This window comes from Ornithodoros turicata, chromosome 10 (assembly GCF_037126465.1).
Source record: "Ornithodoros turicata isolate Travis chromosome 10, ASM3712646v1, whole genome shotgun sequence".
NCBI classification, from domain to species: domain Eukaryota; kingdom Metazoa; phylum Arthropoda; class Arachnida; order Ixodida; family Argasidae; genus Ornithodoros; species Ornithodoros turicata.
In genome coordinates this window covers 27,083,593-27,660,308 of record NC_088210.1, presented here as the reverse complement: position 1 = coordinate 27,660,308, position 576,716 = coordinate 27,083,593, and the positions used below count along the sequence as shown (strand labels likewise).

Sequence of the window (576,716 nt, the reverse complement as noted above, 5' to 3'; positions counted from 1 at the left end):
AGCACTTAGCACTTACGCAGAACTAGAAATCACATCATCCTGCTGAGCTGCTGCACAAGAAAGTGCCCCATTATTACACTACGCGCAGAAGGACCTGTACACTTTATTCCCGAACACTCTATACAGCTATAATAATAATAATAATAATAATAATAATAATAATAATAATAATAATAATAATAACAACAAAAAGAAACTGGTGACGTTTGCGGTCGTTAACAATACTATTAGAACCACCAGAAATGTAAGACTGAAGAAGTTTGCCACAAATGTGCTCACTCCGAGCACATCAACGTACCTCGAGGCGTTTCAAGGAGCATGTACAAAACTCGGTCGTAAAACAATGAACGTATGCGGGCATCAGCATTCTAGCGTGCCTTTTACAATGGAAACGGAACGAAACGTGTCACATTTGCATAATACGTGGAGCGTGAATTTAAAGACGCTGTCCAAACTGGTCATTTGCGACATTGCCCTCAGGAGGAACGTCATGCTACCTTGAAGATCGGAATCGAGTGTCACGCTAACTGCATCACCCGTGTGTGTCATCAAGTCTATATAAAGTCAAGCGCGTCTTATATAGGTTTGTTGGAAGGTTTGCTGGAAGCATTGATTCGCCCGGAGTGCATCAGTAGCAGGTGCAAAGGAGAAATCGGAATTTGGATCCTGGAACTGCCAGTTTACGTACCTGGGGAATGAATGAAACCTGGGAGAGGAAAGATTGCGTTCTACCGGACGTTAGATAGGAGGTTTCAGTCAGTCTAAAGTTTACTCTGAGGGGGTACACTCTTACAAAAAAGGGTGGAGCAGTTACTCCTTTTAAGAGGTAATAGTTGTCGCATTGCCTAAAAGGTTGCAAAGTTCTACCCGCTACCTCACTCTCAAAACAGAACTTCACCACGTGGCACGCTACTACCCAACCATCATCTTTAATGATATCGTTATCTTCCCTGATTTGTTGAAAACGGGGGGCGTACGGCTTTGTTGTGACAGTTATGAACAGCATAAGTGTCACAAATAAGGCGTACGCCCCCCGTTTCCAACAAACCAGGGTAGATAACGATATCATTCGAGATGATGATCGGTTAGGAGCGTGCTATGCGGTGAAGTTCATTTTTAAGAGTGTAGGCCCACTTCTGTGTGGCGAACAACGGCTAGCCGATCCTGCTATTACCCCCCCCCCCCCACCTCATTTTTAAGAGTGTAGGTGGTAACTATAGAAGTTACCACCTTTTCACACCTTTTTCTTAGTGTGTAGACAACTTTTTTTTAAGCATCTCACATAATATTTATACACGGGCACTTCTAATTGAAGGTGACTGATATACCATACATGTTCCATGCTTTGATTTGTCTGTTTTTTTTTTTTGATTGATTGATTGATTGATTTTAAAAGAAAAAAATGGAGATGGTAGTCTCGAGCCACTCGGGACTGGCTACTCCAGGACGCGTTATTAATAAAAGAAAGGGAAACTACACTAACCTCGACGCTTTGAAACGCTTTGAAAGAATAAATGAGGACATCATCACCGAGCTTGTCACCAAAAGCGAAGTCTCAAGGCACTAAAAACAAAGAGTGTCACAATGTGTCAAACAGGTCCGTCGAGACGAGAAATTGCACAAGGGCGCGCATGGCAGGTATGAGCTGATTTGCTGGCCAGCACCCAAGAACCTTTTCGGTGGAGTATGGCCGATTATCCAGGCGAGACAGGGACGACACAAGGGTACATCGGTGTGCACTGTACCTCGGGCAGTCTTGGAGTATATGATCCACGTCCGTCCGTCCGTCCGTCCGTCCGTCCGTTTTTTTTTTTTCAATTCCAATTGCACATTGGTTGATGTTACTTTTCGTTGAAAGCACGTTCCGACCAATCTGCAGTCCTGAAGACAGCAACGCTCACAGCAAAGTACAATTAGAACTCGGACTACTAGTAGGTAAGCATCGCTTCTATACCATGGTGTGGCGGAGATTTCCGGAGCACGTTGAAGAACCTTCGGGAGGCGGGTTGAAATTTTATCCTCGGTCCTACCCTGCAGCATGTCGTCACAGAAATGCAGGCTGACTCACATTACTCGCAAATCAACTTCCAAATATTTGTTAAGACAAATTCCTAACGTATATATGGAACCAAATACCAAAGCGTGTTCCATCAAATTAATCTTCTTCAAATAAATCTTCTTACCTTATTCCTTCAACGATCGCTAAAAAGGCCTTGCAAGTATGTATCGGACCCGACTAAGGCACGGGGGCAATATATAGAGTGGGGCATGCGGAACGACCCTATACACCCAAGGTACGAGGGGAGGATCGGTTCCTCCTTCTAATCGGCTGTAAAACAGCGTAATACGCCGAACGCAATATGATGCGGCGAGAAAATCAATTAGACGAGAAAATTAGGCTTTGATGGATTACGGCGGATTGGTCAGTGGCTGTAATTACTAACGCATCCCCCACTCCCCCCTACCACAGACACACAAAAAAAGCGTGCTCCTCAGGGCAGTTTTTTGCATTATGCACCGAGCGAGCAAGAAAGAAAAACTGTATTATGCTATACAACGGAAAAGGTCTATTCGCAACAACAGCAGCAGTTACATGCATGACGATGCAATGGGAAATACAGGGTGTTTGCTCTAATGTGTCCAGAAATTTTATTTAAAGCGAGCGATAAGAGAGAATCGAGCGCTACTTTTCAGCTACTTAATTAATAAAGAGGTACTAACAGGTACAGGTAACAGGTACAGTGAAACAGTATACCTGTTTCTTACTCAAGTAGCAGAAAGGTACCACTTGCTTTTCTTCTATCGCTCGCTTTAAATATAATTTCTGGACACATTAGAGCGAACACCCTGTATTACTCGCACAGCGGGATGGTGCTTACTGAAATTCCTCGTACATTGAGGAGCGCTCGCATCAAGACGGAGAGAAATTCTGGGAAATATGTCGTATGAAGTCACAAGCCGAGGTCGGCGAACGCAAATGGATTAACAAATCACTTAAAACGCTTAAAACTTTGTCAATGCATGGGGAATCAATCAATCAATCAGTCCTTTTCCTTTCCTTTTTTTCTTCTTCTTCTTTGTTGCACAAGGCTGTTTAACTTATTCATCCTTGAGGGAAAAAAAATTGAAGTAGCCAGTAGCGCATGAAATATGCCACACTGTCATTTTTAGTGCACGGCAGCTTAATAATGTCTAACTCGCTGTCAGATAGCCTCGTTGACAAGATCGTTGCGCAGTCAAAGTGAAAGCAGGCGTTCGTTAGAAGCACGTCCCACATAATGACCATCGCGCAGGTCACCCGAACGGTTATCGGCTACTTGACCCAATAACCGCCCGCAATGATATTCAACCCAGTCGCGCAATTATACCAACCAATCCAATGCACACAAGCTACTGCAGGTTAGGAGACAGCGGGGTGGTGATTGTAGTGATGATTAAAGCAACGCGATTCGGCTCTGATAATATGAGCGATTTTTTAATACTCAAAGAATGGTTAAAAAGCCAAGCGACTGGGTGGCACAGATCCCTAGTGGAAGAAACCCTCGTTCATGTTCATGTGCGCCTACTTTCATATGCAGTGTGTTTTTTTTTAAATAAATCTTTTTATCTTTCGAATGCGCTTTGACTCCCGTTCCTAGTGTTGGGTTCGAAAATCGATCAAAATCGGAATCCATCCATCAATCAGAAAACCCATCGCGCTAGAAAATATCGAAACGGAAAGAAAGGATGTAGGAAGAAGTGCACACCTAGAAATCTAAATGACCATTTTTCGTATTGTGAATAATTCAATTTCTTCTTTTTATTATTATTATTATTTTTTTGGCAATCCAATATTTGAATAGTTTGGATGCCTCAAAATTCGTAATCGTTTCAGGAAAAAAAATACAAAAAATATGGCAGGTTCGTTGTTTGTTATAAGAAAAAATAAAATATAATATGGCAGGTGTTAAACAATGACTGCATCCAAATCTGCACAATATACCACACTCTAAAAACAGAGCTTCACCGCATAGCACGCTCCTAGACTTCGCCTTCTTCGCATAGACTTTCGTGCACTTATTCCTAAATGCATCCTGTCTATTAAGTGCCCTATTCCTATCAGTGCATCCTAATAAATTCCTAGAAATTCCTAGAATTCCTAGAAAATATTCCTATTGGTTGTGGCAATGCTTCTCGTCCCCCCCCCCTTTCTAAAGGGAACTAAAATTACTCCTTTTTCTTCTTCTTCTTCCTCTGAGAGCTTACCAGCTAACACGATGAGCGCGATACCAAACCGCAGACGAACATTCCAATGAACATTCACGTTTACGGTTCTAGTAATTTTCTTCCCGAACACCGCGACGACAAGAGGGCGGCATTGCAGGTAAACAATGACCGTCGTTCCATTTATCGCGTTATTGTTCTCCGTGTCGAAATTAATGGCACAAATTAAAAGCGCGGGAAAGAGACACACACACACGCTTTGCACACGCCAAGCAAATAGCGAGGAGCAATCGGAAGATACGTATATCTGGGATATGGCCCCTAATGAACGAGCGGTAACTTCCTTTTTGTCCCTCATTATTTCCTTTTTGTCGCTTATTACGTTTATCGTTATATCCCTTCTTTGCTGCATGCGAAGGATGAATTCGAACGCGTTTTTGCAGGAGCGCGGCTCGAAAGTGTCGTTAGCACCAAGTGTCGGTTTTCACACCGCCTTGGAACTGTGTGTTAGGAATGAATGAGGGGGGGAGGGGTTCAATCTGGAAGGGATCGGAGAATAATCACTGATGACTAATGGAGACAAAGGTATTAGAGACGTTTTTGTTGCTCGTTTCGAAATTATGCTCGACGTAGTTAGTGTCTCTCGACGCCTTTGTCTGCAGCTGCTAATAATGTGATGCGTGGGGACCCAAGGAAGCAATAACGAATTGTCGTTTGTATACGGAAAGGTACCTATGTGGGGAAAAAGTGTGGATGAGTAAAAGAGGAGAGGGAAGGAGAGGGATCAAAAAGTATCCATAATGGCTTTATATTATTTTATGGTCATCGTAAAAATTTCGTGGGACATTTTCAGACGGAACAGACCTATATGTAACGGTCCCGCCTCGTACATTAGGAATACAACGAAGTTGACCACAGTGGTGTGGGAACAAGATAGCCTAATGGCGTATCTTTACGCTATGCAAGTGCATAGCGTTTATCCAGCAGCAGTTTTTAGTCTGCGCATATCCAAGTTGCCCAGGGGTCGATGTTCGCAGAGGTGGCAGTGAACAAGTATACATACTTAAGGGGAAGTACGCGCCGCGACACTGTACATGAATAATGATGCGAGAGAAAGACGGGTTTTTAAGTTCAAAAGCAATGCCACAGGGCAATGAGGTGGCCTTCGCAAAACAAGTCTCGACATACAACAACAACAACAACAAATATATCATGACTATGGCCTGGGCTGATTCAAAAGAAATGTTTTGCCAGCATGTGAAATGGTGCGCCACTTGGTACAGATCTACAGTGCGTAGATTCAGAAACATCAAGAAGGCGTACACTCTTAAAAATGAACTTCACCGCATGGCAAGCTCCTAGCCAACCATCATCGCGAACGATATCGGTGTCTGCCCTGATTTGTTGAAAATGGGAGGCGTACGCCTTTTCTGTGACAATTATGAACAGCATAAGTGTCACAAAAAAAGGCGTACGCCTCCCGTTTTCAACAAATCAGGGCAGATAACGATATCATTCGAGATGATGTTTGGCTAGGAGCGTGCTATGCGGTGAAGTTCATTTTTAAGAGTGTAGATACATCCACACAAAGAGAGAGAGAGAGAGGGAGAGAGTAAAAAAAAAAGTGTTGTGTTCGTACTGGTACGACAATGCATCCATTCCAGAACTCTTGATCCTGATCGCTGGTTTATTTCTCTCTCTCTCACACAGAAACGATCAGGATCAGGCATTTTCTCGTATTCACATTTACTAGACTTATTCATCAGGTGGACCCTGCTTCTTTTTTTTTCCCTCTGTCTCTTTCTCTTCTTCTTTGTTTTTAAAATGCCTTTTGGTCATCTTGAGGTTGGTTTTTCTACTTTCTTTTCTATTCACGGGTACTGGAGTAGCCTGGCCAACTCTGTCGGATCTCACATCTCCATATTTTGTATATCTCGATCAATCAACCAATCAATCAATCAATCAATCGCATTCACCCTCACAAACTAGCGTGGGCGAATAATCGGTGCAGTCGAGAGATCTGGGACTCCTTTCACTGCTTCTTGCCTCGCATATACTTCGGTACTGATCACCATGGTCCATATGTTCCTCTACTTTCTGTCGTGCTGTCCTCATAAGTAACTTCATCTCGTCATACATTTTCGCGGGCAGGATTGTTTATTTGAAACGCGTGCACGAGATGCATCTGCGATGTTCGAGCGTCGAAAATGGTAGCGGTAAATAGTGCATGCGGAGAACCTTCGCGAATTCTGAGCTACTACACTCTAAAAACAGGTGGTGGCGGTGGCGAGAGGGCTTGCCGTTGTCGGCCTCACAGAGGTGGGCAACGCCACGACTGACGCCCTGGGGAATGCGCGTCCTGGGCCGACTTCTAAAGGAACTGCGCCGACATATGTCTGAAAGCGTCTGAGGAAAAACAGAACTTCACCGCATAGCACGCTGTGCGCCAATTATTGCCACGAACGATAGGGTTATCGCATCGAATTATCGCATGTGATTGGAAGACAGAGGGAGTGTACGACTTTTTGTGGCAATTTTCATATATCTAAATTGCCACAAAAAGGCGTACGCCCCCACCTCTCTTCGAATCAGAAACGATAACCATATCATTCGAGGCAATGGTTTGCGCACAGCGTGCTATGCGGTGAAGTTCTGTTTTTAGAGTGTACCCTGTCGCCACACAAGTAGGCTGACTCACCTTGCACGTAAATCAACTACCAATTATTATTATTATTAGGTAATGCAGCAAACCCATTTCAACTTGTCCGGCTTCAAAGTATCAAGGCTCTACTGCGCTTCTGAGGGAAGCAAAAGAGAAGCACTTTCAGAAGGCTATTTACGAGGCGGCAGGGGATGGTAAAAAAACATGGAGAACAATTAACGCCGCTCTTGGCAAACAACAGACCAACCGCCAGATTAACGGACTACAGGGCGAGGGGGGTGTTCTTGTGACGGAACCGACACTAATAGCAGAAAAGTTCAATTACTACTTTTCCCAGATCACTGCCCAGGTTTCATACTTGCCATGCGTACCATGCTCGATGCCGGTTCCACGTTACAACCCCATTTCCTTCTTTCTGGAGCCCACAGATCCCCAGGAAATCGAGTCTACTATTGCAAACTTGAGAAATTCTAACTCCAAGGGGCACGATAATATTCCCATCGCATTACTGAAATATATTGCTGCTGCTATATCATCCCCACTAGCAGAAGTTTTTAACGACATATTTCAAAAAGGCACCTTTCCAGATCAACTGAAAATCGCCAAAATTATTCCGGTCTATAAGAAGGGAGACACACAGTTACCGGGAAACTATAGACCGATTGCTATACTCCCTGCTCTAAGTAAAGTCCTTGAAAAACTTATTTTGAGAAGATTAGAAAGATTTTTTAATAATTATGACCTCCTATCGCATTCACAGTTCGGGTTCCGCAAGGGAAGATCGACCATCTCTGCACTTGTAACCATTACGGAAAAGATAAGAAAAAATATTGACTCAAAATTATATACAATGGGGATCTTTTTAGACCTCAGTAAAGCGTTTGACTTGATTGATCACCAGCTTCTATTAATGAAACTAGAGAGATACGGCATACGAGGTGTAACACGCAACCTAATTGAGAGCTATCTCAGCTGCCGGGCTCAATACGTTTCAATTGGCAATACACGCTCTGTTGAACGTTCTCTATCTCTAGGCGTCCCACAAGGTTCCATATTGGGACCCTTCTTATTCTTAGTTTTTATAAACGACCTCCCTCAGTACTTAGAACCTACATCTACGTCAGTCCTTTACGCCGACGACACGAACATTTTTATTGAATGTAACTCACTTAATGCTCTTTTTGATAAAGCAAATTCCACTCTGGAAAGATGCACGTACTGGTTGTCTACGAACAAACTTGTCCCTAACATTACGAAGTCAAACTATGTCCTTTTCACAACGCCCTCTGTGCCCATTAACATCGACGGCCTCAGTGTTATGCTTTCAAACTTTAGCCTTGCTCGTGTCTCGTCAACAAAATTTCTAGGCGTCACACTTCACGAGCATTTATCTTGGCGCCATCATGTAACCGAAGTCATGCGCAAAGTTCTATCGGGGATCCATGCATTGTCAAGAGCTAGAACTCTCTTTTCGATTCAGACACTACTACTCATTTATAGGTCATTGATTGAGTCACACATCATGTATGCACTAGAAATATATGGGTTAACTTACCCAACACAGTTACAGCCTATTTACTTGTTACAAAAGAGAGCACTACGAGTAATTCTTTCTCTTCCGGCCTATGAGAGTGTCACGTTTGCATTTGATGCGTTGAGTATATTGGATGTATACAAGCTTACCCAGCTGAGGCTATGCATACTATTATTTAATGTTATCCATGGACATCTGCATATACAAAATGTTGACCTCTCATTTTATTCGTCTCGTTATTTGTTACGGAAAGATGAGTATATCCTCAACGCTCCCACTCCACGAACAAACTTTATGCTACATTCAATTTCTTACCAGGGCCCCAAAATATGGAACACCCTCCCCTATGGTGTACGTGCAATGCGAACCCTTAGTGGATTCAAGCGGCTACTTAATGGGTACCTATATAATGGTACTATACAATAATCTTTAGAGAAGATGTCCTTTTATAACGTCTGGGTTATGCTAAATGTATAGGCATGTTTTGCATATTTATTGATATGTAAGCCAGTGTCAGTTTTTTAGCCATGTAATGACCTTTTGTAAAAACATTAATGCAGTTTTTCGTTCATGAATATCCTTTGTTATAATCTTTGTAGTCTTTGTATCTTCTTTTTTTTTATTATTGTTATCCACAAGACCATTTCTTATATAAGACTTCTTATATAATGCTAATGCTGTCTAGCTTACAGGGACTGCTTTACAGGCTTGCCCTCGCAGTCCCCTTGAAACCATGTATCTTGTACTTTCTTCTAAAATAAAACAAACTGAAACTGAAACTGAAACTTACATAACTTTGCCACGAAATTATGAGTGTATCATCGTAGGCTGATTAGATATTTATCCTGCTTACGAGCCTTCGCTGTATTAAAGGCAAGACCTCTCTAAGCAATTGTCCAAAATGTAAAGGCATCGCCCCATAAAGATATCGCTTTAAAACGAACAATGACACTACTTCAAAATCGAATATCGAGAATTCTTTTAGTGATTCTTCCCTGCGTAATATCATAGAGCAGAAATTGTCATTGTCTATTCTTTGTTTCATTCTGTGTTCTGAATTATTATTATTATTATTAATATTATTATATTCCGTTAGTTAGTTTGTGTTACTGTTTTCCCTGCTGATAATCCACACTCTGTAATAGTTGCTCTATATAGCGCTGAGAGCTGCCGATAACTGTAGAAGCTGTTTCTCCACGATGTGGCCTTTCTTCCAGTTCTCACACTCTTAGAAATGAACTTCACCGCATAGCACGCTCCTAGCCAACCATCATCTCGAATGATATCGTTATCTGCCCTGATTTGTTGAAAACGGGAGGCGTACATCTTTTTTGTGACAATTATGGACAGCATAAGTGTCACAAAAAAGGCGTACGCCTCCCGTTTTCAACAAATCAGGGCAGATAACGATATCATTCGAGATGATGGTTGGCTAGGAGCGTGCTATGCGGTGAAGTTCATTTTTAAGAGTGCAGTTCTTTGAGCAGATGAAAAAAAAGAAAAGAAAAGAAAAGGTCGTCCGCGCATTGCGATTCTTACGCAGTGCACCGTAGTAATTTCACGTACACAACAAGGGTATTCAAACGTCACGTATCGCAGTGCATGCGTTTTCAGCACATTTACCTTGGAGCCTATTTGACGCTATTTACTGGGCTATTATGCTGTCCTCCTCTCTCTCTCTCTCTGCGCGTGCTTATAGAGCTCCTGGAAACAGGAAACCAAAGACACCTTACTGCCGGGCGATTTATAGCAATCGCATTCCGCTCAAGCGTCGAATCTTTCGCCCTTCCCATTGGTGGGAAACAATGTGAACTTTTATCCCTATATATTTTATGGCTCACGCTGAAAACGATAAAGATGGGAAGTCACACTGCAATGAGTTAAAAGGAAGTTTGTTTCAGTTCAGAGCCGTTTTCGCTGCCGCTGTAGTCAGTAATGGATTCGGCTGATAAATTCGCTGGAGTCTGATATTTCATGAGGAATTTCATTGACCTTTCTTTGGGTGGTATTATATGAGCCGTTAGAATCTACAGTAGAGATCCCTAAAATCTCCGCTTATTTACTTTTGCTAATGCAGCCATGGTATCCTGTCGCAGAGTGCCACCGCCAACGATCTCATGTTTCGATCCCTCAATTATTCGTCTCAGTACACTCTTAGAAATGAACTTCATCGCATAGCATGCTCCTAGCCAACCATCATCTTGAATGATATCGTTATCTGCCCTGATTGGTTGAAAACGGGAGACGTGCGCCTCTTTTGTGACACTTATGCTGTTCATAATTGTCACAAAAAAGGCGTACGCCTCCCGTTTTCAACAAATCAGGGCAGATAACGATATCATTCGAGATGATGGCTGTCTAGGAACGTGCTGTGCGGTGAAGTTCATTTTTAAGATTGTATTGTCAGCTATAGTATAGATGAAGTTGCTGATGATGGTCCTACACTCTGAAAACAAGAAAAAATAAAAGAGTAATCTTAGTTGTTGATTGATTGATTCAGGTATTCAAAAAATATGGAGATGTAAGATGTTACTCCAGAGCCCGTGAATAGCAAAAAAAAGTAGAAAAAGAACCCTCAGAGTGACCAAGAGGCATAAAAAAAGGAAGAAACAGACAACCTCAAGATGGCCAAGAGGTATTTAAAAAACAGTAGAAGAGAGGGAGAGAAAAAAACCCAAGCAGGGTCCTTTTTGGGGACTACATGCATTGCCACAAGCATTAGTCTATTAGACTATTACTAGACTATTTCCAGTGCAAGGGAGTAAACCTCAGGGTTAGGGGACTAAAGTGGGGAGTAATTGCAATGTGAGAAACTGGAGGCTGCAATTGTTCACTAATTTACGGCTACATTGTGAGACTTATGTCTCACAATGTAGTAGTAAAATATATGAATCGAGACGTTGGCCTTAGTATGTTGTACACTGTATCACCACCTCACCGACAGCTTACATCTTGTTCATTCGTTACCCCTCTCTATTTGCAACTCGTTATCAATAATTACCGATCACCGTTGAAGATGAGCTCGAACAAGATTTTTTTTTCTCCAACAGGTCCCTGCGCGGTTGCAGTGCGCATGAGTGATTCACATATAACGAACTCCAATTTCATTTCCTCATATCCGTTTTACCATTTTGGTCCCCTCCCATTCTTGCCTCGTTATACAATCTACGAGTTTATCGGCAAATCGCGTACCTATGGCCGAGCCATGATGGGATAATTGCAGTGTTCCACTATTTGCCCGTCGGATCAAACGGGACGATAATCTTGACTGAATATTCAGGCGGCCGACCTCCCCATAAGGGTATGTATCCATCCGGATATAAATATTCGGCGGACTGAAGCCCGTACGATGTTGCGGTCGCCAACCTAATTAAGCGAGATCCAATAGGAAACAATAGACTCATTAAGATAAGACTCCGATCGAAGATCGGGGCGGACCGGTTCATCAGCCCAGCGCTAAAAGAACTTAAAACATACAAACATAATCTAACAAAGGCTACACGTAAGAAATGGTGATGCACGAACTTCAGGGAGGAAGGACGTACATATTTAAAAGTTAGACGTGAGAGAAAGAAAAGATGTCTTATCAGCAATGCAAAATTCCCGGATTCTGCCGCCTCTGGATATACATGGAAGATCCTCTCAGCAGATAAGCACGGAAGGATAGGACATGATTAATTTAACAATTACGCAAAATGAATTAATAATCTTAGGAGACGCATTTTAAGAGGGAGGGAGAGAGCCCCAGAGGCAAACACCTTTCATGTCCTCCCCTTTTTCTTTTCCGTCTTTGTATTTCTAAAGGGTGACTTGAGCTTCCTGAGGAGTACGTTTCGAAATGTCTCGCTTAAACTGTTAAATCTTGAACATCAGGCTCTGGCGTTAAGACAACGCCTTCGTGCATTTCTTTTACGTTTTAATATCGTTATGTTCCTCTTTGTAAAGCGCCGAGGGAGGGCTGGACCACGCGGAAGGTCACACAGCGCCGATAAGAATTGAGGATAATGGCGAGTGAGAAGGAAAATAAATAAGTATCGTATGAACGTGAGGTGGCTCAGGCTCTGGCAACAGTGGTAACGCGGAACACGATTAAGACAACACTTCGTCTCTTTTGAGCGTAGAAAATGGCTGGTCAGAGCAAGAGAATTCTCTCTCAATCTCAAACTTTATTTTATGTGCTCGTGAAAAGCAGTACGCCTTAACTGATGTAACTGACAATTGACAATTAAAAAAGTGATCCGCAGAAGATACAGACGTTAGGATTTAAAATGTCCAACATTTCATGTAAGAAACCGCCATCTGTGACAAAGGAGAAAAGCACTGATAACATCTGGAATCAGAAAGAGCGCAGCTACGGAGAGATCGTGCTGCTGTTGATGATGATGATGATTCGGGTTTTCATGGCGCACGGAAGAGAGATCGTGCAGGAACACGTATTGGGATAGAGGAGGTTAACTCAAAGCAACCAAACATAGCCTGAATCAGACTTGTACGTAACGCGTTATGAGTAATTGCGTTACTTGTGATCAATTACTTTTTTGAGTAGTTTTTCCAGTAATCAATTACATTTTTGAACAAGTAATTTGGCAAGTAATTCTATTACAATTTTGAGAAATCAATTACCGAGTAATCAGTTACTTTTGAAGTACTGTCTGACTCAAAATAACAATGCTCTATGACAAATTTCATGTGTCTTTGTTGGGCTATTCCACTGTAGTAAGCGGAAAAAAATATTGTTGCTACTTCTCACAAGGTTTTTCACAAGAGGGACGAAATAGTTAACTTTTAATATAATTTTTTTGTTAATAAATTGATGTCGGTCACCAATGGCCAACAAGAAGAACCTCACCCGACGAGGCATACATGAACACGTGTCGCCCTATTGCATGCGGCTAGGTTCTTCTTGTTCTTCTTCTTTTTCAGTTTAAGACTAGCTCCTATATAATTAGTTTTTTACAAATCAATCAAGCAATTATGAGCAACTTCAATTAAATGTCTCATGTCCGGATGAAACCGACTAAGTTTCAACAATGTCCTCTCTGACAGTTCAAACTAGCCAAGGAAAGAGAATAACCAACATTTCATTTCTTTTTCTATTTTTCACCAGTCAGGTTGGAAGGGGGGCGGAGAAACGTACAAAAAGCTGTAAAGGGACAGCCGGGACAGCCATGATGTATACAGATCGAAGGTATAGGCTCTTAAAAATGAACTTCACCACATAGCATGCTCCCAGCCAACCATCATCCCGAAGGACATCGTTCGCTCCCCTGATTTGTTGAAAACGGGAGGCGTACGCCTTTTTGTGACACTTATGCAGAAATGTTAATTGTCACAAAAAGGCGTACGCCCCCCCCCCCCCCCGTTTTCCACACTCTGAGAAATGAACTTCACCGCATAGCACGCTCCTAACCAACCATCATCTCGAATGATAACGTTATCTGCCATGATTTGTTGAAAACGGGAGGCGTACGCCTTTTTTGTGACACTTATGCTGTTCATAATTGTCACAAAAAGGCGTACGCCTCCCGTTTTCAACAAATCAGAGCAGATAACGATAGTAATCGAGATGATGGTTGGCTTAGAGCGTGCCATGCGGTGAAGTTCATTTTTAAGAGTGCAGGATATACTGCTAATGCGCCCCGTGTCGTCGTGACTGGTACCTCACCCCGTTAAGTACGGCCACATGACATACCGGCCACTTTTACGATAACGCAATTACTACGGGTTATTTCTCAGCCACGCAACTGCGTAAAAACACACGATCTTCGGCTCCTGTATCGTGTATAGGAAAGCGATGCGATATCTCTTCCGGAACGAGCCGTATAAATTATGCTTCACAACAAAGATCCGGTTTGGAGCTCTATACAAAGCTACGAACTCACACGCCCACTTAACACTACACACTTTAGAAAAACGTTTAATGCCCAGTGAATTTTCGCCATCACTCCCATACGCACGCTGCTTAGGGGGACGAGGAGAGCATGCTTCACGAAAAACGCATAGTTATCATTTTTCATCCTTCGTTACTGTGGTACGGGAGATATAAGATAGCTACCGTCTGTTTCAAGTGGCGAGGAAGGGTTGTGTATTACTGGACATAACCGCACAGCGGGTCGCACCTTTGCTTTGGTTTGGCTTAGCTCGGATTGGTTTCAGATATTACGATACTGCGTCGACTATGATGCACGAACACGGGCAAGAGCTGCTGCTTTTCTTGCTAAAACGAGAACGCGTAATTAAAAATTGTTTCACAACGCTAAAAATGTAATTGACGTCCTGTAGCCATTCGGAGGTTACGTGGCAAATCTCCTCATGATCATCATGTCTCTTTTTATTTGTTTTATTTCATAATTTTTTATTTATTTATTTATTTTATTGTAATTCGTTATTCTTTTCTTTTTTTTTTTCGCTGTTCTTCCGAGGTGTTATGCTTAGCTGGTTTTCGTGACGCTGGCCAGAAGATAAAGGAGGAAAGACAGCGCCGGAAACGATGGTAAGATGCGAGCAGACGGAATGTAACCATAGCGCCAATTAGAATCCTTAATTCAGGTCTTTCAAGGCCAGCTTCCGCGGATGCGATCCCCGACGTATCACCCGTTTTCTTTTTTCTTTTTTTTTTCTCGCGAAATCTCACGACTTCCGTGGGAAGCGAAAGATTGGCTCTCACACGCGCGCGCGCGCTAACCGTACATGAAGGTTATGGAGGACAAGACTACAGGGCAGCATGGGAGAACACCGTTACGAAACTAGCGGACCACCCAGAGCATTTTTCACTGCTTCGCGGGGCATTCATTCTGGAGAACGGGGACAGGCATGGCGTGGTTTTTTTAGACTAATTTTTTGTGAACACGCAAAGCGGGAGCAGCAGCGCCGCCGCCCGGCCATCATTTTTGAACGCGACCGCGTCACGCGATTCCGGCGCGAATCCGTAAAGTGTCAGGTGTGAAATGTACACACCATCACGTGTTGTACAAACAAATACAAAGCGATATTCTTTGTTCAGATGTTCGCGCCAGCACGGTAGGTGAAGGAAGGACCGTGAACACAGCTCCTGCGTGAAAGGTCGTTTCGCGTGCTACACTCTAAGAGAGAGAGAGGGAGAGAGAGAGAGAGGGTAAGAGGGAAAGAGTAATATGTGAGTCCTCTTGAAGGGGCTAAACATTAATACAGGACTTCACCGCATAGCACGCTGTGCGCCAACCATTACCATGAATGATAGGGTTGTCGCTTCTGATTCGAAGAGAGAGAGAGAGAGTGAGAGAGAGGGGGGGGGGGGCATCATACACTCTAAAAGCAGAGCTTCACCGCATAGCAGGTTCCTAGCCAACCGTCATCCCAAGTGACATGGTTGTTTCCCCTGATTTGCTGAAAATGGTGGGCGTACGCCATTTTTGTGGCATTATGCAGTTCATAAGTGCCGCAAAAATGGCGTACGCCTCCCGTTTTCATCAAATCAAGGGAGAGAACGTTGTCATTCGGGATGATGGTTGGCTAGCAGCGTGCTATGCGGTGAAGCTCTGTTTTTAGAGTGTATATGTCCAAATTTTCACAAAAAGGCGTACGCTCCCCTCTCTTGAAATCAGAAGCGATAACCCTATCATTCGTGGCAATAGTTGGCGCACGGCGTGCTATGCAGTGAAGTTCTTTTTTTTTATCTCTTAAAGTGTACGCTTTTTTGTGGCACTTAGCAGTTACGCAATTGTCCCAAAAAGCCGTGCGCCCCGCGTTTTCCACAGATCAGGAACGATAACGGTATCGTTATCTGCATGGTTGGCTTTCGGTGATTTGTTTGTGGTGCTATGTGGTGAAGTTCTATTTTAAGACTCTATGTTGACTCAGAGTGTTATCTTGTTTTACTCATTACGTCTATTTTCTTTCTTTCTCTCGTTTAAAGTGCACCACTCATAAGGATTATTTCCTTTTGTGGGCACTAAATAAAGAAAAAAGAGTGTGGCTTATAGATGCACCGTGGAGCACGGGACAAGTTACATGCAGTATACTCTTACGTGAGACTAACCGTAATGCGCACCCAAAGATTTACTTACGCGAGGGATTGACGTCATTTCTAAACATCAACACTTTGGCGCGATCTCTTGAGAGCGTCTTACCATTTTCAACTGTAAGACGCTCCCGTATAGGCCACACAGAAGTGCAGCGAAGCAACCTGACTTGTGGTCATGACTCCACGAACGTTCTAACATCGTCCTAACATCTGCTCTCACTGCATTCAGTAATACAAGAGAACATTTACAGGTGCGGTGCGTAAATGATGCACGCTCTTAATGCAATACGCGCAATCATATTGCAACTTTTCAAGTTCTCCAAACATATACTCTTCTCATTAAATTTGATCCACAACGAGGCTTAACTCGCCAAGCAGTTCCTACACTTCATGAAACTTGCGCGCACAAACTCACACGTATACCAGAGTTTCGTTGAGGCCTCGAGCCACAACCCAACCAGACTTTCAAACATTTCAAACTGTCTGAAGCACACCGGTATAACTCCAACAACGTACTCTTAAACTATAACGGTTATACTCGTCGTAAACCGTTTTGCGGTTAAGCTAAGTGAGGACGAGTAGGCGGTTCCGAAAGTTTCACTCTGAAAAGCGCTAAAGCCGTCCCCACTTAAGGTGCGTTACAACATTTCAAGCGGGCTCCGCTGAAAATTCGAGGGAACACCTCATCCCTTGCAAGCAAAGCGAGCGGGCTCAATTAAAATATGCTTTGCTCACCACGAGCCCCCCCCCCCCCCCCCTCCACTTGCAAATCAGCCGCGGTGTGCATTTAGGAATATCACGTGGTTTCTAAGCCGTGGTGTTACACGCGCGAAGATGAGTAAATCGGTATCAGGTGCGAGATCATTTGGGACGTCCGCTCGCTTCGCTGTTTGTCGTCTCCGTTCTCGCCCTCTTTGCATTCGAAACTGCTGATTGGTGTGAGCGTGCGGAAGTTAGGCGAGGGAGAGGAGGTTAACTTCCGGTGTTCCCTAGATACGTGGCGCAGCAGGGTTGCCCGAGGCTCTTCAGGAAGTCTCTGGAGGGTTGGGGTGCAGTTTCCGTCTCTGGGGTTCAGCTGCGCTGTGGCGTTCCATGGTTTCTCCTGGGACACTCGTCATTCTAAGGCCATCTTGCCTGAGGTTTTCCCTGGGTTTTCCGAAGTCTTTTACAGACGAATGTCGGCACAGTTACCCCTGAAGTCGGCCCAGGACGCATACTAACCCCCCCCCCCCTGTCCCACTACTCCTTCCTGCTGTCCTCTCTCCAGCTGTCCACATCTGTACGCCGCTTATAGCCAGAATTGCTTCACTGTGCTAACACGGAATCAAAAAAATAAAATAAAATAAAATCTAGGCCATCTTGCAGAGAATTAGAGATTCAAAAGCTCGCATGCAATCCTGAAATTATTCCACAACTTATCTATCTTCGGATGCATGTACAGATTTCAGCGTTTGTCCCGTGGTTCAGCGTGATTCAGCATATGCGGCTTTACTTGCTGCTTATGTTTGTCTGTTTTAATATTAGTGTATAATGGCTGAAAGAAAGCTGTGCTCTAAAACGAGGAAGCAATATAGGAAGCAAATAGGCAAACGAGCCGAGGCGATCTCCAGGGACAAACACGACACATATAGAGCCTCAAAGTGCTTAAGGGACATAGTCAGCAAGTAATTAGAGAAAATTAAATAAAAAAATGAATGCCAGCACCAAGGTTTGAACCTGGATCCTTCTGCCAACCGGTCAGGAAGGACATGCCTTTATATTCGTTTTGCCTTCTCATGACTCGAGGAGCCTCAAGTAATCGGGACGGACAGGTGATTCAATCCTTTCCACTCACTCAGGAGGTTCGACGTTCAACCGCTGGCGCTGGCACTCACTGTTTTTTTCGTGAATTACTTGCTGAAGCAATCTCCTTTTTTTTGCGTAAAAGATACACAAGCCGCCAAAAGACATAACTATATTTTACACCAGCTTTGACCAACAAAGAATGATTCCACTTGCCCACACGACGCGTGATGTATGCTAAACTGCAAAGCACAATTTCTGCAACATTTCCTTTCACTGCCATGAAAAAAAAAAACGTCTTGAAAGAGAGCTAAGACACAAGATACGGGTGCATTGTAGGAGCTTTCCACTCATCGATTGGTGTAAAAATTCACTCAAAAACTCGACGAGTCACAGTCGTGCCGCTCACGCCGCAACAAGATTTCCCGCAAAACCGCGCTTATTTATTGCTTATTTATTTCTCGTTGTGCCCCCAAGAGACCTTGAGGTACCACAGCCAACAGTATAAGCTTGCCTTACTTCCAGCACAAACTGTTCATTCATAATCACACACAACAGAGCAAAGCAGCTTCCGTATAGACTGTATATCCTCCCGATTCCGAAAATCCCACCGAGTTCCCCACTACCATACTGTAACACCATATAATCATCCCCCGTTTGAGATGTATACTTAGGCGGGTGTCGTCGGATTTAACGAAAAAAAAAACACACACAAAAGTGGGGGAGACGCTCTCGGGTACCCAATATACGTAGTTCGAGCAAGTATATAGGTAAGCAAATTGGGCGTATCATAAATTAAATTGCGGCGTCTCTTTGATGAAGTGTTCTGCCGCATGCACGAGTCTCTGTGTCGTCCCTCACTTGGCGCGCTCTGGCTTCACCACTTTTGCGGGGCGTCAAGTTTCGAGCGTCGCGTACAGCCGACACAAAAGCGGTCACGCCTTCTCGTGGTCTCCGTCTCGTTAGTATAAGCGAGAAAAAGTGTGCGAAAAATAGAGAGAAAGAGAGAAAAAAACAAAAAAGAACACACCGCGACTGGGGATGAGAATTGCGGTTTCGGCGGTTCTTGTAATGCGGCGTGTGTGAGCCTACGTGATATGTAAATGAGCGGGTGAGGAGTGCTTTTCGGCAAAGTTGCCGCGCCTTTGTCGAGGTTGATTGGCCGTCTAATTGGCTAGAAAAGCGGAGCGCAAAAGTGGGTGATCTGCGCGTGAGTGTCGGAAGGGGGGGGGGGGGGGTCGTTTTGAATAGAGTATATATGGGACTGCGCAGGGGAGTGTAGTGTTTCAAAGGGAAGCGGTTCGCATCCCTTCGTAACGCGGCTCGTGAAAATTAACACACATGCACACGAAATCGGGTACGTTAAATTAAACCTATGAAAACTGGTTCCAGGCATGACAATTAGAGAATAGCGCAGTCTCAAAGTTTTATATGCGACCCTGTAAAGGTTCGAAATATACTGGGAAGCTGACACTTTCTGGGGTAACTGAAAAATACTTCCGTTTTTCCACACGTAGAAAGAGGAGCGTATATATTCGAAAGGAAAATGCGTGCAACCGTATCAACCACATGCATACAAATAAAGTTGTGCATTTGCTAGGCGTGATTAGGTCCGCCTACATGACAACCATCAAATATTTTCGAATATTTTTTTATATTGAAAACGTACATTTACACGGTCAATACACAACAACATGCACAATACACATAGAACGCGGCTTACAACACACGTCACTTCGTCCTTCACGTTTTCATCCACGTATTTCCATGCAAGAAACGTGCCCGTGCCGTGAAAAAAAGAAGAAAAAAAAACGAGAGAGAGAAAAGGTAAAGGAAGAAATGTGTTCCTTTTCATCTAGCATATAGAAGCGAAGAACCTACGTTTAGAAAACCCCAGAACAAGATCCAGGATATCCTATAGTGTCAAATTAATTTTTCGTCGTTCACTCCTCCTTCATGAAGACAACCAACAACAACAACAACAACAACATAGATGAGTGGATGATGATGATGACGTGGGACCAGAACAACCAGGATCACATCAAACTTGGTGGAACTCGTTCCTTAGGCTCCTTGCTGCAAATATGCCAGAGTTCAAATGCAAAGTGATACCCGTGTAAACGCTAGGCGGCGCATAAGCACATCCTAGCCAACCATCATCCAGAATGACATCATTCCCGATTTGTTGTAAACGACAGTCGTACGCCTTTCTGTGACAGTTATGTTTTTGTCACAAAAGGGGCGTACGCCCCGTGCTTGCCACAAATCAGAAGTGATAAGGTTATCATCCTGTGTCAATGGTTTGCGTTCACGGTGTTAGTGTGCTGAAGTTCTGTTTTACGAGTGTCTGTTTCTGGCGACAGTGTGTCCGCGATGCGTGCAGCGCAAGTCCAGAAGATCTTAAGAGCACTCTTAAAAATGAACTTCACCGCATAGCACGCTCCTAGGCGTCCTAGCCAACCATCATCTCGAATGATATCGTTATCCGTCCTGATTCGTCGGAAACGGGAGGCGCACGCCTTTTGTGTGACACTTATGCTGTTCATAATTGTCACCAAAAAGGCGTACGCCCTCCGTTTTCAACAAACCAGGGAAGATAACGATATAATTCGAGATGATGGCCTGCACTCTTAAAAATGAACTTCACCGCATAGCACGCTGCTAGCCAACCATAATCTCGAATGATATCGTTATCTGCCCTGATTTGTTGAAAAAGAGAGGAGTACGCCTTTTTTGTGACAGTTATGAACAGCATAAGTGTCACAAAAAGGCGTACGCCTCCCGTTTTCAACAAATCAGGTCACATAACGATATCATTCGAGAATATAGTTGGCTAGCAGCGTGCTATGCGGTGAAGTTCATTTTTAAGAGTGTGCTGGCTGGCTAGGAGCGTGCTATGCAGTGAAGTTCATTTTTAAGCGTGTAGACAAAACGCCCTGAAAATGCACTTAAGAGGGTTAATCTTAACCACGTAACTTCGACTATACTGCACTATTCCAGAATGCCGTATTCTTCCCATCCATGCCACGTCGACATATTTCCTCATTCGGGGCCAGGTAACGGACACCATCGGTCCATACACATCGCCGAGCATTCTGTTTTTTTTTTATTTTTATTATTATTATTCGTTTCCTCGAGCAAATACACCATTTCCTCCTCGTCCAGCCCCGAAGCGTTGGTCAGTGGACGTGACCGGCCCGAGCGGTCAGCCTTGCATTTTCGTTCTCACTTGCAGCGGGGGAGGGACATTTTCCCAGGGCTGTACCTTCATTTGAGGCGGCCTCAAAAGAGAGTCCTTGCTAAGACAAAAGGTTAGGGCGAAAATCGGCGACAAACAACTGCACACGGCTATAATTGCCCGTTTCCGGGAACTCGGTTGCAGGCGCCGGACACAGCGTGTCGCTAGTTACGACCGTGTAAATGCGGGGAGAGAGAAGAAATGGCGTGCGGTTCAAATTGTATCCGCTTGGAGTGTCCCACGCTTCGGGAATATTATAAGTGCGCGGATACCCCCCCTTTGAGCGGTCGAGAAAGAAGTTTTTGTAAGCAAGGACACACTCAGATGCTACAGAGATCCACGTGTTAGCGTTTTTGCGTCATGCTAATGTATGTTATCGTCCATCTTAATGACGCTTGTGGGCCTTAAGGATAAGTTTTTGATTACGCAACTAAATAAGCTCACATGGCGTAGTAGCTTACCGGTAATTTCTGCTCCTATTAAGCGAGCGCTATGTTGAAAGCTGTTTCATATATCGATCTTATTTATTTTAAAGTAGGACGTGTAGCTCAGTACATGAAACTGCACGGCGGTGAAGTTTTAGCATAGCGAAGCCACCTGATTTAATAATACGGTATTCCTATTTCACTTCTTCTTCTTCTTTTGATTTTTTTTCGAACTCAGACACTACGAAATTGCAAGGTTCGGATAAATTGCTACAGGAAAATCGATTCAACACTATAGTGGACCAATAAATTTAATATCTTAGAATTAAGTATGTGTGTCTATGTATATGTCATGGGAGTTAAATACTTCTGATCAGAACTGAGCATACATTCTAAAAACTGAACTTCACCCCATAGCACGCTCTGCGCCAACCATTGCCAACGGTTATCGCTTGTGATTCCTTTTGTGTCAATTATCCTGTATCCAAATTCACACAAAAAGGCGTACGCCCCCCTCACACTTCGAATCAAAAGCGATAACCCTATCCTTCCTGGCAATGGCTGGCGCAGAGCGTGCTATGCGGTGAAGTTCAGTTTTTAGAATGTACGGGGATCATATTCCGTTCTTAGTTCGTCGTTATATAGAAATAATTCTCACTGAGAAAACTGTGACAGTCGTGATACAGAATCGTCGTGAGGTTGCCAAATGAACCGTTGCGCTAACAAGCAAAACACCAGCTGTACAACCTCCTTTTTCGTGTCTATACCTTCTTAAGAATGCAATTGCAAAACAGCGGGCTGCCACAGCTGATCAACGGTACAGGTTATCGTAATGATAATGCACGGAGCCAAGCTGGAATCACTACACAATGGAGCGTTTATTTCAATGGAAGGTGCGCATGAACGAACACCGTCGTTGTCAGAGCTGTCGGCGAAAAGCCAGTTGACTGAATGCGCGGGCATGGACTGTATCATTTGCTGAACGCGACCAAGGGAGTAAATTATGGTGTACTTGCCGCCGCCCACCTCTGCCGACTGCACAGGTCTAACGTCGTCCGTGATGCTTACTGGACAGGTACACGGGTACATACAAGAAGGGAAAGGCATGGCGTAGGTGGGACTGTAGTATGCAGTTGACAGAAATTTGTTGAAGCAAACAATTTCGAGTGTTGTTTCAGACAATACGTGGTCTGAGTTCCTTGTTGTTGCCGTTTTTCTTAAATAACGTTAAATTTGTTGTTCCGGAGTACACAGCATTTTCTTCACCTTTCGGGTGTAAATGTCTTGTTCTACGGCATACACCTTTCTGGCGCACACCATAACACCATCATCACCGTCACCATCGTTCCAAGTGTTTTTCACCAATCTAACTTTTGCGAGTGATGTGGAGTTGCTGGCCGCACACTAGTGAAGCCGAAATCCCCATTTTATTTTTCCTAAGAAAAATCAAATCAATCAACCTTTGTGGTGTAAGTTGCACACCAACGGAGTTCTGTAAAGCACCCTTCTACACTCTTAGAAAAAAATGGTAGAGCAGTTACACCTTTTAAGAGACAATAGTTGTCGCATATGTTGTGCCTAAAACGTTGCAAAGTTCTACCTGCTACCAACGAATGAAAGTGTTACCGCTTCTGATTCGGTGAGCGATGGGGGCGTACGCCTTTTTGTGGCTATTTGGACATATGATAATTGTTTTTCCCACCCTTTTACACCCTTTATCAGGCGCTATGTTGACCTACACTCTTAAAAATGAACTTCACCGCATAGCACGCTCCTAGCCAACCATCATCCCAAATGATATCGTTATCGGCCGTGATTTGTTGAAAACGGGAGGCGTACGCCTTTTTTGTGACACTTATGCTGTTCATAATTGTCACAAAAAAGGCGTACGCCTCCCGTTTTCAACAAATCAGGGCAAATAACGATATCATTTGAGACGATGGTTGGCCAGGAGGGTGCTGTGCGGTGAAGTTCATTTTTAAGAGTGTAGGTGGTAACTATAGATGTTACCACATTTTTCAAACCTTTTTTTCTTTATAGAGGGCGTATTCCACATAAAGCACCACATTAAATGGCATGTCCTACAGATAACAAAGTTTCAGATGGCAACTTTTTCAAAACTGTTATTACACCTTCCGTACGCCCCGCGCTTTGCACAAGTCGGGAGTGATAAAGGTATCATTCTGTGCAATGGTTGGCCTTCACCGTGCTATGTGGTGAAGTTCTGTCTTTAGAGTGTTGTAGATAGCTGAGCGCATTGTTTTACATTCATCCTTCCGCTAAAACACCAAAGAAAAAACAACACCGACAAAAAAAAAAAAAAAAAACTCAGACCGTACTACTCGGCATGCGCAATCTCTCTCAAAAGAACGTAATGGAACGCAGCCTTATTTCGGACGCAACAACCTACCTTACTCACAGTTATCTAAACCTAGCTTCCTATATACGCGCGCTCTGCGACTTCCTCAAGCGTCCAGGACACGTAGAGGATGAAGAAAGAAACAGAAAAAAAAAAGTTCATTCAACCCCCTCGCTCCCTCCTCCACGCTCTGGATGTTGGACTGAGACGCCACTTTAATTCTCTCGTCCGATCATTTTCTCCACTAAGTTGGCGCGCCGCGTGAGGCCTGACATTTTCGCGCCGTTGTCTAGGCCTTTGTTTTTAGAGCCCCCCCCCCCCCGCTTTTTTCTCCCTGAAAGTGGCAGTAGCAACAGCCAGCTTTTGTTTCTCCGTGTGCTTCCTGCTCAGAACGCGGATTACGAGGCAACACGGAACGCGCAGATTTCTTGCGCGCTCACGTGGAAAAAAAAAAAAAAAGAACACAGGTGGCATACCGGCGAACACTGGTTACGTATCTGAAACGCCCTTGATCACAATCTTGCATCATCTTCATCATTTACATCATCATCATCATCATGCAACAACTTTATTGTATGATGATTAAAGAGGAGTTTCATCATTTCAAGGTGGTAACTTCAATAGTTACCACATAGGTCAACATAGCGTCTGATAAAGGGTGTAAAAAGGTGGTAAAATCAATTATCATATATCCAAATTGCTACAAAAAGGCGTACGCCCCCTTCGCTCACCGAATCAGAAGCGATAACCCTATCATTCGTAGGTACACTCTTAAAGATGAGTTTCACCACATAGCACGGTCCTATAGCCAACCGTCATTCCGAATGACAACGTTCTCGTCCCTGATTTGTTGAAAACTTAGGGCGGAGCCTATTTTTTGCAACACTTATGCTGTTCATAATTGTCAAAAAAAAAAAAAAAAAAGGCGTACGCCTCCCGTTTTCAGCAAATCTGGGAAGATAACGATATCATTCGAGGTTATGGTTGGCTAGGAGCGTGCTATGCGGTGAAGTTCATTTCTAAGAGTATAGCAGGTAGAACTCTGCAATCTTTTCGGCACAACATATGCGACAACTATTACCTCCCGAAAGGTGTAACAGCTCCACCCTTTTTTCTAAGAGTGTACACTCTAAAAGCTCCACCGCATAGCACGCTCCTAGCCAATCGTCATCCCGAATGACAACGTTCTCTTCCCTTGAATTGGTGAAAACGGGGGGGCGTACGCCATTTTTTGTGGCAATTATGAACTGCACAATGCCGCGAAAACGATGGTTGGCTAGGAACGTGCTATGTGGTAAAGTTCGTTTTTAGGATTGTAGTTCTGGTCTTTTGAAATTTCCGCAGGCCTGTGACGGAAAAAGGAAAGCGTCACCACAGTCCTGCTGTCGCGGGACTTTAGAACGCTTCCAGTGCGTAAAATGACAGCACGATACAGCGCAATCTTAAAAATGAACTTCACCGCATAGCATGCTCCTAGCCAACCATCATCTCGAATGATTTCGTTATCTGACCTGATTCGCTGAAAACGGGGGGCGTACGCCTTTTTCGTGACAATTACGACCAGCATAAGTGTCACAAAAAAGGCGTACGCCTCCCGTTTTCAACAAATCAGGGCAGATACCAATATCATTCGAGATTATGGTTGGCTAAAAGCGTGCTATGCGGTGAAACTCATTTTTAAGAGTGCGCAGCTCGATACGTTTCTCCAAACTGAGAAGTGCCGTTTAATCCTCCATTCTTCCTTCTAAACCACACAATTTTTTGGTTATTCCTGAGGCCGCGAAGCCGTATTTACGACTTTGGCAATAGAGGCTACGTAAGAGAGAAAAGAGGAAAAATACCGGTCACGCTTCGCAATCTAACCGAACACTGCACCCCCAGGACAGCGCAGCCCATTCGTGTATATAAGAGAAGCCAACTTTACAAGCTGCATCTTCATTATGAAAAGATGCATACCCATATCCAGTAGTCACGCGCAGAAAAAAAGCAACAGGAAGGCTGCATATTTGGAGATTGTGCCAAAATAATGTAAATGCGGAAGCTTTATAGAACCAGTCGTCGGTGGGTGAATTTTTGGAGACGTGCTCGTACCAGGCGGACGGAGCTACAAGGTTGTTGGCTATGGTTGTTGGTATCGCATTGAGAGAAAGGTTGGTAGGACCCGAAGACAAAACGTACACTCTAAAATCAGATGGTGGTGGTGGTGGTGGTGGTGGTGGTGGTGGTGGTGGTGGTAGTGACGAGACCGGCTTGACCAGAACTTCACCGCATCGCACGCTGTACGCCAACAACTGCCACGAATGATGGGGTTATCGTTTCTGATTCGAAGAGACAGGGGGCGTACGCCTTTTTTGTGGAAACTATCATTTATTTAAATTGCCACAAAAGGGAGTACACCCCTCTCTCTCTTTCTTCGAATCAGGAGCGATAAACATGTCATTCGTGGCAATTGTTGGCGTACAGCGTGTTATGCGGTGAAGTTGTTTTGAGACTGCATGAGGCTATCGCTTCGAAAGGATGTCCCTGCACTCTAAAAACAGAACTTCACCCCACAGCACGCTCTCAGCAATCACCATCGCGATTGACATCGTCCTGCCGCCTGATTGGTTAAAAACGGGAGGCGCACGCCTTTTTGGAACACTTATGCAGTTCCAAAAAAGGCGTACGCGCCACACTTTCCACGAATCGGGAGTGATAAAGGTATCATTCACTGCAATGGTTGGCCTTTACCGTGCTATGTGGTGAAGTTCTGTTTTCAGACCGGGTTTCGTCACCACCACCGCCACCACCCTGCTTTCAGAGCGTGTTTGGTAAGACACGAAGACAAAACGTACGTCAAAAATAGGTTTCAGATGACCTAAAATAACATTCTACAATAAATAAATAAATAAATAAATACGTAAATAAATAGATAAACAACGACAACAACTTTATTTGAATGATGAGCGGGGAGCTTTCAATAAATAAAAGGAGGCACTCGAGAGGTACCCGTCACAAGAAGAGTCCGTCTGCGCACCATTCACATTGTGGCCACGAGCAGAAGCCGCACGCTTATCTCTCAGCATTTTTGACTTTGGCCCAATGGCTCCTCCATTGAAGATTTAAGCGCCCGATCCATGGTGAGCAAGCAAGCAGCACGCAACGCTGCCGACTGTTGGCACGCAGCTTATAAAGGAAGCAACCAAAAAAAGAGAGAGAGTCCGTTTTGACGAGCCAGCCGCATCCGTATCGATTGGAAGTGCGTGATCGCTTAACGCATGAAGAACTGCCAGTGATGCGGCGGATGCGCTTTCTTGCTTGCATGCACGCTGCCTCCTCACGATCCCCCGAATACGTGAATGGCCCCCGCTGTTCAATCGGCCTTGCTGTCCCCCCCTCCCCCTCTGAGGGTCACAGGTTGTACGGAAGTGAGGTAACGAATGCGGTTCTGTGCAATGAGACATATGTTAACGGACACCGTATATACGGCAACTCTTCCATCATTCCTTTTATTTATTTATTTATTTATTTATTTTGTACTCGTCGTTGGATCGGTGGAAGGCACGTTTTACGGTACTTTGGGGTTATTTACCGCGGTTAAGATATTCGCAAAATGCAGCGTTGTTGTTCTGATACTGTTTCTTTCAGCATTCCCAGATGCATCTTCTGATGAAGACTGCATGGGGAGGGGGGGGGGGGGGGGAATGTTTAACGCATCACGCTTCAGAAAATATTACTGCTCCCGCATTGGAACGCTTAGCAGGCTCTGACTTTTGTCCTCAGATATGTGTTATGCAAAAGAAAAAAAAAAAGAAAAAGAGAGAGAGAGAGAGAAATGTTGCACCTCTGAAATGTTGCAGACATCTTGACAAACATCTTCCGAACCTGGGGGCTTAATCGCTTCATCGTCATTACGGTCGTTACCAGCTAACGAGTGGCGGGAAATTCAAAAAGATGGGCACGTGACATATTGCGCGTGAGGTGTACCACGCCCTTCACGAATCGCGCGAAGAGCGCCGTGCACGTGTTTTATCACGTGCCCTTCTCAACGAGTGCCCCGTCCCTAGTTAGCTCGTAACGCGTGCAAGTGATTAAGCCCCCTGATCTTCTGACGTCCACAGCCGACTCGAGGCCATTGTAACTTCTTCTCTCTCACAACGGTGACGGACGGACATACACGACTGTCGATGTTGGTGGGCGCTATGGAGCAATCTCTTTGATAGTGGATTGTATTTAATAATAATAAAAAAAAGGGGGCAGTAGTCTGGCCCAGACAACCTGATGGCAGTCTATTTCATTACAACGTCCGCTAGGGTAAATGAAAGATAACTGAAACACGAAATAGTGCAAACATGTTTTTTGTTTTTTTTTGTTTCAGTGATATATATAAAAGGGGTACTATTGGGCAGCAAAGGTCGCAACCCCGTTTAAACCATTACAGATTTCGCTCGTTAAGAGAACCTCAATCTTGCGCTGCAACCCCATACCACCCACGAACACAGTAGCTCATCGCGAATGAACGCTGCAATCACTACGCGATATTGCACATATACACCGCTGCGATCATAATAATCACGATCGCGTATACAAGGAACCGTATAACTGCCCCGTAATAAAAGCAGGCGCTTTTACTAGGCCGTCCAAACAAAATATAGGAGCTCTTTCCAACGGCGCAGTTCAACTTCACTACACACCGCAACCACATCAAACAGCTTGAGGGGTTCGTCTGCCATTCACAGTCCCTCCCAGAAGGAAAAAAAGAAGACCGGCTCGTTAATGATGGCAACTGACGCGGGTCCAAACGTTGCAGCAGCATTGCGCCCAGAGCAACGATAGGATCATATCGCACGCGCTTCTCGTATACACGCACAAACAGCAGGCGATAATAGCTGGAGTATAGCTGCCCCCCTTTTTGGGCGCGGACTGATCGTTCGAATAAGGTCCGGTTTGTATGGAGATGCGGCGTAGTTACCGAACATAAATCCTGAGCCAGTGTCGCACTGTCTTGGCGGGGAGATCGGCTCGCCCAGTAATTGCCACCTTCATCCATTTGCCCCTGCCGTCAATGAATGCCTACTGGAGATATATGCGTCGATCGGGAGGCGCGGCGCGGTGCCTGATTACGCGGAACGCTCGTCGCATGCAGGTTTCGAATTATATCGGTGCGCAAGTGCAGTCGCAGGTGAAAAAGGGTTACACATGCTCAAGGTTGAATAGAGGTGTTTGAACGCGAGAGGGAAAAATTTAGAGGCCTAATATGCCACCGGATATTCACACCTGTTTATATGTGCGTCTTGTACGGGACGGTTGTTCGTGCAAACGCTGAGCGCAGTAGTATTGGAAGCACTGTATACAAAGGCGACACGATATACAGGAAGCAGTCTCACATCAAATGTCAGTATAAAGTGGTGCCACTTCGAAGGAGTAAAGCGGCTGTCTGAGCATGTTTTCGAAACGGTTATCGTGAACGCCTCAATAGCAAAATGGCAGTTGCAGTTACGTGGTGGCAGTGGTGGAGATGAAAATGCTTGATGGGAATTGATGTTCGGAGAGGGATATATCGGTATTTTTAAAATAAATATCGATATACCGATGTATCGATGGATAGTCCTGGGCCGACTTCACAGGGAACTGTGCCGACATTTGTCTTAAAGGCCCCCCCGTCTGAAGAAAACCCAGGCAAAACACCCGGACAGCACAGCCGGCTCCCGGATTACATACCTGCAATATTTCCCAATGACGAGCCAATGAATGTGCCACAATCGTCATCGTCATCTTCGTCGCTGAAGTATAGCTGAAGACTAAAAAGGGAACACGAAAAAGTGAATGTTAGATTCGACCACTCGCCTTCGGCATAATCTATTTCACCAACCAATTCAGCGACATCGTAACATCGACATTCGTAACATCCTTTAGCTCCTAGAAGTCTGGGCTGTGGAAGCTACAGAGACCAATCGTATCACTCCATTAGAAGGGTGGCGCAGTAGTAGGAAAGCTGATTGGCTCATCATGGCTGGCTCGATGGCTTATGGCTTGCGATGATTCGAGGAAAGTAGAATAAGTAGCTAGCGTATAATATTTTGTCTATTTCATACCTACTAGTAGATTGCAAGGCTTCACAATTGCAAGTTTGAATCAATCATTCTCATGTATCGGGACATCACGGCTTATTCAATGACGTATTCATATTGTTCAGAGAAAATACAAAGAAACAGTGCAAAGAAGGAATTCTGTAGAGGCTGAAAGCCTAGATTCTTGGACGTTGTTATCGTATCTCAGAAGCGACAAAGAGCAAAATTCGTTTCGACACTGTATTCAGCTATACCTTCAACACTTAGGAGAGACTCAATTGGAAGGCTCTCATAGCACTTAATTACAAAACTAGAAAACATACAAATGAGGGCACCGAGGTTTATTTTTAACTCGTACCGAAGAAACTCGTCAATATACAATAACAAGACTATATACAGACAATCTGGATTACAACCCTTAGTAGCGAGACTAAACGACTTAAGTTCTTTTACGAACTACTGCACGGCAAATTCAGAATTCAGACATCAGATTATGTGACTACTTTATCTGGCCAGCGAACTCGGTAGACGCACGATCACTAGTTCCAACAGTTTTCACGGCGTAACATTGTTTTAAATTTAGTTTCTTCCTACGTACCGTTTTAGAGTGGGTGCGGGATTTATTGGCAGAAAAAGAAAAAAAAAAGAACGCAAAGGAAAGATAAAAGGGGAAGATCAGCCATGCAGTACGTGTGATCACCTGCAGTCACGTGCGGTTGATGCTGACACTGCTCATGCCTTTGTGCCTGCACTGAACGACCTGATGGAATGAGTGTGTCATGTTGCACTTACTATTTTTCTTTTTTTTTGTCCACTCCTGCTTTGCCCCAACTGCGGGCTGGCAGTATGTCTAAATAAAAAAACGAAACGAAACAAAAACACCCTCCACTTTACCGTGTCCAAGAAGCCGGACGTAACTTGGACCACGCATATATACACACACATGGCCCATGGCGGTGTGCGATCCACTCTATATAGTCTCCTCGATCACAATCAAGAGGCCCCCATTGAGCCTGGAGCAATTGCAGGACATTGCATCCGAAGAAGGATGGCATTGCTATTATCGGTTCCATCTGTGGCGTATGTCGCAGACACAGCGCGCGGGCAGGCATTCCTGAGGAAGAGAGCCACCCATAGGTGTGGTCTCTCTCTGTCTGTCCCTTTCGGCCGGGTGGGGTCTACATAGCGGTGCCGTACACGGCCGAGGCCACTTGTTGCGCGTTGTTTTCATTAATCTTGTTGCTTCGGGCAAGCAAGACAGCGTCCACTCGGTTCACACTTATACGTTGATCGCTGCTCCCGAACGGACTATATGCCGCCCGTGGTTTAAATGAAAAAAAAAAAAAAGAAGGCTTCTTGCAGGAGCCTGTCCAGCGTCTTGTACACTGTAATCAAAGAGGGTATATAGTCCGTAATTTAAAAGCAGGAATGCCTCGTCGTGTTCGAGTACTTTAATTCCGAGCATTAATATTACATAAGGACGAGTTGGAATATATTGAGATTGCACAGCAAGGTACCAGACTGTGAGATTAAACAGTGTAAGTGGATTTGTCTGGCAACAGTGCAATAGGTGGTGCATTTGACGTTATACAGGAATATGTGGCAGTTAGCGCGGGGTGCACTGACCATTTTAAACTGTCAAAGAGAGAGAGAGAGAAGAAAGAGCGTTTTAGCATATTTCCTAATGCGAAAAATGACGCTGCTTTCTGCTAGCAGAAATGTTCAATAAAAATATAACCTCACCAAACAAAATCGTGTGTGCCTGGGGGGAATATAGGTTTATTGCAAAGAGAAAAAAAAAAAAACAAAGAAAGAGGGGAAAGGTTAGCCTGGCTCCAAAAGCCGACTTGCTATTCCCGCGTAAAAAAAAGAAGAAAGAGAAAGAGAGGAAGAAAAGAGGCGCAGCCACAGGCTCAGCACGAGCCCTGTGTCAGTCAGTTCGGATCGGTGAGGCCGAGGCTGGATGAGCTCAGTTCGTGCTCTAATCCGCCAGGAGAATGGGGGCGATGAGGTGTGCCTGTGCCCGAGCAGAACAAATAGAAAGCTACGGCCGCTGTTACACTCTAAAAAAAAAAGCTTCACCGCATAGCACACTGTGCGCCAACCATTGCACAGAATGATAGGGTTATTGCTTCTGATTCGAGGAGAGAGGAGGACGTACGCCTTTTTGTGGCAATTATAATATATCCAAATTGCCACAAAAAGGCGAACGCCCCCCTCTCTACTCGAATCAGAAGCGATAACCCTATCATTCGTGTCAATGGTTGACGCACAGTGTGCTGTGCGGTGAAGTTCTGTTCTTAGAGTGTGGGGTACTTCATTCGAATGATGCACTAAAAAAGTATAAAAACTGATAATAATAACTTCACCGGATAAAGACCTGCATTCAGGATGATATCGTTGTCTCCCGATTATCTCAATTACAATTTCAATTGTTTTTATTTCCATCTGAGGACCAGGAGCGTACGGATATGGTCACGGGCGTGTTGTGCAGTGAAGTTCTGATTTTACAGTGCAATAACAAGACCACTGTAGAGGTATTTTTTTTTCTATAAATTGCTGTTACAAACGAGAATATACCGAAACATATCGCGATATAGTTATAGATTATGTTAGATACCGAGACATGCAAGTATCTGGTACAGCTGTAGATGTCAGATACCGAGATGTAGTGGCTCTTATTTAGTCACTTATTTAGTGAGTCTAGTGTACCTGGTATAGTGAGACGCTATAGAACAGTGTCACAATTATTTTACAGGCGCGACAACTTCGGTTGTTTTACGTTTCATGTTCGCGGGGACAAAGGAAAAAAAAAAGAAAACAGAAAAGCACACACAGAAATAGATGCCGAATTTTAGCGGCCCGCGCTTTGAAGTTACACGCAATGTGCTATAGCTAGGGTTTCGCGTTCTCGATTTTTTGTTTTTGGGCCGATTCGGCGTATGTTCTTCGGTGTTTATTTATTTTCACGAAATCGGCGCTTTTCGATGTTTTTACTGGCCAGCATCAACAACTTGCTGATCATGTGCAGCAATTTATCTCTGTCATCGTTCCTGGAATGTCCCTCTGTATTCGCCATTTTTCGATTAAAACCGAATGCGGGAAATTTTATCCGGAGTACGGTTTTCGGTGCTTTTCGGTTAACACCGAAAACACGGAACTCTAGCTATAACTCATATGATGCGCCACAGAACGATTTTCATTGGTTTTTCACAGTAAAAGAGAGCTAACACCTGTATACGTAGCGTTGTGTTTAAAAAAGCAGTACGCTCTAGCTAAGAGTAAAACATAAAAATCACCCCGAAAGACATCAGAAATACCGTCGAAAAAGATCTCGTGTTCTCGACCAGCGTCCCCAGAAAGCGGCGTATATGAAGCGTTGGAAAGGTGGAAGTGATTTGCATCGTCCTTTCATTAGTTGCCGCCAAGACGGTGCATAAGAAAGTGCCGCCCCGACTTTCTCAAGGTGTCGTTCCTTAAGCAAGGCAGGCGCTGTGGGTGGGTGTCTGTATAATGCTGGGAACAACTACATGATATACTTACTGGTAGCCCGTATTTTACACCCCCGCGTATATACCTGCAGCGAAAACTGAAAAAATATTGGGCTGAGCAAAAGATTTCGCTAGTAGGGATTCTAGGGAAACTGTGTGATTAAAAAAAGTTAGGAAATTACCGTTTCAGTGACTTTGTATTGGCAATGTATTGGCAGGTCACGTGTTCGTAGTGAAGCGGGAGGGCATGCGTGCAGCGTTAGTAGCGGTAGCAGTAGAATTGATTGAATTGAGAATTGAGATGAATGATTGCTATATCACGCGAAGGATGTGATAGCATTACGAACTACTCTCTGTGCGCTGTAAGAAGAAAAGGACTAAACAAGGCAGCAATTGCAGCTTCTAGTCCTTTCGACCGCAGTTACTCCCCGCTTCAGTCCTCTGACCCTGCACTCTTAAAAACGAACTTCACCGCATAGCACGATCCTAGGCAACCACCATGTCGAATGATATCGTTATCTGCTCTGATCTGTTGAAAACGGGAGGCGTACGCCTTTTTTCGTGACAATTATGGAGAGCATAAGTGTCACAAAAAACGCGTAGGCCTCCCGTTTTCAACAAATCAGAGCGGATAACGATATCATTCGACATGACGGCTGCCTAGAATCGTGCTATGCGGTGAAGTTCGTTTCTAAGAGCGTGATGTTTACACCCTATAGCAATGAAAATACAGTCAGCCCTCGGTTTAGGAACGGTTAACGTCCCCGAAAACATCGTTCATGAACCAAGGGATTCGTAAATCGGGGTTAGGAATGAGAAAGGGATGTGAACTGATACGAGGAGGAGAGGTGGGGAGGAGAGTTGGAGGAAGTGAACTGACACGATAGGAGGAGCTGGGAGAGGGAATGACTCAAGTGTATTTAGAGCCCGGTTGGACGGAATAAAATTCTTTGGTCGGCATTTCAGTGCTGCGGCTTCATCTTCTTTGTGCACGTTCTTGTTTGTTTGTTTGTTTTTAAGCAAAGAAAAAATAGAGGAGAAATTGATACTCGTCTCCGGACGTGTTCTGCTACTCCTAACATAACTCCCCCCCCCCCCCCGAAGAAAAACATACTTCTCAGGTGCTCTACTCGCAAGTTCGCTATTCACTATTCACATGTTAGCTATTCAGAAGTCCACTATTCACGTGTTCAATAGAAGACCACTACTCACATGTTCACATGTTCTTGTCTTTGTCCCCGCGCTAACGGTTTTATCGAGTTTAAATATGAGTTACTGACCCGCCCAAGTTTTAACCCTTTTTGAAAGGGACTTCCAAGGTCCCAAAAGGAGTCCCAAAAGGACACTGTTTATGAAGCCAGGGAATTCGAAAATCCAGGGTTGACTAGACCCTAAATTATAATTTTTATGTATTTATTATTATTATAGAATGCGGTCACAACATCTAAATCGCATGTTTCTATTCAAAAAAAAAAAAAAAAGGAATAGAAACGACCTGGTGGTCGTCCACGGCAGGTTGCGCGATTCTCACGCATGGCTCGCCACAGACGCTATTAAAAGGCATTATCCGACGCGTATTATCAAGAAAAGGACATATTCCAACATGCCAAGGACGTCACCCTAGCGAGACACATTGCGTCGGCGGCGAGTGCATTAAAAATATAATGCGCGCCACTGCAGAGTGTGGAGACGAGGCAGACATAATTGCATTTCGCCACGGAGAAAAAACGAGTTTCCTCGTACGGAGCCGGATGCGGTGACAGTTCACCGGCAAACCATGCGAAACGCTTGTCGCCTTGAGCCAAGTCGTGCAGGAGGGAGACCGTGAAATAATAATGTCGTGCCCAGTCCAAATGCGACCGTGCACTGATAAGCGTTGATCGCATGAACGGTGCAGGCCCCAGTAGTTGCGCCAAATTGGAAAACAGAAAATGAGAAGTCGTAATCAAGGGTCTCCCTGCCGGAGTATGCTTTCGAATTTAATGGAGCGGGAGATTAACCTCGTGTGAGGAATAAGAAGGTATGAAATCGGTTGCCAGCTAGGGTTTTGGAGTTGTGCTGCATACTGGGTGTGTACGTGGTTGGAGAGAGTTGATTGAGAGTCTATTGAACACGTGGTTGGAGAGTACGTTGATTGAAAGCATGCTAATGGCGTACAGCACAAAAAACGTCCAGCACCTTCGAGGAATCGTTCTTTGACTGAACGTGACTACAGGCACACCACACTCGTCAGGAAAAAGGGTGCAGCAGTTACACCTTTTAGGAGGTAATAGTTGTCGCATATGTTGTACCTAAAAGGTTGCAACGTTCTACCCCCTATACCTCACGTTCTGCCACGAATGATAGGGTTACCGCTTCTGATTCGGTGAGCGAGGGGGCGTACGCCTTTTTGTAGCAATCTGGGTATATGATAATTGCTTTTGCCACCCTTTTACACCCCTTATCAGACGTTATGTTGACCTACACTCTTAAAAATGAACTTCACCGCATAGCACGCTGCTAGCCAACCATCGTCTCGAATGATATCGTTATCTGCCCAGATTTGTTCAAAACGGGAGGCGTACGCCTTTTCTCTGACACTTATGCTGTTCATAATTTTCACAAAAAAGGCGTACGCCCCCCGTTTTCAACGAATCGGGGCAGATAACGATATCATTCTAGATGATGGTTGGCTAGGAGCGTGCTATGCGGTGAAGTTCATTTCTAAGAGTGTAGGGGGGGGGGGGAATATAGGTTTATTGCAAAACAAAACAAAAACACGAAAGAGGGGAAAGGTTAGCCTGGCTCCAGCAGCCGACTTGCTATTCCCGCTTACAAAAAGGAAAAGGGAGAAAAGGAAAAATAAAGAGAAAGAAGAAAAAATAAAGACAAATCGGAAAGAGCGAAAGAAGAGGCGCAGTCACAGGCTCAGCGCGAGCCCTGTGTCGGTAAGGAAGCGTACGAGTTCCCTTCCGACGCGCCACTGAATGGGGCGTTGCAGAGGGCCCAGTAGCGTTGCCAGCGTGACCTCCCTGAGCCCTAGGGCAGCTAGCCGCTCCATCAGAGTGGCACGGGGAGCGGCGAACAGGCGACAGTGGAGGAGTAGGTGGGAAGTGTTGCCCTCGGTAGAGCAGGCTGCACATGTAGGGGTGTCAAGCGTGTTGAGTTGGAAGAGCCGTAAGAGTGTAGGTGGTAACTATTGAAGTTACCACCTTTTCACAACCTTTTTTCTTAGAGTGCAGGGTTGCGTTTTTTGAACGATTAAAGAAGAACCTCATTATATATTTTAGCACCTTGCGTATATTTCTATTCATACCTCTTTAAACATCTCTTTACAGCTGTCACTGTCATCCTGTATTTGTTGCTGTTATTTTGTGCCATCAGATGTCTCTCATCAAAAGTCTCTACAAAGTCATAATCTCCACCTGATCTCTGACCTGTTGCACTAAAGTTGCGATGTGGGGTAGCTGGTATCGGTGCTACACAATGTTAAAGCGATGAGACGCAGACACAAAGAGTACACAGCAGTCGTCCTGTCATGTGCTTTGTGTCCGCGTCTATAAGGTGCTGCTTTAACATTATGCTGAACTATTGCATTCGGTTCCCCTTTCCCTTAGATTACAGCGCCATATTATCGGACGATATAAAGCAGCACCTGCTATACCTCTTACTCTCGCACGACTCGAACGAGGGACAATCCATTTCTGAAGATACCGAAACAAATAAATAAAACTCCATTAACGAAACCTCTCCGCCATTCAAAAAACCGCGAAGATCTTCCCACCGTATAGCAAATTAGCGAGTATCCAAGTTTACGCGCTTTCTGTGATTTATCGCTTCACGAAGGTTCATAACAGCTCGCGAGCCAGACGTTAATGAATAGAAACAAAAAATAAAATAAAAAAATAAAAGGAAGTTTCCCCTCCGCCAGGTGACATTAATCGTGACAGCGGACCTTCGCGCAGCTGTCGCCACGTGCAAGATGAAAGACTCGAGAAAAACATCAAAAAGAAGAAACTGTTCTCCGCCCCACATGCAGTTGCACAGAAGCAGCTTCCATTATTTTTGGTCATATCTTTACCAGTCCCTTTTTATTTTCCGCGGCAGCTTCGTCTCTGGGAACGAGCACAGCTTGCTTGCTTGCTCTGCTCGCAATTACGCAACATTGTGCGGTAGCGGCAGCGGCGGCGCCATTTTATGTCCGTTTTACCGAGCCTGTCCCCTCAATGGCAGGCGTGGTCGTTGACGTCATTATGCCCGTACCTTCCGCCCAGCTAAATTTTCGTTGATTATCCTCACGTATAGCGCGGAAAGATTGTCAAAGTACCCACCCGCTGCAAGCTAAAACGTGGGGGCTTTGAGGCGAACCTAAACGAAAAAAAAAAAAGAAAAAAGACATCATGCACACATCATTCCCTCTGCACGCATTAACCTAGGTTGGATTGGATTGGATTTGACTTAAAAATAGTATGGATATTGTGGCTTCCACATGTGTCAAGCCGGCTACTCCAGCACACTTGTGCTACACTGAAGGGCGCTGCAGAGCTCAGCGCTCTGCAACCTGTAAACCTGCAATCTCCCCAAACCAACTCAGACAGATGTCTCTCGGACATGCCTGTGTACTATTGCTGACCTTTACTATATACTTTTGGCCATTGTACCGTCTCTCATCTGTTTACGTTTTGTTTGTTTTTGTCCCGCTCCTACAACAGCTTTGTAGGCTAGTAGTATAAATAAATAAATAAATAGATAAATAAAATAAAGGAAACAAAGGATGAAATGGAAGAGAACGACCCATACTCGAGTCATGACCCCATCCCAAAAAACAGAAGGCAAAAACGCCGTAGGCAAAGTTCAAATTCCCTCAGTTTTTCTTTTTATTTATTTGTTTTCCTTTTTCTTTGTTTTTCTTTTTGTTTGCCTTTATTTTTCCCCTTTTTTCCTGGGAATAGCAAGCCACCATACCGGTGGCTAACCTTTCCCTCTTATTTTTTTATATATAATACACATATCCCCCCCCCCTCAGTTGCGTTCCGGACAGTCGACTGGAATATCGTCTCCTTCATTCATTCTTCGTTCCAACCCAGCGCTTCCTCTGTAGAGAATCCTATGGAGACTCAATGGTTCTTTACGAAGAGTCTCACAAAAGACGCCTACTGGCTCGTCGCAAATATTGGTACATTATTTTGAAGTCCCTTCACACAAACACAGATCATGTCCGCGCAGTTTGCAGCACGAAGTGATCAAGAGTGTTTCCGCCGACTGCACAATTTCTATGCTGAGTGCCAACGATCGACGAAAAATGGCAATTGTTGAGCAATGTGCATCATAGAAGCTCGTTATGGGTGACCCTCGTTTTCGACGATCCGTCACTATTTGCGATTTGGTGCTAAAAACGTGGAAGAGTAGAAAGGAATGGCCAATTGAAAACGAGAAACGGATATTCCGGATCTGGATGATGCGTTGATGTGCTATGTGGGTGACGAAGAAAAAAAAAGTCTGTATACCCTTTCCAGTATGCTTAGTGTTGAGGGTTACACAAGCGAGGTTGGTTTCGAAGGATCGTTGTCGACAACGAGGATCGGTATTCGAAAGAAGAATTATGCAAAGTGCAAGAGTCAAGATGTCACACATGATCGACTGGTATACATGACGTCACCCATGATAAAATTATATGAATCATTCATGTTCGACCTTCGCTACATAGCATGTTCAGGACCAACCACTGCACAGAGAACTATAGCGTTTACGGCTTCTGATTTGTGAAGAGAGTGCTGCTCAACTAATGAAACTGTACTTCCAGTTATTTACCTCAAACCATGATGTGCTTATTTTATTTCATATACGTATTTTACTGCAGTTCCTGATATGATATTGTCAGGCAAAGTTCCGGTCAGGTACAAGAAATGTTTCACGTCCCAGGGCTGTATGCCCACGAGTTAAATAGCGATCACAAGCCGGACCACTCCTTACACTCCAAAAAGAGAACTTCACCGCATAGCACGCTCTGCGCAACCCACTGCGACGAACCCTATCATTCGTCGCAGTCATGGTTTGCGCAGAGCGTGCTATTGCTTCTGATACCAAGAGAAACAGGGGCGTACGCCCTTTGGCGTCAATTTGGATATACGATAACACAAAAAGGCGTACATCCCCCGGCTCCCTTCAAATGAATCAGAGGCGATCATCCTATCATTCGTGGAGATGATATGCGCAGAGCGTGATATCGCCTGTGATTCGAAGAGAGATAGGGGCGTACGCCCTCTTTGTGTCTATTTGGATATATAATAACACAAAAAGACGTACGGCCCCGTGTCTCTTCGAATGAATCAGACGCGATAACCCTATCATTCGTGGCGATAGTTTGCGCAGAGCATGCTATCGCTTCCGGTTCGATGAGAGATAGGGGCGTACGCCCTCTTTGTGTGAATTTGAATATATCATAACACAAAAAGGCGTACATCCACCATTTGTCTTTGAATGAATCAGAGGAGATAACCCTGTCATTCGTGGCGATGGTTTGCGCAGAGCGTGTTATCGCCACTGATTCGAAAAGAGATAGGGGCGTACGCCCTCTTTGTGTCAATTTGGATATATGATAGCACAAAAAGGCGTACGCCCCCGTCTCTCTTTAAATGAATCAGAATGCGACAATACCCTATCGCATTCGTGGCGATGGTTGGCGCAGAGCGTGCTATGCAATGAAGCTCTTCTTTTTTTTTTTTTTTTTCAGAGTGTGTATCAAAACCGAAAGCATCTCTTGCTCCAACTTCATTCCCTTTTATTTCCACATCACACCACTTTCATCCTTACTTGTCACGTTCGTATACAAACTGAAAGGATTTACGCAAGTGGCACAAAACAGCGTGACACATTTTTTGACAAAAAAAATGCTTACATTGAAAACATAGCACCAATAAGCAGTTAACCTTTATAAGAACAGCCACAACAACACGTCATATTCCAAAACGTTCCGACGCGAATTCCCCAGTTTGACGAGTGATCGAAATCACTTTCATTGTATACTATAGTATGCGAGAGAGCGCACTGTTCCATCTCCACATCTCTGGACGTCCAGCGCGCCGTATATACAACGGGGGCATCATCCGTGAGAGAATCCACATGTTCGTCCATGCAGACAACTGGACATGCTTTACACCTCTGCTCATCTATCATCGAGCGTGAGCAGCGGTCTATATTGGAAACGAAGATGACGGCCTATATATATACCATGCAGTCGAGAGGGCCACATAACTATGGGATGTGGAGCAGCAGTAGCGACGTAAGCGGGCTGAACGACCATAGAGACAGAGAAAAACAAAAAAAAAAGGAAAGAAAAAGGTAATGAAGGTACGGAAAAAAGGTGGGAGGGAAGGTAATTACCGGCGTGTGCAAAAGCGCACATGACGCGACAACGAACTGTTGTGCTTTCTGCGCACTTTGTGCTGGATGATGTGCGCGTCCATATAAGGAGAGACAAAAGCAAGTGTGCGTTGCGCTAATGGATTATAGACTAATGTGCGGGCAGTGATGCGCGAGGCATGTGCTGACGATTTTCGGGAGGAAAAAGGAGTGTGTGCGGACAGAGGAGAAAAGTGTGTTTCACAGTCGCAAGTGTTGCGTGTGTATCCTCAATGTTTGTTTCGAAGGCGAAGCGTTGAGAGTTTATTTCGTGCAGCGACAAAGCAATTCTATAGGAGCAACCAAAGAAAAGCAGCAGAGTGATTATGAGGTTAGCTGAGCACTAAAAATAATAAGGGAAAAGAAAAAGAAAAAGAGAAAAAGGGATATTGGACCGCAGGAGAATATAAGTTTTGTCAGTGTGGTGCGTCGTAGTGCACTTCAGTGGTGTGTGTCATAGTGCGCAGTTCGGCAATGCATATTGTGGATCTCTCTATATAATGTGCGCGTTTCTACTACAATGAATATCTTTTCCATCATTCTATACCAATATTCTTTCTACGTATTCACTTCAATGGTACCGCAACACACTGTGTCGGAAGTTCCCCAAGCAAATTATTTGGGGACAGTCGATGTGGATGAGATGCCGCCTTGTAAACATTCGAAATGTTATAAGCTGTGTAAACACTAAATAAAGGAGAAATGCGTGCAAATTACCATGACGCTTCTACGACAGTATTTTTTTAGGCGTGATCCCAATTGCCGGCCTTACTATGCCTTGTCGTAACTATGAGTTTGGCTCAATCACGGTTTTCTTACTATACGCGTTTTCCCCCGAACACACCCTCTCCTTCACGTATACCTCACTCCGCTTTATCATCACCAACACTTTCGGAACTGAAGTTTTAATTTAGCGTATCAATCACGTCGTTACAGCTAAAGTACAGGTCCAGGAGTCCAGAAGAAATACCATCACCAACGCCTTTCCTCTTTTTCCTTTTTTTTTTTCCATCCAGTTGACCAAGTCCAACGTATTACTCACCCCGCTATAACCTCCATATATATATACTCTCGCTCTCAGGGACCAAGAAACACTACACTAGCCTTATATAGCTCATCTCCTCACGGTCAGTCGAACAGAAACGCTGCAGAGAAGCCCAACCTCACGACTCACTGCGTACATCGCTTCAAAAAGCGGCAGGGCCTTCCTCCAACTTTCTATCTACCACAGAACACGGATCTCCCCGTCTTCCGACCGACCCACACCTTCGAATGTGATAATAACCATACATGTTCCAACCGCTAAGGACCGTTGAACTTCGCCGGCAAAAAGGACGATTATTAGAGACACCTCCCCACCCCAACTGACCGTTGGGTCAGATGCTCAACTGGCCGATCATTGTTCAATGTAGCGCGAATACAAGGAACGCGCCTTTATATATACTTGTTTTTACTTTACGGTATCTTCTTCTCCAATTATGGAGCGGCCAAATGAGCCCATAGGAGGTGATGAATCGCAGGAAATTTAAACGACATGTAACAAATGGGATTAATACGAACTGGGCAACGAGAGAAAGAAAGAAAAAAAAAGAGGAAAGAATAGGGCTATATAGTAGGGAGGGAGCATTGGGATCAGTGGAGAGGGGAATAAACGCAATAATTACAGTCGCACGCGAAGGTTTCGTTTTGAGAGACGGTGATAAATGTGAGGCGTTGAATTAGAGTGAGTGCACCAACGCTGAATGGAAATCGTGCGCCAATGTGGCGAGGCGGAAGAGATGTGACTGCGTATATATACCGATGAAGAGGCGCGTTTTTTGCCGGGAAGGTTTGCATATATGCGTGCGGTTGTGTGCTGTACGCGTGTTCACTTCGCGGCGTGTGTATAATTCCCGTAGCGTACCTTTTACTTCTCATTTCTTTTCTTTTCTTTTTTATTTATTCGATTCTTTATTCTTCTTTCTTCATCTTCATTCGTCTTCTTTTCTTCCTTCTTTATTCTTTTCTGTTTTATTAATTTTCTTCTTCTTCTTGCTTCATCTTCATTAATTTTCTTTTTGTTGCGGAATAGCAAGCCGACGTCCCGTTTGGCTGACCTTTCCCCCGTTTTTGTGTTCTTTCGTCTAATAAATATATCCCCCCCCCCTCCCCACCTAGGCACACGGCATACTTAATGCATTAAACGGAATGGCAGTAACTTCACCTCCTAACCAACCATCATCTCGAATGACACCGTTCTCTCCCATGATTTGTTGAAAACAGGAGGTGTATACGCATTTTGTTGTTTCGATTACAATGATGTCGTGCATAATTGTCGCTAAAGAAGGCGTACGCCTCCTGTTTTGTTTGGACTCTTTCGTTTGAGTTCGCTTTGTGTTACATTTACTAGGGAAGTTACAGTTTCAGGCGCGACTCAACAGTATTCGGAATAATGATATAAGAATGATAATCCGCGATATAGTTATTGGCGTCATTGGCCATTCTGCCAAGCGTGTTTAAATGCAATATTTATATGACCATCCCCCGAACTCCCCGAAGATGACCGTATCAGGCGCATTTAAACGCGGCAGGATGTTCAAATATGCGGCTAACTTTTTATATTGTTCTTATTTTTCTGTTTGCATTACTGACCACCTTGATACTAATCCCCGCGAAGCCTGCAGTTTGCTGACCGCCCTCCAGGTGGCAGCTGCGAACGGGCCAGACCAACGTCGTGCCTGATACGCTTTAATGTGACACACAGGTGGTTAATTGGAGCTTTAAGACAGTCCGCGTTATACGTGCAACTCGCAAGGTCGTCGTCACGGCTCGGTACGTTCGCTGCTGACGTCAGTTCCGGCAGACAAACAAAAAAAAAAAAGCAACCCGGAAGTCGCAAAGCGTTGCCGGAACTCATTAACTTCCTTCGTCAAAGAGAGACATAAACAAAAATAATCAGCATCCGGTACAGTACTCAACTTCTTATGTAGCATTTTCCATTTTTATTACTTACCAAAGTAAACGTTTTTCCCTCTCCCTCTGCACCCTCTCCCTATAATCCCGTTTTCTCCAATTATTCGTAGCAGAATCAATTAAGGCAGCTGTCCATTTCGAAAAAGTAAACGGATCTTGCAGATACATAATGGCCCCTGTATGTCACTGACCCGCACGTCATACGTACAATGTAATTATTCAAATTGTTCTTGTTTAGATACGCGAAGTTAGATGGCGGAACCGAACTTATTACGACTCAAAGCTTCAGCTCATTAAGACCGCTTCATAAATACAAACTATCATCTTTCTCATCAAGAAACGAAGAAGCAATCTGAGGGCAAGCGAGCAGTTAATTAGAACTCGTCCGAAGAACCTCCCAGCTTTCATGTTGCGCAAGAAGGAGGGGGAGGGGGGGGGGAGCGCAACATCTGTGCCGTATATTTGGAATAATTTTTTGACCGTATATAGACGGATCTGCAAATAATGAACCCGATTATAAATAGATACAACGCGAAGTACGAATGCAGTATACGCAAAAGAAATTGCAGTTTACACTTCTGCGTTGTTGAAAGAGAGAGAGAGAGAGAAAACAATATTAGGAATCACAACGAGAAGAATTGAGGTAGTACTAATAATTACAAGAAAACACCGAAGCCTGATGCGGCATCATTGGTCCAGGTATATAGTATATAAAATAATACATAGTCTTGCAATTGGCTCCTGTTCCGTTCTCGTTTTTCTTTTGTTTTTATTTGTTTTACTGCACCGGATAGCCTATACCGTTTGCATTTGACTACTTTGTAATCCGTAGTAATAATTTGTGTACTAATGAAGTGTGAGTGTTAGAGAACATGGGTTTAAGCACAGCGTTGTTTATATTGCTCCACCAAGAACAGTGTGGACAAGTACAACAAACGCCGTGTGCCCCTTTGCGGCTTCAAACCAATCATCTTTGTATAGAGCCTCTGCTAAGGAAACAGTCTGTGTTACCTTTAACTGCGCAATACCTATAGACGTTCAGTAAGACACGGTATATACCGGAGCACTTTCAAACCCCAACGCAAATGCTGTATACATGGCAAACAACGTTCACTCCAATAAACTTGGTAATTCTAAGCAAAGCAGATCATTAATTCCGTCAACAAACTTTATTCTCGCTTGCTTCGATAGAGTTGCGCATAAACTCATGTCAGATAAAGTCCGTGTTTGCCTCGCGAAAGTCTTTTGCGAATGAAGTCCCATATAGTTGTCGCAGGACGGCGGCCAGCGGCTAATTGGAAGGAGATCAATGGGTTCGTTAGCCGTTTAGCCGTTCGCAAATACGGGGGGCTTGGGCGGTCAGAGGTCGTTAGGAGCTGCTGGACGGTGCCCTACATGCACGCTCCCTCGGGATATATGGAGAAGCTGACCGCAGGAGGACGGACAAGAGTTAGGGTTATGTGTTCAGGCCAATATCTCATTGAGAAGTGTACGTTTACTTACCGCTTGGCAATAAATATAAGCTATATATATACAGAAAGAAGCGGGATAAAGTATCTTGGAGTGAACGATCAACAGGGTAAAAGGACACACGTGTGGGTTCTGGTAAACTATCCGAAAGACGGCTGCGGTCGGTGAAAGTTGTTCTTGATGGAAGAGATTCCTGACTTGTAGTTTTGAACCACATGGCCGAACTGCATTATCATCTCTGGTCGTCTATGAACATCATTCCTTTGTGTTTTCATCATCTCATCATCTGTTTGAACTTTCTGTATTAAGTGCACTGGGGTAGCCAGTTTGACTTCGTCGAAACTCACATCCCCATTTTTTTTCTTTATTCACATCGCATCACGTTCGCTTCACATCGCATATCGTTATCTGCCCTGATTTGTTGGAAACGGGAGGCGTACGCCTTTTTGTGACACTTATGCAGTTCATAATTGTCACAAAAAAGGCGTACGCCTCCCGTTTTAAACAAATCGGGGCAGATAACGATATCATTCGAGACTATGGTTGGCTAGGAGCGTGCTATGCGGTGAAGTTCATTTTTAAGAGTGTACGCCTTTTTGTGACAATTAACACAGCTGCACAAAAGTGCTACAAAATGGCGCGCAGCTCCCGTTTTCAACAAATCAAGGGGAAGAACGATGTCGTCCGGGATTGTGATTGGCAGAACTTCACCACATATAGCATTCTGAAGGCAAACCACTGCGCAGAATGATACCGTTATACCGTAATATATACCCCTGATTTGTGGAAAGCAGGAGGCGTACGCCTTTTTTTTTTTTCGACACTTGTGCAGTTACAATAATTGTCACAAAAAGGAGTATACCCCTTTTTTTTTCAACAAATCAGGGAACAGAAAGATTTCACTCGGGATGACGATTGGTATAGGATCGTGCTATGCGGTGAAGCTGACCCCGGCTTGTGCTGTCTGAGCGTTTGCCTTCTGTTTTCCTCAGACGTTTTAAGACAAATGTCCGCACAGTTCCCTGCGAAGTCGGCCCTGGACGCACGATCGCCCCTGCAATATAGTTGGGACGTTTCACGCCTGAGCTTGGCCGACTACGGAAGCAATGCCACCACCACTACCACCATCACCATTAACACCACCACCATCTATTTCAAGAGCGTCGCCACAATTGCTGACACACCTTACATGCAAATCTGCTCAAATTACCTTTTTTTTCCCCTAATTATTATTATCTCTTGTAAGAGTGATTGGAGCGTGCTATGCGGTGAAGTCCTGTCTTAAGAAAGTAGATTAGAGAAACCGTTGACAGGGCAATGATAAAGAGTAAAGAGGCTTAAAAGAGGAACAAAACCAGTCGTTTAAAACAAAATTAAGATTTTTCATTGGCATGCAGCACACAGCTGTATGCGTTATAAGAAGCCGATACTTAATCCAATTACCCGTATAGATTGCGCCGAACCGTGCCAAAAGTAGCGAAGACTCGCAAGCATAAACCAGACGACTGTTTGTCGCAAAGAGCAAGATGACGCGAATGGATAGAGACACCTAACGAAACGACAACACGGGGAGAACATATCAGCAGGGGTGCAGCCCATCTGACGCCCTCTTTCTTCTCCTCGGAGCTCAAAGGGTACCCTTCCGCCTGACAGCACTTGATGAGCAGTCAAGGCGAGGCATCACAGTTAGCTGTGCCTGGCTCTCTGCCGAATGGGGACAGACAAGATGATGCCTGAGTTAGATGAAACTTTCGCTGTGGTCACAGCTGCCCGACGACTCACTAGCACCTTGTGCAGTTCCTTTCTGTTTTCTTTGTGTGTGAGGACGCTGGTTTTTTTCCCCCTTCTCTCCCTTTCCATCGATACTGCGTTGTATTGTTGCCTTCTTTTGCCTTCAGCGTTGTGTTAATGCACAACGCGAAAAAAGTAAATGAAAGGAATAACTTAGATATGCATACAAGGAATAAGTCAGAATGCAGTACTAAATACAAGATGCTTAGCTTCCTGTCCTATCTCACACTAACTACACAAACAATACATTGTTTGTAACATTGGAATTCGTATATTCAATACACAAAGCCACACCTGCCTCTGGACCCACCACATCATCATCATCCCCTTTATGTGTGTGTGTGTGTGTGTGCCCCTTGAGCACGCGCTGTTTTTTAAGTACCCTCGACGTTTTAAGTAAACCTCGACGGGCAGACCGCGACCTCAAACAGGAATTTTTCCTGCGCGGAGGGGCAGACAGCTCTGGGAAATGAACTTCACCGCATAGCACGCTCCTAGCCGACCATCATCTCGAATGGTACCGTTATCTGCCCAGATTTGTTGAAAACGGGAGGCCAAGCCCTTTTTTTTTTTTTTAGTTGAGTTGAGTTGAGTTGATAAAAAAAGAAGAAGGAAAAAACGACAATTATGAACATCATAAGTGTCACAGAAATTGCGTACGCCTCCCGTGTTTTTTTTGTTACTATTTGTGACCTTTTTTGTGACAATTAACGTAAGTGTCTAAAAATGGCGTACGTGCGCCCCCCGTTTTCAACAAGTCAGGACAGATAACGACATCATTCGAGATGATGGTTGGCTACGAGCATGATATGCGGTGAAGTTCATTTCTATAAGTGTTTTGTTTTGGAGTGTATAGAATGGTTCCGCCGTTCGGAAATTGTGGAGTTCCCGCGGCGTGTCGCTGCAACAGCATACCACATAGTAACAAAGCACCGTTACACCAGAGCGACGTCGCAGGACACGTCGTGTCACGCAAGGGGAGACAGACGACTGTTTGTGTACGAAGACAAGGGACAGCTGCGTGTCACGAGAGGTGTCACAGCAGGTCTCACGCAGCACACAAGCGACCGTCGCGGTGTCAAGTGGTCGACTCTGTCACAGCTGCCAACACAATTGCTACAACTTCCAACGCGTGTAACAGACACCACATCGTTGACACAGCGCCGCGCTCTTTTAGAGTCGTCCCCGATTGCGCCGAGCGTTTCTGTACAGCGGCGACTTCTCTTCAGCGGCGGGAAAACAGAGAAGCAGCTTTGTTCGATCCGTTCCAAAGGCATCCCGATTTAATCGACCATCAGGTCCAGAACGGACTTTGGTCCTGTTGTGCGTGCTCCGAGCGCGTTTTGACGCACTGGCTGGCTCGGTCTGTCTCGAGGCCTCATCAAAGTGCCACTCAAGATAGCTCAACGCATGGGCCCAGATGGGGGTGACAAAGAGGAAGATTACGTTACACGCAAGACGCGGTTGAAAGTTGCTTGGCTTGCCTATACACGATAAAGCACCCGCGTGCATGATGGTGTGCTCAATAGTGCTTAGTAAGTTCCCCGTAACAATAAAGGCGATAATTTCTACGCAAGTATTTACGAATGGTGCGCGGAATAAAATGTAATTATATTTACTTTGCTTCGTATCCCAGCGAAATAGCCTCTCGCGAACACTGACGCCCATTTATGTGTGAACTGCACTGTAAGAAAAAAGGGTGTGAAAAGATGGTGACGTCTATAGTTACAGGTCAACATAGCGTCTGATAAAGGGTGTAAAACGGTGGCAAAATGAATTATCATAAATCCAAATTGCTACAAAAAGGCGTACGCCCCCCACGCTCACCGAATCAGAAGCGATAAACCTATCATTCGTAGGTAGCAGGTAGAAACCTTTTAGGCACAACATATGCGACAACTACACTCTTAAAAATGAGGGGGGGAGGGGGGGTGTCGAGGTAGCTTGCCGTTGTTGGCCGCACTCAAGTGGGCATCGTCACGACTATAGCAGAAAAAAAAAAAAAAAACAAGGAAAGGGGGTGAGGGGAGTTGAGGACTTCAAAGTGATGTAGAGGCAGGATGACCGCTACTGATGGGACGGAAGCACAAAAATGAACTTCACCACAGCACGCTCCTAGCCAACCATAATCTCGAATGATATCGTTATCTGCCCTGATTTGTTGAAAACGGGAGGCGTACGCCTTTTTTTGTGACAATTATTAACAGCATAAGTGTCACAGAAAAGGCGTACGCCTCCCGTTTTCAACAAATCAGGGCAGATAACGATATCATTCGAGATTATGGTTGGCTAGGAGCGTGCTATGCGATGAAGTTCATTTCTGTGTACCTCCGAAACGGTGTAACTGCTCCACCCTTTTTTCTAAGAGTGTGGGCGGACGTGCAAACGGTCCAGGTCGTAATGGCTTCGCTTAGCGGTACGTAAGCTTAAAGCTAAACTTTTAGCTACATTTACAATTTACAGAGAAGATGGGGACTAAATTTCGGAGTTAGGGAACTAAAATGTGGAGTAGTCGCAGTCTACAGAGGAGTAGAAGATGCAATTACACCCCATTTCACTCCGTTTTTCTTAAAGTGTATAGTTGCAGGATTGAGCTAAAACTTAGAAGCACATAGGTATATACACTCTTAAAAATGAACTTCACTGCATAGCACGCTTCTATCCAACCACCATCTGGAATGATATCGCTATCTGCCCTGATTTGTTGAAAACGGAAGACGTGCGCCTTTTCTGTGACAATTATGAACAGCATAAGTGTCACAAAAAAGGCGTACGCCCGCGTTTTCAACAAATCAGGGCAGATAACGATATCATTCCAGATGGTGGTTGGATAGAAGCGTGCTATGCGGTGAAGTTCATTTTTAAGAGTGTAGTCACTAAAGACACAAAACAAGGAACATGCGATATTAGCAACCCCGTTCAAAATCGCGTTTTCCAAAGGGGTGACCTCCTGGCTACGTACATACATATACAGAGGACTGAAAAGCGGGAGTCGCAGAAACGACTCTCGTCGTTCGGAAACCCCGGTGAGAGTCATAAAGAATGCACGAGTGCATCGCATCACGGACGTACCCGCTGGTGTCCCGTCGAGATGGCTCATTGGGGACGTATTCCTGGGTCCTGTTATGCCCGTCCCTGCGCGTTATCGAGGCCATACTTAAATCGTTCATTTTATATGTCTGGCTGCCGTATACTTGGTGGATGAGCCGTGATTATGCAACCGCCAGGAATGGGCACCGGTGGCCCTTCTAATCCACCCCATATACAGACGCGAACTGCTGTTGCCGGATAAACAAGAGGCAACTGCGACGTTGTTTGGATGGCTAGAACATATATTTCAAAGTGCATCGTATAGATACAACATCAGGAAAAAAAAGAAAAGAAAGAAAGAAAAGAACTACTCTTATACACTCTTAAAAATGTACTTTACCGCACTGCATCGCTCCTAATCAACCATCATCTAAAATGATATCGTTGTCTGCCCTGATTTGTTGGAAACGGAAGGGGTACACATTGTTTGTGACAATTATGAACGGCATAAGTGTCACAAACAAGCGTACGACGTACGCAAAAAAAAAAGCGTATGTTGTTCTGCTCAGTTTCTGCGGTTCGCTGCTGCGTGGGACGTCGGAGGGGAAAAAAAAAGAAAAAGAAAACAACAGTGCTTAGTGCATGTGACCGAAGACTACAGATGGTCAAGATGCGGTGCAATATGCAAGGAAAATGCCTTTTTTTTTACTCATATATACACGATAAGCGTCTTGTAGGCTGTGTAGAAAAAAAAGCAAAAAAAAAAAAAAAACGAGCAGGTACCTCATTTCGCTAAGTAACTACTGAGTAAACATGTGAGAGTAGGAATAATGTGCGTGAAGATAAAAATGGGAGAGAGCCACGTCCAAGCTTCCAGTTCCAGGGCAGCAGTAATCGAGGCAAACAAAACCACACACTAGGGAGCGGGTTGCAGCGACATGCGAGAGGGAGAAAAAAAAAGTAAAAAAAATCGTGGCTGTATGCTAAACGAGGCAAGAAAACAAACTGCATCATATGAGCCTAGACAACAGAAAACAAATGACGACGAAAAAACAACAAAAAACAACAACAACGTTGTTATATGTATACTTCGGAAGGAAGTAAAAAATACTAGAACGCACGGAGCAGAAAAAAGCGGAAAGAAAATAATACAAACATCAGGGAAGCTGAAAGCTGATTCGCATAAGGAAAGGAGAACGATATATCGCCCTATACTCGGTATACACGGTGTTGGCGCCTGTGGACATTTATAATACAAAAACTGCCCAGTCTTACGTAGATAACGCCCCACAAAAAAAATAGGGACGAAAAAAAAATATGGCGAGTGAAAAACAGGTCGCCCTCAGATGCTGTGTAACAATAAAAAATTGCGACTTGTGACTCGCTGGCCGACCCTGTCTCGAAGCTGATAGCGGAATTCGTGGATGAGGGTCGAGGGGTTCTGGACGGGGTCGGTGGGAAGGGACCCATGGGAGGAATTTGTCCTCTGCAATGGGGTGAGGGAGCGAGGGAGAGAGGAAGAGGATGAAGGGTCTTTTTGAGATGCGTTGTTCGTCTATTGTGATGACAATTGTGATATGGATTACTGAATGTCACGGAGGTGTGGAATGGGATGCGAGGGTTATGCTCGGCGGGGTGACAGTGTGAAGTGATTAACCTAGTACAGTGCGGTAGACAGGTATCAACGCTGTTATGTCTCCCCAATAATTAACCGCGGTAAGTGTCGTAAGGAATAGCTTTTCTAAGTGTGTTAATGATCATAGCGTATATACGGTTACTCTGTCGAAATCTAGAACCTGTACACTCTAAAAAGACCACTTCACCATATAGCACGCTCTTAGCCAATCCCCGTCCCGGATGACATCGTTCTGCCCCCTGATTGGTTAAAAACGGGAGGCGTTCGCCTCTTTGGAACACTTATGCATTTCCGAAAAAAGGCGTACGCCCGCCGCTTTCCACAAATCGGGAGTGATACAGGCATCATTCTGTGCAGTGGTTGGCCTTCACCGTGCTATGTGGTGAAGTTCTGTAGGGGAAAAAAAGGAACCATTAGTCCGTTTCTCGACTAAACGCACGGAGGTTTATGCAAAGCTTCTACTTGACTCCCCTATCGGAATGCCTCTTACATTGCAATTACTCCCCAGTCCCTTCACCAGGAACTAAATTACTAAAATTTCTCCACAATTTAGTGCCTTCACTTCAAACAGAAGTTTTTTCAATGTTTAAGAACTATTTTCATTGCTGGGGAGTAAAATTCACGGTAAAGGGACTAAAATGGGGAGTAACTATACAATATATAAGTGAGTATACTCACTTTTACCCCTCAGACTGCAGAGGACATTTAGCTACTTAGCTGGTTGTACCACGGGTTGTGCTAACTGTTAAATTAGCATATCAGCATTGAGTTATTCGTATCATACCAGCTGAAATGGACATGGCGGCAGGTGGCAAGGATAATTCAACAATCATTTTCAGTTCATATGCAAAGTATATATAGCTTGCTGAAATATCTTGCCTGCAATCTTTATAGTAACGCTAATGGACATATATATACGAAACCTTCCATTTCTTTCATTCTTTTTTTTCTTCAAAATTTGTAGCACTTGGAGCGGACATTTCCCTTACGTTCGAAACATAATTTTTTGTATTGAGTTCAGTTTTATTCACTTCCAGTCATCAGCATGACAGTGTCGGAAGAGAATAAAGTTTGTGTTGAACACTCTAAAAACTGGACTTCACCGTATAGCACGCTATGCGCTAACCATTGCTACAAATGATGTAGTGTTTATCGCTTCTGATACCGAGAGAGAAGGGGCGTACGCCTTTTTGTGTCACATATCATATATCGAAATTGACACAAAAAGGCGTATGCCCCTCTCTCTCACCGAATCAGAAGCGATAACCGGATCATTCGTGGCAATGGTTGGCGCAGAAATAGAGATGCAAAATTTCCGGAAATTTTGAATCGCTCGGAATAAAATGGTTTCTTTCGGGTTTTTTTTTCCGAAAAATTGGAAAAAAATGGAAACAAACGCGGTGACAGCGTCTCTTTTCGATTTAAAGTTGAGTCGTAGCATTGCCAGCCAAACCACAGCATACAATGAGCTAGATTCTTTAGTAGTGTTCATCCCCCAGGCATAAATGCAGAGCAGAGCTTCCCATGAGACTGCTGTCCACTCAGCGATAGGTAATTAGAACAACCCGTCCACTCCAACCAGAGCTCCGACTTTATGTGAACGCGGTGGCGATCGCTTGAAGCGGCCAGACGGAGCTCCAAGTCGATGGTTATTGGCGGATTAGAGGCATCTACACTCTTAAAAATGAACTTCACCACATAGCACGTTCCTAGCCAATCATAATCTCGAATGATATCGTTATCTGCCCTGATTTGTTGAAAACGGGAGGCGTACGCCTTTTTTTGTGACAATTATGAACAGCATAAGTGTCACAAAAAAGGCGTACGCCTCCCGTTTTCAGCAAATCAGGGCTGATAACCATATCATTCGAGATTATGGTTGGCTAGGAGTGCGCTATGCGGTGAAGTTCATTTCTAAGAGTGTAAGGCACTGTTGGCGGGTTGGAACGCATCAAAGGCACGAAACTTTATATTTTTGATTTTTGTCTCCTGGAAATTTTCGGCAATTTATTAAGACGAGAAAAACAAAAAGAAAACCGTTTTCCCAAAAATTTCCGTTCTCTTTTTTTTTTTTTTTTTTCCCGGGGGCTTCGCACCTGTACGCAGAGCGTGCCATGCAATTAAGTTCGGTTTTTAGATTCATGAAGAATATGTTTCACAGATTTTATAGATACGACGCATGCGCGTATACATACGAATAAGTGATATTGTCTGCAGCAGTATCGGTAAGGCACAACTATGCTTTAATACCCTCGAAGGAAAGGAAAGAACAAAGTAAGGATTGGAGCGCCCTCAGTTGTCGGTCGTGCAAGAACAGCGGGAATGATGAATGGGGGGCCGGCATGCGCTGACAGGCATCTCTCGATGCTTTTCCCACTTTGTGCCGAAAAGCAAAGAGACCCGTACACAGCGTATATGTGTATGCACAAAATACACGGCCAAATAAACCAAGAATATGATGGATGCCCTCGCCCGTTTCATGCTCTCCCCCCCTCGTATAAGCCGATTAAGCCTGCCTTTTCCCTTTTCAATCGTTCCTGGCGACAAAAAATGGAGGAAAAGAGAACATCTTATCCGAACCCGATGCGTTTCTATAAGTCTTAAGAACTGATACGTTTAAGATTAGAAGCGGCGCCCGGTCAAGGAAAGAGCACGCTCCTACACTCTTAAAAATGAACTTCACCGCATAGCATGCTTCTAGCCAACCATCATCTCGAATGATATCGTTATCTGCCCTGATTTGTTGAATACGGTATCATTCGAGGTGATGGTTGGCTAGGAGCGTGCTATGCGGTGAAGTTCATTTCTAAGAATGTAGAGCCAACCGTAATCTCGAATGACATTTGGTATCTCGTTTTAAAAGAGAGGTGCTTTTTGTGACACTTATGCAGACACAAAGCAGTGCGGAGTCACGAAAAAGGCGTACGCCCGGCGCTTTCCACGAGTCAGGAGTGATAACGATATCATTCTGTGCAATGATTGGCCCCCAGAGCGATATGTGGTGAAGTTTATTTTTAGGAGGAATGATGACGACCGAAAGTTAAGGTCATTCCCCCTGAAAATAAATCTATTATCACATCATCTCGTGTCATCCCGGATACAGTCGTGACGCAGCCCACATTCGTGAGGCCAACAACGGCAAGCCGGTTTTTCGTCACCTCCACCACGTTATTTTGAGGAGTGCACGGCTACCCACTGATGCATTAGAATCAAAAGTGGACACTTGTCAATGAAACATCTGAATAGCTTGAGACACATTCCAAAAACTCAAAGCTGTATACCACAAAGCTTCATCACATAGCACCCTCCTGGCGTCCCATCATTCCGAAACCATCCCTCCTATTTCGCTGGAAACATGAAGCGTACGCCTTTTTGTAGCACTTGAGTGATGACAGATGAAGAAAAGGCACCAGCAGTGGGATTCCAACCCACACCCTCTGATTGGGCCCAGCCCGTGGCCGGCCTTTCTTTGATTTGTTTGCCGGGCCCGGCTCGACGGCTCCATACACGGACCGCGAGTCCGGCCCGAGCCCGATACATTTCTATGCTATCCGGCCCAGCACAGCACAATGTAGCGGGCTGTAACAGTTGATCGCGGTTACCTGAGAGTGGGGAACTATACAGGCTCGAGCTCGGTCTATATAGGAATGTATAGGAGGAATATATAGGCAATGTGCGGGCCCGGGTCCAAAATGTCAAACCCAAGCCCTTACCAGCCAAACAAAAGACTTTACCAGATCCGGCAAGGGGTAAGTCCGGGCCCGCGTCCCAGTGCTATCACCCTCAACACATTCTCTTTTACATTGTTGCCAGTCGCTCCCACATGAGGCAAGCGGCGTCTTTATAGAGAGGGTAGCTAGCATGGTGTAGTTGGAACCACCTCTGTACCGGCAATCAGAATGTGTGGGTTCGAATCCCATCTGCCGGTGCCTTTTCTTTAACTGTCATCATTCAACTGAAATGCGCAACCCGGCGCTGTTAGGCTTGTGTTGTGTTTGTCCTTCTATGTTTAATTGCCTCATCTACTACCTATTTGCTTATTAGCGAGATGGTCTGTCTTAACAGAAGTGATATTTTTCACTACGCGTTGCAACACCTGTTAGCTGAAAAACACACTGCGGTGTATAAATTGCATTAGCAACGCGCAAAACGAAAACGCAAAAGCCACGGTGAGCTTGAACTCCGACTCGCTTCATTGCATCCGTTAAATGCAAACGCAGCTCCATCATCTTCAATACTGAAGACTGTCATGTAGTTGACGTAAGCGACAATTGGAGGACGAATCCCCACTCCACAGGCACAGCGCAGAGGCACAATGCGAGATGCATTCGAACGCATTGGAAGCCAAGCTCGAGACGTTCTCCATCCTCCGCATCCCTTTCATCCCTTCACTCTCGTTTGCGGCACCAGAGGGCACCATAGCCGCAGGATGCCGAGAGAGGCGGAGCCTCCCCCGCTTTCCAACCCTCATTGGCCTCCGCTCGTCCAGGTACCTCGCAGGTGGCTCCCTCTTCTCAACCCCGCCCCTTTCCTTCTTGCGCTCTCCTCTTCCTCCCCTTTCGCGCTCCCCGCTGCTGTCGCGGGACGAGGAGCGCGCGCGCGGCTGCCGCTCCGCCTGCGCGACTTGTCGTCTGCCAAGATGTCGCGGCGGCGCGACCGTCGTCTCCGCGGTGTCAGAAGTGCGCGTCCCTCCCTCATCCGCGGGACATCCTTTTTGTGAAAGCTCGCCATTCTTGAGGCGCATGCGCCGAGGGTGACGCGAGTGTCGCGGTGCGTGTCGTGTCTGTCCAGGTACGCGCGACGATTGGTTGACGCGCGCCCCTCCCCCGCCCGCCTTCCTTCTCGCGGCGACTTACTGCGGACTGACCCTCAAGAAAGGGAAGCCGCAAGTGAACGACGACACGTCGAGATATGTGCGCCTTGGAGTGACCAAGGGGGGGACGTTGTGTTTTGTGGAGAGAGTGGTGTGTGGGATATGTGCTGGGACTGACGTCGTGACGACGTTGCAGGGGACGTTGGCGCGGTGGCCGCAGAGCACCGGCATCGGGTTCCGCAAGGCTGCGCCGGCCCGCGCGCCTGCGCCGACCATCGCTTCCCTACGCTGGTCATGGATGTGGTAAGTGATCAACCCTTTCATGCCACACTGTGCCTCCTTTCTCACATCCCACTGGCCATGCATCCCACCTTGTTGCGAGCGATTCCACAAATGCGTGCTTTTGCATTGCTGTAGTTGGATACCTCGCTATATCGAAACAGACCAAAGCACAGCCCAAAGTGCTCCTGTTTATTGAGCTTCACGCATGCACAACCCCCTTTTGTGTACTGTGCCCCAGTGATAAGCATCGGAAGATATTGGCCGGGATCAGGTGTGAGAAGGAAGGCTAATTGGAAACTGGGTCAGAGCAATTCAGGAAGTGTAACACGGAGTGAAGGAAAACATAAATGTCTGAAACTGACTGCCGAGTTTTCTGAGAGTTTTTCGCACAATTAAATTATCTTGAGAGTCACAATTTGCATGGAGGTGAGACAATTTTGTAAATTTCACTCGTTCCCAGCCCTGTATATGGGAGAGGAGGAAGAAGGTTTGATTGAGGAGATCGAGATGCCCCAGAGTGTGGACCCCTAATGTTTTGGGATAACGTTTGTTGTTCAACGAGGAAGGTAACTGCGGCAGAGATATATGCATATGCCAATGTTCCGCTTATAGCATTGTTTGTCTGTGAGCTATACCTTTCGTTCAGGAGATTCTTTTTAAGAGACGCAAAGATTGCTCACGTGACATGGCGCTATAACCATACCTTGGAATTTTGAACAACGACCAGAGAGTGAAAAAGACTGACTATTTTTCCCAGTACAGCTCCCTGTTTTTCTACATACCCAGTACATATGAACTTTCAAATTTTAACACGCGTGCATTACCTCGAGAGGCAGGTAAATAGCACCTCTAAGGCAATTTTTAAGTTAATTCGAACAACAAACAACATGATCATGACGATGTGAGGACATTCTATACCCTCCAGCAGCGGAACCCTCATCATTCCAACAATACAGCTAATGATGTGTTGATATTCTCATAGGCAATTATTATGAGCTGGGATAAATACCTCACTGAAACACTTATAAGCTGCAGGAGAGCACTTCATTCAATAAAATTAACTGCCTAGCCTTTCTGTACGATGTGCCGTCAGAGTTTATCGGCTTCTATATGTCCAAGGGTGTGTTTATTTCGTCCTATTATTACACAACCTTTTAACCTCATTGGTAATCAGGGGTGCCGCTATAGGAATTTTTTTCGGGGGGACAAGACCTCTAACCAAGGCGCCACTGCATAGTCGCACATTATTTAGGACAGGTCGTGTGCTGCTTGTGGGCGTCGGAACGAAAAATAAAAGTATAACAAAAAAGTATAAGTAATATATATAATATAATATAAGTAATATATAAGTAAGTATAAGTGATAATAAGTATAACAAATGTATAATAAACGCGGCGGGAACTTTGAGAGATGTGCAGTCACGCAAAAAAAGTCTGAGCCGGGGGGGGGGGGGGGGGGGAAGTGTCCCCCTTGCCCGCCTCAACTGCGCCCATGATGGTAATCAATGTGTGTATGTCCCTACATATTGGCCAGTCGGTAACCGATACACAAAGGGTACTGACACCGTGAAAAGTACCAATTGATTAACCGTAGTGAGATTTACAGCGCCTCAGTAATATGCACGGAAAGAGAAATGAAACTGAGCCGGGCAAGCGAGTACAATACAGCCACATAGTATTCGGCGCCTCAGGCACTGTGCTCAATGCAGCTGTGTAGTACATTCTCTGGCAGAGGGAGACTGTATATACCCAATAAATAAACGAAGAAAACAGGCTGCGAAGAACCTGATTCCCTCCCCCGATCGGTTATTAGTTTTGCTTCGATGACGCAGAAGCTCATCAATTACATAAGGATCCGTTCAAATTACAACATAATAGTGATATTAGGGTTCAAGGCTTTCGCTCGCTCGCACCTCCCGCAAATGTGACGGCCCCGTAAATTGCCTTTGTGGTAGAAAGTTTACATCTACTATCAAACCCATTGAAAAGGTCATGCATGGTGTGGACGTACAATGGTATAATTAGGGGCCACCGTTACATATTAGTCGGTACACACGCAGCTGTCCGTCTACTAAACAAAAAAAAAACACACATCAGCGAATGTTTTATGCGCAGTAATTATGTCTGTGAAGCCTGGTCCGTGCGAGAAGTCGTCACTGCGTAAAAGTCATTGAAAGGTCACATCATGCCCTGTGATTGTCCTTGCCGTCTCATGAGTCGTGTTCATGCAACAGCTTGAAACTTCTCGGAAACGCAAGAGACTTTTGACTTTCGTGTATTTCCAGGAAAGTGAAAATACTGTGCACGTGAAGCACACCGACACATATGTGCTCCGTCATCCACAACGTTTTCCTGCCGACGCGGTTTATCTGGCTAGCAGTGTTTTATTTATGCTTGTTAAACATAGAGTCAACAATAAAAAAAAAAGAAATTAGAAATACATATATATATAAATAAAAGAAATAAGGAGAGGTAACGGTGCCATACTGGATAATAGCTGGCTAATTAGGCTTTTAGTGTCGTGATAGGAAAATTTATTAACAGTACAAAGCATCAATATTGCACCTAGTTCGGCTTCAGTTGCGCTAGTTTTATGACAATACACATTCTACTACTATATATACACGCAATACACATGCAATACAATACAAGTATAATGCGCAACCCTGGTATATGTACATCTATACATAGAATGGCGCTATGCGATCAATACAATGTTCTTAGCTATCTGCATATGAATCATGAGAAAGAAACTGGTGTCATATAGTTCAGGGAGATAAACCCGTATAATGGCTAAACAGCGTTGTCGGCATTGATGGTGTTATGAGCTGAACTCCTGCTGTTATACGGTGCACAGACAGCAGACAATACGAAAGAAACTTATGTTCATTCCTGTGTTACTTCCCTTATGTATGCCGCCAGTGATCATTTGGTGTCTGATGGTGCAAGTACGTCACTTTCGCGAATACACTCTTCCCCTATCCCTTCCCCCATTTATCCCTTTCCCGAGCAACGTGCCCCCAATCTAGGCAGGCAGACCGCTCGAATCCCTGCGTCACCCCCCCCCCTTCACCCCCCCTTCACAGCCAACAGCCATCTTGAAATGACTTCGTTCTCATATCCCTGATTTATTGGAAAACGAGAAGCGTGCCATCTTTGTGACACTTACGCAGTTGCGTTAATTCTCACAAAAACTCTTACCCCTCGCATTCTACACTCTTAAAAATGAACTTCACCGCATAGCACGCTCCTAGCCAACTATAATCTCGAATGATATCGTTATCTGCCCTGGTTTGTTGAAAACGGGAGGCGTACGCCTTTTTTGTGACACTTATGCTGTTCATAATTGTCACAGAAAAGGCGTACGCCTCCCGTTTTCAACAAATCAGTGCAGATAACGATATCATTTGATATAATGGTTGGTTAGGAGCATGCTATGCCGTGAAGTTCATTTTTAAGAGTGTACACATTATAGGATTGATACCGCATCGTTCTGTGTAATGATAAGCCTCGTGCTGCATGTTATGTCTCAAGGGTATATATACGGTTTGTGAAAAGCGCAGGCGTGCGTTTCCTTTTTTTTTTTTTTTTGTGACGGTTAACATAGCTGCATAAGTGTCACAAAAAAGGCGTACGCCTCCAGCTTTCAACACATCAGGGTAGATAATGATATCATTCGAGGTGATGGTTGGCTAGGAGCGTGCTATGCGGTGAAGTTCATTTCTAAGAGTGCAGACACACGGCAAACTTAGTGCATTAAACCGAATGGTAGCAACTTTACTTCCTAAGGAACCATCATCTCGAATGACATTGTTCTCTCCCATGATTTGTTGTTGACAACAGGAGGCGTATACGCCTTTTCGGTTACAATTATGTCCTGTATAATTGTCACAAAAAACGCGTTCGCCTCCTGTGTTCAACAAATCAGGGGAGAGAACAATGTCATTCGAGATTATGGTTCCTTAGGAAGTCAAGTTACTACCTAACCGTTTAATGCACTAAGTTTGCCGTATACACTCTTAAAAATGAACTTCACCGCATAGCACGCTCCTAACCAACCATAATCTCAAATGATATCGTTATCTGCCCGGATTTGTTGAAAATGGGAGGCGTACGCCTTTTCTGTAACAATTATGAACAGCATAAGTGTCACAAAAAAGGCGTACGCCTCCCGTTTTCAACAAATCAGGGCAGGTAACGGTATCATTCGAGATTATGGTTGGCTAGGAGCGTGCTATGCGGTAAAGTTCATTTTTAAGAAGACGCTCAGACGCCTTCAGACGTATGTCGGCACAGTTCCCTTAGAAGTCGGCCCAAGACGCACATTCCCCAAGGCGCGTCAGTCGTGACGTTGCCCACCTCTGTGAGGCCGACAACGGCGAGCCTTTTCACCACCACCACCACCACCACCTCATCTTTAAGAGTGTGTGGCTAAGGTATGAGGGTGAGGCCGTTGCACTTGGATATCATGTGCACGTGAAAGTGACGTCAGAGAAAAAAAAATCAATCAGACATCGCGTACACGCACGCCGCCCATTGTCGCTCTCCGTAAGTTTCGCTTTTATGGTTCTTCTTGGCCGCCAGGCAGAAGGTCCGTCAAGAAGGCAAGCGAGACACGCTGCACGCTCGAGTCACATGTCAATCACGCTTATCAAAAGGCGGATGCGCGCCCACATTTTCCAACATGGAGGTATAAGGCACGGCGCGCGCGCGCTTGGATTAGAAAGGGGCAGAAATGTCCGTCTTGCGAGAAGCGTGAATGTGACTATTTTGCATGGGGATTCGGCATGTGGCGTCATCCGCATGTCACGGAGCGCAAATCTTGGAAATGATGAGACGGAATGGCGCGGACGTGTGAGTGACAGCGGCCGTTCAAAAAGCGTAGGAGGAGAGGAGGGGGGGCATATAATACTGGAGTCGAATTGATGCGACGTTTTGAAGGTTGCGCAAAACCTGATACGACTGAGTAATCTTTAATAGCGGACACATTTCGAATGCAGCGTGTGTATGTTGATACGCGAGAAAAGGTGACGAATGTTTTTTTTTCTTTCTTTTTTGTCTACTTCTTCTTGTTTTAGGCCAACAACGTTTCATTTTGTATTTTATAGTGAGGTTAGGAAATCAATGATTGAGGACATTACGTAGTCAGAGGGCGTAAACGTGTCCATCCCTTTACGTTCTTCAGGGTACACTCAAGGATTGTCCCATCAGCTCTGGAACAATATCTACCCTCTAAAGGGAAGAAAGGAGCAATTTTAGTACTTTGGGGGACTAAATATGCACTGCCACAATCGTTAGACCCTTTCGGGAAGATTTATGGGAAGAGGGACTATTGCCAGTGCTTAAGAGTATAAATTTCAGGATCAGGGGACTAAAATAGGGTGTAATTGTAATTTAGGGAACTATAGAGGTTGTATAGTTGCTCCCCAAATTTACTCTTTTTTTCTTAAGTGTATATGATCCACTGAAATTACCACGACGCGATTATTTATTTATTGCTCAATTCAAAATATCTCGTCTGATTTGAAGTCGATGGGAACTATGGCTTATCAGTTCACAGGATATATCACGGGTAGTTTTTCAATCAGCCTTCTCTGTCTCCTTTTCTTCCCTCTTTTACGAAATATGTTTCTTATTGAGTATGCGAATAACTGAGAGAACAGCGTCAAGAACCATTGACAGATGGTCTATCAATCATCTATGGTCTCGGAAAATGCTACCTATACATATTCTTTGACAATCGTATATGCCTCGCTATATAGTCGCGCCTGTTTATGGACGAAATACTACCGTATATACAGCGTTACGCACACAATGTATTTCCGAAAAGAAAAAGCCCGTCGGCAAACGTCGGACGAGAATTTCTGCAGCGCGCTATCGAGAGCCCAACTAGTTGAACGTACGGGGCACGGGGCGGGTTCCCGGATGTGAGGGTCTGAGATATTCGGAGGCCTACAACCTACCATTACTCGTTACCCGAAACACCATTGTCCCATTGAAAGGTCACGGCGGACCTTTACATAGAGAATAAATACCGAGACTTCCCCTTTCGATGGGCTCATACGGCTGTGGCTTCGGGAGGAGGATCTTTCTCTAAAAAAAAAAAAAAAAAAGAAGTGCCCGGAATGGCTTACAGAAAGAACCGTTATGTGCCTTGCGGGGGTGCATCGTTTAGTTCACTTTATCAGGTCGGACTCGCTGCTGCGAATAAGAATGTGCACGGAAGGAAGTATTATTTGGATGCGTGTTTCCGTTCTTTCTTATTTGCCTATTATTAATCGGGCCAGATCAAGATAATGTAGCGTATGCATTTGCGGAATCGTATACGAGGACAGAGGGCAAGCCGCGTCTTATTTGCGTAGCGTGTCGCGGATGAATATGGCATTTTTCCGCCCAACATAACTTGCGGATGTAACATTAACTCTGCATCACATTGTAAACAGGATGTGTGACAAATCACACACTCTTAAAAATGAACTTCACAGCATAGCATGCTCCTAGCCAACCATCATCTCGAATTATATCGTTATCTTCCCTGATGGTTGTCAATAAACGTGGTTAAACAATACATATATATATATAAACAATACAATAATTAAAATTAGTGAAAATAAACAATCATGCATCTTGTGCTTTACCACGTTTACATCGAAAAGTGAATCCGAAGTGCACATACACTGACGTGCGGGTACACTCTTAAAAATGAACTTCACCGCATAGCACGCTCCTAGCCAACCATCGTCTCCAATGATATCGTTATCTGCCCTGATTTGTTGAAAACAGGAGGCGTACGCCTTTTCTGTGACACTTATGCTGTTCATAATTGTCACAAAAAGGCGTACGCCTCCCGTTTTCAACAAATCAGGGCAGATAACGATATCATTCGAGATGATGGTTGGCTAGGAGCGTGCTATGCGGTGAAGTTCATTTCTAAGAGTGTACGTGCACTCTTAGAAATTAACTCCCCCGCATAGCACGCTCCTAACAAACCATCATCTCGAATCATATCGTTATTTGACCTGATTTGCTGAAAACGGGAGGCGTACGCCTTTTTTGTGACAATTATGAACAGCATAAGTGTCACAAAAAAGGCGCACGCCTCCCGTTTTCAACAAATCAGGGCAGATAACTATATCATTCGAGATGATGGTTGGCTAGGAGCATGCTATGCGGTGAAGTTCATTTTTAAGAGTGTAGGATTGGATTGATTTGGATATGAAGGTCAAATAATATGCAGTCTTAAAAATGAAATTCACCTCATAGCAGTCTCCCAGCCAACCATCATCTCGAATGGTGTCGTTATCTGCCCTGATTTGTTGAAAACGGCAGGCGTACGCCTTCTTGTGACACTTATGCTGTTCATGATTATCACACACACAAAAAAAAGGCATATGCCTCCCGTTTTTTAACAAATCAGGGCAGATAACGATATCATTCCAGATGATTGTTGGCTAGGAGCGTCCTGTGCAGTGAAATTCATTTCTAAGAGTGTGGATATTGCGGCTAACAACGTGGTAAACATGGCATGACACACCGAGCTAATCCATTGGCGTTTCTTTCTTCTTTGTTTCCCTTCTTTGTCCCTTGTCTTCAACGCTACCTTCTATGTCTTTCCCCTTTCATGGCAAGAAGAAATTGCATTTGCATACAATCCAAATGCAAACTTTTGTAAAATGCTCTCCTCCTCCTGGCTGGCACCAATTACTCACTTGTTACAATTCCCGGTCAGCAGTGTTGTTGTCGACTGATGGATATCGGCTTATACATATCTGCGCGAACAATGTGTACAGCTACGCGCTAGCTGCGGCCCCTGCTTTGAAATTGATTACTATACCGTTAGGATTTCATGCCCGGGTGCATGGGTCATCCATCATGTCCAGCAGGCTGTCGCAGCACAGATATGTTTGGCAAGTCATTGCTGTCTGAACGACCAACAGTGTTACGAAACGCGGGTTCACAGAGACTCACAGATTTGCAACCTGCAGGACAGACGTATAGTTTATGTTTGCATGTGTGCAGTTACTTTGACAACAACGACAGATAAATTAATTACGATGAATGGGGAAATAGTCACAGACAGACAGACAAATAGTGTGCATTCCCAATATGCGTCGATAATTCAAGTAAGTACTCGTCATTGAAGACATTAGTTGCAATGGAAGTCAACTCAAGGCTTGCAATAACCACAAAACGAAATCCATGCCGCCATCCATGATGCGCAGCGCACATATCGATGTTTTATATTATTTTATTTTTTCAATACAGTGGAATACCACGTCGAATCAGCATTTAGCTTGTATTCATACATCAGCGAAAAGCTACTGTGAAAGGGATAAGCTGAGAATGGAGAGATATCCTCATTGCTTAAAACACCCATGGTCATCAGATTAGCACTTTCCCACTATATGGTTATAAAAAAAAAGGGGGAGGGGAAGAGAGAGAAAGAGAGAGGAAGAAAGAAAATCGATCACGTGACCTGCAGAGGTGCACAGGGAAAGAGCGTCAACAACTGTGTATATTTCCTTAAAAGTACGTAGAAACGATATTAGGTGTGTTTATCCGATTCTGATTTTTCTTTCCATCATTTCTTTTTTGAAGTTTGGGTATAGTGTTGGCTGCCGAGATTCAAAAATGATAGAGGAGGTATTGTGAACATTTCATTTACCGTGGGAGGAGTGTCAAGAGAGAGTTCACTATATAGGTATGACGGGAGTCCACTTTAACAATGTCCATTGAGGAATGGACATTTCTGACGTACTGACGTTACTGTCACAGTTCGGGAAGCGTATATGGTGTGAGCACCGCTCGTTTGCCAAGCAATTTTCGCTGGGTCAGCTATAGCATGGAAGTACAAAAATGTATAGGTTAATTGACAAACGCAAAAAATAAGTAAGGTATTGATGAATCAGGAAATTTGCCACTTTGGAAATTTGGAAAGACACGTGAAATAACAGACAATGAAGGGCTTTACAGGATACGCAGGAAGTTCTAAAAAAAGTACTTCTATAGTACTGGCACTTCGCATTGATAAGTACAGATAATCTCAGGAGTTAGGAATTAGTGGGAGCTAGGGAGTAAATTTAATGGTCATGAGACTAAGTGGGGAGCAACTGTAATTGAGGGACCGTAGAAACTGTATAATTGATTTCCAATTTTCATCCCGGCCTTCTTCCTCAGAGCGTACACTCTTAAAAATGAACTTCACCGCATAGCACGCTCCTAGCCAACCACCATCTCGAACAATATCGTTATCTGCCCTGATTTGTTGAAGACGGGAGGCATACGCCTTTTCTGTGACAATTATGAACAGCATAAGTGTCACAAAAAAGGCGTACGCCTCCCGTTTTCAACAAATCAGGGCAGATAACGATACCATTCGAGATTATTGTTGGCTAGGAGCATGCTATGCGGTGAAGTTCATTTCTGAGAATGTAGTCTTCGTGCAAAAAGAAAAAAAGAGTAGACTAATTGAGGAGCAGTTATATAGTTCTAGGTTCCTTGATCGGAATTTATCCCTATTATTTTAATCACACACCCTGAAGTTTATAGTCTCCAACATCGCAAAGAGTCCCGAAACTTCCTATAACCTTCCGTGCCTTTATACTCCCGAAATACATGAAGCGACGGTTGTTGGCTGTAGATCTATAATCCCCAAATTGACGAAAAAATACTCCTTTTTTTTTCTTTTTCTTTTTTTTAGAATTGGTAAACTGAAGGACGAAAATAATTGCTCCTGGGCCTGTCCACAGCAACGTCTCGAACCACTTGAGAAGAAATATAGCGCAGGCAGCAAATTCCTGGGTCGGGCCATGAGGGGTTGTGAGAGGACGCGCTTCAACGGACCAGAAGCAGATTGCCCTCGCCCTTCTATTCCTGTCTCGAGTCCGCGTATAAACACGGGCCCAGCCGTACGCATGGCACGCAGCCCCCATGATGGAGACGGGACACTTGCCAAACTACGTCCGAAAAACAGTCAGCCATAATAGGACGCGGCGCTCGCGTATATGAACTTGCGAAAGAACACATCAGAGAGTGATTCCTTGTACGCGCTTCACTGTTCCACGTGCGCGATGCAGCGTAATTTCACGTATCTGTAGTTGCCAGGATGTTGCGTGATGAATTGATTGATTGGGCGTACAGCAAGACAGCTGTAATAAGTCGTCTTTTAGAGCTTCTATTTTCGCTCAATTCGTATAAGTCTGGAATACAGGTTGTAGTCGGACTCGTGCCTGTTACTCAAAAAAAGTAATTGATTACCGTTACCGTTACTCTTCTAGCAAAAGTAATTGATTACCGTTACAAATTACACGACTCAAAATGTAATTGAGTAATGAGTATAAAAGTAACGCGTTACTCGGGCCGTTACTTTCAATTCATGCAAAAATTTCCGCCCCTGTGTGCTTCGAGAAAAAGAAAAACCTCAACTCTCAAATGATTGGGACAGCTGAAATAGCGCGAAAGACTCGCGCTTGAGAAGTAGCAATAATATTTTTTCCGCTTACTACAGCGGAATAGCCCAACAAAGACACAGTAAATTTGTCACAGAGCATTGTTATTTTGAATCAGACGGTACTTCAAAAGTAACTGATTACTCGTTAATTGATTACTCAAAATTGTATAGAATTACTTGAAAAATTACTTGTTCAAAAATGTAATTGATTACTCGAAAAATTGCTAAAAAAAGTAATTGATTACAAGTAACGCAATTACTTGTAACGCATTACGTACAAGTCTGCGTGATAGTCCACTGTTTGGAGGTTAGCTATATATAGGCTTGCTCTTCCATTTTGGTAGCGCATGACTCATTTACTAAAAGCTAAGAACCAATGAACGCAGAGTCGCAGGTCCTAATTTTTGATGACGTAATTATTGGAAATTAATTAAGGTAACGTGCAGGATGCTTGCCATATAGTAGATTGGTACATGTCGCCCCTCAACATAGATGCTACTGAACTAGCGTGCGGTGGCCATGGGATGTTTTTGAAAAAGTCACGTCGTAGTAATGTTAAATATGCTGTATAGAGTAAAACGTGTGTTACTTTCTGGCAAGCAAAGAAAAAAAGTTTTTTTTTTTACTTTTTCGAACACTCATGTACAATATACAATAACAAGTGGGTACATGACAGAGGGTATCATTAAAGAAAGCGTAATTTCAACGACATTTTATACGATTGATATACACCTTGTCTCTATATTTTTGTTCTTTCTCAAACCAATGTACCCCTTTAACACGAAACGAGAGATTTGGCGGTCTTTCGATCGAAACAATACAATAATTCTCTTCAAAAGGTCAACCGAGCTAACTCATCACTCCGCCTTTTACACTGTCATGCGTTTCGTTTGTTATGGGGAAATTTATTAAACATTTCTCCACCAGCGGCGACATAACTCCAGGAATTCAGCACCACTAGACACAATGGAACAGACTGGCCCTGCTGAAAAAGCAGATGAAAAGATGTGGTTATTCACTGCCGGAAACAATCCTACACGTGCCTACGTATGTCACCGGAAAAGTTTACACAGAAACCTGAGCGAAAGACGCGATAGATTCCCGTATATGTCACCTGCTGCAACTGTCGACATTTTGCGCAACACGTGCGAATTTTCACGCGCGGAGCTCTGGTACCAAATTTAATTCGAAGAGTCCCCCCCTCTTTGTTATACGCAACGATCTGTCGCTCGACAGCTTAATGAAGTCTGTTCGCCTGCCGGTTGTCTAACCTTTTGAGGACTTGGTCTTTTCGCCGAGCTGTCCATTAATAACGATTTCCAGGAAAGCTGGGTCGTATAACGCATCTGCCTTCCCAACAGATGTGAATATTCTTCGTTAGATTGAGTTTTTGTGACATTGTGTTGCGGAACAGAAGACTATATCATGTAATTCAAAAAGCGGGCGTCAGTGCTTAAATGCCGCGTCTGTCTCTGGAACATTTACCCGGGTCTCAATTAAGGGAAAAGGAGGAAAGGCCTTGTTAGGTGCACAATGTAACGTTGTGCCGCGATGTATTTGTCAGCATTTAAATGGAGTGAGATCATGACGCGTGCACGCGAGTGAGATTGTCATGTCTTATAACGCGTAATTTGTGCGTTGTTCCTCTGATAGAATGTTGGACTTCGAGGAAGCCGTCGATGTCTACATCAAGCCTTATTTTTGGGTGAGCACCCTTTTGTTGTAAAGGTGGTAATAAGAAATCAATAGAAGCGCTGTCGAGTGTTCTTCGTTCGCGCAGACGAGAAAATAATCCTTATACAGTGTATATATATCGCTCGCCATTCACAAGGTTTATTTCTATAAGCACTCTCACAATTTTTCACACTTTTCACCCGCTTTTTCGTACATTCCTCTCCCATCCTTTCCGCGAAAGCAATGGGGCAGCCGCTATACGTGACGCACTGCACCGCACCGCCATTGCTTCTTCCCCTTTTATATATGTAGTATACATATATATTTTATAGTTGTGGAAGGAAAGAGACGCGGACAACAGATTTTAGGGAAGTTAAGAAATTCCACTTTGAACACTAGTTTATTTAATAGGGAGAAATTAAAAGTTAAATGAAAAAGGGTCGATGTATCGACAGTGCTGGCACATGTCTTCGTCAAGTCCTGACGATGGCCCAATAAGGCCGAAACAGCTGTCCAGTTCTGGCATGGCGACGTTTGAGCTCTTACAAACCTATACTATACGTCCAGCAAAAGAACTCCGGCTAATTTTTTCCCTTATGTATATATATATAGATACTCATGGAACGATGCGACAGCACCAGAGGACACGTGTTTCGCCGTGTTTGCGGCTCGTCAGCTCTGGGTAGCTGCGCATCGTTCGCAATTGGCAAACCAGGGGTCGCTCAGCGAACGATATACATCTGGGAGGGTGACTGAGCACTCCTCAATGCCACAGTGCAAGCCAGTCAATTATAATGAAGGGGGAAAAAAGCCATTAAAGAAACAAGTAAATGGCACTAGACGTGTTTGAAATTGAAATTGAAATTTGAAATGAAAAATTTCAAACAAGTCTAGTGCCATTTACTTGTTTCTTTAATGGCTTTTTTCCCCTTCATATATATATATAGTTTTTTTTATATATAATGAAACTCAAACTCAAAGCTTCTTCTTCTTCTCTTAACTGGGTGTATGCTGGAGCTATGCGGTGACTTCATATGTCGCCTGCAGCTCCATTTCTTGGCAACATGCCGTGCACATGTGTGCATACACTTTGAAAGCGGGACTTCACCGCATAGCACCATCTGCGCCAACCACTGCGCCGAATGACGCAGTTAGAGAGTGGAGCGCTCGTCTTTTTGTGCCAGCGGATGTACACCCTTAAAACAGATGATGGTGGTGAACTGGTGAGGGAACAGCTTGCCGTAGTCGGCCACGCTCAGTCGGGCAACTTCACCACAATCGCAGGGGGGTCTCGTGCGTCCTGGGCAGACTTCCCTTAAAATAGTACTGCACCGCATAATATCGCTCCTGCACTTTTAAAAAATTAACTTCACCACACAGCATGCTCCTATAGCCAATCGTCATCCCAAATGATTGATTGATTGATGGATTGATTATGTGTTTAATGGCACAAAGGCAACAAAGGCCAACGTTCCCTCCCTTGAATTGCTGAAAACGTGGGGGGGGGGGGGGGTCATTTTTGTGGCGTTACGCAGTTCATAGTTGCCACAAAAGTGGCGTACGCCCCCTCCCCCTCCCATTTTCATCACATAAAGGCAGGGATTGTTGTCATTCGGGATGATGGTTGGCTTATGAGCATGCTATGCAGTGAAGCTCTGTTTTTAGAGTGTATAGCCAACCATCGTCCGGTATGACATCGTTCCCCTCCTCTGATTCGTTGAATACGGGAGTCGTACGCATTTTGTGACACCTATGCGGTGACGTTAATCGTCACAAAAAATGCCTAAGCCTCCTTCCCTCTTCGATTCAGAAGCGACAACCCCATCATTCGTGGCAATGATTGACGCACACTGTGCTGTGCGGTGAAGTTCTGCTCTTAGAGTGTACGGTGCTACTACACGCATACACAGACCCGCATAAAAAAAAAAAGAAAAAAAGAAAAGAGGAAAAGAAAATGCTCCCGAATTGCATACTTTCCATCCCACTGCTGATGGAAAACTTAGCGGGAGGTCAGCGGCAACGCATAGATGTCGCCACGGGTCATTAACTGGACGACAGACAGGGTCCGAGGCTACATACTCATCAGCGGCTGTGAGGTGGGTCAACGCAAGGAGGCCCATGTTCTACTGCTTGGTGGAAGTGAGTGTGTATGGGGATGCGTGCACGGTGGATGCGGATGATAGCGGCGGGTGTGTAGGCGCTAGACCGTGACCAATGCGCAGCTGCATGCGCTCTCTCTGCAGCGCCGTCTATTTGTAAAACGAAAGAGGCCATTCGGTACGGCTATTGATTTAGACGCGCTCTAGCGGTTAAACGTTACATCCCACGCTATGTGTGTGCTGGAACGGTGGAAAAGTTTATACTAATACACCATTGCGAAAGTGGAGGGAAGAAATATAGATAAGCGAGGTCCACAATGAAAGGAGAAAGAAGACGGTGCTGAACATGCTCGACGGTGGACACCCCTTTTCTGCGAGCCTTCGGAGTGACCGCTATATGCACCCTAAGAAAAAGGGGCTTAAAATGGGGAGCTAACAGGCTCCCCTAGATTGCAACTACACTCAACTTTAGTCCCCTGACCATGAAATTTAGTCCCCAGCACTGCAGATAGTTCTTGAACTTCCGATAAACTTCCGTGCATTTAACCACGAAAGAGGCTAATTGTTCTGGCAATGCATCTATAGTCCACAAAACGACTAAAATTAGCTCCTCTTCGCTTTCTTAGAACATAACCGCTATTGCTCCACCTTCATAGAAGTTGCCATTTGAGCTAGGTTCCAATCAACAAATCAACTAAAACTTCCTTTCAGCTGATGAACGACTTTCTTTCCTCCGGGTTATGTACCAGAATCGAAATAAAATAAAATACTTTGAATAGACTTCAGCTGTCGTCGTCGAGAACGCTCTGAACGAAGTTGAACAAAATTCACTCGCCGGCAGCCCCATCCGTCAGCTTCATCGGCCACACCTGAGCAAAGAAACTAAACTTTGACAAAACAAACACGCGATCCTGTAACCTGTTACAAAGCAAGGCGCGAGGAAAATGGGAATTATGGCTGTGACATGAAGTGATCAGTAACACATAACAACGCTCCCGCAGTAGCAGTCATAGTGCAATGACACACTACTCTAACAATGATTGTTTCCTGCACGCCCATATAACCCGCACTGGTGACGGCTTCCAGCGACATGAACTGTCGTCTCATGCCTCTCTGCATTGTGTAAAATACACCGTTTGCACATCCATGTTCGTACAGCTGTACATACGCGAGGCTAAATGAAGAATCTCAACATGTCCGGCATATATACATGACACGATCCATCATGCCGAGGAAGGTGTTGATGTCAATGCGGACGCCACTGTCTGGACATGTGCAAGCTATATGTATCGGGTGAGGTTTCTGTATCTTGTGTATTGCAGCCCGCGTGCTCCAGTTGGAAGCGCGTCCTGTCTTATCACGAAACGGGGCGCTTGAAAAAGCAGCGGCTGGCTTTGATGTGGCAACAATTTGGGAACTCAGAGACATAAGGGTTCTCGAGTGCGCGTGCGGCCGGGGCCATGTGGTCGACGGTCGCGACATCTATACAGTACCTGTGTCGCGGCGCTTGTATAAGCTGAGCCGATGATTATATTTAGCTTCAATGAGCCAGTGCTTTGTTTCTTTCTTTGTTTTTTGTTGTTTTGTTTTTTAATGTCGGAATGCTGCGCACCCAGGGTTGTGCTCTTTGACGGTCGACTGCGATATAATTGAATTTCTGTCGGTTTTATAAAATGATGTCCCAAACAAGCTGTAGGTCTCATTATTCCACGTCTAAATTGTATAACGAGCAATGATTTACTTTGCGGGTACTACTTACCTATACCTGTGTGAGTTGAGTGTGAGTAGAAGTGAGTGTGATACCTGTGTGAGTAGAAGTGAGTTGAGCCACTGATTAGATTCCCTCGATCCTAAGAGGACAGGCTGCATAAACAACAGCTCCTATAATGAACAAAGTCATAATAGAAAATCCCCGAATGCGTTTTACAGAAACCTCAGACGAGAAAAAGCAAGTGCCCGAGGATACGACCGCTTTGTCGCTGGCTTGGAACTTACTAACACTCTTCTTCTTTTTTTTTTTCTTTTTTTCTGTTTATTAAGGAATCTGGAGTATAGAGACGGGGTCCAGTGACCTACACCTCTCTACCGAACGCTTCACCAAATGCAACGTAAAAATCTGGAAAGGCCTTCCTCAAGTATTACTCATATGTGTATTGAAATTGAAACTTGTCTACAAAGCATTACAAAGGATATGCTTCGTAATCGTTTTTACCTGGAAGCGTCAAATAGAAGTTCGCGATGATCAAGCAATATCTGGACCGACACACTATGCCATATTGCAGAGGTGACCGTATAAGAATGCGAGCAACATAGCGCTTACACGCACAGAGACGGCATGGTGTTTGACAACTCGTTTCCTGCCATTCAGCTGCGGCCGAGTAATGCTCATAAAATTCCTGGAAAGAATGTCACGTGTCGTAAGTTACAAGCGAATAGACGGTCTTTTCCAGGAAATCAAATTAATGCGGCAATGAACTGCGTATATCCGCTCTATTGTGACTTATGCAATATCCCATTCTCTGTATTGTTCGATCGCGCGTGTCCGGGACTGGTGACGCCCAGTAATACAATTTAAAATGTCCACAAGCGCGCACATGTGGCTGTGAGATTTGCAATTTCTAAACTGTGTTACTAATTTGTTTTGACGTTCTGAGTCGCTACCGAGAAATGCAGATTGATGAATTATGTTTTGTATAGTTGGCGCGAATGAAATGTGAAGGCTGTAAAACGTTGCAGGTTTTAATGGCTTCGCAGAATTTTGGCGAGTTTTTAATTAACGGTCAATTATAATTATTATCGTTGCATACACGTCACAGCTCAAGGTATAAGAGAATGTAACCAATAAAATAAGGTGGACATACGTTTTAAAAATGATTGTGTATAGCGATAAACCACTCTTTTTTTCGCGGGCCTCGTAAGATGGTTGCTTAACAACAACAACAACATAGCTGCGACATTGCTTAGCTGCGAAACCACACTCTTAAAAATGAACTTCACCGCATAGCACGCTCCTAGCCAACCATAATCTCGAATGATATCGTTATGTGCCCTGATTTGTTGAAAACGGTAGGCGTACGCCTTTTTTGTGACAATTATGAACAGCATGAGTGTCACAAAAAAGGCGTACGCCTCCCGTTTTCAACGAATCAGGGCAGATAACGATATCACTCGAGATTATGGTTGGCTAGGAGCGTGCTATGCGGTGAAGTTCATTTTTAAGAGTGCATTTCCGTAAAGCCGCCAATTTTTTTACTGTCATTATTTCGAAATTTCATAGTTGAGGAGAGGGGAAGACTCAGCAAGATAAGCACACTTTTCTATTCATTCGTCCTACTGTATATAGATGCTGTGCTACATGCAAGAGCAGTGCCGAATATATTGTAGCTTGAACAGGAATGTAATTACGAAGTACTAAGCCACAGAGCCAAGCAAGTGGCACCTCCAGAGAGAAATATTTATCATGAATATGGTCTCACGTCTCCATATTTTTATTTATTTCTCAATCAATCAGTCAATACTTCTCATGAGTTCAAAATTAGAATGGTAATATCTCCTACGAGAGAAACGCTTAGTGGCATATAATCACTAAATTGATAATAAACAACAACAACAACAACGACAACAACAACATTAAAACGTATCAACGTATCAAAAAAGATATTAGGTGCATGAAAAGGTTATATTGGTCAATAGAAATCGTGACCAATACCTCCAAGGAACCTGGTTCGGAGTTGCCGATACGTATTTCGAACATAGACTGTTCTTCTATATATATACTGTCTCTGTTCCGTTAAACAGTATATCTGTTGGAAATACTGCCGGCTTCATGACCTGAGGCTCCTGCTTCCGCTTCTACAGGACTTTTCCACTCTTCGACCTCTTCCTAAAAAACGATATATCACACCTTCAAGTGATCTAACGTGTGCCCTCCTATATTAGTGAATCTTTTTTTTCCTGCATGCTTCAATTATGCATACGAATGTCACACGGGTGGCCTTACGCGATACTTATCAATGAAGCTGTGACGAATGTCAAGGCTGGACAGAGGAAGCAGAAAAAATGGAAAGCCTCTGTGTATACATAATGCCTTCATTTAAGCAGCGACAGAGCATTTGGGATGAAATCTAAGGTGGCCGATGGGAGTCTCTCACGCAATCCGGAAGCGCTGCAGATTTCCTTTATGAACTCGCACATTTCTTTCAGTACTTTCTTTCTTGTTTGTTCTTTCACTTCCATGAAATCGTCCGCCTTTCTTAGCGAGCGAAGCGCCCGCGTTGTATAGTATACGTACAACTTTCGTATAGTGATTCATTCATATGTTGTATGTTTTTTTTTAAGTAGGGGATAAAAATCGGGTGTTATTTAAGCGGCCGTAAAACAGGGCAAAATCGGGCAATATCGGGTGGAAAAGCAGAATTTTGGGTGGAACATCAAAAACGGAGTACTTCTAGCGTTTTACAAGAGAGATGCGTAACATAGCGTCCTATAGTGCCGGTATTGGTGGCAGAATTCGCCAAGTTAGTTTTCGAGATTCTTCGGGTTAACTCGAAGTGACGACGGAGCAAATCGCACGCGGGAGGGGGGGGGGGGGGGGGGACAGGTTTTACCCTTCATTCATCATATCTTGCAATTTAATTTGTTTAATTTGTTGTTTGTTTGTTTCAATTTGTTAATTTATCTGTCTGGTATTGCGTCGTAGCATGAAGCCTTCATCATCCGCTCCTTCGCTTCGTTTTAAAATTCTTAAGTTGCGCAGTGCAGGGTGGGCAACAATACTGGAGTTTTGTACTTTTATACAAATATAGAATACTTGCCAGAAATGAGTGTTATAATACTAATACGTAATACTTTCATATTCTGAGACATTCGTATACACAATAACATCGTGACTAACATTCGTAATACAACAACAACAACAATAAATGAAGAAGTAGTGATGATACATGGATGCGGGTTATGGAGAAACAGAAAGCACGAGTACAGAAAGTTGGTGTGCATCCTGGAGATACTCATTCTCCGATCACGTTCTATTTTAGGCAAATAGTAGGAGTATTATTTGTGACCAAACATTCTTGGGACGCGGGGGGGTGCCTTTAATGGAAGGAAAAAAAAACAGCAACACAGGGATAGGTTAGTCACACTATAGAAGCTTGCTATTTCCAAAACCAAAAAGACATACAAAAAAAAAAACGCAAAACGAGCGGAAAATTAGCGTTGAGAGCGAACTGGTGACACTCCCTATATATATATAAGGAGACTGGATCTCTCATGAGTATTATGCCTTCTAGAGTATTATAATACATGCAACATTCCAAGTTTGCTCACTGTAGTATACAAACACGTTGAGTATCATAATACATATTACAGACATCACAGTATTATACTAATAATTGGTTTTACTTCCCACACTCGTACAGAGGATGATGTTTGTGAAAATTGACCTGGATGATGTTTGCGTTGCCGACAAAAATGCAATTCCGTCGTGTCTGCACCGGAAACTGTTGACAGGTAGCCAGCTCACGGCGTTTCATGCTCGAGTTCTTAGAAACGTGTGTGGGCGAGTCCGTCCCCGTCTGATAGGTGGGTATATATAGATACATGGAAGAATACATATTTATATATTTTGCTCTTTGTCCCTGCGGTCGGCTGTGAACTGTCGTAGTAGGCTAAGTTGTTGTATAGGGCAAGGTGGTCTATGTTGAAGACTGTTAAACTATTCATAGCGGTCAGAATAATCGCCTAAATTGTACCATAATTCGTTAACTGAATCCCCAAACCTTTGAAAAAATGGTCCACAGATTACTGTGATGCTAAACCAGATATTTACTTCGTGCGTGCCAAAAATGACAGGCTACATATTTTCATCAACTTACCCAACCCTATGGATAAGTTGAGGACATCACAAAAATTAATGCCGGGTTTATATTTCGTCTTGTGTTTGGAACAGCCGAAACGGTCAGCCACGAGTAATGCACATGGAAACACAGGGCTGTCACACAGCATCATTACGGCAAGGTCATATTTTATTAGCCGAGGAGCAGAAGTGAGCAAACTGGAAGTGAATGCTAGCGAAAGTTACAGATGGGACAAAAAAATGGCCCCTCTTACCTCGACCACATCTGTAAAACAGCGTCTCACGTTTTTCTAAAAAGCCACGTGCAGAACATGAACACGTTACTTCAAAGCCCAGACAACGACTATGCTCACCCTGGTGTCACAGACGAGAAAAAGTTATTGCTAAGAAAATGTCACGTGAAAAACCGAAACTGTCTTCAACTTGCCCCCGTCTTCAAGTAGCCCCACTTCACCTACGTGGACGATGAATTAGAAATTATACGCAGGTCCTTCTCAATTTGTCAGAAAACGGATTCACACGAGCATTCCTATCGAGCATCCAGGGGCAGAAAATACCGTGTTTGGCCTATAGGAAAGGATCTCTTGGTTGGTTGGTTAAAAAAAAAAAATGAAGATGTTAGACCCAAATTACTCCGAGGAAATCATATGTAAAATATATATCTGGATAACCTGTATTTGCGGAACTGAACAATTAGAAGGGAGTTATTAAAATTTAAGAAAGTTCGTCGCGTCGTCACTCTAAATACTGTCATTAGCATAAACAATATATATTGGAAAACAATGCTTCTGGAATTATAATCAACATCACGCGTAATTATCAAATAATTATAAGTATTAAAGCATTGATGAAACGATTGGCGTAGATTAGGACTTGTTCACGAAATATACTTCTTGTCATGCATTTTCTTTCCATTCTCCTGTGCGATCCCATCTGTCTTTTTCTGTTCTCATATTTTCCACAATAGTTTCACAATCCGCGATAATGATGGTGGTTACACTAAAGAAGAATCCGCGATTTTTACAGTATGTCGATCTACCTGTACAACCACTTGTACAGCAGAAAGACAACTTAGCTCGGATACAAAGAAACCAACCAGACACAACAGCCGGACGGTGCAACCGCGACAGACGTTTGATCCCAGATACACCTTTTATTTGCCCACCGGGCGGTCCACGGTACCCACCTATACCGTAACAGTTCCCCGCAATCATTCCGACGGGGAATACAGATAAGACTCACAACAAATCGTCGTACCTACAACTGAAAAAGAAAAAAGAATGGAAATAAAAAAGGAATAAAAAAAATGTCTATTAATATTTTGGGACGTCATTTTCACCTCTCACTTTGGCGAGAAAATTACATCGTCCCTCTTTCGGGGTCAGCGCGTTATCTGTTTCAGTTCGCAGCCGAACGCTCGGTCGGTCCTCGTGTTCACAAAGGCGACGCAGATGGCCTTCGGGAGACAACGGCTCCCTCTCGCGGCTACATGGGAAGATGATTTTTTCCGTTCCCAAAATAACAAAAGGGGAACTAACGACATGTAGAGGAAAGAGACTGGAACACCTGGCTCTCCGAAAAACTCGGCAAGAAACGGTCACACAGGGTCTGTATGCGTTGACGCCTACGCGAGGAAAGTAAAAAAAGAGAGAGAAACAGAGCCTATTTTCCCCCTCCGCTTAAGTTCCGTCGTATAGTGCAGCAGTGCTCCGTTGTTGTTCTGTCGGTGTCGGAGAGAACATAATCACTTTTTAACAGAAACGGAGAAAGATAGTGGTACATAAGTGTAAAAAAAAAGAAAGAAAGAACGAAAGAAGGTTTCCAGGAACGGTCTGTCTATCCGGTATATACGTCAGACAGAAAAATAACGAGGGAACGAAGATCCATAAGGAGATCCACACATGGTCCCTCCTACCTTTTGTGGAGTCGGTGATACTGCGAATAGCCGACGACTGGGTGAAGAAAATAAAAAGCAAAGGAGGACAGAAGGGGAGGAAGTAAGTGACAAGCTCGAGACAGACCACCGCTGTGTCCTCAGTTTGGCATATGTATACGTCACCACAGGGAACGCCTTCGGACCTCCTCATTGGACGAAGGCAGGGGGGGGGGGGGGGGTCCTTCCTTTTGAGATGTTCTAACGAGGCTCGAGCTCCACCTCGTTCACCGGAAATAAGGGAAGAAGTGTGGAAAGACAGGGAGATGTGGTTGCATCAAGCAGGAGTGCTCTTCAGTCACGCTCTGCTTGCGTGACTGCAGCGCCGTCTGGCGGCCGTGTTGCTGATTAAAAAGCCTGTGATGTAACATCCGGCATCGTGACGAAGGAAGTACTCGTCCGGACTCGCTAGACTGTTGCCATCGGACATATGCCGCCGCCATCCGATCAAGGAGCTAGCTATACACTCTTGACAGACATTCGCTTTGCTAGACTTGCGTCACTTACAATGGATAAGCAACAGGCTTGCTACAACTGCAGCTTGTTACATTCCGAGTTAACTCGAGGTCCACTGCGTTCAACGTAGTATGAATTGCTCGTTGCCATTAAATCCATTCGCTATTAGAGGAACAATGAAATACTTATACGGGCATGCTAGGTTCACGAAGCACAAAATCATCGTGATCAACCCACATCAGTTATTGGCCTTCATAGAAACTAGAGTCTGACATTTTCTCAAAGTTTCCCATTATCTGGCAAAATCCGTGCGCTGGTGAATGAGCTGTAGCGCCTTTGCTTGATGACGTCAAGGCTGTGCGGAACACAACACCCCTGGTGCTCATATTAAGAAGCGCAAGCGGGTAGCCACACGCCTGCACTGTGACTTGCTATCGGAATTCTACTCACACTTGGAACGTTTTTCCTGCCATTGCCAGGTATACGACATCAGGTAGGCTACCAACTCTAACCTCGCAAACACGGCATCTGCAAACTGGGTCCAAAATTGACCTGCTTCTTCTCTTTTAAGAAGATGCGATGTCATGCGATAGAAGAAGCAAAAAATATGAGGATTTAAGTGACGACAAAGTAAGACTTGTTCTAACAGGAAAATGTGTCGTCCTCTACATATTCTGTGAGATTGAGTTGAATTAAGAGTTTGACAATTGTATTAAATTAGGTTAGCTGGTAGCACGTGTCAACTTCAAAGAATGTCAGCGCTTACAAACGGCACACTGTAGAAGGGAACAAGACGCGCGCTCACCAACAACTATAGAGTAGAGAAATCTTCGGGCCCTGGCCCTCTGATCGCGAAGACCCGGTTTGCACCCACACATTATACTGTGATCAGCTAAAAGACAGGACAGAGTCTCCTTCGTCTTCTGTTGATACATCGTCTCTTGTGGCCTGCATATTCCCTCTAACATAACAATGGGATGCAGTATACTATTGTGTCACCCTATGCTTGATGCAACACTTCCTTGATGCCCTATTCTTATTGGTCAAGGAACAGAACCTTCCCAGATTTTTAACAACAAGAACCGGCAACTTTAAATTTAAAAGCGCACATATAGCCTCTTCGAATTGCGGAAGCGGCTCTAAAATGCAATCGACACAATGTATGCGAGAAAGCACAGCGCTATACAGCTAAACTTCGTTCACGAAATATCGAAGAAGCAGGACAGCGATTAGACAGAGAGTTGCGTCCTCAGCAGCATCGTGCAGCTATACAGCACGCGCGGTCACGTGCAAACAACAGGACGACCCAATTACCAATCAGCTTCCGGTCGTCCCAACTGCTGGTGCGGTGGCTTCGACGTGCACTTGGAAATGTTTTTTTTTCTTTTTTTCTCAGAAGAAACAAAAGAACCAGGAACATAGGACTGGTAAAATATATAATTATGGGGAGGAAACAAAATGAGGAAAGGGAAATAGACGCAAAAAAAAGAAAAAAAAGAAATAAAAAGAAGAAGAAGAAAAGCGAAAGACGGGCCCGCGCAGTTGTATAGAGCACTACTATATGACATGTCGAAGGGGGGAATGCGATGTGGGAATATTTATATGCCTCTACGGGAGTTCGACAGGACAGACTCTTCCGTTGTAACCTGGAAGAGGGAGGGAGGAGGGGCATCACTCAAAATCCCATCCGGCTGAAAATTACAGGAATCGGCGGGGCTAAAGCGATCCTATTAACACGCGCTAGTTGTTCATCACTTTGGGAGGATGTGCTTTCGCTGCAACATAATTGAACCAATACAACCGAACGATTAGAGCTTCTTCTTTTTTTTTTTTCTTTTTTTTTTCGTAGACTTTTGTAACGATTGGGAATCGCTATTGTTAGAAGAATATGTAAATGTAGAGACATCCGCAAGGGCTGTTCTTCGTAAATTGCTTCTAGTCGTATAGTATATAGCGCCTTCGAAGAGAACGCAAACAAGATCGTGCTCATAAAGGCATCGTATATCGTGTGGCAGCCAGCGCGAGAATGTGGGAGATACTGTGTTAAGTGTAACCAGATCGTAACCAGGGTGTAACCAGATCGGAATATATTATACGTGTTCTAGAACTGCGACAAACTTTCAACTCCACGCTTACATCTCGTTTTACGTACGGGGCGCACGTGCGGCGACAGTTGTCCGTTACGTACGAGTATATCTCGTTGTCTTACAGAATTTTACAACCCATTTATTATTTCCCGACTTCGAAATTTTTTCAAGTGTCTGCCCGATGTCTTGCCTGCCACCTTTTATAGTTTCATCAACGATGTCACTTGTAGCAACCATGTAGACCACCATGAGCACCAAATAATCACTTCTGGTATAACACGAGACAATCTTACAAGGCATATAGAAACTGCACTCCGAAACAGTCTGGGTCAACTCCACAGGAAGGGATAATATGATAATGTAAAGACCCTTTTCCAATTGTTCGAATGAGCCTCACCAACCCCAACAACACCGAATATCCTCTGGATGTACGAATAATGTCCTAACGAATTCGTACGTCCGATGGATATCCCTCACTGATATCCAGCGGACGTACGAATCCGTTAGGACGTTATTCGTACATCCATAGGATATTCGGTGCTGTTGGGGAACTCCTCACGCGCGTTTTCAAGACAAAATTGTGTAGGTGCCCAAGAGGTGTAGGCGCCCCACTTATGCATAAAGCACATAGCTATATATATATTATTCTCTGTTAGTGCCGCGAATCATCTGCGGCTGTGAGCGCCGTACAGGTGTGGACAGATGGAGAGAGGACAGCAGGAAGGAATGGGGAACAGGGGAGGTTAGTACGCGTCCTGGGCCGACTTCAGGGGGAACTGTGCCGACATTCGTCTGGAAAGTCTTCTGAAAACCCAGGAAAAACTTCAGACAGCACAGTCCGTGGTAAGATTCGAACGCACCACCTCCCAGTCTTCAGCACGACCTTGGCTGACTACCACCAACCACCAAGAAGGACGCCTTAACCAGCTCGGCCATACCGCTGGGACACGGCTATAGGAAGGCGTTACAGTGTCCTTATGTCCTTCAGAAAAGATGTAAGTGAACGTTGTACAACTCTGTCGATGGAGATCAAGCCAACATCCTCAACACACTTTCAGGACATCAAAAAAGTCACGGGTTCATCACACAGTCGACAGAAGTCTTGAGACTCCACCCAGCAGGAGCTCTGAGCGCTCCTCTCACACGACGCCAGACAGAAAATTTATTTTGTCGACAACACAAGGCGACAGACCGTTCCAGTTTAATCATCGCGTTGTTGTTTGTTTGTTTATTTAGAGCACAAAAGACCCCTTTAGTACCTCTCCATTCTTTCATCCCCCTTTCCCATGACTCCAGGAAACGCAAATAACGAGCCCACACAACGGACACAAAGAACGTCAACTTCATCCTTTTCCCGTTCCGTCTTTCCGAGAACACCTCCTTGGTCACAGATCGCGGTAACGAACAGGTAAAGATGGCTCGCGCGAGAAGACAGTGCCGTGATTGATGGATAGTAATCACCGGGTTTGCCGTCACCGGCAGTCTTCCCAGAAGACGACGATACCTCTGCAATTCCGTTCCCTGTCTGTTTGACTTCACAAACTCGATAGCGACCGACCCCGGTGGGTGTAAGAAAGGACGCCAGGTTAAAGGACAAGAAACCAGGCCTGTTATTAAGGAGTGTCCGGCTTCGGAACGAAAACAAACGACCCGCATTGGGGAGTCGCGGACCGGACATGACACTCGCATGTTCTCCCCTGGTATGCTGCCATAGTGGTTTGCCTGTTTCTTTCTTCGCCACGAGGAACAGTTCGTGGAGACTTTGAGCGTTCGTGAGGTTGCGAAGATTGCGAAACAGAGGATTGTCTCATGTTGTGAGGTTGCAATGCTTAAAAATATCTCGCTTGGAGCGTAATTTCTTGTGGTATGCTCCAACAAGAAAGTGTGGTTTTCATCTGTGGGCACCTCAGCGACCGTTCGTGGCTTCAGGTCGCCGATGCAGTTGCCTGTCTGTGGGCTAATTTAGCCGACCTATTTTTTTTTTTTTTTAAGACGAGAGAGTTTAGGACAATGTGTCCAAGAGAGCTATAAACCGCTACCTAGCCAGGTTGCCAACGTTGAGATCATAAAGTATAAGACACGTTGCCAACTGAACCACGGTGGCTGGTTGAACAATTTAATTTAAGTGAAAATGCATTTTGTAGCTGTGTTTCCTCCAGAGCTGTTTACTCCGCCCACGCATACACATATACATACACAAACACACAGTAATTTCTACTCCCTTGAAGACCTAAGTTACGCTCGTGCTGGAGTAACGCAAAGAGTAAACGTTACGCTGTATAGAGCGACCTAATGACAAACATTCTAAACTAAAAAATAAAAAAAAGTTTTTTTCGGCACCAGATATATGTCCCTAGAGTAGGTGCGGGACTGGTAACCATTTATAGTCAACTGACGTACATACGTAGCCCCTTTAATTTCGCGGAAATACTGACTCGATTTCTTGCTCTGACCGAGACCCACGATTCTATGACCGTCAATGCTTGCAATGAGCTGCGGAATAACTCGCACAGCGTCTCCAGGAGTGTGAAAATGTACAAAATAATCGTGGAAATAGTGTTATATGTCTCACCCACACACGCGAGCGCGTACACAGTATATAGCAGGCGTTGTGAGTAACACGCGTGTGCAGCTGTGCGCGTGCCCCCCAGCAGGAGGCCCGGAGATGTTCTACCCCACTCACTGGAGCGGCTTGGCTTGTTGTTATCTGAACTGAATACATTACGCGCATCGCAAATGATACTTCGAGACCTGCATATGGCGGAATGATATATGCAAGCTTTTTTTCTTCTTGTGTGTGTGCGTTGTTGCTGTTGCTGTTGTTGTTGTTGCTTACTTCTGGACTCGCCTCTGAAAGAAGAACCTTCGTAGCAGGAATGTTTTCGCTTCTGTTTTTTTCTTTTCTTCTTCTTTTTAGGTGAGTTTTGGGTTTCAATGTCGAAAAGAGAGAGAGAGAGAGAGAGAAATTTTGAAGGCAATTGATTATGTTCCCGTGACTTTAGTACATGTTCACATGAACTCATGGACACTCCCAAGAATACTCAAATGACATAAAGCGTTGTTCCAACGGTCTCCCCAATTTTTATGCCCTGGTCCTCACGTCTTTGATCCCACACTCTTAGAAAAAAGGGTGGAGCAGTTACACCTTTTAGGAGGTAATAGTTGTCGCATATGTTATGCCTAAGTTCTATATGTTGCAAAGTTCTTCCTGCTACCTACGAATGATATGGTTACCGCTTCTGATTCGTTGAGCGAGGGGGGCGTACGCCATTTTCTAGCAATTTGGACATATGATAATTGCTTTTACCACCATTTTACACACTTTATCAGACGCTATGTTGACCTACACTCTTAAAAATGAACTTCACCACATAGCACGCTCCTAGCCAACCATAATCTCAAATGATATCGTTATCTGGCCTGATTTGTTGAAAACGGGGGGTGTACGCCTTTTTTGTGACAATTATGAACAGCATAAGTGTCACAAAAAAGGCGTACGCCCCCCGTTTTCAACAAATCAGGCCAGATAACGATATCATTTGAGATGATAGTTGGCTAGGAGCGTGCAATGTGGTGAAGTTCATTTTTAAGAGTGTAGGTGGTAACTATAGAAGTTTCCACCTTTTCATACCTTTTTTTTTTTTTTTTCTTAGAGTGCAGGTGTCCGATCGACCTCGTGGTCCTCCTTCCAATCCGATCCAATCCAATCGAAAAGTTTCTTTCGTTCGGGGAGACTGTGAATCATTTCTGTTCCAGCGAGCCCATATAGCCTGCTGAAGGCGCACAACGCGTAGGCCGAGAGGATGATTACTTCCGAATAGCGAAGCAGCTTGCGTCCATACAAAGTAAGCGGCACAATAATTAGGCGGCGCATCCCGCCAGGGGCTATGCACGGATACCTACTATCCTTCAAACAAACAGGAGTGCAACAACTTATTTTGTCACGTTTCGCAGGTAAATTTCTATTCATTTATACGGAGAAGCTATCTATTGGGTTTCTGTGCTAGCCTACCTTATTGCAGATTGCGTGGTGCCACGATCGTGCTAAAGGTTTCATATTAGTGGTGTTCTTTTTTTTTCTTTCTTTCTTTTTTTTTCCGCCTGTACAAAAGCAACAATGTGAGGGGAACTTCAAGTTCCAGGCGCAGAAAAAAAGAAGAGGAGAAAGAAAAACGTGAACGAGATTGAACTAGTGGATATACCCTGTTTCTCCTTATTATTATTTTTTTTCCGCCGTCGTCATCACCATCATCATCCCATGATAAAAAATGCGCAAGCCCTTCATGTAGGAAATGATTCTTGATTGACTTTGCGGCTGAAAGTTAAGCAGACGATTTTGCTGACCTTTTTACCGACGCGATTTTATTTTGTTGGGTAGCTATCATACTTGGTAAGGCATTTCTAACGTGGACAAAGTTTACTACGGTTATATTGAAGCGCAGGCTTTCTGCCTATATCGTTTCAATCTCCTAGCACTTTTTTCGCACGCCTTCACAGGGGGGGGGGGGGGGGGGTATGTTTAATGCAAAGTAAGAAAAAAGGGAAGGGAAAGGTTAGCCACGGTGTGGGCTTGCTATTCCCTAATGCTTTCAAGCAAACAGAACGCCTTCACACTTCGCAGTGTATGTATAGTATATGCACATTTGCGTCGATATGCTCTTGGAGCTGAAGTCGTGGACATGCAAACTAGGCTAAATTTTCAGTAGGTATATCTAGTCAAATAGCAATTATTTTGAAGGAGATTATGCGAATTTGTCCAGCTGGTAACAAAGATATCTTTAAAAAAGAAAGAAAGACACTGGAAGAGCGGAAACGGTGGATTGGAATGTGCAATTTCGCACATATGCACGAAAAATAATTCGTGAATCCAGATTTTCCTGCTGTATTGACAGAGCATTTGCTGTCAATAAGCGCAAAAGTTATCTTCACACACACACAAAAAGAAAAAGACACCGACAGCGCGCTGACTGTATCCTATAGAACACCAGCGATAAAAGAAATACAACAGAAACGGCAGCCCGTAGACCAACAGCCCGTAGATCAACAGCATTTCAACAGAATCTAGATAACAGTGTATGGAAAAGGAAATCGCAAATACATAGTGTGGAAGTCTTGTTAACTTACATGGACGTCGTACTCCGGCCTCCTCTTGTACGAATTGTTTTGTACACTTGGTAGCTTAGGGAATTCTGGAGTTTCTTCTGCACAGACCGCCTACAGGAGTAATAGCAATACAGAATTGTTATTGTCTATACATTGGGAGCTTAGTTATCTGTTTATATAGAACGTAGTTGGTCTATAGGACATCTTTGATATCTGTTTTATAGCAAGCTCAATCATGCGGAAAAGTTGAAGAAGCACAAAACGGCCATGGAGTATAATTTACCTCTAGATTAAAGAAGTATGGTACTGGTAGACTCAAGTTGTTTAGAAATATGTAAGAAAACTTTCGTAAGTTAATTTGTGCGGATATCGAAGCTGTTTTTGTGCGACATTTGTGGCAGTTGCGCGCAAATGTTAGACATTAGTTTGCTCTTTGAAAGAGAAAAACAAACACCTCCATGGGGTATTCTTTGCAAAAATAATTGTGAGATTTGTTTCTAATGAACCAAATTTGTTTTTCACGCGCCTTCTTACAGAACAACGCATAGAAGACCACCGATGATGACAATTTTTTAGTACATCCCAAGGCAAATCACTACACTGGTACACAGTATACCTCCGGTATTTTCACATCGCGATATTTGGCGTCAGCAATGAATTGCAAACAGTGTTGATATGCGTTTAATAAATTTCATCAAACAATTCTTACTACAATACAATTAAACTAAACCAGAACCCTATATAGTCTTTTATTTGCTCACCGCAGCCACATACATACACACACTATATACACACTCACTAGTGATAAATCGTCGCCCCCCTCCAAAGCACGCAAGCTGCAAAGACACACGGAGCTTAAATTAATGAACGTTCCTGCTTTTAAAATTATGCCACCTTGATGACAGCTTTATCGCGAATGATAACACAGCGCCAGGACGCTTGTGGTTTTTCAAAGTGCATGCGCCCCCTAGTGAATGCTCATTAAGTTGACGCCGGCGGTGGCGCAGTGCAGTTAGATTACAGCCTGTTTACGAGTATATAAATATGGATACAAGCGAAGTGAGAATGGGCCCGTTATGAGCCCTGTGTGGAGGGTACGATAGCGCATGTGGGGGCATCCCGCGTGTAATGACCGTGTATAAGACGCATTGCCCCGAATTAACGCTAGGTGGATATAATCACTGGTTTGCTATGGGAGCTAATTGTCGGGTTGCAGAGTAGCCGTGTCGCTGGACAAGGGTGTTGAAGTGGCAAAGGTGTGGTGACTTCGATGTGGCTTATAGGCTGGGTGGTGGCTGTCACTTTTGGTGCAGGGATCGATCAGCGGATTTGCCTTATAGGGAGGACTCTTGGCGGGTCCAAATCACGTTGGGTCTGTGTTCGACTGCGAAACGTCCTTTTAATGCGATAACTTTATACAGGGGCCCGCCAACGTCGACAGCCGTGTAGGTGTGCCCGTGGAGGACTTGTGAAGTCACAAAAAGAAGAAGAGAGAAGAGGTTTTTATATATATATATATATAAGCTGAATTGTACAAAAAATAATCTCGCGAATCACTGATGTTAAAATACGTTGCTCAATTGACATATATACATTACTTATATTATTACATTATTACATTACATATATATATTACTTCACCTCCTATACACTCACTTGGTCGAAACTTTTGAACCACATGTAAGTCCATCATCATCTCTTTCTTTTCTCATCATCTCCTCATCTGTTTGTACTTTCTGTGTGTAAGCGTATACTGCTGTAGCCAGTTCGACTTCGTCGAAACTCACATACCCATTTTTTTCTTTATCACATGACCATCACCATCGCCTCCTAATCATCATCTCGAATGACATCGTTCTCTCCCCTGATTTGTTCAAAAACAGGTGGCGTACGCCTTTTCTGTTACAATCATGTTCCGCATAATTCTCACCAAAAAGGCGTATGCCTCCTGTTTTCAACAAATCAGGGGAGAAAACGGTGTCAATCGAGATGATGGTTGGCTAGGAGCGTGCTATGCGGTGAAGTTCCTTTTTAAAAGTGTATATACGGTACACTCTTAGAAATGAACTTCACCGCATAGCACGCTCCTAGCCAACCATAATCTCGAATGATATCGTTATCTGCCCTGATTGGCTGAAAACGGGAGGCGTACGCCTTTTTTGTGACAATTATGAACAGCATAAGTGTCACAAAAAGGCATACGCCTCCCGTTTTCAACAAATCAGGGCAGATAACGATATCATTCCAGATGATAGTCGGCTAGGAGCGTGCTATGTGGTGAAGTTCATTTTTAAGAGAGTATGACATCGTGACAAGCCCGCGACTGACCCCACGCAGCACGTTTGATGCAAGCAACATTGCACATGCTTCTGTTGAAAAGCTGTTCAAATAATGCTTACTGCTGCGAATATCGAGTTTGCCATTGCAGCATAATTTTCGAGGTGTTAAATGTTGCCAGACACTCTCGTAGCGCCCTTAAAATTCGAGGAACCCGCAAAATTTAAGGGCTGGCGAACAATAAGCGTTTTACGATAAATGCGAATGACGGAATACTCTATATACAAGGGGGAACGTCTAACTGCTTCGGAGCGCATCAATCACCGCAGCGGTCAGTCAAGACGGAGGCACAACACGGGGTTGTTGCTTCAGTGAGTTCGACACTTCTCTCAATATAAAAGAACTTTGAAGACAACTAAATAACCTATAGACAACTGTATACTGCGGGTAGCTATCGACATTACAAAAAAAAAGTCTCAGAACGCAGTATAGTTTTCGAGAGAGAGAGAGAGAGAAAAAAAAAGAAAGCACCACGAGAATTTAATTTAAATTTACGTCAACGTTGACATATCGCTGAGATGGATAGTACCACGGGGAATTGGCTGCAGTGTGTGTTATAGGAGGAAATAGGGAACAAAGACCTCCGCTTCTGTTGGGACAAAAACTATATTTGTGAAAATGCACTCGTCGTTAAGAAGGTTATCCTGCATAGTTACGCATATGTATGTCCCTGCTCGGTATCATGTAGTACCTGTACATGGAAAAACGGTTACGTATGAAACGTTAGAGAAACACGCACGCTTTCTCACGAGTGCAACGAGTGTCATAACGCTATATATACAGGAATGGGTTCAATTTAGAAGTCATTTTGCCAAGTTCATTGCGGACCAAATACGTTGTCACAACCATTAGTTCTGTACGGCACTAAATGCGGGGATGTTTATGGAGAGTTTAGGAACTGTGCTGATGGGGAGCAATAAGTTCCAGGCTCAGGTTACTAATATGGGAAGCAATTGCAATCTGGAGGACTAAAATCTGTAACTGCTGCCTAGTTTACTTCCTTTTCTTTTTTCAATCAATCAATCTTGTTTTTTCATTTTTCCCAGAGTGCATTTTCCGAGATTGCAATCATCGCAGCACAAAAGCTTACCCATTCTTGCGGTTCCTGGTATACTGCTCGGACCGAACGAAACTTTTATCGAAGACATCTACGAAAAACGAAATCCGCGTCTACCCACATGCAGAGTTCCACTTGAACTGCTCAACGTCACACGAAACTAAGCGACGCCCCTGTCTCGTGAGGAGCGCATCCGTCACACACGTGTGTGTCCTTAGAAGCAGGGAGGATGCCTGAATTACTCCGCGAGACGACCATCTTCTTGACATCATCAAAAATGTCAAGTGGGTCAAGGATCGAGACAAGGTTGATTTCCGGGCGCGAAGACAATGGAGAAAGCGGTGACAATGAAACTGAGGTATACATATAGCAGCTGCTCACGATATATAGGACCGGAAGGCGTGGGGACAGCATTGGGATTGCGCCTTTATAGCGGGGCTTACATGATGACAGGGTGTCGTGGACGCAGTGACCTTCGGGAGATTGGTTTCGCGAAGGTCTCGAAGGATATTGTGTCTTGGGTTACTAAATCGCTCGCGGACTAGAAGCAGATGGAAGTTCTCATCATCCTGTTGTTGAAAGTCCAATTAAAGTGTTCATACATGGCTTATTGTAACATTAAGGTGTTTAAAACACGACCCTGAAGGTCAAAGCGTAGTGGACACATTAGACTCAATTCAAAGCTTACTGGTCACAATAGATTACATGTACGTATATGTACACACACTCGAAAAAGAAAATGAGTGATTTCTTTTTTTTTTTTTTGGGGGGGGGGGGGGAGGGCTGGGGACTAAATGCAGTGCCACAAATATTACTCCCTTTCGGGACTACGGGACTACTTTTATGCGAAATTTAGGGAGTGTTTGCATAGCTGGGGAGTAAATATCACGGTCAGAGAGTAAAATATGGAGTAATTGGAATCTATATAGGGAACTAGAAGCTCCCGATTTGCTACCTGCATCTTTTTTTCTTCTTCTTCTTCTTCTTCTTCTTCGCAGAGTGTGGAAGCATATATACATAATCTACATCTGCATCATAACTTTCCAGCAAGTACCGCAACCCAGCCGCAAAGTCCAGTGCTCATGCATTAATATTCAGATACACGTTCTTACATATACGACGTCATGCCAACTTCACACTCACGCGTAGAGAAAAGACGAAGAAGAAAATAAAAATAAAAGGAGAAAGGCCGTTCGTTCATAAGCAGAGACCTTCATTTCTAGCTCTGAGAGCGTTTGAATTCGGCGGCATAATGGCTGCTGCTCGCCGTACTCCAGTGAAGTCGCGCATCAATTCACCTTGATGCCTCCCATCCGCTCGCATGCGAGGCGCTTATACTAATAACGCGAATACCTGTCCCAAGCAGCGTTGTGTAATACCGATATCCGCCTCCGAGACAGGGCAGGGTCCTTCGGTCAGGGAGAGCTCCGTTTTATTACGCCAAGCCGGTTTCGTTCCGCGGAAAACAAAGACCTCGTGCACCGACGTCTTTGGTACAAAGCGACGCGCCAGACCTGCTTTATGAATTTCGCCGTCGTTGAGTGCTTTTCTTCGAAGTCGTTCCCCGAAAATAAAAATAAAAAGAAGAGAAATCCTCACTAAAACATGGACTCGCCATTACATATACACGAGCTCAGCTTTGCCCTTAGCACAACGGCGACACGAAAATCGCTGGCAACCCTGTGCAGCGTTCGGCCGTGCGTTCATTGATTGGCTAGTTGCCGTCGCCCGCGCTATATTTTTTTTTCTTCTCTTTATTGACCCGAGTTTTTTCTCTCCCTCTCTATTTATTTCTTTTGTTCGGCGTTAATAAATTTTTACTGTTACAGTCATGCTTTTCTGGTAGCGTTCCTCTTTATAGCCTTTACGACCTCGGTTACGATTCGAGCGCCATCTAGCGGAAGAACAAAAAAAAAAAAAAAAAGAAAAGAAACCTGCGTTCGAAGATTAAGGAGAGAGAGTGCGTTAAAGAAAAAGAAAAGGCCTTAAAGGTGCGGGTAATGGGCGAAAGGATGCATATTTCTCGTGCGCTCTTAAAAAAAAAAGCGCTAATTTCAGGCGTAAGTAAGTTCAGGTAAACGTGGCTCAGACAAAGACCGGCCGCACGTTGTAACGCCTGGACGCCACATGTCGCCAAGCCGTGTATAGCCCAATAAAGATATCTCGCTGTTAATGTTCGCAGGTTTTAGACCTTGCAGAAGAGTGCGTTTTCCTTTCTTGTTCGGTAAGCTGTTAAGTTTTAGTGGACGGTCAAGATGGACGTTTTCCGTTTAATGTTTGCTACCGTGTGCTGCTTGCTTCTGAAAATTTGTTGTTTTTATGTTCTGTCTTTTGTTCCGCTATCCTCTATACGTGAGCTCGTTCTCACAAAACTCATACAAACGTGCATATTCCGTGGATACGCATTCAAAAGCGAGACCCAAGTGGACAAAAAGCTTCGCCACTTTTATGATGTTATAAATGAGCTGTAAAGGGTGATGTTTGCGCCAATTATGGGTTGTGACGGTAGTACTTTATTTTACTTAGAACAATCCGTTAAAACACTTCATGACACTTCATGGCTTCGTGACACAGACATCATTGTCGCGAGGAGGAAGTGACAGAGTGTTGTGGATGAGTCGATGTGAGTTCTTAAGAGGTGGGGTTTCTACCGCAAATAGCCTTTAATTTTAATATCAAGGTTATCAAAAGTGAAAATATTTAATATAAAGTGCCAAAGAGAGCTGCTGCTTAAAGTAAACTGGAAAAGTGAACCAGTAGATAATCTCCTACAACAATCCTTTTATTTCATTTCCCTGTGTCTGTGATTCTTTGTGTTTGTGTGTGTGTGTGTGTGTGTGAATTATTTTCTTTTTCGTTCGGATGAGCTTTCCTCTTTTTTTTTTTTGGAAGAGTAGCAAGCCAAATATTGGCTGACCTCTCTCAACACTTAAAAACAACAACAATCCTTTCATCAGTCGTGCTACCGCAGTGAATCCAAACAATGAGAACGCTTAGAGCTGGCGAAATCTTATCTGCCCATCCTTACAATCTGCTCATCCACAGATATATATCGCAGCAACACTTTCGCGACAGTAACACTGCATTACATTCCAGCAGCTAACATACCGCCCTCTAGCAGGCGTCCCACCAACACAATATTTCATTGCCCACCCATATAAAGCACCACATTTTCCGCACAACTCGAAACGAGAAGCATCAACCACCAGTCTCACGTGGCCCGTCTCTTGTCTGTGTGTCTTAACGCTCGCCACAAGTCCGCGTGAGGGAAAATTTAACGACTGGCGTACGGAATTTCACGCCCTCCCCAGCCTCCGCGCGGTATTTTTTATCAGTTCCAGCTTATTAAGGAGCTCGAAACAAGAGGACGGCACTCTCTCCCAGCATCGTTAAAGTGGCTTCCCGGCGGGACAAGCGTTTCACATCTTCCAAGCCGTAGCACGGTCTCTAAAGCGACGCTCGCACGACGGCAAGCAGACGACGGAACGGGTCACGACTTGCGCGTTAGGAACCATCATGTATCGTGTCGTGCCCGCCTCCGGGTAGCTTTCCGTCTGCTTGGTTTTGCACTGTCTTCTCTATTACATGCGTGGAAGGCGGACTGTTTGTGTCGTTGCTCGGGAAATTATACTTCTCGTTGGCGGCAGCGCTGCGGGGAAGTAGGCGAAATCATAGGACATGAGATGATGTGAGCATACAGCAGGTTTTGTGAAGTACACACACATACGATGTTATTATTTAGGAGGTCGTCAGCTTTGTGCGCGAGCGCTGCATGTCTAGTAAAGCATGTGTGGGACAGCTGTCGTGAGCTTGCTTGCCAGCTGCTTGTGGGTTTGCGGTCTGTTTTTTTTTTTTTTTTTCGCCTTCGCACGGGGCGATGAAATTAGACAGGTACCATATCCATAACGGATGTATATACGGTTAAGGGCGGGGTGGGGGATATGTAAAATTAAAATAAGCGGATAAGTTTGGTTTTTACCAAACATTAAAAAATAAATAAAAAAGGGCCGAAATTGTCGCGGAAAAACGACTCGTCGAAAACCAATGTAATTATTCCTGTAAAGGATGCTTCACGGCCGAGATGTGAACTATGAGGGGAAGCTATCTAAGTATTTGGTCACTCAAATACACATTTTGACGCATTTTACCTTCAATCACAAGGAGACTAGCAGGCAAAAATGAGAAAAGTCTAGCACTCGCAAGTGGATAAGTAAGTATTTAAGGAGATTGAAACATTCAAATAATTTATATTACTAAAAAACAAGCTTTTGGACCCTTCATCGGGCGCGTGGTGCACCTGATGAAGGACGGACTCCGTCCAAAAGCTTGTTTTTTAGTAAAATAAATTATTTGAATGCTTCAATCTCTCTAATCACAACACAAATTTTTTCTTAAAAAATGAGAAGATATGACTCTGTTGATTAAAAGTTAAAATTACGAAAATAAATTAATTAAAGGGGTTGCTATACACTCAGACAGACGTGGTTCGTTACATCATGCACACACTGTACTGTGCACAAGAGTACCGAAAATACTTTATTTTTTTCTGCGTGTCGTCTACTTGGCGAGATATATACCCTCAAACACACGTACGCGTCAAGCTGTGACGTCAGAGGAACGAGGGCTACGGCCATTCCTACTGGTATTCGTAAAGCATGTAACCTCTCGCTCGCAGCCTGACTGGCGGAGTCGACTGCAGTGATTCCAGAGCCGGATCAGTTTGTTTTTAAATTCCGTGTTATCGCCGCGAAGCAACTGCGGCTATGAGCGCCGTACAGACGTAGACAGATGGAGAGAGGACAGCAGGAAGAAGTGAAGGGCGGGGTCGGGGGTCAGTATGCTTCCTGGGCCGACTTCTGGGACAACTGTGCCAACATTCGTCAGGAAAGACTGTCGGGAAACTCTGGGAAAAACTTCAGACAGCACAGCCGGCCCGGGGGTTCGAACCCGCGTCACCTCCCAGTCTTGGCGTGGAAGGCGAGCTGCTCGGATCAGTTTCAGTATTCGCATTACCGGTCTCGCCTTTGGTGTAAACCTTCGTACTGGCAAGTTCACATCGATGTATACATACTGCCTTTCACGTCTATTTCGTGTAAAGCTTGAGTGTAAATGAGTTGTAAATAGCGTTGACGACACGTTCAGTAAATTTCCTCCAACAAAAACCTTATCGCGGCGCCGAAACGTGGAACTATAGTGACTCTGACTTGTTGGAACATCTTCTGGAACTCCTCACACCTCCTAAGGCTTATACGCCTCTTGCGTTGCTTCGTTTACCGGGAACATTTCGAGCTCTCGTCGGAAGTGAGCGAGTCCCACTTCATAGGCAATCATAGCCCACAAAGAACGCCACCACAAAAGCCCTGGGGGCCAAGCGAGAGACTGGCAGCAATTATCAGTCTTCAAACGCATACACTGAACGAGACACGGGTCTGTGCTGTCAAAAGCAAGAACAAATGAAGCCGCGCACTTCTCCGAGAATAGGCTTGCCGCAAAGAAAACAAAGAAAAAGAGAAATCCCGGCCAAGGACCATAAGACAGGTGATCTATCGTATCTCTGCACGCCGGCAACGCCTGTGTGCCCCAAAAGTCATGTCGAAGAGGAAAAAAAACAAACAAAAAAACAAAAAACGAGTCTCCACTCTCTAATTTCTGAGGACGCGCTTTTTGAAACACCGTTTTAATTCCCACTACAGGCTTCCGTCTGTTTCCGAAAGCCACGATGTCCCTCTCGTTAGAGTCCGTTTTTCAAAAAGTTCTCCTCCCCCTCCCCCAGTCCTCCCCCCCTCTCTCCCTTTCAGACGAAGACCAGAGACGGTTTTGACTTATTTACTTCTATGTACTTGCCATTCGCGTAGCTCCAAACGTGTCCTAGTAATTTTCCGTGGCATGTTGATTACTGTTTCATTTGCCGAGGCGTTTGTTTTCGGCCATCTTTCTTTTTTCTTTTCTTTTCTTTCGCAGTTTCGTCCTGTCGTGAACACGCCTGCGAAACATACGCCGCAGCCGCCACGTTAGTCTTAACAGCGTGGAATGTCTGACCTCGTGGGTGTGTTTGCAATGCGTACATGGGAGAATCGTGCACTATGAAAGAGATACGTCACAAATATATAGATATCCTCTTCGATGTGATTTATATAAACGACCTGTTGGGGAAGTGGTCAGACCCCCGCGGGTCATCTTTTTTCCTGTCTGTGTTTCGGTTTCTGACTGGGCGGCTATCGCAGCACCAATCGGATGTGCCCCTCCATCGTCCGTCGCCTCAGTGCGAAATTGCAGTTAATAACATCCCTGCCAAAGTTCCACGTCATAATATATCCGTAATTCGCTGTCACGATCACTTGGTTCTATCACCTCTTGTGTGCAGGGGTCACTTTAGCTATACGATGCTTGTATACCGTGTGTCTGCTATAGGGTTTGTCGTGACAGTAGTGATGACGTCGGTACATGTACGTATACGTTGTGTTTTTGCACAGTGCAGCCTTGGAATAATGTCCACCGCGGAGGCGGTGCGGAACCGATGATTCTGAAACGCTCACCAAGCTTTCAGGTATCTCAGATGCGTGCGTTCGCACACAACTATATGCTCTGCGACAACCGACACCCGACCTTTTAGTGTTGAGAAGGTACCGGGGAGCTGGCCAAGGCAGCACCAGCAACCTGCGCTGTGTGCACTGGCGAACTACCTCGAGGACATACGTGCTGAAATAATCTTTTAAATCATTCCGTGCTTTCACACGTGAAGCGTCCTGGAACAGCTGGTAGCACCAGGGTGACCTACCTTTCCATTTTCTGTTTTCTATTTCTTTTCGATTATATTTTATGCTCTATGAAAGGAAGCAGTAATTTTAGGCATTTGGGGACCAGAGAATGCACTGCCGCAACCTGGCGATGTAACTCCCCATTCCCCTTTATCATTCCTAGCCATAATCCTCATATATATATAAAAAAAAAACACAATAAAAATGCCGCAACCAATGGTCCCTTTCTGGACTAAATGCGCGGAATTGTATGCGTAGTGAAGGGACCGCATTTACAGCGCTGGGGAGTAAATTTACGCTAAGAGAGCTACGATGGGGAATACTCTGAAATCTGAGGCACTACAAGCTGTAATTGTTTATTCCTGTTTTCCCTTAGAGTAATACAAAGCGAATACGGGCGGCAATGCATCCTGTGCAATGGCAGTCGCACTAAACATGAAACAGAATTGCATACACGTAACACGCTTGGCCTCCGGCGGAGAATACAGCATAAGGAAATATACATACACGCATTGCTTTCATAATTGACGCATTTGAGGCTGTCATTTGGAGCTATCACGTTGCTGCCATCATAATCCGAATGTCCATTTATGGCTTCAGAATTACTTGGCACGCAGCAATATCTTGATGGTGACAGCCGTAACCTGCATTTTGGAAGATGATATGGGACGAACCCTAGAGAACAACTGCGAGACCGACAAAGCAAGGACGTTCAGTCGAATTGACACCTAGAAAAACATTGGCACGGCAACTGTTGCACCTGGACTTGCTGCGCGACTTCCCCACTTGCCAAGATGGTATCCTGATGGCAGCGGAGATATAGACTCGTACAGAAGAATTATCTGCAATCGATGTGAACCTGAAGTCCAAGTTTTACAGTCAAAGGAGGTAACGGACGCGTAGCAAAAATTGAAACCGAGATATCGAAATTCATCCGGCTCTGACACGTACCACTGCAGGCGTCCCCGCCAGTGGGGCAGCCAGAGAGAGGTCACGTGTTTCCTACTACCAATGGGAATGGACGTAGGCGCTGACGTCAATTTATGCGTACCTGTGTTCAAATGGGGTGACATTCGAGTGGTATCTTGTACTGTGCATGTCTTTTCTCTCTCTCTCTCTCGTTAAGTAATAGATTTTACAGTGTGCCCTCTCCCCTACGTAACGCCGCAATTGCGGAGCTGTAGGGTTTCCTGCAAAAAATAAAAAATAAATACATCGAGGTATATTAAAGTACCTGTTAGCTGATAGTTTCAAACCTTTGTACTTTTACAGGTAAGAAGCATTCAGAAGTTTTTATCATGAATGTACAATACTACCCCGAGCAGCTAGCATATTATCCTGGCCCAATATTCGCTGGATATCGGATATACTGGTCCAATATTGGACTAATATTGGACTAATATTGGACGGGTATTGGCTGGTGGACAAATATCCAACAATATTGGGCCAAGATGACGTGCTCCTAGGGACATGCCATGCACCATGTGTACCCCGAAACAGATTTGTGGATACCGTCAGTCGGATGATACTGATGTTCAGATTAAGCAGAAGCCCCCTTTCTCTCTCTTTCTACCCAAGCAGCACATGTTTGCCCAATATTAGCAGTACTGGCCCAATATTGGCAATACTGGCCCAATCTCGGTCCAATATTGGACCGGCATTGCCAATATTGGGCCAAGATGTTGTGCTGCTTGGGCAGTTTATCGAGCAGACTGCACGGCAACGCCGCAGCATGCTACTCGGGCATGGAGTCGTAAGAAGCGTAGAGTATCAGCACATAGACGAGGCTGTACGGGGCTAACTTTGCGTTCGCAGTTCATTTTTTCTCAGTTCCTTGCCCACAAAGGGTACCGAGAAGAGAATACCACGTGACCTTGACCTTCGCGACGCTTTCGCGTCAACCACCTGCTTGACAGGACGGCGCGCAAGGACGTGTTTGAGAAACAAAAAAAGCATCAACCTCAAATAATTGCTCTTCGCACGAGTTTTTCTTGTCTTTCTTTTCTTTTTTAATACTCTGCCGGGTCGTGTGGCGACGTGATGTCGTCTTCTTTTCCCAGAATGTCGGCGGCAACAAACGAATATAACGTCATGGGGGCAGCCTTTTGAGATGTTACAGCAGGATGCGGCTTACACAATCTCTTGGCAGGTAATCTGGGCGGGTTCTGTCACTCCGTTACAGACTATATGCACCATACGCTAGCGACAGTTTCTCTCTGCGCAGTGAAGAGGGTGAAATTTGAAGAAACCACGTGACAGAGTGTCTGCCCACTCATAAGGCAGCAATGGGGCGATATTCATTGGCCGGCACGAGTCCATGGAAGAAACCACGTCCTCCTCACCTCGAAATTTTGCACCCTTATTTCGGAAAGGGATCAAAGAAATGGCAATAGGGGAAAGAGGGAACTCAAGAGCTGCGCAGACAGTTGACTTACTGGTTCAGCAGCGCCGTACTTTCGCTTCAACACCACAAAGACTGCGAAGTACTGGTTATTAAGCAGTCAAACCCAAGGAAGAAGTGCATGTCAATGTGGAATGACATGCCATGGACTGCCAAATACAGAAAACTCGGGTCATCAGTTGCCGCCAGCGTGGTATGTACTGCCGCGATGTAGTACAGTTGCCAGCTATGGTACTCAGCCATACAGAGACATTTACTTTTATATCGATACTGTTAACGATTATACAAGAAAAAACAGTGTACTAATCTCACTGAAAAAAAAAAAAACAATTCACTTTTCGCAGTTGTTGTACTACACTAATCAGAGGTGAGAACCTCTTGTCGTGTAGGATAACTTCTCATTAGTGAAAAATATAACGCATGCTTCAAGCTGTGTAATACCATTGATAGCCTTGCGTTAACACCATTGAAGCAAATACGCATTTTCCTGGCCAGACGTATATGCATAGAAGATCCCACGAAGTTATCCGCTATAGAAACAAGCGAGACAAAGAAACGTTCATCCTGTTTAAACTTTCCCTCGCTTGTCACAGGGACGAACCTTAAAGTTTCCGAGTTTCATTCGAAACACAGGGAACACTTACCCCACTTCCCATGTCCAAACACAACACTTACTCCTGTTGACGACGCCGTTCCCCTTACACGCGTCATCATACATTCTGATACGTCCGGTACTTAAATTGATCCCCTCGAACCACGCTGCAAATCCTCTACATACATTCAGCGATACACGAAAGCGATAGAAAGATGAAGGTAACCGGGCGTAATCCAGGTCCGGGTGTCTTTTGACAGGCGGCGCTGCAGGAAGCCCTCCCTTGCCTTTATGCCGTGCATGTACACCACAGGCTGCTGTCAACGAACAGCTAAGTCTTCGGACCGACCGCATGGGGTGTAGAACATCCACTCTCGTACGACATCGGGGAAGTCTGCCGTGCTCTGAACGAGGGCGACGAGGCGAAGAAAGTTCTCCGCGTTATCTAACTTGTCTGCTAGCAACCGCTGAAGTATGACAAGGTTTGCGGGCGACGCTCATTGCCGCGCTCTGGGATTTAATCGTGAGACGATTACGATAGTGGTGTAAATGAAGTAGTATGTAGGGGGTTGTGCATTACCGCCGCAACCGGTCGCAAATTGCACCGTGCAGTAGCACGGACTTGTTTCTTGCATACGTTTAGAGGGTAATAAGGGTGAATGATACTTTGTAGACAGTTCATGGATGTGTGGGAAGACTATCGGCAGCATAAGCTATGGGAGAACGGTATCGGAGTAGTCAATAGCTGACCACGCCAGCGGCATGTGGCCGAACTGGATACAGCACTTGATCGTTGACAGCAACCCCAGGATCATGCTGAAGGCTGGGGGGGTTCTGGATGGGACTCCTACCATTGACTGTGCTGTCTCAGGCTTTCCCTATGGGCTTTCCGGCGAACATTACAGGGAGGGATGTCGGCACAATGCCCCGTGAAGTCGGCCTATGAGACATACTAAGCACCCTCTCTCTCACTTCTTCCCGCCGCCCATCTCCATCTGTTCACGTCTGTATGGAGGCGCTCACAGCCACAGTTGTTTCACAGTCCTGACAAGAAAAAAAAAAAAAAATAAGAGTCCTGATCGGCATCAAGGCTGACACATCCACGTCTTTGTTTTCCCACCTAATCTAACCGTCTCTGTCGAAAGATCGCGATCTTCGAGAACCATCTCTTGCTATTCACCCTAACTGACACGGCTCGCAAGATAACCGTGACTGAGTGCTTCTAACCACAACGCTTGGACAGAATATTTCTTTCACACCCGGCGCCATTTAATAGCGCTCTCTCTGCCCTCTTGGTTTGACATTCTTCCCTGAACACTGTTAATGAACTGTGCAATGGGTTCAAAGCCGTTGCGGCCGTCCCCCTTAGTCAGCACGTATAAGAACACCCGCTCCGTGCGGTACTAGTCAAGTCCTCCTCGAGATCAGCTTGCATGCAACGAGATAAAGTTCATGACCGAATTTGCCGTACGTGCGTCACAGTAACCCTCTCACTTTGCTTTCTCTTACACAACCACAACTTTCGTGCCTTTGCCCCCCAGCAGCCATAGACACACGATCTCTTCATACACACAGGCCTCCAGTATATAAGGACAAGCAAATTTATAACCATCCTCCTCCCAGAATTCCACGAAGTCCCCTTTAGACTCCCTTGTTTCGTTCTTTTCGCTTCGTCGCCCGCTGAATTTACGAACGGCAAGCCGTGACCGAGCGTGAGTCCAGAGCTCGATTCGCGAAACGTGACTGGGTCCGGGGTCACGCGGGTCGACAGCGACGCCGAGGGTCAACCTCGCGACCCCTGAGGGTCACGGTCGGGGCCCGAGCGTGCCGCTTCAGAAAGAGAGACCCTCTGGATTGCAACCCGATAGTGGGCACTCCATAAGAGGCACTGTCCCCCCGCGCCTCCGAACAATTTGCGTCGCTTTCAGTTGGACGAGAAGCACGATCCTGTAGAGTGGTAGCACGTGAGAAAGTGGTTTCAGGTTGGAATTTGAGACGGACTTTGAGCTCTCTGGGTGAAGGTGAAGGGGCTTAAGCCGACGTTCAGGGTTTAGTAGCGCTGCTGTTGTTCTCTGTTTTCTTTCTTTTGATGAGCAAACGTGATGGATTTGAAGTGCTGCGATGGCCATGTAGCGATGTGATTGAGTGTTTTTTTTTTTTTTTTGGAGGAATGAAGTGGTAACGAAGGTGTGCAGAACTGTGCAATGACATGGAAAGTAAAATGCGTGACTGAGAGCAAATACTCTAGTTTGACGTGACAGGGTTTTTTTGTTGTTGTTCCCACGCTGTGCATAACCATATTCCGCGGAAAGAACTGCTGAGGGGGGCGCAAGGAACATGCATGGAGAGTTACTGTTCAGCAAGCTGAAGGGATATTGTCTTCAGACGGCTCGGGTGGTGATTCTCGCTTTTGCGTCTGCACACATTTGGAAACAGCGAGGCTGGGAAAAAAGTATTTTCAATTAAGATCACTTTTGTAAAGTAAATATTCAGCTGGTTTGTGTCGCTCTAGTCAGCGCTATGCGTACGTTTATCGCGAAGGCGAGATCCAGCAGGACTTTTTCATTTTTGATACGATGGCTCTATAGGCCAAACTGCAACGTGAGATCCTACGACCACGTGACGTGGTCACGTGATATGGCCACACGCTCAAACGCGTTTTGCACAAAGATGCATCCGTGTGTGTGTTTTTGTTTGTTTCTATGCTGTGAACTTCTGGTTCGACAGTCGGGAAAACCTATATGGTGCAGACAGCACGGCACCGTAACACACCAGAAGCAAAACAAGCACACATCTTCCATCCGATACTCAGCGCCCACAAATACAGTATGAACCCACGCACTGCAAGGATATAAAAAAGAGAGAGAAAGAAAAGAAGAACACAGACCAGACCGGCAGATCCCTGGCAGAAGAGGAGGGAGAGGAGAAAGGAAGAGATAAAGCAACTCACCCATTGTTTTATTCATCGAGAACCGATCGGCGCGCCACCTGTGAGCGAGTTAAGGAACTTGGACGAGTGAGGACACACACAGCGCGTGCCTCAAGCAAGAGCAGAGGAGACCCGGGCGTAAATTAAGCAGCCTCCCTTCTCTGGGATATTGTGAGGGAAAACAAAATTAGCAGCGCCGGGGAAGCAGCAGCCGACGCCGAAGGGGTTTCGGGTAGTCAATAATGAATACGGCCAGCAGGGGGAGTGTGATTTAGGCAACGGGTTGTAGCCCTGCAGGGAGCAGATGCGCACCTTCGTCCGGCGCTCGGAATTCTGATGAGCAAGATGAGATGGATGAGGGGGAAGACGGAGAAAAAGCGTTTCGATATCACGATATATCGAGGCCGAGGCTGCATCCGAGTTTTGGCAGGCATTGCACTGATGAAACTTTATTAAGATGGGTTGCAAAACGCATTATTTATTTATTTATTAATAAATAATAATTTATAAAAGAAGACGAGCAGTTGATCGCTTAGAGACTGCTTATGTCTTATACCTATATCCTGTTTGGTTTGGTTCTAAGAAAAAATAAAATGGAGGTTTTGGCTTCGCTAACGTGAGACCTATATCTTATATGTCCTATATCCTATATATTTCTATACTATATTACTACTATATATATATATCCTCTATATTAAGGGAAGAAAAGTAGCAAAAGCTCTTTGGCTGCAGTTGAACATGTGTTTATAAGTCCCAAACGTCGCCACACCAGACTATAGATCATATATATATACTACTTATATCCTATATCTTATACATATTTGATGTTCCTGTTCATCAACGTCGTTTAGCTAGGCACCCACAGTGTCGACGTTGTGGGTGGAACCCACTTCGGGAACTGGCCTGCCGATTAACTTGGAATATAAAACGAATCGATACAAGTGTTCGATACAATCTATACAACCTATTCGATATCCAACAAATCTGTTCGATACATCCTGTCGATACAATCGACAAGGTCTAATTCCGGGCCGTTGTTTCTTTTATTTTTTGGGCTGGGTGCAAACGTTTAGAAAGGTACAACATCTTTTAATGGCAATGCTGACCGGATAAAGAGAACTACCGGTAGTTGGACCGGTACAACTGCTTACAAAAGTATATCCATTACCGTTCGTATCTCTGACTTTCGGTCCAATTTGCGAACGTGCGGGTAACCCCAGTGCAACCTTCATCCGTTTTCATAAGCTATGATCGCTAAACGCTTCCACTTTCCATGGCCGCTGGCAGCTTCAGTATCCACCTTCATTAATACCTACACACGGAGTGCACGACATGATTTCCTTTCGCGTGAGAAGATACACATTAAACGAGGGGCCCACCGTGCACCTCCATAACGCATGGTCTGTCACTGCGATGGGTAGATGAATGTTAATTCGACATTTACATACCTATTGGCTGCAGCATTACGTATTCCTCGAAGTATGCTTACCCGTTCTCCGTCGAGTACAGTACCATTCGTGCACGGCATAGCAATGAAGTGTTGCCTTTGCTTTAAAATATGCGCTCTTGAAATGATTCGGCCGCAGCCACTTACAAGCAAAGAGACACTATAGCCTAAGGGGGTGGTTAGTTGTAAGCACGCTGAGAATGCGGACAAGGGTGTTCCGGGTAATATTTATTCACTTTTACTTATTTATTCGCACATATCTCTCTTTTGACTTTTGCGTGGGGGTTAATATCCCGGCTTCTGCGTACAGTACGCGAAGTACAGCTGATCCCAAGTAGCACAACATCTTGCCCAGTATTAGCCCAATATTGGCAATACCGACCCGATATTGAGCCGATATTGCCGATATTAGGCCAATATTTGGCCAAGATGTTGTGCTGCTTGGGTAGTGATTTTTGGATGGTGTCCCGATATATCGTATCAAATTGAACAGCTCGACAAGGAAACTGTGATTGTCTTTCGATTTCATTAGACACTGTGGAATTCAACACCATAATGATGTCCGCGATTTCACATTCGATCGGGAAATCTATAATATCTATTATCGATCTCTAATATCAATTTCAAAATAGTTTTGTCTGCGCATTCACGTAATGCAGTCAGTGTCCGAAGCGCGCATAAAGGGGAAAAAGGAGGAGAGAGAGAGACAGGCAGAGAGAGAACAAAAGAAAAGGGAAAATAAAGGAAAAGACAAAGGGAAGTAGATTGCAGAAAGAACAAGAGAAGAAGTCATCCAAGAGGCGAAAGACGAGGAAAACATGGGATGCCTTATTTACAGAAAAAGGGAGGAAGGCGGACTATAAACAGAGTAGGGAAGAGGGGCGTGCGAACGAGGCGCCCTTTTGTGGCCGTTTTGGGAATCAACGGGGAAAGAAAGTGCGAAGAAAAAAAATGGAGTGGGGAAACAAGGCGAGGAGAAAACCGCAGCCAAAAACAGGACCATAAATTAACGAAAGAAAGCGACAAAAAGCGGATGATTACACGTTGGGACGGAGTGGTCATTTACGTGGAAGGAGGACATCGATCAGGAGGGGAAAGCTAAGGGAAGCAACGGGGTATACAGACGAGATACGGTACCCTGTGGAACAGTTGGGCCCGCTGGTATTCCCCGCGCAGCCAGCCGTCGGAACAATCTTCCCTTTCATTAGCTCGCGTGCCGGCCCGTCCTCTTCTGCGGTCGGGATTTGGTGGCGGCGGCTAGGGTAACGGAGGTCTGTGGCAGTGATGTGAAAGGCAAGGATGCAGACAGCGGCAGTTCCCCAAAGTTCAACACCGACGACGTTTTTTTTTTTTTTTTTATCGCCGTCCGTTTAGTTTTACTCAAGGAAATTTACCGTAACGAATAAGGTGCCCCATCATTTTTTTCACGATACTTCACCAAGTTCTGCGTATATGGTTAGTATGATTCGACGAACTGATTCAAGACGTGATTCAATTCGGTCGTACGATTCACCTTGGTTTGCCAATGTTGCTGACGCGCGATGAAAGAAAAGGACGATGAAGGCGGGACGTTCCTTTGTTCAGTAGTTCACCGCTTCACCCTCAAACACCACAGTGAGGTACTTCACCACGGAATTTCTTCAGTTCCTGCGGGTCTGTATGGCCTCCTGTGTGAACTGTGACCATTTCTTTTTCTTTGATTTTTCTTTGCTGGGAATAGCAAGGCGGCGTAGCGCAGGCTAATTCTTTCCCTCCTTTTTTCCCCATAAATAAACATATATTCCCCGCACCTCAAATACCCCCGCCTGATGACATTATTATTATTAAGTCTACTCCCAAGTATTATTATTATGATTATTGTTAGGACTTTGCTTACCTTACACTTCTCTTACGAACATTTACATTTTTATCAGTAATCCTATCACAACATTCTATACCTTTTTGTTCAAAATGCACTGATCACGGTTGGTCATTAGCTGGAAATGGGTTAGGATGTTCTTATCCGACCACGGTTGTCCCGCATGCATTCCGTACTCACCGAAGACACTTGGGCAATTTGAAGTTACACTCATCCGCCCATCAGCGATCAGAGTGAGTGTGCTGTGCTTCCATGCAAGGCTCTGAAACACGATTGCGCCATCTTCCTGCGGCGACGCGTACGCATCCAAGGATGCCTTTACGATGCCGTAATAAACTCATAAATAAGGAGAGCACCGTCCCCCCTTTTGGAACCTCTTCCAATTTCCCCATCACACGGGTAACGAGGATCGCCAGCAGGACCAGGGAAGGCACGGGGGCCCTTGGGACCTCCGCGGCCAGGATATAGGGTTGAAGGCCCTCGAAGCCGCCCTCACCTAAGGGAAGGGTCAAATTGCTTATCACCTCCCGCTGCCCCAAAGGGACGACGCCTGCCCTTTTATATTGTAAGAAGAATTATCTCTGCGGTTTTCTCTGTGTGCGGGGGGAAAAAAGGTGAAAGTGGTAACGGTATTTGCTCCGGTGGAGCCTCTGTTGTGGAGCGCGCGGCGGCTGTTTTGTGGCTCGTGGTGTAATTGGTGGTGCCAGCTATTACAGGACGACGCTCCAAGCAGCACATCATGTTGGGCCAATATTGGACCAATATTGGCAATGTCGGCACAATAATGGCCCAAGATTGAACCAATATTGGGCCGGTATTGCCAATATTGGTCCAATATTTGGGCCAACATGTCGTGCTGCTTTGGGCAGCTGCTGGAAAAAATAAATTTAATATTCCCGTTGCTCTTTTCAGGCGATTCGATGCACTGCCCCTGGATGTGGATGTGAGTGCTTTTCCCCTGGCAAAGGTGGTCATCGGTTTTGTTCTTCCTGTCAACACGGCTGGGTTGCTCACGGTAGGTGTCGTTGCGTCACATATCTCACTTTGCGACGTTTTGGAGTGATGACAATCAATAAGTAAGCTTGCTAAACCTGGAACTACGGGGAAATAGTAGCTAGGTGGGAGTCCGTGCTTGATAAAACAGAACGCGAGGCAGAAGCGGCTGACAAAAACACAAGCTTGCGTTGTGTGGTACGTTTTTGTCTCGCGAGCTCTTTCATCAAGCATCGAGTGTAAGTAAGCCATGCCAGTGCGCTGAAGGCTGAAGACAAAGTGCACGCCGTGTGTGTGAACCTCTAAGCGTACATGCTACATCCGGGCCCGCCGATGAATCGTGATGCGCATGAAGGCCCGACAGACACGACGCGAAGCTGCAATGTACACGGCGAGCGAGGATCCCTGCCGATAGCAAAAGTCAGGGAGGTTAGACTTCGAAAAGACCTTTCTTTCCGACACCTGCCGTCACGTGACACGCATCGGACGCATGGCAGACGCCCACGACCAACGTTGCCAGCCGTACACTCTGCTCTCTGCCGGAGGATATCGCGCGGGGTGGTCTGGCAGCCTCGCGCAGTCGACGATGATGCCCGTAGGCCCGACAGAGGGACCTCCTACCAGTCTTGCTGTCGTCAAGTCGAGCGTATACAGCCGTGGATGTGGTCGCCCCTTCTCCTCATTTCTGAATGATGAAAGTATACGAAGAAAGAATTAAGAACGAGTATTTCATCTCTGTGAGGAGCAGAGGCCGTCGCTTTTTTGCTTCTTCTTCTTCTTCTTCCGCTTCTCGAGGTGTACAGGATCGAACATTAGGTGCCGGATCAGAGAAGGAGGAGGGAGCGTTTACGGTTTTTCATCAACTTGCAAATGAGTATGGGACGGTCTCCTCGTACAAGATTGTCTCGCCGCCCCTCTATAAGCTTCTTACCTTCTCGCTCTCCGCGGAATAATTCTGTTTGTTTTTGCTTTTAATGGGGAAATAGGTTTTGTGCGGAACGAAAAATGTGTACACGATGGACATTATATCTGCTTGCGTTCGGGTACTTGCTGGTTGTGACCGTGCATAGTCGATTGGACGCGCGTTGAAGAAGGTCCCCGCTTTACAAGCTGGCTTGCTTGTCACAGCCTCTTTCAAATTTTTGGGGTATGTGTTTCGATAAATAAATGAGGGAGACTGGAATTTCTGTATATACTAATTAATACCGGAGCGCCACGGCGGTGCTTTTGCGATAATGTACCGAGGCCGTTCATTTAAGTATTGGCCGTATTCTATTTAAAACAAACTTTTCAGATGGATGCCTTAAAACACCGTTTTCAACACTGTCATTCAACAAGTTTCAGTTGAATCTGCAAAGTAAGAAAATTAGGGTGCGTATTCACAAAAACAACTATCTTACACGTTGAAAAGGTGTAAAAAAAACACTCCGTGGCCTCCACGCAAGTAAGGCTATGCGCCTTTTTTTTTTTTTTTCATTTTCCTCGTCGTAGTATATGTGCCAAATATCTGCTGTATACAACCGAACAGACATCAGCGAGAAACGAGGATATCAACCAAATTTTATTTCAACAGTATGCCATTCATTGTTTGTAACGCACACACGCACTTTACGGCATTTCAACGGCTTGCGTTTCACTAAATAAACGTGTTTGCGCACGTTTCACACCCGTGTGCTGGAGCGTGTGCTTGATTACAAAGGTTTAACTTGCCTACACGTCACACACGGCTACACAAAAGACGCGCGTAAAAAATAGGGAGATCTGTCCCCCTCTTTTTTGTATATGGAATCCTTCTCGTTGCGTTTCTCCCCCGCGTGTGCATTCCCTTGTGGAGGCGGGCGTCAATTTTCCACTTTTTGCACGCTCAATTTGCGGCTGCAGCGCTTCCCTTCGTCTTCCCTCCCCCCTCTCTCCGTACGATATTCAGCCTTTTTTTATATATACATATACCTATGCGTCTGGGTGCTCTATACTGATATGCATGTGTTGTGGGAGCTTAGAAAGAGCTGAGAAAGCTAGGATGAGAGAAGACACTGCGAAGATTCGGATGTATACACACCCGTCTTTATTTGCAGCCTTTTTCTTGAGCCACGTACGTAGCCATATAACGCTAGCGTCGCGAGCGACCTCAACCAAAGTTAGCTCTTTTTTTTTTCTTCTTTCTATTCCGTGTCTATTCCGTGTAGCGGTGTACAGGTGGGGACAGATGGAGAGAGGACAGCAGGAAGGAGAGGGGGACAGGGGGTTTAGTATGAGTCTGTCGGAAAACCCAGCAACCAACGTTATAGCCAAAGTCTTTTTCTTTCTTTTTTTCTTCTTATTTTTTCGGCTTTGAATTCCTGCACTGTGCAAGACTCTGTGAGACGATCGCTTCATTGACGCAAACAATACCGTTCACATGCAGGCAGGGTTAGCTATATAGTTTGAATCCAGGTTACGCATAACTTACCTTTAAGAAAAAAGAAAAAAAAAAGAAGGAAAAGCTCCCGTGGTATAGCGGTTAGGATGATCGCTTTCTACGCGGAGGTGAGGCGGGTTCGAATCCCTGCACCGGCTATGCTGTCTCAGGTTTTCCCTGATTTTTTTTTTTTCCCGATAGACCTTCCAGACGAACGTCGGCACAGTTCGCCCTGAAGTCGGCCCAGGAGGTACACTAACCCCCTCTTTCACTCACTCTTTCCTGCTGGACCCTCTCCATCGTTCCACCTCTGTACGCTGCTCATTGCCACAGTTGCTTCGCGGCGCTAACACGTCAATTAAAAGAAATGCTCTTATATGCTTGTTTGCCTTGTATGGACTGTACCATGCTATACGTGTACTCAAGACGGGCCTAAGTATTTCACCCTGCAGCATTGCGTCGAATCATCACCGATTTAATCTTCGCAACCAACGTTATTACGTCATGTTTTGCATATAAAGACGCACAACGCAAACCTCTTCGGTGTTCGAAATGTACCAGGATGTTCCTTTTGGTACACGCTCAAAAATATCACGCAGACTGATCGCTCGCGCGATCACGATGTCATTATACGTTATCATATCTCCCCCCAAAATCAGTCATAATCATCGATGACATATAGCGTCGGTTCTCCTACTTCTTCCTCTGCTGCTGCTATACTCCCCGTACGCCAGTTCTTCCTTGCATCTCAGTCACGACGCACGGTTTGGAAACAATTACGCGACTGCTATGTTTATCCCAAACGCTTGGATTGCAAACGATTGATTCCGCGCCGTCTATTAGGTGAGCTTCTTGAGGAATGCTCCGAAGAAAATGGTCGATCGTCTGGGCCAAAGTCATAGATAACGCATCGAATGATTGGGCAAACTTAAATAAATGGCCAAGGCGTGCGCATCGAGAATCCTTCTCTTTATATCTGAATATAAACAGCGTGTATATTTCTGTGGCTCTTTCGCAGTGGGGGAACGGTCTGAATTGAACGCGTGGAATAATTTGTGATATAGGATATACGCTTCTGTGAGATAAGACGCAGTTCATCATGCTACAGCGACCGTCCTTATTAAACGGGTATGCGCTCTATAAAGACAAGCAGGATAAATACTTAAACAACAGCAGCAAATACAAGTAGTGACGACGAGTGGGGAAGGTTGGCACTTCATTTGTTGTTCACTGTACGAAAGGACCAAAAAGTTATACATAAATATATAATAAATATATGTAGATATATACCTGCTAAACCTGAGACTGGGTAACGGCACATTTTCTCCCAAACGTATACGGATGTAGTCAAGATTGAGATAAATTCATCGATAATAGCATCAAGACAAAAAAATAATAATAATAACGTAGGGCCGTTGTAGCATAAAATAAAAAAGAAAGAAAGAAAGGAAACACGAAATGAAGGCTGGTTAGTGGTCTCAATTTGGATTTCAAGTTCTGTTCAGTTTACAGATACAATAAACTATAACAACTATAATAAACAACAACTGTAAACTGTAACAAAACAATAAACTAGTTTTATTGTTTATTGGCTATTTATAAACAACAAACACATCCTGTGAACGGGTCACGCAGGAAACTTACATTAAAGCATGAGTTGTATGAGTGTATCTAGTTGTTGTTCATGAGTGTATCTAGCTACAAATATGCGCGAGTTTTTCTTGTTTGTTGTTTATCTCGTTCCGTTTTGTTTTTGCTAGTGTGACTCCCTCCCTCATGTAACGCCCCATCGGGGTAATTTGAGGTATTTGCATAAATAAAAATAAATAAATAAAGCCAATATATAGCAACCTTCGAGAAAATACAATGCCTTGCGACATTATACCTAACTCATTACATCGCAGGCGTGGACGTTACACGAAGCAGTTTGTTGCACACATGTGTCTACTACATACACAAACACTCGAGGGGAGCTGTTCTTTCCCTGCCCGGGTCGGTTTCGGTATAACAATCCCGCACATGGATTGTAGTACATGGACGTCTATATACATGATGGAAATGTTGCAGTAGCAAAAACAGGGTCAAGCTCCAAGCAGAACGTGTTGAAAAGGAGCAGCATTCTGTGCCCAGCTGCACGGAGGAAGGGGAAGATGACAAATTACCCCATATATTGATTATCGGTTTGTCAGAGGAAAATTTTCTCCCGTTCACAACCCGTCGCGCAGAGAGGCAGATGGTTCCACTGCCTCGCGATGAGCTTCGATTCTGGCTTAGGTTTGGTTGGGTTCAGTGGTTATTAAGAATGGTAAGGTCAGCACACTAATGTGGCACGGTTGAGTGTGTGGGAGCGTATAGCGGTGATGACGTTTAATTTTAATTCGTTCTACCGCGAACATATGAGTGATACAGTGATATGAGTACATACAGTGTGTTTGCTCTAACGTGTCCCGAAATTTTACTTAAAGCGAGCGATAAAAGAGAAACGAGCGTTACGTTTCAGCTACTTGACTAAGAAACAGGTGCTACTAGTGAATCAGTACCTGTTTCTTACTCAAGTAGCAGAAAAGTACCACTTGCTTTCCTTTCATCGCTCGCTTTAAATACATGTTGTAAAAAGGACGAAGATCATCGGACATCGTTCACGCGCGCATCTACGGTTCAGTCCTGTATCGTTCTACCATCGGTCCATTAAATGCTGCACCCTTCAGACTCCGGTTTGCCATAGTTCTCAACAATACAATTTCTGGACACGTTAGAGCAAACACCCTCTATAGTCCTTGTTTGAGTTTCTATACAAAAGTCCTCGCCGGTGCTACAAAGGCGAGATAAAAAGGATACATATGCGAAATGATTTCACACTCTGTATGACGCGACAGAATGAGTAATTCTAGTATATACTTTTGGAAACCATGAACGCATTGTGATATTGCTATACACCCTGGTTTACTCACATGTAAGCTGTCTTGAATCGCCCCCAATCAACGCTCAATCGCAATCAATCAATCAATCACCTCACCGGTCCAATACCCGCATAACTCCCGTTAAATGTGGAGCAGCGTTTACGTCACGCGTACGTCATCGTACAACCGAAACCGGATGCGAACTTGCAGTTCGTTCTTCTGCCGGATGGAATTTTGTGCACGACACCTACACGTAACTTACACTTGAACACGACTGCCATATTTACCCACGAAACAATATCACCGAATTTTCGACATACATCAGAACCGAAAACACCGAGACTTTTCATATGACGTCTGCCGGAAAAACAAAGATACGATAATAAAATTTAAAAAATGCAATGATAATCGTGTCGTACCATTTGCATGCTCTCATCTCACAACGAAAACACTACAGGGGAAAACATTAAGCCCTTCTGCGGCTTATAAGCGAGTAGACGTGGTATACGAGGCTGCTGAGCGCGCACGGAAAACGACATCCGACGAAAATCGCATAAGCACGCGCGAGCCAGGATGTGATCCGTCTGCGCATGCGCACAGCAACGCACGCGCGCGACGCTCGTAAATTACGTCTCCTGTTCTCCACTTTGTGACGGGTCTAGCGCGTGCATTTTTTTCTTCTTTTTTCTGCGTTAGCTCCCTCTGTTTTTTGTCTCTGTTTCTGCTTTGGGCTCGACACTGCCGACTGAAGTGCACTGTACGCGTAGACGCCTAGCTCTTGTGATGCTGCTGCATAGGAGCATGCGCACGTTCAGACAACATATGGAACGGGTTTCACACAATGCGAAATTTAGTGGCCGCTGTCTCGAGATTTGGGCGTATAATCGATAATTCTCATCGTAGAATACAGGGGCGTTAATGTAACTGGACGTCCCACAAAGGCATACGGGGTGTTTTCACGTACGTCAGATGAGTCGGGGTGGTCTGGACCACACCTTCGATTTAACTGGGAAGATGACACACTATATATGCACCAACACCTATGATACCAAAACGATCCACAAATTCGCAATGTGTTCGGAGAAATTAAGTGCCAAACTTAAGAGAAAAACTCAATTTTCTCGAAGTTTGCAAAATTATGTAAAATTACCTGCGAGCTCTGCAGCGATTAGACTTCATAGGGAGACGGAGAAGGCGGGCGTCTTTTATCCTATACTAATTTTCATTCTCTTACCACGACTAATCTCTGCGATACGGGTACCCAAAGTTGCAAAAAAAAAAAGAAAAAGCTACAGACTTGGAAAGTGCACGCCATACCTTCTTAACTTTGGCAATTTTTAGAAAACGGAATATTAAATATTTTGAAATAATTTTGCATAATTTGAAATACGCGAAGGAGAATGAAAAGACGTAAGCTGGATTTGCCACATGCACATTGTCAGCTGCCTCTTCGCAATAAGCGGAATTGGCTGGGAGCACATTTCGAATAAGCCGGTTCGAAACGCTGGCCACCTTGAAACTCCGATTAACGCGGTAATTCGAGACAAATATAGAGGCAATTTCTTTATAAGGAATGTTTACTGTATCTCCTTTTAATGTTCCGTATAGCGGCGTTTGGTGACATTTTGAAAATGAACAATGAGAGCACTTCCCGATGAGAATATAATGTGTGGGGAATTCTCTGCGCACCGTGCCAGCTTTTATGGCAGGTTTGTTTTAGTCATTCTTGAGAGGGAGGGAGAGAAAAAAAAACATTTTCATTAACATTCTGGCCAAGACATTTTTAAAGATACAAAAATAGTACCACTAATAGTTGCTTCAATAGTTATTTCGTTGTAAAGAGCATCTACACTTTTAGAGAGAAAAAAAAAGTAAACTGGGGAGTTTTTACAGCTTCTAGTCCCCTACATTTCAATCACTCTCCTGTAGTTTAGTTTCCTGTCCCTGAAACTTACTTCATAGCGCAACAAATAGTCCTGAAAGGGAGTAACGTTTGCGGCAATAGTGTGTCTAGTCCACAAAAAGACACATACGTATATCCTTTCATTGTTGTTTTTTCTTCCGTATAGAGTGTATTTATCTGTTTGTTTGTTTATTCTGTGACTTAGTTTGGCTCTGTGTCCGTAACGAACAGTCCTGCAGTTCCCACATCACTGCGCGAATATTCTGCGCCTCTCGGAAAGCCGTGATCATCCACGGTCGGTTTTTCCGACATCCGATACGCGTATCACGAAAGGATACTCTCTTTCGCGGTGTATTCACCTGATCCACCGAAAAAAAAAAAAAAAGAGAGAGAGAGAGAGAGAGAGAAAAGAGACGAAGTCGGACAACAATCTTCAAGGAACGAAGGAAGGAAGGGAAGTTCAAACACGGCGTTAGGAACCATTTTCTTCATATGACATAAACCGTTTTGTTTGACAGTTTGTTTCTCGGCTACAAATGCTTTGTTCCTGTTTGTTTGTTTGTTTTCTCACATGTATGAACTTTCTCTTATCATTTGATTTTTTGCACTTGAGATTTTGTGCATTTCATATTGTGTCACCTTGTTTATTTTCTTTTTGGGTACAAATAGCTTATTTTATAGGTATTAACTCTCTTTTGCTGAATGACGTATGTACTTACACTTTGCTTTCAGTTTTACTACTTTGTTATTACCACAATTACACGTATTTCCATTTTTCGTCTGCTGCTCAACCTCCACCTCCATCCTTTTTTTTTTTTTTTTTCTCAACAATCCTCACAAGACTCATGTAACATTGTTATATACCCATGTTTCTTCCTGGGCTGTTCGACAGGGCTTGCCCTCTCAGCCCAATTTTCTATGTACTTGTACCGTACCATTTCTAAGCAATAATAAATAAATAAATAAATAAATAAATAAAAAAAATCTCGGAGCATACACTGTCAGAAGCTGAGCAGCAGCAGTTCGGCAATTACCAGCAGATGTTTTCTGGGAAGTATCCCTTCACGTGTCAGCGCTGTCGTTCCAGCTGAATGTGATCCGAGACATTTGACAAATGTTAACGCAGTGTACGTAACGACACGTTAAACAATGTGCAGCGGTAGTGGCGCCGAGCCATAGGATACAATAGGGGGGGGAGACGTCGGACCATATTCCGTGCTGCCTTGATCTCTTGAAGTTCAGAATGTATGTAATCGAGCGTCGACTTACTGTTAACGCGTCTGTCACATCCATAAAAGTCCTAAAAAGACAGTTGTGAATGACATACACAAATACAATGCGTGTAGCCGTCGCCACACTTATCCGTAAGGCGCGGTCACGTGGCCCCAGCGCTGCCAAGCGTTGACGCTGGGTGCGATACATTAGGCGCAGGGACCCAATGTGTCGAACCCAGCTTCAACGCGTGGCGGCGCTGGCGTCTCTGTGGGCCACGCGTTACGGTTAAGTGTGGCGACGGCTAGTAGACCGTGATAACGTGGCTCCCGTAGTACCGTGTCTACCGCGCCCAATCAAGTGATAAGATTCTGAGTCAGGAACGCTGTCATTGGTTCCGGTAGGCACGGCTTCCCGGTGACGTCACCAACGGTCTATATACTGACACTCGTTAATGCTCTGTGATTCTTCGTTGTCATGTACAAAATTATGTAAGTATATATACGTCATGTATACGTTAACTTAAATACTCTACAGCAAGCAAGCAAGCAGTAACTTTGTATCTTACAAATACTTTTAAAAGTCAGTATACAGTATATACGTACCTGATTTGCTCTTCTGTATACAGGGTGGTTCACCTAAGGTGATAAAAATTATAACTGCCGACCTACTCGTCGGAGGATTGTCGGAGTTTCGGCAATTACCTTCTGGAAACTTTTGCCGCCATTGAGGAATGCTTTGGACAATTTTTAATTGCGGGAAATTTATTTTTTTCAATTGAGCTTTGAAAATTGCCAAGCCAACCTCACTTTTTTTTTTTCGCAGAAATATGATGTCCTCCACGAATAACCGCGGATCCAACAAAAACTATGCATAATATCGCAACAGAAATAGTCGAAAAAAATGTGTAAAAATGACGCTTTAGCCCCGCCTGCTTGATTTTCGCAGAGAAGCGCGCGCGAAATCTGCGTCTAGACGAGAAAGTGTCCCCGCCTTCATTTGTTTTGGCTTCTTTGTGATAAGACGGTTGTTTTGTTTTCCTTGTGATAAGTCTGTCGCCACCAGCATCAAGGTCAACGCGGCGCAAAGAAAGGTAAAGCAAGAGGCGGGAACACTTCCTCCTCTCCCCGCAAATACCGTGCGCTTTTCTTTGCGACAATGAAGCAGGCGGGACTAAAGCTGAATTTTTACTATTTTTTTTAGTCTATTTCTGTTGCGATACTGTGCATAGTTTTGGTTCGGTCTGTGGTATCCGTGGAGGACTTCATATTTTTGTTTAAAAAAAAGTGAGGTCCGCTTCGCAATTTTCAAAGTTCAATTGAAAAAAATAAAATTCCCTTCAATTAAAAATTGTCCAAAGCCTTCCTCAATGGTGGCAAAAGTTTCCAGAAGGTAATTGCCGAAAGTCCGACAATCCTCCGGCGAGTACGTAGCCGGTTAGAATTTTTTATCACCTTAGGTGAAACACCATGTATATAGTGGACTGCAAGACGACCTGCACCCCATCGTCACTCATTACGGAAAGCCACCGCGCAAAGCATGCTGGTGGTGGGCACTATGAGCTTTATCAGCCTATCAGCGGTCGCGTTTTTCCCGCTTCTTGCCATCCACAGCAAAATATAACCTCGAACCGGTCTTCTCGTGACGCCACAAGTTTGTAAACAGAAAATCATCTATACTATGATTTGTGCCAGACTCCACGTTACATATAACGTCGATTGTCCGTCGTACAAAGGACAGGAAATGAAATCAAAGGAGTTCCCATTCTTTCGCCACTCGCAGACTTGAAAGGATATACTCTCAGACAAAATCACAATAGAATAGACTGGTATTTTCTTATGCCTACTGAAGTGTATTGCACAGGACAGATAAAGAATTGCATTTCACTTAAAACACTGTTTCAAAGCCTTCTAAATTATTTTCGTATCCTGCATCCGGCGATCAGAGATAGAGAGAGAGAAAAAAAGCGACACAAAGATATAAAAGATCAATTGAAAACACGCATCCTTTTCGTTTTCATTCACATGCTCCTTCAAAAATTATGTCTATACAACGTTTCGTAAAAAAAAAAAAAAAAAAAAAAAAGAAAAGAAGAAAGAACGTGCAATGTTACTTTATGTAAGTTTATATTGTTGCTATTTACCTTCCTATAGCTTTCGTTTCTAGAAAGGATGCGGCGACGCAAAATGATAATAAGTATACAACGAGGTTAAACTCCTTGGCGTTTAATCGAACTTCGCATGCTTGTTGTACAGTCATCCTCGGTGAATACGGCGGAAGAGATCAAAAGCTTCAGCACGGAAGAATTGTGGACAAAAAAATAAATAAAGAATAAATAAATCGAGGAGCAGAGCATGAAAGCAGGTGCGCGGAAGAGTGCATATCATTGTGCGGCTGCACAAACTGGGGAAAAAACAAAAAAAAGAAGAAACAAAGCTACAGCAATCCACGGGTGGGAACTGCATGAGACAGTAGCGGGAAACTACATAAGCCTGACTCCTTCCCCAAAGAGGACTTTGGGGAAGGAGTCAGGCTTATGTAGTTTCCAAAGAGGACTTTGGGGAAGGAGGCATGCACCCTCTGTAAGAGTGATGAAAATAGATGCAGCATGCATGCAGCTTTTGTTTTCTATTATTACACAAAGACTCCGTCTTTTGGGCTTCCTTTTCACTTTTTCGCTCCCCTTTTCGTTTTTTGTTTGTTTTGTTTTTCGTTTCGTGTTGTTTTTTCGTTGAACGCGGAAGTAATAAGTGCGAAAAAGAAGGCAATTATGATGGGGAACATTGTGAAGTCGCTATGGTTGTAGAAGGGCGACGAACGTACCGCCGTTAGTATTTTTGTGATAACAGCAGTTGAGATAAAATGATAAATGAAATATAAATAGCTCCACACAGAGAATATTCACAAGTACACGCGTATTCACAACGCATATATCTATTGTATTCAGAAACGTGTAGTTAGAGACGTCTGGGATGTGGGATTTTCCCGACATCCACCTAAAACCTCGTGATATGAATGTGCCGGGAAAATACGCGGCAGTAGCCAGTTGCGGGACGCCCCCATCAAACGAAAATACAAGCCGAGAAAACTCCTGGTTTGTGGTCATCGTATACCCTCAGAAAAAAAAAAAAAAGGAGTAAATTACGGAAGCAATCACAGCTTAGTTCCCATGGGCTTGTATAGTTTATAGTAAAATGGGGAGTAACTGCAACTTATTGCAATTACTCGCCATTTTAGTTGGCTGACCATGCATTCATGCACTTCAATGCATTTGGTCCCAAAAGACACACACACACACACAAATAGAGATACGATGATGAGATGGGGCTGATGCCGGCCAGCAGACTGGGCGCTGCCCCAGTGCCACAAGAGAGGTCCCAAAAGAGATAGTTGTTGTGACAATATATATCTGGTCCCGAAAATGTTCTCCTTTGATTTTCTGATTTGATTTTGAGGAGTGTACTTTTGAAAAGTTGCTTCCTCCAAGAGTGAATCAGAGCGTCAATGTGGAGGAGAAACTAAATTATATCGGACTACACTCTTAAAGATGAACTGCACCGCATACCACGCCTCTAGCCAACCATCATCTCGAATGATATCGTTATCTGCCCTGATTTGTTGAAAATGGGAGGCGTACGCCTTTTTTGTGTCACTTATGGGGTTCATAATTCTCACAAAAATGCGTACGCCTCCCGTTTTCAACAGATCAGGGCAGATAACGATATCGTTCGAGATGACGGTTTGCTAGGGGCGTGCTATGCGGTGAAGTTCATTTCCAAGAGTTTAGGGGTACCGCTTCTGATTCGAAGAGCGAGAGGGGCGTAACGCCTTTTTGTAGCAATTTCGATATATGATAATTGCTTTAAAAAAAGGGGCGTACACCCCTCTCTCCCTTCAAATCAGAAGCGAAAACCCTATCATTCGTGGCAGTGGTCGACGCACAACGTGCTATGCGGTGAAGTTCTGTTCCCGAGAGTGCATACGCTGCGCCTTCATGATGAATAACTGCACGCGCATAATCGGTACAAGATGGCTAAATGATCGTGCGCAATATAACCCACAATCAGGCCTGCGAGACAGACGAGAGAGAACAGGAAAAAAATAATAATAATAATAAGCGCATGCATAAATGGAGAAAGTGCTTCGGTTGCAGATGAGCGGCTAATACGAACCGGAAATGATGGACAGGGACCGGTCTTCGAGCCAACAGGACCGAATTGCTGCCATAGTCTCAGCAGCGATTTCACGCACAATGTGTACGGTGATACGCGTGCCAAAATGTGCTCAGGTGTGCCAATGTAGCTTATGTGTTGCACTTGGCCAAAAAAGGGGCGGTGATAAATTGGTGTCCCATCCCAGAAGCTCCTATTCACGAATGCTCCATGTGCGATACCGACATCGATCACGGTTCTGAAAGAAGAAAGGTGTGGCCCATGGAGAAACAACCCCGTCGCCCCAGGCTTCCTCCGGTTCTCGTCGTTCAGACGGTCGTCGCAGTCATGCTGGTCTGTAGTATATATACGTACGAACTCGTAGCGTGCCTTAATTCAGTTGCCTCCTGGGCTGTTCCTTGACCCTTGTGGTCACTGTGTGTGTGTCTTTTCGGTTTCAGTGCGTATGTGTGTGTGTTCGTTGTTTTTGAATAGTTTTAGTAGATGGGCAAGTGTTCGAGATAACGGTTTCAGAAGCATTGACAACCCTACCGGATATAACGTTGGATTAATCCGGATATAACGTTGCTGACCTCCGATTTGACACGTTATTTTTTCGTATCGTTTTCGTGAAGAGCTCCGCCATCTGCTGAAACTCTCAATTAGGGTGCTTTTCTTGGAGGCGGTATCGGAGCTTTTGTTTATCCATTTGGGTTGACAATCCACTCTGAGTGCTATGCAGATGAAAAAGAATCTCAATCTACAAAACGTCAGCAAAGTTTAGTAGTAGTAGTAAAGTAGCAAAGTTTAGTAGTAGACTTTATGATGTTTAATAGTAAAGTATAGTAGTTACTAAAACGTCTTCAGAAATGGTTGGGCTAGCTACAAGTACTAAGAGGTTTGAGCACATGTTCGAAGAGATAGCAAGGCAAGATATCTCTTGTACTTCATCTATACTTGGTGCGCTGTTCTTGAATACTATGTTTACCGGTACGGCTGAAGATTAAGCACTGATTTGACGAAAGGCTGTTGTACGAAAAAAAAAAAAAGAGCCTATATGCAGAACGAAAAAACACACACACACAACAGAATGTACAGATATGGGAACAGGCGTGCCAAAAGAGAGAGAGAGAGAGGAAGAGTGAATATTTTTGTCCTTCTTATTATTTTCTTCAGACAGCCTCTAAAGATGCACTATCGAAGTTCCACAAAGGAATTTTATATATTTTTTCTCTCTCTCTCTCTCTTTCTTTCCTTGACCTTCCCACGAACGAGCACACTCGCGACCAGCGCTCCCTTTGCTGCTCTCATAAATTCCGCACCAAGAAATTAATTAGTTTCCTTCTTATAACTTCGCGTCTTATCCTCCATCGGACTCTTGTCCCTCCCACCTACGCCTCCTTCCACTAACGAGGAAAAAGTCGCAGTCGGCGGAAACTGTTCTTCACGGCGCACGTATGGGTACACAGTCCACCGTGGAGGCCATTAACGTCCCCGTGCTATACCGGTCCCTTCACACACACACACACGCACACGGGAGAAGCCTATGCCTGTAGGAGTGGCCTTTTTTGAAAAGGCTAGGACAGAGGAAGGTCAATCTGTCTTATTACAAGCGCGAGCAATGAACAACTTCGGACCCCGCCTTCGAGCAGGACCTGATGTGATCTACTTTGGGCTTGGGGGACATACGCTCTGCCGAATACGGCGGCCAACACCCCTGAATGTACATGCTGTCAAACAGCGAGTCGAGTGGGGCGTTTTGGACGGAGAGTTTGGCCTTCGGAGGAGTGCATGTGCGTTGCATACCGTCTTGGGGAGAGACGTTATATAGGAGTGACGAGAATTTTTTTTTTTTTCGCGGAGGGCAAAAATATGAGTGACGCTTGCTGACATAACCTGCGATACACATCTCGATAGTGGATGAAATATTGGAGGTAATGTTTCATGTTGGTAGTATAACCGTGTTTTTAATTACTTCGTGAGTGTGGTACAGTGCTACTGGCAGTATACGCGGTACGAGGTCGAGTGTGGGATGCGTGGAAATATAGCTTGGACCGACAGGCACGGTCTGTCGTATATAGCCATGAAGCTAATCGGATAAATGCAGAAAAAACACGTTGTCGAAATGAAAGGTCCTCATTTGACGAACACGAGTTTGCGGGCGATATATGCACTCTAAATACTGAACTTCCGTGCATAGCACGTTCTCAGCCATCCTCCATCCCGAATGACGTTGTCCTGTCCTGTCCCCTAATTGGTTAAAAACGGGAGGCGTACGGTTTTTTTTGTAACACTAATACAGTTATGTTAATTGCCACAAAAAGGCGTACGCCCTATGCCTTCCACAAACCAGGAGTGATAAAGGTATCATTCTGTGCAATGGTTGGCCTTCACCGCACAACAAGATATTAACCAACCATCGTTGTCGAAGAATATCGTTTCCCCCTTTTTTTTAAACGGGAGGCGTACGCCTTTTTGTGACACTTACGCCGTTGTGTTAATTGTCACAAAAAGGCGGAGGTCCCGCGCTTGCCACAAATCGGGAGTGACAAGGGCATCATTTTATGCAATGGATAGACTACGTCATGTTGTGTGGTGAAGTTCTGCTTTCAGTGTGTGAAAGAAGGTTTCTTGGACAAAACGCACAACGCAAACCAAAGCTCTTTCTTTTTGGATAAATAACACATTACGTACACGTGTGCCAATGTTCTCCCGGACACTTTCAGCATCAAAGCAAACGACCCACGCAAACCTATACGCACCTAATTGTAGAGCGGGTGAAACACGAGAACCTCAGGCTGGAACGCTAAGCGGAGAAACACATAATCGTGCACGCCAGTGATTCACAAGCGGGCAGAACTGCCGCAACATAACTCACTCTGGGTCACTGTCCCCATGAGGAGCAATAAAAAGCGCTGACCCGCCAGAAGCAGCATTAGATCACGTTGAACATCCCGCCAACGTTCCACAGCGTTCCAGGAAACGCTCCGACATGGCTGCGGAACATGACACCCGCGCACGAGAGTGTATGTACCGCTCGAGGATTCCAGGACAAATCCATAACACCGAGCCTGTGGGCGACAGAAACGCGATACGGCCGAGACACCGACATCCTTGGTGGCGTTTCTGCTCTCACTTCGTATTTCCTTTTGCGTGTCGTATATTTTGCCTTTCTACGACACTTTCATCGCTTTCTTGCTCGGCTGTCGTGTCGTGTCTGGGAAGTTAGTGCGTCTTCGTCCATCGAAGCATGCATGCACAGCAGGGTAGTTACAACGTTCGAAGTATTCCAGGAACTGTTTGTATACACTGGGACGACAAATCAGGCGGTAATGTACACAGGGGGGGGGGGGAGTGGAAGCGATCCCCAAAGCGTCCAGAGGGACACACACACACACACACACACAGAGGACGGGAATAGTAGCAGAAGAGGGACGGATGGTTGCGGAGGAGTGCGGCAGCGAGTGTTTGGGTCACGTGTCTGTGTGTGTGTGTGTGTGTGCACGTGGTTGTCGCTATATGTTTGTCTTGCGCCAGACAGCAGCCAGGCATTCAAAATCAAACATGCGACGATGTACGCCGGGGATTGTGTTTTGTGAGTATAACTAAGGCAGGAAAATGTCAGCGCCGCGTCATTCCACAATATGCTGTTTTATTTGTTTTCTTCTTTTATTTATTTATCTTGCTCCAAGATTTTAACTGACTTCGTCGAAAATTTCGGGCATTACACTCTAAGCAGAATAGGAGTGCTTGTAGTGCTTTGGGGGGCTTGGCGCATTGCAACAACCTTTCTTTTTCTTTTTTTTTCATGAATAAACAAGTATTCTCCTCTCCAGCGCATTAGTCTATAGAGACTATTTTCAGGCGCTGGACAGTAAAATTCCGATGGCATATTGGACTAATATGGGGAGTGCCTGCGGTCTGGGGGACTAGAAGCCGTAACTGCTCCCAAATTTATTATTTTTCTTTTTTAGCAACCGTTAGCTAGCAGCGTAGTTAGCCGCAATTGACGCGATTCATATCAGGCTACGATGGAAAGGGCACCATGACCGCTTTCAAAACGGAATAGAGGATGGAGTGAGGTGAGAGGACGAGGAATTTACGTTGAAGGGGGATCACGTGAAAGTTCAAAGATTTCTTGAGGCGCAATTTCTTTTACTTTCTCACCAGCGTTGCTATTGCTATTCCTTCCAGCATTGTTGTTCCTAATGATTGCTATGGTGTATATAATTTGAATACATCAGACTGACTCCAACATCACGATTGAAAGAAACGGTGCCTTCACAAACCAAAGTTATTTCGAAAACTCCTCTGAGCCACTGTAGAGCACAGTTTGCATGCACTGCACTGGAACGCCCTGGGGCCGGATCTTCAACTTATCGTTATCCGATAACGCGGTGGTGGAGGCTGCCAAAGGGATCGCCGTGTCGGCCTCACAGAGGTGGGCAACGTCACGACTGACGCCCTAGGGGAATGTGCGTCCTGGGCCGACTTCTAAGGGAACTGTGGCGACATACTTCTGAAAATGCACTACTTACGCGTTAAATGCATTACTTCGGACCGTGATTCGCCACGAGCTCTCTCGCGAGCCTATCAAAGTTCTCGAACTGTACAATAGCAATAAAAAGATGTGCCGAGCAGTTTACAGCAGAACAGATGGGACCCCAAACGTCATCTTTTCAAATGTTTTTAAATTAAACTGTTTTTATCGTTCTTGACTCGTGCACCCGGCGTGCCTCATCGTCTTCGGAATAAAGAGCAGCTTACATAACATACAATTCAATCTCCATCATCACACAGCGCCGTACCGGCCGAATCTGTGGCTGCATACAGCGACATCAAGATTCATGAAATACCGTTCCCAACACCAGTTCCTGTATTACACCATCCGAGAAATTTCCGAACACCGCCTACTCCTGTTCTCGAGTCGGAGCGTGACATCAAACGAAGCCGCCTCCCAAGTCCATTCTCGCTCCCAATCATTTCGCAGAAAAAAAGTGTTTTCTCCACGTATAACACCTGAGCCAGTGCCCCCGCACACAGCTGGGCGTCTCTCGGACGACACTGGGAATGACAAAGGTTAATTGGGCGGCCCGGTGACTTACAAAAGGAAGATACGACAGTCACGCATAAATAAACTTGGGGATTATCTAAGAATACGTTACCTTTTGCTCGCGGTCGACTAGCACGTTGTGTATGTGTTCTGCCATCGCGCGAACCTCAATCTTGACCGAACTTGCGCCTAATGCGCGATATCGTTATCATCGAACATGCAATCACTCTCCAACTCTTCAGTCTGTGTACCTGATCGAAACGCGTTCGAACTTTATTATCTCATGAGGAGGTATCAATTTTTGTCGTTTTGCGTGTTTGCACTGCGAGGCAGCTGTGGCCATATCCATATCAGCGCCATATCAGCGGCGTACAGATGTGGGCAGGTGGATTGTGGGGCAAAAGGGAGGAGAGTCGCAAACAGGGATTTACTGCGCTTCTTGGGTTGCCTTCAGAGCACAATGTAGATCAACAGAGGAGGTTTCCGTTTTAAAGATGTGCTGGTGCAACACTGATAATGTTTATGTTGTTATTTACACACTTTTAACGTACTCCTAAACGATTAACAACAACAACAACAAGTACACTGAAGTGAAGATGAACGAGCAAATTTTCCACTTCATTTGTGGCTCACTAGCCCAGTCCACACTGATTAGTATATGCGATATGAAATGGTGAGGTGATTGATGAATAATGATCGAACCCCTTGGTACGACGGACCCTGCGTAACATCCACAGCACAAACCTAACAGTATGGAGTTACCTAACAGTAACCTAACAGTAACAGTTCGCATGGAAAATCTGCTGGAAAACCTAGGGAAAACCTCAGGTAGTACAGCCGGGGTTCAAACCCGCGTCATCTCTCAGTCCTGTGGCGTGGAGAGCGATCATCACCGCTACACCACACGAGCTGGTTCCGTAAAAAGTCCATACTGCCAAGGGGAGGGCCAAAAGTAAATACAGAGTAAATGAACAGAACACGTGCATTTGCAGGGAGTAAATAAACAGAGTAGAAAGTATCGAGTAAATAGTGAAAGTAATCTCGTTATGTAGGTGCTCCCATTCCCAAGTCAGTAAGCGACGTAAAAATTACTCGACTGCGCGTCTCTTCGTTTTGCCTGGTAACGTTATTTCTATTAAATACCCTCCAGACAAAAGCATAAATGTTCCAAGTCATCCTTCTCCTCCTTGGGCATGTTCCGTGCCAGCGTCGAGGCGCTCGCTTTGTGGATCGGTCAGTCGGCGGCGGCGGCAACAGAGGTCGCGCCGGAGGAGCGGCGGGCGGACAGCGACTCTGCGCCGGGGGCAAAGTCGTGGACACAGCTTCGTCACGACCTGCCTGGGCGTCCATTAATCTGGCAACTCGGGCCGTGACGCGGCAGTAATTGGGCCCAAGCCGGACCTGGGCGGGGCGGACGCCCGGTGACATGGGTGGGGCGCCCCCACGCGGCACAACATCACACACCACCGGTCCTGTTTCGTCTTGCTGCTGCGGATTTCGTGCTTCTGCTTCTGCAAAGCAAACACAACGTGGTCCTATCTTCTCCTCGCGCTAGGAGACGGTCCGCGTTCCTTGAAAGGGATGCGTTTGGCGCTCGCGTGAGTAAGCAAGGAAGCACGTCGGGGTATCAGACCGAGGAAAGCGTGGCACATTTGCAAAGAGAGTGGAAGTCGATCATCCGTCATCGATTGACGGTTGATGATAGTGGTCTTCAAACTATAATCACAAAACAAGGAACCGAGATGAAATGACGTGATAACGGTGTTTGTTAAGTCTAATTTGTTGCTGCGCTGAGCAGGGCACAGCACTATAAGAGCAGCAATGCGTCAGAAGGCCAATTTCCAGTGGTACGAATATGTGCAGACATTGTTCACTGACGAGCGTGAGGGTAGGAATTATATCCTATGAGTATAGTTCTTGCGCTGGGGATCGAAGTTTCAATCAATAAAGAACAAAAAGGGTATAAACGACTGAGCGTGCAGTATGCAGTTCAAAGACACGGAATGTTCCCTGGAAAGAACAGGGTCCAGGTGTCCCATAAGTTTTTTTTTTTTCGTAAATCAAAAATATGGGCGCCAGCGGCGCATGGCTCGCTGCCAAAATCCATATTTCCTCAATCAATCGTCTCCCCGTTTACCCTCAGTAACCTGTCCTCTTGATGGCGCGCCTGGATGCTCTCTTGTATACAGCCGGAGGGATGCTGTCTTCTCGTGCGACTACCATCCCCTGTTACTATAAGCTAGGCGTTGAAGGGTGTCATCCATTTCAGGAGAATTTCGCGCAAACGTCCCCGCCCAAGGACGTCACCGACAACGAGCTCGAAGGTTATGTCGAAAGCGCCTTGAAAACGGACGTTGTCCGCCTAATTGCAATCCCTTTCGCCGCGCAACCATTATACCATCTTCTCCGTCTGCTCGACGCCACTCTTTCATGTCGTCAAAGGAAATCAATAGAACATAAACCCATCTTTTGTCCCACCGTATGATTCGATTGAAAACTTTTGTCCAGTCTATACACGCCGCCGGACTTTAAAATTCCTAACACCTGCACGAAATATGGGACCGGCTGTCATACAGTAACGGTGATGTGTTACGATTACAATCAATAAGAATTTACGTTGCGTTTATGTCCACCGATGTGTGATTACAACGTACTAAGATAACGGGTAAGGGTGACCTCTTCCCTATACCCGAGCGTGTTGGCGTGGGACTTCTGCGTGTAGACGGTGTCCAAACGGGTGCAGGATCTCTGCGATGACAGACTGCACGGCAACATAAAGCGCATTCCGGTGAAATCATTCTTGATTGATTGATTGATTTTAAAAGAAAAAAATGGAGATGGAAATCATTCTTAAAGACAAGGTGGGGGTAATTTCTAATTGTGAAGAGAGCGGCATAGTATTATTTTCCAACGAAGGAACATATCGTGGAGGAATATGTCACGAAGCTGTTACACAAGCACTGGGGAAAATGTTTTTTTGGGGAACTGCTGGGACTTGGAGTTCTCCGTTAGCTGGGAATAGCAGAAAAATTAAATGTTTCCCCTTGTATGAAAGAAATTAATGACGAAAGAAGGAAGTCACTGGGGAAAAGGTTAGCCAGCTGTATAGGACTCGAACCCACAACTTATTTGTATATATTTGTCCTTTCTATGTGTTCCAGCCTCAGAACATCAATTCCCATCATGTTTCCCCTTGTACTTCGAAAAATATCAGAAATATCGCAATTTTATAATCTGGCATTCACGAGTTGTTCTCGAAGTGTGTTCGTCACCACCTGAGCTGACAAATTATTTCAGAGGTCGATCTCTGTGACGCCGATCACGATTGTAGAGTTGTCTCGCGACGTATGTCGCGAATTATCATTATTACCTCAGCTCGCAGCTGAGTGCTTCAAATTGCACTTCGTTCTCTCCCCCCTCCCTCTCTCTCTCTCTCATGTGCCTTCGCTTCCAGTCCTCTCTCTCTCTCTCTCTCTCTGTGACTCTTTTGCCGGAAAAGACAAAAGGGAATGATATATGACAGGCCCATCGAAGGTGAACAAAACCTTTGCGCTTTGTCGAAGCTTTCTTCGAACGTGAGAAGTTTATAGAGCGAAAGAACCTCGTGGGGTTCCCGTTACGGCGCCACGGCGGGAACAAACGCTCGTCGGAACGCTAGCGCGACCGTCCTATTGGCACTGACGCCTCTCGGGCTGGAGCCATGTTGTCCAGCCGTCTACCTCGAGTTCCTCGGAGATCGCGTTTCCTTGCATGCAGAGAGAGGCCTTACGGAATTTTTGCAACGAGAGTGACACGGTGTGATGCGATGAGCTGAATGCCTTTCTCAAGAGCGTCACAGCATGCCGGAGACCTAGAGGATAAATACAACTGCGCGCACCGTTGCACCGGCCTTGCCAGACGCTCAAGAGACCTGGCAGGGACTGATGTAAATTGGACTGTGGGAATTGGACGGTATCGTTCGGGTTCACTTAGGTGTTTCCTTACGTTTGCTGGTTTCTCAAGGAGGGCGTTGCTACATTTAAGCGAAAGAGACATTGACTGTGCTGCGCGCTCCACTGCCTCCCACTCGGTGGACAGTGCAGCTGACATCGCTCCAGACGCAGGTGACAGCCATGGCGATAGTCCTAATACTTGTATCGTGAACGAAAGTTTCTTTGCAAGCACCTGACATCAAAACATTTTTGGTGATTCTCATCCGGCTTGATGGCATCGCCTTGAAGTACTTTGGAAGCACCTGGTGTGGTTTCTGGCCACCGACGTCTCGTGTCACTGGCGTCCTGACAACCTTTTTTTTTCTCTCCATTTTTTACTTATGAACGCAGACCGCGTTCACATATCGCCAAGTGTCAAGCCCAGAGTTGTACAACACCGTGAAAAACACCCGGCAAACACCAGAAAAAAAAAAATCCTAACCATCTGTAATCACAATCACAACGGGCGTCGTCGTCGTATAAAAAGGGCAGCGTTCGAAAGCTCCCTAAAAAACAACGCGGAGGAATACGCAGAAACGCCAATATGTCAAAATAGAAAAAGAGGGGGAATAAAAAGGAAAATAAAGGGAAAAGAGCGTAGGGATAGCGGGGTTAAAATTGTCCCCAGGGGACAACTGCCGGAGCACGCGCCTGCGCCGTGGTATCGACTGAGTATTCATCGCTTAGGCGGCATCGGTTGTTTAGATTCAGCCCGACATCATTTCCCCGCGGAAGGCTGGGGTAGCAGCTCGGTGATAGTGGTGGACGGGTGTTCTGAGGGTGCGGGGGCACTACAAAAGAAAATGCTTGCGAGACAAATAAAAACGGGAGTGAAAGTAAAGTATATGTTTGGAAATATAAACAGACCTGTCGACAGCTTGTTTGATGTTTAGCAATAGTTTTGAAACGGGAGGAAATGTTTTTATTTATTTTTTCTTACGAGGGACCTGTTGTCACGTTACTTGTTGCGTCTATAGGTGTTGAATGCCGCGCCAGTATTGTATGGGAGCTCGTTGCACACAGGGTACGTCGTGGAAAGGAACTTGAGGGAGGAAAATCAGGAAGAACGTCTCGCTTACCATATTTTTGAGTCATTTACGCTCATTTACTCTCGTCTGAGAAACACAGACAAATTGCAAAAATGTATGATCTTTATCGAGTTCCGAAATAGGGAACAGGTTAGATAGTAGTCTGGCAACGTGACTTTGCGCTTTTCTCCCAACATAATCTTTCCCTTCCCCACTATGACAGGTATAACGCAACAAACACAGTCATTCGGTCACATAACTACCACACTCAAGTGAAAATTTTGAAGAAAAAATAAATACTGCATATACCTACTTAATCATATATGAAAGCACCATTCGCAAAGACCACATCATCGCAGTCTTACAAACCTGCACTCTAAAAACAGAACTTCACCACATAGCACGCTGTGCGCCAACCATTGTCACGAATGACAGTGTTATCGCTTCTGATTCGAAGAGAGAGGGGGGCGTATGCTTTTTTGTGCCAATTTGGACATATGATAATTGACACAAAAATGCGTACGCCCCCCCCTCTCTCTCTCTCTCCCTCTCTCTCTTCGAATCAGAAGCGATAACACTATCATTCGTGGCAATGGTTGGCGCACAGCGTGCTATGCGGTGACGTTCTGTTTTTAGAGTGTGTAAAGCTACACTCTTAAAAATGAACTTCACCACATAGCACACTGAAGGCCAACTCTTGTACACACTCTTAAAAATGAACTTCACCACATAGCACACTGAAGGCCAACTCTTGTACACACTCTTAAAAATGAACTTCACCACATAGCACGCTCCTAGCCAACCATCATCTCGAATGATATCGTTATCTGCCCTGATTTGTTGAAAACCGGAGGCGTACGCCTTTTTCGTGACACTTATGCTGCTCATAATTGTCACAAAAAAGGCGTGCGCCTCCTGTTTTCAACAAATCGGGGCAGATAACGATATCAATCGAGATGCTGGTTGGCTAGAAGCGTGCTATGCCGTGAACTTCATTTTTAAGAGTGCAGAGTGACACCTTTATCACTCTTGACTCGTGGAAAGCGCTGGGGCGTACGCCTTTTTAAAACAATTAACATAACTGCATAAATGCCAGAAAAAGGCGTATGCCTCCAGCTTGAGCGTGGCCTATCACTCTAAAAACAGAGCTTCACCGCATAGCACGCTCCTAGCCAACCATCATCCCGAATGACAACGTTCTCTTCCTTGATTTGATTAAAACGGGGCGCGTACGCCATTTTTGTTTCAATTATGAACTGCCTAGTGCCACACAAATGGCGCACCCCCCCCCCCCGTTTTCAGCAAATCAGGGGAAAGAACAATGTCACTCAGGATGGCTAGGAGCGTGCTATGCGGTGAAGTTCATTTTTGAAGTTCAGAGTGTATACGCAGCGAGCAGTTCCATCTCTTGTAAGAGCACACTTTCAGAAGTAACTGAATTACAATTACAAAATCGTAATTGTAACTTAATTAGACACATTTATTTCAACATGTAATTTTGATGTAGGTTGTGCTTACAGGCTGAAAAAAAAAACGAAACACAGAAATTTGATGAATGCCCCCAAAACGGTGTAAAACGGTGATTGAAAAAAAAAAGAGAAAGAAAGAACGGTAAAAAAAAGAAATAGAAGCAAAAACGGTGAAAGAAACGGCGCAAATTTGTAACTTCATTAGACACATTTATTTCAACACATAATTTTGATGTACATCTTGCAGTTGTAAAAAAAAAAAAGAGAAATCGCAGAAATTTGATGAATGTACCAAAAACGGTGAAAAAAACGGAACAAGAAACAGTGAAAGAAAAAGTTTTTTTAAAAAAGGTATCGTCTTTCGTAAACGAGTAAATCAGCGCGGCAATCGCGAAAATATCTAATAAGGATGCTGATTCCAAAATCGCGCGCAAAGTACGATTCCAAAAGTAACTCCAAGTGCAGTAAAAATTACTCGCAAAAGTAACTAATTTAGAGTACAATTCCACAATACTGAGTGTAATCCTAGGAAGCAATCAATTACCGAGAAAACGTAATTAATTACAGCAAATTGGGTTACTCGTAATTAATTACTTTACAGGTCTGGTAGCATATAGTAGATGTAACCTTGAAGCCTGCCCGCGCGGCCGTCACCTCCTTTCTGAACAACTCATAATGCCGTGTCTGACAACTACACCCAATAATATACCTCTGCTCGCCAAAGTGTGTTTCTCTCTCTCTCTCCCTCTCCCTCTTCCTCCCTCCCTCCCACACACTCGTGTTCGCACTTCAGTCTTGACTGATTCACTTGTCGCCGGAGTCACCCCTCCCTTTCCCTCTCCCCCCCTCCTCGCGCCCACGGGAGGCAACACGTCCCTCTACCCTGCTGATCTGCCGAATATTTATCTGCCACCGGCGCTGGTGACAAATGGACTGAAAACGAATACAGGGCTTCCTTCTGTTGCCGACGTTTTTTTTTTATTATTATTATTATCATTATTATTATCACGCCGCTTCTTTAGCAACTGTGAGGGTCGCCGATTTAGTCACCCTCTACAGCGTCTCCCCCCCCCCTTACGGCTGTAGGAAAATCATAGATAAGCGATGTGACGCGGGGCGGCGGCGAAGATAGAATGGTGTTGAGAATTTCCAGAGAAGTGGCTTCAAAGTGTGTGTGTGTGTGTTGGGCGAAGAATATGTGCCATGAATGCATTTTACGGGCAAGTGGGTGTATTCAATGATTCCGTCTTTTTCTATTATGTTTCATCTTTGTGTATATGTGCTTCCCCCCCGACTGGAGTGCGTGTAGGAGGCGATAGATGAGGTGTTGTGTCGGGGCTTATACTTCAAGTGCGGAAGCAACAGCGTGACAAATGACCTTTGAAGTGACTTTTTTTCGGGGGAGTAGATGCACTGTTTGACGCGTGCCTAGAATCGCTGAGACGGCGTGCCATCGCTCGATTGAATGCTTGAGGCGCGTGATTTATTGGCTATATACGCAGCGAAAGACGACCCGAGAAGAAAAAAAATAATGGTGCGAGTAAAACATTCAAAAATCTTATCGACTTAATACAATCCGTCGAGAGATAAAGGTTACACAACCGTTTGTGCTGCTTCGAAGGCGATTATTGCTTCGTCCAATAGCGGTTGCGTTCGCGACAATTAATAAAAGCCAATCGCCTTATTCCTTTGAAGTGACTGACGTCTCGTTGCTGACGTTTGATTTGACAACTTCCTTTATCGTACTGTCTTCGCAGAGTGCTTCCGACTAACACTCCCTAATGACAGGTGCAAAACAGACGGAAATGCTGTCGTCTGCTAAGGAAAGTGGAGTAGCAGTTCTGTTTTTCTTTTTTTTCAAGAGGTATTTCCAACGTGTAAAGATGCAATCCCATGTCCAAAGGTGTAATTCAGAAAAACTATAAGGCACGTTATAATGGGTCAGTGGATGTGTCACGGTCGGCAACTTCTGGCGACATCCTCCCTTAGTTAGTCCTCCTCAGTTAAATCTCAGTTAACCGAGACACCCGGTATATCTCGCACTGGCTTTCTTTAATCGGTGCCTTCACGTTTTTCGCAGTACCCCCATCCCCCCCCCCCATGCACACACATAATAATACCTGCCAATTAGGAAAAAATATAAAAATGTAAAAACCCAAAACCCAACCGATACACGCGCACTACCCTACGGGAATTCAACTCCCGCATAGCACGCTCCTAACCAACCATCATTTCGAAAGATACGGGAAAATGAAAGAAAAACGGGGGGCGTACGCCTTTTATGTGACAATTATGAACAGCATAAGTGTCACAAAAAAGGCGTACGCTATCCCGTTTTCAACTAATCGAGGCAGATAACCATATCTTTCGAGATGAAGGTTGGCTAGGATCGTGCTATGCGGTGAAGTTCATTTTTAAGAGTGCACGCTCTTAAAAGTGAACTTCACCTCATAGCACGCTCCTATATAGCCAACCATAATCTCGAATGATATCGTTATCTGCCCTGATTTGTTGAAAAACGGGAGGTGTACGCCTTTTTTGTAACACTTATGCTGTTCATAATTATCACAAAAAGGCGTACGCCTCCCGTTTTCAACAAACCTGGACGGATAACGATACCATTCGAGATGATGGTTGGCTAAGAGCGCGCTATGCGGTGAAGTTCATTTTTAAGAGTGCAGGAAAATAGCAAGAAAAGAAGATCGCACGAACTCCTGGTGGTGTCTGCTCCATACAACACTACAACACCACAACAGCAACAACACTATGCGGTCAGTGCACTGCAGAGAGCTTACATAAAATAAAAATAAAAAAGCTCGTAGGACATCACGCCGCAGACAGGATTTCTAGGTCCCGTTTGAGGGCGACGTGATCGTGTCCGAAACATTTGTGCCGTTGCCTGCAAAAGAACAACTCATCGCTATAGCGTAAGCGATGCGGCGATAGCGAGAATAGAAGAAAATAATGAAATCTTACGGGTTCAATTCTAGAAGCTATCGGGGGCACAGCGAGACTAATTGGGATTCATTTGTCGCTTCGGAGGCAGTATTTCTGCTTCGGCGTCAAAAATAGACTGTCGTGCATAGGTAATGCATACGTGTCTATACTACGATCTTTTTTTTTTTTTTTTTTCACTTCTTACTGCTTGGGGGCGAGACACGAATTCGCGTTCACGCGTGTACGGAGTATCAGGGGCAGGTGGGGTTACGGGTCTCCTGGCGACAGCCCCTTTTCTTTTACTATTCAGTGATCGCGTGAACGTGGACTGACCGTGAACGTGAAGGTGTTCGTGCCGTCTCTGCAGTGCGAGAAAATTACCGTACGAAGGCTGCATGGATTAATGTCCAACGCCGCTGCCCGTGCGAACGGATAAACATGAGCCTCCAGTGTTGGCAGGCAACATTTTGTGTGGTGCTTAGAACAAAAAGAAGGAGAAAAAAAAAAAAAACATTCGCAGATGATTCGCGTGCAAGGTGAATGATTATATAGTATGGACTGTGATGTTCCATACAGCTACATAATGGAATGGCTCCCTGCGCACCCACGACGTAAATTTATTGACGTCGCTTTCGAGAGAAATCTTCAGAATTCGGTAAATACGGGGTAATGTTGCACGCATAAAATGTGCATATGGGCCGCTCCCGAGAAGGACAGTGTGTGAAGTAAATACTAGTTCGAAAAGTTTCCGCTTTCTACAAAGTGTAAATTTTAATTGACATCACTATTCGGGAGAGCCGTTCAATTATACACGCATACGTATACGGTTTATTTATTTTTATTTAATTATACTGTTATTCCTAACGGACCGTTATATATTCGAATTATATACGGGGTTATTCGAAACGCATAATTTACGGAGTGCCCTTAATTATTTTCCAATAATTTCCGATTTAATTGAGGTGTACGAAGTCGGTGCTGCTGAACAGTGAAAAATCCAACGCGAAAAAAGAAAAAAGAAGTGTTTGTTGACATCAGGAGTGAAACACCTCATGACATCGTCAATATCTGTGTTGTTGCTATACACAGCGTAGTGTCTGTGGCCAGTCTTAACAGCCAATACGGAGGCAGTATGAGAATAATGGGTTACATTATCTCGCGGATGAGCGAGCGTGACCTCTCTGTGTCCAGCAATCCTATCTGCGTTGCACGCCCTAAAAATTGAACTTCACTGCACGGCACGCTCTGCGCCAACCATTGCGACGAATGATAGGGTTATCGCTTTTGATTCGAGGAAAGAGGGAGGCGTACGCCTTTTTGTGTCAATTATAATGTATCCAGATTGACACAAAAATGCGTACGCCACCCTCTCCCTTCGATCAGAAGCGATAACCCTATCATTCGTGGGAACGGTTGGCGAAAAGCGTGACGTGCGGTGAAGTCCAGTTTTTAGAGTGCAGTAATATTTTGAGAGATGACGGACTATTTCTCTTCCTTCTACACGACTAGAACCTTCAAACCTGTGTACACACAACTAGAGTCACTAAATAGCTTGTTTAGTGACCCTGCGCACAACTATAGTTGCTGACATGCGCGTGCAGCACACTGTGACGTCCACGCTGACGCGGATTGACGATTGAACCGCTTCATCTTTTCTCCCATCGTGCACATAAACGCACATAAATGTTCGGCTTGCGACCATTAAGTTTCCGGTGACGCGTGGCGACGTGTGCAGCGCGCGCAAGTAGCAGCGTGAAACATTGCACGTTTGTCGCGCAGTTGCTTGCGCGTTGACGTCAGCATATAGACTTCGCACCCCGTTACTTTCGCTATAGAGCGAACATGCGACTGGTATGTGCGTGTGCAAGTCCTGCTGAAAGTATACACGACAGCAAAGGCATATCGTGAGATGATGTAGCTGATACATATAGAGGAGATCTTGCCTGCCCTGTGCTATATGAGCGTCAAAAGGGCATAAGAACTTCATCTGTTGAGAACATATAAGAAGGAACATATACCGGAAGAAGCTGCCGTAAAACCCCGTGACCTTTCGGACAATTCCCAGAAAGGTTAAGGGCTTTCGCTCGAAATATATCCCTTCACACAAAGCAGCGTCTTCCGAGGAACGTTGATACAAACAACCGATATAGCGTTTTGTTCCCGGACATGGATTCACACAGACTCACACCTGCCTGTCTCTTCAGATGCGGGAGCCCCGAAAATTTCCCCCGGCATGATTAACGGCGGTCACAATTCCCACCAGCAGCAAACCACGACGCAAACCGATCGAAAGGTATATAATGCACACACGCTATATAGATGCGAAGGACCAAGTTTTTGCGATGCAATCGACGCGATTAATTACGAGAACCCAAGTGTGGTGCATCCCAGGGGGAATAAGCAGGGGGGGTTTAAGAGGAAGATCGTGACTTTCGTGTCAATTTCCGATCGTGTTCTGGCGTCTAGTCACGATTTTGAAGGGGGCGGCAATCGAGGACAGTGTCCGGCTCGCGGCACAGGCGAGGTCCAAGGCGAAGCTCGCGCGGCCAGTAATTAGAATGACGTACATGCGCAACGCTGACCTTCCGGCAGCTGCGTTCGCGTCCCGACGGTGTGGTCCACGGATGGTAGTTGGCCGGTCTCTCTCCCTGTCCTCTTGGACGGCGAGATATAATGGGCCGCATAAACAGGGGGGCTGTGCTATTATTCGGGTCCGTATACGACTTCGGTCCTCACCGTGAGGGAATTCATTATACCAAGAGATAAACTGATGTTCTGAGGCTGGAACAACATAGAAGGGACAGATACAAACAAAGCCGCTTGCGTCGATTTCCGTCGTATGAATGTGTGTATGAGTGAGCAAAAATGTAAGAGTGAAAGGAGGGTGAGTGAGAGTGAGTGGCTGGTTTGTCGTCCCTTCAGATGACGCACCCCGAAAGTCGCTGGAGAGGCGTGTTAGCTTAGCTCAATTGGTAGAGCCCTGGACCGGCAATCCAGAAGATGTGGGTTCGATCCCTACAGCTGGCTAACCTGTTCAGTGACTTTCATCTTTCATCATTATACCATTTCACCGCATTATACCGCCTGGCAATGGGGTGGAGTATCGGATCTGGCGATGAAACTTCCTAATCATCATCATTAAAATAAAGTTGTTGTTGTTGTTCTTATTATTCACGAGACGTATATTTTCGTGAATATTAGGGACCCGCGAAAATGTCTCTCGCAGGATTTGTCACTTTGAACACTATGCCACAATCGCAAACTTTGTCTTCACAGTTAGTTGTAGAGGCTACCGGTAAGCATTTCGACTGCTTCACACCACAGGCACACGATGTGCAATGTCGCTTTTGCTAAAAGTGATACGGGTAATCTCGGGCTTATACCACGAAGTAAGCCAAATATGCCACGAATTTCAGCATCCAGAATTCGCGGAAGTTAGTGGCCTATAATATGTGCCTCGTGCCCAATTAGTGAAATAATTGAGGTCGTAAAATGAAAGGGTGTTATAGCATAGGTCCAGTTAAGTGTCTTGTGCCAGTCAAAAAAGACCTCAGTGTGCTTCCCACATTTTATATGCAGAGACAGAGAGAGAGAAAAAATAATAATGGAACGTTATAGTCATTTAGAGATCTAGACGGGTTGTCACAATCACTAGTCCATGTCATCATGTATTTCTCTCTCTCTCTCTAGTCACTTTAGGGACTAAATGTTTGGAAGTTTATATACGAAGTTTAGGGAGCACTTGAATTGCAAGGGGGTGAATTTCAGTGTCAGGGGAGTATAATAGGGAGTAAACGCAATCTTGGGGACTTTTTGTTGTGTTTTTTCCTTAGAGCGTAGGGGTTGGGAGACCGTTCTAACGGGAATTATTAGTGTAGGACCTCCCGTTCTCGACGATTATGTTTTCCGAGGTATTACGAGGTATAGGGCGAAGAGAGGTGACAAAGAGAAGTGATTCTGATGGTGTTATAAGCCAAATCAAACTTGTATCACTGTAATTTGTTTTTACGCTCTTTTTTCTTTTCGTTCTTTTTTATTTTTTGCCGCGTTTCCAGAGGTCTCAAAAATTATATCAACGTACATAACCTAATTGTTAGAGATGATTAGAATATGCGGCTCACGTGCCCAATGTGTCTTCGACACTTGCATTCGCTTGCACTCGATGCCTCTTGTATGTGTCACAAAAGGTCCCAGTGTGCTTCCTACAGAGAGAAAAGAAGATATTAATTTTAGCATTTTGGGGGACAACATTAGGCACTCTCGGGACTAAATGCGCGTGAGTCTATATGCGAAGTTTAGGATCTATTTGCAGAGCTAGGGAGTAAATTTCAGGGACACGGGACGAAAATTGGGAGAAATCCAATCTAAGCGACTAGAAGCTGTAATTGCTCCACAATTTACACTTTTTTCCCCTTAAGGCGTGGGCTATATATACAGTGTTTGCGGCAGAGTTTTGTTACTAACGATGAAATTCTCTTCTCTCATGTTCTTTTGTTACTAAGCTCTTAACATTTCGAATCTTTCGGAAAAAGTTATCGCATGTGCGCCTGACGTCGAAGGCACGTGAGGATCAATAAGCCCTATCGATTGTGTGTCATCACGAAAGTCCTTACTGACATTAATATGCTTCCAGGGAATGTCCACTTCCGCGTTATGGAGGGGAATTATGAAAAACCCTCCCAGCGATAGTTAGTAAATCGATTTGAGAAACCTGGGTGGGAAATTAACAGCTACGGTCGCAGTCGCGACGTACAAGTCCTCAATAATTGCACTGTTACAAAAACGTCCCGAATATTTCTAGTAGACGAGGCTATTCATGTGATGTCTCGTACCGCTAAGGTGATGTTCGGTGCCTCTCGAGTCTCCAATTACAGATAAACGCGTGGAATATTTGCTGATAATTCGTGATTTTTTTAAACGCAAAATCACGATAATCTCTTCAAATAGGATGCTCTATTGTAGTTCTTCTTTTTTTTTACATTAGAAAAAAAAAAAAAAAGAACAGCGCTAAACAGACATTTCGGAAATCTGTTTCGCCCGTCCTGAATGATGACACAACAGATTTACCACGACACAATCGGCGGAAAAATTTGGACTGTTTCCTATAACACACATTTTAGAGGCACTCCAACCTTCAACCGGTGCACACAACCGTCACAAACGTAGAGGGCGTTCACCTGTACACTCTGAGACAAGCTCCCCAAGCATCACAACACGTTGGCCCAATGTTGGACCAATATTGGCAATATTGGTCCAACATTGGCAATAATAGCCCAATATCGGTCAAATCTTGGACCAATATCGGGCCGACATTGCCAATATTGGTCCAATATATTGGGCCAATATTGGTCCAATATTGGGTCAGCATGTTGTGGTGCATGGGTCCGACAAATGGCACGTGACATCCGACGTGAACCGAAGTCTTTGCGCGCGAAGCGGGCATGTCCACCAGCCCACGGACATCTAGTCCCAAGGGTGCGTGACAAAGGTTCATTCCCTCGGTGCGGCCGGATACTGTGCGTATCGGCGCGAGGATTGTCGATCTCAGGTGACTGTGACTATCATGCCCGTCTCAGCGCTGGGCGACAAAGACTTTAAAGTGACGCAATTGTTGTGAACTGCGTGACCATGAAGACGACAGTGTGCCTAGCAGGGGTGCTCACAAGAGGGCGTTCGCCACACAAACACGCGTTGTCGGGTGTGACAGCGTTAAGCGACCATCTTGAGCGCTTTGTTTGCTGTTCTGTCGAGCGCGTCGCCAGCCAGGTTATGAGAGGGAGTCACGTGATGATCGTTTCCGATATACCGACTGAAGTCGCATTTCGTGAGACATGTACTCCCGTAGCATATACGACGTTGTGATGATCTGCATGGATTAGGTGTCTTACAGTGCAGTAACACATATCCAAACAAGTTTTACCGAGGTAGGAACTCAGAGAAGGACGACACAGGACGTCTATCTTGGACCGCAGGATAAATTGTCCTGTGTCGTCCTTATTGTTCCGCATCTCTGGGTTCTTATCTTCCGGCTTCGGAATCAGACCATACACGTTGACACTCACCCTCTACGGTCTCACTGCCTTCGCCTTTTGAGACTCGATTACTTATTCCTGCTTACTTTTTTTCCCTTCCATAATGTCCTCGAATACGTGCAGAGCAGCCGGTCTCGGTAAATGTGGGTCCCACAAACCGCGTGGATCGTATATGCGCACGGCTCAGAGCTGGATACGATTGCATTTCACAACGAAAACGCACTCAGAGTCTGGGTGTTACGAATTTAAAAGGTGGGGAGACCACTGGCTGCAGATCACAGCTTCAACATAAACAACAACAACAATAAACAATAACTGAAATAATCATAGTGATGATAATGATGATGAACACGGTGGTGTTGGTGGTGGTGATGGTGAAAGGAATCGCCGTTGTCGGCCTCACAGAGGTGGGCAACGTCACGATTAACGCTCTGGGGGGAATGTGCGTCCTGGGCCGACTTCTAAGGAATCTGTGCCGACATATGTCTGAAAGAGTCTGAGGAAAACCCAGGAAAAACGCCAGAAAGCACAGCGACACACACACACAAATAACCACCACACGTGAGCAGGGCCAATGACAGGCCACTGCGTGTGAGTGAAATGAAAGATGAGGTGCTAACGTGCGAAGCATACTAGCACATACCCATACTCATGCAGTACAACATCAAGACCACTACCTATTCGGGGTACTATAATACCCGAAGGCCTCCATCGCCGTTTACCCGTTCTGCACCAACACAATGCACATCATGCTATAGCTATAGAAGCCTGTAGAACCCATGCACACGACACGCACATCATGCTTTAAAAATTAAATAAAAAATAAAAAGGAAGAAGACTCTCCGTGGATCATCTCCTCTCCCGAGCGATTTTTCTTCTTCGACTAACCCCTCTCCCCTGGACATCCGGGTTTCTACAACGGAAGGCGCTCGAAGGGGCTAAGTGATGAAACGCTCAGCGGCAAAACGAATGGCAATGAACAAGTGAGAATCCGCTACCACTATGAAGTAGCCGTGTGCGCTCATCAAGAAAGGAAAACACTTGCGAAGATGCGGCTATTATTTTGAGCTTGGAAATGACAGTAATGGGGAAAGAGATACTAATGGCCGTTGAGCAAGTAGCTTATTTATTTCGATTGGTTTTGCTTCTTTATAGTTGGTCCGAAAACACGGCGACTTGCGACCGTGGTGTCTTTTTTCGTTGCGCACTTAAAAGGTACTTGCGTTTTTGATGACGCTATTAGCGGGCCGCCTTTTTCTCGAACCAATCCAATCGAAATCGATTCAGCTTGTTTCTGCCGAGGTCACGGACAAGCGAATATCTGTATAGCATCTTGCATCTATGTAGTTTGTTATAGCGAGTGGTGTAGTTAGCTAGTAGTTGTGTGGGAGAGATTTACTAGACGGATTTCACATGGTACTATACAACAAGCACAACACACACAGCTAGTAGTTAGTTAGTGTAGTGTAGCTTCGCTAGGTAATTCCAGTGTATTATCGATCAGTATGTAGATTAAACTGTCCGTAAATACAAACATCATGGGTTTTATTGGCACCGCAGCTGGAGATACACAGCGAAGTGAACGATTCAGTACAAGTTCAGGCGAAGTTGGAAACGAACACCGACGACATACTTATAAGAGGCTAGTGTTTCAGCTCACGTGCCGAAATACGAGGAGCTTTCAATGCCACTGTAAGTTTAATGACTTGTTATAATGCACTAATGCCTTTTACGTCGATGCCCATGTGGGCTTATAAACGCCTTATGGGGGCAGACGACTCGTTTAAGAAAACTGTTGACATCCATGTCATCCATTTGTGTTCGTTTGCGGAGTAGTAGTTCATGCAGACGATAAACTTGCTAAAAAAAGATATACAAAGAAGGAGCTGTACGTTGATACGTGCAACAGCAGCTGTTTTATTTCTACATTATTTCGACACAAGGAATGTAACGTCACTTACGTTGTCCCACCGTAACCGATGGAGTCCGAAGTTTTAACAGGCAATCTTTCGGGTTTTTTTTCTTTTTATCTTGGAGACAGGTAAGGCCCTTTTTAAATACTTTTGTAACAACAATAAGCTCTCCGTATGTCTTTGTAAAGTATACTAATGCAAACGTTCTGAGCAAATGCAACACCAGTGGAAAAGGTACAACGTTTTCCAAAGAAATGCGCACACTGACACCCCCTAAAGCCTCCCACACTTACAAATGAGTATCGATGCCGCATGAAGCCAGTCGCAAAAAAAGGTTTAAAAAAAGGGGTACGACTGGTATACAAGCACCCATCCTTTATAATTAGATCCCCGAGCCGGACATTTCGCTTTGAAGGCAGCATGCACGAGGAACGTTACAGCCTAGTAAGAGTTGGCTAAGAATAGCAGGGGCAGGTCAGAGCGCAAGATATTCGACTGATGAAAAGGGTCACATCGTTCGTGAACGAGGGTTGGCTGCCGCATGCAGATGCTGACAGGAAGCGACCACTTCTGTAATCTCTCTCTTTTGCTGTCTCGTATGTGTCACTTCAAAATGACTTGCAGATATACTGTGTACGAGGAAAATGACGGTCTATTACGACGTTATTCGCATAAAAAAGACACTTATCGTGCGCGGTCCATACCAAGGAGAGAGAAAAAAAAGATGCGAGTCATGCCCGAAGCGTGCGAGTTTTCTTTGGTGTTCCAGGCGTCGGGTATGGTGCTGCCCTCTTCGGGCCATTGAGCCGTCAAATTAACCTGACGTTAATTAGGAATTAAATCCTACCTCGAGGCGCCTTGCATATACGTACCAGTATCCGGCATACTTAAAAAAAAAAGAAAAGAAAAGCATACAAAATCCTCGAAGCTGGGAAACAAAACAGGTATAACACCGACGTTCCTGCAAACTGACACCATCCGATCACATATTGATGAGTCTTAAACGAAAACGCGGCAACAAAAAGTTATATTGTAGTAGAGGTCGCTGCATATTTTCGAGGCGGGTTCCCTTTGTCTTTATACAACGGCCGACATTTTTTTTTACGCGTTCCGAGAGCCAGGCTAGCACAAAAACATAAACAAACTGTATAGATATATAGAGTGTATAACGCATTCGGGGACCGCTTCTCTCTCTCTCTCTCCCCCCCTCCTTCTCCCTCGCCCTTTCCCTCCGGTTATGACAGTCGAATTTCGGGAGCTTCCTGCTGCCTTCCTTTTTTGCAATGGGGCCCCGGGGACCTCGGCCGAGCCCAGAAACAAAAGACGGCGATGCGACCTCGCCCCGATCTTTTCTTTGCCGTTTGAACGCTTTATAGCCTCTTCTGGAGTGCACGAGATACACGGAACGAGTATACCTCGAAGGCGAAGGCCTTTAAAAGGACGCACATACCGTTTCGTCGTTGTCGTAAAAGGAATATTAATAATGATAATGCCGAAACGAAGATTCTCCTCCCTGTTGGCTGTTGGTTGTGCATCATAGAGCGAGTGTATAGTATACGACCTGCGAAGGGAGCAACGTTGTTTTGTCGCACGCGTTAGAGAGTTTCGTGAAGGAGGCAAAACCTTGCCGTTTTACGCGTTCTAGGGAAGCTGTACGAGTGGGAGGGGTACGTCTGTAACGCACGGTCTGCGAGGCAATATACGGCGAACAGTTGGTGAGGGGGGCAGCAGGGAACAGTGGGAGATATAGGTATGTTAGGAGATGCGTTCGGGGCCGACTTCACAGGGACCTGTGGCAAGACCAGTACCGGAGTGTCTAGAGGAAAACCTAAGGAAGGGTCCAGACAACACATCCGGTGGAGGGATCGAGAGAGTCGATTGTTGCCGTCGCTAAGTAATAGGAGAGGAGGAAACAGAAGGAGATGTGAAAAGATACCAGGTTGATTGGTTTGGAGGCGATCCACAACGGCTCTGTTATTGCTCTTTCTTTCTTTTTACTGTGTAAGTATATTTGAAGGATGCTTAATTAATTGTCATTTTGATGAATACGCTGCTGCAAATTAGCTGTGTCCGCATGTTGAATGCTAATAACTACAAGTCGGCGTCATCAATCCTTACTTTGCCTCAGGGTTGCGGCTGCGTTAGCCAAAAATGTTGACATTTCAGTCGCGATTGCTGACCTAACCAATTTAATCAATGAAAACGCGATGAAAGACGCAGTGGAATCGACATCGTGTACAGATCTGTTTACATGTACAGCGTGTTTTCTTTCTGTCTATTTTTCTTTTTTACGCAATTGCGATTTCAGGTTTATTTTTGAAGGTAGACGTTAACCTCTGTTAAAACTGCTTTAACACCTTGCAGACAATACATGCCGTTTTCACCGCTTCCGGTTTAGGGCCAAAACGACATCCGGTTTCACAGCAAACACACTGTGCGTCAACCAATGTGCCGATAGTTATCGCTTCTTATTTGAGGAGAGAGAGGTTCGTATACGTCTTTTTGTGGCAATTCAAATTGCCACAAAAGGCGTACGCCTCCTGTTTTCAACAAATCAGAAAAGCGAAAAATATAATTCTGCATGCCGGCTGGTTCCGAGCGGCCTTAGTCGCGGAAGGGCCGGAGGTCTTCGTGGCACTTTAAGATGTGGCGGGGGCTTGTTTGTGTTTACCCGAGAAGTGTCATGTATACAGTTTGAAGATGGTATATTAAATTACAATTTCTAACAGCCCTCATATGTATACATAAACACAAAAATAGGGAAACAATGGCTGAACCTTTAATAATTATGCTAAACGCCTTTAAATATAGGGCCATTTACAGAGCGTGCGGTGTCTTCATAACTGCAGCGATCACGTGGCATTGTCACGTGGTCCTATAAAGCTACGGACGGACCTACGCAGTTGATTCTATAAAGCTACTGGCTTAAAAAAAAGACAATCTAGCTGTGTTTACTGGCAGCCATCAACAACAGAACCAGCTTTTCTCCCATTAAAGCTCCCCACGAACAAACACTAAATGCAAGTGGCTCCGCCATTTTCTTTTCTCTTTCTGAAAGAGAAAGGGCAGCGGATAAAGCACCAACAGTATAGATGCTACTCAGGCTATTTACTTGCGCGTGCAATAGATCAACGTCCTCTCTATAAGAATCCCCCGAAGTTCATTCATCACCAGCCTCGGTCCATGTCATCCTGGCGGGGGTATTACATCGCCTCGCCATGACTCTCTCCTCTGGGCGACGTTATACTCTTGACCGTATTCCACCCCCCCCCCACCTCAATATTGTATGGCTACTGGTATTAAAGTACACAGCACATAGAGCATGTACAGCTTGTAATAACGGGGAGGTTCAGGAGGGCACCTTAGCATTGTATTGCGCGATTATATGTTTGTTTGTATATGTTGTCCTGTATACGGGAGGTGGTTCACTGTTGTACATATGCCAGCTGATTTGCTGGCGAGGATCGATTTCGTGACTGGGCTGTGCTGTAATTTAATCGTTTTATCCGATCTAATCACAAAAATATCGGTACCTCCCACACTCGTCCGCAAGTGCATCGGCGCAGTGGTCAGCCTTGACGGGGGATATAACGGTTGGACGACGTGAAAACGTTCAAAACGTTGGACCACGCCATCTTGTAAAAAACGTTCTAAGGAAACATCAGCGGGAGATGATTCGAACTGAATGAATTGAATTTAATTGAACTGAATTAGAAAAAAATCGATTATTTACAAGCGCCATAAATGGGGACAGGGTTATTTGTGTTAGTCAAATAGCGAGTTTTAGTGGATTTTTATTTCAATTTTTTTTTCCTGAAACGGTTCGCGAAGTGTTTCGCGGATGTCCAATGAGGAGGGGAAGTGATTCAGAACGTAATCATCTGATTGGTTCGTGGCAAAACCGTTCGCGAACCGTTTGAGAGAATTAAAACGAGTCACTAAAACTGGCACCGTTACTTCGAACAGAGACTGTTCTCAGGTCCAAAGCGCAACGGAAACGGTTCGAAATACCGGAAACTGCATTCAACCTGCACTCGCTAGATCGCTGGATTTTCCGCGTTTCGACATTCGTTATAATAAAAAAATCTGAGATTAACACGGCACATTAATGTCAACCGGAATTCAACCCCCACTATTAAACCCAACGACAAAAATAAAAATAAGAAAAAAATAGATGATCAACAAACACTTATCCGGTGAAACCTCGCAGGGGAACTGAGAGAGTCGAAATTTCGCGATAAAATACCCGTATGTAAATCAAAAAGAAAAAAGAAAAGAAATGAAAAACGGGAGTGATACAGACGCCGATGGAAACGCTGGAAAGGCGTATGGGGTACTTATAAATGAATGGCGAAAAGTGGCCATGCAGTGAAGGTTGTTTTTGTTGGGCAAGCGGGCTTCGCGGTCCGTGATTTATGATGGAGAACCTGATTGACAACGCATTTCTTTTTACATCGAGGGGTACCCCCCACACCCCCCTCCTTTCTCTCTCTCTCTCTCTCTCTCTGCCTGTCGCCTGCTTACTTGCCGCTTCTATGCATATATTTAAAGCGAGCCTTTAAGTGGTATTTTCATTTTCTTCTCGACGCTGCCTTCTGTTGCGCTAAAGTGGCTCTGACGACTGAGGAGATTGAAGAGGTTCGCGTATAGAATAAGATGACGCACTCTCGGGGTCACTCCATGTACAGGATTTGATTTATTTGGGAAAAAAAGTGAGCGATAGAGGGAGTGGTAGTACTTCGTTGATACCCAAGACGAAACATCGTTTGGGTCTCCTCACTTGTCAAAACGTCCAAGAACTGAAAAGGGTCCAAAAAGGAATCACAATGTAAGAAAATGAAACTATAATAATAATAATAATGTATTGAATGTGGGCCCATAGAAATATGTGTAGTTGTATCCATGCGCTCTCAGAAGAAACTATGAGTTCAATTCCTCTTTTTTTTTCTTTACAAACAAACAAACAAACTATATATACAAGCGTTAGGGGACGAGCTGCGGGCTGAGATATGTTTCGCTTTCTGCTTTTCCATGCTAAACGTGTCAACGAAACAATTATGCAAACTGTATTATTGAATATGTAATTCACACATATAGACACATTTTAAGGAATATGTCATATTCTGTCAATGTAATGACCATGTTTAGGTTACATCCTATACCACTGGAGTCATTATTCAGTTCATTTAAACAGAACAACACCGCAATGTGCGGAGACATAAACGTAATTAAATTAAGTTATACAGCTATAATTGTGATATTCCAGATCGCTTGCAGCCGCAACAGTTATTACTAATGTCTGAGGTCGCGAGCTGTAGGTTCTCAGGTTGCTTGTGTGAGAAAGTGTTTTTCCATAGCAGGGTACTTAGGAACCTGCATCTGCTTTCTTTTTTAACTACCCATTTACACGAAAAATAATACTTAAAGAAACAGAAAGCTAACAAGACGAACAACCACATATTTCAGCTAGGCGTGCCAGAAGCACACTCTAAGAAGAGGAGTAAACTGCAATTACAACTTTTAGTCACTTATAGCGCAACTATACTCCCCAATTTAGTCCCCCGACACTGTAATTCGCTCCCCAGCACGGCGAAGGGAGTAATTGTTGTAATAATGCATGTATAGTCCCCAAAGTGACTAAAATTACCACTGTCCGAAATGCCGTTTTATTAACGTTTTCACCGTCTGCTTTGAGTAACGAGTTGCTAACTCTGTGGACCCTACCAGAACAACAGCGCCCTCTCGGCAGAATGACAGAACTTCCATCATCACTGCTCATTGTTTCCTTCTCACTTTTCGTGCACGTGAACACCCCTGCATCTTCTCCCGGTGTATATAAGCTATCGCATCAGCACCTCTTGATCACCCTAACTTTTCCGACACCGAGCAGTCCCGATCGGTCACCCGCAGAAACCCCAGGACCGTCTGGTCGGACACAATGGCCGGACACCGACCACGGGGGCCGCAGCAAATCGAAGCTTTGTTGTGTCGTTACCATACCGCAGCACTTCTGAAGAAAAACAGCGCCGAGGCGCCTGAACCGACAGGCAAATGAGTGGACCATAATGAGCTCCGATTCTCGTCCCGGCGAATTTTACGCAGAAAACGTCCCGCTAGGTCGCTCTGTTTCTTGCCCCCCTCCCTGACTTCGCGGTAGCCGGGCCTGAGGATGATGAACTGCGGTGAGGACCTGCAAAACACAATGACGGCAGGAGTCTTCCTGTCTGGCAACCTGCGGTGATGTCATTTGCGGTGGTTTTTCTAGCGGAGCATCAGGTGGTCCCTCTTTGGTCTGGGCCGCCGTGTCTGTGTAGCACTTGTCGACGCTGTGCTTCGTATTTGTTCAGGAGTTTGTCTGGCGTCGTCCTCTTCAGGTGTAGCTTGGCTGAGGTCGAGAACTATTTCCCCCTCTCATCGCTCCTCGTGGGAATCTGTCGATGTCGCGGTGATGTTTGGGGACGGTTTTCGAGGGCGGTCGGTGGTTCTTGCGACGACGTAAGAGGAGGAGGAGGAGGTCATGGCAGGACGTCGTCTTCCATGTGGCACCCGCGGGGTAGTTTAGTTCGGAGCGAAGATCGAGTTGGTCCGGTGTGAAAAGTGAGAATTTCCATTAAGTTAGGAAGCGGATTCTTGAGCGCTATGGTGGTGAAGACGGAATCACCTCGGAAGCCTGTCGTCTGCGTCGGTAAGCTGTCTCTTCTAAGGTAAACATTAGGCTTCAAGCTCGTATAGTGCGATAGGTCAGTAACGCCTAGAGTGATGTCACTGATCTCTTGTCACGTGTTCGCCGTGTCACTAACTGTAATTTTTTTCGAACAACTGAATGAGAGCTAATGTGACGTCAGCATGACGTGGCACAATGGACGTAAACGATGGGAAGACGCTAAAATGTGTTTACTGTTCTTTTGCTTGGGTGCGTGAGGGGTTCAAATAGATGATGGCGCTCACTAAAAAAGTTTAGGGGTTTGAATGCCCATTACCTAGTGTACTCATTAAACATCAAGTTTAAAACTGTCATTAACGATTTTTTTTTGGGGGGGGGGTAAGTAAGCTTAGTCTGAAGACAGCTAACATGATGGAGGGGGGATTATTTATTAGAACAAAGGAAAAAAAGGGAGGAAAGGTCAGCCAAACGGTATGTCGGCTTGCTATTCCGCAAAACAAAAAGAAAGACAAGAAAAAGAGAAATAAATAAAAATAACCGAAAGAAAAGAACTAGGAAATCAAGGATAAAACAACAAAAGGTGAAAGAAGGATGAGATCGATTAAAGACGAAGATGATTTAGATGATGAAAGAAGATTACGGTAATGCGTAGGAGTATGCGTATGCGTATGAACATGATGGATTACACCACGTGTGCATTGCAGATCGACCTTTTCAAGTATGAAACGATAGTGATAAATATGACAGCAGAGGACTGAGGGCTACCAATGAATAAAGCACATAGAACAAAATACACTTATGGTTAAATATTGCGGCGTAACAAGATATCTTTTTATGCCCATGATGATGCCCATGATTCGCGTTGAGGGAGCTTCGTCGACAGAAATGTTGCCACTAAGACAAAACAATGAAACAACTCGACTCAACGCACCTGTGGACAGAACGCGATTCGTAGGCGATAAACATAAAGCCTGCTCAGAACCAGCATGGCTGATAGACATCTTTACTATTGAACCCCACACTTTCGCATCTTCACCTGCTCTTCTAGTTGCGAGAGAGAAGAACTGCAACAACAACAACAACACTGACCCACACACGTGGCCAGCACAAGAGCCACGCATGTTCCTGACCTCTATGTAACACTTAGTTCGTCCACAATAGCCGACAACAGCCGTCTGGACTCTACATTCCAACCGAGTCAAGCCCCTCCGTCAAGAACAGCGGAGTCACATTTTTCCTCTGGCCACCATCCCCAGCCTCCTCGAGCAGAAACGTTTCCCAGGAATCGCCCGCTAACAGCGCCTTCTGCTGTGTTGACTTTCTACTTTGTCACAGCACAGACCATGATGTTGGCACAGCCGGCATCAACCCCCGTACACTTTCGAGTGGGTCATTTTTGTCGTGTTCAAAGAGGCTCGAGAGCGCCTTTTTGGCTGCCATTTTATTTCTTCGTGTAAATATGCCTCTAAAAGGTCCGCGATGAGAGTGTGAAGTGTGGGGGAGGAGGAGGAGGAGGAAGGACAGAAAATGCTGCCGTGTTTGCGCAGTTGAGAAGTCACGTCCGATCGCTGAAGAGTTGTCCTCTTTGCGGACACTTGGCGGCGTCGCAGTCTGTGTTGTCACGCGAGTAAACACAGGTCCTCTTCGTCGAGACGTTCTCAAGTTGACGAGCACAGATGTGACGAGACAAGACCGCCCACGGGTTCGCAGATGGCTGGAGAGGAGGACGGTGCGTGAGAGATGGACTCGCACACGTAGGTGTAAATATGAAGCGAAGTCCATGCGTCGCTTTCGATATGCATCATGCTCGACTGACGCCCGGCTTGCGATGAAAATGCCGTCCTTCCTGCGTTGCCAGTGCAAAGAAGTGGCTGCTCCTTTTTTGAATGACGGACGTACGTCCTCTCGGTAAACGCTAGCCATCGAACCGCAAAAGACGCGACTCTGAGAACTGAATCCATGCTTTCTTTAAAGGCAGACGCTCAGCGTAAGTTATTGGAACATAGCTAACAGTCGCGGATAAGTTGTCGGCTGCGATATATTAGTGTAGGTATACAGCGCGCTGGCTAAAATCGTTCAGTCTGGGTAGATTTGATATGTAGACTCTCGGTGCCTCGTTCCAGCTGTGGCAAGACAGTAGTTTCTAGTAAAAATTATGGAACATTGTGAAGCACGAGATGTATACAGAGACGTGCTGGACTGAAGGACGTCCTTTCCCTTCTGTGTGGTTGCAGGACCCCTGAGTTCTGACTCCCCCCCTTTTTTTTAGCTATAACATTCAAATGTGTCAGGTTCAATACTGCTTTTCTTTTCTCTACCCAACAACGACCATAACAACAGATAAATTAATGATGATGAATGAGGGAAATGCCCGGTAAATCAGCGTGATGTATATTCCTCATTATCTGACTTGCGTTAAAGCAGGAGCTACGATATTTTTCGCACAGTTGAAACCAGCCCAATTTGTTGGGGGTCTAACTGCACCTGTACTTGCTCAAATATTTAATATGGGCCCATCACATGCGTGCTGCCTTTGCAAGTAATACGCAAATTACAAAAAATGACTGTTCTGTTTTCGGAAGGAGAACGGGTTGAGTTTGAGTTTGAATACATATACAAAAAAGGAACATATGGAAGGGGAGGAGAACGAAATGTTACCGGCAAGCAATGCTATAACAATCAGCAGCATATCGAAGAAGATCGACAAGATTTTAGAATAAGTTAAATAATATGGTGTGTTTACAAATTTTCCAGTAACAACGTAGTCGCGGTATGGTTTCCTAAGGGTCGTCCTACAGAACTCTCATGTGTCGAGTCTTTGTTGCCAGTAGAAAGTGCTCCCATTCTGAGACGTCTTCCATTAACAGCAACGTCAGTCTCGAAACTGAACAACGGACGAGCAGTTTTCGTGTGTTCATTTTTATTTACGATTCGTTAGCAATAGAGCAGTACGTAGGGCTACCTTGTATAACACACTTTGCGCATAGACTTTTCTTCTTGGAATACTCCCAACAAACTCTCAACGACGACTTCGACAACGATGAGAAAAAACCCATGCCGTGTGTCTTGCGTGTCGCGTCAGTTCGTAAAGCCACGTCCTGTACACGCCTACAGGTAATTTCTCGTCCCAGAGATGAGCAACAAATAATTGACGTGTTAGTGTCCTTCGAATTGTTTCTCACTTTTATTGGTCTTTCTTTTATCTTTTTCTTTGGCCTGACGCGACTGTCGCTTTCGTAGACGGGGAACTTTTGGCGACAGCAAGCAGCTGCGTCATTGAATCGCCGGAGGGTAAGACAACACACCGCTCAGAGATGGAACAAAGGAGGTGCATATAATGAATGGTTGTGGATTTTGTCCAGCCGGGTGTTTAGCGTACTTATATCTCCCCTATCGCGATGTACATCGCAGGCGGGAAATAGAGAAAGGGCCCCTGCAGAGCGTCGGGTAAGTTGTCACGAAGGTTTTTTTTTCCTTTTTTTATTTAGGCTATGACTCGTGAGATCGATTTGTTATTCCCGTAGAAGGACAGTTCGTAGTGGATGTGAGGAAGATGTTTTCTTCAGTCCTATAGGATACTTTAGGCTTGCAGCCAACTATAAACAGGGATTTTTTTTCTCTCTCCTACAAATTATATACGGTATGCATAATTTCCTGAAAATTTTAACTGTTAAAAATGGTTCTTTCATTTTTTTCGAAAAATTGAAAAATGAAGAAAGAAAATTCTCACTAGCGAACTTTAGAGGTGTGCGAATTTTGGGCAATATTTCCCGAAAATTTTAACTGCTAAAAACGGTTCTTTCATTTTTTTTGAAAATTTTAAAAATTAAGAAAGAAAAGTCTCAGGAGCGAACTTTAGAGGTGTGCGAATTTTTGGGCAATTTTTTCCGACGCTAAGAAGAAAAAGAAGAAGAAGAAAAAAGGGTTCTCCCCAATTTTCCCGTTATGTTCTTTGACGAAGCTTCGCGTGTTTATTCATCACACTGAAGCCAAAGTCTATCTCAGTACACCAGCTATCCTATATAAGAACTATACCAACTATAACAACACAATAACAACAACACCAACTATAAGAACACGGTCAACCGGATAGTTTGGCACCCAACGTCAAATGACCTCCAAAAAGACGCGCCAGCAAATACCGTTATAAACACAACACACCAATCTAAACGCGACGAGGCTACGAATCCCTCTCCCCTTCTTTTTTTCTCATTCTCCCCACCCAGCACTGTTGCGGCAGCTGCCCATCTTCTTCCGCCTTGGGGCTAAAGCCATATTCTCTCTTCCTTCCAAGTCCCCCGGCGTAAGGCACGCGCGGGAACTATCGGAACACAATTATAGAAGCGGACATCGGGAAAAACAAAAGATTATTAGAGCGTCAACGTACCGAGCCAATGGGATTCTCACAAAGCGCGTCCTTGGAAGGAAGAAAGTGACTAATTACGAGGCTTCCGGGCCAGAAAATTCCTGCACAGGCAATTGTCGTCGTGACTCGAGAAGATTGGACTTTTCTCTCGGAATTTTTCTGGCGTCGGCAACCTCGCCGGACGGAGGAAGCCTCCCCGCCCCAGAGAAAACGTGCAAATGAAAGAGTTGTGCGAACGCGCGCGGCGATCTGGACCAGTTGGCGAAACTGCTATTAATTAATTGAGTGCTTTCGAACAGAGCGGCGTGATGACGCCCGGAGAAAGGTCGACCAGATAGATAGCAGTGTCAGTGTTTCGGGCTGCTGCTTTAACGAGGGCGCTTTATAATCTAATCTCCGCTTCGTACGACTGCCACAATAATGGTCGCCTTTCTCTTTGATGCCGCGGCGCCCCGGCTGCGCGCTTTAATCGTTGTCGTGGATCTCCTGCGCTCACCGTGCTTGTGTGGGGTTTAGTTCTGCGCGCCGGGAGTGGGGAAAGGTCATCAGGGTTCGGAACCCGGCACAGGCCGAGGTCCCTGATATGTAGCTGTTAAGGTGCTCTGATAGGATATAGTGATGGCACGTTTGTGGACTTACAAAGAACATAGTATACAGTGAACCGTCGTTAATATGACCCCCCGATAATCTGACATACGCGCTTTGCGACCATACTCTTGGGGAACAATGCTGTGAAGCCTCTACAAATCCCCCCGTTAATATGACAATTCCGCATTATGACCAAAATTTTCAGGAACGACCATGGTCATAATGACGTGGTTTCACTGTAACAAACATTGGGGGAATACCGCTGCTACATTCTGAGCGGGAAGCCCTGTACGCTGGTTGGTTGGTTGGTTTTCAGAACAAATAAAATTGACATTTTGGCTCCACTAGTGCGAGGCCCGCAACTCCACATCACTTGTACCAGTTACTTTGGTGGGAAACTTCTGTAATGATGATGCCAATGAAGAGGAGGAGGACGATGGTGATGATGATGGTGATTAGTGGTTGTGCCCAGTGCGCTCTTTAGCAGAACTGGACCCATATTGTGATTTACATGCTTTCGTGCGCTGACATTGTCTGGCCATGAGGGCTTCAAGTCTCAAGGGCCGAGGACCTGGGCGCAGTACCGTTACTCACTCATCACCTCATTATTTCATAACTCATATTCACACCAGTGTGCCAAAAGTAAAATTTGTGCCCTACAGTCTTTAAAATGAACCTCACCACATAGCACACTCCTAGCCACCCATCAATTCAAGCGACATCGTTCGTTCCTCCGATTTGCCAAAAATTAGGGGCGTACGCCATTTTTGTGGCAGTATGCAGTTCCTAATTGCCACAAAAGTGGCGTACGCCTCCCGTTTTCATCAAATCGAGGGAGAGAACGTTGCCATTCGGGATTGTGGTTGGCTAGGAGAGTGGTACGCGGTGAAGCTTTGCTTTTATAGTGTAGGGTAGTGAGCCTCAAACGAAATGGTATATTTCCTCACTTGTCGTCACTACATGCATTCGTTGTTGTTGTAGAGTATATTGACAACAGAAAAGGAATCTGAGTATTGTTGTACCACATAAGGAACAAGAACACAGCAGAATGTAGCATCTCAACATTGCACAATAAAAATGAGTACTTAGTTAAATCTACCTGCGATCCATCATACTATTCGATACGATGACTTTTATACTGTACTACACTTGAATATCGTAACTCGGTTCTCCTATATATTAGGCGTTTGCTCCATAACAACTTGCGACGAACAATTAACTTTGGGCATATACTCCGGAATGAAGTCTGTGTTGCCACAGTAAAAGACATCAATGCAGTGCTTCACACCTCGTTGCTGGAACAACTCAAGTAACGCATGCTATGAAACGCCTTGAGAACGACAACCGAGTGGAAAACCCTTTCTCCGCAGTTCATTTTCGCAACCGTGACCTGACGTTATACGAGGAACTCCCACTTCATATCGGATTAGGGTGATACAAATCGGCACTCACTTCACACGAAATGCGGGCAAGTGTCCAGAAAACGGAATGAGCAGAAAGAAGTGGTCGGCAGCAGAAAAAAAAAAAAAAAAAAAAGGAGGGATGGAGCGACGCCGTGATTTGTGAGATCGTGTCTCCCTGCAGTCACCTTGGCCCAAGTTCAGGCTCGTTTTCTCTTTTATTTTCATCTGTCTCGTCGCTTGCGTCCACGCTGCAGCGTTTACCCCGAGGCCAGAACGTGACAAAGCAGAATGGCCAGGCCTGCTGGCATCACTCGTTGTATGTGAGTGTGTGAACAAGGTTCTCGGGAGGGGGGGGGGGGGGAAGAAATAATAAGAAACATCAATCTCTGACCCAAGTGTGTCGGTGCGTCCACAAAAGAAGCGAGAAACAAGACGATTTTTTTCTTTTCTTTTTTTTAGATCGAGCTGAGAACAGCCAGCAACAATCTCCGTGTATACGGATGGTTATTATAAGCATGCGTCATTTTTGTGTGTCAGGTACACACTTGAGGCTGTCTATATAATGTGTCAGTGCCAAGGTAACACACGGATATTAGCTTTTTCTTGACTTCCATATTTTTTGTTCTTCTTTTAAATGATGAAAGAAGGAAGTCACTGCAAAGGTTAGTCAGCTGTACGACTCGAACCCACATCTTCTGGATTACCGGACCAGGGCTCTTACCAATTGAGCTAAGCTAACACTATTTTTTTTTTTATATAGCTAAGCTAACACACCTTCTCAGCGACTTCCAAGGGTGCGTCATCTGAAGGGGCAAACGCAGATGACGCACCTTTGGAAGTCGCTGAGGAGGAAAAAAAAGGTGTTAGCTTAGCTCAATTGGTAAGAGTCCTGGACCGGTAATCCAGAAAATGTGGGTTCGAGTCCTACAGCCGGATAACCTTTTCAGTGACTCCCGTCTTTCATCATTAATTTCTTAGGAACTTGAGGCGTGCGTGTATTTGTCCTATCTATGTGATCCACTCTCAGAACATCAATGGCCATCGTTTTTTTTTTAAACGTTGTCTTGCGTGAAGCAAGAAAAATAAAAAAAGGTAAAGATCAAGATATAGTGTAGAAAGTTGGTCTAGTTGGTCTCCTGGAATAGCGGGTACACAATCCGACAGGGACACGCTCCAACTAGGTAATAACACCGCTAGTTCCAGACAGTCTGGGACAAGGCACACAGTAGTGTACAGTCATGTTCTATAAAGCGATGTAATATTTTGCTCGCGAAATAGGTCGTCTGTGAAAAAAATAAAAAGTAAAAATAAAGAAAATATGCCTGTTGTGATCCGTACAGTGCGTAAAACTATATAGAACGTACGTTCGCAACATTATCTGCAACCTGAGACCTGGTTGCAACCTTAACCTGTAACCATTGTCTTACAAAGGTCGTTTTTTGATGGCTCGAATGCAAGGAATCCAGTGGCGCCACCTGTTCGTATCCGCTCTCGTATTATTTTGTGATGTCCAACTTCCATCCTTTATGTGGGGCTCGTCGGCGAGTAAAATAGCTGCGCTTCACCGCGCGCGAAATTTCTGTGCTGCCTCTATACATTTCTTGCTTTCCTCCTGTGTTTCAAATCTGAGGTCTATTAAACAGGTGATGCTGATGTGATAAAGAAAAAAGATGGGGATGTAAGTTTCGAAGAAGTCGAACTGGCTACCCCAGTACGCTTACACTCACAGAAAGTACAAACAGGATGATGCGAAACCAAAGAGATGATGAACAGAGATGATGATCGGCTTCAACATGTAGTTCAAAAGTTTCGACCAAGTGAGTGTAAAATGTCGGAATTAAACAGACTACACTCTTAAAAATGAGTTTCATCGCATAGCATGCTCCTAGCCAATCATAATCTCGAATGATATCGTTATCTGCACGGATTTGTTGAAAACCGGAGGCGTACGCCTTTTTTGTGACACTTATGCTGTTCATAATTGTCACAAAAAAGGCGTACGCCCCTCGTTTTCAGCGAATCAGGTCAGATAACGATATCATTCGAGATAATGGTTGGCTAGGAGCGTGCTGTGCGGCGAAGTTCATTTTTAATAGTGTACGTGTCATTAGGGCTCAATCTTTGTTATAGTCTTCCAATCCAAAGTGCATACGACTGAGAGGGAACGAGGAATTCTCAGACCAATCGAGACGAGTGATCTACGCTCTCAGGCAAGAGCGTCTAGTCCCACAGATTGCAATACTCACCATTTTAGTCATTTGACCCTGAAATTTACTCCCCAGCACTGCAAGTACACTCTAAAAACAGAACTTCACCGCATAGCACACTGTACACCAACCGTTTCCACGAATGATAAGGTTATCACGTCTGATTCGAAGAGAGAGGCGGGCGTACGCCCTTTTGTGGCAATTTGGATACATGAAAATTGCCACAAAAAGGCGTACGCCTCCCTGTGTCTTCCAATCACAGGCGATAACCCTATCATTCGCGGCAATGGTTGGCGCTCAGCGTGCTATGCGGTGAAGTTCTGTTTTGAGAGTGTACATCCTAAAAGCAGAACAAGCAGAAGAAGGCCCAACCACTGCACAGAATGATACCTTCATCACTCCCGATTTGTGAAAAGCGCGTTTTTTTTTTTTTTTTGTTTGTTTGTTTGTTTTTGAGCTGCAAAAGTGTTCCACTGTTTTCAACAAATCAGGTGAGACAACGCTGTTAACCGAGACGACGATTGGCTAGGAGCGTGTTACGCGGTGAAGATCATTTTTAAGAGTGCGTCTCTAAACTTTGCACAAAACTTCCACGCGTGATTTCCCAAAAGGGAGTGACGGTTGTGCTAATGTAGGTCCTATAAAGGACTAAAATATCATTCCTTCTTTTTTAGAGTGCAAAAATTTGCGTTCGCTTTCCATTTTTCTTGAAATTTACCGCTGTTTCCGCTACCCAAACGGGATAAGCAATCGTACAAGCATTCAACAACCTTTCTTTCACCTTCTGTTATCGCTCTCGAGCACACTCTTAGAGTAAGTGACAATAGATGTTAAAAGCTCGAGTCACACGGGTTGAGGTCATTAACTAACCCACCGCAACACAGGTTCGCTCTGGCGCGCTCCCATATACAACGACACTCGAAACATGCGACAGCCCCGCAGATGCCGAAGCAACCATCGCCCAGCAGAAGCACGTCGACGCCACCATGTCGAAAACGCTCCACAAGGCGCGAACCACAAAACAAAGCGAGGCACTCAACAAAATAAAAGCCACAAAAGGGCAACGGGCAGAAAGAAAGAGCCTGGTGGACATGTTGAAGTGGTGAGCATGCATCAATGTCAAATGTCCCACCTGGTCGGTTGGCGGGACCAAATTACAGGGTTCCTTGCAGTCGATTAACTCTCTCTCCCCTTCTCCACTCGAAAAGGTACCTCTCTCTCTCTCTCCCTCTTTCTGTATCAGCGTGACTTCAGAAGAGAGCTCGGAGAAAAGACCGCGTGTGTGTGTACTGTGTACAGAACCGTTTCGGGTTTCCTTTTTTTGCATTTGACGGGCTCTGTTAGCCTTTATTTCGTATAGCGGTCGCTCTCATCCTTGACGCGGGTGTCTCGCCTCTTCTGGTGAAGACTCTACCTCCTTTCTCTCTCTCTTTTTCTTGTTTCCTTTTCTCTGTACCTCTCTGATGAGTATACACGTTTTGTTTCATCTCTCGGGTTTGAGGGAGGGGGAGGAGAGAGGCGTTTTCGCAGTGTTTACTTTCAACTCGGATATCCTCTCCTCGTCTGTGTTTCCTTCTTGTGATGTTGGGACGGCTGTCGAAGTCAGTCTTTAACGGAACAGTTTTTTTTTCTCTTCTTTTTTTCTTTTTCCCCTATCAGTCGGAGGTTGTTAGTCGCAGCTTTTCTTCCGAGAAAAACGATATAGGCCGCGAAAATTGCTTTCCGTGTGCATTCACCGGTTTCTATATACTCGAGTTCCGGACTCCTTCGGAAGGGGGTCAGGGGTTAAGGACGGGAAAGTCGGAGAGGAAACAGTTGCCGAAAGGGAAGGACGAAAGAAGTGATGTGTAGCAGGTCACCTCGGAAAGGTAGTAATTAGAGTGGTTATAGACACAGGTCCTCGGGGGGTCCGGCGGAGAAAACGCATGTTTTTCGACCGTTTGTACATCCGGTTCGTTATACTACATACGTCCTGACACTTTGTTCCGAAAAAAAAAAAAAAAAAAAAGAAACGTATGGCTTCGTTGTTGTCAGGAGAAGTTGTGTTAGTAATTACTTAGCGATGCACTTGGAAAGAGAACCAGCATGGTTGACATCCCCCTTGCTGCAGCTTCCAAGAACAAGTAATTTAAACAAAAAATATAAAGGGTCAGCACGGATCTCGGTATGTGTTGCCAGGGTTAATAAACTCTTCGACCTGTATACTTCGTGGAGTGCATGAGGTCAATGCTGACTGCCAAATGTATCAGTAAGCCGAACGAGATTTCTGCACTTTGAGAAAAATAAATAAATAACTAATTAAATAAAAGAGAAGAGCAATTTTTGGCCATTTTGGGGACTATGATGCATTGCCACAAAAATTAGACTATTCCGGCACAAAATGCACTGTACTTTCTGCGAAGTTTCGGAGCTATTTGCAGTACTGATGCTCAGGTTCAGGTGACTAAAACAGGGGACTAACTGCAATCTACACTCTACGCAAAAATGCAAGAGAGACAGAGAGAGAGAGAGAAACTTTAGTTGATTTAGACGCTAGATGCACTGTCACAAACAGTACATAGTCCCTTTCAGGACTAAATGCATGGAAGTTTAGGGACTATCTGCAGCGCTAGGGAGTAAATTTCAGGGTCAGGGAACAATTAACGGGGCAGTAATTGCAATCTAGGGGACTAAAAGCTGTGGTTGATCCTCAATGTACTCCCTTTTTTTTTTCGTTAGAGTGGTAACAATTGTAATTTTTGTAATTTTTTGTTATCCTGAAAGGGAAACCGCATATTAGTCCATCCAACACAATTACTGTAGCCACTATACTGCCAGCAATGGGATAGAGCATCGCCCCCTCGCGACGAAACTCCGCAATTATCATCATCATTAAAATATAATCGTTGTTGTCTGGCTGCTATTCGAGCGGCGCGATAAATCTAGATGATGTATATATCGCGAATGCACTGTTAATGAATAGCTCGCTATATAGCGAAGGAACGGAATAAGGCAAGGAAGGTCTTCGAGACAACACTCCTCCCCCGCGTACATTTTACCTGCGGCGTAAGGATAATGAACTCGCATATAAACACAGACTTTCCTTGTGCCAAACTCCATCGAGATATATAGGTGAAAGAAAAACTGAGAGAAACCGGTTAGGCACGCATACTGCACCCATAATCTGGCTGGACGTATACACAGCTTCTCAATGAATGCCTCGTGTATGTATATGCAGAGACAAGCTGGCGAAGGTTAACTGATGGGTGTCGCCTGGGATTCTGAGCCAAATCATTAGTCTGGGTGGACAACTGGCAAGGGCGCCACCGAGCGACAGATCTTGCATGCTAACGTGCTGCAAAAGCCGTTGCGTAGCGCGTCCTACTGTGTGTTACTGGAATACGTGATTTTAGTATTCACCACCAGGGTGGCGCGGTTAGGATCTTTCAGTTATGCGTGCTGCATTTGTGATTATTTTCTTCGCACAGACTGCGTTTGTTTTCGAAATTAACACGCAATTAAGAAATAGGGCGCGTATAGCTGGTGGATACGAGGGGGGGGGGCTGTTGGGCGATCACGCACCCCCACACATTAGTTCAGGCGCAGTTCCCCTGAAGTCGGCCCGGGACGCATACTAACCTCCCCTGTCCCCCCACTCCTTCCTGCTGTCCTCTTTCCAACTGTTCACGTCTGTATACACCGTTCATAGCCAGGATTGCTTCGCGGCGCTAGCAACACATTAAAAAAAAACACATTAGTTCTCTCCTTTCCCCTCCTCACAGTCTAAAAACAGAGCTTCACCGCATAGCACGCTCCCACAGCCAACCATCATCCCGAATGACAACGTTCTCTCCGTTACTCTGATGAAAACGGAGGGGCGTACGCCACATTCATGTGACGATTATGACCTGCATAATACCACAAAAATGGCGTACGCCCCCAGTTTTCAGCAAATCGGGGGAAATAACCGTGTCACTCGGGATGATGGTTGGCTATAGGAGAGTATGCTATGTGGTGAAGTTCATTTTTAAGAGTGCAGTTACGAGCTTCCACAACGAAACCGTCCCCCCCCCCCCCCCAAGTGTTTATTTCATTTATCTTCATCTCGAATAAATACAGACATATTTATAGACAGACAGACGTAAGTGAGACATAAGTGACATATTAGACATAAGTGAGGGTTTGGATTCGCCCCTGGCCAAGAACTGTTATTTTGTTGGAGGACTCTGAGCTGTTGACGCTCTCTTTAAATGACGAGGTTATTAAGTGCAAGGTAGAATAAGTACTCCAGTGATTCCGGGACGTTGAACACTTCAGGTCTCTTGTTGCATAGGCGCTGTTGGATACAGCTACTCCTCACGTTCTGCCACCTGTTGTGAGTTCTTTGCCCATGACAAGGTTGCGAACGTAACATCGCTTCTTTGTTGAAACTTTTTCCGTTACTGCTTGCACTTACACAGTGCTTCCGAGCTCGAAAGTCACGTTGGCTTGTGCGAGTCCGTATCTTACGGAACCTATACTATAGTTTTCCATTTTGCGAGGGGAGTCACGCTCCTCAACACGGATGAACGCTCTTCCAAACCCGCAGTGTCGGAGGGACACACTCAATGCGCCGACACCTCTGCAGCTGTAACGAAAGACAGAGTACAACAAACGGAGAGGGCGACAGTGTACGTGTAATCGAATTCACGATTCCCCCTCCACGAAATTGCTCAATCACTTTTGCTGCAGAGAAATGAATAGAACAAAAAGCGAACGAGGTAGGAGAGACAAAAGAGCGAGCAGTTAAAGGGACCGCACCGGAGCGGGGGCAACACCGCGACAGAGAAAGAGAGAGGGCAAAAAAAATAGTAGAAAAAGGTGAGACACCACCGACTCCCCTCTGTTGGGCGAGAGGAAAACGTGAGGAGAGAGACAGAACAGGGGTGAGAGTATCGCGTCCGCCAATCCCGGATACGAAGGTTCGTCGTCGAGGGAGAAGACAGCAGGGATGACGTTAGAGACAGTTCCAGAGAAGGTGTGTGTGTGCGACACAGAGGAGGAGAAAGCGAGCAGACGACGATAGCGCACGTGCTGTCGTGGATTACGACCGCGCAGATCTTGTGGTGGTGGCGGTGGCCGTGCTGCGGCGGTCCACCTGATGGAAGAAAGGTTGTGTCGGTGACTTGGCCGTGAACGGTGGTGTCGTTGGGTGCGATGCGGTCCCTAGGATCACCCGGTGGTGTGATAGGCACTTCGCCTCGGAGACCCGAAGACGGGTTCAGTGAGCCTTCGACTCTGACAGGGCGTGATGAAAGAGGTCTAGAAGCGATGATGGTATCGGACACTGGCCGTGATGATGAGCAAGGTAAAGGTCAACGTTATATTATGGAGCGGATTGTTTTGTTGATGTCTAAGGGCTGCTTTCGTTCGCGGGCTCGTGGAAAAGCGGTGATGGTGGTTAGCACATGGATCGTGCACGTCAGGTACCACGAGCAATGCTCCAATAATGTATTATGAACCACTTTCGTCAATGACTGCGTGTAGTTAGCAGGCGGGCAGCGGTACTTGACATTGTTGGCAAGGATGACATGCAAGGCAATTATGCCTAAGCATGGACTGGCAGATCAGTCACTATACTTTTTGTCTATACAAATTCTTCATTTTGCTGTCACAAACTTCATCATGTATCGGTGCTTGTTGTCAGGATTACCAGCCCATATATGTATTTGTCACGAAACAAAATATGTGGATTCGACATTGTTTGTTTTTGTGATTCATCGAATAACGAACAATTCATTTACGAAGCTACACATACAAAACATAAGCTCATGGTTGTCAGATTTGTCAGATAGAAAAAATATGAGAGGCAAACAATGAATATCCGTGTCCTTCACCGCAAGCGCAACTTCCATAACAGAAGTTCCTTGGCGTTATTTGGCTTCGCGCATCACCTATACACCGCGTCAACCATGACCCCTTCACACAATACAGGTGGCATTCTCCAGGCATTCACACTCGCTTTGTTTTGTGAACAAGGTGGACAGTTACGTGACAAGCCTATAGCGTTAAGTTCAATTTAGTTCTGCTCTGTCTTCCTCTCTTCCGTATAGATTAGTTGTGGCAAGGAGGCGGATAATTGTTCGATTCGTATCGAGAAAGTTTCATATCGAATTGACCTGCACCCGAAAGAAAAAAAAAAAAAAAAAAAACAAGAAAGAGGTTGGTTCCGCGAATTACAGGTTTTTCAGTGGAACCGAGGTTCTTGGAATCCCGTACTTGGGATTCTTTTTTGCCTGTTCAGTTCTCAGAACCAAGTAGATTGTGTAACTGGTTTCCACGAATATTGCGTAGATGATTCCATCATCAACTCTCATGTCTCACCTCGACAATGGCAATAAGCTGTTGACAGGACGAACAGATGTGTCCAAGAGATGACTGATAATGACGCGTGACTTTCTATGTGTCTCGAAATGTTATGCACACGTGTACCATAGCGTTGCATGCAGGCAAAAGACAATCGCACCTGGTGGGAGAATGACGTCCCTCAGGCTGTGTGTTCTTTGTCGTCTTCTTGGAAAATGTTATGACTCGATGAGACACGACTGACCGCGAGACACGTTTTGCTCGACAAATTAGTTATATAGAAATCTCGTCGGTTAGAATACATATAACTTTTGCTGAACCATCTGATCTATGCTATTGTCGTATTGTGGCGACGGGGTCTGTTCGTTGCGGGATATGTCCAGTATACCTTAAGCACTGTCAACATGACAAGTGCTGTGTCGCCATGTCTGTCATCCGCGAACCGTTTCATAACAATCAATTTCGAGGTGAGCGCAGATCCGCACGTTATACCGCGCATGTAACATTGGCGATCGCATCCGCGCTGGTTGAAACAGCTGTGTTCTTATCTGCATGGATACTGAGTATATCAGCACATCCGTAGTGGTCGCATTTGTGGGACAAAATCCACGCGGCTAAAATGTAGTGGCAAACCAGGACGCCGCGCGGATATATAGTCGGACCCGACCCGCGCACACCTCTAATCGAGCATCCGTCCGGTTTTTCATATCCGCCACGAGGTGGCGGCACTGTATGGCTCTCAGCGGTATGGGAGATTGACTGACGTTCACCCCACAGTTTGGGGCTTCCTCTTACTGAAGTGACAGCCGGGACACAAACCGAAACTGAGACAACGCTGTCGCATGTTTTCTTATTACGCTCAGGGGCACTTTGCAATAATAATAACTTTTAAAAATCCGCTGAATTCGCACCCAATTATGTATAATTGGGCTTTATAGACAGTGCTTTCGCTGCAGTGACGTCACTGGCTAGCTTCGTTCGGGTTTCGGTTCTGCCAAGTAATACAGCCACTGATTCCAGACAAAACTTCTTGATTACATCCCGAAACAGACTTTAATCGTCGCTATCTCGATCGCACACCTCGGTGACGTCAAAGCATGATTGCTCAAACGGCATGACGTAACAATTAAGTGTAAGGCAATCACGACTGCGTTTCAGCAGCCGCAGCTACATGGAAAAGAGCCACCATGAGCCGCGTGGCAAGCCGTTGCTGGCCACAGAAAGCCTGTTTTTCAAAATCGTCTTCTGCGATTAGCTGACATCTTGGCTGGCTGCGGCGATTGGCTTACTTTGTATGTCCACTTGCGAAAGTGTGAGTGGAGGCATTAAGCAGGCCTTCTGTTCTTTTTGCAAATTTTGCATGCAGCATGTACACTCTTAGAAATGAACTTCACCGCATCGTACGCTCCTAGCCAACCATAATCTCGAATGATATCGTTATCTGCCCGGATTTGTTGAAAAGAGGAGGCGTACGCCTTTTTTGTGACAATTATGAACAGCATAAGTGTCACAAAAAAGGCGTACGCCCCCTGTTTTCAACAAATCAGGGCAGATAACGATATCGTTCGAGATTATGGTTGGCTAGGAGCGCGCTATGCGGTGAAGTTCATTTTTAAGAGTGTACACGTAACTTACGTTCAAATCCAACTTTAACACGATACCACAGCTGACTTGGCGCGAGACGCATGTGACGGGCACTTCGGGCTGTCGATAAACAAACACAGTGGACAGCTTCAGATTTTCCCTCTATAAATTCAGTTATCACGTCACGTGATTACATATGTGACCTATAATAATTACATGACGTGTTTTTCTTCTGTTTGCAGCGTTAGAGAAACTGGGCCAGCAACAGCAGTCTCGTCGCCATGGCCTGGGTGCCGGTGGTGGTGCTGCCCCCGTGGAGTTGGTGCAAGCCAGTTCAGCCTTCGACCTGGCATCCCTGGTGCTGTACGGGGCCCAGGCCATTCCAGTGCGGCTCAAAATCCTTCTGGACCGACTGCTCAGCGTTCTGCCTCACGACGACGTACTGCACGTCCTCCATGGCTTTGGATGGACGTACGAAGACTACGTGCGGGGGTACATCTTACAGGTGAGCTTTGGCAGCCTGCCGCATGTATCTATTTCAGGGGTAACTGTAAACCTGCTGAATTTGTGAAGGGGGCGCAAAATTCCCATGGTGGTGAGGCGCCAAAGCGTTATCTTAGGCCTAGTGCCATAAACGCTTTTCCTGAATCGATCAAACTGCCAGCATAGTCATGGCTTTGTCGACTGATGCAGTAGAACTCACGATCACATGACCTGAAAGTATTCACGGGTTCCGGGATGTCTTACACAACTCTCAATCTCACGTGTACCATAAGCTGTAGTTGCCGCTCTCTCTCTCTCTCTCTCTTTTTTTTTTTTTTTTTTTGTCATTCAGGCTGCCCCGAATTTTTGGGACCCGGGCGTGATTTGGTGGTGGCGGTGGGGGATGTAAGGGGGCGCAGGTTGGGGTCTGGGGTCCCCCTGAATTCAGGATGTTTGTACCGTCCCTGATGTCTTTGGTTGTTCAAAACCATGGGCGTGAAAAATGTCAGTAGTCATAAATGGTACAGAAACAGGATGAACGTGGAATATGTCCACAACTAGGGAGTAGACATACATATTTGGGGGGGGGGGGGCACACGGGAGAAGAATAACTACACGGTCAGCACTCGTGGAATATGTGTGGAATACAGTTTGGAATATGTCATGTCCGGTATATTTTAACCCGCCGAGTCTCTCCAAGTCATTATGAAGACGGCGGAACACACCTTTAGCAAACAACACAACAGTGAGACAGTTCTTTTATGTGATGTGTCCTAGTAAAAGGGTTGAAAGTTGCGGCTGTCTTTCATAATGACCAACCTGCCCAACTAATCTTGAGTCTCGCTAATTTTGATACTTTTGCTACAGGATACGACGCTGTGCTTTCAAATGCGTTAGCTATAGTATTTGCAGACTCGTAATACATTTGGTATCTGACTTTAGTTAGTTGACCTGATTTGTATTAGGTACCTTACAGAACGAATATCGCTTGTTCCTTGGAGAAATGGTACAAACGCTACAGCGACGATATCCTTGCAGTAGGTATCTATAGAAAAGCAACACGGGAAGTAAAATCGTCGCCTAATTTCTTTTCGTGACACCAGCTCGTATATGAGAGGTGGTTCGTGTTTTCCTCGTAATTTTTATTCATTACCTTTAGACGTTTTGCAATTTGCAATTGAGAGCGTTGCCGTCAGAGCGAGTGGCCGCTTGAGCGGTGTCAGCCTTGCACGGTCACCGCTTCAGGAAGCCCCGCACTCTTAGAAAAGAACTTCACCGCATAGCACGCTCCTAGCCAACCATAATCTCGAATGATATCGGTATCTGCCCTGATTTATTGAAAACGGGAGGCGTACGCCCTTTTGTGACAATTATGAACAGCCTAAGTGTCATACAAAAAAGGCATACGCTTCCCGTTTTCAACAAATCAGGGCATGATAACGATATCATTCGAGATGATGGTTGGCTAGGAGCGTGCTACGCGGTGAAGTTCATTTTTAAGCGTGTGCTATGTAACCTTTTGAAGGCAGGTTCCTTGTACACTCTGAAAGCAGAACTTCACCACATACACTCTTAAAAATGAACTTCACCTCATAGCACGCTCCTAGCCAACCATTATCTCGAATGATATCGTTATCTGCCCTGATTTGTTGAAAACACGGGGCGTACGCCTTTTCTGTGACAATTATGAACAGCATAAGTGTCACAGAAATGGCGTACGCCCCCCGTTTTCAACAAATCAGGGCAGATAACGATATTATTCGAGATAATGGTTGGCTAGGAGCGTGCTATGAGGTGAAGTTCATTTTTAAGAGTGTAGTACGGTGAAGGCCTATTTTTGTAAAGCGCGGGGCGGACGCCTTTTTTGGAACTGTGTAAAAATGTTCCAAAAATGCGTACGCCTCCCGTTTCTAACCAATCAGGGGGCAGAACGACGTCATTCGAGATAGTGATTGGCTAAGAGCGTGCTATGTGGTGAAGTTCTGGTTTTAGAGCGTAGGCAGAACGTATCTCTGCCATTATACTTACCTCGGAAAAAAAAAAAAAACGTAAACAATAAAAGCAGACTAATTCCACGACACATTTTTGGGATCAGTGGGCTAACAAGGTTAGCAATTTCAATGAGCATAAACGTAAACTGTTCGATTTTCTTTGCGAAAATTATGTATTACGTTACATTGTGCATACATGCGAGAGACCAACAAAAGGGGACCGCTCGAAAGCAGATCACCATAAGCCGGCCACTGGCTCTTTAATTAATTTATTCATTATTTATTCATTTATCCAGACAGCTGTGACTGCGGTCGTCTGACTTCTGATTACGTGGGATATGTACCCTTGCGTATTATTATTATCGTATCGAACATGATTATTCGGGACCCTCAGGACATAAGGTGAAAAGAGTCAGTGAGACAGTTTGGAGCCTGGTAACGTACCTGAATGTTGGTACTAAAGAAAAAAACGAGGTTCTGACAAGTTGGAATATAGGTCAGAAATAACCTGGCAAACACCCTTCGGTAAATTTTATTCGAAATATCTCTTTACGGCTCTATTCGATGAATTTCAGTATTCGTTTCAGCCGTATGTGATCAATGCCACTTCTGAGCGTTATGTAGAACCGCTACGCAAATATCGGATTTACAAAGATATGCGCTGAAATTATACATATTACTGTGAATCCTCATCCACTTTATTTTTGCCAGGGCACTCCTAATTCGTTCGACAATATCTGATAAATCGTCACGAGAAACTCGACATGCCCGAAAAAAAATCGATAATCTTAGCCAAGTTAAAACTCGCCCGTTTAATTGTAACTTTCCCACGACACACAACCATGGGCGTATCACAATAGCAAGAAGCGCGCGTGCTTGTAACAATCGGGATGGGTTAGATTTTGTTTCCAAACGACTGCGCTCGAACAAGGCGGGGAGAACACCACATCACACTCAACCAAACGGAAGGAACACGTAATGACGCGACGAAGACAAACATTTGTCTCTCCCCTTTTGTCTTTGACCGCCACTGACAACACTGGGCGCATAAAAACAGAACGGAAGGCGTGAAAAAGAAGAGGGGAAGACGCTTCCTTGTCGTCATATATAGGATGATTTCGACAACCCTTTGCCGAGGTCAGTGCTGGGAAGCGACCTTTCCGGAGGCGACGGTAATGGGGCATTTCCGAACTCCGAACACTGGTGCAGATGACTTATTCGGGGGCCGTTCTGTTTCCTGACGAGGGGGGTTCGGTCCAAACTCTCGTTTTTTTTTTTTTTTTTTCCTGTGTGTGTATGACGCTGGGAAGAGCATAAAAGGATGAAGCAGAGTGCAGCTCGAGATATGAAGTGGGGGGTAAAGCTTGATTTAAAAAAAAAAAGTACATTAAGTAAGAAGAGCTCAGAAAATAAAACTGGTCAGAGCGGAAGCCTAACGACCCAAGCCCAGTCGTTTGGACGATGCATTCTTGCTGTGCACGAGGCAGCGGAAGAAGCGAGTGTAGCTCAACCTCACATTTTTGTTCCTCACTCGCTGGCTTTGTAAGTGAATCGTTCTTTTATTGCTGGGGAATAATAATAACGCTTCTTCATTCTCGGTGCAAGTGTTATGCGATGTTCATTTGCGATTCCTCTCTTCGAGAACGCACTGCGCAGACTGTGAAATGATAATGGCAGCAAGTTCAGCTTCCTGTTGAAAGCGTTGGGTGCCGCTCAAAACTGCGTCATTTTTTATTTATTCTTTCACGTCTTTTTTTTTAAATATCATTTTGTTGTTCCCTCGAAGCATGTCGTATTTCTTGGAGAAGGACATGTGATGATCATCATACTGTATTAGAATAATATTTAATACGGTACTCACAAAGGAGCAGCGTTTTAGCAACGTAAGAGCCTATGTAGGAACTTCATTGAAGCTTTCATGTAGTAACGTATACTGAAAAAGCAGGGATTGGCATTTAAATACGAACGCTATCGGGTATCTATTCGGGCTTCCGTATCAGCACTGTCGTGAACACGATATGTTGGTCCCAAATACTGTTAATATCTCTATTAATAATTCTCGAAATCGCTAGGGACGTTTAGGGAATAAATCGATGAATAATACAGTAATTCTATGCGGTTGTAGCATTTAGCGGCTCATCCGGGTCACAATGCTGGAAGCTTGAGGTTGTGCCAGGATGACACAGCCTCAATGCTGGATGACAACCCAGGATGACGCCCACGTTGAATCGATCCACTCCTTGGTGAACTCGACGCTGACCATCAAGGGACATTCATGACCTGAGAACGAGGATGCAATTACAAAATGATGTTTGAACGAGTGTGGAATTGATGTCCGGTATGTCGCCAAAGTGTGCTAAACGCGTACGAAAGTAGTGCTATAAAAATTGCTCTCCGTGGGTCAGTTCGACTGAGTGAAACTCATTAGCTGCAAATTACAATTTCGCTGTAATTTCTAGCCATCTTTAACAATATTATCCTCCGTGTTTGTCATCCCTATATCGCTCGTGTTTGTTAACAATATTTCGCGGGACTCTAAATTCGCGAGAACATATGACGATCGCGAAATTTGCGAAAATTAGGTTCTCGCGAACATGACTATATTTACCGACGGTATATCGCTCGTCGCAGGACGGTAAGGACACATTTGAAGCGCTCTCACTCAAATGAAAAGTGTCCACAAAAAACAACGTTACTGAACAACAGTGTCCCACTATGATAAGGAAACGTGCTCGTATGCGCGACAACCTTGCGCACCAAAGAAACGCATGGGTTCCATTCGATTTGATCGTACGGAACAAATGAGGTGAATCGAAACGACAGCGTCGTTGCACATACCAAGCAGAGAGAGCCACTTGGAGAGACACATCGTATATATTGCGATGGGTGCGCCGTGTGGGAACCACTTCTTGTGTCCCCATCTCTCTGTCGCCTTCAAGTACGAATAACTTACGATGTCGCAGAGGTCAAGTGAGAACCTGTTCGTTACACTGCTTGAAATCGGCCGATGGTATGCTCCGCTTTCTTTATAAGGTCCTCTTTTCACTCTCCAACAATTTAAAACTGTTCGACTGCTATTTGCATCCCATCAGTGTGTCTTCCCTTCTTTTATTCAGATAACATTTGTTGGCGAGGTGACATCTATCAGAGAGGAATATAACGGCAATAAAGAGAAGAAGAAGAAGAAAAAAAAAGCTTTGTGGCGAAGATGTCGTTTTGGAGACACATGATGGATTGCACTGCGGCGATGTCTTATTGAGTGCATGGTTTCGGATGTCGCGGAGAGATTAGGAAATAGTTGCTGTCGAGTGGTGACGACAAGAGACAATGAAATCTCTGCACGACCTTCTGTCGTACGACAGGTTGTTGAAATTGAGGGAGCCTTCAAGGCAGTCTTATACGAGAGAGTTGGAAGCTTTTGAGCGATGGTTCGCGGGTCGGATGGTGCCACACAGCTTCTGAGGACAATGCGCCGTTCAAGTTGTTTTAGTTGCGTTCTTTTTTAACGCTTCGTACGTGTCGGAACACGTCTGCGTTACGATTCTTAACAGCGTCCTTGTTGGCCCCATTAGGATTCTACTTAGAAGCTAAATAATAACGACGCAACAAAACTTATCAACAGTCACTGTGCTTCACAGATTGCTTCAAGCACTCTTTCTTCCCCTATTGCATTGATCAATTGAATAATATTTCTTATGACGCTGTTAATGCGACTTCCCTTGAAGAGTTCACCAAGTTGGTTGGCGGTTTAAACCTCTAGGCCTCTAAGATGTCTCTGTACCATTGCTGATTGTTAGTACTTTTCGCCACTGTACCGTTTGTCATCTGTTTTCTTTCTTTTTTTTCTCCCTCTCTCTCCTTTTTTTATGCCACTCCTACAACAGCCTTGTAGGCTAGTAGTATAAATAAATAAATAAATAAAATAAATAAATAAAAATAAGATAGCCTTTGTAACTTCCTTCCGAGCATTTTGTCATCAATTTCGTTGATATTACGGAGGACAAACGCCGTTCGACAGAGCTTCACCACAACGTTACCCTCACTGGCATCAAGTGATGTCAAGCCCGTCCATAGACACAGTTGCACGACGGAAAAATGAAATGCTTCTGCATGCCCCTGGCGTCCGCACACAATACACCCACCCTAAAGTCAGGCACATCATCCACGTCGTGCAGTCCAGTTCCGGAATGGTCGGCGCGTATGTCATTCCTGCGGCATCATCCCCGCGAGACATCCCGGAAACAGTCTTCCCCCCGTCCGTCAGTGGGACATACAAAGGGACAGGCCTGCGTATAATGACACACCTCCTCCGCTGCCACCCTGTAATAAGAATATCATGTCCGAGACGTCCCCTCCAGCGCGTCCTCCATTGTCCGCGGACGTCTTCCAAGACGCGCGCGTAATGCAATAAGAGCTCGAAAGAAAGCAACTCCCTTTTTTTTTTTTTTTTTGGCTTTTAACGACAGAGGACAACACAAAGGATGCTCGTGTGCAGCTCATGATCGTCGCCGGTCGATCGTTCCGGCAAAATGACACCCGACCGAAGCGACCGAAGGCACTCGTATCGGTGCTTAGCGTGTCTTTTTCTTTCGACCAAAGTACCAATTTCGTTATTCTTGCTGCTTGTTTCCTGGAATTCAATTTGGGGCCGTCCCTCTTGTTCGTCGTCTTCTTGTTCATGCTGCGAGAGAGCTTTTTGTTTCGCGGATGTTCAGACAGCGACTTCTTGAATGTCGTTTGGCCAATGCCCAATGGTCGTGTCGTGACGTGGTCATCGCGGTCACAGGCGTCCTCCGTTGTTGATGGGACGGTCCAACAACGGCGTCAGGTGCCTGGTGGACGACCGTCTTTTTCTGTTTTTTCTTTTTTCTTGGTCGCTTATGATGTGCAGCGCTGTCCGGTTCTAGATGCATTGAATGGTTCGAGACAAGCACTATCCATTGAAGCTGAGCAACGTTTTTCAATGTATGTCCAAAGCGGGTTCTGTTGACCTGTTTCCCTTCGGTGTCTACGAAGGCTACAAGCCTAATGGAACATTCCGGGTGCATGTTCGGCAAACGAGGCTTTGACGAAAACCGTTAAGAGACGTCCTATTGGGTGAAGTATAGGTGGACAAGGGGCATTGCGTTGTATTTTTAGATTTCTGTTGTACTAGAAGCATAAAGGTCAGATGTATTTACGTTCGTAGTTTCCCCCGAAGGAGTGCTGGTCAACGTCACTGCAGCATTCTAGTGCACTGTATCTTTGAACCTTTTGAAGACTGTTTCCAACGTGAACTAGTATCGTTTAAAAGGGGTTTTGACAGTTTGATATATGGGTATCGTTTTATCATGCAGACATTGTATTGCACGCCACAGTATTGAGGGGGAAAAAGAGAGAGAAAGAATTATTGTTCTATACGTGTCGTACTTGGTGATATATAAACCCTTGAACACACGTACGCTTCACGCTCTGACGTCAGAGGAGCCGAGGGCCTCGGCCATTCCCGTCGGTAGTCGAAAGCACGTGACCTCTCTCGCGCTGCCTCATTGGTGGGGACGTCTGCCGTGATGTCAGGGCGTCTATTATCTCCAGCTCGCTGTTATTAACCAGCTCGCAACGCCGAGTGGTTAGCGTGCTGGCCATGTCACGTCGAGACTGGGAGGTAGCCGGGTTCGAATCTCGGTGCCGGCTGCGCTGTCGGGGGTTTTTCCTGGGTTTTCCTCACACGCTGCCAGACATGTGCCGTCACAGTTCGGCTCGTTTCTCACCTCTGTGAGGCCAACAACGGCGAGCGCTTTCAGCAGCACAACATCTTAGCCCAATATTGGTCCAAAATTGGACCAATGTTGGGCCGGTATTGCCAATGTTGGTTCAATATTGGGCCAAGATAGGTAACCATCTTTCACATTTATTCGGCGTAACTTGGGAGGCATAACGCACAACTTGGCATAAGTTGTAGCGCAAACCACTTCACGTCAGCTTGAGCAAACACATCCGTGTAAACCAAACAGCTTGCATACGCACTTTACAAACTCCGTGCGCACAAACAGGAGCGCTTTCGCGGCAGCTAAATGCATTCTTCTCGGCCTGCACAATGAAATGATAAATTAGCGTATACATCATTTACACTGTCAGGCGTCGCGGCAGCTCTTTTCGAACCAGTAAGCGCTGAGAAGTTCGGTGACACCCACGCCATGTAGTACACACGAGTGTTTTTTTTTTTTTTTTTTTTTTGTCGGCAGAACGCATAAAACCTTCTATTCGAGCAACTGTCACGAGAGCAAGTATGCCATCTGCGACACTCCCAAGCCACACCTGCTGCCTGCTATATCGCTGCTGCCGTACAACTCCAACGACGACGAAATATCTGCAAGACAAAACCTCGTCGTCTTTTTTTTTTTTTTTTTCTATTTCCGAGAGAATCAAAAGAGAGAATCAAAATAGGTCCTGAACGAGGCGGCGCTGTGAAAGGCGAACATGTCTCCCATCGACTCGGAGGAGGATGCCGTCTTTTGTTCGGTGTCTTTACAAAAGGACGCCAACGTCTGCGGCAGTATAAGAAGCAAATAAAAATAAAAAAATATGAAGGAGGAGACATCTTGACGCCATTGTGGTCGTGCATCGCGATTGGTCAATGGCCCCGGACCTAGCTGTCATTGGCCACTCTCTCGCGAGAGACGCAGACAAACGCGTGACACCCGCAGCTATCTATCGACTGCAGAGAGTCTTTTTTTTTTTCGAAGCGGCATTCAGTGGGGCTTTCGTCTCACACATAATGATAGGTGTGCGAGGACGATTCCGATAAATTCACGACGTGGCCGTTAACGACATTTTGATACGGAAAATAATGTCGGGGTGTCCCGAACTCTCGATGTTCAGCGTGATGAAGGCGACGCCACGCACCGCAAGAATCCGGATCCGCGTACGCGCCGATCGGCGTCCAGTTCCTGTCTCGCGCTTCGCACGCAAGTCGCGCGGTAATTCCTTGTACAACGTCGCGTGAACGTGTTTCCGTGTAACATCATCAGGGTAAAAGGCGAACAACGCCGGCGACGTTTTGCAAAAAGCGAAAAAGTAGCGCGAAACGGTTCGTGACAAAGTCGATGATGGTGTGTACGGGAGGATGACTGGAACGGCACGGTGATCCTCCTCGGTCGTCCATTAGCACATTATTTGGCTGCAGGCTTTTAGAGGGTCTTCACACATATTCTTTCTTGAGTAGTACCTTTCTCAATGCGTCTGTGTCGTGCGTTTTGCGTAACTTTCATTTTCATTCACACTTCACTGTAGCTGATTTTTGAAGCGCACACTCTTAAAAATGAACTTCACCACATAGCACGCTCCTAGCCAACCATCATCTCGAATGATATCGTTATCTGCCGTGATTTGTCGAAAACGGGAGGCGTACGCCTTTTCTGTGACAATTATGAACAGCATAAGTGTCACAAAACAGGCGTACACCTCCCGTTTTCGACAAATCAGGGCAGATAATGGTATCATTCGAGATGGTGGTTGGCTAAGAGCGTGCTATGCGGTGAAGCTCATTTTTAAGAGTGTACTGCAAGGGACACTCGCTGTATGCCATACACTGTTACAATAGAACTTCACCACATAGCACGCTCCTAGCCAACCACCATACCGAATGATATCATTCTGTGTCACGATTCGTTCAAATCAGGGGGAGGAGCCTATCTGGGACAAGCATAATGTATCACAGATAGGCGCCTCCTTCTATTTTCAGCAAATAAGGACACGGAGTCATATGATTCAGAATGACGGTTGGCTAAGAGCGTGCTATGTGGTGAAGTTGCTTTAGCAGTGTAGGGTGACTCTGGAACAAGGGATAGCGGTTAGCTATGTATTGCACTCTTAAAAATGGTGGTGGTGGTGGTGGTGATGGCGATAGGGCTTGCCGTTGTCGGCCTCACGTATGTGGGCAACGTCACGACTGACGCCCTGGGGGAATGTGCGTCCTGGGCCGACTTCTAAGGGAACTGTGCTGACATATGTCTGAAAGCGTCTGAGGAAAACCCAGGAAAAACCCCAGACAGCACAGCCGGCACCGGGATTCGAACCCGGGTACCTCTTAAAAATGAAGTTCACCGCGTAGCACGCTCTTAGCCAACCATCATCTCTCGAATGATATCGTTATCGGCCCTGATTTGTTGAAAACGGGAGGCGTACGCCTTTTTTGTGGCATTTATGCTGTTCATAATTGTCACAAAAAAGGCGTACGCCTCCCGCTTTCAACAAATCAGGGTAAACATCAGGTAGGATATCATTCGAGATGATGGTTGGATTGGAGCGTGCTACGCTGTGAAGTTCATTTCTAAGAGTGTGGTACCAACATGGATGTAAATACATAGCTATCATCATCGTCATCGTCATCGAGTGAAGACGACGTGTTTTGTTCACTGCTCTGATTTAGGCTTATCTCGCCCATTCTTAAGGATTCGTAAGAGCCCTGTGAGCTCTGAACCTGGGTTCTGACTCGCCGTCGGGACCCTGGAGGTGGAGTTCTCACAATGGCATCGTCGAACTTCTGTCCGACAAAAGCCCTGGCGTTTAACGTGAGGGCTCCCGTCGAAGCATCTCTGGTTGACGTCGCCGACGGCGCGGCGGAAGTAGTCGGCCTGGACCAGGTCTACATGGTCCAGCATCAAGGCGGTGCCTTGTTTCAAGTTACCGTCTTCTCGTCAGCTGCCCTGAGCAAGCTTTTCGCTCGGGGTGGCATAGTCATCTGCGGCAAGGAGTCAGCTCTAGAGTCGCTTGGTCCACGTCTTGTCCGGGTAACCTGCATGCACCTACCTGGATTTGTCCCCGATGAGTACTTGTTACGAGCACTAGCCCCGCATGGGGAGATCGTCAAATTGGAGAGGTCATTCACAGTCGACAGGCCTTCAGTAAGGAACGGGCACCGTGTTGTACAAATACAAATGAGACACGACAATCCTGTTCCCAACTTTATTAGAGTTATGGGATACCGTGTGACATGTGACTACCATGGTGTCCAACGAGTCTGTAGCAGGTGCAAGCAAGCTGGACATTTCCGGTCAGACTGCAAAGAACCTTTCTGTGGGAGATGCTCCAACTTTGGCCATGAAGTCTCGGAGTGTGAAAGTCGCTGCCGGAAATGCAAGAAGGATCATGCCACGGCAGACTGCACCAGGCGTAAAACTTTTGCTGAAGCTGTGTCCGCAAAGCAGACAAACAACGATGGCAGTGAGGTTCTGCAGCAGCAAACACCTGGTCAAGAGCTTCAGGAAGGAAACATAGTGGCGTCGGTTACGGCTGGTGCTCCTGAACTTTCGATCGATAACTTTGTGGATGACGACCTTAAATCAGGGAACTGTGGGGAGGAAACCGACAGCACAACTATTTACGGCGAAGCCATAGACAGCCATGGTGAGTCTTCGTCAATGTTGGATGAAGACAATGAGTTTGAAATCAGCCCTACCAACTTCGAAGCAGAGAAAAAGGTTGAGGATCCGGTACAGCTTGGCGGAAACGACATAGGACATCCCTTGGAGTTGCCGCCCCCTCAAGTTTCAACCACCAGTGGTCATCCAGTAGCCCAACGACTAGAGCGGCCTGCGTCATTAGCTGTCAAAAGGTTAAACGTAGCACGAGGTGTTGCTAACGACCGGAAAAGTGGTACATTAGACAACGCTAATCCTGAAGAAAATGGCGTAACTAAACTTACACTGCAACAGCAAAGTGATCGCGATTCATCGTCGTCAGCCTCAGGTCCAGTAAGCAGCAAGAGAATGAAAGTAGGCAGCTCTTCAGAAACTAGTGATGATTCTACAGACTAAAAGCGTCATGTTTCTTTTCCTTTTTATGTCAGTAAGAATACTAACGTTAAATGCACAAGGGTTCAGAAGCGACACCAAACAGCACACCGTCCTACAACTAGCCCGTGCTCAAGGATGCGACATTGTGCTTGTTCAAGAAACGAACTTCATGAAATGGAGTGACGTTGTAGAATTCGAGAATCACCATAATGTGAAAGTTTTCTTCTCTCTTGCGACTCGAAGATCACAAGGGGTTGCACTCGTTGTTCTTCGGCATCAATTGGTGTCGAGATGCACTTTCACAAGTGACACGGAAGGCCGCGTTATTTCCGTTGAGTTTATAATTGGTTCGGATAAAGTGCGCATAATCAATGTGTACGCTCCAGCTCGTCAAGGACATGCCAACAGTTTCTTCAAAGAACTCGATGTGTTTCTGCTCGACCCCCACCCCGTGATTTTGGGCGGCGACTTCAACTGTGTCCTGGACGCAAACAAAGACACACGAGGCCAAGGGGCGTTACGGCCAGCTTGGCACGCGCGTGAACTCCGCCAGCTGGTTGCGCAATTCAAATTGAAGGACTGCTGGGATTTGGTGCACCCGAATACGTTCTGTCACACATGGTCCCGCGGGACATCACTCTCACGACTGGATCGTTTTTACGTCTCCGACTGCTTATCACAGAATGTTTCAGGCTGTGAAGTCTTGATGTTTCCAGCTGCCGCAGGCCACGTCTCAGATCATTTCCCTGTGCTAGTTGAACTTATAGGATTTCAAATTCAGCCTTTTCAAGAACACTTCTGGCGTTTTGATACTTCGGTATTACGGGAGCCGGATGCCGTACAATCCCTAACAGGTGTTATAACCACCACGTTAGCGGCAAGTGAAAACTTATCCAGACGTTGGGATGACTGTAAGGACCAATGGCGACAAGCGTGCGTACAAGCCGGCAAAGACAAGAAAGCAAAGTACATTGCCAAACTCAAAACCATAAGAACATATATTAAGATAATAAAAAGAGGTGGCGCAGCTACTCTACTGGCACAAGACAATCTGCACCAACTGCTAATGGAGCAGAGACGCACCTTGCAATGGCTTACCAAGGCATCTTGTATCCTGCGAAGTCGTAATTGCCCGATCCAAAACAAAGACATGCTGCGCTATGTTCACAATGCTGAAATTGGTCACAATGTACGGCGCAGAATTGAGTGCGTTCGCCGTGATGATGATTCCCTTACATATGACCAGGAAGAGATACTAGCTCGGTTCACTGGTTTTTTTGAAGATCTGTTCAAGACTGAACGGCAAGGAGAATGGCCCCCGCCTAGTGCAGAGGGTTTTTGTTCAAATCTTCATCAAGTGCCGGCAGAGTACCATACCCCGCTTACTGTACCAACCACGGCCTATGAAGTATACGAAACCATCCAAGCCATGAAGACAGGATCGGCTCCAGGGCCAGATGGGTTTCCCATAGAGTTCTATAAGTCTTTCTGGCCGGTTATAGGAAAGGGTCTGGTAACCCTGTTGAATGAAATTCTAACATCTGGTGTCATGCCAGATTCCTTCAAACGTGGTCAGGTGATTTTGTTACCAAAGGAAGGAAACAGTGATCCATCAGACCCTGGCGCGTGGAGGCCAATAACGCTCCTGAACGTCGACAGCAAAATTCTGAGCACAGTGCTTGCCAGGAGGTTGGCGTCAGTTCTTCCGTTTATCATAAGCCCTTACCAGACATGTGGAGTGCAAGGTAGAAACATCTTCGAAAGCCTTACACTTATGAGAGACATGTTAGCCTATATGAACTCGAGTGGTCAAGCTGGTGTTTTGCTGTCCCTGGACCAAAAGAAGGCTTTTGACAGAGTGGAGCATGACTACCTTCTGTGGGTGCTGCAGTGTTTTGGTTTTCCTCCCAGGTTCACTGAGTGGGTGAAAAACCTATACAGCGATATATCTTCAGAAATCGTCGTCAATGCAGAAGTATCAGCCCCTTTTAGAGTCACAAGAGGGGTCAGACAAGGATGCCCGCTGTCTCCCATGCTTTTTATAATCAGTCTCGAGCCATTTGTTCGTAATGTTGCGCTATCTGCACGCATCAATGGGTTTCCTCTCCCTGGGACTGGAGAAGTTAAAATATCTGCCTATGCGGATGACATCGTTTTATTTCTAAGGGACAGCGACAGTGTAACACACATGTTCGAGATTTTTCGGCAGTATGGAAAACTATCGGGAGCCCAGCTGAATTTACGAAAGTCAAAGGCGCTTACGGTGGCGGGTTTCAGAGAGCCACTTCCTCCAGACATATCATACACCCCAGAAATAAACATCCTCGGCGTGCTTTTCACACAAGCCGGAGCCAGCGAGCGAAACTGGATCGTGATATTGGAGAAACTTGCTGGACAAATTGAAGTGGCCCAGCAGTTCAACTTCTCTTTCCAAGAACGGGTGTTCTTGATCAAGTCTGTGTTCTGTAGCAAGTTGTGGTATGCTGCCCGCATCATGTATCCCCCAGCCAGAATCACAGCTAAAATCAACTCTCTCGTATTTCGTTTCTTCTGGAACGGAAGAAAACACTGGTTACCACGGGACATCTTGCGATGGCCTAAGTCAGAAGGTGGCTGGAGCTTTCCGTGTATCGAGATGTATTCCTCTATCTTTGCCATGAAAGGAGTACTGCACATTCTGGAACGAGTTGACTCCCCTGCTCGGCCGCTGGTACTGTTCTGGCTAGGACCATCAAGGAGAGTACTAGTGCCGCGTGGACTCGGAAACAGATGTCCGGCGGTTGAAGAACCACCATTGATTTACAAAAAGGTAGTCCAGATATTCAATCGTTTACAGGAAGCTGTGCCTGATCCGGACCCTCGACTCGCCTCAGTTTCTCGCTTATGCGAAGAACTCTTCCACAAAAAGAGCATCGAAGAAGGTGACGCGCACTTGGGCAGGTTCAAGAAGGGAAGGCAGCCCACTGGTCTGAACAGTGAAGTGAGCGATTTTTTCTGGAAAGCAAGTTGGCACATATTGCCAACGAAAGACAAACTGGCCAGGTGGGGTCTTCTCAGCAGTCCCTCATGTTCCAACTGCGGCGCGGAGGAGAATAGTGACCATGTGCTACGAGAGTGTGTCACAGCAAAGACTCTCTGGCGGCCGTGTGGCATACTGGTCTGAGATTTTTCGGCAGTCAGGCTTTGTAATATTTTGAACATTTCGTAGACGGGTGAAATAAATATTCTATTCAATCATCATCACCAACAACAGCCGTCGTTGTGATTGAACAAAACACGCGGAAATACATCTTCTTCGCGTATATGGTACATGCAGGTGATATGTCAGCCTCGGCGCGCTTGCACATGAAGGGACGGGCTTGACGATGGGATTGGCTTGGACAAGATGGCGCTTGTAAATTAAGTAATATGCGTGGCGACAAAGTGATATTTCTTAGTAAGTACGGCATCACATGCCCTCTGCAAGACCTGTACCATGAGGACTCTCCAGATCTAATTGAATGCATCATACTTAAACCTTTTTCGTCTTCTTTTAATTTCGAGTCCCCATTGGGAAGCAACTGTGACCATAGTATAAAGGCAAAGGCACATAGAGTGTCGTATCAACGAACGGGATACATAAAGGAGGTCAGTCTTCGTCGTTAACCCGACATAGAGGCAGGGAGACGGTCCGGAAGTCGCATCCGTTTGGCTTAAACGGGAGAGTGTTTGGAAAGAGATATTCTCTCCACATACGACATACAGCTTCTAGACGGTGACGAAGGATTTGTTTAGCCTGAGCGTTCCGAAAGAGTTTACGTGGGCTCGGGCGACACCGGTGGGACGACCGTGTTTATTTGCCCTCCACGTGACGGCTAACTCTCTCAAGACGGAGACCAGACACTGGGTGCGCTGCCTCGTAAATTCCCTTCTTGCTCCGTCAAGCCGAGATTTTTTTTTTTCTTTGTGGTCTTCTTGGCCCAGCGCTTCGCAACAGCGTGGGGTGTTGATAAAAGTCCCTGATCTTCCAGAAATATTCCTGCGGCACGCGAGCTCCCAGGGGCCGCAATATCTTTCTCCTCCGTGCGTCATGAGGTCTTCCACGCGAGCGGACGGGAGTTGCCGCACGCAATTCCACGCCTAACCTATACGCCTCGTTCGTTCCTCGCAAGTGTGTATGCGTGAGATTGGAGTATTATGAGACGTCTTGTGTGACAGATTCCACTTATTCTACATTTTTGTTCCGAAATTTACCATTTTTGGGTTAGTGTATCACGGAAGTATGCGTTTGTTGTTTGTGGGGTCCCTTCACGGAAACTGGCCGTTGGCGACACAGTTAGCTCTGAACTGAGATGCACTTTTTGATTCCGTAGCGATGGTCGAGAAATTATATATGGTTGAGTTCCTATGGCACATTCCTGGATACGATAAAACCTCGTTACAACGAAGTCAACGGGACCGACAGAAAAATTCTATAAAGCAGGAGTTCGAAAAAGTAGGTTTGCCATAGGAGCTTCTCTCGATTAACTAACTCTTCGTACTGAGCGGAGTCCGCCTACAGTACAATTTGGATAACACGGTTCGAAACGCATTCATGAAAATTCGAATAAAGCGGTTTCGTTATATCGAGGCATTTACTGTATTTGAGTAGCGTGCGTGTATGAGGGATCCCTGCTCTGATCTAACGTACACTATTGCTCTGAAGCATTTCGCTGATGCGCACAATTACACTGATTGATTACATTCTATGATACTTGATACACCCAAGTAAAAATATACACGTATGACCAAGACGATGGCGGGGGCTGAAAAACCAACAATTACCATTACGAACAGTGTTATCGTAAGGTGCACAAAATTGTTCCTGTCAGATATCGATGTGAGCCTCAAAATCGTCGTAATCAAAGTCGTTGCTAGGCCTTTTTTATATCTCTGAAGGAAACAACATTGAGAGGCGTGCCTCGGGCTCAGCAAGCAATGTCAAGTTTAATATACTATTACTACATCTACCATGTACAGAGTGTCCCAGAAAACGTGCCATTGAATTCTAATACAGTCAAACTCCTTTATAGCAAACACCTTTTTAACGAAAATACCACTACAGCAAATCTTTTTGCGGTCCCGCTGGAGCCCTGTAGGTCCAATAATGGACATCCTTTTTAACGAAAATACCTTTACTGCGGATTTTTTTTTTTTTTTTTGCTGTCCCCTGAGTTTCGTTGTAAAGGAGTTTGACTGTAATAAAAAAAAAAAAAAAAACTACGCCAAGAATCATGCGGTCAACGGCATTTCTTCTTACTAAGTTTTTGCCACCGCCTGATGTGCATGTCATGTAACCTAAGTTTAATTATGCAAAATTTTGCGAAGAGAACTCTGACATTTGCCAAGTAAATATCACCTTTTTACCCCACCAACATGAACAGCGTGCCCAATTTACTCAAATTCATGATAATTGACAGTGATATTCAGGGTTTTTCCTATCGGGAAAAATAGCCGAACATCACGCTTCTCGGAGTACTTGAGTGTAACGCGCGAGGACATTTTGAGCGCAATCGCTGTCAGTCCGACGAAAGGAGGTTAGAAACGCCAGCCCACAGAGTAACAAACAGTACACTCTTAAAAGTGAACTTCACCGCATAGCACGCTCGTAGCCAAATATCATCTCGAATGATATCGTTATCTGCCCTGATTTGTTGAAAACGGGAGGGGTACGCCTTTTCTGTGACACTTATGCTGGTCATAATTGTCATAAACAGGTGTACGCCTCCCATTTTCAACAAATCAGGGCAGATAGCGATATCATTCGAGATGATGTTTGGCTATGAGCGTGCTATGAGGTGAAATTCTGTTTTTAGAGTATAGAAAAAGTGACATTTTTTTTTTTAATTGGGAGAGGGAAGGTATGGGTCCCAGCCGAAACCGGACGCGATAAGCTATGTCTGTGTTATCTCTTTCTACCATGCAGGTGTGGGCTGGCTTTCCAAGCTCCTTTCGTCGGACTGACAATGATCGCGCTGAAAAATTGGTCGCGCGCAATTCTCTGGGAGCTCCGTAGGGCATGATTTTCGGCAATTTTTTTTCCGATACGATAGCTCCTCAATATTCCCGTCAATTATCATTAATCTGAGAAAATTCGGCACGCTCTTCACATTGGTGGGGTAAAAAAGTGACCTTACTTGGCAAATTTCCGGGTTGAGGTCGCAAAAATATGCATCATTAAACTGAGGTTACATGACATGCACATCAGGAGATGGCAAAAACCTAGCAAGAAGAAATGCCGTTGACCGCATGATTCTATGTGGCGTAGTTTTTTTTTCTTCTTTTTTTATTATTAAAATTCAGCGACACGTTTTCTGGAACACGCTGTATACGCAAACAACAACAACAACAACAGCTACATGCATGACGATGCAATCCTGCTGCTGCACACTTAAATCTGCAGCCTTCATCCCCATGTATGGTCGTCATTTCCGACCTCCTCTCTGTTTTCTGCTCGCCAGTAAGTTACGGGCGGGATAACGCGCGAATCGTGTCGCATCTATTTAGCGGTATCGCGGTGAAATAATCGTGGCATTGTCGTAGCATCCCCGTGGAACATCAGCAAAGCACGCGGAAACGTTACATAATGATGCCTTGACAGCGTAGGCGCCGAAAGCTCGCGAAAAGGAAATGCAATGCAGCTCGTGCAGTGCGTCACACGATACTGCAAAGAAGCGAAACGACAAGATACGATGCAGTGTTAAAAAAGAAAGGGATGGAAACAAGGTTGTCGAACTGACTTCGGGCATGTTCCTCTTCCAATGATCTCTCAGTGGACATGCCGGAATGCTGTATGCTACCAATACATGAAAGTTATTAGATCCATACATGTATACGTTATCTTGGTGGTATCTTGGTCTTGGTGTTACAATATTGGTCCAATCTTAGACCAGTAGTTCCGATATAATAGCCAATATTGGGCCATTATATTTTGCTGCATGGGTATAATGTAACGAACCGAACGCACCCGGAGGAAGTTCCTTTTATAGGATTGTCGCCAAGCAGTTACGCAGCCAGCGCTTTTTCTTCCCTTCTGGACTGCACGTAACGCTGACGGACCGATACACACAGGAACTAACTGTTTATCCTTTGCTCTGGTTACATAAGCTTCTTCCTGAGCTCAGCCGGCACGTGTCGTCGTGGCCGCAAAAGATAAACAGCGACATCTGGAGACAGTCGCCGTCAAACGCATGTCGTCACATGTGGCGGGACTTGTGAAACAGAAGCCAAGGGAGGGAGGGACGCGCTCGATGTCGATACTGCGCTGGAAGGGAAGCCACAAAGGCGTCCTTTATGCCGCGAACTCTTCCACAAAAACTTTGGGCTCCTTGTTTGCACGCCGTGTTTATGCCCCGGGTCTGTGTCCCTTGTCCTCGGCACCGTTGACACGACCTCGTAAACATGGCGTGTCGGGGTTCATCTGCTGACGTAAAAATAAGACACGGCTGTACATCGCAGCGGATGTGGATATTAACCGGGTGGTCCCAACGATCCGGGTATGGGGTTAACTGACAGAGGAGGGCACTGTGCTCAGTGTCGCCCTCGGTTTAATTCTTTTTTTTTTTCGCCTTTGTGAAGTAAACCGCTTTAAATCATAAGGTCTTCACGGCCATTGGTGCAAAGTTCTGTTGGTGCAAAAGGAGGAGTGCGACGAGTTATTAATGATGGAGCTCCAGTTTCGGAAAACAAAAAAATATTAAAGGAAGGAAGAAAAAAGGGAGACGCGAAGTGAATGCGCGATGGTGCATGCATGCTTCGCCTTGCACATCGCGAGTGTCAGCTTTCACTCCAAAAAGGCGCACAGATGGGCGTACATGTATAATAATCTCATAAATTTACGACGCGCCGCCGTTGCAACGCGTATAAATATGCAGGACGCTTTTATTTATTTTTTTATTTTTTTACTGCGGTTCAACATATTCGGGCATGAATCGAGAGCAGTGTGTGAATGCAGGGAGTCGCAACATCACTCGAGTCTTGGCCTCACGTTATAGATACTCGATATCTTCTGTTCCAGTCGTTTCCTGCAGTATGCGTTACGACGCTTAATAAAATGGTCAAAGGTCCTGGGACACTGCGCTGGTTCACTGTTCCTAACATGCCTAGTGTTCGAGCGTTAATATGATAACATTTGACTGGGGCACCGTTCAGATCGGCACCAGTGCTATAGGTCCCTGGCCAGTATTATGCAGAACACTCTAAATCTTTTCACACCTTTAAAGGTGTAACAATGTGCATGGCGCACGCCTTTTTAGGTGTAATATTGGTAACATCATAATGGAGCACGGTTTAGCACAAATTTTCTTTACTCGAGTGTTGCCTATCCTCCAAAAATTCAGTCTTGCAACATCTCAACATTGTTCAACAGTATTGTAGACACTTGCGCGTGCTCGATTATCGATAGCGATGCATATATGCATTAGCTCGTACCTACGATATCCAAGACATCATGAAAGCAAGATTTGCACTGACACTTGATCTTTAGTAATGCTTTCCAAATTTTGTAAAATATCATTCTGGAGATGCAATGTTACGCAACCAGGTTGAATGTTCATAGCGCGCACCTTTAAAGGTGTGAAAAAGTTTAGAGTGTACCGTCAAACACTGTTTTCATTTCTGGACTTGCTCAGGGACACTGGTCTCCTTTGCACTGACGTTTTTATGTCTTGTGCAATGACAAATTATCTTTTCATGCGCTGACTGCTAGCTTTGTGCTATGGATATTATGGGGAGCACTTAACGTTTGTTATTGTACTATACCAAGGACTTTGATCATTAGTCACCCGTCACCTCATCGTTTCTTTTCACGACAATGATCATTAGAACCCCATGTACACTGCAGTGTAGCGTGGGGTTCTAATGGTCATCATCGTCATTCATCGTCACTTCATGTATTTGTTACTGCTGTTGTTGCCACTATCTATCGCACGTACTTTGTCGGCAAAGCGTTTCTGATAGAGACCGGTAACAGAGCAATGTGTTCGCCTTCCAGGACTCAAATGGTACATCCCTGGAACGTTGGGCAATGGCAAGCCGAGAAGAAGAGCCGCTCATCCTGCAGCAGTTCCTGCGGTTCGGCGAGACGAGAGCCCTGGCCCACTACTTCATCGCCACCGAGAGCGAGCGGGCAGCGGCGGAGCACAGGGAGTCGCTGGCTTTGCACGGCGAGTCGGACATCAAGAAGTTCATCGAAAGATCCAACCGGGTATCGGCTTCATCTTCTTCATCCGCTGTGTACGCAAGCAGCAAGTCGGGTCCAATATTCACGAATGCCGGAACGACCGAATCCATAGTGGGAAGTCGAGGAGGCAGTGGAGGTGTGGTCATCACGCGGTCCTCTCAGGGTTTAAGGCACCACCACACGCCGAGCTCTACGCACTCAGTATCACCGCCAGCTCCTGGTACCTCACCGGTGTCAAGCCCCATCACCAGTGTGTCGTCGTCACCACTGAACAGGTTGCAGAGTATGCAGCCTTACGACTTCAGACACCAACAAGTAGAGAGGAGAAACAGCAGTCCAGACAATCTCAGGTCAACGGGTGAAGGACTAAGAGCATCGGACATTGCATTGATGCACAACCAAAACAACAACAACAACACAACACCAGCATCGTCGCCGACAAACAACATGTCCGGTGCATTTCTGAACCACAGTTCTGACTTGAGCTTAACAGACGGCATGTCCGACGAAGATACTATGGACGGCGGGGCTATAAACCTGACTCTCGGAAGTGCTCCGGGTTCGTTGGACTCTGTGTTCGCGGCAAGGAAAGTGAAGCACCTCCGCAAGTCGGCTAACCCGATGAAGCGACGGTGGAATCCGATGGTGCTGAGCACACTGACAACGAACCCAGCCACTGGCAAGAGACGAGTGCAGTGCCACGTTTGTCTCAAGACCTTCTGTGACAAGGGAGCGCTTAAGATCCACTTCAGCGCAGTGCACCTTCGAGAAATGCACAAGTGTACAGTCGAGGGCTGCAACATGATGTTCAGCTCGCGAAGAAGCCGCAATCGGCATAGCGCAAACCCAAATCCCAAGTTGCACACGCCAAATCTCCGGCGGAAGATAAGTCCCCACGACGGTCGGACGGCAAACCCGTTTCCGTTGCTCCCACCCTCGACGCTGCTCAATTTTAACAGCAGCAACAACAACGCTGCTGCTGCTGGCCTCATCTCACCGGGAGCTCTGACATCGAGTCTGCACGAGAAAATCAGTTCGATTCAAGAAAAGATGCTCCAGGAGAAAATGCTGCATGAAAAGATGATACCATTGTGTCCTACCCCTCCAACGCCTGTAGCTTCGACGCCACACGGTGACGGTGTCCTGTCGCTGACCAAGAAGCCCGACGAAAAGACGGACAACAGACGAGAGGAAAGGAAGCATACCAGTTCGCCAGAAAGAGGGGAACGGTGCGTAAATCTGAGCATCGACAAGGAAAGCAAAAACGGTGAAAACAAGGCGTCTTTGACTACTTCTGGAGGGCTCAACTTCAGCCTGAACAAGGGCGTTCGTAAACGAAAGGCCCTGAACCCAACGAGATGCGCCGCGATCATAAGCGACGATGACCTTCGAGACGCTTCTTCGGATGATTCCTCCAGTAACACATATATAGACCAGAACGGTTTAATGGAGGAGTCCAAGTCGGACTACGATGATGATGTGGACGACATCACTACCGACGGGCAGGACGATGACTCGAAGGACTTCGACGTGGACGACGACCTCGACGACAAGGACACGGATGACAGAATGTCCTCGTCGCCGCTAACGTCTGACCCCCAGCCGCCGACCAGAATCAAATCCGAGCGCGAGGCTCCAAAGTGGAGTTTCGAAGTGGAACAGAAAACTGTCGGTCTGGCAGCGGGCAAGGAAGACGACAAGAAGTTGTCTCTGTCCGACGAGCCCAGCAAAAAGAGGCAAGCTGTAGAAAACCTCTCGACGAAAAAAGAGGACGGCAAAGCGTCGCCGCCTTGCCTTACTCGCGTGAAAACGGAGGACATGGCCGAGAACCCCCTGCGCCATCTCGAATCCCTATCGCTGGGAGCGTTCGCTGGACTTGTACCGACGGCGCCAAGGAGTATCTCTACGTCCGGAGGGGGAGTCTCATTTCATGCACCAGGGCTTGGCCTGGCCGATATTCCCAAAGAAGCCACAGCAATAATCAACAACAACAATATTCAAGATTCGGTACTCCTGGGCCGAGACTCTCCCCCTTCCGATCACCAGATGTCCTCTTTGCTTCCTGTCTACCGCGATGCGGCGCTGGTTGGCTCCGTCGAAATCCCCGTGGACAAGGAGAACCCGCGACGGTGCACAGCCTGTGGGAAGGTGTTCCAGAACCACTTCGGCGTGAAGACGCACTACCAGAACGTGCACCTCAAGCTTATGCATAAGTGTACGGTAGAAGGCTGCAACGCGGCGTTCCCGTCGAAGCGGAGCAGGGACCGTCATTCGGCCAACCTCAACCTGCACCGTAAGCTGCTCTCCACGTCCTCTGAGAAGGGTGGGGCCCCCGGCGCACCTTTCCTGGACAAGAGCCTCTTTCCCTATCCCCCTTCAGACTTCTTCTCGAGGCTCTACGACCCACAAGGTCTTCCTCTCAACTTGGCAGATGTCTACCATCGTCTTCCTACGGGGCCTGAAGGATTCGTGCTACCCCCAGCATTCTCAATACCTCCCTTCCATCACCATCAGCCCCATGGCGGTCTTCTAGCACCGCCAACGTCTGCGGATCCTGGACCGTCTTCCGGTACGGACGGGGGTGGAAGTCGAGGTTCCCCAGCGAGTGCAGCATCTAGTTCGCCTGGTCCTCACTCTCCTGGGGATCACATTGAAGACGAGGATGATGAAGACGAAGACCATAAAGACGCAGATCTTCCATCGCCAAAGAGCCCTCCGAGGCGAGCGTCCTCGGTGGAAGACACGCCAGTCCCCGTGGCAGCGACGTAACCGTTGCCGGTCTCGCTGCTTAGGTGTTCATCAACTATGTACACATACGTAAATAAGCTAAATATTTCATCTCATCAACTCCCACCGCTAGTGTACTTCATCCCCCTCGGTTCTAAGAAGGAACTTTTTGGAGAAAGAAGACCTTCTGGACTTATCTGTTACCTTGTTGTGCCAACGGACTCTCAGGCAGCTGTGATGTTGTCTATTCGCTGTCCCCATTTATATTATTTGTCACTTACACCGCGAGTCAGTATTTTGTAAGACGAGGACGTGGGGGATCCTCGCCGGAAGACTGTCCAGCGTTACCTCCTCTTGGACGCGGTTTGTACAAAGGAACTTTTTACGAGTACCGCGAAACCCGCGATCGTGTAGCAGTGTTTTTTCTACGTGTACGTGATTAAGTTTGTGGATGTGTCACGGCAGCCGTTTGTGCTTCCTCTCCAAATCATAACTTCCTCAGCAGTATATACATGTATAGTTATACACAAAACTCGTCTGTAGACGGTTTCGAAGGACAATCGTACCGAAACACATGAAGAAATGTCAGTTGTGTGAATGCATCTTAAATTATTTGCATACAAGAGTTGAGAGACTCTGTATTACACTCGGAAGGAGTTCACGAAAGAAAAAGAAAAACGAGTAAACGTCTTCCAACGTCTTTAAGACGCTGGGGTCATACCAAAAGAAAGTTGTTCTGTGTTCCTGGGGGCTCGTGTAGGGAACCACACTGTGGCAGGAGGGTGGTTGCCCGGTTATATGGGGGTATGTTGTGCCTTGTGCGAGACTTGCGCACTCTGCTCGGGTCACTGTTTAGCGGACATGGTCTGCTGTCAACATTTTCAGTGTTGGCACAATATGCATATTTTTTTATTCTAAATGGTAGATACAGTATAGTTGCATTGACTCTGCTGTCTCTTGGTGCAAAGCGTGGTTGTGGTCAACAGCAAGATGACACACCATGGGGTCTTACTATCAATAACACTCACAAGGCGGCTTATACCGTTGTTCTTTGTTTTGTAAGAGCCTAGGCCTGGGCCTAGTTCATGCATTTATGCGTAAGACGTAGTAGCGTTTTCTTTGCCTCGGTAATACATCGTAGTACGCAGAAGAGCAATGTGCAAGTATCCGGTGGTAGAGATTCACAACGGGAAGAAGACGGTTGAGAGCATCTAGTCATGTAGTTGGTTTTTTTAGGCGACTGGCCCATGCCGTTGTGACCCCGACAGCTCCCTCGGACATTCCCGCCATCACGATCAGGATCGCCATCGCCACTCCGATCATCACCGTCATCTCGCATCATCGTCATCACTCATACTAGACCCCTAGCTATGGGGTAGCGTTCCACTCCTAGATTGGAAAACCTACCCAATTCATCGTCACAATATAATTGTTGTTGTTGAGAGCAACTAAATTTTAATGAATGAATCAATTATAATGAATAATAATTTTAATGCTCTCAACCGTCTTCTTTCTGTTGCGAATTTCCTCGGTAATAACCGCAACGAGAGAACCATAGATAGTTAACACAGAAAGTACAATAAGACCAATAACGCTTCCCGCACCCTGAAAGAACAACGCAAGAATGTGTACAGCAGTGGTGTTCTATAATATGGTGTCCAATTCTTTAGACTCATACCAACGAAGACGACATAATGGCGATATGCACGACGCCCTTAGTGGCCTACACACCTCCCTGCTCTTGTATGAAGGTACATAGACAGAACTCGAGGGCTCCGCAAAGACATGGCTCGGTATTGAACGCACTAAGTAAAACAGCCAATATCTAAGTGCCAAGACACGTCTTCATCATACAGACGGAAGCAACGAGTTGGTGAGAATGGACGATCAATGTACGGGTGGCGTCCGGAATTCCTGACCGGAACAGTGAAAGCACTCTGGCTCTTCTTCTGTAAGAGCACGTGGGAGGGAGCATTGACACAAGCATGGAGGGGGGTTCAGTCCGCGAATGCCGGCAACGTCGGCTTTGAGACGTGTGACTGGTGCGCTCATAGGTGACGCGGCGGCCGTCAGGAAAGGGTCGCAATGCAGGCGGAAGGAAGCAAGGGGTCTGGTGAGCAAAGGGGAACAAACAAATCGGACGCGTGGGTACAAACGTCATGCCGCGGTGCAGAAGGCGGAACGCATACAGAAAGAGCCTGGTATCTGATTCTATGAAGAGGACAGGGAAAAAGTGGACAGCACGTAAAACCCTGCACTTTCTCGTCCCCTTCTTTCGCGAATCGGGAGCCAGACACATATACGCTTGCACTAAATTTTGCGAATTGCGGATGTATAAATTCGTTGCTTGATTGCCTCACACCGTGATAAGCATGCAATTGTCCTTACTGCATCTGACAAATGCAACGCTGCATATGCTTGTTCTGTAAAGACGTTCAAATTCTTAGCTATATAACCACCTGTGCAGATAACGTTTACGGTTCCAGCACAGTGTTCGTAGTACCTTATCTTTGTACTCGATTCGCGAACATGAAGGGCCTTATACAGTCATCTGAAAGTAATGGTGGTCAGCGAGGATGACGGGTACCTGTGCTATTGACATTTCGTTTTCGGAGGACCGACATGGAACGTAATTGGAAGTACGTACGAATAAATTTGCATAAAACCATTCAGGAGTCACGCGAAAAAGAAAAGTAAGACCGACCACGCCGCTGACCCAGGCGTAAATCCCTTTCGCTGACTTTAAGCTGCCCGTAACATAAACGTCTGTCCCTGTTACTGATTCACTGCGGGGTGATCATGCCCGTGATACTAATCTCCTAACCGCCTGCCATTTCTTGGCCGCCCACGTTTTCTGAGAACATGAAAGGGCTAAGCCTCGGTGGAGGGGGAAAAATATGGAGCTCTTCATTCCAGATTAGCCCCTTGACCGGCGCACACTTAGTTGTGGCATTAGGTCTCTCAAATACAAGCGGCTAGACGACTAGTGCACACATTTTCGTTCCATGGGTATGCCGACGCGACGACATACTTACCGCCCAGGTGCTTTGAAGTGCAGGTCATCACCACTGGTGGAAGGTTCCTCAAATACCGTAACAGATGACATCTGCGAAGTTTGGGAAAGAGTATACTCTCATTCGGTATAGGTGAAGAAAGAGAACCGGAGGACTGGGGATTTCGTTCAAGGCTGAACATGATATTTATGCGACCGTTAACCGCGTGAATTGTCACTGGGTTCCCGGAACGGACCGTACAAGGTTACCGCTCTTTTCCAAACAACTCGCCAAGTTTCTCGCAGTATATATAGCGGGTGGTACTACCGCTGAGAAGGTAGTTCCATAAATTGCGCCACTGTTAAACCTTTTGGACCCCTATTGAGATTGGCATTATTTTTTTTTAAAACTCTATTTCTTTCTGTGGTGACTGCGCATATAGTAGCTGGTAACGTTGGGAACAGTACCTTCTTTCCCGACTTTATACGCTCTTCTCTAGCACAGCAACATGGAAACGTGAGTACTGCGCCTTAAATTGGTACCACTGTAAGACATTAGATATTATGATAGATATAGATATAAGATACAGATATAGATGTAAGATATCATATAAGTGGTAGTGTAAGATATTAGAGTACCAAAATGACGGGGAAACTCTGCAAAACTTCAGGAAATCGCAGTGCAAAGTGCACAGACAGCACTTACGTGTTTGTGCTTTAGACTATTGCATAGTTTATTTCACTATCTGCCCTTTCTCACTTCAGTTTCTTTGCTTTCTTTTACTTTCTCTTTCGCTTTTTTGTTGCTGGATATTTCCGAAGAGCATAAACTAAAAGTGTCCCATACTGTTAACGGTAATTTCTTCATTCGTTATTATTATACACAAAATAACACGTAACTCAAAGAATTAATTATTAGACGCAGATAATGTTAAGACATAGCGAGGATGTTTCGCATTCCTCGAAAGAAAGGATGGAAGAAAATGAAAGGAAGACATCATTCGCTTCGCTGGCTCGATTCGTCAGTTCACTACTACCAGACACGCAGCGAAGGCCATCATTTTGCGCTCAGAATGAACGTCGAAACTCAGAGCGGCGCGAAAACCGAATGCGATAGGCCAACCGCGGGCTCAAAATGGTACGCAGCTAAACCCCGGCCTCACAAACGAATTAAGAGATCATCACATCGCCATTATCGGGTTCCCAGCCAGGGAAGCCGAAGGGGTTAGCACGAGGACCAAGTTGGCAAATGAAGAAATCAAAGTCGCATCCTCTTCAACGTCACTCTCTCTCTCTCACCCGTTCGCGCTTCACCCCAACGAAGTGTTAATCCAGTGACTCACGGGTTCGTCACAGCAAAGGGGTTACAGGCCCTGATGGATGGCTGGAAGGGTTCACTGTCACCTTGCAGGCAGCTTTGGGAGGTCACAGCTTGTTCTACACACTCTGGTAGCGCCCCAGAAGTGAAACAGTTGGGGAGGCTACTGTTTCTAACTGTGCCACGGCAACGGTTGGCTTTCAACTGGCAGTAGGCGATACAGAGGGAGGTTTTCCCTAACGCCTAACCTCCGTTAACCACGATGTTTAGAACGAATGTCACCTGTTGGAGAACTCCTTTTTCAGCGACTCAAAAATACGAATTACCGACATCCCTTTGAAATGATGAAGGTGGTGTACCCAGGGAAGCCTGTTCTTGACTAGCTGTCCTTGATGTATATAGAGAAAATATATCTTTAAAAATCTGAGATATTCAGATCTTTTACGATCTACGCTCTACGCACTGCCTACATCATAACGTCCCTTGAACAATCAATCAACATTAATTGTGGGCAGACCTTCTTTCGTAAAATATTCGGCACTACCAATTCCATACACCGGCATCAGGCGAGCCGTCCAATAGTATGCTTCAGAATCTCCACATATTGTACTAAAAGGCACATCAGGAATTCGAAATAAAATGCTCAAGACGCTAACAAAACCAGTACACGTTGTAAGGACACACAAATACGGGTGTCTATGAAAAAGCCAAAGGGGGTGTCCTTGTCTTGCCACCGCTACAAACAGCGCCACCGGTTTCCTCTTCGGGTGACAAAATCCTAATTTGGTTTTTGGTTTTAGTAGATTTACATGTAAGGTTTGCGACATGGTGCATGTTCCACGGGGTACGACCAAAGATAATTTCAAGCACCTGGAGTTCTTTAATGTGCCCCTGGAATCTCCGACATTGCTGGAAGCAATGTTTACGTCTTCTCACATTGCTTATCGTCCACGGCAGGGATCGAATTCATTATTTTGAGCTCAACAAGCAAGCATTACACTAAGGCCGGCATAGACCATTGCCTCTGTGTTTGGCAACAGCGAAGGTGGTTCCCCCGTTGATGTCACGTGATTCAATGACCTATCAACTTTATCCTCGAGGGATAACGTCGTATGATTTGTTTATCTAATTTGCTTCGCAGACGTTCTTGTGAAGCTGTTGAGAAGCTACGCCGTGCGAGAAACTAGCTGTTGGTTTTTTTATGTGTTACTCCACTAGTGTAACATGACTGCGGGTATCGCAGAGTTCATTTCGCTTAGCTCACCGCACTGGTGAGAAAATGATCATTTTCACATCAATGCACATGTCAGAACTAAAAATTTCAGTTGGTGTAGAGACACGTGGACCATGGAGATACCACACCCTCACCGTTCCGTCTCTGTGTCCTTGAAGACCTTCCAGGCGCTGACCGACAAGGCAACCCAAGGACACTGCACACAATCCGCTGCTTGTCTCCGGCCGAGGGTCATAAAACCTCTGCACGATGCATAACCCTAGAAAGAAAACACACACACCACGTCAGAAATGCGTGCGTTCGCCTTCGCAAGCCGCTAGTAAAAATGTCACCGGAACTCCACAGGACGTGGTGCCCGAATGGCTCGGGAGGCGTCGACAACTTGCCGATCGTAAAGTATCTCTCACAAAGTTCGGCTCTGTCTTCCCCAATATGGGTTCTCGGTTGTGGAATTCGCTTATTTGTTTGTCTCACGCGTGGAAGACTTCAAAAGACAACCGCTAGAAAAGACAAGGGGTTTATTGCCCAGTCGGGGTTCATGAACATGTGCGTAGGTCTCCTGATGAACACTAAAGATGAGGTCTTTATATTTGAACGTAAATAAATAATACTACTACTAATAAAAAAAAACACGCGGATAGCTGTCAGTGCCGCGAGAGCTTAATGAGATGATGTAATGCTAGGATTTAGCCGCGCAAGCGAATGCGTTCTTCAATCCTAATCCATCATGGCGAACCCAAATGTAACTGTCCAGTGCTTAAACCTACTGACACTTTCGACTACATCATCTAATCGCTCCACTTCCGAGAACACTTCTCTCTCTCTCTCGGTGCGTCCTCTCCCATCCTCTTTGCCAGAAAGGAAAGAAACATAAGACAGAGGCTCTTCAGACACAAAGCGAAGGCACCGCTGACCCCGTGTGTCACAAAGAGTCAGACGGGCAAACAGAGAGAGCATGCTTCAGTGTGGAACTTTGACAGAGTCGCCATGCATCCATCAATATAGATCGACTGCAACAATAACGTTGGAGGAGGTGCCAGTACCTTTAATGGTCCGGCTGGAGGCTCCCTGGAAGGTGACAAAAGCCTCGGCAAGGTCTTTGTTGTCCGAATGACATCGTGATGAGGCAGGAATGGACCTTTGATCGATGAAGCAGCCGCCACAGAAAGAAAGCCGGACCTTTGGCGAATTGCGCGCTCGGAAGGTAATTGCGTCCGATCGGGCGAGGAGGAGCGAGGAGCCATCTTCCGATGTGTGCAGCCATTGTTGGGCTGTCCGTGGCGGATTCGGGAAGGTCGAGTCGATTTGTGGAAGACGTCGCGGAGGTCACGCTTGAGTGGGAGTTGCGTGCTGTGCTTGTCACGCCCTGAAGCCTTATAGACAGCTAGACAGAGTCTATACACAAGACCTTTGTCGTCTGCTTTCCTGCCGTAGCTATACAATAATGACTTTTTGTTTGAGCAAGCTGTCGCATTAAGCTGAGGTGTAATGTTGACCAGTGTACGACTAAGCGCTCTGGCACCTTTGGAGTTGGAAGATTTCCAATGGGAAACAACGAAGATGGTGGACGTAGTAGTTTAAATTACGGGACTCTGCAAGGGTTGCGTTTGTGAACAACAACAACAACAATTACATTATGAATGATGATGATGTCATGGGGTGTTTTCCCGATCAGGCTGCGGGATCCTACTCTGTTGCATGTGCGGATTTGACGTGTTAGCCCGACGCACACGCGGAGGTATCAGGGCGACCGCTTAGAGTTCGTCCAGTAGACCAGTCTCTGTTATAGAAAAGCCATAAGCAAGAGAACAGCCCAGAGTGTTGCGCTCGCGACCAAGCGAGCAATGGCCAAAGGTGCCTTGTGTTCATGCATCCACGTGACGCGGACACTAGCAACGTAATGGAATATTACGTGTTGACTAGACACGCTGCCTTCCATAAGGGACGCTGGAGTCAGTTTGTCCTGTTGTGGCACTTCACCTCATGTTGAAGGACCACCAGGTGCGAAGAATTCGAAAGACGTCGGTCGCGTTGGTGCAGCCAGCTGCTCCAGAACGCTAGGTGGGTGCTAAACCAAGGTGGTAGTCACATTCTTGAGATATTGTGAGCCTTGCGTCTTCAAAGATGGCCGCAGCACTTATGCTATGGCTTATGCCCCTCCACCAGCACCTTCTCCATACGTTGAGTAGCCGACGGTTCACTCTGCCCAGGGAATGAGTGCACTGTGTGACCATTGTGCCGTGCTGGACAAAGGTTTACGGAACACGCTCCGTCGCATTTCTTCCTCAGAGTGACACGCCTACAGCAAATAGGACCGTACGGACATGTGCCTAGGTAACCCAGTCACTCGTTTGCAAGTACGTACGGTACCATTCGCTGCGAGCGTGTCACGCTGAGGAAGGAATGCGCCGGAGCATGTTCCGTAAACTTTTGTCCAGCACTGTACTACAAGACACCGCCACTAAAAAGGGTGAATAACATCACCGGGGCACCATTCTCGTTGGCATCGGAGCTTGGCCCGTCCCTGGCCCAATATCACGCAGCACCGTCGCGTACTGCTTTTCTTCATGGAATTTCTGAGGGTCACTGGTCTCCTTTAGTACACTCGTCTTCAGACGGCTGACTTCTATATGCCTTTGTGCAGTGGCAATATCTGGCCATGAGGGCTCTATATCATATCGATGACTTGCATGTAGTATCATAACTCACCCATCAATTCATTTTATATCTCACACTCATCAGCGCGCCCTAGGGTAGTGAGCCAGAAATTAAGCGTTAAATTTTCTCACTCATCGCCACTACACGTTGGCGGCGACTGGCGATGGTATAGGGAGGGTATATGGCGACACTTATCAGATATGCTCCTTATTCCTTATCACCGGTTGGAAAGTCTGCAACAATGAAAATATCGTTCGTGGCTTATAATATCCTTTTATCGTCAATGTCGTAGCCTAATCTAGAATGACGCGCAAGCACACACTGCACACTGGCGGCGCTGAAGCCACGAAACCAGCAACGCTCTCCACTGTGAAAGCCATCACAATAAACAGGATCCCCCCCACTAAGCGAGCAACAAAGAGAAATCAACGCGCGCACATACACTCACCATATAGTCTGTGCGAATTATAATCTGTCTGGAAAACAGACATTGTACAACAGTGAAATAATTACCTACACGAGCAAAAGCTAATTACATGCGCATTAATTGTTGCTGCCACGGCATCAGAGTAATTGATGCCAATGTGCAGAGGTGGCTTGAAGAAGAGCAGAAGACAACAGCTCTTTTTTGGTGCCTCGATTAGCCTCATTACTGGTCTTGTTTGCACAGTGTCCGTGTTGCGGTAAACACCAATTCCCCCTTGGCGTTTGCATAATACGAGGACGAGAGCAGCTCATCAGCGGGAACACGTCGTTTGTGGGCAACACTGATGCTATTCGCGTGTCCGTCCCTTGACAGACAATGTGATGCTGCACGCCATGTATTATTAACGGCAGTGCTCTTCAATGCGTACAAGATTGTACAATGAAGTGCTTTTTTTTCGCAAATTCTTTCATTGTGGCGGCTATGGGTAATTAAATAAAACATAGAGGTGTCGTCACAGTTCTGACAGGTTTATTAACTTTTACTGCGGCACGCTAAGTGTGAAGTTATGAAACAGCACAATAGCTTTGCAGCAGGAAGGGAGTTGCCTCAGGACAGAAGCCGCCGATATTTCGAACAGAGACTGTTCTTCTTCTGGGCACCGTCCTCATCATTGGCATGGTATTTAAAGGGTTAGGTGTGACGTGTTTAAAGGTTCATGCGAAAATCATAGCTTTGCAGCGTATTTTACGGGTCGAAAGAAAGAGATGTATCACTGCTTTCGGGTTTCAATAACGACAGGATCTCAAAACTACGCCATGCTTTGTCCCGCTCAGTAGGAGAGAGTGTTTCGAGTAAATCGTCACAACATCCTCGCCGCGTTGTTGTGACGCGGAGTGGAGAGAGTTAAAACAGTGCCACCTAGGTACAGAAAGCTTGCTTATTGCCTCCTCTCACTCCTTCGTCACAAATCGTCTGCTTCAGCCAATCGCCGCAGACGATTTCAAATACGGACTTTCCGTGGCTACCGGTGGCTTTCCACGCGGCTGATGTTGGCTCGTCGGTATGGCTACGGACGCCGAAAGCACGGTCGTGAATCGTGATTGGCGGATCTCAACGACTACGTCACGTCGTTCATGTGATCAGGCTTTTTGTTTATCTACAGGGTTAGTCTAGCATAAACGTTACACGTATTGACTGCATCGTAAAAATAGAAGACGGGGTTTAGCCAACCCCAAACTTCGTAGATTGGTAGCCATTTGTCTGAAGTTTTGTTGGAATTTTTTGTGAACGTTATAGTCCTGTAGAAGCAAAATTTAAAATCAAGCAAAATCTCACTCTATGCATTTTCTATTGCCTATCTAACCCAAAAGCAGCCATTTTCTCCTGTGTGCGCTTCATTTTCATTTCACTGCACACAGGTGGCGCCAACATACAGAAACAGAGGATTAGTGCATAACATCAGGATCATAGTCAGAATGGGCAGGCATGTCACATCGTTGTAGGCGGTGCCGCCTGTGTGAGGTGATGTAAATGTGAAGCAGACACAAAAAAATGGCGATGTTTGCGTGAGATTGGCCATTGAAAATGTATGGGGCGAGTTTAAGCTTGATTTTTAATTTTCTTTCTACATGACCATAGTGGACACAAAAAATTGCAATAAAACTTCAGACAAATGGCGATCAGTCTTGAAAGTTTGGGGTAGGCTAAACCCCGTCTTCTCTTTTTACGATCCGATTGAAATGTGTAACGTTTGCTAGACTAACCCTGTAGGTGACGTTCGTGAAAACTTCCTAACATTTTAGGCTGACTTGAATCGAAAGAAACGAAACTTGCCTTGCGGAGCTACGAGAGATCGATCAGCAGGTGATCTTTTTTTTATAAAGCACAAGTAGCTGCTGTATCAGTATACGCTGATACGCAGCGGGCTACTGATAAGCAGTCTACAACACTGTTGTAGTACGGGCTACGCCCACAATGTATAAAAAGCCGAACAATAAACGAACGAGGCATTCCAGGCAGCTACGCTGATAACGTACGGTAGCGGTTATTACACGGTGTCAGAAGAGGGATTTGTTGCAGCATGGGTACTCTCCGGCCGCCTGACGGGCTGGTGCTTTCTGGCAACCTTCAAGCAAAGACTGGAGCTGTACCTGGAAGCAACCGAGACTGGCAGGCCTACAGGACAGCGGAAAAGCTGTAATACTCCTGCACGTCGCCTGCCGGAAGCCGTCGAAGTCTACAATACCTTTACGTCGTCCAACGAGTACAGAGGTAACTACGACGTCCTGGCGAAGAAATTTGGGGAATACTGCACACCGAAGTGCAATGAGACGTATCAGTGCTACATTTTCGAGTCAAGGATGCAAGCTGAAGGCGAGTACGTTTCGAGTTTTTCTACCGAGACATTCAGATTAAGGCACAAACTTGCAATTTTTCAACGTTTAGCAAGCTCCTTTATTCGAGACTAGATAGTGTACTGTGTCGTTGAAAAGAGCCTACGTGAAAGACTATTACGTGAAGAAAATTACGTTATTTCGTTGGAAACGCAGTCCAGTTGTGTAAGGCTTTCGAGTTAACAGAACAAAACTGTAAGACACGGGGTAATCCCACAAGAACTATAGAGCCTCTTTTTATGCAGAAGGCAAGTGCAATAGGTAGCACGAGAAAGAAAAGGGCCCACCGTATGGGGAAAATGTGCCGAAATTGCAGGAAAACTAACCATTTTGCAGTGTGTTGAAAGGTCAAGGTAGCAGCAGGCGTGTGCATGGAAGGTGCAGCTCGGAAGCAAACTGCAACAGTAGCGAGGAATGGATGATAACGGCGTCCGTATCGGAAAAGTAGATGAGAATGAAGGTCGACACAGGGCCGGCAAGGAAGCTAATCTCTTGCCCTTATCGTTGTTCCGTAAGATAGCTCACTTAGGGACAACAAAGTTGCATACAAAGATAAGAGGTTTAGTACATCGTACGCTACCGCCTTCGCGTACGATGTACTAGAACTCTCTAATGATAATGACGTAAGGAATTTGAAGACTTTGCGAAAAAGTGACTTTCTTCAAACGTATAGCCCTTGGATTGGATTTTAATATGAAATAAAAATATGGTGGTTAGTCCCGACCCAGTCAGGGCTGGCTACTCCAAAAACTCATTTATGGGTGGAACAATAGAGCCAATGTGTTGGCTGAAAAGGGGCGTGCAACTAGTGAAACGCATTCTTAAGAAATCTCATCTCAATAAAAGTTTCTTTCTAGGACTGCTAAATTATAGGTCGGCTCTCCTTGAAGACTGACAATCTTCGATTGAGATATTGATGGGTCACGCCTACCCGACTACAGTGGAGATCGCCAAGTCCATGTCAAGAACCAGGAGCAAAAGGGTTCTCCGCTCCTGCCACTAGCAAAGGGAGATGTGGTGCGAGTTCTACGAGACTCTTCCTGTGGGTCACTAAAGCGAGGGTTCTAATCTGCGTAGCACCAACATCCTACCCGGTCGTCTCCGAAGATGATCGTGAGATGCGCCGTAACCGTAAACCCAAGGCACTCAAAGCTCTCTCCACGCTTCCTACGACAGACCACCAACAGGACTCAAAGACAACATCGAAGACGAAGAGCACCTCGGACGTTCTACTTCTCAAGCGCCACAGCTCTGACGGTCGACAAGGACAAGACGGACACCGGATCGACTTGCATACACTTGCATGTGATGAAGCGAACTTTTAACGTTAGGTTACCTGTATGTACTTTGTTCACGTTATGAACTGCGTTAATTTGTAATTCGTATATATACTTAGACTTTTTTGAAACAAAAAGGGGGAAGGGAGATGTATTGGTATGCGCTGATACGCAGCGGGCTGATACGGCCTAAAACACTGTTGTACGGGCTACGCTCACAATGTATAAAAAGCCGAACGGCATTCCGGGCTTCTTCCAGGCAGCTACGCTGATAACGTACGGTAAACAGTTATTACAGCTGCCATGCGCAAGGCGGTAAGTTGCAGCAAAATGAACAGAAAACGTGTGTGCGTTCATGTGAGAACATTCTCAATGGCCTGTAAAGCTACCTCCTCTGCATTGTAACGCAACATGCGGTGAAGCTAGCCGCATGAGACAGCACTGTGCGACTCGTTCGCACACTGCAGAATAAATTACATTTCAGACATCAAGATGGAGACGCACCATGCGTCAATATCAGTACATAAATCGCTAATCAATCACTATCTGAAAAGGTAATACCGCGTGTCATAACTTCGTATCGAATGCATCGTGCATGCAGCGTGGAATACTTAACACAGAACCAGCTCTAACAATAGCTTCGCAACAGATGACCCACTTGAAATCACGAAAGACACATGGCAGAGGAGAAACAATTCTAGGTATCACTGCATACACAACATTGTTGGCAGCCCAGCAACACTTCCGCCAGGGTGACTGCGCGTTCCTTTCTCCGACCCAGATTACAAAGAGGGAGACTACAACTCAGTGTTTCCACAACCCCTAAATTCCACGAAGCCTTTCCACTATAAACACATCCAGCCGGCAGACGATAAATCAGTCCAATTCTGCCAAACGGCAGACACCGAGCGCCGTGATGCTGGCGCCATCTAGACGACACGTTGGGAACCCCCAGAGCCGCCGCCGACGCATTCCACCACCTTCTATCGCACCGAAAGCGGGCTCACCTCACAACCGCAATGCCGAGAAGAGGACAAACGAGAGAAAGAGAATAAAGAAAAGCTCACATCACGTTTTCTTTGCTTTTTCATCATCCCCGCAAAGCGGACAGTTGAGGAGAGTCAAGAGTGGAGTGGCATGTGACTTGACATCCTCTTCGAGTTGCAGACCCGTAGACGCCGCATCGCGCATAAAGTTTACGTAAAAGACCCCGTTCGCTCCCGAACGTCTGTTCTCCAGTGGCGATGCATGCTGCGTTCCGTTCTTTTTACTGCCCATAACGCTGTGCCGCCTCTTGCAGCTACAGGCAGAGAGTCCGCGTTACTGTTTTACGTCTGTAGAGACGAGAAAATTGCGAAGATCCGATTGAACAAGATAGCAATTTATTTAATTTCATCTCTCATCATGAAGATCCGTTCGCATGAAACGACAAGGAAAAAGAAAGAAAAAAAAAAAGCTGACGATCTTACGAAAACTAGAAAGGAGGTTAGGGGTATGATCAGGATTGGATCGGAGTGATGATCTGGATCCGGAAAGTTGTCACCGCGACACCTGAATCATCATTATCATCTTCATCAATTGTCGTTTGATCTGGATTAAGCACACAGATGGGGTACAGCGAGGAGAACTCTTACCACTACATGCGCGCTCCGAGAACCAACGTTTCTGTTTCCGAAGCTATGGTAGAGACATGAATCCTAGAAGGCGTCTTTGAGTTCGCGCTTCTTGTTCCATAAAGGGAGTTGCATTTTAAATATTTTTTTGCTGCTTCACGGGGCGCGAAAATCAAATGCTCAATTTCGGATGTTGGAATGGCAATTTTTCAAAGCATGTTGAGAAACACAAAGGTGAGCAGTGGCAACTCTTCGCCGGAAGTACACGTACTATTTCCAGGACGTCCTTCCAGATTCCGGCGACGTTCCTAGAGTGTGTGAGGCCGTGTTTCCATCGGTAGCTTGTCCAGTTCAACTCAATCCAATTGTCCGCAAAATGCGCAGTGCGACGCCCTGCGTTTCGCATCAGATTTTTTCCACAAAGCCACGACCCTTGCAGTATTCTACGAAAGAGGTATGCCTCCTTCGAAGATTCACTTTGACCTGGAATGGCAAGGTGACCGCAGTGATGCGACATGCTGAACTGAACGCCATAATGAAGATCTATTGCCGTCTTACAAATTCGTTTCCCGCATTTCCACGATGCCACATTACTTACAGGATCGCAAGAACGTGTTGAGCGTCCTCATAACTTTACAACGAAGCATCGCAACATCCCACAACCAGGCTCCCTCTCATAACCGAGGGGCCCGAAAATTATGTAAGAATTTACGGCCCACTGTCCTTTCACAAGGACGCATAACTTTCCATTACCGTACGGATTGTTACCGTACAGCGTCGTCTGCTACCCCCTTTTGTTTCGTGTCGTTCCAAAATGGTCTCTTCTCTTCACAACCCTAAGGTTTATGGCTTCCTGAAAACAAAAAAAAAAAAAAAAAAAAGAAAGAAAGATACGTGGCGCCGAAAATAATATTTTTGCGTTTTCCGCCCAGCCGGAAGTCGACATATTGTTTCACGAGTTACAGAACAGGCGAAAGAAACGAATGCAGAATCGCGCGCGGGGTCAAGAGCGTTACTTTGATTCAAACGAATGAGGCAGTAAAGAATGTGGCTATGCGTAACGGGCACAATAAATAAGGTAGCCCCAGCGAAGGTGCTGCGATGGCGCACCCTATCGACTGATGGTAGCTGTCCGACCCTATATTACGGCGGCGATACGGCGCAGTAACTTGAACCTCGCTGGACGGTGAATTCGATTCGCCATGTTCGCGGGCTTGCAGCACCCGTTTGCTTGTGAGTTAGGGGGCCTTTAAACAACTTTGAGTCTCTGTGTGTCAAGGGGTCTCTGCATGCTCTCTTCAGTGAGAGCTGATGTGCCTGATGTTTTGTATACGCTTATCTCGAAAGTATGTACAGAGAGAGAGAGAGAGAGAGAGAAAGGAATACTGGGCATACAAGCAACAATCCACTATACGAAACACAGTAGCCGACTGAAATGTATAGCACCAGCCACTGACCATGGGAATCGAAGGTGGAAAACTGTGTCGTGGAGTGTCACGCGAGGACAGCTTCTCTGTCCTGGGTATGTGAAATATCCCAGTATTCGACGGACTGGGACATTATTCTAAGGATTCATACGAACCTACGTGTGCACAGCCACGGCCATGAAGGCGTGTGCAATAAATGTCATACGTATACCATACCATACCATACCATATCATATCATACGTAAAAATACGTAATAGATACGTAAAAATTGCCTTATAATTGGCTCCAGCATGCGGGTTTTACTGGACCACATCAAGATTCCAGAGCTGACGGTGTTGCATGTTTTCCCTTGAAAACACCAGGATAACCACAAGTTGGTTTATATATTCTGTGCAATGTACAAGCTGTTTTGCCTGTCACATATAGTCGAGGTGCTATACTCATGTTTGTGTTTCCTCGTCGACGTGCAATCAGCATTATCAATACCTATTGCTCACGTGGCTCCAAGGTGGTACCACGCTGATTCAATATATCACCCGGCTCTTCCCTAACAATCAAGCCACGAGAGCCAAGTCAAGTCAAGCCAAGCCTATTATCTTGCTCATCAGGAACCATCAAAACGACACAGCCAACATTTCTGCCTTTGTTTGTTTTTTTTTAACGTGGCTGACGTTGCCAGTGACGCCAACCCAACGGAGAGCTGCCACTTACAAGTTGACACCCACCCATCTTCAAACTGATGTATCAACGCACCAGCGAGTCAATTCCAATCTTACAGAGCGACAGATTTTCACTGTTTCCTTTAGCATCAACACCCGCCCGGATGGTCAGCTCTGTAATAACACCCGGTAATCAAAGGCGCTTCCGAAGGCCAAAACTTAGCAGGAGGTCTCGTCAGGGCGAGCCCACCGCATCTTGCCGAGGATTCACCTTGTGAGAAACAAAGAGGGACACACGAAGACAGGGGCGTAGCCAGACGCAAGTCATGGCGCTGAGACTCGCAGTTGGGCACCTGTACTGTTTTCACCCGTTTGGACTGACAATCGACCGGTGACGCTGAGTTGTCACTTTCAAATAATCCAATATGCCGTCCAATCCGACCCAGTGTTTCTCGCCGTTCTAAAGAAAATTTAGGTGACATCACACAACCGTTATGTGACAAAAGTATGTTTAGAACGTTGTTCTGCCCTGTAGCAAACATTCGCGTTTTGCAGATTGGGTAGGGGATATATTTATTCAGAATCAAACAAAGGAAAGGTTAGCCAGGCAAAGAGTCGGCTTGCTATTCCACCAAAAAAAGGTGAAAGAAAAAAAAAAGACGAAAAACAGAAAATAAAACGGAAAATAAGGAAAGAAAGAAAGAGAGAAAGAAGACAGAGACACTACATCAACGTGACATGCAGTTCATGAGTCCTGAGGCTCTGAGGAAACTGAGGAGAGCGACAGTGACAGCCCACTGGTTGGGGTGCAGGACGGGGCCAAGGAGAGCAGCCAAAGAAAAGTCGTTACAGCCAATCTGGAGTATAGACTGCAACGGAAGGTGTTCCTATGGGGAAGGTGCTGCTGACAATACAAGAGTTGGTGTGGGATGTCAGCTACCTCGACACAGACAATTTAGCCGACCCATTTTCAAGAGAAGTGAGTGTGTACGGGCAACACTGAGCCGTCGTAGGCGGTGGAGAAGGGATGCTTCTTTACGAGAGCGGTGGTAAGCGATGGCCGTCACCATCAATTGGTCGATAGACTGTAGGAATGTGTTATAAGTAGGGAGTGACTTTTTCGGGTTAAATGGCTTTCTCAGATTCGGGGGGTAAAAATCGGGCGCTATTTTTAAATCTGTAATGCGGGGAGAAATCGGGCGATAAGTGTGCATTCGGTTGTTATCGCGTGTTTTTATTTCTCCTCTTGTCTATTAAGTCCTTTCCTAATCTATCTTTCATGTTCTTTTGTTGTTGTTTTTGCGAGATCGTGACCTTCCAGCGGTAATCCCCGAAGGCATAGACAGTGTTGACACACCTGGGTGTATTGCTTGGAAAGTAAGTGACCCATTCTCACACGTGTTACACGTGACGACCTTTGTTCGTCTTCAGTGGAAACGTCACTTGAGAATTTCATAGTGACTGGAATTCGGGAGGAAATCGGGTTTAACCCGAATTCCCGGGTTTCCCGAATAACCCGAAAAAGTCACTCCCTAGTTATAAGTCGTAGTTTCGGCCCGGAACTGCCGTGCACATGCGGCACACCGGATGCGAATATGTTGACGGCATGTGGATTGCAGATTGATTGACTTGACTTGACGTGACTTGAGGACATTCGTAAACATTATGGGTTGAAAGATGCGCGTGATTACAGAATTCCTGGTCGACGGAAACAGCCTGCAGTGTTCTGTAAAGAAGTTCCAGGAAGCAGAAACCGAAATTGTTGACCAATTCGGACATAGTGAGCACACCAGGAGGGTTACTCAGCCTTGTTCCAGCGTGAGAGAACACGCCGTTCTTTGCCAGGAACACAATATGTGCTCGTCGTACTTGTATTCTCTAGTAGCCTTTGCAGATCTATGCGGACTGACATCTTTATCGTTTTCTTCCCAATCCAACTCCATCGACAAGGTATAGTGACACACTCTCAAATGCGAATTCTCGGAGAAGACAGGCAATATCCTCTAATGGCGCTTGTACATAACGACTATCGCAATCATCGACTCCCTGCTGCTATTATTCGGAAGGTCCATATTCAGCTTCCAAGTTTAAACGGACCCTCCTCTCATGTTGCCGGCAGCTTCACCCATGGCTGATGCCGAGACTCGACCTTTGACACAGCGTCCGCAGTCGAGTGAGCAGACGACGCGAATCCAGCAAGAGAGAGAAAGAAAAGCAGGTGTATCCTTTTGCGGTGACAGGGACACACGACGGCACAGCATGTAACCTCAATCTCCGACCCAGCGGGACGTCCAGGTAAGCCCCCCACCAAGGTCCCTCGACAGCGTCTTGCGACTCCGCTGGTTTCAGCGGGCCATTGATAGATGGAACCACCTGGAGAGAGTACGAAACTGCCGACACCGGATGCACGCCGTTTGGGGCATCCGGAGCAGCGAGCCCACGGAGGCAGCCATTGAAGAGCGCTCATTGAAGGGCGCTTATCTCCTGCGGAGACAAAAACCCCCGGAAGGGCCAGCGCGAACCACAGCAGCATTCCATTCAGCGATCCAGACACGCGATCACGGTTTCATTCATCCCAGAGAGTAGAGTATGCCTCCGCGACGCGTGTGCGTTACGCTTCTTTCGAGATGCTGGGCACGTCCTCTTGGGGCTCTTGCAGGACCTTCATGCGCCGCTAATAGTTCCCTTTTAAACCCATGCAGCAGCTACTTCCATGCCTCCTGTTTTCGAATATAGAGACAGAGCGATGTCTATCATCGACTATATTCGGCTTCAGGAAACCAGGTCCAACGTGCAGCATATATTGTTGTAGATGGGTAGAAATCCAGCGAACCGGTAGAATGTAGGAAGGGAGTTGCCTCAGGACAGAAGCCGCCGATATTTCGAACAGAGACTGTTCTTCTTCTGGGCCCAGAAGAACAGTCTCTGTTCGAAATATCGGCGACTTCTGTCCTGAGGCAACTCCCTTCCAGCATATATTGTTGGTGTACAAAGTGCTAAAAGGAGTCAGGCATTACCTTCCCAGTGTCACACCGTCAAAGCCAAACGCTTGCCGGCGGCGTGACTTCAACCCACCGGAACATCCGGTCATGGGAATAACTTAACGGTACGAGGGGCACCTACGGTGTTACTGTGTTACAGGGTAGGTACAATTACGGGCCCCTTTACTGTCTGACATCACAGAGAAACTCCGCATGTAAGTGTTGGCCACCAGACACAATTTAGGAGTGTACGTATTTCCCTTACAACCCTTCCCAATGACAGTATAGTATCGGGAACGTAAGCTTCCGAAAAAGTTATCTAATGGTAAGAAAGGGAGTTATCTGTGCTCATTTGTGTGAGACCGGGCATTGCTGAGCTGCGATGTGTGTGTGGCAGAAGCTGATAGTGTATAGGAGCTACTTGATAGATAGCCTTCGGATAGTGATAGGGGTCATACACTCGCGCTGGTTGACGTGATAGACCCCAATGGTCACAAATGTACCCTAGCACATAGTGTTGGCAACCTACACTAATCCGATAGGGTGGCACTTGTGCACAGCTGAGATCGCGCGCCACATCGTTCGTCTTCCCCCGCAACACATGCCCGTTCACACACTGCTTCACTGGAACCGTTGCGTCGGTAACTGCTGCCAACAGTGGAGGGATATGACAACACCCCGCCGCTGGTTCCATTGTGTAACAGCACTGGTTGAACATCACTGCCTTTGGACGACTAGTCATCAATCGCGAAGCACGTCTTCCTTCGTGTGTGCCATCAGCCAGGCCCGACGAGGTTAGCTTGTGCTTCAAGCCAGATGTCATCTTTCGTACCCTGAGGCTGGATAGAAATTTCCTACTCCAGTGAAGATAAGCCTTCTGCACCTGTTGAGTAGGAACCCGTTGAGCATGTATGTGTGTGCGACACAGTCTCAAGTGCTCCATGGCGACTTTCGTATCAATATAAGTGCTGTGTTCCCGGGACTGTTGACACGGTTGTGGCACGTCTATGGTCACAGATGTATCCATCACACGTAGCATCGTTTACCAAGCCTGATGACAGCAGTAATCCGTCATTCACGCGGGGCCGGAGGACGAGAAGTTCCTGGCCTAGAACCAGAAAGCACAGGCGCTACACTTACGGTGGACAAATCATCTCCAGGGTATCTGGTATCCCAAAAGACACCTCAACAGAGCTGGAGTTGGAGTTGGACGGACTAAAAATAATACGGAGAGGTTGAACTTGCTCAGAGCAACAGAGCTCTTTCTGAGGTGCCAATGCTGTTTCTATTCGTGAGTTGTGAATTGTACGGCTCCAATAAGAGCGCGTGCTCGTGCTGCTATACGATGCGCAATGTGCTATGTTTCATGGTCCAAGTCACGCACTGTCCAATAAAACGCACTGCGCGAAGCAGAAATAGAATAGAAATAGAAACCTCTCAGGAAGTGGAATAGTGCTTTGGTCACACTCCACTGTAGGGGATGGCGCACAGGACCGCCTAAGTTTGTCACAAGGAGCGGCGTATCGCTGACAGTTTAATAGGAGAAGTGACGTAGGAACTTAGGCATTTAAGACGTAGGCATTTACAAGTGTCGCCTTCTGTAAATCCGTTCAACGGGATTGCAAGCAAACGTCTCGTGGACTGCATAGAGTATCTGCACAGACGTTTCTGATGTTTATGCCCTGTCATCTTCTATTCTGATTCCTTTAGTAAAGTATTTGTTTCTGTCTTATGTTTCTTTGTAATTTTATTGCGTCATTATCCGGAGTATAATTTTCATGTGCGCCTGCAAATAATACCTGTACCGTGCTTGTATTCTTGCCGGGAGCGATACAGTCTGAGGTCTCTCTTTAATACTTGTCCGCAAATAAATGGAAATACACATATCATCCTTGTGTATCAACCAGTGCATGTACCAATCGATTTTGCAATGTGTTTCTCGAGTACTTCCGTGCTTGGAAGGCTTGGTCGCCAAGCACGTCATTTACATTTCAAGAGTAGGACACGATTGGAGTATATTCTCACTTCATACCGCTGCGCGCGTTCAATCCATTGTCCTAGATTACACCGTCGGCCACGCTCCAAAAGCTGATTCACGTCAGTAAAGTGTGTGTCGCCATTCTGTCACCCTGTGCCCGCAGGTTGCCAGAACGTTGTTGCCAGACACTAGGGGCCACCGCCCTATAGGTGTAACGTATCTATATACGTTATGAACACGGCTGCTTCATAGGGGCTGTTACAAACTCTTCCTTGCAAATATGCTTGGGATGAAATTTTCTGCCTGTGTCCGATAGGAAGAGCGATTCTGGATTGCATGTAATTCGAGCCTGCAAAATGACGTTGGGCCAACCACGATGACGGCAGAATAACAAGAAAATGTAGATCAGAGGAAAAAGATATTTCATTTAAATATTTGTGTAATTTATCCTTGAATTGTGTCGGTCGTACAGTAAATAATTCTACGCCCACTTGCCTGCTGCCGTATCCTTCGATCTGTCCACCATATAGCTTAATTCGAAAAGCACAGTATATGGCAAGTGACTTTCTATAGAGACATGGTACTAATCAATAAAAGGGACCCCTCACCCCTCATAAGGAAATAAAGATGATGGCTTTCAACCTACGGTACATGACTTGCACATTGCATTACATTATTTTAAATTACTTTCCTGAATATGGTTCCTCAGTTATTCTTGAAGCGCAACCGCTCCATGTGATTCACAGAGAAGATGGCAGCGTCGAAAAGGAAAAAAAAAAGGAGAAACACTGTCAAGGAGCCCGCGAAGAGGGAATCACACACGTAACATGAAAAACGGTTAGGAGCAACTAAGATTTATTTGAACAGGAACTTTCGTGCAAGAGACTGCACTTCTTCAGGTTACACAACTAAGTGCGACACAAGTCGGGTCGCACTGTGTCGCACTTAGTTGTGTAACCTGAAGAAGTGCAGTCTCTTGCACGAAAGTTCTTGTTCAAATAAATCTTAGTTGCTCCTAACCGTTTTTCATGTTACGTGTGAGAAGATTGCAGGTATAATTTCGACTTGATGCAGGGACGAAATTTATAAGACCTCCAACCAGTGCGAGCACTTCTTTTCATGTTACCAGCTTTCTTTCCATGTTACGTAATAACGCCCACGTAAACTTTTTTTACGTCTCTAAACACCTGTCCCATTCCTTCCCCTCTGACGCAGAGCAACCACCGCATCACGGGCGGTCAGGCATGCGCATAATCCAGCTTAAATGCGACTCCGGCAGTGGAACGTGGTCAGGCCACTTCGGACCACGTCAAGCGTAGCAAAAGACTGCTGAAACGGAGGACGCGACACTTTTACGTAATTTCTGGGTCGCTCGCAGCTCGCACGCCATGACTGCCACAACGTCTTTCGTACAGGACAAGGATTACGCGCACGATCGCACGCGGGGGTGACGCTGTCTGACCTTAAACAGCGTCTAAAACTTGATCGATGGGAGACGACTTGCTGCGGGAACGCACAGCCGGACTCAGTATACTGCAAGGACTTTTACAGTGTGATCGCTTAGCCGAAGACTGCAACAGCGCAGGCAGTTGGGCGATCGAAGAGGACGTGGGCTTGCTTTCCGAGAAGCGATGGATGTCGCGGGGGTCTTCGCAAGGTAGAGCCTCACATACCAAATGGTGGTGGTGCTGGTGAAAGGGTTCGCCGTTGTCGGCCTCACAGAGGTATGGGTAACGTCACGACTAACGCCCTGGGGAATGTGCGTCCTGGGCCGACTTTTAGGGGAACTGGGCCGACATATGTTTGACAGTGTCTGAGCCTCTGAGGAAGACCCAGGAAACATCCAAGACAGCACAGCCGGCACCGGGATTCGAATTCGGGCACCTCCAAGGTTCGAATCCCTTAAAACGGAAATTCACGGTATAACGCGCTATATACTAGCCAACTATCGTCCCGACCCAAGCAGCATAACATCTTGGCCAATATTGGCAATGTCGGCCCACTATTGGACAAATATTGGTCCAATATTGGGCCAGGATGATGTGCCATTTGGGGAATGACATCGTTCTCTCCTCTGATTTGTTGAAAACGGGAGGCGCACGCCTTTTTTTCTGACCCCTATGTAGTTACGTTAGTTGTCACAAAAAGGCGTACGCCCCCCCTTTTTTTTTCCTTCCCATCAAACCATCATTCTGTGCAATGTTTGGCTTTCATATGCATTGGCATCAATATGGCTTTCGACCTGTTGTGGGTGAAATTCAGCCCACATGAGCGAGGCGAACAACGGCAAGCCGGTGTGGCGCCAATATAGGACGAAGTATACGTATAATGAGAGCAGTATTTTGCAAGTGCTTGACAATGTTACTTCAGGGTAAGCAGAACCGGCGTGTGTATACCGGTCTAACTCTAAAGATTGTGCGATTTATAACAAATGTTTGGCACAGACCTTCGACATTAATGTGAAGACTATACATATAGCCTTGATTCAGAAATCCGTGCATGGTAGGATGTCGCTCCGCTTAAAACTATTAGAAAATTAGTTTTGGCCAATTGAAGGGTCTTTAATTCATGGCCTGGAAGTCCTTGCATGATAGAAGTTTCCTATGCGATTTCTTATGCTCGGAAATATAAAAACAAAAACTTGAATACGTAGCACTGTCGTCATGTAGATTTTTCCCTATACAAATGATCACGGACGTCCGGATACACACCATATCTGACGCGTATGTGAATACACCTATTTCAGAGACGGATAGAGACCTAGAGAAGAAAAAAAGAAACGGAGATGTTGGCCCCGTCCAGTGTAGCTAGCTTCTCCACAACACTTGGTGGATGTTAAATCAGGAACGCTAATCACTCTGATGAGATATTGTGGGATTGAGTCCTAAAAGATGGCCGCATCGTCTATGTCTTTCAGACAGTGTACCAGGACGCAGAGCGGATCTTGTCTTTGCTGGTCTGACCAGTCCCCCCAGCACTTTCTCCAACGTTGAGGAGCCTCCAGCCTATCCAGGACACTCTTCAGAGATTGCAGGCCAGACATAAAGCGTCCTCAGTGCATCAGTAGGTGTTCCGCACTCTCCGGCGACACCCATTTCAAGTATAGCGGCGGATCTTACAAGCGGATTGCGATCTGTGCGGATTGCGAATACAATGTTATTCGCGCTCCTCACTATGACCATAAGCGACGTCAAGGAAGTCAGTCTACCAGCGGGCTAAGGCGTCCCACTCGTTGGTGTTAGCCAAGGTCGTGCTGAAGACTGGGAGGTGCTGGGTTCGAATCCTACCATAGGTTGTGCTGTCTGAGGTTTTCCGAAGACTTTCCAGACGAACGGCGGCACAGTTCCCCCTGAAGTCGGCCCAGGACGCATACTAACGCCCATGTCCCCCCTCCTTTTTGCTGTTCTCTCTCCATGGGTGCACATCTGTACGTCGCTCATGGCCACAGTTGGTTCGCGGCGTTAACACGGTATCAAAAAAAAAAGAACAAAAAAAAACAGAGAAGAAGTCAGTCTGCGGATTAATTTTGCACAGGCATGTAGCCAACGACGAAGAACATTCCGTAGCTCGTCCTACGGAATCTGCTCCTGCAGTCTTCTACAGGGTGTTTGCTCTAACGTGTTCAGAAATTTTATTTGAAGCGAGCCGATAAAAGACTACTCAACTCTACTACTTCTCTACTACTACTTTTTCAGCTACTTGACTAAGAAACAGGTGCTACTAGGTAAGCAGTACCTGCTTCTTATACTCAAGTGGCAGAGAAGTACCACTTCCTTTTCTTTTATCGCTCGCTTTAAATATAATTTTTGGACACGTTAGAGCAAACACCCTGCATACTTACAGATGCATAAAAAGCCTTTCAACAACCTCGGTCGGCAACGTGGACTCCCGATCACCCGATCACACCTCCCACACGGTCCATGGCTGCGCATGTGCAAACACTCGAGCAGCGTGTTTTTTCAATATGCGGAGCAACTCGCCCCACCTGTCAACTTAATACCTCATCCGTTAGAGACAGAGCGCTGCCAAATTATAGATTCACGCTCGGCGCTCATGCATCAATACTAAGAGCGGACATATCAGTAGGTGGCACGGCGGAGAGACACAGATCGAGTCTACCCTTTCCCAGAACGCGGAAAACTGCCAATATTTGCCCGCATTTGTAGGACAGATAGGGCTATTTCTGACAACCAAGAAAAAATAAAAAATAAATAATGACAACGCTATATGGGCCCCGTCTCACTGAAGTGTCATGCTGAGCATAATACGATTAAGCAAAATCGAGCACACAGCTTAAGGTCCTTTAGGTTATGCCGTTTCAAGGATACTGCCGTCATCGAAGCCATAGTTCATGCCCCCCGACAGGATCAGGACCACACAGGACTTGAAAAAGCGGATCAGACAATGTAACCAGCGCAATTTACAAAAAAAAAAAAAAAAAAAAAGGAGAATGCACTTGAGACATGCCTTGTATCGGATGAGAGGAGACGCTACATGTCTTTACGCGAACCACAAGTATGACAACCAGACGTGTCAGTCACCCCTAACTTGTAATATAGAGGAAGGTACAGTGTATTACCTATATACGGTGCATCCTCCATCACTTTCTCCAACTACACACGGCAGGGGGAATCAGTTAGGAGGACCCTGTTATGTATTATGAACCTGTTTTCGCGCAAATTGTACTATTCTTCGCTTCGCGCTACACGAGTTGAAAAAAAAAAAGATTACGGAGGTCGCCACAACAGCAAGACGACGATGGCTGCGGCTCAAGGTCAATCTATGCAAGCAACAAGGACGGCATGTCAACGCAGAGCCACGTGGCCTTAGATATAACATATAGCATATAGTGCGTACAGGATATAATAACATAATGCATAGCATACTTTTTACGTTGAACATCGTAAATAAAATCTTAACGAACAGGTACTCTTGGTGAGCCTCACAAACTGTCTGCGGTCAGCCTGCCTGCTTCCGCGATGCCGTGACCCTAAGCTTGAGTGGCTTCTAGGCTACTTCCGCTAGCACCGCTCACGTATGGAAGATGTCCCGCAAAAATATCCCGAAAACTTTCCACAACCGCCATAGCAAGTGACAGTGCTTTTAGCAGCAGTATATACATCCCTGAGAAACCCTAATTATCCTCTTCAAATCAGCCATTACGGAGCAAGGGCCAGCCCTTCGGCTGAAAGCCTAGTTAGGCCCGTTAATTAATGAAGGCGCACGACAATCATCACCGTCATTACACAGATATGAACATTACTTAACGTATATACATACACCACGCCCTTTCCCTCCCTCCGAGTATCGTGACTGGTACACGGATAGCATAATTTCTCGGCGAGTCCACGCTGAAAGGAATCACAAAATGGTAGCAGACGACAACTCATTACGAAAGTCCGGTTCGCCTTCTGCTGTGCAACCGGCTTCCTAGCGTTGTCCCTTGTCTCGCTTGAATCGTTTTCCTGCCCTGCCTTTGAATGAACGAAGATGAGCTCGGTGCCTGATAAACGATCTTTGCGTGTCCCTACGAGAGGGCACATATGTATATGTAAGGGGGGGAAAACTTCGAAGTGCGGGGACTTGTCCCCAGCAACAGAAAAACGGACAGCGTGGAGTCGAAACACTTTTTCGAACGTCTTCGAGACGTTGTAGTTTATTTACAATATATACATTCTTCCCAAGGTCGTGGCATTTCACGGACCTTCATTCCACGAACCGGGACCGCAGCGAGCCCGGGATTGGTCCCTTTGCGTCGTTCCCGGTCCTCGGTGCGAGCACAACAGGGTGCCTCGATGTCCGCGTCTCAAGTTTATGGCAGGGAGCAGAGCGCGACAGGGAAAGCAGATTCCCTCCTCACACTCGGCCATTCTGCTTTCATTTCGCCCTCGGAATGTGTACAGGCAAACATTGACACATTGTCATGCCATCTTCGGAAAACAGGCGTAAACCATAATATACAATGACAATCAGCTATACGTAACACTACCTAAAACCCTCACGTTGTAAACAGGAATACACTTGAAAAATGTCAGTTACATTATAACAATTATGATGCGCATAGCCTTACGTGCAGAAAGCTTTGACAAGGATACAGGTGAATCATGGGCAACAGTAAAGCTATATTCCTGTACAATGTCACATACAAGTATCAGATTCCTTGGCAAGCAATTCGTAAAAAGACACAACTCATCATGTAACAACTGAAACAGTGTGCGAAAGCAATAACGTGAAACATGTATTCGCACTTTTCGTACATGCATATTCGTACTTTTCATCAAGGTAGGCAACATTAACTTCAAAGAAGACATACAAGAATGAAGGCAGTACAAGGAATCAGCATTCATTAATCCGAATCTGCATCAGATTCATTATCATCAGTTATCTCACACGCGTCATTTCTGCAAGAAAGCCAGAGCCTTATTTGGTCAGCATGTGCCGTTGTACAGTAGTCGCGTCTGCCACGTTTTCCCCTTAATTGGGTGACGCGATAGGTGTCGTGAGGAAGCACGGCATCAATAACCATTGGACCCCTGTACTTTTGCTGCGTCTTGGTTGGTTTTCCCGTGTGAACTGGGAGACGTTTTACGACTACAATGTCGCCAACATCGTACTTTGGTGCAGCTCGGCGTCTCAAGTTGTAGTGATGAGCTTGCTGCGTTTGTTGCTTCTCGATGGCCTCTCTGGCCTGTTGCCTGACCTCCTCTAAGCTGGCTTCTGATTCGTCGTCGGCGTCTAACGCGCGCAGTCGACTGTCGTGATGCCTAGCGTTGAAGCCGTAGAGAACTTGGAATGGGGTCTTTTGCGTCGTCTTGCTACGTGTAGTGTTTATATTGCGCTGAATTTCGTCGATGTTCTTATCCCAATCTTTGTGATCCGGCCTCTCGATTGCCATGGCAATCCTCGGAATAATCGTCCTGTGCACTCTCTCAACCTGGCCGTTACCTTGCGGGCGCTGCGTGGAGATTTTCACATGTTGGATTCCCATGTCTTGGCAATATCCTTCGAATTGGGACGATGTGAAGGCCGTTCCTCGGTCGGTAATAACCTTCTGTGGGACATCGTAGCTGTTAACGTAGTGACTCAACGCCTTCAGTGTGCACTTGGTCGACGTATTCTTTACGGGGTAGAGCTGTACAAACTTGCTGAAGTTGTCGATTATCACTAGCAACTCTTGGTTCCTCTGCGTGCTTGGTATGAATGGTCCAAGGTGGTCCAAATGTACTACTTCAAATGGTTTGTTACCCGGTGTAATAGGATGCAGTTCTCCCGCCTTTTTCCCTGACGGTCCCTTGTGAAACAAGCATTCCAGGCACTGTGAGACATGTCGCTTCACGTACCCGCGCAGACCGGTGAACCAGTAACGTCTCATGATCTTACAGGCTGTTTCTTCTGCGTGGCTGTGCCCCATCAGGTCGTGGTGTTTGATTGTCGTCGCCTTCCTATTGCTCTTCGGGATGACGAAAAGCAATCTCCTCCCGTCTTTGTCTTCGTGGATCTTGTACAGAATACCATCTTTTAGCTGGAATTCCTTTACTTCCCCCTTCTCCCGCTTGGAGCGTTCGTCCGGTTTCTTCTGGAGTATTTCAACGAAGTGCCTCAAATCATCGTCGGCTCTCTGGACCGCGTAAATGCGTTCGGCTTCGTCCATCGTGAAGAACACCTGAAGACGATCTTCGTTGCCGCAGTCCGCCTCACCAGCACAGGGTGCTCTACTGAGAGCGTCCACGTGCGCCATTTTCGTGCCCTCCCTATGCCGAATCGTAAAGTCATAATCTTGGATAAAATCCATCCATCGTGCAATCTGTGGTAGCTTAGTCTTCATTGCATTCATATACACAATCGCTTGACAGTCCGTATATATTGTGAAATGAATTCCTGCCAGGAAGTGTCGCATCTTCTCAATTGACCAGACTACTGCCATGAGCTCCAACCTGGTCGAGTGGTACCTCCGTTCTGCGTCATTCGTGCGTCGGCTGACGCAGTGCACCAGATGTAGATCACCGTCGTCTCCTCTCTGGAGTAGCATACCTGCCAGGCCCTCCTGGCTGGCGTCCGTGTGAAGCTCTGTCTCGGCGTTCCTATTGTACAAGGCCAGCACAGGTGCATTGGTCAATTCCTCCCTGAGCGCCTCGAACGCATCTTGTTGCTGGTCTCCCCAAACGAAGTCACTTTCCTTCTTCGTCAATTCCGTTAGTGCCCGCGCCTTCAAGGCGTAGAGTGGCACGAATCTTCGAAAATACCCAGTCAGTCCCAAAAAGCGCCGTACTTCATGTACATTCCTCGGCTTGGGGTAGTTACTGACGGCTTCTAGCTTGACGGGGCCTGGTTGTATTCCGTCTCGGGTTATTTTGAAGCCCAAAAACGTTACCTCTGGCATGAAAAATTCGCATTTTGGTAACTTCAACGTCAAGTTTGCCTCTCCAAAGGCATGTAGCACCTTTTCTAACGAGGCCATTCCCTCCTCTACCGTCTTACTCGGCACCAGCACGTCGTCCAAATAGCAAACTGCAGTGTCGTAGCGAAGATTCCCCAGAACTCTGTTGATTAGTCGCTGAAAGACGCTTGGTGCATTGCATAACCCGAAGCTCATATACATATACTCATAGTGCCCGTCGGGCGTTATAAATGCGGTCTTCTCTACTGACTCGGGGCTCATCGGTACTTGCATGTATCCACTCGCCAGATCTAGCGTCGTAAAATACTTGCTTCCGTTTAGTCTGTCAAGCTGATCATCAATTATCGGCAACGGGAATCTGTCCTTTTTAGTCTGCTGGTTAAGCCGACGGTAGTCAACAACCTTGCGGTACTCCCCATTCTTTTTCTTTACGAGGAGGACGGGACTGGCGTATGGGGACACCGAGTCGCGAACAATTCCCGCTTCCTTTAGTTCTTCAACAATGCGCCTCAGTCTTTCCCTCTCGTCATGGGTGGCGCGGTACGGTCGGCAGTAGACGGGCTTCGCGTTCTCAATTTCCTCAATGGACATACACGTTGCAGATGTTTTTCCCAGTTCTGTTAGATCCATCGCGAAACATTGGCGGTGCTCATTTAGCATTTCGACAAGAGAAATCTTTCCTTCTTCGGTGACATCCCGTCCCACCGTAACCTGTTGAGCCCTTATAGGCTCGCATGCGCCCTTCGTTGCCGTTAACACAATATTTTCTTCGTTTGCAACGCTCTCAGACTTTCCTGGTTCGTCAGAAATTACATCCAGGCTTACATCTTCGGCCCTTCCAAGACTGAAGCCCTTCCGAACCACAAAAGGCAAATTCGTGTCGTTCATTACGGGCACACGAGTTTCCCCTTCGTGTAACTGCAGGAGACACCCCAAGTCCTTGTTCTGGTGTGTTAACATGACAAGAGATGTCTCTGTCTTCGATACGGTATGGGCCCTAACGAATTGAACGGTGTTTGGTGGTACTTCGACCGATTCAGAGCTGCGCAATGTTAATTTTCCGCCGACAGGTTCCAGTTGAAAGTCTTTAAATGGCCCGTCTTTACTCCTGTCATACAACTTCATTTGATCTTTCGCCTTGATCATGACAACATTGTCACGGTCAATGAACGTGCGGCCGATGAGCATGTCATAATCGATTGCCTTATCGTGCACAATACAGGCTTCAACAGTCGCTACAACGTCGTCGATAGCCACCTTGATCGTTGTTTTACCAATTGGCATTGTTTTTGCCTGTCCCAGCCCGAATAGCGCGTCTTCGTTGCAGGCTGGTCGCACGTGTGCACCCGCTTGCAAAGCCATCGATGCCGTGATAATAGTCACTGCGCTGCCTTGGTCTATAAATGCCTTTGCCACACATTTTTCGTTTATGGATGCCTCCTTGATGTACTTCTCGGCAGTGTGTTTACCTATGCAAAGCATTTGCTTGGGGTTCGTTTGACCCTTCTTACACTCGCGATTGCCGTGTCCGTTTTGGTTGCACAGAGTGCAATACTTAATCCTCTTCTCCTTAGGGCAATTTTTGGCGAGGTGATCCCCATACTCGTTGCAATTAAAGCATTTCAGCCTACCCTGGGCGTTTTTGGCGGGGGCGTACCTCCCTCCTTTCTGTTTTGGACCCGTTGTAGCCAAATTCTGATCCTTTTCGTTGGGTGTTTTGGAAGTCGAAGTGCCGAATATTTGTTTACGTTCCTTTTCCATCACAAGACAACGCTTCATATCATGAAGAAGATCTTCGAGGCATGCGTGTGATTTTGGCGTTAACATTTGGTATGCACTCCTATCTAAAGTACACAATAAAACCTGCTCTTTGGTCTCCGCGTCACTCAACCCGCATCTCTTGCAAAGATGGACCTTGTCCATAAAATATTCTAACAAGGACTCACCCCTTTGCTGTACTCTTTTTCGCATGTCGTCGTAGCGAGTAACAGCGCTCACTCCGGGAACAAACATCTTCCGAAAGTTCGTCACGAAAGAGTCCCACGTCTTGCAGTCGCTGACTTTGCTGGCGTACCATCGTGCCGCTGGTCCCGTCAACTTGGCTTGCACAAGCATCAGTTTGGCGTTGTCGGTCCACCTGCATTGCGTAGCTAGTTGCTCGAAGGTGTTGAGCCATTCTTCTGCTTGTCTCTCATCCCCGTCTCCGTTGAAGGATTGTACTTCTTTGGACAGGTCCGGTAACACAGCTCTGGGAATGGGACCCTCATCCCTCGCAGATCTGGATTGAAGAAGTTCCCGCAGCATTGCGTCTCGACTTGCCTCTTGTAAACGCAGGAACTCCAGTAGCTGGTTCAGTGGATCCGGCTGTGTAGCTGCTTGATTAACTGGCGTCGATTCCGTCGATTCGGTGTTGTCGTTTCGAAGACTGCTGTCGTCGTCTCCGGCCGTCGTCGACACAGAGCCGTTGCTCCGTAACGTTGGTGGCATCTTCAGTCGTGATGTAACACAGGAACGTCGTAGCCGTAATACGTCGGGGCTAAAGGAACTGATCCCACTTCTGAAAACTGTAAGGGGGGGAAAACTTCGAAGTGCGGGGACTTGTCCCCAGCAACAGAAAAACGGACAGCGTGGAGTCGAAACACTTTTTCGAACGTCTTCGAGACGTTGTAGTTTATTTACAATATATACATTCTTCCCAAGGTCGTGGCATTTCACGGACCTTCATTCCACGAACCGGGACCGCAGCGAGCCCGGGATTGGTCCCTTTGCGTCGTTCCCGGTCCTCGGTGCGAGCACAACAGGGTGCCTCGATGTCCGCGTCTCAAGTTTATGGCAGGGAGCAGAGCGCGACAGGGAAAGCAGATTCCCTCCTCACATATAGCACTGCACTTTGAAAGAGACCTTCATTTTTCTCTATGTGACGCCACCATAAGGCTGGGTCCCTAGTAGCACATATTGTGGCCTCGATGTTGCAGCAATGTTGCGAATGTTGTCCAATGTGGGGTAACGTTTATCAACATTTCACAACGTTCCTGCAACATTATCAAAAGTGGACCAACATTACTTGACATTCAGCAATGTTCAAGCAACATGGCAGGGCAACGTTTAAGCAACGTTGCGGCCGGACGTTCCTGCAGCATTGTCAGAAATGGACGAACGTTAGTTGACGCTCACCAATGTTCATGCAAAATTGCAGAGCAACGTTGGAGCAACATTGTGAATCTTACGTTTCGTGAACGTTGTGTATTGACTTTCCAGCAACATAACACTGCGTAATACTCTTACCCACGGAGGAAACCTACCGGTTTTACAGCTCCAAACAGTAGGTAATCACATTAGATACGAAAGTCTGAATTAAAAACACACTGTATGACAGGGAGGGATATCAAAAATGTTGTTGAGTACACTTGACTCTTGCAGATGCAAGGACTAACTTCAAAGACGCATCCTGGTCACCGTTGCAAACGTTGCACGCCCTGCTACACTTAACGGGCATACCCCAACACTTTGCATTTTAGTATATGCTCCATCATATTCGTAAATAGAGGCTACTGGTTGGTAACAGTACCTCTATATCCAAACGGGATACCCAAGCGGTACCCCTATAGCCCTACCCCAGTAAGTGATGCAGGGATTTGCGGAACTCAAGTCAGCTGCCAGTGGCGTACAAGTGCTCGCAGTCAGCATGCATCTGTGTTCCGACGCATAAAAAAAGAAAAAAAAGAAAGAAAGAAATTGCGCACAAATACCTCCGCCAACCTCTTGCCAATGTTACATAAATGTCGTCATAACGTTGCCCTTTTGTGGCATGTTGTAGTTGTCATGTTGCAGCAATGTTGTAAGAACATTTTCTAGCAACGTTACTGGAACGTGGCCTGAAGAGGACATTAGCGACGTTTAGGCAACGTTTGTAGGAAACATTGGGGCAACGTTTCGGCAACATAGTGTGCTACCAGGGGTGGTCCGCCAGCGCTCTGCGGTTCTCTCCTGTGCGATGGGAGATTTATGAGTCTTTAATGCCCACTCAATGCGCGTGTACCCAGCGGTGAGGTCGAATAATGAGGACACAGATAATGAATGGTGGAACATAGTGAAATTGCTGCTAAGTCGCCAGTGTAGAGAGATGTTGACAAATAAAGCAATATTTTACGGTTGCGGGTACGCAGTAATTTCTTTTTTTTTTACACCTTTCGGGTGTAAATGCTTTCCCCCTCCTCCCCTCTCTTCTATTATTTGTAGCTTTCGTATCTATGTGCATATGTGTGTAAACGCATGCAATGCGGTTCAAATGAATATCAATAAATTCAAATGTCTAGTCCTATGGCACATATGCCTCAGTGATGTAAGTAGCGTATAACGGAAGCTTTATTAAAGACCCATCTAAAAACAAAGACTATTCTGGAGTCGTGAAAGCGGTCTATTCGAAATATCGGCGGCTCTCGTTTTGACAATACAGCACATTGGCGTTCACTATGAGGCGCAACATTACATTTTCAGGGAAGTACCGCAATCAATGTGGCAAAGTATCGCCTGTGGCAAGTAAATGCCCCAATTATCATCATCCATATAAAGTGTTGTTGCTTATCAGATCAATGTAATAGCTTATATATATGTCCTCGGCTGGGAGTGCACGATCAAATTGTAAACATATGCTCAGCGTGCAGCCACAGAGCTTCGGCTATTTTTCCTTTGTATATATATATAGCCTACATATATATATATATACAGGGTGTCTTATTTTAGGCGATACAGATTTTTCATTAAAAAAACTATACGGGTTATAGACATGCTGTTTTCACTTCTGTCATCTCTGGGCCGGCGGACGTACTTTGCCATATGTTGCTCGACAGACAAATGACTAATTACCTAAAAATCATTAATTAACTTTTTAATTATAAAAGCTACGAAGTTGTCCCAATGAGAACATGTATTCCTTTCGGTGACCTGATATCGTAGCCGTTTTCAGAACAAAAATCCGTTCGGTAGATCGTCCGCAAAAAAAATCGTGAAGAAACCCCATTTTTTTCTTTAATTTGTTTGTTGTGCACCTTCGGAGACCTGTCTTTCCTTCACCCCCAATGTGGAGAGGTTGGAAGAGCACACTGTCGCCTCTTGCGTACTGGAAAAAGATTAAAAGAACACAGAAAATGCAACCCAAGATAAGGGCAGTTCCGATGGCGTCACAGGATACATGTGCTTTTGTTTTGTTCCCCATCTTCGACGCATGAGGCTCCGTCACCTTCTCACATTGGGGGTGAAGGAAAGACGCGTCTCCGAAGATGCGCAATGAACAAAATAACGAAAAAAAAAGGTGTTCCTTTATGAATTTTTTGCGGACGATCTGCCGAACGGATTTTTGTTCTGAAAACGGCTACGATATCAGGTCACCGAAAGGAATACATGTTCTCATTGGGACAACTTCGTAGCTTTTATCATTAAAAAGTTAAATAACGATTTTTTGGTAATTAGTCCTTTGACGGTTGAGCAACATATGGCCAAGGACGTCCGCCGGCGTAGAGATGATAGAAGTGAAAACAGCATGTCTATAAGCCGTGCAGTGTTTTAATGAAAAATCTGTATCGCCTAAAAACAAAAAGACACTCTGTATATATTGACCGTCGGGAAAACCTGCATTGGGTTATTTGACCCAGAGAAATTCGTATAATCCACGACGAGATAAGGAATGTGCCGTAAATTTTAGTAAGAGGATGGCTCTATGCCCAAGTAGAATGCGCAAGTAGAACTTAGAATATCGAAGCCAGGGTTATCCCTTCGGTTATGGCTTCACTATCAAGTTTGGACTTCTTCAGATGCCGCTGAAGCGGAGAATTGAACCGCGCGAACGGTAGCGTGACAGATTAATGCCAGTTATATACCGTTGCGGGAATGCTTACAAGTATTTTCAAATCCCCTTTTTGCGCTTTAGCCGTTCATCGCATGGCACGCAATCGGAAATACCTGTTGCCTTTCGTATTCGCATTACATACATATATGCCACATGTAATGACTGAATTTATGTAATGGTTGAGAGGAATAGTATTGCGTACAGCAAAGGCTGTAATTTCCCCCGCACTTAGACTGCATCGAGGGATGTACCCTTAACCATGATGCAATCCATACTCACATCAATAATCAAAGCTACCGTTGTTGGCTATACAGCAGGGACATCATTTATAAGAAGGTCTGGGGGAATCTATATTAAATTAACGTAAGTAGGCTGCCATAGTTACACGTGTGCACCCTTCTGACTATATTTCGAGACACAGAACCGACCACGAACGGATATGGATAAGTGCATATACGGGTCCTATCCCACTTCTGCTTTTTTCCGCGCCAGAAGGCCGTTGTACGCAAGGGCTATTCTTGATACTTATTCGAGCCTCGCGACTCCGTGGCTTTAGCTCAGAGGAGATGCATGCTAAGAAGAGAATGTTGCGACAGTGCCCATGGAAGGAGAGAGAGAGAGACTTTTTTTTTTCCGACATGGATTAAAGGCTGGTGATCAAACTTTTTTTAAAAAAATACACTCCTGGCACTGTCCTGCACTCTTAAAAACGAAGCGAGGGGTGGGGGCTAATGGCAGGATCGGCTCGCCGTTATTGGTAGAAAAACGAACTTCACCGCATAGCACGCTCCTAGCCGAACCATCCTCCCGAGACCCGAGTGACATCGTTCCTTGACCTGTTTTGCTGAAAACCCGAGGGCGAACGCCCCCTGTTTTCTTCAAATCCACGGAGAAAACGTTGTCATTCGAGATGATGGTTGACTAGGAGCGTGCTATGCAATGAAGCTCTGTTTTTAGAGTATAGGACAAATTACGTATACTGCAGCGCCATCAGGTGTTCGGTGTCAGCGCACTACTCTCTTAGAAATGAACTTCACCGCATAGCACGCTCCTAACCAAACATCATCTCGAATGATATCGTTTTCAACAAATCAGGGAGATAACGATATCACTCGAGATGATGGTTAGCTAGGAGCGTGCTTTGCGGCAAAGTTAATTTTTAAGAGTGTATTTTGTCACGACGAGGAGTGCTGTGGAGCTAGGCAATAGGAGCAAGCCTAGGACGATGATTAAAAGTGAAGCTCTGAAGTTCATGACGGCAATATGGTCGTACTGAACCATTCTCTTTCCCGACTACTTCCGAAATCTAGAGTAGTACTCGAAAGAGCTAGAGTAGCTCTCGAAAAACATATCAGCATTCCTAGATATGTATAAAGTTGCATAGCAATAGTCAATATACCCCACAGAGACAGTGTGCAAACTGCGATGTGCGTGTAAGACTGCATAGATGTGCCTCTGATATGGTTGTGATTATATCATATCTCATACGACGTGAATTTCATATGATGCGAGATATATTAGTTGTGATCATATTATACAATTATGAGGTGATTTTGCTATGACGTTCGATATGGTTGTCACTATACCACAGCATGCATTCTATGATAATGCCTCGACTTTGATATGGTGTATGATACGACTGCATAATTGTACATGTACGATTCTAGAATATAGATTTAATGCAAAAAAATCCCGCGTTCGCGTGAGACGACCCATCAACACGGCTTATCAGAAATATGCGTCGCTTTCACACACACGAATCTCAAGGAGAGAATGAAAGCAAGCACGCCTTTGATGTCTATACGCGCGCCCCCTTGTTCTAGATATTGCTGTCATTACGTCGCCAGCGCGGGCGAATAAGACGAATATCCCTGGCGGCTTGATATATGGGTTCATCAGAAGAAGACGGACGTCCCGATAACGGATTGAGGGGGCAACCTACGACACCGGCTCCTCAAGTTTTCGGAGTGGCTTTCCTGGAGCGCAGTTCCTCGTGTCAAGGAAATAGGTTACGTATATATTTTGGACATGAGAACCGCATAAACAGCCCCCGTGCAATAATAGGAAATGGATGGAGACGATCCAGTGGCGCGAAAGTTGTTTGGGTTCAACGTTCGGCGGTTTCGCTTCGTGAATGTTCGCCGTTACCCCCTCTTTTGTTTTTTTCTTAAAGTTTTGTCTTCTTTTTTTTGAGGATATGATCAGCGTATTGATATTGAGAGGGCGATTACAGCAAAACTGTCCTTCTGACAACTGATATTGATATTGATATTTGATATTGAGTGCAGGAACTAGTTTTGTTTTCGATGCGTCGACTATGCTCCGCGAAACAACATATTAAGAGCTACAGTCAGAGATGTATACCTCCGCCAGCGGAGAATGTAGTACGCGCATTGAGAGCGGGGAATACGGGGATGGTGGGGATTCAGATGTTTTGTTAACACGAATCTTTTACGTGTTTGCTTTGAAAGCATGCAAATGAGCTCTAAACCTGTCGCCTCCTGCGAGTGTTTCCGCAACTTTATCGATAGTTTGATGCATGTGCGCGACCTACTTTGTGTATCGGAAGCGTCATACGCTCACATAAGCCAATCACGGACGTCTTTAGATTTGTGGACGGACTGACCTGTAGGAGTTAACTTGTCCTGAAGAAAAGGCTGTTTACTTCAACTGCATAGAGGTACACAAATAAAGGTGTAATAGCCTTTTGCGCAAATGGACTTGTGGATATAATAGGGTTTATTCGCATGACGTCATCCGCAGGGGAGCGCCCCTATCGCTAGCAGATTTGCCGCCATAATGTAGGTTCTCGGGTTTTGACTATCAAGACCTTCACCACATCGCATTCACCGTATACTTGGTGTTTCAAAGTTACTGCGATTACTACAACTACAACAACAACAACAATAGAGGATGAAGATGAGATGGGGTGTTTCACCCCATCTACCACACCCACCCATAGTTCCCATCTAGTACTATTTGTACCACAGACCAAGTAATTTTCATGTTAACAGTCCTCTAATGTGGAAGTGAACGAAAACCGGAACCAAACTTCGAAGGACCTACATCATGGCAGCGATTTCGTTTTTTTTTTTTTCAAGCTAACGCCCTCTAGAGGTGTGACGTCAGTGAATAAACTCTATACATTCCTTGCTATACGAACTAAAACACTTTTTTGTGAACCAGCAGAATATGTGCGCGACTTATGGTCTTTTACTTAGAAGCGAATTCCATGCGTGAGATACTCTCGTCGAAATACTCTGCATGGTGAATCTCGAGATGCTGGTAACGCTAAAGGAACAAACTGTCGAGCATCGTAAATGCGCAAACGTAGAGTCAACGACTTTCTGTATACGTGTGCCCAGCTGTGGAACAAAGGAAGGAGTTCTTGCGAGTTATATTCTTGGACGGAGAGCAAATGATTTTCAATATATATCTTATCACTATAGACGACCCTCTGTTTACAAACATGTGACGTCACGAAAAGACTGGTTCGAGGTTATATTTTGCTGTGGTGGGCAAGAAGCGGGAAAAACACGTCGGCTGATACTGCCCACCAGCATGCCTTGCGCGGCGGCGTTACGTAATCAATGACGTAGTGGCTCTGGTCGTCTGTACTAACATGATCCCACAATCCACAGTCTCCCCCACAAAATCTACGTGAAGTCACCCCCCTCCTTCCACCACTGTGAGGCCCTTCCTCCCTGACAACCTCGCAGTGTATTACCCTAATCGAGGGACCACAGCTATCCGTCCGCCGAATGACTTCCGACGTGCTCCTAATACAGGCTCAGACCACTCAAAAGCTGCCAGAAGAGATCTGGCGCGTCCAGCAGCCAGGCAGACCATCAACCTGATTGTCCTTCCGCCAAAAAGGTACCACCGTCCACTTCTCTTCCCCCCCAGTCAGTTACATCATTGGATTTGTCGTTATGCCATCTATATATTTACGCAGATAAGCGGCGGCGGCGGCCGCACACTTATGGCCGGCACAGGCGCCCACTGCCCTCAAGGGAACAGCGCCGCGGCCAAAATCATAATTCCGATTAACGTCCGGTGGCAACATCGATTCTCGCGGGGCCACACGAGAAACAGCGAGATTGCCGACAGAGGGAGATATGTACGCACACGCCACGGGGTCAGGTCAATTGTTGCTGGACACGTTCTTTGTGTGTGCATGCAGGAGAGGCCGAACCCCAGGGATTACAAGATGCCCCCTCTTCCTCTCTCCGTTCTGCTGCGCTCAGACAAGAATAAATGATCTCGGACTAAACTAAATCGTGGACTTCCCTCTTTTTTTTTTTTTGTTTTTTCTGCCTGTCCCTCTTTTTGTTTCACTGTTTTTGTTGCATCGTCTTTTGTGTGGCCAGTCATGCCAGACGCCAGCTGAGGCCGCGCGCCGAAGAAGGGCGTGCGCAGTGGATGAGTCGTGGGTGACCGTAATGTGATAGAGGGAGACTGGCTCCCGGTTTTGGCGTTTACAAGCTACTGCTGTATACTTCCACGGAGAGGAAGAACGGACAGGAAGCGGGCTGCCGCAGGACGATACTGTTGTTGTTTTTTGGTAAGCCGAAATGTCTAGTAGCGCAGAAACTATATCTTGCTCTGTCTCGCCAGAACTGCGACACCCATTTCTTCCCCACCTGTCTTCTCTATACCTTTTCATTTGTAGATAGTCACCAACATGACTGTAGACAGTGGCTGTACATAATATCTATTGTAGAGACATACATAATAACATAATATATTGCATGCACATCTGGTCCCGTAGATAATGTACATATAGGTTTATACATATTTGTGTTGCGTATTGTATATTTACAATATACAATATGTCTTATGACCTTGTCAATATGAGACTTGTCGAGCCTGAATGGCTTTTTGCTCTCTCTCTCTTCCATCCCAAAAGGGAAATCAATTCAATTCAATTCAATACTACTGCAATACACGTGTGTATTGCAGTAGTAGTAATAGTAGTCACAACTGCATACCTAACCAATTGATGTGCTAGAGTGTTAATAAACTTCCCCAGAGTTCGTTTGTGTGAACGTGGGAGCGACTGGCAACAACGTAAGGGAGAATGCGTGGTCGAGGGGGTGTACCCCCGTATCTCTTAGCGTGGCACGGTACTCTGATGAGAGAGTACCTGGCCAGGGTGGTATACCATCCCTGACTCGGAGGTGGGTGTGGGTTCGCTTGTCACCCTATGGTGGCATTTCATGAAGTGGTATCAACTGTTTTTAACGGACAGCTTACAACAGGGCAACCAATTATTTCTTTGGGCAACCACATTTTCTACGGTTCGCGCCGGAACTACAAAGCCACAAACTCACTTATAAGGGTACAAATCCAGCGAACCGGTAAAGATGTATGAAGGGCAATGCTTCAGGACGAGAGCCGCCCATATTCCGAACAGAGACTATTGTTTGACTGATTATTTAAAAGAAGAAGAAGTACTTGGGAAAGAGACTGTTTTTCTTCTTCTGGGAGTTATAACGCTCCTCTTATGTTGCATCTTCTGTGACCTCGAGCTCTGTTGATATGTGGGCACTCATGATATATTAGCGTTCCCAGCGGTAAGGTTCTCCGAGAAATATTATTCCATTTGGGACCACCTCAGAGATTAAAGGCATTTACATGTGAGCAAACGTTTAGTCTAAAGCAAGGAAGGAAAGTCAATCCTATGCTGCAGTGAGAGTACCAGAGTACCATAATAACGATAACTTGTCACAGTCCTTCCACTAATTTGCAGCCACAGAACTTGGGCGGTCGAGCAATGCGCTCTTGCTCAGCTCAACTTATTCAGAATGATATGACGATATTCAAAACTTTTCCAGTACTTGTGAACGCGCCACAGAAAGAGATATCTGCTGAAGATATTAATATTAGTTAGACCCTATCTAATCGCGTTCTAGACGGCCATACATCTATTCTCAATACTGATACGGCATCTAGTGTAATCACTCCTTAATTCACCATCTTCTCCACCTCAAGCAATGGGATAGGGTGCCGCCGCAGCGGCGAAACATCCCATTACAATCACCATTACTTATTTCTTGTTGTTGCTTAGTTGCGCACCAATCGCATTGTGAGATCAGCTAGAGAGAATGGCAAATGTCAGCTAATATACGTAGAACCTCCTGTCCTTCTACTGCAGCCAGGAGGAGAACAGTCCCTGTTCGAAATATCGGCGGCACGGACTGTTCGAAATATCGGCGGCACCCATGGCGGCACCCGCTCTGAGACATTTGCTTTCGATCTTCACCAGTCGTGCCATCTAGTGTGGCACGTGGCAACTAAGAGCAAGAGCTTCTAAATATCGTGATTAATATTATTGTTCAATATCCTGTCAGTTGCGCACATTGATCACGAGAAACACGCGCCACTGCAGTCATCTCAGCGGACCAAGGGAGAGGAACAAATAACAATCGGTCACGTTATACTGACTGGCGTAATAAAAACAAAGAACAGAAGAAAAAAAACAGAGGTTCTTTGCTCACCTCCTCTTCCTTCACATCTAATTCCCAAGCCACGACGCGGAGGATATCGGACTCCTATCAGAAGAAAGAAAAGAAGTAAGAAATAGTAGGAAAAAGACTGGTCATTTGTCCACTTTGTTCCTGCACTGTCGGATTTCGAGGACCTATAGCTGACCTGGGTAATTCTTCATCCGATTGTGCGGTCTGCAATCCGAGACCTGTCGTTGCCCCCACCCTCACCCCTATACCTTTTTTTCCTCTGTACTTACTATTGTCATTTTAGTTTCTTTTTCGGTGCTGCTTCGGCGGAACGACAAAGCGAGCAGACGACAGAAAACAAAACAAAAGTAGAACGACGACGCCCTCTCGCGGAGAAATGATAAAGCAAGAACGATTGCAGACACCACCAACAAGGAGGGAAACGAAAGCTCTCATCGACAAGTTACAAATCCTCCCGTGTTGAAGACAAAGAGAGAATAAAAAGGAACGAAACGGCGTGACGAAAAAATAACAAGGGGGTCCCCGAGCAGAAGCAGGCGGCTTATCGAGGGAGGACAGAAGGGACTAACTCCCAAAGATGAATCCTCCTTCGCCTGCTCCGCTGGGAGGAGAAAAATGTAGCGAGGGAAGTCACATTAATTTTCTCACACTGATCCTCTTTTCTTTTTGTAGATTATGACGTTTTTTTTCCGGAAATTTAGGAGGGCGGTTCACAGCGCCACCTGCGACAAAAGGGTGTCGTAGATATTGCGCTTATTATTTTCCTCCTTTTATCGGAGAGAATTGTTGTTCCGGTTACACTATACTGGTATCTTTGTATTCTTTTATCTTTGGGGACGCGACATAGCTATGATGAAAAACGAGCAATGAAAACGCATAAGGAGAGCACATAAAAATTGTGATACCGGTGGTACAACGACGCAGGAACACAATCGGTTTCTTCCACAAACGCCACACGTTAGCTACATTGAGATGCACACATATCTAATATCTCTTGTTGTTCTTTACAAGAAATGTGTAATTATCTGCTTTACATCGAGTGCCGGTAATTACTGCTTTTCAGGCTTACCAAAGCACATCACACAGACCATTCTAGCCAGCGCTCTGCCTGTGGTTTCAAAGGTAGAAACAATTCCAGGGGAGCACCATCCATCTGACAGAGACAACAGAGGCGCGTGCCTGTTTTGCGTGCGCTTTGTGTTCTCCGTTCAGTTACAAATGCTTAGCGATGAGCAGCACCGACGCGATCGCAAAAGTCCGACGACGCACGGCGCCAAGAGTTCTATGTGAACCACAACATCTGCTGCGAGAGGTGACGCAGGAACCGCTTCCAACTGAGCCGTGCTCGTGCACGAAGAGAAGGCAACGCTTCATTTACGTCGATCGCGAGAGACAAATGCATATTTTTAGGACGCGCACAATGCATTCGCCATTTGGGGAGGGTGTTATTAAGTGAGCCATGCGCGGAAAGAAGGGACGTGGTCTGTGTTTCACGAGCACGTCGAAGCCTGAACAGAAACGTCTGTCAAGGTTCCATGTGGTCTGGACATTTTTTTTTTTTTTTTTAGCAGTGGTAGAGCCACGTCACGAGTGTGATTGGAGCGCAGTGTGTGCAAGTGTACATGTAGAACTCCTCACCAGCAAGCTAATATGAAATATGGAAGGAGTTGACTTATTTCTGAAGATTTCGGGATTCTGCACCGGTTTTATACTAATCTGGAGCGCTGCGAAGACTCCACAGTAAGGGTGGTGGCACCTTGATCAGCAACAGCAACAAATAAAGCATGACTATGACCTTGGGTGATTCATCACTGGAGAGAAGTACACTAACCCATTACACGCGAAACATTAGATGTGAGACATGAGAATGAAGTTGGTGGTGGTGATGGCGAGAGGGCTTGCCGTTGTCGGCCTCACAGAGGTGGGCAACGTCACGACTGACGCCCTGGGCCGACTTCTAAGGGAACTGTGCCGACATATGTCTGAAAGCGTCTGAGGAAAACCCAGGAAAAACCCCGGAAAAAACCCAGACAGCACAGCCGGCACCGGGATTCGAGCCCGGGTGCCTCCCAGTCTCGACGTGACAGGGCCAGCACGCTAACCACTGAGCCACGCGAGCTGGTTATTTTTCTTTTTTTCAATCAAACTGATTTTAATATGTCAGTGGTATATACAAGATGCGGTGTAGAACAATAGATACGTACACTATCTACATTAAACTACTACATCTACTAGTTAAAGGTATGTGCAAGTACAACAATTGAGCTCTCCTCCAATGGCTGCACCGCGCTACGCCACAAAAAGAAAGGTGAAAAAAAAAAAAAAAAGGCATGGAAGAAACATCAAAGGTCATTGAGGTACAGAGTAGGACTCTACACCGTCTGGAGCAATCCGATGAACACCTAACACCAAACCAACACCACACGCGATGTTCCCAAAATGTGATTTTCGCGAAGAGATGATGTCATAAAAACCACTGGCAGGTCGCCGTTCGCCACGTCAAAGACTGTCATCAAGACTCATGTCAACGACATGACAAAAGACTTGTCAGACGCAAAGTCACTAATATCCGGTTGAGTAGACCCCAGCTGTTTTAGAATGCTTTAACATATTTCGTCCTCTGGAAACTTCGTTCTAGAGTTGGGTCACAAAACAACAACAACAACATTATTTGAGACGACGAATGGGGAGTTCCATCGCAGGGACGCTAGTCTATCCCATTGCTGGTGGTGATGTGGGGAATGAAATAATGGGCCCCTTCAGAATAACGATCGACCTCCTATATAGTGTCCAAAAACTTCAAAAGAGCTTTGGTCACCAAAGCTCTCTGAACATTGCCCATTGATGTTACCTAGACGTACGCGTACCTCCGTATAGCGCATTTTGTCCTTTTATTTCTAACAAGCCAGGTACAAAGACAAATCAATCTTCAACTAGTTCGTAGGGGAGGCTCAGTTACCGTCACACTCACGGTGGTATGGGAGTTTGCACCTATGGTCACATTGTGTCGTGGCAGTGACGTGGCATGCTCGTATGCTTCATCCTCTGCACTCTTAGAAAAAAAAGGGTGGAGTAGTTGCACCTTTTAGGAGGTAATAATTGTCGCATATGTTGTGCCTATAAGATTGCAAAGTTCTACCTGCTACGTCACACTCTAAAAACAGAACTTCACCGCATAGCACGTCGTGCGCCAATCATTGCCGCGAATGACAGGGTTACCGCTTCTGATTCGGCGAGCGAAGGGGGCGTACGCCTCTTTGTAGCAACTTGGATGTATGATAATTGCTTTTACCACTCTTTTACACCCTTTACACCTTTTCACACCATTTTTTTCTTCTTAGAATGTCGTGGTCACTTTTCGTGCTAGCGGCATCGAAGGACGACGAACCGCTATTTTTCAATGCGACAACCATAGTTTTCATAAAAGAAAATGTGAGAACGACAATGACGAAGTGTCTTCGGGATAAAAGGAGATACGAAGGCAGAAAAATAGGCGATGTCAAGTTGCCCGTGGTGAGTAAATCAAAGAGTGACATTAAACGGTAGAAGCCGCTTATTTATTTACACATGGTAACGAGACTTTCGTGCACGAGACTGCACTTCTTCGGGTTACAAAAATATGAACATGGTACAGGAACATATATACAGTTGACGGGGGAGTTTTGGCATGAGAGGGTATAACAGGGTGATGGAAAGGATGCAAATACAGGTAAAAATGAAAAGAACATAATACATAATAATTCATAATACATACGAAAACGGATTTCGAAAGGCTTCGTCAAAACACCACCACAGCGGTCAAACGCGTTCGTTTGACTTCATGTGAAAACGCCTTACACGTTTTCCACTACCTGCTCGCGCTCTTGTATAGGCACAGCAAATGTAAGCGGCATCCGTCCAAGGGAAAGCAGCTTTGTATTATTCACTTGGCTTCTCGACGACGGAACCTTCTTCGCACACTCCAGTAAATTTCCCCGCGGAGCCCGGACACCGTGTGCACCTCGAGGTTTCCTCGCACTCTGCACTATTCAATATTAAGGCTGACGTTCGCGGCTTTCACGCGGCGCTTATTTCCAGAAGACGTTCCTCCTCCCCCGTATATACATGACTGGTTGTCAATGCCATTGGGAACTTTAGACACGGAAATTCTCTATCAATAAATTGTCGCTGGTCAGTTCGATTTAATGCTTAAGGATGCACAGATAGTCCAGTATAAGGTACTGTATTTCTTCCGTTCATTCTTAAAAAAAAGGGGGGGAAGGTACGGAGTGCTAGAAAATCATGTCAGCAACTTTCAGCTTCCAGATTTGTTTCGGTAAATAACGGAAAATCAAAAACGCTAGCGGAATTAATTAATTTGCAATTAACTCTAGAAGGCGCAAGGTACTAAAAGTGGCACAACGAACATTTGCATATTTTGCTTTATGAGCAAGTTAATAGTATATGAAATGAAATGCTGTGATTTTTTTAAGCAGCAAAGTGAATATCGCAACAACGTTTAGGATGTTACGAAACTAGGCAAGCCCGCATACACAATTTCTTTATGTCCGCGTGTATGAGAAAATTACATCCTCCCACGAATACTGGAAATACTGTTTTTATTTATTTTCGCTTCATTACAAACCCTGTGTTTTATTTAGGGTAACCCCATAATTTAAATACAAGTCGCCCAACATTAAAGCAGCCACAGTGTATTTACGAACCTGAGCCTAACCGGGCAATATTTTTCGACGAAACAGGAACCATTCACAAAAACTGAGTCAACTGCAGCATACTGCCGCATTAGACCAGCCGAATGCACTAACCGCGAAAGCTATAGAACACGGATCATCACCACAAGGCACCCCTAGCGTATATATACGCACTCTTTACATCACATTCACATAGTACGTAATATAGGATTCAATCAGTTACAGCGACTTCCTTCCGCAGTCATTCATAATGCAGGGCCCAACTCGACCATGAGGTGTAATAATTAGATTTATCCCCCCATTTTTATGGTTGTTATTACGACTGTATAGCGGAGAAAGACGCCTTCAGGGAAGATACAGTAACTCGGAGATTACGTCTTTCGGTGCGTGCTTCGCTCTTGTTTCTAACGGGGCACTGAGGAAGTGCAATCAATCCGATGGCCTCATTGGTCATTTTGTTAAAAGGTCCCGCTGCAAGGTACCCGTGCTAGCAGTGGATGTAACGCATTGCTGTTACGATAATAAGTCCCCGTGACATACTGCATTGGTAGAGGATGGTCAACTTTTATGCGTTCTTTCCTAGAGGGGTTGGATGTAGCCTAATGTAAAGTGTGGTGTAAGAGCAAAGTGAATCAGCTTACTGTCGAATGTTTGTAGCGTCTTATCACAGCACATAGCCTTCGCTTAGGTGTGACTCTGAAATACAAAGCAGAACAAGTCACGTGTTGTTCGTTGACGAAGTGAAGGGATTGAGGGGGAACAGAGGCGGTGTTAAATTTGCTGCGAGCCTTCTTACCAGGGAGACAATCGAAGTAGCGCCTTAGACTAATGAAACAGAAAGAACAAGACTTAACGAATGGCAGGATGAACGAAATGGCTACACTCTAAGAAAAAAAGGTGTAATTTTCTACCTTTTGGGGTAGAGGTGTGTTGTTACAGATTCTCAACCCTTTTGGGGTAGAAAGTGAGGGGTAGAAACACTTCTACCCCTTCATTTCTACCACACTGGTGGAACAGTTCTACCCCTGAGTGTGAAGAGAATTCTACCCTGTTAGTGGCAAAATTCTGCCCCTACATGGTAAACTGTTATTCCTCTGGGGGGTCTATCTTTTCTCTCCATATGGAAGACACCTCTACCCCAAGGATGAGAAATATCTGCCCATCTTGACGCTAAATATTCAACCCTTCCCGGAAGACAGTTCTACCATGAGTAGAACTGTTCTCCCTTACTGGAAGATAATTCTTTACCCGAAATGGTAAGAATCTCTGGTATTATTCGTGCTGTGCCTACCGGTGGCATATCTCTACCCGTAATGACGGTGCATTTAGACCTTGTAGGGAAATATTTACTCCGCCTTGCATGAAGGACGTCTGCCCTTTTGAGAAGAACTTGACATATAGTACTTGTGTGGATGAGATGGAATATATGCGTAGACAACTGTTACTGGTCACAGCATTTTATTACCACGTCACAATTGGAATCGTACATTTGCGCTTACCAATGCACGGCACGCACCAACGCACGGCACTTACCAATGCAATGCCTGAGCACGGCGACACGAAAGAAAACACGGCACAACACAGACGACTCCATTGTTGCATCCATCCGACTGCACAGCACTTGCATAGACTGTCTTGCACATAAATTCCACATGCGTGCACCATAACAAGGGCATCGGGAAGGGCATTCTGAGGGCTTGACATTTCACACTACTGTGTCGCTCTAAATACACACGAATCTTCGCTCGGTGTGTAATATCTGCCCGGAGGAACACGTGGCAGGACGGATGATTCCATCTGAAATGTAAATGGCATTAATAGAGCATTTAAGATAAGCGATAAATAATAACGACGGTACATGTTTCACTCCTCAGAAATATGTTTACATGTGTGATTCCCACAGAAAAAAGCAGGCAAAAAGAAGAAGGCTATCCCCGGCAGTGGACAAAAGCCAAGAAAAAAATAAATAAATAACACAGAGCACATCTAAAAAACCATGACTCGAGCGATGAGTGCCTTCTCCCATCAAACGGTGGCTCACCGTATGTTATGGCTCCGTTTCTTCATTTTCGAAGTGGATCCTGTAATCACATCCGGCCTGCGCTGATAAGGTGCCGTGCTAAAGTTGCCATGGTGACCTGCGTGTATTACACAAACGCATTTGCTCATGTTGCAGTTTCATAGGATGCTGAAAAAGTGTCAGACGACATGCCGATCAACCCGAACACGCAAAACACATATAAGACGCACGGGATGAAAAATCTTGAATATCAAAATTACTCACCTGATTCTGTCCTAACTCCACCTTGCTTATGTTTATACCATTGCAGCTGAACCGTTAACACCTTCCACCACGGAGATGCGAATACCCGACTCAGCATAGCCATTAGGCCGCACGCATGGCCTTCGGTGCAGCAAAGTCCACGTGCAAACCGACAGTCTGTCACTTCGAGCGTTCGACTCTATACTGACCCCTTTTACACAATCAGCGATTCCGCGCAAGCGCAGACATTCTGTTTTTGGTCGCTCTGGCTTATCTCTTGAACAGTGACCTCGAAGCTGGACAAAACGCCTTTGTGCGCAGGATTAGTAAACCTCAACCATTCTCGTCGCTTGGGTGACTCCATTTACACTTCCATTAGTGACCCTGCTACGAAACAGACAAAAAGAAAAAAGAGTCACTTGAACCCTAATAGTGACAAGATTGCCACAGTGGTTCTACCGTTAGGGGGAGAGTGTTGAGTAAAAGGGTAGAGACAGCACAACTTCAACCTGCAGTCGGTAGAGAGAAAATAGGTCGGGGAGAACTGTTGCGCTTCTACCCGTTTTCAACCTTTTTTTCTTAGAGTGTACGACGAACAACCACAAAAAGGCAGCTCCAGCCTTTCAGCGGTGCACAAAATGGAAATGAAATGTGGGAGGTGAAAATTCACTCAACACTTGCTGAGCTAGAGGATACTTTTACATCCACCTATATCTTTCCTGTCATACTTGCCCTTCCCACGTGCTGTATGGACAGCCCGAAAATGCAAGTGTGAGACAGTATTCTTCATCTCTCTCTCGGCGTATTAAAAAAAAAAGAAAAAGCAAATGCAAGAAATAAATGAAACGACCATCACAATGGATCGTGTCCAAGCTTATGCTGCCATGTAAAAAAGAAAAAAAAGAAAAAAAGAAGGGCAAAAAAAAAAAACAAAACAAGAATTGGCGACAGTCCACTAACTTTTTTGCCTGTGCACACACTAAAAAAAAGAAAAAGAGGGGGCTTTCTATTTTAGCGTAAGACACATGTCGGTAATGTTATGTAAGGCTGTTATTGCATAATCGTGAGAATTATACCCCAGTGCATCTGGTAGCGCCTACTGACAATGCACGCAAAAACAGGCACGGAGGAAGTGATGTGCTGATCGTCGCCATGTCATCTTTTACGTGCATATACATTGTAATCGATGTTATCGAGAATTGGACTTGGCAAGTCTGTATTTCAGAACTTGCTAAAGGGTCATTTGCCTATTTTTGTCCTCGCTCATAGCGTTCGTAGCACCACACCGAAACTGAAACTAGCGCGTTCCCATGTCGTCTGCTCAGGAGGGGACGCGCGAGTTTGGCAACGCTGTGCACGCATGCGCGGTGGCTCAAAGCGGCGCAGCTAGCGGGCTGCCGACATGGCGCCGTCGATGAGGTATGAATTGTTCAATTTTAATTCGACAGCCTTTTGCTACACACGAACGGTCATGTCGTTATGGATATAGCAGAAGACAAATAAAAGAACAGAGTAGGTCTCACTTCATTTTGAAAGTGATCTCTATATCTTTCATTTTATTGGCGCTATACTGTGCGCCGTACCATAAGCCCGCCAGCACCAAAGCCAGTTAGGCTAGTACTTTGTAAAACGTTAGGCCTGTCAAAACAGTACCGTTGTAACAATTAACGCAGCATATAACTGTTATGTATGATTGACTTAAATGAAAGACCAGCGTCCTTACATATCGGCAGCAGTGAGCAAAACATAGTACAGTTTCGGAATGAGCGCAAAACGTCATCGGTGTCGAGATAAAGGGATGCGCTAGGAGCTAGGATGAGCGACAATGCTCCCGAGCGGGCTTGTTTATTGCTGACGTATTTCCTGTAATTCCTCAACAGGGAAGTGTAACTTGCGAAATAATGTGTATGTAACGGCCAATGTCGATCGCTTCCCTACACAGTGGGAATTGTTATGTGTCAACGTCCCGGTGCCAGTAACTGTGAAATTTACAATTTGCCTGATTCAGTTCTGAAAGACTTGTTATTGAACGTCGTAAACCTTTAAACCTTGTCTTTCGACTTTCGTTTCAGCAAAGAAGAATTAATGAGGAATTCTGACCCACTAGTTTGGGAACTAGGGGGAACAGCTGACGTGAAAAAGACTGAAAGGTGTGATATATGCTTCTTCACGTGCACGTTATACGAGATACGAAGAAACTGATTTTTGCGAGGTGGACCAGATTGTACTTCCTTCATGATTTCGGCCTCCACGTGTATATGTGTGGAAAAACGAGTTCACAAAGCTGATAATATGTATAATGACCTGATAATTAGCATATTAACTTCTTTCTGGGTTAGTCAAAATGAAGGAAACAGTTTCATAACCTTTCAGCAGTGAAACTCCAGCTGATGCGATTGGCTGCTAGGATGGTTTATATTGCTTTATCATAGACTGCCAAATGCTCACAGCGTCAGACCTGCACACAAACTATGAAGTACTCGCTTTCCACTAATTTCCGTGCAAATTCAACAGCACTCTGCTTTAGTGCAGAGTGTTTGTCATGTGTGCTCATTGTACCACAGCAACAAGAAACCCCACAATCATGTCGTAAAAATCACTCTGCTCAACACCCCGCTCTGCTGTATTTATGCCGCGCTGGAACTTTTTGTGTACGTTAAAGTCATCTCATTTGGGTTTATCGCTGTTCAGGTTTTGTGAACGCTTATGGATTGCCTTGAATGGAAGATGCTGCAACGTAATTATAGTGATAGCAGTTATTATTGAGAGTCTAGTCATCATCTCCGAGCTGCTTATAGGCCTAGAATTTATTCAAGGTGAGTGAAATCTCTGCACGAGGACCTTGTTGCATGTATGTCGTGGATTCTGGACAGTCTCGGAGGAAGAGGCTCCGTCCAACCCTTTGGAGTGCTGAATACACATATTTCGAACATGGACCTCATAGATGACACAGTACAGTATATAATTTCATGTCTAAAACCCTTGACATTCCAGATCCATCGGTGCAACCAAAGAATTATAACTGCTCACTCAATCAAACATCTGCACCTCCCCATCACAGTGTGAAGTTGAAAGCTATCCAAGCTACTCTATGTTATTTAAGCCTTGCTCTGCTTACATTGTTTTTAATAGAGGTAAGTGCTTGGTTTATACCCCCATGTTTGATAATTTCAACATCGCACGGAAGTGATACGTACAAATCAGGGTTTCACACATTGACGTATGACATGGAAAACACCGGGTAATTGTGGCTGGATCACCAAAAAGTAATGGGTTAGACAAATGTACTACAGCTTATGACAGTGCATGCCTTATTCTACATATCACAAACATGAATAGCCAGCCAACAGATCCCATAACGCCATGAAGGTGATTTGCTATTACTATGTCACATGTAATGAGCAAGTTGTGTCTATGAAAATGAATGTCATAATTGAAGTTTGTGTTTTCTGATTTGCTTTCTGGTAGTGTTTGGACCCTGTTTTTCAGAGTTTTTCTGAGGCTTTTCTTGTGAACCTGAATATCTAAGTACTTTGCTGAAATCAGAATATTAGGAAATATAAGGAACAGTTCAAGAAGTACATAACTCAGCAACGCATAATGTATCTCAGCACGTGCATGTTTGTGTACGCTCGAAATTATGATGTCACCAGTCAAGTGCCGTCAGATAACATATTCGATCGAAACCTTCTTGCATAATAGTGCAATACATGCTGATGCAGCTTTCTGGTTTCTCCTTTTAGGTGTTGTTTAGGATGTTAACAGGAAAAACTAGGTTTCTATTTCAAGGATGCGAGGTATGTCCTGTTCTGATCCTGTTTTGTTGACTAAGGAATGTCAAATCTTGTATACATTAAACTACCTCATCAATACTCATTTGATAGAACAGTAGATGTAAGGCACACAAGTTCAGTAAAAACATGTTTTAGAAACGTAATTTAACGAAGCAGTAAAACGTAATTTTCTTCCTTGTCCAATTTCATGCCCAATGTAACAGAACTGTCAATGAATGCCTAATAAACTTGAAAAGCAGAAACGTGTGTCAGCTGTTTTCCCTAATGAATATAAGATCAAAACTCATAGAAAACATGAAACACAACAACTTTTGGTTCGTTTGTTACTTTTCTTCATTCTCGTTCAGGTTAAGGATTGTAACTGATAGCTATGAAATTAGCAGGTGTACTGGATGAGGAACTTGGGAGCAGCTGCTTTACATGCACTGAAATTGGAGTCGTTACAGCAAAATACTCTTAGGTTGTGTCTTCCATACAGCACATGTATGCACTTTGTTTTTCTGCAGATTTTAGATGGCATAATAGTGATCACAGCCTTCAGCTTGGATGTAGCATTTTTTTCATCATCCCCTGAAGACAAGGCAAAAGAAGCTGCTGTTCTGATCATTCTACTGAGGGCGTGGCGGATAAAAAGAGTGATTGACAGTATGTTACAAACCCACATTTTATGTATGCCTTGTCTACTTGAATTTTTCACCACGCCCTTCTGTTACATAAGTGGAAAACGGCTGATAATGCACTACATGGTTCTTTGTGTTACCGTATACGCTAGGGACCTGTGCTTTTATCTCCCAATTTGCATCATCATTATCATTTTGGGTAAAACACGAAAAGATCCGAAAATGAACTCTGTAAAGTGCCACCCTTGCAGCACAACTTCTTTGCCCAATATTGGACCAATATTGGCAATACTGGCCCAATATTGGTCCGATACCGGTGGCTGAATTGCAATTCAGCCACCGGTATGGGCACTGGAGATCGCCAAACACTGTGTATTCAGCACAGTTGTTCTGCATCTTATGTCAATCTAAAATGTGAGAAGTGTTCGACTTTTTTTCCCACCCGATATCGCCCTGTTTTACCCTGTTTTACGGCTCCTGAACCCAATTTTTACCCCCCCCCCTCAATTTTCAAAAAGCGTAAAACCCGAAAACGCAGGGACTTACGTGTACATTCATGTGTCAATTAGAATTGATGTTTTTGCCGCATCTCGAGTATTATGTGACAGTAGCCTTCTTAAGTCCATGCAGAGAGCTGCAGAGTCTCAGCCTCACCTGGTCTTGCACCTGCCTGTCATTTCTGTAAGGAAGCCTTTCAAGGAACCCAATCTTACGCAGAGGGGACAGCAATTATGTGATGTGAACTTTCAGAAAGACACTGCAATTTTAAGGCTTGATTTCACAAATTCACACAATATTATTTTGCAAAGAACATATCCCTCAGACTAACTATTCTGAAAAATTATGATAGCCGATTCTGTGTTCCTTGAATTCCAGATGACACAGGTGGTTGGCTAGTTAAACACAAGGCTTGCTCTTTCTTGGCAAATTGGTTTTGCGGAATGCTGTGATATGGTGAACCATTGTGATAACTCCAGCCCTTATTGTACTGAGGTCCAAATGCAGCCAATGATTGTCCGCAGGAGTGACGCCTCCTTCCCTCCATAAAACTGCAGACTTATTGAGACTCTACTGTATTTACTCATTGTTTCTGTTACCCTTCAATGTGCAAAGAGTCGAAACAGTGGCTCAATGTATATCTTTGTTCTCGCAGGTATTGTTGATGCCGAGAAACTCAAGCTGAGTAATGTGATCAGTGAATACCAGAGAGAGAAGACAATATCAGAAAATAAAGGAGAAGTTCTTATTTTGAAGGTGGAGGATTTAGAGGTGGGTGTGCTGTCTGTTTTCTTCTTCTTCCTTTTTTTTAAGTTTAAAAGAACCACAGAACGGATTGCAGATGTGAGAATTGCATGGCCACCAGCCGCAGTATGAAGCAAGCTGCCATCGCAGCAATGCGGCTCGGATAATTTGCTTGAGATCTAGCAGGCAGGTCGGTCGGACTCCCTGCCCTCCAGTTCCAAGCATTTCTGAAATAGCAGAGACCCCCTCGTAGTAACAGATACCATGGATGTGTCATAAATCGTACACCTGGTACCAGCCACTGACACTTACACATGACCTCGTCAAAAAGGTCATGAAGGTCAAAAGGGTGCATGTGCACTCTTACGACACAACTTCATGACATAGCACAGTGAACTCCGACGATTTCGCAGAACGGTTATCACTCCTGACCTGTGGAATGAGCGGGGTGTACGCCTTTCCGTGACAATTAACATAATCTCATGAGTGTCACAAAAAGGTGCACACACCCCGTTATTAACCGATCAGGGGGCAGAACGATGTCATTCGGGATGGTGGCGGCGAGGAGCGTGTTATGTGGTGAAGTTCTGTTTGAGAGAGTGTTCCGCTCTCGTTCCAGCAACTCTGATGTTGGTGACGATAGGATGAGAGAGGGTGTCGCTCAAAATGATTGGTTAAACCAGTTGTAGTTCCATGCTATCCGTGTCCATCTTGCGTTTCTTTACATTCCCATAATGTTTGGTTTTAACCACATTTCCTCACAGGATTTAGCGAGTCGTGCTTACGCACAACAGTAGTACAGCGCTCGTACAACCTAGATATTCCATTTTCAGGACTATCCTTGCGTTTGCTGACCAAGAGCGAGGGAGGCCTCCTGGATGTGGGCCAATAGGAGGACGCGGAGGGCAGGCACTTCGCAAGCCTCTCCTCTTGCCTAAGAGATGGCGCAGCGTCACTGTTGTTTCGTGTGTCGCAAGGCTACTGCCACGGCGCACTAATCTAACCAACAGCTGAACGAGGCTTAGATAGGAGTGTGGCTACCGTTATTTTGCCTGCTGCAGGTCTTCTGCCATGGCGCACCAATCTAACCAGCAGCTTCGCCGTCTGTAAACATGGGAACGGGACCAAGCGGGAGTCGCGCGTACGCCGGTTAACAGACGGCAAAGCCGTAGGTTAAATTGGTGCGCCATGGCAGAAGCCTTGCGACACGCGGAACAACGGTAGCGCTGCGCCATCTCTTAGCAGGGACGGATTTGAGGGGGAGGGGGGGGGGGTGACCCCCCCCCATATGGTGCTGTTCCCTATGTAAAAACCCTATCTCCTGGTTGATGCTGTGCCGAAAAGCACGAAATTTCCTTAAGACCGCTCCCTCCATGACAGACCCTTAAATCCGCCCGTCTCTTAGGCAAGAGCAGCTGCTTGGGAAGTGCCTGCCATCCCGTCCTCCTATTGGCCCGTACCTCGCTCTTGGTCAGCAAATGCAAGGATGGTGTCCCCAGCAATCTGGTGTGAGATTCCACATTGCTATCTATGTCAATGAGCAACTTGATGTACTTAGTTCATATTTAGTAACAAAATGAAATGTGACATTCAAGGAAATGTGAGATAAACAAAATTAAAGGGACATTTTTTTTGGAAAGGAAAACTTTTGCAACCAGTACAGTTGCACTTGTACACGTAACATCTGTCTCTATGCAGAACTGCTTCAAAACTGCACCAAGGATCTTTAAATACATATCTTATGAACAACTTGCTGTTTCAGCACGAAATTGCCTATTTCAAGGAGAAATTAAAGAAAACTGAGAAGGAGCTACAGGTGCTGAGGAAGCATCGGAAACGAGACAGTGCTTCCTCTTCATCATCAAGTACCCGTCATCCATCAGTCACCATAGGCATAGAAACTAGTCCTGTGATGTCTGTCACAGCAGAAACCCAAACCATTGATTCTGGCTGCAAGTTTTGTTCTCAATCACCTGGTAAGCTCATTGTTACGGGTACTTCTCTACGTGTATTTGCACACAATATTGTAGTGGAAGAAAACTGCTCATGGGGAAGAAGTTCCATTGTTACGTTGGGTATTCGCACAGTGCCGGGAATATCAGGAATGGCATACTGTGCACTTAGCAGACGACACAGTCGGAGTCTTTCGGTGTCGTCTGCTACGAAATATCGCCGCAAAATATTCCACACAGTTAGCAGAGCACGAAAGGCTCTGCAATGTTGAGCACCCGCATTAACGTGACATCACAAAAGATATTACGTTTTACGCGTCATGTTTCACATTTTTCACATCATTTCACATTTTTCACATCATTTCACATTTTTCGCACATAAAAGACCTTTTAAGGTTTTTCACATCTTACAATGAAGTACTCTGCTCGTTCTCGCGTGAATACATGTTCTGTGTATGACATTTCTATGCACTGTGGCCGTACTGAAGAACGTACGTGTAATAGGTCCTAAAATCAATGAATCCCACTGCTAAGGTGAAAACGTTATAAACGTTAGAAAAAAATTAGAAAGAGATCAAACATAATTAAGGCCCCTGGTTTCCTGTTGCGGCAAATTCTTCATTCAAAAGCTTCAGGTGAAGCCCACTTTCGGGAGGTGTCGTTCATGATTCGGCAAATGGTCGGATACTATTAGGAAATCCGAATATTGGGTATTCGATTCGCGAATGAAATACTTCGAGTGATTGATATTTGATTCCAACTCTAATCTCCGCACACCCCTAAAGATAAGGGATCCCGTGAAATTCCGTGCCAAACGGAGAATTCCGCCATAAATTCCGGATTCTGCGATATTTCGCTGAATCGCGGAAAACCCGTAGCCTTATACATAATTCAACTGTCTCATGCTGCTCTGACCGGCACAAGATATCCGATACAGCCCCTGTGATGCAAGCATCAGCAATGTAAGGTAATGCAGACTGCACCTCTAGTACACCTTCAACCGGAGCAACCGGTTGCTTCACTGCCAGTTTCGTAATGCTTGTGTTTTGCGGTGTGTTTTGCATCCCTGGTGTATTATGTATCTACAACCATGACCAAGATGAATGGGTACATAGAACGTAAGCTGTCGAGCTGCGCCTCTTGTATGACATCGGTGATTAAAATGCTAAAAACAGACGAGAAGATGAACACACACACACAGGTGGTGCACTAACAACAAATTTATTGAGCACAAGCAACACGCTGAAAAGGCTTGAGAAATTCCCTCTCCCTGCCCGACAGACAAAGCAGGGAGGGTTGTGTTAGTAACCCGTCTATTGGTCTCCCAGCTAGTGCCTGATAGCCTAGGACAGTCTGTCATGGTCAGGGTGTCTGTCAATTGAATCTTTCAAAATATATACATATCACAGGTTCCCTCGCGATAAGCAGCAATTCTGCCTAGTAGGGCTAAGGTGTTTATGGGTTTTTAGGTGGGCAGACAAAATTGGAGTCCAAGTTGTCATCTCGCGAATTTGAGCAGCATTGGCCAAATACGGAGACGCAAAAGCGTTACCACCGACTTCTTTCACTGACATATTGGAAAATGAACAGTCGCTGTCTATTTTCTTGCCTCAATTTTTATTTTGGGTCGCTTCCCCATACAAACAATGTATGTTTTGACGGTAAAATCGTAAACCATCGTTTTACGAGAGATATCGTTATACGAGATATCGTTATCTGTGGGTTTTACCGTATTTCACGTTAAGAGTAAATAAAGTGAAGTATTTCGTGTCTTGCTCGTCTTACAGGGCTCCACATGTTTGCGATCAACCTTACCGAAGGGGTTCTACATGACGCACTCTCCTTTGTTCAAACCGACGGAGCGGGCGACGTGCCTCTGAGGCACCCACTACTCACTAAGCCACCTACAACCACTAAACGATCGTCCGCGGGCCTGAGCCCCGTCACAGCCAAACCAACCCCGCGGCATCCACCGAGTTACATAACAAGTGTCGTGGTTGACTCCATTGAGAGCACAGACAGCCCAGAGAGCGGATACGGATCGGGGGGTTCGAGTGCCATTACAGGAAGTGCTAACAGACACGCTCCACGTGCTGCAACCATATTTCTGTTTCCCGAGCCAGGTGCAATGCACTTTGGCTCCACATCTCCTGGACCAAGATCACTGCACGAACAGTTGGACAAGCAACATCAGCTCTCTGTAGAGATGGATGTCTTGGACGAGGCCTCGGAGATTGAACGCATTGGTCAGATCGAGTTCGATCCCAATGGGCAGGATAAGGTATGGTATTTCTCCGCCGGGTTCTCTATGTTTTACCAGTCTTATTTACTTATTTATTTACGTCAAGGGCCCTTCGGGCATTACATGACGGAGGGGTAAAAATTAACTTTTGATACACAATTCATACAACACAAGGTTAAAAAATAAAACGATCACTTCAATCCAGGGAAGGATAACGGACATATTTTGGTTACCGTTTCCATTTTCATTACTGCTATATATGGGAGGCCACTCAAATGTCATCGCACAACGGGAATAGCCATTACCCGAATTCAATACTGGACAATAAATTCGTTTCTGTTTCTGTTTCCGGTAATAGAGGACCGTGGTATGCGTTTCCGTTACAGTTACCATCTCCAATTTCGGTAATATACCGTTTCTGTTTCCGTTACCATTACCGTTACCCTTCCTTGCTTCAATCACTCTCATTGATTGCTGTTTTGCCCACACCAAGAAGACGATCTGCTGACTGCAGCGCCGCCGCAAGCCGTGACATCGGGCGCGTGTATTGGTCTATACCCGTGTGCATGTGTGTGTAGAGATATACGTATACAATGGGAATAACGATGGAAGATGCATGACAGAAAAATTCGTTTTCTGTAAGATCTTATCTGTGTCTGTCCGTAACGAAAACCCGAGACTAGGGGAAAATATAAATAAAAAAGGACACACACAAACAAGTCTCGCTTGCTTTCTATCATTTTTATTGTGTCTGTTTGAACTTGCTTCATTTTTTACAGCTTCTACATGCTGAATCTACCTTAACAGTAATCTACATGCTAAATTTTTCAGGACATTCCAATGACATCGCTGTAAGCTGGGATGGTGGAAAGGACAACAGAAGGACAAGCCTCTCATTGAGACACATCCCCATCAGCTTTACCAGTAATACCACAGGAAAGCTTCCGAAGAGGACAGATCAGAGCAACAGTGAGGAAATTTGCAAAGCGAACTTGCAGGGTGATGCAAGGTTATCCCAGCTTTCGAAATTATGGAAAATGACCCTCTGTATCTGCTCATACACTGTAGCTCTCAAGGGAAAATGAGCAGAGTACTCTGCCTACATAGGTAGTATTACTAGGATAACAAGGAGGATAGGAGAACAAGGAACACGGGATCAACACAACGGCTGGTCCTTTTGGTTGCACCAATCGGATCAAGTTGTGGAAGGTGATGCGTAGAGCTTTGTTCTTGTCACACATGTTTTTGGTGAACTATGCTATACAGTGTAATTGAAAGCGAGAGCATAAGCAAAGTAAGATAATCTTAGCTTACTGTTATGTGATGATGTATGCGTTAAATAACACTGCAAGCGCGCACACAATCTGATTGCACATGACATGTATGGTCGGAGCGCATAACCGTTTCGAAAAACACCTAATGGGGAGGCAAAAGAACATTCACAGTGAGCACACTTGCATTCTTCCAACTCACTGAGTCTCTTCTGGTTTTACACACTGGGCACATTTAGCTAGCAAAATGGAGAAACGGAAGCCATACTTGTTGCCATTCCTGGTATATATATCCACGTGTGCATTCTGGTTTTCGAGCGGCTTTGCAAACTCAGTTAGGTTCCTATTGGCCATGCTACACAGTGGCACATGGTTAAGGCCCCTGGTTTTCTGCAACGCGGAATCCCTTATTTTAGCATGGAATTTGGTGGAATGCCTTATTTTTAGAGTCTGAAGTTCTAGGGTTTAACCTGATTCTTCCCCAAATTTGCACCCTGAATTGAAGGTTGCCACTTTATGGGGAAACCCAATTCTTAACTGGCCAATTGCCCTCACTGAAACATCTGTAGGAACAAACACTAGTTTGTTTGGCAGTAAACACAATTACATCACCGTTTGTACCAAACCAGTACAATTCGTTTGAGTAATGCAGCCAAATTTCTCCCCGAATTTAGCATACTGGGAGTTTTTCCGCCCGAATTTGCATGAATTTAGAGCGCATGTTTATTTCCTCGATTTTTTACTCCCATCGAATTTGGAAAAAAAATATTTCCCCGAAGACTTCAGGCTCTACTCGTTTCGCTCGAAATTTTGCGGTGTTTTGCACAGAATTTTATAGAGGTTCGATTGGGTCGAAGGACGTGATTGGTGCGAGGTGGACGGTTACTACGACGTGCAGCATATCACGGCAGTATTGCACATTCACGCAAAAGAGCGTCAAATAAAAGCGCGTGCAGCACGCGCTCCTAACTGCTCCAAGATACACGTGACCCTTTTGACAAGTACTAATTAGGTTTTGGAACAGAATGAGGGTGCTTTCTTCGAATAGTGCGTCTATCGTGATCAGATATTTGTCATTTCCTATAAACTCTGTACAGTCAAACTCCTTTACAACGAAACTCAGGGGACAGCAAAAAAAATTCGCAGTAAAGGTATTTTCGTTAAAAAGGATGTCTATTATTGGACCTATAGGCTCCAGCGGGACCGCAAAAAAAATTTGCTGTAGTGGTATTTTCGTTAAAAAGGTGTTTGCTATAAAGGAGTTTGACTGTAGATGCTGAAAGATTCTTCAGCAAGTATAAAATGATTGTAGGCGACAGACTGCATTCGCTGTCAGAGGAGAACACACGATATCACGTAACGCTGAGCCACAACAGTGCTTTGAATCTGTTAGTTTATAAAATATCTTTTGTTCCCACATTATCGAAGAAAATAAAGTGTTTCAAGCAGCCGTTGACACCTCATCGTGGAATTTACGAGTCAGTCTCGCGGAATTTTGAATTTGCCGCGGCAGAAAACCAGGGGCCTTACACATTGTAATGGAGGCCAAATTCTACTGCTGTATTACACGGGTATCTGTGCTGCATGTGTGGCGTGGTTATAACAGTGTGTGTGACCATACAGAGTGCAATAGAAGTAATTACCTCTCATTGATTGCATTTACCATCTTGCAATAAGTATTAGAATTAGACATTCGAAGCGCACCCCTAGGGGTGCGTGATTGAAGTCGTTCCAAACAACTTTTAGTGTTGTAACGCCATGCAGTTGATTTGCTAAGCAATGCTTGACGGACTAGAAGCCATTCATACAAGCGGGTACACTTTTCCTAAGTGCTGCATTTAGTTAATCAAAATAACTTGTTACCTCCATCGTTTCACCTTTTGTGCAGTTCGCGGTACGCTTCGTGAATGCTCAAACGTATGTGGGAACTTGAGATCTGTCACTGCCACCGCTTACAGTAAATTTCCGTTAATTCGATCCTGGCAGGAATGTGAAATTCGATCGAATTATCGGAAGGTCGAGTTACAGAATAGCTGGAAAAAGTAGTTTGTGATAGTCTTTTTTGTGATGGAACGCCCTTTGGCATTGTTTGCATGAGGAGCTCCAGGGCGTTGAGTCCAGCTTCAACGTCGACAGCACTTGGTTGCTCACGCCACACGCTCTCGGCAAAATCGTCTTGAGTTTTGCGCCCGCCATCTTCCGCACAGCAGGACACAGTGCTCACAACATCGGCGTCCGTAAGTGGTCCACACACTTCAACTTTGTTGTCCGCTCAACGGTAATAGGCTCTTGACTGCGCATTCCCCCCGCACACGCGTCATCCTTAAATGCCAATGTCCACTCGGGAAGTATCTTGTAGTAAGGCGCAGTTTCATCCGCGTTGAAAATATCACTGAGTTTATAACTGTTCAACATGTCGTACAGTCCATCGTTCGCCCAACACGTACACACCTCTGGGTTGACGTCTGCATGCTCACCGCAAGCTGCCTTGAAGGTGAGATTGTGACGGCTTTTGGAACCTTGTTAACCAGCCATCCGAACAAACAAAACCAGGGGCATTGAGCATTGCTGCAGACACCTTGTCCTTCTCACACACAATAGATCTGCCGAGGGGCAAGTTTCGACTTCTCATATCGCGGGTCCATTGTAGCTCTGCATCCTCCATGTCAGGAGGCGCCGGTCTCCGCATTCATTTTCTATGTTCTAGTTCTCCTCGTGAAGAGACTCCAAGATCTTGTCCTTGTTGGTGAAGGTGGCAAGCGTGCTCTTCGTCACGCCATATATTTCTAGGCTATCTCTTTTAGGCTGAGATGGCCTTTTTGCAACATCTTCGAGAACAGCTACCTTCGATCGACAGTGTCTTGTATCTGCCAATTGTTGCCATGGCCGACCGGAGTTGTGCGCAAAAGCGAAAGCACCGTGAAACGTCAAACGAAAAACAGAGAGAAAAAAATGAGAAAAGGGACATTTCCTCGTCGCCTGGGATGATGTGGCGGGCTTGCACCATTGGCTGTGCTGACGCTTTGCGAGCATGCAGTTGGTGGTCCTTCATTACCGCCACTAAATGGATATTATTGGTACCGATCAGTACTGTTCAGTCTCCATCTGCCACCGTAGCTTTAGGGCAAACGTTTCTGTTGCTGTGTGCGGTGCAACGTCGGCGATGCAGATGCCTGGTACGCAGACGCATCGTCAGATTATACAACGTTTTGCCGCGGGCACCGCCATATTGAAAGCGCAGCGCCGTCTAGCCGGGGGAGCACGTTCAAAACCGTTTACCACCCAAGCAAGAGAGGAGGAAAGCCTGCTTACTCTCTGGTCTCGCTTTCCTCCTCGCTGGCTTGGGCAGGCTGCAAAAGCGCTGGGTGTGAGGCTGGCTGGAAAACGGTGTATATGATGTGGACTGTTTTCATGTTCCAATTAAAAAAAAAAGATTGTCAATAGAAACATACAGGCATTATTTGATGGGACTTTCGAATTTGATCGAATTAAACGAAAAAAAGAATTATCGGAGGTCGTCTTAACGGAAGTCTACTGCGTTGAGATTTTTTCTTCTCCTCTATCAAATTTTACCCACTTCTGGTCACCGTCACGTTACACTTTTCTAGTCATGATTGCTTTACGTAAGGAGCCTTGTGTTTGAAAGTTGAACCCGGTAAAATCTCCCCGTTTGCATTGTTTGTCACTTGGGGGTAAAACCTGAAAATCCCCAAAAATGAGCCTGCCATGAAATACTGGTATACCCTATTTTACACCTCCCGAAATAAAACCTGATTCTCCCCACACACACATACAAAAATTGGAAGAAGAAGAAACCCCCAAAAAACACATAGCCTATTTATGTACCATGTTGTCCCTACACAAAATGCTTTGCTTGCCGATATCTCACATTTTACGTTCCAGATGGAGGCGAGTTCAAATTAGAGCACTGCTCGGGCTTAGCCCGGCTTGGCTCGGGTTTGACCATTATGGGCCCGGGCTGGTACATTGCTGGGCCTAGGTCGGTCTCGAGCCTATGTTACCCCTCTCTTAGATAGCCACGGTCAAATTATGCAGCCTGATACACTGGGCTGGGCCGGGCCAGGTATCCTATAAATTTCAAGGGCCGGGCTTGTGCCGGCACCAGGCGGGTAAATCAAGGGAAGCTCGGGCCGGGCCTGGGCCCAAAAATGCATCCCGTGCAGTGCCCTAGTTCAAATACCCAAAAAGAACAACAACTGCTGGCAGCACGAATGCGCTGCAAACTTTTCAGGAGTGCTGGCAGCACATATACATTTACACATGAACATGCCAGCTGTAATCCGCGAGACTTTTCCTCTGGTATACTTGACTAGTACAAATTCATCTCGTGCCAAGAACATTTCTCCATTTTTTTACGCGACGCGTGCACGCCAGAACAATGCTGTATCTATACGTGCACGTGCCCATCATTCACAATCCCCCAACAACACCGAATGGATGTCGTGTAGACGTCCTATGGATGTACGAATGATGTCTTGATGAATTCGTACATCCAGAGGATATTCGGTGCTGTTCGGGAACTAGTGTAGAAAAGAGATGGCTCTCGTACGACGGCGAGACAGGTTGCTGTGATGCCAGCAATCACCCGGTGCAATCAACATGAACTAACACTAAGGACAAAGTGCAGACAACAAGCCAAGTCACAAAGACATGTTTTTTCCATTATTTTCTCCCTACACTCGTCGGTGTGTAATGGATGCATTGCTCTCGGGTGATTGTTGGCGTACGCAGTGGACTATGCACGAGCTATTTTAACGAGTAAACGATGCAGTAGAATTTCATATGACTGATCATCTCCTGAGGTATAAGATATGTGCTTCATTCATGCCCAAATAATAAAGTGTTGTCTGGTTTGAGAGCAGGAATACTTGAGAAAGAGGTAAAATGTGAGCGCTCCCAAATAATAAGGGCCTTATTCGTACGTGTATTACATATTGCTTGTTTAGTTGAAATCAGAACCTACCAAAAACGTGGAGTATCTATGTTTGCTATTTATTTATTTGTTATTTTAAGAAACACGTCTGAATGTAGATAGAATTGTTTTTGACAAAACGAAAAAGATATGTGCCATTATAAGGCCTAAAATGCTGCTGTTGCTTTCCATTCCTGCACCTAAAACAAGTGTGAGAAAAACTACGTGCAACAGTACCAAAGGTGATATTGCCAGGCTGAATGTAAAGGTGTGAAGCAAACTGCTGTGAGCCTGTCGCCCACTTCGATATTGCAGCCTTGCTTCTCGGGTGCACGAAAGCACAGTGGCTTATATGTTTGCATTCCTTCTATTCTAAGACTTCTTTTCCATTTGTGCCCCCAATTCGATGAGATGGGAGTATGCTAATGTGGCATGCTAATGTGGCATGCATGCACTGAAGTTTCGAATCTTGGAGTCGGATTCGTAGTGCAGCTCTCATCACACTAAATGGGAACACGTTTACTCAAAGGCACATCATATGACAAGAGCAACGCTTACCTCTATCTGCTTCCAGTTTTACTTTCAGCCAAACGGCTACAGAACTGTTGCTAGGGTAATGTTTCTATTCCTCTCGTTGTTGCACAATTTTTCACTCAGTGTATACTGAAAGAAGATATTTTTGCACAATTCCCCTACCCTCTTCCACTACATTCTAGATCTGGTTTGTTGTATAATTGTCTTGAGAATGCTCTTGAGAAAGCCGAGATACATATATATCTATACATACATGTATAACTTGTTCATTCCTTGTTGACTTTTGGCTTGGAGTGCATTGATTACCTTCATTTTGCTCTTGGACAAACATTATTCTTACTGATTCTAGTCAGCTGTGATGTATGTCATTTGTTGTTATGTCTCTCTGTATGTTGTCTTGAACACTGTAGTGAGCGTATTGTTAACCTTTCGCAGCATTTGTTTTTTGCATTTCTACGTGATGCTGAACCTCTCTTTCTCGATTTTATGATATCTCTATGTTCTCCTTTACAGAACACGCATGTATTTTTTTATAGTGTTTGGACTTTCCATGGTTTCCATTTCATGTGTTGCACATGTGTGAGGTGATGAACCGTTGAAATAATTATGCATGTCTCAAGAAAGAAGCTGCATGGGCATTTTTGAGGCACCCTAACCGATGTACTAGTAGCCGCAAATTATGCTGCGCTAACACTTTTCTTGTGCAAACAAGAATGTGTGTGACTCCCATCTTCTCCCGATGTGGGACGCACTCTGTAAAAAAGAAAATTTGAAGTGTAGGTAACGGACATCAGAAATCTCAACTAGTGAAGCGTGCAAATGTTTGAAGCTATTTGGTGTGCTTCAAGATGATGGCACATGGAATCAAATTGTCTTGTGAATGCAATTGTTTAGACGTGATTGGAAAGAAAATGTAGAGTAGCATGTTGGCTTACACGGAAGTTGGTAATGCAAGTGTGAACCATGCCATGGTGAGCTGTTGTACTCTACGTTAAACGGGACGGTTCAAAGGATACAAAGGAGAAAAACGCTCGAGGACAGGCTTGTCTCGTGTCCTTCACAACCGGTATCCTTTTGAGATAAATAAAAGAATAACTGTCTACGGGTCAGCTTGCATCACCAATTGCGAGGCAACGTGTGTGAGGGCACACGCCACCACCCAATACCACCTAGATTGTATTCAGGTGACTGTATCTCAGACATGCCATGCTTTCATCTCCCTAGTGCAAAGATGTGGCACATTGAGTCTGTGGCCTTGTCAAGAAGAATATTTTTCCTTACTTTCAACAATTCTGATGAAAGTACAAAGTGTTGTATTCCGCTCTCTGTGTGCGTTATGCAGAGAGCTCCTCAAGTATTCTTTTGCCGTCTGTCTAGATATAAGGTTGAGCAATGTGTCGTGGTACTTGAGAAGTCCCCCCCCTCCCCCCACCCAGTCTTTATTTCACCACTAGGTGTACTTCAATAATTTGGAGAAAGAAATGTTTCCTTGCCTGACCAGTGTATACATAAGAATTTTAATGCTGGTGTGTCAAACGCGAAGGTGCATATTTATTTTTCGAGATGAATGCTCATATAAATGAAGTGATAATAAGAATAAAAAATTATCAAAATATTTCAAAAACAGCTACTCATGCTTGTTTCATTCAATTTGTGTAGATCACAGAGGAAGGTATGAGAACTCTGCGTGCTTCTCCGAAGACCGAAGCTGAGATGCCAGCTAGTCACGCGACATCACTGCTACTTTTGCAGTCTTCCTTTTATGGTTGTTCACATGACAATTTGAACGTGACTGCTGGAATTCCTGGACATATCTGTCCGCAGAATGTCAGAATCACTAGCTTATCCCAATAAACCAGAAATATCGCAGGGACGTCCCAGGAAAGTCGCAAACATCACATATGTCTGAGACGTCCACTAGACGTTTTCTGTACGTCCACAATGTGATGTAAAATTTCTCTCACTTTGTATATCCCAGGAAGATCCGCAGGATGTACAAAGAAAGAACCCAGAGTGCGATATTTTACGGACATATCCTGGACATGTGATGTTTACCAGAATGACCGAACACATTTCAAGCAAGGTGTGAACGTTTCGCTTTTGCAACTTTATTTACAAGGTAATCACAATATAGAAGATAGCTGGAGTTAAAAATACTATGTGGTAGGAAGGGCTGTCAAGAATGTACGTGGGTATACTTTTGACATAGTTGCAGACGCACGGGTTAACTGCAAAGACATCGTCACCGTTACAAGCGTTTTTCACGACACTACACTTAATGAACGTGCCCCAGGTACTTGTATTTTAGTATATGCTCCATGCAGTACGCTGATAGAAGCTGCCCGCAATGCCCGTGTAGTGCTGGTGCAGTACGGTCCGCCGGTACGGTACGATACGATGTACTGTCATCCAGCTGTTGGTATAAGTGCGAAGCAGGGGGTAAGTCACATGCCACCCTAAGCAGCAGAGTGTGCTAAAGGTTCAGGTCGGTATGGGTAGCTGGCAGGTATACTATAAGTGAGTGTTTACATTCCACCCCGGTGCGCCTATGCCGTCTCAGATCCCAGGGATATCCGTAGGAGATCCAGGAGTTCTTATTTTACCTTGGTGTAACGTCCCATGAATGTCCACAGGAGATGAAACTCGGCAAACAGGCGTCTATGGATATCCGCGTAATATCCCGGAGTGGCGATTCGGATTCTCTGGGATATATGTAAAAAGCCTAGGTGTATCCATGGGCCATCCAGGAGTTATTATTTTACCCCTGATGTAACGTCCAGTGGATGTCCACGGGAGATATTTACGTAGCACTCTTCAAGCAACGCAGGAAGCCTATATTGGTTTTACAGCTCCACTCAGCAGATGAGCACATTAGAGACGATAACCTGAATTAAAAACACGGTATTTGACAGGAATGGGTGTCGGAATGTTTTTGGGTCTACTTTGACTCGATGCAGATGCACGGGAATTGGGAAGACGCACCGTCGTCAACGTTACAAACGTTTTACGTCCCAACAATTTGTATTTGAGTATATGTTCCATCCAATAGACCATTCCCTGTTGGTAAATAAATGACGTCATAGTGTTCGACAGCGCCACCAATTTGGTAGAGTTGAACTACGCTCAAAGTTAGGGGGCGAACGTCGCGCCCGAAAGCCGCGGTCTTGAGGGGATTACTATGGTCTCTGAAAAGGACGCGACCTTCGGTCCTACTTTTCTTTCAATAGGAGGCGACGAACAAGTGCCCATTCATGGAACTCAGCCCTCCCCGTCCGATATGTTTTGGTTTCAGCCTGTCTACCAACGTCATAATGACTTTTCTCGGGTAGAGATCTATTCCCAAATAGAGGTTCCTTGTGGTCACCCCCAGTATCCAAGTGAGGCGGGTGGGCATTTAATGCTGGTCATACAGTGTTGCTGTACTGTGATAAATCTTGTACTGCCACAATGTAGAGTGACAAATAAAGCATCTTGGTATATCCTGTTGCTTGGTATATCGTCTTCTCCAACATTCTCATCTAAATGTGTGGCATATTCGCTCCGAGACCGAACGGTGTCGGCGCGCTGCGGAGAACGTAGAACTACCGTAGTGTGGACGCGTCCTCTGCTTTTACACGTTTATTCCGCATTCAGTGCAGTAGGTGGAGCATTGGGGAACCGAACAGTATATCGTACCACCGCGACACAAGTGATCTTCCGGTGAATTACACAAGAATTACGGAAAAGAACCAACTCCAAACATCGGCCCACGTGTTACCCACACTAGGAAGGTGACAGTATCGCCCCCTAGAGGTCGATCTCGCAGCGAATTCCTACATAGCTCCAGGAACCATCCAGTTGTTCGAAGTGTGGCATATATCCCACTTGGGGGGGGGGGGGTATATTTATTAAGAAAAAAAAATCGATAGCGTAGTGCGACATATATTGCTAACGCTATGTGTTTCTACCAATGTCCTGCGGGCATCCCCTCATTGACAGATGTATCTCTTGTGTGGACATTCACGGGACATTACATCAGGGGTAAAATAGAGCCCATTGGCGTCCATGGGCTTTTTACGTATATTTCAGGGATATTCTAATCCCCGCTCCGGGATATTACATGGACTTCAACAGGACATCTTGCTGGGCCGTGGCCTCACTGGAGGTATATCGAAGCAAAACACGGGGTACGATGGGAAAACGTTGCAATTCTGGTAGGACAACATAGGAATACGAGAATCGTGCGTACAGGATCAGTTACATACAAGATTGGCCAAGGCACTGTACTGTACTTCGGTGGCGCTGCAGCCATGTGTCGCTGGGCATGACCCGACTCTGAAAGCGCACACGCTCTGTACGACACGACACGACGTGTCTTGTGAAAATAGAAGTCAACGAACGAACCTTCACAGTGGAAAAAAATCTCGCTAAAGTTAGAAGCGATCCAGTAGCAGGAGCGCCCGGTACAGATCACAGAGAGATGGCTTTGATGGTCAAGATGGATCTTTGATGGGTTTGATGGAGAGATTCTCAAGGTCAGCGAAATTACGAGGGACGAAATGGGTATGCCTGTTTCATTGAACGCCGTCCATCCATAGTCGCAGTGTATACTTTATGAAGTATCACGAGGAAAATGGAACATGCATGCCTTGCTTTGAAAGATGTGCACAGAGGAGGTGTCCTTAAACAGTCACAAACGAAAGACTCGAGGCATTGCATCAAAATCGATGTGCCACGGGCCTCTGCAAAGGACCTCTTACGTACCTCCGCTCATCACTTGAATCATTCATTATGTTGAAAGTGTTAGTATCTAACAGTAGCTGACTAAAGACCCTTGTCATTCATACTGCGGCGCCTCGACTGGCGGCAGATGTTACTTGTGCATAATAAAGAAAATCGACGTCTGCGAGCTTCTGAGTGAAGCCAGATGTAGTAAGGTGGCTTTTCTAAGAAGGTGGCCGAGTTACGGACGCGGGGCAACACGACAAATAGGACAGAACACCTCTTCGAAAGAAAAAAAAAAAACAAAAACAAAGAAGAGTGGCTACATCTTTGGGAATTGTGCCAAAACGCGATCACGTGCTGGTAGCATGTGACAGTGCCATGGAACAGGTCGTGTGGCCCTGTAGAGACACGGACGGACGAACCACCGTATACATCCGCCCGCCTCCAGTATCAAATTGTAACTTCTTCCTCTTCTTCACAACTGGCCTGCTCGGCCGTCGAAGTTGGCTCGTCCTAAGCTTCATCCTTCGACACCAGCCACTTCATCCTTCGACATCCGAAACTGGAGACAGAAGCTTCACATAGGGATTGTTAACTGCAGACCCGAACGGATAAATTTCACTTGGAAGCATGACGTGGGCAAGCTGACGCTTGTCCCATCCTACAGTTGGCGATACAAGGGCTCATAGGTGGTAGCTCTCCTGCTTGATGACAATACACACGCTGATCTCCCATCATCCATATACTCTGGTCTCCCTTCAGATCCGCGTAAGCGGTGGAGGGGGGCAAATGGGAGCCGGTCCCTCATATAACGGAGAGGGGCCCTTTGATAACGCGGTCCGCCCCCGGGTGGGCCGTGTCTTTGAATGCGCGGCCGATAAAAAGGTCGTCGGGGCAGTACCGCTTGCGGTGCTGTTCCGGAGAGATTTTTCTTAAATCATCTCACACAGTCAACAATACAGTCCTACAGTCCCATCCTATACAGTTGGCAATACAAGTCAACAATACCAAAAAAAAAAAAAAAAAAAAAAAGAAAAGTCGTCAGGGCAGTATCGCTTGCAGTGCTGTTCCCGGGAAGATTTTTCCGAAAATCGCATCCTACAGTTGGCAAGACGAGTTACTTGATGACAATATACAGTGCATGGTACAGTTGGTAATACAATATACTCTGGTCTCCCTTCAAATCCTTCAAAACTCTGGTCTCCCTTCAAATCCGCGTACGCGGTAGAGGGAGGCAAAGGGGAGCCGGTCCTTCATAATTTGGAGAAGGGCCCCTTGATAACGCGGTCCGACCCCGGGTGGGACGTGTCTCTGGACGCGCGGCCGGTAAAACGGTCGTCGGAGCAGTACCCTTTGCGCTGCTTTTCCCGGGATGATTTTTTTCTTAAAGTACTGAAGGACAATACAATCTGAGTACAATACACTTTGAAGATCTCAGTGCTGTTATCTACCTTGTGTGATTGTAACGCAAAGCTAGTGTCTGTGCAAAGGGGTGGAGGTAGTTCTCCTGCTTGATGACAATGTGGGCAAGCATTGGGCTTGTCCCATCCTACAGTTTGCAATACAAACAATACAGACAGGTATTATTGTACTAATCTTACGCCCTGGGGGAGGCGGATCGTCATATGAGCACCTACTCTTCGTTTTTAGGACGAGGGCAGTATTATTTTTGTCACGCGATGCGGTCAAGCATCGCGACTTGTCCCATCCTCCAGGTAGCAAAACAATTTACAAGGTTACAAGGTTTTACATAATATGATCTGGTCTTGGAATACGGCCGAACGGTCGCGGAGCAGTATCACTTGCAGTACTTCTGGAAAGATTTTTCCTAGTCTATTATTTACAAAGACTTTTTCCTAGTCTTTATAAAGTTAACAGATAACGCGAATCGGTAATTTCAGGATTACAGGAAACAGTGGGAAGTATTTACATTTATAGTAATACAAAATATGTACATATAAAGTACTAAAAAGTATTTACATTTATAGTAATAGTCCTACAGTAACAGTAATACCAGTCCTCTAGTTTGGAAGAAAAAAAGTGAACATCTGTTTGGTATACTTCCGTTACGGAGCATGTAGGCGCGTCCACAGGCTTCTTGTCGCGAGCGCTATATAGGCAGACCAGTGACAATGAATAATAGTAAGTATTGTCGGTGAAGAAAGGGTGGGGAACTCAAGAAGTATCGGGTATCAGTAACGATACGGAGATCTCGTTACCGTAAATTTGTAACAGAAATACTTTTCTGGTACCAATTTAAAAAAGTATCGCGATCCACACTTCGATACCGCAAAAAGTATCACTGTAACGACGTTATGTACACTATTACTGTAACGACGTTACGTACAACACTGGTATCACCCAGTTTTGGAGTACTATTGGAGTACTATTCTGCCCTCAGTAGCGACTCTTCCGAAGCTTCAGGGATTGTTCGTATGGGGTGGCACGTGCAAAAAAGCAAGCTCCCTTAGCGACCGTTGCTGTCCGCTAGTTTCCGTTTGTGTAAAAGGCATTACCTCCGTAGCTAGTTCTCCTACTTGATGCCAACACACACACATACACACCAGAAAGATGATCGCTCTGCAGTATTGGCGACACTTTACCAACTACAGTGGTCACGCATTGCGTCCTGTCCCCATCTTCCAGTCTTCAACACAAAATGTTCCCTCTTCAGTTATTTAACAAATTATATTCTGTCTCGAACACCTGCCGCACTCGTAACGGCCGACGTTTAGGACAAGCAGTACTACGAAATAATAATAGGCGGAGACGTGATGCAATAGAATTCGGTATTACTTTTTTATACATTGGGAAACAAAAAAAAAAACAAAACAAAAAAGTAAGAACGGCTACCGCTGTTTATCATGTTCCGCTCTCGGAGTATTTTTTTTTCTTTTTTTTTTTTACAACTTCTGGCGGCATTGGATCTATCAGCATGTTCGTTCCTTCGCCATATCGATGCACCGTTGACGTTGCGATAGGAAACCCAATTACGGCGACGTTGAAGGCCCGGTCGTACGATCAGCCCTGTCATCCTGATTAGGCACGCTATTGGTCACGGCTGTCAGCTGCCGCCAATGAAGATGGACACAATACGAACACCGCGCAAAAATAAAGCCACAGCCTGTCAAATAGCGGCGCAATGAACCAGTTAGCGAAAAATAAGCATGCTCTTTTACGGACCTATATAGCGTGCCGTGCCAGCCGGCAATTCGCTGTACGCGGAAATCGTTGATATTCAGTTTTATTTATTAGTAAAATGTTTCTACAACAACGTGTACCTGTAATAGTTAATAATAATTCGAGGCTTTATACGTCGCGAGATGATTGTGATCATGAGCGCCGCCACAGTGGTTAGGTCTGTGGATTTAATCCCGTCCACCTGAGGGTTCTTTAACGTGCGCCGAAATCTCGGAAGACGGCGCTTCCAATCGGAGCGGCGCGTTCTAATCAGCACGTTCCAATCGGAAGCGATAACCCTATCATTCACGGCGATAGTTACAACAACAACAATAAATGAAGAAGTGATGATGACATGGGATGTTTCCCCGTGGTAGCCACGGCGATAGTTAACGCACAGCGTTCACTCTTGAAACAAATCTGCACCACATTGTGCGCTGAAGGCCAGCCATTGTACAGCGCGATACCGTTATCACTGTTGATTTGTGGGAAGCGCGGGGCGTACGCCTCTTTGTGACGATTAACATTTCTGTATGGGTATCACAAAAAGGCGTACGCCTCCCGTTTTCAACAAATCTGGGGAGAGAACGATGTCAACCGGGATGACGGTTGGCTATGGGAGCGTGCTATGGGTGAAGTTCACTTTTAAGCGTGTGCTGTGCGGTTGAATGGTATTTTTAGAGTACACTCGGATTAGATTAATATGATTGATACAGTTGATTAGATCAATATCAATTAGATCAGATTAATAGAGTTGATAGAGAATGGACTGCCTGCAACTCTACGTATTGTGTACAGCCAACGCGGACAAACAGCCTTGTCGGGTATGTGGCACGAGCCCTCAGCAAGAATTGATGAAACTGCAATATCTCCCCTCAACACAAAGGCACGGTGACATCCCGCGTCGGTGGACACGGCTTTCCCCAGGTTGCCCGTCGCGGACGCGGCTCCAGAGAGAAGGAAGGATATAGCGTTTATTGAATTGGATGCTCACTGAGACGCCATCCAGTTCCGATCCGGACACAGTGAGTGGGCTTGGTTTGGTGGGAGAATAGAACAAAATGCACTCTTAGAAATGAACTTCACCGCGTAGCACGCTCCTAGCCAACCATCATCTCCAATGATATCGTTATCTGCCCTGATTTGTTGAAAACGGGAGGCGTACGCCTTTTCTGTGACGCTTATGCTGCTCATAATTGTCACAGAAAAGGCGTACGCCTACCGTTTTCAACAAATCAGGGCAGATAACGATATCATTCGAGATTATGGTTTGCTAGGAGCGTGCTATGAGGTGAAGTTCATTTTTAAGAGTATACATCGTTCTCTCCCTTGATTTGTTGAAAACAGGAGGCGTACGCCTTCTTTTATGACAATTATGCGGAAAGTAATTGAAACAGAAAAGGCGTACGCCACCTGTTTTCAACAAATCAGGTGAGAGAACGATGTCACTCGAGATGATGGTTGGTTAGGAGGTGAAGTAAAGTTTGCCGTGTGGCTAGGGCATTACGTGCCGTTATCACCGCTTCCGGTTTTGTGCTAAAACTACATCCGGTTTCACGGCAAACACGCTCTGCGCCAACCACTGTGCCGATTGATACAGTTATTTGAGGGAGAGACAGTCGTATACGCGTTTTTGTTGTAACTCAAATTGCAAAAAAAAAAAAAAAAAGAAGAAGAAGAAAAAAGCAGCAAGCCTCCTGTTTTCAACAACTCAGGAAAGCGAAAGATATAATTCTGCATGGCGGCTGATTCCGAGCGTCCTTAATCACGGAAGGACCGGAAGTCTTCGTGGCACCGGAAGTTATGGTGGGGTCTTGTTTTTGTTTACCCGGTAATGTCATGTATGCTCATAAAAACGTCGCCAAGTCCACGGAGGAGACAGTCACAATAGAGTTCATACCGTTAGGATCATCTAGTTTTGCTGACGAGTTATCGTACAGAGCCTGCACTTCGTCGTGTGGTGCACTTCACCTGATGAAGTGCAGGTTCTGCACGAAATCTTGTCAAGCAAACTAGATGCTCCTAACTGTGTGAACTCCTTTCCGACTGCTTCTTTATCGGTCGAATTATATACAGTTCAGTATTTCTCCTTCCTTAATTTCAACATACCCTGGAACGTGTGCAACGGCCCCCATTTTTAACGCCACTTCTGGAGTACGGTGCGATTCAGCAACTTCTACCATGCCAGCACCAAGTTGCTAGTGTGCTCGGCCACTTCGAATACGCTGCACTGAGATCAGATACTTTACGATTTAAAAGTTGTCGAGAATCAACTTTGTGGGAGACATGCGTCAACGATCCCATGTTGTACTTTGTGCCCAGTTTATCATGTAAATGTCTGGAACACCCGCATGCGTGCGAGCGGTGCCATGTGTAGCATGCGTAGCGCTCCGAGTGTTCGCGTGAAGAGCTGCAGCAGTTACACACGTCACGGAACGCTTTCTGCTCCACCGCCCTGCAGGAAATGTGCAGCTTGGCGTCGTCTTTCGCAGTTTTTATGCAATATGTACGTTATTTGAAGTGAAGCGGTATCCTGCTCTTGCAGAGGGATGGAATAGCTCAGTGGAATAGCATATAATAGCCTTCAAAACACTGCGAAATCTATTTATAGTCAGTTTATAATCCACAGTGTTGCTTACCAGCCTTATGAATGCGCAGCGATGCAGACATTACCTGCTGATCACCCGTCTTTTGTCTCTCTCTGAATGGAAAATTTACGCAGGGCAACAACAATAACAAAATTCTCAGCCGGCCGCCATATTTAGACTCTTTTAAACGCCGGCGCCTTTCCTCTACTCTCTTTCGCATTTTAAACTGCGATTAGAAATTCAATGAACGAGGATGGTATTACGCCGGGGCACCATTCAGTGACGTCAGCGCACCCTGGCGTTTAATTCTCTCAGCTGAGTCGGAGAGGCTGCAAATTTGGATTTAGCTAAATCCCATTCGGGAGCTTCGTTCTTCCCGGTGTTCCGCGAAACAGAGATGCCGACAGAGGGGACGCGAAATTGCTTCCGAGGCAATAAAATGGGAATCTCTTTCATTGACCGACTTATTGATACGTCTGTTGTTTCCGCTCGACTCTCCGTTTCGTTGCCCCGCGTGATTGGGAGAACGAAAGTGTTCCAAACAAATCGAGGCCATTTTCATAAACGTGATTGATTTATCGTGTCACGTGTTGTGACCGGATCGTTTATCTCATTATCGCGTGAACGTATTTCTGTGAGCGTGCAGGTGTATACTGCACGCTCACAGAAATGTGGCCTGTTTGGCCACATTTTGGCTTGTTTCACAATATTCTCATGCACACTGCGTGTAGGCTGGTGCGACCACGACCCACTAGATTATAACGACCTTGTCATAGGTACCCTTTCCCAGCGCACCATTTGGAAGCTAGCGGTGGCGCGGTGGCGCGACTCATCGGCCCGGTTATTGCTTCCTCAATTATTTCTGCAATGCTTCGTACTTAGTATTTTCGTACAAGCTGTGGATGTCCCACGGGAGATGCTTCTTTCTGAAGTTGATTATCATCACCATTCTAGGCGCTTTCACAGGAACGGTTGCTGTCGTCTGCTACGATCGTCGCTCGTCCGCTTCTGCGCGTTCAAAATTCAAATTCCCATTGTCCAATCATGATGCAGATCTCGCGTGCCGATGAGTAGCGCCTCTAGCGGATCGTGCGGACGGGCTCCTAATAAGGGTTACCGATTATGACATGGTCGTTATGATCGAGTAGGCCGTGGGTGCGACATAAGCGATATCGAGAATAAAAGAACAATTCCAAATGGACGCTAGAATTTAATTGTTATTAATAATTTATTCACACGAAAGTGAAATGGGAGAGAGCAAAATGCCAACGATAGTGACCGATATAGAACGCACTTTTCCTCATAATAGATCGTAAACAAATCGTCATATAGATCTGCGAAAAACTGGAAGTAGCTTTTATCAGTGCTTGATAAAACCCTTACTCATTCCAAAGGCGCTAGAGGGGATGCCCCAGACATAGCAACGGAGTTAGAAAGGACAAAGAAGACACAGCCATGTTTGTGTTCATGGTGTTTGTGTCCTGTTCGGCGCTTTCGGTCCAAGTAAGGGTTCTGTAACATTCAGACTGCAGCGAAAAAGATGCGTTCTACGCTGCAGATGTCACAATTTTTCGTTCTCTCACTGATCCGATCTGTCCACGTGACTTTTTCTGACACTTATGCAGTGGTGTTAGTCGTCACGAGGTGGTGTTGGTGATGATGACGGAATTGCTAGCCGTAGTCGGCCAGTTGTTAATAGTCACAAAAAGGCGTACGCCACCCGGTTTCACCAAAGAACAACAATCAGAGGAGAGAGAGAGAGAGAGAGAGAGAAATACATGATGACGATGATATGGGGATGATGGGGATGGAGAGGATTCGGCAATGCTGGTATCTACACCATAAAATACACTTAAAAAGAAGAAGAAGATGGTGGTGGTGAAAGGACTCACCGTTGTCGGCCTCACAGAGGTATGGGCAATGTCACGACTAACGCCCTGGGGAATGTGCATCCTGGGCCGACTTCTAAGGGAACTGTGCCGACATATGTCTGAAAGCGTCTGAGGAAAACCCAGGAAAATCAGTGGTGGCGGTGGTGGTGACGAACCGGTTTGCCGTTGTTGGCCTCACGTATGTGGGCTGCGTCACGACTGTAGCCAGGATGGGATGATATGGTGTGATAACAGATGAAGGAATGATGACGGCCGAAATTTAAGATTTAGGGCTGTCACTGCAGAGTTGCCGAGAAGTCCGAGCAGTACTTATAGCCTTTGAGCGAGGCCAGATTCCTGGAGAAAGTAGAGGAGGCTGCGAATTCTGGAGTGGTTTTCCGTGAAAGAGCCTTTGGGATGTAGGACATCATCCACCGTACAGTTCCTGCAATGGCCAAGGTCTTTCTCCCGCACCGCAGCATATGCACAGCAATGCAGTATAGGATGTGCTCGATAGTTTCAATTTGCTGACAATGTATGCAGTGTGCGTTGTCTAGAAAGCCAATCTTGAATAATTGTGATTTAGTGAAAGCGCTTCTTGTTCGCAACCTGAAGAGCAGAGTTTGTGCACTGTGGGAAAGTCCTTTCTGTGAAAATCAGTACTGCACCACACAGAACGCTCTTAGCCAATCACCATTCCGAATGACATCGTTCTGCCCCCTGATTGGTTAAAAACGGGAGGCGTACGCCTTTTGTGAACACTTATGCAGTTCCAAAAAAGGCGTACGCCCCGCGCTGTCCACAAATCGTGAGTTACAAAATGTATCATTCTGTGCAGTGGTTGGCCTTCACCGTGCTATGTGGTGAAGTCCTGCTTTTGGTTAGCGTGCTGACCATGTCACGTCGAGACTGGGAGGTACCCGGGTTCGAATCCCGGTGCCGGCTGTGCTGTCTGGGGTTTTTCCTGGGTTTTCCTCAGACGCTTTCAGACATATGTCGGCACAGTTCCCTTAGAAGTCGGCCCAGGACGCACATTCCCCCAGGGCGTCAGTCGTGACGTTGCCCACATACGTGAGGCCGACAACGGCAAGCCCTATCGCCATCACCACCACCACCACCTGCTTTTAGAGTGTAGGAGCGTGCTATGCGGTGAAGCTCTGTCTTAACAGTGTACGACAGCAAAACGTCACTTTGCTAAAAAAGTGGCTTTGCTGGTAAAAAAATGTGTCATCGGTGGACGTTTCCAGATACGTTACCTTGCAAGTCGTGCTATAATGACAGCTGTATCAACAGCCTTAGTGAGAGCCATAACAAAAATGCTGTCCGCGCCCATGGTTTACTGGAGGTCTGCGGTGCGCTGCAGATCACTGAATTCAAGTTCCCTGTGCTGACTTTACACGAATGCTGCGCATCGTTCATTGTGAGAGAACAAAGGAGAAATTGCACACCGGCTGCATGCGTGGCTGATAACAGGCCTCTTCCTCCTGCTGCAGCATTAAAAGAAGAACAAATACGTGTAACCTAGCACGGTAATGCTATGTCAATAACTTTTTTCTGCCCTACCCCAATACATTTCAATACGGACGTGACTGCTAGGTATCTCAAAGCCAATACGCCCCTCCCCCCCACCTCTTTCTCTCTCTCGTTTCGTTTTGACCCGTATTTTGCCCTTTATTCTCCCATTTTTCACGAGGCAAGATTCGATAAGAAAACGGCGGGGTTGCAAACGAAGCGTGTTGCAGTAAAGGGTGCAAGTCAGCAACCCAAAGACGAAGAGAAACGTTCAGCCGAAGTCATGCATGGACGATTGGGCAACCTACAACCCCGGGGGTTCCTCGGCACTTATTCCACAGACCTCGCCGTCTGGAACACACTTTACAACGGGGCCCTAAACACTTCGGGAAGTCGCCATTCGCATTCAAACGCTGATCAGGCCATTCAGAAGCCTGCTCGGTTGGACACTTTTATGTTTACGTTATACGACGGCGGAGTAATTTTTCCTGCTCCCGGGAGGTGTGCACGATTTGAATGCGCCGATTATAACGCCTTTCTACGTACGTCCACTCATGACAAACTACCCGAATCTTTAGCTTAAAAACTATTTTTTCGAGACTTCTTATCATTCCCTTTCGGTATTTATTGTTTATCTACGAAGCGACGAAGCTTTTTATTCGACACGAGAGGTTAACGGTACACTCTTAGAAAAATGGGTGGAACAGTTACACATTTTAGGAGGTAATAGTTGTCGTATATGTTGTGCCGAAAAGGTTGCAAAGTTCTACCTGCTACCTCACTCTTGAAACAGAACTTCACCGCATAGCATAACTTGTCCGCCAAACATTGACACGAATGATAGTGTTATCGCAGATTCGGTGAGCGAGGGGGGCGTACGCCTTTTTGTAGCAATTTGGATATATGATAATTTCTTTTACCATCCATTTACACCCTTTGTCAGACGCTATGTTGACCTACACTCACTCTTAAAAATGAACTTCACCGCATAGCACGCTCCTAGCCAACCGTTATCTCGAATGATTTCGTTATCTGACCTGATTCGCTGAAAACGGGGGCGTACGCCTTTTTTGTGACAATTATGACCAGCATAAGTGTCACAAAAAAGGCGTACGCCTCCCGTTTTCAACAAATCAGGGCAGATAACAATATCATTGGAGATGATGGTTGGCTAGGAGCGTGCTATGCGGTGAAGATCATTTTTAAGAGTGTAGGTGGTGACTATTGAAGTTACCACCTTTTCACACCTTTTTTTTTCTTAGAGTATACACAGTGAATTAGTGAATAGTCTGCTTCTATAGAACTTCTATGACACCTATATGACGACCTCTGTTTTCTTTCCCTTCCCTCTTGTGCTCGGTGCAACGTGGGATCACGTGGCTACCTTTCGTCACACTGCGTGTCAGACGACTTTGCAAAGCAGAAGCAAAAACACGTTCGTGCTGGAAGTAGACTACTTAGCCCTAAAACGGTTGCAAAGTGAGTGAAGTACTCGCTATAGCGCCCATCAACATACGACGTACTTGCAGTTTTCGCTTTGTTCGAAGCGACGCTTGCCACATTTTCCGCGATTGACAGGTGCTCGCTAGGGACACAGCGCATTGAAAAGATTTGCGCATTTGATAAACGACCGAGCGAAGCCTGTTGTGAAACGGTAACTCAGTCTATTGTGTATTACGTTCCTGGGCTGCTATTATAACGGTAACTTAGTCTATTGTGTATTACGTTCCTGGGCTGCTATTATTAGCTATTATGGGAGGTTCATATCGAAGCGCTGTCATGATTGTGCCTACATTCAGCCTTCAACGGATGATGCCGTGTTTAACGCATTTGGGACATGCGCAGTGGGATTTTACAGTTGTTTGTGCCCAGCTGGATTGGAGGATATCCGGCTGACGACAGAGACAAAGCAGACGTCTGTTGTATCGTCTGCGAGATAACGTAGTTTAGCATATTGAGGAAGGTTAACATTATTTACACTTTGTACGTAGGCGCGCACGCACGCACACACACATATATATAAATGGGATGATGATGTGGTGGATCATTCACTACCGTTATGGCGGTACACTGCCCCATTGCACTTGTGGAAGTGACGACAAAGTGATGATCATGGAAAGGTGTTCTATTAGAGTTCGCCCATTAGTCGAGTGCTGGAGAGGAACTCAGCAACAACGTTTAGGCCTCCACCTGATGTGAGGGGTCCGACCATGGCCCGAGAATTGTGGCCAAGTCGAACTGGCGCTGATCGACGCGTTGCAGAGCAGTTTCCATGAGTTGTTTTCCATGAGTGTTTTCCATCCCTCCGAGACAAGATGATGAGGACACGCCGGGTGTACTGATTCGCGCCTGCGGCTGTTCGATCTGCGTCCTCGTTTCCACTGATGCCCACATGACCCGGGATCCACTGGCCCTGTGCGCTTGCTTTGTTATATACTTGCAGAATCTCAATGACCACATGGCTGAGGGAGCCGCGAAGTCCCATAGTTGCCACACACTGCAGCGCAGATCTGGAATCCGTAAAAGCGACCCAGGAGGCGAACGTGGCTGCCAGTAATTTTCCACAGGGCGAAAAGAATAGCACAACGCTCAGCGCATGTTGACGATGTTTTATGTGAGAGATGATGGCCATCCGAAATTGACTCGGAGGGAATCACAAAGGCGGACGTCGAACTTCCTCTCGTGACTGAGCCGTCCGTGAATACTGCCGTGGAAGTCTCATAACACGAGCTCATCGTATCTAGAGTGAGCAATACTTCGTCACGCATACAGCAACGTCGCCTTTCTTCCTTGATAGCCCAGGCACCGACGAGGAGATGCCGGGTGCCGGAATAGTCCAAGGAGGAGTGCTAGGCAGAAACCCCTTATTCAGGGTAAAAGGGTGCAAAAGGTCTATTCCGCGTTATTCAATACAGGTGTGGTGATTTGTTTGCGCACCTTTCAAGGCTACTCTGCCACAGTAACACCATAGAGAAGGTGAAGCTGCCTTTACGATGCATGCGTAGTCAGAAATGGCAAATTACAATGTGCTTCCTGAATACGCTATTCGCTAATCTTACTACAGAAGAGAGCGTTGGATGATAAACATGGAGTAAACCCTCGTTATAATGAAATCGACTTTATCAAATTATCGCTTTATTTGGAATCTCGCACTATCCCGAACGAAGCACATGTGTTTCGAACCTGATTATTCGAAGTATCTCCGCTTAGTGCGAAGGGCGAGCCGGTGACAGCGCGCACGCAAAACCCAGCTTACGTCTTTTTCCCATCTCTCTTTTTCCACATAGTTTAAAAGGCTGCCATGGACCTCCTCACACAGGTCTATTTGTTTGCTCGAATACTTTTTTAACGTTCCCGCGGGTGCTTTCAAGGTATGTCACTGTATTTGGAAAATGCCCGCTTTTATCGAACTACCGTTTTGTATCGAATTTTTTCTCCGTCACGTAGGCTTCGTTATAACGAAGGTTCACTGCACATGTATACTTTGAAAAACAGTATAGAGTTTCAATGAATACCTGATAACATGTTTAATGTCGCTGAAGCAACAAAAAGCACAGCGACAGCTCGTTGCCTTCTTCATCAACACGCGTTCCACTTAAAGCTTCGAAATTCGATTCTATCCACAAACCGAACCTCGCAGAGTAACATCAAATTCTTCCTGCGGCTTCTGCTTCCTTACTTCCAACACTTTTACACCATCGATCGTAAAATTGGAGTCAGTTGTTATTCATGCACATGTCCCGTAATCACCACATTATACGCTTTATCAAACCTTATAGCACCTCCGCCCTAGTGAACAGTTCGCCATCTTCCCCACAGAGGGCAGCCCCAACCCAATGACGTCATAAATTCCCTCACTCCATGTATCAACCATTGCGTGTTGCGGGATCATCGACTGGCCTTCCACTAACGACCAACGAAGCGATGCCGGAGACACCTTAAACAAGGCGCACTCGACACACGAAGCTCCATTAAAGACACGGAACCTAAGTGTCATTTCGCAACCCCATTTACGTTTAATATGGTTATACGCAGCGCTGGTATAAACGAAACTCGTTCAAGAATCAAGAGGAACATAACCTGTGTGCTACGTATCACAAACATATTTTATGTTCTTGTCTTTGCCTTATCATGGTGATAGCAACCCCCGTGCAAATAACCCATGGAAGCCGCTTGTAAACCCGTTTCTAAAACCTCAACGCATGCATTAGTTTTTGTTAGTGCAATTGCACAATGATAGTAGCTCCATAAACTGATTTTTTGTGTGTGTCATTCTTACCTTACATTTCTTACTCTGAGCGCACGGTGCCATACATAGATTAGATTTATAGGACCACGTGACCCGTCAAGTGATCGGGGACTATGTTTGCGGTACGCTGAAACTGTGTAACCACGTTCGAGCTCAAAGTTCGCATAATCTCTATGACAGTATACGGCTATACTGCTCAAAGAATAAACTTTTTGTTCACAAACTGAATAAAAAACATATATTGAGAGAAAAAAAAAGTGCTGAGGCTCGAGAAATAACTTTGGAGTGAATCTTTCAAAGTTGATTTGAGCTGTCAGTAGATCGAAAGTTAGTCTTTGCTTTTGTGGACGGAGCTCGGGGTCGGTATCGATCTCCAATTAGTGGCCCTTGGATTGAATTAGGGACAGGCACTCTCCCTCCTTTTGATCTGTCACGCCTTAATGCGTTAGAAAGACTCTTTTGAAGCACCCCCCCCCCCCCCCTCCTCGTGGAACACTTGGAATAAAGCCATTAATAAGTAAAGAGGTATTGTGACTGTAGAACTATACTTTGAGTAGGCCTTTGCGTGCCTACGCACGAGGCCTCACTGACTTACTCGACTCGACCTATCGGCTCTGTGGCGCGGAAATAACATCTCATGTCAATCCATAGAGCGCAGCATGCAGTGTTTACGCATTTAATGCGACGTTATACTGAGAGTCGAAGCAACTGAAGCAAAGATTTTCGTACTGAGCCACGCGTGCTGTCATATGGTTCCATAGAGTTATTGTCTCGGTCGCGTGCCGTTGTGACAGATAGAAGATGATGTTGCGCAACATTGTGCAGCTCGCTCATGATCGAAGACCGAAACACATTTTGATTATTCCCATTTTAAACGTCGCCTGAAAACAAGAGGCGTACGGCTTTTTTTTGTTACACTTATGCTGTTCATAATTGTCACAAAAAAGGCGATGTCATTCGGGATGATGGTCGGCTAGGAGCTTGCTATGCGGTGAAGTTCATTTTTAAGAGGCGTGCTGGACATGTCACGTCGAGACTGGGAGGTACCCGGGTTAGAATCCCGGTGCCGGCTGTGCTGTCTGGCTTTCCTGGGTTTTCCTCGGACGCTTTCAGTCATATGTCGGCACGGTTCCCTTAGAAGTCGGCCCAGGACGCACATTCCCCAAGGGCGTCAGTCGTCACGTTGCCCACCTCTGTGAGGCCGACAACGGCGAACCCTTTCACCATCACCACCACCACCACCATTTCCAAGAGTGTAGGTTGAGCTAACGTTAGGTGAAAATAGGGTTAAGAAGGGAGAAACAATATTTCGTATATTTGAGCACGGTGGACCAAGTTCGTCTCTGAGCCGAAACGTGCACAACATAAATATATTTAATACATTTACATATTACTTCATTTAGGTGTCAAAATATTGCGCCATGGTACGTGTGTCATACTTTTTTTTAATGTATGTCACAACGTTCATGTTGCGTGTGCTGGAGGCTGTTATTCCCGCCACTAGCAAATAACGGGTAGCGGCATGCAGAAATACACATTCAGACAAGAAGGAAAAAAAAAAAAAAAGATAAAAGAAAAGAAAAAAGGAAACAACGGTCGAAAGTATAGCGGTCTCATAAAATGAGCCGGTAAATAAATATCACGCAAATGGAGCAGCGAAAACACGGAACGGAATCGGACGCCCAAATGAAAAGGAACAACAAAGGTGGAGCTCCCGCCACCCGACCCAAAGCGCTCTTCGATACGGAAATCGCAATTTAGAACGCACACCAGCAGATTAGTTGCGAGCAGTGGACTGGAACACGATAAAGCAAAAGTGCTCTTTCGGAGACATTAAGTACAACTGCCCTGTAGTTGCGCGGTGTTTTAGACGGAGCGGAATTGCGCGCAGAGAGAGAGAAAAGAAAAGAAAGTGGAAAGGGAGTAAACGCGTTCTTGGGTGAAAGGGATTTTGGAGGACAATTAAGAAACAATTAAGGATTGAGGAGATTCCGGCTGAAAAGCAAAGACGGCTTTCAATTACCGAGGGGGTTATCAATACAACGTGTTTTAGTGATGTTACTAGCAGCTATACGGGTAGATAATTACGAAACCAATTCAGCAGAAGGAATGTCCTCCCATTTTATTTTTACTCAAAATCAATCAATCAATCAATCCTCCCTCCCCTCTATAGTGATTTTGGCTTCTGTACGTACATACAACCAGTCATCAAAGTCGAAGTACCCTTTACGACCTGAACGACAGGGTGACATCGTGAACGGGCTTCCCAGCGCCGGGTTTCTGCCCAGTATTAGGTATTCTTGGATGAATTTGTCGTTTAATTCCACCTTTTCGTGCGTTTTTCTTTAATATTTTTTTTTGGTTACAGTTTAAAGTTTGAATGTTGAGTGTCGAGGCAAAAATAAAAATAGATCAAAAACAACAACACAAGGCTACATGATTGAGCATTCTACCAAACGCATTTCAAAAGCTATAGCTTTGTAGGGCAATCGCTAGCGCTAAATGTTTGGTCACGTGAGTACAGTCACGTGGTCCTGCAAAGCTACGGATGGATCTACACGGTGGCACTCTCTTAAAAATAAGGGGGGGGGGGCTAGAAGTAGCTTACCGTTGTTGGCCGCACACAAGTGGGCATCGTCACCACTATAGCAAAAAAGATAAAAGAAAAAGAAAAGAAAAAGAACACCACCACACTTCACCACATAGCACGCTCCTAGCCAACCATAATCTCGAATGATATCTTTATCTGCCCTGATATGTTGAAAACGTTTTTTTTTCTGTGTGTGTGTGACAAGTATGAATAGCATAGGTGTCACAAAAAGGCGTACGCCTACCGTTTTCAAGAAATCAGGGCAGATAACGATATCATTCGAGATGATGGTTGGCTAGGGGCGTGCTATGCGGTGAAGTTCATTTTTAAGAGTGAATCTTTCCCTTTAATACATGCAGCGACGATGAGTCACGAAATACTGAATTTTGTGGCTCACGACACCAAACGACACTATAGTTAGGGTGGGACTGAATTATGAAACGGTGTAACACTAATTTTGTACCGCCGCGCGTAGCGTCAGGTTACGTGAATACCGTCGCGCCTCACAGCAGATATACGGGGACATAAGGCGCGTTTACATGAAGGCGATGAAAGTCGACTGGACGAGACAAGTCGATTGCTCCTCTGCATGTAAACCGGCCTACATCGACTTAAGAAAGAAGTCGACACAACAGAAGCAAGTCGCTACGATGAGGTGGTTCAGACGACAGACTGTCGACTGAAACCGGTCATGTAACCTATCCAGCAGGTTCCCCTAAGCTTCAGTCGAGCTCTGCACGACCTTGGGAGTCCCGACCGATTGTCATGTAAACTCTCGCCATCCGACCTTGGCGATTAGTCGACTGGGGCTTTCAGACGATATGTCTGTCTATGAATACGCAGTTATATTTGCGAATGCGGGGTCAATCACATCATCATCCCATTTATGTGTGTGTGTGTGTGCGCAATACTATACCCAGTTACATTCCCGTTAGCTCCCATTCTTATATTCAAGAAGAAGGTCCGTTTCGAGAAGACACGCTGGCCTGTGGCGTGTACGGAGGCGGTGAAACTGATTTCCATCATACGTCAGTAGCAGACATTGCGCGTTTTACGAGTCAAGCCGCGGGTGAGGAGCACGAAGAACGAGAAAGAGGGATTTAATTAACTTTCCATTCAGTTCATTTCGACCACTTTTGCTTTGGTGTGTGGCGGGAACGCGACATATGAGGATCTCGGATTGGATTTTGACACTCGGAAATTGCTCAAGTACAATAACGGAGCAGGTGAGACGCTGGCGATAAAAAGAAAATATAAATCGCAGCAAAATGTACTGATCAAGCACGTTATTTTTTTAATTTTTTTTTGCAGTTATTAAAAGAAACGACCGTTATTAAAAGGGGGAAAGAAAAAGTTCCGGAAACGTACGGCGTAACACTGCGCAAATTTTTATGAATTTTTGAAAGCGCTAGATTGTGGCTTTCTGTCGCGCCGCGGCTTATAGTAACGCTGTAGCATATAGCTTCGGTACAACGGGAAGATGGTGGACGTTCAAAATGCTTGCTTCAAATGATTCAAATCCTTCGATTCATTGCCTTCTGTATCTCCCTTTCTTTTCTAAATGATGATTCACTGAATCAATATGGACACCAAAAAGGACAAGAAAGAAAAGGTACCCCAAGATTACATCTTACTCAACACAATATTCTGTGCCCAGCTAGTCACGCCATGGCTTTGCGTTCTTATTTTTTTGGAGACACTGGTTGCCACGTGAGAATAAAAACAGAAAGTCGTCAAAAAAAAAATCACACCATTCATACGATGTTTCTATTCCGTGACCGAAAGGGCGTGCGATTAATAATACAGTTGCCCACATCATCATCATCATCCATTCATCTATGTTGTTGCTGTTGTTGTTGCCCTGCATATCAGGGTTCCAGTTTCACACACGTGTACGCTAAACCGCAAACCACGTGCGAAGCCTTCCAAGTTTCACCTGATGTGTTATCCTGTCCACCTTCTACCTTGTCCGCATTATAGCCCCTCTTATCATTTCACGCATATTTATCCTCGCATAACCTTTCGCCTCCTTCTGTCCAGCGCAACGATTCTTTATCAGTTCACGCGTATATAATCTAAATTTCCTCCCCGAAAAACTTTTGTCTCCAAAGTTGCCGCGAGACTCCTGAACCATCACCGGGTTCATCCGACCACACGTCGCATCTTCCCAAGTATTCTTTCCGACGGAAACAACTTTTCTCCTCTCCTCTTTCTATCCGTCCCCCCGGGAAAAACCAATAGAGCTGCACTGTTAAAGAGATTTCCGCAGCTTCTAAAAACCGCGGAAGGATTCCCCTTGGACGGCCACCCCCTCCCTCCCCCAGAGAGGGGGTTGAGGGAAGGAGAACTTATCCGGCCAGATTAATGAATTCCTGGGAATCAGTTATGCAGGTGCTCGAGGCTTCCAACGACGAGAGTCTTTAATCCCCCCCTATTTTGCGTGCAAGACACCGTACACGAGCACTAATAAACGCCGAGGGAGAGGGACAGGGGGTAGCATTTAAGCTGCAACCGCGTAGGAATATCCCAGCTCCCGATTCCTAATTGCTTTCTCAAGGTGCCACGCCGCCTTTCTCCGTCGTCGTTGGAAAGAAGCTTCTTGTTTCCACGCCGTCGTCGTGGTGTGCTCCTCATTGCGAAATGAGCGAGTGCCGTGATATTGAAGATATAGCCTGTTCGTGAATATGAGTGGCGTCTGCGTGGATGCTCGTATTTGAGCACTTTGCGTAATGACGAAGTGAAAACACTGTGCTTAGTTATTCAACATGACCAATGAACCTCATAGAAATTAGTTGAGCTCCTATAAGACTCGCAGTCGAAGAATAATACGAAATGTGCAGCACAAAAAGAAAAGAAAAAAGGAAGAAAAAGTAATAACAACGAACGTGACAAACAATGGAGCAAAGACAACAATTTTGTTTCGGTGATAATGAGTGGTGGTGAAGTTTCATGGCCACATTCGATACTGCACCTCAGTCCTCGGGGTATTTCTGGGGAATATATATGATAACTTCCTGCGTCCGGAAAGGTACGGCTACCCAAGCAGCACATCTTGGCCCAATATTGGTCTAATCTTGAACCAATATTGGGCCGGTATTGTCAATATTGGACCAATATTGGCAATAGAGGCCCAATATTGGCCCAATCTTCAACCAATATTCGGCCGGTATTGTCAATATTGGACCAATATTGGGCCAAGATGCTCTTATGCTTGGGAGACAGTGCTTTAGGGCATAGCGGTGGTTAGCTGGATTTGACCATGGATGAAGCAATTTTGTCACTGTGAAAGGGCGTGAGTCTAGCTGGCTCGAAGACATTGTAAGCGTAGTCCTAAAATGAATCGACAGTGCCGGCAATAGAGAAGGATGTGTTCGAGATTTTTCGAGTGACTACAGTGGGTGCGGCTCGGAGAGTCCATCTGCCGAAAGCGATAACGCAACCGACCAGTAACAGCGACATTGTGTCGCATCCGATGAATTAACGCAGCATCCTGAGCAGAGATCGTGTGTACGTGAAGATACGATTCTTAACAACCTAGGAACGCGTCAACTGAACACGCGATAACCCGACACAGCACCTTGAACGCTAGAGAATATATTTTTAGTCAAGGGCCAGAAGCAAAGCAGGGCTCGCACTTGTGCGGGGTCTAAAATACTCAGACTGACTCTAATCGCGCGTTTACCGCGTCCATGGTAAGACAATGTGTTTCATATTTCCCTCCTTGCTTTACTTTGCGAACGGCAATTCCCATTCATCCAGGATTACGGGCATTTCAAAACAGTAGAGAACGAAGGAGGTTCCAGCTTCCCGTTCATCCATATCGCTAGAGGTCTGCGCGGGTATGTAAATCTCGACCCGCACCCGCACCCACAGACAAGGTCTCACACTCCGCACACGCAAGAGTTTTGATAGAACTACCCGCTCCCGCGGGTTGTGCGGGTATAACTGCGGGCCCGCACTGCGCATGGGAGTGCAGCCGAGCAGCACAAGTTAAAATACCGCAGCAAAACGTAGAAAAGCACGAAAGTGTCTGCGCACGTGAAATTGTACCTTTGGTGAAATTGCACACACAACATTAAGAAAAACGGTCATGAAATTATTATAAAACGCCCCGGATGTCCAGTCCTTTACGCTTTTATTTCGCGAAATAGCTGTTGTGAAAGAGTATGCCGTCCACTTTAGTTGGCTTGGGGGATGTCCTCTTCTCTTGGGGAATATGCCCTGCCGTAGAAAACAATCTTTCACTAGGCGCGCTCGATGCAGGGATACTGTGTACAAACGTAACGCCCCTGCTAGCGAAGGAAACACTTTCTCGTCGTCTACCATGGATGCGGGGAGCGTGCGGTTACCCCCACGACCCGCGACCCCCATCAAGTGGCATTTTCTACCCCCAAATCCGAAAATTGCGCGGGTACACGCGGGTACCCGCGGATATACCCGCACCCGCGGAGACCTCTACTTATCTCATTTACTTCACTCCAGAAACAAGTGAACAGAAGTTCCATTCCTCTTCACACCGAACCAACGTCTCGATATTATAGCTCCTTCTGAACGGGAACAAAGCACCAGATACCTGGCGCTCCGCAAAGTGTTCACATAATGCCCTGCCGGAGACTCAACAAATAATAGCGGCATGGTTGTCACGTCACATCACCATCGCACAGCCGCTGATGCGAGTTCAATAAATAAGCCGTTATAAATAAATGAGCAGCCTGTGGGGAGGCATCTGGCAAATGTGAAACTTGAACCTTTGCCACGCAAGGTATCATAACGAGGAAAGAAATGTCGTAGCCAACAGGCACGCCGCGCTATCAGGCCCCGGGCCCGGCAATTTTAAGGGTGTGGCATATGGATCCACACAAGTAGATACTTACGTGGCGATAAAGCCAAGAAAGTTATCTAAAAAAAGAAAAAAATATGTAAGACGTATACCAAATGGCAGGGTGATCATCGTCAATGAAGTTTCGGCGGAGAAAAAAAGAAAAAGGTGACACTAATGGACTCAACGATGGGTTCTTCTTGAAGTCTGCCCAGAAGGGGATGAACGTTTTTACGAAAGCAGTGAGTGAGTCTTGCGTTGCGCTGTGCTTTACGAGAGAACGCTATGCATTAAAGCTGTTTTTCCTGGAAGTATTCCAGTACACGGTTAAAAATGAACTTCACCGCATAGCACGCTCCTAGCCAACCATCATCTCGAATGATATCGTTATCTGCCCTGATTTGCTGAAAACGAGAGGCGTACGCCTTTTTTGTGACACTTATGCTGTTCATAATTGTCATAGAAAAGGCGTACGCCTCCCGTTTTCAACAAATCAGGGCAGATAACGATATCAATCGAGATGATGGTTGGCTAGGAGCGTGCTATGCGGTGAAATTCATTTTTAAGAGTGTAGGACTACATGGGCCACGGTAGCCGACGTGAATATGTGTTGTGATTACACATTACTTACTACTACTACTTTTTTGTGACAATTATGAAAAACATAAGAGCCACACAAAAAGGCGTACGCCTCCCGTTTTCAACGAACAAGGGAAGATAACGATATCATTTGAGATGATGGTTGGCCAGGAGCGTGCTATGCGGTGAAGTTGATTTTTAAGAGTGTAGCTAATTTCTGAAGATAAGTCATGTGAAACTCGTTTCCGCTCGTGGTTTGAGTTCCGTGCAGGTTTGTTTCTACGGCTACTAACTACAACTACTACTACTACTACTACCACTACTACTACTACATGAATGACGATGGGATGAGGTGATTCGCCGCAACAATTGCGGTACCATACCTCAGTGCATGTGGGATAATATATGAGTGGGATGACGATGAAAAAGATGAGGCATATACAACGCGCACACACATGACACACGCAAATGAGATATCACACAAGCGAGTGCGTCTAACAGATGGGGGTAGTAGTTCATACGGTCGGCCACCGGAGATGTAAGGATGATGTAAAGATCACATCTCCGCATTCAAGCAGGCTGGTAGACGTCATGAAGAAATAGAATGAGTGCAGGCATTGACGGTGCTGCACAGGGTTAGAACAAGGACCCAAGATTGCTGCAAGGCTGAGCGCCTTTTTGTTTATACGGGTCAGTTGGGACTGGAGTGTTGCTCTCTCCGAACTGTACAGAGAGCAGTCGATGAGGACGAAATAACACACGAAAATAACACAGCAATGCTGCCCCTTCGGTAATAGTCCCAGTAAAAAATAGCTACTCCAATAGTTCTTGTACCCTTCCAGTGTTATTGAGCTTTTGACGTGGAGGAAACGAAAACACTAATTTGTCACATTTGATCTCTTGATTCCTTTGCAATGGGTCTCCTCTCTGTCAATTTGTGAATTCTTTGCAGCCGGGTCTGCCCCCTTATACCTCTCTAGGTATTATGTATTCGCTGCAGTGGATTCTTTGCACACAGCCTTGCCAATATCCTTTTTCTTTTCTTTTTTTTCTTCTGTTGTTAATAGAGTCAAGTTATCTACTCCATGTTAAAATTGGGATTTCTAAAGTCTTCAGCTAAAATTCTGCGGCATAAAATTTTACGCTCATACACTCTTAAAAATGAGTTTCACCGCATAGCACGCTCCTAGCCAACCATCATATCGAATGATATCGTTATCTGCCCTGATTTGTTGAAAACCGGTGGCGTACGCCTTTTCTGTGACAATTATGAACAGCATAAGTGTCACAAAAAAGACCTACGCTTCTCGTTTTCAACAAATCAGGGCAGATAACGATATCATTCGATATGATGGTTGGCTAGGAGCGTGCTATGCGGTGAAGTTCGTTTTTAAGAGTGTATGCAGCACTCGGGGACCCTATACGGAACGCGACTGTAAAGCGTGCTTTGCCGCTATGAGAGTACTATTGCGGCAAAGTACTCTTCGAAGGAGATTCATGAATCGCTCGGAGTCTGAACCGAGAGCCACGTGGTGTCTCGTCGGTCAGGCGTCACCGCCAGTGATACAACGCGAGGAAGGTCACGTGACTCCGACTACCATTGAGGATGGCTCGCTCCTCTGACGTCAGAGCCTGACGCACGCGTGCATTCGAGGGTTTATACTCGCCAAGTACGACACGTAGAAAACTCATTCTTTTTTTCGTGAATAGACGACCCTGAGTTTACGAACATGTGACGTCACTAGAAGACCGGTTCGAGGTTATATTTTGCTGTGGTGGGCAAGAAGCGAGAAAAACGCGTCGGCTGATAGGCTGATGAGGCTGACAGTGCCCATTAGCATGCTTTGCGCGGCGGCGTTACGTAATCATTGAGGTAGGGGCTCAGGTCGTCTATACTCCGACATGCAGTACATGATGTAATCAAGCATGTGTATCAGAGTATCACAATCTCTCTTTTAACTCATCATCACACGGTGAAGCACAAAAATAAAACTCCAACGATGCCACATGACGGGTGAGAAACTAACTGCTAAGTGATGTCGCGCGGCCGTTGAAACCTGACAGAACACACATGAACACACAGAGGCGTACGCTTGAAAGCGGGGCTGACATGGCTTGCGGACCAGCTTCAGAGGGACAGGGCTTCACGCGAAAGCCTCATTTTCTCGGGGACAAACAAGGCACCTTGTTGCTGGTCACGCTGGGTCATCCATTAGACAACGGCGGGCGAACGAACGTGCGTGCCATCGCCCACCGACTCCGCCCCCCATGCCTCCCCACCGATGCGGGCCTCCATTTCGAGATGCGCAACGGTGCTTACACCTACGCGATACCACCTCACCGCAGGGTTACTATTTGCGGGGTGCGCCAAATGGTCAGGGGACGCACGCCAAGCTGGTCACCGAACATCTTGCTCCGTGTTACACTCCGGATTGGGCCGTAGTTTGTCCGTCGCCGCGCTGGTAATTAATTGAAGAAGTAGCTAGATGAGTAAAACGCAATGTTATCACTCGATAGATATGTCGGCTACATACATACATACATATTCTGGTTCATACGCATTACCCTCCTCTTTCTTTTTTTTAAATTCCGTGTTAGCGCTGCGAAGCAACTCTGGCTATGAGCGGCGTACAGACGTGGACAGATGGAGAGAGGACAGCAGGAAGGAGTGCGGGACAGGGGGGTTAGTATGCGTCCTGGGGCGGCTTCAGGGGGAACTGTGCCGACATTCGTCTGGAAAGTCTTCGGAAAATCCAGGGAAAACCTGAGACGGCACAGCCGGTGACAGGATTCGAACCCGTGTCACCTCCAAATCTTTCACCTTTTGTTAGTTTAGCCTTTATTTTCCTGATTCTTTTCTTTTCATTTTACTTTTATTTAATTTTCTTTCGTTTTTTTCTTCTTTTTTTGCGGAATAGCAAGCAGACTTGCCGTGTGGCTGACCTTTCCTCTCCTTTCCCTCCCCCCCTTTGTTCTAATAAATATATCCTTCTCCCAGTACATACGCCTACGCCTGACTACCCTCTCCTCCATTTCTTTTTTGAATAAACATATCCCTCGGTACATACATAGAGTATTGTAAGTAAGGAAGTACAAAGAAGCGACAAAAACACCTGAGTGCATAGGACAACAAAGACAGGACGACAGACACACCGTCCTGCACTACACTGAAACGGGGTATCCGTACCAAGAATAAAGTGATGTACTCTAATGTTGGTTAACGACTGGCTTTGAATTCTAGACAAATGAACGCTAGACAAGACAAGACTTGACTAGACAAGATTGGCTCTGGATCCTAGACAAATGGACGCGCCATCAATGATCTGTTTCGTCGGACAATCGTTAGTGGAAACATTCGCACAATACCATAGTTCGACACGACACCTAGCGCAATGAAAGATTTCTTCTTACGAAGCATGCTGCCATTTTAACCCCTTCCTCCCCATCACTAGCTTTGAATTTGCCCGAACTACACTTTCTGGCTTAGGTAGCTGAACTGTGTTGACCAATAGCGTTGCGAAGAACCTCCCAGACGCTGGACAGGTTGAGGTGATGCTGTTTCGTAAACTCGCTTAAAAATGGTTTAAAGTTTGGGAAAAATAGGACGGGAGTTGTTTCCCAAGCCATTCTCGCCCTTCAATCTCGCCGCTCTGGCCACTGCCTTTCAAGTCACGTTTCCGAAGAAAAGCCGCGGCGCAGTTTTTACGTTCGGATAATGCGGACGCCATTTGCACCAGCTGCTACCACTGTGGCTCTTTCGTGAACCTTCTTCAAACAGCCAAGAAAAAATAAAGAAGGTGACCGATAAAAAAAAGCAGTACCCCCTGACTGGCCCTATAGTGCAGCACTAAAAGCAGAGTGAACCACGTCTATGAAATGCTCGAAGCAAAAATTGCTTTAAAAAATTTCCAGCTAACCGTTTTTAACTCTCTTGCGCTTTTCTGTTCTTCTTTTCCTCCTTTTTATGCTAAGAGGTCCCTCGATTCATTCGACGTCCTCAGCGTGCGGTGTGCGCGTACTACACCCAGTTAACGTTCCCAGGAGGGATTTCGTCTTCAGGGGCCTAAGAGAGATTTGATTGGCTGCAGTGTGGGGGAGGGTAACCAGTGACGAAATATGAATAGTTGAGGTGTGCAGCGAGCTGTTTGGACGTGACATCTTCGAGACAGGCTGTCATCTCCACGTTTATCCTTCTCTGTATGGCGTAATCAGCCAACTCCACGCAGGTAAACAAACAAACAACAACAACAATATTTTTTTTTTAAATCACGGTTTGCGTGACGTACGTGAGGTACTCATTCAGAGTCCGCGAATCACGACGCGCTTTCGGCGGCCGTAGCCAAAAAGACAAGCCATTGTTAGCCGCAAGGCAATCCACTGGTATAGCCCGAAAAAAAAAAAAAAGAAAAGTCGGTGTTTGAAATCGTCTGCGTCCACTTTCTGAAGCAGACGATATCGCGACTCCATCTCTATCGATAGGGGGCGTTGCGCAAAAGTTCGCCGCGCGATCCTCTTCTCTACATTGAGTTCGTCGCTAATTACCCTGTCCCATACTGCAGCCAGTGGAATCTCCCTTACGTCATTGAAGACGAATTCAATGCTGGAGCTTTAACACTGTTCGGTCGTGAAGGCAAATGAACGCAAAACTGACGCTCAATTTAGGACGGACGCTTAAGTAATTGTTGTGAAAGTAATACAATAATATTCGTTCCTGGCTTAATACGGCAAAGAGGAACCACAAGTAGGATGACCTGAGGCAAAGAGAAGAAGAAGAAGAAAAAAAAGAGTCTTCCCTCTTGGGGCATGCTACCAAACGCGTTTAGATACGGATAGTTTTACAGCACATCACTATCACCATCAAGGTATTATCACAGTGCTTCGTGCCATTAGTGCCATTATAACCCGTTCCTTCTTCCTCCTGGGTATCCACAAGTGTGGCGCGCTGATCTTCACGACTGTCGACGTCGTCTGGACCATGTAAAGCTATCACTTTAAAGAAATCACAGGAAGAATTTTAGAAAGAAATTTTAAGAAATATTTGAAATCTATGTATGTTTCTTAATGCCAAATATCTAAAAGCACGTTGACGAGAAAAGCATTAAAAGCCATACGAGGCAGCTAACTAACGGTATTACAAACGTCCGAAAGAGGAACAAAGAGGACCACTCGTACCTCCGCATATTAACGACGTGCTTGCTACAGGTAAGCACCGTCAGAAAGGCCACCGCAAAAGGCCCAGAGACACGGAAGCTCTCTTAGCCCCCCCACACAGTATATGATCGAACCCCGTGTCAATAACGCTTCGAGACCAGGTTTCCACGTAAACATATACATTTCAGCGATCCTACTTACGACCCTGGATCGAATAGATCGCCGCAGAGCATCGAGCACTCTTAAAATCAGTAAATAAATAAATAAATAAATAAAAAAGAAAATAGAACGAACGGCTGATAGAATCCTGGGAACGCTGCTCCGTGACAGATGAGAATGGTGACAAGTCGGCTTAAAAGGGGTTTATCTCTGATCTCCCCACGGCGCAGATGCTCTCGAAGATGCGCATCGCGCCAACGGTCACTCCGCGTCAGATACCTCCTGCTATATACCGTCACTTATGCATCTGCCTCCTCCACCGTCTATCGATTCTTCCTTCTGTCGGTGTATATAGGAGAGAAAAAAAAAGCGGCGATAAGCGGCGACAAGGGTGCCAAATCGGGTGAATTTCTATTACGGTAGCTTCTTGGTATTCCGACGGGGTTGCTCCCTCTCTCTTTTCATGATGACTTTTCTCCGAGATGCCGAGAGAAAAAAAAAAAAAAAATTGTTTCGAAAAGCGAGAATAGATGAGCTCGATTTACAAGTGTTGATTCCCGACTGTGTTGCATTCCGATTCTTCGCTGTCGGAATTCGAACGGAGTCCCGTCCGGGGCTCTGTGCGAGTATTGAGTTTTCTCCCTTCACGCCAATGTTTGGTGCTGTGCCGGTTATGTGATTTGGAAAAACCTCGGTGGCACTTCTCTTGTGCGCGTGTGTGTCGCGGTTTTCAACGGGCACAACAGACGAAACTGCAGCACGTTATCCGTGCCATTGTTCCCGCACTGCCAGAGGTACACATGCACCTTTAAAGTGCTGCGTGCAAACAGCACAGCTATCGCAGCTGTTTCCGCGTTTTTACGACACTCAAACGGGACTACTATGCGATGTTTTCCCTCACACAGAGAGAGGGAGACGCTCGACGTCACCGTGCAAAATATTTCAATAAAATTCGCGGCTAGGTATTTCTAATTGAATTATATAGCCAGAATTCTAGCTGCCAGTGACATCCCCGAAAGTAACTTCCGGTTTCTGTCTTGCCAAGCCATGAAGGCACCGATGTCGGACAGAAGCTTCTGACTATGTTTTATCTTATATCGGAAGAGTCCCCAATCACTAATATCGCATCGTACACCACTGTGACATGCGCAAAGAGCAGGAGCTCATGCTTACGTCATCAAGAAACCGAAACCAAATGTTGATCATGCGACTGGTTTTCCTTGCGTATCTAAAAAAGCACGGCGCTCTGCTTTGCATGTGACATGTATATATACATACAGAAAAATAGAGGTCCTTTGAGAGTTCTTCACAGTGCAAGAACCTTTCTCTGAACCTTTCCTATCTTCGAGAACGAAAGAATGGCTAAGGATCTCCTGGCGTTCTACTTTTGAGGAAACTTCTAAAGGTGAAAAATACGGACAAGCAGAAGAACTTTAAAAAGTTCTTTCTCGAACGGTTATTTTTCTGCGTGATATAGGTCACTTAAAGTGAAATACATCTCTAATCTCAAGATCAGTCCACTGCTGCAGATTGTCTGTTTAAGCGGTATTTCAACCGGTACAGTGTTTCCCAGCCTGGACCCCGTATCCGCCTGACAACACGGACCGACTCCCACGTTAGCATAGCATTTAATCGAACCCGTCCGACAAAGACGGGCGAAACTGGGGCTGCCATCAGAAATCACTCATTCTGAGCAGGTGACGCGACGGAAGTCGAAGGCCGTCGCCTCGCCGTGTTTGTTTTGCGAAGGACACGGCCATTACCTATATGAAGGGGGCAGAGTACCTCGCACAAGACGAGCCGTCATGTGAGTTACGTGGCGTGAAGCTACGGCGCCGTCCGTCACCTCGTGCACCGAATCCAGATGAGCGTCAAGCAGCGCACACTGTCGCTTTGTGACGTCGAACTCATGTCCCCGTACTGCCCCATTGTGGAGCAAGTTAACCTCGTCTCCAGTTCACGTCCTTTGTTACGATAGTGGCTTCATCTACTGGCTTTCGGCACGTACTAGCACTATGTTGTTGCTGGGTTTGTAACCGTGATATAAGCCGTGGTAGTCATTATGACTTCTTTTCTTTTGTTTGTTTGTTGGTTGTTAATGATTATATCGGTTATTGAGTATTGATTGCTAGATGATAATCTGGCACTATCTGCTATTGACTAATGATCATATCTCTACTATTGCTGCTGATTATTGATTGCTATATGATAATATGGCATTATCTGTTATTGACTATCTACTACTGAGCAATGATTATATCTCTATTATTGCTGCTGCGAGTGGATTTATGTATAGCGTTTTTGTTTGCAAATCCCCACTAGCACTTTGTTATGGGTTTGCACGTGTTATCGTCCACTTTCCATAGTACTGATAAGTAGACAAAAAAAAAATTAAAAGAAAAGCAAGATGACGTCATTATCTCAAGAGGTGAAGCGTGTGGCGAAAACGAATATCTACCTGATATGTGGTTTCACGAACGCCACCTAGATGAAGAAAGCGTAGTGCCTTAAACGACGTGACGTAGTCATTAAGAGTTGGCCAATCATAGTCGTGCTTTCGGCGGCCGTAGCTACGGAAACGAACCTCTGTTAGCCACAGAAAGCATGTTTTTGAAATCGTCTGCGAGGACTGGTTGAAGCAGACGACATGGCTATACTCTGTATGTCCACGTAGCGAAGGAGTGAGAGGAGGAGGAGGAGGAGGAGAGGAGGCTTTCTGTGTCTAAGTGGCGTTGGTTTCCCTCTTTCCTTCACCATCATAGTGCAAATGAGAGAGAGAGAGAGAGAGAGAGAGAGAGACGAAGAAGAAAAGGTACTTGCCGAGATTTTCTCTGTACCGTGCACGTTGTCCCTGTCTTTACGGCAGCCTTGTACCCTATAAACGAAGGAAATGGTCAAAATGGTTCTCTGTCAAAAACGTCTGCAGTGGGCAATTGCCCACCGAAGTACAAAGTACACAACGGTTTGCCTACGCCGTGCTATGTGGTGAAGTTATGTTTTAAGAGTGTACTGACTAGGAGGTAATAAAATGCAATCACAAGTAATGCAGATGCTATATGGAGAGGTGTAATGTACAGAATGATACATTTATCACACCCGATTTTTGGAAAGCGCGGGGCGTACGCCTTTTTTCGGAACTGTATAAGTGTTCCAAACAAGGCGTACGCCTCCCGCTTTTAACCAATCAGGGGGCAGAACGGTGTCACTCAGAATGGTGACTGGCTAAGAGCATGCTATGTGGCGAAGTTCTGTTTTTAAGAGTGTAGACGGAACGAACGGCCGTAACTACAGTGCATTACATTACATTTCATTGTAATTATGTACTGCAAGTGGTACAAAAAGGCGTACGCCTCCCGTTATAGGTTATGGTCAGGTCGTTCATTTGTTTGTCTTCGCTGGAAATGTTATATGCTCCAGACCACAACGTTACCAATTGGTTCTAATTATACGTTGATCCTCCTAACCTTCTGCCGTCTCATCTTCGCAAAAGCGGGACATCCCAGAGCCAGTACATCAAAACTACTAAAACGATCAGCCCCGTCAGCAACTCATGGAGCTTAAATGAAAGTGACACGAGCAGAGGTCGATCTGCTATTCATCTAACTGAGAAAGCCAATAAGAAGTCGGGACGGGATAGACGACATAATATCAGTCGCCCAATAGACATCCATGAGTCAGCCAAGGGTGATTGATCCGTCACAGAATCGAGTCTCCCCCACTGAAGACTCATCTCGGGAGGTATAGGGGGATGGGGGGGGGGGGACAACCCTTCTCTAGAAATGTGCCCGCCATTAATGAATGCATTTCCTTTCAAAGCAGACCCACACACACAGGAAATGGGTTCAGGGAATGGACAACCTATATTGCGTGCGACCACGGTCTCTCTCTCTCTCTCGCGAGCCTCCTCGCTTATCTTGGGTTTTCTGAGGAAGCGAAACTACCGCCGATGTGTAATTTGACGCTGGACATATTGGCGCGAAGAATGCTAGCGGCAGCTAGTGGTTATCGTGTTCACGAACGCGGGACGTTACACTTTCTTTTTTTTTTTTTTTACAGCTGTTCTCACTCGTTGGAAATGTTTCGCCAGGAATCTAATCAAGTGTGGGAAACACGAGGAAATATAGGGACTATTCGCAAATGACTTCGCTTTTTAAGTTGCAGAGAATTCACTCGCAGAGTTCACCTTTTCATTCTGTACCTGATGAAGCGTGGTCCACCACGCGAAAGCTTGTAATAGATTTTAGGAAGTTTCATTGCCGTTTTTCAATTGTCTGCTCTACTACTGGACCTGACTTTTCCCACTCTACCGGAGTATACCTCATCTGGTTGCAGAGAAGAAGTTTTTTAAAGTTTTCATGTGTGTAGGATGTGGATGATATTCTAAAAGGTACCGTGCTTCGCTTCATTCCGGTACTGATTTCAACATCTTGCGGGAGAGTGTGCTTTCTATATAGCGTTTTTTTATTTGCATTTTTGCGCCTATATATACGTATCTGTATAGTATTTGTGTTGCATTTGTGCGTTCTTGATGTCATCGAACCTACCTGGGCCTGAAAACACGTGCATGTAACAACAACGTACATGAAGTGACGACGCATGAGGAAATTTGCTACGTGCATGAAAGACAAAGAAGTTAGGTGTTTCTGCGTATAACATTTTACGGTGCTATCCAGACCTTTTATGAAATGCGCAGTTTAAAGTATTTATGTACAAAACTGCCGTGAGCACTATCTCGAATACCTGTCTTATCTCCCAGCAAAGCTGGCACTTATAAGCGCAAGAAAAAATGAGGAAAACGAAAACATGGCTTGTGTGTGTGTGTGTGAGTGACTGACTGAGAGTCTTTGTCACTCACTGGTTTCATTGGAGATAGCCATTTGTGTTTTCCTAAGTGATCTGGGGTAGCGGGCTCTCGTAATGAGTGCCTATTTCTCCATTTTTTTTTTCTTGTCTTATCAACTCAACTCAACTTATGGCTTCTCAAAAGTAATCACAGTGAAAGAATATCAGGAAAATATATTTAAAATATTGGCTTATAAAGGACGTGTCTAACAAACAAAACATAACGAAAATTAACCTTTCGGAGCGTAAGTACGTTTCTACGACATGTGTGTTCCCGTACTCGTCACCGATACGTACCGCGCCACACGATCAGAGAGCCTACCAATGAACGTATCGAACAGGATAACCATGAGCAAGACTCTGAAGATGTCGCGTAAAACAAAACCAGGAAGAAAGGAAAGCGCAAAAGATGGGGAATATGTTTACTACATAAAAAAAGAAGGGAAAGGAGGAGGGAGGGAGGGCAAAAGATGAGCTCTTATTGTTACTTTCGTATAAGTCATCTTCAGCTGTGTCTTGGTCACCTGGATGTGAAAGAGCGCCAGGAACGTTGGCATGATTTATCTCCACAATATCGATGCCGCTTAATTACGCTTTGCTGCTCCTACCTGGGGCCGATATAATGTAGGCTTCAATTCTGACGAAAGCGCTCTTATTTATGTGTGTGATTAATTTTTTGGTAAAAAGAAAAATTCACTGCTTATAACTTGTGTCGTGTTTCCCGTACATCCCTTAAAAATATAACGATGCTCACCCGGATATTAGTTTTCTAATCCGACCGTTGTGTGGGGCCATAGTAGCACGCCTTCCTTACTGCAGTTCCCCGTTCCCTTATCGTTCTTCTCTGCCTGTCTACGTCATTTTATTAGAACAACCGCTTGTCGTTACTTTCTCGTATGTTTGGCTTTTGTTTCCTGTGCTGTATGACAATACTCATAGCACACCCACGTACACGAGGGATGTGATCAAATGTTACAAGTAACCAGTTAACGTTATACACGTCATCCCGTTCTCTGTGTGTTCCTTTTCTTCTACTTCCTTTTTTTTCGATTTTGTTTGACGGACGATGCACTACCTTGCGGGGAAACTGAAAACAAATCGCTGTAAATCACGTATTCGAAGAATTAAAATCCCGGTTATAGCGAACGCGGGGTCATTTATCAACGAAGAACAATCCCAAGCGATGTCACGTCCGCTGTAACGTGGTTCCGCTTCCGTTAAAAAAAAGAAAACGGTGAAACCAAAGAAGAAGCGAAAAACAGACAAAGAAATAATCCAAAGAGGTTGGGGATAGAAGGGAAGAAACCACATCATAGTTAAAAAAAAAGAAAAAGAAAAAAGAATAATCTAGCAGAGCGATCCTGCGACTTCGCGCTTCCGATGTAGATTGGAACGATCTTCTTTCTGTTTCAAAGAGCATGCTCTGTAAAAAGGTGTCGTTGCTGTAATAAAGTGATATTTATGTAAGTTCCTTGCATGGTATTGATCTATTGAGTGCAAAAAAAGAGCTTTATCGGATGTCGTGAAGAAAAAAAAAGTGAAGGCAAGGTAAACTCGGAAGAAAGAAAATAAAGTAATACAAAGGTAATTGAAAAATGCAAGTACATGAAGCAACAAGGCAACAAAAAAAAAAAAAAAAAAGAGAGGAAGAAGAAGTCTTTTGTAGAGTTTCGTTTCGTGCAGTAATCATGCATATTCACAAAACGCAGCGAGTTTGGGATGGTGACTGTACAAAATGACTAACGTGGTAATACATACATAATGAAACTACAAAATGTCGAGGAGGGCGCTAAGGTCACCGTCACACTTCTGAACTATACGCGATTCGAGGACATACTGCCTGTTGTTTCATTCATCTTGCGCGAGCCGAGTAAGACCCCCCCTCACCGCATTATTGCGCGGCTTTAGCTGGGAATTCAGACACGTTGTCACTTTGAGAAAACTGCATGATTGCAGGTTACTATCCCCGAGTACACATATGTATCATGGGCGGTATACATTTGGGGAGGGTTCCAAACCTCTTGCGGTGAAGCACTTCATGTCATCATCGTACTGTTGTTCTTGTTCCACAGGCCATCGCTGTAAAGCTTACCTTTACACAGCTATGTATTGCCACAGTCTTTACATAGACGTTCCGACATGAGTGCAGCTCAACTTCCATTTATCGTTGCATCGACCCCCACCGCTCGTTCCTAGTCATTACACCGTTCCGTGCTCAGATAACTCTTTCAATATGGTAATTTTCCTTCCAAATCGCACGACGCAGTTTTCTGATATCTGTATCCACAATCTCCCGCAAACTCTATAGTGAGAGAGAGAGAGAGACCGAGAGAGAGAGAGAGTGAGTAAAGAACCGACTGCGAAATGATTAATACTGGCGATTAGAAGCGGTTCGGATCAATCCGCCCTGCCCCACACCGCCATTTCCCTCAGTAAATGTAGCCTTGATGGGGGAGGGAAGGCGGTATTGCGGCATTATTAATTAACCGGCAACGATCAAATACGTGTCAGTCGGTGCGAAATCAAAGCGTGACTTTCCCCGCGGTCACGTACAGTCTGGTTCCGTTGTACATAAGCCCGCTGCACGGAGAGCACATTGGCATTCCGCAGAAGGACTCCGTTCTACATGCTTATATTTATACGGAGCCAGCGATACTACATTAGTAGCGTTACAAATATGTCTGGCTCCGCTTACGTCATTCGGTAGAGCAAGCACAAAGTGTAGTGGTTACGGTAGAGTGCAGCTTACACGGTTTCTCCCTGCAGGAGGTAAAACAAATTAATCTTCGGTGGAAATTACAATTGTAGCCATGTAGGAAAGAGTGTCATATACGCGTGCGCAACCGTAATTCATTGTTTGTCGGCAATCGTTTTTGCGCAGGGTATATACACAAAGCGGTGGGGGGGATGTTAGGGTAACGATCAGCTGGCGTTGCGCAATTTGGCGAAGGAAAAATAGGTAGGCGAGGATGATACAGCTTTATGTGGTATGGGCTGCTACCGCCGATCTCTGCATGTGCACTCTTGACTGGAATAGAAGATATTTCACGAGCGCGGCAACTGCGTACACTTCACGAAGAAATGTATACTGTGGTATATAGTGGGGTATAAGACTCACGTTTCGGAGATGCTTCCCTAATGACTGTTCTTAATGATCGTCGGCGCGCATTGGCCGTAGGGTTTTCAATGGTCAGGATGTACCCATACTTCGAAGGGATTATATAATCATGCTGCAAGTCGCGTTCTACATTGCAAGGGCAGCGGAGCCAGTCCTATCTTCTCCTAAGCTGCACTGTAGCGTAACCACTTCACTTTGTACTTGCTTTACCAAATGACGTAAGCGGAGCCAGACATACCCTATCCTATCTTGTGATTCGAAGTGTGCCATCCGTGCAACACAGGTACTCGGACGTTTATCTGGCACGGCCGCAGGTAGGCGTCAGTACACCTGAGCATATATACTTTGTGTGGTTGTTTATAGATATAGTTCCAGACGGTAAAGAGTAGAGAGTAAAACCATGCGTCGCTTTTCAACTACCTCTCGCTCCCTTTTTGCTTTCATGCAAGCCACTGGACTCCTCGAAGAGCTCTAAACAGAACTCCGACATGTCGTCACTTCGCGTTCACCATATTAACCTCTGTGAAGTGGGGTTGGGTCCTGTGGCTACCACGGGGAAACACCCCATGTCATCATCACTTCTCCTTCATATATTGTTGTTGTTGTTGTCCAACTACCTTTGATGCGCGACAGTAAGCTATACCACAAGCATCTGATACGTCGGCGCTGACATTTTCATTGAAGACCAACGGCTGATCTGGATTGGATTGGATCGATAAGAAAAATAATATGGGTATTGTGGTTCCACGAACGTGAAGCCGGCTGTTCCAGAACCCTTGCAGTTGAGTGCGCAAAAGCCCACCAGGGGGTTGGTGAGCTTAATGGATCTTCCTTTGCACGCTGTGATCCATTTCTTCGTAATCTCATCCTCCAGAAGACACTGATATTAGGAAATGTAAACATTCTTTCAGACAGGCTTTCCTTCATAGTATCCTTGGTGTGTGCATTAACGTCACAAGCAGCTTTGGCAACATTACTTTTCACAAAAGCGCGCATGTCGTCGAAGAGATAAAAAATGAAAAAGTACGGCATTGTCGGGAGGTTTTATACGTTAATCACACCTTGATGGATTACAGCCAAATATTCCGGTAAGTAGGGGTGAAGTGACATCTGATAGTTGAAGCTTTTAGGGCTCATGCCTTTGTTTGCGTTTTTGGCCTTCATTACTCAGTTTCCAGTTTCTTAACCTCCTCACCAAGAAAATTGTACACACACGCAAACAGAGACGGTGATTAAGTGCTACCGCTGCTCGCTGTTAAAGCGAAATGCTGCTCTTCAGCGTTTCGGGGAGGTGGTGAGATTATTGTACACTCTAAGGAAAGAGGGTGTGAAAAGGAAGTAACTTCTATAGTTACCACATAGGTCAACATAGCGTCCCATAAAGGGTGTAAAAGCATTTAAAATAATATTTAAATACAAAAATATCCAAATTGCTACAAAAAGGCGTACGCCCCCCTCGCTCACCGAATGAGAAGCGGTAACCCTATCATCCATAGGCAGCGGGTAGAACTTTGCACCCTCTTAGGCACAACATATGCGACAACTATTACCTCCTAAAAGCTGTGACTGCTCCACCTTTTTTTCTAAGAGTGTAGGAGTATAGCGAACGAGTTTTATCTCAGCTAAGTACCCAAGCATAACGCAGTTTCTCGAATAGGGTACGCAAGCTGTCTTGGGCCCCAGTAGGAACTGCGCAAAACACTGCGCTGGGCATGCGCAGTGACAACCATTCACTTCTTTGGACCTCCAAAGCGCTTCGGTATATTATTCTCTAATATCTATTTAGCGTTTCAAAATGCTTGGGTACCCTATATTTTAAAAACACCATAAAGAAATAACCAGTCGTCACTAAACAACGCCGTCAAAACATTGTTTGTGTTCCGCGTGCATGCGCAGTGACGACCAATTATTTCATTGGGGCCCAACGGGCTTGTAAACCTATTCTGAAATTGCGTAATGACTAAATTACGTGAAATGACATCAAGGCTCAGCCGCGCGACGTGGTTGCGACGAGGCACTCGCGCTACAGCTATGTAGGGAATTGCCTCAGGACGAGGCTCTCGTCCTGAGGCAATTCCATTCATGCTCCCTTACCCGTTCTCTGGATTTCTACCCGTCTTCGCGCTACAGCTGGTTTGCGCGCTTGGACGGCGGCACGATAATTCTGGTAACCGTTGCCCACCTCTCTAAGATGGACAGCGGCGAGCTCTTTCAGCACCAGCACCACCTTTACCTTTGGTAATAGTGACTGGACGCGGATCAGTTCGCCACGTACCGCTTTCGAGTACCTCACGCTCTCGCTGTATTGGTGGGAGACCATCAGCACGCGATGCAAGACGCGTTGCATGCAGTAAGTCGCACGAAGTTCGGAAGTTGCACAGCGCATGCCGTGCCTAAGCAAATGCGACGTTTAACTGCATACAGGACAAAGCGTCAATTGGTGAGGAGGGAGTGTCAGGAACAACGTAGGATCCCCAGCAGAGATCCGTAAGTGGTGCCATGTTGCCATCGAGACGGAATCCTTTTAATGGAAATATACGGGAAGGAAGATTCTTTGCCGCCCGGAGCATGTTCATGCACAGCGGAAGGTCACGCGGCGGTTCATTGAATTTTGCTTTCTGCGATATGGTAGTATGGTAATACGTTATAAAACAATTACGAAAGCATCGAATTTAAATCTGGTCGAGATCCTACTCGAATGGTCGACGATAAATTAAATCGGAATGGAAAACTACGGTTGCAAGACAAAAGGCGGGAACTGCGCTGTTTCATTTTGTTGTGCACACTTTTAGTTCACTTTAAACGGATCGTTTTATGCAGAAACTATAAATTAGAACGGTAGCATAGAAGCTTCTCTCGTAATATCGGTTCTTTAATATTCGAGGATTGTATGTCTTACGGTTGCTTGCCCGTGATTAAGTATAACATTTCTCCAAAGGCCTTTCTGTATGTAAGGGTCATTAAACTATGTTCAGAAATTAACCTCAGGGTTCAAGAAACGATATTGGAACTGTTTCATGTTTGCATTTTAATATTAGTGGTTCATGTTTTTTTTTTAATTCCGTGTTAACGCCGCGAAGCAGCTGTGGCTATGGGCGACGTGGACAGATGGAGAGAGGACAGCAGGAAGGAGTGGGGAACTGTGGGGATTATTGGTGTACAAAAGTTATTATTCATATTACACAATAAATTTATTCGGAACTTGAACTGTAACATAAGCCTAGCACTTATGCAAGCCATGGTTGTAGAAGCTGCACTGTTATTAGCCGACAGCATATAGAAAATCTTTAACAAGTGTTGTGTCCATGTTTAGTCAGACTATGCATAAGCAGAACTTTAGCTATCTGGCTAACTCTATATAGCTCTCTCGATCTAGCTACATCTAGCTAATAAGCACAAACATAGCATAACTTCATTGCATGACTTGCCGTGCATATTAAATAACCGTGACGTTGATCCGTCCTTCGTATCTGGGAAATCTATTTACAGTTCACGAGCTTGAATTGTTTTGTTGGTTTTTGTACGTATACTACCGCAGCTCTAATTGTGAAATATCCCATCTCATCGTCATCATTTATTGTTGTTGTTGGTGTTGTTGTTCTAATTGTTTTGTTCCTGAAGCTGCGAGCGCTTGAAGTCACTATCTTTTTTTTTTCACGGCTACCGCAAGAGATTATTGTGGGAATAAAATACTTAATGCACTCATTCATTCGTTGTGGTACTCTTCAAAGCTCATCCAAACCAAGCTTATCAAGCTTATCACTTAAACCACACAAACAAGAAATTACCCATGGGGCAATGCGAAGGTTCTACGGACGTAGAAGACTGGATAATCCTAAGGGTATTTCTTGGCAACAAAGATCAGCGTTTATTAGAAGATCGGTTCGAATGTTTGGAGACGATTGCTAAACTAGAGGAGGAGAAGAAGAAGAAGAAGGAGAGAGAAAGAGATGTAGTCGGATCATATCTCAATAATTAACTATTCACACATACACACTATTCAACTTCACTATTCAACACTCAGTGATGGGCTAAACTCAGCATTAAGCAACGCCAGCTACATGTTGTCAAACTGAATGCTGTATCGTAGTTACAGGCCATCAATGAAATCAACCTTTCACACGCATAGGCATTTGCGCAACTCCGCCTTCACTTAGCGCCTGCCTAATATCGCTTAATATCGGCATTCCTCGCAAGGCTCAAACCTCTTTCGAGATTCTGCCGTCGTGCCAGCACCCATGAAATAGTTGCACAAGGTCCTGTCAACTGAGGCAAGACAAGGCAAGAGACAAGGCTGCCATGGAACTATGCACAACGTCGGTTGTGCCCCTACACGGAGAAGCAAACTCCTCTCTGACATACAATGTCGCGATACAACGACCATATTTACACGACAAAGATGCAGTGCATGGATGCACGGATGACATTCGATAAGCATTTTTTTACCCGCAAAATACAAACTCACGTGAGCGTAATTCCCTTTCCCCGTCGAACGTGATGTCTGTTTCCAGGAACATCAAGTTTTTCCGAACGCGCGTACGTGACTTTGATTTCAATTCCGAGTATGGCACCGTGCTCTTCAAGAAAACGGATTCCAAGATTGAAGAGAAGTTCCGTTTTTGCTCTCTGGGGGCGACTCAAAGCCAAACGCACATCTGCCACTGCGCATAGGACCCATAACGGGTACGTGCGAGGTACAACGGGCAGGCTACATGCGGTACGTGGCGCGTGAGATCGCTTAGTACTAAGGGGAGAGATACGGGGGGGGGGAAAGAAATAACGCTTATTTGTTACGGACAATGCGACTTAGGATAGATAAAAGATGAGTACACGAGATATGTGTTTGCCCTGAATGGAGGAGGAAGCTTGGTAGTGGTACTAGTAGTAGTAGTAGTAATAATAATAATAATAATAATGTTTTATTGGCGCCCAAGAACGGTCTTGACGACCCTATCAGGAAGGAGGACCCTATAAGAATCATTGGAAGGGATTATCGCAGTGAACAAAAGCGGATGGATAGTTAACTATGCTGTTTCAATTTCAGTAAATGAACAAACGAAAAACAAACAAACAACAGAATTGATAATTCATGGATTCACTACTATCGATAACTGATAATTAGTGGATCGCGAGACAACTATAATAATGAGCGACGCCGGAGTGGTAGGTTCTGTGGATCAACACTGCCCACTTGAGGGTTCTTCAACGTGCTCCGAAACGTCCATCGCGGAAGACGGCGTCTCTAAGCAACATGTACCCCGCCACCAACTTGCTAGAGTCATCGGCCAGGTTCGAACACGCAACCCTGGGATCAGAAAGAGGACGCGTGAACATCTCATCGACGAAGACCGCTAAAGAAAGAAAATGCACGAATGTGCGAACATTATAATTAATGTGAGCAAGAAACTATCACAGCTCTAAATTATCAAGCAGAAACTATCCAGCAGCTCTGTCAAGTCTTAAGCTATAGCGCACTTCAACCGCTGTATCCAGTTTTCTCTCTGGGAAGTTACGTGAAAACGATAGCGACATCAAGGTGGACTTCCACGGTCGGTTACAAACCCAGAAACCACTACTAAGATATCATCTCTGTGTGTCCCCCCCCCCCCCCCGAACTCAACACAAAACACCTATTCCCCCGTAATTGCCCGCACGCTCTGCGGACAGGCAACACAATGCACTGCGTACGCAAGCTTAATCCACGCTAAGCGCCGCTCAGCGCCGAGGAGGACCCCCGGGAGGGTTTATTGAATCTGTCGCCACCGCTGCTTTTACCAATTCTAATCACGTATGGAAGCTCCATATCTACTCGCGGGGGAGGAAAGAGAAAAGAAAACAATCTCGCCGCGTCGCGCCATCGAAGTGAGAGGAAATGTTGTTTCAATTCCCACGCCTGGAAAAACTCATAGGCGACGGCATTCTGCAGCTCAGATGACACAGCGTCAGGCAGAACGTGATTGGTTTCGGTTATAACGCAGCTGTGCGCTTCCGCCGTTAACGCATTGGGTATCCTGCTGGAGACGGCGTGCCTTACAGATCGACGGTGAACAAGGTGGCACGGGTTGGCTGTAACGGTTCCCAGTGGTCACTTCGCGAAAACACACACACACAAACAAGCAAAAAAAAAACACACACAAAAAAAAACAGAAAACTGGAGCACGTCTCTGGTATCTGTGTGACACAAAGAGACTGACAAAGGACACAGCGCAATCGGGCATGTGCGGTCGCTCGTGTATTCATAACGTACAAACTTCCACAGTTGATGCCCTCAGCGGTATGCCTGCAGCGGTGTGGACGAGAACTTGCGATCATTCCGGATCGTGATGTCTCCAGGTATGGGCAAGGTACCTCAAAATTGTACTTCAAGTAAACTACCAAGTGCCTGGAGTATGTCGTACCTTAATTACAGCACAAAGTACCATACTAAAAACGTAGTTAAAGTACGAAGTCCTTTTCAAAGTATTTTAGAGTACTCATCAAGTATACATTACAAAGTTCTTCCGTATCTCTGGACGCTTCAACGCTTGGTAGTGATAAAACGTGAAGTAATTATGTTTCTACTGTTATCCTTAGAATGCTTTTAGCTAGCATTTTCGCCAAGTGCTAGCGAGAAAACACTAATAGTTTCCAGCAGACTCATAAAAATGAACCGAAAGAAATTATTTTTCGACCAAGCTTTGCGTTTCTATTGCCAATTTGGTACTTGACATCTTGAAAGGAAAGTACCAAAGAAGAGTACTTAAATTACGGTACAAAGTGCACAAATTGAAATGAACTTTAAGTAAAGTACAAATAGTAAGAAATGTATTTAAAGCAGCTCTTCTTAGGTACTCCGTACTTCGAGTGCTTTCCATCACTGATCCCCAGGCTAGCCACAGTGCGTCATATTCACGACCTTTTGTAGGAACGATAGCAGGACTAGTAAAGAGCACGTGAGTAAATAGCATGTAGTAATGACGTTAGTAATGACTACCAACGCAGTAAGTATTACGTCACTGCTTGCTAGTGAACGGATGTCATCCGACTCCTCTTATGCTGAGGCTCCGCAAAAGTCTCAGTGTTAATGCCTCAGTGTAATGAGAATTGTTAAGCAGGATGCACTGTTACTCCCCTGACCTTTCCTATTTACTGATGCCTCCCTCGTGTTCGTCTTGCTCATCAATCCAATCAGGGCACCATTATTTGTAAACACCCTAGACCAAAGCGCAAATTATACACCACTCTTCATTATTGAGCTCCGAGCACCCTACCCCTTGTATACTCAGACATCGCTGCCCTCCGTCGCGATCAAAATGAAAATTCCACGTGAGCGTTTAATGCCCATTCGTAACCCAGCAACAACGTGCATTGCCCGTTGGGACGCACTGCTTATTATGGAGGAGGAAGCGCAAATTGCGCAAATCCGCCCTCATTAATAATCCACCGCAATTCCTATCCTGTCCATCTTGAGTGGAAGAAAACGTTAGCGCTGTCAACATACAAGACGTCAGACGACAGGATGTAATCAACATTAATTACACGGCAGGGGCGCTGATGCTGTTACCATAACCCTTGCGAAGGCGGTCTCCACTCATTAGGGCACAGCGATCTAATTGCGGTTTTTGTGGGCCTCATTACGAATACGATCTCGTCGAGATTTCAGTTTAAAACGCGGTTTGAAGTTTCGAAAAGGGACGTTCCTCGTTTAAGTGGGAGGAATAGAGTAGGTTGCATCGTTGGCAGAAATGGATGTTTGGCGCTGAAAATTTTTGGTGCGCACCAGAAACTTTAGGACAGATTTGTCTTAATTTTTTCGTGGGGGAGGATGACACGGCCTGATGTGGTACGTGATTCCTGTGTCAGAAATGAGGTTCAGTATACTGTAAAAACTAAAAAAAAAATGTCTATAACAATACTTCTTACCAGCTCCCGTGGCATAGGGATTAAGATGATCGCTTTCCACGCCGAGACTGGGAGGTGACACGGGTTCGAATTATACCACCGCCTGTGCTGTCCGAGGTTTTCCCTGGGTTTTCCGATGTTTCTCCAGACGAATGTCGGCACAGTTTCCCCTGAAGTCGTCCCAGGACGCGTACTAACCCCCCCTGTCCCCCACTCCTTCCTCGCTGTCCTCTCTCCACCCGTCCTCATCTGAACGCCGCTCATAACCACAGCTGCTTCGCGGTGCTAACAGGAAATAAAAAAGGCAACTTCTCTTCGCTCTTTTCACGTTGATTGTTTCGCAATCCCCTCTTCCACCACACACACACACACACACAAGAAAAAGAAAGAAAGGAAGAAAGAAGAAACACAGAAAGGAACTTAACGGAAAATCAACAGTTTTCCCACACGGTGTTGCCATGTCATCGTGACGGCCGTCACTCCCGCTGTTCTTCGACTTTTTTTCCGGGGGAGAGGAGGCAAGCAGTGGAATTGAATCGACCGCGCTGTCGACTGCGACACGCCATTGGGCTGATTTCATATGCACCCCGGCCCCACCTTAAGCGATTTCACTTCCGGCGAAAACACCCACAGAGGCTAAACATCATCTCGCATGCCTTGACAGGGCCGCAAACACGCGTCGCTATCGCACGCGTGGCTTTCGAATACGACGCTCACGCCATGATGCCCGTGCACGAGCAAGGACGTGGCGTTGCAGTCTTATACTTTGACACGACTAAGAACGCTTATTATATCTTATATTAGGGGAAATTAATTGCTCGTAGTAATAATAATTCTCGCAATTAGCCGTCAATCGGCCAGATCATCGTTCCGTTCTATAGAACGTAACTACGGATTGCTACATGGCGTTCGAAGCCGCAAAATCTGTTCTAGCTGCATGACATGCATCAACACAGCTGGAAAGAGACAACTACACTATAAGAAAAAAGGCCGTAAAAGGTGATAACTTCTATATAGTTACCACCTGGGTCAACATAGCGTCTGATATAGGGTGTAAAAGGGTGGTAAAAACAGTTATCATATATCCAAATTGGTACAAAAAGGCGTACGCACTCTTCGCTCACCGAATCAGAAGCGGTAACCCTATCATTCGCAGGTAGCAGGTAGAACTTTGCAACCTTTTAGGCACAACATATGCGACAACTATTACCTCCTAAAAGGTGTAAATGCTCCACCCTTTTTTTCTAAGGGTGTAAGACTAACTCATAAGTCATAACGTTGTTCTCATCGAACATATCAAGCCCCTCCCCTCCTTTGTGCCCTCGTGGCTCTGGGGGTATATTGAAAATAAATAAATAAATAAAAGTGCAAAAGCTAAAAATCTGCTAAAAAAAATCTGCTCGCGGGGTGAAAGATGCGGTTTACGTTGATACCAACACAAAAGGAAGCGAATTCATCGGAGAAGACTTTTTTTTTTTTTGCTTATTAGTGCTTTTTGAATTTAATGGATGTGAGACAGAGGCCCATCTACAACAGGCGCAACTATACGACAGAAGCCACGACACAATTGTCCAGGGACCATTCCCCGATCCGTACCCGGGGGCCCATAAAAGGCTGGATTGAAAAATCCTGAAATATGCATGGCGCTCACATCCTAGGCCCATCTGACGCCCTCTATCCGTCAGAACAACAGAACGCATTCATCTCTTATCTAGGTGTAATATCTCCGAGTACCTCAAGGAGGTCATTTATAGTGCTTAGCTCGGCCGCAGTCTATCGTGATACAGCCTCTCTGAGATACAAGCTGCTATTTCCATCCTCATGATGTAGTACTATCGCCCGCAGGGCTTATGAGTTGAGCCATGAATATAGATTCGCGGTGTAGCGCGATAAGAAGTTTACGATATTGGAAGTGATGCTTTAAATCATTGCACGTCCCTGCGAGTCTTCTTAGTTCGGCAGACTTTTAAGTACGTTTTTTTTAAATTCCGTTTTAACGCCGCGAAGCAACTATGGAGAGAGGACAGCAAGAAGGAGTGGGGAACAGGGGGGGTCAGTATGCGTCCTGGGCCGACTTCAGGGGGAACTGTGCCGACATTCCTCTGGAAAGTATTCGGAAAACCCGGGGAAAACCTCAGACAGCACAGCCGGTGACATAATTCGAACCCGTGTCGTCTCCCAGTCTCGGCGTGGAAAGCGATCATCCTAACCACTATGCCACGAGAGCTGGTTTTAGGTACGGTGTGACAAAAAATAAGTAAAAGTTCCGTCACATAAAAAGTTTGCATTTTTTAGAAGCTCTTATGAGTTAGTTGAGGTTGAAAGAGCGTGATGCGTGTGTATGCAAATGAACGTAGATTTCAGAGCGCAGCATGGCAGGTGTCGCTAGTCGCGTCATCGCATTGATGTTATTCGGAAGAAGGTGAAAATTCTCGCATGCCTGGGCATCATTCCAACATTAATGTTACGGCATTGTGCGACCTGTTTTCTCGGGTCGCTGGAAAAGAAAACAAGCTACGCGTGTGATAGGGTGCGCGGAGAAAGGCACATACGTTCCCTGCCCTACACTGTTAAAACAGAACTTCACCACATAGCACGCTCCTAGCCAACCATCATTCCGAATGATATCATTCTGTGCATTGACTTGGTGAAAATGGGAGGAGGCGCCTATCTTGGACAGATTATCTTGTCCCAGATAGGCGCCTCCCCCCTGTTTCGAACAAATCGTGACACAGAATGATATCATTCGGTATGATGGTTGGCTAGGAGCGTGCTATGTGGTGAAGTTCTGTTTTAACAGTGTACCGGCGTTTGTAACCTGTAAAGCGTGCTCCGCCTCAACAAGAGTCCTTTTGCAAGAAAGCCGAACCTCTGGGTCAGCAGAGGCTTTACCCGGAGTGTGTCTAAACATGCCCCTTCAGGCATTCATTCTTTATTTTTTTCCTTCGGATTATCACATACCAGCTTCCCATTATGTTTCTGTTTGTTTGAATTTATACAAACATTTTCGATGCACATTGACGACATATTTCCCATATATCCATTTCGGGTTCGTGCCTATTGTCGATCACGCTTGTAGGTGCCTGCGATATTATTAATTATATTCACCGGAAACAGCACATTCATCTAGGCGAACGTGTCCATAGTCGCGAGGGTTGTCATTTGATTTCTCTGAAAAAGTGACAACTGAAACGGTAAATTATCTTGTAGATTTATGTATAGCCACGACGTAAAGGAGTAAAAAAAAAAAAAAAAAGCACTATGACGTCATGTCTGATCCGCGAATAGGATAACGTGAAAATACAGCTGACCGAAACGAGAATAAATGCGAACCAGAGAAAAGAAAGTATCATAAGAACGAACGCGCTACCAGAAGCAAGGGAAAAGAAAATCGATGCCCTACATGCAGCTGTTTGTCAACCTGTTGACACATATCATATCGCCAGCAGCAAAGAGGTAACAGTAGCAGTAATCTAAGACAAATTTCCGCGAACAGTTCCCGTCACCTGTCGTCAGAAACATATCATTCTGCGTTTTATCGGAATATTGGATGGCAGAAACATCGACGGAATTTTTTTTTTTCCCACGGCCCGTATACTTTCTTTTCACGCGCATTGAACCCTCGCTTTCCTCCTCCCTTTTCTTTCTTTGGACAAGTTATTGGTGACACATAAATGAGGGACATAGTCGTGCGTTCAGATGCGGTGGCGAACGGGATGGGCAAAGTCATAGATATCGTCCCGTACGTTAGTCCGCGAACGGTGCTATGGTGTACATTAAGGTGAATGACCATAGAGGACTTTGATCGTCTCTTCTTAAGGTAGCGCTTGAAAAGCTGATATCACATCCGGTGACTTGCTTGCGAGTTAAAGCTTTCAGCTCTGATATGCGAGACTTGTCCCATTCCGCATCGCTAAGTAATTTACTGGTTACTGATCTACTAAAATCAATGTCGTTATATTAATTGTTATATTATCGTTATTATCGTTATCGTAGGACAAGGATGAGGCGGAAAGCGTTGCCTTTTTCTTTGTGCATGTTGGAATCATTCATTCATTCTTTGCTTGCCACACCTCTAACCTTTCACCCTCCATCACTTTCTGGCTATGGTCGTGACAATATTCACGCGCATCTGGCCAACAACGGCGAGCCAATATCGACATTATCATCGACATATCGACATCCCCCTCAACCCTTGTTTCTGTGCATGGGTGTTCCCTATCTGTGTCTTTAATTTGAATTCGTTTTACCAGTACCTTTCTAAACACATACCACAACCTGTTCGTACAACGGAACAAAGCACACCCTACCTTTTAAGAACAGGACATCGATAAACCACTAGCTCCGCGTGCCACATTATGTACTTCGACACTGAGCCACTCATCATCATTCAAATAAAGTTGTTGTTCGACACTGAGGAGTGTTACGCTCAACTCGAAATCGGACATCAACGAGTGTACCATTGAATATTATTCTAGTAACACCGCCTGTCGTAAGGCAAAGAAAAGAGAAATTGGAATGCATTTGAATTGAAGACACAAATGTGCTGTCATTAGCTTCTGAATAAATAGAAAAACGTTTATGGAAGGTAGACCATTTATTCGCCAACCAATAGAAACGCCTCGCATCCAAGTACATCCTCACACAATCGTTGAAACGTCGAGACGACATTTCTTTTTTTTTTTTTTTTTGTATGAGCGTACTTAGCGCAAAGAAAAACGTTTCGAAAGAGTTTTATCCGACTTCTAATGCGTGCAGTCGTCTTCGAGTCTACTAATGAGCTCTGTATTGTTATCGCATCCTAATGTCCCGCTCCGGTTTCGACAATGGCTGCGTGATACAACAGCGAACGGAGAAGATTTCCATCGAAAGTCGCGAGATGTAGGACAAGAAAAGGTTGGCGCCCAGGTTAAGGGAAATGGCAGAACTTGCGAGAGCGTATCCAAGTGGGAAAGGGGGCGAATAGAGTTTTCGAACAATGGCGCGATAGGGTACCACGTTAAACGTGCATTAGATGTCTGCAAAACGAGGAAAGAGGATGCCATGGATTGTGCTCAGACGCAGAGCTTAGGTATTCATAAGGGGTCTCGTTGGGGACTTCTGTGCTGTTTTTTTTTCTGTTTTTTTTTTGTGAACCAGAAATAAACGACGTGGAACCCTGTGTATAACTTGTAATGTGTAATGTGCGGTGCTTTCTGGCTGTGTAGCTGAAGGTACAGTACGTGTACAGTTGCAGTTTTTGTCAGCTTTCAGAAAGTTTCTTCTATTGATGAGAGTTGTTTTGCAGGGAGCGTAGAAGTGAACGAATTAGTTCCGTTCAAAGATAAAGACGACGTGGGAAGGGAAGGGATTGGATTGGATTGGATTGGATTGGAAATATGGATGCCATCTACTCCATAGCCAAGAAGGCAAGAGAGGTGGCAGCATCCAAAGGACCTGACGGACATAAAAGAATATGGGGGTTAGATATAACGAGTAGAAAGCGACTGCCCACGAGAAAGAAGAAAAAAAAAAGAGAAAGGAAGCAGGGACAAGAGCAAAAAACAAGCCGAAATTATAGAATTATCACACGTTAAGGGGAGGAAAGGGAATAATTTTAGTCCTTGGGGGACTAGACGGCATTGAGCCATTAGTCCGTTTAAGGACTTAATGTACGGAGTTAATATAGGGACTAACCTGCAGCGCTCAGGTGCAAATTTCGGGGCCGCGTAATTAAAAGTGACCGGTAACTGTAATCCAGGAAACTCCATTCTGTAATCGCACTCCAGTTTAATAATTATTTTTTTTTAGTTTACCGCAATCCACATTTTTGAGCGTTACACATATTCTTACGCGATGTTACTGCAAACGGGAAGTGCATTTATTCACGTTTCAGAGTCGCACTGCAGAGACTCTCATCGGCGAAAATTAGGCACCTTATCGTATTATCACATATTAGATTAGCAGTCAGTCCTATCGGACATATTAAGCAACGCGGACACGTCGCGTTCTCAAAAAACTAAAATGAGTTTCTCCGCAACATGACTGAGAAGCGACGAGCTTGAAGCAAGCTTTCGCCATAATTGGCTTTACACGTAGCCGGGCCGGTTCAAAGTCTTCTTCCAACTTCATTAACCTGATCAGCAGCAGCTTGTTAGAATACTGGCTCAGACCCATTTGCGTTCGCCTACACACTGCAATCGTGCGCGATGTTTATTAATATTCCACGAGAACTCACACTGGCCCTGCCTGAAGAAAACTATCATGGAATATGCATTGTAATTACATCATGCAACGGACGGAGATTTTTGTCTGGTTTCTTTATTTTTATGTCTACTTATCAATTAGTGAGTTTGGAAGAAAGAGTACAGATGGTGACACCGCTAATTGGCTATACCAGCACATTACTCATTTACGGCATACTCAACGTAGAAACGTGCGACGGGGCACATTACTATGTTCGCTTACGTGATGATAGCCTCCTCCTCCTCTTTTTTTCCCCTCCTTCTTCTTCCTTCTTTTTTCCCTTACAAACAAACAAACTAATACCCTACACTCTTAGAAATGAACTTCACCGCATAGCGCGCTCCTAGCCAACCATCATCTCGAATGATATCGTTATCTGACCTGATTTGTTGAAAACGGGAGGCGTACGCCTTTTTTGTGACAATTATGAAGAGCATAAGTGTCACAAAAGAGGCGTACGCCCCCCGTTTTCAACAAATCAGGGCAGATAACGATATCATTCGAGATGATGGTTGGCTAGGAGCGTGCTATGCGGTGAAGTTCATTTTTAAGAGTGTAGTCAGACGACAAACCTAAGTCCGTTAGCGGAGTGGCGGTTACTTCACCTGTTGTCCAATGATAATTATACCGTTCCCGTTCATAATTGCCCCAAAAAAGGCGTACGCCTCCTGGTCTCAACAAATCAGGGCAGAGAACGATATCATTCAAAATGATGATTGGACAGCAGGTCAAGTAACCGCCGTTCCGCTAACGGACTTAGGTTTGCCGTCTGACTAGGGTATGAGTCACGCACGCATCCAAACATGCACTATACACTCTTAAAAATGAACTTCACCGCATAGCACGCTCCTAGCCAACCATAATCTCAAGTGATATCGTTATCTGCCCTGATTTGTCGAAAACGGGAGGCGTACGCCTTTTTTTGTGACACTTATGCTGTTCATAATTGTCACAAAAAGGCGTACGCCTCCCGTTTCCAACAAATCAGGGCAGATAACGATATCATTTGAGATGATGGTTGGCTAGGAGCGTGCTATGCGGTGAAGTTCATTTTTAAGAGCGTACGAAAAAGAAAAGTGGGTGAACTAAGCAGTTGCTTACAGCCTCTGGCCCAATCAATTGCAATTGCTCCCCATTACAGTCCCCTTGGCCCTGAAATTTATACCCCAGCACTGGAAATAAACTCCGCAACGCATCTAGTCCACCAAAGGACTAATAAAATACTCCTTTTTTTTTTTTAGAAAGGTAGAATTTTTTCCTTGGAGTGTGCATAACGGAGGTAGGGGAGGGGAAAAGATTCACAAAGTGTCAAACAAAAATCAAGAAAACGCTTATCTTAAATTTATTTTATTGATTAATTTATTAATTATCTTTTATTTATCTTTTATTAATTCATTAATTATCTCTTATTTATTAATAAGCACGGAGACCGGCTGTGCTTTCCGGGGTTTTCCCTGGGTCTTCCGACAGATTATGCGGACGGGTGTCGGCACAGTTCCCCCTGAAGTCGGCCCAGGACGCATACTAACCCCCCACTCCTTCCTGCCGTCCCCTCTCTACATCTGTCCACATCTGGACGCCGCTCATAGCCACAGTTGCTCCGCGGCGCTAACACGAAATAAAATAAAAAAAATAAGAGACACGGTGTTCATCCGCTCAGGTATGAGCACTCTTTCACGTATCCAAACCTATAGGCGTGTCCTGTATTTGATGCTCTAATTAGCAACCTTTCTCTACGAAAAGGCGCTCAGCTATAGCTGCGGGAAATTTCACGAGGTACAACGGGCCCACAATAAGAACGTATGTCCAGCGACGGGGCGAGTACTCGCACCGGTCCAGAGCAAAGGCAACTGAAGCGGGGCTTTAAAATAAATCTACCCAGCAGAAAGCGAACCAATCTCAAGAGCAGCTCTCCGCGGGCCACTTCATGAAGATGTATTCGGAGCCGTAGGTCTCACGAGCTTTCTTCGAGACGATAGGAAGCTTTTGTCTTCGGGGACGCCCCCTATAGCTGCTGAAGAGCCGTTACGGCCTCTTGGTCGAACGACAGCACAGAATACCCCGTGAACGTTTTTGTTTCCTCTGCCGCGCAGGTGAGCAATCGAGGTGTATCGCTCGATGTGTACACTCTAAAAATGAACTTCACCGCATAGCACGCTTTTAGCCAACCACAATCTCAAATGATATCGTTATCTGCCTTGATTTGTTGAAAACAGGAGGCGTACGCCTTTTTCGTGACACTTGTGCTGTTCGTAAGTGTCACAAAAAAGGTGTACGCCTCCCCTTTTCAACAAATCAGGGCAGATAACGGTATCATTCGAGATTATGGTTGGTTAGGAGCGTGCTATGCGGTGAAGTTCATTTCAAAGAGTATGCGCTTTAAAGGGACCATGAAATTATTTTCGCGAATTCCGAGTACTCTGCCGGAAACCGTTCGGATGATCCCTCATTATCATACACGCATCGACTTTCAACCGTATTCAGTGCACCAGGGGCGCAATTATTACGCAAAAATAGCGGGGCGTGACCGCCGGATACATCTCTTCGAATCGGGCTTACGTCACATAACGTCGAGTCTCTCTCAGCCAATTGTGGACCACCGGGAGCACACACACCCGCGGGACCACGTGGGTGTACGGTTTCGGTTTGGACAACAACGACGTCATATATCTGCCGTCGAAGTCAGTAGAAATATGGCGAAACGCAAATTGCCAGCGATGGAGTGAGGTATTATGCGACGAAAACAGCGTCTAGGAATCGTTCCTAGGCAGTAGCCCCAAAAAAAGGCCACCGACGGAGACATTTTCTGACGAAGAAGAAGCTCTGAAAGAAAAACGTGTTCCGGTAATCATGCTGACAATCAAGGGCTACATTACACTTCTGGTAAGATTCTATGTCAAGGATTACATACGATCCTAGCTCCGGGTCTCATTAAAACATATTTCATGGCGACGCTTGCAAGCTTACTCAAAGATTTTGCAATTTGCTCGCAAAAGACCGTCCGCGAATCGGGAACGTCCGCTGTGATTGACGTCACGGTCAGTTCGCCTCGTAGCAGCCGCCGCTCACGGCCGTGGTTAATAGAGAGTTTTAGCAGACCGTTGATAACGTGGCTTGCGTCAAACCGTATCAACCGGATCCAATCAGTGGATAAGATTCTGGGTCACGCGCGACTACGATTGGTACCGATAGACACAATAACCTTATCAACGGTATACTAAAACTCACTATTATCGAATGAAGAAAGAAGGAAGTCACTGAAAATTATATCGAATAATATTTTCGTTTTTCCGTGTCAACGGTGTAACTGCGGTGAATCCCCCGCCTCACCATCATCCAAGGTATATGTGTGTGGGTGCGTGTGGAGTGGGACATTCCTCAAACAGTAATAATAAATGTTTTCTTCTTAACCGTCGCGTTGCGGCACCTCCCTTCGGCGACGAAGGATCAGATAGTTAGGATCGGATCGAAGTTGCAATGTTTATGTTACACGCATGTTTCATCCGAGCTGCACGCAGTCTTTACAAGCATACCATGTGAATATGCTCCATGTGAACACCTTTGTACTTTTGAAAATATATTCCAAAAGCCGGGAAGACGCATACTTTAAAAGGTGTTTTATCTCCGGCTTAGCACAACAGTAGGAAAAAAAAAACAATTAAAAAACGTAGACGTTTCGCCGACGTATTCAGGTGGCATCATCAGTACACAATGTGTCCGATGGTACAGATCAGTTTACTTATCCACCAAGATATCGTAAACCTCCGGCAGAGGGCCACGGATGGCGTTACATGCTGTATAGCAGTGTTAGTAAACATTGTACATTGTAGCGTTAGTAAATCGTGATTCAACAGCAAGTCACGCCAACCGTGGCTCTCTGCCGGAGGTTCACGATATCTTGGTGGATAAGTAAGCTGATCTGTACCTTCGGACACATTCTGTACTGATGATGCCACCCGAACAGGTCGGCGAAACGTCCACGTTTTTTCAATTGCTTTTTCCTACTGTTGTGTTAAGCCGGAGATAAAACACCTTTTAAAGCATATTTTGTGCTTGTAGCACCTGCGTAAGTACACACGTGTCGCACAAGTGCCTCTGTTCTCAGCTGGTCGAGAAAATATCCCTCGCGCATCAATTTTACATATTTTGGTAAAATCCACATAGTCTAAAATTGGATGACAGAGAGATATGAGTTAAATTAAGCGAGGAAAAACACACACATGCAAGGAATTGGATATATAGAAAGATATAGAGAAAAGCAGACATACAGCAGAAACACCGAGCGGAGAAGGACGACGAGCATCGTACAGTAAACAGACGAAAGTTTACAACCCTGGGGAAACTGAGCAATCAATTCGTTTTCCTTCACTGCCGTGCATATAGCAAAAAGCCAAAGAAGAGAAGCGACCCGATGACAAGGGGGCAAACGGAAGAGAACGCCCAGGTCAGTCCTGGGATTACTCGAAACAAATGGGCGACCCTTCTCGATACAGGACAATAATCCGCTCAGGAAAATCTCCGCTGACTCAGCTCATGCATCCGAGAACTTTGCTCGCTACTGCGCACAGAAATATATAAATCCGATCGAGAAACGAAGACATGATCGAGCCAGATCTCGTTTGGCGTTTCCGAACGAATACAGGAAGGCAAGAAAAAAAAAAGAAAAAAGAAATGAGAGAGAGTGAGGAGGAAGGACGGCACAACTTCAAACAAAAATCAATCATCGAGACGAAAATCCCGGGGTGATGTTATCGCTATGACATATTGTAGCGGCACCTCATGACGTAATCGTAGTGCCAGAGGGTCTGCAATTAGGATTATCGCCATAATGAGGAAAGGTAAACACGGTACTATCGCTCTTGGAAGGCGATTCCCAGCTTCCTTTCAGAGTTGAAGAAAAAAAAAGCGAAAAAAAAAGCGACATGGTAGAAAGAAGTGAACGTGCCTGAATGACGGTGCTGTGTTCCCGTTATGCACGGCAGCTGTTCTCGCAGTGCTTCTCAGTTAATCAACCGGGAACATTTCAGAGCCCCGGAGGCTTGCGAAACGTGTCGGAATTAAATGACGCTGAGTTGTGCGTGTGTTTCTTTCTTCTTCCTTTTTTTCGCAAAAATATATCTTGGTGTAGCTTGATGTAAGTTTGTGACGGTTAAAACGGGGCACTGTGTGGTGACGTCACGCAAGACTGTCACACAGAGGGAGGCATTAGCCGATCGTAAGTACTCCATAAAAACGAAACGACAAAGGAACCTGTCATATAAAAAATCAAGTGATGTCATCCCCTTCAAAGGAATAAGGTGATTGGTGTAGAATGTTTTCGAAACCGTTATTGTGATCATCCCCTTCCGGTGTACTAAAAGTCGCTATTAGACAGTAGTGAGCTTTAGTGCATTGCACGCTATCGCTTTTACGTGCGTAAAGGATAGCGCTGGCGGTTCTGCGCATGGGCAAAACATAAGGAAAGTTTCGTGCTGTGCACAGAGCTAGTACTGCGAACGCAATCGCTTTGCGTACGCAAGGAAACAGCAGGTGCACACTCCGCGTGTACCGAGCGCAGCTTTGCGTCTATAGCGCGCGCGGTGTGAACCCGCGGTACTTTTTTTTTTTTCGTACAGATGGCGTTTGCGGGCGCTACAACTAAAACTCTATATTTAATGACAAGAGAAAAATGTCGCATAACCTTGCGTAATGTCACAGAGCACAGAGAAACGAACAAGCTTTTCTGGGCTGATAATAACCATAATAGTCATCTCACATCGCGGGACAGGTATGACCACTCAGTTGATGGCCTTCAATGACGGTAAGTAAAAGTACGCGGAGCATTACAAGTGAAAGAACTACTTTATTGTCATTACACACCAAGTATACAACACCAACACGAGGCGAGGTGAAATGTACATATGTTGAATACAGCCTGGGCCATACATTGTTGACACCCATAAAGCAAGACCAGGGAAGAACAGTAATACATTTGATACTGCGTGAAAGGAAAGAAGTACAAGTCGCGGGAATCTTTCCTTTGTGGAAAGCCAAGTCTGAGTTGAGTAAACAGAAAGGTGGATGTGTATCTGCAGGATGCAGGCGGCTTCTGGGTGCGGGATTTTGGAAGCAAAGCCTCTTAGGGATTGATTCGGAAGAAAACGCCGTCGGTCGCCATCTGTCTTTGGAGGGATCACGGAATACAGATGAGAGACAGCCTACGTGTTTGCAAGTAAGCCTACGAAACGCTCGCCTTTTGCGAAGACCTGCAAGACAAGCTGTATATTTTTATAGCGCTAAACGTAAAGAGGACCATCTCGCTCTTTGCACGCGCCGTTAGCGCAACCTGCAGTTCTGTTTTGTTAGTAAACGTTTGGATGTTGGGCAGCGCGGTTGTGTCTTTCCATCTCGTAACAGACGCTATGGACGTATTGTCCCTGAACAGCACGGTTCAGCGATACCTGTTGCTAAAAATACGACCGCATAGTTCAGTGCCCGAACAGGCGGGCTGTATTAAAAAAAAATACTTTATTCGAATGAGGATGATGATGCAGTGTCGTGTTGGTCGTTCCTACCGACGAAGTACGTTGGTTGGTGTGGTGCCCTTGACAAAGGGGAGGCGGCAATGGAAAGAAGACATAATCGCAAGGGCGATATTCTCATCCGTCTATGGCGTCCATCTTGTCACTAGATTCATTGTATGAAGGCATTTTAAGCTGTTGATCTATTGAGACGAAACATTCATCAGCGCATACTCATCCCACAATGCTGCCACATGCACCGTGCCATTTGATTCACGACGTCGGTACATCTGCCGACATGAGAACTCGCAAAATTGTTGGCACCCTCTAGCGCTCGCGTGGGTGGGATTGGTTGGGATGGATGAGACGATGGCGATGTGAGGAGAAAAAAAATTCAGCCTTGCTCGCCTGCTTACGTGATCACCTCTCTAAAACCATGTGGACAGGCGACGTCTTGAACCAGACGTTCCTCGCGCGAATCGACCCCAACTGCACCTACTGCCTCCCATCGAAGATGCCAAGGCCGTTAGAGCCCGTCATCCATCGCCGACTCAACGTCCCGTTCGCAGCAGCATTCCTTCATAAGATAGGCGTCGTTTGATCGCCGAACTGTTCAACTTGCGGAACTATTGAGTAATACAGAGCACGTGTTGGTCACCTGACGACGCTTCGACTCTAGTCGATGAACACTGAAGGACGCCCTTGCCGAACTTGACAACCGACCTTTTAGTGTTGAGAAAGTACTGGCGAGCTGGCCAAAGCAGCACCGACAACCTGCGCTGTGTGCCCTGGCGAACTACCTCAAGGACATACGTGCTGAAACCTTTCAAATTATTCGGTGCTTTCACATATCAAGCGTCATGGAACAGCTGGTCGCACCAGTGCGAGCTAAGTTTCCATTTTTTTCTTTCTATTTCTATTCTATTCTATTCAGTCCATCCATCGAATAGTGCTAAATACGCTTGAAAATCTTCCTTTCTATTTGTATAATCTGAAAACCCTTGGGGTTCAAATCCACCGTAGTGCACATAACACTGAACGAGACTTTCCCTTTAGAAAAAAAAAAATCACATCCTACAGAGAAACAAAGTACCCGTCAGTCGCGATGCCTAAAAGCACGCATCGCGCACTTGAATAAAACGTGCACTGGACCGCGCCTTTTGTCCATTTTTCATTACCTCAAGTGCTCGTGCCGCCTGAGTCGGGTAATATCACTTACGCCAACGCACGGAAAAGGTTGAGCAGAGCCTCCGAGACAACAACATATTCATAAGCATCTATTATGCAGTGTGTATATAGACGTTTCTACCTCGAGCCATAACTTTCCATCAATGCATCTGTGGCCCAATAGTTGACTGGCGCACGACAATACATATCATTATTGCCTTTCTTCATTGAAAGCGCCCTACAAATGAAGGCGAGCACGCAGCATTCCTGGGTCGTTCCCGGACGAAAGAAATGGAATGCCCCCTGTCGCGCACTGACTGGTCGTCTTAGGGGATCGACGTAGCATTGACAAACGCATATAGACTCAATTTCCTTGATCGAGTTTCCTGTGTTCCGAAACGTTTTTCCTGTTTCTGTATGAACGGTTTCTTGCGCGTAGGAGACCTTACGTATCCTCATGTGCATGTTCCGGTCATTTGTGCAGATGGCATGTTTGAATGTTTAGCGTGCATCAGAAGCCGTGATTGTTTTCGAACTGGGCCATGTCCGGACATGTGCATGCGTCATGCTGAAAACGTGTAGTGCAAATGAAACAGCGAAACGGAAAGATCGTCAGTCGAATCGTTGGTGAGGTACAACTATATTCCTCTGCAATTGATCAAAATTGATATTGAGGACGTTTCGGATATAAGATAGCAGATCCATTAATTTTGGCCTGCAAATGTTCCTTCCCAAGCAGCACAGCATCTTGGCCCAATATCGGACCAATATTGGCATTACTGGCCCAATATTGGTCAAATACTGGTCCAATATCGGTCCAATATTGGGCCAAGAGGTTCTGCTGCCTGGGAATTGTTATGGGGAACTTTATTAAACGTTATCAGCACACACACATACATACACACGTTCCACATCACTGTCTACGCACTATTTACAATTCTTCATGCGATTATGTGTGAAATGTACAATAGCCTATCCAGACGTAACCCGTCTTTAGGCCATATGCATGGCTGCGTACATATGAACGACTACACGTGTGGAGGTGATAGTGAGTTACAGTGGCACGCCAGCGATAGTATAACATATGGGCCCTGGATGTGGATGAGACAAGAGGGTGTTTCTCAAAGGTAGCGGTTACATAAAGAACGGTAAATGTACCATAATTCCTCTCAAGGATGTGCACGATCCATAACTCCAACATTATGTCAACATATGTTTGAAAGCCGCTGAAACGAGTTCTGGCACACAGGCTCTCCTCTTTTTTTCTTTCTTACATCCTACATGGGCTAGGAATTGCGGTGGGATTAAGACCAGCTGGGAAAAAAAATTCATTGGCCTGTTTTCCTAACTTTCTATAACGCACGCTCACTCGAAGTATCCTGTCCAACGGGTGTCTTCGTTCAGCGCCAATTCCCGATCACGCGAATCCTTTTTCGTGCGAACTGTGTGCCCCGTGTAGTGGTAGCATCCAAAAACGACGCTGTACCTCCTCTTTGCGCTATTTTTCGCCGTGTCATTTTTCCAAACGACACGTAACGGGTGAGACGCACCGACAGTGCGTGGTGGCTTTTATCATGTACTCCACCTGTGAGCTAAAACGTATGTTCTGTATGTCGCGCATGGGGTCTATCTCAGCGTGTCTACTTTTAGTTTCATTATCGTCGTAGTGCACGGCAGATATGTCGTTCGGTACGCATACCAGTGTTAGAAGACAGTCGTACAAGTGCAGTAAAACATTTGAATGCCTTCACTTCTGATTATTCCTGCTAGGCCTTTATTCGATGTATAGGCGCTCTCAGCTGAACGCCATAGGATGGTGCCTCGCAGCGAGATTGTGTTCGTGGTATGCTAGCCTGCAATGAACGGGTATTTTCTGTGTGTTATGGGCCGGCCACTAGTATACTTGTATAGGTTAGAGAGGTTGATATATCAAACGGCTGCGAAGTTGAATAAAAGTAAAACAAGACATGGACGAGACATTACAGGAAAGTTAACAAAAACTAGTTTATTTAGTGGGTAATCTAACACAAATATTATAATATACTATGAAACGCTTAAAAGATCGGTCGACGTTGCCACAGTGGTCGACAGTGGCACTGTCTTCGTCAGGACTGGTATACTGTATATGTATATATATATATATGAAGAAGGTAGAAGGCTCGACGTAGACGGACTATTGTTCGATGTATCGATTTTAGATATTTTTTTTTATTTTTTTCTGGCGACATTAGAATTCTCGTTTGAGGCATCTTTATTTCGTGAGTGATCACAAAAGCGAACACGAAATACTATTTTTTTATACACCGAAACTCTAGTCCCATTAAGTACTATAAATCATTCAAATGGAACAGCCGATACATATTTTACGCGAGCTGAACAATTCCTCGCCGCGTTATACAATTTTAAAAATGTATGGGGAATCCCATAGGGGCTAAAGGGTGTTGCAATGGAGGTGAAGGCAAAGGCAAGGTGAAGGGAAATGAAAGTGCAGCAGCATTTAGGCGCCCCGGTTGAGGGGTGCGTTAATTACGCGAGCAAATGCGGCAACATGGCGAGCCTCGTTGCTATGCGTCGCATCGCTCGAAGTATTAAAGACACTCAAGGCAGCACAAAAACGATTATTTTCCATTTCTGTCTCGTCTTAGAAAAAAGAAAAGAGAAAAAGAACGTCCCCTTCCTTCGGGGTTAGCTCGGTGGGTCGCACCAGAACACCCTCTTCCTCGTTCACCAGCAAAGCACAAGGTACGGGTCTGACTTCGTGAGCCCGACCTCGTGAATTATTCGCGGAAGCCGTGACGCCCCCTGCCGCTGGAAACGTATCCGACGTTTGGCACCGATCAATGCTCGTTTCGTGGATTGCACCTTCGATTCACAGTTGGCAACAAAGCCTTCAGTGAGACTGTTGCCTTCACATGGTTCGACCAAAGACTCGCATGTGAGAAGGTGCGACCTGCGCGTGGGGAGAATAGCAGAAGGGAGGCTGCCTTTATGCAGCCTTTATATTTTCGTAAACGGATCGGTCGTTCTGTCGCGCTGTTTGGCAGTGGGGCACTCTCTCACACTAACTTACAATAGTCTGCTATGTGAGCAGGTACAGCGGGTACATTAATCGAAGGCGTGTGTAGAACATAAGGTCCTCAGCCCTTCATCGTGCTTCGAATATTTTACGGAATGTTGCGCAAGTGCTTAAGTTTGTCGTTCTTGCGTTGCTGTTCAGCTTCAGGAATGTAACGAGACACGCACGTGACACCTTTTCGCGGATTATGCCAATTATTCTACAGCTTCGTGGTGGTTAACTTTATCGTATCTCGTGATCACATACATGTTTGTATAGGCACGTGGCCTCATATAAGCTGACGCACCTTACGTGCAAATCGGCTCCCAACTATGAACTTTTCAATTTATCGAGGAAGACAGTAGCGTCGAATTACGCGTCTGTTGACGGAAATTGTCTAATTTTTTTAGCGGCATTTTGCGCGGCCTGAGTCAAAGTCCCCCCTCCGAGTCAAATGTCCGACACTAGATCACCAGACGGAACCGAAATAAAAAAAAAAAGTTCAGAGCGACTGTGGACAAGGGGAGTCATGTAGCAAAATTTCGAAACACAACTGTACCCGATTGATTTGATTTTTGGCGTGGTATTCTCGTTCCTGTGAAACATTCTATAGAAAACGCGCTCGAATATAGGAGGCAGATTCTTGCGCTCATAAGCCGTTGGTGGACGTTGGTGGACTCAATAAAGCTATCGTTTTAATAACAGTGACACGCTTTCCAAAAAGTTCCAGTGTCCGGTGCCACTGTAACTTTTTCTTCCTTCTTCTTCTCTCTCTCCACAACTGTTACGGACGAACTTACACGAGTGTCGATGTTGGTGGGCCCTAATGTTACGCTTTCTCAGGTGTCACTGTAACTTGTTCCTTCTTCCCTTCTCTCTCTCTCTCTCTTCTGCTTCTCTGTCCGCGACTGTTACGGACGGACCTACACGGCTGTCGACGTTGGTGGGCCATGTAAAATTACCGCTTTAATAACAGTGCCTTGTAACTTCTTCCCTTCTCTCCCTCTCTTCTGCTTCTCACTCCACAACTGTTACGGACGGACCTACACAGCTGTCGAAGTTGGTGGGCCCTTCAAAAATTGCCGCTTTCATAACAGTGCCACGCTTTCTCCGATATCACTGTAACTTCTTCCCTTCTCTCTCTTTTCTGCTTCTCTCTCCACAACTGTTACGGACGACTAACATAGCTGTCGACGTTGCTGGGCCCTTTAAAGTGACGACTTTAATAACAGTGCCACGCTTTCTCCGGTGCCATTGTAACTTCTTCCTTCTTCCCCCCTCTCTCTCATCTTCTTCTCTCTACAACTGTTACGGACGGACCTACACGGCTGTCGACGTTGGTGGGCCCTTTAAAGTGCCACGCTTTCTCCGGTGCCATTGTAACTTCTTTCTTCTTCCCCCCTCTCTCTAATCTTCTTCTCTCTACAACTGTTACGGACGGACCTACACGGCTGTCGACGTTGCTGGGCCCTTTAAAGTGCCACGCTTTCTCAGGTGCCATTGTAACTTCTTGCTTCTTCCCCCCTCTCTCTCATCTTCTTCTCTCTACAACTGTTACGGACGGACCTACACGGCTGTCGACGTTGGTGGGCCCTACAAAGTTACCGCTTTAATAACGCTGCCCCTTTCTGAGCCCCGAACGCTACACAGAACAGCTACGTTTGCGCGTGGTCATAATCAGCACCGTGTACGACACAGAAACAACTAATATGGCGTCGTGCTAGCAAATTCATCAAGCGAAAGCCATCAGCAGCTCCGCTGCGCGAAAGCACATTCTTCAAACAGCGTCTCCAGCAGCAGCAACGTGTAAAAGTTGTTTAACAACCGTAACCAGCGAGAGAGCCTGAAAACAACCCATTGCCGTCATAAAGGCGAGCCTTGTTTTTATACTCAGGACTTCCTGCTCAGGAAGCCGGAAAAAAGGCTCAGCCAAGAACGAAGAGAGAAATTTATGGGCCCACAGTGCTTGCGTACAACAGCTCTGTGTTGCGAAAGCCACTGTCGCGCACTATTTCGGAGTGACTTTCCCCCGGCACTTTCTTCTCTCGTTTTTTTCTGGTACAAAAAGCTCTCGCGTCAAGCCGTCGGTGACCAATTACTGGCTCGGAAGCTGACAAAGTAAATGAGCAGCAGGATTAGGAGATTTTCCTTTCTTTTACCGCCCTTGACTAATAGCGAGTGTCTGAGCCGAAAACAACGGGGAAATGCAGCTCTAACGCACCGCTGTGGGCGTACAAGTTCGCGGTCGACGTGGGGAGCGCGATTTCATAAGGCTTGTCGCAGAAGTAATGTTCCACGTGTACGTCGGTAAACAACATTTCTCTAGGGGAAATAACGACTGATGCAGAAAGCGTAGAGTCATAGAAAGTGAGATTGAGAATATTAAGAGAGGTGTGATACATATATGCAAACGAATAGAGGCGAGCTCCATCCTGAGTCTCCAAGTTTCCAGAAGGGACAAAGCAATTCACGAAAAAAAAAAAAAAAGCAATGAGTACCTGCGCCAGAGGTCGAACCTGGACCCTCCTGATTAGCGGTCAGAAATGCTGGGTCCTTTACACCACGTTGGCATGGCCTTCCCGTAAATTTGGGTGCCTGAAGTAATATACATATTTCCACGCGTATAATATTAATGAATGAAAACTCACTATGAGGGAATACGAGATAAACATGAAGCTCAAATGGTATCCCGAAGTGGCCGTGGAAAAAAGTAGCACTGAATTTGATATGTAAGTAATCGGTTGTGGACGAATTCTTATTGTTACACGCACGGGGTACACCGCGTGCGCTAAATTTAATTAACCGTTTACTCGAAACTTATGCGCTTTGATTCAGGCACAGATATTTTATTCTACGATGATGATGATGATGATGATGGTAGTAAAGAAAATGATGGGGAGGTAGGCCGCCACTTAACGCGATATCAACTGCACTCTAAGGAAAAAAGGACAAAATGGAGGAGCAATTACAGCTTCTTCTACACCCTTACATTGCAGTTGCTCCCCATTTTTCGTGCATTTAGCCCTGAAAGAGACTAATGGCCGTGGCAGTGCATCTAGTCTCACAAAGGGACTAAAATTCCGCGTTTTGTTTGAGAGCGTGCTGCGTAGCGATTATGTAAAATCACATGGTTAGTTTGGTGTTAAAAGGACTCATCCTCTAGCACACTGTTATGATGATGATATTGATTGATATTGATGAATATAACACTGCTCTAATCGCTATCGCGTCTATCTTCTTTCCCACATTACGCGTCATTCCGATTTCATCACTGAGCGCGAGACAAGAGAAATCAGCGCAAACTAACGGAATCCATCTCGCGCGCGTTCTTTCTATTGACAAAACCACACACCGACACGTCCCACCTTCTCTCCAGGTCATCAAATATACTTTCTCTCTCTCCCTCTCAACTAATTAGCTTTAGCCATCCGCGCAAACAACACCGTCCCCTTAAACAACCCGCCGCAAAAAGCCATAATTTCCTCCCTCTGGCCTCTTTTCCTTTTTTTGTTTTTCGACCCCAAACATTCTCCCACGTGCAGAGCTGTCCCGCCGTTAAAACCAGCGCGCCTTTCCACGTGCACGTGACAGAGATCCGCCAGAAAGAGCCACGCTGCCCCAACTCTCTCTCTCTCTCTCTCTCTGCGCATGCGCGTAGCTAGCACTTTCTTCTCCCAGCAACCGAACCCCGGAGCCCACAACCTCGCAGACCACGCACACGTCTCGGGTCGAAGCAGTGTAGAGCACGCTGCACCCGGCGGTGCGCGACGGACAGCGTGGCCAGTGTTGTGAAGCGGCGTCGCTACAATCTCGCCAAGATCAGCTGGGGGGGAAAAAAAGGCAGTGAACGGTGCAAAGCATGAATGGTGGACTGACACTGGTCTTGATCGTTCGGGGTCGTGCAGAATTGTTGCGTGTCAGGGACTGCAACTGAAGGAATGTTTGGTTGAAAGCGCGAGTGAAGTCTGAGAACTATGGTTGAGAAGGTTCCGAGTGTGAGGTGCGACTTGTCGTCTGCTTGGAAGAACACTTAGTTGGAGGGGAAAAAAAAAGACGTACCGTCGAGCGAAGCTAAGCCCGGGGAGTGAGTGACAATGAAGTGGGTCCGGATAAAACGGATTGTGCGGTTGTGGATTTGGGTGATGCTCGGACTGGTGTTGCTGTGCACGACGGATGTTCAGGGTGAGTACATAATTTTTCTTTTAAGGAACGAAATAACTAGATGTGCCCCTTGACAATCATTTCGTGTCACAGCGGTAGCTTCCGCGTACTTATATTATTGTGGCTACGCTTGAGCGGAATGTTGAAGAAGGATTCGCAAGTCTAGCTTTCTTCAAGAAAGTTCGCGGCTTCTTGTTTAAACATTGACGGGAGGGCTGTGGCGGTAGTGCCGTACGTATATAGGTACCTACACGTACGTGCAGTTAACAGTCGTTGTAACAAAGTCAACAGGACTGGCGAAAAATTCGATATAAGCGGCTATTCGATAAAAGCAGAAATGCCACGAAAGCAGCGACGGTAGTTTCGACATCACTGAAACACCGCGGGAATCTGAAAAAAATATTCGAACAAGCAAACAGACCGTTGTAATGAGCACCTAGAAAACCACAACCTCCCTTATAATTTATATGGATAAAAAGAAAGAGAGAGGGGAAAGAAAGAGATGTGCGCTGAGTTTGCCGTACGGGCTTTCGTCAAGCAATGTCGGCTTGCAGGACGCTTCGAATAATCGGGTTCAAAACGCATGCATTTCGGTATGGATAGCGTGAAACTTCGAGTAAAGCGATAATTCAAAAAAAAAAAAAGCAATTTGGTTACAACGATGGTCTACTCTGTATGCCCCGGGCATACAGACGGCATACTCCCATACTCCGGGCATACTCCCATCGCTAACCATTCATATGAATGAAATGAAAAACAATGTTTTCTGCTCGTGTCTATTCGGTAGTTCCCTCAGTAATCCTCTGTCCGTATATGGTTAACATGAAAAAAAAAAAAAAAAAAAAAAAACAATGCTGATTACATATGACGCTCCCGCTGGTCCGCACAACCCCGGGACTGTTTATTCATACCGTGGTTCCTCAATTCGCCCTCAGTAGATGAACTCAATTTCTCCTTTTTTTGCAAGACTGAAACTCACCGTAGTTCCAAATAAACAAAATACAGAAACCGACACTGAAGATTTTTGTTTAAGTTTAATTTGTGCAAGCGTTCGTGTGGAGGTCCACGCTTCCTCAGGTACCAAGGAGGTATCTCGGTACCTGAGGAAGCGTGGACCTCCACTCGAACGCTTGTACAAATTAAACTTAAACAAAAATCTTCAGTGTCGGTTTCTGTATTTTGTTTATGTGATCTACAGGACTTGACTCCCCTCTTCGTATACGCTTCCGTAGTTCCAAATACTGTAGCTGCAGGAGACCCTGGTTTGTAAACAAAACATTATACAGTACTGTTCAGTATATTTTCATCCGAATACTGACGGCAACAAAGTTCCTTATCTTAGGGGGCCTTGACCTTAAATTGCCAATCTTCAGATGAGAACGACGTCGCGATTATATCGGTTTCCTAGACCACCAGTAATGCGATCAGATAGATTGAAATTTTCCAGGCAATATTTTACGTCCACGACAAACATGATGTCGATGTCGATGAAGAAAAAATAATAGGGAGAGGTTGCATTCGTCACACAACAAACATGCCACACACGGTGTCAACTGTTCTTTTGTTTTGTTTTTTTCACGTAGCACTGACGACAAATGCGGCCGACAGAAAAAAGAAATACAAATACACAAAATGGATTGAACATACGTGGCGAGCAAATGAATACTGCAAATCGAAAACGTTCAAACGGCTTTGTCTATCCCCTCTTTTTTTTGTCTCCGTCTCTCTCTCCGCACGCTCAAATGTATCGTATATCTTTTCCCATCGCGGTTCTCAGCGAGCGGTCGCAAGCAAACGTGGACTGAATAATTGGAAATCCCCCTAAGCATTGTAACCTGATATTTCTATAGCTGTAGAAACCTGTACCGTTCAGTGGGAAGCACAAATACGTTGGCAGCTATTCGATAATTGTTCCGAACGTTTCTGATGTCTCCAAAATGAATACATTTCTTTAGTCTCAGAAAAAAATAAAAAATAAAAAAGTGTCACTAACTTTAGAAACGACGCCGTAGCTTTTTCAATAACGGGCTGTCGATAAACAGCGCATTGATAAAAAAAAAGTTTTAAAACGCGTCACTGTTTGTCACACCGTTGTGATGTCGTCACCGGCGCAATCCCATATTTATGTGCGGTTATATGAACGGAGATTTTGAAACGCGTAAATCAAATCATTTCGGAGGAATTCTCAGAAAAAACTGTCAGATGTGATCAAAATGTTGCTGGGTAATTTCACGGAGGTTGGGCTGCTGTGTTCGTGGAGGCATGTCGTACAGCGGAGAGCCTAACTTCATTCCTTCCCGTTTCTGTGGGATTACATATATGCGAGTGGTATTGCATCACACTCTAGACGTCATTTATAAGGTTTTACATCTGCAGCAGCGCTATGTACCGTCTTACAGGTAGGCAGCTCTCGCATGCGATAGCCTCTATGAGAACTGCAGTAAGAGGTGCTTCGTCGGAAGGAGGCTGTAAGCACAGACTGCACGCCGTTAGAAAACTGTCTAGAATGAACACAAGTCCAGCAGGAGTTTCCGCTCCACAGGTTCCGGTCAAGTAACGACAACAACAAATAAATCGTGTCTATGACCTAGGGTCAAGTAACTTAGGTTTGCGCCCCATAGAAACTCATAAAGCACACATGTGTGATGATAACAACACGAACCATCCTTGTTGTGAACTTGACAGTTCTGGAATTTGTCTGCTCAACTGAATTATGTAGTTCTACGCTAGTTACGTGAATTAAAGGGTAATTGTAAAATGGGATTCGAATGGTATTTTTCTTCTACCGCGGGTGGCTCAGCTAAATCCCCGGGCTACATAATTCGCGAACTGGTGCTCCAATCGACGACCTTTCTTTTTCACAAATATATGTCCGATACCACCTGCAAGCTGCGGACCGTGTGAATGAGTCGGAGGCGCTTATTATTTAAATAACAATTCTAATGAGTTTCGTAAAAAACATAACCTCTAAAGCAGGGCGCTGTCGGCATTAAATTGGGTACTGCCCCTTTTAGGACCTTCAGTGGACACCTTTTAAAGAAAAATCTGCCACCGAAGCGGGTCATTTGTTGCACTAATTAATTGGTTTCGGTTTACATATTTTTGTCGCGGCTGGTCGCGGTGAAGCGCAAAAGGACTTAATTCATTGGTGGATAAGGGAGTGGAAGAGCGTCCTTTTGCGCTTCACCGCGACCAGCCGCGACAAAAATATGTAAACCGAAACCAATTAATTACTGCAACAAATGACCCGCGGCAGACTTTTCTCTAAAAGGTGTCCACTGAAGGTCCCAAAAGGGGTAGTACCCATATTTAATGCCGACAGCGCCCTGCTTTAGAAGTTACGCTTTTTTACGAAACTCATTTGCATTTTTATTTTAATAATGAGCACTTCCCACTCATTCACACGGTGCGCAGCTTGTAAGTGGTATCGGACAGATACTTGTAAACTAGAAAGTTCGTCGATTAGCGCACCCGTTCGCGAATTATTTAGCCCGGGGATTCAATTGAGACACCCTTATACCGGAACGGAACAGAATAGCGAGTTTTAGTACACCGGAAGAACTCTACGAGAACGATACACTCAAAAAAAAAAGTAATTTTAGTCCATTTGGGGACTGACTGCATTGCCACAATTAGCCCCTTAGACCCTTTAGGGAGTAAATGAATGTCACAGAGTGGAGACTGCATTTCACGCTTTGTTCTAACTGTTCCAAGTACACTATTCATGTGCATGAGTCGCTTACCGCATCATCATCATCATCCAATGTGTGTGTGTGTGTGTGTGTGTCATGTGCATGAATGGAAACACATTGAATTGTCGAGTAATATAAAATCTTGCGACATGCATAGGGCACCATGTCGCGAGGAAGGACCACTAAGTATTTAGTCATCCGCGTGAGTGGAGAATTGCTAAGTTAGCTAAGTTATATAGCCTTATTCCACCCAGTTCACGAAGAGCACATATTTACGTAGACTTTTGCACTGAGGAGACCATTTGCGAAGTCGAGTGTCTACATGCAGTGAAGCCATCACACGGAAAAACGCGACAGTACTTTAAAAAAAAAAATATTTTGAAGACTTTTTGAAGTTCTGTCTTGTTTTTCCGTGTGATCGCTTCACTTCATCACGTGGCAACCGGCCCGTACGTCACGATACTACTATTTGCAGTCCTGGGAAATAAGTTTCGGGGTTAGGGGAACAGAACGGGGAGTAATTGTAATTTCATTTAATCTCATTTCATTTTATTCATTCAGCTCTCACGAAATACACAACGTATACATAAGCGGGAAAGCCTAAGCCCGAAGGGGGGGGGGATATATTTATTAGACGAAAGGGGAAAAAAATGGGGAAAGGTCAGCCAAACGGGACGTCGGCTTGCCATTCCGCAAAGAAAGAAAATAAATGAAAGAAGAATAAAATAAATAAAAAAATGTAACGAAAAGAATTAGGAAATAAATGATAAATTAACAAACGGTGAAAGAGGGATGAGATAGATTAAAGACAAAGGTGACAAAAACAAAAAAAGATGACAGACAAACGGTGAAAGAATGATGATATGGATTTCAGAAGATGAAGCTCGAGCGGCTTGTGACACAGGGCCCGGCGTCAGCAGCGGTTAACTACAGTATGAAAATTATGATACATGACATTGTTGTATATTACAAAAAGTACACGGAACCGACACGATTAACCTCAGAACAATCCAGATCATCAGGAGCGAGACAAATTAAATTAAAGCATTCGACAACTGTCTTCAGACACAGGAAACAAACTTCACTAAGGCTACCTGAAACAGAGATTTCTTAAAGTCTCGCTTGCGTTGGGTGGCGAAAATTTCGTTGAGCAGGTTGTTAAAAATAAAAGGAACATAATAAGGAAGACAATAGTTGCCATAACGGGCGAATGTTAACGGCTCGAGATATCTGGGAGGTGGCTTCCTAAGAACAACAACAACGACAACAAATAAATCGTGACTATGACCTGGGGTGATTCACCAGGCTTCCTAAGCAGACGCCTGGCAGGGCTAGAAATTTTGTATAGCTGCGACCAGGAGTACTTCAATACAACAGTGTATCTGAAAGGTTTTCAAACGAGGAAGTTGTGCATATACAAAATGATCCGTCATATAGTGTGCAGGAGTACCATAGACAACGCTCTTCAGATAGTTTTTTTTAAAGATTGAGTTAATTTTACATTTCCAAGTCTCGCTGCAATGTCCAAATATGGTCACACTGTATCGAATGATACTATACCCTAAACTTTCTAAGACAGTTTTCCTTACTCTAGGAGGGGTAGTACCACGTAGCCCACGTAATATACAGGAAATCTTTCTTAGCTTTGAACAGACGGAAATCAGGTGATCATTCCAAGACATATCACTGTTGAATAAAATACCCAAATAGTTAGCCGTATTACTATAATTGAGAATTACACAAACACAGTTATCACACTTAGAAGAATGTAAAGTAAGCGGCAATGTGGCATGCACATACTTGAGTGAACTGTGGAACACGGTTAGTTGGGTTTTTGCTGGATTAACCCGTATTTGATTCGCGTGGAACCAACCCCACACCCCCTGCACAAGCATAAATTACAATCTAGGGGACTAGAAGCTGCATTTACTCCCCGTTTTACTTCTCTTTTTCTTGGAGTGTAGATTACAGGAAGTTATCAAATCCAAGCTTAGCAATATGATGTCACCCGCTTCAAAGGGACGAGGCTATTGGTTTATGATATTTTCCGAACTGATAGTCGTGAGCCCCTCCCGATGTACTAAACCTCGCGAATGAAAGCAATCACCGTCATTTTGTGACCCGTTCAGCAAGGGTACTCTTTACAGCAGATACATTATGACAGGATCGGTACGACAAGTACCAAACAACTGAATATAGTTGTATAACATACCCACATAGCACGCTAGACAAATGGTATACTACGTGCGCTTGTCAGGTCACTAAACGCTCCCCGTAACTAGCAACACTTCAATGTGAAAAAATACAGCACAACACCATGTCCACACGTTCCATCTTTCTGCCCTGACAGCAGCCATACGTAACACAGTAACAGCAGAGTACCCCGTTTCATTCATCTACGACCAAGCTAAACTAAACGCACTTCAACAGGAGGAGTATTTGCAAGAGAACGATGTATAGCGGTGAAGCTGCACGTAGCGTGTAAGGGCGCCTACCCGGAGGGCAACGTTAGGTGGCACTTCGATAAATGAGAGATCGGCCCCGGCCAACACAACGGGTTGCTCCATCCATCAAGCTAAGGGCTAATGCATATTACAGTGAAGCACGTCGCTACGGCGGTGATGCCTCATAATACCTTAGACTACTTGAGTAGCAACAAAAGCGCCTCCCTTCCTAGGTTAGAGGATCACAATGAGAAGTGCCATATCAATTTCACGCTGCCGCACGAACCGGTTCCCATTTGATGTGGACAAATTCAGTGAAGATACTCGCGTCTTTTAAGAACGTGTAAATCTACTCAAAATTATTATTATTATCATTATGAACCTATTACACCTAATTACAGTAGTACTCAATTACGAAGTTGTGTGTACTGAATGTCTTGGCAGGCCTCTAGAGAGTCTATTTGACGTAATGTGATAAAGCACAAAAGAGAGAAAAATCGGGGTGGATGTTCCCCTTGCTGGGCGTTCCTGTACCGTCTGCCTCACCACAATGCACCTTGTACTGAGTGCCAGACAACGCACAGCGCGTACTGCTCAGCTGCGTGCGATACACAGCAAGTCGTGAAGTGCTCCGGAGTACCTTCGACAGGTTACGTGAAACGGACCTATTGACATAGAGAAGGTACTTGGTTACTGGCCAGCCGCCTATCGGGAAGTTGCGTTCCTACTCTGTGACTTCCTCCATCAAGGCTCTCGTTGAACGCTCGTCCTTCTAGAAATCTGGTGGCGACACCTCGACACCCTTAGCGTGCTGAAGTAGCCAACGTAGAGGCGGGCCAAGCTCTCCATATTTTACTTACCTTTCAAACCAAACCCGACTGTGCTCAACAGCAACATTAAGGTACCCGTACGTTGCACCCGTAACGGTACATAGCCACAGCAGCATATTACCGTAGGCAACAGCATGAATGGTCTTTAAGCATTGTTGTTCTCAGCCCAAAGCTTCGCTCTCTAGTGGACTTTCATCAGGAATCAGTTGCAGTGGCCATCGTCCAAAATTGCATGTTTAATTGAAAGTGACTGTTACTTGAAATAGGACTAGGTCTGCTAGAACATCCGGCAGGAAACGTGCAGACACACAACGTACTATTCTTTCCTGAATATTCCCCTGATCTCAAACCATACAGTGGAGGGACAGTTAAATACAACACAGGAAGTTTACGCTCTCAAAGGCATACAGGTTGAAAGCAGCTGGAACTTAGGAATCGTTCATCTTCGAACACGTAGAACATTGCTGCTTTCGTGTCCAAGCTAGATGTTCTCAAACGAGCCACCCACCAATGTCATGCATATAGCAAAATGAACCAGCGCCACAAAGAAAACCCCAATAGATCTATTGGGTATATGGCAAACAAAAACATGCTTGCATGCGTACTAACATAACTATTCTCAGACAGGGCGCAATGTGCCATATCACGGTAATCACGGTATGCACTCCCTTCTGCGCACACGATGCTTTTCCCCGTCAACAAACCGTGAAAAAAAAAAAAAAAACGCAAAGCCCTAAACACATACGAACACACATACACACAAAAATAGAGCTGCCCTGTCTTTCGCGGAGAAAAATCACCAACTCTCCCCTGCCCTGCTATATGGGATCATTCTGGCGTTTGAGCTTCAAGCTTGCTCGCGCATGCTAGACACGAATCGGGCGATCTATATTTCATCGGGCCTGACTTTAATATTGAGACTCCTCTACTGTGGTAAACGGCACAACGGACCCTTCCTTCCCCACCCCGCTGCCAAGGCTACGACGACCGCTAGAGTGCATTAGGACCCCACAGAAGGACCCATCACTCCATCAACCAGGCCACGAGAAGTCGTGACACTGTGCTTATCCCCCCCTACCCCCCCCCCCCCCCCCCCACGCACTGCATTGCACCGTTTTCCCCCAATCCACGACCTGTTTAGAGTGTGGAGTCGACGGGCAGTTATTCAGTGAGCACCGCGCGTCACACCCCCTGGGTATTAAAACGTGTACAGAGAGAGGGAGAGGATGTGACAGATTAAAGGGGTACGAAGCGAAGTAAACATTCGATTGCTACAGTGTGGTTTAGGTACTGACGTTTGTGTAGTACGTTTTACTACAAAAACTACTGTACGAAGCCGCGGATGATTTATTTGATGGAGATTACACGGGTGAGCTTTTCTTGGTCCATGTGGACATAAGACACCCCGCTGAAGCAAGAGGTCTTCACGGACGCCGCGCGTGTTTGTTGTTGTCGTTCTATAGCTAGCTCGGTACTTGTCTAATCCACGTTTTCAAGTAAATTGTGGGTTATTTACTTTGTCTTACCCATTAGCATTCTAGCAAAGTTCTTTGTAAGGTACAATGGTACAACAACTACATGACATGAAGTGATGATGATTAAGGAAGTTTGCTACTTGTGGCTTACTGCTCGGGGGCACTCTGGTTAGTATGAGATATGAAAAGGCGTGGTAATGGGGCAACCCAGTATATGATACAATATATAATTTAAAAGTAGGAATATCCTTTCTGAGACTGAGTGTCAATTACAACAAGCAGTTACAAGGAACTCATTACTCAAAACTATTCTTTCTTAAAATCAATGAATCAATCCCTTATTTCTTGAGAAGCTCACTTATACTTATCATTATCATCGCGTACATCGTTGAGAAATAGCTGTAGACGATAAGGACATTCAGAGCGATATGCTGAGAGGAGTAGTACTAAACGAACAAAATGACAAGTGGCAGGATACTTTTAGTCACTTTGTCGTCTCTCTTCCGTTCATTAAACGCAGCCGATGCGCATACCAAACAAGGATATAGCTATGCCGATAGCATTCATAATTTGTAGATATAAATCGTCTTCCAGGCCGATCATTTTCTCTCACTGACGTTCTAAACAAAGCACACTTCATGCGATTTCAACGAAACAAGTATATTTTGGACACCTTGAGCCACAAGGAGAGCTATTCAAAACGAAAGAAAACGTCCTCGTAGCGGTAGCAGTCGTCCCATGTTTTACGGTGTCCGTGCGGGAGAGAGAGAGAGAAAAGGAGAGAGAGAGATTGCGCCCCATTAAACACGCAAGTGCTGGTCCAGCCATGAAGTCCCTTCCATGCATCTCCGTTGCCGATTTCCGGCGAGGACTGCTCTTTTCCAACCCATCATTTGCGCTAAGGGCAGCAAATGCACTTTTCGGTTACGTCACTTCCAAATGGCAGGGAAGGATGATGTCACCGGAAATGAACACGTAATTGTTTTGTACATTAGCGGAACACGAATTCACAGGCTGGTATATGGGACACGGAGTCCACGGGATAATTTGCGCTTTGTGCCTGTCGTAATGTAGGCCTCCTGTTCGACGAGATTACCCCGAGCGTGATTCACTCACGCGGAGAAATGGGTGACGAAAAAGGTTGTGACGGTGATGGCGAGCGGTCTTTGAGAATCTTGGGCCGACTACAGAGGGAACTGTGTGCGAAAGCGTCTCAGTTACAAAAGAGGCTTTACTCTCATGGCTTATGAACGGACCGTTAAAGCGCTGTTTAAGACGTGAAAAGTGATTTTTCTCCACCGTCATCGTCATCATAAAAAATGAGGGTTAACGCTGAAAGCTGAGTGAAGCCTCATCTCGATGTGGCCTTCATCACATTAGTGGTTATACAAATCACATTTCTGGTTACATTACATTAGTGGTTAATCATCGTCGTCACCGGTATCATCATCGTCATCATCTGTACACTTTCACAGCAAATCTGTTTCAAACGAGGAAATTGATGCTATCGTTACATTCAAAAGATTCCAGTGTGAGATTTTATGTATCAGGTGGTCAACGACGTATGAAGGCTCGCTGTTGAAAGAAGTCGTCCGAAAATCGCAATAGCTACAACGGCTATACGAGACCAATGTACGACATAACACCCTCACTAGTGCGAGCGCCAGCATTAGGCAGAACCAGAATCGTAGTACGATCGATTTTTTTTCTTTTTACGCTGCCACGCTGCATAGAAAAGGAAATACGTATAAGCTTCTTTCTGGCAAGAACTTTCACGGGAGCCCTGCTGTCGGGGCGTTATGAATATGCAATAGGAATCGTTTCACAGCGTATATACACACGTGCATTGTGAGGATGTGCGCGTGAATGACAGCGCGATGAAAGGTTCTAGTGGTGAGATTGTTTGGCGCAATTATCCGAACGATACGCGCTGTAGTGGTGGAACAATGGCGGAAGGATCGCGCGGTACTTGCTTTCCAGACGCTTCTGAAACTTGAGTGTTACTCTTAAGCTCTCTCGGGACCTGTTTGGAAACACAATAGCGAGTTTTAGTGGAACGGAAGGTGTTTCCGATAACCGTTTCGAAAACATGATAGGCAACCCGCGTTATTCCTCTGAAGTGGCTGACATCACATTGCTGTTCCTTCGTTCCTTCATTTGACAGCTTCCTTTGTCGTGTCGTCTGCATAGACCGCTTCCGACGTGCTAACCGTGTATTCACATGGGCGACGCCCTCACGGAATATTCTAATGGAAGGAAAAGCACAACACTGCTTACCGGGGGCGCAAGTTGCACCGCGGCTTACGTTGAGCATTCATACGGCGCAGGAATATCAGGAGTGCCATCCTGCGCACATAGCAGACGACAGAGCCTATGCTGTCGTCTGCTATGTATGTGCGCTGTACGGCACTCCTGATATCCCTGCGCCGTCATGGGGAACCATGGGAAATATAAATTAAAAATGCGTAGCAACGCGTTACATTGAAATAAGTTATTATAATAATAATAATTATTATTATTATATCCTGTGACTCAGACGCTCAGATACAACATATTCCATAGCAGACGACATGGCCGATGGTGTCATCTGCTATGGAATATGTTGTGTTTGTTGTGTGTTGTGTCGTGCTGAGAGCACGAAAAGACAATGGCGCACTCACGTGGGATCAGAAAGCCATGACGTTTGCTGCATGTTCTGCTGGATTATTCTGAGCTCGTGTGAACACAAGATAAAACTTCTTTATACAGGGTGTCCCAGAAAACGTGTCATTGAATTATAATAAAAAAACTACACCACCTAGAGTGATGGGGTCAATGGCACTTGTTCTTACTAGGTTTTTGCCACCTCCTCATGTGAATGTCGTGTAACGTAAGTTTAATTATGTAAATTTTTGCGAGCTTAAGTCGGAAATTTGCCTAGTAAAGGTCACTTTTTTACCCCACCAATGTGAAGAGCGTGTCTAATTTAGTCAAATTAATGATAATTTACAGAGATATTCAGGGGCTATCCCATCGGAAAAAATAGCCGAACATCATGCTCTACGGAGGTCGCACAGAATAGCGCACGACGAATTTTTCAGCGCAATCTTTGTCAGTCCGACGAAAGGAGGTTGGAAACCCAGCCCTCCCCAACATCGCAGAAAGAGATAAAACAGGCACGGCTTATCACGTCTGACTTTCGCTGGGATAATGCTTTCCCTCTCCGAATTTTAGGAACTGTTACTTTTTCTACTATCACTCTGTGGGCTGGCTTCGGAACCTCCTTTCGTCGCACTGAGAGCGATTGCGCTCAAAAAGTCATCGCGCGATATGGTCCGGTGCTCCGAAAAGCATGATATTCGGCTATTTTTACCGATGGGATAGCTCCTGAATATCACTGTCAATTATCATGAATTTGAGTGACTTTTGCACGCTCTTCATATTGGTGGGGTAAAAAAGTGACCTTTACTTGGCAAATTTCCGAGTTCAGTTCGCAAATATTTACATAATTAAACTTGGAGTACATGACATTCACATTAGGAGGTGGAAAAAACCTAATAAGAACAAATGCTGTTGACCGCATGATTCTAGGTGGCGTAGTTTTTTTATTATAATTCAATGACACGTTTTCTGGGACACCCTGTATGTGTGTTCTGTCTTACACGAGAGTCGTCGATGTAAATGTCACGCAACGTCTGACTGAGGGTGACGTGCATGAGTGACGGAGAGAATATGTCTCCGCACAACAGGAATTTTGACACGACAAATGGGGAAATGGAACTCTTTATTACTTGCCATCAATTGTTATCGATGTGGAGGGGAAATGGGACCTTTCACTTTTATTGGATATGCCCGGAATAGCATGTACGGGGATCGTCGACTGGACACAGATATAGCGGTGCGTGACTACGTTGTGACGACTTCAACCAGTTCAGCTTACGTTAACACTTAGCAGCGCGTGTGGTTCCACCTGAGCTGTCTAACGTTTCAGCTTACGGCTGTATCGAGCACCGCTGTATCTGCGTTGCGTGTATTCGTTTAAAGAGTGCTTTTCTTTCGTTATATACCGAGGTAAAGAAACAATTCATGGAGACTTCCTCGAATATTAACTTCGGACCAGAGCTAATCACCCCTTTTCAGAGATAATCTTCCTTTAATCGCACCCCCAAATAGAGTAACGTGCTAGAAGCGCAAGCGCCGGTATCCACGGAGAACACGCCATTTAAAAAAAAAAGCGATGCATTTATAATGTCTACCAACGTTGATAGCCTTGTAGGTCCGTCCGTGACAGTTGTGGAGAGAGAAGAAGAGGGAGAAAAGAAGAAGGGAGAAGAAGTTACAATGGAACCGAAACGAGCGCGAGCGCCCGAGCATGCAGGCTCGGAAGATGGTGCTATAAAGTTATACAGCATTTAAACACGACTGGCAGAATGCGCAAAGATGCGCCATGTTTTCTTGTGTGCCCTGTAGCATTCGTCCAATAGCGTCCCTTCGTCATGCCGCCACCTCCTCACCCCAACTCCCTTCTCCACACGGCGAAAAGCAGCGTCCATTACCTCATTTTTACAATACATCGCGGGTAGGAGAAAATGACACAGTTCGTAGACGAAGTGACATGTCCACAAGCAGACGAATTAATTACTCTGAGGAAGAAGCGACTTTCCTCTTTTCTCTCTCACTCTCACGTACAAGTCGCAATTACACTGCACGACATCGCGGTACGAGTGTAGAAATCTCTCGCGAGAAACCCTTTATAGAAAACTAATCATGCACATCTATGCTACGCGTCAGAGACTCAGTCGCGCAGGACAGCAGCAGCAGCAGCAGCGGCCAATTGAGCCAGGGATCAAAGGCGAACGTTAATAGTAATAAGGAATCGTGCGCAAAGGCAACCATTCGGAAGAAGTGGCAGAAGCAACAAGCGAATCCCTCCGTAATCATGAGTTGCCCGACCACGCTGCAATTCGCGGCAGGGTGCGGAAGGAGGACGGAAGCCTATATCTCTATTGTGCTCCAAAAGCATCACGCATCATCGAGAGAGAGGAGCGGATAAGGAATGCCGGCACCCCCTTCTTTTCCCCGCAGTTTCTTCCTCGCTTTCCCATAATAAAGCCACGGGATTTCGATACGGAGGAAATCCCATCACTTCCATTCAGCCACCCTCCCCCACTTCCTTATTTATTTACTGGGGGAGAGTGTGTGTATTGGTTGAAGCGACAAAGGGTGTTGTATAGGCGAGACGATAGGGAAGTATGGTATGGCGTAGTGGTCACTCGCGAACACGCCAGCGTCAGGAGTGGAACTTGAAGTGCATCAAACTAGCTGGCGTTGCATGAAGATTCAATTGAATTTGATAATAGAAATAAGAGAGAAAAAATACCTGTTTATTTACAAACACTGGAGCTGAGCGACACCCATCGGGGGTCTGCTGCTCCATTTCTTGAAAGCGTTTCAATTACGCATGAATTACGCGTGAATAAAATAATAGACACACAGAACAGAAGACACATGCGACAACAATGGAAGCTCTTTTTTCATTGGGACCTAGAGAGATACCAGATCTGGTGGCTTAATCGGTTGCACGCTTTACGAGCTAACGAAGGGCGGGGCACTCGTCGATAAGGGCACGTGACAAAATACGTGCAAGGCGCTCTTCGCGCGATACGTGAAGGGCGTGGTATACGTGACGCGCAATGTGTCATGTGCTCATCTTTTTGAATTTCCCGCCTGCCTGCCTTTTTGAATTTCCCGCCACTCGTTAGGTCGTAGCAACCGTAGCGACGATTAAGCGATTAAGCACCCTGTTGACGCCGAGACTGGGAGGTGACTGGGTTCGAAACCCTGCACCTTCTTGGTATTTTCTCGTGGTTTACCTCGTGCGCTGTAAGACAAAAGTCGGCGCAGTTCCCGTGAGCTCTGTCCACAACGCACGATCTCTCGCATAGCAGCCTGACGTCATACCGGTTGGCAGGTCGCTCGGCGACACCACCACACCAACCATCCAGGGACAGGTCAGCTAGCCGCACACACACCATGGACTGTAAAGCGTGCTCTGCCACACAAAGATAAATAATGTGGGGAAGACATCTTTCAGCACTTGTTTCTCTTCCGTAAAACGCCGGTCTCGTTGGACAGGTTGGTAGTTTGTTCGCTTACCGATCCCAAGGTTGCCTCGTTTTTTTTACTGGGTTTTCCTCAGACGCTTTCAGACGTACGCCCGCACAGTTACATTAGAAGTCGGCCCAGGACGCACAATCCCCAGGGCGTCAGTCGTGACGTTGCCCACCTCTGCGAGGCCGACAACGACAAGCCCTTTCGCCATCAACACTACCACCGAGGTTGCGGGTTGGAAACCTGCCTGAGACGTTAGCAGCTTGGTGGCACGGTACAAGTTGGCTACACACGTCGTCTCCCGCGAAGGACGTTGAATATGGTGTGCCGTGTGCTGAAAATTCGGCGCACCTTAAGGGTACTTTAGGGGGACAAAATAAATCCAGACATCAACTACTGTGGGGTCACTCATCACAGGACACAAAGTCACCAATTATTATCACCTTCAGCATATGACAACTTATGAAAACTCCATAAAAACAAAAACAAAAAGGACATCGCAGTTTTCTGGAAGCGGTGATTCCATGAGAAGGCCACTAGCGCTAAAGCCGTGTGATAGCCGTGACAAAATTGATTTTACGACTGACGGAGTCAAATACCAATGCAAGCAAGGGTCGACGCGTCAAAGATGATCAATAAAACTCGCCAGGTCACTTCCCTCTACATGCATCTGTCTTTACAGCCACGTGCGTATGGTTGCCGACATCAACGCCGCCCACAATCTCTCTTATTATTAGTCAGTTACGGCGCCGGTTGGTCATCTTATATGCAATCGTATAGGCGTCGTCGAGGTCACATAGTGTGCGTGACATTTTACTTTCTATACTAAAAGTTGGGAAGTCCGACGGATTTAGGTCCGTGGCTTGGTTCGTCCCGCACCTTCGCCGGTCCTCTGCCCACTGAGTGTGTGCGGGGCGCTCAAGGTGTGTGGCAGAAGGGAAGAAATATCAAAATAAAACTGAGCTGCATCGTAACAACAACAACAACAATAAAAAATAACAACAATTATATTATGAATGATGATGCCATGGGGTGTTTCCCTATTCAGGGATCCTACCCCAGTGCACGCGGGTTGATGTTGATACGATTTGATGAGTTAGCGTGCCCACACCCCACGCGAAAGTAGGAGGGCAAACCGCTAGGGTTCGTCCAGTATAGGTTTGCGGATGTTAGAAAAGTCATAAGTGACCGAGGAGTTCAGCGCTGGCGTGCGAATCATGAAGATGTGCTCTCTGGTACACTCTAAGAAGAAGAAAAAAAGGAGCAATTTTACTCCTATGGGAGACTAAATGCGTTGCCACAAAAAATAGTCCCTTTCGGGAGTAAATGCACAGGAGTAAATGAATGTCGCAGAGTGGAAACTGTATTTCACGCTCTGTTCTAAGACTCCCAGGTACATAATTGGTGTGCATGCATGAAAATACTTTGAATCAAACCGTCAACCGTGATATATCGAGTGATATAAAATCCTGCGACATACATAGGGCACAATTTGCAAAGAAAGAAGCGCTAACTGTTTCTTACTCTTAGTGGGTGGAAAATTGCTAAGCTGGCTGAGTTATACAGCCTTATGTCATCAAACTGACCAAGAGCACATATTTACGTAGACTGTTGCATTCGGAAGACCATTTGCAAAGTTCCGTGACAGTTTGCAGTCCTGTGGAGTAAATGTCGGGGTTAGTGGACTAAAATGGGGAGTAACTGCAATAAAGGGGGATTAGAAGCTGCAATTACTCCCCATTCTTCTCCTTTTTTTTTCTTCTTAAAGTGTAGTTGGGTGGTGGTGGTGGTGGCGGTGATAGGGCTTGCCGTTGTCGGCCTCACGTATGTGGGCAACGTCACGACTGACGCCCTGGGGGAATGTGCGTCTTGGGCCGACTTCTAAGGGAACTGTGCCGACATATGTCTGAAAGCGTCTGAGGAAAACCCAGGAAAAACCCCAGACAGCACAGCCGGTACCGGGATTCGAACCCGGGTACCTCCCAGTCTCGACGTGACATGGCCAGCACGCTAACCACTGAGCCACGGGAGCTGGGAGTTGGGACAGCGCACGTTGTGTTGCTGAGGCCCACCTATCAATGGTGGTCTAAGCGATTCCAAGCCGCTTGCGCATGTAATCTGATGGTACTAGCCCAAATATACTCTTTCATTCGTCGAACAACAAAATCCGCGAACAAAAACACCTGACGACCCGTGGCCAGCACAGTACACTGCATGGATAAGCAGGCGGGAACGGATTATGCAAACAACCCGACAGAACGCAAAGTTTACTTCGACATCATAATGAAACGTCGGTGCGCAACAAATTAATGGCGTGTACACGCGGTGATTTATTTCTAAACCATCTTTGCGCGCCTCAATGCAGAGTTTCAAACTCGCCTGCAATTATTCCGTGCGAAGAGAAACTGAATGCGAGCATTAAAAGTTGGGGCCACCGCAGACTGTAGGACAATTAGGTCCGGTTCGTGCGTACACGTACGAGGGTTGAACACACCATTCGGAAGCGCACGAACTGTTGAAGCGCATGTGGAACGGTGGAGAATCAATTTAGAATGTCATTGAAGCGTGACGCCATTGTGCCTTTCGAGTCGATTTGCCTTCCGCGCAGCCAACATAGACGACGTTATTAGCTGCCTTCGCGACGTTGAAATGGAGAGATGACAGGTGTTCGGTAAAAAAACTCGACTAATTAGATCATATGATATACGTAAGAGGGAAAGGATGGCTGAACATCGAGCTGCGGAACTATGACGGCTGGTCTATAACTGGAGCGGATAAGACGGTTGGCGTGGTTGCAGAAAGTGCCTCAAACGGACGTGGAATCTTCACGTGATGCCTTACTTATCTCTACCGCTGAGTGTTGATGGTGCTCTATTGGTGGTTCCCACTGAATTTGAGAACAAAAATTCGAGGGGGGGGGGATATGTTTATTAAGAAAAAAAGAAAGGAAAGGTCAGCCAGACTGAGGTCGGCTTGCTATTAATAAAAAAAGGGGGTGAAAGCAAAGAAAAGGAAAAGATGAAAAGGAAAGGAAAAAGAAGAACACAAAACTAAAACTGAAAATAAATTCGAGGATTTTTTCGCGGACCTTTTAAGGTTAAGGCGTCATTTTGTCTGGGACGTAAAACACAGTTTATGACCAGGGCTTCAATATTTTGGAGAAATATTTATAAGCTAGAAGTATCACATGAGAGAATACACGGGGACGGCACAATAGTGATCAGTTCACGGACGTGGCTGACAACTACAAAATTTTGAAGATCATAGTACAGAAAGAAAAATTCATTAATATATTAGAGTGTGCCGTTTATTTCTTGCTGCTGGTTCCTTTTGCAAATAGAGCTAACTCCTGTGGTTGCGAAGCTACAGTTTTGACCCCGGATACGCGTAATTTGCATGAGCGGCTCCATAAGAACAACAAAAACATGCAGAATACAGGGTTTTCAAGGAAATTCACTAAAAAATTCAATGACTCCCTGACTCCACTGACTATCGACTCCTATTCAGTGTCGTTCATCACCTCACCATCAGTACACATCTCATTCTGTCCATTGTGCCTTGAGGTAGTGGGCCGCACCTCATGTGGCAAATTTCCCCATTTGTCATCATTCATTTATCTGTTGTTGCTAAAAAAAATTCCAGGGTTTTCCAGACCTTGAAAATGGAGGGTATTAAAGGGTTTCAAGGACCCGTGGGAACCATGTCTATATTTTTGTTGGAAGAGACACGGAGCTCTGATTTCGCGTTTTTAGAACCAGCCTTCTTAACCTATTAATTGCTCTCTCTCTCTCTAGCTGTAGCTCTCTATTTCTGTCTCTAAGCTGACGATATTTGAGTTGTGCAAGGTGTATGCCAGACAGTCCAATCTGTACGAAGTCCCTCGGGGAATAATAATAATAATAACAATAATGATAATGCTGATGCCTGTTTGGGTGCGTGTGTTTTTTTTTAAGGAATGGCAAGTCGGCCTACGCCTGACTAACCTTTCCCCCTTCCTTTTTTAATAAACACATCCCCCCCCCCCCCGAGACGAGATTCGTGTCTGTCCGTGTGCATAAGTCCACAGAGTCACGGAAATGTTATTAACAACTAGCCTCACCAGCTTGCTTGAATTCTGTTTCTATGTCCTTTAAATACATGTTCAATTTATCCTTATTTCAAGTATTTCTTGACGTACACACATCAGCATTCCTTCTTAATTTCAAGAAACATTGCAAGTGCGAACGGAAAACTGGAACATTCTGCGATCCGATGCAGGTACACTCTAAGGGGAAAAAAGGAGTGAAATAGGAGTAAAGAGGGAGCAAAGGCAGTAAAAAGGAGTAAAGGGGAGCGGTTAAAGCTTTTGGTCCCCCACACTCCCCTATTTTAGTCCCCTGAAAAATTTACTCCCAGCACTGCAAGCAGTTCCTAAATTTCGCACAAGCTTTCCTGCATTTATTCCCCAAGGATATTAAAGGATGCGTCGATGAATCGAGTCCCCAAAAAGATTGAAATTACTCAATTTTATTTTCCTCCAAGTTAGGGTCGAAGCGAAACCCTTAGGTCGGCAGCCGCAGATATTTCGAGCCTCTGTCCGGCGGATTGATCGGAATGGATATGAATTAAAAAATAATACGGATAAATAACATCGGCGTCTCCCGCCCCGAAGTCGAGGTCGCACAGGAAAAGACTGCCCTCTCCACTCCGCCGGGCATCCCCTCATCTATTTTGATTTATTTTCAACAAAACAGCGACATTTTTTGCTGAGGCTATCAATTATTTGTTGCACACTTTTGCAATAGGAACCGTCGTCGTCAGGTGAGATAAGCCATTGAGCGAAGCCAACAAAAGGAGCACGGCTACTTTCGCTCGGTGACTTGGGTTCCAAAATAGCCCTGCCAATTTACGAAGTTCAATTTAAATAAATCATTCATCGGCAGGCGAAAGGAGAACATTTTTCTTTATTCTCCCCCGTCTTGCTCGGGTCCCGGGAAAGTGGTGCTTTTAAATTAAGCTCCCTAAAGTGCAGGTCGGCCGAAGGAACAGAAAGTTTTCTCACCACCACCATCGACCGAGCCGATATAACGGTAATCTATTATTTTGAGTGCTCCAAGGAAAGTAAAGGGCCACGACAACTCACTGGTTGGCGTGCAACGGTACATTGTTTGCTCCGCGCTATACTGTTGCTCCGGGGTTAACAAGAAATGTCCCTTCTGCAGGGGGCGGTATGCAAGACGTCACTGCTTCGTTGCCAGTGCTTTCATCGACCACCGATATATCGATAAGCCTTTTGTAGACGACACCGGTATCAGGTATTTCCAGAAATTTGAATTGCGAACACCCTGCATTACGCACTTGCTACTTGGATGTAAAAATGTTTCAAACCGCAAAACAGCCACTTTATCCCAAGCAGCACAACATCTTGGCCCAATCTTGGGCCACTATTGGCAATGCCGGCCCAATATTGGTCCAAGATTGGGCCAATATCGCCAATATTTGGCCAGGATGTTGTGCTGCTTGGGTAGGATGACGGCTTTCCACGCAGAGACTGGGGGGGGGGGTGATGCGGGTTTCTGCTGTCTGGGGTTTTCCCTGGGTTTTCCGCTAGACTTTCGAGTCGAATGTCGGTACAGTTCACCCTGAAGTCGGCCCAGAACGCATACTAACGCCGCTCATAGACATAGTTGCTTCGCGGTGCTACCACAGAATTAAAAAAAAAACGTTTAGACTGCTATTTGGACGTGCATCCAGGCCAATGTCTATAGTTTCATATTCGCTTCACATACGGGTAAGTTGAAGAGGGAACCCCGACTACTTCTCAAGCAGGATCTCGTCACCATCACGACCACCATCACCAAAACTTTCCAACTCCGACTTGCGAAACAAAAAAGTGTCCTAATTCGAACTTCTCGAAAGAGTTCCAAAACAGTGTAAGTACCCTTTTCTTATATGTTCTTACCACAGCACTTTCCTATTATTATTATTATTCCCATTAGTTTTCTTACAAACAAACAAACACACTTTCATATTTTACTCCTCACTTGTCAATACACCTAAAATACAGATCACCCCGCACTGACGGCATTTTGACCTTACGGAACGAGCGCCCTCGGGAACATTAACTCGGAAGCTCTATAACTTTTCGGCGTTATTTCTTTGTTCTTGAAACATGACACAATATGGCTGGTGTTACTGCCACAGTACGGTAACTGCCCCTATTTTCATTTGCCACACGAGAGGAGTTTCTCTCACACAAAAAAAGAGGGGAGAGAGAGAGAGAGACGAAAGCACAGGCGAATGACCGCACTCATATAGTTTGTGGCCCCCGGTGCTACGGTACAGATGAATACTGACATGCCCCTGGTTTATTGGACCGCGTCACTTGGGCTTGAAACACCCGGAGCCAAAATTAGGCAAAACGCTGTCCCGTCATGCTCCGCATAGCGTTATGGCTACCGGAGCGGGAGAAGCCAATTTGAAGTTGGCAATAGTTGCCTGTGTATACTTTCTGCTTGTTAGTTTATGACTGGCAGTCTCAGGAACAAAGTCAGTGTATGTCACGGGGCTAATTCAATTCTTTGCGCGTATGGGAATTAGTACGGTTTGCTGCAAGAAAGCAAGGATCGTTATTCGAGGTGGGCTTCATCCGGTTAGTGATGCCCAAAGGGGGTTTCAAGTTTGAATACAAAAGCAGATTGGTGTGGGCGTCTTTTGCGGGACTAGATTTGCATTACCACAACCATTCGTCCCTTCCGGGACTAAACGCAGGGGAAGTCTATGAGATGGATTGGACTGGATTTGGTTGGATATCATTTTATTGTTATACCATTTCCTAACATGATATTGAGATAGGGGCTGCGTTCCAATACCCCGGTTAGTCGACTGCCTAGCGGTCGAACCGGAAGTGCCGCCATGTTAAGTCCTCGTTCCAAATCTCGCCAAGTCCGCTATTCAGTCGGCTACCGCCTAGTGCGCATCGATGCAGTCTAGTTATACGCCTGACCATCTGACAGCCGGGATGGAGACGCGCGTTGACGGTACCAGCGTGCCCACTGTTTCTGCTGGCTTTAAATGTAAAGTTGCACATAGTGGTATGTTTTTTTTAAAACTGCGTAGAGAGTTGCAACACATGTTTAGTTGTGAAGGTGACAGTTTATGCACGATGTCCTACAAACTTAGCGCATTACAGCCCTGCTGTGCTTGCGCCGTACGCATTTCTTGCATGAGCAACGAGATGGCGCCACAGGCGCCTCGGCTAGGCAAGCCTGTTCCAATAGTGACAAGCAAAGGGGTCTACTCAGCTCCCTAGTCAGGCGGCTTCGCGGGCGCGAGGTATTGGAACGCAGCCAGGATCTCTATAGGGAACTCTGTGATGATGATGGTGATGAGCTGAGGTTTTATAACGCCTATACGCCATTATGGCCGTCCTCGGTAGCTCAATCGGTAGCGTGTTGGCTTGCTGAGCTCAAGATCGCGGGTTCGATCCCGGCCGAGGATGGTAGCAATGTGGGGGCGGTAAATATTGCTTCCAGCATCGTTGTGTCGGAGATTTCCGGCGCACGTCAAAAGAACCCCAGGTGGTCGAAATTATCCGCAGTCCTACCCTGCGGCACGTGCAACGTGTCGCCACACTGGGCAGACAAACGTTACGTGTAACATCACGGTACCATTATCATTGACGCCATTATGGCCATGGTGGGACAAAAAAATGGCGAGAAGAGGAAAGATGAGCTACGCCTAAGAGCAAGGTATATAAAGGAAGAAGAAAGTACTCGGTGACTGGCCAGCAGCACATCGACATGTTTCACACTCAGTGATCACCTCCCTTAGGACTTTTGTGGAACAAACATCCTTTTAGACTTCTTGGTATCCATACCTAGCTACCATAAGCATACTGGAGTAGCCGGCCCAATGTACAGTTGGGCCAACGTCTCTATATTTTTCTTTTCTTTCTCTTTTGGTTTTTACCAAACAACCAGCCAACGGAAAGGAAAGATGAAGGTAAAAATGGATTCCGAAAGCAAGTAAATGTGGTTTTAAAACTACAGGTTCTTCAAGTAGCCGATATCACGTAAAAGGTTATAAACATTGAGGAAAGGTACGGGGGTCATCACCCAAGAAAAGGGCTCGTGAAACGGATCACTCTTGGGTAGTAACTTTAAGTTACAAGCAACTTGTAAATATAGCTAGTTACTTTTTGCAGTAACTAGCTACTTTTCTGCAAAGGTATCCTGTAACTGGCTACCGCTTTTGTTTAAAGTAACTGTAAAATGTAACAGTATTACAATGTTTATAACACGGTATGGTTGTGGGGGCTTGGGCACTACAAGTGCTAAAACAATTTTTTTAGTTACATATGCAACAGTAAAGTAACTAAGTTACTTTAAGGTGGTAACTGTAGCCCTAACAAGTTACACTTAAAAAACAGAGATGTAACGCAGTTACTATTTTTACAGACTAACAAGTTACACACAAAAAGTACCTGTAACTCAGTTACCATTTCTACGGACTCACAAGTTACATCTAAAAGGTACCTGTAACTCAGTTACTATTTTTACAGACTAACAAGTTACATATAAAAAGTACCGGTATCTCAGTTACTATTTTTACAGACTAACTAACTTACTTTTTTAGTAACTTACCCAATACTGGAAAGAGTAAGACATTTTTATAAAACATTCTGAAACGTGACTGACTCTTGTATAACGGACATAATGTAGGAAGTATTATACGCGAAGTTTAAATACTATTTACAGTGCTGTGGGGTAAATCTTACGGTAAGGGGACTAAAATGGAGGGTAACTGGGCAATCAAGGGGACTAAGAAGCAGCTCTCAAATTTACCCTCTTTTTTTTCCCCCTCAGAGTGTGGGGTATCCGGCTCCACTCTGGTGGAACCCACCAGCCCCACCGTGTTTCGCCTTCTTGTTCTGTCCACTTCCATATTCTAATAGAAATAAAAACAACCGGATAGCAAAGGTGCAAACAGATTGGCGGGTGTTAAATCCGCGGGATGTGATAGCCGTCGTCCCGAGACAGTAAGTCTCCAAAAGTGAGTCTCCACGACGTGACTTTTTCTCTTTACGAATGCCTTCATTTCTTGGGTGGAGCGCTCACACGCCGAGAGGGGCGAAAAGAATATTCCGCAAAATGATGGAAACGCATAAAAAGGTCACCGTTTAACTCTGCACGCACGTAGAAGGGCCGCAAAATGAGCACAAAATGGCGATGGGTGGGCGCCAAGATGGCGAACCGAAGCGGGAATCATAATGATTGGTTGTTGTCAACCGTCTCCGAAGCACCCATTGGACGAGAGTGTCGGGTAACTATAGGTGTCCTTATATCCGCTGTCGTCTGCGTTCGGACGAAATTTCCGATCGTCTCGCCAAAGGTGCTCGTTAAGTACGGAGACAGAATATCGCTGACGATGGACAGCGGTCAGCGAGAAATCTGGGCCGGGGATCGGTAATGATGACAACAACCACGCTATCTGTAAGGCTGGCTGGTTCGTCGAGGCGTTGCTTCGTCGTTCGCGTCGACAATTGTTTCAAAAAACGATGACGCGAAGAAATGATGAAAAGGAGGGTGCGGATGAATATACATGTTTCAGATGGCTCGGTGATAAAACATGAGTGAGGTGTCAATCGATATCGTATTACGTGGGAAATTGTGCTTTCATGGGGCTGACAGAAAGAAACTGCTTTACATAATTATAATTATATATATATTACATTATATATTATATAATTATTATATTACTATATTATAATTATAATAATTGGGAGTAGATTTACACGCATTGACGTTTTACCAGAAGAAAAGTCGTGCATTCGAGGACGACCTGGTCAATGTACATACGACCTCGAGGCTGTTAAACGTTCGTTCTTAGAAAATGGCTTATTATTTAAAAAAAAACAAAGATATAAACTTCAGAGCTCATGAGAATCGCGAGACGCGCTTCATGAATCTTTCTAGATGATGATGCATCAAAACATGAAATCCAATCAAACACTCAATGCATCAAATGGGATGCTATTATAATACTTATCGAGGTCGAAAAAGAAAAGAGTGGAGTGAAGGAGAACAGGCGCAAAAACCAAACATTCTTTGGGACGTTCTCAGGAAGAACAGACGTGAACTGTGTCTGCTTATGATTATGTACAGTGTACCCTCTTGTTTATTCTGCGCAGGTTTATTGTAAAAAAAAGCTGCGAGAGCAATATACATGCCGTATTGTGCAGTTGAGCAGGCTGCCAAGTGGACATCCTCTCACTATAAAAACAGACGGGGGAGGGGCAGGAGCGGCTCGCCGTTGATGGTCACTCAGAAGTGGGCGTCATCACGACTATAGCAAAAAAGAAAAAAGCAAGACGGATGGAGGATAGAGGATGAAGGGTGGAGATGCGTAGAGGGTGCAGGAGTTCGTCGGGGAGAGCAAAGTGCTAAAGAGGTCGTTGAGAGGGGGGGGGTGTCGAGGTAGCTTGCCGTTGTTGGCCGCGCTCAAGCTAAAAAAAAGGGGGAGGGGGAGTGACATACGCCTCCCTTTTTCAGTAAATCAGGGCAGATAACGATATCATTCGAGATGATGGTTGGCTAGGAGCGTGCTATGCGGTGAAGTTCATTTCTAACAGTGTATAACTACTAGATCACTAAGTACCTAAGCTTAACCAATGAACTCTTTATTTAGAGCCATTCGTGCAAAAGTGATATAACAGAATGGGAGACAATTCTCCTTGAAAGTATTTCAATTTTCCAAGGATCTTGAAACGAGCAACTGCGTTGAAATACCCATTTTGCCCCCGCGAACATAGTCGACATAGCTTCGCAAAGATTCCCGTGACTAGAGAAAAGTATAATTGCTTGCCATCATTTCCGTTATCATGACAAAGAAAGAGAGAGCTAAGTGCATGTGGCACCTTAAGGCTCATAACTGGCGATGACAGCAGATCTCAGATGCTGCGCACGGTACCAGTCAGAGTTCTTAATTACTGGCATGCATAGTGGCTGTCTGACAAGGAGACATCGCTGTACACAACAGAGCCGGTTTATCCTTGTGGGTATACGCTTTACGCGAGACTGAGCCCGCTAGTTCGTTAAGCGGCGCAGTCGCGGCCCACGGTGTCTTTGGCAGATGAAATTACGCCTACAGCAGCTGACTCTCGTTGTTTTGCCTCAAACAACCGCAGAGAATGGCTGCGCGAGTAGACAACATCGTGCACGGGAATTCTGTTTTGCAAGCGCTTCGTAGCTCGCTCATTCAGCAACAACTCTGCATTAGCACTCTGTTGTTGTTGTTGTTGTTGCATTAGAAGGCATGGTGCTTAGCAAAATAGCGATTTTAACTGCATTTTCAATTTCATGAGGAAAGATAACTACTGCTTTGAATTAAAACGTGACAGGTATATATAGCGAGAGCTGACAGCTGTAGGCACTGGCTTGGTTTGGTTAGTATATATAAAGCGGTGAATATCGTTTGCCGCCTTCTAACACCCTTTTTCAGTGTAGTACGTACCTCCATGATGCGTATGTATCAACATTTAAGGTAACATTGTCGAGGGATGAATATATTTTCGTGCGTCCTTCTGAGCAGAGCGTCACTCATGATAGCCCTACACTTTTTTCCCCCCAACAACCTCTAGTAGTGCTCCGAAACTCTTCCCTAGCATGAACAAATACAATGACTGGCATTTGTCAGCTTCGTAATTCAGTTCGGTAGCGTGAAAAAAAAAAAAAGTATCGGCTCGAGATATCAAAATAAAATTTAAGAATACCGCGCAGAACTGTACAGCTTGTCCTATATAAGAGAAACTAAACGTTCTTTATCATACGGCAACCCTCCTCTTTCGTGAAACCTACATGCCTGGGACTGTGTGTACACATACCTTCACAAACACTATACAGAAGATATTCACCGTCGCTCCCTAATTTTATGCAGCGCGTTGCATAGTACCGATATATGTTGTCACTTCCACTCTTCCGTGGAATAAATCTGCTCCATTAGCCCTGAGTGCTTATTCTGCCTTTTGTATACCTATACTTACACAGACGGACCACACTCTGTGATTATTGTAAACCGAAGTTTCAAGCAATATTCCATTACCGCTGGCCACGGAAGATGGATCTGGATGAAATGTTGTCACGGTTTCATGCATTCTCATTCCGAATTCAGCTGCACCGTTAAACATCCTCCCTCTGAGTGCAGCAATATGTCCGCCTTTTAGATGATTTAAAAACGTTTTGTAACTGCCTAAGGATTTCTTAGAAGCGTGAACGGAAAGCGCGTTCGTCCAGAAGAACCGCGTATGCAGTCGGAGTGCTATTTCGAACGGGGAAAAGCGCTTTCTCTCCATATCCACTAAAAAATACCGCCCCACGCAGAACTAAATTCAAGAGAGCGGGAAATCTCGGCATGGCAGCGATATCGCGGTATAGAGTGACTCTACAGACAGCTCGCTGACTATAGACAGAACATTGCTAGATTTGTGTATTCTTGATGCCGTGTTTTCAATCTGCTCTCGCAAAATGGGCTGGAGATTTTGTTTGCGCGTTTGAAGCTAGAATTTCTACATAAAAGCCCTAAAGCGGAGATGTTTCCGGAAGACGTGATCTGTAGGCGCCTTGCGGCGAAGCACAACAGTCTCGTATCCACTGCTTCCTTTCTTTCTCTCCCTCTCTCTCTTTTTTTTTTTTTTTTTTTCGAGGTAGGTGACAACGATGGATGAGACTTCGACCGTCGTTTACATGGATAGCACGGCTTCCAAGCATGAGTTCGTAGATTTTTGTTGTGTGAACAAATTTATTCAACTATTTACACTGCTCAAATAACACAACATCTTGACCCAATAATGAGCCAATATTGGCAATCCCGGCCCTATGGTGGACCAAGATTAGACCAATACTGGGCCAGTATTGCCAATATCGGTCCAATATTGGGCCAAGATGGTGTGCTGCTTGGGTATCAACTAACTGTTGTTGTTATGTAGACTACTACTGACTACGAAGTACTTTTACTACTCACTACTACTAACTACTGTGGTTGCTTGTCCCCCATGTTGTTGCTATGGGTAGCGAATTCCCTAATTGACCGAATCCCAGTTTTCCTCCTCGCCGACTTGACCGGTATAGTTTATTATTATTGGCATTACAGAACCACTGGGATCTGCACGGTTCGAGATTCACGCGCCCAGAGACATACGCGCGACGTCAGTGTGACGACGGTGTGACGTCACGGGGGCGTTCCCTTTCTCCCTGGCCTCAACTGTGTGAACGATTTGCTTACGTCGCTCCTGCCGTGGAATTCTTTGTGTCGGGCTGCGGGGAATTGGTGAGGAGGAGGCGTGGGGGAGGGCACTCAGACGTGACCATCCTGGCGGGAACGTCACAGAAACGTCACGCGAATTGATGAGGAGATTCTCCCGCTTGCTCCTCCACGTTGAGTGCAGGTTCGCTGCAGGTGCTCACGACAGATTATGTATAACTTTGGAAACACATGGATTTCGAGCGAATGGGATCAGAGGGGGGTTGTTTGGAGGCACACTCACAACAACAGCGAATATCCTCTGGATGTACGAGTAATGTCCTTACGGATTCGCACGTCCGATGGATATCCCCCAGATATCCATCGGACGTGCGAATTCGGTAGGACATTATACGTACATCCAGAGGATATTCGGTGTTGTTGGGGACGCTACTGCCAGACATATCAATTTCAATTACGCCGGGGAGCGAACTTTTCATTTAAACGGTAAAATGTAATAGTGCTCCACACCTCGCTGACACGCGCGTGAAGAAACTATGCCATCGCCGTATATCTGCCAGCATAGCAGCCAATCAACGCACGGTAGCCGCTGCATAAATAGGATGCGTTCGAAGATCCAACGTCGCCAGTCTACGACTTAGGAACACGTTTCCACAGGCACTACGTCACACGTCTCCCGTGGAAACTTCACCCGAAACTGCCATCTCAAAGACCGTACAATAAAAGCGGACATACTACCCGACACATCCGATGATTTGTCACCTTCCAGCCACCCCATCCAACGTCTTCCCACACACCACGTCGGACACCCACCACGACACGTTTTCAAACTCCGCAAACATCTTAACTCCCTTCTCTAAACGTCAACAAGCCGACGGAGGAGCCTTCTCGCCGCTATACGAAATCCGATTAAACCCCTAACGTTATGGAGGCCATTGCTTATCTGCGGGCGGCATTAGCGGCAGCAACTCGCGCGCAGGTAGTGTACTAGTCATAATAATAAATCCCGATACGGGGGTGCACGTTGTTTTTACAGGGTACAACAGGCGGTGCACCCTCTAAGCCTGTCTATTAATAAAGCGAAAGAGAGAGCCTGGGTCGGGCCGGCGGGGCGTTGGGTATCCTAGTCACGTAGTGCATTTTGCGCGATCGTCGACAATCGAGCCCATGTTTTTCTTTTGTGTTTTTTTTTTTCCTCTCCTGTCGCGGTCCCGCTAAAATAAGCTTTTTGCTTCGCTTGTCTTCGTTGTTGGCGTCTGTCGCGCACATCGTGTGTGCTGTGGGAACGGGCTTGAAAAAAAAATAAATAAATAAAATAACAGCAATATCTCATATTACACCTCGTTCGCAAAGTGTGCGTGCTTGCGGGGCGTTCTTCGTAAATGCGTTGTTTTTGCGCGACCGGCGAAAATCCTTGCATGCGCACGGATTGAGAAACACAGCGGAATGGCTTTACAGCGGTTTGTTGTTGTGTAAGCGGTTTGGACTTCGTTTTTTGTTCTCCAAAGTATCGAATGTGTGTGGGATTTCGTTTTCTTTCTTTTTTTTTTTTCATTTGCGATATAACGGCATTGTGTTGCGAACTCTATTCGTAACCAGAGCTTTGATCGCGTGGCCATCTTTTTATAATTTAAGCGCCCTCATACGATTAGTACGGGTGGGATGGAACGTCAAAGGTTTTTGTTTTGTCGTTGTCTTTTTTTTCTTTTTTTCGGAGCGACAGTGCATACGTACGTCTTCCATTTCAACAAGCGTGGAAAGCTGGGCCAGTCGGTTACGATACATGGGGATAGAGCTGCAAACCAGGCAGTCGGTGTGTTTACCTCTGCCCGTCCTCGTCTGGTTTGCAGCTCTGTCCCCATGTGTCTTATATTTCGGTTGCGTTGCGCTATTTCGACTTGCTCGCGGACTTGTACCGGTGGGGGCGGCCCGTGGACGACGACGACGACGACGCACCTCTGCTGCCGCGCGCCACTGCGCCACTGCCAGTATGCCCGCCATACTGCCAGCAAGTTCTACCGGCCGGCGACTGTTCCTAGTGGTGGAAGAAGAAGAAGAAGAAGTTCTACCGGCACCGTCCTAGCGTGAGGCCACAACCACCTGTCGTCCGCTGGGACATTTCCTAATCGCCGGTTTGAACTCATGTAGGGGAACACCACCGCCTCTACACGGTTATAAGTGTGAAATATCTGCAAGTTCCTGATTACAGTATTTTGTGATTACAGTATCCTGCGAATTCCCACTACAGTATTTTGTGCAGAGAGGGTGTCCACATTCATTCTGACGTGATGGTTCGTGCTCTTCATTTACGGCTCCTAGCATTGTTCTCGAATTAAATAATTTACGGAGCGAGTTAGAGCTCTGAGTGTGGCTGATAGAGAAGGCTGATACAAGCGGCTTTGTCCTGTGCCTCCATTTTCTTCGCAAATGAAATATAGCACAAGAAAAATGAAGGATTGCGTCGACGTCCACAGAAGACACAAACTTTCTTAGGTTAGGTTTCTTAGGTTAAGTCCTCTATTTCGAGACTGATAAAACGATGAGATGATGACAAAAATGCACGTCAGCCATAGCTGACTTTTTTTAAAATATTTTATTTGCGGTACAAAAATCAAACACTGAAGTTTTCAACTTAAGGACAAAAGCTTTCATGTGGTAAGCTACATTTCTTCAGGAACAAGAAGGCTGAAGGAATGTATTCTGCTACATGAAAGCTTGTGTTCTTAAATAAGTTGAAAACTTCGGTGTTGGATTTTTGTACCGTAAATAAAATTTAAAAAAAAATAGTCAGCTATGGCTGACATGCATTTTCGTCATCTCATCGTTTTATCAGTCTCGAAATAGAGGAGCTAACCTATCTTCGCAACAATGCACTCAAAGAAAGAAAAGAAAAAAAGAGAGAGAGAAAAAAAAAACTGTACCGTGGGGAGTAATTACAGCTTCTACTCCCCTACACTGAAATTACTCCCCATTTTACTCTTACTAGTCCCGCAATTTGCTCCCCAGTACTATAAATAGTCCGTAAACGTCGCATAGACTTCCGCGAATTTAGTCCCGAAATGGACTAATGGTAGTGGCAATGAACTTAGTCCCCAAAAGGAGTAAAGTAACTTCTTTTTTAGTTGTATGTGTTTGCGTGCCAACTTAACCCAGTGCTCCCACTGACCGTCTAAGATGTTCAACGCGCGCTATCACGCCATTTAATTAATGAATTAATCTAACCTCAACTTTCTTCCGTTCCACCGAAGAATACAATCTGTCCAACTGACCAAGAACCCCCCCCCCCCTCCACCCCACCCCACCCCAACCCCGCTGAAAAATACTTCAACAAATTGGGCCCACACTCGAACCGAACATTACTTGGGAGTTCCTAATACGAGAATAATGAGCGTACGCGATTCTGGAAGTTCCCGACGTCTGAAAAAGATGTACACACATACATCCGCGTCAGCGCTTATAGAGCAAGTGAAAACGGATTCGTTCTCGTCGAAGCCAGTAATCGTAGGTGCTCCACTCGCCGTACAGTTGAGAGCGCCCAACATTCGGCCGTCTGCATTACCTGAAGCACACACTCGTCGTCTGCAAGTTTAATGAGGATAGCAAAGCAGTTGGAGCTCCGGACTCCTCATCTGCCACAGCAATATTCCCATCGGTGTAGAGAGAGCTATTAACTGGTGACACATACGTCGCGAGCGGATACCCGTGTTGCAAGTGCGCGCGGTCGATTCCCAGTTGTTTAAAGCTGGGAAGTCGCTATATTCTGATGAGGACAGAACATAGGCGTTGGCTTATATCCCGAGCGCAATGTCAGGCACGATGGAGACCTCATCGTACAGTCGTGTTTGCCGCAACCAAGTATGCCGGACCCTTGCCTCTGTACTGGACATTGCGTTCTAGGTTTTATTTCGCCGGCACCTCATGGGCCACCTATACTGCCGGGATTATGACCGCAGCCTAGGTGGTGGTGGTGATGGTGAAAGGGCTTGCTGTTGTCGGCCTCACGTATGTGGGCGACGTCACGACTGACGCCCTGGGGAAATGTGCGTCCTGGGCCGACTTCTAGGGGAACTGTACCGACATATGTCTGAAAAAAAAAACCCAGACAGCACAGCCGGCACCGGGATTCGAACCCGACGACCCCAGTCTCGACGTGACATGGCCGGCACGCTAACCACTGAGCCACGGGAGCTGGTTGACCGCAGCCTAGCCAGGATTGTGTACAATCCAGGTCGTGAGCCAGTGCGAACGGAGCGTTGTACAAATAACGTGGTACAAACTAGAGATGGGACGAATCCAGGTTTTTCCGAATTCGAATCCGAATCCAAGGAAGGTTGTGCGAATCCACGAATCTTATGAATCTCGAATTTTTCAAATCCTTTCTTAAAGAACAGTTTAAAAAGCCAGGTTGAAAACACACTTCTACTGAAACCTGCTTTGAAGCAGAATTTGATATCTTTCTGAAAGACATTGAAAAAGACAAAATGAAAAAAGCAAACTGAATAGTAGTTCACTTTCAGGGAGAAAACATATCCATATAATTCTCGTTAAATGCAATTTATTTCACATGTTTTTCATCGGCTACAGGAAATATATAAACTGTCGAGTCTGAATTATTTCGATAAAACTAAGAAAACAATCAAAAGCAAAACAATGTTACTTTTAAACATGTAATGTAACAGTTCCTGTCTCTCTTTCATTACAGAGCAATGTAAACAAACAAACAAACAAACAAACAAGGAAAAAAAACGCCGGCACATCAGGCTTCGGGCGGACTCAGTAGGCGCCAATTTTTAAAAAGAAACAAACAAATGTGGTTGGTGGATTCGAAATATTCGATTCTCCGTTTCCGGCACTGGGATTCGGATTCCAGAATCCCTGCCCAGGATTCGAGGATTCGAAGATTTGCAGATCCGGTTCGCCCATCCTTAGTACAAACCGATGTTAGACCGCCTTGTCCGAATAAGCTTACTGTCCGAACCAGCTTGTGGGTTGGATCAGTTTACGATCCATCCTGATTATGCTAGCTAACTTGAGGTCGCTCAATCAAATGCAAATTACAGTACAATAGAATGCGTCCTACAAATGTCGTGGTATGTGGAGTCAGTCAGACAAATTATGGGTCTGTCCGTAAACGGCACCTCCTGTAAAGCGTGCTTTCACTGCAATGGCGCTGTGTACGTGGGACAAGCCACCCTATCGATATGTCCCTTCCTGACATTCTTAGCCAACAAACAGATATGATGTTGCCACGCTTTTGCAATGACGCGGCGAAGCAGGCTTTCTTACATCCAAGCCTAACATTTCATTGTTTTTCTGTTTCGTTCTTATGTACTCGAATCGAAATCCATACCTCTGGGAGGCAGTGATTGATTGTAATTCAAAAGGAAGGCCAAATCAGAGATGGTAACATGGCAGCGACAAAATGAAGTGGCCGGGGTATGGGGTTATGTACAGAACATCACGTAAGTACAGCAGCCATCGTAGTGACATTCTCTGTCGCAAGTGGCTCAACGCCAAATGGTAGCTAAGACGGTTGCAGCTGCTGTAACTTTCACCGAATGCGAGAGTACTTCGCCAATCCAACCGCGTGTATACCGTAGAAAGCATTCTGCGTACGCAGATTTGATCGCAATGACCAAATGCCATATGCAAATCCTTTATAGGTAGTGGATAGATGACATGGGTTATCTGGGTATTGCGGATATGTTATTACGCGTCCTTCTTCAAATCGCCGTCTGCATAAGACAGGGTAGTCCTGCTTCAAAGCTTTCTTCCCTCTTCCAATTCCAGCGCGCGAGGGAGGCATTATGCTAAAGCGTTTATTCTACGCCGTACAATGAATAAAAAATAAAAATAGAATGCACGAAAGTGATGCAATCATGGCAAGGAACTTACTCCCCCTTTATCTTCCTCTAGCCTAAATATCGTGCCGCAAGATGTCGCGCAGCGCTAAACTCTTTTACCGGCCACAGGCTAATGAAACGCATTACGAAAGCCGCGACACTTGAGGCCCTTCCCTAATGACCGGCTCAGAGCTCTATACTCAACCCCTCAAACGAGAACCTTAAATATAACCCTCGCGTACACATAGCGACGTGATCCTCCGACACCGCAAAAATAACTTCATTTAGAAGAATTCTTTCTTCATTTGTGAATCGCGTTCTCCGCATTTCTGATCCGTTGCGCGTACTGTTCAGGTTAATCCCACTTGGTGGGGATTTTTTCCGATTCTTCACCCCCAGTGTTAAAGGATTTTGGTAGAATCGGTGGCAGCAACCCTACTGCTTCCGTTTACAATGCGGTGGTGAAGCATTTCTAAGAGGGAAAGCCTGTTGTGGTGTGCTTGTGTGTGTGTGTGTGTGTGTGTGTGTGTGCAAATGTGGTTTGGGATTTGCATCGTTGCGGATGTCTTGCGTGTAGGATTATAAGTGGAGAGCGTCCATTGAAAATGCAAACGCTTTGTAATGAGCAAGGAGCTTGCGGTGTAAGTTCCTAAGCTTGAATTGAGAAACTCGCGCGGTTTTAAATCTAGACGGGACAGCGGGATTAAGTTGCCGAGTGTGTACTCTAATCTTCCTTTTCAACTTTAATGAGGCGACGGTGGTGTTGGTCTCAAAGGGTGCAGGTTGCAATAAGAACACGATGATCGTTTTCTGAGGAATGTTCGACTTACTCACGATGTATAGAGATGTAGCTGCTGCACGGGCAGTTCGAAACAGAAAGGGCTGACACATAAAGGATTGTTTTAACCGGAGCATGTTGAGTCCGTCAAAGATTCTTTAGTGAATGCGCTGAAAAAAAGTGCGTCCAGTAGAGAGCTGTTCGCCGACTTTAGTGCAACCGTGTGTCATTTTTGCAGCACCGCAGGAAAATTGCTTTATCCCTCGCCCTTAAATGCGATGGAGAACAAAAGCAACTGATTTTTCTGTCTAGGTATGCGCGCATGCACATTTCCACAGCTTTTTATAACCCTGGACTTGCATTGAGGACTGTGACCGGTACACGTGTGAACGGCGGGTGTTTCGACGTCAACTTGAGCTCCTTGACCATGGACCACTCAGCTTGTCCAAAGTACTTGGCCCATGGAGCTCCCCCGCGCATCAGTGCAGGACTCTTCGCTCCCTTTTTGCTTTCATGCGAACCACTGGACTCCTCTAAGAGCTCTAAACAGAACTCCGACCTGTCGTCGCCTTCGCGTTCACCATAATTCATCCTCTCATATTAATCGCTGTGAAGTGGGGTAGGGTCCCGTGGCTACCACGGGGGAACATCCCATGTCATCATCGCTTCTCCTTTATTGTTCTTGTTGTTGTTGTTGGACTTGCATAATTAACAATCCTCTCAACCCATACTAAAATTACGGATATTCTCAATTTTCCGCTTTATTTTTAATTCAGGACCAATCCAATCCAACACTATGCTCTAGTTCACTGTAAACTGCCCGCAAAAAGTATCCTTTATATTTATTTCTCCACGAACACATACGTATATATAACATTCGTCAAATGAAAACGTCGTGCCGACTCTGTTCCCGATCTTGCACGAACCACAAGCATATCCACGGTGCTCTAGAGAGGACATGAGGCTATTGTTTAGTTTACACGGCCTCTTTTCCTAATCCAAAGGGACGGCATGCGCAGGGGACGCCAGCGTACACTCTAGTGAGTACTCCATCAGCACAATAGAGCTAGGAATCAGAGCCTCGTTGGCAGTGGGCCGCTCATTTCGACGCACCTGTTTACGAGCCGCGCTGTCGGCCCATTAAATTTGGGATGCGCGCAGTACTTCTCATTACATGACCAACTTTTCCTTTCTTTCCAGGGACGTTATTTATTCGCTATTCTCTTTCTTACTGTGCGTGTTTTCGTCGCAGTAACCATCATGGCCGTCGGCGTGCTCTTAAAATGGAACGACCCTATACGCCCCCGTTCACCGACGCACAAAAGATACATTCGTCGAGTGAAGCTGCAAGATGTTTTCGACTTCAATACACTGATTAGCGTGTCGTACAAACGCCTGCATCGGTAACCGATTTTACTGGATTCGGCATTTTGTGATAGCGAAAGAAGAAACTGGCACATACCACTTCATCTTCAAAATATAATTCTTGTTGTTGGTGGTACACAACAAATATTGGTAAAAAAAAGGGGGGGAGGAAAGGTAACCCAAACGGCATGTCGGCTTGCTATTCCGCAAAAAAAAAGAAGAAAGTAAAGAACGAAAGAAAATTAAATAAAAATAAAATAAAATAAAATAATTGGGAAATAAAGTATAAACTAACAATAGGTGAAAGCAAGATGAGATAGATTAAAGACAAAGATGACCTTAAAAAAAGATTAAGGTAATGCGTATGAGGGTGAGAGGTGAGGGTGGGACACTAAAGACTCTTAGAAATGAACTTCACCGCATACCACGCTCCTGGCCAACCATCATCTCGAATGATATCGTTATCTGCCCTGATCTGTTGAAAACGGGAGGCGTACGCCTTTTTTTTGTGATAATTATGAACCGCATAAGTGTTACAAAAAAAGGCGTACGCTTCCCGTTTTCAACAAATCAGGGCAGATAACGATATCATTCGAGATGATGGTTGGCCAGGAGCGTGTGATGCGGTGAAGTTTATTTCTAAAAGTGAAGAATCAGGACTTGAATTCACAGCCTGTTCATGAGACCTGTGTCGCTGAGGAACGTCAAAACTGCTTTTGTCACAGACCGCTGTGTGGGACATCGTACTGGGCCGAGCAGAGTGGCCAGAGAAAAGTCTGTGCACCGCAGCTCGAGTGGGAGTCGTCTGAGCGCGGCTCGAGGAGTGTCGAATCTGCGACAGCCGAGGAGAAGATGTGGAATATCAGCTTCAACAGCGCAAGTGGGGAATTTGGGCGAGTGGAGAAGACTCATTTTATAGAGAGGCAGAGGTGTCCTGGCGACATTAAGTCGTAGTCGGTGTAGAATGGACGCTTCTCGACGCGAGCAGTGGCGTGTGGTGACGAAATCCACCGACGGGTCGATGGACCGGAGATGATCGTTTAATCGGCCTTAATTCTGTAATTTCACTGATTCAGCAGCCTGTTTCCATATTTCGTTATCTGTAGCGGCTCGTCCACGTCCACCGTGTCCGCGTCATGATCACTCTATATGTAAACAAGGATTCCTCCTCTACCTAATTTGGACAGAATAGCAAAAAATAACAGCACCGCGCCTCGTCTCACATAAGAACACGCATCGTCACTGTCATCTACCACAGCCTTCATCGACATAAAAAAATAATAATAAGAAAAAAAAAAGACCTCTTCTACCACTGAACCAGGATGATGGACCGGAACCCACATACGCAAGCACACTAGCGTGCCTTTTATGACGTATATGATTCGGCGCGTGTCTTCGCGTGACGTTTTCCTCCTCATCCCCTTGTTCTTCTTTTTTTTTCTCCTCCTTTCCCAGTCCGCCCATTTATCCCGAACCATCTCTAATACAATATACGGTACATTAGCGTTCGATAATACATAAGCGACATCTCCCATCCTTTAGCCTTCCATTTACCGACAGAGAGACGTCAAAGCACGGAGCTCGCTTTCGTATGCACCCCACCTCAAGCGACGCGACGCGACGCTCGTTCCCTGTCAGACTCCCCCGACGTCTTTCCCTTCCCTTCAGCCAAAAACTTGAGATCTTCCTTCCCTCCGAGGCGAGACACGACGCAAGATTTCAGTTCGGGGACGATATCGTCAGATCAGGACTCCGGGATCCCGCAAGTACGGAAAGGGAATATCATTTTGAGTCGTGTTCTTTATATCCTGCGTAGAATGTGGGCAAAATTTTTCAGCGAAGATGATTTTGAAGATGAGGAAACCGTGGCGGAACGACGTTTAGCGCGTACACTCTTAAAAGTGAACTTCACCGCATAGCATGCGTCTCGCCAACCATCATCTCGTACGATATCGTTATCTGCCCGAATTTGTTGAAAACGGGAGGCGTACGCCTTTTTTTGTGACACTTATGCTGTTCATAATTGTCACACAAAAAAGACGTACGCCCCCCCCCCCCCCGGCATTTTCAACAAATCAGGGCGGATAATGATATAATTCGAGATGATGGTTGGCTAGGAAAGTGCTATGCGGTGAAGCTCATTTTTAACAGTGTAGAAGGGACGTGCTCAGAAGGATGCGGTGTTCCTAAAACTCACCAAGAAAATGTAGAGGAGTCGAAGGTTTGTGATAGGGTACACGCTTAAAAATGAGTTTCACCTCATAGCAGGCTCCTAGCCAACCATCATCCCGAATGACAACGTCCTCGCCCCTGATTTGTTGAAAACTGGAGGCGTACGCCGTTTTTGTGACAATTATGAACAGCATAAGTGTCACAAACAAGCGTACGCCTCCCGTTTTCAACAAATCAGGGCAGGTAACGATATCATTCGAGATCATGGTTGGCTAGTAGCGTGCTATGCGGTGAAGTTCATTTTTAAGAGTGTGGTAGCTCGTGCATTGCTACGCTCTTAAAAATGAACTTCACCGCATAGCACGCTCCTAGCCAACCATAATCTCAAATGATATCGTTATCTGTCCTGATTTGTTGAAATCGGGAGGCGTACGCCTTTTTTGTGACAATTATGAACAGCATAAGTGTCACAAAAAAGGCGTGCGCCTCCCGTTTTCAACAAATCAGGGAAGATAACGATATCATTTGAGATGATGGTTGGCTAGGAGCGTGCTATGCGGTGAAGTTCATTTTTAAGAGTGTAGATCGGTCGAAGATATCGAAACCGCTTATTTTGAGGATCATCAGGGAGCAATAGTTGAATATTGAATGCCTAGGGGACAAACAGTGAACAATGAAACATACTGTAATATGCTGCTGGCGTAACTGAAGTATGCCATCAAAAAAAAAAAAAAAAAAATCCTGTACTGCTCCAATATGGCGACGCACTCTAAAAACTGAACTTCACCGCACAGCACGCTCTGAGCCAACCATTGCCACGAATGATACGGTTATCGCTTCTGATTCGAGGAGAGAGGGAGGCGCGCGCCATTTTGTGTAAATTATCATTTATCCAAATTGACAGAAAAAGGCGTACGCCCCTTCTATCTTCGAATCAGAGGCGATAACCCTATCATTCGTGACAGTGGTTGGCGCAGAGCGTGCTATGCAGTGAAGCTCAGTTTTTAGAGTGCGCCCGGTCGCATACGTCACGCATGACTACTTCAACCATCTGTGATCATCGATTTGAGTGTCTGTCGCATCCGCCATATTAGCATGACCTTGCGTCGTCGGATTACCACGTATTCGGTGGTCTCAAGGGGCATCTTGGCGGCCGAAAGATTGATTCCGGCGAAGGGCGTCGTGAAAACCGTGCATGAACAGCAACACACCCAACCCAAAAACTTCGCTGCTGGAATACCGGCGCTTCCCAAACGACGGCACGTCAGCATTGACAAGCAAGGGGACTACAGAGACAACAACAAAAACAACAATAAATGAAGAGGTGATGATGACATGGGATGTTTCCCTGTGGTAGCCACAGGACACTACCCCACTTCACAGTGGTTAATATGAGAGGAGGAATTATGGTGAGATTGAAGCGACGGCAGGTCGGAGTTCTGTTTAGAGCTCTTCGAGGAGTCCAGTGGTCTGCATGAAAGCAAAAAGGGAGCGAAGAGCCCGGCACTGATGCGCAGGGGAGCTCCATGGGCCAAGTACTTTGGACAGGCTGAATGGTCTATGGTCGAGGAGTTCAAGTTTGCGTCGAAGTACCCGGCGTTCACACGTGTACCGCTCACAGACCTCGATGATATGGGGGATCGTAGCTGGGGTGCGGCAAGCTAGGCACAGCGCTACAGAGACAAATGATACATTGTTTCTCAGAATATTCATTCTGATTGTTCGTCAAAAAGTTATTTCCATCGGTTACTTACTGAACCACCCTCGTAAAAGCAATTAAGCTTTCTATGTTCATTCTGCGGAAGCTTTAACGTGGCAGTCTACGTTTCTTCAGGTGCAAAAGAAGCAGGGAAACAGGCATACATATTGTTAAGTATGAAATGATGATTAAGTATGGCAGCAGGAGAGATGCAGCAAAAGGCGCTTTTTATGATACAAGAAGATCGCGAACCATTTCATACTAGTCTGCGTGTCTGATATCTCATTTGCGTGTGTCATGTGTGCGTGTGTATGCCTCATCTTTTTCATAATCATCCCCCATGCACTGAGGTATGGTACCCCAATTGTTGCGGTGAATCACCTCATCCCATCCTCATTCATGAAGTTGTTGTCGCTTGTAGTATAAATAAACAAACAAACAAAACAACAAACCAGATGCAGCTCCGAAGGGCTCGAATGCTCGCGTCCCGAAGCTGATGATGACGATCGCCATGATGAGGGTGCTGATTTGGTCTAACAATATATATATATAATAACATGATGGCCACGCAAGCCACAGAAGAGGAGGAGGATTCAACAGACGAAAGAAAAAAAAAAAAAAACTCCTCCAACAGTAACAGCCGGTAGAGGATGCCGGAAGAGATGTCGCCGGAGAATGCCAGATAAAAAGGGAAAAGGGGACACCTAAGATGGGCACCGGGACGGAATATGCTATACATGAGGCGCTCGAGCGATCGTGTGCATAAGATATGAGATGTGGCTTTTAGAAAGATACTTTTAGTCCGCTGCAGGCACTCGCGTGAAAGCAGTGTGCGGCTGAAAATGAAGCCTATCTTGTTTCATCGGCTACGCAAGGATGGTTTCACGGCTGTCCGTGAGGTTCGGGACAGGAAGATCGTTTACAGACGACATCGACAAAAGACAAAGACGCGGGACAAAAGACACGGGAGTTCTGTCGCCTGCAAACAGATATTTTTGAGAGGTAGCAAGCCGTGAACAGGACCTCTTGTTCGAATTCTACAAAATGCAAACAAAGGATACCGCAGGTGGCAGATTTTTAGCAGTATTTCCGTTAAGTAAACAAGGTAGGTAAATGGTTAACAACACCCACCTGACCGACGTCAACAACACAGAAGTTAAGTCTCGTGTGGTTGGTTGTTTGTCTTGCCCAGACGCAGGCTTCAAGTGTGATGGAGTAAATAGTAAACGTAAAGTAAAAAATGCTTAGGTTGTTTAAAACATAAATGGTTGAACTGAATTGCATTTCACGCATTAATACGTGTTAATCGGGCAAAAAGTGCATTTTAAACATTCATAGGTACACATAACATAAACAAATGGAACATAACACAATGAACATAAACGACAATCTAAAGGCGCTTCTTCTAATCTAATGTAACATAAACGATGTGAAAGCTCTCCAGAGAAAAAGGTCGACACGTTTTTCATATGCTTCCTATTCAATGCACAGCTGTGCACCTCATGTTCTCTGCTATCGCGATAAGCTCTCTTGTTACCGCAAGTGCAGCACGTCGCCTCTTTCGCACAGTTGTTCCACATTCCTAAAGCTGGGTCTTACAGACAGAAAAGTGCCGTTCATTTTGGAGCCCCTGCTTCTGCCACCCGACCTGGTGGAATATCGTCGGGTATTCCTCGAAGGGAATCTTAAAGTAGCTGCGAAGGCCATTTCATGAATTCAAATTGCACCTCCAACATTCTATACGAACGCTAAATAAGTAAGTGAGCAGAATTTACCTTCATCGCCCCCCTTGTTCGTACTGCACGACCGAGGCGCCGTATGCGGCTTGTGTCATTTGAATGCGAAAATCAGATTTTGTAAAGGCGAAATATTTTTCCGTCTTTCTGTCGAGTATGAGAAACGCTGCGGGGTTTCCGCAAATGTGTCGTATGAAAGTGATACTTTCGAATGTCTGAAGGGATCGGAACATAAGGATTTGTATAGTGAGTTTGTGAAGCTGTGGCGTACTCATTGGAAACGTTGCGAAATAGTAGGACTCATTTATGTGCGTTTTGGAATGAGCACTCGTGAGTTATGCACCTGAGTTCTCATTGTCAGAGTACCTCGTCTTACAAGCTTCGCACAGGTAAGGAAAACTCTACAGTTGCTGCCATCTACTATCACTATAACAAAATTACTTGTGCTATGGTAAAGTCCAGCCGGCCAATGCTCTACCTTAAAAGCACTATTAACACTCTAAATTACCGCGCGCAATGTAGAGAGCATCGCCTCTGGCCATGATGCTCCCCAATCATCATCATCATCATCGAAATAAAGGCGTTGTTGTTGCTACGTAGATTGTTTCCTTTAGGTACCGGTGTGAGGCAAACCGTACAGAGGACGAAAACTATCGCCCTCGACCTTTCTTCATAATGAAGACAAAATCTTTTCTACGTCTGCAGCAACCTCCGTAAGCGTAACGAAGAAAAAGTTCTCGGCTCACTCCATACTTGGCCGCTCAAAAATAAAATACGCGCTTTTATTTCACGTACAGGTCATACAGAATGTGCGACGAACAACGTGAAAATTTATCGCGGCGCATCCTCTACCCTGATAACAAGATCTTTATTGCACGACCCGGATGACGTTACGTGAGGCGTGACGTCGTTTTATAAATGGCTTCCGAGTCGACAACAACAACGCTACTTCAAAAGAATACCCCGTTTCTTTTTGTTTTTTTTTTAATCGTCACGTCTTCCAGCGTTACCAGCATCGTTCTTCACAGCCCATGGAGGAAAGCGGCAATGCAGCGGGTCGAGAACTTTTATGCTACGGAGCACCTCTTGCATGGGGGCGACCGTTTCCTCGGTATTCCCTCGCGTTGCCCATTCTTTTTACGGCCACAGCGCGCGGTGCCAGGCCTTTTTCTTTAAGTGCACGTTCTAGTAGGTGGCAGCAGCGTGGCATTACAACTTCCGAGTAAAAGTGCGCGGAAAGAAATTACGAGAAAGGGGGGAGCCACTGATTTCGGCTAATTAAGCTCGCTCAGAAGACATCTGCTCTAAAACACCGCCGCGTATAGGGAAGGGTGTTGTGCGTGGTATTTTTCTCTTGGAGTGGAATCTGACAGTGAAGGGCTCATATTGATTACACGGGACTATATTGGATTGAATTGAATCTGGGTTAAGAATAATTAATATGCTTTGTGGCTCCACAAGTAAAGAGAAGGTTATTCCGGCTTTGTACGGCTAAATGGCGGTTAGTAGAACAGACCACAATGGATGGGTTGGGTTGATGATGATGTGATGACAGCATAAATTTATGAACGAGTGAAGAATTATTGTGAAATGATTAAAGTAGTTCATGGGTGCGCAACACCTCCATCGGTCATCGCTACGCTTCACTCTCTTGTACTGACACTGCGCCACATCCCTTTGCCCGCGTCGATATGTCTCAGAAATATCTGACCACAGCGTCGAACTATGGCGTAGTCGAACGCTCGATGCCTGACCTAGTGTTGCCACGGCCCGAGTACTTTAAGAACAGCAAAAGGCCGGCTGTCCGGTGCTGCCAGCTTCGACTGCAAGAAGGCGACGAGCAAACGTAACACGGGTTCGAGGATACGATCCAACATGCCGCCAGCAGCGTTCAATGTATTCATAGACGACCCTCTATTTACATACATGTGACGTCACGAGAAGACCGGTTCGAGGTTATATTTTACTGTGGTGGGCAAGAAGCGGGGAAAGATGCGTTGGCTGACAGGCTGATAAAGCTGATAATGCCCACCAGCATGCTTTGCGCGGCGGCGAAACGCAATCGATGACGTAGGAGCTCACGTCGTATATTCTGTAGACGTTCTTGCGATATGTCACAATGCCTATTGACGTCAGCCCAGGATGTAGATGTACACTCAACGGCCTCCCATACTCCCCTGATCTCTTCCCTCAGTCTGTCGATACGCATATAATCCCAGTTACTTCGCGCGGTATTAGCACTGATGTTAAAACGAGATGAGCCACTCATGCCCTTTTTGCGTGCCGTTACAACACAGATCTGTAGCGGTGCGCTAATCTATTTAGTTATTTAGTCATTTAGTTATTCATAATAACTCCTCGAATGCTCAGTATAGGTGAGCTACATGACAGAGGAATAAACACGCAGATGCATAATTCACTCGCATAATGCTGGAATGCATTAACGTATATCTATGATCCAAGTGGCAAACAGAGCCAGTAACAACAGCCAACGCAGGTAAAAGCCCAAAGGTAGCCCCAGGTGAGAGAAGCCCAAAGGTAGTCACTAGCGACTACGAAAGACTATTCCGTTTCTGCTGTTGCCTGTGGGATAAGAAGAGAGAGAGAGAGAACCACGCAGGATAGAAGCATGGTAATGTTTAGAAGATCGAATAAAAAACATACGAGTTATAAACAGCCCTTATACATTGGTTATTGTCCTCTTAGGCTGACTGTACGGTACTATTTATTAGTTTAGGGGGTGGGGGCGGGGGAGGGGGGTATCGTTTATCTCAAGAAATAAAAGAGGCTTAGGGAAATTAGCTTAGGGCAAATTTTACAAGCACAACACGTGAAACGCGCCTCACGCGCTCAAGTCCGCCATAGTCTGGTGCCCCACCCGATGCGGCTGCCTGTGTGGCCTCTTTATGTCGATGTCGATGCTGACTTCACATGACAGTCATGAAAAAAGAGATATGAGGGAGGGTTAACGCTTGGATCTAACACGAATTAGCAGCGGCAGCTGCTCAGGTGTGATGTCGACACTTTCGTCGCTAGATTGTTGACAAATGGTGATTGAAGAATTTTACAACAGAGCTTCTACTGAGTGTAATTTATTACATTGCTGCATACGTAGCGTGACGATGAGAGCTTTGTGATCTGAGAAATGCGTCGTGAGAATCGTGTTACTTCTTGCGCCAATGTTCTATTCTCAAAGACCAGGTCGATTCACGAACTGTAGTTGGTGATGGGTTCCGTCAGTTTGTTGCACAGATACAACGCCATCTGGTTGGCGAGCTGAGTTTGGAATATGGTCTTATTAGCACCCACGTTGAAATCACCTAGCAGAATAATTGGTTTGTGTCGGTGTACTGCGAGTGCGGAAACTCTGAAGTTCAGAACCTGTGTGGATGTTGCTTTGGGTGAAAAGTAGGTTGTGCTAACCAAGAGTCCACTGTCTAGTTGGACGCCGCAGATTTCACCGATGTCATCACCCGAAGAGCATTCAACCGAGCTCGTTGCATCCATTCTCGCTGCATGGATCGGCGCCTTGCGTTGGAGGCAGCTTGTTGTGCAGGCGACGTCTTGGGACGTCCCATCCTGACGACACATTCCACAAACAGTAGAAGAGAGAGACCACACCAGACGCACGAACGCAGAGAGGACGTGGAAGGGGGAGGGTTAACGTCGACGTTGACGCGAGAAGGCGAAGTGTGGCATTAACAGCTGCTGCTGTAAAAGTTCGGCAAAAAAATAGAGGAATTTATATGAACGTATACCAGGCTCGATAAGGCCAAGCGATAGCTTTTCAAATAATTTTGGATTAATGATACCATTCATGACAGGCGTTTAATTCAGTGTAAATCGGCGATATAATAAAGCTGTCGTTTATTTCCCTTTAATGAGGTGCAGGTTATCGTTGCCTGTAAGAGTGGACAGTATCCACATAAGAGAGAGTTCGTTGAGAGAGAAAGAACGTTATCAGCGTTCAATGCATCTCTAGGCTATAATTTTCACCGGAAGATAATTTGGTATTTTTGTAGCACTTTCGTGTTTTTAATGCAGTAGCTTTACCAACCACCATGTAGGTCCGTCCATAGCTTTAGAGAACCACGTGACCAAAAATTTACCATCAACAACGGCCGTATGAAGCAAACGCATTCTGGCATAAAACTATAGTATACACAATGCCCAAAAGTCGCAATCTCAAAGTTATTTCGCTTTGTTTCGCGGAATAGCAAGCCGACATACCGTTTTCCTGGCCTTTCCTCCCCCCCCTTTTTTTTTGCTCTAGTAAATGTAATAAAAAAGAAAACAATCGCAGTCAATCTTTGAATAGTCAGTTATCTATAAATGAACGTGTCCATCTACTCGTGCCAAACTCACATCTCTCTCTCTCTTCTGAAAGATAGAGGACGAATTTAAAATTCGGTACGACCGTCATCGCCCGAGACAACGGCATAAAGCCACGGTTGTTTCGCGACAGGGCTTTTGAAGGAGCCAGGTCGAAAATTCTACACGCGCCGGTGGTGGACTTCCGGTTGACAAATGGAAAGGCGACAGCGACGCGAAACAGTAACGCCAAAGCCATAACACTCTTTCCCTCCGAAATTCATAGCATGATGGCTGGGACAGCCCTTTTGACAGGCAATAAATATGTGAAACTCCTCGGGAAAAAATGACAGCCGGGTCGGCCTAGCAGATAAAATGCGCATCTTTCCTCCTCTCGGAAAATGTGAGGCAGTTCGTCTGACGGACTACGTCGAGAGCGCTATAAAATACTAAAGTACGTTTTCTGGTGCGGTACATACTTATGTGCGGGTTTCGTAAAATATTTATACCGCTGCGTTGGCTACTTTATCAGCGATGTTGGAGTTCATCCCGTGCCTGCATTGTGCCGCACCTTCCGTTCACTAAAGGCTGCTTATGAGTTGATGGCGTTCTGGCGTAAAGCTGACGCATGATTTGTGCTCTGTATTTTCCTTTTTTTTTCCTTCTCTTTTTTTTTTGTGTGCTAATTTTTGGGTTAAGTAGTCAAAAGGGAAATATTCGTAATCGTCTTTTGACGGGCGATGACAATCCGATCCGACATAAACTCATATTTAAGAGCAGTGTGAAGCTATTTGTGTGCCATCACGCGCTGTGCGTGTATGTGAATAAATGAGTGAGCAAAGGAGACAGAAGTGGTGGAGAAGAATGTAACGGAAGCAGTGTCCTCCTTTGGACGGTCACATCAGGTGGAAAAAGGACGAGTCACTATTCCATTGATCCCCAAAAATCCCCCACTAAGAAGTAATTAATGAATCTTAAATAATTAGTCGCCTTACAGTTAAATACTGTCTTCAGAGGATGTCCGCCTAACCGTACAACCCAAAACTGCAAAGACGGCGGTGATGGTGATGGTGATGCGATAAAGACGGCATCTACGCTCCTCGCACAGCTTGTTTATAAAAAGTCAATAAATGTAATAAAAGTCAAAGTAATGAATAAAAAAAAAGACACCCTGTATAGCTAGATATCGGAATCTGACACGTTTTCGCTCTTTCACCTGCACACCTTGATATTGTGGTACATGAAACAATATATCTACGCTCCTCGCATAGCTTGTTTATAAAAAGTCAATAAATGTAATAAAAGTCAAAGTAATGAATAAAAAAAGACACCCTGTATAGCTAGATATCGGAATCTGACACGTTTTCGCTCTTTCACCTGCACACCTTGATATTGTAGTACATGAAACAATATATCTACGCTCCTCGCATAGCTTGTTTATAAAAAGTCAATAAATGTAATAAAAGTCAAAGTAATGAATAAAAAAAAGACACCTTGTATAGCCAGATATCGGAATCTGACACGTTTTCGCTCTTTCACCTGTACGCCTTGATATTGTAGTACATGAAACAATTGCCACATCAGGCAAATTTGTTTCTCCCGCGTACGCTGCCGTGTGTTGCTTCTGAAGAAGATACTCGCTAACGTCCTAATACACTTCCCATGATGGCGCCCTTGAATAAAAGCAGAGCAACCTGCAGACCGACCGAGATGCCTGGAACGCAAACATTAACCAGATTCCGGCTTCCTTGAGCTGCCTCGTTTCTTTGCATGGCCCCCTCACACACGCGGCGCTGATAGAGATTGAGCTGCCAAGGCAGATAGTTTAGGGGAAACCAGAACGGCATCGTTAAATTTTACGCGAGCAGGAAGCTTAAAGAGTAATTTTTCTTCAGCCTTTCACTAATATGGAAGATAACAAGGATGTGGATGTGAAAAATGAGATTATTACATAACAGGAGTAGATGGAACTTCTTCTTGTTGAATATTTATGCGTGCACCGTAAAATATTTATGCGTGCACAGTAAAATATAAGCGTGACAGCTCACCAGTATTGAAAAGAAATTATCGTGAGTACGTCGTACCCTTTGAGTACGATACATTGAGTGAGACAATGTTGCCAGAAAAATTCGAACTGGATGCGTAGAGTTCGTCAGTTCGAAAGGAAAAAAAGGAGAAGCGAGCAGACGGGCACTGTCTCGTGCGACGAAGACAAAAAAAAGTAAATGTTGAGAAGGACCAGAAACGTGTAGACGTTTATAATGCGCTTAGCACCTTTATGATTGTCTTTCCCTTCAACTGAACCGACTCATATTTCACCTAACGTAATGTCTGTAGCTCACGAAATGGTGTCGGTGCCATAACATCTTGCGTGACTTCCGAAGTGTTCCATCATGAGTAATTTTAAACAGATCTCCCGTGACACAGTGTTATACTTTGCTGATTTAGATTAAAGAATGTGTTCATAGTGCCTTGATTTCAGCATGCCGCGAATCACGGGCAACCTAGCATATCTCACGCAAGATTCTTTAAATACACTGTCCTTGACTATGTCCTGAAACCATGAAGCGCGCATACCTCTTCAGTCGAGCTTCGTGGTGGTCCTCACTGAAGCACTTATAGCATTAGATGGATTCGTGTTCCTCAATCCCATAAGCTGATAAGTCGCACAGAGCCTTGAGATCCGAGTTAATTAATGTATAATGAGTGCGTATCTGATAAACCGAAGTCCGACAGGGCACACATCGATGATTCGTCAGCAGTCGTGAACCTTTCCTTCCCTTTCCTTTTACGCATACTAAAACCCGGTGTGTATAGGGGTATCTTTGTTAGGAATCTTGAAGGAACGTCAGCAGGATTAGTTTGGACTGGAAAATAAAAGCAGGAAAATACATAAGCAGAATGTTTACCCTTGCTGCACTGTTTTTCCAAACAGAACTAGCCAGACGCAAGCTAGTACACGTAAGGCACGGATATCATCGTTGTTTTTTGTGCATTGAGGTTTCGTACGTGGACTCTTCTACACTGTTGCTTATGGCGCCAAGTTTAGGTGATGTTTTCATCCATTCCGTTTCAAAGTGTACAGATTTGTGTAGTTTTCCTTTCTTTTCTGAGTAACGCGTCCTGGAGTAGCCAGTCCCGAGTGGCTCGAGACCAACATCTCCATTTTTTTTCTTTTACAAATCAATCAATCAACCAACCCCTGGGCACAATGTTCAACACCGCACTGGCTAATACTCAATACGTGCTGCAACTGTATTGCAGCTCACGTTGAATGTCGGCCCCTGAAGTCGGCCCAGGACGCATACCAACCTCCCTATTCCCCGCTTCTTCCCGCTGCCCTCTCTCCATCTGTCCACATCTGCAGGCCGCTCACAGCCAAAGTTGCTTCGCGGCGCTAACACACACACACACACACACACACACACACACAAAGCTCAAGTTACGTTTTCCTCGATCGTCTTCGTTGATAATGCGTAACGCGAAAAACAACGTGTGAGGCATATCATCTGGCGCAGACGAAACGACAAAACCTCGTCACGTTTTCCAACCCATTACGCCATGCTGGCTGACACGGTCAGAGTGATAAAGCACCCAACGGCAAAATGCATGCTAATGGACGTGCATTTGCGCCAGGTATACACGTCAACGTTCGTTACATCATCTCGCGCGAGGCGGAAGAATGCGTTCGCTAACAGCAGACAACGCTTAGGTTTAATGTCCACGTCTGAGCACCTGAGCCTTTGTCACAGCGGCAACATCTACGCCAAGCTGATTTGAACGGCGATAAAATGAACATCAAGCTGCGCTTTTTCAGTCAGCACCAAGTTTTTCGAGAGGTTCAAAGGATTTTTTTTTTCTGCTCATAATATATATATACATATAATTCAATATCGCATCCAGAAATTAAAAAAGAAGCAGTAACACGTAAAACGTTCTTTTCCGTCGCAAATAAAGAAAAAAAAATGTCCAAGTCGTCATGATTCTGGCTTCTAACGCTATTGGGTGGCGGCGTCATTACCTTTGTGAATTCGGAAACATTTGCGATGCATTATTGATTTGCAAGCTACGCAGTCACGGAAGCACTTTTCTTTTGCCGTGTGGCACGCTGGAAAAAGTAATAACAATAAAGGACAGACAGCAAAACCCCGCAGAGTGCCAATGTACAAAATGCACCATGCAGCCAGCAATCAGTATATGCGTAATCGATACGGTCAACGTTAATCAATCATTTCCACAGCATCACGGGCTTTGTACGCCATATAAATCTGACATGCGGAAACGTAGAAGGATCTATTTAGAGATTTTCTTTTCTTTTTTTTTTTCAATTGAGTGTTTGTGGAACTTTTTGAGACTTTTCGTTCTAAGCTTCCGAGTAGAGTGCGACATCCCTAATTATTGCGCGCTAATGGGGATGCTAAAAATAATTTATAAGCTGTTGTGTTATTTCTTTATTTATACTATTAATACTATGATATACTATTATTGTTACTACTATAGCCTCCTCCCGGGGGCCAAGCAGGAGTGATGGCACAGAGATACAAGAAAATCAAAAATATTTTTCCAACGTGAATATCTGAAAATAATTATTCAACCATAGCAGGCGGTACAGTACCTACAAATGGCAAATGAGAAATATAGTACGCTCCTAGCCAACCATCATCTCGAATGATATCGTTATCTGCCCTAATCTGTTGAAAACGCTTTTTTTGTGAACTTATGCTGTTCATAATTGTCACAAAAAAGACGTACGCCTCATTGATGAAGTCAAGTTCATTTTTAAGAGTGTGGGCCTGAACCCTCGAAACACATCCATCAACGATTTTAGCTGACACGACGTTGTCCGGTATGCTGTTCCACTCCATGATTGTACGTGAAAAAAGAAAAAAGAAAAGGAAAAGAACAAGAAGGAAATGAAAAAAAAAAACAAAAAAAAAACGAAAAACTACGCAAGGTTACCCTGCACTTGTAAGGCATAATATAGAATTGATTAATAATATGTGTGGGCCGACTGTGCCACATCGAAATGTAACGGTTTGTGTATATGTTGAATTCATCATTTAACATATTGTACACATTTTTTAGCGTGATAGTGTATTAAGGCTTCGTCGCTGATTGTGTCGTGTGCTCTTCTTGTCCTGCGTTTTCCCTTAAACTCAAAGCAATGTTAACATCCTTTTAATCTCGTTACTTGGCGCGTTTTCTCCAACGTTTCAACACCGACTTTTATATATATATATATAAAGATCGGAAACAGAACTAAGACGCGTATATGTATTATACATATAACGGAGAGCCCTTTTTATGTAGAATAGATATAACCGTTGTTTTCCCAAGTCTCAGGTGTTATCAGTACCAGGTGAACATGTCTCATACGATCAAGGATACCATAAAAGGAGTCGTAGGAGGAATAAGAAAAAAAAAAAAAAAATCACGGTTCTTGGTTCCAAATATGTCACAGAGGTTGGTAGGCAAATACAAGAGTTAGAAAAAATTCTGGAAATTGGCTTTCCGCTTGTATAACATTGACGTGCCATGCTGTGCCGCATGTACCACGCTTTGCACTCTTGAACAAGTAAACCTTGCGACTACTGAAACCTCATTTGAATGTTACAAAATGGCTTCAGATAAATATCGCTACAATGGATTTTATGAAATGCTGCAGCCCCTGAGCTGGTGGACACTGCAAAAGTGAAGCGAGCAAACGGGAAAATTGTGCCCGTAGACCTGTCCCAGAAGAAGAAGAGGAAGAAGAACAAGAAGAACCAATGAGCTTGTTGATGTTGATGAAGAAAAATACTAAGGAGAGCTTGTACTTCGGTTCACCATACTTGTACAGCCATTGCCAGGGAGGAAGGGGAATGTATTTGCAGAAAAACAGGAAAAATTGTCAAAGGGGAAAGGTCAGCCATGACGCACGCCGACTGCTATTCCCTAAACATTCCAAGTAAATAAATAAATAAAAATAAATAACTAAAAATTGCCAGCCGCGATTGCCAGCAATTTTTCACACACTTCATACACCAACCTCGCCATATTTTTCTTTCACATCCAATCCAATCCAATCATCTGCCCGCGTTAACTTGAATGGTAGGCGTGCTCATAACACATCTGCGATTAGCGATCATGTGAATAGTAAATAGCGAACTTGCGAGTAGAACACATGAGAAGTATTTTGGGGGCTTGGGTGTTGGGGGGGGGGGGGGTTGAGAATTTACGTTAGGAATAGCAGAACAAGTCGGGTGACGAGTTCAATTTCTCCTCTTTTTTCCCTTAAAAACACGCAAACAGACACTTCTGCTGATGCACGTGTCATATCACATAAAGCGAACACGACAACGTTATCGTCCACTATGATGACGTCCAGAGTTTTCCAAGTCTATGACCAGCACCCCGTGATACCTCTAACGGAAACCTGACACACTTTCAACCCCAGTGACTCTAACTTTTTCTGACTTCTTTTTCGCGAATTTCATCACCGTTGCGCGGAAGACATCAGCCGCACATTTTTAAATCTTTTTTCTTGACACACTTTCCAGCTCTGTGACATTTTCTTGGAGCCCACCGCGAAATGCCCGCGGGAGAAGAAGAAAAAAAAACAAAAAAAAACAAAAAAACTAATGGGCATCATTTCTAAATTCTCGACCTGCTCATGACGCTGGGTTGGACCGCGCCACGTAGATGTATCTTTCCCGTATATAATAAACCATGGACGAAAGAGGGGAAAAAATATATCCAATCAAAATAAATGCGCGCAAAAAATAAAAATAAATAAGGTGTGTTCAAAAATTCGCAACACGTCCGAAAACAGCCAGCGGTGATGAATGCCCGTATATTGAGTTGACAGCACGTCTCAGGGGCGAGGGATTCTACCCTCCAAATGGAGTGCAGCGAGAAACAAGACGAGGCAAAACTGGGTTCCAGAGTATGTTCCCTAGTTCTGCTGTCACCACTACGCGGCGGTAGCGTCGAAGCGGCGTAATGGATGGCGGCGATATGTAAACCAAAAACGCTAGTGATTTCCAAACCCCGTGCGTTCGCGCACTCCGGCCAAATTGGTACTCCCGCGAGAGGCTCTTCTTTTCCAGCTGCCTGTTGGCCGGATAATGTGTGGCGCCCTCTATGCTTTAATGTGACTGATATTTGCGAGACAATATGTTTGTTATTCACGTTCACATTATCCTGTTTACTGGAGTCTCTTTTGTCATACGGGATGGAAAAGTGAGACTCCGGATGCAGCGGCTCACGCGTGTGCGACAGCGAAGACGACGAAAAGAAAAGAACGAGTTAATGGGATGATCCAGAGCGTAAAAATTCCCTGGCAGGAAGCTATTACAGGCTCATCTAAATCATGGCGTAATTGTAGTATCGTGTCGGAGACGGTTCCATGAGATTTTTGTTTTGTTGTAGCCAAACTAGAAGTACCGTACAAGACCCGCCGAAAAACTGAGCTGCAGACGAAAGAAATGAATACATACTTACTTGGTTCTGCCTGGGGCATTAAAGGTAGCAAAGTGATCGCTGTTGTTGTTGTTGTGGATACATCCTGAAACAGAGAAATATTTGAATATGCGTAGGGCTCTTCGTTTTTGGGTTAAGCCCGATTTTTCACGATAGTTCTCCCCCGAAGAAATTTTCAAGAATTCGGGTAAAACCCGATATCTACCTGAAATCCTTGCGGTCCTTCAACTTGTCGTTCTCGGTAAACCGTCGGAAAAGTGAATCATAATATCAGCAAAGAGAGCTATTTATGACAACCTACGTCTCCTCCGTTTATGATCCCCTCCTGCAGGAGTCAAAGCGATCTTTTGTGGAGCTCGGGCAAGTGTTTGAATACAGCGATCATTCACTATCTTCCGAGCGGAAACAAAGATTATTGTTTCTCGTCACAGTGTCACAGCAGTGGCTTGTTTCATATGCCTTTCGTTTTCCCCGGTGAGATATCAAACAGACATCATAGCGCCCGATTTCTATCCGAATTCTTGTGTGTAAATAGCACCTGATTTTTCCCTCGCGAATTTGAAAAAATCATAAAACCCGTAAACAAAGAACCCTAAATATGCGATACCATGTCGCCTGTAAAGCGTGCTTTGCCGGCATAGCTCACGAGCTGAAGGAGAAGTAGCATATCTGAAAAGCTGCTTCCTGCATGTCAGAAGGGCAGTTTACGCCTGTGCGAAACCAGTTGGAAGAGGAGACAGTAGACGAGCTAACTTTGTTGTACGACTTTGTTGGCTACAATATAGCATTAATAGCCTAGCTGTGTCTCCTCATCCGTCCGTCTCGTCGCAGATGGCTGCGTCATCTACCGCGAAATCAAAAACAATTCTGACAAAAATAACCTACAGTCTGATCTAGCACAAGCATTTGCCTTGTGCCTAACCTCCATAAACGCAAACATGTGCACGTGTCTAGGCGGCAGCAAGATGTCAGCAATAGCTACAACATTAACCATATCCAGCTCCAGTCTGTAACCACATACAAATATTTAGCAGTGTTACTAACGACTGACCTTTATTTGGAAATCCCACATTGAATATGTCACTAACAACGACCGACCAACCGCACCCACGGATATATTAGGAGAAGTTTTTCCGTGGCTACTGTAGATCTGAAGTTAACACTATATAAGACGAATAACACTATATTCGTCCCAAACTTGAATGTGCATCATCTGTCTGGGACCCCAACTCACTCCACATTAGTCCTTCATCTTGAGAGCATTCAAAACCGCGCGGCTCGTTTTATCTTACCTAACTTCAACAGGACAGCGAGTGTTACATCTACGAAGGCTCCAATATTGCTAGAACCTCTATCACTACGTCGGAAACGGAAGCGCCTCACTCTTTTTCACGCCATTTATTTTCACAATCCAATACTAAAAGAACATTTGCTCACTGTACCCTCGTTTATCTCATCGCGTATTGATCATCAACATAAGACGGGAATACCGCTCTACAAGACCGATTTATTATCTAACTCTTTTGTACCCGCAACAAGTTTGGACTGGAACCACATTCCGTATTCAGCGATATGCATAAATCCAACCAATTTTCAACTCTGTATTGCGAATTTCATATAACCACTCCCCCTCTGTAGTGCTTGGCCCTGAGGGTATAAATACATAAATAAATAAACGAATAGCTTGTGGTTCCTTCGCACCAAGTTGCAGGCTGTAATACTGTCAATCCTTGGTACGAAATTATCTAACAGCCTATAGGCTTAAAAATCGTATTTGTGCAAGTTGGGAAAAGAATTGGTTGGCTAATCGGGGTAGAGGTGTGTTCGGAGTGCTGCAAGCCACAATGCTGCTCGCGCGAAAAAAAAACAAGGAGAAAAAGAGGCACAACAGTGTGATAACCACTATACTTTACCCAATATTATTGCTTAAACGAAAAAACACGACAACTAAAGACAAGGGACATAAACAAAAAACGCTATGAACAACAGAAACAGAAATACGCGTAGAAGTGTACAAAAGGTCAAAGTTTCATTACACCTACAGTGTACATCTGATCTGCGTGCGTATTGTACGTTATAGTGGTTGCATAGGCGGTGCCTTCACCTGGACCTTCCACGCCCAGTAAGCGGTGCCGGATGTAGAGTCGCCGGAACTCTAGGTATCTGAGAATATGAAGCCGTACACGCTTCTATCTACAGTCCTGTTTTGGATGCACTCTCGGTGGGTCTTCGCTGCGGGCGAATCCCCGACGAAGCCCCTCAGCGCCGCGGCTCGAACAAGAGGTGAAGCCAGTGAGGAATCATCTCTACCGTCCAAGAACACAGAGAATACAGGATGAAAAATATAAGTTGTTGCCCAGTTTGTCTACGTCATGTGATAGGAAGCCGTACTTCCCTTCAGATGCACCGGATACAGTACTCGTATTACGCTGTTAATGGACAGTAGGTGTCGTAGCACGCTGTCCGAAGTGCTGTGGTCGATAGAAAAGCGCGACACCTGTATTGTGGTACGTTTTTCCAATGCGTACGCTTGTGCTATAGGACAACATGCTGTGAGCTGTCTTGAGAAGCATGTGAAGCATCGTCTCCCAGAACTCAACTTGCCCTGAATGTCGTGGAACGGTATAGTCGTTATTGGTACCTCTTATCAACAGCCGATATTGCTCGCATAATAACGCAGATTATTCGGTGTAGTATTCCAGCCAAATGATAAGCATAAATAAATAAAAAAATGTTAGATGTGCGACTCGGCTGCAACACCATTGTTATGAATCAGACCACCTACCCCGTCTTGCTCCTGTGTTTAATTTTATAGATTTAAAGCTAAATTTTAAGACAGATAAAAAAAATAAATGAATATGTTTCAGCATGGAGGTCGAAGGCACAACATAGCTTAGTCTGTGTTCACGCAGATCCGTAAACGAAAGTGCGATGTAGACAGACGAGCAAGGATAAAGGAGAAGAAGCGCAAGGCGATGTAATCCTATTCAGGGACAGGATAAAGGACACAAGGAGAATGCCCTCTAGTAATTGAATGAAGCACCTAAGCCTGATCTCGGAAGAAAAGTAAAGGAGGATAGGGTCGGTTAGTCTTACCAAGGTGCGTGTGTGCAAGTAGCCCGTTTTATCCTTTTGTGAGCTGATGTCTAGAAAGTACAATGTATACGCGAGCATCAATTTATTACTCGACGACATCCCGTCTTTTTTTATAGTACCTCAAAGTAATTCTGGTACGTCACAAAAACCGTCGTACGTACACAATGACAATAAAAATCTTTGTAGACAGGACTTTTGGCATCCAGCGCGATAATGCACGGGAGGCAAGTTATGTTAGCAGTGGTTTATATATATATACGGAATCACAAGCACGGTGGCGGGGTGAGGGGAGGGAAGTCATTATTACAGTTACGTTGTGATAGCCTTGTTGTATAATTGTCGGAATGTTCTGTTTAGCCGTAAATAAGAAAGATCCCCTATAGCGGGTACACAGGAAAGAAAGGCAGAAGGTGTCGCAAAAAAATAAATAAAAATAAAATAAAAAGGGTGGTGTGGTGGTGCATGTTACGCTCACCACCACAATGCATCGTGGCATTCAATCTATACACAGTACTTACTCTGCAATTCACGCTCATTCCCGAGCTCCAGTCGTGCCATCTCACTCTTCAGTGCCCCACTCTCACCCTCAACGCATTAACCTCCATTAACCATGCAGCAACCAAAACCATTCATCTTTTCTTTTAAAGTCATCTTCTGTAATCCACCTCATCATTCTTTAACTGTTTGTTAGCCATCTTTTCTTTTGTCATCTTTGTCTTTAATCTGTCTCATCCTTCTTTCACCGTTTGTTGGTCTATCCTTTACTTCCCAGTTCTTTTCTGTTTTATTTATTTTATTCTCCTTTCTGCATCTTCATTAATTTTCTTTTTGTTGCGGAATAGCAAGCAGACGTCCCGTTTGGCTGACCTTTCTCCCGTGTTTTTCCCCCCCTGTCGTCTAATAAATATATCCCCCCCCCCCGAGCTTCACACTTTGTTTACATTATTTACACATTGTTTACTTTATCCTCGAAACAAAGTCTGTCACAAAGTACACATGGTCATTTAGTGAGTATTAATTATTTCCTCTCGCTTCCCTACACACCATAACAATACAAGCCCCTTCTTTCCTTGTTCCCATCACAAATGACCAGCATAATGTGGCAAGGGCGGTACGAGCCCAATGTGCTCAGTGTCAGGCTCAGATGCCATCCATGCTCACCAGTTTGCAAACTGAACCTCAAGTGTAGGATACGGGTTGGAGGACAAGTCGATATGAGCGGCCTGTCTCTTTTCCATTAAGTCAGGGAGGCAATTCATTAAGTCAGCTGCTGGAGCGTTGGCTCATTATTCGGGCACTCGTTGTTCAGATTACTTGACCGAGAACCGTAAGCAGGGCTGCCGAAAGCGATATGCTAATTCACCAGTGTTTCGAGAGCCATGCTCGATTTTAGATGTGCACTGCCATCCCCCTGTTTGGTCATGAACTGCGGAAGTTGTCGTAATGGGTGTATTAACTATGTGACTGTGTGTGATCAATAATGCCGTCTGACATTATGGTTTTGATACTGCGGCCGCGGCAGCAGAGACGGGAGATTATATGTGTTGTGACTGGCTTTTTTCGATTTTCAAAGCGTAATAAGGAGTTGTACGAAATGTCGCGTGTTCTATACGATTCGTGATGACAGAATAGAGAAACGTGAATAATTTTGCGCCAAGAAATGTGACTGAATACGATGGAAGCCCTTCATTATATAGTGCTTTACGAGTCGCTGCATGTACGTTTGTAGAGGTAGGTGTGTGAGTCGTTGAATAAATTTTCTCAAACAGGACAACTTCTTGTACTTATACCTATGCTATGACTCATACAACAACAACAATTATAATAATAATAATATTTAGTTCACTTCAAGAAACCAATAATAATAATAATAATAATGATGATGATATTAATAATAAAAAACGGAAGCTTCGTTTGGTTTATTCGGGGGGGGGGATTTATTGGCACAAAAAAGGAAAACGAAAGATAACAGGGGAAAGGTCAGCCCTGCAGCACGCCGGCTTGCCATTCCCTGAACACGCACGGACACACACAAAAAAAGCTTTCGTGTAGCAGACTACCGCTCATCATGTACCTCGTAAAGTATAGTCTGCTACACGATAGTCTCTATACCAGAATAAACCCAGTGACGCTTCACTGTGTTCTTTTAAACATTATTGCTTGTGCCCGTCTGAACTACAATGAACTTTTGACAGTCCTGCGCTGTTACTATGGCTCATACGTGAAGATTTACTCAAGGATGAGAGTACAGGAAAAATACTCCGTACTTGTTATACAATAGGACATTGGTGGAATACTAAACGGTGGGGTACTGCAGTGCATTCATGCACGCTTTTCTTTGCGTTCAAGCGCTTCGCGGCGACAGACAGTAGAAATATCTGCCTTCTTATTGTCGGAATTTTTGTTTGCTTGTGTGTTTCGAACATCCATATACTCTTGTTGTTACAACGTTCAGTTCATCTTTAAAACGACCGCAGCGTATGGTATGGTAATGTAGGATGCATAGTAAGAAAGCTGCTCCAAATCTCTTACACGCGAAAGTAAATCAGTTGTTGTGCCACAGTCTAAGCTCAGTTCCCTATTTTGTTTCATTCCGATGAATCTACAGATCGTACGGGAGCTCTGGAACTGAAACGAAGACTTCCTTCAGTCGTTGACTGACTTCAGTTTATGTGCCACAGGAACAGGGGCTCCCATAAACTTTTACCGCCGTACTTACTTCCGTACTTTTCTTTGTGAGCACCTCCAACAAATTCACGCCTATTTTATGTAGCCGTTTCTACCCCTGCATACGCCGTTCATCTGACCGCAGAAGCTTTCCCATCAGGAGAGGCTCACACGGGCAGCTTCACTTCACATGCTACCTTCTGAGACCTGTCCATAAGTTATATAGGCCATTTCTTCGTGCCCTTTTCTAGGTCCAAATGCGTCCGCTGGAACAGTAAAGATCTTTTTCCGAATACGGGACTACGTAGCCCTTAATGACGGATAGCAATAAATACCGCCAGCGTAACGACAGATGGTAGCACATTCATTCATGTAGGCTATGCAGTCTGAATGGAAAAGGTGGTAGTTTTAAAGGCCTTCTCCAGGGAGTCTTACAGCTCAAGTCAAGGCTGCTCTTTTTGGGGGAAACGGCCCTTTACCTTTCTGCAGTATATTGTGCGTCCCACTGAGCCCACATCCAGACACATTTAACAAAAACAAAATAACGAGTAATAAACTCGACTTTCTCACGAATTCTCTCTACCACCACCCTCTCTCGACCTTTTCTCTATATCGTTATCACCATCATTGACTTTTGAAACGAGAGGGACGTGTCAAAACATGTTAGGCGTCCCATCCTGCCCGCAACTTGCCTAACCATAACCCGTATTCTTGTGCAGGTGACATAGAAGATCTCAGAGAAGACGAGGAGCTACCGCCGTTCTTTGCAGAAACTATTCCGAACGTGACGGTTCCAAGGGGCAGGGATGCCAAGATTCCTTGCGTGGTGGACAATCTGGGCTCGTACAGGGTGAGCATTAAAATTCCTCGCGTAATGTGACAGTGCGGGAAGTTGAATGCGAAATACGCCGGTGGTCTTCGCTAAACTTCCTTATTTCAACACGAGTGACGTAAACAGCAGAATATAACCTGGGATGAGACGGCCATGGAGCATTCAAACGATGACCCGCGATTCCCTAAGTCGAATGGGAGTCTCATTATATTTTAATCGCTTTTGTGTAGGGCGTAGGGTAAAATGTTCGCTCGTTCGTCTCTATAAGAAGCCGTGACCTTGACGTGCAGAACAAAAGGAGACTAGAACCAGGGGAGAGACGAGGCTATTTACAGAAACAAAACGATTATGTGAATCAATAAATGCACCACGGCAATTGTACGTGTAATCCGTGAGTGGCATGAGGAGCATTTTAACGGGCTGCAGTCGTAAAAAAACTATTTATAAAAGATTTGTTTTCGAAAGAACTGCGCTACCCTAACAGCGTTGTGTCGTGATATTGATATTTATTTATTTATTTTATTTACAAAATTTATTTACTACATTTACTGTTTACTAGATTTATTTAATAGATTTAGAACGGATTAAGGCGAGCCCGCTCTGAAGTGCGGCAGCTTCTGGGCTGTAGGTATTGTTTAACGCCAACTTTACGGCTGCGGATTGAAGAAAATATTGTTTAACGGCAACTTTACGGTTGCGGATTGGCAAAAATATTGTCCTGTCCCCAAAACCTGAGATACTTCTCATCCACTTCTCGCACCAGCGTTGTGCAAGACCAGACACAAGCTTGGGCCAAAAATATAATCTTCGTTTAATCTTGGGATGAAAACCCGAATCATCACAGACATGTTTTTCTTGTTTTTGTTTTGTTTTAGCACGTGACATCGTGTTTTCTTTCATTTTCTTTTCTTTTTTTTTCTTTTTTTTCAAACCTAGCGTTACAGTGACACCTCTCTATAGCACGAACACCCACGGGACCAAGATTCTTGTTCGCTAGAGTGAGGTGTTCGTACACGAGGGGAACTGAAGTAAGAGCATTAAAGAATGCTGGGTGGGGAAGTCAGCTGTCCGTAGTAGGGGAGTGTCCGTCTAGGAGACGTGTCCGTAATGGGAGGTTCCGCTGTATCTGCCACTCACAGACTGGCTGCCCAAAACTTGGTGACGTGGTACATGTTTCCTGAATACCCCGTCCTCCGCATTACGTGAAAGACGTGTCACCGTGCTATGAGCTCTCAGGGCACGTTAGAGAAGCCTGAGGAGGGTCAAATGAATCTGCGTACCGACCGCAGCTTTCCCGCGGTACAAAACCCAACACAGAAATTATGACTACTTCTAACGGTACGCATGACGGCAAGAATAAAGCTCACATGCAAACTGTGCCATGGCGTTCGTGTGAGTGGGGCAAAAAAAAAAAAAAAAGAAGCGTCCCTTCGCGAAATTCTGCGTGAACGGGAACCAATTTTCACCAGGAGGCTTTTACTTATCGTAACCACGAAGCGCTACTCGACAGCTTCCACACTGTGACGTTCGTATAGCTTTCGAACGTCCTAGATTCTCTCTCTCTCTCTTTTTTTTTTTACCCTTCGTGAAAAACCTTTTAATCTCGAAAGTGCATCGACAGTGATTAATATGCATCGAGGAATAGAGCAAGACGGCGTAGGTAAAAGCGCACTTTCCTAATAAATCAAAGTTACCGCCGAAGACCACTCTGTGCTCCGCTCGCTTCTACTTAAAAATTGTCGGTACTTTCCATTGATAGAAAATACCGTGTTAGACCGTGAAAAAAGGCAGCGTTATTGAATCGCCTGCCTTCTTCTTAGACATTGCTTAGACAATTCCAGTAAAGAATCCATTCTATAAGAAGCAGGCAATGGAATCACACTGTCTAATCTTCAATGGGATCGAGGTTTCCTAAATGGGTCTTACGTTCATGTGACTGCAAGCCTTAAAGGGGCATTGAAGGTCCGCTACATAGTTTTTCAGTGGTGCGCAACAAATCACATGTGCTCCCTAGCCGACCAGTAGCGCGCGCGCGCGATGTCTTTGATATTACACACCCTCTATAGTCGTGTTCAACTTAAGAAGGAAAAGAAATATAGCCCGTCAGCTCTCAAAACGTTACTGCGCCGCAGATAGGATGGCTGGATATATGGCTGGAGATATGGCTGGATCCTACAGTTCGCAATACGATATAGAGAGGTCACGCTCCCTCCTGCGCGAGTCAATCCATCCTACTCACCCCTGCTTCCGTATTGGCTGTTAAGACTGACCGCATGACACGACGCTGCGACAGAAAGTGTGCTTTGCAGGCTGATCGCGCATGGCGGCGCTGCAGTATTCCTCCTGGCGAGATCATTGCATATCCTTATCTCCAACTTCGTATATAGTTCATGGACTAGATTTCTTTTCCTTCTTAAGCTGAACACCTCCTCGACCCCTTGAAACAGCGCGAGTAGTGCTGGCGTCACTACGTGACGTGATGAGCCCGCCGCAGGTAGCGCCGCGCCGCGTCCGTACCAGGCGAATTTTCAGTGATACTGGCCCAATATTGGACCAATACTGGGCCGGTATTGCCAATATTGGTCCAATATTGGGCCAAGATGTTGTGCTGCGTAGGTGTCGAATTTCCACGGCTCCGGAAGATTGGGCAAAGGGTGCTTGTCTCCCTCAAACTGCTTGCCCTTCAGCCTTTGCTACACCTCTGCCACCTTTTATTGCCTGATTGACGTAATGTTGCGTGACCTCAGAGCAGGTCGTTAAACAGACTTTACGACAAAGTCACATACGCCTCGGATGATCTCGCTTTGCTCCGACCTCGAAGTAAGACGATTCCCCCCCCCCCCCCCCAGTTTCGCTGTACCTTACAAAAATTTAACCCTCTACTTTGTTTACTCTATTTCAAAATGAAGGCGTTTCGTGCGTTCATCACAATCATAAAGCAAACATCTTCGCCGATTCTCGCGGTGCAACGAAATCGGTACTTAGGCCCTCTCATAAAATTGTAACACCGGCTGGCTCGTGAATGATAACCATATTACTTCCTTAGATTAAAGCTTCTCTTCTAAGTAAATGTACTCATGTAGAGGATGAAACTTGCTGAGCCGAGTCGTCACAGTTGTTTACTTTCACCCAAGATGGATGCACTGCTTCCGCTCTCCAGCAGGATCATATTTCACCCGTTACACTTCACGCGCACCGCACGAGTAAATCATCTACAAAGCTGAACTGGAGACGCGGAGCAAAACGAAAGCCAAGAGGACCTTTTTTGGCTTTTCGAGAACCGTTTTTCGTAGAAGTACATGCGGTAAGTGGCACGGCTGATCAAACAGGACGAAATTACCGCTACAGTGCACATGCTATTACAAAGGAACTGTACCGTTTCCCATAATGTAGGAAAATTTGTTACGCGATAGCGGAAGAAGACCGATGGGTGTGGAGGCCTCCAAACTTTGGAGCAGCCGTTGACGAGAATCTGCGTTTGTCTAACCTATACAGCAAAGAAGGCGAAGACTCGTAGAAAAAAATCATTTGGGATTCGGCACTTTTAGTACTTTTGTTTTCCCCATTCACCATTTATTCCTCAAAGAAATATCAAATTGGGTTTAGGATATACCCTATAATGAGTTGAATACGATTCTGAATAGGGCACGACATGGCCGTTTTCCTTGACAGGAGGACTAATTGTGATTTGTTTCCGAAACAAATATCTGTATCGATTTGGGAATACGTACGTAATTTTTCTTTCGCTTTGCACGGTTGGGAGAAGCAACGGTGTTGAAATGTATTTCATTAGGAGTATCCACGGGATCTATGCACACTATTTTTCGTTTTTTTTTTCTTCTTCAGCCCTGCTGACTAGGCCCGTTGTACAATGTTCCTGTCCTACGGCCTGGCCTTCACAATTTGTTACGCGTATTCTGGTACAGCTCTGTAGAACTTTCGTGCCTTGAAAGGCAAACCCCCAGACACGTTAACAGACTTCTCTAGCTTGTGCTTCCCCGAAATTGAACGAGGAAACGTAAGACTGCATGTAAGCTACGGTCTACGATGCTGTCGAGTTTAAAAAGAAGAAACTATACCAACGAATGAATCAATTTTCCTGGGCTTTCCCTAACAGCAGAGAGGTGGTTTTCACCAACGAGCGAACACTAAAAATACTCGATACGAACGCAACCTCTACTGTCGCTATTATACAGCAGAGCATGTATTACAACAACAAACGGGCGAGACTCCGTAATCTGTTATCCGACAGGCTAACTCCAACACACAAACAAACGAAACCCTGCACCATAACGTCCCAGTATCTCCAGCCGACGAGCATTTCCGCAGCCAGAAGGAAAACAAGCCCGTCTGTCACGGCTAAAACGAATTCCTGCTTATCATATCCCGGCAAACACGCATGAGCAGGTCGAAACAATGCTCACCGATTCCTTTTTCTTGTCGCACGCTGGCGACCAAGGGAATCTGAGCAGGTATATGTCATTAGGCAACAAAGAAACCGACGCCCGTCTCATCACTCAACATACAGCTGGTCTGTCCCCGGTCGCGTTCTGATAAAGAGGGACAGTACTATGCGTCTCGGCAATACGTACTTGGGGTAGCGCGAACGGTATGCACAGAACGCAGTCAATCATGACGCGATAAGTAAGCCTTTCCCATGCGTGGCAACGCCGCATATAAAGCGGCGCACCAAGATAATATGTATCGCTTCCAGCGTATCACATTAATTCCCTCAGCTTACAAAAGTATTTTTGCATGGTGCGTTCCGTGGTTGTTTAAGCCAGACAGAGCTTCTATTTATTTATTTATTTTACTTTATTTTTCTAATGAGTCACCAAGGATAGCAGCGTGAAGAACATGGCAAGGGGGAAGCCTAAACGAGCGTTATACAGAAAGAAAATAAGAACAATAAAATAAAATCAACGTCAAGAAGAAAAAGAAAAGTTGCATCTTTAGGCATTTTCCCAAACGCATTTAAATGCGGTAGTTTCAAATGATCATGTTCCGGTCCCGATCTTCGTGCGCCCGCGCTCGTTTCGGAGTCACCGGCTGTGCTGTCTGAGGTTTTCCCTGGGTTTTCCGACAGACTTTCCGGACGAATGTCGGCACAGTTCCCCCTGAAGTCGACCCAGGACGCCATACTAACGCCCTTGTCCCCCACTGCTTTCTGCTGTCCTCTCTCCACCCGTCCACGTCTGTACGCTGCTCATAGCGACAGCTGCTTCGCGGCGCTAACACAAAAACAACAACAACAACAACACCAATTGTGGTGATGCCAACGCGAGTTCAAGTCTACCATCAAAGTAGACGAAATTTATGGGCATAACGTACCATATGATAATAATTCAGTACACTGTTGTCATTCCTATATGATCAATTCAACACCAAGATACACCCATTGCGCCCGTTGCATTCTTGCGCTTATTAAAAACTCCCTCTTCAGCAGAGGCGCAGGGGTAAGGGTAAGAAGAGGATTGCAAAATAACTGAATCCACAATAACTGTCATCGACCAGCACAACGACAGATGTCGGCAGAAATTAGGGTTCTCTGACCACCAGGCGACGGGCACACACGAATCAAACAGTGCTCAAAGATAACGGCCCAGTCGAGGGTCCCCCTCTAATGGATATATCGGACAGAAAAACGCGCGCCACTGAAAGGGAAAGGAATGCTTAGGTTTCAGGCTATGCGTCGTTAGCTCACTACGGTCACCGTGACGGATATGTCTAGAGAAAGACAGCAACAGTTGTCACGGCCGGATCGAATGACCGGTGCCTTGGGGCAGGGGTGCAGAGTACATTAATCAGCACGTGTAGTGGCACCACACGATTGAGATATGTACTAACGGGAGTACGGATGGACTTGTGGATTGAAGCCGCGATATTACTTTGAAAAGGATCGAAAGAACAACGTCGAGCTGGTGCTTACGTATAATAGCCAGTCCCGGGACAGGGAAAAAGAGGGACATACTGCAATATCTGAGACACAGCAACCCTTTCACCTAAGCACCCTATACCAAACCTAAGAGGCCAACAACTTCCTTATAGTTAGCAAGGAGGATAATGATGTAATGCTCACGCAGCGCCCCGTCGAGACAACTTCTCCTGAAGTAGGCCAAAAGGAAAACTTCTCAAGGACAAGGGTGTAAAGGAATAAGGGGAAACAATGATGTTGCACAGCGTTAAGTGAGCGGCGAGCTCTGAATTCCCTGGAAAAAAAAAGTGTTATCACCCTGTGTACAATGCGCCCAGTGTTCCAATAGAGTCCAGTTGACCACTTTGAACCTCATAGAAAACGCCGCACGCTAGGGGAATACAACTCAAATCAACATTAACACACTCCACAACTTTGGTACTGTAAGACATATCACAAACTCGTTCAATGGCTGCCATGAGTATGCTCCGCAAGAGGGCTTCTCCTTACAATGAGTCACTCTGCAGGCAAAGCACGCTTTACAGAATACCGTGTCCGCTGACGATTGCTGACCCTCTGCCTTTCGTTTGCGCAGCCAGCGTGGATCAAAGTAGAAGACAAGGGGATCCTTACCATCCATCAGCAGCTCATCAGCCGAAATTATCGAATCTCGCTGAGTACCAGTGACAATAGGAACTTTGTGCTCCAGATAAAAAATGTGCAGGAGTCGGATCGCGGTGGCTACATGTGTCAGATAAACACATCGCCCATGATGAGCCAGATTGGGTACCTCGATGTGCTTGGTAAGTGCTTCATCTTATATTATATATCTTATATTCATCTGTTATAGAGACTCTTGCTGTCCATGGGCACTTGAAATAAATACTCAATACTCAATCTTTCAGAATTATGGCAATGTTGAGCTCACCATTACTATTACACTTACTAGCACAGTCTAACAGTTTGCTTTTAAATGTCGCGGTCGAGTTTTCTAATGACATCTTTCGGCAAAGGCACGGAGTGTTCGTGTAACCACGTTCTGTAATACACCTTGCGAAGGCGAGGCTGTACATAAATACGTATGTCCATCTTTCGTACGCACGGTAAGTACCAGCCTAATTTTGTTAGCTGCGTCTGTTAATACAGACAACAACGCTAAAAGAAATCGAAGGCATCGCCTAGTTAATGCCACCGGTATCGTCCTGGTGGGCTTCTCGAACTCTGGCAAGGTGGCACGACAAGCAATTTGCTGTCCTTGAATAGTTTCTGAAGCAGACGACAGCATTGTCGCATTGTCGTACCTTTTGTCTACAGAAAATCCTCGAGACCACAACAACAAATACACTGATGATGATGAATGGGGAAATTCTAGACCACAGGTGCACAAACCGCTTCGTAGTTTACATGCATTAGCATATTACGAGACACGATGTGATGTGATGTGATGTGATGTGAATAAAGAAAAAAATGGGGATGTGTGTGTGTGTGTGGGGACGAGACACGAAAACCTGCGTAAAGAATCCATTGATGGAAAAGTAGGTAACTGTGCAGTGTAATTTCGAGTCAAGCACAGAACAAGCAGCTTCGTGCTGGCTTTTTGGCCGCCCGTGACATGCATTCTTGCATTTAATGACGGAATAAATGATAGCAAATATGATATCAAATATGAAATACTAAGGTAATGCGACGTGCCATAGCGTAACCAATAACGAACCTAGCGGTAAAAATTGCATGCAGTGCCACCGGACATCATTGTGGAAGAGAGCAGCTCTGACGTGATCGTACGTGAGGGATCCAACGTGACGCTCATCTGCAAGGCGAAGGGATACCCACGGCCAACTATAACCTGGAGACGGGAGGACAACGAGCCCATCCCTATGGGTTCCTGGAAGAACGGAAAGAAGACGCAGACTCTCGGTAATAATTCGTTCACCCGCTGCGTTGATGGAGGGGTTCCGGTAAGCCCGGGACGGGAACCGATTGTGAAGGAGGTCGCCTTCAAACATTCACGCGCCATCCCGCGTCTAACACTGACCTAGCGACGCTAGTGTTCCGTACCACAATGGTGAAACCAATAGTTGGAACACACACCAAGCCAAGTTTGAGACATAAATGCTACTTTTACGTTTGAAAAGTAACCGTAAAGTAACTTTAACCTACTAACTGTAGCTGTAACTGTTGTGTCGGATGAAGACACTGCCCCAAGAACCATAGCTGGAAGCATCAGTGTTAACAACTGTAACTGCTCTCGTCTCAAAAAAAGTACCTGTAAATCGTATTATTATTATTACAGTCATTATTTTACAGAGGTAGCTGTTAAAGGGAAGGTATTGGGAAATCGCAGTGGTTGTATCACAAAACCCTCCGTTTTTTCTTTCCTTCCTTTTTCTTTTTCCTTCCTTTTCTTTTTTGATTCCCCTTTTTGTTTTTTCTTTCTCCTTTCTTTTCTTTTTCGTTTTCCCCCTACCCCCTTTTTTCCTTTCTTTCGGAATAGCAAGCCGGCTCTTTGCCTGGCTAACCTTTCCTTTCTTTTTTTCTTAATAAATATATCCCCCCCTCCGCTTCTTCCCTTTTCTTCTACTCTCACTCGGTGACGGTGATGCAAAACAAGATAAAACAATCTAAAGCTAATAAAAACAGTTTTGACAAACACAGAGATGGGTACGTTGTCCCGCAAAGTGTCCCGATTTCTCAGCGTTTCCTGTCCCGCTTGTTTCCCGATTTTCGTAATATTTTTGTCCCGCTATTCCCAGCTCTACACATCACCGCTCACTTCACAGATCACAAGACAGCACTCGTCACTCTAAAGTACAGCTGCGCATATATCAGTGTCATATATAAAACTGTCAACATCCACGCGCAAGAGCTACCGCTATAAATTCGCGTTACAGAATCGTAACCGTCCTGTGATTGTTTATTTTCCGTTACTATTTTTACAAACTAACCGAAACCTGTCGTCATAATTCGAAACTTTGATTCCTTTACGAAGGCTACAATCAAAATTACACTGGACTCTTCCTTGCTTCGGCGCTAAAGTAGTGAAGGACGCTTCAGCTCGTGCATCGATGTTTTTAGTCCCAGCTGCGCGTGCCACGCCATGGAGCAGTCCCGGTGAGAAACATAGTGCGCGTTGCGAAGCGGACTGGCGTCGCTGTCCGAAGGACGTGAAGACAAATGTTGTCAGCGGAACATTCGCGAGAGCTGTTGTGGGCTACAACTCAGTGAACCGGTATGGAAAAATAGAGGAGTGCGCGTCATGCCGCGCCTATACTGAACACTACGATAGGACCCGTTCCGAACCCACACGCGCACGATAGGTGTGCGCGCGCTTCTCCTGCATTCTCATTGGATGTCGCCAATATTTGCCCCCTGGGGGTGGCATTCGTTGTCGCCAAAGGCGGCTCTGTTTTCATTGCGTTTTTCTTCTAAACGGTAGCGTTGTGTGAACTAATCTCGCTTGAATTGTACTAATTGAAACACGAGCTTTCATTTGAGAGCGAGTTGTTTCAGCATTTTAGTGTTCCTTTAACGGCGACTGTTCTCATAATCTTCTCACCTTCGACGCAGCCGAAAGGGCCAGAGCCAAGCTAAATTAAGGAAGAAAAAAAATAAAACTAAGAAATCGCCTTCAGCAGCGCCGCAGATCATGACGGAGTCACTTTGCAGAAACTATCCCCTTTTTGCTCGATAATCAATTGAGCTTACCCGGCCTGCTAAGCGCAAGAACAAGGTATGCCGTATAAAACTTAATCCGCACACGACTGACAGGCGAAACAAATTTAGGATCCGGGGTGAGCTGAAGAACAAACAGACCCCCCTTTTTCCCTCCTTTTGTGTACGCTTAGATTTTTCCGGGGTCGCCCTCTATCTTTGGGCGAGAGACAGTTTCCTCTGTCATCCTTTTTTTTCCCCTCCAACTATGTTGCTGAGATTGAAGGAAAGGCTTAAACGACAAAGTCCCCCTAAGCCATAGATCCACTTACGGTGGAGCTGTAGGAGCAAGCTAGGGAAATTTGGCGACAGGCTTCAGACAGCAGCGGACATGAGACGATCCTCTATTCCGAGATCGCTTTCCGGTCGATGCTCATGCTTGGCATTTCACGATAAGGTACGGCGGATTAATAAATTGATTCTGATGTCACGAGGCTTCTCGTAGGGGTCGGTGATGAAAACCGTTAGGAGGTATCGTTACTCGTTATGAAGTTCCTTTGAATTATTATTTACCTGATGCAAGTTGGCGGATATGATAACATGTTTCATTACCTTAAGGGAGCTCGATAGCAACAGGAGGATATCGCAAAATAATTCTTAATGATTCTGCAAAATGGGTGCATATCGTACGTATTGCTTAGACTTGACTGAAAAGAAACATGGAGATGTTAGCCACAGCGTGTACAAGGCTCGCTACTCCACCTGTAGTCTGGGGGAAAATAAACACGAACGGCACATAGCAACACCTGGTAGCCAGCCCGACTTTGCCACTTCGCCGACTTACGTCCCGATATATACTGTACATATTTTTTGCTCTATCGGTATCATCATCAACACACTCTAAAAAAACAGAACTTCGCCGCATAGCACGCTCCGCGCAACCCATGGCTACGAACGATAGGGTTATCGCTTCTGATTCGACGAGAAAAGAGGGCGTACGCCTTTTTGTGTCAATTATCGTATATCCAAATTGACACAAGGTGGTGTTGGTGGTGATGGTGAAAGGACTCCCCGTTGTCGGCCTCACATATGTGGGCAACTTCACGACAGACGCCCTGGGGGAATGTGCGTCGTGGGCCGACTTCTAAGGGAACTGTGCTGGCATATGTCTGAAACACAAAAAAAGGCATACGCTCCCCTCTGTCTTCGAATCAGAAGCGACAACCCTATCATTCGCGGCAATGGCTGGCGCAGAGCCTGCTGTGCGGTGAAGCTCTGTTTTTAAAGTGCCCGTGCAAAAAAAAAAAAAAGAAGAAGAAGAAGAAAAAACCCAGAGGCAAAAAGTCACGTAATAGTTGCAGCGTGTCGTTTGTCTATTCTATTTGCCGCTGTTCTGTTTCAGTACAAACTTACGACGGAGAGCTCCTGACCGTGACACGCGTGAGTCGGGTCCACATGGGGGCCTACCTTTGCATCGCTAATAACAACGTGCCATCACCCGTGAGTCGGAGGATCATGCTACATGTTCACTGTAAGTGTGAATTCTTGTCATATTAGCACGCGTTTCCGAAGACGCACGGTATGCGAGGCCCAGTTGTAAAAAGAAGACAGAAAGACATTTCTTGTTCGCATCAGGCCTCGAATGCGTGTGTCACGAGGACAATGTATTTTTGGGGATGTCTCAAGTAGGATGCGTAATGACGTTACCCTGTGGAGTGAGATGGTTTCCCGCTGTATTTGTACAAAAAGCAGTTACCTAAAAAGTTGAAGTTAAATAAATTGCCAGTTTCTCTCGGTAGATAATGAATAAACATTGAACATTATTACAAAATAGGCGTCTTAACCCAGACAACACCGAATATCCTCTGGATGTATGAAAAATGTCTTGGCGGATTCGTACGTCCGATGGATATCCCTCAGATATACATCGGACGTACCGTACGAATCCTTACTTAGTCCGTTAGGACGTTATTTATTTATTTATTTATTTATTTATTTTGTACGTGGATACGAGGATATTCGGTGTTGTTGGGAAATAAGTCATCAATTGTATTTGTTTTCGAGCAAAAACTTAATAATGGAGATCATTATAAGAACATCATATGCTTGGTGAAACGATCGAATTATTTTGAATTAGCCTTTGCAAACTACTCTCATCTCACACGATACGCCGTAGTCCGTTGTTTAATGTTTTGAATGTGTCATCTCGTAAGCAGTCAGTACAACTCTTTTTCTTCAATGCAGTCCCGCCAGTGATATGGATCCCGATGCAGCTGGTCGGATCTCCACCCCGTTCGAACGTGACGTTGGACTGCCACAGCGAAGCGTACCCGCCAGCCGTCAATTATTGGGCTAAGGACGGCCATAAGATCTTCCTCAACAACGACAAGTACTTGGTCAGCCTCAAAAAGACAGGCTATAAGACACACATGCAGCTCACAGTGCGGCATCTACGCTTGCACGACTTCGGCGCCTACAAATGCATCTCGGAAAATCTCTTGGGATCGACAGAGGGATCCATCAAGCTGTACGGTAAGGCATTGTAATTTGAAGATTACATCGTAATACAGACACATGTAGCGATTCGGAATGTTAAGTCAATTGTGAAGTCAACGTTGTCTTCGGTTACTTCGAAAAATACGGTGCTAGCGATGACTATCCCAGAAGTAACCCCACGCTCATAAAATTGAACTTCACCACATAGCACGCTCCTAGCCAACCATCAGCCCGAGTGACATCGTTCTCTCTCCTTATTTGTTGAAAATGGGAGGCGCACGCCTTTTTGTGATACTTATGCAGACGTGTTAATTGTCACAAAAAGGCGTACGCCCCGCGCTTTCCACAAATCAAGAGTGATAGACGTATCACTCTGTACAATGGTTGGCCTTCAGCGTGTTATGTGGTGAAGCTTTGTTTTTCCTGTGTTTTCCTCAGACGCTTTCAGACATATGTCGGCACAGTTCCCTTAGAAGTCGGCCCAGGACGGACATTCCCCCGGGCGACTGTCGTGACGTTCCCCACCTCTGTGAGGCCGACGACGGCGAGCCCTTTCACAACCACCACCACCACCTTTGTTTTAAGTGGGCAGGATGCTCCTATACCAGAAACAACGTACAGTAAACGAATGTTATAACGAAGTCAATTCGATATAAACGGCATCAGTTCGATGAAAGTGGAAGTGATACCAAAACAGCGACAACCCAGCGCCGAAAAACAAAGCGGGAGCCTAAACAAACTACATCTGCTATTGTGTCTGAGAAACTGTAAAACTTCGTGGCCGTTTGACAATCCGTTTACCTCACCCTATATATATATATATATAAAGAGGGGGGAAAAGCCATTAAAAGAATAGGTAAATGATGCTAGACGTGTTTGAAATTCAAACTTACAGTTAAGATGGCTTCTATGGCTGCACATGGAGAAACAGATACTCATTGAACGATGCGACAGCACCAGAGGACACGTGTTTCGCCGTGTTTGCGGCTCGTCGGCCCTGGGTAGCTGCGCATCGTTCGGGATTGGCAAACCAGGAGTCGCTCGCTCGCTGGGTGACCCCTGGTTTGCCAATCCCAATATATATATATATATATATATATATATATATATATATATATATAAAACAACAAGAACGAATTGGGGGAAAATTACGTATTATGACAATTTCTTTTATCTACGATCCAGGCTTTCTGAGAGTTTATATTCAACTTATCCCCGAGGCGACTTGTGTTAAGAGTATAGGCTCAACCACTCACAATACAGCGTTAAGAGTTTCTAGTTCCCAGAAGGTATATTTTCTGACAGTTTTCATTGAACTGTTTCATATTTATAAGCCCTCTCTCGATGTATTCTAAAATTCGCGGGACACTGTATCGGGAAAGTGCAACAGATAGAGCAACTCAGTGATGGAGCACCTTCTATGTAGCTCTCAAAAGAAAATCCCGGAACACGACGTCGCTCGGGCGTTACTTTGCTCATAACAGTATGACGGGAGGTTGACTGATTCTCGGTTTAACGCTAGGACACGCCTAATGTCACGGCCTATGATGCCGTGGTGGGCTCTGGAATCCCTTACGCTCTCTGATAGGTCGATTAGAGGTGCTTTATTCTTCGACAAAATGGTAGACACCTTTCTTTTCTTCTTTTTTTCTACTAATAACTTCCGATAGATTTCTCGTGTAGCGTTAACGTAAACAATGTGCTCCACCCAAACAATCTTGCCCACTCGCGTCTGGGCTTGTGTGCCTCACAAAGTGTATAGGTCTGTATAGTTGTCCCTTTCTTCTTTTTTTCCCCAGCCTCCTTTCCCTTCATTTGTTTTACATATAATGAGCCCTAAATAACGCGTCCTAGAGTGGCTAGTCCCGAGTAGTTTAGGACTAACGTCTCCTTCTTTTTTTTTTACCAATCAATCAATCTTGGAACGGTTTTGGAACGGAAGCTTAAAAGAAGTGTGGAACGGTCGGTTTGCAACCAAGTACATCGTTTACGTTTAGCAGCGCACGTATAAATGTACAATATGTACTGCTTGCGGCACGGTTGTCTGAAATCAGCACACCGTGGTTTATATACTTTGAAAGCGATAAAACCCCCGTGCCGGGGAACAAGTCAAAAGACGACACAACACATAGGCACAGTCGTCTTTTGACTTGTTCCCCGGCACGGGGGTTTTATCGCTTTTAAATTATGCTGCACCGAACAGCCCAATTTTTAACCATTTCCATCTCAAACCTGGAGGTGTTGCAAGATCATTTACCTCAAGTAGGAAACGCGTGCAGCATGTCCAACTTTGTGTCCAGCTTTGTGTCCAGCATGTCCAGCTTTAAATACAATATTGGAACAACATTTTCGAGGGCAATCAAGGAAATACGGGCTGCAGAACTGCTGACAGGCGATTTCAGACAGCCGTGTCGCGAGCAGTACGTGTCAACACGCGTACGTATTGTACACGCACTCCATATGACAAAAAATGCCACGACATTTTCTCGTTGGTATACACCCGCATGTGATACCCCGTTCTTGTTCATGTAATACCGCGTAAATAGGCAGTTTTAGCACACCTTTGGTAAGGTTATCGTACCTACCGGAACCAATCGCACTCGTGACTCAGACTGTTATCCACTGATTGGTTCCGGTTTGCACGGTTCGACGCAAGCCACGCTATCAACGGTTTGCTAAAACTGTCTAATGTTGCTTAATAAGGTTATAAAAAGAATGAGCGTGTAGTAGCCAGCCCCAAAGGACGTAAAGCAATTAGGCTCGCGCCATGTGACGCACGGCGGATCGGGACTTCTTCGTCCTTTGTGGCTCCGGCATCGCGCAGAGCGAGCGTAAAATTCTTTTGACCATTCAGTTCTCAGTTTTCGGGCCTAACGGCCGAGCAATAAACAGCCTCCTGCTCCCGTCCTTTTGGGAACTCCTCACTCGTTAGCCATTCCCACAAGTTCAGCATACACTAGACACGCACTTGAAGTTTCATGTAACAGATAATCACGAACGTTTCTGACAAGGCAATCTTTTTTTTCTTTCAGAACTACCTGTGGAAAAGCACAGACATGGGAGAAACGGGACCTACCAGCAGTCCACAGACAGTAAGTAGGAAAACAAAGAACCAACCACTGCTCCAAGGCACACAGAAAATCTATAAAGACACTCAAACATTGTCGCGCACTTACGAAACGATAGCAAAGTTCAAGGAGTACACGGTTTCAAAAGCTACAGATACTTACGAATATCACACAGCGATGCTTTGGAATCACGCGCTTACAAAACGCAGTACGCAGGTACATTTTCGTTGATGTTCCACTAAAGAGTTACAATTGCATGGCACTTTATAAACAAGCAACAGGTGATTTAAGAAGGCGTCAGTGCATTTTCATACCGATACCGTTCTCTGTGTAGGGTGTCTAAGATAATTTTCTGTTCAGCTACCTATACGTTTCACAGCGACATCGCCTAAAAGTGGCGGCGGTGTCCACTTTCGCATCAGTGCAAGCATAAGACTGAGGAATATTGACCATAAGGTTACCCAGACTTCTGAATCAACTTCCTTCATCTCATAAGTGAGGTGCTTTAGTGTAGTGTCAGGCTCAATTGGATTAGGTTTACACGTAAGGTGTGTCAGCCTATTTGTCAGCCTGCTGTAAGGTGTCAGCCTGCTGAAAGGTGCGTCAGCCTGCTGCATGTGCTGCAAGGTAGGACAGCGTGTCGTCACACGAATAGGCTGACACACCTAGACTCGATTCGATGGTCCGTTACATACAAGGCATTTGACCCGGTTTGCAGCATCGCGGCCCTGGATTACATCCCGTCATAAATCGGGTGTCCACAACAACAACATACTGACAACGACGAGTCAATATTGAGTCAACTTAGAATGGAAGACGCTGTTGCGAATGAAAACGTTATGGCTTGGTTTTCTTAAATGAAGTGTAATGACCGATATCTCTCCAGAACTGGCGCCTCATTCACGGCAACAGCAGAGCCTCACGACACAGCAGGCTGACAAGCACCATCCGTATGGAAGGAATTCCTATAAGGGTTGGTATTTTTTGACAGACCCTATCAATTCCGTATATTTAAACGCATTCATTATAGATAACAAAATACCTCAGAGTTTGGTGTTAATAACACCGCCTGTATTGAGAATGAGAAACGAAAAAGGCGTAAAGCAAGTTTTCTTCTTGTGGCTCTTTAACGCACTGCAGCATGCTCTCGGGTCTCTGTGATCGAGAAAGTCGACTTTGCGAAGGACTACTTGGCAGTCACGAAAATGGAATTGATATCAATGACACAAGTAGTTCTACACCACACTTAGTAGTTCTGTAATTCCTTATTACATGTTAATGAATTTTCTTGAATTGATTTGTTTGTTTTGTCTTTTTGATATTCGTTCGAAACTCTAACACGCTATACACTCTAAGAAAAAAAGGTAGAATATCCCACCCAAGCTGGTAGAACGACAGTACATTTACCATTTCGGGCCAATCCACGCGCGCCCTCTCCTCCGCGGGTATAAGCGTCGTCGTCCCTTTCTCTTAATCCTCACTCTCACGCTTCCTCTAAAAAAAAAAAAAAAAAAAAGAAGGTCAGAATTTTCTACCAAAGCTGGTAGAACGACAGTTTCTACCCTGTAGCTTGTTTCTACTCTGCATTTATACCTAAAAGGTAAAATTGATTTGCATAGGAATGCGGTTGCGATACAGCTCTACCGAGATGAGTAGAAAATTCTACCTTTTTTTTCTTTAGAGTATAGAATGTACAGAAGGTACAGAAATGCACTTGCATGCAACATGTGAGAAAGTGCCAGACATTACATTTGTTTCACATCCACACTTCATATAAGGATGCCTCGATCTGTGCATACCGTACAGAACAACATACCAGCACATTGTGAGCACTAAACATTTGCATGCGAATACGCGCCCTGCAGGGGACGTCTGAGAACTTTTCTTGTCATGCCCACAAAACACGGAAATAAAGTGCAGAGAGAGAGAGAGAGATGCAGTTTCCGAGTCTTCGAAGAGCCCTCGAATGCGAAACTTGTTACGACAGAACGCGTCGACATCAAATACGAGATCTTCGTGGAGTGCCAAACAAAACAATGGCGGCAGGCAGTGAGACCAGCTGCCTCCGAGATACTGGGCAAATAAACCAGGGCGGCTTAAACTGATTAGCGGGAACGTTGAAACTGACGGAAAACCGACCAATTTGTTTTTCCGTTCCGCTACGTTCGACGAAAGCCAGATTGATTCCCCCCTCGTTCTCAATTACGTTGCCGTGAGTCTGAGAAATGAGATGCGCGCCCATATCTCACACTTCACGAGCAGCCTTTCGATATGGGCGTCCTGTATCGAGGAAAGGAGAAAACGTTATTACCTACGGGGAAGCAACTGGGGCTCGTTGCATCTACATAGGCGCCTTACTGGCACGCGTATTCAGAAGGAATTGCAGCACGCATGCATGGATCTATTTGGCGGGCCTGCATCTCCGTTTACTCCTCCTTTGTGACAACTCGTCAGCGTCTACGAAATAGCTTCTTAGTCAACTAACATTAGACATCCACTAGTGCCCGTGCACAGTTTCGATTCGAAAACGCAACGCAAGCTCAACATGCGGAAACATTAAGCATTACTCTGATTTGATTAGATCAGAAGAAAAAAAAGGAACATGTTACTTTACATACCGTTTTCTGTGCGGCATCTACTTTCCGAGGCATCTTTAGCATACTTGGAAGATATTGATGTGCTTCCTTCAGCACAGCTTATTGTTCGGCCTTTTAATGCATTAGCATTAGGAGTGTCAAAATGGAAAAAGCTGTATGGAAAAAGTATATGTATGTGTATGGGGGGAGATGGTGAAGCCTCACCGAGGCAGGGGTATCAGTGGAGATATAAAGGGGAGATGAGAGGGTAAGGTAATGGTAATGGAGGTAAGGTAATGGAGGTAAGGTAAGGTAAATGAAGGTAAATGATATAAAATTGAAGTTGTTGAACGTAATTAAGAGGTACGCGTAATTAAAGGAAATTAAAGCGAGAAAGTTGAGTTTCAAAGTAATGAATGTAAGAAATATGTAACTAAGAGAAAGATTAAATGAAATTAATGATTACCGAAGGCAACCGCTTGATACCGAGGGAACTAAATGTAATTAAACGTAATTAACGTCAATTAAAGGGAAATTTAGAGTAATTAAACCAAGTAAACGTAATTAAAGGGAATTAAATGAAATAGAAAATCGCCTCCGGTATCTTTCGGCAATTAAAGGGTAATTTAGGGGTAATTTAAAGTAATTTAGGCTATCTAAATGGAGCTACATATGGAAATTGGAAGCGTCAAACCAGAAGTCAAGTATAGACCGGAGGTAGACAACCGGAAGTCAATTTAGGCAGGAAGTGAAGACCCGGAAGTCAGGTTAGACCGGAGGTGGATACCAGAAGTCAAGTATGGACGGGAAGTGGACAAAAGCCAGTCGGGTTTAGACCGAAAGTGAACAACCGGAAGTTGGGTTTAGACCGGAAGTGGATACCTGGAAGTCGGGTTTAGAACGAAAGTGAACAACCGGAAGCAGGGTTTAGTCCGGAAGTGGATACCCGGAAGTCAAGTATACACCGGAAAGGGCGCTTAATGCTAACGCATTCCTCCCATTTACGGCTAAATCGCCGGAGAATTTTATGTTATCTGTATTTGGAATCCTTCCTGCATTTGGAGTCCCTTCCGGGACTGAATACACTTACGTATATGCGAAGCTTAACGACTACTTGCAGTGCTGCGATGTTGATTTCACGGCCAGGAGACGAAAATGAGGAGCAAGTGCATACTAGGAGACTATAAGCTGTACTTGCTCCCCAGTCCCTGGTGCAGAAGTATCGACAGTACGTTGCCCATGCTTTTTAAGCAGGACTCTGATAAGGTTATGAGATTTAATAGGGGATTCCTCAGCTACTTCTTAAAAGGTGTTCTCTACACCGTCCCATCAACGAGCAGCGATTTTTGCACCGTGATGAAAGAACGGAATGCAGAAAAAATTTGTTTAAGCGCGACCTCCAGGCAGGGCAGCAGAAATTAATGGCCGTTTGAGAAACCACACCCTGCGACCGCAGATCCCTTGAATCAATTTAGCTTGCCGTTCATTAGCGCCCAGTTTTCTTGGCCCAGTTTCGTTCGAAAGTTTTTGGAAGTCCGCTTACGTTACATTCTCACGACGGCGCTGAGAAGGACACAGCCACGCGACTTATCCATTTTGAACCAACGTGCTCTATACCTTCTAGCACAACCACGTCGTCCTGTTTCGGTCAAAGTTGCGTTGCTATCGCGATGCCATTTGTACTGCCGATAACACCCAAGGCATTGTAGGAGACGTCACTGGCTATTTTGAGCGCGGTACTGGTTATTTTGAGTTGGCGATTTGTGAGTTACTGCGAAGAGGGCGTTGCTGAGTTCTATTCTACCATTATATGGTGGTGTCGTCACTCTCATTGGAACATTTCGACAACAGATGCCCTGTGGTTACACACGTGTCGCCCTGTAAAGCGTGCTTTGCCTGCACAACAAAGGAGCTTAAGAGGAAGCCGAACACACGTTAGTGAGTTTTGGTGCCTCTATATGCTGTCCCCTTTGCGTACATCAGGGTGGTTTATGTTTTGCGTGCGTGGAACCACCAACGCTATCCCTTACGTACGCAAAGGCGATAGCGTATGACGCACTAAAACTCACTAACAGCTCTACAATTCATGCGATGACAACGTTGCGGTTGGATGCCATTGCGATGAAGGTTAGGCAGAAGGATTGTATTACCGCTGAAATGTTTGTTATCGTTAGTATTACTTCATTTATGTGTCATCTCTTCTTTCTATCTTTCATTTTACATAACCGTATCGTCGGACGCGTTTATTTGCAGAACTTGGGAGCTTCGGAAGCCTGCTGTGCACATTCAGAGCTGGGGAAAACATGCACTACAAACTACTGTTAAAAACCACTAAATATGCCTGCACCTGTGCATGCAGTTTCCGAAACAAGTAGAGCGATAGAACGATACGCAATGAGGAAGTGTGCTTCGGAAGCGGATTGTTCCCTAAATTCCCACTTTGCGTTCGAAAATAATACTACAATAAAAATGTACCTTCACGTGCAATGCATATTCACAGTACTAATGTACGGATCATTACAGATGGAACATACTTCGCTACTGATGACTCCTACGCGGGTGAAGATATTGCTGATGTTCCGGGTATCGGTGAGATATGGTTTCATGTTCGTCTATGACGTCGTGATCCGCGTCTATGCCACATCATTTATGCGAGTAGTTTCCCCACGCACCGAAGTTAGCCCGTGCATTCACCATTTTGTACGGACTTAAAGGGCATGACTAGAGATAATGGAGACTTTAGCCCTCCTATGTAAAAGTAGCGGGGCGGCTGAAATATAAACGGCATATTGCATTATGCATGTTATTTCCATACCCATCTATCCCATCTATGAAGTTACTACATTTCATAGAGCCATATTCGACTGCTGTACACATATTCCATCCTTCTGGAAGCTTACTGGTTTCAATCTAAGAGGGGACTGCTCCGTATAAGAGTTTCGCTTTATTGAAAGATACTGAAGTCTGAATAGTTCACGAGCGCTAACACAACAAACACAAAGTTAGTACGAACAACACAAGGCCTCACTACCTACGTCATGATCTGCATTCATACATACTTTGTCACACATTGTATCATATGCGTGTAAAAGGATGCGACACTACCATATCCCTTACCATGTTTCTCTCTCGACCCAGTGGGCAGTCACCACAGCGCTCCTCCGCTTTATCCACGCTTCGAACCTTGTCAACGCCTTGTGATTGTGTGACTCTGTGTGTGACTTTTCAGTTTTAGTTTTGTGTTCTTCCTTTCCTTCCCTTATCTCCTTTGTTCTTAACTTTTATTTTTTTTCCTTTTCTTTTCTTCTTTCCCTTTCTTTTCGTCTTCTCTTTTCCTTTTCATTTCTTTTCTTTTCCTTTCTTTACTCCCCCTTTTCTCCTTCTTTCTTCCCCTTTCCTGTTCTTCCTTTCCTTTTCTTTTCGTCCCCTTTTCTTTCCTTCTCCCCTTCTTTGCCTTTTTTGCTTGGAATAGCAAGCCGACCTTCGTCTGGCTGACCTTTCCTTTCTTTGTCTCAATAAACATATCCCCCACCTTACCATCACGTTCGTTCACCATAATGTTGTTCAACATACTTCAATCATCTCCAATCTTTTTTTTTCATCTTTTTTTTCATTCCTTATTTGTGATGCGTAGTTTATAAAGCGGTCAGCATTGCAATGTACATACCGCAGCTGCTCCCAACATTCAGCTCGCATATGTTCTTGGCCCACTTTGATCCTTCTATTCGTTGCACAATGGCGTCGTAAACTGATCATCGTTGCACACCTTGTGATCACGTTACGCATATACTTGTAACATATCTCTCCTTACAGGCAATAATGTCGCGGGCGGCACATCTTCCAGCGCTCAGCTATGCTTCGTCAGTGTTGTACTTGTGTTGACGCTGCTATTCGTCAGCGGCACGTCGTCCCACGAAAGGCGGCTCTAGTGTCCGTGCCACGACGAAGAAGTACACATCGAACTGCAGAGAGGAATACTACATTTCACAGCGTCACGGACAATGACCGAGCCAAACTGACACACATGTGACGATGGAAGGTGGACGGTGGTATCGACGCATCGTCGGGACGATCCTTGAGATTCGTTAAAGCTCGAACTAAAACGCTGTTCGTGGAGACAAAAATGCTGTGCATTGTGGGTCTCTTCGTAAGAACTCTCAGATGGAGGTGGTTGTGGGAGGAGGTATCGAGTGAGGTGAATGTAGGTTACAAAAGCAAATTCGCGATTACACTGTGTCTGTTCAGATTATTATGACGATTTTGTCGAGGGCTGTACCAGATATTATTGTTCTGGGTTAACTATTGCTCGAATTCTCCAAAAGAGACACCCTCCTTACAACGAGTTCAACATGAACAAAATTCCACATAAACCGAAATTCGATAAAAGTGAAAACGACAAAAAAATATTGGCACTAGCTTCGGAAGCGCGGAAGCACTGCGACAGCAACAAAGAAAGGTATTTAAGCAAACGAACCTTGGACATGAGCACCTCCGCAGCCCTTTAGGTTATATGGACAAAAGCACGTAAGCTGGGTTTGCCGTACGGGCTTTTGCCGGATCGCCGTACGCACTAAGCGGAATTGGCTGGCACGTTCACTTATCGGGTTCCAAACGCCTTTATTCCGGTCGGGACAGCGTGAGACTTCGGATAAAGCGAAGGATAATTCGATTAAAAAAGCGATTTCGTTATAACGAGGGTTGACTGTATGTGCTTCATTTGGCGTTAAGTGTTACATTATATGTTTGTGATTGAAAAAAAAAAAAGAGACTGATTGCTTTGTATCATCCTTACGTTGGTCTGTATTGCGCTTCTGTTTCTTTTCTGAGAGCTGTGTTCATTGCCGCAAGAGGAGACGGAAGTGAATGCATAGAATAAAGAGGTTGTCACTTGGTAAATTTGTGAGCGCTGACGACAGACGCTTTGAGCTATGTTATTTCGAAAGCCGTTGATAACCATAAACCATTCATAACTAATAATGCACTTGCAACTTGCTTACAACGGTATCGTTTACAGCGATGCTCTACGCCCGACTCGATGCAAAAGTAGTCATAGTATATAAACCGAGTGCAAAGAGAAGGGCTTCCGCATGAAAACCGCCGATATTTCGAACAGAGACTGGTCTTCTTCTGTGCACCATCCTCATCACTGGCATGGCAAAGTGTTTAAAGGGTTTAGAAATTTAAAGGGTTAAGAATTGCGTGCTAAAGGGTTCATGGGTACTATGGGTTAAAACCCTAGTACAGGTAGCCACGAACCCTTTAGCACGCAATCCCTAACACCGTAAATGCCATGCCAATGATGAGGACGGTGCCCAACAACAACAACAACGACAATAGATGATGCAGAAGTGATGATAACAGTCTCTATTGAAAATATGGGGGGCTCTTGTCCTGAGGTTTCCTTAACATTTCCTCAGCGGCTCAATGGATTTTCTACCTTTCTACTTAAACTGAGTGTGGGGTTGGAGTGTGGAGCAGAGTGGCAGCCGCTAAGGGTCCCTCCAGCTCCACTGACTGCACAGCAATCATGTGCAGGTATAAAGTAAACAAACAAACTGCTTCTTATAGCACCGGCACGGACAACAACAAGCAGTTCCGAAGACACCCAGGCAAGGTAAGAAATTCAACATCGGAAGTCATTCATAATGTACATGCGAGGGAGAATAAGCAGCAGCTCTTGTTCTTCATCGCATTTGATGGGAAGGGAGAAAGCGCGCTTCTGGTGGAGCGACAAAACTGGTCTGCCGGTTCTTTTTTTGTTTTGTTTTTTCGGGTATCATTTCCCCGCGGGGGGCTGTACTGGCTCGATCTTCCCTCTGAAAACGGCGGCGACATCAGCGCACCAAGTGGAATAGATGTTGTCATTGCAGCGATCTTCTATCTTTCACAATTACAAATGTTCATCAGTCAAACTTAATTAGGACAACCCCACACGAGATTGCTATAGTGCGGCCGTATGGCGGCTGACTTGACCTAGAACATTCAGGCATTTTTAGTAATTGAAGAAAAGACACTTCCCTGCTTCATAAAATTATGTCCAAATCTGTCGGGGACACCCAGTATAACGACGCGGAAGTATGCATTCACACGTGGCAGTACTGGGGACGTCACAATTGAAACATGAAGATTGCCTCTGACACCGCACGAACCACATTGTCTACGCAACTATTGCGCTGTACTAGTCCGTACGGATAGGTTAAAGGGACGGCCACGTCAGTCCCAGTCGATTTCTAAACCATAGTGTTACTTCATTCGCCGTGGACCACTGACTACGGCATCGAAAATCCCACGCGAAATACTGGAGTAGTTTGACTGTTATTCGACGGAATACATGACGAGAGCAGACGCCGGATGCTGAGAGTATGCCGCAATTCTCTCTCTGGAAAAACGAGGAAACGTCACTCCCTAAGAACCAATGAGAGGGCGATATTGAGAAAAGGAATGCCGTGGCCGTGCGGGCGTCTCACGGAGTTACGGGGCGCCGCCCTCTCACTCCTCCGCCTAGGGAGTGACGTCACGCCGCCGGAGTCTCAGCAGCTCCGGAAGCAGCGCAAATTTAATTCCTAAGCAGGAAGAAAAAAATTTTAGTTGCCGGCCGATTGTCGGCCGATGCCGGTGTAGCCGATTTGAAACCGTTAAAAATAAACGCTCAAGAATAAACGCGTAAGTACCCACTGATAAAAATAAAGCGTCCATAATATACGCTTAAATAAATCCATGAAAAAAGTAAACTGCGTAACTATCCACCGTTAATAATAATAAGTTGCCAAAAACCTACGCTTAAAAGTATATCTTTAAAAAGTGAGGTGAAACCGGCTCTCAGTCTCAGGCTCTCAGCCCGCCCCGCCCAAAGCATGGTGAACTGCAAGCATGGGGCTTAACTAACCTCACAAGACCAAACTAACCGAAACTAAACTAAACTAACTTAACATAAGTAACCTGATCTAACCCGACGCTGAATGCAATCAATCCGCCTCCGTGCTAGATGATGGGGGGATTTTGAAACAGTTTATTTTTAATGGTGGATTCTTAAGCGGTGATCTTTAGCGGATATTTTAAGCACTTTGGATATACTATTTGGATATTTATTTTTAATCGTGTATTTTTTAAGCCGTTCATTCTTTAAGGTTTTATTCGTAAGCGGTTTATTCGTAATGGTGGATTTCGGGTACCCCCCTCCCCCCATTGGGGGTACACTGTCCCCATTTATTAATGAGCCACTACGGAATCTCGTGTTTTCAGAAGCCCACCGATAACTTATGTCACTGCAATCTACGTGCGCCTCGTATTGTATTCTGACAGAATAATTATGCTTCATCTGATGCGGAAGTGTTGTAAAATTAATCCCTATTCTTGGTAAGTATGACGTCACAATGTGAGCAATATATCGTTCGTCTGGCAACACTGCTTCTCTAAGGTCGCTTTCCGTCCGCCTTACCAGAGCATCACATCTTGCAGTCTTATAACGGTGGCCAGAGAGCGGAGAACAGGAAGGTGTGTGCGGCTGTTGCTAGGAGACGCACGCCAGAGCTCACCTTGACGTCATCGGTTATTCGAGAATCCGAAACCATGAAGTTTTGCCGGTCCAGCCGAAAAAACGAGGAAGCGCGCAATGCTTAATGGCGGCACTAGTGTTTTAGGTCCTGAGTGTTTTGGGCAAAAAGTTAATAAATAGCAATTGTATTTTAGTCCCGAGTGGCGCTTTAACCGCTATCTAGGCAGACAAAGCAATAACCTCAATAACAATAACTTCCTTCTTGTCACAGTCATTGGGCTTGCCATCATTCATATTTAGAACACATTCAACGTGCTTCAAAGGAGAAGATACGCTATTGTAGCTGCGGAACGCGTTCGCAATATCCGTGTCGATGGGCCGTCCTCCATTTTCTAACCAAAGTCAATATAGCAGAGGAAGTGTGTAGAAATGGTCAAGTCCTGCTGTCTTAGAAATGAACTTCACCGCATAGCACGCTCCTCGGCAGCCATCATCTCGAATGATATCGTTATCGGCCCCGATTTGTTGAAAACGGGAGGCGTACGCCTTTTTTGTGACAATTATGAACAGCATAAGTGTCACAAAAAAGGCGTACACCTCCCGTTTTCAACAAATCAGGGCAGATAACGATATCATTCGAGATGATGGTTGCCGAGGAGCGTGCTATGTGGTGAAGTTCATTTTTAAGAGTGTGGGATGGCTTCATGAACGTTCAAAAAACAACTCTGAAGCTTTATAAGCTTATTCTATACGAGCTTTCGCGTGGAGGGCCCTGAAGAAGCGTGACCCTCAATGCGAAAGCTCGTATAGAATAAACTTAGAAAGCTTCAGAGTTGTCTTTTGAATGTTTGTGAAGCCAAAGTCAATATCCGTGGAAAGAAATAAAACGCCATACAAACAGTTAACGACATTATCAATGTTTATCATCATTAGAGCTCTAAAAGATTAACGATGCAATGTCGAAGTCGTTCTTGGAATACGTCAGGTATTAGATATAAATCGCGCGCACAATTCACGATGCTCTTTGTATTCATCTTTCAAATATTCCGCACGCCGAGGGATAAGACGACGTGGAATCCGCTTATTCTCCTAATTATCCCGCTTATTTTTTAAACTAGACTGCCGTTCAAATTGAACGTAATAAACCCTTAGTGGCGTTTGAACATCAATAATCTTTAAAATCGCTAAAAAAAGACCCCAGTGTCAGCAACAAAATAAAAAAAAACGACAGAGACACAAAACACGGGACTGACGAACCAAGGAAGTTTATTCAGCAAAACATGAATAAGCCTCAATCGAAGTGCGCCAATTAATTATTGTTTGTTATTTACGCTGACTCACTCAACTGATTCATAAATGTTCGACAACTTACGCAGGATAAAGTATGTACAGGATGAAATTTATGCACAGCATACCTAACGCGATCAAAATACTGCACGCTCAGAGCCGGCGGTGCCTCCACCTATCCCAGCGCACTACAGGTCAAGCGAGGCGTTGCGCTAATTTTACGCTGCGGAATGAAATTAAGGATCCAAACATTTGCCGTGCGGTCGCGTTATTTTCCACTGAGGTTTGAGTTCGAAAGTACTACACGCTTTCAAGATAAATAGTGCTGATGAATCATTTTTGGTGCGTCAACCTTCCAATAGATGTCGCGGATGTCCTTGCCGCGTCACGGTTCATTCTGCCTGCAATAACTGAGCTGTGATGTGCTAGAAAGGGTCTTTCTAGCACACTGCAACTAAGCAGCAGCAGCAGCATCAAATAAAGTTGTTGGCACTGCTTGGTCAAGTTCCTAGTACCTATGCACATTTGTGGGGTGATCGTTTGGTGCAGGTATGGCGGGTTTCTAGTTTACCATACTAGTTTACTCTAGTTTACCATAGTGTAGGCTCAAGAGATGACGATGATGGTGATGATGATACGAATTTGTGCTAAAAAAATGTGTGCTTTGGGCTATCGTTTGCGGTAAATTGGCGAAACTCCGTGTAAAACGCAATTAAACTTCTATTGGAAGCCTTTTAATGTTTTGTGCCATCATTTATCTCGATTTTTTTTTACGTTGCTGTGGTGGTCACACAATTTCAGCGTACCACAAACACAGTCTGGCGATCACGTTGCGGTGGCACGTGACAGGTCACGTGGCCCTATAGAGTCACGGACCGACCTACAAGGTCATAATGCCCTGCAAAGCTAGCATGGCCAAGAGAGGCGATGCAGATCGCCGACAAGGTCGGTCTGGTTACGCGGGGACTCTTACTTTGTAATAACTTAGATACAGTGAAATTAAAAAGGGTGAGGGACTGCAGCATAGGCTGGCCCGTGAAATGTGAAACCAGGCGCCCGCATTTCAATTCGGGATCGAAGCATCCCTTGAAACGACAAGCGAAAAAGAAAAAGGTCAGTCCAGCTGCGGGAAATATTGGAAGGAACTGACGAGAATTAGCCACTTAATAGAAGTAAGAACCTCAAAACACATTTAAGAAGTAACGGGCCCTTACGCAGAGTTTCCACTTGGTACAAAGTGCAGAGCCTGCACGAAAAGCTTGTTACTCATTGCATTTTTTTATGTAGTTCATTGTCTGTTAGTTTTGTCCATAGCTTGAAATAATAAAGCGGCAATTAGTATAGGAAACGTCATTCTAGCACAGTAACACTTCCACGTAGCGACCGGCTGGTGATGAAACGTACAGCCACTTTAAACCTTGCGTTAGAAGATGCAAACGATACACACATAACGTACATACGTTACATAAAGACGTAAGACCCTCGCGTGCATGCACAACAGTGGGATTTGCTTTGTTCTCAGAATTCCCGTTAAGAAGCAGAAGAAAAATCGCATTTGAAGGGTCGTGCTGATGACTGGGAGGTGGTGGGTTCGGTCTACAAGTCTATGGCACGGAATCGTTACTCTGGCGTGTAGTACAGCTTGCTGCAACGTTAACTTGAACACGGCGACGGCTGGCGAAGCAGTTGGAGGGCCACTCTGTCGGCGCTAAGTAGAACTATAGGGAGAGAGTGGGCGATCCCACTCACTCTTGGTGGTGTTTGTCGAGAAGCAGATGCTCCGCTCCGAATGCGCGGCCGAGGGTTATCGTGAGGAGGAGAGGAGGAGGCTTCTAGACAAACACCCCCAAGCACGAGTGGGATAGCCCAGAACGCCCTCTCCGTATAGTTCCACTTAGCGCCGATAGGGTGGCTCTCCAACTGCTCCGCCAGCCGTCGCCGCGTTAAAGTTAAATTTGCAGCAAGCTGTACAATTTGGGTTGCCACCTGTCGGGATTTCACCCGAACAGTTCGGAAATTCAAGGTTTGCGTTCGTTGTCTGGGTGAACGTATAAACCCGATATAAAATGTTCGGAAATCGGCGAAGTCGGAGTAAAAACGTTACGACTTAAGTTTTTCGTTTGCATCATCGTCGCCAAAGAGTGAGCGATAGCTAAATTGAGCAATCAAAGCTACGTTGAGCCACATGAAGATACTGTAGACAACCTCTCATCTATTATTAGAACCCTCCATACCCAGCGCTCAGTTTTCAAGTCTCAAGAATTTGATACGGTCCCTCCCAACCCATTTCATCCAATCCATAAGACAGGGCACAAAATGGGGGGAACCGTGGCAGGGACCAACAGTAATAGCTCCCCATAGAACCCATAGTTTGAGATAGTTCACACAGCTCGCCTTCAGAGTAAGAACTCGCCTTTCGGCGTGTACCATCGACTTCTACTGGCTTTGCGCCTGACGACCAGTTATTTGTAGTCTGAAATAACTAAGGCAACTTTTGGTTAAAAAAAAAAAACATTTCATACACCCTATCGACTCTATGGTCTATGTATACAAAGGTCACTGCGTTGCGCTTGCTACCACATTGTAACCAAAACCGAAGTTGCAAAACGAACACGTTCTCCAGCTTTGAATTCCTCCAGCTTCGAATTCCTAATAACGAACGACCCTCATTAGTGCATACTGTCGACGAGATGGGCATCCGAGTTCGCTTGCAGCGCAACATGCATTGCGGCGAAATGGAAATCGCGACAATCCCCCCCCCCCCCCCAGTGTTCTGTATTCGCCCACGGAATATGTGGCAACCCTATATGCAATGCGTGGATGATGCAGTGAACAACGTTGTCATAACCCCCTTAAAACTTTGCCCGCTATAATGTCATTGATCGTCACAGTGTTTGGAAATATCGAAGAATCAAAATAGTTGATATAGGCACCTTGTCGCTGCGCATTTAAACACCTTTTCTACACATCAAAAGTCACTTAGCGCTCCTGCTGGCGAATACACGCATTTAAATTCGCTTAACGCCAGTATTCAATGCATTACCGCTGCGCGGAATAGCAGCCAAAGCTCGAGCATTGAATGCCGTTTATTCCGCGAGGCGATGTCTCAAGTTCGAACACAGGCGACGAGGTAACATGCACGTGTCACTCTTGGTCTAATATTCCGGGCGATGACAAGAACCATAAAAGAGTCTCACGCTGCGCGCGCGTTGTCAGGGGAACAGAGAAGCGCGAACACGAAATTTCCTTTAGCGAAGGAGCTGTCAAAGGCTGGCTCAACAAAGGAAAAAAGAAAAAGAGTGTACAAGACCGCGTAGCGTTTCATCGACTTTGAAAACGTACACACGTGCTGCGTTTAAAGATAAGCACAAGGACATGGAGGAAATTGGAGGCTGGAGGAAGGTGAGCGAGCGGATGAATAAGATACGCGGGTCGATAGTCAAAACAGACAGCATATAGTGTTATGTAGATACTTGTCCGCAGTAAAATAAACGACCTAAGGGAAAGACAAGAAAGTGAGATTAGTTTAGTTTAGGTACGCATCGTGCATAGCAGAAATGAGCGCCCATATAAGTTTGTTTCGGTTTCCACAACGCTAGCGCCCTTGGCGGCAGCTACACAACGCCCGGTATTTCTCCTCAACTCTACGAGACTGGTGTCTAGATTTTTTCGTCTGTGGTGTCCCAAATCTACCCACCTTGATTTCAAAAGGGAAGAGGTGAACCTCAACCTGAACCACCGATCATCGTCATGTTTACATCGGTACAGCCACGGTCTCCAGCCAAAGTATTGAGGGACCGTGGAAATGCGTGGGAAATGTATGAAAAATGCCCATAGGAAATGCATGGAGACGAAAGTTTGTGTGGTCGTGGTAGGTTGACTCCCAGGTTAACTGTTCACATAAATCGTTCACTGTGTGACAGCGGAAGTCTGTCCGTCAAGCAGGTATCGCCTCGCGCGCGAAAATGTGCTGACCTTTTAGAGCACACACCTCGCAGGACGTATGTGCTTCCATGGGAATTCGTAACACATCAAGTGCAGCCCCAACATCCAAGCTTCGAAGAGACGCAAACAACATCAGATTCGATTGAAGGAGCGCTTCCACTTATACATCGTCACGCAAATCTGCATGCCAGAATACACTTCATCGAAGTATTATGTTTTCAAATGCACTCGCGAAGAGCATCTGTCATATGGAACAATCGAAACTTTACAACGGTCCCTCAGTAGTACGGTATGCAGTCTCTCAAACAGCATAACATCTTGGTCCAATATTGGTCCAATATTGTCAATAGAGGACCAATATATCATCAACACACCGATTCTAATCTTTACTTTAACCTGATTGTCCTTCACGTGATGGTCCGTCGTCAATCACGTCACGTAGCCTACAGCAAGAATATGAAGATGAAGATGAAGAATGAATAATTCGGGGATTGACACGTAAGGTAAGATGAATTCAAGTTCAGTGTTCATGGCATTATGTGTGTGTGTTTGTGTGTGTGTGTGTGTCTGGCAGTATCTGTGAGGAAGAAGAAAAAGACGATGATGCGTTTATGCTAGGCAGCAGGACCTGGCTGGCCACCCTGTGTGGCTGGTGGCCACTGTTCCTAGTGGTGGAAGAAGAAGAAGAAGAAGGACCTCGAAGGCAATACCCAATGGCCCACGTCATCTTACAAAGCGATTTAATCGTTGAGAATGTCTTGCAATTCGTTGACGTGGAAGACCTGTTCAGCTGCTGCGAGGTCAACAAGACGTGGCAGGAAACGGGACTTAAAATGCTGCGCAAGAGGCTGGTGTCTGTCGCTGTGAGCTGCATGACCGTAAGTCGTCGAACATGCGAACATCTTCCGCTCGTCACACAAATGCCGCCGCGAATTGCAGGATACGGACCAGGAAACCACGACTCCAGTCGACGACGTGACCCATGTGTGCCCGGAGACCTTGTGCTCGAGGTTCACGCGCTATCGCAACATCGCTCGCATGGCAGGCCTTCGTCCCACACTGGTCTTCCTCTCCTACTATGTAGATCTCTCCCAGAACAAGAGCGGTACCAGACTTCCACAATCATCCGCTCCTTTCGTGACTGCATGGGTGAAATAACTGCAGAAAACTTGTCTGTTCCTACATAAGTTGCACCCACTCGCTTCCCATTGTGTATCCGAGTAGCTTGCAAACGCTAAAGCTTAACTCTACTATGGAACTCTAAGCTTAACTCTACTAAGCATAACTCTACTATTACACTCTGAGAAAAAAGAAACGGAACAATTACAGTTTCTAGTCTTCGAGATTGCAGTACTCTACATTCCCAAGTAGATAGGATTCGCTCCCCAGCACTGCAAAGAGTCCCTAAACTTTGAATAGACTTCCCGCCGTATTCTTACTCGGCCCTGACGAGTCCCTGCGCTTCAAGGGACTGTGCTACTGTGCTTCGAGGGACCCTTCCACTAGCGTTGGCTATGCATTGGGCACTCCGTCGCTGCGCGTGCCGGAAGCGCTGCAAAAGCTACTGAAAGGGTCCCTGGAAGCACAGGGATCCCTCAGGGCTGAGTGTGAATATGGCGGTTAGTCCCAAAAGGGACTAATGGTTGGGGCAATGCACATAGTCCGCAAAAGAACCAAAAGCACTCCTTGGACAACGCGTTCGGTCAAGCAAACTTGTTCCCCAGACGCTGTCCCACTTGGCTACAACGATTTTTCTTGTGAACACATTCGTGGACGTATTTCCCGATAAATCATGTTCATATGCATGCGTAAGGAAAGGCGCGGTAAAAAATATCGGCATGTTCATTTTCCGCACGTAGTGTGGTATAGCCCTAGCTATATTTACAGTGGTTGACAGTGTCCGGGCGCTGCTACCCAGCGATTCCGTGATAGTCTATTTCAAGCTGGAAGTGGTCCGTACACAGGACGGCATGGAAGACAGAGGCCACGAGGGCATAGTCGGTGAATTCGTCTTTCGCACCGATGCCGGACTCGTCACTCCAGAGAAGGCATCGGCCATCGGCATGGGACGCCTTGTCCCGCCCCCGTCGTCTGACGGTGGCGCTGTCTTTCATAACGTACTTCCGGGCGTCCTCGTGTTCCAGGCCCTCCACGTGACAGACGCCAACTTCGAAGGCCGCGCTGTCACCAGCTATTTCACGGAGTCGGCCACAAGGCGCCTTATACAGGTGAACAGATCGGTTTAACTCGGATATACTAAATTGCTCTGGGCGTTTGAAGCCATCCAGGTGGATGTTCTGCCACTATAGGTAACAGTGAACATGGATACGACGTGTGTTACATACGCATGATACCTGGAATGCTTCATGGGTGTTAAGCACATTCAACTGATAGCTCCAGACGCAATAAGCACACTCTAGTTTATGCGTGTAAGATTAGAACAGGGTTGAACGTGGATGCGATGTGTGTTACATACCCATGATACCTGAAATGCTTCATGGGTGAGGGAGGGTTAAGCACATTGAGAAAACTGAGGGCACCAGACGCAATAAGCACACTCTAGTTTATACGTGTAAGATTAGAATAGGGTTGCTTTTTAAAGTGGGACTCCGCAACAAAATCGTCATAAAGGTTGTGATATATACGTAACCTCTGGGATGTCAGGAACATGTGTACGAAATATCTCGTTCCCAAACTGCTCAGATTTTACTCCAACGAATTGATTACGAAGCGAGCGCTTCGCCTCTGTCAGGCGAGAGGGCACTGAAAGCAACACAGTGCTGACATCATCCGGCAAGGGAGAATGCAGGTTTCGAAGCAGACGACAATGCTGGGGTGACGTCACGGTATCCTTCTCCGGACGAACCGTAGTATAGAGCTCTGTTTTCTGCTCTTCGCATTTCGGTTTCGGTTTGCTGTTGTCATCATTTACGAATTGCTCGCTCGCGCAAAATGAATGCGAATGTTGTATTCGGTATCGAGGGGGTGGTTCGTGTTCGTTATGATGTTCACCTATTTTTGTTTTGTTTTTTTCGAGTCCTTGCGAAGTCTCCCTTTAAGGGATGTTGTAAATACCTTCAGCTTTCGCCGCCATAGAATTCGAAGCAACAACGTCCTTGTCAAGATATTCCAAAAGGCGGGAATCATAATGCAGGAAGGAAAAAATAACACCGACCTAACATAACATAGACAACAAATTAATCAGAAGTTTCCTCTCCCATACGGGAGACATCATCAGTGCAGCCTGGTGACGTCTCCCGCATGGGAGACGAAACGTCTTATTAAATTGTTGTCTATGTTATGTTAACTCGGTGTTATTTTTTCCTTCCTACAACGTTCTTGTCATTATCACATGTCTGTTGCTGTTTCTTGGTGGATATTCCACATGGGACTCACGGGAATTTTATATTCAAACACTGAGTACAGTCGACGTCAGGCTTAAACGGAACGCGCTGCCTGCGCAGGCAGCACATCCGGCGGCGGTGAACATGAGTGCGAAGCGGATACTGATTGTAGGTGCGATAACTCTCCAATCAAGCACGTCATGCCGCTGTCGTGATGCGGGGTACCCACTCCTGAACTTATGTCCCGGATGCGGTCTCAAACCCAGGGCCTAGCGCTCCGTGGCGCTGGCGTCCGCGCAGGCCATTGAGTCTGATGACGGCTGTACATGGAGGTACTTGATAGGAATGCACCACACCACTCTTTGTGATATCTTTGACTCGTTCCTTGTACGTGACTGCAGGTAACCTCTGTTGCCATCCTGTGCACAATGCAGAGTGCTCGACTGGCACTTTTTATGGAACGACTGCGTGACAACTTCGGTGAGAGTAGCAACACCATCGCAGTAGCCTTCCCTCGTGATCGAGACCAGGCTGTGTCGGAGTTGGAGGCGTTCGAGGTGGCCTTCCCCAGCGTCCCGGTGCTTGCAAACCAGGCGACAGAATTCACGGTTGACGGTCAGTTTGCGCCCCTGAACAGACTCAAACTCATCTTCTTGCTCATCAAACTTCTCGAGTGAATTCTATCACCACCAGTCTGATGACCATCTTTTTGCGTTTGAGCTGCATAATATTTTGGAATTTATACTCCAGTTAATGGCACGTGACCACACCTATATCAATAAATATTTGTTCAAGAGAACGAAGAGCCGAGTGTCCTGTGCATGAATATGTATATCTGGGCTGTACGTGGTTGTGCAGTGGATGAGACGACGTTAAATATCAGGATTCAACAAGGACACTGCTGGTTTGGCTGCAAACGACAAAGCCGTAGCCCTGTAGCCGTGCCGGGCTCTATAGCGGTAGCGTAAACGGTAAAATCACTAGCCTATATACCTTTGGACTAAACCATATATTGGCGACGGAAATATTCCGAACTGTCTCCACTGAAGAGAGGATTATGCTGATCAAACAGCTGTTTTTGGAAGGAAGCACCGTGGAGTTGAACATAGATTACAGCAGCAGGTGATGGTTTGTGGATCCTTACGGATGGTTGCAACCTCGCAATAAAGCAGAAAGGTAGGTTCGCAACGGTTGGCATTTTTTGATTCTGCCACGGAAGTGACGAAGTGCGAGACGAAACAAAAGAAAATGTCCAAGTATGATCGCACTTAAAGCGAACACATTGCTTTTCTCGGAATGGACGATCGTTACCTTAAGAACAATTTAAAAGGAACCGAATTCATACGTTGCGTTGTTCGTGACTTATGCACGAACAAAACCCCTTCTTCAGCCTGTGGTTGGTCTCCTAAAACGATTCCCCGCGGCGATTGCGTATGACGTTTCTAGCTCTATAAATCCACAACGTCAGTTGTATAAAATAGTGCAAAAAAGTAAAAGTACAAAATACTGCGAGTAAAAAGTATTTAAAATAGAGTACAAGATACTCAAAACAAAGTAATTTGAGTAGATTACTCAGTGCTCTAAGAACTATTTAAGATGATCTTTAAAGTACTTCAGTATTAGCAGTAAGTGAAACCTGTATTCTGAGCGTGGCCGTACAAATGAAAGGTTCATTCACACCTACCTGTGTGCCGGTTGCAAGAAACTAAAGCATATCTTTTATTTGCAAAGCCTTGGTGTCAAGCAATGTTTGGTGAACTTTGGTGAACTCAAGTAAACTTTGGTGATATGTTCTGACCCAAAACCTCGTAATCCCCCCGTATATCAGCTCGGGTCTTTCAACTTCTGGCTCGTGTTTATTGCGAAGGAAATAAATGTCAGGATTATCTTGTACCTAATCCCCTGGGGATTCACCTGGTAGTACGAATAGCAACCGATTTCTGACGAAGGGGTCGGGCTATTGACAAGCAAGGCCAAGCGTGGGACCAGCCTGTTGTACAGGATGATAAATGACAGATGCGCGAATTCCAACAAAAGAAGAAAGAAAGGAAGAAGGAAAGAAAGTAAAAGGGACAAGTTCCAGTGAGCTGAAAATCTGGGCCCCGCGGGGAAGTGTGCTGGGTACGGCTTGACGAGGAAGGAAGGTATTTGAACACTGAGTAGCATATACTTGTCGTAAAAGGTATTGACCAGAGTACCAAAATACCAGAGAAAGTACTTAAGATACAGTATTTTGAGTATGTACTCAAGATACGTACAAGTCTGCGTCAGTAACACCGCGACCAAAAACAGCGCGAAATATACACATATCTCCCGACAACGCGCACACGCTTGAAGCACGCGCACGTGCGGCATTCCACGAGCCATAGCCTGCTTCAGCATTCGAGATCAGTCAAGCTTCCAGCGCAGTCACCGAAAACAGCATGGACAGTGTAGCTGTGTTCGAGAAAGATTTCGTCGTTGAAAGCGTCCTGGGTTTCATGGACACAGAAGACATCTTCAACTGCTGCGAAGTGAACCATCTGTGGTACGCAGTTGGCCTTTCACTTCTTCGCAAGAAGCTCGTCTCGGTGCCAGTCTGTTGCGCCTCGGTAAGCGAGATCGTTTTGCGGGTCTACTGGAATGCAGTACGGGATACCAGTACCCTGTATAATGTAATGTTTCGTGTGCAGTACACAGATCCGATGACGTCTTGCAGTCCAAGCTGCGGACACTCCTGCATGGACATATTTTGCAAGAAGTTCGTGCGCTATCGCAACATCGCCCGCATGGCAGGAATGCGCCCTACACTAGTTTTCCTGGCTTATCGCGAGGATCCCGTCAGCGATAGGAGAGGTAAAAGTACTTGCTATCATTGCGTGCGTGTATTGAAAAAATATTCTTGCCAGCAATGCTAGTGTTAGGCTTTCAGTTCCGCTTGCTGTTCCTTGTACTTCCTGTGTAATCACACGAGCGACATCCCTAGTGATTCTAGTGGAAGAAAAAGCGAAAACATTGTTCCGTCCCGTGCTATGTTGAGCATTCACACGGTGCGGAATATTGGGAGTGGCGTACTGCGCACTTAGCAGACGACACATATCAGACGACACCGTCAGCGTCTTTCCTGTCGTCTGCTACGGAATATCTTGTGGCTGTGTCGCAGGATATTCCCCACGGTTAGCAGTGTACGTGAAGACACGATGTTGAGCGCTCGCGCTCAGAAAGCTAGGACGTTTTTCGCGTCTTCCGCTTCTGCGGGGAATGTCGCTCGTGTGAATGCCTGGTTCCTGTACCCTCTGGATGCTTCTTTCTCCGTTCTTACAATCTTCACTATAGCCATATGTCCCCGCATTTTCAGTCGGTACTAACATTGATCCAAGACTTCCTGATGCACAATGTCCTGCTACGTCCATAGCATATGGCTTTCCTGTGTAGCATATTGGAGGTGGATCAATGTGATTCGTGGTAGAACCATTGCTACGGGACTACATAAAGTTCTTACAGCGTCTCTAGCTTTACTGGATTGTCGCTACGATACCCAGTGTGTTTGTTTCGTTCATGTTTGTAGCCTGCCTCGGCTAATTCTCGTTGTTCACCCAGTGTCGTCAATTTTCTGTGTCCGCGAAATAACCCTGTCCCTCTGTTCCAGTTGTGAACGCCCTACGCGGTCTGCTTCCCGCCGACTGCGTAATCACCTACTTCAAGCTGGAGCTCGTGCGGAATCCTGAAGGATCGAGCATTGTGCCCCATGACGGGATCATCGGCGAGTTTATATTTCGCCAAGACAACGGCCCTTGGACTCCAATGTCGCCCGCTCTCAGCTACCAGTACGCTTCGCCGGTTGACGACGACGACGACACGACAAGCCGGAGTGGTGGGGCGGTCTTTCGCAACGTGCTGCCGGGCGTCCTCATGTTCCAGGCTCTGCACGTAACGGACATCACACCGGTGCGGCACGCCATCACCAGTTACTTCACAGAAGCCTTCACGAGGCGAACCATTCAGGTAGGAGGATGCAGCTCTCTCTAAAGGTGATGCTGAAAAGCTCTAGCACATCGTGACTGTGCAACGAAGTGGGAAGGATTTATGTAGAAGGCGCTGTGTTACGCGTGGCAGTAGGGCACCGGACTACTAGCTCCCTCTGTGTAGGGTAAAGTCACCCTTTGTAGAAGAGAATGCCCCAAAGCCGCATTTTTGACGCCCACGCTTACCATGCAAGAATGCTGTGTACCGGTTTCACCCACTTCTTCAAACCTCCTGTGCTACGTATTTCCTCAACTGCAAAATGAAGTGTGTAGCTAAGAGCTTTGTGAGCGCATCGCATCGCGAGCTACGAGTTAGGCGTCAAGATGGCGGAAATTCGTAGCAGACGACGCGGTTGTCTTCACCCTATGCAGAGGGAGCTAGTACTGAGCACCCTACGTGGCACAAGGAACAGCACGGATGTTTCTTTTCCATGTGTCCAGAGCTCCGGACATACCTACAACGAGGCCATGTCCCCTCTATCTTTCAGGTAACGTCGGTGGTGATCTTCTCCAACATGCCCCAGGAGCGACTGTTCCCTTTCATGCGAAGCCTGCGGAACAGTCTGGGAGCGACGACCAATACGATCGCCGTGGTGTTCCCGCGCAACGACGACGAGGCTCTGCCGGAGCTGGAAGCCTTCCAACGGCTATTCCCAAAGGTGCCTGTTTTGGCCAATCAAGCTACGTTCCACGTGGACGGTCAGTACGCCCCTATCAGTCGACTCAAGCTCATCCTCTTGATCATCAAACTGCTCGAATGACTTCCTCACAACCACCTTCGTTCGCCACGGAACTTGTGTCACATTTCATAACTGCGAATTTCGAAACTTTCGCTGAGAATTAAATGCATAAAGCTCTGATGGTCTGTCCTGTTGGAACTGATGTAGAAACCAAGATCTCTTGCTGCAACGACTGCGCGTAAGCGCAACGGGTACTGAGTAAGACCTTCTTGGCCTTTTAGAACATAACCGTAGAACCCAGAAGAGCCCACATCAGAGAATGCAATGGCTGTCAACTTGTCAGTGACACTTAGTTCTGCTTACGGAAAGGAACAAATAGAACCCCTCGCTCGTTCCCATTGTCCCCTTCGGAGGGTCTTGGGGATATACGCGGATGGTTGTCGCGGAAACTTCCAGCCTTCACCTTCAATATGTGTCGCAGAGACTGTAAGGGATCTTCATTGAGTCTTGCGCCTAACATGTATTCAACGAAACAGTGGCATCCGAAAACCGATAATGCAATTTTAGGCATCGGGCGACGATCTACCCGTCCGATTTTTTCGGGCGGCCGTGACGTCACTCTCTAAGCGGAGAAGTGAGTACGGAGCTCAGTGGAGGAAAGGCACAGTTCAGACGAGTATAACTCTCGTCCCCAGCCCGCGCGGCCATGGCATTCCTTTTCTCAAGGTCTCGTCCTGATTGGTTGTTCCAAAGAAGGAATTCCAGGATAGACATGTTCCCAATCGCTTCCGGCTACAAAGCAAGCCAGTTGAGGAAAGTTGCCTCAAGCACACGATCTAACGGATAAGGGCATAACACACCATCGTGTGGACGATTCAGGCTGAGGCAATCCATCAGTATAGCAGGGGATATAAAAGTGAGAACGTCAGAACCAGAGTCCAGCGAAGACGTTCGGATCAAAGTGGCCCGTATACCACAAATGAATGAATTTCGTGCAACTGATATATGAAATAAGTACTATATGGAATTACGCTGTCACGGAAGTGATGGATTAATGCCCTCTGTATTGAGGACGGCTTTACGAGCTTTGACGTGTCGAGAAAAGATTTTGGCACGTCTACTTTGTTGGTTTTATCAATGCCATACTCTATATAAGGAAGATATATGTCTCCAGCTCCATGTTTACGTTCTGCGGTGTGATCCTGGGCACATTTTTATATATGGGAAACTCTTTTGCGGTATATCGACGCATGCCCCCTTTCTGGGCATATCCCATTCGCGGTAAATAAACATGTTTGTATAACGCCATTAGATGGTGCGCAGCACAAATGTCAGGTACGAAAGCACAGAAGCACGCGTGGAGAGAATAACAGTCTCCACAAGAGTTGACAATTCATGACCGTATCCAGAGAACAGGTTCGGTCTCCTCGTGACAATGAACTTCGTTTTGAAGACCGGTATACTGGACCAAAAATGCTTACTCATCTGATAGGCGAGTCTGACCGATGGGTGAAAAACACACAAACACGACTGCTGCTTGTGTGTTTTCCGCCCATCGTTCAAGCTCGCCTGTCATCTTTGTTAATCTGGATAGCCTGTTCTTACTTCATGTGTGACAAATTACGAGAGCATAGCGGACGTGTTTTTTGTTTTTCTTTTTTCTTTTTTTTTGTTAGTCCGTGTTAGCGCCTGTGGCTATGTTTCGAAGCAACTGTGGGTATGAACGGCGTACAGATGTGGACAGATGGAGAGAGGACAGCAGGAAGGAGTGGGGGACAGTGGGGTTAGTATGCGCCCTGGGCCGACTTCAGGGGGAATCGTGCCGACATCCGTCTGAAAAGTCTTCGGAAAACCCAGAGAAAACCTCAGACAGCACAGCCAGTGGAAGGAGTCGAACCCACGACCTCTCTGTCTTCAGCACGACCTTTGCTACCACCAACGAACGGAGTCGCCTTAACTCGTTCGGTCATGCAGCTGGTTTTTAATGTATTCCCTCTTAGTACTTGATGTGATTCACTATGGTCTACAGGTGTGACTTCGGAGAGACAACTCTGATCATGCGAGAGACCACGGTTGTCTGTCTACCCGGTCTAGTTTTGTCTACCTTTGACGTGACATTCCAACACATTGCACCCCGTATTTAGTGTCCTTCACGAAGGGCAATGTGTCTGAGAAACTTGTGTCGTGCCAGGACAATGTGAATTAATATTTGACAGGCGTACATAATTCATGACTATAGAGTAATGTATTCATGAGATACACTAAGTAACAACACGTAACAAGTAAAAAGCTGCTGTGCATGAAATGAAGTTTGACAGCGTTCATGACCACATGCGGTGGCTACAAGGACAGCACATGTTCACTAAAATATGTTTCCCAACGTGGAACAGATTAGACATGCCAAAGGTATTACGGCGCTGACTCACCTTTGCATGGCGTCTAGGAAGCACACTGACTTCTATCAATGTTGAGGCACAATTCGCCGGGGCCACTTCAAATGCAGTTCTCAGAACACGATAGGCACAAAGACACGTCCATGTCCAGTCAAGATATATTCGGCAATTGCATGACACGAACCACTGAAACGCTCGTGACACATCCAGTATCCAAGGGTTCTAGTGGCGCCCGCGTTCTGTTATCACCTACGGCTCTGGACGCGTGTGCTGTGCTTGATAACGGCAATGCTGCTACTTATCAGTTGGTGACGAGGACGCTGGTTGGTAGCAGCGACACGATGGCCAATGTGAAGGCAAAACAACGGCAAGCTGCAGAAATAGTCAAGGGGCACGGTGTCAGGAAGCCATATGGCTGTCCTTGGGCCACCACAGCCACTGCGATAGATGACCTGCACCCCTACATCATCGATGACGTTTCGCCGCCGCCCAAAGCATGCTGGTGGCCACCTATCAACCTTATCAGCCTTTTCGGCCTATTAGCAGACGCGTTTTTCTCGCTTCTTGCCCACCACAACAAAATATAACCTCGAACCGGTCTTGTCGTGACGTCGCATGTTTGTAAACGGAGGGTCGTCTAAGATACTGATCTCCGTGCAACACGTGGCTAAGAAGGTACAAAAAAAAAGTTATCTTTTATCAGATTTGCATTACGTGCTCATGCCCCATATGATATAGTCTCCGTCTGTACGCTTTAAAAAGACGATGCCAGATTACGGAAAAATCAGCTAACAGGTTGCGAATTTATGCGGTAGAGCCGGAATATCTTGCGCAACAGTAGGCAGGAGTACGGTTTAAACACGCATTATATTCATGCCGATCGTTGCCGTTATGTAACACAGCGCATGAACGTGTCTTTTCCAAGTAGAAGGTAACAAGGCGAGTACAATATCCAGTTCTCAATGGGCTACTCCGTAAACTGCATGGCTCAGAGATGAGAAAGCGCCATTACCACCGGCAATGGATGACAACGTTTTCGGCAGAGGACGACGTTTCCAAAGTCGCACACCCAGCATCATTGTCACTGTCTCCAAATGGTAGGGCGTGTGTTGCGCTTGTTTGCGAGGAAACCTCTTGTACGAGAGAACTGGCGGTGCTGACACGGGGTAAAACCCTTCTATTCATCTATGATCTAATCATAATCATCGTCTAATCAGTCAACAATACAAGTCCATTCTCTCCAGCAAATTTAAAGCATTTTCCATATTTATTTCTTTATTTCATTATACCTCCAAAGGTCCCTTGAGGGACATTACTTGAGGGTGTGGGTTGCAGCAATAATGCAACGCCAGTACATGTACATAACTTTTAGTACAGAAAAACAAAAACAGTACAAAGCCATGATAATGTGAGAGCATAAGGTAACATACACAACGAACTTTATGCATGATGAATCAGCAATATGGTACATCATCAGCTACGATGAAAATAGATCATGTGACACACTTTAATGGTACGTAAGAGGTCCTGGCCACAAGGAAAACACATTCGAAAGTAACCGGACAATAACTAAGCGAACAGAACAGAGATATTTCCAGACACAGGGCCGTTGCACTCGAGGCATTGTTGAACCGACGGCTCACGAGACTGTGTTAGTACCCTATAAAGATAGCTTCACCGCGTCACACACTCCTAGCCAATCCTCATTCCGCACGTTCTCCATCCGGCAGGCGTACGATTTTCTGTGATCATCAATACCATCAACCTATGATGATGGCCTCCCACACCGGGACTTGGGGGGGGGGGGGGTTGAGTATCTGGGAACCGGCCATGCTGTCTGGATATTTTGCTCAGACGTTTAACGACAAACGTCGGCACAGGTCCCTATGAAGTCGGTCCAGGGTGCGCGTTCCCCCCTACGATAGGCGTGGGGTTGCCCGCCTGAGCGTGGCAGACTACTGTAAGCAGTTTCGTAACCCCCACCTGTGATCATCAACATAAGTTCATAATTCATCAACATAAATTCAACATAAACCATATAAACTGATCAACATAAATTCAACATAAACCATATAAATTCATCAACATAAATTCAACATAAACCATATAAATTCATCAACATAAATTCATGTCGCAACGCATTAAACCTTGAAATCCCGCCTGAGATGTTCTTTGCTTGTTCTTATCTAAGTAGACCGCGCAAAGATGAAATTAGATGCACCAGTCATGTCATCCACCGTGTACATGGCGGAACTACGCCAGGGCGAAGACTCAGTGACAACCGCCTAGGTGCTTTCGTCCTTCGTTGTTGCACCGCCGTGCCGCCATGAACTCGCTAGATGTAAACCTACTCGCCTGCCAAGCAGTAAAACACTCGGTTAGCCTTGTATTGTTAATTGGATGCGTTTAGCCCTATGGTCTAAGCAGGAAAACACCCCATGGCCTCATCACTCATAGTTTAAGTGTCGTTGTTCACCACTTCACTGTCAGCAATGGGGTAGAGTGTCGCCCCCTGGCGATGAAACTCCCCATTCATCATCTCGCAATAAAGTTGTTGCTGCTGCTGTTTAGTGTTACGGATTGCCGAGTATAGCCGAACAATTTTTCTACCGCTGTACATCACGTACCATAGCTGCGCTACTGATATCGACCTGCTAAGCACAAAGTTAGAACAATGTCGAGTCTAGAGACCCGTACGTAAACGTATTTTTCTTTCATTCGCTCCATTCCGGTGAAACGTCCCGGCTTCTGTGCCAATGTAGATGAGCTCGAACGGCTAGGGATCGCGTAAACAGCTCTGCCTCCACAACTTTCTGGCACGCGCGCTTTTTCTTTTCCTTATCCTGTCAAGCACACCTGCACAACTTTGTCCCAGCGCAAGCCACAGCGACAGTCGGAACGTGCCGCAAAACAAGACGCATTAGACACGTGTGTGTCGTGGGCCTCGTGGTATAGGATAAAAGCTCTTGGACGATCAGCTCAGCCGTGACCACGAAAGAAACCAAACACCAAAGACACGAAACAAAGAGCCCGAAAGCTAGAAGAACAGCAGCGGGGGCGTCAAGCAATTAATTCAGGACGGAACAATTCTTCCCGTGGCGCAACGTCATTAGCGGTTAATTGGAGAAATCGAAGGGGATCACGCGGAAGACAGGTACGCCGCCACGTGGATGGAATGAAGAAGAAGAAGAAGAAAAAAAAAAGACAGCTGGAGAAATCTAATACTGAGGAAAGGAGGTCGGCTAAACAAATTCAACAATTTCACAGCAAGTGGTGGATGGTATACTTTGGACGTCGAAAACGCGGAAGCACATCCGATGGAAGGTAGAGAGCGGATATTCCAAGAAATGTCTATTGTGTTCCTCCAATTTACATGGTGTGTCTTTAATTTATACGGAACGTTATTTTAATCGATAGTTTAAACAATGCGTGTACCTGCGTTGCATACGAAACATGGGTCGGCGCTCTTCCATTGAACTACCTTGACTACCGTTTGAAGTATAATGCACCAAAATTCACGGTGAAGCGTACGACATGAAAATGCTCCGGCCGTAGGATGAGTATGCTTTTTCTAGTTGGTCTTGAACAAAGCGAACAGAACATTTACAATAGCACGGAGGCAGCGCAACGTCCCTATACCCTGAAAAAATAAAATAAAAAGGAACATTCCAGAAAGAAAGAAATGCACCGCAAAAGGTACCTGTACCCCTTTCTATACCCTTCCACGTACCGGCTCGTGCGAGCGATAAAATCTAAATATCATCCCTGAAAATTGTTTAAATTGTGCTTCCTCAGAAAACATTCAATTGATATATCTCACTGAGCGCTTCTTGCATGTCTGCCAGACGTTGATACAACAATAGAAGTTCTTTGTTTTTTTTTTTTTTTTTTTTTCTTAGCTCCACCGTTTGAATCGTACAATAACAAGGCTCTCATGGAAAAGCCGTATGCTTAAGGTAAAATCCAAACGGACAAAAGTATACCATTGTGACGCTCGCTACCGCTTCGAGCGTTCCGGGAATGATCCCCAATTTATACTGTGGATTCAGTTGCACGAATCTTTGTTCGTCTCGTCGACTTAACTACAACCTGAATAATGCGCTGCCGTCGTCATGTTTACGCAAGCTCGTTTTGTATAATCATTCCGTGTTCATCAAAAAATATAATATAATAAAGACTACGGATGAATGGGATTCTTTTTTTTTTTACACCATAGGACTTCGATTGTTATTGTGAACAGGTTCAATATTTCATTCTCCACGTCATTACCAGCAATGGGGTTAGAGTACCGCCCCTGGCAACGAAACTCTCCATTCATCATCTCACAATAAAGTTGTTGTTGTTGGAAAATTCCTTTTCCGCGCACCACCTCCGGGCACCACCTCATCACCTTTTTAGCAGCGACGGGGCTCGTGCGTGATCTCTGAACATTCATCATCATTCACCATCTTCTCACCCTCAAGCAATGGGATAGGGTGCCGCCTCTGTGGCGAAACATCCCACTACGTCATACTCGCTTATTTGTTGTTGTTGTTGTTTGGACAACAATTGCTTAAACACGCCCTTCCTTTCCTACTGAACACGCTTAACCGTTACGGAGAAAATATTACCAGCGAGTGAACAAAAAAAATTTCTTTCTCGCGAGGCAGCGATGTATTAATTTAATCAGCTTTTCTATAAATCGCTAAATGTAGATCATGTTGAAGGAAAATGTTTATTTTTCTTTTTTGCCGATTGTATGTTTGTTACATGTATCTACGTACGTTTTATGTATGTTACACAATAAGTATTCAACTTCTCCTGTATGCCTGTTCAGGGGGTTCCAGCGTTTGTCAAGTGAAAACACGACATCTTCACTTTCTGCTCGAGCTCCTATATTTCTCCAGAAGTGAAAACAGAGGTTTATATTATAGATTTATATTATAAAAACACAACATAAAAGTTGTACGTGTTACTTGCCGCTTAAGTCCTCCTGCATCCGTGGCTCACAGTTTCTCATTTCCCTGCGCGCATGAAACACAAAATGTGATGGCGAAGAGAAAAGAAAAAAAAAAGCCTTCGGTCTGTTACGTTCCTCAAGGACAAGGTTTTCTTGCACAACAGAATAAAATGACGATCGACAATGCAGAACGGCTGGACAGCTATCCTATAGACATCCTCACCTTACAGCATTTGGTTAGTTAGTTAGTTAGGCAATGGCTAGCCCTTCTCTATTCTATATAATTAACACATACAGGCATACTATACGTACGTTTCATATCGTGGTCAGAGGGGTAGTGATGGCACAAGCGAATGCGGTCACGTGAAGTAAGACGTTTTCCACTCATAAGGAAGACGCTACCAGCAGAAGGTAATCAAAATTCATTCAAATGAACATGCAAATCCTGTAAAAAATATGTCTTGCAAGAAAGAATACTTGACAGCCTACCGGATACCATGATACGGAGAGGAGGGATGGTCATGAGGGGCCGTTACCCTCTCTCCTCACCTTCTCACACTCCTGACGTCTGATATACGAAGTGCCTTAAAAATGCCATTAATATTTAATATGTCTTCAATAGAAGAAAATAAAATCGCATTTTTGGCAAGCGAACAGATAGTGCTACAATGAGAATACATGATGGAGAAGTGATGATAATGCTACAAGATACGTTAGTACGTTATTCACCATGTTTATAAGTACCTGATGCGTGATATACGTAGTGTCGTAAAAAATCTACTAATATTTATTATGTCTCGAATGCAAGAAAGTAGAATCGCTTTGTTTGGCAAGTGAACTGATAATGCTACAAGATAATACATTTTGTACGTTATTCACCATGTTCATAGGTACCTGACGATTGATATACGAAGTGTCTTTAAAAATCCACTGATATATTTAATATACGCGAATACAATAAAGTAAAAGGGCATTTTTTGGCAAGTGAACTGATAATGCTTCAAGTTAATACGTTAGTACGTTATTCACCACGTTTATAAGTACGATTACATTAGCCTGTCGGGTGGTGGTAACGTACTATGAGACACTCCTGAACAACTTTTTAGGTGCGAACCGAACGTCTACCGACTCTAGATAAAGTAACCCTTTGAACCGGTTCCAAGTATACTGCGCTGGAATCAACACCCCTGACGAACTGCTAAAACGAAGCCCCCGTAGCAGGATTCGTGGAAAAGCGCACGCCCGAGACATTGGGGGCATTGATTCAAGCGGTTGTTTTGGTCCTATACATAAAGGCGCTGGAAACCTTTTGCAACAACCTTTCCGATACGACGCGTGGCCCTAAGCCAGCCTAAGCGTCCAGAGCCATGTCCCCATCACCTTGCGGGGATTCCGCTCTGGTTCAAGCCAGTTCCAACCGGTGTGCTCGGACATGAGACAAAAAGCATGGTACGTGAGGATATCCCTCTTTCTACGAAGCCAGACGACGGTGTATGTGCATTCGGGCGAAATTGCTCATCTCACATCTTCATTAGGGCACAGTGGGACCACGACATGCTTCCCACGTGCAAGAACCCGTCTCCGTAATTGATCCGGGGCAGCCATATTTTCTTGTTCGCAATTGAGAGCGACTCACCTGGGGATTATATGAGCGTCTGTCTAATTGCGCATTCCTCCCTAATTGCGCAAGAAGTTGTTTCTCTCGTGACTATACGGTAAAGAACTAATACTACAGCAAGAAGCCCATCGATAGAGATAGAATATGCCTTCGGCCGTTTGCGTTGCGCACTTCAGCTGAGGTAGGCTTATGCACTTCGCAGTCTTACACAAAGCACCAATGTGGAAGACTTTGAAAGATCGCATTATCCGCTTCTCAGAAAACGCAGTCTATTCTGAATTCCTTTCCAACGTCAGTGAGAGAATAGAAATCGAGAAATTAAAATATGAAACCTTAAAACCGAGAACAGACTCAATCCCAATTATCTTTCAGAAAGATTGTGCAACTGCCTAATTTCTCCCTACGACTCTGGACATCGCCTGAGGAGAAGGTATGGAGAAGACGGATTTCTGGTTGAGCGCGGTCACTACCCAAGCAGCACAACATCGTGGCCCAATATTGGGCCGTGCGAGGCAACGCTATGCATGCTGTTAAGGAAGAAAAAGTAGGAACGCAATTCTCAACGCAGAACACAGGAAAATCGTTCAGTGCGAACAGACAGAGAAAAAAAAAATGGCTACAACATGGAGCATCGCGTCAAACAACATTTAAAGGCGGTCGGTTTATAGGACCATCGTCTGCGATAAATTTCCTGACGAAACACTTTTTGTAAACGCTATTAATTTTTTATTAAACACATTTTAATGTTTCGTGAAACAGCCTAATTTGTTTTTCTTGCATCGTAAATGCGGTTGTTACACAATTTTATCGTACCGCAAGCACACGTAACACCTCCTTTTTTCTTTTAACAATTAATTAATCAATCGGCGGTCACGTGGTGTCACGTGACCCCACAAAGCTACGGACGGACCCACACGGTGGTTGGGACTATACAGGGTGATTTTTTTTTTCTAGCTGCTCCAGATTTAAGCAAAACTACGAGAGCAACACAGATGCCGTTTTTTATTTATTTCATTAATTAATTTATTTTTGTACTTAGTTACACGACCATGCCGGGCATCCTCTCGTCTACAGTATGTAACCAACAGATGAATAATTACCAAAAATTCATTAAGTAACTCTCTTTAATTAGCAGCTTTCGGACCACAGTGAGATAGCAGAATCGAAGAAAATCGTCGCTGAAAGCCACTCTGTTATTATTATTATTATTGCTATTATTATTATTAATCCTGAAACGAGCATCTACGTTGAAATATCCAACGCGTCCTGGAGTAGCCCGTCCCGAATGGCGTGGGACTAACATCTCCATTTTCTTACCAATCAATCAATCAATCCATTCATCGCCCAACTTTGCCATGCAAACGAGCCGACACCTCGCGCTTGACCTTCGCCATCGGAGGCTCATCGGGGCCGCAAAGCGGTTGATCTCGCTAGCACGAATCAGCACTTACTCCAATCATCTCCATCGCTCCAAAGCACGTGGTACCCCTGACGTGGAATGAGCGTTGTCCTCCCTGTGCTCCTGACACGCGCGGTTTCAGTTCATTTGCATGGCCATATTCGGCGGTGAATATTTCAGCGCGTGTCCTCGTTTCCGGATCCTCGAAAAATAGAATGGCTTTTATGAATGCCTTTTTTTTTTTTTTTTTTTTTTCAGAATGGCGAGGAGGGTCTCTCGTTCTGTTATCTCACTTTTTTTTTTCCTTCGAAAGCCCCTAATGAAACAGTTAACGAAATAATTTTACGTAATCAGTCATCTAGTATAGTTACATACTATATTAGAGAGAAGGTCCTCCTGGTCGTACAACCCACTTGCACAAACGGTATCTATGCGCCTCTCGTAGCTTTCTCTTTCAATCTGATGCAGCTAAAAAAAAAAAATGCATCTATAAAGCCATGGCTTTCAAACATGCGCAAGGAACAGAAATCGTGTCACACGTCTAAACAGTTCCCAGCGCATGTATCAACGTGTAACCTGCACAGCTATCGGTCTCTTTCGCCCTTCTATTTATCCCTTCCACGTGTTACTTTGTGAAATAACTGCGCGGACTATTCGAAAATCTCTCTTTACACACGAGGAGCGAGCGCGAATCAGCCCCAGCAGCACTCCAGATACACAAACAGACACACACACACATCTCAAAGCCATCGGAACTCCGAGGGATCCGCGCGATCTTCCCGTCCCCATAGCAACCAGTCACGGTGCAACCGGTACAGCGTGACGATCGCGGGGAAGCGCTACCCACTGTGGCGCCATCCCTCGTCACATTTCCTCTCTCTCCTCCCCTCTTCCTATGAAAACTTTCCGAAACGAGAGCCCGCATCTCAGTTGTGCGTGCACCGCTGGAGTGAGACGCCGTTCCCCTTCTCGCTCTACCATCCTGGATGAGGATGCCACGCCGGGGTTCACCGTGACCACGCTTCGCATCGAGGGCCATCGTGCAACATGTTCTTTGAGGATATTCCGACCGGCTAACATTGCGCTTGCAGTGCCCCCGTCATCTCCGTGCTTCTGTCGTCTGCGTTACGTGAAATGCGACCTGCTCTCGTGATCTGCTTCGTGGGTGTTCTGGGGGGTGTTGTTGGGACGTCGAACCACGTTACGACGACGATGGTGACCACTGTGGCGAGGACACCTTCTCCGGAGCAGTTCTGTCTGAGTCTGGGATGCTCGTGCTCGATTGAGCACAGTATCACCTGCCATCCGGACGGAGCACGAATCAGTTCGGTGCCCCAACTGCCTTCCGAGGAACGGGCGAAAAAGATCACAGACATGTGAGTTGAGTGCATTATGCGGGGCGGTGCTTATGGTATTGTGCAATTTGGGGTTGAGTCGTTGTGTTCCTGTGATGTACTCGCCTGGCAACCTTCGAATGGAAGGGGTAACAAAAAATGGTGCGGCGGTACAGCAGAAGGAACAGCGACTCTTTTGTAACCCTGCTTGTTTGGCAACACGGCGTATTTACTACTATGCGTATAAACAGTCATACGTGTCCGTTTCTGCGAAGCGCCCTGGGCAGTGGAAAAGAAGAAAGAAGCTGGAAAAAGATAATGAAAGAAGAAAGAATAATAAAAAAAAGAAGAAGAAACGAGGTTTGTCGAAAGGACCAGAATACGACACGTTAATGAGGTTTTGTGGATGGCATGCACACTGCGAAAACAATGCAAATCCAACTTCAACAGTCCGCGCAGACGCAGTATAGTTGTCCTTTCCTTCTTTTTGCCCCACCCTCCTTTCCCTTCATTTGTTTTACATATAATGAGCGCTAAATAACGCGTCTTGGAGTAGCCAGTCCCGCGTAGTTTGGGACTAACATCTCAATTTTTTCTTATGCCAATCAATCAATCAATCAATCAACAGTCCGCCGGTTCAAAGGAAAAGCTCAATTTGCCCGTCGCGTGGTAAGCGCGTTAAACTGTAATAATGCTGTACATTTTCTCCTCAGGTTACTGTGAATGCACGTACGCTGTTATTAAACCGCCAGCTATAGAAACAGTTCGCGTTTCAATCTATTTTAGCGGCAACCGGACACCAAAAGAACGCCGCTCTTTACTTTTACTTTACTTTACGTTTTATTCATGAATTTACGCTTTTTGTTGCGCAGCGTGTAATGCTGGATGATGTCCTGTCGGAATGAGCTTTTTCGTCTAGTATTTATTTTTTAGGTTTCAACTTTATGCGTAACGTACAAGTATATGTATTTTTTTAGGTTTCATATTTTCATCCCGAGCAATCCTTGCATAACATTTTTACTTGGCAAACGTAAAAATAGAACGTAGCGGTAAAAAGTCCCATGCGAAACATGGGTGTCATTTCCTGTTGCTCGATGAGCGTGCCACAACGTTTCGGAATTGCAATTGCTGTTTCACCGCTCTGCTATTCAATCCCGAAGTTGAATGCGGCGAAATTGGCAGAGACAGTTACGCGAACATGTAATCAGAGCGCTGTTTTCGTTTTTCGACATTTTGCTTGAACGTGCATGCTTCCTGCATGTCGGCAGCACCGTTCCCTCTATAAGTCGCAGAGATATTAAAGCAAACAGCCAGGTCTTGGGGGCAATAAACTCCGCACAGGTAAACGCTGCGTATACCGCTATTCTTGTAGCGGTGCTACGTTTTCATTGGCTAAGAAGTGGGTCTGCTCTCTATTAGGCAGTATACAGAAGAGCGTGGGACTGACAATTGCCGTGGACAGGTGGTTGCCCAACGTAAAACAACGCTGTTCGCTGTGGCTGAGTGGGAGGAAGAAACGCACGACATGGGGGCTTATTGTACTGCGCTCCAATTGTTCCTAGGATAAAATTTCTTTAGAAAGAGACTTTAATCGGCTTCTGTTTTGATGGCTGGGGATATTTTAGAGAATACGGGGATATTGGGTTCAGGTCGAATTGCGTATGGCTCAGCGTCACACTGCCTGTTCAAAACACAGTACATTGCGAAATGTACTCGGAATTCACTGTATATTACGTGTGCACCGTTAGCAACTGTACATGTTAAGAAAAGAAGAAGAGGAAAGGCGATTCTAGTCTTTTGGGGGACTATTACGCATTACCACAATCATTGTTTTCCTTTTTATTTGTTTGTTTTTCCTTTTGTTTGTCTTTCTTTTTTCTTTTCCTTTCTTTCCTGATAATAGCAAGCCGCCGTAGTGCAGGCTAACCTTTCCCTCCTATTTTTTATAATAAACGTATCCCCCTCCCCCCCAACCATTGGGCCCCTTTTCGAGACGAAATGCTGACGATGTTGATGTAAAGCCTAAGGCGTATTTGCAGTGCTGGGAAATACGTTTCGGGTCCAGGAGCTAAAATGGGGAGCAATTGAAGTCTAGGGGACTAAAAAAAGGCTGTAGTACTCCACGATTTAGTCCTTTTCCTTCTTAGAGCGTGAGAAACAGGTTCTGAAGGTACTATGTCACGTACCCGGTCCGGTAGTGGATGGCAAAGGAGTATGTAGACACGACAGCGCGTTCAATAAGTTCTAAACTGGACTACAAAGCTCCTCAAAGACAGCGTAGGTGAGGCTTGAATGGCTGTGTTCGTCCAAACTGTTGATTCAGCCTCTGCAATTGAACGGCACCGAACTTCAAAGCAGCGGATGATGGGTAAGTGAAGCACTGCGAAGTTATTCCATCATCCGTCGGAGGAAAGGCCTCGTCGCTGTGTCAACACTTTAGACAACGTCACCGTGCAAAGTCTCTAAAGGGATAATGGAGAGATCGATACGTTAACGGAACCCTAGAGCGTAAGCTGATGGCAGGAAGGATTTGTAAGCAAGTGCAGGAACAGGAAGACGTCGGTCTTTGCAGACCGCGACCTGCCCAAGTGGCGGCATTTTGATGAAGGATAGAGAGATGATCGATGGTGGTTGGATATGGAGCACTGGTAACGGATAAAACAACAACAAAAAGAAAAATACGACACACACACACACACACACACACACACACACACACATATATATATATATATATATATATATATATAAGAGACGATGATGAGGTGGGACTGATGCCGGCCAGCAGGCTTGGCGCTGCCCCAGTGCCATTTGTAGATAGTGCGAGATGATGATGGAGATGAGGATTCAGGTGATCAAAGCAGGGCGGACAGGCCTGTTGATGACAGGAAATCACAAAGGTGACGGAGACCTTGGTGCATACGAACGCTACTCGACCATGAGCCCAACACCCTGCCTATGGTAAAAGGGCGGTGGTCGATTGCATGCATTCCGTGCTGCAATACAGAAATGTCTCGTCGCTGGGCCCAAGCGGCTAGGGAAAGCGTAGGAAACAGGGCAGATAGTACACAGCTGATGCGCTGGTGCTGGTGCGCTGGTGGTAGGGCACTCCATCCGTGGAAGTGACGGTTGAACGTACCTAAAATCGAACGCGTTAATAATGTCAAAGACGCAAGTTTGCATCGTACAGCGTACCGAGGAACCGAAGAAGTTAAGTACATATACCGGAAGTGTATGGCACAATTTTAGTTGAGAAATCTGCGAGCGCCAAATATCTACGCAGGACTTTTTCCTCGGATAGAAAGACGTCTGATGAAACAGGATCGGAGGGAAGCAACTGGGATACACCTTGACTGCATGATCCAATTCTTATGGTCTCAACTCCACTAGGGCTCTAACAGTAACAATAAACAAGAGTACGCTTCGAAACACTACGCATTTTTTTCTCTCTACTAGACCTGGAGTAGCTCGTCCCTTGGTGAGCAGGCTCAAATCCCATTTTCTCCTATTATCATCCTCATCATCATCACTGTGCATGCTGTCGGTTAGTTTCAATGAAGCTTTTACCAGTGTCGCTCAAAAGACAAGCGCGAGTTGAGAGACACGCTCGTATGTTTTTTTCCCCACAATATATGTATATATCATATACAAGCATCTACGTTTTTCTTTCTCATCAATAACTGCCTATCTATTACGGAATACAGCAGCCAAAAAATTATCCGGGAACAACAACAAATAAATCATGACTATGGCCTGGGGTGATTCACCGCTTGAGAGCAGTACACTACCCCATTACACGAGAAACATGAGATGTGAAATATGAAAATGAAATGAAATGAGAGAAAGACATTAAATGAAATGCGAAATTATCCGGGAAGTCTATCCCAGCCCCATCAGAAGGCTATGTCCACCACTCTTAGAATTCCAGAGGGATCAAAAAATGACTCACATGAAACAAAGGACTCACAGGAAACAAATGTTCCGGATCGTTTCGCTTCATGGGTATCGATTACAGAGCTATGCAAACACACTTTGTTGACTCTGGCTGTTCAAAAAGTTTCTTTTCTGCCTAACTTTTCTTCTGCGTCCATACAAATGTTACATCGAATGGAATGTGGAAAGCAATTTTACTTTCCCCTCCGCGGCCGAGCTCCCACCAACGAAGGGAGTCAGGACTTCGCCGCCGTGTACTCGGGCAAGAGTCCACAGAAATCAGCCTTCTGTCTTGCAGTGTTTGCGCATCGTCTTAGTTGTGTGTCTTGGCAACGCGAAGATACTGGTCGTCTGAATTCTGTTAATCACGAAAGCACTTGAGATAGCGCAACGATAAACCTCGAAGCGCCTCTTTAACAATAGGCGTCCTGTAAAAAAACGAAACGCTCTCGAAGCGGTGTCGTTGACAAACAGGAAATGAGATCAAATGTCTCGCTTTTGCTACACGGCATGAACGCAAAATGTTGTCGCATATGAAATGAAGTAAGGTGAGCACCAAAAAAAGTGCCCGAACAATTGATGTATGTTATTGATTGACGGTTATGAAGTACTCAGGGCTGTGCGATTACTCAGTAATTTGAGAAGGCCAAGATGTTGCGGCGGCTTCTTCTTTTTTTATTTATTCCGTGTTAGCGCTGCGAAGCAACTGGGGCTATGAGCGGCGTGCAGACGTGGACAGATGCAGAGAGGACAGCAGGAAGGAGTGGGGGACAGGGGGGTTAGTATGCGTCCTGGGCCGACTTCAGGGGGAACTGTGCCGACATTCGTCTGGGAAGTCTTCGGAAAACCCAGGGAAAACCTCAGAGAGCACAACCGGTGACAGGATTCGAACCGGAGTCACCTCCCAGTCTCGGCGTGGAAAGCGATCATCTTAACCACTATGCCTGGGGAGCTGGTTTAGCGGCTTCTTCACTGTTATTCTTCGGATGGGTAGCCCATAACCTTGATTGATTGGTTTACGTGAAATGTGGATTACTTAGGTGGGGGGGGGGGGGGGGATTTATTGGCAGAAAAAGAAGAAAGGAAAAAGAAAGATAGAAGGGGAAAGGTCAGCCAGGCTGCACGCCGGCTTGCTTTTCCCTAAAAAAATACGTCGAAAAGGTGAAAAAAATAAAACACTGTCAAGGAGCCCGCGAAGAGGGAATCACACACGTAACATGAAAAACGGTTAGGAGCAACTAATATTTATTCGAACAAGAACTTTCGTGCAAGAGACTGCACTTCTGCAAGTGCAGTCTCTTGCACGAAAGTTCTAAAAAAATTAGAAAGAAAACGGCTCACAGGGAGCCCAGGAGGCCCGAATCACGCAGAAAGCGGAGCACCGCCTTTGTGACCTCCTCTGGCTAGTTCGCTGCACGTGGCCAAGGAGTGCTCCGAGGGAAATGTCCGTGCAGCCAAGCTCTGAGAGGCGTTGCCAGAGCCCTGACATATGAATATGTCCAGAATGACAACTGCCCTTGTATCGATAGCCTTGTTGTTAGTTCTTGTGTGGGAGAGATTTACTAGACGGATTTCATCACAAGGGTACTATACAACAAGCACAACACACACATAACATACACAACACAAGATCGACGATACAGGGCGATGCAAATTGCGGCTATTAACAAATGAGAGGCAATGAATGATAAATGATCATGGATGGGAAAAAATATGGGTGGTGAAAAAAAAAATATGTACAAAATATGAATTCTTTTCAATGCTCTGAGGCCGTTTCTTCGTATAAACCAACAAGACAACTCGTGCATCGTGGGAAGGCGTTTGGCTTTCTGCAGTGTGCATCGCGCCTTATGTTGTTCCGAGTATCTCTTCGCTCGTTCTATTGCACACTAATGCACTCTCGAAAGGCGTCCACTTTTGTTCATGCGGTAATTCCTGACATCTGTCCCTTGGTTCGGACACTTTGAATTCTCTCGCACCCATGTCATGTTTTTCCGACGTCAGAACATACACCCACCAGGCATGTTCGTAACACGAGACCAGCTCGCCGTATGGAATAAAAATGGTTCCATCGGAAATCACTCGTTAAGCACGGCAGGTAATTTGATATCTCCATTCGTTCCAGAGTTCAGTGCACAGATAATGCATGTTACGCTGAAAGGAAGAGACCGAGAGCAAATGAGACCAAGGCAAAAATGGAGGGAACCACAAGACATCGGCTCAAGAATGATTTAAGAATCCAATGTGGTGCCTTTTTGATGGACATACAGATGACTTACAGGTACAGATTTCTATTGGAATTGGAAATGTAAGAAAAATATTAGTCCCGACCCAGTCAGGACTGGCTACTCCAAAACGCGTTTGTGGGTGGAACAATAGAGCCAGAAAAAAGAGAACAAACAAACAAACAAACCTGGCATATCTATCCATGGCATATCTCTAGCGTATCTTACGATAGAAGAGATAGAAAAGATACAACGTTAGATTAATAAATAATCTGTCTTTCAATTGAAAAGCTACTACACTAGATTAGTAAGTAAGTCATCAGTTGACATTCCCCCTTCCCTTTGTGGCATCCTCTCCCTCTCCATTATGTGCTCCTTGTCTGACTGAGATTAAACCATTTCTGAAAGACGGTGTCTTAATTGTGCTTGCTCCTTCCATTTCTCGCCTCAGTCTCACGGTATTCTCCCCTCAGTGAGTTTACACCAGCCGGCTTGCCTCATAGTTACGCAGAAAGCTATTACTCCTGTTACCATACTTATATACGTATTTATAAGTATTAATACGATTATTATAACTACTACTATAATTACTGCTTCTATTCCTGTACTAATAAATTACTAATACGTATAAACATGTACAGAACTGTAAGTACTACAGATATAGAGCTATGCCAGCATACTATAAATATGAGTTGCCAATGGTTATAAAGAGTTGGCGTATTCGTTGTCATGTGCAGATATTCTGCCGATATTCCGCTTCTGTATTCTACTCCGCATGCGCAATATGTCCTACATGAAGTGTGTTTCGGGTACAACTTCCACTTGGAACCCATGCATAGACCCGAAAAACTCAATCTGGTAACTCCACAGAGTATTCAGAACCAGTTAAGGAGTTGAAGCAAACAAGAAATTACGTATATGCAAATGACGCTATGCAGACATCTCCTGGAGTTTCTCACCTGAGGCGTAGCGAACTCTTGGAAACATGTAAGACCCGCGGCCGCTGATCACATAGGTTTCCCCATCAGCTATAGTATTACGGTAGCTATTGTCATTTGTAATTAGTACGTGCGCCTCGAGGTCCCGTCAGGTTCTTTCCCCTTGTTACCGTCCTCTCGGGTTTCCGTTCCCCTTTTTCTCTACAGCGAGCACGGAATGACCCGGGCCCCGGTTGCTGTCGTTGTTGTCTGTCTGACCCTGCGTTACTGTGAACGAAGGAGAAAACGTGAGCTCGGAGGCGAAGATGAGCTACCTCGCCCGACAACAAAAAACAACGTGGGTGGGTTGCAATTACTCTGTAAAGTACTGGAACTGTAGTAAGCTTGAAATTGTAGTTCCAGATGCGTTTCCCTACTTCTCCCCTACTCCTCTACTAATGTGTCGAGAGTTTTAGAATAGGGACGCCGGTCGACGTACGCAAGCGACATCGGGGCCCAAAGAGAAATGGCGCCGTCGCCACTGCACCTGCCCTGAGCAGAGTCTGAACAGCGTCACTCTCGCGGCTGGTGAGAATCTGCGTGAGTGCGCCGTCTGCGAACGGATGCCAATTATTTTTAGTACTAACTATGCAACATGTTTGTCGCTCTGTGTTTTCGAAACCATATTTTGTAAGCTTTGCGTGCATTACAGCGCTAGCGTTTTAGGTCGTACAACCTTATTTTCTGAAACACCCTAAAACTATCTAATTACGCGTATTGACTCCTGCGATTGTACACAGATGATTACAAACCGGTTTAGTTTATGGTGTGGTCAAATTAAGCGAGGGCCTAGTACCTCGAAAGTTGTTAAATACTTGCCGATGGTCATACAGTCGTCTCGCGACATACATGGATTATCCATTATCGTCGCATCTGTAGGTATCAAAACAGGGAGAAGCGGTCTGTGGGCTTTGCAGTGAATACCGGAACGGGAAATATGGGATGCTTTTAATATCTTCTCCGCAGCTTTAGTTGCTGCAAAATGTTTCGATGCGTGCTCCGCTAATGGCCAGACTGCACGTTCGCCGCAACTAATAATAGCGCTCCGTTTGCAAACACACGACGACCAAGGTCAGAGCCAGTGCATGACATTACGTGTGAAATATAACAGCCGTGCCCGGGTACGTTTATTTGACATGGGAAGCCTCGCTACAGCGTTTACCTGCGAGCTCGGTTAGCCCTACACGCTCCTGTATCTATATATCTGATTTGATTTGGTGTTTAATGGCGCAACAACAACGGAGGCCATACTGCGCCTATATAGACAATGATAAAATATCCCAAGCAGCACAGTGTACTGAAAGTCGAGCGCAATAGGGGTGGACGGTATGTGCCTTATCAATGTTCTTTAGTTTCACGAGTCCGTTCAATGCCTGACCTCTCCCTGTTTGTAAACGAATGACGTCATGTAGTCATAATGTAGTTATGTCTACCTTGTAGTATCTACCTGAGTAATAAACAACATCCTGGCCAGGATAATCTTGCGTATAAGTTCTGATTGTGATACCAAGAAATATTCTCTCGTCCCGAATAGACTTCTCCCTGTTTGTAAACAAATGACGTCATAGTGTTCGACAGCGCCACCAATTTGGTAGAGTTGAACTATGCTCGAAGCTAGGGGAAAATAAGGTCGCGCCCGAAAGCCACGGTCTTGAGGGGATTACGGTGGTCCCTGAAAGGGACGCTACCTTCGGTCCTACTTTTCTTTCAAAAGGAGGCAGCGAACAAGTGCCCATTCGTGGAACCCAGCCCTCCCCTTCCAATTTGTTTCGGTTGCAGTCTGTCTACCAACGTCATGATGACGTTTCTCCGGTAGAGGTCTATTACACTCGACTTTCAGTACATTGTGCTGCTGGGGATGGAGGTATGTATCTGATGCCATCTTATTCTCGCCGAGTGAGGTTGAAGAACAAGATCAGTATACTTAAACCCTAGGAAACATCTGCATTTTTTTTCTTTGCAATGAATAAAATGATCAATCAGAAAGCATCGTACGCAGTTCACAAAAAAAGAGTGCTGTTCGTCCTAACGGTGTGTTGTAAAGCTGTTGTCCAAAGTGTAAGGCAGATTGTGTAAGAGCGGTATTCATCATAAGGCCCTCCGGTTGAGGGTGCCACAGGTCTCTTATGTAATTGATCTGAAAAACTCTTACACAGGAGTAAGTTCTCTAAAAACAGACGTCTGCTTTATAGAGCTCGCGGGACGACTGCCACAACTGATTTGAGTTAACGGTTGGGCTCGTAACTAAGACTGACGCGGATGCAATATTTATATTATTGTGGTACCAACCTATATAGTGCGGGGTAAAGTTTTACCCTGCACGATAAATATTTTGGAGCTCTAGAGCAAAGACCTGACCGTTCCGATGCTGTTGTTACTGTTAACTATACTTTTTTTTTAATTCCGTGTTTGCGCCGCGAAGCAACTGTGGCTATCAGCGGCGTACAGATGTGGACAGATGGAGAGAGGACAGCAGGAAGGAGTGGGGGACAGGGGAGGTTAGTATGCGTCCTAGCTAGGCCGACTTCAGGGGGAACTGTGCCGACATTCGTCCGGAAGGTCTTCGGAAAACCCAGGGAAAACCTCAGACAGCACACAGCCGGTGGTAGGATTCGAACCCAACACCTCCCAGTCTTCAGCACGATCTTGGCTACCACCCAAGCAGCACAGCATCTTGACCCAATATTGGGCTAATATTGGCAATACTGGCCCAATATTGGGCCGACATTGCCAATATTGGTGCAATATTGGACCAAGATGTTGTGCTGCCTGGGCACAACAAAAGGTCTTGGCTACCACCGAAGATGCACAGCACCTTGGCCCAATATTGGGCTAATATTGGCAATACTGGCCCAATCTCTGTCCAATATTGGGCCGACATTGCCAATATTGGTCCAATATTGGACCAAGATGTTGTGCTGCTTGGGAACCAACGAGCGGGATGCCTATTCGGCCATGACGCTGGTTGTTGACTATACTGTCGTGTACGCATTCGTTTCATTTAGTTCATTTCTTACTCCGAATACTGGAAAGGCTCTGTCAGGTCCCCCAAGGTCGCCATTTTCCCATGTATTTGTTCCTATCCCGATGCGTGCAATGCCGGAGGCCGCCTTTAGTACATAAGCCCAAGAAACATATGCTTATCTCAGAGAATGTGCTCCGGACATCTTCATGCGAATATCCAAATGAACAATGTCACAAGATTTGGTAAAATGCTCAATCCCACGTGTGCTCTAGTTTTCACCTCGTAGAAACCTCTCCACAGGAAATGTTGATCTTTATGTTATAGCTGTAGCGTTTATATGAGGAGATTAAAATGGGGGGGAAAAAAGACACGGAACACGAAGATGATACGACGAATTTCTCAGTGTTCTTCGTCTCATTTTCGTGTTCCGTGTCTCCAGCTTTTTGTCCAATTTAATCGCTATGCACCAGCTATAGTCTGTGCCCTGACCCTTCTGTTATGTAAGGAGATATGACAGTTAAAGGGAAGAAGCATCCGATTGTAAGAGGTTCATTCCAGCTTCTAGCTCCTCGATGCTGTTCCCGCTTTTTCCTTTTGTTTTCTTTTTTCAACGCTGCAAGACACACACACACTCAAAATAATACGCTCCCCAGAGGACGTACTTATACTCCTGGGCCCCGATCTTCAACTCTGACATAGCAAGTGTTATCGCTATATTTAAAGTTCGCGCGTTCCAAAGCCGTTTTGATAGAGGCTCGCGCAAGAGCTCGGCGAATCACTGGCGAAGTGATGGCGCGTTATGGCACGCCACACGTTTTGCATATTTCGTTATCTGGAAAGCGAGAGCTAAAAACACTTTAGAAAGCGACAATAAAAGAAGAAAAAAGAAAGAGAGAGAGAGAGAGAGAGAAAAAAAAGAAACGGCTTCCTCGTGTGAAGGCAGAGATTTAAAGCAACTGAGTCGACGGGTGCGGGGTTGCCTTTACATTTAAACGGAAATGGAAAATGAAGCATTTAAATGGAAAACATTTTGACGAATGCGCGACGCACTTCTTCTCAAGTGGTGCAAAATAAATGTTAAATAAAAGTTATTTACACCGGTGTGAACCTACACTTCAAGTTTCACCACAATGGGAGTATAATTAGGCGCGTAGAAAACGGGCGCCGCAGACACCGAAACTCAGGCGGCTCTGACATCACTGCAGGTGTCTCCGCCAGTGAGGCTGCCGCGGGCAAGGTCACGTGCTTTCAAAAACCCAATGGCACTGGCTCCTCTGACGTCAGAGCTCAACGCGCGCGCGCGCTGGTGTTCAGTACAATGCGAGTCTGAAGTCAAGTATCTCGCGATCTCCTTTAATAGAACAGCCCCTCACGGCGCCCCTGCTCTAAAATCCACGTGTTCATTTCCTTTCTTGGCCTCCAGTTTCATCACACGTGTGCAGGTGAGTCAGCAATGTTTTGCGGGTCACATTCATATTCATTAGTTGTGTAAATGCGTGACACATGCACACGCGTCGGTGGTACACGTCGAACGCAAACAAACCTACAGCAAATCCCATTGTTCATTGTCGCCGACCAAACCGCTAGAAAAGCGGGCCCACCGTTAGCGCTACAAGTTTCAACTGGAATGCAGGGAATAACTGATGGAAAGGAGCTGTTCTGAGGCTGGAACACATAAAGTAGCAAAACACAGCAACAGGTCTCACGGTGCGCAGGAACTTGGAAGATCGTTACGTTCCATCGTGTTCTCCGGACGCTTTTGCCTCATCCTGCCTTATTATCCTGCCTTGTCCTGTTTATTTTTGTCCTTTACAGTTTTTTTATTGTTAAAAAAAGCGATGAAAACAGCATAAATGTCGTACAAAAAAAATCTGTAGAGGATAAAAATAAACGCCCTGTATGCATGTGTGTACGGGAGAGAAAAGAACGTGAAGAGGGTGAGTGCATGTCTTGTTCGCTGAATGGGGCCCCCTGGCAAGCCGTCGGTATAAGCTCTGCCAGTGAAGACGTAATAACCAGTACACTGGGCGGCAATCAAGTCGTGTGGGTTGGATATCTCCTTCCACTTCCCCTTTACCATTCCTGCGCACTAATGCATGCTGTTATCTGACCGCGTTAGGCAATACAATCAAAAACCAACACTGAGCAAGAGGCTTCCGAAGTTTAATACATACAAGCTTCCGCGTGGGGGACCACGCTTCATCAGGTACAGGGTAAGACGTCGGCTTATGCAAGTATATATAGAGTTTATAACAGGCCCCGCGGGCAATTGTAAACTCTTCATTGTATTGTAAGGTATTGTAAACTGTATGTATACTATTGTACATGCGGACTTCTTACCCTGTACCTGACGAAGTGTGGTTTCCCACGTGGAGTCATGTATGTATTAAACTTCGGAAGCTTCAGTGTTGTTGTTTTTTTTTTTTTTTTTTACTGTGCTACATTTCATTTCGGACTTGACTTCCCTTGTTCACTGACATTCTATACTATCAGATGGTTAGGTAACTAACATGTACACTCACCACCATAGTCCACCATCCGTGAAACTGTTCGTGGACATCCTGAAAATGTGTAACTAGAATCAATAAAATAAGTACTCAAAATGTGAATTTACGCACAGTCTTTTTTTTTTATTTCTTTTTTTCACGAATAGATATGGTTGGGGGGGGGGGGGGTATATGTTTATTAAGAAAAAAAGAAAGGAAAGGTTAGCCATGCAAAGAGCGGGCTTGCTATTCCGACTGAGACCACGCAGAATGGGTAAGCTGTTCTGCAATGCGGGCTATACTGAAGTCGGGTCAACGACGAATGTGATACAAAGTGACCGTCTCGTCACATTCCTTAACTGAGACAAAAGACAAGTTTCAAGGAAGAGATGGCATTCCGCGTGTTAACTGCGGGGTGAACAAAATCCGTGCGGCGTAAACGCCGTTAGAGTTATACAAAGTCCACGAGCCGAACAAGACATTTTTCTACGGCGGAACATTTCGCTTCCTTCTCACGTCAAACCACCGCTCGACAGATAAAAGTGTCCTTGAAGTACAAGGAATGTTCAGGGCATGCTTTCGACTGCTGCGTGTTGTTTTAAATTGTATATCTTAACTCACTGCTGCTATACGAACGAATGCACGTTTGCGACGCCTTTCAAATGCGGCATTTGAAAGGCGTCGCAAACGTGATTGCCACTGTGCCATTCAGGCATTTGAAATGCCTGAATAGCGCAGTGGCAATCACTCGTGAAGACAGGTTTGTCGGAACACGCCGGCCCTTTCGCGTACTTTAAAAGCGAACTTGGCTAGGTGTGCTGCCGATTGAGTAGATCATTCTGAAAGTCCACTTTCGAACTTTTGAGTTGACAAGTTACGAGGCTCGAGAACTGCCCATCGGAGAGCAGTTACCAAGCGCATGTCTCACAACGGACACGCAGCGACGTACTCGATTGCTTTAATTAAGGCTCACTCATTCTGTGAGCCCTCAAGCAGAAACGTTGTGTCGGACCTGCGGCGAAATGTCCCTGCGACAGGGAATTCTGCGTCCTTAAATGCCTACAATCCGTGGAGTTGTGGTACCCCTTCCCATTGCTCGTGTGAGGTTAAATTAGTTCCATGCAGTGAGACAGAGCCGTATATCCAGACTCCCTTTTAATATACGGCTCTGCAATGAGAGTGACTGAAGTGTCCTCTGCTGGCTCGAAGTAAAAACAAAACGAACGAAAAGGAGACAGAGGGCAGGAAACCATATCCGTGTTGCCTAAAGTCTGCTTTTTTGTTGGATTAATCCTCAAAGTATAATAATGTGGCTTCACTAATGGCCACCTGGAATGTGTTTACTTGTTAGAAAAGTAGCTAGAACGCAAATAAAAAACAAACTTGGGTGCTCGTAGACGCTTTCTCAAGGAACGAGGAAACCTTACCAGTGCAACCGAATTGGTCTATACCTAGAAGGGGAAGGCTTCCTTAATGATACAGGACTTGCAATGCTGGTGCAGGGAATTTGGGTGTGGTCACACCAACTGGGCGCTCCTGCTTTTATTGTGGTAGCACTTGGCTCATTTGCTAACAACTAGCGACCCGTGAGTTCAGTGCTGGACAAAAGTTTACGGAACACGCTCCGGCGCATTCCTTCCTCAGGGGAATTTAGTCCCGAAAGGGAGTAATGGTTCTGACAACGCATCTATTCCCCGAAGGACGAAAACAGCTCTTTATTGTTAGAGCGCAGCACTTATTCTAACACTGAGTTCGGAAAAGAATGCGCCGCGTTATTACGTCGTCGTTCTTTTAGAAAATTCAAAATCTGTTCGTTTCCACTAAGCGCTACTTAATATGTTCTGCGAAGCAATCAGGCTCTTTCTTCTTTGAATTCGCTCTGCGCGCAAGCAGCTCATTTCCCGCAGGCAAATAAGCTTTCGATTAATCGCCACGGCCATTATCCCGCCGCAAACGACAACACAGAAAAGCAGATGACGACTGAAATGTAAATTTGAAATTATGACGTCAACTCATTAGTCAACTCATCATTAACAGTCTCGAGCACTTCAACTAAGCGTGCACAAAAGGGAAAAAAACGAAGGGAACATTTCCAGTAGACGAAAACAGTTCGCAATGATTGAAGTTGGAATCACCGTGCATCGACCTTTTCTAATTTTTGTGTTCCTTTTTAGTTTTTATTTTATTTTTATGAAGTGGGTAACTTTTTGTTTCGTTTCTACCAATTTACGAGTTACATTATAAGCGTGGGATTTCAGACGGACGAAAGCAAAGATAAACGATAGGACAGTAAAAGCTTGCACAGCTTAGTAAATAGGGCGTATGCAAAATGTAAGGCCCCCCCCCCCCCCCATCTCCCGTACACACACTCTTAAAAATGAACTTCACAGCATAGCACGCTCCTACCCAAAAATAACCTCGAGTCATACTGTTGTCTGCCCTGATTTGTTGAAAAAGGCGTACGCCTCCTTTGTGACAATTATGAACAGCATAAGTCTCGCAAAAAAGGTGTACGCCTCCCATTTTCAACAAATCAGGGCAGATAACGATACCATTCGAGGTTATGGTTGGCTAGGTCGAGGTTATGGCGTGCTACATGCGCTGAAGTTCATTTTTAAGAGTGCACGTACCCGCGACTACGCCGGCCATATCTTTGTAAAATCGAGAGCCGTCAAGGAGGCTCAAGGCACGAGGCACTCAAAACGTACGCACTGCGGTACAAAATAAATTTTTACCCAACACCTACAACGACTGACACCTATAACTATAAAATTTAATGATAAACGATTATGAATAGGGAAACTCACCACATGAAATTTTTACCCAATATGCATGCATGCATGCATGCAAAACTCGGCATAATGACGGTATAGAGTTGTACGCCAAACCATTGTTTTGTGTTCTACATCCAGATAATAGCTGCACAGCAAAAAAAAAAAAAAAAAAAAAAAAAACACTTTGCAACTAATAATTCTCACTGCAATCAATAATGGAATTAATGATAGTGGGTAAACCTTTGGTAACTACTATCTGTTGTTATGGCGACGAAGCTTCGTTATGCCACAGCTTTTGGTCGAAATATACTATATATACAGGGTAAGGTGGTCTATGCTGAAGACAGCAGAACTATTTTTTCATAATGGCGGTTAAAATAGTCACCTAAATTGTACCATAATTCGTTAACTGAATCTCCAAACCTAGAAATGATATACAAATTACTGTGGTCGTGCAATACCAGACATTTATTTCGTACGAGCCAAAAATGACAGGCTACATATTTTCATCAACTTACCCCACCGTATGGATAGGTTGAGGACATAAAACAATTAATGCCGGATTGAAATTTTGTCTTTTGTTTGGGCCAGCCGAAACGGTCAGCCATGAGTAATGCACATGGAAACACTATAGGAAGTGACACAGCATCAAAAAGGCGAGGTCTTATTTTATTAGCCGGGGAGCAGAAGTGAGCAATCTGGAAGTCAATGCCCGCGAAAGCTAAATAATAATAAAGTTAAGTTAAGTTAATAATAAAGTTAAATAAGTTCTCCAGTCACCTATATATATATATATATATATATATATATATATATATATATATATGTAAGTGCTCAAACGTCGCCATGCCAGTACTGGACAGCTGTTTCGGCCTTATTGGGCCATGGTCAGCAGTACGCAGGCAGGTAACGTTGGGCCGCTCAAACGTTGAGATATTTCGGACTAAGTTTGCTTCACTTCTGACTACCTAATCTTTAATATTATCAAACAAGTCTCTGGTCACTAAGACGTCCCTATCAGAAGTCTAACGGGACGTGAACGGCACAGTCTTTTCCCGTGGGCTCTAAACACTCCTAAGCTAGACCCTTTCAAAAGAGGCCAACACAAACGCGACTCCGCGGTTAATTTCGTCTAAATAACTGATGTGGAAACAGAAGTACAAACATCTTCGTACAACCTTGCTGACCTGCTTTAATCAGTCTGTGCTGCATTAAAGTTTAGAGACTCCCTCAAGGGATTTTCGATGGTCTTAGCGACAACACTAATGGCGTTTTCTGTACTTCCCTCCCCCTTATTCCCTGCGCACGTTTACTCCATAAAAGATACTGGGATAACTTTTGGCAAAGGTTGAAGAAAGTGAGGCGTGTATATAGCAGATGGATGACCTGTCCAATATGCTACGTTGCATAACTGCCTTCAAAATGTAGATTGGTTTTGTGGTCGTTTAGCCCAGTTCACCTAGAACGCCACGCACGTAGTTCTCTGAGAAATTATGCAAATTGAGGAGAAGGCTCCGCGCAATGGAATCGTCGTCGCTTTCACCGCATAGCTATAGACTCTCTCCCTCGCGCGATCGTTAATCATTCTCTCAGAAACACTGCGTTAACACGCTTCTGATGACAGCCAGTTGAGAGTGGATATGTTGGTACGCGGGCTGCTTGGGTACTTGGCCTGCAGCGAGCACTTCTAACTCTTGCGTAAACATGTTCGTCGTTTCTCATTTGATGTGCTTGAGGAGGTTCCATGAATTTGATCTCGGTGGGCAATGGCCAATGGACTTCTGACATTCTCCCCCATCTATATGCTGAGAAGAGTTGATCCAACGCCTTGCTTATCATCATCATCATCATCATCATCAGTATTTCGAGTGGGGTCTCGTTGGGTCGCAAGAGAGAGAGAGAGAGAGAGATACACGATGATATGAGGTCGCAAATTCACTCTATAGTTTGCATGAAACAATTGTCGCTGTAGAAATCCTGATCGCTTTGACGATGCTCGACAAAAACATTTCTTGCCCTGGCATACCTCTAGACCATCTTCACCGTGTGCGTGCAATATCTGTAGTGTGTATTTGAATGCCAATACACAACGTTGCTGTCGGCGGAACAAGGGGACGAACGTAACGGCAAGGGTGTTATTCGGGTATAAATGTGTTACATAACAGCAGATAGCCGAAGCAAATCATTTAGAAGTTTTCAACGTCGCAGTCGTCAACAGCGTTTGGAATTGCACAAACAGCATCTCTTAATTAAGCTCACGTTTGAGAGAGGAGCACCGTTTTTCTATTGCATCGATGTCCTCATGTTTGCAATGCCGAAGAGAGAAAAATATTTGAGTTTTCAGGCCAAATGGAACAACAACGACAACAACATGAATGCTGATGGGATGAGGCGTTGCTCTAGAATGAGAGTTGAAAAGCACAATTTGAAAAAAAAACGAAAAAAAGAACAGGGGAAAACATGGGGAGTAGAGTGTACTGAGCATTCTTCGCCACACTGAGGTCAGATACCCGATATATGGTGCGGTAAATACTGACGCAACGTAGCTGGGTGACATAGTATGACTGGTATCTGACGAGCAGGCATGGGCATAAATATATTTTTTCAGTATTGAAATATAAATGCAAAATACTTTGTTGGAATTAGTATTTAAGTACTCTTCATAAATACTTTTCAACGTGAGTGTTTAAATACAAAATATAAATACAGTATTTGAATATCGCAACTACTACCATAAATACTGTGAGGGAAATGTCATCTGGAATTACAGAAATAACGAGGATCAGAACAACAAATCAGCATCGAACAATGACATTTATTTGTTAGATTATCATGGCGATTTTCATACTGAGAGCTTCTCGAAGACTGCATCTGTTAGGCATCTTCAGTTCAGTTCGGCGATACAATCAGATTCGCAAAGGAGAACAGCATCTTCACAGGTGCCGTTGAACAAATGCTTGTAGGGTCTGTCGCATGCGCATGCGAGCGCAAATACAGCATAACTCGCGAAAGGTCAAAGGCAAGGCGACATTTAAGGTTTGACTCAGTATATACTGTATCAAGGAGTATTTACAAAGTATTTACGAAAATAAATACCCAAAAATTGGTATTTAAATATAGTTATAAATACATTTTCCAAGTCTGCATTTAAATACAAAATAGAAATGATTGCATTTATATCTTAAATAGTTTTTTAGTTACAATGTATTTAAATTCTGCCCATCCCTGGCGACGAGCACGTATATTTTTGTTCTTTTTTTTAGGTGTACATGCATAGTGGCACGTCGTTATATGAGGGTAACGTCTCCTGTCAGCTTTACCACTCTCTGCCTATATATAGTACAATAAAACGGCAGAAAAGCCGATATTCCAACCTAAGCATAGGAAAAGTATACTTCGGGAATAAACTGGGAGAGTACCACACGGGACTCAGCTATATGAGTGCTACGCGCAAAGTGCACTTTATTCATGCCTATCAGGGGTCACTGTACCGGTAACATTTTGAAGTGGAAAGGAAAGCAAAGAAACACACAAATGTGGCTCACGTCTGAAAGGATCTCATCTCTAAACACGCGCGGGGTCTTGAGTGCGGAGTACCATTCTCATCAGCAATTCGCGGAGCATCATTCAATTCAAGCTGAGCATCAGTCGCGCCCTTTTATAAAGAATCGGAAAGCTTTCGAAGGAGATGGCAACGTTTCATAAAAGGAATGGCAAATGGCGCGGTGGGGTCCCTGTGGAGGACTGCGAAGATGTAGAGCTTGCGCAGCAATAACAAGCTTTGGTCGTCTAAATTGATCTTGTATAGCCACATCTCGTATAGCGAAATTGTATAGCCCTTGAGAGTTTTCCCCCTAACGAGGCCCTCAAGCGCAAAAATTGCTGATACTGTATCCATTACCTGCGTCGTTCGTGGTCGTGAACGAAAGAAACACCAATGTACGCTTTCCCCTCTCACTCCGTCTCAAGAAGCCCGAGAGCGTGTTACCCTTTGAGAGAGAGAGAGAGAACAGAATCGTAAAAGACGACAAGCACCGTAGGAGTTACCTATGCTATCAGGGAGTTTTGTTTTTCTCTGAATGCATGGCACAGACTCCGTTCAAAAGTAATGCACCACGCGTATTTTGCATATGCATTCGAAAGGAAGTAGGTTTCGAAAGCACAGCTACATCGTAACGAGGTCTATACTCCGGTACGACGAAATCGTATTTGACATTAGGGGACGATATATCATAAGTGTTGTGTTTGCCATGACGTTTGTATTACGTTCTCATGCAAATAGAGCAGTCCTGCAACCGCGGAGAAGTCAACGGAACGAACAAAAGGGGCGAATATAAATTACGGAGGGTTTGTGCACTGTCCATGTTCACTGAATGAACATGATAATAACTTAGTTCCACCGAAACAGACAACAACTGTCTAACAACAACAACCACAACAAATAAGTAATGAAGATTTAGTGGGATGTTTCGCCGCTGAGGCCGCACCCTTTCCCATTGCTTGAGAGGGAGAAGGTGGTGAATGATGATGAATGTTCGGAGTTCACGCAGGAGCCCTGTTGCTGCTGAAAAGGTGATGAGGGCTGCAATGGCTCGTATAGCTGATGCGCCGGGTTGCGATGCTGGGATGGTTGGATCAGATGCTGCAATCGCTAAGACGGAAGTCAGGTTGCGCGTATACGCTTCCCTGCTGTCTGACTGGAATACAGCAACATGCTGTGTTTCGGCCAGGAACGACAGATAACCTATTCAGGTCACTCGCCCAATGTTGGTTGCCTCGCGTTCACTTCAGCTTTTCTTTGTCATTTGTGAAATGTTGAGCCATGTCTGGACAGGACTACAGGGTGTTTGCGCTGACGCGTCCAGAAAATATATTTAAAGCGAGCGATAAAAGGAAAGCAAGTGGTACATTTCTGCCACTTGAGTACGAAACAGGTACTGCTTCACTAGTAGCTTCACTAGTACCTTCAGTAGTAGTGCTTCCTGATACCACGTAGCACTCGTTTCTCTTTTATCGCTCGCTTTAAATATAATTTCTGAACACGTTAGAGCAAACACCCTGTATACACAGGCTAAAATGTGGTTGTGCCGAAGTATCAGTTCTTATTATCAGTTCCCTTTGGACGCCAACATTCTTTCTTGTTATCAGTGTCGACAATGTGAAGCATTTTCTGATTCTGTCTGACCGTTGTCTTTGGTTCACGACATTTGTTTTCCGTCCTCCTCTCAATGAGAGAGAGAGAGAGGAAGAGAAGGGGGAAAATTGGGACATTTGGCCTGTCAGCTGCTCCAGCACAATAGGTGGACATTAAAATCAGGAATCCTCTCGACGAACACAGCAAGTTCGCATTTCATAATAAAGTGCAATGTCAAATGAATTGTAGTATGGGCTCAATCTTGATGTGCACATAGCGATCGTTATAGCTATTTTTCAAAATTTGCGCGCTCATTCCGTCACGCGCATTGGCCGTCAACCGGGGAGCACGAGCGTTTAGCAAGCGTTACGGGATAGCGAAAAGTTCAAAATCTAGCCCATGTGACGCAATGGAATGAAATGGAATGCGCGTTTTCTTTCTTTTTTGGCATTACTTCAATGACATTAATTGGATAATTTGCTCTAGGGTCCCACATAGCGCTGGCGTAATCGAGTTGAGGACGACTTCATGTACGCCAGGTGCTTTGTGTGCTTTTGTGCGAAGTGTAGGTTCAGCCCGGGGTAGCCGAATGTGCTTTGCGATTGATGTATTCTATATGTTTCTATGTGTTCTATATGTTCTATATTCGATTGATGTATTCTATATGTTCATTCTATATGTTCTATGTGTTTGTTCCACAAAAGGTTGCACTGCAGGAGTACGCGAGGTACTTCTATGAGTTCGAAGAAGGTATAATTGTAGCAGATATGTCTATTAGTATTAGTATTATGCACCTTGTAGCTTTCCAACAGAGTTTACCGATTTCCTCTTCTTTTTTTTTTTTTTCATTCCTATTTTTACTATTGCGTCTTTCACGTTTAACTGGCACGTGACGCCATAAAGCAAGCAGTGAAACATATACGCCACGAACAGATGTAGTCGGCAGGATCATAAATAAATGAGATAGAGCCTGGCTACACGATTCGATTGGCGAAAGATGTACTGTCCCACCGCGAGTGCGTCTAGACGTGCTGCTGTAAACAAAGTCAAAGTAAGATGTCACGACGGCCGTGCAGAGCTTTAAAAACAACTGTCGGGTGTACAATCGTTGTCATGCGTCTTTACAGCTCTCGCCGTTTGACGTCATTGACGCCGCCAAGACAACGCAACAAACAAGACTGATATATTCTGAAGATGTTCTTTATGCTCCTCGAACAAAGGTGGCTGGACCCTTGGGAGGCAAGCTTTGTGACAAGTGATCATAAAGCGGGCAGCCTTATCTCTCTCCCCAGCTGTACGCTGTACTTGAGTCTCCAGAAGAAGGGCTACGTGGGACGATTTTTTCGACTCGAATACAGATAGGGCGTGTTTGCCGTGCGAATCTTCGTTGAGCAAACGTTTGTTCGTAAGACAATAAGCACCAAAGAGGTAGTTTCACGTCGCTGCGGTGCAACCAAGGACATTCAAGAAGTGCGCATTGTATTTCGGCCACTTTGAGTGGCTTCTAGGAAGGCCGCCCCTGTACTCTGTTGCCATTGCAGTAACAGTGACACAAGCCACAGCAGAAATCACGTGAATTTTCATTGGCAACAAGAATATCCCCGCTGCTCGGTTGTTACGTGTATGAACAAACGTCCTCCGATCTTAAAGGGCCGCTAAAGTTCAAAAACTTCTAGTCTGAGAATAAAACATAATAATAATAATAGCTTTATTTTCGTGCTCAAGTCTTGGTATTGGCGCATGTAGACGATACAGGTAAGGACTTACACATACATATACACATTATGCAGAACGGGAACATTCCAGGAAAATAGTGTTCAGGAACAGGAAAATATTCATATTGAGATATACAACACATGGCAATAAAAAGAAGAAAAAAAAGTTGTACTACTTCACACGTTACTGAGTGAACGCCAGAGGAGAGTTTTGAAAACGTTTGTATGGGAGTTAAAGTGCGATAGGCACAGGACCAAGACACTCGTGTGTCTGGTTACATTAATAATAATAAATAAAGATAATAAATACAAGAGGGACGGGTTCGATCTCTTCCGTAACTCATGATTTAGAGGGATGGTCGCATCTGTTTCCGTCAATTTCGAAACTACAGTGTCATTTCATTCCTCGTAGACCACCGACCACGGAATCTAAAATCCCACGCAAGAGAGAGGCGTAGTTTGACTTGTATTCCGAATACGTGACAAGAGCAGACGCCGAATGTTGAGAGTATTCCGGAAGTCCCTCTCTGGAAAAACAAGGAAACGTCACTCCCTACGAACCAATGAGGACGCGACCTTGAGAAAAAGGAATGCCGCGGCCGCGCGGTCGTCTGATAGAGTTAAGGAGCGTCTGGACGGCGTCTTTCCTCCTCTGAACTCCGCCCTCTCACTCCTCCGCGTAGGGAGTGACGTCACGCTGCCGGAGCTTCTGCGGCATCGGATGCAGCGCTGCTTGCGTCGAATCGTATCAACCGGAACCAATCAGTGGATAAAATTCTGAGTCACGCCCCACTGCCATTGGTTCACTAATATCTAAGCGCTTTTCCGACGAAAAAATTTGCCGGGTTGATTGTGGGCCGATGGCTAACATAGCGGTATCTGTTTGATAGATGGGTTTCCAGACGGTCCATGCGACGGTCCCTTTAAGAGACATACAAAGAAGAACGCATTCAACTGATTTCAGCACGGAATGCAACCATGCGCCATCGGAAATGAAAGGCAAGAGTACCGTCAACGATCCGGCGGAATGCAGCACATTCCTAGACTCATCTGTTTGCACCGTATGCTATGTAGAATCCGTGACAAAAACGGGGTGACAACCGGACCTCAACTTGAACGTAAAATGGGTTTTAACGCTTCTTCTGCGTTGAGCATTTGTGAAATCGAACGGAACGGAAAGTAATACCACATTCCTGCTCCATTTTCTCTCCCCTTGTTTTCTGGTGCATTTGTTTTAAGAGAATTTGAGCACTCGAACTGAGAAAGAGATATTGGAAGATAGCAAAATTTCGAAAGACTGCGGTTAGTGTTCGCAACATTTACTTCTTCTGTGTTTTTCTTTTTATATATATATAGAGAGAGATATATATATTATCGTCATCATTGGCAAGCTGTACAGCATTCCTCACCCATCGTCAACACATGTATCTCTTGTTGTTGCTGGTGGTATTGCATGTGGGTACGCTAACAACAAATGCAATATTACAAATGAGCAATGTTAAACGGCTGCCAATTATAAAGAAAATATTAAAAAGAAACTGAAACAGATTTATTTTTCTGTGAACAAATGCGAATGGAATTGTTATTCGGAAAAGCAAACTGAAACAAAAACGAAAAGAAAATGCACATTTCTTATCGCGCACAGGTTGCCAGGGGCTTGTATTTTTTCTGTTGATAGTTGTGTGTGCGCAGTACTGCCAATGACGGGGAAATACGAAATGACTACACGAGGAAGGTCAGAAGACATTTGAAACGCTAGCTTTCCCCAGGGAAATCATACCGTATAACGGAAGTTCCGACCAAATGTAGCACAGATTTCACTCGTACATATTCCGGGTATTCCTCGAATTCAATTTTGTCCCGCGACCGGCTCTGCCGCATGTCCGGCCCCGTCCTTCGCCCTTCCGCCTTGTGTCTTCATTTCACTTCCGAACACTTGCATTCTACACTCTTAAAAATGAACTTCACCGCATAGCACGCTCCTAGCCAATTATAATCTCGAATGATATCGTTATCTGCCCTGATTTGTTGAAAACGGGAGGCGTACGCCTTTTTTGTGACACTAATGCTGTTCATAATTGTCACAAAAAAGGCGTACGCCTACCGTTTTCAACAAATCAGGGCAGATAACGATATCATTCGAGATTATGGTTGGCTAGGAGCATGCTATGCGGTGAAGTTCATTTTTAAGAGTGTACCGTTTTTTGTTGAAAACGAGAGGCGGAGCCTATTTTGTGTCAATTATGTACGGCACAAAATAGGCTCCGCCTCTCGTTTTCAACAAATCGGGAGCGAGAACGTTGTCATTCGGGATGATGGTTGGCTAGGAGCGTGCTATGTGGTGAAGTTCATTTTTAAGAGTGTACCGCTTTTTGTTGAAAACGAGAGGCGGAGCCTATTTTGTGTCAATTATGTACGGCACAAAATAGGCTCAGCCTCTCGTTTTCAACAAATCGGGAGCGAGAACGTTGTCATTCGGGATGATGGTTGGCTAGGAGCGTGCTATGTGGTGAAGTTCATTTTTAAGAGTGTACCGTTTTTTGTTGAAAACAAGAGAGGCGGAGCCTATTTTGTGTCAATTATGTACGGCACAAAATAGGCTCCGCCTCTCGTTTTCAACAAATCGGGAGCGAGAACGTTGTCATTCGGGATGATGGTTGGCTAGGAGCGTGCTATGTGGTGAAGTTCATTTTTAAGAGTGTGCCGTTTTTTGTTGAAAACGAGAGGCGGAGCCTATTTTGTGTCAATTATGTACGGCACAAAATAGGCTCCGCCTCTCGTTTTCAACAAATCGGGAGCGAGAACGTTGTCATTCGGGATGATGGTTGGCTAGGAGCGTGCTATGTGGTGAAGTTCATTTTTAAGAGTGTAGGGTATAAATGAATGTTACAGAGTGGGGACTGTGTTTCACGCTATGTTCCAACAGTTCCATAGGAAGATTATTCACGTGCCTGAATGAAAATACTTTGAATTATAAACCGTCAACCGTGATATGAACTTGCGACATGCATGCGGGGCACAATTTCGCGAGAAAGAACCTTATTAATTTTTTTTTTTCACATGTCTGAGTTAAAAATTGACAAGTTAGATAACTTATGTAGTGTTATTCCATCAAATTCACGAAGAACACGAACGTATTTACGTAGAGAATGTTGCATTCACGACCACGTGGTTTGTTGCGAGGTTCATTGACTATTTTGCAGTCCTGGGGAGTAAATTTGGGGGTTAGGTGACTGAAGTGTGGAGCAATTGTAGTCTAGGGGACAGAAGCTGCGATTGCTCCCCATTTTACTTCTTTTTTTTTCTTTCTTAAAGTGCGGCGATGGCCGCCAAACAGCTCGGCAACAACGACATCACCAACGCCAACGCCACCCCGCCTCTAATTTGTACGCAACCAGACCAGACCTAATCTAACCTAACCTGATCACTGTCTCGTGACGTGAAGCCACAAATTAGCTGCCCTAACCTACGCTAATTTAACTTAACGTGATCATTGCATCGAGGTGTAAAGCCACGAATTACAAAAGCTAACCCAACCTAACCTAACCTAACCTGGTCTCGTGGCGTAATGCCACGAATCACCTAACCTAACCTGACACTCACTGCCTCGTGACGTACATCCACGAATTACCTAACCTAACCTCATTCATTCGTATGAATAATCAATATTTAGCCTCACCATGCTCATAACGTTTGCGAGCGGCATACTGAGCTCAGCAACTGTAGCGAATTTGTGGAGGGTCACGGCACAGATGATGGTCTGAGGTTAGCCTCTTGAGAAGGTTGCGGGTCTGCCATCTTGCTTGGTCCGTAGCGGAACCCAGCCTCCCAACGCTCTGCCCTCAAAGCTGTTCTGACCTTTTTGGACACCGTATAGGATTTCGGTCCTCACTATGAGGCGACTAATTATTACATTTCCTACATCACCACCGGCAGTGGGGTAGGGTATCGCCCCCTGGCGGTGAAACTCCCCAATCATCATCATCATCAGTTAAAGTTGTTGTTGTTTTTCCCAACCACTTGTCGCGGAGCCAGAAAACAAAAAGCGTAAGCTTCGTAAACGGAACATCTTTCTAACCGCCGAGCCCACAACCGGCCTATGGGTCGCAGACAGCTATAGTCGTGTTCAACTTAAGAAGGAAAATAAATCTATTCCGTCAGCTCTCAAAATATTACTGCGCCGCAGATAGGATGGCTAGACGCAGAGAGGTCACGCTCTCTCCCTGCGCCAGACAATGTAATCCATCATACTCACTCTGCTTTCGTATTGGCTGTTAAGACTGGCCACGTGACACTGCGCTGCAGCAGAAAGTGCGCTCCCCTACTGATGGCGCATGGTGGCGTTGCGGTATTTATCCTGGCGTGCTATTTCGTCTCCTTATCTCCAACGGCGTATGTAGTTGACAGACTAGATTTCTTTTCTTTCTTAAGTTGAACATGATTAGAGTTGCTCGCCGGAGAAATGTTCACCCGTGGAGTGCTAGAAGTAAATGGCCGGTGGGCAATTGCCAGGATACCCGACAACGACAACAATAAATGATGACGATGAGATGGGGATACCCGGCTTCTATGTGCTAACTGTTATGTTATGAAAGAATGAAGTGTAGCATAATTTCCTATTGTTTCTTCCTGTCGCTTAGAGTTTCGGTCTCCAAGACAGACAGAACCAGGCATAAGCTTTACCCTTGAAATGTTGAAGGTACATATATCTGCAGACCTTCATTAGCCAATCTCAACCCTGCCGATATCTCACTCATCCAGTCATGTGACTCTAATGCGTTCACCTTTCTCGTCTAATTAGTTTACTATCAGTCAGGCGTCAACTCAAGGCGGAGGCAGCCTACCCAATTATGAGAGGCTCTGAAATAGCTGGCGAACTCGCCGGCCCTTATCTTTACACCCGTGAGTCGGCCCCCGGGGCAGTTTCTCGTCATAGAGCGTCATGTGCCATCAGATAAGGCGAATAATGCGAGGACTGCGAGGAATGCCACATACCTCAGCCGATAGCCGCTGCCATGATTTGAGTCACACAGAAACATTATGTCCTTCCGTTGCTCAATCTGTCGAGTGAGATGAGGATATAAGAAAGGTGAGCGGAGAGTTAGGGTACAGGCAATCTGGTAATTCATCATGGAGGAATCCCAAGAGGCAGCGACACTTTTGCGTGTCTTTTCTTTTGTACTTTTTCTTTTTTGTGTCAGGTTTCCTCCGTGACATAAGAACGGCACACAAAAACCAAGAAGATTGGGTATCGTTGGTATCGTGCGGGATCATGTTCCTTGTGTAGACCTTTCTGTTTATTATCTCTCTATGACTTTCATGTTCACATCATATGGGACCGTGCTAAAGTACACGCGTTTTTTTTTCTTCTTCTTCTTCTTCTATCCATCACCATCACATGCGTTTGTATTTACCTTATACGACAACAACGAATACGTAGAAACCTGGGCAGGTTGGTAGAGCACGATGTTGCACTAAACACTAAACCCTGACGAAGTGGTCCTGTTGGAATCTGGTTGAAACATGTTAGAAGTAACGCTCGTGTGTGTGGCCTGTCTTCATCAAGGCGCTTAGTGCAATATCAAACAAATATATGTAGTGACGATGAGTGTGGAAATTTGCCATTTAATTTTGCAATGCCTTATTTCGAAGTGTATGTTGATACTGATGTTGATGTTTTTACTTGGACCATTAGTAGTTTCAAAACACTGCATGCTAACCAGTGTCCGTTGAGTAACAATTACAACAATTACTACTTGTGCAGCATTAGAAAACCTGTCGTGCTGTTTATCAAAAAAGTAAATGTGAACGGAATAAATTGAGTCATTTGCGGCTTACTGTACCATGTAGCATGACAGACATGAAATGATCACATGATGGGATGACGAGTGAATGTCACGAGTATACTTCTCATCTTGTGCACCAACATTGCACATAATTTAATTGCACATAATTTGCGCGAACTGTGATGACATTTTTAAAACAGACTCAATCGCTCGTAGTGGCCTTCATTTAAGTTACATTTAAGACGTGCATTATAATTTTACTGTTACTTGCCATGAACTCACTGCGCATTCTTTATTGCAATCAAAAGATCCTATAGATCAACGGTATGGCAGAACGTCTGCCTGTATCGTTTCAGGTGCCCTTCTCATAGATCGTTTAAGTGTCCGGGAAAAATAATTTGCTGCTTGCTGCGAATCACACGGATTCCCCGTTGGCGTTATCACGAAGTATTGCCGCAATATGGGCAAAGTGGGCTTGCCAATAGACGAAGAAAGATGAAAGTCACTGAAAAGGTTAGCCAGCTGTAGGACTCGAACCCACATCTTCTGGATTGCCAGACTGGATCAGTGACTTTCATCTTTCTTCGTTAATTTCTTAGGCAAATTGAGGCTTTGTATGTATTTATCCCTTCTGTATTGTTCCAGCCTCAGAACATCAGTTCTTTCATTGCCAATAGAGGCAGCCCATATTGGTCCAATATGAAGCCTGGTTGCACTCCCCATATTGGTCCAATATTGGTAATCCTGGGAGCCCATATGGGTCCAATATTGGATCAATATTGGTGTGCTGCTTGGGCGGTTTCTTTTTCATTTCCGCTTTACGATAATTGTTTTTACGAATACAATTCCGAAATTTGGGTCCATGCAGTTTGCAGTTAAGGTAACTATTTTTTTTAGCGCCATAGTGCAAAGCTTTTCGCACCGCACTGAAAAAAAAAAAGCTTGAGATACCGGCGAGGAGCTGAAAGTAAACTCTTTTGTCTACTCTCCTCTTTCTCTTATTGATTTTCCGCTTCCTTCTAATCAATCACAGCAATCCCGACACGTACCAGATCTGAAATTCAGATTTTGGTGACGTACCCTTTCGGTGCAAGGGTAAACGCCCAGAGACAGAGAGAAACTGAGATGCAAAGTATTCAATCATGCGATAGCAGGATGCTGCCACTATTCATTAGTCACGAGATAGATAATGTCTATAGGCAGAGCACTTCAAGTCCTGTATTGTGATTATGATGCCCCTTTTTTTATATCTGTGCCTTTATTGGTGCGATACAGACGATGCTTCCGGATGCAACATAGACCAAAGTGCGGATGAACAGATAGCGGATGAACGATAGTATAGCTCAGCTGTATGGAGCAAGGGAATATGAAAGAGAGTCACTGAGAGATATAAACTGTTCGGGAGTGAATTAGCATAGCGCTCAAGCAACGTGTCTTCCACTTTGGGGCCTATTCCAGGGAAATAATAATAAATCAATATTTACATGATGGCAATTGATGTTCTGAGGCTGGAACACAGAGAAAGGACAAATATTTACAAAGCCTCATGTGCCTAAGAAATTAAGGATGAAAAAAGGATGTCACTGAAAAGGTTAGCCAGCTGTAGCACTGGACAGCTGTCCTACAGCTGGCTAACCTTTTCAGTGACGTCCTTCTTTCATCGATATTTACACTATTAAAAATGAACTTTACCGCATGGGGGGGGGGGGGTATTTCGGGCGGTCGAAATCCCAGCCATCCCATCCAACCATCATCTCAAATTACATGTACACTCTTAAAAATGAACCTCACCGCATAGCACGCTTCTAACCAACCATCATCTCAAAAGATATCGTTATCTGCCCTGATTTGTTGAAAACGGGAAGTGTACGCCTTTTCTGTGACAATTATGAACAGCATAAGTGTCACAAAAAAGGCGTACGCCTCCCGTTTTCAACAAATCAGGGCAGATAACGATATCATTCGAGATTATGGTTGGCCAGGAGCGTGCTATGCGGTGAAGTTCATTTTTAAGAGTGTATATCGTTATCTTCCCTTATCTGTTGAAAATGGGAGGCGTACGCCTTTTTTTTTGTGACACTTATGCTGTTCATACTTGTCACAAAAAAGGCGTACGCCTCCTGTTTTCAACAAATCAGGGCAGATAACGATATCATTCGAGATGATGGTTGCCTGAGAGCGTGCAACCTGCACTGCGGTGACGCTAATTTGTAAGAGTGCATCTGCGACTGCGAACGAAGGCGAAACCAAGTCAACTATATGCTGATGCAGAAGCTGACTTGTGTCCAAGCATAATGTGTCCAAGGCAGGCGCCTAGAAGCAACAATATGGCAATCGCTGACTGCTCAAAATTCGCAAACGCACGAGAATCGACGACCGTGTAGATTCTGTCCGAATGTGTGCCTACGCAGCGGTGCTTCCGTTTACGCAAATCGACCTCCAAAGGACGAATCCGTAAACCCACTGACGTTGGGTTCCCGAAAGCAGCGCTACATAACAACCATTGACGTGGAACGGAACAAGACGACACGGATCCAAATTCCCATTCGTCGCTGCAAAGTGTCAAGGACCAATAGCTCTCTGACGCTCGTCGCATTATTTACACAGATTGGTCGAGAAAACATTTTCCGAGTTGCGTCATAATTTAAAGTTGAAATGAAGATGCATCGAGGTAGCTCGATACCCTTGCCACGTTGCATACAGAACGTGCCATAGCAAGCGCATAGGCAGAGGGGTTACGCTCCAGATCGTCCACGCGGGCGCAGCACGCCCGCATACAGGTTCCGAACGTTGCACACAAGGAAGCGTGTTGTGTTCTACTGGGAACTCGAGAATGCGCTGTAGCCTATAGTCAAGCCCATAGGGCTTTTAGCTACTCTTCCACCCGAAAGGGGAAAGAATTAAGGACTGATTGATTGAGTGGTATAGGACTTGCAAGAGGACTCATCGCAGAACTTCTTTCTTGCTTTCTCTCTCTCTCTCTCTCTCTCACACACACTTCCCTATTTTGCGCTTGTCTTTCTTTTTCAAAGAGTTAATGAACCAAAGTGTCATTTAGTTTTCATGAAAACGTTTCTCCTCTTGAAACACTCACTGCGGGTGTTTCGTCGTGTGATGAATCCAATCTCCCCCTTTTAGTTTTTCTCGAGATCCACATCCACACGATCCGTTTCGATGATGATGATGAACAGAAGAAAAAAAATGGGGAGGTGAGTCGCGACTAAGTCGGACTGCCTATCCCAGTACACCGACGTACTTAAAAAGAAAAAGAAAAAAAAAGATATGAAAACCAGGGTAAGAGAAGCAGTTCCGAAGGTGAAAGAAAACAAAGAGCAACAGTCACAGCAGAGAGACAAAAACACGGTGCGTCACAACATAATGTCACATTTATCCGTTTAGACGTGCATCAGCTTCTTCTGCATCTTTCTAAGATCGTCTATTAGATGAATCGTCTATTTTACAAAGATGCGCGCGCCACCAAGCGCGCGGCGCAATGCAATATGGGAACTTTGAGGGACACTGCTCCGTCGTCTGCTTCGGTTATGGTTTATCGCGGCTGGCGCTGCAGCTGCGCACACCGGTAATGTTGTTCTTCTACCTCCGCCCCTGGCCAACACCACCTATATGGATAAAGCCTGCTTACTCGTCGACGTGACGTAACAACTAATAGTCAGCCAATCAGGATCGTGTTTCCTACAGTTGGCAATACAATCAGGATCGTGTTTTCAACGGCGGTAGCCAATCACGAAAGCGCTTTCAGCGGCCGTGGCCATGAAGACGAACAACCGTCGTCTGCGGGTAATGATTAACGTCCCCGCGTACTAAAAGGGAAAACTCAGAAGCGCAAAACGGCCCAATATCTTTCTCAAAACTGGAATTTTCTGGAATGCGTGTTGCACTATCTGTCTACATATTCAGATGTACAGGTTCCAAGTTAGCTGCTATCACTTGCGAGTCCTTGAATTCGCAGAACGGCGATTCGCAGTAGGAGACGAATTCTGACTTTACATATCCACGTAGCGAAGGAGGGCGAGGAGGCAATAAGCAGGCCTTCTGTATTTAGGTGGCGTCGCCCTGGCCGTCTCGTAACGCTCTAAGACGAAGCTCCCATGAGCCCTTGCGTCCCACAGGTGGCGCTTGCCTTCGTAAAAGGGTCTAAAGAGGCTTTTCGGTTGCACTCGCGAATATACTATATAGTGTGCACGTCAAACAGCTTTGTGCAGTCTCCTTTCTTCGACTCAGCTCAATATGTAAACGAAAAAATAAAGAAGGTGCATTGAACCGAATACATAACGGCGTGCTGAATTGGTTACTAAGTTACTGAATATTATATTTGAGTGGAGGCACATAAAATCTGCCTCGAGGCAACCTTGTACTGTCGACTGGCGTGCGTCGAGGCCATAAGTCGAGCAGCAAACATCTGTCACTAGCCCACTTAGGGAACATCAAAAGGTTGACAGCACAGAGTGGAAGAGTGCACTGCGGCTGCTTTCATTTACTGCGGGCTGTCGCCGCTGCGGCTCTGAGGAGTAACAGCAGGAACCCACGCGAAGTACTGGTTTAAGAGCGTGCCCCGGCTGAACTGATGACGTCCAGGCTCAATGTGTTACGACGTATCCCAGCACGCGAAGGATGGTTGTTGCGACGGCAAGGTTCGGTCCTACCATCACTCTAAGAAAAAGGGTGTGAAAAAGTGATAACTTCTATAGTTACCACTAGAGTCACTAAATAAGCTACTATAGTTACCACCTACACTCTTAAAAATGAACTTCACCGCATAGCATGCTCCTAGCCAACCATTATCTCGAATGATATCGTTATCTGCCCTGATTTGTTGAAAACGGGGGGCGTACGCCTTTTCTGTGACAATTATGAACAGCATAAGTGTCACAGAAATGGCGTATGCCTCCCGTTTTCAACAAATCAGGGCAGATAGCGATATCATTCAAGACGATGGTTTGCTAGGAGCGTGCTATGCGGTGAAGTTCATTTTTAAGAGTGTAGGTCAACATAGCGTCTGATAAACGGTGTAAAAGGGTGGTAAAAGCAATTATCATATATCAAAATTGATACAAAAAGGCGTACGCCCCCCTCGCTCTCCCAGAAATAGAAATAGAAAGAAAAAACAATGAAAACGTAGGTCGCATTGGTGCGACCAGCTGTTCCACACTCTTAAAAATGAAATTCACCGCATAGCACGCAACTAGCCAACCATCACCTCGAATGATATCGTTATCTGCCCTGATTTGCTGAAAACGGGAGGCGTATGCGTTTTCTGTGACAATTATAAACAGCATAAGTATCACAGAAAAGGCGTACGTCTCCCGTTTCCAACAAATCAGGGCACATAACGATATCATTCGAGGTGATGGTTGGCTAGTTGCGTGCTATGCGGTGAAGTTCATTTTTAAGAGTGCAGGACGCTTGACGTGTGAAAGCACTGAATTACCCACCCAATCAGAAGCGGTAACCCTATCATTCGTGGCAATGCTTGGAGGACAACGTGCTATGCGGTGAAGTTCTGTTTTGAGAGTGAGGTAGCAGGTAGAACTTTGCAACATTTTAGGCACAACATATGCGACAACTATTACCTCCTAAAAGGAGTAACTGCTCCACCCTTTTTTCTAAGAGTGCAATGCAATGAACCACGTATTATTGTTGATGTTAAAGGTCTGGAAAAAGGATGGATGCCCTTGGAAATCCCTCGAAGCGCATGCTTTTCCTCTACTACAGTATAGAGCCTTGCGCTTCGAACAATTTTCGAGCCTGCACCTATCGCGTAATTTAAGGAAGTCAACAACGCGGTCAGGCAGGACCATGGTCCATGTCGGTCATGTTGGCACACCTGTGAGCACGGAGTATCTTCTCCTCCACTGTGCTGCCCACGAACGACAACGGTCCTGAATGCGTTTCCAAATAGGCGAATGTATACAGCAAGTCATCCGAGTTTGAAAGTGCTACTTGGACCTTGGGCCAGCTCTTCGTTAGCAGCGTCTGACCATCGAAGCCCTTGGACATTTCCTTACGAATACAGGGCTGGCCTCTCGTCTTGAACCGTATATTGCTCCGCTTAGCTAGCAGAAAACAACGTGATAACAACTAGAGTAGCAGATATATATTTCGCGACCAAACGTTTCTGCATAGTAATCGTTACCTTTTCCATTTCTTTCTTTATTTTTTATTTTTTTCATATTAACCATATCGGCAAAACCCATGCAAAAGGATTCGGGCCTCTCGATCCCGCATCATACCCATATGCTAGATAGATAAGATTGGTGATAATAGAATGATATTTAACGAGTCCTTTAACGGATCCAATAACGATGTGAAAGCACCACTTGCTTCGGTACGACTGCAGCGCTTAATAAAACGGGTTATCTGGAAAAAGTGATGTAAGCCCATAGCATGACGTCCGGAACCTAATCCACCGCCACAGTTTGAACGGTGACAGACGCGGTTTTAGTACTGCCCCACGTCATTTTAGTTCCCTGTGGCCAGGCGGGAGCAATAAAGTGCTACAGAAGCCTTGGCATCGCCCCGGGGTTCAATTAGGCACGATATTGCTCGGCGGCTTGAAAAGCAGCCTTTTACGTTCATATGCGCTGGCGTGCAGAGTATTGCCTGAAAGATAGCCTACATACCCTGGCATCTTCTCTCTCTCTCTCTCTTTGCCACTTGCTGCACGGCGCAGGGTAGGACTGGGGATAGCTTCGACCACTTGGGGGTTCCCTAACCCCGAGTGGCTTTACTAGCTGAATTTCGACTTTGACTGACTGAGTACAGAAATTCATTCTAGTATTGCGTGTTGTAGTTGATCAACAGAGTCACTGACCGACACATTACAGCAAAGATCCTGTCCCCTCTCTCTTTTTTCCCTCTTACCCATTCCCACAATTCCACATAAGCGGGACAGCATTGGTTATTTAAATAATCATTTTAACGCAGTGTTCTTCTTTTTCTTTCTTTTTTTGTGTGTGTGATAAAATTTTCAAGTTTCCACAAGAAACGTGCCATTCCGTTGCAATCATTTCGTAGTAAAAATTATATATGATGGGGTAACGGGAGGACCAGCATAGCGCTTTGGCTACATCCTACAACTCAATGACTGTACGGCTCGCGTCAAACTTAACTTGAACACACCGCCCCAGCCTGCGAAGTAGGAAGAGAGCCACCCTGGCAGCGCCTATAACAGAAAACGACACCTTCATAACGAGTGTCACCCCTCAAACTATAAATTAGCGACTAAAACACCCTCCGCCGGTATTTCTACTAAGCACCACCAAGGCCCGCAGGTCAGAATGGCGTTCATGTTAACTCTAATGCCAGCTGTACGTTCGCACTTCTGCTTCACCCGGTTCTTTTCATTACCTACTCTACTCACACCCATCGTGATGATGATGATGCTACGAGCCTCTCTACTTAACTCTATCACGAGTACGCCATTACTTTTTTTTTTTTTTTTACTAGGGGACCGTAGCAAACGTCTGCCTGCAGCATTGGCACGTACGGTTTATAGACGCGGATATGACGACCCCTACACAGACACTCGGGTGGACCTCGATATTCCCGGTTGCGAAATCCCCGATCTGGAAATTCCCGTTTTCGAAACAAGGAAAATCAAAGAGAATGCTCAACTGCTTCGTAGGATGGTATGTGCCGTGTTTAAAAACACGGTACGGTATCATGGTTTAACCGCCCAAATTCACGGGTCTTCGATGTCTGTCCAAGTCGGTCTAGCGGCCGTTAGGCTTAGCGGGGCAGACACGACGGAACACCACGTTGGTTAGTTTAGTATTAGATTAGTCCAAGTTTGGTGTTTGCATTTTTCTGTCCAGGTTAGTCCAAGTTCGCTGTTGACAGTTTCCCGCGCGGGACTGTGCATTTTATAGTCAAATAACGTTTATTTCCAGTAGTTTATTTTGCAGTGGGAATTTCGATCACTTTATTTCGAGGTACACCCAGACACTCAGGGCAAAATTTCCCCTTCCCTTTTGGTGTACCAGAACAATGGGGGCACAATCGGAGCCAGGGGTCACCTGTTCTTCTCCCTCTCCTCGTCGCCTCCAGGATATATAAGCCGGTTCCTGCTGCAATGTTGCTTGTTCCGGTTCACATACGTCACGGTATTCACCCCCTCCCCCCAGACTATTAACAGTAAATGCATGCTTAGTCACGCCTGAGACTAATATACTTCCCAAGTGTTACGAAGCCCTGGCCGGCACACATTGAATGGTTCTTAGCGCTTACGAGTGAAAGCAATTAAGTGATCTCATGGTTGTCATCTTGCGTGTCTCGACAGGTGCCGTAAGAGGGTTTGTGTTGGGGGCTACGTAACACCTTGCGCGGACTCGCACACGGTACGGTTATTTTAAGGTTCATTATTCGCGTGAAAAATGCGTAACGACGTGGGAGTGACAGCTGGAATTAGCGATGAGGCGCCGCTAACTGGAAAATCTCGTCTCAATGTACTTCCGGCAGTATACTGCGAATACTGTTGGGTCGCTGTAGAATTTGTGTTTAACCATCAATGTTGTCGCTTACTCTTGTCCAGATTACAAGTACAACCTCTCGATTTCATCAAACCGGTACCGGGTGCACCCAACGAGCAATCATAAGCTTAGGCATCTGGCAAAATCACAAAGTGCCGTAAAAGAGATTCATTTAGCGGTCTCGATAATTCACGAACTGACAGGAAGCCAGGTTTACGGAATATTTTGCGTTACGTTGAAAATATATTTTAAAAATGTGTGCTTTAAAAACGTTAGAATTGCTGCGATAGATTGCATCCGCTAACACACTTCCAATTCGTGAACCTTCCCAAGCAGCACAACATCTTGGTCCAATATTGGCAATTGAGGTCCAACATTGGTCCAAACTTGCACCATTATTGGGCCAGTATTGCCAATATTGGACCAATATTGGCAATAGAGGCCCAATATTGATCCAATCTTGCACCATTATTAGGCCAGCATATCCAATATTGGTCCAATATTGGCAATAGAGGCCAAATATTGGTTCAATAATGGACCATTATGGGGCTGGTATGGCCAATATTGGACCATTATGGGGCCAGCATGGCCAATATTGGACCAAGATGTTGTGCTGCTTGGGTTATTTGTTGCAAATTCCAAAGCCTATACTTTCCAGTACTGTCATCGATGTCAGTACTTCGCATGGAGCGTTCGTTTCCCGAAAATTACTACTTTTACACCATTCGTAAGCGTCTTCGCACAATTAACGCCGCAATTTCCTGATCACACGTTTTTTTCTGTTTCTGACAAGTTTTTAGTATTACAAGTATTATTTCATTTCCCCCGTAAAGCATTCCCTCCGTAGCTATGAGATCTACTTGTATATTACGCCGCTTCCCCAATCAACCTCAAAGGTACCCTTACTGTAAATTCTGAGAAGCTCCATATATACCTGCATGTGGTACAACCATCACCCCTCGACGGCTAACATAAATTGCATAGGGGACTGATACCCACTTAATACTTTCGCGTTATTGTACGAGACTGGAAAGTCTACTCAAACTTCCAGCGATATCCATTAGACTAAGTACTGGCCGCATTTCAGCAAGGTGGCGTTTCTTGGGTAAATTATTGGAGCCACATGCGGCTTTGTCGGCGACCCAAAGTTTTGCGTACCATATATTCCTCGTCGCGGCAAAGTAGGATTTGCCTTAGGAATTCTTAAGGGGCTTTCTAGTTCGCGTAGTTACAAAGGAAACTTTTGGAGCTCAAAAAGCGCGCTGCCGTGGAAGATTATAATGCTAATCCGCTCACACTCCACTGATAATCTACATAGCAAGACAGACAAAGGAAGAAGCGCATTTCAGGCTATTGCTCCAACGCTATACATGGAGCCCCAAAATAACATGCGCCACGATTTATAGAAATTTATTTATAAATTCACACAAAAAAAAAAGAAACAAAAAGGACTGAGCGCTCGACACCATGAAGCCAACTGAATGTTGTTATAAGTTGCGTATCGCAGTCGCCAGTATATTTATTTTTCGATGTGCCTAATTGATTCAGTAGATAAGACTAATTAGCTAACACTTAAAGTATTGGTTTGGTCAATTGGCAATTTGTATATAAAAAGGGAAGAGAGTTGTTGAGAAGCACCAGACCGACATGTTGCCAACAAGGTACGCAGTGTGTCACCCTTTCCATTTATTTTTTGTGCCCACATAAAGAAAGTCTGCAAAATATATTACATAAAAGGAAAGACATATCACGTGACATCGCGCGCGCACTCAATTGTGGCGCACGGTCTCGTTGTTTCGTGTTAGGTTAGTCTGCACATCTGGGCGACCTGTATAGATTAGGAGGTGAATATCCGTACGGCGTTAACACACGGTCATCTCAGGAGTGCCCGGTAGAGGGCACCATATTCTGCCTCTATAGCAGTAAAAAGCCGATCGTAAAGTCTCCGCTGATTGCTCCGGTGCAGCAGACTCAGGCTTCGAGTTGGTTTAATAAACGAGCGAGCTCCGCGATAACATGCATATTCCCTTGGAAGCTTGTAGCCTCGAAAAAAGCTAACAGGTGTCGCCCCCTGCTACGTGGGACCAGTGCCGTGTATTAAAAGGGAGTCTGGCCATTAATGGGACCTGCATATACCTGAGGCTACCCCCCCAACTTTGGAGGCATCTAGCCAATCACAGGTCGAAATACAGTTCCCTATTACTGCGGGCCATCCAGTACTTACACCTCACCCTTATTTACTGGGTGCCACCATTTTGGAAAAACTAGATTGATTTGGATTGAAACGGATATCACTGGTGACAGACCAAACCGACGGATTTTGCGCCCACTTTTCTCAACGCCATCTCCATGGTGAGAGGCATGTTGGGAACGATCAGAACTGTAGAAATGGTTGCTGGCAGCAGTGATTGGCCAGGAGAGCGGTAGAACCGCTTCTTCGTAGCAGACGGTCGGCAAGCCCGTTCACCACCCACCACCACCACCATCGTAGCAGACGGTTGCCGGTATGAACTTTTAAATCACGTAACGCAAGTAGATTCAATCGAAAATGCGCAAAGATGTACGTATGAACAAAATTCAATTATATAATGCAATATCTTACGCATCAGGGGGGCCTTTCTTGCAATTTTTTCGGGATATCGGTCTTGACTAGGCCTAACGGTAGTGACGAACCACTTCATTTTCGCGCAAATAATGATGGTGAAGCGAAAGTTGAAGCTGCTTTTGCAGATGCGTACATGAGGATATATACTCACATCATGAAATTAAAGAAGTGTGTGAAAATTTTTTGTCACGACATCCCCGCTTCGCCGTTCGAAGCACCATCCTCCATCTTGGAGAAAATTTTGGTGTCATGGTGGCTCCCATGGAAAACCGCTACCAATGAAAGGCGCCCAAGTTTGATTGACAGGTCGAGCCTTTTTTTTTTAGGCTCCTCCTAGTGGCCGGACTCCTTTTTAACAGACGGCACTGCGTAGGACAATGCGCGAAGGGCACATTAAAAGAAAAAGGGGAGTAATTTTAGTCCTCTTAGGGAGTAGACGCAGTGTCACAACCATTCATCCCTTTCGGGAGCAAATGCATGGAAATTGACGCGAAGTTTAGGGACAGCAGTGCTGAAGAGTAAATTTCAGGATCAGTGGATCAAAATAATGGATAATAGCAATCTTGGTGACTAGGAGCTGTAATTAACTCCCAACTTTGCTCCATTTTTAAAGGGACGGTCGCATCCAGAAACCAATCTATGAAACATATACCACTATATATTTATTTATTTATTTATTTGTGCCCACCAACGGAATCAACTATGTTCAACATCAGCCAACAATCTATTTAGCTAATTGTTTTCGTCCGAAAAGTGCTTAGGTATTAAATAAACGAATTTTAAAGATTTGCGCCGCTTCCGCAGCTGCGGAGGCTCCAGTGACAGCGAGATCAGCGTGACGTCACTCCCTAACAGGAGGAGTGACAGGGCCTCGCTCATAGGAGAAGGGCGCCGTCCAGACGCTCGCACCGCCGCGGCATCCCTTTCCTCGAGGCCGGACTCTGATTGGTGGTGTATGGAATGACGTTTTCGCCATTGTTTAGAGAGGGAGTTGCGGCATACTCTCAACATCCGACGTCTGCTCGTGTCGTGTATTCCACTGAATAGCAGTCAGACTTCGCCACTATTTCGCGTACGATTTTCCATACCGTGGTCAGTGGTCAACGAGGAATAAAATGACACCATAGTTTCGAGATCCACTGGAACAGATGCGTATGCGTACCGTCCCTTTAGGTGTAGTATATAACATTTTTTTTTATTGCGTGTTAGCGCCGCGAAGCAACTCTGGCTACGAGCGGCGTGCAGACATGGACAGATGGAGAAAGGACAGCAGGGAGGAGTGGGGCACAGGGGGGTTAGTATGCGTCCTGGGCCGACTTCCTGGGGAACTGTGCCGACATTTGTCTGGAAAGTCTTCGGAAAACCCAGGGAAAACCTCAGACAGCTCAGCCGGCGGTAGGATTCGAACCCAACCACCTCCCAGTCTTCAGCACGACCTTGGCTACTACCAACGAACGGACCAGTATATAACCAGTATATAACCAGTGTATAACCAGTGTGACTCCATCCATCAATATTGCCATATCAATATTGGCCATCAATATCAATATTGGCCATGCCGCTGGTATATAACATATGGGAGCTTTCCACCACTTTCAAAGTACGCCCTGAGGCGGGTGGCAAAGAGACAAAGAACTACTGCGAACTGCCTTTTGCCACGTGCATAACGGTGCCACGTGTTCACGGGGGGGGGGGAGGGGGAGAGAGGGACAACACAGGGTATCTAATGGATGCAGTCGTCGCCGCGCATTTAAGAAAACTAAACTTGTGCATTTGGTTATCCCAAAACCATTATGCACTAGCGCGTCTCGTGAAGTAAAGCTTTGGCTGAACAAAGAAAGAGGCTTTAGACCATACTATCTGTTCGGATGCCGAAGGACTGTGAGAAGGGGCTTTTCAAACCGCATCGAAACACATTGTGCTCCCCGTATATGAGACTAATGCATGCTAATAGCATCCTGATAATTAATTCAGTAACAGAAGACCAGCCCTGAATAGGATCGCTATACAGAGCAGCGGCGCAAATAGAACACAAGGCTAATTCAGAGGACGAGGCCTAGGAGCCATCACTCATCCCTCTCTCTCTCTCTCTTTCTTTCTCGTTCTTTCTCTTTTTCTTTTTTGTACCACATCCTGTCACACAATCTTAATGAAACTTCCTACGAGAGTTTCCAGCACACAAAAGAGACAACTCGAAAGTGCGCTAAAAAGTGTTCCGGTAATTTATCCATTCAAGCGCAGTTGATTAGTGTACTCTCTAACCGCTTTTAATCTCCTAGAAATAGTATCCTTCTTTTGCCATTTAAGACGCGTGAAGAAGGTACATGACAAGCTAGATTTCTGTGCCAAGCAGCATGCTTAGTTTACCTTCTACAGCACCGTAGTGCCAGCACTGGGGACAGTCAACTTGTCTCAAGTTGACTCTTCTTCTACCACCTTCTACAAGTCTACCAACCTTCCCGAACCGTACTCTTCGGATCCCTTAACGGCTCTCCCCCCCCCCCCCCCTCTCTCTCACAAAATTGCTCGGTCCCTGGCCACATCCAGCCCACCAAGGCTTTGCCCTCAAAGCTCTCTTGACCTTTCTGGATACCATAGGACTTCAATCCTTATTGAGAAGGGGCTCATTATTTCATTCCCCCCATGATCACCACCAGCAATGGGGTAGAGTATCGCCCCTGGCGATGAAGCTCCCCATTCATCGTCTCAAAATAAAGTTGTTGTTGTTTAGTCTACCTTAGTTTAGATTGAATTAATTCAGTTGAGCTTGTACGCTTGACATAGTCTTGCCTAAATTACAATGTTTGTGCAACGGACAGAATACTGTCTGAGCTTGACTGCTGTATAATGTAAAACCCCGAGACTAGAGAACACGAAAGGACAGACACAACACGAACACAACACGACTTCGTGTTGTGTCTGTGCCAACCCCTAGTCTCGGGGTTTTACATTATTCATCATCTTCACCAGCTCGCTTGTTTCCTTGCCATTATTTCATTGACTGCTGTGTTCTTGCTCCCCCTTTTGGAATAAAGATACGGAATATCGCACTCAGGACACGCGTTTTGCGTATGCTAGTTCTGTACTAGGAAGCTGTTGCTTACCAGTTACCACGTAACCATATCACAACCTAGCACAACAACGGCTCTAGAAGATATTGTGGTTGCCTTAGCCAAGCGCCACCATTTCTCCGCAAGCAGCTCCACTGGGAAGCTACATACAATATGGATTACAAACGTATAAGTATACCTCTACCGTTTGCGTTTCTCTGGGGACTTTCTACTCCAGCCAAGACGGCCATGAACGGCCAAATGGCATCCCATTACGGAGGTTCTTTGGCCATCCATGGCATCTGAGAAATACAAATGAAATAAATAAATAAATAAAGGCCATTTATTGTCCACTGCTTCTTCAAAGAAATGGCCAAGTTGACCAGACCCACCTGACAGGGGATCGAAATATTTTTGCCGGTATTCATACAATAATAAACGAATAAATAGTGCTTAAAATTTGACAAGGTTTTTTCTCGTGTCTTCCTCGCCTTCAACTGTCGTCTTCTCTTCTCTTAGAAATATTCTGTTATCTAATTATATACGGTACTGAGAAATCCTGCGTTAAAGTATCCACACTCGTGGCCAACCTCAGAACGGCATGAAATCTAGTCCGTCAGCCCTAACAGAATTACCCCGCCAGAAAAATTATACAGCAGCGCCACCAGGTGGCCGAATGTAGGGCTCCCATTGTCTTGTGTTGGCGCACTCTAGCTGTTGCAGCCAATACTAACAAGCGAAGGGCGGAGTTTAAGCGTGCCGATCTTAGGTTAAAGACGACTACAATGCGCAATACCGCGCCACGCCATCTCGTGTCGGAAAGCGAAGACCCTTCCAACAATTCAAGATTTTATAACCAAACCGACACAAACGCCTATAGGAAGTGCGAAAGGATTTCGCGGCCGGACATGTTCATCTGACAAATACTCGGGTTGCCAGTCTTCTCGTGTGAAAACTATTGCAGTGTTTCAGCCCTTTCTGCTTCGGGGCTTCGAGGTGTCAACAAGATTCGTGGAGGCGGCATTCCTTCTATAGGGCGTGATGACGCAATCTGGAGATAGGATTAGAGAATACAAAAGGTAAAAAGTAAAGGTACAACAAAAAAGCACACACACACACACACACACAAAAAAAAACACGCTTTCTTCGAATTCTGTAAAGGCTCGTGGGAGATGCTTCGTTTGGCTGAAAATAGATGAAGGGCAGGGCACAGGGGACGTGTGCGTCAATCGACGTGCAGTGATTGTGCGGCAATGATTGTGACAAGGTAAATAAGGGTCGCTGTGTTGTGTCGGTCATGATGGTGGTTGCAGAACGAAACGTAACGTGTCAACTTCTCAAAGAGCATTGGATCCAATGCCCTTTGAGAAGTTGGCACATTACACGTAAGATGGCGCAACGCGCATGTTCAGTGGCCATTCATTCCAATGATCACTGAAACCAATGGCCATTGAAAATGGGCATAGTGTCAGCAAGCGTGTAACGTGTCAACTTCTCAAAGAGCATTGGATCGAATGCCCTTTGAGTAGTTGACACATTACACGCAAGGTGGCGCAACGCGCACGTTGAGTGACCATTCATTTCAATGATCATTGAAACCAATGACAACTGAACATGCGCATAGCGCCAGCAAGCGTTTAACGTGTCTACTTCTCAAAGAGCATTGGATCCAATACTCCCTGACAGGATGACATGTTACGTGCTTCGTGGCGCTATGCGCATCTTCAATGGCAGTTGGTTCCAGTGACCATTGAAGATTGCCCGTGTGACAGAGATGTTTCACGCACCATCTAATTCAATCATTACTTCGGCAATGCTCGTTGCAGGGACCAGTTGTCACAAGCGCGTGACAATTGACACTTCAGTACTGCGTACGCCAGGAAATTGCGTGTTCACACTACACAAGCGTTAAACGCAAAGCCACGTTCGGCGCATGCAGAGTGTACATCCGCTATTTCCTTGCGCAAACAAACCGATTGCGTACGCAGTGCTCTCTAATGTTTGCTCCTCTGCAGTGTCTCCATAAGACATGACAACCACACCAGGTCACGTTCTTCATTACCATTACTGTCAACCTCAACTCCCTCATGCCACATACATCAGAAAAATAGCAGGAACAATGACACGTGTCCAGTTTCGTGCACCATAAGCTTTATTAGCGAGTTTTAGTACATAAGAATGAACTCTACGAAAACGATACGATAAACGAAGTTATCAAATCGAAGCTTAGCAATGTGATGTCACCCAGGGCGATTGGATTATCATGTTTTCGGAACTGTTATCGTGAACACTTTCTGATGTAACTAAAACTCGCTAATGATTGTACTGATTGCTATATACACCATTCCACATTCCCAAAAAAAAAAACTTAACCGTACAACAGCTCCTATCTAACCATAATCCCGAATGACATCGTTGAAAACGGGAGGCGTACGCCTTTTTTGTGACACTTATGCGAGCATGTTAGATGCCACAAAAATGGGCGGCCTTCAGCGTGTCATACGGTGAAGCTATCTTTGAAGAGTGAAGCATGTCGCAACGCCTCCCAAGATTACGCTAATCCCGGCCTGTATAATCTCCGCAACGTGCTGACGTGTCCGTGTCTATTACAAAGTTGCACAAAAGTTGCGTAAACATACACGAGCCTGGATCATCGAAGTTAGCGTCCGTAAAAATGACAGCCAAGCGACAGTGTCATCGACCTTCCTGACACCCAAACAAACAAACAAACAAACATATGTTTGTGTTTCGTTCGCGATAGCAGTCGATCCGTGTCTCCGCACTGGCGTGCCGAAGAAAAAGACCCGTCGGGCGATAAACTCCCGTGCCGCATTAGTCCGTTTCTTCCGAACTGTCCAAAGCTCCGTGAACGTAATAATGTGAAAAGGGGAAGACAACCTTTTTATGGGGTCGCTTGCATGGAACACCGACCCTTGTTCGGTAATTCAAACTTGAGACAGCCCGAGCTCGGGTTTAGCATTCTCCTCAAGGTGTGAAACAGCCAAGGAGAAAGGAATCACAAAACAATTATGTGTCCGGGACCTTTCTCTCTTTGTTATTGTGCCTTTGGATGCGGGGGGGGGGGGGGGGGGGGAATTTCATTCGCGGTGAGCAGATTCTTTGCTCAATTAACGCAACTGTCAGAGACATAATAAGGAAAGAGTTCCTCACCTTGATTTCATCCAACGGGGCCCTCGCCAGTACTTTTGTAAAATTTATTTCTGTTCACTGTACCAGATTGCAACCTCTGTGTATAAATGTCCCTTCCAAAACTCATTACAGCTTTTTCGACACGCGATTAATTCCTTTAGACGAATGGGTTCTGAAGGGGTGTTAACCGTGGTCTGAATTGACCGCGCAGAACTCGCGTAATTAAACGTCTTCGACCGGATCGTGAAGGTACGAGAAGCGTTAAAACTTTGTGCGAGAATTTTGCTTTTGAGCTGTGAACTTTACCTTAAAGTAGCACAGAAGGCATTTTTAAAACCCTGTTCTCTTTGTATAAAACTGCTAAGCAGGTCAGCAAGATGCACCATAAGAATTAATTCACCCCATACAGTCATAATTATCTCAGAAATTGATTTTGAAGTACGCTGTACGAACAGCAGTACCAGCTTGTGATCTGCCTGGGGCCTCGCGCTGACGCTACAGGGGCCACGTTCGCTGATTGGTCCAGAGAAATGTCGTCTGCTACTCCGCTGTCGTCCGCTACTCGGCTGTTCGGGGTTCTGAAAAAGCATTCCTTCTCATTGCATTGCTCGGTCATGATTTAGCCGCTCCTTCTATCCCCAATTCTCCGTGCGAACTGGCAAAACTGCACTCTTAAAAATGAACTTCACCACATAGCACGCTCCTAGCCAACCATAATCTCAAATGATATCGTTATCTGCCTTGATTTGTTGAAAACGGGGGGCGTACGCCTTTTTTGTGACAATTATGAACAGCATAAGTGTCACAGAAAAGGCGTACGCCCCTCGTTTTCAACAAATCAGGGCAGATAACGATATCATTTGAGATTATGGTTGGCTAGGAGCGTGCTATGTGGTGAAGTTCATTTTTAAGAGTGTGGTTTACAGCGACAAAGGGGCAGGGCGATGACTCCCACTGACAAAGCGAACCAGAACGAGTTGCCCCTGAAACGTCATCGGTGACGTGGCATCATACTTCTCCTCCTCGTTATAAACGGAGTGGTGAGTAAAGGGTGGACACGCCGAACTATGTCCATGTGCGTTGTTTTTTTCTCGTTTCTTCTTTTCTGGGAAACAAATTGAACACATCGAAACCTTTCGGGCTACCCGGTAAAATGACACACACACACTTTCACCAGACGTCTCCTTTGACGCCGTACTCGAGTATCCCCTATGTTCTACACTCTTAAAAATGAGTTTCACCACATAGCACGCTCCTACCCAACAATCATCTCGAATGATATCGTTATCTGCCCTGATTTGTTGAAAATGGGAGGCGTACGCCTTTTTTGTGACACTTATGCTGTTCATAATTGTCACAAAAAAGGCGTACGCCTCCCGTTTTCAACAAATCAGGGCAGATAACGCTATCATTCGAGATAATGGTTGGCTAGGAGCGTGCTATGCGGTGAAACTCATTTTTAAGAGTGTAGATGTGCCGCTATTACCATTGTTATTTTCTATTATGCTGTTGGTTGTGTTTCAATCAGGGGGGGGGGGCACCATCACCTATAAGCAACTGCTATTCATGGGCACCATGAAAATACCAATATCCAATACCAATTTTCTGTATCCCAGCTGTTTTCTTCTGTCTGCTTGAAAGCATTAGGGAATAGCAAGCCCACACCGTGGCTAACCTTTCCCTTCCCTTTTTTCTTACTTTGCATTAAACATATTCCCCCCCCCCCCAATAAATAAATAACTGCTGCTCTGTAATGCTATATCACACTCGTTTGCATATTTCCTGCAAATTGCCATCTCATCGTCATCACCTATTGTTATTGTTTCTGCAAATTGACATACAGGGTGTGTGTTTTTTATTTTTTATTTTTGTGAAGGACAGTTGTCCCTTCCTCATTCCAGTAATCTCCCAGGATGCAACGCGCGCGCAAGGAGCACTGGGATTTTCTGAAATCGTCTACTGGATCGTATGCCCCCATACGTAGTGAAATGTAAATGAAGGAACTGTGTGCGCCACCCAATGAGCTTCAGGTCTTGTTTTGTGTTCAGGAACTAAACCTTCCTCGTTACCACCGATACCTCGTTGCCACGATGAAACGAAACTGTTCTGAGATCGGAACACACAAACAGACGAACACAACACAAGCCTCAAGGCGCCCAGGAACAAGAAAGATGACTAAGCAGTTTTTCTTTTCTTTTCTCCATTTTTTTTTCTCCATAACCACAAGTCGTCGCGTCGGGAAGTCGTTGCCAGCGTATAGCGCATAGTGGCTAGCGCACTCGACTCAATATCCACAGGTGTGTGGTTCGATTCCCACAGGTGTCCTGGTGCTCTTTTTTCTTTCTTTTTTTTTTCTTTTTTCGACGACTGCCATATTTCTACTTTTCAGTCACGTCGCGGTGCTTCACATTCGAGACGCCAAACTGTCTGCGTGAAACTCCAGGGAGCGAAATATGCAAGTCCAATGAGACAACAATAGATCAGGGAGAAGATGACGCCCCGGGGCAGGCGTCCTCGCGCGACGCGATAAAAGCGACAAGAGGGCAGCAAATAGCTCGAGATAACGCGAGAAGCCGATTAGCACAAATCAGGGGACTCTAGACAGTCTGTGAATTTCAGCTGTGGATGTGACGCCATATCACGTGAAACGGAGGAAAACAGAGGGCGACCAGGAGTAGTATACTGTATAGGGCTGTTGCAGCGAAGTTCGCACAGCGCCATTTCGGGCCCAAGCGGCCACGGATCCAAACAGTAGGGAGTTTCATCAGCCGGTTCTGCGTGGTGTTACAAGCGGTATGGCGCCAAGGAAGGCTACAAAACCTGCAGGAAACCCACAGGAAAAGCGGTGTATCTTGCAAAGTGCGAACACACTTGTGCCGAGTCGTTCGCTAAACCGCCGCGTGTTGCATATTTTGGCGCTGCTGTCCTTTTTGTGGGGGAAAATCGCGCGATCATCGAGTCACTGTGTGTCTTCGGTCGTTATTAAAGCCTTGCCGCAAGGTGGTGTAGCTGCTGCATGTGCTACGCCGTACAGAAAGGTCAAATACGCCGTACACACCATGCGGATTCCAACTCCTGTTTGCCCACCAGCGACGTCTGCTTCATGCGCATGCGCAGATCTTCCCTCTTGTTTACAAACTGAAGTGGGTCTTGTTGAATGGCCAAGTTTCTCCTCGCAGAATAAACGGTGCCCTTACTTTGCCCCTTTAAAGGGGCCTCGACACTTGCAGTTTATTATACCATGTACGCATTATGCTGCACGCTAGAGTATTCAAGAAAAAAATGAGTCAGAAAGAAAAAACAGAAAGGGGGAGGTAATGTCTTAAGCGGCTCGTCGTTGTTGGCCACACAGAAGTGGGCATCGTCACGACTATAGCAAACAAAAAGCAAGAAAGAAAATGGGTGGAGGATGGAGGGTGGAGATGCATAGAGGGTGCGTGAGCCTGTCAGGGAGTGCAAAGGTCTAGAGGAGTCGTTTTGCAGTACATGCATGCCTACCTGGCTTATTGAAAACGGGAGGCGTACGCCTTTTTTGTGACACTTTGTCATAATTGTCACAAAAACGGTGTGCGCCTCCCGCTTTCAACAAATCAGGTCACATAACGATATCATTAGAGATGATGGTTGGCTAGGAGCGTACTATGAGGTGAAGTTTATTTTTAAGAGTGTGGGCTCGGCATCGCAGGATGTGCACAATGGTTTTAGGTTGTTGACAGTGGCCGTAGCCGGCATCACCCCTGGAGCCGATCTTGAATGTAGTTGAGAGTTGGTGAACGCTGATCCAGCACGTAGCCTCGAGGGAGGTCTGTATGCCTCGAGGGACATCTTAAAACAGATGGTGGTGGGGGTGAAAACGCTCGCCGTAAACGGCTCTTAAAACAGAACTTCACCGTTTAGCACTCTCTAAGCCAACCACCGTTCCCTGCCCCCTGATTGGTTAAAAACGGGGGGCGTACGGCTTTTTTGTGAAAGCTGTGCAGTTGTGTTAATCGTGACAAAAAGAAGTACTCCTCGCACTTTTCACAAATCAGAGGAGATAACGGTATCATTCTGTGCAATGATTGGCCTTCACTGTGCTATGTGGTGAAGTCGACATGAGGCACCGCGATTCCTCGTTGCTTGGAAACGCTGTCTATTAGTTTTGCATTTTCGCACTGTTACTCAAAGCACTCTGGATAAATGCAATGAAGTGCCGAATAGAACCGCCAACGCGTGTCACATCTTATCCGGATGTACAGCTTGCGACACGGTTGTCTGAAATTAGCACCCGGTGGTTTATCCCATCTCAAATCTCGGGGTGTTACAAGATCATTTATTTTGAGTAAGAAACACGTGCAGCGTGTGGTCCACCTTTAAATACAATATTGGAACAACATTTTCGAGGGCAATCAAGGAAATATGGGCTGCTGAAATACTGACAGGCGATTTCAGACAACCGTGTCGCGAGTGGTATTTCATCACTAAGCCCCCCCCCCCCCCCCTTTCCAACCGCGGCGTCTTCGACGACTTCCGTCGGCCTTGCATCGATGAAGCTGACAGCTACACGGGTGCTCTATTTAAGACAAATGTTCGTCGAGAGACGCAGAACAGGGAAGAGACATAGCTCAACATACAGAAAAGGCGGTGGGTCCGTGGAATGTCTACGAGAAAGCGTGTAACCAGTGGCATAGTCTCTTTCTCTCTCTCTTTTTTTTTTTTTTTTGCCCTCCTCTTTTTAATGCGTTAGCAAAGCAACCCCCCAAGTTGGAAAATCGCGACCGTCTGTCTGTCGGATGTGAAACCTCGAGTTGAGACATATGGTGTTAGATATGAGAAGAGGAGTAGATCGTCGATGGAGATAGTAGGTACAGTAGTAGATAGCTTATAGAGAGTAATAATGTAGTGGTGGTAGTGCTAGTGGTGATGTGGTGAACGGTGTAGTGGTAGTGGTGGTGTAGTGGCGATAAGAGAACACATAAAGGGAACATGAGATAAGAAAAGGTATAAAAAGCAAAAAATACATACCACAATACCACTAATGCATTTCCGCCGCATTAATTACATTAATCATCCTTCAAATTTCTTTCTTAATGTGGCGTTTCGCTTCCTTATTCAGAATGGTTTAGTTATGCAGATATGGATACAAAATGAATCAATCTTGCTGAGCAAAGCGTGTCATAAACTTCCACTAGCCACGGACGTTTCTTTTCTTTTTTATTAGACAAAAAGCTCTATCGTCATCATCATCATCATCATCATCAAATTCCAGTGACGCACCGCACCTATTGCTAAAATTTGTGGGGACCAAGGACTGTTCTTATCGAAATGAGGTAGACCATTCTGACATATTACGCATAATTCGTGAGTTTACGCCGCGAGACAACTATGATCATCAGTGACGCCACAGCGGTCGGTTCATGAATTTAACTTTGCCCACCAGAGGGTTCTTTAACGTGCGCCAAAAGCTGGCCAGCACATCGTGTTGAACACTTCTCGCGCAAGAACCAAGGTAGGAAGAGAGCGGCCGATATTTCGAACAGAGACTGTCATTTTTCTGTGTATATGTATAAGCACGATGTACTGTGTATGTGTACGACGGCGAGTGAAGAGGTTTGCCACTTAACTTCAAAGGAGCTCGAAACGCATCAGACACAAATAATGTTATATACGACTGGAAAAGATATACAAAATGAAACAAAGTGACATGCAACGTAATGATATAAGCAATCTCTCTCGAGAACGTGGGCAGTTGTACGTGCAGACGTACGCAGACTTGGAAGGGCACGCATAGCACCTTTTCCTTTGCGCTAACACGAAGGCTCTTCATTTAGAGCGACTTCCACGGACATTTCTTTAGTTCCAGTACAGTATTGTGCGTGAGAGCACATTCGACGTCTCTATAGCAATGAAAAGGCAGCTTAATTGAAACGACAGCACATTTGGTCATTGTGCGAGTCCTGAGAGACCTGTCTACTCAAATTACCTTGGCTGGCGTGCAAGAACAGATCGTGTTCTCGGGGTGTTCAGAGATGAAGTTGCGCCATTTGATATGTCTTTGAAAGCTATGAATTTAGCCTGACCATTTTCTCTTATTCATATAAGACCCTTCCCATTTTTGAATGGAATAGACCTCTACCAGAGGAACGCCATCATGACGTTGGTAGACAGACTGAAACCAAAACAAATCGGAAGGGGAGGGCTGGGTTTCACGAATCGGCACTTGTTCGCTGCCTCCCCGTCTCTGTCAATCCCCTCATGACAGTGGCTTTCGGGCGCGGCCTTGTTCGCCCCCTAGCTTCGAGCGTAGTTCAACTCTACCAAATTGGTGGCGCTGTCGAACACTATGACGTCATTTGTTTACAAACAGGGAGAGGTCTATTCGGGACGAGAGAATATTTCTTAGTATCGCAATCAGAACTTATACGCCTGGTTATCCTGGCCAGGATGTTGTTTATTACTCAGGTAGATACTACAAGGTAGACATAACTATGTTAAGCCACTCACAATCGGATAAACCTTATCCGATAAAAATATAATGGGTAGACCTGCGGCGCAAAGAACTCTACTGTGCCTCTAATTGCACCACAGTATACTTGTGTAACGACCACATAAGAGGGAACATCACACGTATCCTTTCATTAGTTTCGCCGTCGAACTTCGTTATTTTATAACGATTGTGCCTTCAGTAATCCGGCGATCAGAAAATGGAGTACAATAAGAGAACTACACCTTATGCAACGTATGCCCTGGATGTTCTTACCATAAACAAACACAAGTACTTAAGATCGTGCCTTGCAAAGTGATAATCATCTAACAGATGATAGAGCGGCTGATGCCTCGTATCACACCTTCGATCAGCACTTACGTAACTCGCAACCAAACTCACTCACGCTTAACCGTCCCGCTGAAACTGAACAAACGTTGCTGTCGCTGAATAACGCGAAATCAATTGCGGAAGACTGAAGTTATCCCAATCGAGCACGTCACATCGTTGTTGTCCAGACCCTTGTGTCAGCTTACGAACTGCACACTGCAAAACGGTTTTTTTCGAGACGAACTGAAAATCGCAAAGGTTTTTTTTTAAGTAAGGGAGTAAGTAATTTTAAGTAAGGGAGGAACGATCCGAACAATTACATACCAAACTCTACTCTGCCACTCCTTTCCAAACTAGTTGAGAAAGTAATTTATAAAAGGTTGTTTATGTTTTTGCAACGCCATACCTTAATTTCAGAATTTCTGCATTGTTTTCAAAAAGGGAAATCAACGCAAATTGCTTTACTGGGGATAAAAGATAAAACTGTGGACAAGTTTGAAACGCGTTTGTACACAGTACGTTCGTTTCCAGATTTTGGTAAAGCATTTGACTGCATTCAACGTGATATCCTACTCTGAAAATTACCCGTGTATAAGGTATTCGAGGAACTTTGTGGTTACCTTAACTCCGATCGCAGATGTCTCGCGACGTAAACCCCCGATTATAAATGTCAGGATGTCCCCCTCCGTGGGGTCAATTTAATGAGTTGATAAAGTATTGCGCACCTCAGGGATCAATTTTAGGACCAGTCTCATTCTTACTTCAACGATATTGTTTCAGTGCCTCACACTAATGATTTACCACTCTAACGCCAGACGCTGTACATCTAAGGATGGGTACCGGAGAAATTGAAGAAGTGCAACAAATTAAGTTCATGGATGTCTGCCGCCAGAATAATTTATCATGGAATGCACATATTAATGTTGTATGTGCTGAACTAGCAAAAAAAAGTGGCGTCCTAAACCGTATTAAAAAATACTAACGTGATACCCGATGCTTCAGTATTGCTTGTTAGTCTGGGGATGCACAACTACAACAAATTATTAGAATACACACATTATACAGAAAGCAACACTGAAGCTTGATAGTACACACATTACAAAAAAAAATGGCTATCCGGTTCATAACAGTTCCGGAATGAAAAAAAAAACAGAAAAATGAAATAAATTGAATTGGTATGTGTAGCACTAGCTGTCTACGCAAAGCGGTCCACGGACGCCGTGCGCTTCCTACACTCTTAAAAATGAACTTCACCACATAGCACGCTCCTAGCGAACCACCATCCCGAATGACAACGTTCTCGCCCCTGATTTGTTGAAAACGGGAGGAGGAGCCTATTTTGTGCTGTGCATAATGGCACAAAATAGGCTCCTCCTCCCGTTTTCAGCAAATCTAGGGCGAGAACGTTGTCATTCGGGATGGTGGTTCGCTAGGAGCGTGCTATGTGGTGAAGTTCATTTTTAAGAGTGTACCAGCACGTTGGCAGGCGCAGGCGCAATAGGGTAACAGGTGTTCCCTTGTGCAATCGCACTTCAAGTTCCATTAGCGGACAACACGACATCATCCCCTCGACCGAGCAGTCGCTAATCTGACTGCCAAAACCACTAATACTGAAAGCCAGCAACGAAGGACCTTCAAACGATGTCCATTGTGCTGGCACAGCGTATAATCTGGTTATTTGTCCTCATGGGGACTGGCTAGCACTGATGAATAAAGCCGATTTACGAAGGCATCCAACCGGTGTTTGCAACAAGTATCGAGCTACACGCTTAAAACAGAACTTCACCGCATAGCACGCTTCTAGCCAACCATCATCTCGAATGATATCGTTATCTGGCCTGATTTGTTGAAAACGGGAGGCGTAAGCCTTTTTTGTGACAATTATGCAGTGCATAATGGTCACAAAAATGGCGAACGCCTCCCGTTTTCAGCAAATCAGGTAAGAGAACGATGTCATTCGAGATGATGGTTGGCTAGGAGCGTGCTATGCGGTGAAGTTCTGTTTTAACAGTGTATAGTTCCACACTAATTGTCAGTGTGCTTTGAAATCGTCATGCTAGCACCACTACCACGGAGACCTGGCGAAAAGAAAGTTCAATCAGCAAAACTGGAACATCTCTGTGGCTAGTATCACGGCTATTCTGCACCCTGACTCTGCTTCAGCATTACAGACCTGAGGTACTTCTTAAATGTCTAGTGAAATGATCAGTAAATATAACAGGATGACGGATATGTGTGAAACATTTTGTACCACTACAATTGTTGTAGTGGCATTGTGATTGTCTATTGTTGAACGCGGCAGATTTGCTACCCTAGTGTGCTTCCCTCCTCGATAGTATTCCCCTCAATGATTTTTACCAATCAATCAATCAATCAGTGATATGTACAAGCTTATGCTCCAACTGCGGCGTCTTGGCGAATACTGAGCACGTCCTTACGGACTGCAACCTACACGGATGAGGAAATAGTACTTGGAGTTCTGTTAGCACCAGCAGAAATCCATTCAGCCTTGCAGCAATGGTAAGCCACTGTGCAACACCGTCAGGGTCTTCGATTCCTCATGGAGGCCTCGTCGACCACAGGCTTGCGGTCTGATATTGACTGTTGCAAATACAACGGGAGAATCATCATCGGTATCAGCGTCATCACGAGTCGCACGACAGCACGAGACATTGTAGAATAAACGTGACCGTTAAACTAAACTGTCCCTTTCGGAACTAGTCTCAACAGTGCCGAAAACTTTTGTCCCTCATGTTATACTGTTATTACCCTTTCTCTTTACTACGCAGTCTCCACACTGTGAAAAATGAGGGGGGGGGGAAGGGCAGGATCGGCTCGCCGTTGTCGGCCACACAGAAGTCGGCGTCGTCACGACTATAGCAAAAAAAAAAAGGGGGAAAAGAAGGAAGGACGGACGGATAGAGGATGAAGGGTGGAGATGCGTAGAGGGTGCATGAGTTCGCCGGGGAGGGCACAGTATTGGATGGGTCGTTGAGCAAGACCTGCCTTCTGAAGAAAGAGAAATTAACTTCACCGCATAGCACGCTCCTAGGCAACCACCATCTCAAATGATATCGTTATATCCGCCCTGATATGTTGCAAATGGGAGGCGTATGCCGTTTCTGTGACACTTATACACTGCATAATTGTCACAAAAAAAAGGCGTACGCCTTCCGTTTCCAAGAAACCAGGGCAGATAACTGTACACTGTTAAAACAGAACTTCACCACATAGCACGCTCCTAGCCAATCATCATTCCGAATAATATCATTCTCTGTCCTGATTTGTTCAAAACTGCGGGGAGGCGCCTATCTGGGACAAGATAGGCGCCTCCTTCCATTTTCAACAAATCAATGCACAGAATGATATCATTCGGAATGATTGTTGGCTAGGAGCGTGCTATGTGGTGAAGTTCTGTTTTAACAGTGTATCATTCAAGATGATGGTTGGCTAGGAGCGTGCTATGCGGTGAAGCTCATTTCTAAGAGTGCAGGAGTGCTTCAATCGTCCTGTGAATAGCCTCACACATTCGTACTTCACCTCAACACTATCTCATGTGATCTTTTACATGCAACGGGGAAGAGCACAGCAGCTCCTGCGGTGTGGTACCCCACACGTCGTCACCATCATCATCATTATCATCTATCTGTCGTCGCTGTTGATCGCGGCAGACATTCCGTGCTGAAGAGCAACAGCATCATCGTCAACGCGGTGAGCACCTCAGGAGAGTCCTCGTTATGCCAGAGTCCCGCCAGCCCCCATTTTTTTTCATCGACCTCGGCGCAGCGACGGTTTTCATCACGCGCTACTTGGCACTCGACGTGAATAATTACACACCCGACGGGCACATCCTCCCTTCTTTTCGAATCACAACACCGTTAATTAATATACGCTGCCAGCATAGAACGAAAAGAATGCGTGTCCGCATAACGTGAAAAAAAAAAAAAAAAAAACGGTCACGGGCAATCGCACTGATACTCGTGAATGTGATTAAAATATGACTGCTACCGAATGCTGTACTTGTTTGTCCTTAAATGTGGCCTGCCTCGAATAACTCCCGTTGTTTAAGCTGTATTTTTTCTTCTGAACTGTGCGGTGAAATGAAGAAGTGCGTCTACCGCCACATGCTTTTGTGTTGGTCCCGAGAAAGTACAACGGGGAATCATTAAACGCTAGTCGAATCATTAAGCGCATACACGGCGAGCTGTTTAATCTAGGAAACATCGGTGATGTTAGAAGGACTTTTTTTTTTCCCGCTCCTCCTCTTCTCTTACGGCAACGTGGCCCACTTCTCAGAATTCCCCCATTCCGGGAATAGAAATCTTAATGTACCAAGCGGTGGCTTGAACTTGAGTCTTCTTGTTTTCAAGTCAGATGTCTTACCACAGAACTGTATACGGGCAGGCTCTTTTTAGCACTCTACTTTTATAACCAACTGTCAAAACAGAAGTTAATTACAAATGTAGTTGCGCACTATTAAATGTATCGCACCCCCCCCCCCTTTCCCGCGGACTACGATGAGCAGCAATGGACGTGAGATGTTCTGTGTAGAGTTATGTTCACAATGCCTAGGTAAGCGACGTATACAAATGCGCATAAAACATTATATCCACTATCATATCGTGCGTAGAATTCTCCCGCTACAGATACTATGACCGGGCTGCGATACGTTTGTGAATTTTAGTGCGTCGTACGCTATCGCCTTTGCGTACGAAAGGGATAGCGAAGTTTTCCCCTGGGTTTTCCGAAGACTTTCCAGATGAATGTCGCCACAGTTCCCCCTGAAGTCGGCCCAGGACGCACACTAACCCCCATGTCCCCCACTCCTTCCTGCTGTCCTCTCTCCATCTGTCCACATCTGTACGCCGCTCATAGCCACAGTTGTTTCGCGGCGCTAAGACAGAATTTTGAGAAAAAATAAAATGAAAAGTGCGGACATTGTCATCGGCAGCGTCAATCTAGTCAGTGTGCAAGTCATTTTCGCTGCAATTCTGAATATTAAAACGATATATTCTCTTCGTCGTTCCAGCTCGGCAAAATGTTATCTGAGCTTAGTGGTCCGCCTTGCATTCTTCCATATTGGGTTGCATCTTATCTGATCCATATACTTTCTATAGCGTTGTTTCAGTCGTGTGGAAGAGCGCACTCCAGCGAGCGCATTATTTACTATCGTGCTCGAGCTGCTCTTATGATAATGCGCTTCTGTTGCTTGCTCAAGGGACAGGTTGTCATGTATACGCCGCTCGAGAGAATATATCGACAGCCATCTGGAGCTTAGATGTTGCTCTCTACTAGTGGTGCTGCATACGCCCGCTGCAACCTATATCAAAAGAGGATGACAGTATTGTGGGACTGTGCAGAACACGGCGATAAACGTCTTCGGAAAATCGTAGGTCAAGGGTTGAGAGCTGGGGTGGTTGGTTAGACATGGCGAAAAACGTCGAGCGAGATACACAGAGACAACACCTCTTTTTGTTCCATCGTTGTTACCCTCAAAAGCGGGAGCCGAAGCTAATTAGGTGCATAGGTCGCACGAACTATGCGCCACCGAAAATGAGATACCTTCCTAGTAGCACCATCTATAACCGGTACTGCATAGTGCTCACATCAGCTTCTTCCCTTTAAGGTTGTCCTTCCTATTCAGGGGTGTGCGTTGGAGTCAGTCCATTAGAACCGTGTGATTCATTGTGCGCAACGTTAAGCGTTTTACCAACCACCACCACCACCACCACGTTAAGCGTCGATTTGGCCTTTGGCCGATAGTTATCGCGAAGGCGGAGGTTTCTCTTTTCTATTTTTTTCACCTTTAGGGGGAGGGGGGGGGGCTGTTTATGGGAGTAGCCCAGTTTGTCGTGCGACGAATGCAATCTCTCCCTATTATTTTTTATTGATCAACATCAACATCGGGCAATTCAAGCGCGTGCAGAGTGAAAGCTGCGAAAAACATGCTTCAGTTTCTTCTTCTTTTCATAAAACACACACACAAAAAAACGACAACTCTAAGGTTGCTAAGAACGCGTCTCATCACATACGCAACATATTTTAGCCCGAGGCAGATGCGGGGTGGGGGGGGGGGGGGTGCAGCTTTAGCCAGCGTGTTCCTACGAATATTCCGAAACGTCGTGACTATCATCCTCCTATTCATTCCCCAAAATCATCATCGTCATCATCATCATCATCATCCGAAAGGTGAAGTCATCTTTTCCGTGTCGCTTTTACGTGAAGTACAATTTTCGGGCCGGAGATCGTCGAAATGAGCGGGCAGCGCACGACGGCATGGGATGCTGCAATTCTGGGTAAAGGGCAGCGCATCGAAGCCCAATGACCTCCCTATCTGTGACAATGGTTGGCATTATGCTTCCAAAGATAGCAAACAGAAACGTGAACAGGTCGTTCGCCCCCTTTAGACATCAGACGATTGAGAGATTGACAAAGACAACGACATAGACAATGACATTCCTCCGCTCCAGACGTCTCCCAGACCATTCGCAAACTGTACGGACGATAAGCCCACGATGTCCAAGTAACAAGAACAGATGTAACAGGACGCAAATAACAGTTACTGATTGGCTCGCGACTAAAAAAAGGACAGGCGAATGTGCCTTTAGTACAGTACGGGGATGGCTACTGGGATTCGCGAGTCTTATTAAATGTCACGGGGAGAGTGAAAAGGCCAAGAGAATGCAGGCGCAGTTCCCGTGGCAAAAGAGGGGAGAGGAGGAGAGGAAAGGGTGAAGTGGAAGACCGAGCGGAATCCGCTCGGGGGGAGGATAGCTGCGTCCATGGCCCGACTTCAGGGGAACTGTGCCGGCATACGCCTATTACACATCTGAGGGAAACCCAGGAAAAACCCCAGACGGCACAGCCGGCCCGCGGATTCGAACCGCGGACCTCCCAGTCTCCAAGCGCACGCGTTACCGCTGCGCCACCACCTTTCCCTTCCCGAGAAACATGCCGCCTAATCAGGCAGGCAGACCTCTCGGGTTCCTCCCAACGACACTCCTCCTCCTCCTCCTCCGCAAAAGAGGGGAACAGAAACGTCAAACAAGCGATTAACGCAAATCCCGACTAACCGCATACACACAGATGCGAGAATGGCATGGAAACGCCCATTAGACAGGTGAAGATTTCCATGGGGCAATGAAACCATTGCTGTTTATATATACCGTAATTGAAAGCGTATTAGCTGCGGCATATGCGCGATTTTTATTTCTCACAGGCGCTCTGCGGCTGGTGGAACACTAGAACTGACCTCCTTTGTTGTAAACCATGCCGACCACGGAGTATGGACCATACGGTTTATGGTCTCTTCTCTGTGGTCTCCCTTTGTGGCACAAATCACTCTCGTCCTATTGCCCGCGGTTTATCTGTGAGTGCGGCTTATCTGCCGGAAAATTTTCAGAACGTTCCTGGAAACGGGTGCTGCGGCTTATCTACGATGGGGCTTATACGCGTGAAATTACGGTATATATTTATTTGTATCATCACGTTTAAAACGACTCATAAGCGTACCATGAGTGAAAAATGGGAGAAGTTGAACAGGATACAAATGTGAGAAATATGCTGATTTATGGGCCATTCCAGAGTGACTAACTGTGCCAGAAACCCAACCTCGGTCTGTTTACAGGCAAAGACGCTGGGCAACAAAACTCGAGTACTAGTGATAAATGGCGTTCCTGAAGATGGATGACGTAGCGGAGACCCTCCTTTAAAATGGGTTTCGAACTGCGTCACGCTCAAAATAAGAGCTTCCTTCTACGACAACGCAAAAGCTCGCAGAGAAGCCCGACTGCTGTCAATCGCGTTCGCGTGCGTTATATACCCTGCGTACCACGTATACCTTGTGCGCGCAAGTTCTGTGCCGCTGAGCAAAATAGTGCAAGCTATACCGATAAACGTTATTCTCTTGTGTTATGAATTCTGCATTTTAATTATTTTAATTTGAAAATCTTCGTATATGCTCCGCGCAATATCGGGCTTTTGATATCTGAGTTTGATTAACGTTGTGACACAACTGTTCTGGGTTTGAGACTGGGAGGGGCAAAAACAAAGAGAAAGAGGTAGAAAGAGGTAGAAAGAGGGTATCCTTTTGGTTGGCGTTACCATTCTGCAGGACGGTTTCACCTCATTATCGAAACGGATTTGGTGGGGCGGGGCACTTTACACCTTATCAACTCCGCGTGGAGGATGACAACTCGTATTCTCTCTGTCTCTCTCCCCCTTTTTTTTTTTGGGGGGGGGGGCGAAATGGCTACCCCAGTACGCTTACACACAGACAGTACAAACAGATGATGAGATGGTGAGAAAACAAAGAGATGATGACCAGAGAAGAACAGAGATGATTGGAATGGATTGAAAAAAGAAAGGGAAATACGGAGAGGTATGGAGGGTATGATGATGGACGTAAACATGTGCCTCAGTGCCTCAGTTATAAAACTGACACGCTGTACAGGATTTGTACTTCTACACTGCCTTAACCACCTGCCGATGTGCTTGAACATCTTGAACCCTGTACTCATCGCAACAGTTCCCCAAAAAACGGTAAAAAGGACGGATTTGTTCGTAATGTTCCAAAGGAGCGAGCGTTCAAGAAATATCATTCCATGATAGGCAAGCCTGCATTTACGCCATTCTGTTCAAGAAATATCGAGAGCGGGAACAACAAATTCGACTCTATTGTGCAGGAAAAAAAAGTCAAAAGAGAAATAAACAAGTAAGAGGAAAGGAAGGAAGAGAAGGCGAAAATGGGCAAGAAGCAAGACAAATGTTGTGCTTCACCGCGCGACGAATCCGGAAGTTATTGAGTATACTCTTTTCAAGGATTACTTTGAGCACTCTATAGGACACTCTTCCCCAGAAATGGAAAGTTGCACTTTTCTGAGAAACCCTCCTTCTGCCTGTTTTTCTCTTTTTTTTTTCTCCCCCTTTTAAGAACGGCAGGTTCTGATAAGTCGATAAGCTGATATATAAAAAAAAAAAAAAAAGAAATGGTGAAACTGAATTCGGCACCCGACCAATTCTGCAACAAAACGGCAGGTTTCTTTATTTTCTATGTTGCTACACGAATTTCGAGTTAACAAAGTACAAAGCTACCACTACCACTGAACGCTACCACTGAACGCTATGCTCTTTTGTGCAGTTAGACATATTGCCAGAGTACCCTTTTAGATTGCAGTCAACAGCGCGATGAACCGAGGAGAGTTTTTTTATTTTTTTATTTTTGCAATTTTAATAACATAATTACAAGGACATTTTTACGGTATTTACTGGGATGGGCAAACCGAATCCGCAAATCCTCGAATCCTAGGTAGGGATTCGAGATTCAGGAATCCGAGTCCCAGTGTCCAAAATGGCGAATCGAATCTTTCGAATCCACCAACCACGTTTATATTATTCTTTTTCAAATTGACGAAATCAATTCCTGCTTGATGGAACCGCTGCTTCTGCCCTCTGCGGAACACCTTCGAGTACTGGGAGCTCAACCAAAAATATCCCGATTTCAGGAAACTGCCGAAAAAGTTTCTCATCAACCCCCCATCGACAGCAATGTCAGAAAGACTCTTCAGTACATCGGGTGTAAGTAGGCTGGGCCCTGAGCGGATGAGAATGCTGGAGTTTTCGAACAAACATCGGCATTAATTTAAATCTTTCAGTCGTGTGTTCTTGTTTGTTTGTTTACATTGCTCTGGACTGAAAGTGTTCAACCAGAAACTCTTACGTTACAAGTTTAAAAGTAACGTGGTTGCATTTTTGATAGTTTCTTGGTTTTGTGGAAAGAATTCAGACTCCAGAGTGTATGCATATATTTCATGTAGCCGATGAGCAACACGTTAAATAAATGACATTTAAGAAGAAGTATACGGGTATGTTTGCTCCTGAAAGTGAACTATTATTCAATTTCTGTTGCGTTAAACAAATATAGCAAATTCTGCTTCAAGCCACTTTTCAGTATAGCTTTTTTTTTTCCCCTGCCTGCAACTCTTTTTTAAGAAAGGATTCCAAAGAATCGAGATTCGTTAGATTCGAGGATTCACAGAACCTTCCTCGGATTCGGATAATTCTGGATTCTTCCCATCTCTTTACGCTCCCGCTCAGCAAAGGGTTGGTAAACACGATAAAAAAATCCATCACTCGGAGCTCTTGTGAGGAGGTACGAACAATACGAGGGAGGGAGAGCCAGAGGAACACGAAAGTCGATGGAGTCGAGTACAATGGCACGCAAGCAGATATATATATATATATATATATTTTTTTTTTTTTTCTGTCTAGACAAACACATCCCATTCAACTGCGTAGGTTCATAAACTTGAACTCCTCATCTGTGGCAAAGAAAACCGGGTAATTCTCAGGGCATTCGTTCTCACTGGAAAACGCACTCTATTTTGCGACTCGCATGCCCACTTCGGAGCGGTACCATCTTTACCTATTTCAAGGTGACGGCCGGAGAAAGGGGGGGGGGGGATATGTTTATTATATAAAAAACTAAAAGGGAAAGGTTAGCCACCGCTACGTCGGCTTGCTATTACCAGGAAAGAAAAGAAAGGAAAAAATGAGGAAAAAGGAGGAAAAAGTAGGAGGAAGAAAAGGGAGGAGGGGATAAACACACCAAGCAACCTGGTTATAGCTTCTCGCAATTAATTTCACTTGTACGGGGTGCAATGCCACATGTCCACGTACAGTTCGGTGACCGGGAGGGGCAATGTTTTTCTCTTTATCTTTTCATTTTTCTATCTCCTTTCTTTTTCTTTTTTATTCCGTGTTGGCGCCGCGAAGCAACTGTGGCTACGAGCGGCGTATAGGTGTGGACAGATGGAGAGAGGACAACAGGAAGGAGTGGGCGACAGGGGGGTTAGTATGCGTCCTTTGGCCGACCTTTTTCCTTTCTGGTGGGCTCATCCATTTAGGGGGGGGGGATATGTTTAGTACTGAAAGAAAAAAAAGAAGGGAAAGGTTAGCCATGGTGTAGGCTTGCTATTCCCAAAAACAAAGACAAACAAACAAAAGGGGATTTATTGGCAGAAAAAAGGAAAAGGAAAAAGGAAAAGATAAAAGAGGAAAGGTCAGCCATGAAGTGCTATTCCCTAAAACAATAAAAGAAGATGAAAAATAAAACATATAAAAAAAGAAAAATGAAATAAAAAATGAAACAAAACAAAAGAGGGTTCTTTATGGGAGTAGCAGAATTCGTCAGGTTACGAGTTCAATCTCTTCCCTTCTTCCCTTTCTTTTCTTTTCTTTTGTTTACATTCAAACCCAACTCAACTCCAACCATGAATATGTGTGCCGGCGCTGCGCGTGAGAGAGAACCCTTGCCATGACTGCTTGTGTCCCGTTACCTGCATTTCCTTTACGCGGCTCCTTAATAAACATGATCAATCTCCCACTATCGTGATCTCACAGAGGAAATAACCACCGTCGGTCGCAGCGACGGTCCTCCGGGTGTTTCCCAGACACGGGAAACCAGAGAAGGCGCTCGTCCAATTATTCCCATACCTTGAGCGAGCAATAAGTATCGTAACAGCATGTAAGCAGATCGCTACAGAACGAGCTTTGTTTGGTGTCCCAGAAGCAGGCCAAAAAAACAGGTTTGGAAAAGAAAGTCCGTCTTCAATCGATGCCGTCCGCAATATGAAAGCCTTTTATTTTATCTGCGGTATGTCGGCACTGGACAACTTGATACATCAAAGGTCGTTTCGAACGGACCCGATAATTTTGAAGCATGTATGTAAGCTAGGTGAAGCGGCGGAAATGCATTACAGGATAATTGCGTCGATGCAAACGGTAGACAGAACCTATACTTATGCATTTTTTTGAAGAAAACTTAGCACGTTTTTTTTTAAATTCTTCAACTGTCACTACACTTCTGGAGCTGGTTTATGAGCTTTGATGTTTGATTGTTTCGTTCCGTGTTAGCACCGCGAAGCGACTGTGGCTATGAGCCGCGTACGGACCTAGAGAGATGGAGATACGACAGGAGACAGAGGGGGTTAGAGGGGGGGGGTTAGTGTACGTCCTGGGTCGACTTCAGGGGGAACTTCGTCGACATTCGTCTGAACAGCCTGCCATAAAACCCAGGGAAAACCTCAGGTGGTTGTAGGACTCGAACCCACCACCTCCCAGTCTTAGCACGACCTTGGAATAACCACAAATGAGCAAACTCTTTTATTCACTCTGTCATGCCGGTGGTATGATGATGCTGATGATGATGATTTGTATTTTATTGGCGCATCGTTAAGGCCATAAGTAAGACATACACAACTAAGGCCATAATGCGCCAAAATAGTGGTGATGATGTGACTATAGTCGTGTTCAACTTAAGAAGGAAAAAAAATCTAGTCCGCCAGCTCTCAAAATATTACTGCGCCGCAGATAGGGATGACTGAGCACAGAGACGTCACTCTCCCTCCTCCGCCAGATAATGTAATCCATCACACTCTCTCTGCTTCCGTATTTGTTGTTAAGACAGATCGCGTGACAATACGCAAGCCCTCCCTCATGGCGGGTATTTCTCCTGATGCGCTATTGCGTCTCCTTATCTCCAACGGCGTATGTAGATGATGGACTAGATTTATTTTCCTTCTTAAGTTGAACACGAGTATAGTTAAAAATAAAGATAGCGTTTAGCTAAAATGGAACGAAACTGTAAAACATTACTCTAAAATTATAGCGAATTCAGAAGCTCGGTGGTATGAGCTCATCCGCTGCAGATAAGTACTCGCTCGATAGAGTTCCGCATGATAAACTTCTTTCGAAACCTAATGCGCGCCTAACGAACAGCAAATTATAGGTTGGTCTAAACTGAGTTGAGCATGGGGCAGTGTATAATTCAGTACGCAGCAATTGAATGACATATGTAACTGCGTTAACTGCGACTTCAACAGAAGGTTCCACGACAGGTATAAATTAGAAGGCAGAGAGCCGCACCGTCAGCACTGGGCTTGTTCGCCACCCGTATCACACAACACACACACACACATAAATGGGATGATGACGTTGTGGGTCATTCACCGCCGTATCGCGCAAGTCGCTTAAACTGGTAAGGAATACTTAATCAATGGAGGAGCTGTTGTTTTCCCTCAGTGGGGGGCAATGTTTACGTAGCCCCCATACAACTGACTCTCAGTAAACAATGCATTCTCTCTCAGGAGAAGAAATTCACGTTCTACGTCATTCGCAGACTTGTTCATGGCGAGAGGAATATGGATTGTTAAATGGAATTCGGGTGAGCCGCGAAGAACGTTGAATAATTCATGAGCAATATACAGCATCCGGGTTACCCGAGGAATTCAGAACGGAAATATTAATATTTCGAGCTACGTGGAGCACGGGTAAGCTTAACTTTGTTACAAGAATTTGCAATTGATTTGTATTCACGCGCTCTTCGCGCTATCTTGTTTAAGTGTGCCTTGAATGTGAAAACATGATGGAGACCGTTCGCGTCATTGCACTGCATTCCTTGAATAGATTAGATGATTATCGGCACATGGGGAGGCAGGGCCAAATGTGCACGCGAAATACATAGCATTTCTTATGTATATAGCATTATATTTAGCATTATATATAGCATTTCGTCACATCGCATGACGTCTTCAATCCTGTTACGACCCTCGAGATTTACTTACTTTCGAGTCTTCGATATTGTCTTTAATTTATGCACGCTTCGTTTTTGTGGTCACTTTCTTCGAACCTGTGTTCAATTGCAGTATCCTAGACATTGTTGCTGTTGGAGACTGCATTGCATGTACCTGCAAGTTCAAGGTTAAGTTTGAAAACCTGCATGCTTCCAAGGATAAGGTTTCAGCTAAACACATCCGAGAAATTTAAGATGTCTGAAAGCTATAGGTCCCTCTGCATGGGGTAAAGTCACCCTTTGCACAAGCGAACACGGAGAAGGCGCCATTTTGATGCTAGCACCCACCATAGCCGATCACGTGGTGGTGACACTCACGTGGCGGTGACACCACGTGACCTTTAAAGTATGTAAATTTAAAAACAATGTAAGGTCAGCAAATAACAAGTGTCAGACGTTACCGATGACAGCGAAAGTCCAGACAACGACAAAAAGAAACAGCAGACACGCTGCATGCAAGGATGGTCTTCTTCTCTTTCTTTTTTTTTTCTCTCTGTTTTTTCAGTATTCTCTTTCGTCGCGATAATGTCCGTCCTCCCGGCGTGACGCAAGACGGATCGGACGCAGAGCACACTGCTGCGCCGCCTTGCGTCTGAAGGCACGAGGAAGTTCCATTCCCCAGATGGGCCACACACTATAGGACGCCACCGGCAGTTGTTTGCGTAAATGAAGCACAGCGAGGCGTCCTCTGTCAAGCTCCACGCGTAGCTGTTCGTGACGAGGGGTACCGCCCGAAAGCGACGAGCAACGTAAACGAGCCGTGCATAAATGAAGGAAGTACCGTAACGAGACCGTCTACGTCGGCGAATAAATTTTGGCTCAAGTGAGCCGTCTGAACTTCCCAGTCACTTATGTACGTTTCTCTTTCTCTTTCTCTCTCTCTTTTTTTTCTTTTTTTTAACAGCGACGAACTTGGACTAGTTGGTACTGGTTTATCCTGTTCACGCTTCGTCCTGTCTGGATCCTCGGTCTCTGTCCCTGTTTTCTTTTGCGCTCGATCATTTCTGACGAGCGTTTCTTTTTCTTTTTTTGCTTCTTGTTTTCCTATGAAAGATCGCATTTTTACGAAATATACGTAAGAGACCACATTTCGCAATAGGAGTGGATGCACTACAAAGGGAGTATGGCTGCACCTTTGGTCAAACAGATGTTGCCTCTCCCTTCGAGTGGTTATGCAACTTTAAAGGGCTACACTCTTAGAAATGAACTTCCCCGCATAGCACGCTCATAGCCAACGATCATCTCGAGTGATATCGTTATCTGCCCTGATTTGTTGAAAACGGGAGGCGTACGCCTTTTTTGTGACAGTTATGAACAGTGTCACAGAAAAGGCATACGTCTCCCGCTTTTAACAAATCAAAGCAGATAACGATATCATTCGAGATTATGGTTGGCTGTGAGCGCGCTATGCGGGGAAGTTCATTTTTAAGAGTGTAGCCCGCCGACTGTGTCGGCTCCAAACGTCGATTTTAACTTGCTGGCTGTGACACCTTTTGTATAGATGAATCTGATAGGTCCGTATCTTCACTACACATAGGACGCTGCTAGCTTGTTGATAACGGGAGGCGGAGTCTATTATGTGGATCATTATGTACTGCATTATGGTTACAAAATAGGCTCCGCCTCCCATTTTCAACAAATCAGGGACGAGAACGTTGTCATTCGGGATGATGGTTGGTTAGGAGCGTGCCATGTGGTGAAGCTCATTTTTAAGAGTGTAAACCAGAACATTATGTGTACCTCCGCGTTGGCGTCCGATTGGGTGCTACAATTCTTCAGATGACGTAACAATGGATAGAGGTATCTGGATGCCGGTTCGTCTACTCGCCCGTATCCTAAAAAAGTGCGTTTTTGTATTAACGCTGGACACGTTACGAAGGAGAAGTACTGAACAATAAATTGTAAATAGAATTACGAAGCGTAGAAGAAGAATATCACACCTATTACTCCCGTAACCAAATACATGCGGATAGGAGTTTTTACCTCCTTTAATCTTGCAGCCAAATAACGGACAGAGAACACGCCGGACATCCTACAAAAACGGGACATTTATAGACTACAATATACGGTCGTCGATCTGTGAAAAGCATTCGACTGCGTCGACCAAGAGCTCCGTTATATATTCAATACGAATTCTCTGCCTCCAAAGTTACAAATAAAAGCAACGAAAGCAAAGTCAATGGGCATGCAATAAAATGAATTTCGGGAAACGTAGTGGACGTCTGCAGTGACTATACAGTAATATCAATCCCGAAGCACTTTCTTTCCGACTTTTTCTTTACAGTCCCGGACATACGGTCTTTTGAACACCGCGACATACGAATTCAACATAAACGACGTCCGGCTAGCGGGTTTCAGAGTCCCTCCAATATACAGGGTGTTTGCTCTAACGTGTCGAGAAATTTTATTTAAAGCGAGCGATAAAAGAGAAACAAGCGCTACTTTTCAGCTACTACCCAAGCAGCACAATGTACTGAAAGTCGAGTGCAATAGGGGTGGACGGTATGTGTCTTATCGACGTTCCTTAGTTTCACGAGTCTGTTCAAGGCCTTCCACCTACCCGTCCACCCCTATTGCACCCGACTTTCAGTACATTTTGCTGCTTGGGTAGTGACTAAGAAAGAGGTGCTACTCGTGAAGCAGTACCTGTTGCTTACTCAAGTAGCAGAAAAGTACCACTTGCTTTTCTTTTATCGCTCGCTCTCAATATAACTTCTGGACACGTTAGAGCAAACACCCCGTATATTTAGAACATATGATTACAGCACTTTACCCTTCAACTCCTTTCGGATTGTCCTGGCTTAAGTGACACGATTTCGCAAGGTCGCTTCAGACATTACAAAGGCCACCATCCGGATATAACGATCCGTCAAAATTGTACTAAATCCTACGCCGTCTCGATAGTATGGATCACGAGGCACGCACAGGATTACACACTCAATGTATTTAAATCTTGTATTTAATTTACATTAATGCCATATCGGCTAATCGCAGTTAGCTGGGCCACTGATTTTAACGTTTTATACATATACAGTCGCAAAGGCTGTTTGGACGATTACAGCTAACGCAACATTAGTGTTCTCCGCTTTCCAAAAACAATTACGGTAATGAGTTCGAGAGGTCCGCATATGGTTGGCAGCAGTGTTTGAAGGCAGCTTTATGCTTAACAAACGTCAACTTTAGTTGAGGGCTATACAGTGACTCTCTTCGAAAGGATATCAAAGGACACTGCGTGCATGAGAGTTGTTATAACCTGCTGCAAATCAGGCTGAGGTTTAACATTGCGCACTTCATTTATTTGATTACTGCGTTCACATGCGCAGTCAAATGCTTCGTGGCGCGTTCAAATTTGTCGCAAATAAGAGGGACTGAAGAAGATTTGCACCGACATCCATTAGGGCTCCTGTCACGAATCGTTCGTGCTCCTTCTAAGCTGCAGAGCGCTGATAAACGCTGCTCAATTAATAAATATTAATATTAATGTTCTATATATAATATTAGCAATAAAATAAATTTTAGTAAACAATAATAATAAATAATAAACGGAGTTCAAGCCGATTGTCTGTTACGCCATGATCAATAATGTTTTGATTGGCGTTGGGGCATATGTGTATGTGTGTGGGGGGGCATAGATCTTGTATTTTGCATGGTTATATAACCTTTGCCTTATGTTTTTATGCCTGCTGTAATTCTTCCTGCTTGGGCCAAATAACTGGTAAACAGGTAAACAACCTGATGACCAGCCTATGACCACAGTGCTGAAAGGCAAACACTCGGAAATTCACGTTTGCAGCGTTCGTTGAGAGGCCAGGCTGTTTATGCAGATTTGACACCCGAAGCACACAAAGAACTTCGGTTTTCTAATTAGAAGACGCTGCCTATGACGACGTGATGACGCAACGTACCCTCCATTTTGTGACAAAGCGCACGCGCCTTTATGGTGAGAAAGCGAGCTGGCGTTTCGCAGGCGAATTCGCGAAACAGTCTGCAAAACGAAGTATGGACACAGATTATAAATTTACTGGCTAAAACGCTCTGCACGTTAACTCAAATAGAGCACGGAAAAAGACTAAATAAAAAGAAGCCCGTTTTTCTGTCAGTGTTTGTTCTTCTAGGAGTGTGCAGTCTAATATTAGGATATTACTTTTCATGGGCCTTGGACGCCTTCAAATTCCATTACGTATTGCTGAAAGCTTGTAAGCACGAAAGTTGAAAGAGGAAGTTATCTGTGCCAGAAATATTCCGGTCGTGGTACGTGTTACGATTTATTGACACTAGGCGATGAAAGCTGCAAAGCCGATAAAGATAGACGGGGAAAATATATTACGATTGAACGTCACGTTACTACTCTTCGAATCCTCTTGTCAGTCGATTGTCCACCGTGTGCTCTGTCGAAATTGACTGTATAGTGTCGACGTTCAGTGAAATTGGAGTACGTGACAGGATGAATGCGGAGAAAAAAACAGCTCTGACTGCACGCTATTCCAAGAGGCTCTTACGGTTGCCATAGCTACATCCAGGAATACCAAAAGCATGGCGCATTCAGGACGAAAATAAGCTCGTTAACTAACTCCCTCTACTTCGTTACGGGGACAAAAAACACCAGAAAACTCATTGCAAGTTTCATAGACGCTGCCGTTCAACGTGTTCTGTTATCCCTTGAGGGATTCAGATACTGCGCTTTTAAGAAGAAAAAAAAAATTAGAGACTGACGGGGTCAATTAAGGCAACAGAGAAAGGGAAACCTCATCCAAACATCTAACGAGCCATCTTGGCCCGTTTGCATACAATTTGAGTACGAGTCTCATATTAGTTCTCAATAGCTTTGTTAGTCGTTGGAGCATGTGCCGTTGACAATGAGTTACAGAACCGTACTCTCGAACCATTATCTCGAATGATATCGTTATCTGACCTGATTCGCTGAAAACGGGGGGCGTACGCCTTTTTTGTGACAATTATGACCAGCATAAGTGTCACAAAAAAGGCGTACGCCTCCCGTTTTCAACAAATCAGGGCAGATAACAATATCATTCGAGATGACGGTTGGCTATGAGCGTGCTATGCGGTGAAACTCATTTTTAAGAGTGTACCTTGCTTATGAAAGCGACATGGCATTTATAGGGCTTTACAGAGCCAAGAATCTTGTAGGACCGTGCATAGCTTCATAGAGCCACGTGACCTGTCAACGGAGCGCCTATCACGTGTCAGCCCCACATGATCGTCAGACTGTGTTCGCAGTACACCGACAATTATGAAACCACCGTGCACTCTTAAAAATGAACTTCACCGCAAAGCACGCTCTTAGCCAACCATCATCCCGAATATGACAACCTTCTCTCCCATGATTTGCTGAAAAAGGGAGGTGTACGCCTTTTTGTGACACTTATGCACTGCATAATTGCACAACAACAAATGATGGAAAAGTGATTATGATATGGATGTTTGTCACACACACACACACACACAAAAACGCACGTCTCCCGTTTTCAACAAATCAAGGGTCAGAACGATGTTACTCGAGATGATGGTTGGCTTGGAGCGTGCTATGTGCAGTGAAGTTCATTTTTAAGAGTGTGCACGGTAAAAAATACAAAAGAAGACTATTTCACAATATATTAAAATAACCTAGACGTAAAATTTAATAGCATTTTTAAAAGGAGCTACGGCAACAATTTACCGCCAAGGATGGTCATTTAGCGCTCCCGCTGAAGCATCATAGCTTATTTGAATCTACACGAATGGGGAACGGAATATGGGGAAACAGGGAATAAGTCGTATGTAGAGTTCCGCCCGTGTGTTTTTCTGTGTTATTCGGTGAAAAACGCAAACTGAGGCAGGACTCAGACCTCGCATATCTTGATTGCCTTGTTTCAGGATTTCGCGTTCTTCGGCACCTTGAGGCATCTATTTTGTTCGTCTGTTTGTGCAGCCCAGAACAGTTACTTCCCATTATATGTACCCAGTTTACGCAGCCTTTTCCCCCAGTTTACGCAGCCTTTCCCCCTTTCACGCAGCCCTTTGTTGTCCCCCTGTTTTCCACACCAAAGCATCCCTCAGTCGAACGCACCAAAACTATAACAGACTTCGAAGTTTAGCGAAACTTCACTCACTCTTAAAACAGAACTTCACCGCATAGCACGCTCCTAGCCAACCATCATCCCGAATGACAGCGTTCTCACCCCTGATTTGCTGGAAACGGGAGGCGTACGCCATTTTTGTGACAATTATGAACTGCATAAGTGTCACAAAATAGGCTCCGCCTCCCGTTTCCAACAAATCAGGGGTGAGAACGCTGTCATTCGGGATGATGGTTGGCTAGGAGCGTGCTATGTGGTGAAACTCATTTTTAAGAGGGAGGTACCCGGGTTCGAATCCCGGTGCTGGCTGTGCTGCCTGGGGTTTTTCCTGGGTTTCCTCAGACGTTTTCAGACATATGTCGGCACAGTTCCCTTAGAAGTCAGCCCAGGACGCACATTCCCCCAGGGCGTCAGTCGTGACGTTGCCCACCTCTGTGAGGCCGACAACGGAGAGCCCTTTCACCACCCACCACCACCACCACCATCATTTTTAAGAGTGCTCGCTATAAATAGCGGAGTCCAAGAATAAAGTATAGGCGAACGCGTACACACAACTATGATCAGCATAGCACGCACACTGAGTTGGAAGCACGTCAAGGATGAAAGCATGCGGCGGCCTCAACGTCACAACAGCGCAGATCAAACCTCTTGCGCGCTGCATCTGCAAAGCTTCAAACCCTAGCATTCCAGGGCAGTCTTATCTCGCAGCCCCATTACTCTTATGAACTACTTGTTTAAAAACTCAACAAACAATCGCAAAGCTGGCAACCTCATGTGTTGCTGCCACTGGCGACGCGCTGTCGTGTTTATTTTTCGCAAATCTGGGTCACCCTTGCTCATAATTTTTGGAAAATTCAGCCTTCGAAAACACTCAATCTCGAAACGCAAGTCCCGTCTTGCGACGTAAAGCTATTAGTATACCTCATACAAGGACAACACAGCGAAGAAAGAAAGCGATATATAAATGCGCTTTCTCAAGGGTGCCTCATTGCCGAACATATATCACTGAGGTCCTTCCCCATAAAAAAATCGCTACATGTTTCCCATCGAAGAAAAAACTATACAGACGCTAAGATAACTGGAAGGAATTTGTCATGCTTCAAGTCGCCAAGTCTTCCTGTTAGATTTATGACAGCGTAAACAAAAAAAGCGCTATATATGCTTCAAGGAAGCACATCGTAGCAACAGCATGTGTCCATAAATACAGTACAGACAAGGTCCTGGTCTTTGTTTATGTTGCATGCTTTTGCTTTTTTACTAACGGAGGCACCCGTAAAATCCCTATACCGCTGATGTGGAAAATGACGAAGAGACATCGGATAGGATGAGCACATATATTATATGGAAGCGACCAAAACACCCGGAAGTATTTTCCGTAAAACTTAATGTCTTTTTCCACGACGCACTCGTAATAAAGGAGAGTTTGGCAGGAAAAAAAATTACGGGAAGCGTTTCTTAAAAATCACACACACACGCGCGCGCAAGTTTTATACTGCTGATATTATCAGTGAGATAATCGAACGTATATTAAAAACAGCTTTGTTAACGACGTCCTACATCCGCTTTTACTACGGTTGTAAATAGACGTGTCTGTTTTTATTTGTACTTTATTGGATTGGATTGGATTGGAGATGAAAGAAAAATATGGAGGTTTTACTTGCTTCCTTAAACTTTATATGTATGCTAGTTTGAGGAAGTCTGATATGGCGGGAATGAGCCGAAGAAAGGATCCTATGAGAGTAAGGTTTACCTTAAAATATTCACATTTCAGCCCACGTAATTCATCACGGCATCTAAGGATGTCAGACTTCTCTGTTATGCAATACGCTACGACTACGGCACCGCGAATACCGAAACTCATGCGGGTCTGATGTCACGGCAGGCATCTCCGCCATTGAGGAAGCGCGAGAGAGGTCACGTGCTTACGACTACCAATGAGAATGGCCGGAGCTCTGACGTCACAGCTTGATGCGTGCGTGTGTTCAAGGGCTTATATCTCGTCCGAGTACGGCACGTAGAAAAATAGTTTTTCCCCTAAGTACTCTAGTGTGCAATACAATATGTGCATGATGTAATTAACCACAGCTATTAAAGTGTTACAAACCCTTTAATACGACTTTTTTGTCTTTTGCAGAAGCATTGAAAAACAACAATCCTTCAATGAACTCAACGAGACGCAGATTAGGAGGTATCCAAAGCTCAAATCCTTGTAAGTAATATGCTTCTCTTGATGTATTTTTCTTTCGTCACTTTTAAAGGAGCACAGAAAGCGCTTCAGTCACGACAATTTTTTTATTTTTTCAAACCAAGCTGTTAACCTGACAGCTAAAGCGCACCATGGGAAGTGATTCACTCGACAGATGCATACACATCGCGGAATGCGATTTTAAAAATCGCGACCGCAGGCAACGGTGGCAATGCCCGCAACTAGCAGCCAGAGTCGTTTTGACGTCATCGCGGTGCAACCCGCTAACTGGTTTGCTTGTTTGGAGAAGCGTCGTCTGCTACACTCTTAAAAATGAGTTTCACCGCATAGCATGCTCCTAGCCAATCATAATCTCGAATGATATCGTTATCTGCACGGATTTGTTGAAAACCGGAGGCGTACGCCTTTTTTGTGACACTTATGCTGTTCATAATTGTCACAAAAAAGGCGTACGCCCCTCGTTTTCAGCGAATCAGGTCAGATAACGATATCATTCGAGATAATGGTTGGCTAGGAGCGTGCTGTGCGGTGAAGTTCATTTTTAAGAGTGTACGCAGAGAGATACTGGGTGTCGAAACGAAAAAGAAAAAAAAAGCGAAAGCCGCCGGCTCCGACTGGAGCGCGGTCTCGCTTGGTCGCGCGGTCTCGCATCACAATCCTCCTGCTCGTTTCAGCCTGCAGAGAGAGTCGAGCGGGAACGCGCGCGTCGATGTTCGAGGCCGTTTTATTCCAAGAAAAACACTGCGTACAGAGATTTTTTTTTGTGTGTGTGTGTTAGTTGTCACATCCAGTTACATCCTTTCGTAATTCGCAAGAAACCGAAAACCTTTTGGATGGCTTTCTGGGCCCCTTTAAAGAAGCGTGGGAGACCTATTCGAACATACCTTCCTGTTTACCGCGTGCTATGAAAGGCGCTACACCAACCACCATTTCGAATGACATCGTTCTATCCCCTGATTTGCTGGAAACGGGAGGCGTGCGCCTTTTTTGTGACAATTATGAACTGCATAAGTGTCACAAAAAAAAGCGCACGCCTGCCGTTTTCAGCAAATCAGGATAAAGAACGATGTCAATCGAGATGATGGTTGGCTAGGAGCGTGCTATGCGGTGAAGTTCATTTTTAAGAGTTCATTTTAAGCCGGTTTTCGTCACCACCACCACCACCATTTTTAAGAGTGTATATACGTCTAATGCCTTAATCTGCTATCCTCCTTGATTCGAAGGAGCAAAAGCACTTTAACGTCAATATTAAAGGAGAACTACACTATGCCGTGTGAAACTGCCTAGTCTGATGAGCCTTATTGGAGTCGACGGCCAAGTACAATAATACACTTACGTCTGCCGTTGCAGACGTTAGAAAATCGCTTCCGACTAACATCGCGAAGTGTTTTCGTTGACGTCAGAGATTGCTATCAAGGAAAGGTGGAATGCAACGTGACATTGGTTCCATGCCTATAGATGAAAAGTAAGACTATATTAATGGGCGATAAGCCTGCTTTCCGACAAAATCGATAGCGTAAAGCATAGAGGCAACCCTGCGCCGCCTCTGCGCCGCGTGCTCTGTGATGCTCTGTGTGTCGTCACATCTCTCGTCATGACGTCTCGTCGTCACATTTCGTATATATATACACAATATATTATGAATCAACAACATTTTCAATGCAGGAACACAGTTTCTCTCCACTGACCTAACGTAGCCACGTTCGCCGCGCGTTGCTTTATAATCTGCTTGCCCCTTCGTGTGTCGTTGTCAATGTGCCAACAACCGCAGAACCCGCAGTTTGCTGCACATGTTGCCTAATGTGCGTCGTCACATTTCGTATTTGATAATAAAGCCGTTTTGTCCTATCTCTACGATCACCGGGGAGCACAGCGAAGCCGCTATAATGCTATTATAGCCCGAGACGCCCGTATTATCTGCCGGAAGGGTCTGCTGACAGGTGGAATATCCCAAGCGTTGAAAAGAGTATTATCGTACACCCTTCCTTCTACGTGCGTGAACACGCTGCACAAAGCAGGCTGCGAAACAAACACGGAATATCGACACAGCGCTCGCACGCTATATAAGTTCGCCGCCTACAAATATTTTGCACGAGAGAAGCAACCACCGGAACGCAGGCATTGTCTAAAACGACGTACTACCCCGGATTACCTAAAATGAAAGCATCTGCTGCGGCTCTGTGTTGATGAAATGCGAGCTAGCACCGTTACAGACAGGGGAATTTGACAGAGGATGTGACGGCGGAAGAGACGGCATAGAGACGGCGGATCCCGAGGAAAAACGGATCAAAGAAGTGGCACTTAATCAATGTGGCTCGAAGCCCCGCTTCATTGATCAATCAATCAATCAAGTAAACCAACCGGGAGCCACAACACAAAATATTTTCGCTGTACGGTGCCTTCTCATTGCACCAATGAGGCTTGTGCAGTGACGTCACGTTTGGTCACGTGACTCGGGAAAACATATTGCCGCACCGGAGTTACTGCAGTGAGTTGTTGCAGTGTGCATGCTATTACCAGCGTATATTGCAAAACACAAGCTGTTGGCTCATTCGGCAGGCGGTGTGATCCCCATGTTTTCCCGAGTCACGTGGCTCAAGGGCGCTCAAAGGCTGCGCGTGACGTCATCTGCACGAGCCCCTTTAAGTTTAATGTAATTTAAACGTCATGAAAAAGCAGCCATGAGCAGTGCGATACGGCCTTGGAGGCCCGACCCTATCTCCTGGCGTGGCGTAATAGGTCCTTGTGACGTAGCATCAGCGTGGGGAGACGCCGCGAGGTCTCCTTCCTCACAGAATACATATTCGCCCGCTACGGACGCGGCGCGTGCTACTTGCTGGGGACTCTCCACGTCACGGATGACGTCAGGACCACTCGGTGTCTCTGAAGGAGTCTAGGGTGTTTAGACGGTGTGTGCACATCAAACCACCTCGCGCGCACGCGCTACAGGTCAGCTAGGATCACTGTTCGAGCGCAAGAGCACGTGTTATCTGTTGCGCAATACGCGCAATACACGTATTTGTGGAGGGAGCCTTCACTGCTCCTCGAAAGGAGTGACAAAATGGCACTTAGAATCCCTTGAAGCCACGCTTAATTGATCCAGCAGTCTACATGGAGCCAGCATGCAAAATATTTTCGGGAAACAGTGTACCCCTGCGCAATTCAAACAGGGGAAACGCCACGAAAATTCTGCAATCCGCGAAGCGGCATGACATAGCAAGCCCTAGCTTGTAGATCGGCCGCCGTGACGTAGCTAGACTTCGAGCTCTCATTGCCCGTCGGCTCCATTGAAATAAGTCTTAAATGAAATCACATTTAGTATCACTTTTAGTACGTGGCAACAGCGTCCTTAAGGTACGGACCACTGAATCTATATTTTTTCGAAAACAGTTCCTTCGTATAGTTTCTACATACGTTAGGTGAGATATTTAGGTGATCACACTTCTTACGCCTATAGAGCCTAAAAATCTTGTTATGACTTCTAAAAAGGAACATACCGACTAAGCTTACAGCATTCAAAAATCATTATTCTCAATGACGCATATGATGTAAGTACAGTGATGGTATACCTGACACGGAAAAACAGACAAGTTGTTCTTGACCTAAACGGCGGAGCCTGGATGTAATGAGACACTTGACCAAACTGGAAATTTGGGGGTTACGGATATATAATAATAAAAATAATAATAATTTGAGTAGATTTTCACGTAAGGTGCAAATCATGTGTTACGAACCATTTTAGGCAGAATAAGTAAGTAGAGCATGTGTGCAGAAAGAGTCAAGTCCTGGGATGGCTTCACAAACATTGAAAAACAACACTGAAGCTTTCTAAGTTTATTAATGCGTTAGCGTTATAGTCGTCGCTACACAGGAATCGCGTCGTGGCCTGTCTGTAGCCACGGCGCGGCGCGCATGCGCGGTGAGTGGAGAGGGAAAAAGAGGGCGCGTGGATAGTGTGACGCGCGGGGCGGCGCTGCCGTGCCGAGTGCAGACGCGCCGGCGCCGCGTCGAATGCTTTCTTGCGTTAGCGTTGTGTAGGGTCGTGTGAAGCGCTGTGTAGCGCTTGTGAAGGGTCGTTGAGGGGTTGTGTAGCGTTTGTGAAGTGGAGTTCCCAAAGGGTTTTCAAGTTTTAATGCTATTCCGGGATTTTCCCACTGGTTCCTTCAGTTCTATGTTAATTGCATGTATTATATAAATGAAGGAAATAAAAAAGATTGATTGATTGATTCATTCATTTCTCTCGGATCCACTGATGGATCGACCATGTTTATTTTATACGAGCTTTCGTGCAGAGGGCCACGCTTCTTCAGGCAGGTAGCGTGGACCTCTACACTCTTAAAAAAAGGGTGTACTTTAGCTCCTTTTCCTTGACATATATATCACTCCCTTTTGGAGAGTACAATTAGAGAGTAGTGAGGAGACCCTTTGACTCCCTGACTGGAGAATAATTGTACACTCCAAACGGAGTGATATGTGTGGCAAGAGTGTACTCCCCCCAAAAGGAGTTACTGTACACCCTTTTTTTAAGGGTTGTACACGAAAGCTCGTACGAAAGAAACTTAGAAAGCTTTAGCGTTGGTTTTTAAATGTGTTCGTGAAGCGGAATAAGTAACTGAGGCCCGAAGAGACGCCGCCGTTAATGGCAAGCGGAAACCTTTTCCTTTTTTCCCCATTCTCTATACCCTTTCTCCGTTGCTTGTGTCCGCAAGACTATCCTTTTGCAAAGCACTCCTCCTCTTGAAAAGTACAAGAAGTAGGCCTGGTAAGCACATAGTAGTTGCCAGTACAAGTCACAACAAGACGCATTCATTTTGGCGTCCTACGCACGAAGGTGTTCGATATCTGAGAACATAAATCCTTCCTTTTGAAGTCCCTCTCGTCCCGTTCTTCCCTGTTCCCTTTTGTCGTGGTTCCGGAATTCGTCAAACTCAAGGGGATGCTGTCGGCGTCGTACGTCCCTTCCTCTGTCCGTTTGCGACTTATATTGGTCTCCTACCATTTGCTTTCTTCCGCATTTTTCTCTTTTTCTGTTTTCTTTTTTTCTATGGCTATGGCTTTCTTTCCAGCCGATCGTATTTCCTTCCTTTTGACAACTTTCTCTCGTGCGACACTTGCCGCACTGTTTCTTCCCTCGCGATTTCTCGCTTTCTTCTGCTTCCCAAGCATGAAAAGCACACTCCTTTGATACTCATATGGCACCACTGCCAAAAATGTAAGACAATGACAGCTGCGACAAATGCTAAAAATGTAAGATTCATTTCGAAATATTTCGATCACTATAATGCTCATACACGAAACCGTTTGCAAATGAGAAACGTGTCATTTCTGTTTCTGCCACGAAGAATGAAACTACAACTAACAAAAAAATGAAATACGAGTCATTGTTTGAGTAGTTACAGATAAGTTCGATACCGTGTTGCTTCCCCGCGAAGAAATTAAAAAAAAAAGAATAAAGTATGGGAATGGCAAAACTGTTCGCTCTGCACTAATTTGAAACGAACAGAAAGCTATACGGGATAATGTCCTCTTTCTTTTCTTTTTCAGTAGAATCCTCAAAAACTGTACATATTTACGCACATCAACTTCAAAGATTCCGACATGTTAGACGCGATATTATCTACAGCAGAAATAAAACAAAAAGTGGTCTATTTCTTGTCAACTAATTAGAACTTATAAACGAGCACTGCAATTTGTTCTCTTTTTCCTCTTGTTACCATGGAGACCAGCTTGTGCGAGTCTCCTTGATCGACTCAAGTCAAGATCAGCATTGGCAGCAGCGAACGGTTCCTTTTAGACAGCTTATGGGACATTATATTATGAAGGGTTGACAGCGTCAAATCATGCACTCTCAGAAGAAAAAAAAAGTGTAAAGAGGTGGTAACAACTAACAGTATAACAACTATAACAACTTTATTACAAGATGATGACTGGAGAGTTTCATCGCCAGGGGCAATACTCTACCCCATGGACGTTGGACCACCGCAATGGACGTTAACTGTGATGCACAGTGTGTCGCGATTTCGGCGCACGTTCACAGAACCCTCAGGCGGGCAAAAGTAATCCACAGACCCGGCCACTGTGGCGTCGTTATGATCGCAGCCGTTTTGTGACTTAAAGCCCCGAATTATTATTATTGCACCCTTCTATAGGTGGCATAGTTACCTGCTGCATGTAGTAATGTTACACCCTTGCATGGGGTGTAACTTTACAACCTTTTGGGCACAACATACTGTAGAAGGCGAGTCACCTCCCAAAAGGTGTAGCGTCCCTACCCTTTTTTCTGTGAGTGTGTGGTGAACCCAGCGGGAATTCACAAGGGGGGGGGGGGGCGAAATGGCGCTCGTATACGTCGATAAAATTCAATATTTCGTAGTCGATTAATGTAAGAGCGAACGATAATACGAACCGCCTTCTATAAAAAAATTAACAAAAGAAATTAATCTATAAAAGGGATTAAACTATAGAACGAAATATAACTTCCTACCATATTCGCCATCCAATGAACTGGAACGTCCCGCGTGTCCGGACCCACTACGGATGCCAATCATTATCATACCGTTTACCTGTCTTCTTAAACTGTTCTTAAATTTTTTGCTGTTATGTTTCCCTCTCGCTTGTATATGCTCATGTATGCTTGGATCGATTCTTTTTTCTTGCATGTCAAGTATTTGGGAGCTGGAAACTAGTCAAGCCAGCTGTAGATTGTTTTTTTTTTTTTTTTTTCAGTTTTCCCCATCAAATATTACTTGATGAAATAAACCGCATAAAGCCGTGGGTTTTAAATTTCCTGGCGAGCAGTCGTCCATCTCTTTGAACCAATACTGCACATGCTTTCAAAGATGCTTAACTCGTCTTCTACGTTCGCCTTGATTACGTAAAAAGCATTTGCATCCACAATTCAGTTAGAAACTCTAAGCGAAAAAGAAAAAGAAGAAAAAAAAGAGAGACAATTAAGGCTCGGATGGTCCCGATAGAAGCTCAAGGGGGCTTTTATACCCTAATCCCCCTGCACAGAGTTTCCATCTTTCCAATTATGTGCTTCCTTCTTGCGAGGTTGGGTTGGACCGCACAATAAGGAAACACATGGTGCCCGTGGAGAAGAGGAAGACAAAACGTCACAGTATTCTGTGCAGCGGATTATAGTTCGTAAAAACAAAGCAAAACAACAACAAAAAAACGTCTACTTCCGGTAATGTTGGCTTGGCTCGAGTTTAAGGTTTGTCTTCTGATTGCAAGTTGTTGGAACAATCTGGTGCAGATATGGCCTTTCCACCAATAGGGACAGCTCTTGCCATTACCTTGTTTACCGGAGAATTTTATGGAGGGTTGTGCCCTCGCAAGAGTTACGTAATCTGTGGAGTAAACAAATTGAGGAAAGATCTATGGACCAGGAAGGGGAGGGGGGGGGGATAAGCTATTCTATTATAAACTGTAGTTCGAGTGGTATTATTTGTCGAACATGAAATTAGGATGCGAGGGGGCTGGTGACAATCTGGACACGATGACATTCTTGTTGATGATGATGATGATGATGATGATGATGATGATTGGGAGTTTTGTGGCGCAGCGACAACAATGACATTCTTGTGTCTCGTATTATTTGATCACAAGCCCCTGCAGGCCCGAGGTCGTGCATTTTAACTAGGAGACATTTTAGTGCGACCTTTTTATTACACTGTATCGATATATTATAAGAAAAATAAGACATGCGTATAGAATGCGATGTACCACTCGAAGCTCACAAAGTAATCAGCGATCAGACGAAAAGATACAATGAATGATCACGGAGATACAAATATCACTCAGAACGGAGGGAAGACATCCTATTTATATGTAAATATGTTACTAGTCGTTGAGAGAAGAAAGCCTCGAGGAAGACGGTTCCACTCTGGGATAGTTCAGAAAAAGAATTTTTGAATACCCCAGTGCGAAAACGGCAGGGTTCAATTTCGCATCCGTTATCACGGGAGTTAAAAGGCACTGATTTTTAGGGATTCCATTTAACTCGTAGAAAACGTCGTAAAAGAATTTCAAACTAGCTTGCGATCGACGATTTTCTAGCGAAACCCATCCCAACATCGACTTCAATGAAACAGAGCGAATATATGTGGTGAATATTGTTCATAAACTAATCTTGTAGCTTGGGTTTCAACTTTTTATACCGTAAGCCGATCTCCGGGGTATCCCAGACTATGCTCGAGTGACTCTAAATTTAGACGAACATACGATTGATAGTATGATTGACATGTTTATCCCATTTAAAGTTTCTACTAATAGTAACGCCCAAGTATCTGTAACCGTCCACTTCGTTTCGAGGATGACGATATTTAGTTTGTAACCGAGAATATGCTTATTTTGAGAAAATGCGATGCACAACTTACGAGTGTTCGAAGTCATGCCCCAGCTTCCAGCTGTTGCACCATATGATTCAATCCCTATTCGGCCATTCTGAAGAATATGAACGTGCTCCTCTATAATGAGACAAACACAGGTGTCCGACGTCATTCCGTTGAAGATGATTCGAGGTATTTTGTCGCGCAGCTAGACCTTAGTCAATACAAGAGAGGAAACAAAAACATCTTTCTCCTCCAGCTATCCTTCTCCTGCAGCATTATTCTTCGGGTGTTGCCTCCCAGTTCCGCGGCTTCAGATTGGAATAGAGACAGGTTAACACATAACTGACTATATCTTGTTCGTCAGCGAACTAATATGATCCCGACAACAAACAAAAGGCGACTTGGCGAGCGAGAAAGAAGCCACGAAATCCACGAAGATCTCCCTTTCCAATTTCTTCAGGCTCACACAACGCGCGATAGTGTTCTCGTGCAAGGCTGCAGCGACATTATGCAATGCACATTCCCCTGCGGTGATATAGCGGTGAAATCAATGCAGAGCAAACTAATGAGCTCTTCTAATTAGCTTGCATACGAAAAGTGTGTGTAATTGTTGCTAATACGTTGCTTGCGTGCTAATGCTTGTACGCTAATTTGACGAGAAAAGGTATTACATTCACACTTCAACGACGAGGAACGTCGTATTGTCGTGACAAGCCGCGAAGCTCAATATCAAGATCAAGATATAAATCCGTCGATGCTTTGACCGCTCACGAAACGATCATGCATCTAATATGAAGATTCACAAGTCCGACGAATATGGTCGATATTGTGACCTTGTGTGGGTTCCTGGAAATCAAGCGGTCCTAATGATAAAAGATAACAGTAGGAATGAAGGTTTTCAAACATAACATTTCTGCAGCGGTACCAAAAATTCATATCGAAACACGTGGAATGGCGCGTTGAGCAGTACACGACCGGCAGAACGTACGAAGTGGCTGTTTCCAGGGCGATTAGATGTTATAGGGATAGAACGATATCGATACTTGTATCGATACTATCGATATTTCTCCTGGTCGATGCTAGCAATTTTCAAAAATTATCGATATGTCGTCGAATATTGATAAACATCGCTAGAATATCGATATTTTCTCGCGCGTACCGATATATACGATAAAGTATCGATATTTTTTCGCGGATATCGATATACGAACGAGGGGTGTTCAAGACAAACCGGGACTTTGTGTCTCCTGAGTGTACAAATGGCTAGCGCTACTTCTTTTTCGTCATTTTCACACGCGACAGGCCTCCGCGTTCACCACGTGGTGGTCCAAAATTTGTGCAAAACAGAATACACGTGCTGGACAAGATGGCCGACAACGAGGTGAGCGCGCACATCGACCAGCGAATTGTCATGAAGTTTCTCGTGAATGAAGGCGTAAAGTCATCTGAAATTCACAGAAGTCTTCAGCCTCAGTATGGCCACGATACACTTAGCCGCAGCAAAGCGTTTGAGTGGTGCAAACGGTTTCGAAACGGCCGTACATCGGTGCAGGACGATCCCGGCCGGGGCGGCTCAGAGCCCAGTGTCAGAGTTCCTGGGAACATCCAACTTGTGGAGCGCCTGATCCTCAAGGACCGACGGATAACATGTCTCGAACTGGCTCGAAAGACGGACCTTTCTGTGGGAACGTTGAACACTATCATTCATGAACACCTCCAGTTTCGGAAAGTTAGTGGCCTGTTGGGTCCCGAGGCATCTCTCCGTGTTTGACCGGCAGAGAAGACTGGAAATCTCCCAAGAGCTGAGGTACGGTTTCGACACTGAAGGACAGCCGTTCCTTGATCGGATCGTCACGTGCGATGAAACGTGGGTGCACCATTTCACTCCTGAGTCTGAACGCGCATCAAAACAGTGGAAGCATCCGGGCTCGCAAGCTCCCAAGAAGTTCCGAAGCACCCCGTCTGCGGGTAAGGTCATGGCCACGGTTTTCTGGGACAAGGCTGGCGTTGTTCATGTTGATTTTCTGCCCAGTGGTACCACCATCAATAGTGCATATTACTGCCAGGTTCTCAGGGATGTGCATAAAGCGCTGAAGCAAAAGCGGCCGGGCCTCATCACCAAAGGAGTGACAGGACAAAGACAGGATTCCTCCTACAGGACAATGCACGCCCGCATACCGCGCATCTCACGACGCGCACCTTACAGGAACTTGGCTTGGAGTTGCTGCCACATCCCCCTTACAGTCCAGACCTCGCCCCCAGCGATTTCCATCTCTTCGGCCCACTGAAGGCGTTCCTTGGGGTCCGCCACTTCAACTGCGACGACGAGGTCAAGAATGCAGTCCGATCATGGCTGCTACGCGCCGGTAAGGATTTCTACGCTGCTGGCATCCAAGCCCTCGTGATACGCTGGGACAAGTGCATTGGTGCAGCTGGAGATTAAGTTGAAAAATAAAACTAATTTCTCGCCTGTAAGTTCATTTTACTTTTGCGAAAAATGAAAAGTCCCGGTTTGACTTGAACACCCCTCCATCACGGTGAAATATCGATATTCTTAATTATCTAATATTTCTTGTGCGCACTCGACAGATGGCTCTTTATGAAGACGACCCCGCTTTTTTTGAACGCTTTGCCGCAAGGGCTGTCACGTCCTCTGTGAAAAAAGAAAAGAAAAGACAGAAAACAAATTGACGTGATTACCTCGCAGGAAGCAGACTTAGTTCCTATTAGGAGCGCTGGCACACGGGATTGTGTTAAAAAATGTTTTGCTCGGGAAAGCCTCTTCTGAGGCTCTTCAGGTAAATAAATGAAATGAAAGGTTCAGGTGCTTATAGGGAATAAAAGAAAAAAAAAATCCACATGATTAACTAATCAGCTTACCGGCTTACTGTTGGTGGTAACACAGAATATAACGACAGACTTTCGCTTATTTTTAAGCATGTAGCAAGTGGGAGATTATCTAGCAGCTGAGAGGTTCCGGGAACTAGACCTGGGCTAAGTAGCCAACACTTAGTTTCTTTTGTCTGACAGTTACCCTGCTAAGTTGAATTCTGGGAGTATTCTGCTAAGTTGGATAATCGTTACGCGGACACAATGGCCCGCGATGCGTGTATATTCGAGATATTTTCGAATCGCAGTCAGCAGGATTATTCGATATACGCACTCTAAAAACAGAACTTCACCGTATAGCACGCTCAGCACCAATCATTGCTACGAATGATAGGGTTATCGCTTCTGATTCGAAGCGACAGGGAGGTGGACGCCTTTTTGTGTCAATTATCGTATATCCAAACTGACACAGAAAGGCGTACGCCCCACTCTCTCTTTTGTAGTCTAGTCCCCGTTTTGCTTCTTTCGCTCTCTGCCACACGTATTTGTTTTATTTTGCTCTGAAAAATTGCAGTAACTGAGAAGGTCAGATCCCCCCTTTTTTTTCTGTATCACATCACCATCACCATCACGCTACCCCAATCTGCATCCAATCATTTTTACCATTACCATTATTCTCAGAAATTAAACTGTAACGGATGGTTATGGCTGCACGTTTGTGGTACAACGCCATCTTGCTCCCCCATCCGAACTTACGGCTATTACTTCACCTGAACCGCCAAAATAGTACGAATGTCGTCGACGAACCAACGGACACAAATGATGCAACCGTCTGCTACGAAGATACATCACCGATGGCTCCCCCAGTAACCACAGCAGACGCACAAACTATATTTAACAAAAGGAAATGTTGTTCACCCGCTAAGATATAAGATCTCTGTATGACGTAACATATTACATGCAAGTAATGGATCGTGTTGTCCTTCATGCTTTGTCATTGGTGATCAATAGTCTCCTTGCAAGGACAGACACTGGATCGCAGTGGTGCTCATGCAGGCCTACGTAGCAGTTCTGTAGCCGAAACTTCGGGATCTATAGGCACACATCAGTCAGGAAGCAATCTCGTACGTCATTTCCCTATTTCAATATGCGGGTATTCGCGACGCAAATTCCTTAGCTTTGTATGACGGCCTCGTGATTGCGCCACCACCCGCATTCATTGACGTTATACAGAACAACAACAATCTCGGTTATGCTGCTGGACGGTACATGCGTAGGTGGCATCCTAAATGGCAAATTAATGACCGAATGACGGCACCGTGGGCGCGGCTGTTATGGCATAGCCTTGAAAAGGAATAATGCAAACGAAAAGATTAGTATCACGGCAGTGAACTGTGAACTACACTAACCGTAGTTCCCAATCACATACAGGGCGTTTATTTTTAGATGTACTTCTTTCTTTTTTTTTCTTTTTTTCAGCTATAGGAGAGCCGTATGGATGCCGTTTTCGCATTTGAGTCACACTGTCAGGGGAGAACAGATGAATTAATCATGACGAAAGGGGAGTGCGTAACAACTGGATCACGTAACAACAATCATGTAAAATTCATTAATTAGTTCTTTAATTACGGGCTTCCGGGCAAAAGTGCGATGGCAAAATAGGAGAGAATCCTTGTTTAGAGCCATTCTACTTTTTTTTTTAAATCGTGAAACAAATACGCGCTGCATTTCAGAATTTCTTAAAACTACAAATGCTTTCAACGAGGACTGTATTCCATTCTGCTATCTCACTCTTGCCCGAACGCCACTAATTAAACCGTTCAGTAATGAATTTTAGGCAATTAGTCCTCAAGTAGTTGGATACTCTCTAACAGTTACATTCTCTATTCTCTTTGAGCATAGAGAATGTTCTATTCTCTTTTAGCACACCATCAGCAATGGGGTAGAGTATCGCTCCTGGCGATGAAACTCCCCATTCATTATCTCAAAATAAAATTGTTGTTGTTGTTTCTCTTTGACCACGTCTGCCTGGGCGCGTAACCCACGAAGCGGTATTCAAGCTGCCCTCGCAGCTTTTTCCTTTAAATTTGGTGCAGCTAGGATAGAAACGCCCTGTATATCGCGGACGACAGAGGATAAATTTCCCTCACTTCTGGATATACTTTGGCGACATTTGTGACAACTCTGTCTTCTTTGCAGGACAATTCATCACTGTAACCTCAGGTACATCTCAGCGAGAGCGTTCGTCCATAACACGGAGCTGAAGAAAATGTAAGTAAAAGCGGCTGTTTTATTGCTATTAATGGATTCGCGAATATTCCTTCAGGAATTAAGTTGTAAAAAAAGTCGTCCTCGTAAAAGAAAAAAAAAACTGAAACTGGAGACTATACGCTCTACAAACAGAACTTCACCGCATAGCACGCACTGCGACAACCATTGCCACGAATGATAGGGTTATCGCTTCTGATACGAGGAGACGGGGAGGCGTACGCCTTTATGTGTCAGTTAGCATATATCTAAATTGACACAAAAAGGTGTACGCCCCACTCTCTATTCGAATCAGAAGCGATAACCCTATCATTCGTGGCAATGGTTGGCGCAGAGCGTACTATGCGGTGAAGTTCAGTTTTTAGAGTGGACTCTCAAACAGAGCGTCACCACATATGCCCTCTGAACGCAGAGCTTCACCGCATAGCACGCTCCCAGCCAACTATCATTCCCAATGACAACGTTCTCTCCCTTGATTTGATGAAAACGGGGGGAGGGGGGGGTTGCCTTTTTTTTTTTTTTTTGGTAACTGCATAATGCCACAAAAAATGGCGTACGCCCCTCGTTTTCAGCAAGTCACGAGAAAGAACGATGTCATTCGGGGTGATGATTGGCTATGAGCCTGCTATAATGGTGAAGTTCATTTGGTGGTGGTGAGCATCCATTCAAAACTCAGAGGGCTCCAGTAGGGCTGCAACTCTGCAGTAGCAGCCCTAAATCTTCAATTTCGGCTGTCATCATTCCTTCATCTGTTATCACACCGTATCATCTTGTCCTGGCTACAGTCGTGGCACAGCCGACATACGTGAGGCCAACAACGGCAAGCCGGTTCGTCACCACCACCACCACCACCACCATTTTGAAGAGCGTAGCACGCTGTTTGCCAACTCTGAGTCACATCGTTCTGTCCCCTGAGTGGATAAAACAGGGGGTGTACGACTTTTTGTGACACCTATGCAGTTAATTGTTAATGGTCAGAAAAGGGCGTGCGCCCCGCGCTTTCCACATATCAAGAGTGATAATGCGTATCATTCCGTCGTTGGCCTTCACCGTGCTATGCGGTGAAGTTATCTTTTGAGAACGCGTACTGGCCTGTAGGCCGCCAAAAATGATCGCAATATATTACTAGGATGGTATTCTATTTGTACGCGCTGAGTTCAATTACTGTTACTTTGAGAGGAATTTAATCACGAATACTCACAGTCGAAATGCATGAGCGCGGGCGCCACCGCCACACTTCCAGAACAGAACTTCGCCGCATAGCACGTTGCCCGCCAACCTCTGCCACGAATGGTAGGGGTTGCCACTTCTGATTCGAAGAGCGAGGGGGGCGTACGCCTTTTCGTAGCAATTTGGATATATGATAATTGATACAAAAAGGCCTACCCCCCTCTCTCTCTCTTCAAATCAGAAACGATAACCCTATCATTCGTGGCAATGGTTGGCGGACAACGTGCTATGCGGTGAAGTTCTGTGCTGAGAGTGCGCGTCATTGGAAACTGCGTTTTACTTCAATTTCAGAATTGACGCGTAGAACGTACACTTCACCTCATAGCACGTTCCTAGCCAACCATCATCTCGAATGATATCGTTATCTGCCCTGATTTGTTGAGAACGGCAGGCGTACGCCTTTTTTGTGACAATTATGAACAGCATAAGTGTCACAAAAAAGGCGTACGCCTCCCGTTTTCAACAAATCAGGGCAGATAACGATATAATTCGAGATGACGGTTGGCTAGGAACGTGCTATGATGTGAAGTCCATTTTTAAGAGTGTACGTAAATGAACGGACAAACCCTGGTGGCAGGCACAAAAAAGTCTCCCCTGTTTCATCCAAAATTGCACGATATAAGATCACAGTCCCGTATTATTGTACCCCTATGGTCGCATAGTTTACTGCTTTTCCCAGCCTTGTCCTCCCCTTTTTTTTCTTCTTTCCACTTCATTTCACTGTCACTACAGCAATTTTAAAATATACGGCGAATCGCATTTTCATATAAAGTCTGCATAAGCCCGTCCCTTTACTGCCGTTCGCTGGCCAGCTAGCACGGAGCCAGCAATAACCCAGCTACGGGATTAAGGAAGAATACCCCATCCAAGGTCACCCAGAAAAACAAGCGATTAGGCTTCGGCTACTGCGCGTCTTCTTTTTCCGAGGAACGATTTTCCAAAGCCTGGCTACATACGTGAAGCCACACGGTATATACGTCCCGCAGAAGAAATCGCTACGGGATCCTCAAATATCGATCGAGCCAAGTGAAAGACTGAACGGACAACATATGAAGATCCGTGTACCTATAAGGTTCACGGTTTCAACCGAAAGAGGCCCACATATGAGAAGCCGAAGGCGGTTTACACAGCCATCGGTTTATACTGCCAGGTGAAGATTGGAAATGAAATTACACCATCGCAGGTATAGTAGAACTGATTCGTCGAAATGGCCACCGAAGGATCTATAGAAAGGGTGCAATGCACTGGATTCTATCACGCCTGTCCAGAGTCGTTTGATTAAGAAGGCTGGGTCAATGACAGCGTTCAGCCTCGCAAAACAGAGCTATCAATCTGTCCAGTAGACGGTTTCACAACTTTATGAAGCCCGGCAGAGAAGAAAAGTACGGATGTAAATTGGACGTTCCTTTTGCCAGACATGCGACGAGCCTAAACGTAATCAAATTCCTTCTCTTATATACCTTTTCCTTCATGTTGCGCCAGTGCTAACCAGAATATATTTGCTAGAATGGACAAATCGGGAATGATAAAATTGTCAGTTTCCCAGTGGCAACACCAGTGACCAGACGTGTAGTGGTAGTTAGTGGTAGGTTTTCCGGGCTGATACACAACGACTGGAAATGAGCTGTCAATGACAGAACGGTCCCGCAGCGTAACCATACGGTTCATACAGTTCAGCTCATGACACTGTTCATGATAGAAAATGTTCTCGAAGGCCGTAAACACTGGAAAGAAATCAGACTTTTTTTGCACAGCGCTTGGAGCACAGGCTACCTTCGATGGAGTTTCAATCTGTTTTTTTTTTTTCCCTTCGAATTCTTCAAAATGCTGCTTGGCATTCTCTGACTTTATATTCCAATTGAGGTGTACCAAACACTGAAGAACATAACCAGATAAGCAGAGTAAGGATGCATCTAACAAAACTAGAAAGCACATGTCGATCGCGAGGAGAATGCCTCGGTGGCTCAGTTGGTAGTGTGCTCGTATACTCAACCCAAGGTCGCCGGTTCAATCCCCACCGAGGGCAAAATTAATCCATAGACCGATCACTGCGGTGTCGTTCATGATCATATGTCTCGCGACGTAAGGCCACGAATTATTATTATTATTATTCGAGGTACTTTAAAGGATGCTAGATGTCAAGACACACACACACACACAAAAAAGACATCACAATCCAAAGATACAGAGAAGATAAGAAAGAATGAAAGAAAGAAAGGGGGGACGCTATTATATCAGGATGCGAAGGAAACAAAATAAGTAGGCAGTCCACGTTCTGAGTACTCTATTTAGGGAAAATAGAGGGTTATCCTCATATATATGTATAGGCGCCCTCTGTAAAACACGGGAAGGAGAGGGAATGGAAGATTAATTCACTACAGAGGAAGAGGGAAAGATAACAAACGACAAATAAAGAAAATATTGGTTACGTTAATTCGTCACCTCAATCGATCAATATCATCTTGGCTGGAAACGCGACGCGTGAGTGTTGTGTCCGGCCAGTTATGTCCCCAGCAGAGGCAGAATGGACCACGTGTACCGACCAGAACAGATTTTAACCACCCTTCCGAAGGAAGAAGGTTGCGATACGGAATCCAACTTTCCTATATCTTCGAAATGTCAGTAGCACAGAGTGACTCATCCATGGCACATTCAATGTCATTATTTTTTTCTCCAAAACTAAATTACAGTTGTTGTATGCTTCTTACCGAGCGTTAACCTTTGCGGTGAAGCACTTCTCAATCTATCGAGCTGTTCGTCAGTCTAAACAACCTCAACAACTATTTCGTTTCTTTCAAGGATGCACGGCGTAAATATTGTTGTTGCTCAGGCTCCCTGGCACCCGCTTTACCGCCATCCTTTTTGTTAGCCTGGTCCCCTTTGCGCGAGACAGCCTTCAAACCAGAACGCTAGATCCAATATGTTGGCGTGACAGTATTGGATATTTCCTTTACGAAGACTGTCAATATTTGTTTTAAAGCTTTGCGATGGAACAAACGGTTCGCTTTGCTTCTTCGTGCTTCTGTGCAATATTGAAGACTTACTGACTGACTACGGGGAACAAAAAGTTACATACAACACTACGAATGCTTCTTTGGTGACCTCGAGACGGGTAAATTGCTCTTCACTCGCCTTACCACCCAATTTTCTTTCTGCTACCGAAGCGAAATTAAGAGATTGCAGTCTTCTTTGATTTGACACTGACCAAGCTGCAACACTGTCGCCGGGCTACATTTAATTAAGCAGTTCTGCTCATCGAGGTTGCTTCACGATCATAGTACCTGAACAGAGCAAAGCCATGCTGAAGGCGTCTGGTACAACTAATTAATTGCACTCCTCACTACTGGAGTTAAAAGGAACGTCTTTTAGAATGCCTCTACCATACAGCTTCAGTGTTTAACAACAACTTTATTTGAATTATGTTTAGTTGAATGTTTAACTTTGCCATGCGCAGACTGCATCTTGCTTTGGCGATGGGGCATCCTTGTCTGAGTCACCACACCAAAAACGGCCATACTCTGCTGTGCTAATAATAATAATAATAATAACTAGCGCTTAGACATATGTATCATAAATCATATTGTAGCCTTTTGCTATTGACGAAAAATGGATGCATGTGTGTACGAATGAGTAACCTAGGGGTGTATTTTTGGTTGCAGTGATCTCAGGGACAACAAAATAGCAATCATACCATGGACTGCCATTGAAGGCCTTGGACCACTGGAACTGTGAGTTCACACAAATTTTGTTCACTCAAAAAAATAAAAAATAAAATAAATGAATGAAAATAAAAAAAAAGAACTTACCGCGTCTTTCTAAACTAGCGAGATGGCACACCCTCACATATATTTGAAGCGCTACCCGCAAAAATGAAACAAAAGAATTCAACGAACTTGTGAAATTGGTAGCAGAAGGAGCGTCCAGCTCCTAAGATTCGTACTAGCAACAGCCCAAAACAAATACCTGCAAACGGTGTGAGCTCCAGTTGTTCCATACTGCATCACTGAAACCAATGCTTTAACCAGGTGTGAGCCAAACATTTCGGCTTGACGTCTCTCTTCAACAATGAAACTCAATTCCACACAGCTATTCTCAGCGTGGGTGTCTTCGAGCGAGAACGGAGGAACGCTGATACTCACAGCGTACATTTGTTCCATGTGCACAATGATGTCCCCGCGTCCTTCACATACAACAGAACACGCACTACACGTTTGATAAAGAACACTACTGCTGCTTCAGTTCAATCGAAAAAGCAAACTGTTTCCGAGAGAACTGATTTGAAAACGCGCACATGCGTCTTGGCTATTTCAAAACAATAACCCCAGGTTGCCAAGCGAGACTCCACGAGCCGCTGAATTCAACAGCACTGAACATTTCCGTGCCTACGCCTCTACGCGAAAGATCTTCGGGTATATAACAACAGGAATCAACTGTACTCAATGGAAGAAATATCTTCACGAATTTTGAAGAAATATTTTCCCATAAAATATTAGGATGATACCGTAGTAAGCTTAAACTTTTGTTTTGGTTTCGCTTTCCTCGCTTCATATTGGATCCGGAACTATGCGCTATGATAACATGGACATACATTGCTTCACTAAGCAGGAGAGGTAGGACGAAGGGGTCGAAAGCACTTAAACAGGACTGACCAGATCAGCACTGGACGTCTTGTCACCCTATGTATGTATGGGCCAAGGCATCGCGCATGTTATTTTCGTGCTTTGTGTTTGTACTTCTGCTGCACGTACACCGATATGAGATAGAAACCAGGCTATATCGAATCAGTCAACTACACTTCAGCAAACAGAAAGCGATGTCAGTGAACTTCTGCAGACCCTCGTCTGTTCCTTGAGTTGTGCTCGAAGTCTGGCGCCGACTTCGTTTGTTAACGTGTTCTGAATGAGGTTTGATATTACTTGCCGTGTGCCCGCGACGATGGCATAACTTGAGCTGGCGACACCGCTCCGTGGTATATGCTTGGAGGCACGCATCGTTATTGTTGAAGAGTGGGCACCTAGCCAATGAACAAACAATGAGAGGTCAGTAAGAAGCAGTAGCAAGCTATGCTGAAGCAGAGTTTGTCAGAGGTCGCCCCTTAAGAGTCGCGCTTATTGGTATTATTGCTTCATTGTTACAACAAAGTTATGTTATCTTTTGTCTGTTCGTGGAGCTGCCCCTACGAAACACTCGCCGTTATTACCTCCAGGAAATACCCTCCTTTGGGAACCTGGTAAGGTTACTATTCTTAAAGTGCCACCATGGCCACGCGTGTTCAGGATCCTATCTAATTTTATATCATTGCAATCTATATGTCTTACATTGCATTTTGGCGAAATATTTTTCTTTATGCGATGGGAGATTATCGCAAAATTAATTTCTACCCTCGAATTTCTAAATTAACTATATCTACTGATACTAAGCATGGCGTCACAATCTACCACGCGTTTGGCAACGTTGCTCTTCCATGTCTGATTTCCGCCATCTCGGAACAGCCATTGCTAAGTGACAGGCGCCAGAGCTCGTAATGACGTCATCTACTCTGGAGAATCCGAAACTATGAGATATCGCGGGTGGTTTCAAAAATTCGTGGAAGCGCTTAATGTTCATTGAGTCCATTTATATTTTGCGTACTGAGTCCTCGAACAAGGTTGATTTAGAATACGGAATAAAGGAACTAGCTTTCTTCTTTTTTTGAGTTCAGACTGGTACAGTCAGACTGCGTTTTTCGGCAGCGTACAATACCGGGGTCGTGACACACTAATGCTCTCCTCTCACTGCAGTTTAATCAGCGACAACGAGTTAGCTTGCAACTGCAGCTCCAAATGGATACAGCTGAAGATTGCCAAGAACAGTAGCATCTTTGGCCCCAATGGACATAAACTGCGGTGTCACGGATCGGCGGCTCTTCTTGCAAACTACCCCATAGAGAACTGCGGTAAGTGCTCCTCTTATGATTATCATAATCTTCCAACGCACGAATACGACATCATGTGGCGCAATGATCACGAACAGATGCGTGTGTCCCACCAGGGTTCCATTGCATTGATGAACGAAGTGGGATACCGTCATTAAACGTACCGCACAATTAGAACAATGCAGATTATATCACGTGGTCTCCGATATAACCCCATCGGTGCCAGCCTTCAGACAATCTTTATCACGTTCTGCTTCACGATTGCATGTTGTACCAAGGAACTTGCGCACAATTTTTAGCTGGGGATGGGGTGGACGCCCGTATTTGCTGGCTTTTTGGACTTTTTGGGAGGGCGTACTGGAGGATGTTGCAAGCTTTTTAGGCGGGTGTTAGGGAGATGTGCGGGGGCTGCTGGGAAAATCGATGGTTGGACCTATGACATTTTTGACGTCACACATCTGGAAAGAAAAGGCTAACATTGTGGTACGAACCCGTGTTACCTGCACGCCACAGTGTTAGTCTCCTACAAATAATCGTGAGTAGCCCAGTTCCGTCCATGCAAGAGTTCTGTTGGCGCGATACTTCCACGCGACGTGGCGCTGCAGTGTCGTTTAAGGGGTGTGTGTCCCTCCTGTGTCGTACTTATTGTTTTCAGCACTGTTTTAGCGACATTTCCTCTACGTCTTTCTATTACATGAATGTAGTAGAAGTGGCAGAATGTACGATATTTCGTGGCACCCACTCTGAACTTATTCCTTTTCAGTCAGGGCTAACTTTATTGCTTATTTTAGCGTCACATCCCAGCACGGGATATCCTGAGAGGCACTGTGCAATGTCCTGAATGCAATATAACGTCCGGACAGATATTGACGCACAGACATCAAAATCCTTCTGAAGACATCCATGACACAGTGCTGTTCACAAGGCGCGGGGTAGGGGGGGAATTTATCGGTAGAAAAAGAAAAAAAGGAAAAGGAAAGATAAAGGGAAAAATATCAGCCATGCAGAACGCTGGCTCGCTCATCCATAAAAAACGAAAGTAAAAAGAAAACCGGCTCACATGTGGCGCCGGGTGACATTTATTGAATTCGGTTTTATAACGCTTCCATCCCGTCTTTCATTTTCAAAACTCCATCTCAGCTCACGTATCTCTACACTCTAAAAACAGAACTTCACCTCATAGCACGTAATGCGCCAATCATTGTCGCGAACGATAGGGTTATCGCTTTTGATCCGAGGAGACGGGGAGGCGTACGCCTTTTTGTGGCAATTACCATATATCCAAATTGCCACACACACACAAAAAAAAAGGCCTACGCTCACCTCTGTCCTCGAGTCAGAAGCGATAACCCTATCATTCGTGGCAATGGTTAGTGCACAGCGTGCTATGCGGTGGTTTTTAGAGTGTACAAGTCTTCCCATACCGTGCTCAATGCTATGTCCTAAAATTTCTTGTCGAATGAATGGGCGAGCATTACAATATAAGTGTGTCATATGTTAGTAGTATGGTACAGCGTGCAAGCTGTCGACTTTTAGTCCCCACATATTTCTTATTCCCTTTTCTGCCATTTTTGTTTTCTTTGACGTGTGAGTTGCACCCTGCACTCTAAGAACTGGACTTCACCGCATAGCACGCTCCGCGCCAACCATCGCCACGAATGATACACTCTTAAAAATGAACTTCACCGCATAGCACGCTCCTAGCCAACAATCATCTCAAATGATATCGTTATCTGCCCTGATTTGTCGAAAACGGCAGGCGTACGCCTTTTCTATGACACTTATGCTGTTCATAATTGTCACAAAAAGGCGTACGCCTCCCGTTTTCAACAAATCAGGGCAGATAACGATATCATTTGAGATGATGGTTGGCTAGGAGCGTGCTATGCGGTGAAGTTCATTTTTAAGAGTGTAGGGCGTACGCCTGCCTCTCTCCTCGAATCAGAAGCAATAACCCTATCATCCGTGGCAATGGTTATTGGCGTCAAGAGTGCTATGCGGTGAAGTTTGGTTTTTCGACTGTGCTTCTAGGAAAAGGAATTTAAATCCCTCTTCCCTGTGATAAACGTGGGGAAGCTGCGAAATGATTGTAAAACGTCCCATTTTTTCCCTCGTTCCACCGTCATTGTTACTGCCAATCCATATTTCTCCGTTGCTCTTGAACAATAAAAACGTATTGCCCCGCATGCACTTAACTAGTATTATAGTTTCGCTAGAACGTATCACGACAAGCTATTTCAAACATATATTAGTATACCCGCTATATAAAACATAGTATCACTGATTATATATCAAGGAATGCCACTTATCTGCGTGCCGTACTGATCTGCTGCACTATCCGTCCTTAAAACGCCGTAGCTATACAACGTTCTATATACATATATATAGAACTATATTACGTGTATGTATATACTTGTATACGTTGTATATACTATACAACGTTATACAACCTTCTGGGATGGTTTACGAGTTGTTGCTGAGTTCCTCTCCAGCAATCGACTAATAGACGAACTCTAAAAGGTCACCTTTCCATCATCATCACTTTCTCATCCCTTCCACAAGCGCAATGGGCCAGTGAATAACCCACCACATCATCACCACATCAATGTGTGTGTATGTTCTGGGATGGTTTCTTTCTTTCTTTCTTTTTCTTGTTTGTGTTGTTGACTCTATGAGATGAGCCACAGAAGATTCTGCACTCGTCTTCCTAAACCTTCCCTAACCATATAGCCCGCTTGTCATGATACCTTTGCTCCATTCCAAGGCGTAACAACTTCGAGAAAATCATACAGTATTAAACCTCCATCCCATGCACTTTCGGAGCACTTCAGCCGGATTTCATGGTGAGTAGCTTTAGAGTGCATCGCCGAAACCTGAAATCTGTCGTCAAGCGAAAGGATTTGGGGCTTCGCACTTCTAAAAATATCAATCCAGTCTATGTGTAACAGACTCAAAAGCGGCATGAACGGACATAAGTCCGTTGTTGACTCTGTCTTGTTTTTTTTTGTTTTTTTCGACGACTGCCATATTTCAGTCTTTTGACTGTCTATCATTCATCCAGTGAACGAAGCGAACACGCTCTGCAGAGTTGAAAGTATAATAAGGCGACCCAGCTGGAAATATTCATACACCGCGAGGCTTTAGAGGCACGTAACTTTGTGAGGAATCACAACGCCATCCGCCGAATACTCGACCGCTGCAGAAGAGGGTGTTCCACCTAACATGACTATAAAATGTATTTAAAAGTCTCGCAACAGTATTTTTCTCGTGGGAGATTTTGCCATGAATACTTTTATCAACAACAACAACAATAGATGCTGACGATGAGATGGGGTGCTTCACCTTCTTTTCCCAATAGACCAGTCGTGTTGCCAACTGTAGGATGGGACAAGCGAAATACCATTTACAATGCAAGCGCCAACTGTAGCATGCAAGGGATCATGGGAAATTAGAGCGCGTTGCAGCATTACGAGGCGGCCAGAGGTGGAGGTAGAAAAAGAACAACTTTCCCAGTGTACGCGGCAGCAGCGTCAAGCGGGTTAAACCATAACCTAAGCAGACGACAGAACACTGCAAAACCGGAGGTTATTTTTTCCAATTGCCACGGAGTCTTACATGGTGTGTGGAAAGTTTCAGCTCACAAAATGGCGTGGTTTTCGAGACACCGAATAAAAGCTACTCGTCTGAAGACATCCGGTTTCGTTTTTCTCCCTCGCATTCTCCTTGCCCCAAGGATCGTCTATGTACGTCATCCGTCACGTGACCATGACGTCTTCAACGGACACGGTGGGGCGCAGGACTGCTCCGTTGCTGGGAATGCAAAGTGGCGTTTTTTTCTATGAGTGTACTGAACCGTAGGCTGCGTCGTGATACCTGTGTTTACATTGACGCTGCTCTGCATTTTACTCTGCATAAAGTGTGATTGCGACTCCAAATCATCATAATGGGCAAACGCTAGCACGCAACAACCCACTATCGCGCAAACAGGCATGCGCAAGTCACGCGCGGCTTTGCTCTTATGCACGTCACGCGAGAGCTCGCTGCGGCCTTTACTCAGAACCAACTGCGGCATAGAAAAAAAAAAAAAAATCGATTATAAATCACGCAATACGATTTCTTCCGAAATATTTTGCACGGTGGTTGCGAAGAGCATTAAAAATCATAAGACGGTGTTTGCCAGACCCAAGTTTTCGACCGGACTGTCACTTCCTCTTTGCCATGCTTCTTTGCGCCGCGCGCTTGGGGGGCGCACGTATCTTTGTAAAATCATCTATATACGCTCTGCAAGTAACCGAGCGTTCTGCGCATATCTCCTCTCCCGGTTACTCCACTCGGAAAGCCCCATTGGCTACGGCGGCGCCCTCCCTCTTCCCTCTCACTGCCTCCTCTCATGCGTAGAGACGCACTTGCACAGCGTATTGAACTCCGAAATTTGCCAAGGCATACCTCAGGTTTTCTTTTTCTTTTTTTGCAGGAACAGAAAGCACATGCCGGATTTACCCAATTATATTGCTAAATACATTCACTACTATAGCCTGGAAAAAAAATTGCGAAAACCGCGCCGTTTCGAGGCGCGCAAATTGCCGCTCGGCACTCAGCACGTCAACTGAGCCGCGCGGCTACTCGCACATACCCTCGCTGTGTTGCGGGTAGAAATTCAGTGGCACTGCGGATTGCGGCTAAATGCAAGTGTACCCGCACTGCGTCCAGGGGTATAGTGCGGGTATACCCGCATCACACGCGACGGGGTTGAACGCGTTCTCCGCGCGGATAGCACATATGCATGCGGTTGTGCGGGTACGAATTTACTTAACTGCGGGCTCCTTAAAAGCATGGAGTCCCGAATCCTTCGCACTGACACGGACGCGGGCACCGTCTGTGAATGCGGTTCTACATCATGTTTCAATCTAGTCTGCCTCGCTTCATACCTCGAGCTTCCTCTGTACGTGTATAGCCGCTTTTCGACACCTTCTGGGTCCCGGAAGCAAGATCCATACCGCCGTGTAGTACTTTGTAAGCCCGACAGTCTGGGAAGCGTGTTTATTTAAGTAGCCCGCACAGGGGGGGTCTCGGAGCGCCTCAATTTTTTACTCGTGTTGCTTCCCTTCCGTTGAAAGGCTGTTGTTTGTTTTGGCTTCCACCCTCCGACTGACCACCGCCGATAACTGCACCTCAGTTAGCAGCAAATGCTTCTTCGCTACTATGCGGCCTTCAAACGTTTTGCAGAAAAATAAATGTAAAAAATTGTTGCAGGCACTACTTCCTGAGAGAGCACTGTAGGTGTGGGCAGTAATAGGGGGGATATGTTTATTAAGAAAAAAAAAAAAAGAAAGGAAAGGTCTATTTCTGTAATACTTCTGAATATTTGTAATAAATATTATGATAAAACTGAAGTCACTTGTACTATATTACTCGTCGTTCTTGTCTCGCGACGTAAAACTACGAATTATCACTCACTAGCAGCTTTTCCCCCACAAACCAATGTATGTATTTCACATGTTTGTATAAATAAAGCTCTCTCTCTCTCTCTCTCTCTCTCTCTCTCTCTCTCTCTCTATCTAGGAGGTAGAATCACCTACCTACCGAGTGTCACAAGTGCACTTTGACGCTAATTTTTTCAGGCCCGTGTCCCGCAAATGTGTTAGGTCGCAAAGATTGCAGCTATAACCCTTCTATAATTCTATATCTATTCGCCTAAAACAAACCGCAATTCAAGAATGATTGTCTTATGAAGGATTCACTGAGTTACAAGATTCTGTAACTGTAACCAGTTACGAGTGTGACTCGCGTAGTACACAGAAGTATTACGCACCCTAGAATCGGAGTGTTACTTATTAGTATTGTAATGCTGATTTCAGGCAAGTAATATGTATTGGTTGTGTCATACAAAATATGAGCATTATTGCCCCCTGTAATGATGGCATTTATAATTTTCATCACGTTTCATCTTATTCTAATTAAGTGCGTCGTATACAAGGCGATTTCAATTGCAAAAGATCATCTTACTCCAAGAGTATTTGCGCGAATAGCACGGAGAAGGCGTTGTAGATATATTTCTTTTCGATGAAAGATGAAAGTCACTGAAAAGGTTAGCCAGCTGTAGGACTCAAACCCACTAACCTTTTCAGTGACTTTCATCTTTCATCGTTAATATCTTAGGCAACTTGAGGCCTTGTATGTGATTGTCCCTTCTATGTTGTTCCAGCCTCAGAACATCAGTTCTCTCATATTTCTTTTCGACGGGAAGGCAGGAACTTATAGTGAATACCTGCTCTGACGCAATCTTTTTAAAAGCGCTATATCGTGCTTCAGCCAGTGCAGCTGCACCTCGCATACAGCAGGATCGATTGACCTAATGTGTCAGAACTTTCATGAAGGATAACCTCTTCCATTTATGTCATGCGACGTTATCAGGAGAACCCACTTTCGCCGACTATTTTCAGCCAGATTTCATCGTACGTTAAGTGCAATGATCATTCATTTTTCGAACTGCGCTTCACTTTTCATCATCGTCGAGCCCAGTTTGCGTACACATGCGTTGTTATATTGATGACGTTCAAACATTCAGCCGTACACGCAAGTTTGGTCTATTCACTACCCAGCTCTCGTTGCATGGTGGTTAAGATGATCGCTTTTCTACGCCGGGACTGGGAGGTGACACAGGTTCGAATCCTGTCACCGGCTGTGCTGCCTGAGGTTTTCCCTGGGTTTTTCGACGACTTTCCAGATGAATGTCGGCACAGTTCCCCCTGAAGTCGGCCCAGGACGCATACTGACCCCCACTCCTTCTTGCTGTCCTCTCTCCATCAGTCCACGTCTGTACGCCGCTCATAGCCATAGTACACGGAATTAAAAAAAATTATATATTCACTGCGTGCTGACCTGTCAAGTAAAGAAATAGAAGAAGCTCAATTAGTGTACTAAATTACACTTTCAGTGATTCACAGAATTGGCTCCGACAGTGTGTAATTGGAACTTTATTACTTTTTAAAGTAGTTTGTACTGTACTTTGGAGTTATAGGAACTACTTTGCATGTGATTTGGGATTCGACTTCATTTTATTTCACGATGTCCGCGATTTTTACTCATTCATGGCTGACACGTTTCTACAACCGGCTGTGCTGTCTATGAGGTTTTCCTTAGGTTTTCCAGCAGACTTTCCAGACGAATGTTGGCACAGTTCCTCCTCTCCCCCACTCCTTCGTGCTCCCCTCTCTCCATCTGTTCACGTGTGTACGCCACTCATAGCCATAGTTGCTTCGTGGCGCTACCGCAGAATAAAAATATAATCAAAATTATATATTGAAATGACTGTGACGTGGTGTTACCCAATTGCTTTTCCAGAGTAAATGGAAACGTAATTAAGCTACAATTCTGATTTTGCAAGCGTAACTGGGATTTGATTAATTTTATGGGCATGTAGTCGTAACTGCTGTGCAATTACTTCTGAAGAGTTCTTTTTGCAGGTTCGACTACGTGCCCGTACCACCATTTTCCATGCGCATGTTTTCACTGTAGCCACACACGTAGCTACAAGCATAACTATTAGCCGCCGCTGTCAACACCGCAACTAAGTCAGAGCCTCCGGCGCACTCCGAAAGTCGATGTTTACGAACCGAGAGTTCAAAGCACCACACGCTGCGCTTTCTACAGCTGCAGTTAAGGAGCGTGCCAAATTGAAAGTAGGCGGCAGCCGATGAACCTATTGGAACCCTTCCAACGACAAGTCGATCATCGCAAATAGCTCAACTCTGATGAGGCGGCACTAAACCCATCTGACACGGCGCCGGCCGAGTTTTCATTATGAAAGCATTCCAAAGATATTCACAATTCGCGTCGCAAACAATGGGCAACCGAGAAAATAACGAACGTCAGTACATGACGGGCACTTCACTTAATGGGAGGCATGAAATGAAATTGTACGCATTTGTAAGACGCTATTTTTGTACTCTTAAAGTGTATGCATAACTTCCGTATACGTCAAAGCAAGCATTTCAGTCGTTGGGTTCAGTAAAAAATTGCTTTTCATCTACTCCAGGGGTCAGGAACCTTTGCAGTCCTAGGGACCACATTTGATTCCCCCTCATCGATTTTTTTTTTTTTTTTGCAGGAGCAACAGAACATATTTGAAACCATTTTAATGTCAGTCTAAATTAGCCTGCCACAATTATTAAGCACTCGAACAAGCTGAAAATATCTTTAACTACTACTTTTTAAGCGTATCGTACTGAAAGCTCGCATTTTCCATGGCTTCTTCACAAACATCCCACATCGTCATTATCATCCATTCGTCTATGTTGTTGTTGTTGCACTCACAAATTTATGTTATTAACAACAACAACAATAAATGAAGGAGAAGTGATGATGACATGGGATGTTTCCTCCATAGCAGACACAGGACACTACCCCACTTCACAGCAATTATTATGAGAGGATGAATTATGATGAACGCGAACACCTTCTGTTAGCTTTATTAAGAGCGGGAAAGGCAACACAGAGCCTGCGGAATTCGCTTGCCGTGCCGCGCCCTCTGCCAAGCCAGCCTCTGACCTGGATAACCTCTCCTCAAGCCCATAAGGCCATAACCAACAACTACGGAGCGCCAGAGTTTTTGTCGCGCGTTTGGTCTGCGCCGGGCCGCGGGTTCCCGACCTCTTCTACTCGCAAAGAAAAAGAGGAAAAGAAGGAAGTTGTATAAGCGACGAAAACGTCCGAATGTTTGGTAACATTTTCTGAATTTAATTTACGACCCCTAGTACTTAACGAATTAACGACTCCTATTATTTATTTACAATACTGTTGATCCAGCTTTGGATCGTTACAGGAGTGAGCTGTACACATGTCTTTCCAATTTACCTAAAAACGTAGGCATGCTCTGTTCGGCAACAATTGGTTCAGGAAGGATGTTCCAGTCGTGTACTGTCCTAGGGTAATATGAGTATTTAAACGCATCGGTACGGGCCTGAAATTCCAGAAGGGCCATACTATGTTGGTGTCTTGATGGCTGACTGATTATTATGACTATTAATGAACTAATATACGGAAAAGCATCCAAATACAACTCGTGTTGATGCGCAACATCCCGCATAATGTGAATCGGCGTTTCAACGGCACACATATCTCGCATTTGCAGTCTTATGGGCCTGACTTTGCAGGCGGGGCTTGATAGTCTCAGCTTGACTCAAGTGCACGACTTGGCAGAAATATGCGAAAACATCTTTCACAGACACATTAGCATATTTACTCAGGTGTCGCATCTGTGCGCGTTGAAATTCCTCATTTGCATGCGCGTCAGTTACAGCCGACTGCATTCTCAAAGCACGTGATAGTCTTAACTTATGTGGACCCTTTACGGCTTAGAGCGAGCCATACTTTTCCAACAAGATACTTCGCTTAGCTCAGCAGACTACAGTTTGCTTTATCCCTATTACGGCGAGGAAGTTCTCTCAAACCACTGCCATCCCCAAAGACGCATAGCCTGAGGCATGCTTTTCACAGGAAAGACGATGCGAAGATACGTTTGTTTTTTCTACAGCTACTTTTAAATGACTAAGCACGCTCCTTTGAAATGGTTTTTATGCACTTTAGTGTTGTTATTGCTTACAGTACACGTAGTCTAGTAATTATTATAGTATATGAATTAGTATTTACGTCGTGCTTCAAATCATTGATGTTTCTCGTTTTCCTTTGTTGCGAAAGTATAGCTAGTGCGTTTTTAATTGCCACGTCAAGACGAAAATACTGTTTCCGTCAATGTAACTGTATATCACGATGTATGTCCAGAGAATTGCAGCTGTGGTAAGTAGTGTACAGCTTGCGACATACTTGTCTGGAATCGACAGCTCGCGGTTTATCCTGTCTGAAATCAACAGGTGTTGCAAGAATGTTTCTTCCGACGAATATACACGTACCTCATGACACCCAGTACGTGCTTATTAGTCGAAAGAAACAATCTTGCATCGCCTGGAGATTCCAGGTCGGATAAACCGAAGCTGTCGATTCCAGACAAGTATGTGGGAAGCTGTACTTCTGGCTATGCGTTCTGACGTGCTTATAGGCCGTGAGCAATACTAGGAGAGCTGGAACTACAGCTTTTTTTTTCTCTCAATTTTAATCAGTAATGGACCTCCTTTTATTAGTTTTCCTACACTCGAAGCTGCTACCTGTACCATTCACGCCCCATATTTACAATGTATCCCCTAGTTATACCTATGGAACTCGTCAATGGTTATGACAACGTTGATCCGTGTCGCCGCGTCGGTCTCCTTTCAATGCGAGCCATTCGAGGAAGCCATCTCAATGAACGCGACATCCGGTATCGCAGCCGGCACCTTCGCTTACAAAGCTCACTTCGTCTAGACGCCTGCAGACTGGTAACCATGCTCGTGGTGAATGACCCTCAACTAACAGGCCTCGTTATGACAGTGAATTACGTTGGCCTCAAGGTATTTTTTGTGATGCCAGAAGCCAACGCGCTAATCAGCCCGGTTTGCATAGCGCACCTTTTGGGAATGCTTCTTCTGGGCGCTCGAGGATCAACGGAAGCCACCCTCAGGGCATTCCTCCTGCTCGACAAGCACAAAGTGAGTCAAGTCCACGAATCGTTTCTCAAACTGACCGATGCTCTTTTCTATGAAGAGGGGAGGACGCTACAAACGCTACAAATGTCGGCGCGGGTGCGCATCAAGAAGCAAGTGCGCCGCAAGTACCGAAGGGGGCTAATAACTTTCTACCACGCAGACATTGATACAAACTCAACAGTAGCCGCCGGCAAAGTGCCAGATCCGGTGGACGGTGATTTGGTTGCGTTGTCGACGATCCGCTTCAAAGGCGCTTGGAAATTTGAGTCCACGAAACTCGGACGGTTTTTGAACAAGGGCCACGAATCGGTACTGGTGCCCAAACTGAAGCTCACCGGCAATCTTCGCACACAATACTACGCTGATATGAATGCGCGTGTCGCCGAGCTTCCAGGAGGCAGAGCGGCCATGTACATTTTTCTACCACAGGGACACTTGAGAGACGTCGAGGAAATCATCGCCGAAAAAGGCATCGATGAGTACGTCGACAACATGGAATTTCAGAGAAGCACGTTACTTGTTCCTAGAGCTGCCGTTGAGGACGTTGTGGACCTGGAAACCGCTCTCAAGACTCTAGGCGTCAGAGGTCTTTTCTCGAAGGACGCGAATTTTTCTGCAATAAGCAAAGGAATTCGCGTCACTCGTATGACGCAGCGGACTTCGTTGTATCTGGACCAAACGGATAGCGAAGCTTCGGTCGCCTCTGGCGTTGCCCTCGCACTTCGAAGTGTCATCGGACGAAAGACGCTGCTGATAGACGTTGACAGGCCGTTTTTCTTCGTTATCCGCGACCGGAAAACCGGTGTGGACCTGTTCCTTGGAAGGATAACCCGACTGGACTCGGAAAAACGTAAAGCAGGGGTGATGTCCTTTCGGCAGGATGCCTTTCAGTGATAATTTTCGGCTTGTGATAAATACAGACAGGACGAAAAAAGTTCCGGGGGACGGGGTGTTCGGTTCGAATGTCGCAAAATAGGATGACACAAGCTGCTTCTTGTGACTGCAGTCGTATCAAAAAGTATATAACTGAGCTACGCATCAGTGATGGGAAGTACTTGATGTACCACGTACACAAGTTCTACTTAAAGTACATTTCAATTTGTGTACTTTCCATTCAAGTACTCAAGTATACCCAATTGAAAATACAAACGCAAAACTTGGTCGCAAAATGATTTCTTTCGGTTCATATTAATGGGTTAGCTGTAAGTTATCCATGTTTTCTAACTAGCACTTGACAAAAATGCTAGCCAAAAGCTTTCTAAAGATAACAGTCGAAGCATACTTACCTCACGTTTAATCACTAGAAAGTATTGACACGTCCAGCGATACGATCTAAATTTGTAATGTACTTGATGAGTACTTTAAAGTACTTTGCAAAGCACTTTGTACTTTACTATAAGTACATCTATAGTATGGTACTTTGTACTGTACTTGAAGTACAACAGGTACTAAGTATACTTGGTACTTTACTTCAAGTACAATTTTGAGGTACTTTGCCCATCAATGCTACGCATGCAGTTTGTTATTTATTATCGATGCACGAAGTCTGGCTCTACTGAACGTAGAGGTGACTTGGTGTCATAAACATGCACATGACACATGAGGTTTAATTTGATTTAACTTCCCGAGAATTAGAAGCTGATGTCGTACGTTCGATTAGGCGGTCTCCTCAGCTTTTCCCACCGCATGCATCGGTATTTCGCGGCAACGAACACGACCCTATTAATTACACCGAGGCAATATCAGCATGGCATGTGTGCGCGCTCTAATGTATTGCACTTCAAGACATGACGCAAACGACATGGACTGGCCAAACCAATCCATCAACAAGACGACGTTGATGGTAATGCGGAACGCGAGCCGAAGCAGCACTGTATAGGAGCTGACAAAAGCAGATCTCAACATAAATAAACCGCTGGATTCTTACTTTTCTCTCACCAAGCCCGTTTATTAAAATTCCGTGTGACAGGGGAAAAGCGTCTAGTCGAAGGTGATGGTGATGAATGAAGGTGACGTATTTTTAATCTATAATTTGTGCTCATACAGCTCCACAGTTTTCTTTCCACTTCCCGCAGTTGTACAGCAGGTGCATAGGGGATGAATACGGTGCGGATATGGAAGCCAAACTTTTTCATAGAACGTATGGGAACAGGAGGCAAGCAAGCTAGTGTGTACGATCAGATGGCAACATATCCTCGAGTTCGAGGAGCAACTTATAACACGGGGACGAGAGACAACGCGCACGTTCTTTTCTCCTGTTTTTGTCCTCCGGCCCTGCGTTGTAAATTGCTCCTCACACTCGAGGAGGTGTGGCCATCTAAATTATTTTTTTTTTTTCAGTTCCATGTTTACGGTTGACGCATAAAAGCGCTACATTTGCACCGCCGCGGCGACATGTGAGAGAAAGAAGAAGAAGAAGAAAAAACAGAGCAGAACAAGTAGTTTTTTTCCTTTCTTTTTTCGAGGAGACATTCATAAATAAATGGAGCTTTTCCGCGCTTGGCACGCGCACTACTTTATGGGTTCTGTTATTTCCAGAATATAGATGATGCTGTTTGTGATGCTGTCACAATCACACGTTCGTGGCCGTCGGAGGCCCGAAAAGAAGAAAAAACCACTCCTGTAATGTTTCGCTTTCTGCGTGGTAGACCATTTGGCTTCAAGCACGAAAATTGTTTGTTTGGTAGTATTAAAAAAAAAAGTCTCTTTTGGGCGTTCTGCCAAACGCGTTTAAATGGACCATGTTCCAATATCCCGATCTTCGGACGAACCCACTCGTTTCTGTACAATCTTCTTCGGTCTTCTCTCTCTTCTTCTCTTTCCACAACTGCAACGGACGAACTTACACGACTGTCGACGTGGTTGGGCCCTGTAATGTCATCGCTTTAATATGTAGTCCAACACGTATATACATACATCACTATTCATCATTTAATCGTTGTTGCTGCAGTTGCCATTCCTGTTGCATCACGAGGGAAGAGTGAGCTTAGGACGAAAATTAGGCAATTAATTGAAGCAGTCGTTTTGTCATTCTGTCTAATTTTCTTGCAGAGGCTTAGAGGCTTTCCGTGTCATTGATCTTGTCCCACCAGCTTGCCAGCATTTATGCGCTGTCATTGCTCCTATTGCTTCCGCTGCAGTGCGTTCACAATAACAACGTATGACCTTCTTGTCTTCGTATTCCCTTTGGCTCCATCTCATTCATCTTGCGAGAGAAGTGCAGAGGTGGTGTTTTTCAAAGATGTGGTTAGCCAGAGGGTTAGAATACTCTTTGTACATCACCGAACTGTGGCTTCGCTCACTGTCATGAGTTTTGGCATCATTTTGAACTTCATGTGTGTATGCTCATTTTTGAAGGGAAGAATACACACACACACACACATATGATGATGATGGAAAAGTGTCCTATTAGAGTTCGTCTATTGGTCCAGTGCTGGAGAGGAAATCAGCAACAAACTGCCTTGCACCTGATGTGAGGAGGCCGAGTATGACCCGAGAATTTTGGCTAAGCTGAACTGGGGTTGATCGAGGCGCTGCAGAGCAGTTTCCACGAGGGCGCTCTCGCGCAGATTTGAAGGATGCCATGGAGGTCACGGCGCACACCACACGTGGAACAGAGGCTGGATGCCCCCGACACCGAGGAGATGTTTGAAAGCCGGTGTTAAAGCAACATGCGGTGGGAGACTGCGGTAAAGGAACGTGGCATTCGGCGGGGGAGAGTAAGGGAACAATAGCCTTGAACTCTGCCTCCAGGACTCGCTGTTAAACATTAATATCGATATCTATTTGTTTATTTTTCGTAGCAGCATTAAAATCTCCACTGTGATAGTAAGAATAATAACAAAGGATAAAACTCCAAATACTAATATATGTACACTTTTAAAACAAGGCTTCGACACATAGCACGCTGAAAGCCAACCATTGTACAGCGTGATACCTCTATCACTCTTGATTTGTGGAAAGCGCGGGACGTGCGCCTCTTTGTGACAGTTAACATTTCTGCATAAGTGTCACAAAAAAGGCGTACGCCTCCTGTTTTCAACAAATCAGGGCAGATAACGATCTCATTCCAGATGATGGTTGGCTAAGAGCGTGCTATGCGGTGAAGTGCATTTTTAAGAGTGTACACTCTTAGAAATGAACTTCACCGCATAGCACGCTCCTAGCCAGCCATAATCTCGAGTGATACCACTATCTGCTCGGATTTGTTGAAAACGGGAGGCGTACGCCTTTTTTGTGACAATTATGAACAGCATAAGTGTCACAAAAAGGCGTACGCCTCCTGTTTTCAACAAATCAGGGCAGATAACGATATCATTCGAGATCATGGTTGGCTAGGAGCGTGCTATGTGGTGAAGTTCATTTTTAAGAGTGTAGGTTAGTGCAAGCAAGTTTTTTTCACTTTAAACCGTGCACAGACTACACTCTTAAAAATGAACTTCAGTGCGTAGCACGCTCCTAGCCAACCATCATCCCAAATGATATCGTTATCTGCCCTGATTTGTCGAAAACGGGAGGTATACGCCTTTTTGCGACAATTATGAACCGCATAAGCGTAACAAAAAAGGCGTCCGCCTCCCGTTTTCAACAAATCGGGGCAGACAAGGATATCGTTCGACATGATGGTTGGCTAGGAGCGTGCTATGCAGTGAAGTTCATTTCTAAGAGTGTAGACTGTGCTTACGAAACGAAAATAATGACCAGCGACGGCTTCAGCCATTACGCCCTGTATAGCACGGCAACCCATTGGAGAACGATAAAGTCGTCGCGTTCGCGTTCGATCAATGTGAGGAGAAATTCCGCCCGAAAAGCTGTCATCCTTAATGGCTCCAAAACATGTTTCTTTCCTCACATTAACGTCTCCATGGCAACACCTTACGAAGATCGTGCTAGCCAAAGTCGGAGAGCGGATTAAACGGAGCGTTAATACTGCAAACATTCAGTCGTGGAAACTTTCCTATCTCTAACGAGCTGCTTCCCGATTCCGCGAAAGTGAAGAAAGATTCATGGATCGAGTAAGAATTTTTCTGTCTGAAGGAAGATATATAGGAAGATATAGGCTGACTCGTCTTACGTGTAAATCTACTGCTAATTATGTTTCGCTACCTAGAAGATGGTCCTATATCGCGGACAGTGACAACATTTTTGAGAAAGAGGAAGACCACCAGGTGGCGCTCGTCCAAGGGGTGTGCGGAGCCCTCTACCACGTTGGAACTGTATTCACCTAGACCCTCATCGCCACGTTGTTTATTGGTAATTTACTGAGGAAAGGTATAGGAAGAAGAAAGAAGGGTTCATCTTCTGCATGTTCAGACAACAACAACAACAACAACAATAACAATAAATAAAGGAGAAGTGATGATGACATTGGATGTTTCACCGTGGTAGCCACAGCATCCTACCCCACTTCACAGAGGCTTAGGCAAGCTGTGCGTTAGAATTGGAAATTCACCGCTTTCTACACTTCATTTCTTGCATGGCCTAAGCCCCGTGGCAGACTTTTATTTTTAAAGCTACCTATGAATGTGAAAAACGAAAATCCGATTACGGTTAATAATTCAATTCAATATTTAACATTCAGTTCAATAACTGAGCGGTTAATCTTCTATAATCCGCTTTGTGCACTCTGGTGCTCTCTCATGTTTTGACACCTCAATATTTCGTACCCCTCCGTTCCACCTTTGACTTTTTCGTTTTCACGCGGGATACATCCCTGATTTGCAGCTAACCAACCAGAGGGTGTGGTGAACAGCCGAGAATTGTCGTAATACCCTCCCTATGGGCAACCAATACGAACCTGTCACGTTCTGTCTTGTTCTTTTTCTAGAATATATAGCAAGCCGACCTCTGTCTGGCTGACCTTTCCGTTCGTTTCCCTTTAATAAACCTCCATATCCCCCCTCTTTCGCGACTTCCATCCCCGTCTTCCCCCCTCATCATCATTATCATCGTCATCACATCATCATCATTTCTTCATCCCTTTATACTGAGGCACTCCTCAAAAAAAGAGTGAAACACTAAACTCATAAAAATTCCGTGAAAATCCCCACCCGATTATGGAAACCTTTACCGAAGGAACGCAGGTCGTTCGAGTCTCACAAACATGCACAGTCATCCATTGCTTGATCCGAAGGACGGAAGGGAAAGTGTTCCCGGTGCTCGGCCTCCTGGGACGGGAAGATAATTGGCACGGCGAGGATCATCGCGTCACTGCACTCTTCGCGCTATACAGATATCGGAATCAAAGAACGCGTGACGAGGCCACTTTCCTTGTCCGTTATATATGATTGTCACTCCCTGGTCACTTGACAGTCTGATACATGTGGCGGCTTCCAAAAGTGCCTCCCTATAACGAATGCTTTCTGATGTCATCGCTAGGTACATCGTCAGTTCTGCGCTGCTCACAAAATTAGGGCAAAGCTTTCCGTAAATGATAATCAGTACCGCTTCACAGCGGGGGGCGTTCAACCAAAGCTAGGATAATGTTATCACAAGATCTGGATCGTGGTCTTGTATTTTTTTGTATTCTCAATTGACACACAATAAATATATCAGTATCAGTATGATGCTTACACAGTTACGTGAAAAAAAAAGAATAGAACTCCGAGCCAACTTACTTGTAATAGATCTTTAGTGTTATTATACACGTCATTTTTGGTTGGTTCCCGTTTTTGTTCCGCAAAACAATCCGGTCACCGACTCGATTACGTTCCACCCTACTCAAAACAGTCATCAATCGGTCTAATCTCGGAACCCTGTGACGTAACAAAGGTTGCTGTAGCTCATTCTCGCGTCATCGTAAATCCGAAACCGGACGTTAGCAGCGTTTCTCTCGTTTATCTCTAAGATTACGATGCTACGCCAGATGAAATTCTGCACAAGCCATCTACCTGTCGCTCCTAATCGAATAAATACCTAATATAGAAATCAGTCCGCGTCTCCCGAATGTCCCATCAGATGAATAATGTCCGAGGACGACCAATATCTGTGGTAAGCGACAACGCAAACAAAATCTAATCTCACAACCCGAATGAGGTAATGCGTCCGCTTCACGATAGATGGCAGTTACTTTGGGACCAAAGAATCCCTAATTCCCTTTTTTCGACGTGCCATCCAAGAACATACTGAACATTGGGGTTGAGGACATGAAGGAGAAGGACAGTGGCCTCCTCGTGAATGGACGTCACGGCGCATTCTGTCAAGAACCTGCAATGTATCAAGGACAGCTGCACGGTCATTAATACTGCCTCATAATGCTCTCGCTTTCACTGGTAATCCACTGTGATCTCCCGTTTATCACAGCCACGGTTCCAGTGATGAATGGCGGAGCGCGGGCAACAGAACCTCCATATATCTGTTGGTCTTTGTCGGTTACCTAATGAATTGTGCAGTGCTACATTAATTATTTCCGTCATTGTAGTGTTCTACGAACACCAGAGGGAGCATCAATTTGGTTCAGGAGATGTCATGCTCGTACATTTACTTGAGTACAGAAATAGTTGATAGATGAAACCTCCTCAAAAGCAGTATTGTAGTTTCCATTGCACAACCTCTACTTATCTAATATCGATACCCGTTTAACGTCCTCGTAACTTGAGTAACCATTTAGAAGGTTCCTTTTCCAAACTGAAGAAAGTGTACCTTCTAAATGCGGAATGACAGGCAAGTTGCTAAGAGTCCATCGTTGAATAAAAAGAGCGCAACAAAACAAAAAAGAAATCTTCCCATCCCTTACACGTAGTGTCCAACAAATCTCGTTTGTTATTTGCAGTTAATGTTGCGTTGAAAACGAAACAAAAATACATGGAAGAACAAATACATCAGAGAACAATACGTCCCGTTTAGTCATACAAAGATCATAGAACAAGTAAAGATGAAGCAGCTACCTAAGCCAATTAACACCATAATGCACAATCCGTCATACCCCCCCCCCTCCCCCCTTAAAGCAACCACTAAAAAAGTTGGGTCGAGAAAAGGAAAGTAATGGAAAAATAGGCCCTTCACTAAAACCACTAAAAGACTTCTTGACATTTCCCGCTACCCCATGTATTTGTCGTACACTGCGAAATTCAAGTATTGTTTTACACATTCCGGTATAAAAAAGGGATGTTTTTATAAATAAACATCCATTATATATATATATATATAAATATTCCGCAGGCTCAACTGAAGGTGTAGTAACTGTTTCCGAAAGGGCTCGTGAATCCTGTTTTTGTGTTGAACTACGTGCTTTTAGATAATGCTTCTTCTAGAAACATTTACAGTGATGTTTAAAAAAAAACGCTCTTCTGTACAGTGTGAAACGTACGCAACAAAAGCGTGTGCCATAGGACAAGAAATTTACACCACCATCATGGGACCGTTACCACCTTCATGTTTTTCTTCATATATATACCGACTTGTCATTTGCAACCGAAATATGTTTTAAAAAAATATTAGTGGTGCAATCCCGCGATGTTTTGGGCGCAAAAATTTACGGCGGCGACTTTGCGTTAATTAAATTCATCACTCTATTTTATTATTCTTACTGATTCATAACTAAAACGAAATTAATTACATCGATTAAATTATTTTTTTTATCCTTGCGCCAATCCGTAACGCCAAAACGTTGCATGGAAGTTCTTACGTACCACCCAAATAAACGACCCGAAACACAAAAATTCTAGGTCGCAAAATGACTGTGTAAACAACAACAACAACAACAAATAAATTAATAACAATGAATGGGGAAATCTGCCACATAAGGTGCGGCCCAATACCCCAAGGCACAATGGGCAACCAGTGCATCCATCAAAAGGCTGTTATTGATCTTCGCAGGCAGCGCACTTGCGCACATCGCGACCTACATCTCCTTTCACGGCTGCAAACACTGCCATCGCCGTAAGTCATCCCGTTAATCGAAATGGCGACATAAAAATTCTTTCTTACTCCCGCTCGACCCACTTCCATCATGCGGATAAAATCAACATGACAACATTGCTCTCCCAAAGGACGCCAATTCAGTCGCCGTCCGGGCGCGAGTGCAACGGATGGCTTGTCGGGCTTCCGTGAGGAAGGCCAGGCAAGGCCACAACCCACGGTAACCAAGTTAATCATCCCTCGTCTTATATCTTGGTGTGGTTAGAAACAAGCAAAGACGCTGACTTGGCACTTGCGGACCATGTCGGTGTTTTCCACGATTGCTTGCACAGTTGTTTTTTTTTCTCTCTCTCTCTCTCTCGCTTCCTAGGTCATGCCAGAGAAGTAGACCCTGACAAAGACAAACTGCCTTTTCCCTATTCGTGACTCCAACGTGCCCCGTCCCGACTTCTTCTCATTAGGAAAAGGCTCGGATGACTTTTTCATCCAAGTTCGCGCAACAGAGCATTATTTTCGACGGGAGGCACCAGATGTTGCTTGGCGTATTGGGGAAAGTGTTTTTGCTTACTTCTGTTCAAATGATTCAGTAAAATGTTCTAAGGTTCAAATGCAGAATCCGCGAAAAAACGTTGGAGTCGTTACGCAAGAATACTTGTCATCGGAGCCCAAGTTGGCAACAGACGATACCTGGCGCCAAGTGTTCCCATTCCTCTGGGCAAATCAAAGCAGTGCTATGTTGCTGTTGCGCCCTTCCAGAAGATATCTTTATGACTTATGGGAAAGAGGGAATATAGACGACGTCTGCACTAGCGATAAATGTGGACATTTAATCGTGCTCAAACAACGAGGATGGCTTGCGCGTGTAGTGTATTACTTGTATCCGCAGTATTGATTGGCTATAGGAAGAACCTGGCAGTTTATGTATGCGCTTACCCCACTTAGACCTTTTATTACATAGTACTGATATGGCACTGCTGTATGCTATGTGCTGGAAAGCACGGGAATAATTCTTCGGGGTCAATTTTTCCTCCCGGCGCAATGTCCCGAAGAAATTTAATTGCATCATAGCTTACGGATTCCTCAGATAGAAGACAACGAAAGCAAGAGAGGGAGAGACAAAAGCAACAATGTAGGGGAGCTGTCTCCGTAGGAGAGGTGTGCGTTGTTGCGGGCGTACAATTTGCCTTGGTGACATTTTATTAATTGATTTTATTTCATCAATTAATAATTATTTTGATGTGATAATTCAAGTAATACATTTCTAAAAACTTCTGAATGATTCCTCATTAAGCTTAATTAATAAGATAACATTGGAATAACGTAATAGACAAGATTAACACATTAGATAACATAAATAATAACTAGAATTATGTAACATCAATGAAATCAATTTAACTCTGCGACAAACCGTAAAAACACCAAAACTCTATAAACGATCAGAAGAACATAAGTAAATTGATTGATTGATTAATCAATCAATCAAAGTAAGTAAATTCTGCGTCAATAACATACATTGATCTTTGTTTTCGAATACCTTTATTACAAAGCTCATTATACAAAAACAAAAGCACTTAAGACGATCGCAGATTTATTATTGTACGAGCTTTCGTACACGAGGCTGCACTTCCTCAGGTCCTAGGTATTCTGCGCGAAAGCTCGTACCATAATAAATGTACGATCGTCTTCGCGGTGCTCTTGCTTTTGTGCTCTTCAACTACAGTCTTGACTGCCCTTCTAGGTCTCAAAGCTCATTATAGTAACATTTATGACTATTATCGTCTTCTGCAGGTGTTCCGCAAGTGGAAGTGTCCAACACGAGCCTATCACTTTTCGAGAACGATTCCGTAACCGTGGAATGCCATGGATGGGGCCAACCGCCACCGGTTGTGCACTGGAACACCACTCGGCTAAAAGCACCTCATAACGTCACTATGTTGTCAGCGGTGGGCCAACCTACTGACAGCAATGGAACCTTACAGACCGTTGTCACAGCCCGCCTCTTCATCGAAAAGGGTTACGCCACCGTACACGGGCATCTTCGTTGCTACGCTGAGAACACCGCTGGCAGGTCTAAAGGAGAAGTCAATCTTACGGTGCACGGTAAGGTTCATTATCCTCTTTTTGCTGCGTTCAAGTGTTAGCAGTTACGAAGAGACTATATGCACAAACTGTGTAGCACGACCGTTGTCCGAGAAGCGCGCTTTGCAAGGCACTCTAAGAACAGAGCTTCGCCGCATAGCACGCTCCTATGCGCTCCACAAAAATCTCACATATGCCTCCCGGTTTCAGCAAAAAAGGACGACGTCACTCAGGATGGTGGTTGGTTAGGAGCGTGCTATGTAGTGGTGTGGAGAGTTCAGTTGTTGTACTTGCACATAACTTTAACTTCATTCTCATATCTCACATCTAATATCTCGCGTGTAATGGCGTAGTGTACTGCTCTTCAGTGGTGAATCACCCCAGGTCATAGTCACGATTTGTTTGTTGTTGTTGGTGGTGAAGGTCATTTTTAAGAGTGCGCGGCGTAGGCGTTTTTGCGACAATTAACGTAACTGCATAAGTGTCACAAAAGGACGTACGCCTCCCGTTTATAACAAATCAGAGTGCAGAACGATGTAATTCCGAATGGCGGTTGGCTAAAAAATGGTCGACTAGGATTCTGCTATGTGGTGAAATCATCTTTAAGAGAGCAGCAGATGAGGAAGCCATACTTCGGGACAATTTAACTAGTACAGGTCAACTCCGCCCACATATGTAAAGACGTCTGTGATTGGCTTAGACGGGCGCATGACGCTTCCGCGTTATAACGTAGTGCGCCCGCATGTTTCAATCTGTGCCTTGTATAGGCTACTGATCATGTGGCCGAAAGACTCGTCGGAGACGACGTACTTGAAGCACATTTGCATGTTCTTAAAGCAAGAACGTAAAACATGAGGACTACATTACCCGCTGGCGGAGATATACTTCTGTGACTGTATAGTCCTTACACTGTCTCAAAGTATAGCCGAATACATTATGATTTTCTTTCTCTTACATTAGCGCCTCCGAGAATTATTTCGATGAACGAAGCCAAGTTGTACAACCACTTCATCAAATACGAATGGGTCGCCTTCCCTCAGGGCAACCATACCTGGCTCGTCAACGACCAGCCGCTTCCGAAAGACAGATACAATGACACAACTCCAACTACAAAGGGCACATTTCATGAAGGTACGTTCGAAAGTGTGAATGCGGTTGAGAGTTCTATGTCTACTAAACAACGTGGGCGCGTGGTGCTCCAAAACAGCTCCATAATGAATGAGATGCACGTGAATCTGCCCCTCTATCTGAAAGCTGCCACAGAATTCGGAAACAACTGTCGGCAATTCTCCTTGTTTGGGTTTCCCTTTGTACGTATCGCTTTTAGCGCAGCAAAAACACCCTGCACTTTTCCAAGTGCTCCGCATGCCCGTCTATCTGTCTAGACTTTATGCGCAAAAAAGAAAAAAAAAAGAAAAGAAAAAAGGTCCAGACACTATTCAGCGTACTGCAACGTTGAAAGGACATAGAGGAGACGCACATATTCTGCAGGAAACTTGTTGCTGTTGTGAACTATGACGATCGGACAAAAGAAAAAAAGAAAAAGGAGAACGAAAGGAAAGAAACGAGCCCCTATTGGCTTGATACATTTAGACGGTGGAGTCTATTCAGCCATGTCATCTTAAAAAGAGAAGCCCTCGGTATGTAAGTAAAGTCGCGTCCCTTTACAAGGGAAATATATTACAAATACAAAGCGAGTAAGTATATTATACATACTTCAAAGACTCGTCAGCTCGATTCCTTGACAAAGTCAGATGGCAGCACAGGTCTCAGGTCTTGACTGGACCAGAGCAGTCAGGACCAAGTCAGGATCTGAGGCTTCTCCTCCAATCTACCTTCATCAAATGACTAGATATTCAACTCTGGGCACAACCAGTGTCTTTCTCTGTCGCCACGCTAAATTTAGCTGTGTTCTCGTGGAGTACAAACCTTCATTCGATTTACGTAGCACAGTTTGTTTACTGCGAAGTTTCAGGACAAATCAGAATACGTGCGAAGGAAACAAGATTAGTTGTTCATGGTCACGATTTATTTGTTGCTGTGGTTAGTTGCAGGAGCAGGCTGTATATGATGCGCTCCTCTGTTGTCGAGGACGCTTTTAGTCCCTTTAGCTGTCGGTCGCGCAAAAGCCGTTACATAAGTGTCATGCACGCACTCCTGCTTATATCAATATGGATCGATCTTTGGTCGGTTTATTTTGATATTTAGGTTTACTTCATAACAGCCGACTTCTTAGAGAGTATCGCCCTTGGAGAGTATCGTATTATAGGGTAGAGTATCGCCCCTGACGACGAAACTCCCCGTTCATCAACTTACAATAAAGTTGTTGTTGTTTACTTCTCTGTGACTTTTATTTATGAAGACTCGAAGGGACAACGGCACATGTTCCCACACCATCACCGCAGACCCGCGCCTCTCATAATGCACCACTCTGCACTCCAGGGGGGAGGGGGGGGGGGGGGGTCGAGGTATAAACTGGGGAGTAAATCAGAGCCCCTATAGCCTCCCGAATTGCACTTACTCTGCACTTTAGTCCCGCGATCCTGAAATTTACTCCCCAGCACTGCAAATAGTCCCTAACCTTCACTCAGACTTCCATGTAGCCAGTCCTGAAAAGGAGCGATGGCTGTGGACATGCATCTAGTGCCTCATATCCCATCGCCACTCATATAGTAGTTGTTGTTGTTGTTGTGCATCTAGTGTCCAAAAGAACTAAGATTGCTCCTTTTTTTTTCAATGTGTAGATGCTCCGTTTTCGGCAAATCCTCCTTATGTGGTACCACTAAACCACATGCGTTGTTACACCACGTTGTATTTTAGCATGGCAGTATAGTTTCAAAATATTTTGCAGTTCAACAAAACACTTCTCCAAACCATTTTTATTTTTATTTTCATTTTTTTGTCAAGTACTGTCTGGTCAGTTGACGACATCGTATACAGACAGAGTCCACCCGATGACAATCGAAGAACGGTCAAGCGATACTCCGCGCTTGGGCAGAAATTTCATCCCTCGTTGTATCCTGAATCGCGCATTGCGTACCTTCCCACGCGTAGCATTCCATCAAACCTAATTCTACATGACGTTTTTTTTTTTTTTTTTTTTCTTTAAGGTTACTTGGTGTTTTTGAATCTCATACATTCGATGTCCGGCCTGTACACTCTGATCGTGGAGAACGAGTACGGAGTTGCCAACAGGACGATGGAAGTTACCGTCCCTGGAGGTATGTACGGCTGCGCAGTTGATTGTTTTTTGTTTGTGTTGTGATTTGTTGATTGCTTTGTTCATTCTGCGTTGGATTTGTGTTTGTACGTGTTTGTGTGTTCTGTCCTCTGCACGTTATCCTGGCGCATTATTTGCAAGGTACATGTATACACGCGCTATTCCGATCCTAACACGTGTTATAATTATCAGCGACTTAAAGCGAAGCCAACCCAGCGTCGTCGTAAACAATCGCGTATATTTTGCCCATAGTGCTTACGTTGGAAAGTAGTACAAGGAAGTCACTTAGTATCCCAAATAGATAAATAAGGAAAATAAAGAAGAGACAATCAGGAAGATAAATACGGAGTAGCCGGCTCTCGTAATGAGTGCCCATTTCTTATCAACTCAACTCAACTCAACTCATAAATAAGGAAATAAACTTGTAGTCAGACTCGAAAGTTCTTGAACGAGGTTCTGTGATGATGGATCACGAATGATTTATATCAACTTCGTAATCCCCCTATCACTCTATAGTTAATTGGGTGATTTTTTGATAAAATAGCATAAATGCAGATGTATGTGGTTCCCTGTTTTGCGTGAAGTAAATGTTGCTGCTAGTTTTGAGTCCTTCTGTATGGGAACCCAAGAAGAGAGACGCATCGTTATCAGCGCTTGTCAACTTCATAGTGAGCAGTGATATGGAATCTCTATTTTAGGACCGCATTCTAGGCATGTGTCGTCGAGTTCCCCGTTCCTATTAGCTTCTTGCAAGTCAGTTCGCTTCTAGGGGAGGTAGCCTGTCACGTACAGTCATGTGTCACGTACAGTTCGGTGACTTGGAGGGGTGATGTCTTTCTATTTGTACCTTTTCATCTTTACAGTTTTCTTTCTCCTTTCATTCATTTCATTTCCTTTTTGGGGAGTAGCAGAATTCGTCAGGTGACGAATTCAATATCTTCCGTTTTTTTTCCCTATAATCAAACTCAAACTCAACTCAACGAGTCCTTCTGTGTCGTCCGTTCTCTCTCTCTCTCTCTCTCTCTATTTATTTATTTTGTGCCCAAACTCAGGCTTTTTCACAGTATGGGTGATTTCCCTTTTTCCTTCTTTTTTTTTTGGGGGGGGGGCGGGGTAGAGGGGTCACGTTGTTCGAAACTGGTTTAAACGTATTGGAAATATCTCATTTTTTGGAAACTGGAACATGACTGCTGTATAGAGTACCCCTTGCTATACATGTGGCCTTGCCTGTCAGTTTTCCTAATACAACGAGATAAGCCAGCCGGCAATGCTGCACTGATACAAGGCACGGATCCCACCTTTCCTTGCGTTTCTTAACAGATAAAACAGGTCCTATCATTAGTAGAATTAATTACACACACAACCCTTCCTATTCCTTATTGTTTTATGCACCAAGGAAACGTCACTATATATTGATCGCTAAACCGTCTTAGTCTGGAATGTCTATCGGATGTCTGGAACACTCGTCGAACATAAATTTCGCGAGGCTTTCTGAGAGTCGGTTCATTAGTGCGTGTTCCCCTGAACCGTATTGCGAGACTTTCATTTCCGCAGGAAGCCCGTAGTGCCTACTTTGTAAGCGCCTGTCTGAGAGCCCCTTTCGAGCCCAGTTTACCTATAGGACGGCAGCTTACATTTTCATCCCATCAAAGTATAGCCATCTCTGTGTTTTCCAATCAGTTTGTTTTCCAGTTCGCTGCTCCCACGGAATGTTAAAGTAGCACAGAAGTCATTTTTAACACCCTATTTTCTTCCTATAAAATTGTTAAGTAGGCCAGTAAGATGCACCATGCGAAGTAATTCACACCACAGAGTCATAATTATCGCAGAAATTGAATTTAAAGTACGCCACAAAAAGCGACCGTGCGCAACGGTGGTGAAGAGCAGTACCAGCCTGTGATCTGCGTCGCTAACACGGAATCAAAATAATACATTGTGATTGGTTGCAGTACCTCAAAACAGCAACAGTCCTCCTTTCCCGGTTCCGCCAGGAAAGTCACGTGTGCAAGAGCGTGAACTTCCCATTGAAAGGGAGAATGTGAGTAACATATGTTTACTTATAAGAGTAATGAATTATCTTCATTCTCTACACTCATTATCTGCATGCTTATCGTGCGATAAAAGAATACCACCATCTCTCCCATTGAGATGACACAATCAAATAAATGTAGTCACAAACACAAGGACACATATTGTACGAATTAGACAAGTCCACGAATCAGCGACTGCAATTGAACAATGGAGTAGAATACCGCCTGCTGCGACGAGATGTCCCAATCATCATCATTTAAATAAAATGTGGCTGATTTAATCTTTGTGCAGCATCAACTACCAGTGATCCTGACCTGCAGTATCCTAGTAGTTCTCGTCGCTGTCATCAGCGTGGTGGTTGCCCTGCGGTGGTGTCAGTTCCGACAAGACTATGGCACTGAGAACAGCGCCAGTTTTCCTGCCTGGCTTCTGGACTCGCTGAAGCCCGGTGGCAGAAGATGCTTCGATGGAAAACGGATCGTGGTTCGGGAACGGATTCCGCTTAACATGAATAAAATGGTCGAGAACCCAAACTATCCAAACTACTTTCAAGATACTGTCAAGACTGGGAAATCGAGTAAGGATTTTTTTTTTGCGTACTTTCGTCGTAAACTTGACGATTCCACGTACATCAGCAAAGTACTACAACAACACTAAAAATGGAATACATTAGGAAGCAATTACAACTTCTAGTCCCCTGGATTGCCCCCCCCCCCAGTTACTCCCCATTTTAGTCCCCTGATCCTGAAATTTGCTCCGAAGGACTGTAAATAGTCTACAAACTTGGAATAAACCTCATTTTATTTAGTCCCAAACGAGACGAATGGTTTTAGTAACATGTCCAACCCCCAAACACTCCTCCCAAGTTAGTCCTTTTTCCCCTTAGACTGTACAACGAGTATGCATAAATCAATTTGAAGGGACGAAGGAAAAATATACTTCTAATAATTTTGGGTATGAACTTAATTCGGGGGGGGGGATATATTTATTATATAAAAAAATATGCTATAAAAATCCGGGCCATAAAATATAGATTCTGAACAGGTATGGGTACTATGAAGTGAATTGGGAATCTGGAGTATCCACTTTAAATCGTCTTATATTTGCCACGCAGCTGTACGTCATATAGCGCGGGAGAAAATCAGCTTCATTCAGACGCTAGGAGAAGGAGCCTTCGGTCGCGTCTTCTTGGGAACTGTGGACTACCTGACGCCAGACGAACCTACGACGCTGGTCGCCGTTAAGACGTTGAAGAACATGAGTTCGGACGAAAATCGCCTAGACTTCGACCACGAAGCGGAGCTCCTCACCAACCTGCAGCACCCAAACATTGTCAAGTTCTACGGCATCTCCACGGATGGCGACCCGCTTATGATCCTCTTTGAATACATGGAGTACGGAGACCTGAATAACTTCCTCAGGTGAGACCTTCATACAGCTTGTAAAGCGTGCTTCCCTGTACATCTGATGTGCAAGCAGCGAAGCCCCCTTTACAATGTGCGTTCTGCTTCACAGCTTGAGATTTCTTCCGAAAGCCTTTCGTCTCGGCGCTCCTCGTTTTTATTGGATTATTTTATTGGTTGTTACTTATTGTTGCGAAATACAATAAGGCATTGTACCTTTCCTGGTGTATAAAAATTTTTGGTATTCATCCTGCATCCTGCACAGGAGTACCAGCCTAGTGCAGTTTTATGCACAATGAGATTGTAAACACTACATCCCTGTCTTTCATTATTACTACAAAAAAAAAAGAGTATTTGGCCTTTTTCTGAAGTATACTGAGCAGGACGACCTCTCCTATCTTTAGAAGTACACTCTTAAAAATGAACTCCACCGCATAGCACGCTCCTAGCCAACCATCATCTCGAATGATATCGTTATCTGCCCTGATTTGTTGAATACGGGAGGCGTAAGACTTTTTTGTGACACTTATGCTGTTCATAATTGCCACAAAAAAAAGGCATACGCCTCCCGTTTTAAACAAATTAGGGCAGATAACGATATCATTTGAGATGATGGTTCGCTAGGAGCGTGCTATGCGGTGAAGTTTATTTTTAAGAGTGTACATTTTTACCTCTTGTATTGTTCATTCCTGCATTCTTGTACAAACTCCAGAGTCCAGAGTGTACGGTGGCTTTACTCGGTCCTATCATATGTTCTTGTTCGTACTCCCTGATTGGACGCTTTGTCATTTTCGTAACCACTAATGCTAATAAGCACTTCCACTGCCACCACCACCACCACCACCGCCACCAATGCTAATAATTTTGAACCGTTGTTAATTTCTTTGTAATTGCATGTCACGCTCTAACTTCTGCATTCACTATCTTTAACAGGGACAGAGGGCCAGACCGCTGCGTATTAGATACCAGAAACAAACCAGCGCCACCTCTGATCCTAGCGGACCTCCTCAAAATCTCGACGCAGGTGGCAGCAGGCATGGAATACTTAGCTTCGCAGCATTTCGTCCATCGTGACCTCGCCACTCGCAACTGCCTAGTCGGTGACATGCTGGTTGTCAAGATCGGCGATTTCGGCATGTCGCGAGACATCTATAGTTCAGACTACTACAGGGTGAGTTATAGGATGTTTCGTTTTGCTTTCCTTTTAAAACGAGAGCTTTTTGGGGCCCACCGACGTCGACAGCCACGTAGGTACGTCCGTGGCGGTTGTGGAGAGAGAAGAGGAAGTTACAATGGCACTGAAACGAGTGCGGCGGGCGCCAGCAGGTCAGGATCGGATGATGACACATTCTTAAAGCAGAACTTCACCATATAGCACGGTGAAGGCTAACCATTGCACAGAATGCACTCCTGATTTGTGGAGAGCAGGCACTCTTAAAAACGAACTTCGCCACATAGCACGCTCCTAGCCAACCATCACCCCGAATGACAACGTTCTCGCCCCTGATTTGTTGAAAACGGGAGGAGGAGCCTATTTTGTGCCATTATGCACGGCACAAAATAGATTCCTCCTCCCGTTTTCAACAAATCAGGGGCGAGAACGTTGTCATTCGGGGTGATGGTTGGCTAGGAGCGTGCTATGTGGTGAAGTTCATTTCTAAGAGTGCGGGGCAGGGGCGGATCAAGACCCTCGGTTTGGGGGGGGTGCGGTTTCTTTGTCGGAGGGCGTAGATGGGGAGGGGGAAATCCAATGTATAAACTGACGTGTTGGGGGGTCCGCCACTGGCGCGGGGCGTAAGGGGGCTAAACATCTGAACAGGGTTCGAGTTGCATTGCATTTGTAAGAGATTTGTAAGACACAGCTCTCGCCGTATTTCAGCTGCGAGTACCAAAGGTTGCACAGCTATACTAGGAATTTTTCGTTCATAGTATTTCGTTAAAGGAGCGTGGAAATGCTAAAAAAAATGTGTCAAAGGAGGAGTAGAAATTCGGATTACAAGTCCCGGCATGCATATTCGCAGAAGAAGTGCTGTCCTGGTGCGCATAAAAAAAAAGAAATATGTTCGAGGGTGCATTCCGTGCTCCTAGCCTATAAAGATCTCTGCGACGACGTCGCTCTTTCTTAATGCAGGTTGGGAGACACACAATGCTTCCCATTCGATGGATGCCTCCTGAAAGCATCTTGTACAGAAAATTTACGGTCGAGTCAGACGTCTGGAGCTTCGGAGTCGTCCTCTGGGAGATCTTCGCTTTCGGAAAGCAGCCGTGGTACGAGCTTTCCAATCACGAGGTAAGTTCGTATCATAAGTTTCCGCCGTATTAAGCAGAGGGAGTTAGTCGTGCATGAACCTTTCCCCTAGAGGTATCCCTTTTTCTTTGTTTATTTTTCTTTCTTTCTTCGCTTTCATGTTACTCACTTGAGGAACTTCAGAACATTCGGCGGACTTCATCTGTGCAGGGGTCATGATCCATTTTATTTCTTCTATATACAGAGTGTTTTTTTTTATTAGTTACAGATTTTTTATTTAAAAACACTAGCAGAGCAAAATATATGCCGTTTTAGCAGGTTGGTTATACGGCAAGGCGAACATACAGTAGGACAGCGTGTGCAACTACTGGACTACTAATTAGACTACTGGACTACTAGACTTCATTAATTAACTTAATAATTAGATGTTTTCTGGGAAATGCGAGATAGCAGAATTGGAGCCAGTCGTTATTCGAATTCGCAGTCCTTATTAAACGCCCTGCGAAGCGAATGTACTTTGAGATACAAATTGTCAAATTTCACCATGCAAATGAACCGAAACCAGAACCACACGCTTTTCGAGCGCAGAAACGACGCGACCTTCACCTACTCCAATCAGCTTCTCGCTCCAAAGCACGTGATCCTCTCACGCGGAATGCCTGTCGCTCTTTCTGCGCTGGAGTGGTGCGTAGTTCTGGTTTCGGCTCATTTGCATACTTTATATCTCGAAGTACGTTCGCTTCTCAGGATGTTTAATATGAACGATGGATTTTAATAATGACGGGCTCCAATTCTGCTATCTCGCATTTCCCGGAAGACATCTAATTAATAAGTTAATTAATGAATTTTAGCTAATTACTCGTCCAGTAGTCACATACGCTGTCCTAGAAGACATTCGCCTGGCCGTACAACCCACCTGCTAAAACGGCATCTATTTTGCTCTGCTAGTTTGTTTAATGAAAATTCTGTAACGAATAAACAAAAAACACCCTGTATTTGCCTTCGTACCATTCAGGGCGTACTTTTATTTAACCGAAACACTTCGTCGTCGCCGTAATCTTGCTTACGGGGATGCGTTGAGGTTGAATTTTTTTTTTTTTTTTCGTGTGGCTCTTGTAGTTTACTTATGTTTCGCACAACTATGTCGCCTGCGACTCAACGTCCCGTTCGCAGCAGCATTCCTTCATAAGATAGCTGTCGTTGGATCGCCGAACTGTTCAACGTGCGGAACTGTGGAGAACATGGAGCACGTGCTGGTCACCTGCCGACGCTTCGACTCTAGTCGGCGAACACTGAAGAACGCCCTCGCGAAACTTGACAACCGACCATTTAGTGTTGAGAAGGCACTGGGGAGCTGGCCAAGGCAGCACCAGCAACCTGCGCTGTGTGCACTAACGACCTACCTCAAGGACATATACGTGCTGATATAATCTTTTAATTCATTCAGTGCTTCCACACGTCAAGCGTCCTGGAACAGCTGGCCGCACCAGTGCGACCTACGTTTCCATTTTTTCTTTCTATTGCTATTTCTATTCTACTCTATTCTATTCTATGTCGCGTTCCCCAGGGGAAGAGTTTTGATATGCTGGATGCAGCACACACGAAACAAAAGAAAAGGAGTAATTTTAGTATTTTTGGGGACTAAATGCATTACCTCAGACGTTAGTCCTTTTCGAGACTAAATACACGGAACTTTATGTGCAGTTCAGGGGACTATTTGCAGCACTGGGGAGTACATTTCGGGATCAGAGGACTAAAACAGGGAGTAATTACAATCTAGGGGAGTAGAAGCTGCGCCCCAGTTTACTCCTTTTTTTTTCTGACCGTGTGGGAACGCCCTCAATGTAATGTCTCGAAAGGTCAAAAGCTAATGCAGTTCTGAGGGGTGTTCTATGTTTACAGTGATAAATGAGCTTTTCGTGGCTGGTACACACAGTTATCTTTTTTTAGACATTTGAGTGTAAATATCGTGTCTCATGGCACACACCTTTGTGGTGGTAAGTTTCACACCATACAGAAGAGTGTTTTATAGAGCACCCTTCTAAATGGAGCATCGTATAAAAAGTACCATTTCAAAAGGCACATCCTAAACAAAACCCCATTCCAGTAGGGTGTATTCCATTTAAAACAAATCGATGTTTCGAAAGTAGCCTTTTCAACACTGTTGTTAGACCTATCAGTTGAGCCTGCGGAATGAAACAGGACGTTTATTTACAAAAACACAAATTGTACACGAAAGGTGTAAAAGGTGTGAAAGGTACAACAAAATTTACTGTGCTGTGCTTGTGATTAGCGAGAGCGCGTTCTTCATAGCCATAGATGTCGCAGCTTTATTCCCTGAGCTTCCTTACGGCCATATGTTATTTCATTTCTTAAATTATTATTCAGGGACGCGAGGGGCGGAACTACAGCGCTTTTAAGTAATTCATTCCTCATGTACCTCATCTTGCTATTGCCGCGTCGTGCATACGACGCGCTTTGTTTTTTTTTTCCTTTTGGTTTTTGATTGTTTTCTTTGTTTTCACCACCACCACCTTTTCTAGGTTATTCAGCAAGTAACCAGCGGCAAGCTACTCAGCAAGCCTGAGGAATGTCCCGACGAGATATACCAGATCATGCTTACTTGTTGGGATTCCCAGCCACAAGACAGAGCAACTATCAGTGCATTACGGTCACAGCTTGAACGCTACTGTATGGTGGAGTCGGAGTATATGCCGATTATCGAGTGAGGTTCTGAAACGCACCGACCAGATAGTGATGAGTTGTGCTTACCAAAGATAAACATTTTGGACTCCTCCTGGAAAAGTCATGCCAGAAGCGGAGCCAAGTCAAGCCAAAGTCTCTGAGGCAGGACAATGTGGTTTTCAATGGTGCTTTATCTATGTGTTCATTGTACCGTCGCACAAAGACCTACTGTGAGTGCAGTCTGTTAGTGTATCTCGCTGTGAACTAATATCGTTTCCATGAACACTCTGTGCAAGGAGGAGTAAGTCATGGAGTAAAGCCGTGACAGTACTGAACAAAACAAATTTAAGGGACCTCCCTCTGTCGGAGGGCTCCGCGAGGTTCTGAGCCCTGAGTTTGCCAATGTAAAACTTACTTTGGTGACATTTAATGTGATTGAATTAAATTTGTTAAATCATTAATTAAAATTTAAAGTAATTACGTTGATGTAACTAAGCTAATTTTTAGAATGATTAACTAATACTTTTTTGACGTTAGTAACCGAAACCGTAACGCCAATCGTCTCACGAAATTTCTTAAGCCACACGAGTGATGTTACGCGAAAAAAAAAAAAAGAATATTATAAAATCAATACGAAGTTATTAATTCAGGAAATTATTTTCGGGTATCATTGAAATGTCTCAGCCTGAAACGGTATTACTCCATCTTTAGTCCTGCCTGCTTGGTGCAACACCCGCGAGTTGTTTCTCATACATAGTTTTCGCTGTTGCTTCTGCACTACAACTATTCATCCGTTCCTCTCATCATTTAATCATACTTTGCGCGCGCTGTTTCAATAGCGTGTGTGCGTCTAACAACAACAACAACAACAACATAGATGAATGGATGATAATGATGATGTGGGATGTTTCCCTGCGTTGTGTGCGTCCAAACTGCATCAGATGTTATTATTTTTTTAAATACAGTACCAGCATCGAGGCTGCTTGAAGTATTACGGGACTCTACGACATATAAGCCCCAATTCTCAGAGGGAATTGTTCTTCGCTTATTCTAATGCCTCAAGAGTTTGTGCAAGTGTTGGCCAAGATGATGATCATTGTGGTGTTTTTTTTTTTTTTAACTGTCATGCTTGCTACTAGGTGGACCCTAGAAATCAACAACGTGGCACAAAGCTATCGCGACAAACGAGATAAGGGCCTTATTTTCACAATCATACGACACAGCCCCATTTTCTGTACCCTGTACCGTCCCGGCCGGCCAACCGAAAGTCCTGAGGCAGCGAAACTCTTGGAGTTGAACAGTGAAATCCCAACGGGATAAGCCATGCACTCTTAAAAATGAACTTCACCACATAGCACGCTCCTAGCCAACCATCATCTCGAATGATATCGTTATCTGCCGTGATTTGTGGAAAACGGGAGGCGTACGCCTTTTTTGTGACACTCATGCTGTTCATGATTTCACAAAAAAGGCGTAAGCCTCCAGTTTTCAACCAATCAGGGCAGATAACGATATCATTTGAGATGATGGTTGGCTAGGAGCGTGCCATGCGGTGAAGTTCATTTTTAAGAATGTGTGTGTGCAAAGGACCAGTGTAACGCTCTCGTAATCACCATGACATAACACGCTAAACATGTTAAGTGGTCACTATAATTAGCTCTACCGTCCAATCTATTATGGCTTAGAAGCCCATTGACATTCAACCTTGGTTGGTAATACACTGGTATCGTTTCTAACTTCCCACTGCTGGTCCATAACGATTTAGGAATAATTTATGAAAATTTAAGGATGTTAACCTTCCCGGTAAAACACACAGCATCAGAACCATATACACTCTTAAAAATGAACTTCACCGCATAGCAGGCTCCTCGCCAACCATCATCTCGAATGATATCGTTATCTGCCCTGATTTGTTGCAAACGGGAGGCGTATGCCTTTTTTGTGACACTTATGCTGTTCATAATTGTCACAGAAAAGGCGTACGCCTCCCGTTTTCAACAAATCAGGGCAGATAACGATATCATTCGAGATGATGGTTGGCTAGGAGCGTGCTGTGCGGTGAAGTTCATTTTTAAGAGTGTACACTCTAAAAACTGAACTTCACCGCATAGCACGCTCTGCGCCAACCATTGCCACGAATGATACGGTTATCGCTTCTGATTCGAGAAGAGAGGGAGGCGTACGCCTTTTTGTGTCAATTTGGATATATGATAATTGACACAAAAAGGCGTACGCCTCTCTCTCTCCTCGAATCAGAAGCGATAACCCAATCATTCGTGGCAATGGTTGGCGCAGAGCGTGCTATGCGGTGAAGTTCAGTTTTTAGAGTGTAGGGCAGATAATATACTGAACACATTTTGGTGAGCTTTTCTGACCACTCCTGGTCACTTAAAATGATTATGCCTTCTTATCAACAGGGTGCCATATTTATGTCACCGTAACGAAAACAGTACCCGTGAGGTCTTTAATACTGTACATCTACCAATATATTCTTTAAATTGTATCTCCATATCATGGGAGGTACATAAATATAAATGTGCGATCACGCTGCGCGACTATTTATCCGGCCATGGTGAAACTATAGAAAATGCATCAATCATTATATCATCTACGTGCCCACGAACCCTTCGTCGCATATACGGTCATACGTAATGTTCCGGGGGACTTTTAACTTTTTATGAACCATATATAACAGAAGTATGCCCATCCAAGATTCCATTTAGTAACGAACGCGTAAAAATGATGCAGGTTGTCAGGTTGTAACTAGCTATAGTAAGGCGAGAAACCTTCCTACTGATGTATTAAATGTAGACCAACACCCAGGAGATGTGTTATAGCGACAAAGCGCACTGGCTTTACGCAACGTGCAGGAAACAAACGTTCAAAATTAACGTTTCGTCGTAAAGTCAACGTCCCGGACAGGACCCGTAATATACATACAGATGATGATGTTCTTACACGCGCCGAATCGTCCCATTTTTCAACGCAAATGTAATATACCGCCTTTGTTCTTTTTATGTCAACGCGGAAAGAAAGCAAAGATGTCGTTCTATGTAATGTGCTATTGACTCTCTGGCCATCCGATAAGCCATAACGCATACCTTTTGATAGACGAAGTGCCTCTCCTCAGGGTTCTCAGCAGTCTGTGATACACGCACAGATATTTTGAAGCAACAAGATTGAATATATTATACAGACACATTGTATAAAGGCTGCTAGTCATCCATATATACATAGTATAGTGTACACACAAGCGGAGCTGTTTACGCGCAGTGTGCATTGTTGCCTGTTGATGCTGCCTCGGATGTTGATATATTTATTTAACTACGAACTACCGAACCGTATGCTAACGGGGCTGCGACGCAGCCACGGCTGTCAATATGCGTACGACGAGACAATGGTCTTCCGACACGCGTTGTAAAAGCGCCGTGTCCTCCTTGGCATTTTGTGTCAAGGGCACGCGTGCAGCCTGGGTTGTTAGGCAAGAGAGAATGTTCCGTGCTGGTTGAAGTTGTGTATGGAATACAGGAAATTAGTGGACACGGAGGCCACACGGGAACGTTACCGCGGGACGTGCTGGTTGGATGCCCGTACTCTCAAAACAGAATAGACCCACTTCTATTTGTACACAAGAGGGCGCATAGAGCAGACGTCGTTGGTGAGCAAAAGGGGAGTAGGAAGCTGCACGATATGTACGGCAGATTTGGCCTTTCTGTACCGGGTAGCACGTCTAATAGCCACAGCGCTTTGCAGCATGCGTTTAATAACGACCGAGAACACCAGGTGACGCGATGATCGCGCGATTTTTGCCCACCGAACAGGACAGCAGCGCCACCGCGTCCGCATCGCTATGACGTCACGCAGTGAAGTGAGTCTATAATGCCCCTGTCTCAGGGGCAGTCTTCAATTGTCATTGAACCCAATGGTCATTGAACATGCGCGTAGCGCCATCAAGCGTGTAACGTCTCAACTTGTCAAGTAGCAATTGGATCCAATGCTCCCTGACAGGTTGACATGTTAGACGCTCGGTGGCGCTACACGCACGTTCAATGACCTTTGGTTTGAATGGTGATTGAAGACTGCCCATGTTGACAGGAGTATAAAACGCTCAAGAACCAACCGCTCTCTCTGTTCTCGTTCTCCGTTCTTGAAAACCGGAAGGGTACGCCGTTCTGTATCACTTCACATGTGTCGATATTGATACCAAAAGGCGTCCGTTGACTATTTTCGACCAATCAGGAAATAGAACGATATCATTCTGCATTAATGGTGGCTGCTTATCAGTGTGCTACGCGGTGAAGTTAGGTTATTTGAGCGCACTCCTCAAAAGCTTTCTAATCTAAGGCACAGATGAACAGAACGCGGAATGTCACCTTTTGGTAGCTAGATAAGTTGCGCCTCTTTTATGTCTGCTGTCCTGACTTGATCCGTGTGGCAAGCAGGAAGACCCCTCAATGTCCTCACAGAACATGACCGTCTAGTCCACAATGACCATCTTTCTAATCACTGTCGGAATAGGCACACGAAAGCCGCAGGTAATATGGTCGCAATCGTGTGCCCTATCATCTGATCTAAAAACGGTTCCGATCACGAGATTGTCATAGCTCGCGTGATTACGCCGTCGTAATGGGTGCTCCGCCTTCCGCTATTCCTTTACTACAGACGCACAAACGGCTGGTACCTTGGCAAAGGCATCTTTCCTAGGTTACGCTATATGCTACCCTCATTCCATTAGGGTTCACCTGTTGTAGATGACCCTCTGTTTACAAACATGTGACGTCACGAGAGGACTGGTTCGAGGCTATATTTTGCTGTGGTGGGCAAGAAGCGGGGAAAAGGCGTCGGAAGAACAACAACAACAACTTTATTGCGAGATGATGAATGAGGAGTTTCATTGCCAGAGGCGAGACTCTACTCCATTGCTGGTGGTGATGCGGGGAATGAAATAATGAGCCCCTTCCCCCTCTCTCACACAAAATTGCTTGGTCCCTGGCCACATCCAGCCCACCACCACTCTGCCCTCAAAGCTCTCTTCACCTTTCTGGATACCATAGGCCTCCACAAAGCGTTTCTACAACTCCATCGTACCTGTCTTGTATGTTTCCGCGCACGAGCACGTTTAACGCACATAAACCGATATAAATGCCTGATGAAATTTATAAAATCAATAATGAATGACGTAATTTGCGGTGTATAACACGCGTGTCATACACGAAAAAAAAAGTTGGAATAATAGGCCGTGAATGTTATCTATGAGTGCATGCTATACATCGATTCATTTCCGCATAGGACCGCCAGTAATGACGCAGGGTGGCGACGGGTCAAAACCCCGTTGCAATCAATGGGTGCGTGTTATACACCGAAAATTGCGGTACTGTGCTCTACGTGCTGCGTCAATGTCGAACCCCACTCCCAATTTTTCTTTTTTTTTTCTGCCAATAAATCCCCCTCGTAAAAAAATAAATTGAAAAAGCAAACAAATAATCGCGCCATTCCATATTGCCTATGCGCTTGCACAACGCACAAAGGTGATGACAATGATTATTTGAGCCAAAAGCATTGATTCCGATCAGCTAATATAGTACATGCTGTACGAAGCCTCTAGAGAAAGATGTGTAAAAGGCAGCGTGGCGCAAAAGGTGAGATATCAGCACGTCAAGAGCATGCGCGTCTGGAGCCAGCAATGTTAAAATGTGTGTGCGTTATATGCAGGTGAATGACATCAGAACATGAGATGTACAAACTTTAAAGACCAAGAAACGATCAATAAAGACACATATGATCGTCGTACTCATGTACGCATGGTGTATGTACAGATTTCTACGTCAAATCAAATCAACCGCCTAGATGTTCTTATACCAGTGCGTCAGGAGCTTGCTGGTCCTTTCGTCATCAGTCCGCCTACGGTTGCATAACAACCTGAGAGCTATGTTACTGTAGCTATATGCACTGCATATGAATGGAACCTGCGTTTTAAGAACCTGGAAACGGAAGGCACTGCTTCCACTTTTGGGTTTGAGACTGGAATATGTCAGCTCTGCAGTGGGAAAAAGCGCGCTGCCAAAAATCAAATTGGGAGTAGGTTTACACGTAAGGTGACCCTGCACGTGCCGCAGGGTAGCAGTGCGGATAATTTCGACCACCTGTGGTTCTTTTGACGTGCGCTCAATATCACCTACACACGGCACTGGAAGCAATGTTCACCTCCCCCACATTGCTACCGTCCTTAGCCGGGATCAAACCCGCTATCTTGAGCCTAGCAGTCCAACACGTTACCGACTGAGCTACCGAGGACGGCAAGCACACTCTCGTTGTAAACTATCCTTGTTCGCTTGGTCGAAATTGCAAGCCTGGATCGATACCGATTGGACAACAAAGATTGTACAACTTACTATTTATTCACTCCTACGCTCATGTTCAGCTTAAGAACAGCACGTTTAAGCCCCGCCCTGCGCTTGTTCCTGCTGGTTGCAATACCTAGCGACATAATTACGTCGAGGCAAGTAGTGCGCCGACACCGAAACTATGGGAGCCCTATAAACGGCACCTGGTGACGCTGCAGCTTTCCTGCGAGGCGGGGTAACTTTGTTAGGATTGACGGACCGCATCCAGCTTCTGGACAACAACCGAAGGGATCGATGCACCACGTTCACTGCTCTCACTTCGGTCCTTTCGACAGGTGCAACAACCTTGGCTACCGTACACGTCGTCAGACATTAACCGTATGAATAGGGAGAACAGCTCCCCCTACACAAAAGAGCTCCCTCTTTCTTTGTTGTTGGGCCCTTGCAAGCTGATCATTTTTCCTTCGTGGGACCTTCCATGACCTGGTTCTATTTGCGCAAAGCAGACAGCGTATCTGACTTGGCCAGTTGGTTCACTTGCGTAGCTTCAGTCATTGTAGATAGATATGGCCGAAGGCGGTGACTGCTGGCATATGCTACAGCCGCTATACGGCGCTACGGGCACCCCAGCACCATCAGTGCCGTGTATGCCAAAGGGAGTCTGGCCATTAATGGAAGCTGCCTATACCTGAACCTCCACCCACCTTTTGGGCTCTCTGGGCAATCACGATCCAAAATACAGTTCGCTATTAATCCCAAAATATCCAAGCTGTATATTCCCTGTATGCACTCGGTGCCGACATTTTCGGGAAACTGGATTGGATTAGATTGAATAGGATATTCCCTGACGACCTACCAATATAATGGGTTTTGCGTCCACTTTTAAAGGCGCCATCTGGATGGAAAGGGGCATGTCGGGTCACGTCCTTCAACTGGAGCATGACATTCGTGGTCAATGGGACGTACTGGACGTTCAGCGTCACCATACAAGTGATGGCGACCGTAATTGTTTTCGCAAGAAACGTTGCATGGGGTCGAGATAAACGTCCTGTGGTGGAAGCGGTGCACGGTCACCTGATTCACTGGAACGTAGTCATTGCGTAGTCGTTGACAAGAACGTAGTCATTGCACCAACACGCATCATACAAGAGTCACCAGACAGACAGGACACGCACAGGCAGGAGCAGCGGCGCATTGCAGAGTAAACTCGATGTATTCATAAATATTAGCGAAAATTATTCGCCTATGTGATGATCTCTATTGCTTTGAGCACTAATATAGTAGCAAAATGCAAACTAAGTGATAAGCTCTGCAGAAAAAAAGTGTACAGCTGCACGCTGAGACATCTCGCATACCTGAGCTATAGCATGCTTTCTCTAATTGGTCTTCTTGGTCTTATCCCCATCTTACCTGTCAAACCTGGGACGAATCCGGGAAGTTGTAGACCAAAGGTTGTAGACCAAGGCCTGTAGTCGGGTGCGAGGTTAGAGTTCATCAAAAGGAAGCTTATCTCAGGCACCGCAATAGCCCACAAAAAGCCAAACAGAACGCAAGGGATTACGTTACAGTGGGTCACGCATTCAGGCGTTCGTCTGGCGCCCAATGTCCGTTTATTCCCATCCATATCTCGTCCATCGCAAAGATAAAAACACTATCGCGGTTTCCCTGTTTCTCCGAAATGCGTTCAAACTGATATCTCGAGAGCACGATACGAGCGTTTCCCGCGCGAGCAGCGAGCGCGTGCTCGGAGCACAGCCAAAGCTATTGAGATTGACACCCGTCCATCCCTTGAGCAACGCAGCCACGCAATGCAGTCATGCCAGTGACCTCGTTGCACTCGTCAATCCAATAGGAGAGTCCACTTTCGTCCACGGCTTGGCAACGGTAATGAGCCGTATAGCGTTCCTAACCACTTTTGAGAAAGATATATAGAAAACTGGCAATGTTAACATCGCAGAACTCAATATATATTTCAGCAATCATGTTTCGCACCTTAAAATATTCGTCGACACAATAAATGAAATCGGATTACATATGGCGAGGCGCAGTGGAGTCCAGCAGTGAAGTATTGTTTTCAAACGTTGTTGCGTTATTTTCTATGGGATGATTCCACTGGAAGAGGAACCCTCCAATAAGGTTGGTGGTTAAGGCGATGACCACCGCCGTCGTTGCCTTTATGATAAGACCTGGCACCACCTGCAAAAACGCTAGCGCGTGTCAGCGTCAGCGTCAAGAAAAACGCGTCGTACCGTTTGCGAGAGCCCAATGGAGTCGCTGTCGTAGAGAAGTGCCATAGCTATGCTGGACGTCGGTAGAATTAGAGTCGTCGATGCCGCCAGCGTCAATGGAACTTCCAGGTACATCGGGTGACAGGGGATATCGCGCGCCTGAGAATAAATCATGCTCTGCAAACGCGTATGTGTGGGTATGTGCAAATAAAATGTGGCACAGGTTAATAAACGCGGTTTCATTATTTAAATGCGTTTCAGTGCACCGGTACTAGTCAACCTTAGCTGCCGGCCCCGGGAAAAACGAAGGAAGCTGCCAGAGGTGATGCATTGCTCATCACAGGCAAGCAATGACAGGACAGCAAGGGATAAGAAATGGATGAGTACTACAGTCCGTGTTCAAATTGTGGGACTGCGCAGAGGCCACTGGCAGAGGCACAGGCCTATGCCAGGCCTGTGCTAGTAGTTCGCGCCAGTAAGTAGTGTCGCGTTCTCCAGCACTCGCTGAAGCACTGCTTACGTAGGACAGGATCGATGGCCTCAGGTGTGCCCTCAACCCGTGTGCTCAGGATGCCATCTGGCCCTAACGATATACAGTGAACCCTGGTCAATATGACCACCACCGTTCCCGCCTAGAGCACTTTTCCCCTCCGCTGACCGCAGAGATGGCTTCGTTCCGGCCATTCTTGTGTACATGACACTGGCGACACAGTGTGACCGGGTCCCGTGGGCACTGTCTTTTCGTGCACTACAGTGCTTTGGCGGTCCGGAAAGTGCCATGAGTAATTCAGAGGTCAACAACATCAGGAGAGATCCGGAAAAATTGGCACCCTAATTTAACACTTGTCACCCTCTGCTTAAGGTGGTAGCCTCTCCCGGGGGAGGGGGTGGGGGCTACTATGCAAGAAGAATACCTGAAGATAATACCTGTGTTTTACCCTATACGTTTGACGAACATGTTGGTCATACTCTGATAAGCTGATTGTCATACTAACGAGGTAGACTTAGACTGTCATAAAGCCAGTATGTCAGATTATCGGTGTCATATTAACGAGGTTCACTGTATCCCCGTTCTCCGCCCGCTTCTTGGACCGCGTGGCATGGCTCACTTATCACACATAGCAGCAGGCTTACCAGATCAGTGACAACAGGTAGCAGAAAGGAGACAGTTCCAAAGCTGCTCAAGAATTCCGTGAAAATAGAAGAGGTGCAAATCAGGAAGAGCTGCGCGAGCAGGGGGCTGGAACCGGCGAAGCACGTCCGCAGGAATTCCCTCATTAGAGTGGACTGTGGCTCACCCGCCTGGTAGCTGGCTACGAATTCCTGAAGAGCGATTCTCGTTGACCCACATAACGGGCTTAACCATATACACTACTTTCGTTACGATGCACCCACCCTCCATCCAGCCTTCAATCCGGAGATACCACCGGCCAGGATGATGGTGCCCCACGGCAATTTGCATATGATCTTAGTCGCAGTCTCTTCGTTGACTTCATTCGCAGACGCTGGCACAAGGAACAACATAACGACGATCGTGAAGTCGATCGGTAAATGCAACATCGATTCCCTATAAAATATATATATATATATATATTAGCTCAACTTTCTAAAATGCAGCTGTACGTGTTAACCAACCCCGTCACAAGACGCCAGATGGTACTGATGCGTAGAAGCCATATTGCGAAGCAGGCCAGAGGTATCTTCTCCTGTCCCCTGTAAAAGTTTTCATCGCACAACCGAACGCATCAGGAGGACATTCATTACTTGATCTTCCCCATAATGTCGACGTTGTCAGCAATAATGTCGCGGATCTCTTTCTCTGCTTCTGGCCCTGGCTTCGTGTCACTGAAATAGTCCGCGTTCTATTTCGTTAGTTTCTAACCTGAGATTTAAAAAAATGCTACCACATGACTCGATTTACACACGAAGCAAATGGACTCACAAATTGGATAGAAACTGACGATCCAGACAGGGCACGGCCGCAGCCATGGCTGACAGGGCAGTAGGGACAGACAACAGCAGCCATTTCGCACGGTGGATACCAGATCCCTTGAATGTTCTGGGGCAAAGCAACGAGAGTAGGCAACGAGAGTAGGCTAAGGTAACGTCTAAGGGCCGAGCTAAACAAGCATAGCCTCAAACCTCCACTCGAGGCCGGTGCTGACTGGAAAGGCCCCCCGAGCGGAGCGGAAGAAGCTCATCGCGCTTTCCTCAAGTACTACACGGTAGCGTCGATGCACCCTCGAAGCTTAAAAAGGTTGCGACAAGTCATCCCAGTAAACGTAAAAGACAGTTTTGTGCCGATGTGAACCTGCACTGAAAATTTCACTGCGAAGAGGGTAATGATAGAAACGAATAAATGAAATGGAAGCGGAGAAAATGGGTACCGCAAATACCGAAACTCATGCGGCTCTGACATCGCAGCCCTCGCCGCCGCCAGTGAGGCAGCGCACGAGAAGTCACGTGCTTATGGTTGCCAATTTGAATGGACGCAATTCTGACATCTGTGACGTCGGCGCTTCGCTCGGGTGTGTGTTCGAGGGCTTGTGTCTCGCTAAGCACGACACGGAGAACAATGATCCTTGTTTCCTCAGTATTCTGGCGTGCAGTACAATGTGCGTCTATGATGTAATGGACCACACCTATGAAGTGTTACAATCCCTTTGATGACTCTTCAAGCCTCTTTCCGCCACTCACTAGAACAAAGGCGGGGTGTCGAGCCGGGGTTGTTTAGGAATAATCCTAAGTGGGGTTGTTTAGGAATACGGTCGACCGTGTTCTTAAGGGATCCTCTTGTGAGTGGCTCCTCAAGCAGAGGGGCCACTGGGCTTCCAAGAAGCACCGGCGCTGCCGTGTGGTACCCGCGCAAACCGCTAAGGATTTCCTCCGCTTTGGGAGCGTTTCGAGTAGAGGCTGATTTGTGAAGCGCAAGTCAGGCCTCGGGGAACAGCTCTGATGAGGGTCGAGTTGCGGTCTGTTTAAGAGTATGACCAGATATTGCTCACCGATTTGCATACTCGAAGAAGAAAGTGTTGGAAGGACTCGTGAGAATAATTGAAACAGCAACATTGAGGAGAACTATGCCGTACATGAGGTGACCCTGAATGATGACGTAGCGGCTGCAAGAGTTACCCATCGGTCTTTTTGCACAAGCGCATGTGGCATTTATACTCACGAAGGTTTCCACGATACAATGCTGTTCAAAACTTCGCTTTCCTTCACGTAAGTCTCGAGAAACTCTGGACCTGGGTTTCGTAAACATTGTTGTTGCGCTAGATTCTGAAAAGGTGTTAGATGTACATACAGTGTCGCGATGGAGGGCGTTTCTTGCGCGTCGGGGACGGTGCCGTGCTGATATCAAATGAGATGCAAGTCTTTCGTTTCGATCTTCCCCCCAGTGATTCAAACGACGAAGGAAGCATCGTCTCTGCCGCCGTAAATAGGCTCGCAACCTCCTCTAGTGGAGTAGCGCATCCGCTACGAACTGCGTTCAATGAAAAAGCTCATTATTAAAAAAAGGCACCAAGTTCTATTGCCGCATTCGCGTATACCTGGAGAGCTAGGGCTTGAAGGCGTAGACCTCTCACTCTTTGCTGCGCGTCTCTCTTGCTTACTTTCTGAGTGAGTCTCTGTCGGCGGGACACACCACTGGACCTCGACTGGACCAGTGACGTTCGACTTTGTCTGAACCAGAGCTGGTTTCAGACCGGGAACCGCCGGTGCTATAGCGTGCAGTGAAAAAGGCGCGGTGATCACGCATAGCTAACGAGAGATTCGGTATATAGATCATGGGAGCCGCCAGGACTTTCCCAGAAGGGGATGTGGGGGAGGAACAGAATGCTTTTGGTGGTGGTGCGTCAACTGGCTTGCAACTACATATTGTCTTGGCTCAGAAACCCTACGCTTCTGGAAGCCAGGGGAGGCAACGCCCCCCACCCCAGCCCCCGTGACGGCTCCCATGGGAAAGATCCAAGCAAAAGCCTTTTAGGTCGATAGGTCGGGGGCCTTCGACATATGCGATGACTATGGCTCTGTGTGTGAGAGGAGGTATAGGGTGGAGAAAACATATGACGAACAGTCACAAAACTGCAATACGGGGGTGCTCTACGCTTCTGCACTACGTTTCTGCTCCTCTTGCGTTTGCTGTCGTACAACATTTAGCGCTAACCTTAGAGCCTTGATTATCACTTCATAGACCAGGTTACGCATCCGCCATGTTCGTTGTCCACGCCGCTGCTCTCCCTTCCCAGCATTCTCGCTCGTGGAGAGCGCTGATTGGTCCAGACTCGCGTCTTTCCCGGCACTCCCGGCAAAAGTAGACGCGATCTATATTCCCGCGCTGCGGCTTCCGCGGCGTCCGCGGGATTCACGGATTGCTGTGTGAACGTGACAAGTTCACCGACATATCCGTCGTTCGCGTCTTTCGCGGCGTTCACTGACGTAGTGTGAACGTACACATGCGGAGCTTGAGTACAGTTCGAAGAATGAATGAAACTGATCAGTTTTTGAAGCGGCGGACTGCAGTACCGGCATTCCTGGCGTTCGGAGCACAGTGCGAACGAGAGGGTCGCGAAAGCTGTAAAAGAAGTGAATGAATTCCCGGCTTTCGGTGATGTAGTGTGAACGTAGCATCACGCGGGGCCATTATCCCTTTATTTGGGAGAAGGACCAGTGGCGTCGTTTCCCCACGGACGCGATGAAAGAGAAACGCATACTACTTCTACTTGCATAGCATATTGGTTGAGTCTTTTGCTTGGACATGGTATGGTAATCACGGTACCTTTTTCCCTGGGAGACATCGCCGAGGATGGCTTACGTGGTGGAGGATCTATCTCTCCAACGCGCTTCTCCGCCTTCACCTTGTTTCCTTCCCGACGCTTCTTTGATGGAGTCCCGTCTGCAGCGGCATCAAGTTTCGCACGCACCGCATCTGATCTTTGACTGGAACTGGGACTTGATGCTGCGGAAAGAACTAGGTTGGTTACATGTGACACGTAGGGCTCGGCTTCAGCTCACATGCTGAGGGAGCAGCTTCTGCGTGCTTGTCACGCTTCTGATTTCTTCGGCCATCTCGAACCTTCCGTTTTCTCGAAGCTACAAAATCGTTGTCACCCTGTCGTGCTTCATTGTGGTGAGGTGCCCCACTTTGACGCGGTGCTTCATTTTGCTGTAGTGCCTCGTTGTGGAGTGGTGTCACACTATGTTCATTGGGCTTGTCGTGACGGCCTTCACCCTGCCCACTACTAGTCTGCACGGCAACAGGCGGGATTTGAATCTCAGGAACAGCCTCAACAGGCGTAACCGGCACGGTCTCTGGCGCCTTTGAGCCTGGCACTTCGCACGGCATTTCTTGCGCGTCGCACATCATTTCATTCATGCCGCACGGCATCTCCACCGCGTCGACCTCGGTCAAAGCGCATTCTTCGCACAACACATAGTCCTGAAGGTTCTTGCGCAGCCTCGGTGGCATGTTCTGTGTGGCGGACTGAAAGAGAACCTTCCGTTGCACACGCTGGACTTCGTCCATCTTGAGCACTGTGACGATGCTCCGACACACCGAGAACAGGACAAGCATGCCCGACAGGGACTCGAAGAGCAACGCGGCCATGAAAGACATTCCCGCCAAGCTGAAGAGGAGAGACCGAGCTCGGGCGCCCACCATCTGCACTACTTGAAAGGCGCAGCGGGAGTACAAGGTGGTGGACTCCATGGAAACAACAACGATCATGGCTGAGAGTACTTGAAGTATGGGTGCCTGCAAGGTGTTCGAGTTGGACGTGACTCCGCGCGTCATGACCAGTGGTGTACTTACAGAAAAGTAACTCGGCGCAATTGTATTCTGCCCCATGGAAGCGGAGGAGAGGAACATGACCGGCAGGATGGCAGTCATTTGCATGGGGATCACGTTGGTGGCATACATGACCATCATGGCGATGGCGCAATGCGTAACAGCGCTAGGCTGAAGAGGAGAGTTACGGCTGCAGTTAAACAGTGTCACAAGAACATGGAGTTTTAGAACAGCGTTTGCTGGAGACGCAAACGCAAAACGGAAACGCTATATCGGACGCAGCGGGTTCGTCCGCACAGTGCTTATATAGAGTAGTCTGAATAGCGTTTCCGAGACGTAAAACTGCTGGCTTGTGTCTATCGCTTGCAGCGTCGTTGCATATATAGGTGGAAAATAAATAACACAGAGGAATCACTTTTTCCGAGCATACTTTGTTCTTCCTAATAAAAATATATGCTATCGTAAGGCAACCCACGGTTTTCTAGTGAATTACTTGGGAACGTTTTCGCAGACGACGGAGGTACTCCTATGTTCGAAAGGCTCACGTAGTTTCCCGTTGGCCGCGAGAGCAACGCGCAGCCGCAATTTCCAATAAATAGCGAGCTCGCGCAAAACGCAAAAGCTGAGTTTACGTTCTGGGCATGCGCAGTGGCGATAACGCTATTTCTCGCGCACGCAAAGCTCCCGAGCCCGCTATTCTGAAACTCCCTAACGCTGGACAGCTAGCAATTGCGATTAGCGTGCACATGTCTTGAGCAGGGTTGACGTCGTGACACTGAAGTCGACGTGAATGCCTATATCGGAAGAACGTGAAAAAGGATACGAAAAGCTTGCCATACTTATCACCTGCTCGGTGTCTCGTGTAGTAGTACATGAGCTACTTCGGTAACTTCAATTACAATATGGATCAGGTATAGATAGTACAACCCGTGGGGAAATGTTCAACACGCTGTTGAAATGGGATGGCACCCAAAACAGCATTTAATCCCACGAAGACGTAGCTTTCATAAAATCGAATGGGCTTCGGCCCATTCTTCAGGGTGGAGGGCCGTGAAAATTCACGCAGGACAAATTTTGAAAATACAAGTCTGTACTACAGCAAAGGTGCTCCTTCGTTAATGGTACAACATCCTAAGAGGTACCATACGTACCTCACTGTCTTGTAATATGGTGGGTAGGAGCATGGTGGGTACGCTGACTCCGATCAGGTACAGCACGAGAGACAGGAGCCACTTCTTGTCGTACCCTCCTAATGATCCTCCTGCAGTGTCGGAATCCATCGATGATGGTTCCTCGTATTGTCAGAAGCGGAGGGTAGCTGAAGGTAACTGTGAGGAGCAAATGGAATGCCTACTGCTTCCTCGTGCTTCCTGCTTTCTGGTCTCCTTCTTCTTCTGGCCTCGATCACCTCGACACCTCGATACGCCAGCTGCACGAGCAGGGAAAACACTCTTCGTCTTCGTCCAACCAAAAAGATGGCCGTGAGCTCGTCCATTGGCCTTGATCCGCAGAAGGAGTTTGGCCACGACCTACTCTATACTACTACTTTCGCGCACTGTAATGATCTAATCTAACAGTATAGTAGTAGGTCGTGAGTTTGGCCAGGGAGGTATCCGGGTTCGAATCCCGGTGCCGGCTGTGCTGTCTGGGGTTTTTCCTGGGTTACTCTCAGACGCTTTCAGATATATGTCGGCACAGTTCCCTGAGAAGTTGGCCCAGGACGCACATTCACCCAGGGTGTCAGTCGTGACGTTGCCCACCTCTGTGAGGCCGACAACGGCGAGCCCTTTCCTCATCCACCACCACTCCGATGTAAACGAAAAACCA

General features: G+C 45.4%; 8 protein-coding genes and 4 long non-coding RNA genes across 18 annotated transcripts in view; 8 read left to right on the top strand and 4 right to left on the bottom strand.

The window, feature by feature from the left end:
- Window positions 1-29,985, bottom strand: part of LOC135371299 (uncharacterized) — a 47,387-nt gene extending 17,402 nt beyond the window's left edge. The window contains exon 1 of the long non-coding RNA XR_010415556.1: window positions 29,906-29,985. This is a non-coding gene — a long non-coding RNA (uncharacterized LOC135371299). The remainder of the gene's footprint in view (window positions 1-29,905) is intronic.
- Window positions 1-190,130, top strand: part of LOC135371295 (zinc finger protein basonuclin-2-like) — a 192,927-nt gene extending 2,797 nt beyond the window's left edge. Inside the window, exons 2-5 of one of the 2 annotated variants that reach the window (XM_064605403.1) lie at window positions 57,015-57,121; window positions 107,047-107,149; window positions 165,473-165,735; window positions 186,491-190,130. In XM_064605403.1, coding sequence (XP_064461473.1) covers window positions 57,015-57,121; window positions 107,047-107,149; window positions 165,473-165,735; window positions 186,491-189,448 — 3,431 coding nt within the window. In that variant the 3' untranslated portion in view covers window positions 189,449-190,130. Of the gene's footprint in view, window positions 1-57,014; window positions 57,122-107,046; window positions 107,150-162,299; window positions 162,649-165,472; window positions 165,736-186,490 lie in introns of those variants that run through there. The other variant, XM_064605404.1, reaches the window with a different exon arrangement.
- LOC135371298 (uncharacterized) lies at window positions 86,783-200,862 on the bottom strand. 2 transcript variants are annotated; one of them, XR_010415555.1, is made up of 3 exons: window positions 200,755-200,862; window positions 195,085-195,209; window positions 86,783-86,866 (listed from the first exon to the last, which is right to left on the bottom strand). It is a non-coding gene; the product is annotated as an uncharacterized LOC135371298 (long non-coding RNA). The 2 variants fall into 2 exon arrangements; XR_010415554.1 differs by lacking the exon at window positions 86,783-86,866 and adding an exon at window positions 138,241-138,351.
- LOC135371296 (uncharacterized) lies at window positions 199,962-202,776 on the top strand. Its single transcript, XR_010415553.1, has 2 exons — window positions 199,962-200,408; window positions 201,286-202,776. It is a non-coding gene; the product is annotated as an uncharacterized LOC135371296 (long non-coding RNA).
- Window positions 202,777-239,374: 36,598 nt separating this feature from the next.
- LOC135371294 (uncharacterized) lies at window positions 239,375-256,254 on the top strand. Of its 3 annotated transcripts, none has more exons than XR_010415551.1 (11): window positions 239,375-239,459; window positions 240,113-240,190; window positions 240,732-240,856; window positions 241,035-241,174; window positions 241,784-241,837; window positions 242,341-242,479; window positions 243,608-243,723; window positions 245,459-245,672; window positions 247,436-247,929; window positions 248,722-249,061; window positions 249,100-256,254. XR_010415551.1 is itself a non-coding variant. In XM_064605402.1 (10 exons), the coding sequence occupies exons 1-10, from the start codon at window positions 239,443-239,445 to the stop codon at window positions 248,743-248,745; spliced, it is 1,401 nt and encodes a 466-aa protein (XP_064461472.1). In that variant the 5' UTR covers window positions 239,375-239,442; the 3' UTR covers window positions 248,746-256,254. The 3 variants fall into 3 exon arrangements, 1 of the variants encoding a protein (XP_064461472.1); XR_010415552.1 differs by having other exon boundaries at window positions 239,442-239,552; XM_064605402.1 differs by having other exon boundaries at window positions 248,722-256,254.
- Window positions 256,255-288,850: 32,596 nt separating this feature from the next.
- Window positions 288,851-437,062, bottom strand: LOC135371293 (uncharacterized). The gene is made up of 3 exons (XR_010415550.1): window positions 436,802-437,062; window positions 376,136-376,199; window positions 288,851-288,905 (listed from the first exon to the last, which is right to left on the bottom strand). It is a non-coding gene; the product is annotated as an uncharacterized LOC135371293 (long non-coding RNA).
- LOC135371290 (lachesin-like) lies at window positions 322,540-405,252 on the top strand. Its single transcript, XM_064605399.1, has 10 exons — window positions 322,540-323,000; window positions 382,597-382,727; window positions 389,219-389,426; window positions 390,361-390,540; window positions 393,677-393,805; window positions 394,519-394,806; window positions 397,803-397,862; window positions 398,725-398,811; window positions 402,938-403,003; window positions 404,228-405,252. Exons 1-10 carry the CDS (start codon window positions 322,913-322,915, stop codon window positions 404,341-404,343), a joined length of 1,353 nt encoding a protein of 450 aa, XP_064461469.1. The 5' UTR covers window positions 322,540-322,912; the 3' UTR covers window positions 404,344-405,252.
- Window positions 413,752-417,290, top strand: LOC135370390 (uncharacterized). Of its 2 annotated transcripts, none has more exons than XM_064604131.1 (4): window positions 413,752-414,019; window positions 414,081-414,246; window positions 415,029-415,369; window positions 416,887-417,290. In XM_064604131.1, the coding sequence occupies exons 1-4, from the start codon at window positions 413,753-413,755 to the stop codon at window positions 417,160-417,162; spliced, it is 1,050 nt and encodes a 349-aa protein (XP_064460201.1). In that variant the 5' UTR covers window position 413,752; the 3' UTR covers window positions 417,163-417,290. The 2 variants fall into 2 exon arrangements, with proteins under 2 accessions (XP_064460201.1, XP_064460202.1); XM_064604132.1 differs by lacking the exon at window positions 416,887-417,290 and adding an exon at window positions 416,606-416,879.
- Window positions 418,867-421,347, top strand: LOC135370389 (uncharacterized). Its single transcript, XM_064604130.1, has 4 exons — window positions 418,867-419,076; window positions 419,158-419,320; window positions 420,114-420,469; window positions 420,978-421,347. The coding sequence occupies exons 1-4, from the start codon at window positions 418,909-418,911 to the stop codon at window positions 421,248-421,250; spliced, it is 960 nt and encodes a 319-aa protein (XP_064460200.1). The 5' UTR covers window positions 418,867-418,908; the 3' UTR covers window positions 421,251-421,347.
- On the top strand, window positions 432,445-561,507 carry LOC135371288 (high affinity nerve growth factor receptor-like). The gene is made up of 14 exons (XM_064605396.1): window positions 432,445-432,894; window positions 506,776-506,850; window positions 520,212-520,283; window positions 525,170-525,238; window positions 527,291-527,445; window positions 548,652-548,963; window positions 549,903-550,073; window positions 552,053-552,163; window positions 554,112-554,200; window positions 554,485-554,770; window positions 555,308-555,614; window positions 556,530-556,767; window positions 557,728-557,886; window positions 560,388-561,507. Exons 1-14 carry the CDS (start codon window positions 432,653-432,655, stop codon window positions 560,571-560,573), a joined length of 2,472 nt encoding a protein of 823 aa, XP_064461466.1. The 5' UTR covers window positions 432,445-432,652; the 3' UTR covers window positions 560,574-561,507.
- Window positions 537,697-539,029, top strand: LOC135370387 (neuroserpin-like). The gene is made up of 2 exons (XM_064604127.1): window positions 537,697-538,007; window positions 538,065-539,029. The coding sequence occupies exons 1-2, from the start codon at window positions 537,804-537,806 to the stop codon at window positions 538,896-538,898; spliced, it is 1,038 nt and encodes a 345-aa protein (XP_064460197.1). The 5' UTR covers window positions 537,697-537,803; the 3' UTR covers window positions 538,899-539,029.
- Window positions 561,508-568,852: 7,345 nt separating the features above from the next.
- LOC135371286 (uncharacterized) lies at window positions 568,853-576,257 on the bottom strand. 2 transcript variants are annotated; one of them, XM_064605394.1, is made up of 15 exons: window positions 576,041-576,257; window positions 574,914-575,060; window positions 574,118-574,856; window positions 573,882-574,061; window positions 572,653-572,823; window positions 572,406-572,585; window positions 572,277-572,346; window positions 572,107-572,220; window positions 571,044-571,160; window positions 570,866-570,946; window positions 570,737-570,814; window positions 570,497-570,668; window positions 570,236-570,424; window positions 569,123-569,260; window positions 568,853-569,069 (listed from the first exon to the last, which is right to left on the bottom strand). In XM_064605394.1, the coding sequence occupies exons 1-15, from the start codon at window positions 576,167-576,169 to the stop codon at window positions 568,902-568,904; spliced, it is 2,673 nt and encodes an 890-aa protein (XP_064461464.1). In that variant the 5' UTR covers window positions 576,170-576,257; the 3' UTR covers window positions 568,853-568,901. The 2 variants fall into 2 exon arrangements, with proteins under 2 accessions (XP_064461464.1, XP_064461465.1); XM_064605395.1 differs by lacking the exon at window positions 572,107-572,220.
- Between the last annotated feature and the right edge of the window lie 459 nt (window positions 576,258-576,716).

Coding starts and splice junctions, on each gene's coding strand:
- LOC135371294 (XM_064605402.1), top strand. Junction 240,191..240,731: donor GACGTGAAAAAGACTGAAAG/GTGTGATATATG, acceptor ATCGCTGTTCAG/GTTTTGTGAACGCTTATGGA. Junction 240,857..241,034: donor AGGCCTAGAATTTATTCAAG/GTGAGTGAAATC, acceptor TTGACATTCCAG/ATCCATCGGTGCAACCAAAG.
- LOC135371290 (XM_064605399.1), top strand. CDS start 322,913: ATGAAGTGGGTCCGGATAAAACGGATTGTGCGGTTGTGGATTTGGGTG. Junction 390,541..393,676: donor AAAGAAGACGCAGACTCTCG/GTAATAATTCGT, acceptor GTTCTGTTTCAG/TACAAACTTACGACGGAGAG. Junction 397,863..398,724: donor CTACCAGCAGTCCACAGACA/GTAAGTAGGAAA, acceptor ATATCTCTCCAG/AACTGGCGCCTCATTCACGG.
- LOC135370390 (XM_064604131.1), top strand. CDS start 413,753: ATGCTAGGCAGCAGGACCTGGCTGGCCACCCTGTGTGGCTGGTGGCCA. Junction 414,247..415,028: donor TCTCTCCCAGAACAAGAGCG/GTACCAGACTTC, acceptor CTATATTTACAG/TGGTTGACAGTGTCCGGGCG. Junction 415,370..416,886: donor CCACAAGGCGCCTTATACAG/GTGAACAGATCG, acceptor ACGTGACTGCAG/GTAACCTCTGTTGCCATCCT.
- LOC135370389 (XM_064604130.1), top strand. CDS start 418,909: ATGGACAGTGTAGCTGTGTTCGAGAAAGATTTCGTCGTTGAAAGCGTC. Junction 419,321..420,113: donor TCCCGTCAGCGATAGGAGAG/GTAAAAGTACTT, acceptor CCTCTGTTCCAG/TTGTGAACGCCCTACGCGGT. Junction 420,470..420,977: donor TCACGAGGCGAACCATTCAG/GTAGGAGGATGC, acceptor TCTATCTTTCAG/GTAACGTCGGTGGTGATCTT.
- LOC135371288 (XM_064605396.1), top strand. CDS start 432,653: ATGCGACCTGCTCTCGTGATCTGCTTCGTGGGTGTTCTGGGGGGTGTT. Junction 527,446..548,651: donor CTACCCCATAGAGAACTGCG/GTAAGTGCTCCT, acceptor CGTCTTCTGCAG/GTGTTCCGCAAGTGGAAGTG. Junction 557,887..560,387: donor ACGAGCTTTCCAATCACGAG/GTAAGTTCGTAT, acceptor CACCTTTTCTAG/GTTATTCAGCAAGTAACCAG.
- LOC135370387 (XM_064604127.1), top strand. CDS start 537,804: ATGCTCGTGGTGAATGACCCTCAACTAACAGGCCTCGTTATGACAGTG. Junction 538,008..538,064: donor TCCTGCTCGACAAGCACAAA/GTGAGTCAAGTC, acceptor TTCTATGAAGAG/GGGAGGACGCTACAAACGCT.
- LOC135371286 (XM_064605394.1), bottom strand. CDS start 576,169: ATGGATTCCGACACTGCAGGAGGATCATTAGGAGGGTACGACAAGAAG. Junction 571,161..572,106: donor TTCTTCGAGTATGCAAATCG/GTGAGCAATATC, acceptor GCTTTGCCCCAG/AACATTCAAGGGATCTGGTA. Junction 570,425..570,496: donor GATTGAAGGCTGGATGGAGG/GTGGGTGCATCG, acceptor ATCGCTCTTCAG/GAATTCGTAGCCAGCTACCA.